The sequence below is a fragment of the Carassius carassius genome, chromosome 3, assembly GCF_963082965.1.
Source record: "Carassius carassius chromosome 3, fCarCar2.1, whole genome shotgun sequence".
NCBI lineage: Eukaryota > Metazoa > Chordata > Actinopteri > Cypriniformes > Cyprinidae > Carassius > Carassius carassius.
Window position 1 is genome coordinate 35,086,732 of NC_081757.1, and position 515,668 is coordinate 35,602,399.

Genomic DNA, 515,668 nt, shown 5'->3' on the forward strand with positions numbered 1-515,668 from the left:
GACAATAAACGCTGTCAACAGGGTTGCAGATGAGCTACGGCAGATGAGAGAAGTGATGCAAGAAATTGCACAATCATTAAAAGATGCAGTTAAAACATGAACCTTGAGTTTTGTCTTTCTTTACAAACGCCGCATGACATCCTCACGGATTCTTGCACCTCGTTGATATCCCTCTTGTCGGCCAGGGGGCTGTGGCTCGGGGTCGTAATGCTGGGGTAGAGGGAGATCAGGAGGGAGAGGAATACCGTTTCTCAGTGCTATATTGTGCAAAACACCACACGCCCTGACAATCTTGCACACTTTTGCTGGATGGTATAAAAGTCTGCCACCCGAGGCATCCAGAGCACGCCATCTGCATTTCAGGATGCCGATGGCACGCTCCACAACTGCGCGGGCACGAGAGTGGACCTCGTTATAATGAGTTTCCTCTGCGCTCTGCGGGTTTAAAAATGGGGTGAGGAGCCAGCGTCTCAGGGGGTAGCCACTGTCGCCTGCAGGTTATAATTATATTAAAAACAAAATTGTTACAGTTTCTACTTTTTAATATTGTTAAACTCACCAAGAAGCCAGCCATCACGTACTGCGCCTGCATTTAGTCTGTTCCCTACACTGCTATGTGTCAAGATAAAGGAATCATGTGTTGAACCAGGCCAGCGTGCCACAATGTTTGTGAGGGTCATGTTGGAGTCACATATGATTTGCACATTAATAGAATGCACATGCTTTCTATTAACATAAGCAAATTCATTTTCAGATGGTGCCCTTATAGCAACATGAGTGCAGTCAATTGCGCCGATTACATTTGGGAAACCAGACATTGCTGCAAATTGCGTTTTAATTTCGGCCTGTTCTCGCACAGTGTAGGGGAACCTGATGTATCGACTAACCATATTAAGTATACCATTTAAAACGACAGATATTATGGCACTCAGGGACGGCTGTGATATACCAGACCTATAGGGTGAGATGATAGATTCCAATAGAATCATTTCATATACAAAAAGGTCTTAGAGACAAATTTGAGGATTACTTATAGTTTTTTTATATTATTAATTTACCTGTCTGCCAATTCCCGCTGGAAACAGCCGGTTGCCAAGAACCCCAGAGTGGTGAGGACTTGTATTTGGACTGGGATGGCATGGTTCCGGTGTGTTGCCCTCTCTAATACTGGACCCAATTCAGCACATAGATCCAAGAGCACAGCTCTAGGGAATCTAAATCGGCTTATTAGCCAGTCATCATCATGGGCCAGGAAATCATCATGGTCCCTGAAAACTCGTTCTCTCCTTATTCTGCCATTAGCGTAATCCTCCAACAGTGCCAGGAGTGCCATCATGAAGCATTACATACCCGGGTCACCGGAGAATTTATATGTTTCTAGCAAATAGACTGATCGTTAACACCTTGACAAAATCACTTAATTAATTTGTGGGCGAAAATTTAAGACGAAAATGTTATAGTGAACACATGCTTCTTGACGGTTTTGTAATGAACACCGTAATAGTTAGGACCGATGATGAGTAGCGATTGTGCTTCATGACTGTATTTGCAGACTTTGACATTTTATGATATAGGCTATGTACATTAAGGAAAATATTTCCTTTTTACACTGTGTTCTGCAGTTCTCTAATAAAAGGGTATTTCATGCTATTCTCTAGGCTATCACATGTATCGCGCCATGTCCTCCTGTGCTCCCGTTGTGGACAATGTGACTGTAAGGCAGCGCTGATTATTATTTTATTTTACTTTTAATACATTTTGAATTACGTTTGGATTTTACTAGATGTATATAGCCTAAAACAATCGGCACAAATAACACTGTTGGATTTAATCTTCATGATAATGTGGATATAACGTATGAAATGGAGTGAAAATTAAATGTCATTCATTCTTATAATCGTTCTTCTCACATTTATTTTCTACAATCTAACTTCAGTTCACGACCTCACCATCGGTGTCGCCAATTCCCTTTGTCTCCAGAATGTGCGTACGCACGGCTCAAAGTTTGCTTAAAGGTGCGCACATTCTCCCGTCAAGTTTGTTTTTTATAGATCACAACCTTTGCGTGGGAACTGGCGTACATACGTTTCCAGCCCCGTTTTGTGCGTACGCACGCTTTATAAATGAGGCCCCAGGTCCGCAAACCACGGCTGTGTGTGCCACAGCGGAGCCACCAGCAGCAGCTGTTCCACTCTGTCCAGCCGTATTCTGGATAATACCGCTGGGATCAAACGAATTGGGGGAAAAGCATACAAACTGGTCCTGGGCCAACTGTGAGCTAACGCATCCAAGCCCAAGGGCAATGGGGGGCATAGGGAGAACCATAGCGGGCAATGCGTAGTCATGTTCGACGCGAATAAATCCACTCTCGCTTCTCCGAAAATCTGCCATAAGAGATTCACCGTTTGGGGGTGTAATCTCCATTCCGCTTGCTCCAGAGTCTGTCTGGATAGCAAATCCGCTCCGAAGTTCAAACGTCCGGGGACATGAACAGCTCGAATCGACAGAAATTTGTTCTGAGACGAAAGAAGAACATGTCTCGCCAGCCTGCACAGGGGGCGAGAGCATAATCCTCCCTGATGATTCAGGTATGACACAACCGCTGTGTTGTCTGATCTGAGCAGCACATGACGGCTGATCAGCAGATTTGAGAAATACTGGAGTGCCAGAAAAACCGCCAGTAATTCCAACCTGTTTATGTTTATGTTTATATAGCGGCAGCTGTGTGAGCCGTATAAACTGGCCGTCTTTGTCAGCCTCTTGTGCCGTCCCTCAAACTCTGAAGGCTGGATTGTGCAGAGTGTCTGAGGGGGCGCTCAAATGATAGCTCAATCTAATGATGCTCGAGGTGCCTTTGCTGCGAGACAGTCAATGTTAGAGCGTGGGGACTGCAGTGAGAGGGTTGGATGTGCATTAGCAGTCCAACAGCACTCTCTAGTGGAGGGCACAGTCCCTGGCAAACAGGAAGGGAAGCGCATGCGTCAAACTCGCTGTGTTTCGTTGTGTATAATCCTGAAGCGTATCCACGGCAGGATTTAATCCAACAAGATAAATATCGGGCCACGCCGCTAGCGAGAACGCGACAGCTGTGTGAGCCGTCATAAACTGGCCATCTTTGCCAGCCTCTTGTGCCGTCCCTCAAACTCTGAAGGCTGGATTGTGAAGAGTGTCTGAGGGGGCGCTCAAATGATAGCTCAGTTCAATGACGATCGAGGTTACCTTTGCTGCGAGACAGTCAATGTTTGAGCGTGGGGGTTGAGGACGAGAGGCTTTCTCGTTAAGAACCGCCATAAAGAGAAGTAAATTTGCCGAAATTAGACACGTCTCGATACGCCTTCGACGATACTTTAGGCCGCGGCCGATTTTGGCGTGATCCGTATGGTAGTTTATCCACCACGCAGGTAGCCACATAAATAGCTCACTGAGGAAGGGGAGGCGCGTTTCTCCTGTCCGCTCGGAGGGAGAGAACCGCATGTGCCGGCCAGAGCCTACTCTGAGTTCGAAGCCGCGGTTGGACAAACATAGTTTGAAAAAGCAAATCTGCTGATTAACACGCTCGAGTGGGGGAGAGCGAACAAGTGGAAAAACTCTAGTGCATCACTGTATTCATAGTCAAGCCGCACATATCGCCCCTAACCAACACCTCGTGCGGGGCCTCGGCGACCGCAGAAGCGAAACGGTGGGGGTTAGATGCGAGGCGACGTATAGAAATACACTCCAGAGCGCGGTTTCTTTTTTTTTTTTTTTACTGTAGCTGTAGGCTATCACGGAGAGAACATGTAGAGAGGCTGCTAACGAACCTCTCATGAGTGCCTCCTCGTGATAAACCCATTATACATCTCTTACCTTTCGTTGACTCATCGCGTCCGCGAAGAGGAGTTAACACTGCTTGTAGAAACCGCTGGAGAACGCGAGATGAATCCTAGGGCACAGATGATTCGCTTCCCTGAAGGAATGAAATCTGAGTAAAATGGCGTGCGGCACCCAGGTAAACGATGCGTACGCATGCGTAGGGTGTTGCCAAGTGCTATTTGGCCAATAGGATTGGCGGGATGGTATAGGGCTTCAGACATTCGTCACACCGAGGGGTGTTCCCATAGCAGGTGACGTCACCGCAGCATCGAAGTGACCTATGAAAGGGAACCGGATCTTCTTTCGCCAAGATGCTCAATCTTTTTTCTCAGCCTTCTTTGACATGTTGGAGTTTTCTTTATGTTGTGATTGTGCAATTTGACAGACAACAATAAATAAGATTGACACAGACACAGAGCTTCGCTGAATTACAGAAAAGCTGACACCGGTTCCTACTCACGTGCTTGTATAGCTACCTGGTTGCTCCGCCTATGACGTCTTGCCCTTTCATTGGACTGATTACACATGTGATAGAGCCGGTCATGCTGATGGCGTTCCCATAGCGTTTTTCGATGCAACTCGAGTTCCTGAAGAGGAACCTGGGAATACAGAAACACAGGAAACACTGAGGACACAAAATGACATTTGACAGCGGACGGGAAACAAGGGACAGAACACACTTTAAATACACAGAAACTAATGGCACACAGCTGGGATCAATATAACTAAATGGGATTGGGAACAGGAAAAAACAAATATGGAAATAAACATTTAACTGGAGCAAATGGTCAGAGGAAAACACAACAAAAGACATGGAACAAAGTCTGTCAACCTGACAATCAACACCCACAAGGCTTTTCCGTTATCACCTCCTGGTTTATGGTGATGGCTCCAGCTATTTTTAGCACACAATGGATCATATATTACAAGGCATACAATGTGGTTTGCTTTATGTATGACATCTTGGTGTCAACGTCACCTACTGAGGATGCATATCTAGCAGTATTGGATCAGGTGTTTGCCAGGCTAGAGAAGCAAGGGCTGACGATGAAAATTGCAAAGTGTTCTTTTCTCGGAGTGGAATACATGGGGTACAGGAAAGATAAGCATGGTCTACATCCTACGGAAGACAAAGTTGAAGCAATCATAAATACAGCAGCTCCACGGAATGTCTCAGAATTTTTGTGGCCAACCTTTTACCATTTCTGCATCCTTTCCAATAGCGAGGAGAAGAATGAAGGTGTGTTTCTGATCTCTCATGTGGAGGTACTGCCTGTCTTAAGCTGTCTTGTACTTCTCAGACTGTATGATTATGATGATCATATCACATTGTGGGATATCAGTTGTCATTAAAGTCAGACTGTACGACAGTCAAGACGCATTAAAACGAAAAAATAAAACTAAATTATCCACCCATACATGTTCAATGACTGCGAGCTGCACTGCACCCAGGGCTGTAATGTTGACTACCATTAAAAGTATATGAATGGTGACAATACCAGCGAATTTAAGAAGAATAGTGCAAGCAGCACTACACACCCACATGAAAACAGCAGCGCAACTGGTGTTTATCATAGCAAAGACAACGAGCAGAGGACAAGAGCGCCGGAGTTTATGTGGTTAGAGAAATCTCTAGCATTAATTCTTATCATGACTTGTCTTGAAAACGAAGACAGTTTGATGTTCATTGTAGGAGAATTTTAAATTTGAAAACAAACTCTAATCAATAAAATGAATAAAACAAATGAAATAAATCTCATATAAACAAACTAAGGCTTTGTATGTGCTATTTTTCTATTTAAAATTACAACACAACACAGTATTTTAAATACAACACAACCCAAACAAAGAGGCTGCATACAGCATGAGCTGGAAATTTCAGCATGAGCACGAAATTTCAAGCAAAAAAAAATGGTCTGCCTTTAGTGAAACTCTCCTAAAACATCAGTAAGAAACAAAAGAGCAGAATGCAGTTTCACTCTCGAACAACTGTCAAACAGCAATTAAACATTGTTTCAATGGTTACCGCTGTAAACAAAGCATCACAATGCATCATAAGCTGAACAAATAAGCTTTCCATTGATGTAGGTTTGTTAGGATAGGGCAATATTTGGCGAAGATACAGCTATTTGAAAATCTGGAATCCGAGGGTGCAAAAAAAAAATCTATATATTGAAAAAATCTCCTTTAAAGTTGTCCAAATGAAGTTCTTAGCAATGCATATTACTAATCAAAAATTAGGTTTTGATATATTTACAGTAGATAATGTACAAAATATCTTCATGGAACATGATCTTAACTTAATATTCTAATGATTTTGGTATCAATAAAGACCCATACTTTGTATTTTCAGCCTGATCTCACAATCAAAACGTACTTATTTAGACGTAAATTAAAACTGTCCAATACGTATGTGCCTTTACGTATTTACAGTGTCGTTTACGTATTATCTGGACGTAATTACAGGTTCGATACATATCTAAATTTACGTAAAAACAACCTAAAATACGTACAGATAGAACGTGTTCTCTGATCAGTCAGTTATCCATAGAAATTTGCTCATGCATAGAAATTTGCTCATGAAGCTGCTTTTCAATGCGTATCTGATTAATTTATTTTTATTTTTTTGATAAATGTAAGATCCCTAAACCCCACCCGAACCTAAACATACCCATTTTATACAGAATGTTAAAAGAATAAAATATAATGGACAGAAATTTGTAGGAAAATGACAATTTTAGTAAAAATATAAAATTAAAAAGTTATTTTGAGCCACTAATGTTAATCCTACACCTACCCCTAAACCTACCCATAACCATTTTTTAAAACTACATAACGTTATAAATAAACGAATAACAGACAAACAAACGTAACGTTAATCATTTATTTTTTGCGAAAATATCCAAAGTGGTACCAAAAGTAGTTCAAATGATGATGAGTTCCAGTCGCAGTCCTCTCTGGAGGTAATAGTTTTTATAGGGTACAGAGTAGAATTTAATTTATTAATCCGTTAAATTATGAATCTGTCTTCTCTCCGTGAAGACGCACTGACGCAGTACTGATTTCAAATGTCTATCAACTGAAACACGGCATGTCGCAATCTGTGACGAATTAGGTGAGAACCAATGAGCGTTCAATATCAGTGCCGTAAATCTTGTCGTAACGTTTCTCGAGGGTGACGCACTGGCGCTATTTTCAAATTCGAATCATAACGAGCGCGGGCTTTGACTGTGATGGTCGTTGTTGCTCAGAATGAAGATGAACATCGATTGAAGGGCTGAATTTGGATATGTTCCTTGCAAACTGGATTCTAAAGATATGGAGTACAGCAAACAAATAAAATGGATGTGATTTGTAATTTTATGCTGTGCTTTTGTATATCTATGGTTGTATTGTCATTCATTGGATAGGAGAAAATTGTACAGCAAAATATTACAAAATGGTTAAACAATTACATAAATTGTATTCATTTTAAGGTTTCAAAGTGTAGTCTCGTTTAACATTATGTAATCCCCTGAAACGAGTTTGCAGCATGCACAGAAATGTTATTTCCTATTAAGTAGATGAGTAAACTGCTTTCAATAAATTCAATAAAAACATGTATTGATATGACAATTAAATACAACAGATTTAAATCATTCAAGCCATGATTTTAATATTAATACATGGGAATTAATATACATTCACACTTTACGTTAGATTATTTACGTTTTTTTAGCTGCTAACACATAAGTAGGCTATTTGTACGTTTTACTGCTATAAATACGTCAAAGTTATACGTTTTTATGTGCATGAAAACATAACTAAATGTACATGTGGTAGAACCACATTTAACGTAAAAATACACACGTATTCTCATGAGATCACGTTGGTATTTTTGGTTATTGCTAAAAATATACCCAAGCGACTTAAGACTGGTTTTGTGGTCCAGGGTCACATTTAAGTACAAATTGTGGGTACATCTCATGTCCATTAAGTATATTTTTTATATATTTTCATCAATATAATGCCCCAATGCTTTATAATAATTTTCTAGTACAAAATTATATATTTCCTAATCACACTACAATAAGTTGAGAAAGCCATATCTTTGCTCATTATACTCTGCATTTAAGCATGAAAATTACCTCAAATATAAATAAATTTCATAGTTTTGCCTTCAGTTAGATTAGGTAATCAAGACATTTGGGTGTGCTCTTCAAAAATATTAAGTGTTTATTGCGATATAACTTGTATTATTTTATTCCAAAAAACCTTTGTCAATTAAGTTACCCACTAGAAAAAAACCCTCACAAAAAGGAATGGTTTGTCCCATTCTTGCATAACTTGCACAGTATGATGTAATTTCATTGAGAACCAAATGGATGAAACACACTCTAAAGTATGTTCTCTCTCTTTCCCCTTTCTCTTTCCCACAAACCTGTGTCAAGAGTTGATTGATTGTCAACTGTGTTACACAAGTATCATTGCTCCAAATTTTAACAAGACCATTTAACTAAAATGTATGTTTTGTTTATGAAAATAAAATATATTTCTAAACATACCATATGCTCAGTAGTTCCAGGCTGAATGTAGGCCCAAAACAACTAAAAATGTCAACTTACCTGTCAACTGTGTTACCCAGTAAAGGTAACATAGTGGACAGTAGCAAACATAGATGGTATTTTATGTACAGATAAATCGATTCAAAATAAAAGTTTACTATATATGTTTGTATACTATATATATGTGTACTGTGTATATTATGTATAAATACACACACATATAGGCCTATGTATATATTTGTAAATATGTATTTTAGGTATTTTTATGTAAACATGTATGTAATTTATATTTATAAATATAAATATTTTATATATAAATGTAACATAGTTCTCCTTATTATATACATGTATGTATGTATTTATTAATACATATAAATATAGAAAGTACACACACATATAGTAAGTAAACATAAACTTTTATTTTGTATCAATTAATAAAAATTAATCGTTTTGCAGCCCTAATTACTACAGATCACCTTTATTTATATAGCACTTTATACAATATAGATTGTTTCAAAGAAGCTTTACAGTGATAAACAAGAACATAATGATTTAGTGAAGCAACAGAGATCAATAATAAAAAATAAAAAACAAGCAAGTGTCATTGTTCAGTTAAAGTCTGTTTAGTTAATCTGTAGCTAGCAAATAATTCTAATTGAAGTATAGTAAAATTTTGAGAATAATACAACAGCAATAGGATACAGAAAACAAAACAAAAAGTAGCATATTACAACATTCCCAGTCTTTCCTATTTCATACTATCATTTCTTTATGTCACTGATAATGTATTTATGTCATTGGGTTTGAAATTAATTTGTTGCACATAAGACTGTTATGTTACAAAGAGTGTTTATTTAAGCTGTTTGTTCATATTAGTTATCAGGAAATGTCTACAGCCTGACCACTAACTGCCTCTGAATTTACTCAATGAGATTGCTACAGCATATTGCGTTGATTTTTTTTAGTCCTACTATCTGAAATGTAAAGTAATTCTTAATAATCCACTTAGTCTTTTATTAAGTAATTCTTTATGCAGTGGTCATGCAAAGTATTTGGACTGTTTAATGTCCAAAGTCTCATGAATTTTTGAAGTCATTTTTTTTCAGATACCAATAAATACCAATAATCTTTAGTGGCCATAATATTATGCTTCAAGGGCTCATCAAGTGTCCATTCATTATAGTAGCACTTTTCTGCAGTTTAAATAAAATAGACTCAGAAAGTAGCCAGGATTACCCAATCTCCAATCACAGGACTAGAATGAAAATCAGACAAATAACAATGGTGGCCTATCAATCAGGGTATCCCCATTTTAAATCCTAATTTGTCAGAGCCTAAGGAAGCTTTTTTTTTTCTTTTTTTTTTTGGTACATTCTTTTTTATAACCCTTTAGAGTAGGACTTCACTTCAAGAAAACTGGGGAAAACTGCAAAATAAATATTTAACTGAACATTTACATTTACATTATTTTACAGAAAATGCTATAAACGGTACAGTTTATTTAAGTGTCAAGTGTATTACTATGATGGAATTTTGTGTTTGCATAAATGACTCTGTGTACCATCTTTATACTAGTATATACTTCAGCTTGTGGAAAAGCTGCTAATGATAACCTTCTTCATTATTCTTTATTTGGCTTTCTCTTTTACCACCTGCACCTGTCAGAATATGTTAAAGTAGTAAACAGATTTTAGTAGTAGTGTGTGTTGCTAAATTTACTGGTTTAAAATAAAAGTTTTATACTGTACATTTTAAAGGTTATTCGGTACATGTGTTTGTATTTTGTAGTATGTATTTTTGATAATTATTCTGGCAAACATTTATTTATTTAGGGGTGGGGGGTAAAAGTCTGTCCTTTGAGGATACCAGCAATTGCTAGTATCCAATTGTTTTACTTGATCTTAGTGCTGCGTTGGACACTATAGATCATAACATACTCATAGATCAATTACAAATCTATACAGGAGTTAACGGGCAGGCTTTAAGATGGTTAAGATCATACCTGTCCGATCACTACCACTTTGTTTATTTAAATTGGGAATCATCTCAGTTATCACAAGGAAAATATGGAGTGCCACAAAGATCTGTCCTAGGTCCTTTGCTATTTTCAATATACATGTTGCCCCATTGTAATATTATTAGAAAATATGGGATTAGTTTCCACTGTTATGCTGATGATACTCAACCATATATAAAACTTATAAATTATCTAGAGTCAAGAGAGTCAAGAGGCATTTATTTGTCATTTGCATAGTTAACACTGGGGAAAACTGGGCATTGAAATGCTTGTGACGAGGCTCAGACATACAGTGACAATAACAAGACATAAGACACAGACGTACATGGAGAGCACTGAGATTTTTGAGTGACTACGGTGCCCTTAGACAGAAAGACATGGACAGAGCATTATATACAAATAAGTGGAAGTAACAGGTACAATAAAGGTAATCAGTGTTTAGAGTTATGGTGTACATAAGAAGTCCTGAGGTAATATTGTGATTACTGGGGTAGAACGGTGTCTAAAATGTCATTGTAGAGTGACATAGAGCTACATGGAGGAAAATTAAAGTGGCAGTGCAGATGCAATAAATAAACTTAAGAGCAGCACACATTCAGATGTATTCCTGAGAAGAGAAATGTCCAAAAGTCATTGTAGAGTGTCACAGAGTAACATGAAGGACTATTAAAAAAAGTGTCAGTGCAAGTACAATGAAGTAAACATAAGAGCAGCATGTATTCCGTTTTTAGATGGAGGACAGCTGATTGTTAAGTAGTCTTATGGCTTGAAGATAGAAGCTGTTCTTAAGTCTGGTTGTCCGTGAACGGATGGATCGGAAACGTCTGCCAGATGGCAGTGTGGCAAACAGGTGATTAGCAGGGTGAGTGGGGTCCTTGATGATGCTGCGAGCCTTTCTCAAGCAGCGAGTTTGATAGATGTCCTGTAAGGCTGGGAGTTTATGTCCAATGATGAGCTCTGCTGTTCTCACCACTCGCTGAAGAGCTTTGCGGTCCAAGGAAGAGCAGTTGCCGTACCATACAGTGATGCAGCTGGTCAGAATGGTCTCTATAGTGCAGCGGTAGAAGTTTGACATGATGTTAGAGGAGATGCCAAACCTCTTCAGTCTCCGCAGGAAGTAGAGACGCTGACGGGCTGTTCTCAATATGGTCTCTGAGTGTAGGCTCCAGGAAAGATCCTCAGAGATGTGAATGCCAAGGAACTTGTAGCTCTTAACTGTCTCTACTATCTCTCCGTTGATATGAAGGGGAACGTGACCCTCTCTCTGTGACTTCCTGTAGTCCACAATCATCTCCTTAGTCTTGCTGACGTTTAGAGAGAGATTGTTATCAGCACACCATGTAGTGAGTGCATTAACCTCATCTCTGTAGGATGTCTCATCGCCATTAGTGATGAGTCCTAGGATAGTAGTATCATCAGCAAATTTGATGATGGTGTTGGAGCTATGCTTAGCAGAGCAGTCATATGTGAACAGGGAGTACAAGAGAGGACTGAGTACACATCCCTGTGGGGCGCCAGTGCTGAGTATAAGTGAGGAGGATGTGTGATTGTCAATTCTGACCACCTGGGGTCTTCCGGTCAGGAAGTCCAGGACCCAGTTACATAAGTGACTGTTAAGACCCAGATTTTTCAGTTTGGCTATGAGTTTGGTAGGGATGATGGTGCTAAATGCAGAGCTGTAATCAACAAACAGCATCCGCACATAGGTGTCTCTTCCCTCCAAGTGTTGTAGTGCAGAGTTTATGGCCATTGCAATGGCGTCATCCGTGGATCTGTTAGAACGGTAAGCAAATTGTAATAGGTCCAAGGTGTCAGGCAGAGAGGAGCAGATGTGGGATTTGACTAGCCGTTCGAAGCACTTAATGATGACTGATGTCAGTGCTACAGGACGGTAGTCATTCAGGCAGGAGACAGTAGTTTTCTTGGGAACAGGGATGATGGTGGTTTGCTTGAAGCATGTGGGGATCACTGTAAGTCTCAAGGAGAGGTTGAAGATGTTGGTGAAGACATCTGCTAACTGGACAGCACAGGCCCTCACGACACGTCCGTGTATGCCATCTGGACCTGGAGCTTTGCAGCCGTTGACTCTCTTGAAGGCCTTACTCACTTCGTGTGTGGTAAGAACCAAGGGGCAGGTGTCAGTGTCAGCAGGTATTTTCACAGCAGGAAATGTATTATCTGCCTCAAAACGAGCATAGAATGTATTGAGCTCATCTGGTAAAGAGGCAGATAAAGACACACCACTGCTTTTCCTTCCTTTGTAGTCTGTGATGTAGCGTAGACTGCTCCACATGCTTTGGGGGTCAGAGCCATGATATTCTGACTCCACTCTGTCCCTAAAGTCTCTTTTGGCTGATTTTATTGATCTTTGAAGGTCATACCTGGATTTCTTATAAGCAGTTAAATCACCAGAGTTGAAGGCAGCAGTCCGTGCTCTTAATTTGGCCCGCACCTCACCGTTGACCCATGGTTTCTGGTTTGGAAATGATTTAACGTTAGTTGATGAAACAACATCCTCTGTGCATTTGTTAATGTAGCCTATCACAGAGTCTGTGTATTCCTGTATGTTGTCTCCTGCTGCATCTTGAAACATCTGCCAGTCTGTGGAATCAAAGCAGTCCTGCAGTGTGGAGATGGCCTCTTCACTCCATTTGTAGACTGTTTTAGAAACCGTTTTTTCCTGTTTGAGGCATTGTCTGTATGCTGGTAACAGCAGTATGCTAATGTGGTCACCTTTGCCAAATGCTGGTCGGGGGAGGGGTTTGTAACTGTCCTTTAGTGTTGAATAGCAGTGATCTAATGTCTGATCACCTCGAGTGGGGAAATTTATGTGTTGGTAGAATTTGGGAAGAACTTTCCTCATATTCACCCTGTTAAAATCCCCAACAACGATAAAAGCAGAGTCAGGATGAGCAATTTCTAATCCATTTATGGTGCTGTACAGTTCGTCCAATGCTTTAGTTTTGTCCACATGAGGCGGGATGTAAACAACTGTGAGAATTATTGAATTAAACTCCCGCGGGAGGTAGAAGGGGCGCACTTTAACGGAGAGCAGTTCGATCTCAGGGGAGCAGTGTGAAGATAAAACTGTAACATCAGTGCCCCAGCGAGTGTTAATCATAAAGCACACACCTCCACCTTTGCTCTTACCGGAGTTTAGCGATCTGTCATGACGAAAAACGGAGAATCCAGGTGGTGTAATGGCCGTATCGGGTACTTCTGAATTTAACCACGTCTCACAGAAAGCCAGAACGCAGCAGTTGCGAATGTCCCGTTGGTACGTGATTCTCGCATTAAGTTCGTCAAGTTTGTTATCCAGAGACTGTATGTTGGCTAACAAGATGGTAGGGAGAGGAGGATTACAACTTATTTTCCTCGATCTGCATAGAATTCCAGCACGCTTGCCTTTCCTCCTTTTCCGACGGTGTCTTAGGACGCAAGCCGGCAACAGAGGGAGCGCGTAGACGCTGAAGCTGGAGTTCAGAGGCGGCGTTGTTTCCGAACCGAAGTTTAAATTTGATCGGATGTCCAGTAGTGTTTGTCGATCGTACTGTATTAGAGTCTGTACTGTCTGAGCAAAATTAAGTATACTAAGTAACACGAATAACACAAAAAAACACGAAAAACAGCAAAGTTTGCACAGAGCGCTCGTCAGCGACGCCATCGTAGCGTCACGCCGGAAGTAAGTATCTAAGCTAATAAAGTGTGTTCTGTATTCTCTGCCACAGGCTCCGATTGTCTCTGCTGTCGCTGAATTGATGGGCTATCCTCCTGGAGTACTGTCTCTTAGCCTCTCTGATGCCACGGGGCAGGTTGGCCCTGGCTGTTCTCCCCACCTCATCTCTAGCTGTGAAGGCAGCGTTTCACGTCTTCAGGAGTCTGTAGACCTCCCCTGTCATTCACGGCTTCTGGTTGGCCCGGACAGTGATGGTGTGTGACTGTTACATACATACGACAGTCTCGGAGTACTCTTGGAGGTCTGTGGTGTTATTGTATGTGGCAGCCTGCTTAAACATATTCCAGTCAGTTGTGTCAAAGCAGTCCTGAAGAGCCTCTGACAACCTTTCCGGCCACACTTGAATCTGTTTTTGAACTGGTTTGGCGACTTTAATGAGCGGTCTGTATGCAGGCATTAGCATAACAGTGATGTGGTCTGAGGCACCGAGGTGGGGGAGGGGAAAGCTTTGTAGGCTCCTCTGTGTGTGGTGTAAACAAAGTCTAAAATGTTATTACCTCGTGTTGGACAGTTAATGTGTTGTTGTATTTTTGGAAACACACTCTTTAAGTCTGCGTGATTGAACTCCCCAGCTATGATGAGAAAAGCATCAAGGTGGGCTGTCTGCTGCTCACTGATTTCCTGGTACAGTTCATTTAGTGCATCGTTCCTGTTGTTGTTGTTGGAGTTCGGAGGAATGTAAACAGCAATGAGCATTATGGCTGTATATTCCCTCGGCAGATAGAATGGCCGGCACTTAATAATCATAAACTCCAGCAGAGGTGAGCAGTGTTTGCAGATCACAACAACATCATGGCACCACGCATCAGTGATGTAAACACAAAGCTCGCCGCCGCAGGTTTTTCCTCCCGCGACGAGAGCTCTGTCCAATCGATAGCACGTCAGCTGATCAAGCTGAATAGCACCATCTGGAACGCTGTTGCTAAGCCATGTTTCCTTGAACACAAAAACACAACAGTCTCTTACAGTCCTCTGAGTTGAACGTAGTAGTCGGATGTAGGCCAGGTTTTTGTCCAAAGAGCGTATGTTAGCCAGTATGATGGTGGGGATAGATGGCTTGTGTGGGTTAGCCGTTAGCCTAGCCCGGAAACCGCCGTGCTTACCCCTCTTCTGCTTCCTCTCACGCCGTTTGTGGCACCTTTTTTGTGGGTGAGATGCAGCAGTGGGGATCAGTGACGGTGTAGGCCTTCGGAGCAGACTGAGATCCCGCAGCTGTTCCGCATCCGCAGAGTTTAATGCAGTTCTGCCAACATTCAGCAGAAACTCAAGACTGTATGAACGCTTAAAGACAGGTAGACGTGATGAAGACGTACAAAAACACTGCAACTCTCAAGACAAAAAAAACACGAAAACACCGTTCTGACGGGACATAGAGAAGCCACTGCGTGTGGACACGCCACCATCTTGGGATTTCAATAAAAGATAGGATGACCAATAATTTTCGCCTATTAAGTTCAGATAAGACAGAGATATTAATTTTGGACCAAAAAGGAGTACACAGAAAATCTTGGATTACAATTTGCAACTAGACAGATGTACTGTGACCTCCTCTACAGTCAAAAATCTGGGTGTTATATTAAACAGCAGCTGGTCTTTTGAAAATCATATTTCTTATTTTACAAAAACAGCATTATTCCATATTTGAAACAAGCTATGAAACATGTAACCTGTTTCTGATGCAGAAAAGCTAGTTCATGCATTCATGAAAAACTCGAAACTCTGGACTTTTGGTAGTATCTAGGAAAGCAAAGTCTACTAAAGGAGGTAGAGCTTTTTCACATTTGGTTCCCAAACTCTGGAATAGCCTTCCTGATAACGTTCAGGGTTCAGACACACTCTCTCTGTTTAAACCTAGATAAAAGACACATCTCTTTGGCCAAGCATTCAAATAATCAATTTCATAATCTTGTACTGCAGTTATATCTGATCAAATGCACGTTATTATTATTTAGCTTGGGTTAAACAAATAAATTTTGCTTGGTTGGAACAGCAGCTATGCCAATTAGGTCTCTATTTGTTTCTCTGTTTTTGCCACGTGATTGACATCCCATAGTAACTAAGATTTACATAAGCTTCAGTTTGGATCCAGAACACCTGAGAAGAGATAATGCCAACCCCTCAGATGATGCCAACCCTCAAACTACATACAGACCTTCCTAATTTTGCTATAAGTTTTATTGCATCGTATAATAATTGCTGTTAACATTGTTCATCGTCTGTTTAAAAACATCTTTAATTGATTTTTTCATACATTTCTGCCATATGTACATTAACTGAAAGTCACCACTGATAAGCTACTACTAATTATTGTAGAAATTTGATTTTCTGTAAAGTTGCTTTGCAACAATTTTATCGTGAAAAGCACTATCCAAATAAACTTCAATTGAATTAAAAAATGAAACAAGCAACATTGCCAAATAAGATAAGGGAGAAATGGAAGGGAAAATTTATAGATACAACAAGAGTGCTAAAAGGATTTCCCTTGACTAACTTTCAATGCTAAACCAATGGCTCTCATTCTGTTGCTGGTGCATGGAGGCTCCAGATAGGATCCTTGTTTAAACTAAACTTTTACGGGCTTTGAAACGAAATGGGGGTAAGTGATTGATGACAAAATTTTATTTTTGGGGTGGAGAAACCCTTTATATAACTTCATTTTATGATAACCACATCGGATTATAGCCAATGAAATAAAATATGACATTGTGGAAGAAATTTGTTATCTTTCTGTGATATGAACACAGACATGCTAGATCTGTGACTGACACACACATAGACAAAATGTATTAAAGCAATTATGCAGCTGTTGACAGTGTGAGCTATTTGCAGTGTGTGAGTTAAGTACAGTTTGGGTGAGTTTGCTGGTCTGCAAATAAAAGAGTTCTTGTCAATGCTGCTGAAGTGTAAATGGATGTTTGGATTGTGTTTTGTGTTCCTGCAGTCATATTGGGAAACTAAAAAAAAAATGTTTGTCTGAAAACATTTCTTAAGTTTTGGATTATTAAATCAAAATGTATTAAAAACATTCCTGGACCAATATATTTCATATTTTCTTTATTGATAATTTGTTTTTGTTTTTTTGATATGTTATGTTGCAGTTAACCACATAAGACTGCTGTTACAAAGTGTTCATGGTTCTCAGAAAATGTCTAAATCCTGACCGCTAACTGCCTATGAATTTGCTCAATCAGATTGCCACATCATTGCAATGGCGTGCACAGACCTCCGGAGGGGCAGGCGCGATTAAAGTTTGTACAAAAAAAATACCACTGGAAACCTGTGTGTGTGTGTGTGTGCATGTTCACTGTGTTGCGTCAAGCCTGCTGCGGGGCGCGTCTAAAGGCTAGGTCAAGGAACTATAAATATGTAGGTTAGTGGGGAAAGTAAAACGCAGGTTACCCGAAATGGCTACCTTTCTTGTCATTGTTACGACAATTCTTCTTACATTTTGGATAGTGTGGATATGCGGCCGTAAAAGGTAAGATGAACTCGAGGTCATTAACAGAAGTCTCTTTTGAATAACGTAGTAGGCTATTCACGCTTAACGTTCGTAAGTTAGTGCACGTACAGTATAGTGAAAAACGATGCGAACATTACTTTATATCCTGCAGAAAATGTGACAAGTTTTTTATTATTCTAAAAAAATAAAAAAATCAGATGTCCATATGATTTTTTTTCAATTGCTAACAATGATCTTTTTTCATTGTGTGTTTGTTTCACAGGCGAAAAGGGGAGCCTCCATTGATTACTGGTTGGCTGCCATTCATTGGTGTCACGTTGGATTATGTTTCAAACCCTTTAGGCTTCTTAAGAGAGACTCAGAAAAAATATGGGAATGTTTTCACTTGTAAGATTGCTAGGAAATACTTCACTTTTGTAACAGACCCTTTTTCTTTCTCCATTGTGATGCGGCAAAGCAAAAATCTTGACTTTCAGAAGTTTGCTGTTGGTTTTTCACACCGGGTAAGTGACTGAATACAAGGGGGTGGGGCATTATGAAACAAGTATGGATCAAGAGAGTGTTGTGTTCTGATCTCCAGAGGCTTTTCCTTGAATGTAAAAAAAATGAGCAATAGCCTTTCAGTTCTCCAAAGAACCGGCTTCATTACAATAGGTAGCCCAAAAGCCTCCACCATCCAATGGGAATGCATTGAGATGAGATGGGCCTACTGTACCTTTACACTGAGTAACCCATTAAATGAATAATCTTCCAAAAAGATGTCCTGTTCAGATAAAAGAACAACCTTTATAAAACTATAATTATACTAAAAAACTACTTATTACAAAAATTATATACTTAAAAAGAATATGTGAAAAATAATTGTATGTTTAAATTTATGAATTCAGTTGAATTCAATCGTTGAATATTTTTTGGCCATTAAAAAAGTACTTATTTATATGTAATTTCATAATTTCAAAATTACTTCATGATTACATAATTATTTATATTGTCTTTGAGATATGATTAAAGTGTACTGCCGAATGTACTGGGATGCATATGGTCCACTAAAATAATTTAACACAATTTTATTGAAATTTGAATGTCATGTATTTAAATATATTTGTAATGTAGCAAAAAAAGTTATGTTGCAAAAGTTCCAATTATGTACATTAAAAATATATTAAGTTTAAATTAAGTTTAAATTTAGTATCTGGTAACACTACAGTTAAAACTATAATCAAGTTCTTTGCCTATGCTTTAGTATGTTAGTTAGCACATAATGTTTTTAAAAAAGTGCACTTCTTGAAAATACAATAAAAGATTGTTTTATAATATACTTATACTTAAAACTTTTAATTTGACATTATTACAAAGGTCACAGTCCCACTTTATGTTAAGTGTCCATAATACCTGTGTACTTACATAGTAACTAAATGTGTAAGTAGTATGTAACCACAGTGTAAGTACACATTGGTACATCTACAAGTGTAATATACACATGTAACAACCCTCAAGATGGTTTGTGTAAGTACAGATGTTTAACAGGACATTGGTAACAACACTTTTTTCACTTCACAAAGTACTTGTGTAACAGAAATTATTTAACTACATTTTGTAACAACTTGTATAAAAATAATTGGAACCATTTGATCCAGAGGGTGGAGATGGGTAGGTTTATGGGTGGAAATGTGATCCAGGGGTTGGTAGATTTAGGGATACGTAAAGTGGGAGGGGTTGGATCTCAAGTTGGAGTTGGTGCAGCACTTTAATACCAGTGTACTTACGTAGTAACTCCTCAGGAACTGTCCACATAATATAAAGTGTAACATTCTGGACACCAACCACAATTTATATGTAAAAACTAACTTACTGTCAGCTGTTGTGTAACATCAGAGTAATTACTTGATAAATCTAATATAAAGTGTAATGCTTTCTTTACCAAAAAAAGTGCTGTTTGTCCTGTTACAGATTTGTACTTACCCATACGATTCAGTGGGTTCTTACATATGTGTAGTTACACAAACATTAGTGCTATAGATACTATGTACCAATGTGTACTTGCACTGTAGTTACATACTATGTACACATCTAGTTACTATGTAAGTACACATGTATTAGGGACACAATATAAAGTGGGACCTCTTCTTTTTAAATTTACTTTTAAGTTATTTTTAGTACACTGCAAGTGTTAAGCATGGACACAGATAGCAATTGCCTATCCAACTTAAATGCATGCAATTTCAAGTCAGTGCAGGTATCAGACAAATCACTGACCTCAAAAACAAAACTTACCCACACTAGCCTGTACTGAAACGAGGAGTAAGAATGTTTTCAATGAAAGAGCTTTTATAATTTAAGAATACTCTCTAGGACAGTGCTTCCCAAACCTGTACTGGAGGCCCCTCCACCACCAGGTTTTGGATATCTTCCTTATCATGCAGCGTTTGGTGGGGAAGGGCAGATGTGTGGCACACTATTCCACTAAAAATCACATAAGTAGCATGTTAATGGACTCTGGATAGTGTTTAAAACTTTCTTGGAAAGACCAGGTGCATTCCAATGTGGTGATATTCACCCCATGCAATATCTTGGCAAAAACACTATCCACATCTGAAAACCACAGGTTTCACTGCAACCTGAAGACTGTAGCCCTAAGTTACATTTGAGAAAATCCAAGGCCCTCAGAACACTCTCTCCAAGCGTTCTGATAAAAAGGGAAGGTGTTTCTGCTGAACTGGTAAACCTGGTTGTCAGAAGCAGGAGACCCAACCTCTGTAATTATCTCCCAACAATGACAGACCCCTTTGGAGTTTGGATGTGAGGATGATGAGTGTATATATTTGAAAGAGAACTTACAAACTTTTGGATCTTATGACAAGTTTTGTGATTTGCCTAATTTCAATCAGTTTGAATATAATGGAATAAATGTAAATTTAATGTAAAACATAACGCTAATAACTGGGTTTGACCCTGATTCTCTGCCTCTGTTTCTTATCTGTTTCTATTTCTCTTTCACACACACACAGGTCTTTGGTCATGCTGACTTTAGCGCTTCACTGTTCAGTGAGAGCTATAGAGAAGTTCACAGCATTTTTCGACAGACACTTCAAGGCCTGTCCCTGCAGCAGCTAACGGAGACTATGCTAGACAATCTGCAGATGGTTTTGGAACGTGGTCTACCATATGAGCATGACTGGCTTGAAGAGGGTCTTCAGAGCTTCACAAACCGCATCATGTTTGAGGCAGGGTTTCTCACACTGTTTGGAAAGGATGAAGGGTTTCTACAGGCCAATGGCATGTCAGGCACCAAAATATGCATGCAGAAAGCGGTGCGAGACTTTTTGGCATTTGATCGTGCTTTCCCTGTACTGGCTGCAGGGGTTCCCATTGGTCTGTGTGCTGAAGCATTGAAAGCAAGGGAAGCCTTTGCAGAGGAACTGCTACATGATAAGCTTCATCACCGGAAATGCATTTCAGATTTGATTCAGCGCAGAATGGATGCATTTGACCGCATGCATTTGGATGAAACTGGAAAAGCAAGGACACATGTGTGCATGCTATGGGCATCACAGGCTAATACTCTGCCAGCAGCTTTCTGGAGTCTGTACTACACATTGAAGTAAGTTGGCACATTACATAGAGTGTAGACACTGATAAAATCAATGTTAAATTGTAAATGTCAAGAATGCAACAACACTAATTACCATGACTATAAGGAAAAGGAAAAAAAGAAAAATACATTAATTCCATATAGTGTTGGTAGTGTTAAATACGTAAAAGGGGACATATTGTTTGTCAGACTAAAACTTTAAAGCATTTTGTGATGTTGTAATTCTGCAGTGTTCAACTGTTTGAAATCCATGTTTTTATTTAAACTTGGAAATAAACAAAAAAATGAATCATATGAAATGTTATGATATAAAATGGGGAATATTTTTTAGAATTCCACAATATTTATATGTAACTAATCGAATATGAAAATTAGTGATACTGACTTTGTACAAACTTTTGTACTTGTTGAAAACTTTAAGATATACCATATAACATGGATCATCAGGTTTTGCATGTGTGGAGCTCATGTAAGTTTGAATGCTCCTTTCATTAAAGCAGGCCATTTCAAATACTAACACATTCAAAAATTCTGCTGTTCATTCAAATTATTTATATGTTACCCTGAGAGCCATAGATAAAAAGTTTAGTAAATTCATTGATCATTACATTATTTGGAGAATAAGAAATGCATGGCATATATGCAATTTATTTCTCTATTCACTTATTATGTCTCCCTAAAATGCTTAATAAGCATGAAGTATGTCCTGGTGTCCACTACGGAGGGACATATATGAAATTGATGCAGAACAGAAAGTCATATTCTGCTTTGAAACCCCAGAACAACCAAAGTTGTTCTGACATATTTATTTGTGATAAACAATTAGAAAACTAGTACGATTTAAATGATTAATTACAAAATATTATCATATTTCCGTAAGAGTGCTGAATGTAGTTAGTCATATCTATCACATTTAAAGACCAAGCAGGAGGAGCTCTCATGATCAAACTTCCAAACATTTGGTATCTCTGAAAAGTCATAAATATGCTCTGTACAGGACATCCAGATTTAGAATTTTGGCAAATATATGGTCACAGAGAAATTAACTAAAATATAATGTCCTCTACAGAGTACAAAATATATGCCTGGGTCACAGGATTATGTAATGTGCAATGAACACATGTATTATTAGAGTACTAGATTTTCATTGTGATCTTTCTATAGGCCTGTTTGATAAAATATCCACAGTAAAAATGAATGAAGTAAGGACCTACTTAAATTAAAACATGTGTATGTGTGTACAGTACATGTTTGTTTGTGTGTTCTGATCCTCAGGTCTGTTGATGCTTTCACCGCTGCTTGCACAGAGGTCAATAAGGTTTTATCAGGTCAATTAATAAACAACCAGGACCAAACAATCTGCCTTTCTAGAGAGCAGCTGGACTCTATGACTGTATTAGGTAGGTGTTTTCTTATGGTGGTACAGGTCAGTGTAGGACAGTATTGTACGATTCTGCCTCTTTTGTTGAATGTCAGCTTCACCAATAATATCCATTATAAATGTATAAGTACAAAGTGTAAGAAGTTTATATAAAGACAAAAGCAAACAATTCAGTCAAATGAATGCTACAAAGTCAGCGCTATATATGTAACATAACTTTGTGCTCACCCAAAAAGGTATGACCTGGAACAAATAATGATTGCCTGTTATATAACCAAAACAAATTGAATCTCATGTTCAACCACTACAGAGACATCAGAGCCAGCGGCAAATGCCAGAAGGACTAGCCGAGTTAAGGCTGCTCTCACACAGATACAGGAGCACTGAGCACCCGGGGATCACCTGGAGCTCACATCTCCGAAATCGAAGAAGCAAATTTTCAAATAGGCACTATCTTTATAAATAAACCTCAATATTTAGTTTTAAACAACTACATTCTCACCTGAAAAACTCTTAAAATTACATTTCATGGCACAATAACATTAATATTTAGAAATTTATGCAGGTTTTGACGATTCACAAGAACACTGTCACGGAGTCACAGCCTACACCCTCTCCACATGCCACGCCTACTCATTCACAATCACCAGAATTCTGAACACCTGTCCATCATCACCAGGCTCTCATATAAGGACCATCACTTCCCCTCACTCCTCGTCTGATCTAGCATTGACCCACATGTACTTACCTGAACCCTTGCTATCATTGTTGCTCCCCTGGATACCCGTTGTTCCTTCATCGTCAGTTCCTCTGTGCCGCCTTCCGATTCTGTCATCTACTTCCAACCAGAGCTAAGTTCCAACCTTCTTCGTGTCAAGACTATTACTGTTACTTCACCTGTGTCTGAAACCTCTGTCACAATAAATACTGCTACACGTTCACCTACCTCTGTGTTCCCGTCTTGTGTCTGACAGAAGATCAGACCATATGCAGAGCTCTCCGGACACAGGCGGGGACCGCACCGCGGATCCATTTGCTGCACTGGTTCACGCTGTACGGTCCTCACTACCACAACCCACGACGAACCTAACCCATGTTTCTCCCGTGATCATCACGGCCGTACAGCAAGCACTCCTGCAGCCACCTGCAACAACGACTACTTCGTCAACAGCGGGTTTTTGCGTCAGTGCTCGCTCTACATCGAGGCCAACACTCACCTGTTCCAGAATGAACTTGGTCGCGTTGCATTCGTCATCTCGCTTCTCTCTGGACGAGCACTACAATGGGTTCAACCCCTCTGGGAAACAAATGCTCCGGTAACGACTTCACTCTCCACCTTCTTTGCTCACATGAAAGATGTTTTTGGTCATCATACCGCTGAACTGTCCATCCAGGATCAGTTATATCATATTCATCAAGGAGAGGAGTCCGTCAGCATGTATGCTCTCCGATTTCACACTCTGGCTTCAACGAGTGGTTGGAACGAAACTGCTTTGATAACTGATTTTCGTCAGGGTCTGCGAAGGGAGGTTCAGCAGCCTTCGACGGATAAATAATCGCCTGTGTCTTTATTGTGGGGGAGACGGACATGTGATTTCCAACTGCCCGGTCTGACCTCCACACCCAGCGGTGAGTACCCTCCAATTTCCACCTCAAACCTCTCAACTCATTAAGACTCTGGTCCATGTCGGTAATTCTCATTCCTGTGTTTCAGTGCAAGCCCTCATCGACTCTGGGAACTTCATTAGCACCTAAATCCTCCAAGAATTAAATGTTCGTCAGACGAAATGCCCAGTCGACCTGAGAATACTCACCATCCAAGGAAAGCCGCTGGGTAGAGGTCGTGTCCGCCATTACTCCCCCACACTATTCCTCCGCGTTGGCAGCCTGCATATGGAGGAAATCACGTTCATGGTGCTGGAGGAATCAACCGCGGACATCATCCTGGGACGCCCCTGGTTAAACGCCCACCAGCCACATATCCAATGGGCAACCGGTGAGATTCTCAAATGGAGTGATGAATGTTTTGAGAAGTGTATTAATCGCCCAGGAAAGCCCGAACCGAAATCTCCCGCAACTCCTGATCATCTTCCTGTCCTGTCCATCTCTGTGGAGAGCCAGGCGACTAATGTGATAGTGGAAATCCCACCAGCGTACCGGGCGTTCCAGGATGTATTCAGCAAGCAGTTGGCTACACGTTTACCACCTCATCGGCCATGGGACTGTGCCATCGACCTCCTGCCTGGAGCGACCCTCCCAAAGGGTCGGATCTACCCTCTGTCCATCCCGGAACAGAAGGCAATGTAGGAGTACGTTCAGGAGGCCCTGCGCCAGGGATTCATTCGTCCATCTATGTCCCCTGCCGCTTCGAGTTTCTTCTTCGTGGCCAAAAAAGGATGGAGGCTTGAGGCCGTGCATAGACTACCATCACCTGAACTCCCAAACAGTGAAATTCAGTTACCCCCTTCCTCTGGTCCCAGCAGCTCTGGAACAGCTACGAGGTGCCCGTATCTTCTCTAAGCTCGATCTCCGAAGCGCCTACAATCTCACCCGCATTAGAAGAGGCGATGAATGGAAGACTGCCTTCATAACCCTGTCAGGACACTACGAATATCGGGTTATGCCGTATGGCCTGTCCAACTCTCCATCCGTCTTCCAGAACTATATGAATGAGATCTTCCGTGAGTACCTGAATCGCTTTGTCATCATCTATATAGACGATATACTGATATACTCCAGTAACATGAAAGAACATGAGAAGCATGTACTCCAAATCCTTCAAAAGCTACGAGAACATCAACTGTTTCTAAAATTAGAGAAGTGTGAGTTCAATACCTCCACCGTCCAATTCTTAGGCTACATCATCAACCAACATGGTATCAAGATGGACCAGAGGAAGGTGGAAATCATCCAGCAGTGGCCATTACCCAACACTGTGAAAGAACTTCAACGCTTCTTGGGATTTGCCAATTTCAACCGACGCTTCATTAACCAGTACAGTTACTAAGCTACTGCTTAGTGCTCCTCTCACTTCTATGCTAAAGAACTGGCCCAAGTCACTCTCATGGACAACACCTGCCCGAGAAGCCTTCTCCCTACTGCAACAGGCCTTCCTATCCGCTCCGGTCCTGGTTCACCCCAATCCAGATCTACCCTTCATAGTGGAGGTTGACGCCTCAGCAACCGGGATCGGAGCGGTCCTCTCTCAGCGGCAGGGTGACCCCCCACGGCTCCATCCATGTGCCTTCTATTCAAAAAAGTTATCCTCGGAGGGGCAGAATTACGACATGGGAAACCGGGAGCTCCTAGCCATAAAATCAGCTCTCGAGGAATGGAGACACTGGCTGGAGGGAGTCAAGCAACCTTTCCAAGTCATTACAGATCATTGCAATCTTGAGTATCTCAGAGAAGCCAACCGCTTGAATCATCGCCAGGCCCGATGGGCTCTCTTTTTCACCCGATTTGATTTCCAGGTCGCCTATAAATCAGGTGACAAGAACGGTAGAGCGGATGCCCTTTCTCGCCTTTACCAAGCCGATCCTGAACCATCCATTCCTGAACCCATTCTCCCTCCAGCCGTGCTTGTTAACCCGATTCAGTGGACCATCAACCAACAGATTACTAATGAGAATCTACAAAACCCAGCTCCGCCGGGAGGTCCAGAGGGGCGTCTCTACGTTCCCCCAACCCATCGCCAGCCCCTCTTGGACTTAACTCATACATCCCCGGGCTCTGGACACCCAGGCAGGAGAAGGACCCTCTCGCTCCTGAAACAACGCTACTGGTGGCCCTCCATGGCTCGGGACGTCTCTCGATATGTGCAAGGGTGCTCAGTCTGTGCAGTTGCTGACACCCCTAGGAAGCTACAAGAAGGCAAACTCATGCCTCTGCCCATCCCTGAGCGACCCTGGACGCACATTGGAGTAGACTTTATGACCGATCTTCCTCCATCCCAAGGTTACACTAGCGTCCTGGTCGTGGTTGATCGATTCTCTAAATCTTGCAAACTCAGACGGCAGAATCAATCTTCCATCAAGTTTTCCGCCACTTCGGACTCCCAGAGGACATTGTCTCGGATAGAGGTCCCCAATTCATCTCACGCGTTTGGAACGCCTTCTTCCGTCTCCTAGGGGTGTCCATCAGTCTCTCCTCCGGATACCATCCTCAAACCAACGGCCAGACTGAGCGTAAGATCCAGGAAGTCGGGAGATTCCTGAGACTGTATTGCCACCAGAACCAGGACAGCTAGAGCCAATACCTACCCTAGGCTGAATACGCACAAAATTCACTCTGTCAAACTACCACTGGGCTCACCCCGTTTCAATGTGTCCTGGGCTATCAGCCACATCTCTTCCCCTGGTCAGGTGAGCCCTCTGAGGTTCCAGCTGTCAACCACTGGTTCCAGCAAAGCGAGAGGGTCTGGGACTCGGCTCACGTGCATCTCCAACAGGCAGTCCGGAGACACAAGGAACAAGCCGACGCCCAAAGGGGTCCCACTCCGGAATACCAACCTGGCCAGAAGGTTTGGCTATCCACTCGGGACATCCGTCTCCGGCTGCCTTGCCGTAAGTTGAGTCCCCGGTATATTGGTCCATTTACCATCGAGAGGCAGCTGAACGAAGTAACCTACAGACTCAACCTCCATGTCTCGTTACTGAAACCTCACACTGACCCTTTGTCTCCTCCCTCAACAGAGTCTGTTGATGATGTGGTACCTCTTCCTCCTGCCATCGATGAGACTAAAAACATCTACCGGGTACGGGCCATCCTAGACTCCAGACGACGGGGTCCACAGCTGGAATACCTCGTGGACTGGGAAGACTACGGCCCCGAGGAACGATGCTGGGTGAACCGCAACGACATCCTGGACCCTACCCTACTTACCCAATTCCATCAGGAACACCCAGATCGTCCAGCTCCTCAGGGTCGTGGCAGACCCCGTCGTCAACATCCCGTCCGGCCGCCGGGAGCCGCCCGTGAAGGAGGGGGTACTGTCACGGAGTCACAGCCTACATCCTCTCCACATGCCACTCCTACTCGTTCACAATCGCCAGAATTCTGAACACTTGTCCATCATCACCAGGCTCTCATATAAGGACCATTCCTCGTCTGATCTAGCATTGACCCACATGTACTTACCTGAACCCTCGCTATCATTGTTGTTCCCCTGGATACCTGTTGTTCCTTTATCGTCAGTTCCTCTGTGCCGCCTTCCGATTCTGTCATCTACTTCCATCATAACCAGAGCTAAGTTCCAACCTTCTTCGTGTCAAGACTATTCCTGTTACTTCACCTGTGTCTGAAACCTGTCACAATAATTACTGCACTCTGATCTAAATAAGCCCAACATGCATGAACAGCATGGCGATTGTATGATACTGCTTAGGTGATATTTTAATAATTGGTAATGTTAACAATATATTTTTTATGTTAAAGTTGTATCTGATTTAAATACTTTTGTTTGTTTGTTTTCAGAAAGTATTATTGAAGAAACGCTTCGCCTGTCTAGTGCCTCCATTATGATACGTGTTGCCAGTAATGACTTTACGCTGACACTGGATTCAGGTCAGACAGCTGATGTGAGAAAAGGAGATTATATTGCTCTTTACCCCCAACTTATACACTTGGATCCTGAAATCTACCCAGATCCTACAGTATGTGTTCAAACTTATTATGTATTTTTTTTTTATTAACCAATGAGCTCTCCCAAACCACAAGCTTATACAAATTAGACAGAATTAAGATAATTTCCATCTGCAGGATATTTACAATATTTCTAATTTAATTATGTTAATTATGGTTACTGTATGGATGTATGTAACTTAGCACATGCACCAAGATTACATGTATCCAAGATTACAAAGATTGCAGATGTTCCTAATGCAGTGTTCCTATTGCACAGTTCCAATAGAACATGTAATTGTTATAAAATGTCACTCAATGCATTTAATGTATTTATAAAGGCACATTATACAGTATTAACTTTGATACTGCAATGTTTAAGGCATCACATTGACTTTTTAAACAAAGACAGCCATGTACAGTAAATAAAATGTTCCTCTGTTTCCCAGGAGTTCAAATATAACCGCTTCCTGGATGAAAAAGGTCAACGAAAGAGTGATTTCTTCAAAAATGAGCGGCGACTAAAGCATTTCTTGATGCCATTTGGCTCTGGTGCTAGCGAGTGCCCTGGCCGTTTTTTTGCAGTACATGAGATTAAACAGTTCCTCGCACTGACACTGTGGCGTTATGACCTACAGCTCAGTGACCCTGATGCCACTCTGGTTCCAGATGGTACCCGTGCAGGCCTGGGTATACTGCCACCATCACGAGATGTCCTTCTCAGATACAGAAGGAAAACCAACACCACCACAGAACAGTTAAGATAGGAAATATAAGTATATGGAAAGTATAAGATGCAAGAAGGAAAATAAAGATCTTCGTCTGTAGGATGAGTTAAATGACAGTCTTTCTAGTTTCTGTATGTTAAATGATGATTTGATTTGTTCTTGTTGGACTTTGTATGATGGACTGAAATCAATAAAATTTAGCATTTTGCTCAAATGGCCTTTATAAATCAGCAACACAATAGTAAACTGCTTAACAGCAACAATACAGCTTCTGTATGATGAATATTTGCATATTTGACTCTAATTAGCTTATATTAAAAATAATTATTTGATAGATAAGATGTAGAGGTCTCCAATAGCATTGTGGGCAACGTGCCGACCTTACCTGATCCCATTTGTTTGGGCTCTTCAACATTGCACATTTATATTCAAATTTCTAATCTATTTGTGTCAGAAGTATGATGAACGAAAGCATTTGTCAAAATAATGACAGGTTAGAAGCACAGTATGATGCCATTTGTTTACAAGAAGTTTCTGCGTGCAGTTAAATCCAAGAGAAATCCTACTGTTCAAAGTGTAACTCAGAATTAGGGGAAGTTGTGGCCTAATGGTTAGAGAGTCGGACTCCCAATCAAAAGCTTGTGAGTTCAAGTCTTGGGATGGCAGGAATTGTGGGTGGGGGGAGTGCATGTACAGTGCTCTCTCCACCTTCAATACCATGACTTAGGTGCCCTTGAGCAAGGCATCGAACCCCCAACTGCTCCCCGGGTGCCGCAGCATAAAATGGCTGCCCACTGCTCTGGGTGTGTGTTCATAGTGTGTGTGTGTTCACTGCTCTGTGTGTGTGCATTTTGGATGGGTTAAATGCAGAGCACGAATTCTGAGTATGGGTCACCATACTTGGCTGAATGTCATCATGTCACTCACTTAATATACTTTAACTTCACATTAAAATACAATTAATTTTTAACAGTGTGCCACCATCAAATGATGGTACTATTTAGACCTACACATAAATAAAATCTTTACACGTAAATAGAAATGTAATTGACTATATAAATGACCACAAACATCCAATGCCCCTTTTTCGGAAGGGTAAAGAGGGTTATTGGAGTACCACTTTTAGGTATGTGTTTGTGTGTGTGTGTGTGTGTGTGTGTGTATCAGGTTGCTATAATGAATTATGCATTTCTTTTACATAGTTGCCATGTCACAAAGGCAAATTCTTCTACAGAAAGTTTAAGATGGTTATTGGAGTAACCTGTGACACTTTTAGATGTGTGTGTGTTTGTGTGTGTATCAGGTTGCTATGTATTACGCATTTCTTTTACATAGCAGCCTATGTCACAAAGGTAAATTCTTCTTTTAAAAAACAGTACTTTGGAAGACTCATGAAATATGCTCATAAGATCTATGTATATTGTTTATTTGATAATTTTGTCTGTTTTGATGCACTGCAGTACTTTCTCTATTATCAAAAATGTTATTATTTAAACGGTTACAGTCCAGCAAAAAAGCACAGTCCAATGCTTTTTCCCCCTCGCGCTTTCATGTACTGCAAGTAAGCTATTTTAGTCGAACGAGGGCGCTCACTCAATGGAGATGTGCTGACTTGCGCTCGAGTGTAGGCTGTATTTCCCTCATCCAGCACACCCGAGGCCATTACATTCATTACCTCTAAGATCCAGTGAACTAAATCAGCTGTCATACATTTACTATCGCATAAACCGGACCGACGAGCACTGAAGCCGTATAATACTTTTATTGGTGCGCATAGACTTCTGCAGCGTCAAGGTGAGTGCGCATCATCCTGGCCGCATTCTTCTTCAAAGCGCCAGAAAACGAGCTAATGTTGACTTGTCACAGTCATAGCTATCATGTATATATATTAATTATTGCGATCTCATATCTTAAATCGTGCTGTCTTTTATTATATATTCCAATAACGCGGAACCTGTACATTCAAGAAACAAATCTTCCTTCCGCGAACGACCAGAAGCCTAAAAGCCGATATTTGTTGTCATAGCGGTCATCTTGTCATCTATCTTTATAAAGCGAAAATTACACATGGAAATGTGGAAATAAGGAAATGTTTAAAGAAAAGAAATCAAAATAAATATTATAATAATAATTTGTCTACGTTTCTATTCGTTTTATGTTTTTAGACTAAATTATATTTCTGTTGTTACAATAGCTAAAATATTAACATTTCTTCAGGAAATTCAAGTGGCTCGAAAGAGAATAATAACCATGTCACTGTATCCATCTCTAGAAGACATGAAGGTGGATAAGTTCATGAAGGTTGGAAATTGATTTATTTATGTTTATGTATTTTTGTGTGCATGTGTGTATTTAAAACAATATATCTACCTATCCAAAATGACCACCCCCCTACAACCCCCCATTTTATGTAGGCACAGAACACCCCTACTGCGAGCCCATTAAAGGCTTTACCTCTTCCAGAAAATGAGACTTACTTTGATCCAAAATCAGAAGAGCTAGGTAAGAATCAGATATTGTGTTGTACATATGCATGATAACATATATGACAGAAAAGAGACTGAAAAATATAAGTCAATTTGAGATATCAGATTTTTCCCACTTAGCTTAGACCATTTGTAATGTTGTCTGTCTCTCTTTAGCTACTTCTAGCAGGTTGTACCCTGGGCTGAATGAGTTTATGGGTCTAAATCTCAGTGCTGAAGCTCAACAAAGTCTTTCCTCTTCAGTTCCTGATGAGTCCAGTGGGGTGAGTGTTTTTGTGCCTGAAAACTGGTCATCGGCTTATACCCTTTTTCAAAATAACACAGAAAAACAAGACTTTCTCTTGTGAAAAAGAAGTACACTTTGCATGTATTAAAAAAAAAAGAGTACTTACTACAGAAATTATTTACTTTTTGCTTTTTTATTTACAAGTGAAAACAATCTATGACTAAAGGATAAACAAAAAGAAGGCATGAATCCACAAAACATAAAAAAATAAAAAAAACATCACTTGCTAATAAAACAGGCAGTGTTAAGAAAAATAACTCGCAAAATTCTGAGGGTGTATATTCACAAAATAAAATAAGGAACAAAACTATATTCAGGTGAATATTATTCTTTAACCAATTAACCAGGATAAAAGCAACAGGAAATGTAAATATACCACAATGGAGAAAAAACTAAAATAAAACTTAAGAATCCAAGAAAACTTAAATCTAAGAGTCCTAGAAAACAGAGGATACATCACACTTCGGACTCAAGTACAACTTTATATGTAATTTCATAATTAATTCCATGGTCTTTGAAATAAGGTTAGTACAGACAGCATTTATGGTAAAACTAATATACTGTCATGGCCCGTTCACACCAAGCATGATAGCTATAAAGATAACGATAAAGATATAGTTTTAAAAATCATTCTCAATATTAAAGAATAGTAGAGCCCACACTACAACTATGACGATAAAGGCACAGAGAAACGATATCATTGGGATCATTTTCAGAATGATTTTTTCCAACTGATAAATGATATAAACATTGACAACCAATCAGAATCCATCCTGCTATAACAAGCTCAAGAATTTAAAGCGACAGACACATGTGCGGCTAGAATAAACATACGATATCATTCACTGGTGTGTACGCTAATATCGTTATCTTTATAGTTATCTTTATAGTTATCGTTTTGGTGTGAACGGGACTTAACAAACCTGTAATGATGCTCCACTGAACGGAAATTTGTAGTTTTATTATACAGAGGGAAATCCAAAACTCCAAACAAAACACAAAGACTTGATTAGGCTTGACTTGACTTAACTTAACTTGACTACAGACATGAAACAACTCACCAAACAGAGGTTAATACATTCAGTACTTGACAAGAGAGAATAGGTGCGTTCAACTTGAAGCACGGCTACAGATGGTGGTCAACGAGAGCAGCCACTTGTAGTCAGGAGTGGAGTTGAAATCAGACTATATCAATGTCAAGCCAGACACTTTCTGCTCCCGTTGGTGACATTCACGCTGTGTCTGCATACTCTATCAAAGATTAAGTGAATTAAATGCAATATTTGTCAAAAACATAGCCATTTTTTAAACGTTTTCATGAGCAACAGAAACACTTTTTATATACTGCAATATAGCGCCATCTTTTCAAGAATAAAGTTCAACATAATCATATACTATTTAAATAATAATAAAGTGGGGGTATATATGCTTTTATCAGTGTTTTATGATAAACGTGACTCAATATAACAGTGCAACTAAAGTAAAAAGCTTTTACTGTTCTAAAAACACAGATTTGTGGCTGTTATTGGAATTGAAAAGGTTAGATTAAACCCGAAACACTTATGATTGTTGTCATGTGGTGACTTTGGCCAATCGTGAAGCAGCTGTGTTGTCATCAGCACTCCTGCAGTCACTCTGGAGAAACTGTGCCCGCTGAGTCAGCCGCTGCTCTTGAAATGCTCTCGCAACACTTTGATGCCACACATGTGGAGTCGGACAACATTTCTAACTGGCATGAACTGCTTCAAGTTAGAATTTGATCGATCTGCGCAATGCTGTGTTAAGTCAAACGAACCTAATGGCAAAATGAGGGCTAAAAATACCAAACAATAAGGGTCCATGACACAAACCAACCAATGGGAAACAAGGCACAAGACTAAAGCAACCAATCACAACATGAGACACAGACAAGAGTAGCACATGACATGATCACATTAGAGGAAAGAAACACATGACAGGCAAAATATCAAAATAAAAGAACAGAAAACATAAACATGAGACGAAACCCAAACCCCATGTTACATATCCTCCTCTAAGCGCAGCTCCAGATGACTTACGTAACACCCAACCTAAAAGTCCAGGAGTGTGGTAGAGTGGAGGTGGAACTGAGGGAGGAACCCATGCAGGGGAACAGGACCTGGATCATGGCATGGCAGAGGAACAGGACTGTGGAGCAATGGTGGACCTGGACCATTTGGCAATGGCAGATTTGGGCAGTGGATCCATGGTTGACCTTGGCCGTGAAGCAGAGGCAGGTCTAGACTGTGGAGCAGTGGTGGGCCAGGACTGTGGTGTAATGGCAGGTCTAGGCTGTGAAGCAGTGGCAGACTGTGGAACAATGGAGGACCAGGGCTGTGGAGTAGTGGCAGACTGTGGATTAAAATGAAGGACCAGGGCTGTGGAGTAGTGGCAGACTGTGGATAAAAATGAAGGACCAGGGCTGTGGAGTAGTGGCAGACTGTGGAACAATGGAGGACCTGGGCCATGGAACAGTGGTAGACTGTGGAACAGTGGAGAGCCAGGGCCATGGAGCAATGACAGACTGTTAAACAGTAAAGTGTCAAGGCCAGCCAAAGTGTGAAAACACAGTTTGAATTTGGCAGTTATGTGACATCACTGAACGCTCTAAATCCCATATGTGTGACTGTACTCTCAGGGGCAAGGACATACTGCTCAACAGGTTAACTGCCTAAGTTATTTTAGTTTTATTGTGTTGTTTTAAGTTCCCTGTGAATATTGTAAATACACCTTTAATTTTCACTTTTAAATTGTTGTCTGTCTCAACTTTTTAAACACTCAAAGCTCTGTAGCCGCACTGGGTTGTACATTATAATTAACTCAAATGATATATAGGGAATTTTAATAATTAATCAGGAATATGATTAATATATATATCTCATATGACAGTTACATTAAAATTATTGAAGATGAAAAATAGGTCAATTGTATATATCAATAACTCATTACAGGACACTGTAATTTACTCATTAATATGTCAATATTCCATTCTTCATATCAAATATAGTGATATCTCTTACTGTAAATTACCGCAAATCAAACAGTAGTTTGTCCAGCAAACGGCCGTAAGATTAACTTATCAACTTTCAATAAAGTTATCACTTCATATAATTCAAGGAAAAATATTCCCTGGCCATGAAAACATCCTATCATTATGAAATTTCGGTTACTAAAAAGTAAAGAGCTTGTAGCTAAAGATCAGACATTTCATTAACTCGTGAGGTGAACGTTTCAGACAGAGGCAATCATGAATATATATTGGTTTTTAATAATTGAACTAATAATACATCAAACTACAAATCACACAGAGTAAATACGCGTACGACAATACAGACAGGTACTTTGTACAAGACATAACGGAATCCAAATGAGGGAGAGAGAGAGAGAGAATGAGTGAGAGAGGATGAATGAGAGAATAGCGTGATCACAGAATTACACGCTCAGTTATGCAAACTCACAGACAGTAACCCTTGAAAGACTACAACGAATCAAATCACCTTGAAAAGGTAATAGACAAACTTTAAGCAGCATTTAAATCTCCATAGAGGAGGATACTTGCATGTGGTCTCTTTGTGATTGGGCGTGTTCTCTCGTGTCTTCCGGGGCTGCTGCGGACTCGCGCAATATTTGAAAGTTCCAACGAATGTAATGATTCAGAATTAGTCTTCCTAGTGTAGAGAGGAACTTAGTAAGTAAAATAAATCAAAACAACAGAGATGAAAGCTCCCGAGTGAGCCATGAGAACAGGCTGTTCTCTCAGCCGCCGTGCTGAGATCAACGGCGATAGAAGAGCGGACCAAGAGCGCAAAGAAGAGCAAGAAGAACAAACAGAAGACCGGGAGGAACTTCCTGGGTCAGTTCTTATGGCTTGACTGGTTCACGCCTCTGTTTGAGTGAACAACCAATGAATGTCTGCGATCTGAAGCAGGAAAAACGTTCCTTTGTCTCTGGGGAACCACCCCCTCGCGTGAGTTATAGCTGACAGAATTTAAGATTTTTCTTAAGAAAGATTGTATTTCTGAAACGATGCATCTTTTTGTAATTTGTCGTCGAGATTCGACACAGTCGGATTTTTATGATTATAAAGATACCATAAATGACCTATATAACTGATAGAAACACGACGTTACATTCATATGCAGAATTACACACATTTAAAGTTTGATTAACACACGATAAAACTGCAATTACTCCAATTTATATGGGGAAACATCTACTGCAAAAAAACAATACTCAATACATTTAGAATACATTGAGAAAAGGTACCAGTTTAGAATACATTGAGAAAAGGTACCAGTGATCTGGCTTTGCTGTTCTGTCAGTTAGGTCATAAAGTTTTACGACCTGGTCAGGGGGGTTGGTTTACAACTCATGATTCTATTTGAGAACATTAAAATTAGGAGAAACATTTCCAATTTACAAGTCAGCAATTTATAATCCTCGCCTAACAGGATTAACCACTTTATGCAACACACAAACCTATCAAAAAAAAAAACATCTTATCAAGGACTTACATAAAGAGCGTAAAGAAAAGTTTGTGTGTGTGTTTAGGAATGTGGGTGTTTCGTTTCTCCTTTGAGGCTGCTCACGTGACTGTGGAATTTCTCGTCCAGAGTGTCGTAAATAATTTAAATCCAGCCAGGCTGGTGCCAGGCATTTAGTTTAGAGAGAGTTGGGTTTATATGCCTGAATTCAAAATCTACAAGCTTTGGGTTTGCATTGTTTTAGATTCAACGAACCGTGATTCATTAGTTCAGAACCAATGAATCGATGAACTGCATATCCGTTACAGCTCTCACGCAATATAATCCGACTACATTTGAACAGTTGTAAATTCGACCAATAGGGCAAAATGTTAAAACTTTGACTGTGACAGAAAAGGCAGAGAATTTGTAAGCAGCCTCAATAGCCACGAGATAGCAGGGCAGACTCATGGACAGGAGAGGTCTCAGAAGTGCAGTGTGTAACTCAAACACTCGTCATCATGGGTAGAGGTCTTCACGGGTCAAAAAATTTGTGCCCAAACCCGAAAGAGACCCGTAATGTACTACACCAAACCGACCCGGACCCATCTAATATTTCAAATTTGGACCCAGACCCATGTAGATCCAAGAAATGCCTACCTGGACCCGACCCGCACCCTTCTATGAAGTGAAGTGAAGTGAAGTGACATTCAGCCAAGTATGGTGACCCATACTCAGAATTTGTGCTCTGCATTTAACCCATCCGAAATGCACACACACAGAGCAGTGAACACACACACACACACTGTGAGCACACACCCGGAGCAGTGGGCAGCCATTTATGCTGCGGCGCCCGGGGAGCAGTTGGGGGTTCGATGCCTTGCTCAAGGGCACCTAAGTCGTGGTATTGAGGGTGGAGAGAGAACTGTACATGCACTCCCCCCACCCACAATTCCTGCCTGCCCGGGACTCGAACTCACAACCTTTCGATTGGGAGTCCGACTCTCTAACCATTAGGCCACGACTTCCCCTAAACATGGATGTAATGCATATTATTTGATATTATTTCTTTATTTGCATATTATTTCTATTATTTGAAAGCTGGACCCGAACCCGCCGGGAAGTTACAGACCCGACTGTACCTGATTTTTACATATTCCACCTTAAATTGCTATTACCAAGTCAATAAACCTGTTGCAAAAAACGTTTTGTCTTACCTAATTTGAGGAGCCGTAGTCTCTCTTCCTTGTACCTGACTGCCTGTGATGCATTACATCCATGTTTTTCCTCTCGTTATTCCAAGTCTAAGCTTAATCCACTTTATTTCAGCTTCAAAAGTCCACTTGATGTTGCGGTGATGGGTGACAAATGCTACTGTACATTCTGACTCGAGTTAACTCGCATAATAACTTAGACTGTTTGCCCTTTTGAACTATAATAATGATTGCTTGTTCAGTGCCATGGCTGCTGACGCTGCCGGCAGCCATATCACCATGGAGCCCAAGACCGGTTTCCCACTGAAGCTAAGCAGGGCTGAGCCTGGTCATTACCTGGATGGGAGACCTCCTGAGAAAACTAGGTTGCTGCTGGAAGAGGTGCTAGTGAGGTCAGCAGGGGGTGCTCACCCTGTGGTCTGTGTGGGTCCTTGTGCCCCAGTGTAGTGATGGGGACACTATACTGTCAACAAGCACCGTCCTTCGGATGAGACGTTAAACCGAGGTCCTGACTCTCTGTGGTCATTAAAAATCCCAGGATGTCTTTCGAAAAGATTAGAGGTGTGACCTCGGCATCCTGGCTAAATTCGCCCATTGGCCTCTGACCATCATGGCCTCCTAACAATCCCCATGTCTACTGATCGGCTTCATCACTCTGTCTCCTCTCCACCAGTAAGCTGGTGTGTGGTGGGCGTTCTGGCGCACTATGGCTGCCGTCGCATCATCCAGGTGGATGCTGCACACTGGTGGTGGATGAGGAGATACCCCCAGACTATGTAAAACTCTTTGAGTGCCTAGAAAAGCGCTATTTAAATGTAATGAATTATTTTTATTTTTTTAAATTTTTTTTGCTATCATCTCTGTGCTCTCTGCTCTGCGTCGAGTCTGAATCTGACCACTAAAACTTTAAGATTAAATGGTTCATTTATATTATTATAAAAATGGGAGAAAATGTAAAGCACGGTTTGGCGGTCGAAGTCATTGTGTCCCTCACTGATTGCCATAGAAACTTGACACATGCATGAGACTGCACAAGCGTGCTAGTTGGATCAACCTAAAATATGCTTTTTAATGCAATTTGAGCATCATAGAAAACATTCATGTGACAGTTCACCCCAGATTTTGTTGCTGATTTGAAATATATTAAATATGAGTGCGTCAAGTCTGTAAGCATTATTACCGTGTGTGCACTTGCATTAACTCTGAGTCTGCGCGCTCTGCTTCTAACGGCAGAGTGAGAGAGATGTTTTTTTTTTTTTGGCTCACACTTTTCTTTTCCTAATTTTACAAGTTACAAAAAACACAAGCAATGACTGATCACAGCCGGGTTTTCTTTGAGTCCGATTACTCTGATCGCACAGGTATTACACACAATGTTAAACAGACCCGGGACCCGAAATAATAGATTTGGACCCAAACCGCACCTGGTTGATCATTTAATATATAGACCCGAACCCGTACGGGTCCCAGGTTGACGGGTCTCGGGTGCACTGTGAAGACCTCTAGTCACGGGCTGCGCAGTAGACAGGGCATGCTCGCCAGGCATGAGTGTGTTGAAGTTGTGAGGCTTGAAAGTGTAGAGACCAGTAGGATTCCAACCGCTCGCACTGACATCAGAGGTGGATCCATCACACTGGCATTCAGTCTCCTCAGTCCTGGCATCCCCAGGAGCTTGGGTACTATAGCCCCCACTCACCCTCTCAAAAATTATTAGGGGAAACTTGGATGGCATCCATTGCATGACAAGGCTCTCTCTTAACATGGGTCAAGATTCAGGAGAAGCAAGCAGCAGCCATGACATGACAAAGTTCTTACGTGACTGCCGTGGCATGGTGAGGCTTAGGCATGGTGGCCATCTTGGCCGGGGACTCAAGCATGGCAGCCATCTTGTGAAGAGACTCTGGGCTGGCAGCCATGTTGCAAAGAGATGCTGCGCTGGTGGCCATCTTGCAAAAAGGCTCTTGAGTGGCGGCCATCTTGTGATGAGGCTCTTGAGTGGTAGCCATGTTGTGAAGAGTCTCTTGAGTGGCCGGCATGATGTGAGCAGGCTCTGGCTTGGCAGACATGACATGAAGAGGTCTTGGCATAGCAGACGTGACATTAGCAGGCACTGGAGTAGCTGGCTCTGCAGGCATGATGTGAACAGGTGCTGGCTTTGCAGGCATAATGTGAGCAGACGATGGCTTGGCAGACATGACGTGAAGAGACCTTGGCATAGCAGATGTGACGTGAGCAGATTCTGGCAGGCATGACCAGAACAGGCCCTGGAGTGGCAGACATGATGTGAGCAGGCTTTGTCTTGGCAGGCATGACGTGAGCAGGCCCTGGAGTAGCAGACATGACGTGAGCAGGCTTTGGCTTGGCAGGCATGACGTGAGCAGGCCCTGGAGTAGCAGACATGAAACAACTCACCAAACAGTGGTTAATATATTCAATCCTTAAGAAGAGACAATGGCAACATGAGGGCTATGAATACCAAACAATAAGAGTCACACGACACAAACCAACCAATGGAAAACAAGGCACATGACTAAAGCAACCAATCACGAAAGGTGCATTCGACTTAATGCAGCGCTGCACAAATCGATAAAATTCTCACTTGAAGCAGTGCATGCCGGTTAGAAATTTTGTCTGACTTAAGATGGCACTGATGCCACGTAACTGTCATATGTGGCATCAAAGTAACACACGAGTATTTTGAGAGCACCCGGCTGACTCAGCTGATGCAGTGTCTCCAGAGCGAATGCAGGAACAATGATGACGAAACAGCTTTTTCACGATTGGCCAGATTAACCGCATGACAACGATCACATCCGTTTTTGGTTTATTCTAACCTTTTCAATTCCAATGGCCACAAATATGTGTTTTCAGAATGGTAAAAGCTTTTTTACTGTATTGGCACTGTTATATTGAGTCATGTTTATCATACAAAACTGATAAAAGCATATATCCCCCCACTTTATAAGTATTTAAATATTTGAAATACTGTATAATCATAAATATGATTATGTTGAACTTTATTCTCGAAAAGATGTTACTGTATTAAGCAGTATATAAAAAGTGTTTGTGTTGTCCATGAAAACATTACTGAAACGTCTGTGTATTTGATAAAAATGGCATTTAATTCACTTTCATCACTTTTCATCTGTGCAAGACTTTCACACATTCACACAGAATTCACTTTCTACTGAATTTACAAAATATTGTCTGTTATTGTGCCCTTTCCTTATCATGCTAATAGCACCTATAACCCCCACATTCCAAAACATTATCACCTGTCCCTCATGCAGCAAGCAGATATTTAGGCAAACAAAAACAAAGAATCAGTTAATTACATTTTATAAATGATAAGATACAGATAGTTTAAAATAGTGTTACACAAATAATTTCAAATTATTTAAGAAATAATTTATTCTTCAACTTGAACTTATCAATTAATAATTATAAAATCTTGATTGAATCTCAAAAAAGCAGCTTTATTTTAGTCAAGCTAAAACTGATGTTGTAATATCACAACATTTGCTCTAACAGGGTTATAAAGCTGTTTTTCCATACTCATCTTTGAAAATTACTTTCATTGTTATAACTTAATATCATCTTGATTACAGTCACTTAAAACAATATATTCAACTGACAACTGTGATGTAACCACATGAAGTATATTATGAGTAATTTGACAAAATATTTATTTTCCAGTATTATATGTTCCCCAATGCATCTTAGGTTCTTAGTGTCTGCACACATGGAATGAGCTGGGTGGCAGCCCCCATAACAGGAAGTGACCTGGGGGTGAAGCGGGCAGAGATTCGACAGGGTGTACGGGAGGTGGTGCTGTGCAAAGACATGGATGGGAAGATTGGACTCCGCCTCAAAGTCATAGATAATGTATTTCTTTAATATTATAAATACTTTAACCTTTACACTGGAATTAATATAATTTATTAATCTAACAATCCAATAAGAGACAATCTATTGCAACATGTCAATAGTCAAAAAGTGAAATAGTGAAAAATATATCAAACATTTAGATATTTGAATCATTTCTAAATATTTGATGTTTTAATAATGAAATCCACATTCACTTCATAGCAGTACACTCCAAAAGTATATTTGTAATCTCTGATTAACATTTCCAAATGTGTGTTTCAGGGCATGTTTGTGCAGTTAGTGCAGGCTAACACTCCTGCAGCACTGGCAGGGCTGCATTTTGGTGATCAGATTCTGCAGATCAATGGCATATCATGTGCCGGCTGGAGTAGTGATAATGCACATAAGGAGCTTAAGAATGCCAACCCAGAGAGGATCACTTTGGCTGTGCGAGACAGGTACACACACACATGCACACATTCATCATACATAGAGCATTTGTGCAGGTTTCAAATACTCTGCACAATGATGTTTAATTTATGAGGATCAGGTTGTCATTAATTATTCATGAACAGATCAGATGCAGGAGGGTGTGTGAATGTAGTTTAAGCCTTACAACTGTACAGCAACTATTGTTGTAAACCATTATTAATACAAAAATTTAAGTAGGTATTAGAGACACTCATGAAAAGAGTTTTAATTTGTCAAATTGTATAAGCCAATTAACTTTTTGGGCAAGGCCTGAATTTTAGCAACAGTAATAACTGGAGCCGGGAATGGGAAAAGACCTTGAGTCAGAATTCAAGCTTGGGTATACACCAAGCACTGTTACACGATCATACCTGTCATCATTTGGGTACCAAAATACAAGGGGAGAGGGGTATTATTTTATTATATTATTAGTATATGAATGTATTAATTTAAGCAATTATTATCAAACAATTATATTAATTTAGTAACATATAAATATATCTTAGTATAGGCTATATCTTTAGAGTTTTATAATTCATTATCTTCTTATCAATCCAAATCCAAATACACGTATTTGGTGTAACATAATATGTTGACATGCTTTAATGTTCAAAACATTAAACAGAGTCGTGTTACATACACAGTGATGAAGCTATGTGTTTGCAGTACACAAGCCATGGACAGTTAAGACAGCTGACTCCACAGTGTGACCCTGTCTCTCTCTCTCTCTCTCTCTCTCTCTCTCTCTCTCATACAGACAAACGCTCGCGCGCACACACACACACACACACACAACACACAAACCTCTGCATTTGAACAGTTAATAGCAAATACTTAAACTAATAACAAACATACTTAAAGTAGCTGATTCAGAAGCGGCAGATTGTTGTAGTAAAGTGAGAATTACCACCTCTCCTAGGTTCACGAAACCTAGTCTATAAAACGCGTTGCTGTTTTTTTGAGAGTAATCTTCAAGATTCCTAAAAGCATCTACTTTCGGAAGGCCAAATAAAGTGGTTTTGTTTTTTGCCTAGATACACACAGCATCTCCCTGACATGGCTGCTTCAACATTAACTGCGGTTACTGAATTGCCTTATTTTTTGCATGAACATTTGGGTGTCATTATGCAAATATTTCCACATAGTGATGTAGACATGTGGGGGCGTGTTTGAATGAGCCGTTTTAGGGGGGCGTGGCAGAGTCTTGAATTTTATAAAGAATATCTCTTTGGATTTGAGACTTTGAGTCTTTGCAACTTTACAGATATTCTTCATGAACCAAGAACTTGTAACACCCCAAAGAGAAAGAAAAAATTTAAATCACATCATATGATTTTATATGTTGTTTGAATTTAAATGTGTGTTGGCAGTGTGTGTACACAACCACCCTATAATGATACAAATCCACCCAGTGTTTTTTTTTTAATCCAGATAAATAATATCCCCTTTTTTAAATCAAGCCATTCTCTATGGAAGCGTATGGGTAGCAATATTCAATTTTGGATGTAATATGCAAAATGACAATGCAATATGTAAAATGACAATGCATTTCTGTATTTACATTTACATTTTCCAATACATTTGTGCAACGTTTGGTGCAAAATGAAAATGAAAATGAAATTACATAATTTTCATTTGCCATTTCATACACCAGTTTTAATATGTAAAATGAAAACTAATTTTAAGGCTTTATAAGTTGCAAAATGAAAATGAAAATGTATTACAGAAATGATTAGATATGTATAACATGTTCAAGCAAAAACTGTGGCAAAATTATCATTTAAATGCTATTTTTCTTAAATGCATTAACACTCACAGTCAAGACACTTACGATTGCATTTTCATTCAGTGTCCCGCAATGAATGTAGCAAAATTCAATGTGCACATTGAAAATGCATTCCGAGTCGATCACGTGTCCGCCCCCTCCCGCCATGTCAATCACTGCGTGAACAAGGCGGGGCTTGCAGAAGGTAAGAGACTCAAATCTCAAGAAGAGGATTCAAGTGAGAGAACATGGACAAGACCGTTGGTCCGTGTACGTTTTGATCATTTCGGTTTATGGCTTCAATATTTCATTCACACTTGTGGGCGGAGCTGAAACGCTGCTTTCATCTGATTGGTCGAATCGCTCCACATTCAACTCGGTCTTTTCATTCTTTCAGGCAGAATAAGAGTCAGTGCGAGTGAAGCACTGTAATGTCTGAAACCACCGCTCACTGTTAATTAGCATAATATTTGAATCAGATGTAGCTGGGCACATAATTCGTGCTGCTGATACCTGCAAATTATTTCTGGGTTTTAGTATTGTATGAATATTGTCCCAGTGATAAATACAGTGCAAATAGTTCTGTCTCTTTGGAAAAAATAAAAAATTAAAATCAATAATAGACTGAACAGTTCCATGTCTGTAACATTTACCACTCTCATCGTTTAAGTCATAAGGCACTAAATATGTGTGTGACATTAATAAATAATTGTAAAAATTAATATTGTTACATTTCTGAAATAAAAATAGTAAAAATAGCTCTATGCTGCTCAGTGCTCCTGTAGCCTACCCCAGAGCGCCCTCTCGCGGCTGTAGACGGTAATGCTTTCTCTTGGTTCTGAATAAATGCGACTTATATATGTTTTTTTCCTCGTCATGACGTATTTATGGACTGATGCAACTTATACCGAAAAATACGGGTAACATTATTATTATTATTTACTATGAGAGTAATTGACACAGACTAGAACTTAAATGTTTCACCAAATTCAGCTCAAATCTTCAGAGTCTGACTCGTGTTGCTGTATAACTGGCCAGACTTACCTTCCCAAAAAATCCTATTTAATTTTATTTAATAAATTTAACTATATTTATTTCCACTTCACTGTTATCCAAGGAGACAGAACTATTTGCACTGTTTTTATCAGTGAGACAATATTTATACAATACTATAACCTAGAAATAATTTAACGGGGTCTCTTGCAAGTCGCAGCAGCAAGAATTATGTGGCCAGCTACATCTGATTTAAATATTATGCTAATTAACAGTGAGAGGTGGTTTCAGACATTACAGTGCCGCACTCGCACTGACTCTTATTCTGCCTGAAAGAATGAAAAGACCGAGCTGAAGGTGGAGCGATTCGACCAATCAGATGAAAGGAGCGCTTCAGCTCCGTCCACAAGTGCGAATGAAATATTGAAGCCATAAACCGAAATGATCAAAACGTACACGGACCAACGGTCTTGTCCATGTTCTCTCACTTGAATCCTCTTCTTGAGATTTGAGTCTCTGACCTTCTGCAAGCCCCGCCTTGTTCACGCAGTGATTGACATGGCGGGAGGGGGCGGACACGTGATCGGCTCGGAATGCATTTTCAATGTGCACACTGAATTTTGCTACATTCATTGCGGGACATTGAATGAAAATGCAATCGAAGTGTCTTGACTGTGAGTGTTAATGCATTTAAGAAAAATAGCATTTAAATGATAATTTTGCCACAGTTTTTGCTTGAACATGTTATACATATCTAATCATTTCTGTAATACATTTTCATTTTAATTTTGCAACTTATAAAGCGTTAAAATTAGTATTCATTTTATATATTAAAACTGGTGAATGAAATGGCAAATGAAAATTATGTAATTTAATTTTAATTTTCCTTTTGCACCAAACGTTGCACAAATGTATTGGAAAATGTAAATACAGAAATGCATTGTCATTTTACATATTGCATTGTCATTTTGCATATTACATTCCAAATTGAATATCGCTACCCATATGCTTCCATAGTTCTCAGATTCTTGGCTGTGTGACATAACACAGATCCAGACCCCTCCCACGATTGTTGATTGATACTAGTGTTTTACCTTAGACCCGCCCTGAGTGAGCTGTCATCATTCTGCCATTGTTTAGATGCTGGAGCAGTTGTAGACAAGAATATCTCCTAAGCGATTCAGGTGTTTTGTTGTTGGATGTAATAATGAATATAGCATTCATCATTTACTCCCAACATCTGAGCCACTGAAGATGTTTTGTTTTTTCTTTTGTTTTTTCAATCTGCCTAAGTGCATTTATGTTTGCGCAAATTATTCATGATTCAGCTTCACCTCCAGAAGAAGTGAGTTTAAGTTTTTAATGAATTTTACAAATCGCCTTTCCTAATACTATGATAGTTAGCAAGTTTCATGATGAATGTGGCTAAAGTGTACAGTTTCTCAGAGAACTGCACATCACCGCACAGAGGGAAAGGGCCAGGGATACTTTTTTTTTACCAAAGTATGTTATAGACTTTTTTATTAAGACCCTAATGTGTCACAGTCAGGTGCAGGGAAAACACTGTGTACACAGGGGTCTGGGTCCAAATGCAGGTATACTAAAAACAAAACAAAAAAACTAAACTAGACAAGGCCAAACAGAAACAGAAACAGATCAAACAAGATCTGAAAACCACTCATACAAGAACAGGATAATAACTAGAATACGGTCAGGTTTGTGTGCTGGAGGGGGACCTTAGGACTGAGGCAGAGCCGGCGGGATGGGGACCCAGGGCAGAACCAGTGGTTACTACAGCGGTGTGTGTGGAGCTGCTATCATGGAACATCAATGGCGGGGGAATTGTGGGGAGCTTTCTGAGCAGACAGAGCAACTTTGATATTCTAGGTATTATCAAATTGCCAGAGTTTTGACAACGCAGCGGACGTCGATGACTATAATGTAAGAAGAGCTCGTTCAAATACTGAGGTGCTAAACCATTCAGGGCTTTATAAGTAATTAGCAAGATTTGAAAATTTACACAATGTTTAATACTGTAGGTAGCCAGTGCAGTGTTGACAGAACCGGGCTAATGATGTGAAGTGACATGACATACAGCCGAGTCTGGTGACCCATACTCAGAATTCATGCTCTGCATTTAACCCATCCAAAGTGCACAAACAGACCGTAAACACACACCCAGAGCAGTGGGCAGTTATTTATGCTGCGGCACCCAGGGAGCAGTTGGGGGTTTGCCTTGCTCAAGGGCACCTCAGTTGTGGTATTGACAGCCCAAGACTCGAACCCACAATCTTAGGGTTAGAAGTCAAACTCTCTAACCATTAGGCCACGACTTCCCCAAATATGTTTGTACTTCTTGCTTCTAGTAAGAACTAGGGGTGTAACGATTCACTCGTTTTCTCGATGCATCAAGAAAACGAGTGAATCGTTACACCCCTAGTTCTTACTAGAACCAATAAGAAACATGATTTAAGTCATCGATTTTAAATGCCCTCCTGTGGGCTCACCACCTGCAGGAGGGAGCGTAAGGGGCCGGTGCATAGTGGATCGGGCGACAGTCGTAGACGAGACCCCCGACGACCCGATCTCTGGACACAGAATCTGGCTTTAGGGACGTGGAATGTCACCTCGTTGGCGGGGAAGGAGCCTGAGCTTGTGCGGGAGGTCGAGAGGTACTGACTAGAGATAGTCGGGCTCACCTCCACGCACAGCTTGGGTTCTGGAACCACACTTCTTGAGAGAGCCTGGACTCTCTACCACTCTGGAGTTGCCCATGGTGAGAGGCGGAGGGCTGGAGTGGGTTTGCTAATAGCCCCCCAGCTCAGCCGCCATGTGTTGGAGTTCACCCCGGTGAACGAGAGGGTAGCTTCCCTGCGCCTTCGAGTCGGGGATAGGTCTCTCACTGTCGTTTGTGCCTACAGGACTACCCGGCCCTCTTGGAGTCTCTGGGAGGGGTGCTGGAAAGTGCTCCGACTGGAGACTCCGTCGTTCTACTGGGGGACTTCAACGCTCACGTGGGCAGTGACAGTGACACCTGGAGTGGCGTGATTGGGAGGAACGGCCCCCCTGACCTGAACCCGAGCGGTGTTCTGTTATTGGATTTCTGTGCTAACCACGGTCTGTCCATAACGAACACCATGTTCAAGCATAAGGGTGTCCATCAGTGCACGTGGCACCAGGACACCCTAGGCCGGAGGTCGATGATCGACTTTGTGGTCGTGTCATCAGACCTTCGGCTATATGTCTTGGACACTCGGGTGAAGAGAGGGGCGGAGCTGTCAACTGATCACCACCTGGTGGTGAGTTGGATCCGATGGCGGGGGAGGAAGCTGGACAGACTCGGCAGACCCAAACGTACTATGAGGGTCTGTTGGGAACGTTTGGCCGAGCCCCCTGTCAGAGAGATCTTCAACTCCCACCTCCGGCAGAGCTTCGACCGGATCCCGAGAGAGTCTGGAGATATTGAGTCAGAGTGGACCATGTTCTCCACCTCCATTGTCGCTGCGGCTGCGGGACTCCGGAGGCAGCTGACAGGTACCGGCAGGCCAAGCGGACTGCAGCCCGGGTAGTCGTGGAGGCAAAAAATCGGGCCTGGGAGGAGTTCGGTGAGGCCATGGAGAAAGACTATCGGTTGGCCTCGAAGAGATTCTTGCTAACTGTTCGATGCCTCAGGAGGGGGAAGCAGTGCCCTACCAACACTGTTTACAGTAGAGATGGGCACCTGTTGACCTGGCGGTGGAAGGAATACTTGAGGATCTCCTCAATCCCACCGACTTGTGTTCCGTTGAGGAAGCAATGGCTGGGGACTCGGAGGAGCACTCGTCCATCACCCGGGCTGAAGTCATCGAGGTAGTTAAAAAGCTCCTCAGTGGCAAGGCACCGGGGGTGGATGAGATCCGCCCCGAGTACCTCAAGTCTCTGGATGTTGTGGGGCTGTCTTGGCTGACACGCCTCTGCAACATCGCATGGCGGTTGGGGACAGTACCTCTGGACTGGCAGACCGGGGTGGTGGTCCCTCTTTTCAAGAAGGGGGACCGGAGAGTGTGTTCCAACTATAGGGGGATCACACTTCTCAGCCTCCCCGGGAAAGTCTATGCCAGGGTACAGGAGAGGAGAATTCGGCCGATAGTGGAACCTCGGATTCAGGAGGAACAGTGTGGTTTTCGTCCCGGTCGTGGAACACTGGACCAGCTCTATACCCTTTCCAGGGTGCTGGAGGGTTCATGGGAGTTTGCCCAACCAGTCCACATGTGTTTTGTGGATTTGGAGAAGGCATTCGACCGTGTTCCTCGCGACATGCTGTGGAGGGTGCTCTGGGAGTATGGGGTCGGCGGCCCCCTACTTAGGGCTGTTCGGTCCCTGTATGACCGGAGCAAGAGCTTGGTTCGCATTGCCGGCAGTAAGTCAGACCTGTTCCCGGTGCATGTTGGACTCTGGCAGGGCTGCCCTTTGTCACCGGTTCTGTTCATAATTTTTCTGGACAGAATTTCTAGGCGCAGCCAAGGGCCGGAGAGTGTCCGGTTTGGGGACCATACGATTTTGTTGCTGCTTTTTGCGTATGATGTTGTTGTGTTGGCCTCCTCAGACCAGGACCTTCAGCGTGCACTGGGACGGTTTGCAGCCGAGTGTGAATCGGCTGGGATGAGAATCAGCACCTCCAAGTCCGAGGCCATGGTTCTCAGTCGGAAAAGGGTGGATTGCCCATTTCAGGTTGGTGGAGAGTTCCTGCCTCAAGTGGAGGAGTTCAGGTATCTTGGGGTCTTGTTCACGAGTGAGGGAAGGATGGAACGTGAGATTGACAGACGGATCGGTGCAGCTTCTGCAGTAATGCATTCGCTGTACCGGTCTGTCGTGGTGAAGAAGGAGCTGAGCTGTAAGGCAAAGCTCTCGGTTTTACCGATCAATCTACGTTCCTACTCTCACCTATGGTCATGAGCTGTGGGTCATGACCGAAAGGACAAGATCCCGGATACAGGCAGCCGAAATGAGCTTTCTCCGTCGGGTGGCTGGGCGCTCCCTTAGAGATAGGGTGAGAAGCTCGGTCACTCGGGAGGAGCTCAGAGTAGAGCCGTTGCTCCTCCACATCGAGAGGAGCCAGCTGAGGTGGCTCGGGCATCTATTTCGGATGCCTCCTGGACGCCTTCCCAGGGAGGTGTTCCAGGCATGTCTCACCGGGAGGAGGCCCCGGGGAAGACCTCGGACACGCTGGAGGGACTATGTCTCCCGGCTGGCCTGGGAACGCCTCGGGGTCCCCCCGGAAGAGCTGGAAGAAGTGGCTAGGGAGAGGGAAGTCTGGGCGTCTCTGCTTAGACTGTTGCCCCCGCGGCCCGGCCCCAGATAAGCGGAAGATGGATGGATGGATGGATTTAAAATGCTAGGAATCGAATTAATCGTGATTTCTATAGCGATTTAGTGCTTTCAAAATATATTGTAATGAATTAAACATTAATATTCATCCGGAAGAAGGAGGCGGGAACCGGCGGACAATCAAACAACATTTTAATAAAGCAAAATAAACACAAAACAGCGCACCAGCCCCTCACGGACGACTGGTGCGCGCAAATAAAAACCAAAACACAACTAAAAGCCCAGGCCTGGTCCTCTCTCGTCCTTCACTGTCGTTGCTCCAGTTTTATATCCTTCCATCTCCTCCGTGGGCCTCGAGACCGGCGGGTCGAACAGGTGTATCTCATCTCCAATCACTCCACCGGCCTCGCTCCCATGTCCCTCGGCCCCACCCCACTCGTCACATATATACACAATAAATTACTACATGCGCAAATTAATGGAGACCTTGAACAATGTTCGTGCCTCGTATCTCTCCTTCACACGCTCCACTATTAAATTTATTGCATGGACGGAGCATATATGTAAGTGTTATTAAAGTGTCAGTAAATCATACGCACAGTTCCATTCAATGATAAATGTGTACAGAAGCAATAAAGTATATTTTCTACCTTATTCTGAGCAGAAAATTAAAACAATAGCTAACTAAATGTAGTAGCCTATATAAAACAATCATAAAATTGGCATTAGGAAACAATTATCGATTACAAATAATTGATTATAGTCGAGCAGTGTATTTATTTGATTTCTTAGAGCAAGTTAAAAGTAATAAAAAAAGAAGAGAATTCCTTGCAAAAATAATAATGAATAGGCTACATGTCAAGGTTTGGCAAGGGAGGACCCAGATGCAGAATTAACAGGGGGAACAGTTTATTAACTAGCGTGAAACACAGACGATGCAGTAAGACAGTCCACAATAGGGCAGGGCACATGACAGGAGAACAGGCTGGTCATAAGGAGGTGGCTCCAGACTCTGTGGCAAAAGGAGACCTGGTAGCAACTCAAGTAGGATGGGCCTGACCCCGTTGAAGGAAACCCTTGTAGCACCACAATGTCTGTCAGGTCAGAAGAACCAGCGACCAGGGAGGACTGAGGAAGCAGGGCAGGAACCAACCCAGACACAAAGACAAAAAACAACAGGAGAGACAAGAATTTGACAATAGTAAACTTGCAAACCAATGCCTGGGGAGAAAAGAAAACTAAATGGAAAAAACAAGGTAATACTAGAAATAACTCGAATTAATAATAATGGGAAAAGCTAGGAATAAATAAGTAGAACTACAAACCAAAATAAATAAAGAAAACAGCAACCTTGCTGAAAACAAGAAAGAAAATAAAAGGTGGGAAAAACCCCAAAAGGTTCAAGAACAAGAACACTAAACTACAAAGACTAGAACTAGACCTCACATGGGAACAAATGAAAACTAGAAAATAAGGAGGAAACAAATAAGATGCAAAATAATGATTAAAGAGTTCTAACAAGACTAAATATCCAAGCTAGAGACTGTACACAAGGCACACACAAAACGAACCAGCAAAGACTAGAGGGAAATGAGCACAATATAAAGGGAGCAGAGCACACAAGGATCAGGTGAACAATTAGACAAACAAAGGACTAAACAAGGGGGCGTGGTGATTAGAAACGAGGAGGCAGGACAAGGGGAGCACACCTTCACCTTTATTTATTTATATAGCGCTTTAAACAAAATACATTGCGTCAAAGCAACTGAACAACATTCATTAGGAAAACAGTGTGTCAATAATGCAAAATGATAGTTAAAGGCAGTTCATCATTGAATTCAGTAATGTCATATCTGTTCAGTTAAATAGTGTCTGTGCATTTATTTGCAATCAAGTCAACGATATCGCTGTAGATGAAGTGACCCCAACTAAGCAAGCCAGAGGTGATAGCGGCAAGGAACCGAAACTCCATCGGTGACAGAATGGAGAAAAAACCTTGGGAGAAACCAGGCTCAGTTGGGGGGCCAGTTCTCCTCTGACCAGACGAAACCAGTAGTTAAATTCCAGGCTGCAGCAAAGTAAGATTGTGCAGAAGAATCATTTGTTTCCTGTGGTCTTGTCCTGGTGGTCCTCTGAGACAAGGTCTTTACAGGGGATCTGTATCTGGGGCTCTAGTTGTCCTGGTCTCCGCTGTCTTTCAGGGATGTAAAGGTCCTTTTTAGGTACTGATCCACCATCTGGTCTGGATACGTACTGGATCCGGGTGACTGAAGTGACCCTCTGATCTGGATACAGACTGGATCTGGGGGCTACGGTGACCTTGGAATAAGAGAGAAACAGACAAATATTAGCGTAGATGCCATTCTTCTAATGATGTAGCAAGTACATAGGGTGTTGTGGGAAGTGTTCCCGGTTCACCTAAATAATGCAGCCTAAAAATCCTTTAACGGATTTGGATATTAAAAGCATATTAGTGTGTTATGTGTAAGCAAGGTTAAAGAGATGGGTCTTTAATCTAGATTTAAACTGCAAGAGTGTGTCTACCTCCCGAACAATGTTAGGTAGGTTATTCCAGAGTTTAGGCGCCAAATAGGAAAATGATCTGCCGCCCGCAGTTGATTTTGATGTTCTAGGTATTATCAAATTGCCTGAGTTTTGAGAACGTAGCGGACGTAGAGGATTATAATGTAAAAGGAGCTCATTCAAATACTGAGGTGCTAAACCATTCAGGGCTTTATAAGTAATAAGCAATATTTTAAAATCTATACAATGTTTGATAGGGAGCCAGTGCAGTGCTGACAGGACCGGGCTAATATGGTCATACTTCCTGGTTCTAGTAAGAACTCTTGGTGCTGCATTTTGGACTAGCTGTACTTTGTTTACTAAGCGTGCAGAACAACCACCCAATAAAGCATTACAATAATCTAACCTTGAGGTCATAAATGCATGGATTAACATTTCTGCATTTGACATTGAGAGCATAGGCCGTAATTTAGATATATTTTTGAGATGGAAAAATGCAGTTTTACAAATACTAGAAACAAAGAAAGATTGCGATCAAATAGCACACCTAGGTTCCTAACTGATGACGAAGAATTGACAGAGCAACCATCAAGTCTTAGACAGTGTTCTAGGTTATTACAAGCAGAGTTTTTAGGTCCTATATTTAACACCTCTGTTTTTTCAGAATTTAGCGGTAATAAATTACTCATCATCCAGATTTTTATATCGCCTATGCATTCCATTATTAATTGTGAATGGACGCCACCGGGGGAACTGTGAGCATACACCACTGCCTCGGGAGAACTGTAAGCGGACACCACCTCTTCTGGAACTTTATGAGCGAACACCACTGCCTCGGGGGAACTGTGAGAGGACACCGCCTCTTCTGGAGCTTTGTGAGCGAACACCACTGGCCCGGGGCAACTGTGAGTGTAGACCACTGCCTCGGGGCAACTGTGAGAGGACACCGCCTCTTCTGGAGCTTTATGAGCGAACACTACTGCCTCGGGGCAACTGTGAGTGTAGACCACTGCCTCGGGGGAACTGTGAGCGGATACTGCTGCTTCTGGAGCTCTGTGAGTGGACACCACCGCCTTGGGGAAACATGAGCGTACACCACCATTTCTGGAGCTTTATGAGTGGACACTGCTGCCTCAGGGGAATTGTGAATGGACACCGTCACCTCGGGGGAACCTTGAGCGGACACCACCACGTCTGGAGCTTTGTAAGCAGACTGCTGCCTTAGGACAACTGTGAACGGAAACTGCTGCTTCTGGAGCTCTGTGAGCGGATACCACCGCCTTAGGGAACCATGAGCGTACACCACCATATCTGGAGCTTTATGAGCAGACTGCCGCCTCAGGGGAACTGTGAGCAGACACCTCTGCTTCTGGAGCTTTGTGAGCAGACACTTCTGCCCCGGGGGAATTGTGAGTGGACACCATCACCATAAGGGAGCTGTGTGAGTACACCAGCACTTCTGGAGCATTATGAGTGGACACGGCCACCTCAGGGAAACTTCTGCTTCTGGAGCTTTGTGAGCGGACACCACCACCTCGGGGGAACTGTGAGCAGACACCGCCACTCCTGGAGCTTTGGGTAAATAAATGACTAGTTGACTAGGAAAAAAAAAATCTTTAGTTGGGAGCAGGATTGACACAAGGAACCGATCCATTTTTTTTAAAATAAAATGCTGTGATATTATGAATGACTGCAAATCATGTCACATATTGCATTGCACGAGTTATCAATGTAAGTCAAATTTTTTTATTTTATTTAATCTTTTTTAGGTATGGGGGTGCTAATCCCAAGTGCTGTCCAGTAAAGACTATTATAGTGACATACAGGAGTCATAGACTAGGTGCGCATGTGTCCATTATTACTGATGTGCAAACAAACCTGCATGGATCTGTGTATGCAGTTCTTTGGCGTCTCCCTGTGGTGTTGTTTGGTTTGGCAGGTTGACGTGCTTATTTGTCAAAGTTATTTTATAATTAGGGTTTACAATACTTTTAAGTAGCTACTTTTAAGTTGTTAACAATTTGCAGTGGTATTTTTGCAAAGTTTGTATTGATTTGGAGAGGAGGGGGGCCTTGGAATAAAAAAGGTTGAGAACCACTGGCCTAGACAAATGTTTCACATTCTGAGAATTCTGTTTGACTTTTTGGAGATCAACTACTCCTCCCTGTACATTACTTCTGACCTATCTGAATTTCTCCATATTGAATTTAATAATATTGAATTTGATGTTCCAAATTTCCTCTTCATCTTTAAAACTTGAAGCTGTATTTTTAAAAATGTCTAATTCAGAACCATGTTAAATGCCACATAATATTCAGTTTTGTTAAATGGCACTTGTCAATAATTCAAATTTAAACAATACAAATTCAATTAGTTTTGTCATATTGTAAGCTCCATGGTCTCAGTGCTTGCCAGCAGTCACCAACCTGCCAGCCCTGCAGTCACTGTCAGGATGGGGTGCGGGGATGAACTCAAGCGCAGACAGGATGCACAACACACAGGGTTTATTTATAAAGAAAAGGGGAAAACAAAGCCCACGAGGGGGAAAACAGCAACTAGGGTAAAGACAAAACTGAATTAACAAGACTAGGAACTAACAATTAACAAAAGACTCTTCACACTAGAACACAAACTACAGAGAAACTCTCACAGGATTCACAACGTATCTTCTGAGGGTAACAATGAGTGACAAAGTTGCATCAACAGTAGCAATGAACCGCACAAGACAGTGAACACAAGGGAATATAAATAGGGAGACTAATAATGACACAACAGGTGGCACAGGTAAATCAATAATGACAAAACTAGGGCAAGGAAACGAGACAACACAAGCACGTGGCCATGTGCCTGTACACAAAACACGGGCCTGTCATGATCCTGCCTCAAGACAAGAGGAAAATCAGGACATGAAGGCAGAATCATGACAGTCACCACCCTTGGCATGCTCATCACACCCTCCAGAGCCTTTCGAGGAGCCTAAGCAGATGAATTTCTTCTGTCTCACTAAGGCCGAATGACAATGGAAAACTGTAAATATACTGCCTTTATTATATAACCACAATGCTCTGATCAATCTGAACATTGAATGCTTTCACTTTGAATCCATCACCTTCCTGATTCAGGAGGGCTCAACATCAGATATCATCCTAGGAAGTTTCTGGCTCCCATGGAGGAGTGTGTTAAGGAACTCTTAACAGGGTTACATTCACTCTTCAACTTTGCCTGCCTCTTCCATTTTCTTCTGTTTGGCTTGAGGCCATACATTGACCGCTGTACCCTCAATGGCATCCCCATCAAATTCTGATATCCTCTTCACCTGGTCCTGGCAACCCTGAAACAGCTGCAAGGAGTACTGGTGTTCACCAAGCTGGACCTATGCTGCACTTATAACCTCGTTCAGATCCAGAAGGGACAAGTGAAAGATGACATTTGACACAACCCACTGACCACTATGAACAACGAATAATGACGTATGGCTTGGTCAACTCTGCCTCCATGTTCCAAGGCTTCATGAATGAGGTGTTCCAGGAATATCTTCATTACTTCATCATCATCATCTGTATTGATGATATCCTTGGCTACCCTAATCAGGCTCCGAAAAGTGCTACTATGTAACACTTGTACTAGACAAACTCTGCAAACATTGTCTGGGTTGAGGAGGTGTAAGTTCCATCATTTTTCCGGTGTAACCTCAGCATCGCTTGAGTGAAGATGGGCCGGGGAAAGGTCTCTACCAAACAGCCAGTTACATCCTTCATCAAGGAACTACAACACTTGTGTTTGTATAATCTCGTCTGCCAATAAACCCTGTTGAGTTCACTCTGTCTGTGTCTTTTTATATATATATATATATATATATATATATATAAAATAAAAAAAGTAAAAAAAATGTTGCCTGATATACTATCAAATGCATGTTCATTATGCAATTATAAACCAGCACTGAAAATACTTTTACTGTTTGCAGGCCATTGGAGCGAACTGTCACTCTTCACAAGGACATGAATGGCCAGCTCGGCTTTCTTTTTAAAAAGGGTCGAATCACCTCAATAGTAAAAGACAGCTCAGCCGCACGTAACGGCCTCCTTACTGATCATCAGATATGTGAGATCAATGGTCAGAATATAATCGGACTGAAGGTAAGTGACTTCAGTATTTTGCATTTGTTGGTTTTCCTTCTTTCTCTTTTGCTGTCTCTTAAATCACAACATGGCCCTGTAAAGCACTTGATTTCAATTTAAGATACTTTCTTCTCTTTTCATCTCTTTGATTAGGACTCACAAATCACAGACATCCTTAATTCCAGCGGAGGAGTTGTCACAGTAACTGTGATGCCAGTGGTCATCTTTGAACACATGATGAAAAGGTATGGAAAAGAAACCACGGGTGGACAAAACTCAATGCCAATCAGCAGTCTATTCATGCAACTTTACTGAAAGTATCTTTTTTCCCTTCTTTTATTGCATCTCACAAATGTATTCTTAACATTCTTTTTCTCGCTGCAGGATGTCCAACAGTATTGTAAAGTCACTAATGGACCATTCTATTCCTGAGGTGTGAGATCGTTTGGATCAAACTGTACAGCTGAGGTTGATTTGGCCACAGTGGAGAGTTCACATTTTGTTTGGAGCACAAGTTCAGTAGTGTTTCCACAATCATTTGATTTTATGTATGTTTATTTAAGTTTAAGAAGTTATTGACGGGCAAAAAAAGACAAAGCAAAGAGAACCTGAGAGATATTTGTTTCAGTTTTTCCTTTAAATTAATAGTACAACCAAAAAATGACAAGTTCTGTAGTCATTTACTTACCTTTATGTTGTTCCAAACCAATATGCCTTTCTGACATATCACACAAAAGAAAATGTTAGGCCATATGCAAAATGTTCACACTGCTCTTTTCCTTTCACTGAAAGTGGGGTTCGATGCTTTTGAACCTAAAAAGTACAGCAAACCATGAACCAACTGTGCTATATTCTAACTCATATGAAGGTAAAAAAAAAGTTTGGAACACATTGGAATATAAGTCATTATGCACTGATTAAATTCACTAATCCTCTCCTCTGCCATAGCTGTCAAATGCCATTCACACTTTTGCATATTAAAACTGGTTCATCACGATCAATCATAACACAAGCAACAACCAATGCAGTTTTGCATCATTAATATCAAAGTTGGTGTGACTTGTCTTCACACTTCATAATCATATAAACATGAATGCAAATAGGGAGCTGCAGTGGAGAAGATTTTCAGCAAGTAACAACTTAAACTTCTGTATGTTTTCTTATTTAAAGCTATTTTATAGCTTCAGAAGACTTACAGCACATTCTAACTCATATGGTTTAGTTTTATGACATATTATTCATAGTGCTTTTTTAAATTGAAGTACTCTGTCCCCATTCATGTCCTCATTTTAGTGTGAATATTTTGCTTAGCATCCACTTGGGTGTAGAATAACGTTTGGAACAAGATAAAAATGAGTAAATGTTGACAAATTTTTCATTGTTGGGTGATGATTTTAATTCATCTCCTTCATCCCTCAATTATCGTCAACATGCATTACAGAATGCTGATGCTGTAAATCATTCATAATAAATAATGCTGTTAATAAAAACTATGCACTGCTGAAGATAGTTTTCTATATATATATACAACCCGAATTCCGGAAAAGTTGGGACGTTTTTTAAATTTTAATAAAATGAAAACTAAAGGAATTTCAAATCACATGAGCCAATATTTTATTCACAATAGAACATAGATAACGTAGCAAATGTTTAAACTGAGAAATTTTACACTTTTATCCACTTAATTAGCTCATTTAAAATTTAATGCCTGCTACAGGTCTCAAAAAAGTTGGCACGGGGGCAACAAATGGCTAAAAAAGCAAGCAGTTTTGAAAAGATTCAGCTGGGAGAACATCTAGTGATTAATTAAGTTAATTGATATCAGGTCTGTAACATGATTAGCTATAAAAGCTTTGTCTTAGAGAAGCAGAGTCTCTCAGAAGTAAAGATGGGCAGAGGCTCTCCAATCTGTGAAAGACTGCGTAAAAAAATTGTGGAAAACTTTAAAAACAATGTTCCTCAACGTCAAATTGCAAAGGCTTTGCAAATCTCATCATCTACAGTGCATAACATCATCCAAAGATTCAGAGAAACTGGAGAAATCTCTGTGCGTAAGGGACAAGGCCGGAGACCTTTATTGGATGCCCGTGGTCTTCAGGCTCTCAGACGACACTGCATCACTCATCGGCATGATTGTGTCAATGACATTACTAAATGGGCCCAGGAATACTTTCAGAAACCACTGTCGGTAAACACAATCCGCCGTGCCATCAGCAGATGCCAACTAAAGCTCTATCATGCAAAAAGGAAGCCATATGTGAACATGGTCCAGAAGCGCCGTCGTGTCCTGTGGGCCAAGGCTCATTTAAAATGAACTATTTCAAAGTGGAATAGTGTTTTATGGTCAGACGAGTCCAAATTTGACATTCTTGTTGGAAATCACGGACACCGTGTCCTCCGGGCTAAAGAGGAGGGAGACCTTCCAGCATGTTATCAGCGTTCAGTTCAAAAGCCAGCATCTCTGATGGTATGGGGGTGCATAAGTGCATACGGTATGGGCAGCTTGCATGTTTTGGAAGGCTCTGTGAATGCTGAAAGGTATATAATGGTTTTAGAGCAACATATGCTTCCCTCCAAACAACGTCTATTTCAGGGAAGGCATTGTTTATTTCAGCAGGACAATGCAAAACCACATACTGCAGCTATAACAACAGCATGGCTTCGTCGTAGAAGAGTCCGGGTGCTAACCTGGCCTGCCTGCAGTCCAGATCTTTCACCTATAGAGAACGTTTGGCGCATCATTAAACGAAAAATACGTCAAAGACGACCACGAACTCTTCAGCAGCTGGAAATCTATATAAGGCAAGAATGGGACCAAATTCCAACAGCAAAACTCCAGCAACTCATAGCCTCAATGCCCAGACGTCTTCAAACTGTTTTGAAAAGAAAAGGAGATGCTACACCATGGTAAACATGCCCCGTCCCAACTATTTTGAGACCTGTAGCAGAAATCAAAATTGAAATGAGCTCATTTTGTGCATAAAATTGTAAACTTTCTCAATTTAAACATTTGCTATGTTATCTATGTTCTATTGTGAATAAAATATTGGCTCATGTGATTTGAAAGTCTTTTAGTTTTCATTTTATTAAAATTTAAAAAAACGTCCCAACTTTTCCGGAATTCGGGTTGTATATATATATATATATATATATACATGTTTATCTAAAGCCTCTTTTGACAGTATCAGGCTGTGAATTACAGCTGAAAAATCTATTTAGCAACATATTTTTCTGTCCATAAGTGTAAAAATAAATAAATAAATAAATAAATAAAAATGTAATAATAATAATATAATTATATTGTTATATTTATAAAAATATTAGATTTCTATTCTAGATTTCAATTTCTATAGTAATTAGTAATAGCAATCGTAAATTCTACTGTTTCAATATAACTCCAAAGACAGCTATAAGTTCAGAATTGTATAGCTAAACAGTGGCATCGAGTCAAAAGCAATACTAATTTGTTGATGCTTATAAAATCTGTCTTAACTGTCTTCATGAAACGTCTTGCAATTCTGACAAAATATAAAAATAGCCAGCTAGATAATGTTGCCTTGGTCATATATTTTAATTAGTGTTTAATACATATAATCAAACCACATTTTTAAGGTTGCAAGCCAAGGCATAATATCACATATAGCTACATGACAAATGAACATAAGACACTGAAAATACAGCACTGAATCCTATTGGGCGAGTGGAATTTCCACAGCTGACCCTATGTGTTTCATCAGGCATTCATTATCTTCAACCTTGCTCCTGGAGAGCAACCTTATTGCAAATGCAAACCTCAGACAAAAAAAATAAATAAATGGTTTTAGACAATAAAGCATTGTTTTCTTTTTATTGTTGTTGTTGTAAGTTAATCATAATGCTAAACTGTCCATAACTGTAAACCACTGAGAAATCACAGACGGTTGTCTGTACTGTTTGGTTGTATTTCCAGTTAATATAAAGATTTTTAATCTTCAAATTATCATTTTGATTGTATTTCTGTTTCATATCCATCCACACTTACTAGGCTGGCTCATACAAGCGTTAATGCTGATTAGGACTCTTGTCTTTATGCGTCCTCATAAGATGCAGCCTTCCGTTTGAGAAGCGCCTGAAGTATTTTCATGATGATAAGAGCGCCAATGTACAGTAGGTGGCGGTATGTGCTTACTACACCAATCTGCTATTAGACCCGAAGAAGAGGAAGAACTCTTACTGCACTGCACAAGAAAAGCAGAACTTTTAAACTGTGAGATTAACCAGTCATTAACAAGCCTCTTCAGACATTTCCCCGTTGTTATCATGAAGCAGAAGAAAGCGGTACGCAAACAGGCCAGGAAAGGTAACGTTAAATAAGATTTCGTTTCATGCAAGTAACGTTAAATTGTTCTTTATGTGGGCCCCAATACATAGATTCAGATTCTTTCTTTTTTTTCTTTTCACGCAATATTTAAATGTCACATTTCAGGTGTTACATTTGATCAAAGAATTTCAGTCTTTTATCCGCGTAGTAGTCAGAGAATGTTTTTCGTACAGAATGGGGTGGATTTTTAATGAAAAAAAGGTTGCAGAGATGAAAGCAATATTGTATACACTCCCTTTCTGACACTATGTGTAACTTGTCGGAATCTTAACAGAATCTATAACAGCAGTATAGTAAAGCTATGGCATTTGATTGGTACTTAATATATTTAACTTACTTTTAAATAACGAGTTTAAAATGTTCTGCAGTGATTTTTACTGATTTGAAGATCAGCTCCAAGCAGACAGAGCAAGTAGCAGGATTCAAAGCTCCTAATGGGTTGGTCATCCTTAACATTTAAACATTTAATAAAAGAATGCAATTGTACTGTTAATGAGCCCTAAACTGCAGGCATTTAAACAACATGCAGTTTCAGCCATCTAGCAGTGTTGAAATAAAACATAATGTGTAAAACAACTTCTGGTTTTCAGCTTCAGTCTTGGTCCCCCAACGCTCAGTTTGTATATATGTCTTATCTAAAACATCTAATTCAGATCAACACCATCAGTAGGAGAGAGCTGTACATACTGAGTGTGTCGGGCACAGTTGACCTAAATGTTTAGGAAAATTTAATGACACTAGACAAAAACACAGTAATGACAATACAGTTGTTAGATATTAAATATGTAAAGTACAATAAAATGATCCCAGACATTAAAGGGATAGTTCACCCAAAAATCAAAATTATGTCATTAATAACCCTCATGTCGTTCCAAACCTGTGAGACCTCCGTTTATCTTCGGAACACAGTCCCTCCATTGAAACTGTGTGTATGGTATACTTTCCATGTCCAGAAAAGTAAGAAAAACATCATCAAAGTAGTCCATGTGACATCAGAGGGTCAGTTAGAATTTGTTGAAGCCTCAAAAATACATTATGGTCCAAAAATAGCGATATTCGTTCGCAAACCGGATATCACAAACTGCTTTTTTTTTTAACTCTCTCACAACAGACACGGAAGAGACGACAATGCTGAATAAAGTCGTAGTTTTTGCTATTTTTGGACCAAAATGTATTTTCGATGCTTCAAAAAATTCTAATTGACCCTCTGATGTCACATGGACTACTTTGATGATGTTTTTCTTACCTTTCTGGACATGTACAGTATACCGTACACACAGTTTCAATGGAGGGACTAAGAGCTCTCGGACTAAATCTAAAATATCTTAAACTGTGTTCCGAAGATAAATGGAGGTCTTACGGCATGAGGGTAAGTTATTAATGACATAATTTAGATTTTTTTGGTGAACTATCCCTTTAAGTTTTAAATGGCTGTTTTAAATAGTCACTGTTTTCTTCCATTGCCATGTTTTTCTCTAACCACACCGCTATAGTGAATTGCTTGGAGGTTTTTGCCCTCTAACAAGTCTCTCCCACTCCGAGGCAAATGACAACAGTCCCATTGGACAAAATCAAGTCCCACTCTCCATTTTTTCCTCATCCAAGAATTAATTTCACATACATGCACAGGGGTTGGACAAAATAACGTGAATACCTGTTAAACAGGCAATGTGCCATTTTTAAGGTGTTTGAGCATCATTTGCATTTAATACAGCTTCTAGCCTTCTTTGAGTAGATTCATTTAACTTTTGAGTAGTTTCCAGATGAATATTGGCTATAAAAACATCTGCCAGTGGCTTCAGGGAGAAACGAAACATAGTATCTCCGATAGCATCATAATACAAGAAATAAGGACACATCTAACAATAGCAAACAAAAATGAAAACATACTGCTTAGTGCAGTACTGTGGCATTGACAAATATATGCAGCATTATCTCATAGATAGATTAAACTAGAGTAATGAGTCTGCAAATTAAAGACTCATTAAAGGAAGCTTCCCTCAGTTGTTTAATAATATTTAACCAGGTGACCTAGCCAGGGCAGATGTTCATCTTGGTTTAATTTATGAACATCTTTTTCACATTTTGGCATTAGTGTTTGTGATTAAAGTTTTACCAGTTGCAGCTCTTTTATAGATTTTGGCTTTGCGTGGTTCTCCGTGGTAAGTTTTTGCCTGTGTCTCAATCAGCTCCCTTGTTCAGTAGTAAGGGTACTGATCAGGGAGTCTGCCATTTTAAGGGCTTTCTCAATCACAAAATCCTTCAAAAACGTTCGCTCCCTGAAAAATCCCACAATGCACTGCAAAAACTAGGGAGGATCGGCACTCACTATGCTCCCTTACTGACACATTTATGAAGCGCGAAACATGAACCACATGAGCCAACTATAATTACACACGAATGATGCGATAGAAGATTTGAAAACTGTTTTTTTTATGTATATTTTTTTGGCATAACGTACATCAACCAGATGGTAGAGATGGCTCAATCAGCTTGAATCAAGTTAGGTACTCCTCATAATAAAATATAGTGTCTCAAAATGTGCTCAACCATTTGGTCGAGCAGGCAGTTAAAGGGTTAACATAAACACATATTGCTAGACAGATATTGAACACATCTATTAACATTTATAATTGATATTCAGCTGACATGTGGTAAGAACATGTAACAGAACTATATGTAAAAATAATAAAAGAAATTATATTGTCCTGTCTGTTGTTTATTAATTCATGCAGTGACATTCTACTATGTTGTCCGTTGAAGTTGTACGTAATCATGTCACTAGAATTCAAGTGATCACTGTCCCACCATGCAGTGAGTCAGGGAACTTACCAGTGACTGAATTCGTGCACATGATCTACTGGTTCCCGAGCTAGGGAGCTGATTGAGACGCACCCAGAATCTCCGTTTGCATTGAACTTTCATCGTCGTAACTTTGCAGATATTGTTTATGCTCAAACAGCAACATTACACACTAACTGGAGTTAAAAAAATTTAATCACTATCAACCACCCCTTTAATGTTTTAAACTTTATTAACAATTAAGCGAACCTTGAGTAACATATTAAAATGTTAAAAAAATGTATGTCATGATCCCTTTTAAAAGTCAGGTTTAAAGGTTAGTTCACCCAAAAATGAAAATTAGGTCATAAATTACAAACCTTGAAGTCATCTTTGATGTATATGACTTTCTTCTTTTAGACGAATCCAGTCGGATTTAGAAGAAAAAAAAAAAAGTTATTTGATCTTTCAAGCTGTTTGATGCCACTTGGCGGGTGTTGCACTGCATCAGTCCAAAAGAATTTTAATAAAAAGTGCATCCATTTAAAATAAGTGTTTCACACGACTCCAGGGGGCTTTCTGTTGCGAATCAATGCATTTTGTAAGAATAATATCCATATTCAAAATATAATAATCACTTTAATCTAGCTTGCGCTCACTGTTGAAAAACGGAAGCAGTTCCGGGAGCATGACGTATGGGGTCAGCATTTCTCATAGCTATATAAATATAGCTATATCAGTTACATCGTTATTTGGTTTTGTTAGGTCTGTGTTTTCACTGTTCGAATTTGTAAAAAAAAAAATATCCAGTTTAGGTGTTAGTTGTTTAAACATTAAAAAAATAAAATAAAATAAAAATCTTATAAAAGTTGCAGCTAAGTCTACCCTTTTTTTTCTTAAACGAAACGGTAAAGTAGGGAGGTGGGCTCAGTGGAGAGTCAATTGTGTTAGTATGTGTGTGTTGGCTATAACTGTTGTTTCCATATGAGGTCCAGAAGAGCGTGTGTGTACAGCAGCTCTAAAAATACCCAGGAGGAGCTGTGCATATATAGTGTTGCAGCTAAACCAATGAGCTGTACTTCATGTGAGCAGAAAAAGCTTTGATTTTCTTTTGCAGTTTAGTTTGCAAAAACTAGAAACCTCCAAGCATGGATGAAACCAGTGTAGATGGAGCCAAAATGACAGGTATTTTGACATGTTTAGACATGGGCTGTTTTTGCTGGTGCATTTAACTGGTGTGGTTTGAGCAAAATATCTGTTGGATATAGTGTAACATTTCACATGAGGTTGTTGACCTCAGTGCTGGTTTGAGCATGAAGTTTAAAGTTAATCTTTTTGTGTGTTTGCGTATTGCATTTTTCATGAAGTGTGAGCTTGTTAAATTGTTTATGTCATGCCATTTATAGTTCATTCATAACATGCCACTGTATTTTTGGTTGTAACAACTTTTTGTACTTATTTTTACATTTGAATTGTTTTTATTTAAAAAAAAATGTATGTTTGATAGTTTAATAATTAGTTGTTTTTTGGACTGGCTAAATATTGTGATACTAAATACACTGGCCCTGTTCAATCTTGTGAGGTCACACCATAATATATGTAGCTACACGCTATTCATAGTTTGGGCTGAAAATTAGACACGTTGTGCATGTAACATACAGACGACCTTGCCAGTCAAGTGTAATACAATCTGTTGTATAATCGTGTTATTTTTTAACCCTTTGTTATTTGCCTCTGACATAATCATTCCCTGTGGCTTTTTACATTCAACATTTGACCTCATTTCAGGACGTCACAGGTATTTTCATAAAATGATACATACATGCACAATAATACCAGAAGAGCTAGTATTACTGAACTGAAAACTCCATAGTCCCAGTAGGGGTGACAAATGAAACAAGATGATATTAAATTGCTAGTTTTGTTAGTCCACTCAAAACTTAACAATGCCATGTACTCAACCTCATGTTGTACCAAACCTATAAAACTAAAGGTAGACCGATATAGGTTTTTTTAATGGCTGATGCTGAAATGTTACAGCGATGGGTGATGGATATGTGTATATACTTATCCACCCAGCTCTGTAACATATTAGCATTGCCCATTTTATTTAAAAATAATAAAATGAACAAAAACATGAATAAAAAGCAAGTAAACATTATAACCAACAGTGCACTTAATCAAATGGCCTTTGCATATTGAGAATAATATTTTCTCCAATAAAGACCAGGCAACGCTAATTTTACACGTGAATATGACATAGCGTCCAGATGGATATAGCACAGCATACCTGTGATTTGAGCTTTGAAGCTTGTGCTTAGCTGAACTTCCCTGTCTTCATCCAACAAGCATTAACCAGAGTAGTGCAATATTTAAATGTTGGCAGGAATGAAAATGAGCCTGTGAGGTTTAAAATTACTGCATGTTGTTCAGCAGTTTGTACTGGTGTGATCACTTTGATATGATCAGATGCTTTCTTAACTGCTGTTTTCTTCCCACTCGTTTTTCTTTGTGTTTAATTTGTTATTGAAAAGATAGTGTTCAGCACATATTCACATATTTATCAAACCATAGTACCATTTTTTTTAATTGGTTGGGGGAAATCATACATTTTCTGAATATGAATAAAAGTCCTATTGAATTGGAATGACATGAGGCTAAGAAAATTATAATAGATTTAAAATATTTGGGTAAACTAATACTTTACGAAGGTGTTTTTTTTTTTAAGTATTTTTATTGTATTTGCTTTACTAGCACTTTTGAAAACCTAATCTGTTTCTAAATCTGAATTCAGTTTTTCAGTGTACATTTAGTTTGCATTTTACTGATTTTAATGATAGCTTCTGACAAAGACAGCAGTTTTGAGTATCTCATATCTGATTCTGTATGTGTGTCTTCTCAGACTCTCCAGGTGGAAATACAGCCATTAAGAGTGAAAAAAAGACAGGGGGAAACTCTTTCTTTAGCTGGCTGTTGGTGCTGGCTTTGCTGGGGGCTTGGCTGTCTGTGGGTGTCATGTGGTTTGACCTAGTTGACTACAACAGTGTGGTTGGTAAGTAAATGTCTTGCAGGAATGTTGACTGCTCACATTTGGTGGCAAAATTATTTGTTTTTATTTGAATAAACAAATTGTCACCTAAATGATTCTTGCAGATCTCTGTAGTGTTTGTTAACATTTTTTATAGTATTGAAAAGTGTGTGTTTATGAGAGATCCCCTGCATTTAAATCCTGTATTTTTTCATCATTTTTTCCCTTGTATTATTTTTCTCCCTTAAAGCTACAGTCCATAACTTTTTTTTGTTTTCAAAATTTACAAAATTTCTATAATAAGCGTACACCATAAATACATTTTCCAAACAGTGTTTTTGGCTTGTCCTGAATCACTACGGTAACCTATAATAAGTGTTTGTATTCAGACTATTTAGACTGGTTCGGGTAGGTACCATAGCCCAGTTCCTGCGTGATTTGCGCATAAACTGAGAGAAGTAGCTCCGTCTTCTGCAATGTTCTTCTGCAGTTCTGTTTATTAACCGCTGGAGCGCCAAAAGTTATGGACTGCAGCTTTAATGATTACTAATACAATTCATAGAAAGATTACAACATTTAAATATATAAAACAAAAAAATTAATTACATTGCTTAAATAAAGAGTTGCTGAAACACCCTTGATTGAAAACAATAACTGTGTAATGTTTTAGTACTTGGCATGTACTTCATAACTTTAAGTATACTGTTCTTCCTTTCTTGGCATTGAGTGTACAAGTTCATAACAAATTGTCACATCTTTCCTGTTTAACTCCAAGAGGACAACCTCCTTAATTGCCCTCCTTTAAAAGGCAGTGTTGCTCAACTTGTCTATACAAAATCCCCCAAAGGTGCTTAAAGGTGCATTAAGTTATTTTTGCCAAACAATGTTGATATTTAAAAAGAGCTAAAACAAATATACCCATACCTCAACAGGACCTTGCTCCTATTACGAAATCTCCGCCCCACACATACGTACAAAACCATAGCATAAAGTCGATCGTGGAGTTGCGTGAAACAATGCAAAAACAACATTACTCACCTATCACAAAGAAGCAATACAACCATGGCGTCTGATTTCAGGCCTCTCCGCTCCTTGAGTTCTCTCCACCGATGAAAAGCTGCTCCAATATTTATGTGGGTCCTACCTCTTGCCTGATTGTTACTATTCTATTAAAAATGTTTCATAAATGAATCTAGTTATTCTAGCCAACTGTCATAATTATTGATAATAATAACGAGATAAATGTAAAGGTTTTTGCAAATCAGTCTTAGAATAGAAAGAATAGAAAGTTCACCCCCTTCAGGAATCAATTTTTTATTGCCCAAACCAGAGATGTATACTGTTAAGTCAAGTTCAGTGTGTATGATCCCTAACAACCTCATGCTTCATTGTGGATGTTAAAGAATGAACAACAAAAGCAGAAACAGGGTCTGGGCCAAGAAATTATGTTTGGAAATGCATGTTATTGTGTTGTACCCTTTTTACTCTGCATCTTTACTTGCTCGTTTCACAAATATTTTTTTTATCCTTGTTTTATCCTTTATAAAGGTGCTCTTGGAGGAGTGTATGATGCTGATGGCGATGGAGACTTTGATGTAGAAGATGCCAAAGTTTTGTTGGGTGAGTGAGATTTACTTGTGGCTTTTTTCTGGCATGACTGACTGAGGTGACAACCTATTCAAAAGTGTCAACTCTTACTATCTCGATGTTTTTTATCTCTCTTATTTATTTTCAGACTTAAGCGGTCTGAACAAGTTTTTCCTGTGTCACTAAATTTAAATGTGAGGATGCCATGAACATGGTAGCATACTGCTGAACTCTGTCTCAAATGCAGTAGTGTTTCTGCATTTGAGGTTTCCTGTCATATGACGGGGGTTGGCAAATACTTAGCATTACACTATTTGGTTTCGTGTTAGTGAGGCTGGCATTTCATAGCTCATAGTCTTTTTCTGTTATAAACTTTTTTTTCAAATATAAATATAGTTCAGAATTATCACTGGCATTTGGTGTGGCAGATTTGTTACCAAAATCTGTAACCATGTTTTTAAATTCTTATATTAAAAAAAATTATAATTATGAATGTGGAGACAGAGTGGTCTATTTATTGACAGGAAATAATTTCCACTGAAGCTTCACATGAACAATATATGCTTTCTACAGTAAACTCACATCGCAGGGTTAAGTGACTCCACAAATTATCCTACTTTGCAAGCTTCACACTGATTTGCTCCCAGAATTCGTTGTTACAATCTGTGGATAAAATTATTTTATTATTTCTTCTTTTGGGAATGTCACGTAAGTGTAAAGTGTTTGGCTTAAATACAGTGGTTATTAATAAGTGCTGTAGTGCTGTCTGCTGATAGTCAGCGTTTATTTATCTTTATATGCATGTGCATATATGCCTTTATATTTATTGGTATCATTCGTATAATTTTCTTTCCTTCAGAAAATGCTACTCTGGCTGCTAAGGAAAAAACCTTAAGAAAAAATATCACAACAGAGGGAGACCATATCCAAGCTGTCCATTCCAAGCTTACGTGTAAAGAAATTTTTTTGCCTATCATGGCCACGTGTTTGTGTTTGTCGATTGGGTTTGCTTGCACTGAGAAAGCTCCAAAAAGATGTACCGTATTTTCCGCACTAAAAGGCGCACTTAAAAGCCTTTAATTTTTTATCAAAAAACGAAATGTTCAATGCTCTGTCAAAATGTTTCAGTATGAAAAAAACAATAAAACCAATTTAATAATAATAAAATGTTTCAGTACGACTGGTAAACTACAAAGCCGCACCACTTGCAGCATTACGGCTACCGTAGTCAGTAAACACCGGTGCTGTGCTGTACTGTACTGTGAAGAATTCAAGGGATTTGTGGATCATTGAAGGTGCGCCTTATAATCCGGTGCGCCTTGTAGTGCGGAAAATACGGTAGCTTTTCTCTTGCACTGGCATGTTGGAATGTATCCACTGGTGTGTTGTTTGAGGTCTTTGAAGAAGCAAGATGCATTTTATTTTGACTTGGCTCTTGGCACCCAAACTTGACTGAAGTGGATTCATGCGAGTGTATGGTTAAAAACAAACTTTTCAAATTGACAAATTAATGGTTATTTGAAACAATAAAAACAAATAAATTCAATTTTAAAATAAATTACTTAATGTTTAATTCATATTATTTAAATGTATTTTTTTAATAAATATAATTGTTTTGCAGAAAAATTTAAAACATTTTTATAAATAGATTAAAAAAAGCAAATAAAATTAATTATCAGTGTATATTATTTTTATTAATGTTACATTTAGCTACATTTTTAAACAAGTACATGAATTTGTTTTAAATCTATTTGTCAATTTGAAAAAATGTTTCAACTTAATTTTGAATTTAATGTTTATAAAATTAATAATAAATTAACAATAATTTCTGTTATTGATAATTGACACTTTCATTTCATTTATTTTGAAGTGGCACCGCTTGTAATGGTTGTCTGATGCATCACTTTGTATATCCCTGTGTTGCAGCATTAGTATAGAGAAGGCCAGGTGTGTGTAATGCAATGTGCTTCAACAATAGCCATTATAACAGTAATGAAAACATTTTAATTTGCACACAGTTTTACAAGTTACTTTGCAGCCTACATACAACATTAAGTGTTTCCTTATAAAGACACATACGTTTTTCTCCAAACTGATTTTTAACAATAATGTTTAAACTGCTATGACATACCTACAATGAGTTACATTTTTGACCCTTATCTCATTCTAGAGGCCACAAGCCAGTGTAGTTCAACTTATTTTTTTCTTAAAAGTATTGAGTGTCATTTTCTTAAAACAAAATTCTTACAATAAAAATGGAAATAGAACCATTAACAATTAAAAAGTTATACAATTTGTAGGATGGATTTCTGTAAGTATGTCAGATGCTAATGATACTTAAAAATAATAGATTTAAACAAGTAAATGTTTCGTTAAATTGCATGTGCAGGTTTTTGCACTGAATTGAATTTATCAGCAGATAGTGGATTTTACCAATAACTGATAATAACCGATTAATCAACCAGCAGTTTTTAAAAAGGATACTGAATGCAAAATAGTGCTAAAGGTTATAACCAAAAAAAGTAAAAAGTATTTGACCATGAAAATGAACTGTATTTTTTTAAAATAAAATATTAACAGAGGTGGGACCAAGTCAAAAGTAAGTCAAGTCCCAAGTCTAGTCCTGAGTCAAGACGGGCAAGTTCAAGTCCTCAACTTCAAGTTTCAAGTCCTAAAGTCGTTACTGCTATTTGCCCAAATGAGTGTCTCTGTATTAATTACTACAGTAAATGTAAAGTCATTAATAGTCTATAGTAAGTATAACTAAAAAGATATAACAGTCAGTAGTTTGAGGCATTGATTAATTGTTTGTGAACAAATATAGGTCTAAGTAGTGTTGTACCGGTACCAAAATTTCAATATTCGGTACAAATACCAGAGAAAATCCACGGTTCTCGGTACCAATTTCGGTACCAAAGCAAAACACAAAAATATGCTAATTAAAAAAAAATAACTTTTTAGCACTAAAAATAAAACCAATGCCATTCTTTATACTTATTTACAATTGTGTTTAAAGTTTTTCTACAAGTTATATAATTATGAAAAACAGTAAACAAGTTTCACCCAAATTTAATTTGTCTTTTAATTTATTAAATTTAAACACATTTTATTTTTGGGAAATAAAAGGGGATTTGCTATTAAAATTAAAACATGGAAGAAATATTGTGATTTATTTCTTTAAAAAATAAAGTTTTATAAATTTTTTCAACAGTAGTAGCAGTATCACATACCTTTTACTAAATAATAGTAATATTTCTAGCACAATGCCTTTATGTAAAAATTAACTTTTAGGCCTAATGAATGCATATTTGTCATTTTAACTGAACTTAAGACTGGTGGTGATGCTTAAGATATTTTTGGTCATTGAGGGTTTCTGTAAAAAAAAATAGTAATAGATCATATTAATTATTATTAAAAGATAATACTACTACTAATTCTGCTATCATACTAATGTATATACAATGCACTATGAATTGATGAGCTGCCGGGTTCATGAATATTAATCACGTTGTCTGCGTTCGGTCAAACTGACTTGCTGAAATCAAAACAGGGACGGTACGAGATCAGCGCCAGCCAATGAAATTGCCATTTGCGCATTAGCTCCGCCCACTACCGGAGAAACCGGTATGTCTTCTGCTTGTTCGAAAATTAATATGAATAATTCTAAATGAACTCCATTATTTTGACAGGAGAAGACAACAAAGAATAGTTTACATATAGCGTGTCGATTCAGCGTGGTAAGACTCTCTCTCTCTCTCTCTGCATGTGTGAGAAACAGTGCTATCAGTAAAGCGACGGTGAGTCGTGCGCCTTCACAAAGAGTTTACAGAGCATCAAATACAGGTGCGCTGTACGTGCGTCCATTGAGATGAACTGAAAAGTTCAGATCGCTTGATGGAGAGAGAACTCTGAAGCTTCATGCGTCATGCGCTTCAGTCTATGTAGTAAACAAACCCTCACGTCTCTGCCATTCATTAATTCACACGCGCAGAACACGGATTCATATTTCAAACAACTTTTGTGGCTTAACATTTACAGATACTGGTCCATATGGAGATTTGATTTGATTAATTTATGCTAACTTTGACAAATTCTTCCATATTAAAATGTAAGTTTCATTTTCATGACTGGATTTTGAGATTCCGTCCTCGTTTTCTGCTTCGCGGAAATCATAGCGCTGAACCGGGTTTGAACGGGACCTCGGTACTACCGGTACTTAAAGAAACCTGGTACTGTCACATTTACATTTTTTTTGTACCGACTTGGTACCGAAGTACCGGGTCTTTTGACAACACTAGGTCTAAGTGAACAAATAATTTTTTTAAGTCTACTGTTTCATTCGTTAACAAATCAGTGATTTTAATGAATCAATTGAGTCAAAATGTTTACTTGCTGATAGGCTAAATAATACAGACACTCATTTACGAAACAAGAGAGCAGTGGATTTATTGATTTATTTTTACCTTCCCAGACATAACCGACTGTTTTTGGACTCGTGTGGTTTTAACATAAACTTGTGTGTGAATAAGAACTTAGAGAGACTCAGCATCTCGATAATGATATGAAACATGTACAGTAGTTTATTGTGTAAATATTTAACATTTCGTTGACTATATTAATTCGGCATCTGAAGCTTTACATTTCAAAACAAACAGCTGGAGGCATCAGTAATTCCATCTCTAGAGTCCGATCTTCTCAGCCACTCCAGCACCGGATGAAACCCATGCCGATAACTGATTGTTTCAGAAACTATTTATCGGTACTGATTAATCTGCAGAAATTACATAAACATTATTCAGTGTGTATACAGAAGCAAACAAACCTCATTAGTTCTTGTCAAGCATGCTTTTGAGTTTACGTCTATGTGCTCCATGTATGTTCATTGCTCCGTGTATGTCTTAGTCAGTTATTTCACTTTTAATTCTTAATCCATGATTGTGACAGGCATCCAATTGAAGACAGCTACATTTCAGCTAAAAGAGTAGATCAGAATTGAGATATTTCAAATTAGTGGGATGCACTGCATACCTGTCTTATATGATTATGGTGCACATTAGTTGTGGCAGTGTTTCGACAACCATAAGCAATGTTGCAACACTTAGTTCTGTCCAGAGCTGGGTACATTTTTTTATTAAAATTTTTAAATTTTTTTAGTAAGTGTTTTCTTTTGATGTTATGATGATTAATTTTAATGTAACATTTTTATGATTGGATTAATTATTTGCTTTTCATTAAACTTGCAAACCCCCCTGCAGTTCCTTTACAAGCGCCAGTTTATGAAACCTTGACATTATGTAATGTTTAATGCACTTCATGTTGCCAGTAACAACAAATGGAATATCTTGGTTGGGATGGGATCCTGGAAAAATATTGTAAAATAACAGGCACATTAAATAACAGTAATTTTCTGTAATATTTTTTTTTGCTGTAATTTTACATTAGATTTTATTATTTTCTTCAGCTTTTAATGTTCGAGAAGATGTTTTACTTAAATATTGTGGAACGTTAAAAAACATTAAATTATCATAAAGTTTGAACACTGCTTTAATTCAAATAATCAGCCGTAAGTGTGAAACTTTATTGACCTATCTGCAAGAATATACCAATACAGTTTGTTCAGAAATGCAATTTACTAATATTCTTTGTTCAAGAATGATAGTATATATCAATACAGTTTATTCAGGACAGCAATATACTAATATTCTTTGTTCAAAACTGCAATAATATACCAGTATAAAGATAATGGCACAATTTGTTCATAACTGATATCGTGCAAAAAATATTTTTTACAAATGATCATAACGGTACGGAGCCCCTAAAGGGTCATTGTGGTGGAAAAAAACCTAAGTGAATTTTTTTTTTTTTATATTTGTTGCATTCTCTTGCAAAACTTTTGCATTCCCTTGAGAAACTTTGCGTTTCCTCTCAAAACTTTTTGCGTTCCCACGCAAGATTATTTGTTCCCTCGCAAAACTTTTGCATTCTCTCGCAAAGATATTTGCGTTCTCTCGCAAAACCAGCTGAGCTCAGACATACACTTCCTGTTTACTTTACAGCTCGTAGTGGTTCATACAGCTGCATAAGTTCACAATGGAGTGGTTCATAGAGTTTTATTTTGAACTTGGAAGAAATAGCATGCTTATAAAGGTACAGTTTTAAGACAGTGGTATAAAAAGGCAGAATTCGGTATACACTTTATTAATAAATTATAGGCTACATGTAAGCAGATAAGCCAAGAAGAACAGCAGTGTTTTCCTCCCATAAAGAAAACGCGGCTTAATGAAGATGGTGATACATAAAAAAAGGCCAAATATGCTATAGAATTTATAAAAAAAATATATTCTGTGCATGCAAGCAGAATTGCATAAGAGTTTTCTTCCCGATAGAAAATGCGCTTACAAGGCATAATATAAGAAAAAAATTATATTGTATTAAAAATATAGACTACTACAGGCAGTCAAAACTGTAAACAAGTGGTTTTTTAAAACCTTTTTCAATGGTGTACCCCCCCTAAGGCATTTAGCCTAACATTCTTAGCCCCCACTTAGACCGCAGTCAGACTTTCCATTAAGCAACAGTATTTGCCCCCTTAAATTGATTTACGAAGCATTTTTATTGTTATAGAGGCAAAGTTTTCTAGCCTTATTAATTGTATGTTATGTTTTATGACGAAACACATCTATTGCTTTTAGACGCACGTTCTGTTCGGTATTTCGTTGTAAAATACAATATGGATAATTTTGTTTAAAATTTTGGCTTCTTTTAAAATTTAAAATGTACACTTAATATTGCCTTTTTTGTTGAACTGTTAGGCCTATATAAAATCAATGTCACGCATGCTATATTTTGGATATTCAGGTAAAATTACATTCTCGTATAGGTTCCAGAGTGAAATGAGAATGTAAAAGTGTTTGCTTTATAACATTTCTAATAATCTTTTATATTATTGAATCTTCAAACTAAATTCAAAATCGAATTATGCCCTACTGTAGCCTAAGTGGAGTATATTGTATCAGCGATTTGATCGCGCTAGCGCCTCATGCACACATATTCATTGCAAGTGCGGCCTGTTTATTACTAAAATAAAGAATCCACAATACAGACATATCGTTACACAATCAATTTAAATAATCTGTATTATGTCTATGCCATATCGTGAGACCTGGCCCACTCCAGTGCGGCACATTTTTGTTCATTATGATTTTTTCCCCGTCGATATTGGAACGTACAGAGCCTATTCTAGCTATTCTGTGCTTGTCTGCTTTCCTGTGCATGATAGGCTATATTTTATTAATAAACTGTTTACCATATTTTAGCCTATACTGTCTTTGTTCTTTATCTTCCCTTTCTATAGCCTAACGGTTTTAAATGGGGGAGAAACGTTGTATTATAGCTATTTGCTTTACTGATAGCTATTAATAAGGTTATTAATATTACAATTGTTATTTGCATTAATCGTATTTATTAGGCCTTACCGAAATTGGACCTTAAATGTCACTGTTATAGTAGCTACATCCACATTAAGCATTTTAGAGTGTCCCAAAACCATGTCTTAAACTATAAGCAAAGCTGACTGTATTTGAACTTGAGTCCAAGTTTAAAATAAAACTCTTTATTTTCCCAGAGGAACAAATGCATTTTCTTCCCATAAAGAAAATGTGTCTGTTCCTCTGGGCTTACTTTTTTCATAAATAATTTATTAGTAAACTGCATCCCGAATTCGTCATTTTTATACCACTGTCTTAGTCCTTTAAGTGTTTTCTTTCCTTGAGGGATAGCCTACGCTTAAAGTGCAGTTTACCGGGTTACGTTCATATTCCGGGCTATTCTGCTTGTCTGTCTGCTTTTATAATATGGTGTGTAATCTGTGTACTGAATTTAGTCATCCAGTGTGTAACAAATGTTCGTAGTCACGGGAAGGAGGAGGTGGGAACCGACGAACATTGAAACAAAACTTTAATAATAAAATATACCTAAAAGAGCGCGACAGCCCCTACTCGTGGATGACTGTCGCACACAAGCAGAACCAAAACACAAAATAAAGTCAGAGCCTGGTCCTCTCTCATCCAACACTGTCATCAGTCCCTCCTTCAGTTCTCCTTCCGAAGCTCCTACGCGGGACTTGATACTGGTGAATGGCGCTGGTACTCCACTGGCCTCGCTCCATTCCCACAGCTCTCGTCACACAGTGTTTTACATTAAAGGCCATGTTGCAGGTTAACCACCACTGTCGATTAATGGGTACATAAATCACTATAGATACAGATACAGATATGTATATCATTTTTAAAATGTCTCAAAAATGGTCTTAAAGACCAGTTCTCTTACGAGAGCTCTCTCGTACTGCGTCTTAGCTAAGACGCTACGGGAAAAGTCTCTTTTCACGAAATACTGAAGCAAAAAATTATCCTTAATTTTGTATTTTTGTAAAGCGCATTTGCAGCAGTACACAGCCATAGGCGAGACGGCTCGCTCGCTCACTGGCTTGTTCTGCGGCAACTGCACAGCCTATCGAGCGCAGGCTGATGTAACATCAGACCAATAAGGGCGCTTCGCGCCCTTCTTGCCACTTCCCGCCGAAACGGGTGTGGCCCAACCTATAAAAGGAGCTCAAAGGCTGACTCACCTGATTTTTCATCTCTTCAGCGAAGCTCACGCATCGCTGGATCACGAGGAAGCAAGCGCCGTCTGGAAGAGCATATCAGCAGGACGAGCCATCCTGAAGCCGCTGGCACCGCCGCCTTCCACTGCCGTTCCTGCTGCGCTATCCGGCGCCCATATCCTTTATAATCCTTGTTCTGTTATACTCTGTGTGTGTGTTCGCCCTGCGACGCACATTCACAAAAGAGCTGCGTCTTTTTAAAGATGCCTTCGTGCGGCTCGTGCAGAACCCCGCTCAGCGAAGGAGATCGTCATGTCATCTGCGTCTCCTGTCTGGGTGAAGACCATGCAGCGCTCGCGCTCGCTGATGGCGGATGTCCTCATTGCGAGCTGATGCCTATGGTGACTCTGAGGACTCGCCTGGCATCCTTCCCGAAGCCTGCATCATCCGCTGCGCCGCAGCGCCGTAAGAAGCGCCGCTCGCAGCGCCTACCAGAACCGCCTCCAGCTCGGCCGAGCTCGCCGGTTCCCTCCGCTTCGCCGGTCTCCCCTGCATCGCTTCCCGATGCTCAGTGTCCGCTGCTTGCCGACGCGTCATCGGAGGAAGTGGATCTCAGGCCCGCGTCGGAGGAAGAAGACACGTGCTCTCTGCTTGCTTCGGGCAGTGAGGGTTGGACGAGCTCCGTGGATCTCGCGCCAGCTGCTCAGAGGCCCAGCAGACGGGGGGATATCGATAAGGAGCTGATGCGTGTACTCTCGTTGGCCGCGGCGAGCCTCGGCCTCGAGTGGTCTGCACCAGCGCCCCCTTCGCGTTCCCGGCTGGATGGTAGCTATCTTCCGGATGAGCGCTCTTCCTCAAGCTCAAAACACGCCCCTCTTCTTCCTGAGCTTCACGAAGAAGTGGCGAAGGCTTGGGACGCTCCATTCTCGGCGAGAATCCGCTCATCTGTTTCGCCAGCATTCTCCACACTGCACGGTGCTAAGAACAGAGGCTACCTGTCACTTCCGCCGGTGGAACAGGCTATAGCAGCGCACCTTTGCCCGCCCTCTGCTGGACGGCGGACTAAGGCGGCGTTGCCATCCAAAGCCTGCCGCATGACGTCATCGCTGCTCACACGGATATTCTCTGCTGCTGGGCAGGCTGCGTCTGCGTTACACACCATGGCGACGCTACAGATTTTCCAGGGCGATCTTCTCCGCAAGCTGGATGAGATGGGACCTGAAGCGATCTGTCTCGCGGATCTGAGGAGTGCTTCGGATCTCTCCCTCCGCGCTGCTAAGTCCGCTGCACAGGCCATGGGACGGGTTATGGCTTCCGCTACGGTGGCTGAGAGGCATTTGTGGCTGACGCTTTCTGACATCAAGGAGTCTGAGCGCGCTGCGTTTCTTGACGCTCCGCTAACTCCTGCCGGCCTCTTTGGATCTTCCGTCAACGAGTTTGTGGAGAGATTCGCCGAGGACCAGAAAGCTTCACAGGCGTTCAAGCACTTCTTGCCGAAGCGCTCCAGTTCTGCAGCTAGCCGCTCTAGACCGGCCCCACAGGGCCCTCAGTCACGCCCACCGCCTCCTGCTGCGCCATCACGACAGCGTCAGCAACGCAGCTCGGGACCCCGTTCTCGCTCTTCGAGCCGTCGCCCCGCGCCGCGGGAGCCGCGGCAGAGGATTGCGGTGAAGCCAGAAGCCCCGAAAGCATCCTAGCACGGCTGGGAAAGCGCCGGTGTTCGAGTTCCGCTGCGGCCGAGCTCTCACCCAAGCGCGCCGCTGTTGCAGTTCCAAGAGTTGCGACTGCCTCAGTGTCTTCTGCAATGCGCAAGCCTGCACGAGTGCCCGCTTGCCTGCACACAAAAGCCGTTATCACGGCTACCCAGATGTTTCACAAAAACAGCGTTTTTTCTGGTGTCCCGGCCACGGCCGATGGTGCTATAAATGTTGTGACGATGCCCACTCCTCAGTGCCCATCTCCACATGTAAGCACAGCCCTACACACAGGGCCTGCGCTCATAATGTCGACTCAAGTCGGTCGCGCACACTACATAGTAAACGTGCCCACCCCTCAGTGCCCACAATTACTATGTCACACGCGTCATGCGGTTTCTGTAAAAACGAAACCCGTGCACGCTCGTCCGGCCACGGCCGATGGTGCTTTAAATGCAGTGTCGATGCCCACTACCCAGTGCCCATCCCCGCATGTAAGCACAGCCCTGCACACAGGGCTGGCGCACATAAGATCGACACAGATCGGTCGAGCGCGTCGCATAGTAAACGTGCCCACTTCCCAGTGCCCACATACACTATGTCACTTACGGCGCGGGGCTTCTGTAAAAACGAGGCCCGTGCACGTACATTCTGCACAGGCAGACGGCGAGTTGGAAGTGGTAAAAGTGCACACATGCAGCCCACGGTTACTCGCAGATATATTGAGTCCCACGGGACCCGCTCAGCCTCCCTCCAGTCGGTTAAGCGCCGGAACGGGGTCGAGGATGAGCGATCTGCCCACTGTGATCAGCGCGCTCCCCGCCTCAGATGCGCAGCACACTCGAGCGCCGCCGTTGCCCAGTCAACAGAGCGCGTGTCACATCCAGCCCTTAGCCATTCATGCAGATGCATGGTCAGCGCTTCCAGGGGTTTCGGATTGGGTGCTAGGCATTATAAAGAGAGGCTACTCGCTACAGTTTTCTCGACGCCCACCGCGCTTCTCAGCGCGCGTCGAAACTACGGTCAAAACAGAAGTAGCACACATACTTCGGGCCGAAATATCGAAACTGTTGAGCAAAGGGGCTGTAGAGCCTGTGTCTCAAGCTCAAAGCGAGGGGGGGCTGTACAGCAGATACTTTCTGGTGCCCAAGAGAGACGGGGGTCTCAGGCCCATACTGGATCTAAGGCAGCTGAACAAGGCATTGATGAAACGCAGTTTCAAAATGCTCACGACCAGGAAGCTCCTCGCGCAGATTCGCGGAGGGGACTGGTTCATGTCAATAGATCTGAAGGACGCGTATTTTCAAATACAGATAGCGTCAAACCACAGGCGGTTTTTGAGATTCGCCTTCGAGGGCCAAGCATACCAGTTTGCAGTCCTGCCATTCGGCTTGTCCGTAGCTCCTCGTACGTTTACGAGGTGCATGGATGCAGCGCTCGCTCCTCTCAGACTCAGAGGCATACGAGTGCTGAATTATTTGGACGACTGGCTGGTTCTGGCCCAATCACGAGCGGAGCTCGTGGACCACAGGGCTGTTTTACTCGATCACCTCGAGAAGCTCGGCCTCAGTGTCAATTGGGCGAAGAGTTCGCTGAACCCCAGTCAGACGATCCTGTTTCTGGGTATAGTTCTGAACTCGTGTTCCATGACGGCGCGACTGTCACCACAGCGCACGATGGGCATTCAGCGCGCAGCGAGTTCTTTCCGCTGCGGCGCGACTGTGTCGCTCAAACACTGTCAAAGGATGCTGGGTCTCATGGCCTCAGCATCTCCGGTTCTGCGCCTGGGCCTGCTCTGCATGCGCCCCCTGCAGTTCTGGCTGAAGGCTCGGGTGCCGCGCAGAGCGTGGGCGTCTGGCCGGCTGCATTTCAAGGTCGATCAGAGCTGTGTTGCGGCTCTAGCACCTTGGACAGCGAACGGCTGGTACCGATCAGGTGTAAGCCTGGGGACTTCCCCGAGTGTGAAAATGGTGTCGACAGACGCCTCCACTTCGGGATGGGGAGCGCTGCTCGAAGGCAGACCGTCCTTTGGCCTATGGTCAGAACGGGAAAAGCTCCATCATATCAACTGCCTGGAAATGCTGGCAGTGGAGAATGCGCTGACGCGCTTTTGTCCCCATATCAAGGATCACCACGTCGTAGTCCGTTCGGACAACATGTCCGTGGTGTCCTACATAAATCGCCAGGGCGGTCTCGGGTCCCGAAACCTGTACAGGCTGACGGAACGCCTCCTGATTTGGGCTCAACGCAACGTGCGCTCGCTGAGAGCGGTGCATGTGCCTGGACTGCAGAATCTGGGTCCAGACAGGCTGTCCAGAGGCAATGTCCCTACGGGCGAATGGTCTCTACACCCGCAAACAGTTCGGCTGTTGTGGGAGAGATTTGGCATGGCGGAGGTGGACCTCTTTGCGTCCCACGAAAACGCTCACTGCCCCGCATTCTTTTCCAAGAACGAAAGCGCGCTGTCACGGAAATGGCCGTGCTGCCCGCTTTATGCGTTCCCTCCCGTCTCCCTCCTTCCGCAGGTGATAGAACGGGTGAGAGAAACGAGATGTTCAATACTGCTTGTGGCACCTCTTTGGAAGAACCAACCATGGTTCCCAGATTTGATGCAATTAGCAGATGTCGCCCCATGGCCGATACCGTTGAGGAGAGATCTCCTCTCGCAGGCCAGGGGCTCGATTTGGCACCCTCAACCGGAGTTGTGGTCCCTCCATGTATGGGCACTCAACGGTTACCCGCTGATCTCGCAGTGGGAGTGCTAAATACCATCACTCAGGCTAGAGCTCCGTCGACACGACGTCTGTATGCCTCGAAGTGGTCGGTGTTCTCCAGCTGGTGCACAGCTCGAGGTTATTCACCCCTTAGTTGTGAGGTGACGGAGGTCCTCTCCTTCCTACAGGAGCTGTTGGATAAGGGCAGAGCCCCATCCACGCTCAAAGTTTATGTGGCGGCCATCGCGGCGTTTTCTGAAACGGCGTCCGGTCAGTCAATAGGAAGGAACGATTTAGTCATCCGGTTCCTCAGAGGAGCTAGGAGGCTGAATCCTCCCAGACCTCCGTCAGTCCCTATGTGGGACCTCGCGGCGGTTTTGGAGGCCTTGAAGGGTCCCCCTTTTGAGCCTATCCAATCGGTTAGCCTTCAGCATCTGTCGTTCAAGACAGTATTCTTGTTGGCTCTCGCTTCTGTGAAGCGTGTGGGTGATTTGCACGCGCTCTCGGTGAGCCAGTCGTGCTTGGAGTTTGGGCCCAATGACTCAAGGGTCATACTCAAACCTAGGCACGGTTATGTGCCGAAATCCCTCAGCACACCGTTTCGGGCTCAGGTTATTGCCCTGTCTGCCCTGCCGGTGTCAGGGGAGGATGGAGACTCGAGTCTTCTTTGCCCTGTCAGGGTTTTAAGAGCTTATGTGTCTCGCTCTGCTGCCTTTCGGCAGACGGAGCAGCTATTTGTCTCATTCGGTGGACGTTCCAAAGGAATGGCTGTTTCGAGACAGACTCTATCCAGATGGATAGTTGACGCCATAGCGTTAGCTTACGCTTCCAGGGGCCTTCAGTGCCCGTTGGGCGTCAGAGCACACTCCACAAGAGGCGTCGCCTCATCGTGGGCGTGGTCTACTGGGATCTCCTTGCAGGATATATGTATGGCGGCGGGTTGGGCCTCGCCGTCTACATTTATCAGGTTCTATAACCTGGAGGTTCCCGCCTTGCAAGCAAGGCTGCTGTCGGTATAGAAGAATCAGGGCCCTGAGGGGAATTCTGAATTCATGAGCGCTAGGCGCTGCCGACTGTTATATGGGCAGTATTGCGTAAGACCCGCATTGCCACATTAGTCAGGCCTTGCCTCGGCTGTGTGATGTCATATTGCCGCATCTACGGATGCTGCTAGATATGGGACGGAGGGTTTTTCCCCCTTTTTTCTGTCCCGGACTCTCTGTGAGTCCCTCAGGTGACTGTGCACTGTAAATCCTGGGCGTTGCTTCAGGTTTATCGGTGTGTGATCCCTGCGCGCACGGCGTTTTACATCGGGTTCCCGTAGCGTCTTAGCTAAGACGCAGTACGAGAGAGCTCTCGTAAGAGAACGTACTCGGTTACTAAACGTAACCTCGGTTCTCTCTAGAAGAGCGAACGAGTACTGCGTTCTCTGCCGTGCGTACGATTCACTCTGGTTCGCTTCGGCGATGAAATAAATCAGGTGAGTCAGCCTTTTCGAGCTCCTTTTATAGGTTGGGCCACACCCGTTTCGGCGGGAAGTGGCAAGAAGGGCGCGAAGCGCCCTTATTGGTCTGATGTTACATCAGCCTGCGCTCGATAGGCTGTGCAGTTGCCGCAGAACAAGCCAGTGAGCGAGCGAGCCGTCTCGCCTATGGCTGTGTACTGCTGCAAATGCGCTTTACAAAAATACAAAATTAAGGATAATTTTTTGCTTCAGTATTTCGTGAAAAGAGACTTTTCCCGTAGCGTCTTAGCTAAGACGCAGTACTCGTTCGCTCTTCTAGAGAGAACCGAGGTTACGTTTAGTAACCGAGTACGTTTTATATGTTTTTGGTATTAACAGGTTTTTTAACACAATTCGGTGATGACGTCACGTTGAGGAGAAGTGGAGGAAAGGTAGCCTCAGCCTAGTATGATGCCGCATTCCAGGCAACCCGTAACCCGTGTTTTTCCAACCTTAAACCCGTGAAAGTGCACTGGAACGGCAGTCAAACCCGTGACTTCCCACCCGTGAACTCATACTAGATCGATGTACTCCAAGTTCCGCCGTCACCCAGGACGCGAAACAACAATGACAGCCCCTAAGGATAATACTGCCTGATATATATATATATATATATATATATATATATATATATATATATATATATATATATATATATATATATATATATATATATATATATATATATACATACAGTCGTGGCTAAAAGTTTTGAGAATTACATAAATATTAGTTTTCAAAAAGTTTGCTGCTAAACTGCTTTTAGATCTTTGTTTCAGTTGTTTCTGTGATGTACTGAAATATAATTACAAGCACTTCATACGTTTCAAAGGCTTTTATCGACAATTACATGACATTTATGCAAAGAGTCACTATTTGCAGTGTTGGCCCTTCTTTTTCAGGACCTCTGCAATTCGACCGGGCATGTTCTCAATCAACTTCTGGGCCAAATCCTGACTGATAGCAACCCATTCTTTCATAATCACTTCTTGGAGTTTGTCAGAATTAGTGGGTTTTTGTTTGTCCACCCGCCTCTTGAGGATTGACCACAAGTTCTCAATGGGATTAAGATCTGGGGAGTTTCCATGCCATGGACCCAAAATTTCAACATTCTGGTCCCCGAGCCACTTAGTTATCACTTTTGCCTTATGGCACGGTGCTCCATCGTGCTGGAAAATGCATTGTTCTTCTTGTTGGAAGAAGTTGCTGTTGGAGGGTGTTTTGGTACCATTCTTTATTCATGGCTGTGTTTTTGGGCAGAATTGTGAGTGAGCCCACTCCCTTGGATGAGAAGCAACCCCACACATGAATGGTGTCAGGATGCTTTACTGTTGGCATGACACAGGACTGATGTTAGCGCTCACCTTTTCTTCTCCAGACAAGCCTTTTTCCAGATGCCCCAAATAATCGAAAAGGGGCTTCATCGGAGAATATGACTTTGCCCCAGTCCTCAGCAGTCCATTCACTATACTTTCTGCAGAAGATCAATCTGTCCCTGATGTTTTTTTTTGGAGAGAAGTGGCTTCTTTGCTGCCCTTCTTGACACCAGGCCATCTTCCAAAAGTCTTCGCCTCACTGTGCGTGCAGATGCGCTCACACGTGCCTGCTGCCGTTCCTGAGCAAGCTCTGCACTGGTGGCACTCCGATCCCGCAGCTGAATCCTCTTTAGGAGACGATCCTGGCGCTTGCTGGACTTTCTTGGACGCCCTGAAGCCTTCTTTACAAGAATTGAACCTCTTTCCTTGAAGTTCTTGATGATCCTATAAATTGTTGATTTAGGTGCAATCTTAGTAGCCACAATATCCTTGCCTGTGAAGCCATTTCTATGCAACGCAATGATGGCTGCACGCGTTTCTTTGCAGGTCACCATGGTTAACAATGGAAGAACAAAAATTTCAAGCATCACCCTCCTTTTAACATGTCAAGTCTGCCATTCTTACCCAATCAGCCTGACATAATGATCTCCAGCCTTGTGCTCGTCAACATTCTCACCTGAGTTAACAAGACGATTACTGAAATGATCTCAGCAGGTCCTTTAATGACAGCAATGAAATGCAGTGGAAAGGTTTTTTTGGGATTAAGTTAATTTTCATGGCAAAGAAGGACTATGCAATTCATCTGATCACTCTTCATAACATTCTGGAGTATATGCAAATTGCTATTATAAAAACTGAAGCAGCAACTTTTCCAATTTCCAATATTTATGTAACTCTCAAAACTTTTGGCCACGACTGTGTGTGTGTGTATATATAATATATATATATATATATATATATTACTGTCATTTAGTGTTGCACGGTGCACCGATACTTCAAAAGTATCGCAATTCTCGGAAATTAAAAACATCACGATCCCTAAATTTGTTAGTATCGATACTTCAAAGAATGACTGCATTCCAGATTTGTAAGAGACGTATTTCATGTTGGTGTGTGCAACGCACGCTTCCGGTGCCTCCCTATGGACGTCTGTGTTTTTCTCTTCACGCAAGCAGCAAAAAAACACTACAGCGAGATGGCTGCATTAGTGGCTTTACTAAACTGATTTAGCTTTACTAAAATGTGTGCATAATCGCATTAAATAGTTTAAATAAGTTGTTCAGATGAACAAAGCACGAGGTTTTCTTGCATAGTTAACATTTTAATTGTTTGGTCAGACAGTTCATATATAATATTCACATTAATCAGGGATTAAATGTGGACTTATGTTCTGTATGCTAATTATGAAAACGAGCGTATCTGCACAGCTCCTATAACTGCGCTTTGTATCTGCTGATTGCTGATCGAGATTTACATGCTTGGCTCACTGACCCTGTATACTCATTCATTTCGTTCATAAACGAGATGTATCAGTTCATTCAACTCATTCACGAATGAGAAGATCTCTCGATCTCGTTCAGTGAAGGGCAGATTCATTCACTATATTCAACAAATCACATGCTCCGTCACATCTTGAGTAACACTTTGACAGGATGAAACAGTTCACAGAGCTGTTCACAAGTTGCGCATGCGCTGCTAATAGCGCCGAGCTCGCGCGCTGCTGTGGAGGGAGGAACTTCAGCGAACGAGAAATGAGAAAATAAATTTTACTTTATTTGCGGGATGGGGCGAGCCAAATAATTTCATAAAAGCGGGAGTCGGGAGTCGGGGGTTGGAAAAAAACCCGACCCGGGCATCACTAGGCTGCATGTGCAAGCACAAGTGATACTGTGGCCGCCGGTCCACGACTGGTAGAAAAAGATGACGCTCAATAAAGATGACGCTTAATAAAGCTCACTGGCTGAGTTTTCTCCTCTGAAAGAAAAGGTTGCACAGCTAACAGAATAAGTTACAATATCTGAGACATTGCTGCTAAATTTTATTAGCTTTTTTTTTTTTACTTGAATGCCATTGCTTAAATTGATATTATTCATCTTTTGACATTTAATCTTCTGAGTTCAGAAACATTGTTTAATATAATCGCTGAAACAATAATTTTGGTATCGTGACAACACTACTGTCATTGGATAGAAAAATCTATGTTTTCTTTATATATAGTGGCAGTGATCGTGACGTTAGTTCAGATAAGTACCGGTAACCTTTGTCATAGTGTCATAGTACTGGTAAACTTTGTCTTTGTCATCTAGAAATAAAAGGCATCATGCTAGCTATATGGGCGTTTCTAAGCGTTTATCTCTTCCTCTGGTGAAAATGTAGTTGCAAACATAGCCGCGTGTCTGTCGCTGTGTTTGGCAGGTGATTGTGTGGGCGTTGCCGTCCCATGTAAACTGCGTTGGAAAGCTTGTGCTGTAGGGAAGTGAGTGAGTTTTTGGTCCCTGTTGGTCGATATCTATCTATCTATCTATCTATCTATCTATCTATCTATCTATCTATCTATCTATCTATCTATCTATCTATCTATCTATCTATCTATCTATATATTTAGTCTATCTATCTATATATATCTATGCATTTATCTATAATCTGCACTATTTGAATACTCTCGTCTACTACTCGTCTCTCTAGTCACTCTGAATGCTCTCAAGGCGGGCTTTGGTAAATTCTCTCCCCAACGTGACGTAATGCAATGCATTGTGGGGGAAAGGAGAATCGTTGCAAACCACTGTAAGATAGTACCTACTTTTTCATGTTCTATTCTATTTTGTGATACCCAACAACATAAAATACAATTGATAACGGTTTAAATGTTTATTACCAACTAGCAAATTGCACAAATTCGTTGAAAAATTAACCCTGCAACACGGCCTTTAAACATTTTATTATGTCCCAAAACCGTGCCTTAATAAGCATGCACTGACTATTTCTCCAAGTTCAAAACAAAACTATGAACTGTTCCACTGTGAACTTATGGAGCTGTATGAACCACTACAAGCTGTAAAGTAAACAGGAAGTGTTTGTCAGAACTGGTTTTGTAAGAGAACGCAAAGCTTTGCGAGAGAACGCAAAAAAAAAAATATATATAATTTTTTTTCACTCACTGTAGGGGCTCTGTATAACTGCAACAACAAACCAATTCAGTTTTTTTTTATAACTGCAACAGTATAAAAAAATTATCATAACTGCAACATCACACAATAAAAGGAATTGCTCAAAACTGCATCAATATAGCAGTTTGGTAAACACATAAGAATTTATAATGAAATTGTTTTTAATACTGAACCACCTGTGAACAGATTAATGAATCCTGACAACAGATAAAGCATGAAAAAAAACAAGTAATTGAACCATAAAAGCAAATTATCAGCAAGTATTTTAAGTCTGTGACACTGCCAATAATTTTTGCTGGGCAATGTAGGAAGACGTGACAGCCATCTATTTAATCAGTGAAAAAATATTTGGATTGAATGCCAATTGCTTTCTCGATGTGGTATTCTCCACTTCCGAACCCTTCTCGGGGGTTCATCTTAAAAAGGCATCTGTTGAATGGAAAAAAAAAATCCTTAGTAATAAACATGGACTGTAACATATGCTGTGAATATATTGAAAATAAAAGCAGAATAATAAGAACTTGCAAAGGGCATGCTCGTGGTGGACGTTTGCTATGAAGACGTATGTGAGAAGTTGTTGTTTGTGAGGCAGACTGAGAAGGTTGTGACCATGTAAGAGATATGTGAGGATGTGAGTGTGAGGATGCATGTAGGGCTACACGATTAATCTTGTGTCAAGTGACTATTTGGCCAACCAGCTTATTCCTGCTTGAAAAGCAAAATGCTATTGATCGTGTAAAAAAACATAAACTTTGAAGCACAATGCTGGTTGATGGACTATTATTACTCAACATTAATTACTACCTTCCAGCAACACTACATTCAATGAAGGTAAAATAGTAAAAAACATAATCATAGTTCATTTCAATGGAACTGGAATTGGAACCCGGAAACTTTCTAACAATACCCAACCCTATGAAGATCCGTATACTGTAATATATGTTGAATTTTGACATTTCCAAACTTTAAGTTGACAGTAAGTAATAAATAGTATTGAGCATTGAATAGTTGAGTATTGTGCATTTTTCCTTGCAACTATTTTTAATAGTTGTTTAATGATTTTCATGGGACCGGAACTGGAAAATTACTAATGATTCCCAACCCTACTGTGTAGTAAATGCTTCTCCATTTGAAACAGGTAATGGATATTTTACTACTAATCACAGGACCAGCTTTACTGAATAGACGTGATGAGTATGTGAGAATGTGCAAGTGTGTATGTGAGGATAATGCACAAACTCTAGCGTTCCTCCTTGGTCTCTTGGGTATGGAATGTTCCTGTTCAAAGGGGAACTTGCTGTTGTTATGCATAAGAAAAAGACGAGATCAGTAACACTGTGATAAACTTACTGCAAATATTAAATAGTTTTCCTTTAAAAATATACAAACATAAAACACACAAATGTATTATATCTATAGTTCTGAACCCTATCTGTGTCCCCTGTGAATCCCTATCAGTGAGTCCCTATCAATAATCAGTTTCAGTAACAGTGCTTTATACAGGTGCTTCTCAATAAATTAGATTGTCGAGGAAACGTTCAATTATTTCTGTAATTCAACTCAAATTGTGAAACTCATGTATTAAATAAATTCAATGGACACAGACTTAAGTAGTCTAAGTCTTTGGTTTTTTTAATTGTGATGATTTGGCTCACATTTAGGAGTGCACCGATATACACTCACCTAAAGGATTATTAGGAACACCTGTTCAATTTCTCATTAACAACCAATCACATGGCAATTGCTTCAATGCATTTAGGGGTGTGGTCCTGGTCAAGACAATCTCCTGAACTCCAAACTGAATGTCAGAATGGGAAAAAACAGTCATTTAAGCAATTTTAAGTGTAGCATGGTTGTTGGTGCCAGACGGGCCGGTCTGAGTATTTCACAATCTGCTCAGTTACTGGGATTTTCATGCACAACCATTTCTAGGGTTTACAAAAAATGGTGTGTAAAGGGAAAAACATCCAGTATGCGGCAGTCCTGTGGGGGCGAAAATGTCTTGTTGATGCTAGAGGTCAGAGGAGAATGGGCCGACTGATTCTAGCTAATAGAAGAGCAACTTTGACTGAAATAACCACTCGTTACAACCGAGGTATGCAGCAAAGCATTTGTGAAGCCACAACACGCATAACCTTGAGGCGGATGGGCTACAACAGCAGAAGACCCCACCGGGTACCACTCATCTCCACTACAAATAGGAAAAAGAGGCTACAATTTGCACGAGCACACCAATGATTATTAATGCGCATCTAGTCAATAAAGCCGGTTATCTAATAAGCGGTAAATTCCATCAGGTGCATGATTTCACATATAGCAGCTATTACTCCACGGAGCCGTTGTTAATTGACACGCTGTGCAAATCAATGGTGATAATGAAGGTTGATTTGCGCATCTTCTCAGTTATCAATGGCTCCGTGTAGTAGGGCTTACATAGACTTGTCGAGTAGTCAAGTGATTGACTACTTCAACCACTAGTCAGCGCTGTCGGAAACAATCGACTACTTGAGCATGCATTAACCATAATGCGTACAAAGAGTTTGCAAGTACGATGTAAATTTTAGGATTACAGTATTGCGTGTAGCTGTTACTTTCTATGACCTTATCTATGTTGCATATAAAATTAAAATATGTAAATAGGGGTGGGCCTGAAGCCGAATGCCTTATTCTGAATGGCACGGATAATGGCTTCAAAAACAAATAACAGACGAGGAATAATTCTGCCTGAATACTTGGCTGAAGCTGGCACAGTCCGGTGTTTGCTAGATAACAGGTGAGCCAGGGGATCAGCGCATACAGAGACCTCTAAAGTCACTAATGTGAAGTGAATGAATGTAAACTTTAAGTGAAAAGAGCGCAAATCAAAAACAGCATTGTTGTTGTCTCTCTGTGGATCTCTTAGAAATCAGAGCTTGGCAAGAGTAATATCACCTGTAATTATACATCATACACATTATATTATTTGTATATATTTAAAAGGCAATGATTTAAAACTTAAGGTACGATATGATACGAATGAATGGTATTAGCGCAGCGCGCTCACCAAACAAACAGCCACGTTGCGCGTCAGTCTCTCAAAAACCAGTTCTCTCTCAAGAGTAGGCTAATAATCAGCTTAGATACGGATACATTTTCTATTTGGCCTACATGTTTACATCTTTACCTCTTGCTACTTTGCGCGGCACACGCACATTTGTTTAGTGAAGTTCACTAAACATTAAAACTTGCTTCGAGTTCTGCATAATGAAAATGTGCGCATTGAACGGATTCAGTCGTGTTCAAATGATCACTAAACGTTTTTCATGACATCTCTCTGCTTGCATGATAAATATTATTTTAGAATTTAATAATTATTTTAGCTTAAAACAGCATACTTGTTCAGTGATAACTATGAAAAAAGATAACGTCATAAAAAAACAAAAAACGGTCTTATCGAGTATTTAGTATCAGCTAATCAACTCAAAATTCAATTCAATTCAATTCAAGTTTATTTGTATAGCGCTTTTTACAATACAAATCGTTACAAAGCAACTTTACAGAAAATTATGTTTCTACAATATTTAGTAGTAGCTAGTAGTTTGTGCACGTTTGATAGGATTTTAGAAAAATAAAAATAATAATTATAATAATACAAGACGTAGTCAGCTAGATGATGAACTATCAATATTATTAATTAATAGTAATTATAGGATGCAGTCACACATGTAGCAATAATTGTTAGTTCTGTTTGTTGATTCAAGGTTAGCATCATCTGGGGTCCTCTGAGGGTCAGCATCATCTCTTCTCAGGTGTTCTGGATCCAGACTGGAGCTTGTGTAAACCCGTGGCAAAACATAGAAACAAAATAGAGACATCATTAGCATAGCTGTTGATCCAACAAAGTAAAATTAGTTTAACCCAAGCTAAAGAATAAAAATGCAGATGCAACTACACTCACAATTTAAGAGATACATTATTCGAATGCTTGGCGAAAGAGATGCGTTTTTAATCTAGATTTAAACAGAGAGAATGTGTCTGAACCCCGAACATTATCAGGAAGGCTATTCCAGAGTTTGGGAGCCAAATGTGAAAAAGCTCTACCTCCTTTAGTGGACTTTGCTATCCTAGGAACTACCAAAAGTCCAGCGTTTTGTGACCTTAGGGTGCGTGATGGGTTGTAGCGTGGTAGAAGGCTAGTTAGGTACGCAGGAGCTAAACCATTTAGGGCCTTATAGGTAAGTAATGATAATTTGTAACTGATACGGAACTTAATAGGTAGCCAGTGCAGAGACTGTAAAATAGGGGTAATATGATCATATTTTCTTGACCTGGTAAGGACTCTAGCTGCTGCATTTTGGACGACCTGTAGCTTGTTTATTGACGAAGCAGGACAACCACCTAGAAGTCCATTACAATAGTCCAGTCTAGAGGTCATGAAAGCATGAACTAGCTTTTCTGCATCAGAAACAGATAACATGTTTCGTAGCTTGGCAATGTTTCTAAGATGGAAGAATGCGGTTTTTGTAACATTGGAAATATGATTTTCAAAAGACAAATTGCTGTCCAATATAACACCCAGATTTCTGACTGTAGAGGAAGTAACAGTACATCCGTCTAGTTGCAGATTGTAATCTACAAGATTCTGTGTGGTGTTTTTTGGTCCAATAATTAATATCTCTGTCTTATCCGAATTTAATTGGAGAAAATTATTTGTCATCCAATCTTTTACATTTTTAACACACTCTGTTAGCTTAGATAATTGGGAAGTTTCATCTGGTCTCGTTGAAATATATAGCTGAGTATCATCAGCATAACAGTGGAAGCTAATTCCGTATTTTCTAATAATATTACCAAGGGGCAACATGTATATTGAAAATAGAAGGGGACCTAGGACGGATCCTTGTGGCACTCCATATTTTACTGATGATAAATGAGATGACACCCCATTTAAGTAAACAAAATGGTAGCGATCGGACAGGTAGGATCTAAACCATCTTAGAGCCTGCCCTTGAATACCTGTATAGTTTTGTAATCGATCTATGAGTATGTCATGATCTATGGTGTCGAACGCAGCACTAAGATCAAGTAAGACTAGAAATGAGATGCAGCCTTGATCTGACGCAAGAAGCAGGTCATTTGTAATTTTAACAAGTGCAGTTTCTGTGCTATGGTGGGGCCTAAAACCTGACTGAAATTCTTCATACAGATCATTTTTATGCAGGAAGGTGCTCAATTGAGCAGACACAACTTTTTCTAAAATTTTAGACATAAATGGAAGATTTGAAATAGGCCTATAATTTGCCAGTACACTAGGATCTAGTTTTGGTTTCTTAATAAGAGGCTTGATAACCGCCAGCTTGAATGGTTTTGGGACGTGACCTAAAGATAACGACGAGTTAATGATATTGAGAAGCAGTTCTTCGGCTACAGGTAACAGCTCTTTTAGTAATTTAGTGGGTACAGGATCTAATAAACATGTTGTTGGTTTAGATACAGTGATAAGTTTATTTAGCTCTTCCTGTCCTATATTTGTAAAGCACTGCAGTTTATCTTTGGGTGCGATGGATGAAACTGAAGTGTTAGACGCTGTAGAATCTACATTCGCTATTGTATTTCTAATGTTATCTATTTTATCAGTGAAGAAATTCATAAAGTCATTACTATTTAACGTTGGTGGAATATTTGAATCAGGTGGCGTCTGGTAATTTGTTAATTTAGCCACTGTGCTAAATAAAAACCTTGGATTGTTTTGGTTATTTTCAATGAGTTTGTGGATATGCTCTGCCCTAGCAGTTTTTAGAGCCTGTCTATACCTGGACATACTGTTTTTCCATGCAATTTTAAAAACTTCCAAGTTAGTTTTTCTCCATTTGCGTTCAAGACTACGAGTTACTTTCTTGAGAGAGTGAGTATTACTGTTATACCATGGCACAGTACGTTTTTCTCTAACCTTTTTCAATTTGATGGGGGCAACAGCTTCTAATGTATTAGAGAAAATAGTGCCCATGTTGTCAGTAATTTCGTCTAATTCATGTGTATTTTTGGGTACAAATAGCAGTTGAGATAGATCAGGCAGGTTATTTGCGAATCTGTCTTTGGTGGCTGGAACAATAGTTCTGCCCAGACGGTAACGCTGAGACATATAGTTAATATCAGTTATACGCAGCATGCACGATACAAGGAAATGGTCTGTAATATCATCACATTGGGGTACAATATCTATAGCAGTAAGATCGATTCCATGCGATATAATTAGATCTAGTGTATGATTAAAACGATGAGTGGGCCCGGTGACATTTTGCTTGACTCCAAAGGAGTTTATTAGGTCAGTAAACGCAAGTCCTAATGTATCATTTGCATTATCAACGTGAATATTAAAATCTCCCATGATTAGTGCCTTATCAACTGTAACTAGAAGGTCTGAGAGGAAATCTGCAAATTCTTTTAGGAATTCTGTATACGGCCCTGGTGGTCTATACACAGTAGCCAGAGCAAGAGATACATTAGACTTCTTTTGCATGTCTGACAGTGTAACATTTAGCAGAAGTATTTCAAAAGAGTTAAACCTGTATCCTGTTTTCTGGGTAACATTGAGAATATCACTATATATTGTTGCAACACCTCCTCCACGACCAGTCTGACGGGGCTCATGCTTATAACAGTAGTTTGGTGGAGTAGACTCATTTAGACCAAAATAATCATTTGGTTTTAGCCAGGTTTCAGTCAAGCAGAGTACATCAAAACTATTTTCTGTGATCATTTCATTTACAATAACTGCTTTGGGTGTGAGTGATCTAATATTTATGAGCCCAAACTTTAAAAATTGTTTTTGTTCATTTACTTTACATTTTTCTGGTTTAATTACGATAAGATTTTTTCTAGATCCTACATTATATTTTGACCTCACTATTCGGGGAACAGACACAGTCTTAATAGTTTTTACAGCACAAGTACTTTTATCATTTAAGCGGGTGGAACAAAACTCATCATAATAGTTATTAGAGAATTTTCTTACTAGTCACATGGAGCGAAGTGTCCTGGAGATGTTGTCAGAGAGCAGCTCCGCTCCGATTCTGCTGGGGTGTAATCCATCAGCGCGAAACAGCCTAGGACGCTCCCAGAAAAGATTCCAGTTATTAACAAATAGCAGTTTCTGTTCTTTACACCATGACAACAGCCATTCATTTAAAGCAAAAAGTCTACTGAACCTTTCGTGTCCTCGTCGATACGTGGGCAGTGGTCCTGACACGACGATCGTCGCCACGGGCGTCGTGCTGCGAACCGTCTCGATCCGTCTCGAAACACCTGCAAAGGTTTCCTGAACCTTCAAAATGGTCTCTGACAATCATTGACACCGTTCACAAGGATTGTAAGTCACAAAAAATTTTTATTGCCAGTAAGCTGGCTGTTCAGAGTGCTGTATCCAAGCATGTTAACAGAAAGTTGAGTGGAACGAAAAAGTTTGGAAGAAAAACATGCACAACCAACCGAGAGAACCGCAGACTTATGAGCATTGTCAAGCAAACTGGATTCAAGAATTTTGGAGAACTTCACAAGGAATGCACTGAGGCTGGGGTCAAGGCATTCAGAGCCACCACACACAGACGTGTCAAGGAATTTGGCTACAGTTTTCATATTTCGCTTGTTAAGCCACTCATGTACCACAGACAACGTCAGAGGCATCTTTCCTGGGCTAAGGCGAAGAAGAACTGGACTGTTGCCATTGGTCCAGAGTCCTTTTTTCAGATGAGAGCAAGTTTTGTATTTCATTTGGAAACCAATGTCCTAGAGTCTGGAGGAAGGGTGGAGAAGCTCATAGTTGCTTGAAGTCTGTGATGATTCGGGGTGCAATGTCATCTGCTGGTGTTGGTCCATTGTGTTTTTTAACTGCACTGCACCCGTTTACCAAGAAATCTTGGAGCACTTCATGCTTCCTTCTGCTGACCAGCTTTTTGAAGATACTGATTTAATTTTCCAGCAGAATTTGGCACCTGCCCACACTGCCAAAAGCACCAAAAGTTGGTTAAATGACCATGGTGTTGGTGTGCTTGACTTGCCACCAAACTCATCAGACCTGTACCCCGTATAGAATATATTGGTTATTTTCAAGAGGAAGATGAGAAGAAAGAGACCAAAAAATGCAGATGAGCTGAAGGCCACTGTCAAAGAAAAATGGGCTTCCATACCACCTCAGTAGTGCCACAAACTGATCGCCTCCATTCCACACTGAATTGAGGCAGTAATGAAAGCAAAAGCTTGCAAAGTATTGAGTACATGTACAGTAAATGAATATACTTTCCAGAAAGCCAACATTTCACTAAATGTGTTTTTTTTTAAGTATTCTAATTTGTTGAGATGGTGAATTGATGGGTCTTTGTTAAATGTGAGACAAAATCATCACAATTAAATGGACCAAAGACTCAAACTACTTTAGTCTGTGTGCACTGAATTTATTTAATACGAGTTTCACAATTTTAGTTGAATTACTGAAATAAATGAACTTTTCCTCAAAATTATAATTGATTGAGAAACACCTGTAGATTTAAAATGAAACAGAAGTTGTGAAACTTTTTTTTTACCTACAGTAGGCATAGATTACTTAAGGCATAGGCTTGCTAATTCTCAGGTAACACTGTCATGATCACAAGTGAGAGTGCCCGCCATGGCCACCAGAGGGCACTCCAAACTGGACTTCACATATCCATTTAACTCCATTACCCATTCACCCTGCACCCGCCACTCTTCCTACAACCACACACACACACACACACAGTGACTATTGCACTACATTTCCCACAAGCCCCATCCTTGCACTCTGATTACTCTCCAGCTGCAGCTCATTGGATTTTATTATTTAAGCTGCCAGCTTTCTTGTTCATCGCAAGGTCTTGTCTTATTACTGTTTGCATTTCTGAGCGTTTACTGTTTCTGTTGTCTGCCTGTTGCTGATTTGGTCTGTCTCCCATTTACGATTACTGCTGCCGGCCTACTGGATTGTGATTACTACTGTGATTCTCTGCTTGATACCCTGACATTCCGCCTGTTCACCGACTATGATTCTGCCTGTCCTTCTCTGCTGTGTTCGCCATCACTTACCCCTGCCTGTAGGACCATGATGTTTCTTATTAAAAGCTTACAAATGGATTCCATGTCCTGTGATGACTCCTCCGTTACAAACACTGCACACTGTTTTTTCATGCACCATTTAAAGGTCTAACTGGTGAATGGGATAAGTCAACAGCTTTTTAAAATAATTTTAATACATTAAATATTTGCTTAAACCATAGACCGATATAAAGGGTAACCAACAGAAATAATTTATTCAAAAGTGATTATATATGGAGATCCAGGGTTTAATGAGGGATACTAAGCACACTAAGCTATACATACGATATTTCAGACCATCAGTTAGTGTATATCTGAAAGTAAAACATAGTCCACTAAATTTTAAGTGAATTTAATTATACAGGTGTAATAACCAGTGTTTCAAAAGGGAAAAGTGCAGACGAACATAACGTTACCTACATTTCAAATCGCACTCGGAGGAGTTTGGTCACTTTAAGCCCTGGTCCTAATGAATATGTTTTTGAATTCAGAATTTTCATCCAACGTCACCTCGGAATAAATTTTTTTTTTTGAGCTTTTAGACCACACCTATGATTATGTATATAAAAACGAATAAAACACTGCACTATGCATCAAAGTTGGCAACATATTCCAAAGATTCAAACTTACCTAAGCTAAACTCCTGCATTCTTAAACCACAAATGACACATATTTCTAATAACAGTATCGTAGACTGTTACGAAAAAAAGTTTTGAGTTAATTAGCTGATTGGAGTGTGGCACCAGGTGTCTTCAATATTGAACCTTTTATTCTAATTCTAATTTTCTGAGACACTGAATTTGGGATTTTCCTTAATTGTCAGTTATAATCATCAAAATTAAAAAAAATAAACATTTGAAATATATCAGTCTGTGTGTAATGAATGAATATAATATACAAGTTTCACTTTTTGAATGGAATTAGTGAAATCAACTTTTTGATGATATTCTAATTATACGACCAGCACCTCTGTGTGTGTGTGTGTGTGTGTGTGTGTGTGTGTATACTGTATATATAACTATTGATGGCATTTGATATGACTACTTGCTATATCTTACCCAATGCATTCACATTTATTCATTTATTTTTATTTATTTTTATTATGTTTTAGTATTCAGGTAAAGGTGATTTGTGCTGGATGTTGGATTTTAGTAGAGCATGTGTTCTGTAACTTGGCAGCTGCAACAATTACACATCTTTCCAGGTCATTCTTTCTTCTGTTTATTCTGTTCTGTTTGCCCCTCTTCCAATGCAGATGAGAGACCTAAAGAAGTGGGGCTTAAAAAAGACAGAGGTACTTAGCATGAGTTATGGAGTTAGTAGCATAATAAATTAGCTTCAGCAATGCTCAAAATTATTCTGTCATGATATACTTACCCTCATGTTGTTCCAAAGCCTGCATGATGTTTTTTTCTGCATAACACATGATACATGTGTTTCTGTCTATATACATACAAATTGTGTGTGTGTGTGTTTGTGTGCAAGGGACATCAGTTTCACAACAATGCGATTTCATCAGATGCATGAATGAAAACTATTAGCTTCTTTGTATTTCATACTATCACTTAATAAATCACTAAAGCAGTACAGACTTGAACTAAAATAACTGATAGCTTGCAAGTATATTCTTAAAATTGAAAAGCATACTGAACATTATCAAAAATAAATCCTAATTCTAAATGAAAGAACTGAATGTGAATTTTCCTTTCTTATGAATTATAGACCGTAAGACAGTTATTCACACACTCAATCAAATAATATGTGTGTTTGCATGGTACATGGGAATGATGAGCCTTCTGAAATGGAAATTTTTGTCCGACTCATTCTCAGAACATCCTACCAGGGATATTGGGCGAAAGCTGAAAGCAGCTCTGAAGGAGCAGCTACGAATTATTCATGAGAAGATTGAAGCCAAAAAGATTGCCAAACTAGCCCTTGCTGAGGTCCGTAGTGTTTTGGCTCAAGAGGAAGAGGAGAGACAAGCTGCTCTTGCTGGCAAAAAAGTAAAAGAAGAGGCAGAAGCTAAGCTTCAAGAGGAACGAATACAAAGAGAACAAGAGGAGAAACTAGCCAAGGAGAAAGCAGAGAGAGAAAGAGTGGAACAAGAAAAACTAGCCAAAGAAAAAGCAGAAAAAGAAAAGATGGAGAAAGAGAAAGCAGAAAAGGAAAGACTGGCTAAAGAAAAGGCAGAAAAGGAAAGACTGGCCAAAGAAAAAGCAGAAAAAGAAAGACTTGCTAAAGAAAAAGTGGAGAAAGAAAGGGCAGAAAAAGAAAAACTTGGAAAAGAAAAGGCAGAAAAGGAAAAAATGGCTAAAGAAAAAGCAGAAAAAGAAAGACTTGCTAAAGAAAAAGTGGAGAAAGAAAGGGCAGAAAAAGAAAAACTTGCAAAAGAAAAGGCAGAAAAGGAAAAAATGGCTAAAGAAAAAGCAGAAAAGGAAAGACATGAGAAAGAAAAGGCAGAAAAAGAAAGATTGGAGAAAGAGAAATCAGAGAAAGAAAAACTGGCTAAAGAAAAAGCTGAAAAAGAGAGACTGGAGAAAGAAAAGGCAGAAAAAGAAAGACTTGAGAAAGAAAAGGCAGAAAAAGAAAGACTGGCCAAAGAAAAAGCAGAAAAAGAAAGACTTGAGAAAGAAAAGGCAGAAAAAGAAAGACTGGAAAAAGAGAAAGCAGAGAAAGAAAGACTGGCCAGAGAAAAGGCAGAAAAAGAGAAACTCGCTAAAGAAAAGGCCGAAAAAGAAAGATTGGCTAAAGAAAAAGCAGAAAAAGAAAGATTGGCTAAAGAAAAAGCAGAAAAAGAAAGACTGGCCAAAGAAAAAGCAGAAAAAGAAAGATTGGCCAAAGAAAAAGCAGAGAAAGAAAGATTGGCCAAAGAAAAAGCGGAGAAAGAAAGATTGGCTAAAGAAAAAGCGGAAAAAGAAAGACTGGAGAAAGAGAAAGCAGAGAAAGAAAGACTGGCCAAAGAAAAGGCAGAAAAAGAAAGACTTGAGAAAGAAAAGGCAGAAAAAGAAAGACTGGCCAAAGAAAAAGCTGAAAAAGAAAGACTTGAGAAAGAAAAGGCAGAAAAAGAAAGACTGGCCAAAGAAAAGGCAGAAAAAGAAAGACTTGAGAAAGAAAAGGCAGAAAAAGAAAGACTGGCCAAAGAAAAAGCTGAAAAAGAAAGACTTGAGAAAGAAAAGGCAGAAAAAGAAAGACTGGCCAAAGAAAAAGCAGAAAAAGAAAGACTTGAGAAAGAAAAGGCAGAAAAAGAAAGACTGGCCAAAGAAAAAGCAGAAAAAGAAAGACTTGAGAAAGAAAAGGCAGAAAAAGAAAGACTGGCCAAAGAAAAGGCTGAAAAAGAAAGACTGGCTAAAGAAAAAGCAGAAAAAGAAAGATTGGCTAAAGAAAAAGCAGAAAAAGAAAGACTGGAAAAAGAGAAAGCAGAGAAAGAAAGACTGGCCAGAGAAAAGGCAGAAAAAGAGAAACTCGCTAAAGAAAAGGCAGAAAAAGAAAGATTGGCTAAAGAAAAAGCAGAAAAAGAAAAAATGGCTAAAGAAAAAGAAAGACTGGTCAAAGAAAAAGCAGAAAAAGAAAAAATGGCTAAAGAAAAAGAAAGACTGGTCAAAGAAAAGGCAGAAAAAGAGAGACTCACTAAAGGCAAGGCAGAAAAAGAAAGATTGGAGAAAGAGAAAGCAGAAAAAGAAAGACTGGCCAGAGAAAAGGCAGAAAAAGAGAGACTTGCCAAAGAAAAGGCAGAAAAAGAAAGATTGGCTAAAGAAAAAGCGGAAAAAGAAAAAATGGCTAAAGAAAAAGAAAGACTGGTCAAAGAAAAGGCAGAAAAAGAGAGACTCACTAAAGGCAAGGCAGAAAAAGAAAGATTGGAGAAAGAGAAAGCAGAAAAAGAAAAAATGGCTAAAGAAAAAGCAGAAAAAGAAAGACTTGAGAAAGAAAAGGCAGAAAAAGAGAGACTTGCTAAAGAAAAAGCTGAAAAAGAAAGACTGGAGAAAGAAAAGACAGAAAAAGAAAAAGCAGAGAAAGAGAAAGCAGAGAAAGAAAGGTTGGCTAAAGAAAAGGCAGAAAAAGAGAGAAATGATAAAGAAAAAGCAGAAAAACAAAGACTGGAGAAATCAGAGAAAGAAAGTCTTAGCAAAATAAAAGATAATGCACCAAAGGGGCAAACAGAGAAAGACGTAGAGGAAGTAAAAGAAAATGTGAACAATTACAAACAAGAAAAAGAGGCAAAATTAAATAAAAAAGCTCATGGACAAAAAGTTGATCAATCAGAAAATGATGAGAAAATATCTACTCGTGGTTTACTTAAATCTTCGAAAAAAAATATCAAGAAATAATAGTAAACTGCCATAACTGTGAGATTTGATCGGGAATAAAAACTCCTAAGGCATTTTCTAGGAACAGCGCTGCAAGTAAATAACTACAAATAATGTTACTACTAACTTTTTTTTGAGTGACAGCTGTTCAGAATGGTAACAAGCTACTTTTTAACTAGTTGTGTAGTAATACAAAACACTACATTGCTGTTGGTCCCATGGTACAGCTGAATGAAGGAGGTAATAACCCAACTGTCAACTCGCTGTGTTGGGAGGTTTGACTCCGTGAATCAGTTTGCTTGGATGTTTCATGTAACATGATTACTTGGATCCAACAAGCCAGTGGTTTTCAATCCTGTCCATGTGGCCCTCTCCAACTGTTCACATTTAGCATTTCTCCTTAATCAGTCCCGATTCACGTCATCACCTTGTTAGTAGAGATGATAAGATCTGAAATGGAACACATTCAGAATGTGCAGTGTTGGGGGACTCCAGGAACTGAGTCGAACACCTCTGCAATAAGTGATTTAGCTTGCACAGAAGTCCAGGCTGAATTAAAAAATAAATATATAAAAATAATAGTGAGTTATATAAATTAGTGTGTTTTAATAATTTTACCCTGTGAATATTTTGTAATAATTTATTATACTCTTTGTTTCAATGCCTGATTAAAAACTGCTAGTTGTGGAATTAAATATCAGTTGAAACTTATATTTATCACTTTTATACTCTTAGCTTCAGTTTAGTTAGCAGCTTTTTGTTTTTGTTTTTCTAACTACTTTAAGGATATCTTGACTTTACACTAATTAGGGCTCCTTTACACATGGCATTAATATTTTTTTTGAGGATCAAAATCACTATTGAAATCCAGATGAAGTAAACACACCCAAGATCTCTCAAACCACAAATGTTTGGTGGTGGTCTGGTTTGGGGTAGACTTTTGACTCCCTTTAATGAACATGTAAATACATATCAATTTTACTTTTCTGTTTCCTTGACCAGTATAGAGAGCAGAGAGTGCAAAATGTCCATTCATGTTCACAGAACTTAACTATAACTTAAATAACTGTAATATAATAACTAGACAAGAGCTGTTAATATGGTAAACTAATTTAGACCTGGTTCTAAAACTCTGTCCACATGAAAACGCAAACGCATGCCATGTTGGCCAGTCAGAAGCCTGAAAACGTTTCCAGTAGGTAGAGATTTTGGAACTGTCACAATATGTACAACAACCAAGGTAATAAAATGTTGCCAATTTCATTTGTTTCAGATGTAATCAAACACACTTCATCACACAATCAAACACGCTCAATGAGATTAATAACATCCTTTATTGTAGAAAAATTCGATAGAAAGGAAACAGAAACCAGATTGTCTAGAGTTTTTTGTTGTTTTGGGCGTTTTTTTTGCTGTCAAAGCATGTTGAATCATCCATCCATCCGTAATGTAAGGGTGCTGCTAACTCAAATCCATTTAGTGACTTAGAATACAGTAATAATTAGAAGTTTTGAAATTGTACTTGAATCTGAAAGATCATTATATTTAGCTTTAGTTTTTCATTTGCAACATGACGTATATGACACAACACAAATGTGTTCAGTTTTGCCTGAATTTGTCCATATAGTGAACTACTACATTGTTTTTTTTTATTATTATATTGTAAAAAAAATTTTTTGAATAAGCATATGACTAACTGGTTTTGAACATTGTGTGTTCATGAGTGTGTAAAACACTTTCTTTTCAATTGCGTTATGTTCAGCACTACTGTGAAATTTTTTTTTTTATCATCTCTATTCACACTGACAGCTGCTCTCACTTCTTGTTGAAGAAAGTCTCTTGCAGGCAATTAAATCATTACTATGACATTCAGTTTAGATACACTGAACAAATCGATCCAATTTCATCTGATTAATTGCAAAATGACAGTGCAGACAGTCTGACCTAAAAGGTCATATTTGACAAAAAAAAATTATACTTGAATGCAGTGTGAACAAAGTTTAAAATGCTAAAAAATATCAGATTATGATCAAGCATCAGTTCTGCTTTTTTCTGAGCCAGAAAGAGCTGAGGAAAGAATACACTAATTATGTTCACGAAGTGAAGCTATGCAGCTACAATGAGGATCAAGTTTTTAACATTTGCTTATATTTTTTCGGCAGTTGTCTGCAGTTGGTAGTTGGATGTATAACCTACTATTTCTTTTTCTTTTTTTTAATTTTCAGATCAGACTATGTTTGCTTAATAGTTGTTGTTTTTTTAACTGAGTTGTTTTATTTAAGTGTTTACATTTGGGTTTATTTTGTTCAGTATTGTAAGACCTTGATCTTATAATTTCTTTGATTATTGTGTGAAACATTTTATTGTTGTGTGAAACATTTTAAGGTTTAATTATGTTAATTATGTAACTATATTTATATAGTAGAATTTTGTTAGTGTGTTGAAGTTGAAGTGTGTTATTTCTTTACCACATGTGCTACGAAACAGACAAAAGTAATGTTTCTAGATAGATTTCTGAAAATAAATAAAAAGCCTGCTAAGCAATTTTCCCATCTGCCGTTACTCAAACTACTCAAGTTACATGTTTGTTTCAACATTCAGCAATGCTTTGATATTGTTACAGAAGAAATGTCTTCAGGGAAACGACATGGAAAAGACGTATATTTAACTAGGATAAGACACTGAAAGTGAAGTAATTTTTATTTGCTAATATATTAATTGACATGGTTTGTCGAGTATGTTCACTGATACTAAAGTGTTTGGTTAAATGTTCTAAAAAAGTATCAGGGTTACTGCCTCAAATATATATATATATATATATATATATATATATATATATTTCTCCCTTATTTAAATATATGGTGTTATTAATACATGGTCAGGTTTACTCATGTGTATGCGTTGACGAGATGAGTTTATTTGTATTCTTAACATCCCAAGATGAATAGATTTGTATGATAGCAATACATAATTTTTTTTTTTTATGGAACTTTTTATAGAATTCCATTGCAGAAAGAACAATTGTTGGGAATGTGTCTGATTTTACTCAACATTCATACAGGTCTGACTGAGAAGCCTGTTATGGTGGCATCACACAAGAACCCCTTAGGAGAAAAAGGTAAGTAAATGATCTAAGCAATTCTTCATGCCATGATATCATGAAATTTATGACATGACATGGCATCTAGTGTCAGATAGATGGTGTCTGTGCACCTCAATAGAAGTGCATATTTGGAACCATCCAAGTTTGGGGTCTGCAAGAAAAAAATTCTGTGCAAAAACAGGGTTCTGGCACACTAATGGCAGAAATGTCAACTGAGCATGATTTTGGTGTTGAAATTGATGCAACGTTGTTAGGGGAAGATTACTATCGCGGATATTAAGTTTCAGTGTATGTGTCAGTATTTTAATGTCAGTATGCCAAAGCACCTTCCAGAGATACAGCCTCAGATAATTTTTGACATCTTGCAATGAAAATAACATTTTGCTTCTCAAGGTACACCAATGTCATGGTCTATGAAACTCATGGCAATTTTGTAGTCAATCAATAGTTGGCTGTAGTTACAGTACATTTTTATATTTTAATTCATTATAGCACCACCAAGTGGCCCAGTCATGCTATATTTCAAGTGCAAATAGCAATAGATACTATTTATGCAATGTGAAAATAGTATTTTGGCAGCCACTCTTTGCATTAAGTGTGAAAAAAAGGTATGAAAGCTGTCTTTTGTACTATTGAATAGCCCAATAACATGTTGGTGGGTGGAGTTAGTGTAAATAGCCTCTGTCAAACATTTTGGACATTTTCCTGTAACATAAAATTACATTTTTACATTTAGCCTACAATGCAAAAGAAGCTAAAGATGGAGAAATAACTCTAAAAGGCAGACAGGCTGTGTTGGCGCCAAAAGCATCATGAGCAGCATCCCGTTGTACTTTGGGTGTCCTGAGTTCGAGTCCTGGAAACATTTTTAGTCATGTCTAGCAACTAAAAAAATACATTTTTGTTTCATTAGGAAAGAGGTTCTCACGTTTGGCCCTCAAGGTCCCCGGTCCTACAGAGTTTATCTCCAACCTTAACCAAATAAACCTGAAAAAGATAATTAAATCATTGGGGATTACTAGAAAGTCAGAGGCAGATTATTTAAATCAAGAATGTATCAAAAATCTGCAAGAAAGTGGACCCTGAAGACCAGAGTTGAGAACCCTTAGGATCTATAAAAATTAAAGTACTATTTAAGAACCTAAAAGCCTTTATGATCAAATATCTTCTTTGCAAATACATTCAATTAAAAATATTAAACTAATTAATGATGTTTATGTATTTTAAAGTAGGGATGCACCGAATCCAGATTTTATGGGTTCGGCCGAATACCGAATCTACTGTTTAAGATTCGGCCGAAACCGAATACCGAATCCTACTCGCATCCTTATTCCTAGCAGATGCGTCTTGATCGGATTCAGATAAACGGGATACAGCCTCCTGCACAAGCAACTTTGATCGACACTGTTCTGTCTCACTCCCCCAAAATTTCACCTTGTATCTGGGATCCAGACTTGTTGCCACAACTAAATGGCTATTCTGCTCGCTTCCCTCAAATCTATCCTGCAGAGATTTCAGCAAGCGGGTTTTCATCTGCTTGATTCCATGATCGTCTGTTTCACTGTGGACATAACGCTTCAACATCATCACAGCTGGCAGGACAGTGGATATGCATGCATTTTCTCCACTTATTTCTCTAGTCAACTCCTCGAAGGGTCTGAGCACCTTGAGAACATCCTCCATCAGAGTCCACCTCTGTGCATGAATATGATGCATACCCTCCGTTTCGGACACGTAGATGTTTATGGCACGTTTTTGTTCTGTTAAACGATCGAACATCAGAGATGTCGAATTCCATCGTGTTGACACGTCCTGGATTAAATGGTGATTTGGCAGCCCCATCTCCTGCTGTAGAGCAGAAAGTCTTGATTGAGCACTTGAAGAGTGCTTAAAGTGACCAACAGTTTTCCTGAACAGTGCGATCAGGTCAGAGACACTTTGTTCTGATAAAAGACTGTCATGGATGCACAACTGGAGCATGTGCGCAAAACAGCCAACACTTGGAACCCCTGCCTCGGACATGGCTTTCCGCATGTTTGCAGCATTGTCCCTCAAGACCAGGTGACACTTGTTAACAGGTATGTCCCATGCTTTGAAAATTTCTTGCAGTGCATCAGCAATGTTTAATGCGGTGTGCCTTCCATCGAATGCTTCACATTGAAGAATAGCACATGTGCGCTTAAAATCAGCATCAATCCAATGTGAGGTAACACTGATGTAGGACTGTGTAGTGTACTCACAAGTCCATATGTCGCATGTAAATGCTAAAGCATGTGCTTCGGCAACGTGTTCTTTTATGCGGGAAGTGATGGACTTGTGCATTTCGGGGATGATTTTGTCAGCAAAAAAGCGCCTGGAGGGGATTTTGTAACGTGGCTCAAGCAGATGGAGTAGCTCGTTGAATCCAGTGTCTTCCACTATGCTATATGGCAAGTCAATGGCTATCATTTTCCCAATTGCTGCATGAATTGCGTTAGCTCGTGTGTGATCTGAGGGCCACTGTTTGTTTGGTGTAGGGATAGCAAAGCTAGTAATGATCAGCTGGTTAGCGCACGTTTTTAGCTGTGACTGACCTTTCTCTGCCGTACCTGAAGTTGCTGCATTTTGGCTGCTATCTGTAGATTCCTTCACGCACAACTCGTATTCTTTTTGATGTTTTAGATGCAAATGTTTTATCAGCGGCGAAGTTGTGTACTGTTTAGGGTCCTTGCCACCACGAGATAAATCGGCATTGCAAATTGAACATGTAGCTCGACTTAAATCGCCTTCTTTTGCTTGAAAGTACTGCCAAACAAAACTTTTTTTGCTTACGAGTTCCATTTTTAGATTCTCACAGCCTAATACATTCGAACTGTCCACATGTAAACAACTTCACATAATCAATGGCCGCGTGACGTCGACCAGCGTAGCGCAAGCCTAGGGTTCGATTTGGTGGGAAAAAAATCTAAGGTTCGGCCGAAACCGAACCCCGTCAAAAAGCCCAGTATTCAGCCGAATCCGAATCCTGGATTCGGTGCATCCCTATTTTAAAGTCAATCTATTGAACCATTTGCACCGATTTTAATCTGAGAATTTACAGGAATTTTCTGACAATGTTAGTATTATGGCCTTCATCTCTGGGGCCTCATTTATAAAGTGTGCGTGCACTTAAATACACAGTGCTCATATTTGTAAAAACTAACTTTGACGTGGAAATGTGTGTATTGTCACGTCAGGGTCTGAGCAAATGTACACACTTTTTCTTGCCGGAGTACTGCAAGTTTTTGGAAATGTAAGCTGTTCTAAATAAAAGGATTTGGAAGATGACTGGTGATCTTTGTTGCAGACATTAATTAAGAGTCTTTTACAAAGCAGAGAGCTGACCTAAGACTGGCAAGAGCGGAATCCAAATCATCAGTACTTATCCTGCTTGATCTGTCTGCTGCTTTTGACACGGTTAACCACCAGATCCTCCTATCACCCTACTGGCAAAAGGCATCTCAGGAACCACCCTTCAGTGGTTTGAGTCTTACCTATCAGATAGGACCTTCAAAGTATCTTGGAGAGGTGAGGTGTCCAAGTCACAACATCTAACTACTGGGGTGCCTCAGGGCTCAGTTCTTGGACCACTTCTCTTCTCTGTCTACATGGCATCATTAGGTTCTATGTTTCAGAAACATGGCTTTTCATACCACTGCTATGCTGATGACACTCAACTCTACCTCTCATTCCATCCTGATGATCCGACGGTAGCTATTCCCATCTCAGCTTGTCTAAGGGGCCGTTTACACCTGGCCACTTCATGCGTTTTCTCAGATCGGATAGCTATCCGATCATGAAAAGACCAGGTGTAAATGCCCTCCGAAACGCATTTGAGACGGATTTGAATCCGATCGCTCAAACCACTTCAGGAGGTGGTCTGGGCCGCATTCCAGACAAAACTAGACAAGTGTAAATGCATCTGGTTGTTAAAACCACATATGTAAATTGTACTCCTCCCCAAAATGCTAAAAAAAAAAAACGTGTGAGGGCGTGTTATAGGCTATATGTAATGTTATAGCCAGATATGACGACACTACTGGAACACGCACCACCAGATGAGAAGCTGAGCATATATTCATTAAAACCAACGTGCAAACTATCGCAAATCAAAGTGAAAGTAAGTCGCGAACGCTTAACACACAATCATCATCATTAATAGTAGAGAAATGAAATGATCTTACCAGTGCTGTTGCCGCTCTCTCTTATTGCGGTCTTTGATTTTGAAATTTTAGCTGATGATCAATAAAATGCAGCTCATATCTATTGCTTTCAGTGACGTGCACTCCATTAAATCTGCATATAGCGCGGGAATTGAAGATCGGATTTAAATCCGTTTCACAAAAACACATTCATGTGACCAGGTGTAAATGGAACCGTTTTGATAAATCAGATAGCTATCCGATCTGAGAAAACGCATGAAGTGGCCAGGTGTAAACAGCCCCTAACAGACATTTCTTGCTGGATGATGGACCATAAACTTCAACTCAACCTTGCCAAGACAGAACTTCTTGTGATTCCAGCAAACCCATCGTTTCATCACAATTTCACCATCAAGTTAGGCACATCAACCATAACTCCTTCAAAAACAGCTAGAAGCCTTGGAGTCATGATTGATGATCAGCTGACTTTCTCAGACCACATTGCTAAAACTGTCCGATCCTGCAGATTTGCTTTATTCAACATCAAGAAAATCAAGACCTTTCTTTCGGAACATGCTACACAACTCTTTGTTCAAGCTCTTGTTCTGTCCAGGCTAGACTATTGCAATTCCCTCTTGGCAGGTCTTCCAGCCAGTTCTATCAAAACTTTATATTAATTAATTAATTAATCCAGAATGCGGCAGCAATATTAATTTTTAATGAGCCAAAAAGAATACACGTCACACCTCTGTTTATCAATTTGCACTGGCTTCCAATAGCTGCTCGCATAAAATTCAAGGCATTGATGTTTGCCTACAATTACCACTGGCTCTGCACCCATTTACCTAAATTTGTTACTTCAGACTTATGTGCCCTCTAGATCGCTTGATTTTGCCATCCCAAAGAAGCACAAAGTCACTTTTACGGACTTTTAAATTAAATGACCTCCCCAACTCAATCTGAGCAGCTGAGTCCTTAGCATATATATATATATATATATATTATATATATATATATATATATTATATATATATATACATATATATATAATATGTATATGTGTGTGTAAAGACCTCTAACACTAGCTTGCTCTATTTTTATTTATTCTGTTTTCTTTTTATTTATAATATTATTTAAAAGCCCATGCTACATGTACTGTGTTAACCTAACTTAGACTTTTTATAGCACTTATATATCATTGCTCTTTTTGTTGTTTTTGATTACTTCCACTGTCCTCATTTGTAAGTCGCTTTGGATAAAAGCGTCTGCTAAATGAATAAATGTAAATGTATATATATACTTTACGAATGATGACAGTATAAAAATATAACAAAAAATTCTGAAGTGAAATTAGAAAATGCAATCTGCAAGCACATTAAAAATGATGGAATTTGTTAGGAATTTGTTTTATGTGTCACCAAAGTGCATCCTGCTCAAATACAACAGATAAGAGATATTATGATTTTCCAAAAACAAATACTTTATTCACACAAACCTATTTCAGTCAACACACTCTATTTACTACAAAGTTAGTGCAAAATACTGCATCCCAGCACATGACATGATGATATCTCTCAGTATCTGCTTGACATGAACTAAAATAACTCCTTGTCGCAAATTTTTTTTTAAAAGTCGCAGCTACAATGAGAAAGTAGCTAAATTTGTGACAAAATCCACAAATTGACAACACTGCTCTTCTCCCATAATTTTTACGTCTGAAAGGGAAACTACAAATGCATATTCGGTACGTTCAGGCGCAAAGGTGTGCACGTCTTTATTAAAACCTGACAGTACTATTTTGTATGCCAAAAGACGGTTTGCACTGGCACAGGCTGATAGTAAAACTGCTCTTTAGTTGCATGCAAGTTCAAGATCATTTGCAATTCACAGGTTTCGCATCTAAAAGAGAGGTGTATTTTCATTTTCTGTGCATATGTTCATTCTGTGAATCACACTTACTCATATTTGAGAGATTATCAAAGATCCAATTTAGGATGGTTTTTGCGCAACATTTTTTTAAACGAGCCCCTGCTATTTCCTTTGTTAGAAATGTTATTTATTATTATCATTTATTTATTTAATTTATATACAGTATATATTGCTGTTATCCCACTGGACGGCCATCTTCACAAATAATAATTGTGACTGATTCTTACCAAATTTAAGAGACATCTTAGGCCCAATCCCAATTCTATTTTATACCCCTTCCCCTACCCCTACCCCTCCGCCTACCCCATCCCCTTGTCCCTTAAAACAGAGTGCCAAGGGGTAGGGGAGAAGATATTCACCCTAAGGATTGGGACCTCACTACTATGCAGTCACACGTCATCAGCGTTCGTCATCTAGCTCTTACAATAGACACATATACTGGTGTGCTGGTGTGCATTAGAGCATTTAATTATCGTTCTGTATTAATGAGCTGCTTACTGACACACACACATATCGGAAATCGCGCAGCTCACACATCCAGGAGAAAATAAACTTGTCAACGCTGCCCCACGACTTTTATTAAATACAGTTTAAATACTGAATCGCTACATTATATTTTCCAGCGATGAGAGGATACAATCGCTGTTTTTAAGTAAACTCACTCTAAAAGGAGAAACGCACAGACGCGAATACACACAATTTCCCTTTCTCTCTCTCTCTCTTTCTCTCTCGAATTTGAGAAAACGGTTTAGTGATTTCTAATTATTGAGGGGATTAGTCTACGGCAGTAATCGCCCTGATCAGACATATGCTGTGGCACTATCATGCAGTCTGTAATGATATGATGTTATCAAATATTAGCGATTTTTTGCAAACATTTCTTTGAGTAACATGACCGTTAATTGAATGTAACATAAAACAAATTATTACTTTTTCGTTAAAATCTTTATTTATGCCAAAAAAGCTTACATTTATGTGTCTTTTTGTTCGCTGAAGCAGCCATGTTGCCGAGATAATTCATACCCCTTCGTTTGAAGTGTGGTCCCGAAAAATCTTCGTTTGAAGGGCTATCTGGCCCTTCCCCTTAACCCCTACCCCTCCAACCAAAAGAGAATCGAGACACCCCAAAGGGGAAGGGCTAAGGGGTAGAATTGGGATTGGGCCTTAATCTAGACTCCTTCTGCATTTTATATCAGTCAGCAATTTAGATTTGAAGTTTTAAGCTACTGAATTTTGTTTAGCTCCTGTTGGACATGTTTTTGCACCCTCGGTTGTAGGAGTCATTTTTATGCGTCTATGTTTTGAGTTTTGTAAAATTTGGATGGTGCGAGGTGAAGATAAAGGTCAGTTCATGAAAAATAAAACATCTAGACTATTTAATTCCTATATATCTTTGACAAATCAAATATGATGGAAAAGACTTAAATGAAACTTGAAATGAAGACAAAAATTAGTTTTTATTTTGTTTCTAGCCCTTAGGGTTCCTGAGTATATCAATGTGCATGAATATGCAGTATTTTGCTAAACATTCTTTCTTTCTTTTTTTTTTTTGGCACTATTCAGAGTTACATGTAGAATCTCTACCTAGTGAAAACAAAGGTAAGATAAATATTTTAATAAAATATTTATGCATGGTTTGTAATGTTTAGTTTTTGTATTATAATTATGTTAAAGTACACTATATGTGTCCTGTAAAGAATACACATCACACTCTCCACATGGGTCTACATCCGATGCTGAACCTCCATTAGAGGTCAAAACAGAAGAATCAATACCTGCAAACCAAATTTCACCAGAGTTGCCATCTGCAACTCAGCCTGTGCCTACATCAATCTCCACACCTGAATCAATTACTGAGACAACAGAATTTACAGAAGAACCCTCAGTAGAGTCCAAAGAGGAAAAAGAAGGTATGTTGAGCTTTCTTTTAATGTTGTTCTGTTTAAACAAACAGAACAATGTTCTAATAGCACCACACAACCACAGTCAGTAGCACACTTCTCTGGGGAAATCAACCTATTTTTGCCTCTGCTTAAGTTTTTTATCATTTTTATTGTAAATTGGTCTGTTTTGAAATTCTTTAAAAGTACTTGTGAAAAACACTATACTTATAGACATTATGCACTTCTTTGATTTAAGTTCTCTAAGTCTAATGCTGTGGTGAATTCTTTTTTTTTTTTTTTCAGCTAAAAAGAAGAAACCAAAAATTCTTAATAAATTTGACAAAACAATCAAATCGGAGATCAATGCTTCAGAGAAATTACGCAAGAAGGTAAGATTCTATACTGTAAATAAAAATAGTTTTTTAGTATGTTACTGGAAGAACACAATGTTTTGGTCAAATCTGGCAGATAGCATTTTTCCAAAAAATAAATAAATAAAAGTCATTTTTTTCAGGGGAAACTTGAGGAATCTCTCCATGCTTTTGAAGCTCTTGTCCAGAAATTCCCACAAAGTCCGAGATGCCGATACGGTAAAGCCCAGGTAACATATAATCCTTAAAGTTAACATTGCTGTTTACATCACCTAATGGTCACTCTCATTACTTAGCTTCAGTAAAAAAATATTTTTTTTTCTGAGAAGTGTGATATGTGTCCAGGCAGAAGATGATTTGGCAGAGAAAATGCGCAGTAATGAGATGCTGCTGAAGGCAGTGAACTCGTACAGAGAAGTAGCTGAGCTCCCAGACGTACCACCTGACCTCGTCAAAGCCACATTAAAGAGATGTGCAGACAGACAACAGTTCTTAGGTATACCAGTAATGCAGCTACATTATAGAATTGTGGTGACTTCTCATTGACCGTTGTAAAATAACTATTGTTTGTTGTCCATAACAATATGTGGAAAATGATACAGCATGTTCCTTTGACATTTTCCTGTTTAGGTCGTACAAGGGGATCTTTGGCTACTTTGGAGAAGCTAGTTCAGATTTTCCCAGAAGACATCAGCTTAAAGAATGACTTGGGAGTGGCACATCTGCTTCTGGGTGACAACAAGGGTGCAAAACGAATATATGAGGAGGTAAGATATCACTATTATGTTGTTATTATGTTTACTAATTTAATGTGGATAACTAATTTCCCCTTTTTTGAAATTCCTCTTCAGGTTTTAGCTCAAGCCCCACATGATGGATTTGCTAAAGTGCATTATGGGTTCATACTTAAATCCGAAAACAAGATTGCAGAGAGCATTCCGTACCTCAGGGTAGGTCTGATTTTATAAACAAAAATGCACAGCATATACTTCCACTCACACACATATAAGTAATTAAATATTTTCTCAATGTTTGTGTGTGCTCAGGAGGGTTTGGAAACTGGAGAGCCAGGAACTGATGACGGAAGATTTTACTTTCATCTCGGGGATGCTTTACAGAGAACAGGAGACAAGAGTGTAAGATGAAAGTAAGAGTAAAGATTATTAAAAGGAAGTTTACAGAGAAAAAAAAAAATGAATTTGGTGTTTTTTGCATGTGTTTAGGCCTATGACTGGTATGAGGCTGGACATCGGCGAGGTCACTTTGCCTCTGTATGGCAGAGATCTCTGTATAATGTCCCAGGGCTTCGTGCTCAACCTTGGTGGACTGCTGAAGAGACTGGATATACAGCTTTAGTCAAGGTAAAGACTATAATTACTTGCAATGAAAGTCACAGGGGTCTAAATCAAGTTTGAGGGTGGGGAATTTTTGACTTGCCACTTGAAGCACTTGAACTTCAACTGCATCTTTCAAAAAAAAAAAAAAAACATTGTTAACCATCAAATAGCTAATGTGTTAAACTGTTTTGTCTCTGTTAATCGGCACTTCCTGCAGACTGAACCACAATAGCTGTCTACACCGTCTAAACCAGAAGTGCAGTGTCTCAGGACACAATTTCAAACATCTTTTAGCTAAAAGCATTACAAGTCCCCACCCCAGTTCTGTTGCAGTCTTATACTGTCTGTAACTACACACTTATAACAGACATACACTACCAGTCAAATATTTTGAACTGTAAGTTGTTTGAAGGTTTTTTTATTATTATTATTCTCTTCTGCTCACCAAGCCTGCACTGATTTGATCCAAAATACAGCAAAAGCATAATATTGGTAAATATTTTTACTATTTACAATAACTGCTTTCTATTGAATATAATTTAATAATTTGAATATAAATGAATACCTTTATTTATCAAGGATGCTTTAAATTGTAGTATTTATAATGCTAAAAAAAACATAAAAAATCTTTTGACTGGTAATGTATAATCGCTATTTCACATTAAATTAAGCCAAAAACAGTCATATTGATAAACACTGACTAACATTCACATAAACCGTATCTTCTCCTGAAATCCCCAGTGGAGATCCATTACACATTGTTTGGCATGCTTCTTGAGCATGATCGAGAGTTCTGTCCCCACCTACATTTCCTGCCAGTATTTAAAATCAAACCTGCAACCTTCGGGTTATTAGTCTGACTCCTAACCATTAGGCCACAACTCCCCCTATAATAATTCATCAGTTTAACTGTGAAGGAAGTACACTTTGTGTGCTTGTCTCTCTGCTTTGCTTTCATTGTGTTCACATGTCTTTACAGATGTTGGAACGTAACTGGTTAACCATCAGAGATGAAGCACTGTCAGTGTTAGACAGCAACCGTGGGCAGTTCTTGCCCGAAGATGAAAATCTAAGAGAGACAGGAGACTGGGGCCAGTTTACACTGTGGCAGCAGGGTAAAATATATAATTAGTGTATAATATCCACCTGCATGTACTTTAGATTTACCATCAAATTGCTTATATAATTGCACTGGATATACATCCATCCACCTGTTTCCCAAGTTTTGCAAGTTTTACTCTTTCTCAGGTCGAAAGGTTGCTTCTTCATGTCGCCATGTCCCTAAAACCTGTGGTTTGCTGGAACGTTACCCAGAGACCACTAGCTGCAAAAGAGGCCAGGTCAGTCACCAGAAATCAATTACAGTTGTCAGTGCCGATCCTAGACTTCTGGAGCCCTATGACAAACTGTGTCGGCAGGGAGGAAGTGGGGGTTGGGGTATGAGTGGTTATCAAGGAATGAATGAAACACCATGTTTTTGTCCATGTTTCTCTCCATCTCAAATAAATTAATTTAGCTTCACCAGATCACCTTTTTTACAATGCTTATTTCTGTTTATGAACTGTTGCTTATTAACTGCTGCCTACTCATTTAAATCTTTTAGATAAAGTTTTCAGTAATGCAAGCTGGTACTCATGTATGGCCTCACACTGGTCCCACCAACTGTCGTCTACGAATGCATCTAGGCCTTATCATCCCTTCTAAAGGATGCCGGATTCGTTGTACGAACCAAACCAGGTCAGTTAAATGATAGAAACACAAGTTTATACACATTGATTAAACTGTATTAACAGCAAAGCTTTTAAAATGTTTCACTATTGCCAGCTCCATTTCCACTCCAAGTTACAGGATTTTAAATGAACACATGACAAGCATCAAATGTAAATAAAAAATTGGCGAGTAGAAGAACTTTGATAGTTGGTTTATTTTTATTTTTTTATTGGAATTAATGTGTGGCATGGCTTTTACGATTTCATAATGTATTCACTGAATGTTGATTGTCTTTCAGGGAGTGGGAAGAAGGAAAAGTGTTAATATTTGATGACTCATTCGAGCATGAAGTCTGGCAGGAAGCAGAAAGCTACAGACTCATCTTTATTGTGGATGTCTGGCATCCAGAACTCACCCAATTACAGAGGCAGACTCTGTCACCAATATAGACGATTTGTTCAAAAACCGCCAATCGGAGTGACAGATTTACTGTCCTTAACCAAATCACAGATTTCATTAATCACAAATATCTGATGTGCTGTCCTGTTTATGATTACAAGGCAATGTGAATGTATAAGTCTTATGAAAAACAACCATGCTGATAGTTGTAAATAATATAATTGTGATTTTTGAAAAACATAACGGATGGATTTAGTTCAAGGGTTTTAAAAAGACATTTCACCTAATATTCATATCTTATTTCTGATAAAGCAAATACGATTTGTAATCATGTTTCAGAAGCAAGTTTTTAGGGCACAACAGTAAACAGTCAAATGAAAGCTACAATAAGCATTAAAACATACAATTTGAGATTTATATCTTAGGTTAGATTCAATGGTTACCTATAGTAAATTAACAGTATGAGTAATAAAATGCATGTTATGGGACCAATGAAGAGATCAGAATATGAGAGAATGAGTTGCATTTGCTCTTTATTTCTGAAAAAAGGAGACCTTAGTCACTTTTTATAGAAATATGATTGAACATCGAACTGTATGTTGTGGGTTACTTTATATAATGTGTGTCCAGGTGTATACATAAATGAGCAGATGTGTTAGCTTTAAGAGATGAGTGCACAGCCATAAAAAAATAACTTTGTGCCTTTTCCAACCTTGGAAACTATTCCAATAAGGTCAAGTGTAAAAAAAAAATTTTGTTTTTGTGAAATTTAGATTCACTGCAAGCACGCATTTTATTAACACTACAAATTCTACACGATTTTTGTATACACGTTTACATAATTTCATCATGTGAAAATGTATTGTATTTGTATTGTCTGAAAAGTATTCAATTTTGATATGTCTGAAAAGAACAATAATAATTTATCTCAATTATAATTCAGTTTGATTCATTTTCATGTCATGTGTGTACGTGAAATTCTAAACTGAAAATTAAATACTAATAAAAAAAAACAGTAATAAAGTCATCAGTACATTAAAATAATTCTTCTAATCAAAAAAATAGATCTGTTCAAATGCACTTTGAGGTCCAGTGTATTCAGGTTTGTAGTTATAGATCAAAGCTTTTTCCTCTTCCTCTGTACTAGGAAAGCTGTGAAAACTTTTCCTCGCTGTAAAAGCAACAAAATGAGGAGAAAGGTTACTCTGTGAAGGTTTAACAACTTAATGTGTTAATTCATTGCATTAAAGGAATCACATTTAATTAGGAGCTAATAAAAACACATTGTATGTTGCTCATTATTATTATTATTATTATTAACCATACTCTACCTTCATTCACAAAAAAGTAAGCCATGTAGAATGTGGTTTTAATGGCTGAAGGTGTGTGGGGAATATAGGGGTGAGTCCACTCAAAAGCATTTTTCTCTGGATGCCATTGAGTAGCATAGATAGGGAAATCATATGCTGAGGGTATGCATAAAAACAGTACAATGACAATGTTGCTCAACATAAAGAGGCAAAAAGCACAGTCTATATGTGTCCTCTATCAATCTGATTATCATCACTCACCTTCCATTGTGGAAACAAACTCATTATGTCCATCTGTGTTGGTACTCAAAACCCTGTAGAACTTTTTCAGGGTCTCACTCTTGGTAAAGTTCTGGATTTAAAGGTTTGAAAAGGTTTAATTTTATTTCCTCAACCAAAATAAAATTTAAAATATACATTAAATCCATTACATGTGATATGTTCATTTTTCTATTTATTTATTTGTACATTACCCTTTAAAATTAACATTGCCATGAATTATATACGAATTGTATGAATTATATTATGAATTATAAACATATTAATATTGCAGTATTTAATATATTTCTCTGTGAGAACTAAAACATTTCACTGTCACCTCTGTTTGACCATATTTCTATCACAGACATGTATATACTACTGTATACTAAATAATGTCTGGTGATACTGTCAAGTGATAAACTATTACTACATTCAGTGAAACTGTGTTCTAAGATGTGAAGGTGTATTATTTTTCTGTTGTTTACAACTGGTTACCAGTAAAGCATACAATATTAAATTCTAAGTTTAATAAAATGTAACACTAACTTGTTAATCATTTTTAGTTTAATAATGTTAATCACTAGTTTTTAAAATTTTATTATAAACAGAAATCAAGAGATTAAATTTTTTATGCCAGCATCTATGGCTCAATGTATTTTAAAACAAGCATCTAGTAGTACCACAGTAGTAATGAAAACAACAACTGATTTCAAGAAATAGTGGTTGAATTGGCCAGTCTGCTGTACCTCTGTAGAAAGACTCCACTGATGAGAGTTCTCTGTGAGGGCTTCTGTTTCCAGTGATTTCATAAGGTCTTCAGGAACATCTTTGAACAGCCTACTGTCTCTCACATCTAAACAGCATTGGATAAATTAATAATATTTACACATCTATGATATTTATACACTTATTCTTAAAATGTTTTCACTTGTTTGAGAAATGTATACTAGTTGCACTGCAGTGGCACCATGATAATTACAGGTTACATTACAGAGTACCAAGCTAACAGTCAATTTCTGTGAAATTCACAACTGGTAGTAAGCTGACAATGTTACTTGAATTAACCATTATTTAAGTATATTTAATTTTACAGTTAATTGTTATAAAACAAGTCTTTACCATCTGTGAAGTTCAGTGGCAAGGCAATACCACTGGTGTTGGTGTGGGACAACAGCAACTTTCCACTTGTTAGCAATGTGAGAAGTTCAAATCCTAAACAGGTTCCCCATACAGGGAAATAATCACCATTTGAATTGGCCTGTTAACACACAAACATATCAATAATTTGGCTGGAAAATTAAATTACACCAACGTATTGTATTGTATTGTATTGTATTGTATTCCACTTACACCAATGCCAAACAACAAAATGCAGTGTCATCATTATGACTCTTCATGAATTTTTCATTGCTCAGCAGTTAATGTTTTGCCAGCCCTCTTTAATAGCTCATAAACACAAATCACAGAGTTGACTATAAACCCATAAAGTCAAAGTCTGACCTCTGCAGCTCCATTTAAAATTGTACTTTATTTCACAATTTCTACTAATTTAATTTATTTCTGTTTTACCTTACTGTCAAGGCTGCTCAGGTGTTTCTTAATGTTTAAAAATGTACTTTGGATACATTGTCATGCTGAATATTTGCACCAAATGGGTGGTTTGTACACAAACCTCAAAGGCAAGTCTGTAGAAAATGCTAGCTGCTTTTGAATAGCCAGATGATTCTAAACTGACTCCACCTCCAGGAAAAAGGACTCTAGAGAGAGAGACAGAAAAAGTGTCACAAATCCCTTATTGATTATTAAAAAATATATATATTTTTTATTATTAGAAAATGCTTTACTTACCCATTTATGGATTTGAAGAGCCTTCTGTACTCATCATCAGACTTATTTATCCTAAAGACGTTTAAAAAAAAAAAATAAGTTGCAATTTTGTGTAAATTGCAGTCTTGCAGATTCACAGAAAAAAGGTTTATTTCTGCGTTGAAAAATAAGGTGGACAGAGAGCAGAGGGCTCTGCATGCTGCTTAATTCATTACTTATTTAATCAAATCAGAGATATGTACGTTAACCTTAACTTTAAGACATGGCTAAGTTGTAGTCCCATTTTCTTATATGAATATTTCCCAACCAAAATAAACAGTATAACAATGTAATACCATTGCGATAAATATTACGTAATAAAAAAAACATATATAATAAAACAATAACTATATATGAATGACAGTTACTTTCACAACATTTTATGCAGTAGCTAGTAAGCCCCTGCAACGGTGTTAATGCTGCAAGTGGACAAGCAGGGGGAAAAAATCATTTTAAATCCATAAACCCTGAATGTTTACAGTGAAGGCAGATTCTCTGTAGTGTTTTATCTTACATCAGAGGCACAACACGAGCGCCAGCAGATTCCAGAAACTTAACGTAGGACGCCGCGATATATGAGTTTCTATGAGGCGGTGGGTCATACACTTCCTGGGCAAGAACACCTAGACAAGATTTAGACATGGTTTACTTCATGAAATATGTACAGTTTAAAGTAGCATGCACTCTATGTAATGCAGCGTTGCAACTCACCTATTATTGGTCTTTCGTTTGTTTTTATTGGTGTTCCGATATGGTTAGCAAACAGGGCATTTAAAAATGTAAAAAGGCAGGCAAGGTAGATGTGAATCATGTTTTCTTTAGACTGGAAATGTTGTGGTTCCTCATCTGATCTATGCATGTGACAGACAGTTCCAGGTCGCTTCCGCGTTTATGACGTCATGTGTTTAGGTATTTTTTTAAAGGTATAACGAATGATACATAAAAACAGGCTAATCATTATATTTAACATATTAAATAACAATATTTGGGAGGGGGTATATATAGCATTATTGGATGTAAAGTAGGGTCGTTATTTTCTCAGTAATTATATTTGTCATTTGTTTGAGTGACAGCCCGTTCATAGTAGCTCCTCACTGCAGAAGACAAAATAAGGGATGTGGTTGGATCCACATCTAGGGGGTGGAGATTGGTAAATTTTGGGTGGAGATGGGTGGGATTAGGGATCAGGGGGTGGAGACGGGTAGGTTTAGGTTTGCTGTAAGGTGGGAGGAGTTGGATCTGGATCAAAACATGCCCCCTGGATCTTGTTTTCTGCAGTGAGGGCCACTTTTCCGTTCATGGAGTTAATGCACACAAAACTGTAAAACATTAGGAATAGACCCTTGTTACTGTGATGTAACATTTATAGTAACTTTGTGTCATTTTACCTTAGCGTTCAAAAAAAAATTTTTTTTAATAGCTGTGATGGGGTTTCTTATACTACATCATTTGTGTATGTGTGTGTATGTTTGTGTGTTTTCCCTTAATAGGCTGATTGAGTGACTATACATAATTTTCTGCTGTTGGTACTGTAACCCATTTTTTCTCTATTTTGTCCTGTTTTGAAAAGTTGTGGAAATGCAAAAGTGGATATGTTTACACTCGAACAAAGAGAAATGCAAAAATATGTCTGCTATGGTCTCCCATATATCTTGTTAATATGTTTACCCTGCTATACTTAGCCGTTCTTTGTGCAATCTGCATCTGCCACACCGTACAAACAGAGTATGATGTCTGTATATTTTACCATAACCCCTTCAAATTTATGACACGCTTAGAACCTTAAGCAAAGTAAGAAATGGGGCCTTCCACTGAAATGCAGCTGAGCCTGTTAAGGCAAGTCTTTTATGTTGGGAGCAAATCGTGCTTTATATCCTAATATTTGCTCTGTTACTTATTGTTTCATGTTGAACTGTACTTGTTCTTGTTGGGCTATAGGACAGTCTTTCCTAAGCCACTCTTGCATTCTCTTGTAATTAGTGTCATCATCCTGTTGAAAAAGTGAACCTTTCCTGAGGTCCTGAGTGCTCTGGGTCACTCTCAAGGCCAATTCACACTGCACAGACAAATGCCAAAAAACACGTTTGTTTTCACTCGACTGAACTCGTTTGTTGCCGTCTGTCTGTGTGGTGTGAATGAGGTTCAGTATGCCAGAGTCTTTTGCAAATTCCAAATGGGACTCATGGGTCTTCCACTGAGAAAAGGCTTCCAACTGGTGATAGCTGTCCATAAGCAAGTTTCTTCCTTGTCCATGCTTGATTTCTGAAGCTCTGAGAATGACCATCAGGTTCCAGCTCACCTCTCTCAGGTCTTTCTCCCTGATTACTTAGTTCTAGGAAAAGTCTTGATTGTTTTAGACTTATTCCATTTAAGAATTATAGAGACCAATGTGCTTTTGGGTTATTTCATTGCAGTCTCACAATCCTATATCTGAGCTTCATAGGCAGATGACTAACTGCATGGTTTTGCTTTTGCTATGCTATGATATGCATTCTTCTTCATATGACGTTTTACTGTGCTTTTTAAACCAACAAAGAAGATGCCTATTGGACTGGAGTGTGCTCGTAATGATGGGTTTAGATGAAATATTTCTCTTACATATGCAGCATAGTTTAGAATAATATGTTTTACTGTTTCTGGATGACCACATTTATCACAGTAAGGAGTTTAATGTCCCTATAATGTGCAGACTGATTTAATGTCAAAAGTCCAGTGCACTGTCTGGAAATGATAGCATCATGTATTTTATTATATTTTTCTGTATTCTCTCTGCACCAACATGAGTAAATAAAAAAAAGTTAATTTGCTTGTTTTGTGGAAACATTACAAGCACCAATCTTGCACTGCATTGCGTTGTGTTTTAGAGTTAACAGAAATGTCTATAAAATTATTGGATAATGTCCTGGCAGAAAATGACCTGTACATTGTCTGTTTATTTAATGAAACTGGACAAGAGTAACATGCAAACCAATACCTCCATAATTAAAGTATAGCACTGATATAAATCAATATTTCCAGACAGTACAGTATCTCCCTCTCCTAAAACCATTTGGTGGCAGAATTTCTTTACTTTATGCTAATCTTTTGGTATCATTCTTTCCATTATCTTTCTTATGTGTGATATCAGTGTTATTTTGCCCTACACATTGAATTAGTTCAATAAATCTAATGGGTCTGTCACAAACACTTCGAATGAACACATATGAAGATGAAGGGTAATTGTCTTTAATAAAACCAATTAATGTAATACAACAGCCTGTAAATACACATATACTGTACGTCGATGAGAATGAACAAACTAAAACTGAGCAGACAGGAACTTAAATACACAGGCAAATAAGGATAATTAATGAGACACAGGTAAACTAACTAACATATTCAAAGGGGTTACAGAAACAAGGTCAAAGAACAAAACAAGTGGGCAAACAAACCCTGCGTTCCATTCAGAAGGGCTCATCCCTATGTCCTAATCCCTTGAGAGGGTTTACCCTCCGGACCTAGAGCTTTGAAGGGTTGAAGGATGTAGGGGACCAAACAACTTGAAGTGCCATTTTGCGTCATCATCCCGTGCCCCACACAGAGGCACCATCATCATGGAAAGAATCTGTGCAAAGGATAATGGGGGCTCGAAGTGTCCATCATTTGTACCCTTCAAAATCCTTCATCCTGAAGTTCCCTTTGAAGTGTCCAGTTTTGAGCACTTCAATTTGGAACGACCCTTCAATAAGGGGCGTAATTATTGTTTTCACTCTGATCCTGAATCCTGTTTGGAATGCATTAAATGTCCAAACAGGTTAATGGTGTGACAGGGTCCTTTCCTGGTTTCCTAGTTTACTGCCTCTTTCTGTCTAATTAGTAACTTTCCCTCTTTTTACCCTTTATTATAAAAACTTAGAGCTTCATAGATACTAGAACATGTATCAGATTTCATTTTTTTCACATGAGATGTTGCCCTCTTCATTTCTTCCAAAGGTAATGGGACTTTCAATGTGATGTTCATCTCATCCATTCTCTCTAAGGTAAACTGATCTTGTTAATCCCCTTTCCTTTTTCCCTTATTCACTCTTGTTATCAGGAGCATGAATTTAAGTACGTGCCTTCACTATCATTTCTGCTTTCTCTTTGTCAGACTGCTGCATTCTACTGTATCACCAGATGGGATATTTCCATTTTCTCCTGATTCCTCTCACGCTCCTAATCATGCCCCAGACATCTCCCACAGATTTTGATCTACAGTACCAATTTAATACAAAGTGTTTGCCAGCTTTGCCTTTTCACTGTCAGCCTTACCTTTACTTTTGCTTGAACTTGTTAATATTGTCACAAGTAATCTGTTCCCATGCTTTAAAATGACTGACATAGTTTGTTTATTTTGAAGTCATTCTGGAAGCTTAGTTTGTATTCTGTTATATTGTGTCTGCATTTACATTTCCTATTCATTATGGTTTAAATGTCAGTTCATTGTCATCACCCATGTTCTATTAGTTATTAACTGGGTATTTAAAGGACAATGTGTCTGATTTTCAACCGGATTTGTGTTGTTATAACACTAGTAGTATATGCAAATGACCAGTACATACTCTTTCTCCATGTTACCTGCTCCCATGTATCCTTGTTTATTTGATGGCAAAGTCAGTTGGATGATGTGTTTTGCATCCTATACATACATTTACATACACAAAACTATGTCTCCTACAACTCTCTACTTCAGCAACTGTATCATATATTTAATTACATTTTGAAAATGTAGTTCTTTTTCATATATTTTTTTTCTAAGTCATCGCCAATGCCATTTCCAGTCAAAACACATTGCATACTCCAATTCTCTGGGTTGCAAACAGCTTATAAAGCTGTATTAGCTTGCTAAATATTCCTTTGGCATCGACGCTTATCTCTTTGGTAATTCACACTATGTGATCATTCATGTGAAAGAGCACCGATTAGCCTCAGATTTCGAGCTTTGGTCTGCAGTCTGCAAAAAATAAATGTAAAAATTTAATGTTGGCAAGGAGATATCAGGCCTAAAATCGTGTACCTGACATTAAGGCTTATCACAGAAGAACTATCCGCACAGCCATCTGGCACAGGTTTTATGCCAGAGGGCCTTTCTGATGTAACCAGTGCGTGCAACCCTGCTGGGACACACACACATTTGTTTTATCCAAGTCTTAGAAATATATTTCAAACAATATTTTGCATCTGGAGTGATGGTTATGTTTAGGGGTGAACCCACAGGCTTGCTTTTTTCCCCTAAAAATCATTAATAATAAGCAGTTTGGTTTGTTTGTTCTAGTTCTTATTGCAATGTATTAAAACTGTATGCATTAAAATCCCACGTATTAGCATCCTATTTCCTACCATGTCAACCAATATTTTTTATTAACCTACTCATATCTAATTCCATGCCTTTCTTCCAGGATCATCAGACTTCTGTGATTGTTTGCTACAAAGTTTTAACCATATATTGCACCAACTAACAACAATGGTTGCTCAACAATCAAACTCCATATGGGAGCTGCTTTCAAAGTTTTGTGCTCAAAAAGTGACCAGCACACCTGGGACACAGAACACTAGTCCGGGTGGCACCTATCGTGACTCCACCTTATGATTTCTACTGTTATATGCTAATAATATGCTAAAAACAGTATGGCAAAAGATATATATCCAAAGAATAGTATTCTCCCATGAGGCCACAGGAGAGAATGTAAATGGCAGTGCAGCAATGCAATTAACACAGGTGCATGACGGATCTCCATTCCTGCTCCTTGAGAGCTACCGTCCTGCAGACTTCAATTCCAACCCTTGCTCCGACACACTTCTCTGTATTTATCAAGTAGCCCTGAACACCTTGATTATCTGGTTTAGCTGTGTTTGATTGGTGTCGGAGCTGAAATCTGCTGGACTGTATAGCTCTCTAGGAGCAGGGTTGGAGGCCCCTGATACTTACATCCTTTTTTTTTTTTTTTTTTTTTACTTTTTAACAGTTGTGAAGTAGGTTCAGTTTCATATTTGGCCTAGTTTTTCTGCAGTGGAAGGAAATAGAGATGCATCATCAGTGATGATAAAAAATAGCCTAAATGTATTTTCTATATAGGCTGGTTCAGAATGAAAAAGATCAGAAGAAGCCATGGTTCACAGGAATTTTAGAACCACTAAGTGGTGTGGTTTATTTAATAATTTTTTTTTTTTTACTAGGTTACTAGGCTATATAACTGGATATCTTTCTGTCTTTTCATTTATTTTACCTTAAATTTATTTATTTATTTATTTTTTTTCCTATTTTCTGGCTATGTTATTTCCTGGCAAGATTTCATTAATAAAACACAGCAGGTCACGTGGACCAGCCAATCATAATCAAGGACCGAAATTAGTTTTTTATAAGTAGATTTTAGAATTTGGTCCCGTCAACAGAATGTTATGAAAGGATAAACACACAAATTCCAAAAACGTATATAGTTATTTATTTCTCCACAGCAGCATGAGCGCAAGCAGCATGAGAAGCGATCAGCCGGTTCTTCCGTTTCAGAGGACTTCCGTGTTTACATGTCTGCAGCAGGCACCGATCCCTCATGGCTTTCATTACGAAGAAGGATCGCAGCAAAGAACGGTATTGTGCTTTCATATTTTCATATTTCATATTTTAACTGACATACCGGCATCCCATACGGATCAGGAGGGTATTCTCTCTCATGTCCGTCCCGTAGGAGTCTGACTTCAGGCCTTTTGTGTCAATTTAGCTCGCGGGGTCCTCCTCTAAATAGGCCAGTAAAAACATCAAACACATGTATACGTGTTGTTACGTGTAGCGTTTATGTTGGAGTAAACTCAATTTTTTGCTTTTCTTGTTAATACTTTTATTTCGACTTTAATTAACATTTTCATAGCATCGGATGAATTGAGAGATAAAGAGTGAGCGGTGGGAACAACACCGGTCCTTTGTTTGTTTCAAGAGCGTGAATAATCATCTTATTGCAGTAAAGACTCACATTTTCATTGTGATCGCAACACGTTTTTCTTTTGACCTAATTTGGAAATAACTATTTTTTTTTTTGCAGTTTACAAAAATGCTGATTGCACTCACATGATGAGGACTGTTGATGTCACATGACCAGAGGTGTCATACAGACTTTATTTATTAATTTGTTTCGTTCCTTCAGGCAGAGACCAGGGCACTTTACGTAAAGTCACTGTGAAATTAAAATTGACTAGTTTTATTTATTTATATAATTTTGCAGTGTTTATTATAATTTATTTATCTCTTGCATCATTTAAAAAAGTAATCATTTTAATATTTAGTTAAAAACATTAACTTCATTGCTCCTTTGGAGCAACATCTGATTATCGTCCTTGGTTTGAACAGACCTTTACTGAGTGTACATTGAAACTAACTATGAATTTTTCATTATAATTGGAAACCAGAGAGATACTTTACTCAACATTAAAAATGCTCTCATCATTTAGAGCATTAGTTTGCCAGAAGTGATGGTTTATAGTTTAAAATATTATTTTTCTCGCACACCTATTGTTTCATTTTATCCTCTGGCTATGTATGTGTTACCATTAGGATCATTTTGTTTATGAAGCATTTATAAACTTTTGAACAGCTGTTAATTTTGCATTATATGGACTGACAGAGATGGAAAGGTATTTATTTTATTTTATTTTTTCTAGTAATGTGTTTATGTTCATCTAAAGAATGTACCCCATACATCTAGGGCGGGATGAGGTTGAAGAAATGATGGTCAGACCATTCTTTTAATTAAGGCACCTAATGAGAAAGTTTTTTTAAAGGATACCAAAATAACATGAAAAAAAAAAATAGATCTTGTAACACAGTTGCCAATAATACAGGATAGATTTCCAATGGCATCATAAGATACCTGCAAAACATTGAAAGATTAAACCTTTAACATTTCTAAAATTCATTTTCCGTTAGAAATGTATCACTTTGAACAAAGGAGAAAAATATTTGCCATTTGTTTATGTGAATGTGCAGATTTTCGCTGCTGCTGCTGGATCTGGAGGAACATTATTTTGAACAGCACACTGCATATAATCTGACCGCCAGAGGTCAGGAGGCAAACAGGTGAGCTAACTAACTGAATAACTGATCTTGAATAATTTATTTGGGGAATACAATATGTTTTCAGAATATGACACCGAATTGCTTGGCTGTACGATTGTCTAGTGATGGGGAGTTGATTTCAAAAAGGTTGATTCCTTGACTTTGAATAGCCCTTGTACCAGAGTCAATTGTAAAACAGGAATCGATTCTTGAGTCTGTTGATGTGTCTGAAATTGTTTACTTGTTGACTCATTTACTGACCCCTGTTCAGTTCACGATACCAGGTTTTTGGACACATCGCACATCGGAGATCCTGAGTTGTTGCAGAGCTAACTTTTTCACATGTGTTTTCCTACACCATAGTAATAGCAGAGTGTTTTTATTGATGATTCCTTGAACCCTTATATGAAGGCATATATATATATATATATATATATATACACCTAATTTACTAATCCATCCTTCCCTCAGTTCACACCTTAGTAAGTTCATAAGAATAGTTAAAACAAAAAATTAACTTTTGTCATCATTTACTCACCCTATGATTTTTCTCTCCATGGAAAACAAAAGTGGATTGTCTGTGTTTTTTTTTTTTCTTCATGGAAGACTTGAATTGTTCTGAAAATGAAAGAAAGCATCATACAGTAGTATGAAGTATGATATAACTTTTATGGCACATTATAGATCTTCTGAACCTTTACAATAGTTTTGTGTTCATTGTTTGCTGAAATTCTTCCCCTCCTCTGTTGGAGTCAGAATTTGTCACTCAACAAATATAGTCCTTGATGACTTTTTAATAACTCTTTTTAGTATCTCTTTTTATACACAGACGAACCAGTGGCTCACTAAAAATCTGTTCCAAATCAATCATTTTTGAACCCGATGATGCTGTTAAGCCTATCTTAAAGGTATTATCTTCATATTATCACATATTATACAGCTTGCTGTATTTCTTGCTCTGCAATAAGAAAATGTATTTCTTGCAGATTCTTCTGAAAGACTGCAAAGGAATAGGAGCAGTGGAAGAAACAGGCCACAACCCATTTATAGAGTAATACGGATGATTAATGTTCTCAAAAATCATTTTTTGTTTGATGTTTTTTGGTTTAGTGCAATTTTGCATTGATATCATTTTAATTATTTTCTTTTTCAATTCCTTTTTATGTGTGTTTGCAGAAGTAAACCTGCCTGTATTCTTATAGAAACCAAGCAGGTAAGTGTGCTTTACAGTTCCTCTTAAATCTTTAATATTTGTAGTCTTGCAAGTTTCAGGTTTTATTATTATTTTTTTCTCAGATTTATCTAATTAAAGAAGAAAACGTGGTTGCTCCATATAAATATGAAAGGGTGAGTTCATGGAGTCTGTCCAAGATATCTGTTGTTTATTAGAGTTTTGGCAAATTTCAAGACATAATATTTATTCTTTTTTATGTATTGATTGATTTATGCATGTTAGGGAGAAAAAAGGGTCACATTCCAATTGGAGGTGCCGGGAAAAACAGAGGATGTTGTTCAGATCTTATTACAGGTTTCCCCCCCTTTTCCTTTATGTTGATATTTCAAGTTTTCATTGGGTCTCTCATCTTGATTGTTTTAAGTAATTTGGCATTTTTTGCAGTTACACAGAGCATCCTGTCTGGATAAGCAGGGTGACCAGACAGCAATGGTCAGTTAAATGAAACAATTTTTCATTATATTATAATTTGCTTACTTTTTTGAATATTTATGAGTGATCGGTGTTTGATCTGTTTTTCTGCTGAAGGTTGCAGCTATTCTGCAGTCCAGGTTAGCAAGAACACGTTTCGATAAAAACAGGTAAGAACCAACAAGTATCATATCTGTTCGTTCGTTCATTCATTCATTCATTCATTCGTTCATTCAGTTGCTGATGATCTTAGATTTTCACACTGCATACAGAAGTAGTACATAAGCAGTACATGCACTACCATTCAAAAGTTTAGGATCAGTAATTTTGCAAATAGTTTTTCAGGTAGTTTTGCAGGTAGGTTTCTTGAAGCATTTTGGAGACGTCACCACCATTCTTCTGGATTTAGTCTATCTCAGTTTGTTCTGTTTCTTCGTGTCATTCCAGACAGACTGATGATGGTGAAATCTCTGTGCGGAGCACTGGCTGCTGTGCAAACAAAAATCTCACTGGATTATTACAATCAATGGCAAAATTAATGTTTGGAAATGTAAACTGATATTTCATACTGACACACTACAGCAAAAGACAGAAATAACTTACTTAAACCCATTTTTAGCTGGTGAAAATTCTAGTGTTCTAATAATTTTGGCCATTTCTATAGAAAATAGTTCTTTTAAATTGTAGTAATATTATTTTTTTTACCGAAATAAATGCAGCCTTGTTAAATATAAACCCTTATGTACACTGCACTCATCTGTGGTGTGGTATGGCTCTGATTTGGCGACAAAACCAAAATACTATTTTGAATGGTAGTATATGTCCTTCTGATATTATTAGGTTGCAGTATTCAGAGTTAACAGACCCCCAAACCTCTATTATTTCAGAATTGTGTTCTCGTAGAAAAATTGATTAATTATAACGTTTGTGTCTGCAGTTTTCAGAATGTAACAGAAAACCCACACATGGAGTGTGTGGCAGAAATGGTTTCTCCTTTGGTGACAAACGCTGGTCACGTTTGCATCACTGATTGCAATCTTTACTTCCAGCCTATGAACGGCTATCCTGTGAGTTTTTCTGCAAGCCATTCTTTCTTTGGCACATATCTTTTTATCAACTGTGCAGTTCCTTGACTGCAGTTCTTATGTGTGTTTCTGTATTTCTAAAAGGATTTAGTGGTGCAGATTGGGCTACATAGTGTAAGACGCATTTACAAACGGAGACATGGGTTGAGGCCTTTGGTGAGTGTTTGTTCTTCATTTATTTATTTGTTCTCTAGTTTTGTGTCTGTTATGGTATTTACACACAAAGACTAAGATAAAATTTGTAGAAATGCATTCATAAGTGAATTTGTGTATTTACTGTGTGTGTGTGTGTGTGTGTGTGTGTGTGTATGTGTGTGTTAAGGGCCTTGAGGTGTTCTGCACAGAGAATGATCTTTGCTCTGATATCTACCTGAAGTTCTACAGTACTAAAGAAAGAGATGAGCTTTACTACTACATTGCAACTTTCCTCGGTAGGCTTTTATTTTTTTATTTATAGTTTTAATCAAGGGTTTACTGGGAGGTTTTTTTTTTTTTTCCTTTCCTTTTTTTTTTCATCAATAGTACACAAAATGTCAACAAACTAAAGAGTGGAGTCAGCGTTCATTGACTTTAATTGACACACCCCCAAAAAAATCCCCCTCTTAATTATGATATTGTCGTGGAATTCCTGTTATTTAACTGTAGGTATGACTTGAACAGAGCATGAAGTTGGTCTCCAGGAGCCGCAGTGGGACCTGTTCTATCTGGCTGACCTTAAATGCATGTAAAACCAGCTAATAACAACCATGTTCCAAAAACCAGATCTTGGTTTTCCAGCAGGGTCTAGAATAAAATGAATTTGTAAGTATGGACGTTCCAGTTTAAACGCATTGTATTTACTGAAGATCTGTGTGTATTTGATGTAGAAAACCATATAGCGGAGTGCACAGCGGAGAGCTACATGCTGCAGTGGCAGAGAGGTCACATCTCCAACTATCAGTACCTACTTCATCTAAACAATTTAGCAGACCGCAGTGTGAATGACCTATCCCAGTATCCAGTGTTCCCCTGGGTCATCAGTGACTACAGCAGCACACAGCTGGGTCAGTCCCCTCTAGCACAGAAAAAAAAAAAGAACGTTTTTTTTTTTTTTTTTTTAGCTTGAGTGTGTGTGATGTATGATCTATACATCACACACACTCAAGCTAAAAAAAAAAACGTTCTTTTGTTTTTTTCTCAGATTTGCTGAACCCTGCTTCATTTCGAGATCTCGGTAAACCAATTGGAGCTTTGAACACGGAGAGACTGGAGAGATTACTGGTGAGAAATCCAGTAATCACAGACATTGTTTTTAGTATTCAAATGTTCCTTATCTTCATATAAAAATCTCTTGTGTGTGTGTGCTACAGGAACGCTACAGAGACATGCCTGAGCCTCATTTTATGTATGGTAGTCATTATTCATCACCTGGATATGTGCTTTTCTACCTTGTCAGAGTCGGTAAGGATTTGTTTTAGCTTTATGCCTCTGTAGCAGTATTCTGGCAAAAGTAGTTTGAGTTTCATTTATTTAATGGATAACCTCTGTATACCGATTTAGATGGAAATGATACAAGAGATGAGAGCATCTATTGGTTATATTTGAGCAAGCAAATTCAAGCTAATTTGTCAATCCATTACTGTTAATATTACCATGAATATAGCCATTGTTGCTGATATGGCATTAAAAACATAAATATATAAACAATCCATCTAGATGGGTATGAGTGGAGTCCTGGAGCATAAACGGGTGTGCCCTAGCCAGTGAATTGACGGTTTTACTGACATGTGACTTGCATAAACATTGGTAGCTTTGAAATGTTGCCTTGTGAAAGCAAAACAAAGGAGAAAACACGATTTATGTCCATGTTAAAAAACAAAGCATGCAATCTATAGATCTGAATATGCACTTAGTGATAGCTTTTGTATGCTGTAGTTTTTAATGAGATGTCTTTTGCCTTTCCTGCAGCTCCAGAGCACATGCTTTGCCTACAGAATGGACGATTTGATCAGGCAGACAGGATGTTCAACAGGTATTTGCACACACCAGCAAACAAACACACACACACACATACTGAAAAAAACATTTGCTTACGTTAATGTGCATTTGTGTATGCAGTGTTGGTGAGACGTGGAAGAATTGTTTAGAGGGAGGCACAGATTTCAAAGAAGTGAGTTTTCTGAATTTAATTTCCTGCCTTTCTATCATATTGCAAACCTGATTTAAAGAAAATTGATAAAAATTTAGTGTGGTAAAATGAACTATTTTGTGAAGTGGTCCAATTGTAGGTCATGCAATAAAGTACTTGGTGTGTTTTTATCTGTGTATTTACAGCTGATCCCTGAGTTCTATGGAAGTGACAGCAGCTTTCTGAAGAATCTGCTAGGTTTGAATCTGGGCAGGAGGCAGGGAGGAGGCAGAGTTGAAAATGCTGAACTTCCTCCTTGGGCTTCAGGTGCTCATTCTTTCTTGTCCTTCTCACTTTTTTCTTTTCTTTTTCTTTCTTTTTTTTAATTATAGAACTTCTTATTTGGAAAAGTATTGATTTTGAGAGATCTACATAATATCATCATAGCTGAAAAGTAATAATATATAATTAAGATAATCACCAATTGCTAAATGTGCTGAAGTAGCACATTTTTATTGTTCAGGTCAGTGTGTGTATCTGCTTTCTTTTAATGTAAATTAGGCTCATTATAAAATGCATTTAATTAAACCCAGAAATAGCTGCTTGCTGCCGTTAACTACCGTGTCACTGTTATCCTCTAACTTGGTGGTTTCCAATCCTGGTCCTGGAGAACCCCCAACACTGCACATTTTAATCCTCCTTATTAAATGCCCTGATTCAACTCAGCTAATTTGTAAAGACTCCATTTATATAGCTCAAACTATTTGACAGTTTTAGGATGAATGAAATTCAGGTGCCATGTGCAAATAAATGCCACCCATCCTGCTTCGGAGCTCTATATATGAAATCGCATCTGATATTTTGTTCACATTTCTCTGTGTTGTGTACATATGCAGATCCAGACGACTTCTTGGAGAAAATGCGTTTAGCACTGGAGTGTCAGTATGTGTCTGAACACCTGCATGAGTGGATTGATCTGATTTTTGGCTACAAACAGAGGGGAAGTGAAGCTGTGGCTGCCTATAATGGTAAAATAGACAAACACAGATTGGCATCAGTCAAATATTCAGTTATAAAACAGTGTTTAAAGTAGGGCTGCCCCCTAATAGTTGACTAATCATTAGTGACCAGAAAAGGCGACCAAACTTTTATGGAATTCACAGATAGATCATTAACTGCTATTCCATGGTAATACAATACATCGGGCAGGACATCCTAACGCCTGCCTATCATTCACCCACCACAAATATGGCTTATCATCTGAAAGATGTAAGTATTAGCAACTTTACATGGCTGTTCAAAGCAATGTTAACCTAGAGAATGTGTGTTGTTCAAGTGTCTGTGCAGAGTGTGTAAGCTGAACAATGCTCACAGCAGGACAGATGGAGGCGCCGGTGTGCTCACTTTCTCCTTAAATATTTTGTCATTTTTGGTCATACAGATTAAAGTAATACAGGTGCATCTCAATAAATTTGAATGTCGTGGAAAAGTTCATTTATTTCAGTAATTCAACTCAAATTGTGAAACTCGTGTAGTTTAAGTCTTTTGCTCTTTTAATTGTGATGATTTTGGCTCACATTTAACAGAAACCCACCAATTCACTATTTCAACAAATTAGAATATGGTGACATGGTTATCAACCGAAAAACCTTGCAAAGGTTTCTTGAGCCTTCAAAATGGTCTCTTAGTTTGGTTCACTAGAGTACTAGGGCTGGGACAATGCGTCGAGGTCATCGATGACGTCGACGCAAAAAATACGTCGACGCAAAATATGCGCATCGATTCGTCGACCTGTTTTTATTTCTCTAAAAAACGTTTGCAAAACGTTTACCTTATGTGCACTGAATATACGCGATGGCCGGATCAACATTCTGTCCAACGTTATATAACCAATCCAGGGGTTTTTCTGCATTGATATTTTTTTTTGGCGGCTGTCAAAGCCTTATTTGATCGGTGAGTGATGTAGAATAGAATGACTGTGCTGCGCCTGACAGGGCGCGTACGAGAGAGTCCCCGCTGCGCGCGCGCAGTCTTCAAACAACACGAGCGCTTCTTGCTCTCTCTCTCCCTCGTGCATATTAATCAAAATCATTAAACACGATAGAAAAAGGGCGAAACACCCAAGTTTCACGCGCGCTCGCGCACTCACAGTCTTCAAACTACACGAAAGCTTTCTTGCTCTCTCTCGCTCTCTCACTCTCTCTCTCTCTCCCTCGTGCATATTAACCAAAATCATTAGACACTAAAGAAAAAGGGCGGAACGCCAAAGTTTCACGTGGAGCATTCGGAGATTTTTTTTTTCTACATGACAGGCTGCTGGCTCCCACTGTTAATTTTTATTTTTTATTTTTTGTTAAAGCACTTTCTGTATTAGCTTAAAGCCCTAAAGTTTACATTGGTTACTGTATTCTTTCAATTGCTCTAAACAAGTATTTTGGGTGAACTTTTTATTGAATGCTAGACATCAAGTTGTTGTTATTTTCATCTGAAAGAAGAACTTTTTTTCAGTAAGCTAGGCCCTATGTGTTCAGTTAGCTTGTTTCAGTAAGCTATGTGTTTTCAATGCTTCAAGGTTTTATTGAATGCTATCTCTATACAAGTGCAAAGTAATGCATTCGTAGTCAGTCTTTTATTTTGTAATTTTAAGAGCAATAAACATATATTGCAATGTTAAGGAATTCATGTTTTTTTCATTCAGATATGTATAAATTGTTAGTAGTCAATTAATGGGGAGATAATCGAAATCGAATCGAATCGAGTCTGAAAAAATGAATCGTTAGATTAATCGATGCATCGAAAAAATAATCGCTAGATTAATCGTTTAAAAAATAATCGTTTATCCCAGCCCTATAGGGTACGCAATCACGGGTAAGAATGCTGATCTGAGTTGTCCAGAAGACAATCATTGACACCCTTCACAAGGAGGGTAAGCCACAAACATTCATTGCCAAAGAAGTTGGCTGTTCACAGAGTGCTGTATCCAAGCATGTTAACAGAAAGTTGAGTGGAAGGAAAAAGTGTGGAAGAAAAAGATGCACAGCCAACCGAGAGAACTGCAGTTTTATGAGGATTGTAATGCAAAATTGATTCAAGAATTTGAGTGAACTTCACAAGGAATGGACAGAGGCTTGGGTCAAGGCATATGGACGTGTCAAGGAATTTGTCTACAGTTGTCATATTCCTCTTGTTAAGCCACTCCTGAACCACAGACAACGTCAGTCTGTGATGATTGTGTTGGTCCATTGTGGTTTTTGAAAACCAAAGTCACTGCACCCAATTACCAATAACTTATTGGAGCACTTCATGCTTCCTTCTGCTGACCAGCAGGATTTGACACATGCCCACACTGCCAAAAGCACCAAAAGTTGGTTAAATGACCATGGTGTTGGTGTGCTGGACTGGCCAGCAAACTCATCAGACCTGAACCCAATAGAGAATCTATTGTCCAGAGAAAAATGAGAAACAAGACCAAAAAAGGCCACTGTCAAAGAAACCTGGGCTTTCAGACCACCTCAGCAGTGCCACAAACTGATCACCTCCATGCCACGCTGAACTGAGGCAGCAATTAAAGCAAAAGAAGCCTCTACCAAGTATTGAGTACATGTACAGTAAATTAACATTTTTCAGAAGGCCAACAATTCACTACATATTTTTTTTAATTGGTCTTATGAAGTATTCTAATTTGTTGAGATGAAGTGAATTAGAGATGAGTGAATTGGTGAGTTTTTGTTAAGTGTGAGCCAAAATCATCACAATTAAAAGAACCAAAGACTTAAACTACTTCGTCCTGTGTGCATTACATTTATTTAATACACAAGTTTCACAATTTGAGTCGAATTACTGAAATAAAAGAACTTTTCCACAACATTATGATTTGAGATGCACCTGTAGATCTTTAAAATCTGTATACTCTTATTTGTGTGCACTAACACACACAAACAAAAAAACCACAACACTTTTGTAAGATAATGAAAGCAAACATGATGCGCTTTCTGCCATCTCTGTCTCTCTGAACTTGAGCACAAAACTCCCATGTATATTTTTGCCTTAAAGATATTAAAAATATATTTGTAGAGTGAAATGTCTACTTCCAAATGAAACAATTAAAATGGAAAACAAATATTGTCATTGTTATCTGTATGAAACATGCAAACAGCCATGTCCATGATAGAGAGTCGGTGTTGTCAAGTTCATCTTTTAAATCGAAAACAAAGAAAGCATGAGTTTACCAAATTATTAAAATGTTAATGCAGCCTTCTTACTGTTTTTCCCTGATACATTCATAATCATTACTTCTAACCGTGCGCTGTGACAAGCTTTATGTGTATGCTATGCTTGAGCGCTTATTAGGCTATGTAGGCAATTAATGGCTCATTATAAAGATTTAAATTGTATATTTTTAAACGTGATTTCGTCAACTAATGCTTAAAATGAATGACTGCTAGTCAACCAGAAAAATTCTTAATCGAGGGCAGCCCTAATTTAAAGTATGATGGATTCGTGTTATTGATATTTTATATTGATAAAACAATGATGTTTGCTATATTACAGTTTTCCATCCATTAACATATGAGGGAGGAGTTGACTGCGATAGGTAAATTCATTAAATTGAAATATATCCCTTATTAAATAGCTCATAGTGTACTTGGCTGCCTGAATGTCTTTTTGATGCAATTTTAATTTTTTTTATATATGTCAGTGTACATTTGGCAGTGTTTATGTCTGTGTTTCTGCAGTATTGAGGACCCAGATCAGAAAATAGCCATGCTAACTCAGATATTGGAGTTTGGACAGACGCCTCGACAACTCTTTGTCACTCCTCATCCTCAGAGGATCACTCCACGCTTCCACAACCTGTCAGCAACCACCAGTCTCAGCAGCAGTGAGCTATCACCATGTACGAGATAATCACACATGCACTGCACTAATGGTGTTTGTTTTGTTGATACTGTCAGTGCGTTGTTTTTTTTTTTACAGATTTTTGTGCATGTCTTCGGAGCCCGGCACATGACATGCAGGAAAAAAAGTAGGCTAAATTGTGTGCACGATTTACTAATTCATTCCATCAATGTACTAAAAAGTGCACCTGATTACTATTGCATTCCCTCGATTTACTATTTGGTTCACTCGATTCATAAATTGTGCGCATGACTTAGCAAATCGAGGGAACACAATAGTAAATCGAGGGAACAGAATAGTAATCGTGTGCATGTTTTAGTACATTGAGGGAATGAATTGGTAAATCGTGCGCACAATTTATTTATTTTTTTCTTGCATGTCATGTGCGGGGCTCCGTACATGTCTGATTAGAATCCGATCATATTTAGTAAGTGTAAACTGCAAAAAAAATCACATGAAAAAACAGTTTTGTACAAATCCATTCATATGTTGTTTGAAATCCTATTTAAATTGCATTCCTTTAAATCATTTTCAGTCTGACCAATTTCTTTGCCCAAACAAGGTTGTGTTGTTGCAAATTCAAGTCGAGCAGAAAATAACAACTTACTGCTGGTCTACACCAAGTTTTCAGACTTAAATCAGATTCCAATCGGAAACACAAATAATCAGATTTCAACTGACAGTGTGAATAAGACCTAAACTATTCTTAAACTACTCACCACAAACAAATTTCCAGCTGTTCGTCAGGGAAATGGCTTGGTGCTTGTTTTCAAACAACATTCTTTCCAGCCTAATGTACCACTAAAAACGGACCTTATCCAACCGCAGCTTCCAACCCTTGCTATGCAGAGCTGAAATTGTCCTAAAAACAAGGTTCCTGAAATGATAATTTGGAGTGTTTATTTAGTTTCATATATATATATATATATATATATATATATATATATATATATATATATATATGACCAACCGAGAGCAGAGACTACATTACACATACACCCTTGAGTTTTACAAATGAAAAGCGCATGCGTCGCTTTTGCCGCTGTCAGTGTCAACAACTCAACGTGGCCAGAGAGGGTGTGTGAAACGCGCACACTCGGCTCGGTAAAAATACAATTACAGTGAACAACACTTAATATGCTCTCCTGGCTTCAGACTCTGAGTACTAAAAGAACACGGTCAGATGCAAGCGAATGAAGTAATGCAGTAGCTCTTTCTAAATGTATTTTTTCAAAATCCTTTTGCACATTTTATTTATGTTCAGTAGCTCTTTCTAGCTCAAGCAAATCCACAAACTAATAAAAGGATTTATAATTTTTTATAAGGTCGTCTGTTGACTGCTGTATATAAAACAACTTCAATATAGTTGTTGTTACCTCAGGGGATGAGAAAAAAAAAAAAATATATATATATATATATATATATAAAAAATATATATATATTATAGGCTATAATAGAGTACCGGCACCTCTTTTGGGCCACTTAAAGCACTGTGTGTGTGTGTGTGTGTGTGTGTGTGTGTATATATATATATATATATATAGACATAGATATATAGACATATATAGATATATCGACATATATAGATATATCTAGATATATAGACATATATAGATATATATAGATATAGATATATATATAGATCTCCATCCATCCATCATCTTCTGCTTATCCGGGGCCGGGTCGCGGGGGCAACAGTCTAAGCAGAGACGCCCAGACTTCCCTCTCCCTAGCCACTTCCTCCAGCTCTTCCGGGGGAACCCCGAGGTGTTCCCAGGCCAGCCGGGAGACATAATCCCTCCACCATGTCCTAGGTCTTCCCCGGGGCTTCCTCCCGGTGTGACGTGCCTGGAACACCTCCCTGGGAAGGCGTCCAGGAGGCATCCAAAATAGATGCCCGAGCCACCTCAGCTGGCTCCTCTCGATGTGGAGGAGCAACGGCTCTACTCTGATACCTGAACTCCTCCACTTGAGGCAGGATATATATATATATAATGGAAAAAAGCAGGAAAATGACAAGCAGAGAGCTGTCTGAGAGCTGGCAAAATATATGAAAAGGGTGACCATTTCATCTCGCACATTGAAACACAATCTGCAGCAGCATGGTTGGACATTCTATGTACTGATTTGTTGAACTTAATCAAGGATGTGATAATTTTTTCAAACCCTTTAATTTAAGCAAAATTACAATTTTAAAGATAAAAAATTGCAGTGGTCACCGTTAGGAAATATAAATATATATTTTATATCGATTGGTTAATTTCAACAGTTGTGATTGTAAAAACAATAAATGTTCAAAGGGAGTTGCACATGTACTGTAATACTCATTTCATAAGCAAAGATGTTATCCAATCATAGCAGTGGGAATTTTTGCTTTTTTCATTATAAAATTTTTTTTTTTCATTCCTTAGAATGGCTTGAATGTAACTCTTCACCCTGACCTCTTTTAGTATATGCTGAGCCATGAATGTGCAAATTAATATTTGAAAGTGTCATTTTATTTGTAAATTGTGTACATTTTTTATGATCGAATCCTACTAACATGAGTGTTTTGTGTAGCATCTCCAAGTATGGAATCATTTGAGGACCTGACTGAGGAAAGTAAGAAAATGGCCTGGAGCAACATGAACAAACTTGCATTGCAGTCTTGCCACAAAATACATAAAGAGTGAGTATCTAAGTAGTGTGTCCTTGTAATTGCGTGTTTGAAAAAAAAGATTAATATCAGATTTTTAAATGTACCTTTGACCCTTTTATTTTGGTTCTTTAGAGCAGTAACAGGCATTGCTGTGACCCTCAGTGGGGATTCCATCTTCTCAACTTCTCAAGGTTAGGAATTCATCAGTTATTTAGTCTCATTATTGAGTGACAGATTCCTATAAATTAGAGTTTAATTCCTCAGAGTTTAAATTATTAAATGATCACCTCTCATAGGAAATCTAAGTAAACATGTCCTTTATCATCACATAGACTCCACATTGAAGATGTTCTCGAAAGAAAATGGACTTCAAAGAAGTGTGTCCTTCTCGAACATGGTAGGTTTCTAGAGATTGTCGTAAACACAGTGGCCCTAAACAGTATTTGAACTTAAGCCACACTTAAAAAATCTGTCTATTTAATTGCATTAGACACAAATTATACAATTTTATTTTTGTTCAATCCTGTTTATGAGGAATCTTTGCTCTGCACATGTTGTACTGTATGTCTGTCTAACACACCTGATTCAGATCAACTTTTTAAGAGAGAGTTCTATGAACTAAAGTGTCTAAGGCTCTGTCCACGTTAATATGGATAAATGTCCTTTTTTTCACTTTCATCTACTCTGAAATGGTGTTTTTGTCCAGCAAAAACCAAGCTTTCTTCAGACGCTGTTTTTGTGTTAGTCTGAAAAAAACGTATTCGAAAATGATGATGCACATTTAGTCAAAAAATTGTCAAAAAAGTTGTGTATACAACTGCCAGGTTAGAATGAAATCGTCTAGGGTTACTTTTGTAACCCAAGTTCTCGGAGTATGGAACGAGATGCTGCCGTATCTGGCCCGATGAAGAACCAGATAGTATCCCTGGCTGGTTCAAGCGAACAAGACCCGGGAACCAGGAGCTGTGTCAAGATCCAAATTATAGAACGAGACAGATAGAGACGATGCCACAGACCTGGTGGAATGCACCTGAACGCTGAGAGGTGAAGATCAGACACCCTAACCCAGTGCAAAAATCTGTGCTTTGACGCGGTACGCAGCCAGCTTTAAAGCATACTAACAGATTTCCTCATCTGGCTAGAACAATCCACATATAACTTCAAAGCTCTGACAGGGCAGAGCATGTTAAGTCTCTCATCCTCCCCTGAAGCAAAAGGAGGAGGATGAAAATAGTGAAGGGTGACCACCTGAGAGTGAAAAGATGCAGACAAAACCTTGAGAACATATTAAAGAGAGCTTTTAAATCCCCAACTCGCTTCAATGAAGTTAGGGCCAACAAAAGGCAACCTTGAGAGTCAGAATTGTACTCTGGGGCTGACTCGCAATAGTCTCCTGAACATCGGCAGGAAGACAATAAATCAAAGCTGCTGGCCTTTGATGGGACATACCCACAGCTTCCAGATCTCAGGTTGAGGGTGAGATAGCAAATCTCTTTTGATCAGAATCTCCCACAGAGTGAGATCCAGAAGAGAAATCAGCTAAGAGAACCATGTCTGGGATGGCCAGCACGGGGCAACTAGCAGGACACGAAGCCCAATCGCCCTCACTCTGCGCAGTACTGCCAGAATTATCTTAACAGGCAGAAACCCATACAGTGTCAGGTTCGGCCATGGGTGAGTGAACGCATCTTATACGTAGAGGTGCTGGGGAACTCAGGAAGAACCAAAGTGGACATTGGGATGACTCCTGTGACGCAAAGAGGTCCACCTTCACCCTGCCGAACAAGTCCCAAATCTGGGCTACTGTTTGGCTGTTCAGCACCCATTTCCCTGATCTGAGCTTCTGTCTAGACAAGAAAATCGACTGCGAGGTTCAAGACTCCCAGGACGTGAACCGCTCTCAGGGAGAGGAATCTGCTTTGAGACCAATGGAGAAGACAGCACACATGCCTGTCCAGGATGCATGACCTTGAACCCCCTTGGCAGTTTATATGAGATACTGCCACCATGTTGTTAATCCTGACAATCACATGACACCCCTTGAAAGAGGGTAGAAAATGTATCAGTGCCAGAAAGATGACTCTCAGCTCCAGGCTGTTTATTTGGCAGGAGAGGAACTCTGTGGTATACGGTGAACAGCACCCATACTGACCCCTCTCTGAAGAGAGAGTGACCCGCCACATTGAAAGAGTGCAAAAGCAACAGTGTGAGACCAACCTTACTAGGCGAGAGGCTGATTCCGTCAGGCGGACCCCTAAGAGTTTCATCCACCAAAGGAACGGCCTCATATGAAGCAGCCCCAGGAGCAGCACAGCACATGGCTGCAGCCATGAGGCCCAAAAACCTGTGACAAGTGCTTACAGAAACCTGATGGCCTAGCTTGAAGCGGGCCATGCATGCTTTTTGCCGGAAATCCGGACAGGAGCCAACAGTCTGTAGAGATGGGATGAGAATACTCTTCACGGTGTTCATTCTGAGGCCAAAAGGACCTCATGTGTTGAAGGAGGTCATCCCTGTGGTGACTCACTAATTCCCTGGAGTGGGCCAAATTTAGCCGGGCCTCCAACCTGTTTTAGACTTCTCCTTATTTTTTATATTTTAGACATCCATCAATTAGTGATGAAAAAAAAAAATTGCTGCGCTGGTGGAAACAACATGAGACCGTGCTACTGTGACTGTCAAGATCGACTGGATGGTGTTTATTGTCCTGCAACAGTAGCACAGCTTAACAGTTCTGCGTTCAAATACACGCAATAGGCTTCAGCTTGCCGCAAAGCACTGGCAAAAGTAATTATAATAAATGTGACGGGGGAATAGTAATGAGATATTTGAATTATTTAATAATGAACTAGTGTTTTCTGAGTCTGTGTCGCAAGGATGAAGTTGCCGATCCTGACTCGTCATCTCCTCATTAGACATACCTTTAGAGAGAAATGCATCTTCACAGATTATAATGAAAGTGATTTTGTTTTCGATTTGTTCTATTTCGTTAAGTAGTCATTTAAAGCTTTCTATTGATATATTTATCATGTCTGTGAGGCATGTTTTCACTGAGTGTTGGTTAATTTTTGTACTTCTGTTTCTGTTTTGTCCTTCTTTGGAACGAGAAAATAGTGTAGCGACTGAAAAAGCCACGTTCCACTTCCGCTGGAGGAACCTCTTCTATTAAAGGAGAAGGGAAGATAGTTCCTGCAGTAGCACAGAAGTCTCTGAGGCACTGTCCACTACTCGGGTACTAGTCTGGACATTCTAGACTGCCTGAGGTCCACTGACTGGGATTTGGCTGCTCAAGATTTATCAAACACAAAGTTGACTGCCTCACCAAATAGCCCAGACTGAGGCATGGAGATGCAAGGAGAAAAACTTTTCTCCTTCTCATGGATCTCTGTGACCAGCCACTGAGCCCGCCACAGAGCGCCCTATAGAGTGTGGCTCTGCAGAGCTCCTTGACTGCCTCTGGGGTCAGACCGCCCCTTGTCCATCTCTTTGGTAGGCTTAGATAATGGCCATAGTATGAAGGACCATGCCTGTCTGACCAGCTGCCATGTAGGTCTCTCCGATATGGGTGGAAGTGGTCCCACATGGTTTAGTCGGAAGGAGGGGGTCGGACATCCAGGAAGGAGCCGAAGATGGTGAGAGGTGCATAGCTAGCGTATCCTCGATTGCCGGGATGATGGTATAGCCCTGCTCCACAGAACCCACAAGGTTGGTATAGTCAGCGGCTGCCGAATAAGTAAGGTGGACGGAGAATGGCAGCTTCCAGGGTCTGGAGCAGATCTCCTGCAGATTCCTGAAAAAGGGCTGCTTTCTCCACGCAGGTCTTGAATTTGGGTGCTCAGGAACTGCTCGTCGAGTTTAGATGACTGGGATTCACTGGGCCCGTCGGGCCAGCATGTCTACAAGCTCAGAGTAGGTTGCGAAGGGTCGCTAAGCACGAAAGCATCAGGCATCAGAGTAAATGTTCTCTAAAGGAAATTTAGTTTTATCAGCTTTATCACACAGCACAATGCCACAGATGTCGCAAGTTTTGAGGGAGTGTGCACATGCTCGGCCGAGAGAGGGAGAGAAAGAGCGAGGCCCGTCTGCTTGCTCTCCATCGCTTCGAGTTCCACATCCGAACCCCAGGTCGCAGATTAACAGAGGGCCACTGCGGCCTCTGGAGTGCAATGGCGAAAAGCATATGATCTTGTTACCTCTAACTAAAACAATTTTTTTTTCTCAAATTACCCTTAAGGCACTGTCCTCCTGTCTGATGCTTCCTGATGATAAGATTGTTGTGTGCTCCTCCTGGGACAACAATGTGTAAGCATTTATATAGTAACCACAATCATATCATATCCATACAAACATGTAATTTAATACATTTCTGAATTTCTCTCATTTTTATCACTCTTCAGCCCCTTTTTTCTGTTCATATTTTCATGTTTCCTGTAGATATTTTTACTCCGTAGCATATGGAAGAAAACAAGACACTTTGATGGGTCACGATGATGCAGTTAGTCATATTTGCTGGAGGGATGACAAACTTTACACAGCATCTTGGGATTCTACTGTGAAGGTATTCTGAATTAATTTAGCCAAGTTTGCTTTCTTGAGAAAACCGAGTCTTGGTTTTACCTCTGAGCACAGCTGAATGTACTGTGCAGTTACTAAGGACACCTTGTTTACTTGGTTTCAAATAAACCTTATTAACATTTTTATTTCTGGTGAACTTGAAAAAATCAATTAAAAATTGCTGATTTCAGTAGGATCTGAAAAATTATAGTGGAATATTTTAACTAATTTATCTGTCCTTTTATAAGGGACAAATGATTAAACATTTCAAAACACACCATTTTTTTTTAAATCATGGTTTCAATTGACTTTTCAATTGACTACTTTCTCTGTTTTACTTCAACAGATTTGGAAATGTGTAGCAGATGACATCTCCAGTAATAAAAGGACTCAGTTTGACCTGCTTTCTGAATTTGAACATGAGGCCGGGGTCAGTGTCTGAGGAATCTTTAAAAAACTGCAATATAGGCAACTGTCAAACAACTGATTATTCCTTTTTGTCACGTTTCAGAACTGAGGTGTAAAAGCGTAGTCTCTTTAGTTTATCAAATTAAATGTTAAGTCTCATAAACCTACTATAGATGGATATTTTATTTTTTTATGCCAGGCTGTACGACAAATTGTAGCAGAGACATCTAAGCTGTGCTATTGACTAGAGCCAGTCACATACCTAACAATGAGTTATTTTTAAAAAGTGAACAAAGTGCCATAGTTGAGTTTGAACAATGTAAAAAAATAAATAAATAAATTTTTTAAAAAATTTTTAAAGATTCAAGACGCAATTTATTATTATATCTCTATATAGCTACGGAAAGGTAAGCTTTTAATGAAAAATGTGCAAACTAATAATCTTTAAGCCTATGGTGAAGTCATGTACATTAAATTGTATTATACTTGCCCCAAATAATTGCTTATTGCATTGCAGGATTGCATATTTTGCTTAAAGCTATGATTTTATTATTAGTATAATAGCTAGTATTGTACTAGCTAGGTTGGACTAAATGTTGGTTAGTTATTGCTATACAATTGCCATAAATTAACTAAAATGTAATTGTTTGATTTACATTTACATTTAGTCATTAAACAGACGCTTTTATCCAAAGTTACTTACAGTTGAGGACGAAGGAAGGAATCAAAATCAACTTAAGAGCAATGAGTATGTTTACATGGACAACAATATTCTGATTTTAACAAAGTCACAATACTCGGATTAAGAATTTACAATGTAAAAAGATTTTTGATTACCTTAAATTGGCTAAAATCATACACGAAGTAAACACAAATCGAAGTAATCACATTATTGAAGTGCAGTACACATGTACGCACCTTAATCATATTACCATCTTGCAGGACTTTTCGCCACATTATGCGACAGGATACACACACGGCAGTGTTCAACTCTTTGACAGCAAACAAAAGAGGATGGTTTCAACAACTCCATTGTCTGTTTACTCATATAGCATGACAAAGGTATATTGAAAGTATTCAGTGACAGAGGCACTATGAAAGGAATATTCTAAAAGCTACTCATGTAAACACCTTAATCATGATATTGTGTCATTCAGAAAGAATAAGGTAAATAATTAGAGTACTGTTGTCCATTTTAACGTAGTTAATGATATGCAAGTGCAATAACAAGTCTCAGTTCGCTTAATGCAGTACACATAGCAATGTTTTTTTTATTATTATATAATAAAAAGAAAACAGATAGAATAGAAAAAAGGTAGAGTAAGCTAGTGTTAGAGGCCTTTTTTTTGCTTTTGATAATTTTATAATAAATTAAAATAAAACCGATAGAATACAAAAAGATTGGAGAAGCTAGTGATAGTGTTTTTTTTATATATATATATAAAAAACAGGCAGTTAGTAAATGAATACAGTGCAAGTCCAAAATTATAATATATATATTTTTTAAGAACAGAATTCAAAAATGCTAGATGGAAAATAGATGGCAAAAAAAAAAAAAGATGGAAGAGATGTGTTTTTAGTGATCCTTGAAGATGAACTCAGCTGCTCTGATTGTGTATTATATTTCTTTACATTATAAGATCTTGGGTAACAGAGTTAATTGGTTGAGCCTGACATATTTAGTATGTAAAAAGTTACTATTTGCTGTTCTTTCCACCATGTTATACAAAGTGTCTAAATGATTTCCATGCCACAATTTTGGGAGAGTTTCATTTTTTTAATAATGCAATTCATGTAGGGTTGTGCACAAAATAAAAATAAGTGATGAATTAATATTATTTTTATTAATGTAATTAGTAAAAAAAAACATTATAATAACTTATAAAATAATAATTGTAATAAGTTGTAAATATAAAATGTGGCATATATAATAGTTCTCTCACTAAAGCAATGGTTGTTAAATTGTACATTTACAGTATGAGTGCACTGATATATTTGTGCCCTAATGAAGAAAAGTGCATTTATATTATTTTGTCAAAAATGTAACATTTATGTAGTTTATATATTGTAAATAAATATTTACAGGTTAATACTTTAGATCTCGGCCCAGGTGGCACACTTTTGGCAACGGGTACTAAAGAAGGAACACTTACTCTTTGGGACATTGACAACCCTCTCCCACTAAATCAACTGACCTGCCATTCTGGAAAGATTCATCAGGTGGCCTTCAGTCCTGGTGAGTGTGTGTCTTTCATATTAATGTAAGAATAATCAAGATTTCTTTGAATTTTTTTTTAAAAAATTTTTTTAGGGGTAATTTTGGATAATTTTGTTTCTGTGTTCAGACAGCAGACATATACTGAGTGTTGGGGAGGATTCGTGTTTGATGGTTACAGATGTGCAGACAGGCATGCTCATCGCTACTGTACATTCAGAGCAAGAGCAGAGGTGAACCGAACACACTAATAAATATATATATATATATATATATATATATATATATATATATGTATGTGTGTGTGTATATATATATATATATATATATATATGTATATATATATATATATGTGTATATATGTATATATTGCACTGTGTTTCATGTTAAGGAGATATTATATCAACATGTGCCGCTTCCTTTATTTTCTAAGACAAAGATCACTTTCCTCCTTTTAGGTGTTTCTGTTGGGATGGTAACACTGTGTTATCTGGAGGGATGTCAGGAGATCTCAGTGTATGGGACCTCCTTAGCGGTAAAGTCGTCCACAAAATACCTGCTCACTCAGGTAAACACAAACCAGTGAGTCTTACCAGGGGTGCGTTTCCCAAAAGCATCTCTAGTCGACTATGGTAGCAATTTCTATTGAACTCTGTTGGTAATGATGGAACTTCTTACCATAGTTGCCTTTGGGGAACCCCCCCCCCCCCCCCCCCCTCCCATTTGTCTGGGCAACTGTCATTGTCACTCATGTTGTTGTGAACAAGGAAGGCATCCTAACTGAAATGGAGAAAAGGATAGTTCACCCGAAAATTAAAATTCTGTCATTAATTAATCCCCCTCATGTCCTTCCAAACCCGTAAAATCTTTGTTCATCTTCGGAACACAAATTGAGATATTTTTGAGGAAGCCGAGAGCTCTCTGACCTTCCAGTCAGCAATGATCTTACGGGTTTGGAACAACATGAGGGTGAGTAATTAATGACAGAATTTTCATTTTTGGGTGAACGATCCCTTTAAATGCTCTGTATTGCCAGAAACTCACCCACCCACACTCCATGTGAGATGTACAAGATTTTTGACTTAAAACAAATTCCAATTGTTGGACATTAGTTTATTGCTAAGCAAACAATGCAATACTCTAAATAAATAAAATACATAAATATTTTACTTACTAAATATTGTATGTTCATTTTGATTACACTTGGGTATTTTTCGCTTTTTTTTTATATTGAAATCTCTCAACATTCTCTTAATTGTCTGCATTTTGGATAGCTTGGGGATAGCTTTTTGTATTAAGGATAGTGGCTTAAGGTGGTCACACACGAGACGAGAAGCGTAGTGCCCCGCAGCGCCGCGTCTAGGACATCGTGAGGTATCACATACCGCACGAGCACATCTATATGCGCGAGCTCAACTCTGAGCTTATTTAATATAAAACAATGCAGACGGCAGGAATTTGAACGGCGTCCTGAGTCGTAGCTGGGTACCACAGACAGATGCTGAATGGTGCCACCGGTGTGCATACACTCATAGAAAACAATGTTTGAATTTTAAAGATGTGGCACGACTCGATGTGGTGCTGTGCTTCTCGTCCGGTGTGCGACCCCCCTTTAGAATTTAGTCAAAATGCTAAATTTTTGTTTAGTAAAAAATGTTGTATGTAGCACTCTTTGTAGGTAACATTCCAGATTTTGGTACTGCTCTTTGTATTAACCTGATTGTGTATCTTTAATGCAGGTGCAGTAACGTGTATGTGGATGAATGGACAATGCAGTACTATCATCACAGGTGGTGTGGACAAACAGATCATTCTTTGGAAACCAGAGTATTAACAGTAACACTTCTATGTTCGATAAAACAATTCATTTTTCAGACCATTCGGACCAAGGTCAATTTTCATCATGTGATTTCATGGGACAATTTGAACCGTACCGAAATCCTCTAAAATAGAAATCTTGACAATGTGTTTGATACAGTGGGGAAAATATTTATTTTATCCCCTGTTGATATTGTATATTGTCTTTTTATGGTTGGTTTATTTTAACATATAGAGACAGAATACCAACCAAAAAATCCAGAAAAAAAACTATATAATTACATTAAATAGTTATATATAATACAATATTATATATTAGTTATATAAAGGTTAGACATTTTTTTTTTGCATTTCAGTGAGTGCAATAAGCATTTGATCCCCAAGCAAAACATGACTTAGTACTTGGTTCTGAAACCCTTGTTTGCAAGCACAGATTTAAGACCTTTTTTTTAGTTGGTCACCAGGTTTGCACACATCTCAGGAGGGATTCTGATCCACTCCTCTTTAGAGATTCTCTCTAATTCCTTAAGCTTTCTTGGCTGTTGTTTGGGAATTCAAATTTTCAGCTCCTTCCACAGATTTTCTATAGGATTGCGGTCTGGAGACTGGCTAGGCCACTCCATGACCTTAATGTGCTTCTACTTGAGCCACTTGTTCATTTCCTTGGCGGTATGTTTTGGGTCATTGTAATCCTTCAAGACTTATCCATGACCCATCTTCAGTGTTCTGGCTGAGGGAAGGAGTTTCTCATCCAAGATCTTACAGTACACAGCCACGTCCATTTGCCCCCCAATACAGTAAAGTCGTTCTGTACCCTTAGCAGAAAAACCACCCCAAAGCATAATGTTTCCACCTCTGTGCTTGACTAAAGGGATGGTGTTATTTGGGTCATAGTTGGCATTTCACTCTCTCCAAACAGGGCGAGCCGAGTTAATGCCAGAGAGCTCAATTTTGGTCTCATCTGACCACAGCACTTTCTCCCAAGCCTTCTCTGAATAATTTAGATGTTCATTGGCAAACTTTAAACTGGCCTGTACTTGTGCCACCTTGAGCAGAGGGACTTTGCGGATGGTGGAGGATTTCAGTCCATTGCATTGTAGTGTTACCAATGGTTTTCTTGGTGACTGTGGTCCCAACTGCCTTAAGATCATTAACAACCTCCTTGCGTGTTGTTCAGGGCTGATCCCTCACCTTTCTCATGATCATCCTTACCCCGTGAGGCAAGATCTTGCACGGAGCTCCAGACCAAGGCCGATTGGTTTGCATTTCTTCAATTTCCATATAATTGCACCAACAGTTGTCTCCTTCTCACCAAGCTTCTTGCTGATGGTCTTGAAGCCCATTCAAGCCTTGTGCAGATCTACAATCTTGTATCTGACATCCTTTGACAGCTCTTTGGTCTTGCCCATGGTGGTGGTAGAAGCAAGATACAGATTGTGTGGAAATGGTTTTATACACCTAACGAGCTGACATTAGGAGTAACTTCTTAAAGTGACCGGACTAATCTGTGTTCCACATGGGCACATAACCAATCTGTTGGAGTCAGAATTCCTGCTGGTTGGTATGTGATCAAATACTTATTTCACTTACTGAAATGCAAATCAATCTCTAACGCACATAACCAATCTGTCGGAGTCAGAATTCCTGCTGGTTGGTATGTGATCAAATACTTATTTCACTTACTGAAATGCAAATCAATCTCTAACCTTTATATAATGTGTTTTTTTCTGGATTTTTTTTGTTTGTTTCTGTCTCTACTAAAAAAAACTTTTTAAAAATTACAGACCCTTCATTGCTTTTTTCAAGTGGGCAAACTTGCAAAATCAGCAGGGCATCAAATAAATATTTTCCCCACTGTACATTTGGTCAAAGCGTTAGAATGAGGTTGGTTATACAGATTGCAGTGTTTTAAAAACTGTAAGCACCGCAACAGTTTTACATTTTATTTAGGTTTCGTTTTTTTTCTGAAAGCTGTTTAGTAACTGGAAGGTTACCAAAATATATGTATGTCCTATTTGGTTCAGTGATTTTTTTTTTCTCTTTTTCTTTTAATATTATACACGTATAACATTTGGCATGTCAAATCTATTTCAAAATGTGCATAAAAACAGCCAACAATTCTTATGGTTCATAAAAGACAATCAGTTATTATGATTGTCCTTACTATTATTGCTTTTGAATGTAACCGCCAAATCATACTTATTAAAAAATCATAATACGTCATGCTCGCAAATTGTAAAAAATTATGAGATCAGCTCTTGATACCTTTATTATGGGTGACTGAGGAATGTTCAGAAGTATTTAGTAGTTATATATAGTATATGTTTGATGTACTGAAGGTTTGCTGCAGTCTTTTTGAGCGATAAATAAATATTCGATGGGGATCTTTTTTTCTTTTATGTGCCTTAGTTTTTAATAGTTTGAACATGAGCATTTCTTTTAATGCCCACTCTTTAAATATGCTTGCATCTCTAGCTAAAATATATACCCAAAAGTTATTACATACAAGTTATGCATGACAATATATTTGAGTGAAAGTCAGAGTAAAACATTCTGCAATATAATAAACTGTAGTGTTATGTCTTAAGTTTATGGATGCATTTGTGTATATACAAATTTTATATTTCATACACTTATTTATGTTTCAACAATGCCTTGAAAAATTGCTCTTCAGTGAAGAACACTTTGTGTTATGTATTAAAAAAAAGAAATTAAATCAATATCACAAGATTATGCAATATTATGTAAACCCTCAATGGGCTCACAGGTTATTAAAGGGATTGTTCTTTCAAAAATGAAAACTGTCATCTATGTTTTTTCCAAGCATGTATAACTTTCTTTATGCTTTGGAACATAAATTAAGATATTTTGGTAAAATCATTAAAATATACAGTACAGACCAAAAGTTTGGACACACCTTCTCATTCAAAGAGTTTTCTTTATTTTCATGACTATGAAAATTGTAGATTCACACTGAAGGCATCAAAACTATGAATTAACACATGTGGAATTATATATGGAATTATATACATAACAAAAAAGTGTGAAACAACTGAAAATATGTCATATTCTAGGTTCTTCAAAGTAGCCACCTTTTGCTTTGATTACTGCTTTGCACACTCTTGGCATTCTCTTGATGAGCTTCAAGAGGTAGTCACCTGAAATGGTCTTCCAACAGTCTTGAAGGAGTTCCCCGAGAGATGCTTAGCACTTGTTGGCCCTTTTGCCTTCAGTCTGCGGTCCAGCTCACCCCTAAACCATCTCGATTGGGTTCAGGTCCGGTGACTGTGGAGGCCAGGTCATCTGGCGCAGCACCCCATCACTCTCCTTCTTGGTCAAATAGCCCTTGATGCCTTCAGTGTGACTCTACAATTTTCATAGTCATGAAAATAAAGAAAACTCTTTTAATGAGAAGGTGTGTCCAAACTTTTGGTCTGTACTGTATATATAATAATAAATATATATATAATAATTTCTACATATTGTACAATGAAATTCAATGGTCAAATGTTTGGCTCCAGTGTTATAGAAAATATATTTTATGTTCAGTGAAGAAAGAAATGCGTACAGCTGTGGAACCACAAGATTGTGAGTAAATTATAACAGCATTTTCATTTTTGGATGAGTAATTCTACACAAAGTGGCATTTTATGTGTGGACTACATGTTTTAGTATATAGGTTTATGTAGTGGACTCTTTTCCTGTTCTGTATGTTTTAGGTTTTTATTATTATTTTTATTTTTTTATAATATGTATTTTATTGCCTCTTGGAAGAAAACTGCTGGAATTTCAAATTGTCTTTACAAATGCACAAATGTTTGTTTTTCCGTTTATGTTATACTGGACAGTTATTTAGTTGAAAACCTTTTCTCTTTGTTTTTGTTTTAAATAGTAACATGACTAAATATGCAAAGATACAAATTAAAACTATCCTTAGTCTGATTATATGTTTGCGTTGTTCAAAACTCTCCTTTGGTGTGCCCATTTATTTAGCGTTATGAAGCTCTTAAAATTAATTTGGCACTCTTCTTCATGAAACAGCTTTTTACACTTGGGTGGGGGGGTGAGGTTGGGGTGTCTTACACTTGGGGGTTTAGCATGAACTGCCCATTTTAGGTCCAGAATCTCAGTTGGGTTCAAGACTTTGACCATGCCACTCCTAAACCCTAATGGTTTGAGCCATTCAGAGGTTGACTCGCTCCTATGCTTTGTCTTGCCACTTAGTCTAGTCGCATTTGAGATTCAACATACAACAACACAATTCATATTATTTTTAAATATTACAAATTGACAAGGATTTGAAACAGCAAAGCATCCCCACACCAGCACACTCCTTCCACTTTGCTTGACTGTAGTGACTGTTTATGCCATTGTAATCTGTTCTGTTTTCAACTAATCAGTCCACAAAACAGTCTCCCAAAAATGTTTGAGGATCATCAAGGTGTGGTTTGGCAAAATTCAGAACAACCTTAATCTGCTTTTTGGTTAGCATTTTTTTCTCGTAACTCGTCATGAATGCCATTTTTGGCCAATGTCTTTCAGATAGTGGAGTCATGAATGGTGACATGTATTGATGCCACAGAGGACTGTAGTTCTTTCAATGTTTTCCTTGGGTCTTTTGTGACATCCTGGGTGATTTGTCACTGTGTTCTTGGAAGTATTTTGGAAGGTTTCTTATGGTTTTCCATTTGGAGATAATGGTTCTTTGGAGTCCAAGAGACTTTAAAATAGTTACTGGAGTTTTTTTTTTTTTTTTTTACATCAGTAAGGATCAAATATACGCAAGAAACTTATTGTTAGTATGTACATAAGCCATAGACACTGCATTTCAAAAAGGTTATTTTCAGTGTTACAGTATTTCAATCACTCTTTAAACTGAGATCAATGTGAAGGCATATAATGTACTCTATTTTTCAAAATTAAGACAAAAATAATTTAGACAGCAGTGTTAATGGTGAATTACCACTTTGGTATTCTTGTGTGAACTTAATCTTAATTCTTTTGAATGGCGATACAAATGTTTGATTGACTAGTCAACCAGCCTTAGTCACTTTATTCCAATAATATAACAGCTGAACAATTGTCAGGAAAAAGGAAAGGAAGGGTCAAGTGCAGGGGTCAACGATCTTAAGTGTGGAGGGCCGGTGTCTAGACATTTACCCTGCATACCAATGTGCATACTAGTTGTATTAGCTGGTTCAGGTGTGTTGATTTAGGGTTGAAGCTAAGCTCTGCAGGACACCGGCCCTCCAGGACCCAGTCTGGCGTCCCCTGGTCAAGTGGTTAACACATTTAAGAAATGTGACAGTCCTTCTCCACACCTGCTATATGAGGTTTATATTTGTCCAGAGGTCAAACAGGACAGTAAGTTACACAACTGACAAGTAGTAACTTTTTCCATTGTGCTTGCCAGGACATTAGATGAATGTCATTATTTGCTATTAATTCAGTTAATTCCTACAATGCAGGTTAAAATGATAGATTATGGATTTAATAATCTGGTGCCCTGACTGAACCTGTTTTTCCCCAAGATTATTATAATTATTTATTATTATTTAATGCAATCTGAAGTTCTAAAGGTGACTTGCATGCTATAATGACCTCACAGGACAAAACGTGGCATCTCTCAGCATCCTGAAAATGACTGCAATACTGTAGTGTGACAAAGAGCTGGAACAAGAAAATAATTATATTACACTTATTCAAACTACATTACATTGTAAATAAATCCATGCTAACGGCGAGTGTGATTTCACCAAGTACAACATGTTCCTGGATCAACATCCTTGTTGATACCGGAACAACATTCCAATCAACCAATCAGAACCGAGAAATAACTTTTCAGGAAATATCTTATTTAGGCTTACAATAAGGGTTAGTTGCACCCTTGTTAATCAGCTATCATTTCACAATGATTTTAGGAATAAATTATGGATAGGTTTAGTGGTAGGGATTGGGTTAAGTCTATATTTTTGGACAATAATGTTGATCTAGGATTATCAAAAGATGTTTATCCAGGAACATGTCTTACATTGCAAAGTCACGATGCCCACAGTGTCACACCTGGGCTGTGTTTTCCATAATGTCGTAATTTCCACAGATGTTTATCACAACTATGGACATGTGCAAATTACATTTCACATATTCTTCAAACCTTCTAAGTATAAAGTAGTTAAAGTAGAAAGTATAACTACACCAATGTGGTACGTGTTTGTGTTTACACGTTTCCAAAGACCTATAATTGAAAGCCCTCTTAAATTATTATATTTTTGTGGAAGTCTGTCATGTCACTAAAACCTAAAATGTCAATCTAAGATTATTATTATTATAGTAAAGTATTTTAATTGTACTAGCTGTAAACAAACGAACACTAACTACAAAGGCATACACTCGTGGTGAGCATGGTCAGTTTGACGCTGGTTGGGAATGTTAAGGTGTTTTGTGGCCAAGACTTTAAGCTTTCTTTCTGTACTGATATCGATAGATAAAAATAAACCTATGAAATATTCACTACAAGTTGACACTTGCATAAGTTTCCATAGCTTTGTGATATTTTGCTATTTAAGAATGACATTGAAATGTCTGCAACTACTGTCCACCCAGTGTGAGTTATCTCCTAGTGTGTGTGCGCGTGTGTGTGTGTGTGCGTGCGCACGCTGTGATTTGGTGACTAAACTGTTGCACTGAGGGTGTGGAAGGGCGCACTCAATAACAAACCAAAGCACCGGCGACGGAAGATTACGTGTCGCAATTAGCGCCCACTGTCCCTGTAACACTGTTACTGTAGGTCATTCAGATGACCGTATCAGCTGAACAGATGGAGGGGATATTTGTGGCATTTTGAGACTGCTCTGAAAGTGCTCAGAAGAAATTACTGCAGTGGTGTGTCCTGTTCTTGAAGGTGCACCGAGAGGAACATGGCTTCTCCAGCATCATCGTACGGAGTAGACCTCCGGTCTCCAACAGCACACGATCAGCCTCCAAAGGTAGAGGACATGCAAGTTTGTATTAACTTTACCAATGCTGTACAAATTCAAATGCAATACGTTCTGTAATGGTTGTTACAGAATGTGGATTTTGTGCATTTTGAATGCTAATATATGTTGTCGCTGAAGTTATTTCGATTCAGCATTCAGTTTGTTGACCCAACAAATAACAATTTAATTATTTAAATAATGACACCCATTTGTCCTGGGACGTTTATGGCACACCGAAGTCATACTGTACATAAAGGGAATAATGACATGACACTATTAGAGGCGTGTAATGTTCCCATTATAAACAACGGCAAACATTATTTTTTATATAGGTAAATCCAACAGCAATACAGCTTTTCATGATGGACAACTGCCATTGGTCGTTGGTCAAATTGGGATAGCAGGACAATGTGCATTTTCTAAAAAGATGTGTTTATGAAAATGCCTATGTCAAAATGTATTGAATTAATATTAAAGAATTATAATTATTCAAGTAAAATATCCAGTTTAGTTGAAGTACTAATAGGAATGGAGGATGAGTTGCACAAAATACAAAAAACAATCCAGACAGTTCATTCTTCATACTTTATTTGATTCATTCTAAATTCTTGTTTTTTCTGCAGAATAATGTGGTAGTAGTAGTTGGTGGAAACAATATGCTGAACGTACTAAGAGATTAGGAACCTGTAATCTACTACTAATAAACTACTTATATATATATATATATATATATATATATATATATAAATAAGTAGTTTATTAGTAGTAGATTACAGGTTCCTAATCTCTTAGTACTTTCAGAATTTAATAAATATTTAGTGCTGCACATGCCTCTTCAATTTAGAGATGGTGTCTTAGGTGTCAAGTTGGATGTTGTTTGTGTCTTTTATTTAAAGGGTTAAATCTTTGCTGATCTGTGAGTCATTTGGATTTCAGCAGGTGATGGCACAGTCATTCTAGTCTCCTAAGGAGGAGCCTGTGCTTCGCTCCATGGTAGCAGATTGTTTGGCAGGGCTGTCTGTTAAAGGCACTGGTACACACACAAACAAACAGACAAAGTGATGGCACATGAATATCCATAGATACATAAGATGTTTAAAAGATCTACGCCAAAAATGTTCTATTTATATATTATTTTTTCTATTTAAATTGGTTTAAGTCATTTTGAGTGTGTCTACACCTTTTTTCAATCTTTTTCTGTCATCATTTTATCATCCACATGTGTTTCCCTTTCTTTCTTTTTTTTTCTTCTTTTAGGCAGAATGTTTAAGCTGCACTTTTACCATACAGTGAAAGTGAATTGGGACAGGGTCTTGTCTAGCCAACATCATGTGTAGTCAATTTCTACTCTATGGTTAATGTGGCTTTATAAGGCAGTGATTTTACAACTTCAAATTCATTTTATACACCTTATTGATTATGCATATTATATACAGGCAAGCAGAGAGCCCAGTATATGAACGTACATCTTTAATGCATTAAGCAATATTAACGTTTTCTTTATAGTGGTTTTCTAATGGAAAAAGCTTAATATGCAATTAAGCAATAAAGTGTATATTGAATTTAGTCTTATAACTCTCTTAGTACATTATTATTTAGTACAAATCTGGCGGGCAGTGGAGGAAAGCATTGTTTTGCCCTCCAGATGGACGTTACTGTCAATACTTAGAATTGACCTTATGACAACAGTTACTTTACACCAGCTGCTTTTCAAGGAATGGTGCTCTATGTCAGTCCAACAAAATAGGTTTATAAGTTTGTCATACTTACACCTAATCAGAAACCAGTAGCTATTGTATCAAGTTTTTTTGACAAATGTAATGGAGAAGATGAGAAAATAACATTTCAAGGGTACCAAGTGTAAAGAAGATGGATGGTTAATGTGTCAAAAACACTGACATAACAAAACAAAATAAAACAAAAAATATTTAACAGATGCTTTGCAGATACAAACAGAAAAATGTGTTTTGTGTTTTTCTTAAAGATTTATTTATTTATTTTTACATTAGGAGATTCACACCGGAAACAAAGAATTATATCTCATATATATAAATATGCATCAAACATTTCTTGACAAAACATTCTGCCTTATATAGTTTCAAAAAATCACTTAATATGGATCTTGTTAATGAAAACACAAGCTTTATTCACACTGTATTTTTGTTAATTGAAGAAAACTGTGAAAATGACAAAAGTTTAAAATAAATCAAGGGATTTTTTGAGATTACTGGCTGCGTTTGAGAACGGCACAAACTAAACTCCATTAACTAGCCAATCACAGTTTAGTAAGCTTTAAAACTTGATGAACAAAATGGCCTTAACAGCAACAAAGCCTCTCAGTGTAGCATTTTGTTTGTCAAATCACAAGGTCATCTGTCACAATCTGTCACAAGGTCAATTCACGGTAGAAAAGAGCAGAATAAATGTTCTGCTAGATTTCTCATTCCTCCGTGAGCGTTAACCTGCTATGAAAATAATTTAGTAATTTTTCAGTGCAAGATTTTGATCCTTTTGTAGTTCACCTGCAGGTCATCTGAATAGCTGCTTTAATTTCTAAACTAAAAAATATTTATCATGAAGGGGAAACAGATTAGTTTGGGATTTAGGCAATTATTTAATCCACCCTCTTGGGATTTTGTTAATCGGGAATATCTCAAATTTTTCACATGATTGTTTACAGCCCACTTATAAAGTTCACAGGCGAGGTGCATTTGTCTCGTTAGAAGCAAGCATTCATGAGCAGTGCTGTACAGTACATATGCATGTGTGTTTGTGAATGGCTCCTTGTTGGTTCCTTTCCGGAACAAAGATGCAGCCTTGTCTAGCTGTAAAACCATTTCGTAGGTCAAGCCCTCTTGGCTCTTCGGTTTCTGCTGTTTTGTGAAAATTCTTTCCCACTGACTAACTTGACAACAGATTCAGTTTGTCACCAGTGCCAGTGAGACAACGGAACAAACGACTTTAGTCATTTGTCCCAGGATGCATAATTAACCCATTCACTTTTTTTTCTGATTATGAAATTAAGTTTCTAGAATTATACAGTGTATTTTGACATTATAAATGCCATCCATGTGTGGTAACTGATCAGAACAGTTATTTTCAAATCAAAGTCATGTAAACAATCTGAAAAGTTAACACAACAAATGCATTTGTGTACACTTTTGAAACTTTTCCAACAGGACTTGGCACCTGCACACAGTGCCAAAGGTACCAGTACCTGGTTTAAGGACCATGGTATCCCTGTTCTTAATTGGCCAGCAAACTCGCCTGACCTTTTTGTGATTTTTTGTGTATTGTGAAGAGGAAGATGCGATATGCCAGACCCCAGATTACAGAAGAGCTGAAGGCCACTATCAGAGCAACCTGGGCTCTCATAACACCTAAACAGCAGTGCCACAGACTGATCCACTCCATGCCACCCATACCGCATTGCTGCAGTAATTCAGGCAAAATGAGCCCCAACAAAGTATTGCGTACTGTACATGCTCATACTTTTCATGTTCATACTTTTCAGTTGCAAGATTTCTAAAAATCCTTTCTTTGTATTGGTCTTAAGTAATATTCTAATTTTCTGAGATACTGATTTTGTGATTTTCCTAAGTTGTCAGTTATAATCATCAAAATTAAAAGAAATAAACATTTGAGATATATCAGTCTATGTGTAATGAATGAATATAATATACAAGTTTCACTTTTTGAATGGAATTAGTGAAATAAATCAACTTTTTGATGATATTCTAATTATATGACCAGCACCTGTATAGTCTAACATAGGCCTACATGTTTTTGGTTTATATGATTAAACAAGTTAATACTATTATTCCTCTTCTATAACAAAGAAAGAATTAAATTGTTTCTCATGGGATCTATAATGCACTATAATTCTGCAGCAGACAGCTGCATTGTTATAATTTTCTCTCTGATAATACTCTGATACTAGCCACACAACATTTTTACTAGCCACATATTTTTTGTTGTGAAATTACCTGATAAAAGGTGACTATGGCATGCTAATATTTACTTGAACTAGATTTACAACACTTTTAAATGTAAAACCACAGTACACACCCAAATCAAGAATACATAAATGTATAACAATACAGGTCATTATCCTTAGCTCTAATAAGGTTGTGTGTAAAGCTCCTTTTTTAAATAAAACCATGTATTAAGACCATAGACTGCATAAGATTAAGGTAAAGACATAGAAAAGTAGCTTGTTATTGCATAATAAAATTGGTGCATGGATGTAGAAGATTAATAAAAAATATAAAAAACTAAACTGAAAAAAAATCCTTTAGCATGCATTGTCTGTTTAAATATCAGAATCAGACTCAGAATTGCTTTATTGAACCACATTGGGAAATTCGTTGTTACAAGTTTCAATTGAAAGTAGGTCAGTCGAAAAATCCATGCCATGGTTCGGACAAAGTTGCTTTTATCTTCATTAAAATTTGAGGGGAACGTTCCTCTCATCATAAAGAACACATTTCAGTTTGTGTCATTTTTGTGCTCAGGCCCTAATAATGACTACTGGTTAGGTTGCAACCCTCTACGGACACCTTGGCAATTGAATCGCCATTGGCTAGTAAATATTTTAGTTTTTATTAACCAGAATGTGGGGGAAATAGCTAACTTTAGGGGTTTTCCGGTGCTCGGTGCTTGGCCTTCTTTATCTCTTCCTCTCTCTCTCCGTGCGCAGTGCTGTGTGGGTCCGTGTAGTCCGTGCATAGTGAGGGATGGAGGTCACACACTGCTTGGGGAAAATAACAGAGATACGTTAGCCAAGTCTTTGGAGACATCTCTCACCTCTGTGTTCGTTGGTGCAGCTTATAAAACCAGAGCTTGATGGAGCGCAGGTGTGACCGCTCAGCCCGTAATGAGCAGGTGCAGATGTGCCTACTCCATTCCCCCCCCCCCCCCCCAATTATCATCCTGTCCCTGTGGAGAAGTGGGGAGATTGGGGGAGGGCGGGGAGTGGAGCTTGACAGACCTGCAAAAGCTGACCATATCCTTGAGAGACCATCGGTGTTTGCATTTGGCCATTCCCGCCCAGTTTTGTACGGTGAAGTGGAAGTCCTGGAGCGCGAGGAACCACCGAGTCACCCTGGCATTTGTGTCCTTCTCTCGGGCCATCAACTGTAGAGGGGTGTGGTCAGTGATCAGGGTGAACTGGTGGCCGAGGAGGTAATAGCGGAGCTCCAGGACTGCCCACTTGATGGCCAATGCCTCCTTCTCGACGATCACGTACCGTCGCTCCACTCAGGTCAGCTTTCGGCTGATATAAATTACCGGGTGTTCCTCGCCATCGAGGACCTGGGAAAGGACGGCTCCCAACCCGGTATCAGATGCATCCGTTTTTAAAAGGAAGGGGCGGTTGAAGTCAGGGGCTCTGAGCACAGGTTCCGACGTGAGGGCTACTTTTACCCGCTTGAACGCACTCTCCGTCTCCGGGTTCCAGAGAAACCTTCTCTGGTTGCCCCTTCCTGGTCAATTCTGTCAGGGGAGAGACTAAGGGGGAGAAGTAAGGGATAAAGCAGCGGTAATATCCCGCCAATAGCAGCCACCTTCTTCTCCTCGCCATGGCCCACTTGGTAGCCCAGGTACTTGGCTTCGGCGAGGGCCAGGTGACACTTACGGGGGTTGGCAGTCAGCCCAGCCCGGCGGAGTTCCAGCAGCACCTTCCGCAGCCATGCTAGATGGTCCTCCCAAGTCTCTGAGTGGATGACGACGTCGTCTAGGTAGGCGGCCGCGTAGGCTTGGTGGGGCCACAGGAGGATGTCCATCAAACGTTGGAAAGTGGCGGTGCGCTGTGCAGGCCGAAGGGAAGGACCCGGTACTGCCAGTGGCCACTAGGGGTCGAGAACGCCGTCTTCGGCTTAGCCTGCTCGGTTAAGGGGACCTGCAAGTATCCCTTGGTGAGGTCGAGGGTCAAGATGAACCGGGCCCTTTCCAGGCAATCCAACAGCTCGTCAACCCACAGTTTCGGGTAGCTGTCGAACTCAGAGACTGAAGCGTGGGAGTCATTGCAGAAGCAGAAGGTGCTGTCGGGCTTCGGAACCATGATGATGGGGCTGGACCAGGGGCTGCGTGATGGCTCAACGGTCCCTAACCTCAGCATCTCTTGAACCCCTTCCTTGATGGCGTGTTGTCGAGCCTCCAGAACACGATAGGGCTGCTACCTGACGATCACTCCGGGTGCTGTGTGGATATCGTTTCGGTGATGGTGTAGGGACCTTGCCAGCTGGCCAAGAATTTGCAGGCGGTGGTGGGGACTAGGACCATGACGTGATCTGTGCCCACTCGTCCCTGGGCCACGCCTCCCGTGCATTGATCGTCTCGAACATTTCTATGAAAGTCTCAACGTCATGCGCTGTCATCTTGGGGATGAGCTGTGCAGCCTGGGCTCAGGGGTCAGGTAGTGGAGCTCGCTGGGCAGCAGCCATTGCGGATGTATATATATACATACATATATATACATACATATATATACATACATATATATACATATATATATATACATATATATATATACATATATATATATACATATATATATATATATATATATATATATATATATACATATATATATATATATATATATATATATATATATATATATATATATATATATATATATATATATACATACATATATATATATATATATATATATATGTATATATATATATATATATACGTATATATATATATACATATGTATGTATATATATATATACATATATATATACATATATGCTAAAAGGTGAGCGCCAGCCAATGAGACTGCCGTTTGCACATTAACTCCACCCACCACCGGAAAACCCGGCTGTTCTTAAAAGCTGAAGACTTCCATAGGAACGCCGTTACAGAAAATATGGAAACAGTAGAACATGTATTATTAAAATGTGAGGCTTATGCAAGAGAAAGATTTAAATGATTTCAGGCATTAAGAGAAATGGAAATTGACTTTTTTTTCTAGCCAAGCGTTATTAGGTAATGGCCCAAAGCAATTTAAAATATATGAAGAATTATTTAATTTCTTAGAAGACACTCATTTAATTAACAGAATTTAAGGTCACTACTACCATAACGTTATCCACACTCCAATCCAGTAGGTGGCAGGAATGCACCATTTAAGTTTGGTTTGCCAACTGCCATTAAACTTGAGAAGAAGAAGAAGAAGGAACGCCATTAATATTTGATTATTTGCTTCACTCAGTTAACACTTCACACTCCTGTCCAGTTGGTGGCTGTAAATGCACCTTTTAGCTGGTTTGCCAACCGCCATAAAACTCCGAAAGAAGAAGAAGAAGGAGAAACGCCATTATTTTGACAGGAAAATACAACAAAGAATATTGTTTAAATGTAGCGAGTCAATTCACTCACTCACTCACTTTTCTCGGTTTCTGTGTGTGTGAGAGAGAAAGCAACGGCGATTTGTGCACCTGGCTGCATATCCATTGAGATGAACTGAGAAATATCACAGATCGCATGACGGAGAGTGAAACTGTATAGCGCTCAGTCAGAGTCAGTGTTTGCGAGTGAAAATATATCTGTGCTAAACTTATACTTACCCTCAAACTCACACACTGCCAATTATTCAACCTGCCAAAGTGGCTAGTTGCAGTCACTGTGTTACCCGCCACAAGCAAAATCCACCCGCATTTGGCAGGTTGGCGGGTGTTAATGTCAAGCCCTGCTTTTAAGTAAAGTAATTAAAAGTCATTACTGCAGTGCTTTTTGGAAATGTCTGCACCTATTGATGATTTGTTTTTGATAGTTTTACCACTGTATTAAGTAAATACATAGATTTGTATTTTTATTCGAAAAGAGCTGAAAATAAGCAGATCTAGCAGTTTTTAAGGCCTTGTTGCTGGCAGAAACACTATCCTTCCATGCTATTTAAAATACCTATTATTTTCTTACAGCTGCAGTTCCTTTTTCCAAACTGCTCTCTTCATGATGCAAGTGTGCTTGTTATACCACTGTGTTGGACTGTTCCCTTTAATCTCTTTTAAGCATAAATCAGCAACCATTTTCACAGTGCTGGAACAGAGAGTACATAGTTAATTTTGCAACATCAGTTTTTTTCTGATCTATTGGATATTCTAAAGAGTTGAGTTGGCGGCTCCCGCACCAACCAAACTCGCATCAATCTCCAATGCAAATTATTTTTCACAGTCTAGAGCAATGAGGAGAGGTGCATTGCACAGCAATGCCTTCACGTTGTCAAAAGCATTTTGGCAGGCATCATTCCATTTAGACAGGCACGAAGGACTAAGAAAAGATGTTAGCAGATTAACGACAGTAGAGAAAGTACGATATTAATAAGTCTCTGGAAAGTAGCAGGAGCATTTCGCGTTCCGAAAGCCATTACGCAATATTGCGTAAAGCTATCTAGTGTCACGAACGCAGAAATATCAGAAGCATGAGCAGTTAAAGGCACTTGCCAATAACCTTTCAGCAAGTCGAATTTACTGACAGATTCCGCAGGACCAAGGGTATCTACGCAGTCTTCCATGCGAGGCAATGGAAAACAGTCAGGTGTAGTCACAGCATTTACCTTGCGATAATCTGTGAAAAATCTAGCGGATCCATCACTTTCGGTAACCAACAAGCACGGTGAACTCCATGGACTGCAGCTCGGCTTCGCCAATCCATTTTCTAGCAAATACATAACTTCATCCTTGCTAGTCTCCATACAGTATTTACGAAGCATCGATTTCAGCCTCTGATGAAATCGTTCTAACGCCCCTTTCTGGACTTTCTGGATGGTACACACTTGCGAGACTATGCGAAATTTTCAAAGTCTTTAACACTTGTGCAGAGTTTTGAGAGACATTTTTTACCCTGATCTGTTTGTACAATTTTTGGTAACCCAAACGTTGAAAAGAAATTAATGAGAGCACAAGTAATTTCAGGAGCAGTTATTTTCCGCAACGGGACCGCCTCCGGAAAACAAACAAACACTGGTTATCAGCTCTGGTCTTAGGCAAAGGACCAATGCAATCGACAATAACGTGCTCGAAAGGTTCCCCCACCACAGGTATAGGAACAAGTGGTGCACGTGAAATGACTTGGTTAGGCTTAGCTTAAAATTGGCAAGTACTACAAGTCCTGCAATATTTTGCTACATCAGACTTTAATCTGGGCCAAACGAAGTGCTTCAAAATTCAATTATAAAAGTAGGTTTTCAACATGAATCAAAATGGAAGACAGGAAGTTCAGTTAATTATGGCAAAATTGGTATTGATGTTGTCGGCATGATCCATGGAACCTATCAACATCAGTTACATTACAATAGGTTAATGTTAGCAAAAGCATTTTTTAGATATTTCATCATAACCTTTGATCACAAGGTGGTGCTGCGCCCAAACTTTTTGCGTACCATCAGGGCAATTATATTTTTTATTATTTTTGTAACGATACGCTAAGGCATTCTAAAAATACAGCATTTTAGAACTAAATTCAGAATGGCCGATGCCTAAAATAGCCGACATGGGAAAATTGGATATAATTCGATTTGACATGACTCGCCGAATCTAAAGAGACCAGTTTTGGCCAAACCATTCTGAAGTTATAAGAAAAAAAAAATGCATTTTTCATATCTCCTGACCACTAGGTGGCAATGCGTCGAAACACTGCAGGTAGTCTCAGGTCATGCTTGTTATAACACACACCAAGTTTTGTCTCTATAAGTCAAACCGTTGCAGAGTTATAGCCTCACATGCATTTTTGCGTGCATTTTGTATAATGTTTTTGCGTGGTATTCAAGAATGTTTGGGCAAATCAACTATACTGTATTATGTGAACTACTGAACCAAATAACCAGCAGTCTCAACAGCAACTAAATAAATTGTAACCTCCTGGATGTGTTATTTTAAGACTGGTTGTCACAAACAATAAAAGAACAAAACTGTCCAGTACACATTACTCTTTGGCTACATTTTTGACATCAGATTTTCTTTTCTTTGGTGCCCGGCACAGATAGAGTGTCTCTGTTTGATTGCCATAAAACCCACATTTGTCAAACTGTTAAAAGTCTACACCTTCAGCTTTCAGCTGTTAACACTGTGTTGGCTTGAACTTACCTGAATATATTTCTTCAGGAATAAAACAAAGTCAACTCTTCACAACCAAAACAGAATCAACAATTTAAGTTTTTTTTTTTTTGCTTGAATATGGGAAGGGTTGCTTATTAAAATTCTGTGTGTGTGTGTGTGTGTGTGTGTGTACAGTACATACATGCTTCTTGCATGTCTGTTCAGGGCAGCCATTAACTACTACTTAGGCTTGTTTACTTGAGGAAAGTGCTTCTTTCCAAAATGATCCTAGCCCTGTTCCTGCGGCCACAAGAGAGGTAACCAGTTAACCCTCTGGAGTCTAAGGTTATTTTTGGGGCCTGGAGAAGTTGTGTCATGCCCTGACATTTGTGCTTTTTCAGTTTCTTATACACACCTAAATGGCTAAGTCTAATCTCACTGTAATCAGCACAAACTTGGCTATAATAATATGTGAGCAGTATGTATGTACATGATTGTGTTTTTGAGAAAAAAATGTTATGCGTGGTTAGTGAAAAGCTAAAAATCTTAAATCACTTGAATAAGGCAATAAAACACATACAGAACATTGGTTCCCAGGACTTTTGAGAACTGGAGCTTGTAGCCTAGAATTTTTCTTTCTAAATTATGTGAAAATCATCTTGTTTGCTCAATCACAGAAAACGAGATATTGATTTAAATTTTCTAAGACACTTTTTGTTGGTAAAAGTCATATGCGAGTAGGCGTCAACTATCATGAATATCATTGTGATTTACACCTGAGAAGACAAAGGCCTGCATAATGAGCTGCATAATGAGCCTTTCAGTCATCTGTGTCACTTAGAGGGAGGAATTACAAGAAAGAATGTGAGGACAAAATTAATCTATATAATTTTATGTTTGTAGTTTTTTTTATATATTTAATTATCCCACAACATAATTTAATATCCACTTGGGAGTGCAGTTAAACAGTTTATTAGGAACAATCAAAGCTGATTTTCAAACTGAATTTTTTGCATCATTACTCCAGTCACACAATCCTTCAGAAATCCTTTTAACAATCTGATTTTCTACAAAAAAAACATTTATTATTATTATTATTATTATTATTATTATTATTATTACCATTTTATTATTATTATTATTAATGTTGAAAAGAGCTGAGAATATTTTTTTCAGGGTTTTTTAGGGGGGATAAATTGAAAGAACAGCATTGTGTTACATCTGTTACAGTTACATTTATTTGTTACATTTATATTACTTGCATCAAGCTTTTGAATTGTATAGTATTGTATATTGTTACTGAAACTTCATAATATGTCACTTGATTATACATTTAGTCAGAAATTATAGTTTGGAAAAAGTCTTTGGAAAATGTCTATCTAGTAAAATGTTTACACGTTGTGTGAAAACTAGTACAAGTATATAAAATCTCAAATCCTCAACCACATCACAACTTTTTGGGGTGAATTATGTCTTATTCCTCTCATCGCGAAGCAAACAGTAAATAAAAAAAAAAAAAAAAGAACATGAAGAACAGTCTGGCTACGTTGTCTTTTGTTGTATGGGCGTATTCAAGCCGCGCGTTTCAGTGAAGCATTAGAATCTGAATAGAGCGTTCAGCGCGGGGTCGTGGTCGCATTAGAAGATAATGAAGGGAGACGTGAAAAACTGACATCGCGTTGTTTTCATATGGATTACTTTATCACAAGAATATCTGTTTTCGCCAGAACTTTAGTTTAAAAAGAAGACATGGCAGGCTTTCTAAAGATATATCTCTCATGTCTTCGTTTAGTATTCACGGAGTTACAGTTCATTTTAATGACTTGTTTGTAAATGAAGATCAGTGCAGACAGAGGCTGCAGACAGAACACCTTGTTTGTTATCTTTATTTTATAAGTGCACAAAGTTCTGTTGTTATTATATCTGTACACATTAACAGTAAACCCTTTACAGATTCGATTGATGTATTGCTCTTATCTGTACGATCAAAACTGAAAGTGTCATTTAAGTTCTTTTCAGGGTTATCAGGAGAAAATGACTCATAACGCGTATACGCTTTAATCGACTCCAGAGGGTTAACCTGAAGACCCTCTCTGTAAATGCCTGAGAGAATGGCATCACCAGGAGGTCCAAGGCCAGAGGTTTCAGTGTTGCAAATGCAGTGGAACAACACAGTTGTTAACCAATACTCAATGCCAGATTCTGCAACCTCAGCACTAGTAGCAGCAGTCTGGTGGGACTCAGACAGGCCCTCTTTATATTTTAAAATGGACGATTAGCACTGTAGAACTTAAATCTACGCAGTTTTGCGGGGATTGACTATGGAGCCTCTGTACCCTCATTTGCGACTTTGCTCATCATCACAACTGCTCTTCTCATAGTTGCACTCTTTGTGGCTCAAGATGAGCAATTTAGTCCTCTTACTTTCTACCAAGATTCTGTACTTCGTTGTCATAATTTTCCAGAAGAGTTTTGGCTACACAAGGGTCCACAAAGCATGCTGCTGCAGGAAGTGTTGAGAAATTGTCAGCTGTTATGTCAAGAAACACACTAAAGCGCCTATCCATGCTGGACAGCATCTTCTGTGCCAGAGTATGAACATCTTTGTAGCTTGCCCATGTGCAAGCGAAAATTTCGACAGGTGTTTTTTGACATCCAGGAGTGTTGGCACAACAAAGGAAAGTGATTAAGTGTCACTTTCAAGGGACTTTCAGCATTCCGATCTTCTGCCACTCACTGGGCTGCAGGCTGTTCAAGCCCATGGACTCAGTCACAGCTGTGAGGTGCTCCTTGACTTTAAGAAAGTGCTAAATCATAGCAAAGCAACTTGACCACCTGGTGGGACAGTCTTTTACCAGAACCAGAGCACACTTCTGCAGCAGCTGCTCTGTGGCGACAGACGACTTCCTAAAATTGTTCACCGAGTGCCTCACTTTCTCTGACAGCTTTCGGATTGGGGGTTCCTTCTGGACCATATTCACTACAAGCTGTACGGTGTGAACCATGCATGGGGTCCTCTCTATGGCTCCATAGTCATCTCTACATGGAAATAATAAAAAGAAAAACAAATGTACATATTTAACCATTAAGATGAATTAAGCTTTTATGGGTTTGGAACAACATGGGGGTAAGTGATTAATGACAAAATTTTCTTTTTGGGGTGGAGTAACCCTTTAAGGCATTATTGTTTGCCCACAAAACCACCACTGGCTCTGCACCCCTTTACCTAAATTCATTACTTCAGAGTTATGTGCCCTCCACTTTCACAAACTTTTTCATTAACTGTTCCGTCCTGGTGGAATGACTTGACCAACTCAATCTGAATCCTTAGTCATCTTCAGGAAATGACTAAAAACATCTGTTACATCTTTATTTGACTCTTTAACTCTCGCATTTTCTGTACTCTCTCAATTCTACTTGATCTACTTGTCTTCTTTATTTAAAAAAAAAAAAAAACACTAGCTTTCAATTTTTATTTTTATTCTGTATACTTCTTTTGTGTGTGTGTGTATATATATATATATATATATATATATATATATGTACACATCTAAATCTACAAATACCTTGTTAAGTGTACTGCGTTAGGCTAACCGAGACTTGTCATTTGCACTTACATATTGTTGCTCTTTTGTTAGTTTTGATTGCTTCTGTGGCCCTCATTTGTAGATTGCTTGGATAAAAGTGTCTGCTAAATGGCTAAATGTAAATGTAAAGTCTATAACATGCTGTTCACAGCAGGCTGTGTCGTTGCACGTCCCTTCAAATGCTAATGAGCTCTGCTCACCCTGCCCTTCTCTTCCGTGAAATGACAAGTTGTGCTCATGAGACTGTTAACTTTAGTTGCATTTAACTGCGGAACTTGCTAACTAGCACATTATTAGGAAAGGTGATTTGCAAAGATTCATAAAAAAAATACTAATTGAAAAATACTCAAAAATACTGGTCCGTGTACTGTTGCGTCCATTCCTTTTCCGTTGTTTAACCAAGAAAAAAAAAAAAAAAGAATGGTTATTGTATTTTTAAATGCTATGCTGAAAACCAAAATTGATATTAGAACTGTACACACAAATGCTGCCCGAAAACGTAAAATATTGATTTCTTTTCAGATTTTTGTTAATTTTAATTGTTAATTTTTTGCACTTTTAATGAACATTTGAAAAATGCACAAATTAATATAGAAAAATGTCAATTTTAACAAGTTTTCTTTGGCCAAATTTACTGATGCTTCTCCCGCACTTTCAGCTGAGAACTAGAGGCATATTCTGAGAAAACCAAAGGGGTTGTTTGACCTTGCATATATGTAAACCTATTGTAGAAGACTCCCAAAAAAATACTAGGATTCTTAGAAATTGCATATTAGGGGCACTTTAAGATCATTTATATTTGTGCATTTAGCTGACACTTTTATCCAAAGTGACTTACAGTGCATACAGGCTAAACATTTTTTATTTAATTTTTTTAACCAGTATGTTTAAGATCATAAAAATATGAAGCAGTTATGGTAGCTACGTCAGTTGAGTGAGAGGGGGCTAGCGTCTGTATAGAGATGCTAAAAATGGTAGAAATTAAATGTAGCTTTTATATACATTAAAAAAAACAAGCTTTATATAATTTTTACTACTTTTAATGAAATACAAATTTTAAATAATGAAAATAAGTTTGTGTCTGCTTATTCTGTTCATCAGTGTTTCAACCATTCAAGAAGAAACCGTATTTTCCATATTTCCTTTCTGGGTAAAAAAATAAATAAATAAATAAAACGAATAGACGCAAAAGTACACGGACCTAGGGCTGGGCGATATGGAGTAAAAAAAATATATCTCAATATATTTTGCTATATCTCCATATACGATATATATCTCGATATCTTTACAGGAAAAATAACCCCCCAAAAACTACTGCAAAAACAAATATGCCAAATATTACATGTTTATGTCACGCCCGGTGATACAAGGATACATGGAGAGAGATCCAAATGCGAGTATGTCTTTATTTAAGGGCAATCCAAAGAGTAAACAGTCCAGGCATGGGTCAAAACCAGAATAACAATCCAACATGAAAACAAAACACGAACACAAGGCAAGGGCACGACTGAATGACGGACATGAATTCATAAGGACTCCGTAACACATACTAATGCCCCGTTTCCACTGCAGGAACTTTACCCAGGAACTAGGGACTTTGGCCTGGTACTCGGTGTGTTTCCACCGCAGGAACCAGGAACTAAATAAAGTTCCAGGTAAAAAAATGTCCCTCAGAAAGTCCCCGCTGGCGAGGTGGTACTTTTTCAAAGTTCCTGAACTTTCGGGGGCGGGACTTGGCCGCTAAACATCCTGATTGGTTGAGTTCACGCAGCATTGGTTGAGTTCAACCACCATTTATTCGGATCAACATTTTCTAAATATTACTGTTATTGTGTCATGAAATGTAATTTTAAAAGTATTTCAGGCGAGAATGTAGTTGTTTAAAACTCAAATCTGTGGTTTATTTGTAAAGACAGCGTCTATTTAAAAATGTGTTTCGCCGATCTCGGAGACGGTGAGCTCCACGCGACCAGCGAGAGCTCAGTCCTCATGTATCCGCCGAGGGCAGCCTCTCCTTGGCTAGACCTTCTGATATGTGCTGCTGGCTCTGATGTCTCTTTAGTGGTTAAACATAAAATATAATTCAGCTGCGGGGTAAATCTAACAGGTTTTCTTTGGTCTGTATTCAATTTATCTATATGTTAAAATGAAAATAAAAAAGGCACATCTATATAATATTTCGTTTCATTGTAATGGCTGTATAAGTACATTTATGCAGCTGTTATTATGTTTAAATGAAAACGAAAGGAGGCAGTGGTATTTGATATCCTATTTCGTTTTATTGTAAATATACTGAGAGGAAAATTACAGAAGCCAAGTTCACGCAGCATTGATTGAGTTCAACCATCATTTATTCGGATCATGTTCAAAATATTACTGTTTTATTGTGTCATGAAATGTAATTTTAAAAGTATTTCAGGAGAGAATGTAGTTGTTTAAAACTCAAATCTGTGGTTTATTTATAAAGACAGCGCTTATTTAAAAATGTGTTTCGCCGATCTCAGAGACGGTGAACTCCACGCGATCAGCGGGAGATCAGTCCTCATGTATCCGCCGAGAAGCAGCCTCTCCTCGGCTAGACCTTCTGATGTGTGCCGCTGGCTCTGATGTCGCTTTAGTGGGTAAACATAAAATATAATTCGTTTTGGGTAAATCTAACAGGTTATCTTTGGTCTGTATTGAATTTATCTATATGTTAAAATGAAAATAAAAAAGGCAAATCTATATAATATTTCGTTTCATTGTAATGGCTGTATATATACACATATCCCTGAACTAAGTACATTTCTGCAGCTGTTATTATGTTTAAATGAAAACGAAAGGAGGCAGTGGTATTTGATATCCTATTTCGTTTTATTGTAAATATACAGAGAGGAAAATAGCAGTAGCCATGGTCAGCTGACTGAAGTTATCAAGTACGCTGCTGTTTGCAGATTTAATGGACTTGCGTCGTCGCGGACATCACACTCCCGAGACGAATGCATAAAGTCCGCACTACCGAGAATGCACGTCCAAAATCAGCGCACTTTGTATTGAGAAACGCGCGCAGACCTACGTCACAAGTCTATTTGCCTAATCTTCCCGGTAATTTACACCGCGGTGGAAACGCAGAAAGCAACAGGTATGGGGGGGGGAAAGTTCCTGGGAAAAAAAGTTCCTGGTACAAATGTTCCGGGTAATTTCGGTGGAAACGCGGCATAAGACAGACCGGGTATCAATACACAGGTAGTCAACGCTAATAGGGAATTGACAGAGTGCAATGATTGGTAACCAGTGACAGCTGGGTGCAATGATTAAGCAGAGAACATGAGGAAATGTGGTTAATGAAGTGACAGACACCGTGGGAAAGGAGGACATCTAGTGGATACCCAGGGAACACAACCCAGACACTGTGACAATACCCCCCCTCTACGGAGCGGTTCCCAGACGCTCCACGACAAAACAGAGACCAGGAGGGAGGCGGACAGGTGGAGGCTCAGGGGGAAGGACAGAGGGCCAGGCTAACAGAGGGGAACAGACAGAAAACACAACAGAAAACAAAAAACACAAAACATAATTCCATGAAGGACATCACCTGGCGCCCACCCAGGCGGAACAGAAGGCCACCACAACCCTGTGGTCAAGGCGGAAGCCCCCCCAGGGCGGAGCAGAAGACCACCACAACCGTGTGGTCAGGGCGGAAGCCAACCAGGGTGGAGCAGAAGACCACCACAACCATGTGGTCAGGACCAGAGCCCCCCAGGGCGGAGCAGAAGACCACCACAACCGTGTGGTCAGGGCGGAAGCCCCCCAGGGGCGGAGCAGAAGACCACCACCTACGTGTGGTCGGGACGAATGCCCCCCAGGGCGGAGCAGAAGACCACCACGTCCCTATGGTCGAGGCCGGAGTCCCCCAGGGCGGAGCAGAAGACCACCACTATCGTGTGGTCAGGACGAGAGCCCCCCAGGGCAGAGCAGAAGACCACCACAACCGTGTGGTCAGGGTGGAAGCCCCCCAGGGCGGAACGGAAGACCACTACATCCTTGTGGTCGAGGCCAGAGTCCCCCAGGGCGGAGCAGAAGACCACCACGTCCTTGTGGTAGAGACCAGAGTCCCCCAGGGCGGAGCAGAAGACCACCACAACCGTGTGGGCAGGACGAGAGCCCCCCAGGGCGGAGCAGACGACCACCACCTCCTTGTGGTCACGGCAGAAAGTCCCCAGGGCAGATCAGACATCCGTGCGGCCGGACCAATGGGAGGACGAAACTCTGGTAATCCCATGGTGCTTCTACTGGATTCCAGAAGATCGGTGCTGACCTGACTCTGCTTATGAAGATTATTGGTGACTTGCATTTGTTCATGAAGATAATTGGTGACTTGACTCAGTCCTTGAAGATCACCGGCGACTTGACTCAGTCCTTGAAAATCACCAGTGACTTGACTCTGTCCTTGAAGATCACCGGTGACTTGACTTGACTCTGAAAGGTCAACGGTGACTAGCCTTGTCTCTGGAAAGTCCATGGTACCTAGCCCTGACTCTGGAAGGTCAGTGGTGACTAGCCCTGACTTTGGATGGTAATTGGTGACTATACCTGACTCTGGAAGGTCAGCAGTGACTAACCCTGACTCTGGAAGGTCAACGGTGACTAACCCTGACTCTGGAAGGTCGATGGTGACTAACCCTGACTCTGGAATGTCGACGGTGACTAACCCTGACTCTGGAGGGTCCATGAGCATCTGACTCGACTCTGGAGGGTCCACGAGCACCTGACTCGACTCTGGAGGGTCAACCGGAACCTGACTCAACTCTGGAGGGTCAATGGGCACCTGACTCGACTCTGGAAGGTCAACAGGAATCTGACTTGATTCTGGGGAATCAACTGGAACCTGACTCGACTCTGGAGGGTCAACCGGAACCTGACTCAACTCTGGAGGGTCAATGGGCACCTGACTCGACTCTGGAAGGTCAACAGGAATCTGACTTGATTCAGGAGGATCAACTGGAACGTGACTCAACTCTGGAAGGTCAACCGGAACTAGCCCTGACTCTGGAAGGTCAACGGTAACTAACCCTGACTCTTGAAGGTCGTCGGTGACTAGCCCTGACTCTGGAAGGTCATCAGTGACTACCCCTGACTCTGGAGGGTCCTCGGTGACTGGCCCTTACTCTGGAAGGTCGTCGGTGACTAGCCCTGACTCTGGAAGGTCAATGGTGACTAACCCTGATTCTGAAGGGTCCACGAGCACCTGACTCGACTCTGAAAAGTCAACGGGCACCTGTCTCGACTCTGGAAGGTCAACCGGAATCTGGCTGGACTCCGGAGGGTCAACTGGAACCTGACTCGACTCTGGATAGTCAACAGGAACTCGACTTGACTCTGGATGAACAACCGGACACTGAAGAGGCGTTGGGCAAGCAGCCATCTTGTGCCATGACTCTGGACAGGTGGCCATCTTGTGCTGTGGTGCTGGGCTGGCGACCATCTGGTGCTGTGGCGCTGGACCGGTGGCAAACTTGGGCATTGGCACTGGGTTAGCGGCCATCTTGGACCATGACTCTGGGCTGGCGGCCATCTTGAGCCGTGGCGCTGGACCGGTGGCCATTTTGGGCAGTGGCGCTGGACCGGCGGCCATCCTGGGCAGTGGCTCTGGGCTGGCGGCCATCTTGTGCTGTGGCTCTGAGCTGGTGGCCATCTTGTCTCATGACGCTGGGCTGGCGGCCATCTTATGCAACGGCGCTGGGCTGGCGGTCATCCTGTGCAATGGTGCGGGGTTGACGACCATCCCACTGGAAGAGACAGGAGTGGCTGGGGCATCCCACGGAAGCCTATGCTGCAAGTAGTACACAAATTCCCAGAACTCAAATGTGTCTAAATGCACCATTTCCTCTTGAGGAACCGGGTCATCCAGCCCGCTGTTAAAATAGTCCTTTAGGGCCGCGTCATTGTATCCCATGCCCTCGGCCAGGGACCAGAACACCCTTGCCATGACACCTCATTTCCCTCTTGGCGGAGGGTGGTCAACTTCAAATATTTCGCTCTCCACTCCGCCATCCTGGCTGAGAAACGGGAAACATCAGAAGACATACCGCTGGATCTTGCTGTGACGGAGTCCTTCTGTCACGCCCGGTGATACAAGGATACACGGAGAGAGATCCAAATGCGAGTATGTCTTTATTTAAGGGCAATCCAAAGAGTAAACAGTCCAGGCATGGGTCAAAACCAGAATAACAATCCAACATGAAAACAAAACACGAACACAAGGCAAGGGCACGACTGAATGACGGACATGAATTCACAAGGACTCCGTAACACATACTAATACAGACCGGGTATAAATACACAGGGATAGACAACGCTAATGGGGAATTGACAGAGTGCAATGATTGGTAACCAGTGACAGCTGGGTGCAATGATTAAGCAGAGAACGTGAGGAAATTTGGTTAATGAAGTGACAGACACCGTGGGAAAGGAGGACATCTAGTGGATACCCAGGGAACACAACCCAGACACTGTGACAGTTTAGTGCCCTATGAAATGTTTTTTTTTATTTTTTCATATGTTTTATTGTTACCTAATTCAGTTATTTAGCATGTGTAATTATTTAAAACCATAAAAACTTAATTTGTTAATTTTTTTTGGTTAAAATAGCCTTATGAAATGTTTTTTTCCCCTTTGAAATTCTGTGTATTTAAATTTTTCTGGTAATAAAACGAAGGCATAAAACATTCATTTAATTTATCTTTTAATTATTGAAATTAAGCAAACTTTATTTTTTGGTAAACAAAGGGGATTTATTATTTAAAATAAAACATGGAAGAGATGTGTGTGATTATTCCTTAAAAAAATTCTGTTCGTTTCATTTTAATAGTAGTAGTAGTGGGCTATGTACATTCTGCTGAACAACAGTAATAGATTTCTGGCAAATACTTGTCATTAAATTAAACCAGACTTTTATTTTGACGGGTTACCGTACCTTTATATTTCTGTGTATGTTATACTACAGTCTATGATGTGATATGTGACGCTAGTTTTACTCAAATCAAACGGTCAAATGCTCATGAAGTGACTCTCAGTGCAGTTCTGGAGATGTTCTTCATGTGTTTACATCCTAACTACTAGTGAGACGACAGATGCTGAAATCACCGCTAGCGTCAAGCGTGCTTCCATGTGTGTAATAGACGAAGACGCGCTTCTGCGCCATTCATTAACACAGACACGCAGAACATGCAGGATTCATTTTTAAATAGACTTTTTCGGCTTAATATTTACAGATATTAGTTCATATCGCGATTTGATGTGATTGCAATGGCCGACTTTTGATTAATTTATTCAAAATTTGACAAATTCCGTGACATTCAACTTTAAACTGTAGATTCCGTTTTCATGACTGAATTCCACGATTTCGTGCACGTTTTCTGCATCGCGGAAATCAAAGGGCCCTACAGTAGACATTTGCCTGCTGTTCATCCGACGCCTTAAAACCAAAGTATATCCATATAATGGAGCCAGTTGTCCTTTTTTTCTGTATCCTCTGGGCTGGTTGCGGACGACGCCATGTTTATGAGACAACACGCGAGGGGAGGGGGAACAAAATCAAGGAGGCGGGGCCGAGCACATCACAGAGAAGACAAACAAGCAAAGTGGCAGAATCTGATTAAAATATATCGATATATTTTAAATATCGAGTTATCGCCCAACTCTACACGGACCCTACACCTGCTACAGTGTCGAAATGGCAAACTGTTGACAGCTCACTCAGGGTGGGTCTGTGATTAAAATGCCATTTTCATTTTAACAGTTGTGGTATGGCCTGGGTACGTGTGACGTCACACAGCCAAGAATCTGAGATCAACTTGATCTGAGAAAGAGGTTATCATTTATTGGGATTTAAAAAGGGAAGTCGTGGCCTAATGGTTAGTGAGTCGGACTCGCAATTGAAGGGTTGTGAGTTCGAGTCTCGGGCCGGCAGGAATTGTAGGTGGGGGGAGTGCATGTACAGTGTGTATGTCATTTTCACTTTCAAAAATCCACTGGGAGGATTTTTTACATTTTAGAGTGGTTGTGTACACACACTGCCATGACATATTTCAATTCAAACTGCATTTGAAAAGTGAATTTTGCATCCAGTGACCCCTTTAAACTGTATAGTGGATTAGGAACATGCTAGTCTTAAATTGGACCTGTTATGCCCCTTTGTTCATTGGTGCATCCCAAAACACAACACTTGTAATGCCTCTTTGGTGCTGACATTGTATATTTCCAGTAAGGTCGAAGTGTTGCATCTCTCTCAGTCCTGTGTCTATGCTTATAGGGCAGAGAGTGTCACAAATTGGTGGGACTTTTTCCCTGTGGTGATGTGTTCCTAGGGAGAAATCTGGACTGAGAGACTGTTTATGATTTATTATGATTATAAAAAAAAAAAAAAAAAATAGATTTTTACCATTAAAGGCTAGTTGTTGTTTTTTTTACACACCGCAGCCACACAACTGTTCAAAATAGGGCTGTCGCGATATTAGATTTTTCATATCATGGTTATTGTGGCCATAAGAATTCACAATATCGATATATCATGATATCTGTAGAAACCTTAATGTCTTAATGTGTTAACTAACATGAATGAACAATGAACAATACATTTATGACACAATTTATTAATCATTGTTAATGTTAATAAAAAGAGTCGTTCGTTGTTCATGTTAGTTCACAGTGCAATAATGTTTACAAACACAACTTGTGGTTTTAATAATGCATTAGTAAATGCTGAAATTAACACGAACTAAGATTAATAAATGTTGTGGTAATATTGTTCATTAATATTTGCTATTTATATATGTTAACTAATGTAATTAACTAATGTTAACTACTGAACCATATTGAAGAATGACCGCAGATGAGGCATTAATTGAATGGCACTGCAACCAACTTAACATTTTCCAGAGTTTAATGTAGCTACGTGGTCCCCATAGGCGGAGGGTGAACCGATTCCAGGGTAAGGCTAAAAGCAGCCAAATGTATTGACAGGTTGTCCACCACTAACGAAAGTGTGGCCACTCCTTTGGCCACCCCACTCAAAACTGCAGTTTTTGTCCATTTTTTTCTTGACAAGAAGTGCATTTATCTAGATGGGGAACCGCCGTAACTCTTTAGGCTATGACCACATCAAACGGGAGAATTTTCAGACATGCACTTGAGCTTCACCTCAGCATCAGGCGCGAGTCAAACGAGCGCAGAAAAGCTACAGCAGCCAAATGAGCTTCAGTAGACCAACTGTGAACAGCGGTCTGATGAGATATTGTTAGACTATTTTCCAGTAAAACACACTTCTCTGTCCCATCAGCCATTTTACTGTGCTCACAATGCACACTCTTCAACAGTACGCAGATATGTGGCACACGCTCTATATCACTTCATCATAAATAACCCACACAAGAAACTTTGAGCATAGGCTACATACCTCGTTCTGTCATCAGCTAAGTCATGAAATCACCAAAAAGGCAATTAAAACTGCATGCACAGCACACAAGAACGTCTCTCAAATGCATATACTAAAATATATTCTGCAATTCGAGATTACCATATAAGGCACAAGATGACATGTATTTTTTATTTGTAAATTAATGCACAAATAAATGTGAGCACAGTGCACTTATACTAGAAAATATGCGAAAATGAAAACATTTAAATGGATAAAATAACTAATTTTATATTCTGGCATTTATGACTGTTGACTTTTTAGTGAGCCCATTTATTTAAATACCTGGAGGTGAGGAATAATACAAAAATTGTCATATTCACCTAGTATTACTTGATCTAATTTAACAATATCTCAATTACAGTTAAGTAAAAATGAATTGTACTCAGTTGTGTTTTAGGCACTAAAACAGTCCAGTACATTATAATCAAACATATTTTTATATTGAAACAATGAAGATTTCTGTGCCATCCCAGACTGGTTGCTGGCCCCTCCCTGGCCACCCCTATGAAAAACATCCTGGCTCCCCCACTGTGTATTAAACATCATAAACATGTCTTTTTGGCAAGAACCAGACATGGGTGTCATGTAGGGTAAATCCTTTTTTTTTAATGGGACATAATTAGTTTTTTAACGAGATTACAATTTAATAATAACATCAGAAATTTATAATTATATAATGTTTCCTTTCCACGATTATTCAAACAGTGAATAAATTATATATAGAGAGTGACATTATCACTAACATTGATCTATTGCGAGTTTAAGCACTCTCAAGATTCAAAATTAAAGTTATTCCTATAGTTATTGTTTTGGCCGATTTTCTCAAAAAACAAAAAACTGTTTTTAGAATCACTAAAGCTGTATAAACGGTTAAATGAATCTCTTTGTACCAAAATATGCGCTTTGTTGTTTATGATGAGGGAATTCGAAAGAGTCCGGAATTCAGTCAGCGAACGTGCACGCGCTCAAAAAAACTGATGAGTTTCAGCGAGGACTCATCTGAACTCTTCTGTTATGCCATTGCATTCCTAAACTCAACAGAATTGTGCAACACTGTAAAAACGCCTAAAATAAAATAAAAGAGTAAAGAAAATGTGGTACTTATTAAAATAATCACCCTTTATTTAAATTTATGAACACAGAAAAGCATTGTTAACAGGTTAATATAACGTTTCCCATTTTATGACGGCGAGTGCTGCGTCGTCTTCTTGAGTGACAGGTGTCAGCGTTAAGCACAATACTGCCACCTGGGAGCTCAACCAGGTACTGGCCCTCAAGTATTTACATGTGGTGTTATCATAAGAGAACTGTTCATTTTAAATATTGGGGTATATAGTCACACACTAAATTAACACAATATCGATAATTGTTGCTTTGAATGTCACGGTTATCATCCATACAGGTATATCGCGACACTCTCAGTTCAAAACCTTTATAAAAGTCATTTTTGCATAATAGGTCCCCTTTAAGCTGTAGTTGTATTAGCAATATGCATTTATATGAAAATAGGCTCATTTTCCAACTCCCCTAGAATTAAACAGTTTTTGAATCAGTTCAGCTGATCTCCAGGTCTGGTGGTAGCACTTTTAGCTTAGCTTAGCATTGATCATTGAATCTGATTAGAGTGTTAGCCCTCAAAAATGACTAAAGAGTTTCAATATTCTTCCTATTTAAAATTCGACTCTTCTGTAGTTACATTGTGTACTGACATCGGCTGAATTGATTCAAAAACCGTAAAACTCAACTGTTAAACTCCAGGGGAGTTGGAAAATGAGCCTGTTTTCAAAAACAGTGTAGTGTTCCTTTAAGGCATTGAGATTTTCACTGTCATTTTGTGTTGGGGGATATTGGCATATGGTTTTGTTTTGGGGGGCTCTCCTTACTCTCATCCATGCTAGACGCCAATCCAAACTGCATGCTAATTGTCAATCATCTTTGACAATAGTGGACCTGACAAAATATAAGCATAGTGCACCAGTCAACAACTGCCTTTTTGTACACTAGAAAGCAGTTTTATGTGTTATGAAAGAAATAAAAGTACACACAAAAGCTGTGTACTCTTGAGTTTGTAATGTTTTTTTGTTTGTTTGTTTTTTGCGTTTCCTTTGTTGTGGTTTAAATAGCAGTTTACAGAAGAACACACATATTATACAAATAAAGAATAAAAAATAAATGGCTTTAAGATAAATAATTATTGAATTGATAACTTCTGCAAATTATAACTTGAAACTTGAAATGCATTTCATCTAAATTTGTTTAACATTAATAATCCATCACATAGCTTACTTTTTTTGGACTTCTCTTACAGTCTAATAGTAGGCGGGAGTTTCTTTGATAGTTCATCGCTCCTTTTGATACATGTGTGCTGATGTAAGCTGTTTCATCAAACCCTAAATATCAGTGAAAATTCAATATGGACATTGCATTTTTGAAAGGATACATTTTAACTGGCTCGTCCTCATGGGCCATTGGTGCTTGAACCCCACTGATTGCTACTTTAGGCTATATTTCTTTATTTTTGTAAGTGTGTGGTGGTCTTACTGGAGTGAGCCAAAACTTTGTCCATTAAATTCCTTTGTTAGTAACAAAACATGGAACACATGATTTGTTTAGAACTCAGCTAATGACCTGTGGCAAAGATTAAAGCGAAACACAGATGTATTTATTTTGATTTGAGACAACCATCTTTGAAAGTCACCCTCCTTAGTCTCGATTCTAGCTCTGCACATTTAAACAGCTTCATGAGATGTATGTAAGAATGTTGTTTGCAGTAGTCATGCTTATCAGTTTTTAAAATGTTATTATTTACATTTATTTTTGTATGGAAATATCTATGAAATATCAATTTTGTATCTCATAAGTAAATAAATTATCGAATCATGTGAAGGATTTTCTTTGCACATTGCAACATAAGTGTTACTAAAAAAGTTTTTTGTAAACATAGGTCATAATCAGTAATGTGCAGTTGAGAGACAGCTGACAATTGGTGTAAAATATGGATACTATTTTTATTGAAAATACAGATGAACATGTGGTACCCCACAACCCCTGCATTCAGTCCGACCATTCCCACCCACTTGTGATTGTCAGACCTATCACTTTCTCTGAAAACACGTGATCTTACCCAAGGGTGATAAGATTAGCTTTCTGCTATGTTAGTGAGTATAAGTAACAGGAAGAAATTAGAAATAGGATATGCAGAACAGAAATTCTATTTATGGGAAATAGACAGGATAATTTTGTGATCACATTTTTACACATACAGCACAGTACATATTCTATTAGCAGAATGCCAAATGCAGGCACCCTTTTTTTTTCTTTTTTTTAATCACTGTGCTCCTTGTGTTATTTTTCCTGTGCCATAAGTAAAACATTTTTTTTTTTTTTTTGTCAAAAACCTAGAAATTGCTGTCAGATTTTTGAGACTCATTCCCATGCTGGAGTTACTCAATCTACAACTCTTCAAACATTTTACCTGTAGAAGTGCTAGGTTAAACTGCACTGAATCAACCCAAATTATATTGATTAAGGGGACCATCAGAGTTGTCTTAAAAAGTGATGTATGTGTTACCAAGGCATTAAACTAGACCAGCAAACCTAATAAAACCATAACCCTATTGTAAGTAAATATAAGTACATTCATATCACCAGTACTAAATTGTATAATTATGCTGCGTGTGACCAAAATTAACATGAATTTAAAAGGATAATAATGTGAATTTCAGGAATTTTAATTACACAAAGGATTATATGGGTACTGAAATGAAAGAGGGGAACAGAAGCCTCTTTAAAGGAACAGTTCACTCAAAATGACTGTCATTGAATTACCAGATGACATCTTATATTGATGCCGGCTGATATTCAACCTCACAAAGTACTCTCATGTCTTCTATTCTACCTCTGCTTGATTTGAAGAGGGTCAAAGAACTTTGTCAAGAACTTTATCAAAGGGAATAACCAAATTCACCATAATGTTTTTTTTTTTACTGTATTATTATTATTATTATTATTATTATTATTAGTAGTAGTAGTAGTAGTAGTAGTTATTTCAGGGATATCTGTGGAGTGGACTTTTAAAAAAGTAATTATTCGATTCAAAGTATTTATTTATTTACTTATGCTCTTATTTTGCAAAGAAATGTCCACTAATACATTTATTTGAGAGACCATTAGTGCTACAGATCCACTGTCTTATTGTAAATGTATGCATAAAACCAAAAACTAAATGCTTATTTTTGTGAGCAAGGTCATAGAAGTAACATATTGAAATAATGATTTAAGCAGAAAGCAAAGGTAGTGCTGCCCTCTTGTGGATTTTAAGTACACTTACATACAACACATTAATGCGGACACACACCCACTGACTCTGTTTGTGAAATATTGATTTAATTAGATTTGGAGGAAATCATGTGCTTACTGTTTGGACAGAAAGGCTTTGATTCATTAATGTTATGTGTGGGAGTTCAACAATATTTTTTGGTTGTAAAAGCAAGAATATTTTTTCTTAACAGTGGTTGATATTTATAGATAAAATGGGACATTCTCAAATAATTTTGAAAAGTACTAAACAAATATATGAGTATGTGACAAATAGGTTGTAATTACAATTATTACTATTATTATTATATTTTGTAAAATACTTTTTTTTAAAAAAGAAATGCATATATTTATGTAGTATGAAGTCTGATCTTTGAGGTCACTGACTGACTGTCAATTCTTTCACGGGTTTAAAAAAAAAAAATTTTATTTACTTAACTGTACCATTAATTTGTACTATGGTGTGGCAGCAAAAATTAAGGGTAAAATAACCCTTAATAATACATATATATCATGAGAGACATTTATCTTTATTGTTAGACACTTATTTTCATATAGTGCTATTTATTTAATAGAAATTTTAATTAACATAATTTTTTACCCATGACTTGTTGGACAATTTCAAGACAAATGTTGACAATCAGACAAATTTTGCTGTCATCTATTCCAAACCGCTGAAAATTATACCATTTTAAGTTGAGTGATATTGTATGTTCCCTATTGCAATGCTCAAGAGTTTTTTTGTTTGTTCATAGCATAGGACATTACGTCACTTCTAACAGAACAGAAATGGTAGTTATTAAGTGATTTCTATTTAATTTTGATTATGTCAAAGGAGAAATAAAGTTTAATTATGATACAAACAATATCAACATATACAAAACAAAAAATAATTTTCACTTTATTGGGGGGTCTGAAAACCAGTCAGTATCTGGTGTGACCACCATTTGGTCTACACCTCTTCAATGGCTGTGTGAAGTTGCTGGATATTGGTAGTAACTGTAACACGCTGTCTTATACGACGATCCAGAGCATCCCAAACATGCTCAATTGGTGACATGTCTGGTGAGTGAAAACCGGGTTTCATCCATGAGGAGAACACCTCTCCAAATGTCAATGTCACCTTTATTTATATAGCGCTTTAAACAAAATACATTGCGTCAAAGCAACTGAACAACATTCATTAGGAAAACAGTGTCAATAATGCAAAAATGATAGTTAAAGGCAGTTCATCATTGGATTCAGTTATGCCATCTCTGTTCAGTTAAATAGTGTCTGTGCATTTATTTGCAATCAAGTCAACGATATCGCTGTAGATGAAGTGTCCCCAACTAAGCAAGCCAGAGGCGACAGCGGCAAGGAACCGAAACTCCATCGGTGACAGAATGGAGAAAAAAACCTTGGGAGAAACCAGGCTCAGTTGGGGAGCCAATTCTCCTCTGACCAGACGAAACCAGTAGTTCAATTCCAGGCTGCAGCAAAGTCAGATTGTGCAGAAGAATCATCTGTTTCCTGTGGTCTTGTCCTGGTGCTCCTCTGAGACAAGGTCTTTACAGGGGATCTGTATCTGGGGCTCTAGTTGTCCTGGTCTGTCTTTCAGGGATGTAGAGGTCCTTTCTAGGTGCTGATCCACCATCTGGTCTGGATACGTACTGGATCCGGGTGACTGCAGTGACCCTCTGATCTGGACACAGACTGGATCTGGTGGCCACAGTGACCTCGGAACAAGAGAGAAACAGACAAATATTAGCGTAGATGCCATTCTTCTAATGATGTAGCAAGTACATAGGTTGTTATGGGAAGTGTTTCCGGTTCCGGTTTACCTAATTAATGCAGCCTAAAAATCATATTAGTATGTTATGTGTATGCCAGGTTAAAGAGATGGGTCTTTAATCTAGATTTAAACTGCAAGAGTGTGTCTGCCTCCCGAACAATGTTAGGTAGGTTATTCCAGAGTTTGGGCGCCAAATAGGAAAAGGATCTGCCGCCTGCAGTTGATTTTGATATTCTAGGTATTATCAAATTGCCTGAGTTTTGAGAACGTAGCGGACGTAGAGGATTATAATGTAAAAGGAGCTCATTCAAATACTGAGGTGCTAAACCATTCAGGGCTTTATAAGTAATAAGCAATATTTTAAAATCTATGCGATGCTTGATAGGGAGCCAGTGCAGTGTTGACAGGACCGGGCTAATATGGTCATACTTCCTGGTTCTAGTAAGAACTCTTGCTGCTGCATTTTGGACTAGCTGCTGTTTACTAAGCGTGCAGAACAACCACCCAATAAAGCATTACAATAATCTAACCTTGAGGTCATAAATGCATGGATTAACATTTCTGCATTTGACATTGAGAGCATAGGCCGTAATTTAGATATATTTTTGAGATGGAAAAATGCTTTTTTTTCCAAATTTTACAAATGCTAGAAACGTGGCTTTCTAAGGAAAGATTGCGATCAAGTAGCACACCTAGGTTCCTAACTGATGACGAAGAATTGACAGAGCAACCATCAAGTCTTAGACAGTGTTCTAGGTTATTACAAGCGGAGTTTTTAGGTCCTATAATTAACACCTCTGTTTTTTCAGAATTTAGCAGTAAGAAATTACTCGTCATCCAGTTTTTTATATCGACTATGCAATCCATTAGTTTTTCAAATTGGTGTGTTTCACCGGGCTGCGAAGAAATATAGAGCTGAGTATCATCAGCATAACAGTGAAAGCTAACACCATGTTTCCTGATGATATCTCCCAAGGGTAACATATAAAGCGTGAAGAGTAGCGGCCCTAGTACTGAGCCTTGAGGTACTCCATACTGCACTTGTGATCGATAGGATACATCTTCATTCACTGCTACGAACTGATGGCGGTCATATAAGTACGATTTAAACCATGCTAATGCACTTCCACTGATGCCAACAAAGTATTCAAGTCTATGCAAAAGAATGTTGTGGTCAATTGTGTCAAACGCAGCACTAAGATCCAATAAAACTAATAGAGAGATACACCCACGATCAGATGATAAGAGCAGATCATTTGTAACTCTAAGAAGATCAGTCTCAGTACTATGATACAGTCTAAATCCTGACTGGAAATCCTCACATATACCATTTTTCTCTAAGAAGGAATATAATTGTGTGGATACCACCTTTTCTAGTATCTTGGACAGAAAAGGGAGATTCGAGATTGGTCTATAATTAACTAGTTCTTTGGGGTCAAGTTGTGGTTTTTTGATGAGAGGCTTAATAACAGGCAGTTTGAAGGTTTTGGGGACATGTCCTAATGACAATGAGGAATTAATAATAGTCAGAAGAGGATCTATGACTTCTGGAAGCACCTCTTTCAGGAGCTTAGATGGTATAGGGTCTAACATACATGTTGTTGGTTTAGATGATTTAACAAGTTTAAACAATTCTTCCTCTCCTATGGTAGAGAATGAGTGGAACTGTTCCTCAGGGGGTCTATAGTGCACTGTCTGATGTGATACTGTAGCTGACGGCTGAATGGTTGCAATTTCATCTCTAATAGTATCGATTTTAGAAGTAAAGTAGTTCATAAAGTCATTACTGCTGTGGTGTTGGGAAATGTCAACACTTGTTGAGGCTTTATTTTTCGTTAATTTAGCCACTGTATTGAATAAATACCTGGGGTTATGTTTGTTTTCTTCTAAAAGAGAAGAAAAGTAATCGGATCTAGCAGTTTTTAATGCTTTTCTGTAGGATATGTTACTTTCCCGCCAAGCAATACGAAAAACCTCTAGTTTTGTTTTCCTCCAGCTGCGCTCCATTTTTCGGGCTGCTCTCTTTAGTGTGCGAGTATGCTCATTATACCATGGTGTCAAACTGTTTTCCTTAACCTTCCTTAAGCGTAAAGGAGCAACTTTATTTAAAGTGCTAGAAAAGAGAGAGTCCATAGTTTCTGTTACATCATCAAGTTGTTCTGAGGTTTTGGATATGCTAAGGAATTTGGATACATCAGGAAGATAACTTAAAAAGCAGTCTTTTGTGTTAGAAGTGATGGTTCTTCCATACTTGTAACAAGAAGTAGAATTTACAATTTTGGCTATATGAATTTTGCAAAGAACTAAATAATGATCTGAGATATCATCACTTGGCTGAATAATTTCAACACCATCAACATCAATTCCATGTGACAGTATTAAATCTAGAGTATGATTTCGACAATGAGTAGGTCCTGAAACGTGTTGTCTAACACCAATAGAGTTCAGAATGTCTATAAATGCTGATCCCAATGCATCGTTTTCATTATCAACATGGATATTAAAATCACCAACTATTAAAACTTTATCTGCAGCCAGAACTAACTCGGATGTAAAATCACCAAACTCTTTAATAAAGTCTGTATGGTGCCCTGATGGCCTGTATACAGTAGCCAGTACAAACATAACAGGGGATTTATCATTAACATTTGTTTCTCTGGATAATGTTATATGAAGCACCATTACTTCAAACGAGTTATACTTGTAGCCTGCCCTCTGAGAAATCCTGAAAACGTTGTTATAAATTGAAGCAACACCTCCACCTTTGCCTTTTAGACGTGGCTCATGTTTATAACAGTAATCTTGGGGGGTGGACTCATTTAAAATAATGTAATCATCAGGTTTTAGCCAGGTTTCTGTCACACAGAGTACATCTATATTATGATCAGTGATCATATTATTTACAAAAAGTGTTTTCGTAGAAAGGGATCTGATATTTAATAAGCCAAGCTTTATCATTTGTTTATCCATATTGCTTCTGTTTTTTATTTGTTGAACCTCAATTAAATTGTTAATCTTAACTTGTTTTGGACGTTTTTTGTATTTTCTAGTTCGGGGAACAGACACAGTCTCTTTAGTGTGATATCTAGGTGAAAGAGTCTCTATGTGCTGAGAATTAACTGACCTCTGTGACGGGAGGCAGCTAGCAGACGGTCGGTTTAGCCAGTCTGTCTGCTTCCTGACCTGGGCCCCAGTTAGTCAAGTATAAACACTAAGACTATTTGCCATATTTCTAGAGAGAAGAGTGGCGCCACCCCAGGAGGGATGAAGACCATCTCTTTTAAACAGGTCAGGTCTGCCCCAAAAGCTCGTCCAATTGTCTATGAAACCTATGTTATTCTGTGGGCACCACTTAGACATCCAGCCATTGAGTGATGACAATCTGCTATGCATCTCATCACCACGGTAAGCAGGGAGGGGACCAGAGCATATTACAGTGTCTGACATCGTGCTTGCAAGTTCACACACCTCTTTAATGTTACAACCCGAATTCCAGAAAAGTTGGGACGTTTTTTAAATTTGAATAAAATGAAAACTAAAAGACTTTCAAATCACATGAGCCAATATTTTATTCACAATAGAACATAGATAACATAGCAAATGTTTAAACTGAGAAAGTTTACAATTTTATGCACAAAATGAGCTCATTTCAATTTTGATTTCTGCTACAGGTCTCAAAATAGTTGGGACGGGGCATGTTTACCATGGTGTAGCATCTCCTTTTCTTTTCAAAACAGTTTGAAGACGTCTGGGCATTGAGGCTATGAGTTGCTGGAGTTTTGCTGTTGGAATTTGGTCCCATTCTTGCCTTATATAGATTTCCAGCTGCTGAAGAGTTCGTGGTCGTCTTTGACGTATTTTTCGTTTAATGATGCGCCAAATGTTCTCTATAGGTGAAAGATCTGGACTGCAGGCAGGCCAGGTTAGCACCCGGACTCTTCTACGACGAAGCCATGCTGTTGTTATAGCTGCAGTATGTGGTTTTGCATTGTCCTGCTGAAATAAACAAGGCCTTCCCTGAAATAGACGTTGTTTGGAGGGAAGGATATGTTGCTCTAAAACCTTTATATACCTTTCAGCATTCACAGAGCCTTCCAAAACATGCAAGCTGCCCATACCGTATGCACTTATGCACCCCCATACCATCAGAGATGCTGGCTTTTGAACTGAACGCTGATAACATGCTGGAAGGTCTCCCTCCTCTTTAGCCCGGAGGACACGGCGTCCGTGATTTCCAACAAGAATGTCAAATTTGGACTCGTCTGACCATAAAACACTATTCCACTTTGAAATAGTTCATTTTAAATGAGCCTTGGCCCACAGGACACGACAGCGCTTCTGGACCATGTTCACATATGGCTTCCTTTTTGCATGATAGAGCTTTAGTTGGCATCTGCTGATGGCACGGCGGATTGTGTTTACAGACAGTGGTTTCTGAAAGTATTCCTGGGCCCATTTAGTAATGTCATTGACACAATCATGCCGATGAGTGTCGTCTGAGAGCCCGAAGACCACGGGCATCCAATAAAGGTCTCCGGCCTTGTCCCTTACGCACAGAGATTTCTCCAGTTTCTCTGAATCTTTTGATGATGTTATGCAGTGTAGATGATGAGATTTGCAAAGCCTTTGCAATTTGACGTTGAGGAACATTGTTTTTAAAGTTTTCCACAATTTTTTTACGCAGTCTTTCACAGATTGGAGAGCCTCTGCCCATCTTTACTTCTGAGAGACTCTGCTTCTCTAAGACAAAGCTTTTATAGCTAATCATGTTACAGACCTGATATCAATTAACTTAATTAATCACAAGATGTTCTCCCAGCTGAATCTTTCCAAAACTGCTTGCTTTTTTTAGCCATTTGTTGCCCCCGTGCCAACTTTTTTGAGACCTGTAGCAGGAATTAAATTTTAAATGAGCTAATTAAGTGGATAAAAGTGTAAAATTTCTCAGTTTAAACATTTGCTACGTTATCTATCTTCTATTGTGAATAAAATATTGGCTCATGTGATTTGAAATTCCTTTAGTTTTCATTTTATTAAAATTTAAAAAACGTCCCAACTTTTCCGGAATTCGGGTTGTATTTTTAGTGATCTCCGACTGGCGAAGTCGAACATCATTAGCGCCGGCATGAATAACAATCTTACTGTATTTACGTTTAGCATTAGCCAGCACTTTTAAATTTGCCAAGATGTCAGGCGCTCTGGCTCCCGGTAAACATTTGACTATGGTGGCTGGTGTCTCTATATTCACGTTCCGTACAATAGAATCACCAATAACTAGAGCACTTTCATCAGGTTTCTCAGTGGGTGCATCACTGAGTGGGGAGAACCTGTTTAATGTTTTGATCGGAACAGAAGAGCGGTGTTTTGACCCACGACTACGCTGCCTCACCGTCACCCAGTTGCCCTGCTGCTGGGGCTCTGTTTCCGGAACCGAACAATGTACAGGAATCCCTGAGCTAGACGCATCCAAAGCCGTATCTAGAGCCCTAACATTCTTACTGTCTTCAATTAAAGTTTGGATGCGTGTCTCTAATTCTGAAATCTTCTCTGTCAGCCTAACTATTTCCCTACATTTATCACATGTGAATCCCTCATCAGCGACAGAGATAGATAAACTGTACATGTGGCAAGAGGTGCAAGAAACAATGATAGGAGAAGCCATTACTCACCGTGCTTGATGAAAATTCTTACTGCGGTTGTTTGATGAACTTGTGAAAAACTGGAGCGAGGTGCCAGACGCCATCGAATGTGGGCATTTGCCCACTCAAGTCGGTTATGATGATGAACTGCAGTCAGGTCGAGACCCAGATGAGACTGACGAGCATGCAGATGAGCTTCCCTGACACTGTTTCTGACAGAAATTCTTTGGTTATGCAAACTGATTGTTGCAGCAGCTGTCCGGGTGGCTGGTCTCAGATGGTCTTGGAGGTGAAGATGCTGGATATGTAGGTCCTGGGCTGGGGTGGTTACACGTGGTCTGCGGTTTTGAGGCCAATTGTTTGTACTTCCAAATTCTTTGAAATGCCTTTGGAGACAGCTTATGGTAGAGGGTATTATATAAGCACCATTATGTCAAAACTTAATTAAGAAATATTTGGGCAAGCAGGCAGCGTTTCAGGCTGTGTGTTTGTGTGTTGTCTGCTTGGGAGTGAAGCACACAGAGTCAGCTCTCAAGGGAGCTGGCTGCCCTCAAAAAAGCTGTAAGCATTTTTGTTACTGCCACTGCTTCGCTCTCAGAGGGCTCTCTTTGAGGAGGGATCATTCCCTAGGGTTAAGACAGGCAAATCCCTATCTTGTTCCCCAACATCCAAATCCAGTGCCTGCTCTCGGGATTTCAGAAGCCTGTGCTACAGTCCTTCCCAACGTAGAAGAGGGTGAGACGCTCCGTCTGTCTTTCTCCGAGGAGATTGATATGGAGGGCATCAATGAGCTCACAGTTGCACAGTTATACAAGCATTTTATGCCTAATATTATAATGAGTGGCATTAATAAGGAGTGGAGCTTGCACAGTTGGCTTTTATAAAATAAGGGGCTGATTGTGCTTTTGCTGCTGTTAAGAGGTTAAAAGGTGCCTGTGATTGTAATGATAAAAACTTCCTAATCTTCAGGAAGAAAGAGGCGGGAACCGGCGGACAATCAAATGAAAGACTTTAATAACAAAATTAACACAAAACAGCGCACCAGCCCCTCACGGACGACTGATGCACACAAAATAAAACCAAAACCTAAAATAAAGCCCAGGCCTGGTCCTCTCTCGTCCTTCACTGCCGTCGCTCCAGTTTTATATCCTTCCATCTCCTCCGTGGGCCTCGAGACTGGCGGGTCGAACAGGTGTAGCTCATCTCCAATCACTCCACCGGCCTCGCTCCCACGTCCCTCGGCCCCGCCCCACTCGTCACAGTGATCTTCTGATTCTGGTCCCTCTGCTGCTGAGTCACGACGGCTAGATTGCGGAGATCGCATATGATCTGGCGGACAGGTTGAAGACAGCACTTCCTATCTCCACTTGCATTCCCTAGATCTAGAACTTGTTCTCGAGGTTCGGAAGCCTGCGCTGTGGTCTCTCCCCCCTCTGAGTGATAGCTCGTAAATAAACACACTGGATCAAAACCTTGAAAACATGTAAAAATTTGAACACCGTCATTCAAAACATAAATAATACAGATACGTCTTTAATGAAGATTCTGACATGCGAATAGATGGTGAACATTCCACAGGTTTTAGATTATAGAAATAAGCTGCATCGTGGTAACTCTTGGATTGCTGTACTTGAGACACCTACAGTGGTGGCTCAAGACCAAGGGGTTCTCCCTGAGGGCAAACCCCCTTTGCATGCTCAAGGTCACACGGAGGTGCCTACGTGCCTTAGATATGAGGAGGAAAACTTGGTTTCTGTCTCAGTGCCCAGTGATAGGTGCTCCTTGTCACCACGTAACGCTAGTGAGAAGTGTGTCCCTCACCAGACGGGGTGCATTCATAAGTGGCCACCTTGCCCGCGGTCTTTTGAGTAGTTGCCATCTGACATGACATATAAACTGCCTGGAGATGCTGGCCATGCTTAGAGCACTAAAACACAACCGAGGCTTCGTCTGTACACCTTTCCCCCAATTGCTCTGCTCTCGTGAATACTCGGGAGAGAGCGCCAGGACTTGGTCAATCTGATTCCCAGAGATTCCCATAGGAGGGATCTCCTCTCACAGGTGGAGGGCAGGATATTCCACCCCGCACAGATTTGTGGAAGTTGTAGCTTTTGGTTTCTCAACCAAGGTTGTTAAGATCATCCTCCAATCCAGAGCTCCCTCAATGAGAAAACTGTACGCACTGAAGTGGAAACTTTTCACTTCTTGGTGCGGAGACTGCCAGCTTAACCCAATGTACTGCCTGGTTGGTACAGTTCAGGAGTTCCTGCAGGCCTATTTATCCGCAAGTTTGACCTACTCCTGCCTAGAGGTCTTTGTGGCGGCCACTGCGGCCTACCATGCCCTTCTTGGTGGCCATTCAGTGGGAAGACACCCTCTTCTTAAATGTTTCCTCCGAGTTCACTGAGGCCAAGGCCTCTGGCCAAAGAAGGTTATGATAAGTGGTGGATTGGGACACTATTACATAGCCTTGAGTCTTCTGATCTCCCCTCTCCTTGGGGGTCAAGGATCACTCGACCCGATCATTCTGATTCTGTGGCCTGGATATGCGAGCCACTCCTGGCTCTTCTGTTCTCTTATCCTAGCTGTGATCTTCCGCACTAGACAGGGATTTTCAAGTCTGGCGGCGTGGGCATTCTCGTTCACATAGCGTTTCGATGCAGCTCGAGTTCCTGAAGGGGAACATCTCCAGAATACGTATGTAACCCTAGTTCCCGGATGGAATGAGACACTGTGAGCACTTGCTTCATTCCTAGAAGTTGACGCCGGTTCCACATCATGTGCTTTTATAGCTTCCTGGTCACTACGACACCTGCTTATGACGTCTCGCCCTTCCATTGGACTGATTACACATATGATTCAGAGCGTGGTCATGTTCGGGCAGTTTCGATAGCATTTCGACGCATCATCTCATTCCCACAGGGAACTAGGTTTACATACGTAACCTGGAGACGTTTTTAATTTAAAAATATATATAATTTATGGGTGTCACACCAAAGGACAAAAAAGTAACACTCTTGTAGTGATTCCAAAAAAGTTAAATATCTGAAAAATTCTGAGATCAAATTTACCATGTGCAGATGTCATGGGCTTCACAGGGGGCTTCAGTAACATGATCATGAATGGAGTCCTTCAATTAATTGTATAAATAAAGTTTTCTTTGGAATAGCCGATTTAGAGTCAGGATATGGTGTCACACCAGAGGACATGGTTTTCAGAGACACAAGTACAATTATGCCAGAGGTATTTATTTAAATTTTGTTTGCTCTTCTATTTCATTTATATGAAAAAAAATATTGAACAATGCTTGGGACAGTCACCCAATAGGACAATTTTGGGATTTAACAAAAAAATGTTTAACCATTTAGGCTACTAAATCTTCTCTTAAAACATATACTGCTTTGCTCCCCCATCATATTTCCCTAATATTGCTCATATTACGATATTGACTCTGGATTTCAGCTGCAGTTGCTATGGATATTCACTTAGATGTGTCTCTATGGCAACACATTTTCCCCGGGCCTGAAAGTTTTCCAGCAGGGATCAAGGTGCCCAGACACATGCTCATACATATACACATACACAGTCTGTCTCATACAATCTTTCATTTATCCAAGCACAAATTTTGAAAATGTCAAAGATTTTCCCACAAAATCAGCACAGAAAATGCAATTAACAGATTCCATTTTGGTCTGGTTATAGGTCAGTTACAAACATCAGTGCAATATTAACAAAGAATGCTATTGTAGATTGGTCCTTCACTCCAGTCCAATGCATTCAAATGGCACTTTTCCTCACTGGAAATTAAAACTGAAATCACCTTACTGTGGTAATCTAGCTGTGTTTGAAACAAGCTCCTCATTAGCTATTTAGTGTAGTTAACTAGCTGGACTACTGAATTTGTAGACCATCTTGATCAAAGTTCTTGCTGGAGATACCAGTTCTTAACAGCAAAATTATGTTCGCTTTTTTGAACATGGTAGCCAGTTAGTTGTTGGGTCAACCTCATAAGCTCCTAATGGCTGGTAGTCCAGTTTGGTCAGCCCCCTAAACCCATTTGGTTTAGCTGATTTGATAGTGGGGGAGAAAGGGGGAAGGGAAACATGGGGTGTGTTCTGTCGAGTCAGCTGGGGGAGGTGAAGCTGCATCTTTATTTGTTTGCGTTGTGCTGTACATGAACTTTTCACATTGTTCACTCTGTTGTTACCCTTTCTTTAAGCAGACCTCTAGAAAACAGTCTGACCTGAAGTAGAGGGTTTCTGATGTGCGGTGTTGTTAATAGCTGTTCAAGAACCAACTAAATTATCAAAATTAAGTGAGTTTATGCTTAAAATATGTTTATGTTTCAAGCGTAAAGTCACTTAGTTTTAATAAAAAATACTTTGTCCTATGTAATTTAATCATTATTTATGAATGTTAAGATGTTTTACTGAAAAAATGCTGATGTGAGTATATATATATATATATATATATATATATATATATATATATATATATATATATATATATACATACTTATCAGACTGGATTGGGGGATGATTGCAGGGTTAAAGGTCCTTTGATTTACATACTCCAAATACACTCAGAGTTTATACTCACCACTGAACAAATCTTCATGTCATCTCTATGTGTTAGCTTTTATACTGCAAAAACAGCAATTTTTGATGAACCCAATTCACTATAAACCAGTGAGAATGACTGTCATTATCCTTTTGTCTGTTTCTGATGTACATTTTTTACATCCACTTTTTTTAACATGCAGAGCAGTGGTCACATCAATTTACACTGATTCTGTTGAAACACATTAAGTATGCAGTTACTCATTTAGACACTGTTTGAATGCAGTGGGGACTGCACTTTATCTTTTATTGCTTTTCAGTATTGAGCCCATAGAAATCGATGAATAGGCTCACTGATGCACACGTAATAGTACTAAACCTTGGGGAGCATGTGTGTCTGAGTGCATGACAGCTGCACTATATTAATTGAAGAGAAGTTACACAATTATTGAGGCCTCATTTAGCCTGCTTTAGTAACTGTTATTAGTACATTCTAGTGCTTTCAAATGATTAATCGCTATTAATCACATCCAAAATAAAAGTTTTTTGTTTACATAATATATGTCTGTATACCAGTTATATTGATTATGTATATATAAATACAAACACATGTATATATATTTAAGAAAAATATAATATGTTTATATATTTTATATATTTATATATAACATATAAGAATATAAATATCTAAATGTATATACGTCTAAATATTTTCTAAATATATACTGTATGTGTATGTATTTATATATACATAATAAATATACACAATGCACACACATATAATAAGTAAACGAAAACTTTTATATTGGATGTGATCAATCATTTGAAAGCACTAATTCATTCCTAATATACCAACATTTTCTGTTCTTTTCATGCATGCATTATATATTTTGTGGTGTGGTGTTTCAGCTTAAAAATCTGCTCTGTCATATACAATACAAATTTCAAATACAGTTTCAAATGTTGTATTACATTTGAGCCTGCCACAACATTACTTTGTTTTAGGTAGAAAGGCAAGATGTTTGGTCATCTTAAAATTGTCATCACTGAAAATTTGTCTTTGATGTGGTTATGATGTGGATGTACACACACTCTCTTCCACCTTCCCATCTGTCTGTAATCCCAAGCATGATACTTACAACCTTTGGGTGCCAGAAAATTCACTTTGTTGGAAACTTTTAGAAGCGTGGTAATTAAATTCCTGTATATCGAATCTTGTGCAGTCTACTGTATGTCTGTGCTGCACCATATCAATCTCCTTTCAGCATTCATTCAGTGTTTAAATAAAAGGCAAATATAAATGTTTTAGCCCTCATTGCTTACATAAATTTTCATATTATAAAAATGACTTTATTCTATTTATCCATAACACTGAATGTGTCTAGTTGACTGATTGTTCTAAGTTTACCATAGACTGTATAAAAACATGGACGTAGTGTCCGTGACGTCACCTGTAGACTCTGAAGTGCGTTTTTGAAGCCTAAAGTGTGCAGAGCTAGCCATTGCCATCTTGGCAGCGCGTTACCGCGTGACTCTCCAGGACAATCAAAAATGGGCAAAAAGGCGGGAGCTACTTGCTGAAGCCACGCCCACTTAGAGCGATGACAGTGTCAGCAATGGCAATCCACCTGTCACTCAAGTGGGCACACCCTTAATTATGCAGAACTTTAAGTCTTAATATAATTTAAATGGATGAGTTATAAAAAAAAACACCCCCCTTACAGTTGTCATGAAGGGCAAAATTTGCTATTTAGACCAAAATCATTTTTAGCACCACGCTGTAAACATGTTTTTTTCTGCTGTAAAGTTGGGCATTTTAACATGGGGAGTCAATGGGACTGACTCCCTTTTGCAGCCAGCCTCAAGCGGCCAGTAGATGAAGTGCAGTTTTAGTCACTTCCTTACTGCCTCACGAGAGAGCGGGAAGTTAGCGCTCGAAGTTTACAGACAATTTGATATGGCTTTTTTTTTTTTTTTTTTTTTTTATCAGTTCCCAATTCCCAGTATGGTAGATCTTAATTCAAATTGAAAACAAAGTCAAAATAAGTATAACGGTGGCCAGCTAAGAGCTGTGCATGCAGACCTAAGGCCTGGCCTCAAGAGCCACTCTAGTACTGATGCTAGAGACTGCTGTCCTTAGCTTCCTTGTTAGAGCACCAGCCTTCCCCTGGCTGCCAATGGCGTCGAACCCTGATCGGGAGGGCTGAGGGCGATATGATTTTTTTTTTTTTTTTTTGATAAAAACTAAATTGGCAAAAAGTGTTATGTTTTTGTTAACTAATAAGACTGCTTAATTTTATGTCTATTTTAATTTGACTTTAGAATTATAGTATAATTACCTCCTCAGCACTACTGTTGTTAAAGCAGCAGCTGTGATTTGTAATGATGTTCTGTCAGCTGTGTTGCAATGGGACATGACCAGGGGCAATCATTAACATGAACAGCATCTCTTCTGTGTAAAGATCACACAGAGCTCATTTCACAGTTTACCAAGGTTATTTTGACAAAATCTTGCCTTCATGGTTTTACTGTTTGTTATTGTGGGTATGTTTTTGTTTAATGGATCTGCAAATTTGTACTTTTTATAGTTCTTCTTATTCTAAATAGTAATTTTTATTGAATAACTATAATATTCACCTAACTGTAATGAAAAACTTATTCACTTTTAGTTAAAGTAAATATAATGTTTCATTTTAACACAGCACAACAAAGACTGGTATACTATTATACATATAGTTTAACATTCAAAATTGACTTTCACCCTTTACCTTTTTCAAGCCTGTTATTCCATTTGTAGCCATGAAGATATTAAAAAATAGACACACACACACACACACACACACACACACACACACACACACACACACACACACACACACACACACACACACATGGGTGGCAACGGGGACTGGCTGTGCTTCCCAATAAACACTGGTGGGAGATGTTACCATGGTGATACCATTGTGCTTCCCTCCTCCCTCCAAACCCATCACCCTCCTTATTTTAGCGGTCAGCTTCTGTCGCTCTCTCTCTCTCTCTCTCTCTCTCTCTCTCTTTTGGCCACTCCCCCTTTCCAGTCCCTTGCTCTTTATTTGTTACTACCATCACTGTGAACTAGGAGACTACAGAGAGTGGAGTGGATCTTCTTTGGATGGTTGAACCAAGGACTTATTGAGTACTTAACTTTTCAGAAAAGCCAATAAGAGTGATACGCTGACTCCTTTCAGAGCGTAATGAATGAAGACACTCAGTCCCATCTCAGGATGGAGGCTACAGACAAACTCAATGGGCTTGGAGGAAGGAGGAGGCGGCCAAAGAAGGTAAACATAGGCTTCACTTGACGTAGTATCAGAGGATCTAAATGTTTGTGAAAGTTCTTGATTCTGTTTATGCTAAAATTCCAGTATTTATTAAATACAGTTTATTTGATATGTGTATATCATAAGAACAGTTTGGAATTGAGTGAGTTGTAGTTGTTGGTGATCTACCTGAGCAAGTATTGTTGATTTGAAAAACAAAGTAAAGGTGTTGGTTTTCTTTGTAACTGCAGCTTAAATGGCAATGTGCAACCCTGATATCATTCTCAAGAGGTTGGCTGATAGACAGGTGGCAAGTCTTGTGCATGTTTATGTTTTGTATTTGTTTTTTGCCTTGGGTTGGATCCTTGATTTTTCAAGGCATGCTTATGGTTTTGTTTTTATGAGTAATCTGTGTTGAGATGAAGATGGGCGTGTTTGTTCAGGAGAAGTGCTTAGCAGGTTTCTTCTCATTTTTATTGTTATTTGTTATTTCATAAAATCTCCTCCCGCTTCACACCATGAGAAGTCTATTCAAGAATTTTATATTTCTATTCATCTTCTGATTACAGTGTTTTTGACTGACAGGTGCCCACCCTTTACATTTTTTTTCTTTTGTTTCCTCCATTGCTATTTTCCATTGAAGCAGGTTCTAATTAAATCTCTTATCACACGTTAATAAATAAATAAATAAATAAATAAATACAATTCTAAATGATACAGTATAGATGTTGTATGAATATATGCCCCCCCAACCCCCCAAAAAAAGATCTATACAAAAAAATGGTCGAAAATGCAATATACAGCACATATTTAGGGTGTTTAATAGTGTAAAATTAAGACTATTGTGAGTGTAATAATATCTAAAGCATTAAGCATCTCTTGATGTGAAACACCTTTGTTCCATGTGTCTGACGTTGAGTGTGGGGCGGGTCCGCTGCCCTTTGTGTGTACGCTTGAGTAGGCTCTACACATATCTGTGCAATATAAGAAACAACATCATGGTTTACCACAAGATTTTTATGGAACCCTATGTGGATGTGTGTGCATGCGTGTCCGTTATTGTCTTCACAAGGGTAGTACTGTACAGCCTACCTTGTGGGCGCTAATTGATGGTCCTTAATAAAAATACTATATAATGGCTATTAAAAATAATTTAAAAAATGCAAAGGATGTTTGTGAGATTTAGGAAACCAAAACATAATTTTAATTTTAATAAAAACAACAATTTCTAAACATATTATAAATGTTAGAAATGTATTGCTGAAACACATTAAAAAGACTCTGAAGTAATTAGTACTGAATTGTGGAGTTAAACTGTTAAAACAGTTTTTCACCAATTCTATGTTCAGGATTTTTTTGGGTGGGGCTAAAACAGTGGCTCGATTACCCAATGAAAAAAAGTGAGTGACGCGACATACGTACAGCCGAGTATAATGACCCATACTCAGAATTCTGCATTTAACCCATCTGAAGTGCACACACACAGCTGTGAACACACATCCAGAGCAGTGGGCAGTCATTTATGCTGCGTCGCCTGGGGAGCAGTTGGGGGTTCGGTGCCTTGCTCTAGGGCACTTCAGTGGTGGTTTGCCAGCCCAAGACTCAAACCTACAACCTTAGTTTTAGGAGTCAAACTCTCGAACCACTAGGCCATGACTTCCCCGCCCCAACACTATAATAACTACTTTGTAATACGTCAGTGGTTCTCCTGTTCATTCTCGAGTTACTGTCACCATTCGTTACTACAGTCTACATTTTGCTAGCTAGCTGTGCCTTCCATTTACGCAAATGCATATTACCTGGTTGCAACAATATACAAAACAGCTCAGTCTCATTATTTAAATTTCCTAAAAACAATGATATGAAGAATCCATTCAGGTTGTAGTGATCTTTGACAGTTGAGAAAGAAGGCAGGTTTCCCGCGAGTGGGCGTGGTTTCAATGCAGACAGTGGACACGCCCACAGTGTTTGAGAGCAGAGAGTCCTGCTTATTTTTCCAAGAGTTTGATAAGTTATTTTATTTACCTGGCATTTTTATTTTTTTATTTTTTATTATTCAAGTTTGACTGGGTGGTTAATAACACCTTTTTCTGTTGTGTGACAAAAATCTCGGAACACATATTTTAATATAGCTTTACACAGACTTTGACCTCCACCAGCAGTTCTAATAAAAACAAGAAAAGCAACTAGAGATTTGTAAAAGAAGAATTTTTCATTATTTGCTGCTTCCCACATAACTTCATAATATTGGTACACCTCATATGATAAGAGAAAGCTTATAAGATATAGGGACATATAATTAATTAAGGCAATGGTTCACAAATAGTTTTTCTTCAGAACCCATATTTTAAATTAGTCATCAAATATTTATCCAAAACAGGGGCAACATTACCCACAAAAATAAAATAACACTACAATTAAACATTAAAATATAATATCACCATAAAATACATATGAACAAATATGGGTGTGGTTGATTATAGTGTTAACAATTTTGATTTAAAAGCATCCATAATTTGGTTTTGAATGCTCAGCTGCCAATTATTTATTGCACAAACCTTTTAGTGCTGCTTGAAGTTTAACATCAACAACAAAATCTAAGTGTAAAAATGTAAAATTCAATCTTTAGAAAAAATTTTAATCTTTTGTATCTCATCTAATAATATATACTTTCTAAAAAGAAATATAAATAATGGGTGACAATATTAGGGTACTTCTTATACAGCTTAAGTATCTTCACAGGAATTTATCACCACTTTTTTAAATTTGTTTTGTAATATGCTACTGGAACACTGACTTTGAGCTGAATTAGCAGCAATTCAGCAATGTGGTTTAGCTTTCTTGGTCGAACTCAGGAAGGCAATGAGGGACCATGCAAGATCAATTATGTTTGCATTATTGATATGTCTCCCCTTCTATCCCAGCCCCACTTGGGCGGTGGTGGATGGGGTGGTGAAGGAGGACGCAGGGTGATTGAAGTTTAATCCAAGCAGGGATTTGTTGAGCAGGCATCTGTTTTTCTGCTGACTGTACTAATGAGTATTTGACTGATTTTCTGTAGTGCAATGAACCCACCCCCACCACTGGAAAATAAAATGAAAACAAAAAACAAAAAAGATAGAAATTTACATGCAAGGGGTTTGTGAATTCTGTGTGGGCCAGCGAAATAGTTATAGACCTGTCTATTTGTATTCGAATCAAACCAGATGAGGGTGGGACTTAAACAGTAAGGGATTTTTTATTTAATGTTTTATTCAGCATTTACATACAGCAGATATGCCCTGTATAATTCAATAAACTGCTATTACAAAACATCTTTAAATATATTCTAATTAAAATAACACAAAACTATAAATAAAGGGAAAAACAGTTCATAGTACAAGCATAATTTGTGTATAGAATGGGTGGTACATGTCCCCACCACAAGTCAACTTTGTTCTCGCCACTTTTAGAAAACCATTGCAAAATAGCTTATGGAACCCATGTAAAACACACAGATAAAACATCTCTTAAAATAACTAATTCTGCACTCATTTTCAGTTGTATAGTTTACAGATAGTTTATCACTTTACACACTCACAATACAGGGCTCAAAACTGCGACTAAAACGGTTGCATTTGCGCCCAAAAATATTAAATTGTGAGTGAAGTTTTTGCTGAAGTCGCCATTGGCAACTAGGCCTATGTGTTAACATATTATAACTTAAAAATTTGCATGTAATGCATTTTTTCGTGTATTAAACTGAGACGATGCACGTAAAAGTTTTAGTGGAAAAAAGAGTTTCAGACAGTCCTCAACTCTGCTGTGCAGCAGTGCTAACATACCTGATAAACGCAGCTCTGTTGTGCAGCGCGAGAGAGAACGACAAGAAAGAGACATAAGAAGTGAACATGAGGAAAAGCAGCATCTATTTCATGCAACAAACTACAACAGGTAAAGCTGGCAACTGTGTGGATATTGGCATTATTGTTAACAATTCTCATTTATAATCATTAATTATATGGCTTTTTCTTAACAAGATCTTAGGTAGGGCTGCACGATGTGTCGTTTAAGCATCGATATCGCGATGTACGAATCCACGATAGTCACATCGCAGTATGTGCGCGAGAGAGAGACACAGGGAGAGAGAGAGAGAGAGAGAGAGAGAGCGAGCAAGCCCCGGCCGCACGCTCACCGTCTTCAAACAACACGAGCACTGTCTTGCTCTCTCTCCCTCGCGCATATTAATCAATTGACACGATGGTGTCGATGTTTAAATCATTTAAAATGAGATTGTAAGTGTGCTCACCCCCATTTTTGTTTGTAAGAAAAAATTAGATTAGATTTCATATCGCAATATATATCGCAGAAAAATAAAATATCGCAATCTTATTTTTTCCCAATATCGTGCAGCCCTAATCTTAGGTCTATGCTGTGTTCTGTTAATGTGTGAACTTCATTATTTGATGCGCACTTGCCATCCAGTAATCGCAAAAACATTTGTTCTTTGTTCCTTTTTAATAAACAAAGTATCAGCTTTAAGATTATTCAAAATTCATAACGAAATACAAACAATACATACAGTTTTGGCGCTCTGTAATGCTGCAGGTGCGGTTGCTTTAGTGCCTCAGTTCAAGTAGCAAGTGAACCCATTTAATCTTTCTCTTTACTACTATAGTACAAAATGTCCATGAATTAACATCAAAATGTAGGTTATTTTATAAGAGAGCCTACAGTACAACTTACTTTAAGTGTCTCATGTAAAAGCTCATTCAGTATTTACAACAGCGGAAAACGCGTAAAGCTTGTAAAAACGTTGTATGTGAACGCTTGTGAACGTAATATGCATTGACTTCAAAATAACCATTCAGTGTCCATAAGCTCATCAGTCAGCTAGAAAATAACCATAAAGAGGAGCATTTTGCTATATTCATGTGCTGTTGCATTTTAATATTTTTACTTAACGTGTTGTCTACATGATTCAACTCCTCCAATAAAATTGCATTTTACTACTTAAGAAAATCAGACTTAAAGTGTGAAATACATACACTGTTTAAAACAAAGGTGCTTAAAAGGTTCTTCACAGAACCATTTCTGATTCCACAAAGAACCATTCAGTCAAAGTTTCTTTAAAGAACCATTTATTTCTCAACTTTTTATAATTTTAACAACCTTCTTTCGCAACAATGAACCTTTGGTTTGAAACGTAAAGGTTCTTCAGATTTTAATGGTTCTTTATGAAACCATATAGAATCAGAATCAGAAAGAGCTTTATTGCCAAGTATGCTTGCGCATACAAGGAATTTGTTTTAGTGACAAAAGCTTCCAGTGCACAGAGACAAGAACACATAGACAAAAAACAAAACAAAACACAAGATTGCAAATAAATTATTTGTATAAACAGTTGTGCTATAGATGATAATGGAATAGAATTGAGTAAGATGCAGGGATGTACTAGGATGGAGGGATAACAAATAAATATAAGGATATTGCTCATTTTTATTGCTTAAGTGGGGAACATTTAACTGTTCATGAGGTAGATTGCCTGGGGGAAGAAACTGTTCTTGTGCCTGACTGTCCTGGTATTTGCGGCTCTGAAGCGCCGGCCAGATGGCAAAAGTTCAAAGATGGGATAACTTGGATGAGAGGGCTCCAGAGTGATTTTCTGAGCCATTTTCCTCACTCTGGATGTATACAGTTCTTGAAGGGTGGGCAGGGTAGCACCAATAATCCTTTCAGCAGTCCGAACCATTCTCTGTAGTCTTCTGATGTCCGATTTTGTAGCTGAACCAAACCAGACAGTTACTGAAGTACACAGGACAGACTCAATGATGGCTGAATAGAGCTGTTTCAGCAGCTCCTGTGGCAGGTTAAACTTCCTCAGCTGGTGAAGGTAGTACAACATTTGTAGCATAATTTAATGTTTTCTTCAACATTTGTATACAGCAGATATGCAATGTATAATTCAATATACTGTTATTACAAAAACCCATGAGTGTGTGAACTAATTCTTCATCACCAAGAGAGAAGCCTACTGCATCATTTGCATTTCTCCCCCTCAGTGTCCCGCTGGAGATTGCTGGAGGGTGGATTTTTCAAACTGCCTTTGTAAGGACTTCAGTTTAGCTTCGGTTTAGCTAAGGTCGAGCATTTTCTCACCACCAGGACTTTTCACAGGATGTTGGGGCATATGATTTTGACTTTAGCTGATCTTCCTCTTGAAATGCTGCTGTGGACTATAGAGTAAATTTTAGCCGTGTCTGAGTTTGCCTCTTTGTGTCCTAACAGACCAAAGGCTCCCCTTTACTGCCCTGGAACGGACCTCAATCTTTGATCTGTGGAATTCTGATGGGGCAGGGGTTTCTTCACAAACTCAAAAGTGATGCTTCCACCTTAGGTCGGTACTGTGTGCAATAGGCACCTGAACAGTCAGTGGAACAGTCTCGAGATTGAGGCAGTGTATTTGGCACACAGATTTTCACTTCAAGATGTTCAAGACCAACATGTTCTGATTTAAAGGGGCCATTTCCACAAATTGATATGATTCTTTAGGGTCTTAATGAAAAGTCTATAATATACTTTGGTTAAAATTTCTCAATGGTAGTGGAAAACAGCACCCTTTTTATCCCTGCAGAAATCAACCTGTTGCGTTGCATGTACCTTTAAATGCTAAGGAGCTCTGCTCACCCCGCCCCTCTCTTCCGTGGGGTGACGAGCCATGCTCTGAGAAACTATTTAGTTAAGCCACATTTAGCTGAGAAACTTGCTAACGAGCACATTATTATTACTATTATGACATTATTATATATTATTTTGCGATTGCAAAAATTCTCACTTCTACTCATTTCTTTAAGTGAAGCTGGATCATGAATGATTTGCGTGAACATAAATGAATTTAGGAAGACTGGTAGGTGCACTTCTTTCAAAACAAAAGTAATTCACTGCATCTTCAGCAGCTCAGATGTCGGGAATAAATGACAACTGCTATGTTCATTATTACATCCAGTGTTGGTCATCTTACTTTAAAAAAGTAATTAGTTACAGTTACAAATTCTCCCAAAATGTAATTGAGTTAGTAACTCAGTTACCACATTGTAAAAGTAATTAGTTACTCAGCAAAGTAACTGTGACGTTATTTTTTATGTTCTATAACGCTATTACGTCCTATAACATCTTTAATACTGTATATAAGATGTTTATGTTAAATGATTGAAGAATAAAAAAACTATAAGTATTTTAGAAAATGTATTTATTTGAACTCAATAGATTGCAGCCTGCCATATGATATGCATAGAAATAAAAACATATAAAAATAAATATTGAAAATATTATTCATTATTATCATAAAATCAATTGCAAAATTAAGACAAACAAATTTAAACTTGGGTAAAGAGAAACAAAGGTAAACCTGGCCATTAGTGCAAATCTGCAAAACTGTATATTAGGGCTAAGTTACTGCACAATAAACAGAACACTATCCAACTTTTAAATATTCAGTACAGTAAAATGTTAGTATGTGTTGATGCAAGGTGGTTCATAAGATTTGGGTTGCTTGAGGCAGACGTGGATAAATTCTTTTTTCCTGGGCATAGCGTTCATGTTACAGAAACATTCTTGCCTTTAATTTCAATTAACGAGAAGTAGTGCCGGTACTTCCAGTTCGAGAACGCCATTATCGCTGACACTGTCTTGTGTTTAGTGGTTGTCAGAGCGTGCAGTAGTGATATCCAATTTGCAAACGAATCGTTCGATTTAACCGGTTCTTTATAGGTAACCGGTTGAACCAGTTCACCAAATCGAACTGAATCGTTTGAAAGGGTTTGCGTCTCCAATAAGCATTAATCCACAAATGACTTAAGCTGTTAACTTTTTTAATGTGGCTGACACTCCCTCTGAGTTAAAACAAACCAATATCCTGGAGTAATTCATTTACTCAAACAGTACACTGACTGAACTGCTATGAAGAGAGAACTGAAGATGAACACAGAGCAGAGCCAGATGACAAACGAACATGCCCACTGCTGGAGCGGTTCTCGTTCTCGAGTCAAGAACCGGTTGCATCGGATCACCAGTACACTGAACCGAGAACCGTTTCTGTCGGACGCGTCCGATTTGAGCACCGATGAGCTGATTCTCGTTCTCGAGTCAAGAACCGGTTGCATCGTTTTTTTCAACCGGTTTATTTAATCGAACTGTTCGAAAGAACTGGTTCACGGAAAAAAAAAACGAACTTCCCATCACTAGCGTGCAGTGAGACAGGGCAGGGCACTGCCCACCCAGCCAGTCATCATCAGATTTGCAACGGCGTCATCATCCCCACTTCAGCTCTCTCAAGGAAGCTGACGTGTAGCCAAAGCATGACACATCGCGCTTTATTCAACCAAATTGTAGTGACGCGACACTTTACATTCTCAGTAAAGATAACGGCGTTGCAAAGATGGGAAAAGTAATTAATTAGATTACTCCGTTACTGAAAATTAAACTCCGTTAGTAACGCTGTTATACTTAAACGCCGTTACTCCCAACACTGATTTCATCCAACAACAAAACACCTCAATCGCTATGGAGGCATTCTTTTGTATGCCCCTGCTCCAGCATTGAAAAAATGGCGGTCGACCCATAGACAAAAAAAAAAAAAAAACCATGGACTACTCTGAAGTTGGGCATTTTAATATGGGGGTCTATGGGACTGACTCCCTTTTGGTGCCAGTCTCTAGTGGCCAGTCAATGAATTGCAGTTCAAGTCACTTCTGTGTTAGTCTCGCGTAGCTTCAGACTGAAGGTCTGGAATTCATGGCAGCTTTCATTGGCCAAGGCCCACTCATGAGGCCGTTTGACCGACATGTCAAACACAGTTTGTTTTGTTCATTGTCACGTTTCAAAGCATTGAAAAGCTGCCACAATAACAGACAGGTGTGTAAATCTCTCTGACATATTTTAAAGATTCTATGCCGCAAACTTTAAATATTTCACATACCTTTGAGCGTTTAGTTGATCCTGATAAGTGTTCATCATCACAGTCGTAAATACAATGGCTTTCTTCTTTCGTGAGGGGGTTTGGCGCTACGGTATCTGTGCTTCCAGGTGGAATGTTAACGAGAGTGACATACACGTCTCGCGGAAATCCTATAGAATTCAACCAATCCGATGATGACCTCGACACTCCTGAAGTGTTTCCACTTTTGTATCTATATGCCTCAGATGTTTAGCCAACGGTCTGTGGGCATGATGTCTGAGGCTGAGACTACTTCCGTGTTGGTTTCAAGAGAAAGTTGGTTTCAAAGGAAGGTTGCTGCTTGGGTTGGACTCACTCAGGGCGGGTCTAAAGTAAAACAGCTGTGTCAATCAAATATTGTGGGAGTGGCCTTTGAAGTGTGCTGTCACATAGACAAGAAGCTTAGAATGGCATGATTTGAAAAAGATGATATTATTTTTAGGGATTAAATAAAAAACACTGGGTGGATTTTTATCATTATAGGGTAGATGTGTACACACACTGCCAAAACACATGTATGTTCAAACAACATGTAAAAGTGAATTTAGCATCAGTTAACCCCTTTAAGCCCAAAGTATACTGTACTCAAGGAAAAGTAAAAGTACTTATAGAAATATTTACTCAAGTAAAAGTAAGATTAAAAAAAAAAGTAATAAAATAAAAAATAAAAGTAATTCAAGTAGTTATTTACTTTGGGTCATATACTGAATGTCTATAGTCTATTTTTATTTAAATATATAGATCACATTTATTATGAGTATATATATATATTTCATCAGCCTTTACTCCAGTCTTCAGTATCACATAATCCTTCAGAAATCATAACAATATGTTATTTTGATGTTCTTGCTAGCTTTCCATTCATGGCTTTTCAGGAGTCTACAGGTGACGTCACGGACACTACATCCATGTTTTTATACAGTCTATGGTTTGATCAAGCGTTTGAACAGAATTGACTCAAAATAATTAATCATTTGCGAATGGGCATCGCTTATTGCCCAGAGAAAAGTAGACGGTGCGTTTGGAATAAACTGAAGTATTTATAACTTTTATTGCATTAAGATAAAGTAATGAGAGGAGCGTCGCCCACAGTAACGAAGTAATAGTACAGATTTTACCCCAAAAATTTACTTAAGTGAGAGTGAAATTACCCATCTTTAAATATACTCCAAAAGTATTAGTTACCCAAAAAAATTACTCAAGTAAATGTAACGAAGTAAATGTAACTCGTTACTACCCAGCTCTGGTTTTTGTACACGTATCCTAGCGTATGTGTGAAATCAAATGAGTAGTCTTTCAAAGTATACTCTTATGAAGGTGATCAACACATTGTCTCAGTTACCTGGACAATTACTGTCTTTATCTTTATGTAGCACTTTCTCTGTATGCAGTCTTTTGTCTGAGGTTATTTGTCATCATTGGTAATATCCACAGGGAGTTATTGAAACTTTAATATAGAGCACTCAACGGAGTCACATATTTTCAAAGATGATGAGGATGCTGCTGAGGAAGGTGTTCTCATATTCTGATGAACGTGCACAAAGCCCATATAGATCAGGTTTGACACATGAGAAGTCCAACTCTGCAAACAAAGACCATTCCCCTATGAGCATTACCTCATTCTTCCATAAGCATCCTGAAAAAAAAAAAAACTACACTGAAATATAATTAGTGGTGCTTTGTAGTGAGTATCGCTAATAATGTTGACCATTGTTGGAATTAGAGGGGTTTGAAAACACTTGAGCCTACATAATAAATACAACACATCACTCATGTCGTATGTGTGTGTTACAGTATGAACATGAGTGATACAATTATCAGTTATCATAGGGCTGCACAATTAATTAAATTTCTAATCATGATTACAATTATGGATTACACAATTAAGTAATTGTTCAAAGCGCCAATTAATTGTTCAAGGTCTACTTATTCGTGTGCTTAAGATGCATTTTTTCTTTCTAAAAGTTATCTTAAGGATTTTTCCCAAATTTAGTTTTAGTATAACATTTTAATATATATATATAAATAATTTTTATAATTTAAAAAAGAAACCAATCCTATGTATAGTTGACATTTGAGGCTTAATACTATAGAAAAGCACTAAAAGTTTTTCACTTCAAGTGTTTTCAGCTTATTTTCATATAAAAAATACGGCATGCAGTTGCACCAAACAATGGTATAAACATCATTCAATGTAATTTGTGATAATCATAATTAATAATCACAATTTCAAGGGAATAAATGACAATTATGACATATTATCATAATCAAGCAGCCCTAAGTTATCAAATTGTGCAGATTGTTAAGGAGAGTCTGGCTATTGCTTTCCAAAGCATCTGAATTTATGATTTTCCCAGTGAAAGAAATGCCATAAACTTAAAAATCGAGCCTCTGTGCAAACTCAAAAAAACAAATTAACCACATAAATCTACCTAAGACACTTAAGCATCCTGGCAGCAAGTTTTGCATAGGCAAGCACCACTAATATTTTCTCAAAGGCACATTGAAATGCACATCAAATAACCCTAACCCCATCAAATGCAGAAATGTTTTGTTTCTTTCCTATAATGTAATACCTGCATTTTAACTGGACATGTCTTTTAAAAACAAATGACGCAAAATCAGCAAATCAGTAATTTTGTATCATTAAAAAATCCCTCTTGAATTACAAGCTGCCTCACATTATACTTACTTGTCCAGTTTTTATTACTTGATGCAATTAAAAGAAGTTCAACTAAATATATTTTAATGTAATCATTAGCTAATCGTTGAGCATCACTGAGGCCTGCAGATCATATAGGCAGCTAACTTTGTACAATCAAACATTTTAATTGTTATCATGTAGAAGATTTCTATGTTTAGGGTGTCTGTGGATGGAGTGCCAATGTCCTGCTGAGTTTAGATTTAACCCTAACCGAACACAACCCAGCAAGCTACAGTACATAAGGTGTTTAGAATTGCAATCAGATTACAGACAAATGGGTAACCTTGGTATTGGTGCTAAAATCTGAAGGAAACTGGCTTTCCAGGACTACTCCAGAGATCATATAAAAGTCATATAAAAGATGATGCAAGATGGTGTGTTTACCAGTGAAAATCCATAGATCAACACATACTGTCTCTGCTTGAATGCCTGGGGTGTCTCCTGGATGCCGAACGGCATCACAGATGGGAAACGCTTCCTGAAATGACATTCAGCTGTTACCACAGCAACAAGGAGTTGAAAAAGGGTCCTCGAGCATGAGATGTAACCTTTTTATTAAAAGGTCCAGTGTTGACATAATGTTGTTTTTGTGAAATGCAAAATAACTTTATTATTGTATGAGAATATTGAATTTGTGTACTGTATATGTAGGAATAAGCAGCTCCCTTTGCTATTCATTTTTTTTTGGGGGGGGGGGGGGGGGGTGCATAGAATGATTAGTCTAATAATAATCTAAAAAAAGGAACTGTTGTATTCATAACACTTATCTTATGCATTATTAATTGCAGATTTCCACTTTTATATTATGGCATCATCTTTTGAAATATGCACTTCAATTAATTTAGAGGTATAAAAGCTTGAGAATTATATGTAATACATATATAATCTTAACAAAATAACATGCTATTGTATATATCAAGTTATGTTGTTTGTGAATGTACAGTGAATTTAGGGATAAATTATATTGAGTGAGACGAGGAATAAGCCTCTTCCTGATTTTTCAGTGTACATGATGCCACCTCTGAATTAGACTGGGTGGGGCCCGTTACCAAGACAACAGTCACTCTATGGGGATGGTTCCATAATCTAGTAGGTTGAAGAGAGGTGGGGGTGGAAGACAGGATTAGACAATAAAACACGAAGGGGTAAGAAATGAGAGAAAGACTGAGAAATCAAGGTGCTTATTGTAAGTGTAGAGATATTAATGAATGGTTCTTTTTAAACCAGATACAAGACTAGATATAAGAGCAGAAACGGAAAGAGAAAGAGGCATAATAAAACCCCACCCTTTAATCCCCTGCCTGAAAAGAACAGCTCTTTTGTATAAAAAGACATAAAAAAATGTGGATGTAGACGAGATACCTTGATGAGTAGAGATAGCAAAACCTTTGATGTGTGTTTAAAATGAAGGAAAAAGAAAGATTTATTTACAAATGCCTCAGTGGGCATGATTTTAGTCAGTGTAGGCAATGGTATTTTTTGTAGAGACAGATTTTATTGACAGTGATAAAAAGTAGGAAGGCCTCATTGCATTGTTCAGTGGTAAACATAACTGTAGTAACTGATATCAGCAATATTAAGAATAAATCGTTAGTACAGAACAACATTCCATGCTTAGTTCATTTTATATGAAAAACAACAGTTTTACAAAACAGTTACATTTATTGTTAACAATAATAATCAGAAAAAAACTATTAATTTGTAAAGTAAATCATAATTTGGAATGAAATGCCAAATCTCTTAAAAATCAAACATGCCTGTCAGTGAATAAATAGATAACAACATCCTGAAAAAAAAAATCTTTGAATGACGTGAAGCAGCATTCATTATTAATAATGATTTTGAATTATTAATACAGTTTTAGGCTAAGGGGCACAGTGGGGGTGATTAGACGAGTTAATGAGTTTTTATTGTGTTAAATCCTACATAACTGAATTTAATTGATTTCTATTTGTATTCCTTTTTTTTTGCCAGATTTTATGTATTTATTTATTTATGTAGGAGAGAGTAAATGGGGACAGGAAATAGAAGGTGAGGGGCAAAAAATACTATTTGTGCACAAATAAAAAAGTAATAAACAAAGATAATAACGTTATTCAGCAATTCTTATCTTTTATGTCTGGGCCTGGAAACATTTTAGTTTCATGGCTGTCTGTTCAGGGTCAGAAAGCTCTCGGATTTTATAAGAAAAAAATATTTTTGTGTTCCGAAGATAAACAAAGGTCTTATGGGTTTGGAATGACATGAGGGTAATTCATTTTAAGAAAGAATTTTAATTTTTGGGTGAACTATCCCTTTAAAGTGAAAGTGAAGTGACATTCAGCCAAGTATGGTGACCCATACTCAGAATTTGTGCTCTGCATTTAACCCATCCGAAATGCACACACACAGAGCAGTGAACACACACACACACCCTGTGAGCACACACCCAGAGCAGTGGGCAGCCATTTATGCTGCGGCACCCAGGGAGCAGTTGGGGGTTCGATGCCTTGCTCAAGGGCACCTAAGTCGTGGTATTGAAGGTGGAGAGAGAACTGTACATGCACTCCCCCCACCTACAATTCCTGCCGGCCCGGGACTCGAACTCACAACCTTTCGATTGGGAGTCTGACTCTCTAACCATTAGGCCACGACTCCCTGGTTCTTTTTAAGTTATCAAACATATGTCAATTTGGACTAAAAGTATTTTGTGGAGAAATAATTTCAAAAATGTAAAAATTGACAACCCAGGCTGTTGTGTCACGTCTAACAGCTTTTTTATCTCATAGCATGAGTTCCATGTTTTAGCCACCATGTTGAAATGTGTCACATTTCATTCCATTGTGCCCTGTCCAACTGTTTGCAAAATGCTAAATATGTACCCAATTAAAAACTGATTATATAATCCATTATTAATCTATCTAATTGCAAATTGCTGTTTTTCCATTTAATCTTTTTCATAATTTTTTTTACATATACCTAAAAAACAGACTCACTTTTGATTTATTGTTCATCTTTATTATTTTTGTAATAAGTATTTTCAAACAGTAAACAACGATCTCATCCTCACTCTGTCTCTCACTCTTGCTTTATCATCAAAATTCATTTTCTCTCTATCTTGTTCCCATGGTACCTGTGGTTTTGAGGCACTCCTTATGTTTCAGACCAACCCGTGCTGAAGGGAATTTGAAAAGAGGGCTATGTTTAGCACTCACTGCTTCTGAACCTTGGCAATTGTAGTATTTTCTTGTAAATTGCTGTTTTCTTGGTGAGAATGTTAGTGGCATGAATTGAAGGAGCGATTTGAATAGACTCTTAACTGTGCAACTTGTATTGCTATGGACATTATATGAATGATATCTCAAATCTTGGCTTGTTGAACTATTTTTACTTTTCTAATCAGAACCCAATCTGTTGAATCAAAGAAAATTCCAAATATATATTAGGCAATAAGACAAATCTATTATGTCTTCAACATTGAGTTGGGCTTTTTTTTACTTGAACCAGACAGTAAAAACTTATATCCCTAGAAACCTATGATAAATCTGCATAGCAACACCTTGCCGATCACACACAAAACCTTTGCATCATGACAGTGAATTTTGCACAGACATGCACCACTCATATTTTGTTGAAAAAATGTATGTCTATTTTTATGTTGGTTGTATTTTATTTTCCGCTCATTAAGCAGAATAACTAAAATCTTTAACTATTCAGAATAATAAACATATATTCATGCATGCAGTCTTTGCAAGTTATAATAAAACTGTCAGTAGAATTACTGTGGTTTGTACTTAATCGTTTGTAAAAGTTTGTTGTTTGTTCTGGCTGAATACACTTCTTCTCACTTAGATTGCTTTTTTGGTCAGTGGTGGGTGTTACATGAAACGAAATGCAATGACAGATGGGGGCTGGAAATGGCCAGAGAAACTGCGCATCAGTAGGTTTGAGGGTTGTAATTTTGTGTTTGTGCTAATATACAGTAAGTGTCTATATATGTGTAAGGCATTAATCAAGTGTGCTGCTGCATCATATCTTCACATAAAGGAAAGGACATGGCGTGTGATCAAATATGGTGTTCCATACTCGAAATTTGTGCTCTGCATTTCACCCATCCAAGTGTACACACACAGCAGTGAGTAGTGAACAAACAAACACAGACTGTGAACACACACCCGGAGCTGTGAGCAGCAGCACCCTGGGAGCAGTTGGGATTTCTCTTTCACTTTTCACTTATTTTTATACAATGACCAGTTTTTTAAATTAATTTTATGCCATCTATTTTAATATATCTTTCATTTATGATTAACCAATGATTTGCCATGCTATACATTTTGTTGCAAATTTCAAATATTAGCTTTTTAAAGGGTTAGTTCACCTAAAAATGAAAATTATGTCATTAATTACTCGCCCCAAACCCTTAAGACCTTCGTTCATCTTCAGAACACAAATTAAGTTGTTTTTGATTAAATCGTCCAATACGTTCTTGGGCACTCTCCAAAATTGCAGAAGACGTAACTTGGGGGAGAAGAATGGTTGAGTAAATTATATTATTTTGTTTTCTTTGCGCTAAAAAAAATATTCTCATAGCATCGCTAAACTGAAATTGAGCCACTGATGTTACATGGATTGTTTTACTGATGTATTTACTACGTTTATGGACCTGGGAACATTTCAGGTGCATTGCTGCCTATGGATGGTCAGACAGCTCTCCTATTTAATCAAAAATATCTTAAAAAAGACGAATGAAGGTCTTACGGGTTTGGAACGACATGAGGTTGAGTAATTAATTACATAATTTTAATTTGGGGGAGAAGTAACCCTTTAACTGCCTAGCCAAAATGTTGCTCTGTAACTACTCACCCATGCTGTTTATCATTTATTGAAACTGATATGCCATATAATCCTTTCACAAAATAAGAATGTTCATACAAAGAAAGAATGATTTAATATTATAAGGATTTGTTTACATCAGACATAAACAATAACTATGCAAGAAAAGCATGACAGTGCATTTGATGGAATGCATGGCGACACTGCCAATTACATGCATTTCCTCTTTATTTACATTGGTCTTTTTTTCTGTGGCATCCTCTCCCTGTCTGTACTTGTCTCAGTAATTTCAGTGAAACTAAGAATCAATATAAATTAATTGATTTTAAATTTACAATCAATATTCCTCCTTTTCCAGCTGTTCTCTTACTACGTACGCCTGTGGCCTGGAAAGCCCATTGCTTTGACTACAGAATCTTGTAGACAGAGGGAAATCCAGTTACCCATCAAACCCTGCTGCTCCCCTCACTGTTTCAGCCAAATCTTTTGTCCTCCTAATCCGATTGTTACAGTTTAAGTTCTGCTTTATCCCAGAGTCATTCCCTCGTCGCCACCCAGATAACACAAAGACAAAGCACATTGTGAACATTGTGCAACAGTCACAGTAGAATTAAGCAATAATAATCCATTTTTATTTATTATGTTCCTTAAATGTGATACTTTAACTTAAATGAATAGTAAATGAACAGTTCTATGACACATGCTGTTATTCCATTAAACATATGAGGATCATTTTTTTAATATAATCTTGAATATGACTCAAGTTGTATAAACCACTTTTATGGTAGCGATTGGAGCGACACCAGTAAATAAATAATAAAAAATATATATATATAAAACAAAATATAATAGATTTGTAAAGATAATCACAATGTCAGTGTTGTGTTCAAAAATGATGATGAAAATGATGAACTAAAATTTAGAGGAGGATGTAGATTTGGGGGATGGGTGGAAGAGAGAGAGAGTCTCTATTTACTGTTAAAGAAAGGATCGATTATGAGCTTTCGGTTCTCTAAGAAAGAGCTATTGAAGCTGAAACAGTGAAGATAGTGACAGACTGGAATCTTTGACTAAGATTCTGGAAACATTCTCCTAATGTTTGGGAATATCATTTCTCCACTCATGTCTTTTCCATTCCCTTTATATAGTCTTTTTATTCAACAGTGCCACACAATGTCTCCGCATTAGTTAATACATTTTTGTTCAGGAATATTTTTTTCCCCTTATAGAGCATTGCTTTTTACTGCATATTACAAAGCCTTTCAGTTGATTATTCATCCCTGCTTCATGTGATTATATAAAGATTGACAGACTTATTTCGCTCTTGATTTTTAAAGCGTGAGAATCAAGTCTATGTCAAAATTCAAACCTAGTTGGACATCAAAGTGAATTTAATAATCATTTAGTAAATTTGACATTGCTATTTGCTATTTAATTTTTTGTGATTTTTACTTAATATCTGATTAGAAATCCTGCAATATGACCTGTTTATGTATGTAGTCTTTTGATTATAATATAAGAATACATACGTTTATAAATTCAAATTCATTCATAAGTTCCCCTAGCAACCGCATAGCAACAACAAGCTAAGAAGCAGTCGCGGGTGCATTTCCTAACAGCATCGTTAACCAACTATATGGTTATACTACACGCTACACTACACTACATGCTATACATATTCTCTATATACTGTAGCATGTCTTCAGTCAGCACCTTTTTTTATGCATGTACATAAATGCATATGGGTAATCTCGGGTTATGATGTAAGAAGGAATCCGTGATTAATCAAACAAAAAATTTAGAAAAACAACATATATAAATAGTGAAGTAGTGGCAATTCCCTGGTTACTACCAGAAAACCATAGCAGTGGGTGTTGCAAGTCTAGTTAATATTTTAGGCTACTTTAAAACAAGAATATATTGAGAATACATTATTAACATTGCATTATACTATCTAACCCACTGTATCTTTTAAACTAGAATTGTATGTTCAGCAACAAGCAATTTGATTTGATATTATCAAGCATTGCAAATAGTTACTAATGTACAGTATGGGGTAGAGTTTTGACATGGCCTTAAACATTAGGTTTTACAAGTTTTTAAATGTACATACAATACAAATGTAACTTTAAAAATGTTAACTTAGAACACATTTTATTGTATATTTATATTATCTCAATTTATAGTTTTTCTGTCAAAAATCTCTAAAGCAGACATAAATCTTTTGTTCATGCTGTTGTTATTCCTTATTGCCACCCTAAAGAGGGTATAAAAAGTCAAACCACTGTCTCAGTCCAAAATTGAAAATATGGAAATCATATCCTCATTTAATGAACCATGCTTTGGTGAGCTTCAGGCTGAATAATGGACCAATACATCCCCTTAGGGCTTTATCAATTATTCATCTGAGAAAGGGGATTATGTTGCATTACTATTCGTATCTGATGGTTAGGAACAGAACTGACCTGTGTGGTGGAGCAGATGACATTTTGCTGATTGTTTTTCTTCAAATGTGTATGAATACTTTTCAGATGGTGATTAGCTTTTAGTTTAGTTGGTGATTAGTTTTGGTGATCCCCCTGCCTGATGTTTAAAACAAACATGTCTGTTTTATTTTTATATATTTTTAAGCAAGGAATATAGTTACCATCTTTAAACTGTTCTGTTCCATGCACAACAGCTCAGAGCATTTCGGAACATTATACACATTCATAATGCTAATACTGTAAATCTTGAATTGTTCATTATCACAAAATATATTTTATAGCATATATTGTTTAATGTATCCATCCTGTAGCTAGTTTGAATGGTGTTGGAAACAAGCTGTAAAGGGTTGCATAAGGCTCTGCTCTGTTCGACAGCACACTTTGTCCCCTGGGCTGTTATTGATTTCGTTCCAAGTTTGCAAAACGGCACTGGCTAATAGAATCTGTAGGAGGATCTCTGTATAGCATTTCTATTGGTTTTCCCCACAGCACTTTAAAATTGACTCTCTTTAGAGACCTTAATAAACTCGGAAACTGTGATGTCACATCCCTTTTAGTATATAACTTTTTAAAAAAATAATAAATAAATCATTGAAATGAGTTGTTGTTTTTTCATTGTGAATAATGACAGTGGTATTATTGAGCCCCATCAAAGACACAGTATGCTTGTTTCTTAGGGAAAGATGCTGTAACATGGCATTGTTAAGGAGTTCTCTTTGTGTTTGGGTTATGAGAAATGACAAAGAAAAATCTTTTGCCATGGAATCAAATCTCAAGTTGACAGTTTACGGAGATACGGAGATACTGTACACTACAAGAAATGTTCTAATATTGAGCTCAACACATTTAAAGGGATAGTTCACCCCAAAATGTAAATTATATCAATAATTACTCTCCTTCATATCATTCCAAAACCTCAAGTCTTGTTCATCTTTGAAACATAAATTAAGGTATGTTTGATCAAATCCGAGAGCTTTCTGACCCTGCATATACAGCAAGGGTGCTGCCACTCAAGGCACAGAAATGTAGTACGGACATCATTATAATAGTCCATGTTACATCACATCAGTGGTTGAACTGTAATTTTATGAAGCTTTGAGTATTCCTTTTTGTGTGCAAAACCAAAATAACAACTTTATTTAGCAATTCTTCTCGAAGCCCTTGCAGTGATGGGTGGCCTTTGTGTGTGGAGTTTGCATGTTCTCTCTGTGTCAGTGTGGGTTTATTAATAAATTTCCATTATCACAATACATAATAAAAATTCCAGACGAACTGGGTGAGATAAGGTGACAAATGTGTTTGGTCACTGGGTCATGTCTAGCTGTAGCGTTTAGCTTTTCATTCTTATTATCAAGTTTAATATGCTGTATGAAGCTCCACTTTGATAGATCCTGTTGTCTTTGGGTGCAAAAAAAAAAAAACCCCTGTGTGAATGACTCCATACTCCTTACTGTTGTTATTTTTAAAACGGCATTATTTATTTATTTATTATTTTGTGCTGTAATGTGTAAAATTGACAGGCCCACCTAATATATTGTTGTTGTTGTTTTACAAGATTCTGATCTTTGTTATCGCCTTAACACTGGTGCAGATGGACGTTCATATGTGCATTAAAACCAAAACGAACATCATCATGTTCATAAAAGAGAGATTTCACACATGCAAATAAAATAAATAAAAATGTGCTTTGCCTTCTTTTTTTTTCTCTCTTCTCTCGGTGAAACCAACTATTGTTTCATAATAGGACATAATATCACTGAAAGAGATTGTGGCTCAGGGTTGGTAAGATTTAATGCCCATAAACCACACAAATCCACTGCAGTGGATTTGTCTTTTTTGATTAACAGGTTTGTCCAAGTTTAATCTGAACCAGTTTTAGACAAGAAGCAAATACTGTCGACCCTGTCTTGTGGAGAGAATAGGAGAAAATTGTGTGGATATGCTCCTCTGCACTGAAAGTTTGGACGCTGGACATCGTCTTTGCAGACAGTGTGTGTATTAGCATGTGTTTCCCTGAGGGCTTTTCTGTCGCATACCTGTACTAAGATCTGATTCTGGGTCAGTTGAAGACTCCACTATTTCTAGCCACTTAATCCTTTAAGCATTTTTTTCCTGCAACCATCTCAGTGCTTGTGTGTGTGTTTGAGTGTGTGTAATCACAGTGCACTAATACCTCTAGCCTGGTGCTCAGTAATCCATCTATCCACAGTTGCCGTTCTTCAGTAGACTTACTCACAATTCCTTGTTCCCTATTTGTATTTCATTATCCTGGGATTTTCTTTATTAATTATTCCTGTTTTTGGATATACCTCATTGAAACCTCCCAAAAACACCCATGAGTGTTGGAATGGTGACCAGAGCAACAATTCAGGTAAGGATTTATTATCAACTGCAGCCTTTAACCTGCTGGCCCATGATAATAGTTATTTCATTATTGTATGTGTCCAAATAACTGCATCTAAATGTTAAGCAATCAGCACATTCATTGTTTTTTTAACAACCATAAAGGGATAGTTCACCCAGTAATGAACATTCTGTCATCATTTACTCACCCTCATATGCACTCTCAGAAAAAAGGTACTAATATTACCCTGTAGGTACTTTTGAAAAGGTACTATGCCAGTGACAGTTGTGTTTAAAGTTGTATGGGTTTGGAAGAATAACTGTGAACAAATGATGACAGGATCATGTTAATTAGCAGTTTGCAATGTCTATGAAATATCAGCTGCACAAAAAGTAAACCTGAACTTGTATTTGTCTGTCTATATGAAACATGTAATCCTTGCATTACCAGTTAAAGAAACAAGTATTGTACCAGCCAATTCAGTTTACAGTCATCACACAACTTATTTCTTGTTGGCATAATTATAACTAATAAAAGCTTTGTTTTACCATTCCAATGATCAAACACAATCTGTGAGTGCTTTTTTCTGTTAAAACATTAGCTGGTGGTGGTTGTTGCTAATATTATCCATAACCATTTGAACAAACTGCTAACATTAAGTGTTAAACTTCTAACTCTTAACTCACTAGCATTTTTGTTATACATGTAAATTTGTTATGGGGAGGTGCACTATTACTTTTCTAAGTGAGCAGATTTTTGTCTGCCAGATATAATAGAGGTGAAAAAAAAATACTTTGAAGGGACCTGAGCCATAGATACACCACTGAAAAAAATACAGCATACAGCAGCATGAATTCCAGATAGGTCCAGGCTGGTTTATGTTGGTAGTGCTAGACCAGAGAAGCAATGCTTTTCTCAGGAAAAAATAGAGATGGTCTGATTCACTAGCACAGACTTTCAAGTGACCAAGATGGTTGACCAAGACAGTCCTGCTGGTTTGGGAATAAGCCAGTTATCTGTATGCAAGCAGCGTTGTGTAGACAACTATTTATTTTGCTTGTGTATTTCTACATTTAATAATGATTTACAGTGATAAAAACATACATTGCAATAAAATATAAAATGTCATCTTAAGTTAAAATGTAATATTTAATATTTAATTTAATAACGATGTTATATTTAATAATAACATTTAATAAATAAATAAAACGTGGCAAAACTGTTAAAACATACATTAGTATATCCAAAAGACAAAATAAACATCAGCAGTTACTACAGTTTTGTGTTACACTGTGTTCCAGAAAGTTTTCTTAATATTCGTAGAACATAACTGACAACTGTACAATATAGTGCTAACATGCACAGAGTGCATAATGTTTTGCACATAGAAATGCCAAAATGTTTCAAAGGATATGTACATTATCAATTTAAAAGAGCATGACAAAACAAAAAGAAAACCATTTTGAGACATGCAGAAAAAGGCAAATAAAACTACTCTCATGCATGGAGTTTGTATAACCGGTTAAAAGTAGAGGTCTTTCAATATTATGATTTATAACAACAACATAATACATGTTTCATGCACATTTGAGAATTTTCATGTTATAAATTTTTGTTGGCAGCCACTATCTCTAAAAAGTGCTCATAGTAAAGGTGTCATTGCAGACAGAAGTATAAAATATTTTAAACAATAATGAAATTGTACATTATCAGCAATTCCTAAAATAGCATTTATTTATTAAAAGACAAGGGCCAAAGGGCCTATCATGATCGCTTCCAGAAGGAACACTGAGCTGTGGAATATACAAAATAGTCTTTTATTAGATCCAAGACACAGGGGTGAATCAAACTCAGGAACTAGGAATGAGGAGTGACACTCTAACCCAACATAGTAGACCCAACAGAGACAGACTGCACAGACTTGGACTTAAATACACAGGAAAACTGGGAAAACACAGGTGTATGGGATGACTAGTGGGAAGTCGTGGCCTAATGGTTAGAGAGTCGGACTCCCAATCTAAAGGATGTGTGTTCGAGTCCCGGGCCGGCAGGAATTGTGGGTGGGAGGAGTGCATGTACAGTTCTCTCTCCACCTTCAATACCACGACTTAGGTGCCCTTGAGCAAGGCATTGAACCCCCAACTGCTCCCCGGGCGCCGCAGCATAAATGGCTGCCCACTGCTCCGGGTGTGTGTGTGTGTGTTCACTGCTCTGTGTGCGTGCATTTCGGATGGGTTAAATGCAGAGGACAAATTCTGAGTATGGGTCACCATACTTGGCTGAATGTCACTTCACTTTCACTTTCACTTTCTAATAATCAAACTATAGAGGAACATGACCAAATAAGAACAAACAGGAACATAAACAGGCAAAACACAACACAGACAGACATTACTCCCCCTACCGGAAGGCGCATCCTCGTGCCATAGAAACTACATGGGGAGGGCGGGTGGTTACGGGTGGGAACTTGGAAGGCGGCTCAGTAGGAGGACGGACACATGGGAGGGAGCAGGGTGTGACCCAGGCCACAACCATGATGGTGGCCCATGATGGAGGAATGGCCATCGACTCCAGGGGGCCGATCAATGGCAGCAGAGCAGGTAGCAGAGTTTGAGAGCTGATGAGTCAGGGTGATGGGGAGAATCTGGGGGGCCATGGCAGAGCAGATGGTGTCGGCAAGGACATGGAGACATGGAGGCAGGGATCCAAAAAGTTGCGCAGGAGCAACAGAGGAATAAGGAGGAGCCGAAGGGATGGAGCCTGTCGGAGCCGAATAGACGACCCGTAGCAGGAGGAGTGGAGTCCCGTGGCACAGTATGGTCCATGCCAGACCAAAGCGGAGCTGGTTAAGCCCACTCAGGGCTTAAATCTGGAATGGGAGCCCTCTTAGCGCTTAACTCTAGAACAGGAACCTTCTCTTCTCCAGTGTGGCACTTTCCCCGTGCTCTCACCCTCAGCCATGGTTGCCGGGGGCGGAGCTCCTCTCCGCACTCTCACAGTCCACAGCACTCTACCTCGTGGCGGGCGTGGTTGCCGGCTCTTGCACCTGGTCTGATGAGTTCAGTGGCTCCAGCTTCACAGCAATTCTCAAAAATTTCAAACTGTCACTCTGTGCGGCGATGGCTCATCAGTAGTGGCAGGCTTAGGCTCTCTGTCAACGGTGGGCTCTGGCATGTGCTCCGTGCAACGTGGAGATTGCGGGCTGGGTACTGGGTCCAGGGTGACACTCCACTCCACAAATGCAGCGAAATTCACTCAAGGGCCTTCCTCGGACGGCGGCGCTCTGTACACAGAGTTTAAACTGGCATCATAGAATCTGGGTAGCTGGAGAGGTTGGCAAGCACCAGGGACAGACTGGTATGGCTCTCTAACGATCTCTTCCCCTGCTCCAGGAATCCATGGACACAACAGAAACAAAGGACACTAAGGAAAAACGGAAACTAAAATGGAGGGAATACACAGGTGTAACTGTTGCAGTCTGGTCTTGTGTCACGATTGCTGCCAGCAGGAACACAGAGCTGTGGAATACACAAAATTGTATTTTATTAAATCCAAGACACAGGGGTAAAGGAATGACACACGAACACATAGTAGACCCGACAGACTGCACAGACTAGGACTTAAATACACAGGATAAACAGGAAAACAAAGCTGTATGGGATGAATAATAATCAAACTAAACGAGGACATGAACATGACCAAATAAGTACAAAAAGGAACAGAAACAGGGGCAAAACATGACACAGACAGTACAGAATCCTGTCAGTGCCCAACTGAAGTGCCCAGATGACTTTAGATTGAAATAACTTCAGAGGTAGTATTTTGTATTGTAAATGTTAAATATGAGTTTTGAACAGATGTGATAACATCATCTTGAACAGATGTGATAACACCAGACCAGCTAGCATTTGCCAATAAAATTAAACAGCTTACAAATTCTATGTATCCCACCTATTCCAAACTGTTTTATATTATGCATTGTAAAGTAGCAGGGAATGTTGCAGAGAAAAACACACTGGACAAATGGCCAGTTCATCACAGCACTTTGTAGTTTTATGGTTGTTTATTTTTTTTTTACATGTCATATTGAATTTCTACAATTGGTCCATAATCACATTTAGAGATCTTCATGGCACACAGTAAAAAAAACATGCACAGTGCAATAGAAATTTGTTACACCATATTGCATCACATGCAATAACTGCAGGTACTTGCAAATTATTAAGTGTGTAATAGTAGATGAATACTTAAAGGGTAACTAAACCCCTGGTCAGAGCCTGACTCCACCCACTGAGAATATTTGAAAAATGCTGAAAAGTGGGCAGAGCACAGCGAACCGAGGGTGGGGCTGAGCGCGTGGGGCATGAACCTGAGACCCGCAGTGACGGATTGATTGACAGCTGCTGTCAGAGTCGCTAAAATGAAGAGTGACTGTAGTGACGCAAGTAGCTTTGCAACAGAGCGTTCATTTGAAGTAGAGGACTTTTCTCCCCCACCTTCACCTGAAGTGGAGGATGTCGAGGTGTCTGTTCATATCAATTCGAGCCGCTGACTCAAACTTCGGTCTTAACTCCCGCACCGCGTCGCTTTTCAGCGTGAGCTGTGTGGAGAAGCGCATTTCCACCTCCATTGCGTTGAAGAAGCAATCTCGCATAAAATGCAGTTTGCACACTCCAGCTCTAGGCGGGAACTCGCGGTCTTCCAAGTCAAGTGCATGCAACCACTGGCGCCTAATTTTAAAGTCTGCTGGAAAACTATGCAGTCCAGCAGTGCTGTCGCAACCAGTACCATCCTGACAACTGTACTAAATACAGATAAATCTATGCCAACTTGAAGCTATCCTAACTGATGCAATACTATGCTACTAACTATGCTTCTAACAATACTAACGTTACACTAACAACTTTGCTAATTAAAGCTGAAGTAGGTAACTTTTGTAAAAATGTATTTGTGAAACCTGTCATTATGTCCTGACAGTAGAATATGAGACAGATAATCTGTGAAAAAATCAAGCTCCTCTGGCTCCTCCCAATGGTCCTATTGCCATTTGCAGAAATTCATCCGCTCCCGGTAAGAAACAACCAATCAGAGCTGCGGTCCGTAACTTTTTTTGTGTTCAAGATTTACAAATTGTATATAATAAGCGAGTACACCATGAATCCATTTTCCAAACCGTGTTTTTAGCCTGTCCTGAATCACTAGGGTACATCTATAATAATTGTTTATATTCGGACTATTTTAGATTGCTTCGGGGGTACCGTGGCGGAGTAACCCGGTACCTTTGTGATTCTTCATAGACATAAACAGAGAGAAGTAGCTCCGGCTACAATGTTCTTCCGCAAGACGCAAGCAGTTCTGTTTATTAACCGCTAGAGCGTCAAAAGTTACGGACTGCAGCTTTAACTACATAGGCTACACAAAATAATCTAAATAACTATATAAATGCTATGTGTGACGAGTGGGGCGGGGCCGAGGGACATGGGAGCGAGGCCGGTGGAGTGATTGGAGATGAGCTACACCTGTTCGACCCGCCGGTCTCGAGGCCCATGGAGGAGATGGAAGGATATAAAACTGGAGCGACGACAGTGAAGGACGAGAGAGGACGAGAGAGGACCAGGCCTGGGCGTTATTTTAGGTTTTGGTTTCATTTTGTGCGCACCAGTCGTCCGTGAGGGGCTGGTGCGCTGTTTTGTTTATTTTGTGATTATTAAAGTTTCATTTGATTGTCCGCCGGTTCCCTCCTCCTTCTTCCAGACGATTACGAAGCTTATATCATTACAGTGGTGCCGAAACCCGGGAGAAGGAGGGACGCGCTGCTGAAGATCCCTCGCCGCTGTGGTGAATCCGCGGTGCCAACGAGCAGGCGAGGAGTGTGCCGCCATGGACGCTCGAGGCGGTGGGCTGGAGCGATTTGCGGGGGCATGGGCGAGCTCGCTACCGGCCGCCCACGATAGGGAGGGGCGGCTGCCGTCCGTGAGGGAGCGGAGGAATCTGCGCCGTTCGCCAGGTGGCCGGAGCCTGCTGCCATCCGCTGGAACGGGGAGGAGCAGGGAACGGGGGACTCCTGCCGGCTGCCCAAAACCGGAGGAGCCGTCGCCGTCCACCGGGCGGCGGAGGAGTGTCGTGCCGTCCGCCGAGGGCCGTCCAGTGCCACCGCCAGGCACCGCGGAGGAGATCGCCCAGCTGGTGGAGGGCCGAGCAGCGGTGCGTCTGGGAACCGGATTTTTTTTTTTCCTCTCTCCCCTCTCTCGTCTCTGTCGCTCCTCCTTCCATCTCCTTTTCTCTCGCCTCGTCTGTCCTACCCCCAGGTTCCCGCAGGTCCCCGTGAGCGCCCCCCCCCCGGGGGGAGGGGGGGGGGAGTAGAGCGCAGTCTCGGGAGTACCCCCCGGCCTGCGAGGTATGTGACGAGTGGAGTGATTGGAGATGAGCTACACCTGTTCGACCCGCCGGTCTCGAGGCCCATGGAGGAGATGGAAAGATATAAAACTGGAGCGACGACAGTGAAGGACGAGAGAGGACCAGGCCTGGGCGTTATTTTAGGTTTTGGTTTCATTTTGTGCGCACCAGTCGTCCGTGAGGGGCTGGTGCGCTGTTTTGTTTATTTTGTGATTATTAAAGTTTCATTTGATTGTCCGCCGGTTCCCTCCTCCTTCTTCCCGACGATTAGGAAGTTTAATTCATTACACTATGCTAAATAGATGCTATAATAGTCTATCCTGGTCCTTTTCAATACTCGCAATTCCAACTCCTGACTCACTACAGTGATTTTGACGGAACAAGATGGTTTTATACTGCCAAGGGCGTGGTAGCTCGTACCAAAGGGGCGTGGTGAGCTGGAAACTGCTTACGTCACCTGCCACCGCTTACGTCACTTGCCACCGCAACATCCAATAGGAAAAATCAACTGCAGTAGCCACCGTTCAACCTGACGAGGGCAGCACTCAGACGCTTTTACACCATATATTGTAGAATTAAAATACTTTATACTCAAATGTGCTTAAAAGATAGTGTGAAATTTTGTCTGAATTAGATAAATGTGACTGTACCCGACATTTTATTACATTGGTTCATTCATGCTTCAGGGCAATTCAAAAACTTTTGTCAGAAGAAACATACCTAAGCTCTCACTTGGATCCAGCTTACAAAAATATGTTCTAAGAATGTGTTGCTAATGTTCCCATTGAGTAAAAAAAAAAAAAAAATTTAATCTGAATGCAGCACATTCAAAATGTCCCGATTATTAAAAGGTTTAAAAAAAATTATTGGTTATGTGAAAGCTAAAGAAAAGATTAAAGAAATGTTCAATTATATAATTTTGCACAAATTACAGGAACGTTACTTTATGTAAGGAAGTAGTAAATAGCCATGCTTAAAAAATAAAAATAAATAAAACCTTATTATTTTTGAAAACCATTCTATGAGCAGTATATAAATAACAATTTGTATAATGTTTTGATAATGTTATTAAACCAGATTATTTTTATCGAACATTAATTTACGTTGCTGCATGGACAATTTTTGTTCATAACTTTAAGAGAACCTTGCCCGTAATAGCCAATAAGCTAAGTTCTGAGAATGTTCCCTGGTAGCTGGAAACCTGGATATGTGATGCAAACATAAAAATGTTTTAGTTTAAAAATGATGCACTATGATAAATATGTTTTGAAAACATAACATAGTATTATGCAAGGAATCACACAAAAGGTATTCAAGTATTCATTAATTAATAATCTGGTGTTGTAATTACAATTTATGTGATAAGGAATAAAAGTTATTTTAACTGCCTCTAGTTTTCATTACCGTTGGAAACTGCAGCAAGTTCTATGTATAGGTAACATTTTGGTAGATGTACAGTTTTTGGTTTAACCTTATTTTGATGTTCCCTTTAACACATTCTGTTGACTATACTGTTGCATCAACATATTTACTACAGTACATATTTACTAACTCTCATTTACTTACTAACTCTCATTAGAGTGCTAGTAGTGTATAAGTAGACTGGGATGGTTAGATTTAGAATAAGTTGACATTTACTTGAAAAGTTACTTATAGTCAGTAGAATGTCTGTTGGGAGATTATCAGTTATCACAATAAAGAGTCAGCAGATTAATACTCTAATGAGAATAAGTTGATGTAGGTGCAGTTACTTTTTGTCAACAAAATGTTCGAAATGGACCATCAATTTTTTTCAATTAGCTTTTTTTTTGTTGTTGTCAAAAACGGATGATGCATACAGTAAAACCATCTATTGCCAAATGTGGCCATGACTAAAGCAAGGTTTGTGTGAGGTTGCTGTTAGGCCTGCCAAGGATTTCTGCATGTGTGTGAGCGTTTGTACGAAAAACCAAACAGATGGCATCACTAGTGTAATCTGTGCATCACCCCTGTCGGCCTACTGACTCATTTGAAAACACTCAAATACATACAAATACACTCTCACTCTACACAGACACAGAGACTTACAGATCTGTCATCTCTCCTCTCTATATCCTGATATCACATAAAAGGATGTTATTATTTACCATAATAATGTTCGCTGAAACTAATCATTAGGGATCCACTAATAACTTTTTTACAGATCAAGTTATAATGACAATGCTTCCTCTTTTGGTACTGACATTTGTATTTTTAATAACTCCATTCTTAGAAGCAATTTTCATGTAGCAGTGTTACATGAAAATTTACAAACTCATGCAAGGAATCTGGACTTTTCCAGCTCAGGACCAATGCCTAATTTATTGTTTTTTTTTTGTTTTTTTTGTTTTTTGTAGTCGTTTTTTTTTTTTCAACTACTTACACACAAAATCTTTACTTGTCACCCAGTTCCTGAAACCTGACACTCAAACACAGAACCACACACCAAATCTGCAAAACAACAACAACAACAAAACATTTTAAATACTTCATCTTGTTTAAGGACTTGCTTAATGTCATGCTTATTTTTCTCCCAGTCTAATTTTGTACTTGGAAATTTGTCAAAGAGCCTTGCTTAAATTTGCTTCAGAAAATATACCTTGCTATGTGTTTGTGTGGCTCACACCCAGACACAATGGAAAGCACTGTCATTGTTGCTGTCTCTACCAATGCAGGTGTTTTCACTTATTAATACCTTCTAGTATCATCTTTTAAATAAATGTGCCCACAATACATGGAAAACCTGTCATGAAAAAAATAAAATCTTCAGTAGTCATTGAAATTTAGTTTTTCTCTGCTCTGAAATTTAACTGGCCACATATTGCTGTGAGTGCCTGTGTTAAGTACAAACTTTAAAAGAAGAAAAAAAATCACAATCCTGCTTTGATAATATTAGTCTTGTTGGATGGTTGTACTGGGAACATCTTTTAAATTCCAAATGAAATCCTTAAGCAGTAAGTACATAGTGACTGGAAAGGTAACAGAAGACTCTTGGGAACTGTTGAAACACTTTAGTTCAACTTCTGTTAATAATTGAGATTGTAGATGATGGCTCAAGACTACAGAACAGATAACCAGCAGATGGCGCCACTTTTAATTATGTACAGTGAAACAACTAAATAGCCAATGCTCTGAACTGCACTGCTACTCTGAGCTACTGTATATTCCTGTGCTTAGCATGAAACACTTCCACATGAACATAGTAATAGGGCATAGTGGTCTGTTTATTACTGTTGGATTTGCTTAGGTTTTACACTATTTGTTGTGCACCAAGATTTACTGACGATTGTCATATTTTTGGAGAATGATTAGTAATAGCTGAGCCAGTGGTGTTGTGTTACCAGGCTAGTTGGTACAAAAGTTTTCAGAAATCTAAGTTTCTGTTTCTGTAGTTGTATATAAGGGATAACACTTAATGTGAGGCTAGTTAAAACATGCATGCTTTAAAAGTTTACATGCTAGCATGCCTAAACCACAGTGGTTGCCATATCATCACTAGACAGAGAAAAAAAAAATCATGCAGTAGCATGCTATTATGTGTACTGTTTCAGTACCTTTTCAGTGTACTTTAAATGTAACAGTAGCCCATACTTTAAGTGCAGTTTAGATCTAATTCTTTCTTTGGTCTTTCAGTCAAATTACAAGTACGCTGCTAGTTTAACAGTTTTCTTTAAGTGAAGTTTACACTATACTCATAGTTTTCTATTTATATACTGTTTTCTTGAAGTATAAAACATGCTCCACCGTTAGCACTATGCTGTTCCATGTAATTCAATTTAAGTTTATTTGTATAGTGCTTTTCACGATACATATCATTGCAAAGCAGCTTTACAGTAAATAAGTTTCTACAATATATTTAGTAGTAGCTTGTCAGTGGTGACCATGTCAAATTGATGTAGATATGGCAGCAATGTAAAGTAAAATTCAGTTAATGACGTAATCAAACAAACAATGAAAACTATATGTTGCAATCAACTTGCAAAATTTGGTAGTTTGTTGTTTCAGGGTTGGCATAATCCAAGGTCCTCTGAGGGTTTTGTATTACATGTATTTCACATAGCTAACTTTTAATAATTCTGTTTACTACACCTTGGGACCTTACTACACCTTGAGACCTGATGTTAATAATTGTCTTTTATTATCAAAATATTGTATTTCTTTTCAATAAATTGTTTTACTGCAATAAATTAATGTACAAAATTCAAATTGGCCATGTTTTTTTGTGTACAGTCCACCTAATAGAAAGATTATATCATAGACTATAATAATAATAATAATACTATATATTGTTATTATTGTTTATTTTTTTTAGTCAAATGCTCAGAAACCAATGGGACATAACAGATATGTATCTCCTATTATGTTTATAAAAACAACAGAATGCAATTGTATTTATTCCTTATATTTGAAGGTTTCTCTGGTATATTGTCTTTTGCCAAAATTATGCCATTGTTTCATTGTACAGTAATCAGTAATACGAGTATATGGATTTGAAAAAAGCTCAGTGAAAGAAAGCAGCATATGTGAGTGTATAAATCAGCTAGTATTACCACACAGAGGCGGACTGCACCAATTCCTCTTTTGACGATTGGGAGGGAGATGGGAACGCCGAGGGGATGGGAATTGCAGAAGAATGAGAGGTGTCTTTAATCTTTTATCTCCCCCTCCTGTTTTTCTCTCATGGCTGCACCCATTTTCTCATCTTCAGCAACAGTGAGATACAGTATAATAGCCACACCCTTCCATCCCTACCACCCTGCCCAGAGACCCCTGAAAAGATGTGATTGGTCAGGAAGGCGTTGTCTAATGACTGATTGTGCCACAATCCAAAGCTAAGCGGCTAACGGCAGCTTGAAGAGACATGGGGGGGATGGGTCTGCCCTATTTCCATCTTCCTGTTTACCTCTGATTATTTTATCTAAGCTCATATAGTTCCCCCACCCCTTTTATAGTGCTCTCTCTCTCTCTCTCTCCCTCACACATAAACTCACACCTTAAATGTAGTTTCCCGAAGAGCGGGAGAAGGAGGATGCTGCTTGCTACTGCTTGTCTATTTAGACCTGACGTGGGAGGAGTTGAGCGTCACTGCTTCTCTCTGTTCTCCCTTTTCTCTCTCTCTACCTCCCTGCATACTTCCAGAGCTGTGACAGTGGGTGTTACTCGTCTGCCCTTGGGCTTCAAAATCACCTAAGACCTGTTTCTTGATTGCTAACATCATTCCTCCTTCGATTTCTGCTTATTGCTACTAATATTGAGGGACTGTTGCTATGGCGCATGCTGCAGCGAGCATCAAAAAGGCCCGAGTGGAGATGGAACAGGCTCCCGATTTGAAAGCGTTGGAGAAAGCCCGTGAGAAAAGAAGGCGCTCGCGTGAAAGAGCCGAGCGCAGGTGTAAGGTAATGCAGGCGTTGGCATTTTCCATCTCACCTTACTTCCACCAGAGCACCGGGGACACTGGCCCTCAAAAAACCTCCTCCACCCTTTCATCCAACCATCCATTTACCATCCATCAGCATTCAAGTCTGGCTCAAGATGCACCTACCTGAGAAAGAACACTAGCATTACAGCAGGATATGAGGATGCACTCTTATTTATTTGTTGTTTATTGTCATTACTTTTAATAAATGTTTTTTTTTATTTTTTTTTATTTTAAATCCGCTGATGCATGATGTCCACTAAAGTTGTCATCTTTCAGATCTTTAAAAGCCTTTTTATTTTTACCTTTTCAGGTTGATGTTACACCCAAACCATGTGTGATTATCTTTTATATTTACTAATACTGTAGTTCATGTATCAGACATATGTATGTCCTTATGTTTCATACTTTTCTGGCATTCTAATGCACGGCGTCCAGTAATAATCATGACCTATTTATTGATGTGACACATGTCTATGAGACATATCTTCATGTTTTTGCATCTTAACAGTATCCATACAGTGCTGTGTTGTTGTGTGAGAAACCAAAAGGCTTTATCTGCATAGGGCAAAGAGAAATTATGGACGTCTCAGTCCTGTAGTCAGAGCTGCAGTCTAATAGCGCAGACTTGGCACTCAGAAGCAATGTGTGTTTGGGTGTATCTATCATGCATTCTGAATATGGTATCACAGAGGAGTGTCTGTTTCTGCATCTTTGTGTGCGTGTTTGTGTGTATTTCACAGTGTCTTTGAAATACTGGCCCTTGAGAATCTATCTTTTTTACAATGAGGTTTTTATGCTGTAAAACATGGCCACTTTAAAAAATAACAACCTAGCAGATACAACAAAACATTTATAAGCAGTGGGCAAGCTTTATGTCCAGAACTGCTGTTTGTGTTAGGACCAGCAATCAATTTTCTATTACATGGTTGTAATCCTTGATCCTTGAAATGTTTGGCAAGCAATGCTTTACTGTACAGGAGATCAGTCTTAATGAAATATAGCAATAGTAATTGGTCTATGAACAAACTGCGTCATAAACAAGTCAGACAAGTCGTAAAAAGGATTAGTGTTTTTTTTAGCTGTTGTAATCAGCATAATCGATTATACAATACTTCACATTTCTGAGGAAAGTGAAATGGTGTGAAACACTCTGTAGTTTTTGTCTAATGTTGCTCAAAATAAACTGCAGGGTTTGAAGTTAACATCCGTCTACACAATGATGAAAACAAATACTCCCAATCCTGGTCCTGGAGGCACCCCAACACTGCACATTTTGCATGTCTCCTTTCTCTAACACACCAATTCCAATTGTTTGATTCAGGAGACATGCAAAAAATGCAAAACTGCCATAACCTACACCCTAACCTTAACCTTTAACCTTAGAACTGGTACACTCTCATAAAAAGGTGCAAAAGCTATTACTGGGACAGGAACCTTTCAAAATGTACTAATGCACAATCTAGGTACAAAAATGTACTTGAAAGGTACAATGCACCCTGTATGAATAAATATGGTGTACCTTTTGAAAAGATACTGCCCCACTGACAGCTTTTGTTCCCTTTTTTGTGAGTTTATGTTAGCACATCCAGACTTGGCGCACAGTGTTCAATTCCTCTCCTGACCACAAGTAGGAAATCTCTCCAATCCATTACATCTAGCTGCAGCCAAAGTTGAATGCACCTAAAGTCTCAGCTTTTCTTGACAGTTGACTGCGTGATGGAGTTCACCCATAAAGTCTCCTGACTGGTTTCGGAGAGGAGAGGAGACAAGGCCACTTTTTTTTTTTTTATCTCAACAAGAATTTATATCAATTTCAATAGCCTATAACCTAGTAAGTGAGAGGATATGGACATTTTATTATCATTAAATTATATGCTGGTCTATAATTTTGTCATCATGATATCTGGGACATGATTTTGATGTCTTGGAAGTTAGTTTAGTGTTTTTTTTTTCCAGATAATAGTTTAGATTTTAAATCAAGTTTGTGGTGGTGGTGTAGGAGGAAAACGATGAAAACAAATATTTTGAAATACAAATAAAAAAGCTGGACATACCAACACTAAATATTTACCTCAGTATACTTAAAAAAAAAAGGACAGTGTTGTATTATTACCCAACCCACCAATAAATAAATAAATTCCTGGGAATCACACCCATTACCTTACTGTTACTGGACAATCTTCAGGAAACAGTGAAATATAGGAACATGGCAGAAGAACATTACTAATTAATTTATTTATTGCTGTTAATTTAATTCAACTGTTTAGCATACTGCATACTATCATTTTTGAGAATGTGTATATGCTATTTGTATTTTGTGGGTTGATGGTGGTGGCATAATACATCACAGTGCAGATCATTTATAATCCAATTTTTTTTTATTTTAGTATAATTGCAAAATGACCTGGGTCCACTAAGTGTGATTAACTAACTGTGTGGTGGTTGTTTTTTTAATGTGATGTTCACTGAGCTGTAGGATATTTGATCAAGCGTATGCAGTTTATAAATTAAATGAACTCTCAGGTGACAGCTGTCTCACTCAGAGACCAATACAGACAAATCACCAACATCCAGACAAAACAAGAAATGAGACAAAATTTTCTTTTTTTCAGTGTGCTCTCACAGTACTCTATAATATTATGTCCAGTCATTTTAGTTAGAATAAAAATAATAGTTCATCCAAAAATTTAATTCTGCTGTAATTTACTCACCATTAGAACAATATAGCACTTTTTTGAAGACCGCTTTCACACTAGAGATTTTAACCAGAGTACTCTCTAACCTGGGTGTAGAAAAGCATCCAAATTAAGATACTCTAAATGTTCTAACAAAGTATGACTGAATAATTTAGTCAAAATCAATAAAAAAATAAAATACTGTATTTCATGTTTTCTGTTCATTTAATTAACTCTAAACACTCTCTCATGGTTAAAAATGTGACATTATTCATCTTAAATAGTGCTTGAAACTATGCAAAATGATTGACCTACATAACATTGCAGAAGAGATTAGAATATGCATTTATCTTTGTCCAGAGGTAATAATGTGCATCATCAGTTCAGGCTTTCTGCTTTATAGCAACATCAAGGGCATTCATTGGTTTAGTGTTTTATGTGTTGCAGTGGAGATGTCTGAGTTGCTATGGAAACATAGCCCCAGACACTTTATTTGTTGATTTGTGTGTGTGTGTGTGTTATAGGGGGAATCACTGACATCAAATTTCTATTGAAAGTTCACTGCCATTAATTTCTATCAGGGCTGTGTTTGTGACATTTTAAACAATTTTGTCACTAAATGATGCCATTGCTATTAGGGTTATTAAATACATATCTTTCTGTTCATATTAGACCAGAGTTTACACAGGTTTTGTTTGGGTAAGGCCTGTCAAACAGCAATCCAATGATGCATTGTAGTGCTACAGCATCACGTTAAAAAGCATGATATTAAAATTAAATATCATTGATTGAACAGAAAAACTGTGATTATTCAGTCCCCCACCCCCCTTCTTGTCCAGGCTGGGAATCCTTGTTAAACATTCTATGATTCTATGACTTTATGACTTCTTTGCACCAGCAGCCATATCACCCTGGAGCCCAAGACTGGTTTCCCTCTGAAGCTAAGCAATGCTGAGCCTGGTCAGTACCTGGATGGGAGACCTCCTGGGAAAACTAGGTTGCTGCTGGAAGAGGTGTTAGTGAGGCCAGCAGGGGGTGGTCACCGTGTGGTGTAGGTTCTAGCACCCCAGTGTAGTGATGGGGACACTATACTGTCAAGCACCATCCTTAGGAGGAGACGTTAAACTGAGGTCCTGACTCTCTGTGGTCATTAAAAATCCCAGAATGTCTTTCGAAAAGAGTAGAGGTGTGACCTCGGCATCCTGGCTAAATTCACCCATTGGCCTCCGACCATCACGACCTATCGATACCCATATCTGCTGATTGGTTTTATCACTCTGTCTCCTCTCCACCAATAAGCTGGTGTGTGGTGGGCGTTATGGCGCAATATGGCTGCCGTCGCATCATCCAGGTGGATGCTGCACACTAGTGGTGGATGAGGAGATACCCCCTGACAATGTAAAGCACTTTCAGTGCCTAGAAAAGCACTATATAAATGTAAGGAATTATTATTTAGAAAAATACCTTTTCATAATAATATGTGTGTGTGTGTGTGGGGGGGGGGGGGGTTGGGAGTCTTACACGTAGACCAACACTGAAATAGAACATGTACTGTATATCTAGGACCAGGATATCATAGAGATTTAAAGGGAGACAACCACCTAGAACTACCCAAGCAACCACATAAAGGCATGTTAAATAGGAACCTTAGCAACCTGGCAGCAAAACTTTACAGCCACCTACAATACCTCGGTATTGTGGCGATGAGTAATGTATGGGCAAAACACAACACAACTAGGTTATTTTTGGAAGAAACTGTGAGTTGAGTTTAATGCATTATGGTAAATTTATGTAAGTGGTTCTTAAGAATTCTGCCTGTTGTGCATAAAGTGGTTATGTTCCCCACAGCAGGACTGAGTAGCTCTTTTGGTCCACCGCACTCCCCCCGGCAATATGGTTTACGAGAGATTAAAGGAGTTTGTTGTCTGTCCACACCAAAAGATTATGTCCTCTAGTTTGGATGCAGCAAGGGGAAAATTGAAATAAAATCCTCTATCAGTGCAGGAACGTGATGTTTGCTTAGTGGAGAGACATGGTGCATGATGGGGGGGGGGGGGGTCTTGGTGGTTTGCATTAGAAACTTCGTCTGGGATTTCTGAAGCTTAGAGCAAATCTTTACTAAAATATCAAGATTTAAGTCTTCTAAATAGATAATTTAACTGCCAAAGAATGAGGAAGTAAAGATGGTCACAGACGGGTAAAGGTTCTTGTAAATATTTTTAAGAAGAATGTCTTTTGAAGCCATATGGTCACTTGATGTAGGGACCAGAATGAAAATTTTATATAGTGTATTTTGATAACAACGACAGTCTGATAATGTATCTTTACACCACACTGAAAATGTGGTTTGTGGTTAACTAAAGTGGATGGACCTTCGAATGGGCTCTTTGTTGAATGAGCTCCATGCTAAAATATTTCATTGAATGGGAAATATTTTTAACCAAACAGTTTGTTTATTGTGTAGAGAAGGTCTGTTGTTGAGCTCATTAAATGTCGGCTCAAAGGAGAACAAGGACATTTGCTTCTTTGTTAAACATGTCATACATTCACAAATGCACACAAGTTCCAACCATTTCTTTTAAACACACACCAAGAAATGGCAACTCAAAGGACAATGAATGACAAATGAATTGTGTCATTGATCACAAAGGTTAAATCAATACATTAATCAATACACACATACTGGTTTTGCACTTTTGATAAAAATTGTAAACATGACACTAGCAAGTACATATGTAAGTGCAATGTTATTTATTTTACCAAAGTTGTATAAAAAAGTAATACTGAATAGTTTACAGTAATTTGAGCAAATAACCTTGAATGTTCTTTACCCCCCACCCACACCTCTGACATCATGAATACTGAAACCGACATGTTTGTTTAATGCTCATTGGATAGAGGCACTTCTGTTAACATGATCCTTGGTGGCCATTGGAGCACTGGGCACTGAGAAGGAGCCCCTGCAATCTCCCACCTTACCTCCCTGTTTCTGCCATGTCATTCTCCCTGCTCCCAAATCCCAAACATGTCACCATTGAAATGCATAGCTTGGCTTGTGGGTGTAAAAATAGCCAGGGCTCAAATTAGCAATGAAGGAGAAGCATTAGCACCCAGTAGTTAACTGCGGAAAAACTCCACTGGTTATGGAAGGGACTAGTTGTCTGTCTAAGTGATAGATTAACTGGTAGGACAGTGTGGTGCTTCTCTGTTGGGCTCTGAAATGGGAACCCAAAGGAATAGTCTTATTTGATGGTTTCAGGATTTCTTTTTACATCGTTTATGTCCACCATGGGCAATGCAGCAATGCGTAAGGCACATAGAGTAGAAATCCCTGCACAAGATGATATGCTTACAAACATTGTATCAGGTCAAAGTGAAAGCATGGACTCCCTGGTAAGATTTAACATTTTTTTAGACATATTTGCTTAGGTACCTGTCTCATACACAGTTTAAGTGAGAGAGATTTTTTCAAAATGTTTCTATTCTATTATTGAGCAGACATGAAGTTGTTTGATAAATCTGGATCTTTAAAAGTACAGAATTAGCACCTTGATGTTCATAATAGATTTTGCTACAAAGCAGAATGTGACATTTCCCTGAATGTTTAGTCATAAGTAATAAATGATCGACAAATCATTGAAGACTATGGCAACCTTATTCGCTGTGATATTGTCGTGCCTTTGATATAGTCCCTCATGAGATTCTTCTTGACCAGCAGCAAAAATTCAGCAGCTTATAAATATGTGTTCCTGTAGCTCAAGTGGTAGAGTATTGCGTTAGCAAGTGCAAGGTCGGGGGTTCAAATCCCAGGGAACACATGTTAGGAGAAAATTGTTAGCCTGAATGCAATGTAAGTCACTTTGGATAAAAGCGTCTGCTAAATGCATACATTTAAATTTAATTTAATGTGTATGGTGTCCCCTATTGGTTTACTTTGCTTATTTTGCTGTATGTGTTTTCAATATGCAGTTATGTTTGCCATATTCAGACTCTTTAGGCCTTACTTTTGAAACGTGAGCAGAAAGAATTTCCTAATACATTGAGGCTCATTCATAAAACACTAGCAGAATGAATTTCTGTGTAAATTGTTTGTAAAGCCACTCTGATTTTTTGATTCATTCAAGTGTTTATAATTTCAAGATGTTAGTAAACTACAGCTGCTCCCAACCATGCCTAAATGGTGTTTAAAATATGTGAAAATGTATCTGAGAGTTCTTTTAGGCAATGTGATTACATTGTATTTTATTAACACTATGTATTATACTAATATTTCACGAGTGTGTAGTCATTAAGCTATTGACATTCAACTTATTTGGCTTGCTTTGTGGATTGGGTCAAGGAAGCAGCATTGATATAAACCTCTGGGGCTTTGAAGATAAGTATGGATGGCAAGATTTTAAATTTTGTTGTTGGAGAGATACAGAATTTCATATAATAATAATAATAATAATAATAATAACAATAATTAGTTAAGCAATTAGTCAAATGTTAAAATAAATCTCATTGACAAAATTATTGACTACTTTGTTTTGGCTATGATGTCAGTTTTCGAATAAAGTCATCAACATTGTTTTCACCTGCAGTAGCATAGTCTGCTTAGCAGACTACATGGGTTTTTGTTCTTTGTGTTGTAAGGTTTTAAAAAGGCTGTTTCCATGGCAGCTATAATCCTGGCATGGCCTTTTATATGAATGTGAGTGGGATCAAAACTGTGATGTCAAGTTAAAGTAGATAAGTATGCTAGGTATTTTGTGGAGTCAAATACAGCTATTGGTTAGCTGAGGCCACAGATGTTGGCTAAATCTCTGTTGCACGTAGACTGCGTTTTGTGCAATATTTCAAAAGCAATTAGTGATAGTTACAGAGATTGAATTGATAAACAGCTATAGTTGGATCTGCTGTATCTCCTTAGTTTATGAAGAAATGAGGGGGGTGGGGTGGGGGTGGGGGGTTGAGATTGAGCCAGACACAGATATAAAGCAGTAGGTGAATTAAATGCTTGTTTTAATCTTGTGGGTGAGTAGTCTGCACAGACTGTACACCCACATAATTCCAGCAGAAAGCTTCACATAATGCACTTTTATTCATCCCAATGCAAAACATTTAGTTTTTTTTTCTTTTTTGTGTAGCCACATCTTAGGTCCATACTTCTTCAATTTTTCTACACAGGAATTGTAGCAGTAATATGTAAATATGGCAGCTGCGCAGCATTTTGTTCCCTACTCTGTTAACTAGGATTATACACTTAACCAATGTTCTTTGTTTGTAGCAGCAACAACCCTGTTGCCCCTTGTTGTGGCCACCAAAACAAGCAAACAGCTGATATGATTAACACTACTGGCTTATACGGTCAGTGTAAATTCATAACTCAGAGGACAAATTTCCAGCCAGGGATGTACAGTGGCCCAAACTTGGGAAAGTATATATACTCAATTTTGGATCTCCCAAGAAAGCTCCTCCAAGAGAGACAAAGTCAAAGTCACCTTTATTTATATAGCGCTTTAAACAAAATACAAGCAACTGAACAACATTCATTAGGAAAACAGTGTCAATAATGCAAAAATGATTGTTAAAGGCAGTTCATCATTGGATTCAGTTATGTCATCTCTATTCAGTTAAATAGTGTCTGTGTATTTATTTGCAATCAAGTCAACGATATCACTGTAGATGAAGTGTCCCCAACTAAGCAAGCCAGAGGCGACAGCGGCAAGGAACCGAAACTCCATCGGTGACAGAATGGAGAAAAAAACCTTGGGAGAAACCAGGCTCAGTTGGGGGGCCAGTTCTCCTCTGACCGGACGAAACCAGTAGTTCAATTCCAGGCTGCAGCAAAGTCAGATTGTGCAGAAGAATCATCTGTTTCCTGTGGTCTTGTCCTGGTGCTCCTCTGAGACAAGGTCTTTACAGGGGATCTGTATCTGGGGCTCTAGTTGTCCTGGTCTCCGCTGTCTTTCAGGGATGTAGAGGTCCTTTCTAGGTGCTGATCCAGCATCTGGTCTGGATACGTACTGGATCCGGGTGACTGCAGTGACCCTCTGATCTGGACACAGACTGGATCTGGTGGCCACGGTGACCTCGGAACAAGAGAGAAACAGACAAATATTAGCGTAGATGCCATTCTTCTAATGATGTAGCAAGTACATAGGGTGTTATGGGAAGTGTTTCCGGTTCCGGTTTACCTAATTAATGCAGCCTAAAAATCCTTTAACGGATTTGGATAATAAAAGCATATTAGTATGTTATGTGTATGCCAGTTTAAAGAGATGGGTCTTTAATCTAGATTTAAACTGCAAGAGTGTGTCTGCCTCCCGAACAATGTTAGGTAGGTTATTCCAGAGTTTAGGCGCCAAATAGGAAAAGGATCTGCCGCCCGCAGTTGATTTTGATATTCTAGGTATTATCAAGTTTTGAGAACGTAGCCGACGTAGAGGATTATAATGTAAAAGGAGCTCATTCAAATACTGAGGTGCTAAACCATTCAGGGCTTTATAAGTAATACGCAATATTTTAAAATCTATACGATGCTTGATAGGGAGCCAGTGCAGTGTTGACAGGACCGGGCTAATATGGTCATACTTCCTGGTTCTAGTAAGAACTCTTGCTGCTGCATTTTGGACTAGCTGTAGTTTGTTTACTAAGCGTGCAGAACAACCACCCAATAAAGCATTACAATAATCTAACCTTGAGGTCATAAATGCATGGATTAACATTTCTGCATTTGACATTGAGAGCATAGGCCGTAATTTAGATATATTTTTGAGATGGAAAAATGCAGTTTTACAAATGCTAGAAACGTGGCTTTCTAAGGCAAGATTACGATCAAATAGCACACCTAGGTTCCTAACTGATGACGAAGAATTGACAGAGCAACCATCAAGTCTTAGACAGTGTTCTAGGTTATTACAAGCGGAGTTTTTAGGTCCTATAATTAACACCTCTGTTTCTTCAGAATTTAGCAGTAAGAAATTACTCGTCATCCAGTTTTTTATATCGACTATGCAATCCATTAGTTTTTCAAATTGGTGTGTTTCACCCGGCTGCGAAGAAATATAGAGCTGAGTATCATCAGCATAACAGAGACAGTGCTACACTCTAAAAAAATTGGGTTGTTTCAACCCAACTTGGACTTACCCGATCTTTGGTTATTTAAAAATGTTACCCAACAGTTGGTTTAGTCCACATTAAAGTGCTCAATGTGGACTATAAAAATTTTATTTCTGTAATGCTGTGTTGGAACAGTGTGTAATATGAAAAGCACTGTATCATAACAAAAAATGGTGTGCACACCCTGTATGAATATCATGAAACAATGCATGATAAGCACTCAGTACAAGGAGAGAGAAACATGTTTTTTGTTGTCTTTCTATATCTTTATGAGTGTTCATTTGGGTCATCTGGCCTTGAATGACAGCTGTTTTTGTTTTATTTTTGTAAATCGGTGTGTGTGCTATTGTGCATTTATAGTATTGAATTTGTTGCCTCTTGACCTGCGAACTGTGACATTAGTTTCCTGCGTAAAGCTGAGCATGACTAATAAAGTACTTTGGCTGCAGTATTCAAAACTGCTGTTGTACACAACTCTATCCTCTTGACTTCCTGTGTCCTTGAGCACTGCAGAAAAACTATCAAATCAGTTCTGCAAGTCTGTCTAAGCCAGGTTGTTTTTTTCTTCTCTAACCCTTAAGCCGGTGGGTGAAAAAAAGTAAAATAGCACATTTGCAATTATCCATACTATATGTTATATTTTCTGTGTGCAATCATCAGACATTTATATATTAACACTGAATATTACAGCTGTTGTCAGGTCAAGTATTTATTTATACCTTTATAAAATTGACATTGTTGTCAAAGAAGCCTTACAGAACATATTTCAGCCATAATCTCTTAAATTCCATAAGGTGTCATTTAGCATTTCAATTAAAAGAACTTCTTCAACAAAACAAAAAGCCACTGTTGCCTGTTAAGTAGTTTGCTAAGTGCAGTAGGCCTATAAGTTGGGTAAACCTGACAGGAGAAAAACCCACAGTCAGGAACGTATACGCTAGGGATAATTAACAAACACAGGTGCACTGAATGACTAATTAAACTAAACGAGGACAGGAGCACGACCAAATAAGGCAACACAGGAACAGAAACGGGCAAAACTCAACAAGTTTTGGGGGAGGTTACAGATGTGAACTTGGGAGGAAGCTTGGAAGGGGGCCAGCAGACAGAATCCAGGGAGGTGACGATGGAGAGAGGAGCCAGGGAGGAAACAGGAGGAGCCAGTGCAGATCAGATGGAGGGAGGAGCCAGGGAGGAAACAGGAAGGACTTGGACCAGGAGGAGTCCAGCTGGACCCAGGACACAGCCATGATGGTGTCCCACTGTGGTGCTAATGGAGGGAGGAGCCATGGCAATGGAGCAGGTGGTGGAGGAGCCCCAGGGTGGAGATGGAGAGCCGATGAGCCAGGGTGTAGGGGAGGATCTGGGGGACCAAGGCGGAGCAGATGGTGCCGGCGACTGATGGGGACGATTGGATTTGAAAGGCCATGCTGGAGCTGGAGCTACAGAGGACTGAAGAGAAGCCGAAGGGATGAAGGAGCTGGAGGGATTTAGGGATGAGGCGCAGGATGGTCGACGTTAGATCAAGGTGGAGCCAGAGGGACGAGGGAACCTGGTGGAGCTAGTGGACTGCCGGGCCATGGCGGAGAGGAGGGAGCTAGGAGCCTTGGTCGAGCATACGTGTCCACTGGCCAAGGTGGAATCCTGGTCTTAGAGGCTGGAGGCAGAGTCAAGGGAAACTCCAGCCCTATCGACGCTGGAGAATGGCAGTCCCGTGGAGCTCACACCGTGCTGATGGTGGGCTGAGGGCCTGCTAGACAAAAGTGGTAGAGGAGGCAGGAGAGGGTGGGTGCACATTTGTGGGCCTCCACCCTTTACTTGAGACCAGGAGCCCTCTCAGGGCTGGACGTGGGAACAGGAACTTTCCCTGGGCTAGACTCTGTTGACAGGGTTGGATAGGAGAGGAGAGGGGTAAGTTGGCTTCCAGCTCTGTTTCCTAGTCTATAAGGTCCCCCCCTCACCCTCAACCATGGTGCAGTGGGCGGAGCTCCACTCCGTGCTCTGTCTGTCCATGACATTCTCCCTCGTGGCATGCTCCGTTGGGCGGAGCTCCACTCTGTGCTCTGTCTGTCCATGACATTCTCCCACTTGGCGTGCTCCGTTGCAGGCTCTCGCATCTTGACTGACATCACTCCGCCTCCACGGTGATCCTCAGCTCTGTTGATCTGTGTGGCTATGGCTCGTCGGTTGCAGCTGGCTCAGGGAGATGATGGGCTGGGCACTGGGTCGGCAGTGGAACTGGCGACATTCTTCTGGGAACAGGCGGGGAATGGAGATCCATTTCTCGTCAGTGTCCACTTCACAAAGGTGATAAAATTTGCTTAAGGACAATCTTTGGATGACAGCGCTCTGCACAAGATGTTTAAACTGGCTTTGTAGAATGCACAGCTGGTTAGAGCAGCGAGGACCAGGAACAGTCTGGCATGGCCCTTGAGCGATCTCTCCAGCAGGATGAAGGAGGTATTCCAGACAGGAGAGAGGATCCATGTAAACACAATGGAAACAAAAATACACTGGGTAAAATGAGAAACAGAAACGGAGGGAGCATACGGAGATAACTTTTTTGGTTGAGTCTACTATCACACTTACATTGTCAGAGAAACGATGGAGACAAGGAATACAATCAACAGTCTTTTAATTTTTGAAACACAAGGGTAATGCAAACATAGGAGCAAGGAATGACACATGTATGGATGAAGTAGACCCAACAGGGGAGAAATGCACAGACAGGAACTTAAATGCTAGCGATAATTAACAAACACAGGTCTATTGAATGACTAATTAAACTAAATGAGGACAGGAACATGAACAAATAAAGCCGAGTTCAGACTGCACGATTTTCAAAGTAGTCGGGTCACTGTTCTTTTCACACTGCATGACTATATTGGCCAGCATTCAGTCACTGCTGTGTTCACACTGCACGATGGATCGGTGACAGAAGGTTTCACACTGCATGACTTTACAATAGGAAGAATCGCCGACAACTCTGTCTGGCATGCAAACTACTTTTCACAACCCAACACATGCAAGATGTGACAAGAAAACAACGCGATATCAGGAGTTCTCACGTGAAACTGTGATTATTATTAAAAATGGTAGCCCGCAAGAAGCTTGCAGTAAGAATGGCCTGTGCACTGATTTGCAGCAAAAAACAAGAAAAAGAAAAGAAGATTATGGAGGAGGAAATGGTTGGGGAGACGCAAGGATTGTGTGTTCTTATATCATGCTTGCTGATATTTTGGTCTATAACTCCTCCCCGAACTCCCCGCTGCTCTGTATCTTGCTCTCTCATTGGCTGTCGGACATCGCCTATGTAGTTTTCAGTCAGAACACTTTTCACGCAGCATGATTTTGAATCGCCGACAGGTCCAGATATTTAGCATGCCAAATATCTCACGGGCATGGGCGACTTGTCGGCGATTCTCTTAGATCGCATCTTTGCTCATTCACACTGTGTGATTGTCACGCGCTTGGATGAGCACCGATTTGCCTGTGATTTCGGGCATTTGACGGCGATTTCTCAAAACCTCTCGGCGAGCCAAAAACTGGGATAACATCGTGCAGTCTGAATGCGGCTTAAGGGAACCCAGGAACAGAAACAGTTCTCTTATACTAAGTACAGATATGTTTTTGTAAACTCTGGGTTGGATATTTTCAGTTGACATTAAAGCAGATGCTCATTTGTTTCTTTTTATGTTTTTATGTTTTAGGCTTGCAGTGCATCTAAAACAATTTATTTTCTTCAATCCTGTACATAAATATAACATTTAATTATGTATGTTGGTACATTGTTTTTTTTGTCCAATGTCTCCATTCTTATGTCAGGACACACTTCACTAGAAAATATCTTTCTGAGGCAGTGACTCAACAGGGTTATTTCTGGATCAAATATATATACTTCACCAGGTTTTATACTGTATGTAGATTTGTACTAATGATAACAATTAGAAACATGCTAATAGGCAGATACCTGCAAGTTAATTAGGCTTGTTTGTTTTGATGGTTTTAGAGATGTTTTTCATTAGAGATCGTCAAAACAGGTGGCCCAACCTAGCTCTTTAATTAACTCAACCAGCAATAGTTTCTTAGGGTGCTTTCACACCTGCCTCATTTAGTTCGGTTAAATCTTACCAGAGTTCGTTTCCCCCTTTGGTGCGGTTCGTTTGGGCAGGTGAGAAAGCAGAAATCGCACTCGGGTGCGCACCAAAAGCGGACCAAACAAGCGTACCGAGACCTGCTTGAAGAGGTGGTCTCGGTACGCTTTCAAACGAACTCTGGAGCGGTTCGTTTGTGGTGAGAATGTGATCCGACCTCGAACTGACCCAAAAAGTACTGATCATTTTTGGACTAAACCAGCTGCCGTAGTCAGCTGCGCTGTGCATTATGGGATGAGGAAGTGTTTGTTGACAGTTTGCACTTTAGCATGGCAGCTCGAGGACAAACTTGGAGTAGTGAGGAGGTGCGGAGCCTCATAGAAATTTGGTCAGATGACCATGAGCATGTCAGAGTTAAGAAGAATTAATGCACGCCTCCGCTTGAAGTTACGAGCGATTCCCGCTCGCCGTTTGCAGTGCATTAGAACGTTGTTTTCAAGCCGCATCCGCGCTTCATTATAGAAATGTATTGTTTGCATATTGTGGTGTATACAAACAATGTAATAGATTATGGCCAGGGACAAAACCAGCCCACGCAGACGTCTCTCCATAGTTGTGTTGTCTCCGTGTTGTTTGCTGGCTTTTCCTCTTATGTTGGAATTTTCCCGCACGTAAATTCTGACCAATTGAAAAGCAGTTTAGCAAATACGTCATGGCCAATGAGTGATGTAGATGTTGTCACGTGACTGCATTTTTTTACTGCATTTCAACTGGTACGGACCAAAGCAATCAGTGTGGTGTGAAAAGGAACCAAAAAAGCTGAAAAATGCTACAATGTATAATTGTTTGCCCTTGGTTCGGACCAAATGAACCGAACTAGAGATGTGAAAGCACCCTTAATTCACTAGTGTCACTATATAAGGCTGGTTACCTAGTTTCACTAGTTAAGATTTGCTTGAGACCAGTATGGCCATATTGGTACACTAGCTGGATCATGCTAATCTAATCTGGCCTTCTTTGTGTGTGTGTGTGTGTGTGTGTGTGTGTGTGCAGGAAATGCATCTTAAAATGTGGGAAATTATTTTAAATTAATTATCCGTCTTGACAGACGAGCTTGTGTTGTGTGGTTTCAGAGAAGGGCATAACTGCCAGTCTCCTTGGTTACTGGGCTGGGATGACAATGTTTCTAGTTTTACTTGTCATGGGATAATGAATTATTCATAAATCCTTCACACAGTGTATGGATTAAAGCAGAGAAGCACTCGCTGAATGAATGTTTTATGCTCAAATATCCAACTAGTGATCCACTGACTTAAAAATGTTGTATTATTTTGACAAGTTTTTAACATTTTATTGTTTAGCACTTATAATTGATGATTAAAATGATTCAATATATACAAACCTTTTTTAAATGATAAGCATTAGTTTAAATGTCTAATACTATTTCACATTGTACCATTATATGACATGTACCAAATTAATTACACAATATGCAGTATTTACTTGATTGTCTAATGTATGAATTCTACTAGGTCATTTTGTCATTAAATTAAACATTTTGATTTATATTTTGAATTACATTTTACATAAAGCACAATCTCCCTGAGCACAGACCTAACTCTCCAGAGTGTTATCCTAAGATGCCTCCTATATATAGAGATCACAAACAGGGACAAACACAGTGTACTGTAGGAACCAGACAGACTGACGCCTGCTGTAGCCACTGGAGAAGTGACACTTTACAAACACAAACAGGTTGCATCACACTCAGAACAGGAAACTGCAGAGGAAAGAGGATTAAAATGAGCACATTCAGAAAACAAAAAACAGTTTCTTCACTTATGTTTTTATTATTTAATTATTTATTTTGGGTTATAGGAAAGTGGATACTTTTGAGTATATAGAAAGTAGGGGTGTGCATCAAGTCGATTTTGGTCGAATTTCAGGTTTTCTCAATTTGTTCATTAAGCCCTCGTCTACCAATCCCAGTGTCCTAAATAGCAAATAAATTGTTTTTAATCAAATGCACAATGCATGTACTTCTGCAACTGTTTTTGCTCATAAACACTCACTCACCTAATTAATTTTCTTGTAGTGTGTTAATGTTCAGAAAGTTACTAGACTAGTAATTCAGAGATAAAATATTTTAAAATGCTGACAATATTTGACAAACAGTTGAAAACTCATCTCTTTTGTGAGCACTTAACTGTATACTGCTGGATATATATATTTTTTTTAATAAATTGTTTTTCACTTTCTTATATCCCTTATCCCTCCCTGTTCTAGATTGTACTATCCTGTAAAATATTTGAAACCTTTAAGGACATATTTCTAAGCACTTGTTGTGTTATTGTCTTCTTAAGATGAATCACTTGTATTCTGAATTTGTATGTTGTTTTAGAGTAAAGCAACTGGTAAATTAATAAATGTAAATAAAGATGTTAACCTGTACTAATAATGTGATTTTCCTATTTTTCTTTTCTTTTTTCTAGTCGGACAGCAATACCAGTTTCCTTCGAGCAGCAAGAGCAGGAAATATTGACAAGGTTCTGGAATATTTGAAGGGTGGAGTAGACATCAGCACTTGTAATCAGGTAGGAGTCTCTTTGTTATAGATACCCAGTAAAATCTTTGTATATGTGTATAGGTTTCATACTGGAATTTCTAACAAAATGGAACATGTTCAGCTCCTGAATGGTTTTGTTGGAGGTTTTGAGGGGTGCTTTAGAAGTCTGGTAAAACTGGCAACTTGTAAGTGCACTTCAGAATGAAGGATTTTGAAGTAAAAGTGATGGACACTTGCCTCCCATGATTCTTTATGCAAGATGTGTGTTCTAAGGAACAGTTTTTTGGTCCCCTACACCCTTCATCGCTTCAAAGCTCAAGCACTTCAAAGCGATTAGGGCATATACATGGGTTAGCTCTTCACAGTGGAACAAAGCATAAGTCAATCATTCAACATATTCATATAAAGAGCTAATTAATTCAAGACAAAAGCAACTGGATGTCTTAATGAATGGATCACTGAATCATTGGCTCACTCAATTTGTTCTAAATCGTGGATTCATTCAGTAACAATACAGTTTTTGCTGTGTTGCTTGGAAAAGTACACATGTTCTATTTTATTGACAAAATTGAGCAAAAGCATAATACTGACAAGACTGTGTCTAAAACACAATAATGTCAATTATAGCAGAGTTCCGGTGCGCTGCTCAGCGGCTGCACTGCGTTTCAGTATACTATGTTTTCGGTTTGTTTGTTTGTTTGTCTAATGTCAAGTAAGTCCGGGTAGGGACTTGTAGGGGAAAGATGAAGGCTAAGAAAAACGTACTCTTGATTTGGATTTTTTGGATGATCGGTTGCTATGGACTATGTTTGACAATGCAATATTCGACTGCACGTGAAACTGGAGCTAAACTTTAAGACAACTCAAGAATCGATAACAGGCCAATTTAAGAATCTGTTTGAAAATGTTCCACGTGAGCTGGTGAGAACAAAACGAAAGAAAAGAGGAAGAAGAGGAAGAATTCGGAGCCGATTGTGAAGGAGAGTTAAAAAACCACCGCTGCCATCAATCGTCTTCAGTAATCTGCGTTCTCTGAATAACAAAATGGACATGATAAGATCACACACAAGGTACTGTAACGAATTTCGTGAAGCATCTTTGCTTTGCTTTACTGAAAGCTGGTTGAAGTCTACAATGCCTGACTCACTTTTTGAAATTCCTGAATTCACACTAGTTCGAGCGGATAGAGATAAAATGTCAGGTAAAAATAAAGGGGCAGGCATCTGTGTGTATATTAATGAGATATGTGTCGATCTTATTCAGTAAAATATAAAATATGTGACTCAAATGTGGAAATTCTCGGCATGACTTTAAGACCTTTTTATCTGCCTAGAGAATTTGGTTGTATTTTGCTGTTCCTGGTATATGTACCGCCCAACGGTAAACCATCTCAGGCAGCTAGCCTGATAGCGGACTATGTTCACGAACTACAACTCAGCTACTCCGACGCACCTGCGTACTGGGCGATTTAAACCAGTGCAAATTGGAGACTTTGTTGCCGGGATTTGAACAGTATGTAAAGACTCAAACAAGAAACAACAACATTCTTGATAAGTGCTTTGTAAATGTCAGGGATGCCTATGTGTCCAAATGTTTGCCACCAATTTTAAATTATGACCACAATGTTGTGAAAATGATTCCCGTGTACAGGACTAAACTTAAAAAAAGTAAACCAGAAATGAAAATGATCAGAACAACTGAAAGCCTGTTTTGATTGGACAAACTGGGACATTTTTGATGAAGGCTCACTGGACGAAAGAACTACAGTGTTAAATGACTATATCAGTTTCTGTGTGGAGCTGAACATACCCACTAAAGAGATTAAAGTTTATCCAAATAATAAACCATATGTGACTATAGATATTAAAGACATGATAAATGTAAGGAAAGTAGCTTTTAAGGATAAAGATATTAAGTTATTTAAACAAACGGAAAGAGAGTTAAAAATTAATCTAAAGGAAACAAAAGAAGCTCATAAGAAGTGTCTGGAAAAAGCCTTCAAAACTAATAATACTAAAAAGATTTGGGACATTATGAAAACTATGTCTGGATTGTCATCCTCAAAAAAATCCATTGTAACTGATGACGAACTTAGTTTTGTGAATGAATTAAACACCTTTTTTACCCGGTTTGAACTAATAGGCAAACAAGACAAATTCAAAGAAACAATAGATATAGTTCTAGTATCATCGGAGAGAATTGTCATTGAGGTTGAAGATGTTAGGAAAATGTTTCAATCTATTAATACAAAAAAGGCTGTGGGTCCTGATGGTTGTAGTGCAGGCCTTTTAAAAAAATTTGCTCATGAATTAGCACCTGTGTGGCAACCAATATTTCAATCTTTAGTTGACATACATGCTGTTCCTGTGATTTGGAAGACCGCATACATAAAACCACTACCAAAAATAGCATGTCCAAAAAAATGTAAAGACTATAGACCAATAGCTCTTACCTCTGTAATTGTGAAATGTCTAGAGAGACTGTTACTCCAGCATTTGGTTATGGTAGTTAAATATAAATTAGATCCCTGGCAGTTAGCCTATGAGAAAGGCTGTAGTACTGAAGATGCAGTTGCTTCTTTAGTGCACATTATCTCAAAATATTTAGACAAATCCAAAACAATTGTAAGAACTTTGTTTTTGGATTTCTCTTCCGCCTTCAACACAATACAGATCGACAGACTGGTGTTAAAACTTGCACAGCTGGGGGTAAATCCTTATCTGATTTGGTGGTATACATCATTTCTCACTTATAGAGTTCAGAGAGTCATGGTGAATAAAACCGTGTCGTCTGAAATCATTACAAATGTCGGAGTACCGCCAGGTTGCGTTAGTTCTGCCATACTTTTTACCTTATATACTGACAACTGTAGAACGGACATGTTTAATCAGTATATTCTGAAGTACTCTGATGACACTGTCTTAATATCTGTGTTGAATGACACGGACAGTTCTGAGGTTCATCAACAAGGTGTAACTAAATTGATAGAGTGGTGTGAGAATAATGCTCTTATCATTAATACAAGTTAAACTGAGGAGATTGTATTCGGGTCTACGGCGGATATAACTCCTGTTTTTATAACGAGAAAATTAGATTTGTTAAGACCTATAAATATTTGGGAGTAATTATAGACGACATGTTGTCCTGGTAAGGTCACATTGATACTCTATGTAAAAAAACAAAGCAGAGAATCCATTTTCTTCGCCGTCTTAGGTCATTTGAAGTAAGAAGGTAGATTATTTTGTTGTTCTATAGGTCTGTGATAATGAGCTTACTGCAATACTGCAACTCTATTTGGAATAAAAGTTTATCTGTTGCGCTAAAAAAACAACGTTTTTAATCAAATAAAAATCTGTTCAAAGATAGTAGGTCAGCCGCTTGAGAAGCTTTATGATTCATCCTATTATAAGAACATGCTTAGGCTGGCTAACAATATAGCCTCTAATCCTATGCATATACTGCATAAAGACTTTGAACTATTACCATCACAAAGGAGGTATAGAGTTCCCAAATTTAAGAAAGTGAAGCTGAAAAATTATTTTGTGCACCAGGCAATCCTAGCACTGAACAAAAACACCTAATCAGAGATTAAGAGTATTGGGACGGTGTTGCAGATGTATAAATGTTGTATGAAATGTATAATTGTACTGCTGGAGTGAATGTCAATGTAGAATGTATGTTAAATGTTGTTGTAAACATAAATACTGTTATGCAAGAAAAATTTCAGACACAGTCTGACAATAAAGTATAAAGTAAGTAAGTTTAGTGAACTATTTTCTAAAATCAATATAAAATTTGCAGTCGTGCAGGTATTCTGTGGAAAAACAATATTCTTGCTTGTGTGATATCACTAAACTATATCTTGTGATATACTGTAAAATACGGGAGTTAGTCATCATTATGGCTAGAATTCGTTAAATGCATTAATAGCAACATCAAATACAATTTTTAGCAACAACATATGACCTCTTTAAATAGTTGTATTATTAGAAGTTTTTCTTTCAGGCTTTAAGAGGAAAATCATTGGGGTTGGATTGGTGCTCATATTCAGCCTATTTAACACATACATGTTTTCCTGGGATTAGGGCAAATTGAATAAATAAATCATTTATTAATAAATAACAAATGGAAACAAATAATAATAGATCATTTTGATTATACCCCTAATGTATGCATATTTTATGGGATTTAAATGCTGCCATGATTCAAAACTGAAAATACAGGTCTGAAAGGTTGAAACTAAGTTTTCGAAAACTCAAAATCTTACAAAAAAAAGTTTTGCAAGATCGAAAAATAAGATTTGCAAGCTAGCAAAATGTAAAAAAAATAAAAATATCTCTGCAAACATTATGTTGTTTTTGAGATGTCCTTCTTCAGAACTGCAACATTGTTTTACGATGTTGCGCAAATAATTTTTCAGAGTTTCAAATTTGTCAGTGTTCTCCCACTGTATTAGATTGTTTTCCAGGTTTGAAACCTTGTAAATGGTGATCTGAAAACTGGTGTGCGAATGTGTGAATTTTTTTTTGAAACTCTGAAAACAGAGCTTTGCAGGCTTGCAAAGTGGTAAAAAAAATCACATCTCTTCAAACGTAATTTTGTTTTTGAGTTTTCCCTCTTCAGAAGTGCAACACTTTTTTATGGTGTTGTGCAATCATTTTTTCAGAGTTTCGAATTTGTCACTGTTCTCCCAGTGTATAGTTTGTTTTCAAGATTTGAAACCTTGTAAATAGTGATCTGAAAACTGGTGAGCGAATAGGTGAAAAAAAGTTTTGAAACTCTGAAAACTGAGGTTCGAAAGGGCGAAACTTATTACATTACATTACATTTGCACTCCTATTGCAGACTATTTTTTTAGAGCTGAGTTTACAACAGCCACTTTGCGGAGATACGCCCACACAGTTGCGAGTTTGCGACTCACGTGATTTGTGGCAGCGTTGTCACGCAGCTCTGCTCTGAAACTCTGAAACTCAGACTGAGCGAAAATGAAGCTTCGCAACCTCGCAAATAAAAAAAAGCCTGGAGGGAGGGCCTTCTGCTCTTGGCCAATGCTTTGCTGTCTGCTGACGTACAGTCCAATCACAAGTCGTATTTACTGGAAAGGTGGGATTGACCGACTGCTTCGCCAATGACAAAAGCGCACAGGATACGCAAACAGAGGATGCACAGATTTCTGTCCACAAGGCGGTCCGTCAGCTCTATCCTCTCTCAATCACAAACAAGTCACAAACAGCGTATGAGGACAACGGAAGCAATAAAAAACAACAAATATACAAGTGCTATAACAAGTCTCAGTTAGCTTACACGTAACAAAGGCTTTTAAATAAAATAATAAAGAAATACTGATAACAGATAGAATAGAAAAAGAATAGAGCAAGGTAGAGTTAGAGGTCTTTTTGCCTTTGTTAATTGTATAATAAAAGAAAACCGATAGAATACAAAATAATAGAAAGCTTAATATTCTTCTTTTTTTTAAGAATAGTGAGTATTAAAGTTAGAAGGTCAAATACATTTGGAAGAGATGTGTTTTAAGCCAGTTCTTGAAGATAAGGATTGGGTACAGACAATCCAGTAAAGATTTACCCAAACGAAGGTCTGAGACTACAGAATATCCTCAATGCAGAAAGCACTCTCTTTCACTCACACACAGTATCAATTTTAGCTTATAGTTTATCATATGTTTTAAGCAGTATATATTTATTAGCCTACTTATTTATGGAGGAACGTGAGTCGCCAGCTGAGGAAAGTGAGGTGAGAGTGTACATACTGATGCACCGCCGGTCTATCAGTGGTAAACTCAGTGGCTACTGGCAATTGTATGGTGAATTTCAGCAACAAGTGGGTAAACCTTTATTTTAGAACTGGACCGCGACGGGACCGCCTTGTGGACAGAAATCTGTGCATCCTCTGTTTGCGTATCCTGTGCGCTTTTGTCATTGGCGGAGCAGTCGGTCAATCCCACCTTTCCAGTAAATACGACTTGTGATTGGACTGTACGTCAGCAGACAGCAAAGCATTGGCCAAGAGCAGAAGGCCCTCCCTCCAGGCTTTTTTTTATTTGCGAGGTTGCGAAGCTTCATTTTCGCTCAGTCTGAGTTTCAGAGTTTCAGAGCAGAGCTGCGTGACAACGCTGCCACAAATCACGTGAGTCGCAAACTCGCAACTGTGTGTGCGTATCTCCGCAAAGTGGGTGTTGTAAACTCAGCTCTGAAAAAATAGTCTGCAATAGGAGTGCTAATGTAATGTAATAAGTTTCGCCCTTTCGAACCTCAGTTTTCAGAGTTTCAAAACTTTTTTTCACCTATTCGCTCACCAGTTTTCAGATCACTATTTACAAGGTTTCAAATCTTGAAAACAAACTATACACTGGGAGAACAGTGACAAATTCGAAACTCTGAAAAAATGATTGCACAACACCATTAAAAAGAGTGTTGCACTTCTGAAGAGGGAAAACTCAAAAACAAAATTACGTTTGAAGAGATGTGATTTTTTTTACCACTTTGCAAGCCTGCAAAGCTCTGTTTTCAGAGTTTCAAAAAAAAATTTCACACATTCGCACACCAGTTTTCAGATCACCATTTACAAGGTTTCAAACCTGGAAAACAATCTAATACAGTGGGAGAACACTGACAAATTTGAAACTCTGAAAAATTATTTGCGCAACATCGTAAAAAAATGTTGCAGTTCTGAAGAAGGAAATCTCAAAAACAACATAATGTTTGCAGAGATATTTTTATTTTTTTTTACATTTTGCAAGCTTGCAAATCTTATTTTTCGATCTTGCAAAACTTTTTTTTGTAAGATTTTGAGTTTTCGAACACTTAGTTTCAACCTTTCAGACCTGTATTTTCAGTTATGAATCATGGCAGCATTTAAATCCCATAATATTTTGGCATGCACTTTGTAATCGAATCTGAATTCTTAACATAATAAAGTTACACAATATAATCAAAATATCAGCAGGATTGCAAGTGTGATATTACTTTTATACAGCACAGCAGTTCAATAAGCAATAACCTAATTATACTAATTGTCAATTTTATAGACACAACATTATTCAGTACGTTTTGACTCTTTTTACTCTATTTTCCAGACAGAAAAGTTGCTTCTTCCTGCAACATGCTGCATTCCATTCTCAAGTGCTCATCCCCTAATTTCCTCAGGGGTTTATGCTTCAGAGTGAGAGTTGCTAAGGCTGTAGGGGACCAAAAATCTGTTTCTTGGAATGAACTTTAGAGCCATCTTTAAGAGACAATTAAAAAAGTTCCAGTAAGTGTGTTTAAATTGAAGCGGCGCTGCATATACCAACCAATGATTTTATGACATCTAAGTACCCTGAGAGCTATTTGAAAGCAAACAGAACCTCTGCTCCCTAATCGCTCTTGCTGTACTTTTATGTCATACACTGACCAGTCTGTTCAAGGCCTCTTCAAGACAAACATACCTAGGGCCAGATTTACTAAACTATGCAAATTATCATGAGAGTGCAGTTCGAAAAAAGTGCCAATGGGAGGGAAAAGTTTTGTGGGGTGATCTATGTGCAAAAAAATAAAATAAAAAATACCACAGAAACAGCCATATCTTTTTCATAATGACCAATTCAATCTACAAAGAGCATCACAAATTAGCATAAGAGGGCAAAAAAGCATAATACAATTGGAAACATTTCTCTGTTCTCTGTGGTGCCTTTTGGTAGTAATAATCTCAACCACGTGAAGCACATAATGGGTTAAGATGGCTTTTTTTGGTGGGGGGGGGCACAAATGCGGGTAAATTACCACAAACCTTAGTAAATCATGTTGCATGATTCATTGAAGTTAAGAGTCCATCAGTTGTACCCATCAAAGGGCCCTTTGAAGTTGTCAGTTTTAATCACTTAAGTTTGGAAAGACACTTCAATATGGGAATCATGATTATCCTCACACCAAAGTGTATTTAAGAGGCAGATTTATCCCATGTGGAACAAGGTAAGAGTGGTGTTTCATTCATGAATGAATCAGCTGGTTTGTTTCAATGATTCACTGTTTAAGACATTGCCATCTACTGGTGGGTTGTTTTGTATATAATAGATTTCAAATAATAATAATTTCATATATTATGCAACATTTCATATATTTATATTCTAATCTGTTTCTTTTATTTATTTGCTTGAGTTTATGAGTTTGATTATGAGTTTATTATTTTAGGAGACCAAATTTTGACTATTTCATGCCACTGATTTATTGGTGCTTCATCATGCACTGAGAGCATTTTGTTGCTATTTTAGGAGCTCTATTATCAAGTGCCTACCTCGTGCAAAGCATGTTAGCTTATTAACAGCTCTGCTATGGCAACAGTGTGTGCCTAGTGTGGTAAACAGCAGGCACATGACCATTCCGTCTGCAGTATCGAATGTTCTTTGGCTTTTTCCCATTTGACAAGCATGCTGTTTATTTGGGGTAACATAGTAGATGTGCATGGTGTTGTTGCTGATCTGAGATTGTCTAGAGAAGGGTCTGTCAGGTTGACCTTGACCCCACCAAAGTAGTTAACCTGATCAACTATTGTATGTGGACCAGCTTGAACAAGAAATAAACAATGACAAACCATGTTAAAAAAAAATAAAAAAATAAAATAAAATAAAATTGTGTGACATATTCCATTGAACATTTAAAGAGTATATTTTATAGTTTATAGTTTTTTTGTTTTGTTTTTTTACTATCCCATTCATTTTAATGGGTCTATGTGTAAGAATTTGTATATAATAAATGATTATCACTTTTTTGTTTCCAATGTGTGAACATCTTGTAACAAATATAAAAAATTCGGACCTTTCCCGACTAGGTTGTCTTTAAAAGCCTGTAGACTAATTTATGTGAAGGACTTTCACATAAAAAAGGCGTTTTTGTTTGTGAAATCAAAGAGGTGTGACAGAAAGGATGTTGTTCATCAGCAATACAAATATGATGTAAGAAGGATAAGAGGTAATGTTTAACAGCAAGTAAGACACAATTAAGACCATATTTGAAGATAATAATAAATATTTAATTGCAACAGCTGATGTAGTGCTGAATGCTGCACACTCACCATTGTCAGAGTAATATTGAGCATGAGCAAATTAGTTGCTGGCTGCAACTCACTGAACAGCTACCGGTGTCACTCAAAACAAGGGGTTCTGAATTCTACATGAAGTCCCTTTAAATAAAATGAAAACAGACGGTTCTGTTTAATCTAGCATGTTCCCATTTAAATGTACAATAACAGCCCATATTGGCGCTTGTAACAAGCAGTAATTTCACAGGGTTGCATAAGACAAGTTGTAATTGAGCCACCCCCTGAGTCTAGAGAACAGTTTACAGCATTTGTTACGTGATATATTCAAGAAGTACTCATCATTTGGCTTGATGTGATTGAGAGGAGCATATGGGAAAAGTGTTGATTTTTTTTTTTGTCTTTCTAAAAACTGTTTATTCATTTTGTTTCACTTCATATTCATCACTTACAGTATTCCATTGCATTTACACAAATTACGTTTGTGTCATTTTGTAGTTTTGATTTATTTTCTATTAATATAGAATATGTAAAATTATAATAAAAAAACAAGACATGTCCAAACCTTTGACAGGTAGTGTTTCTATTAATAATGACATTATAAAAGCATATTGTGCTTTCCAAATTAGGTTGTTGAAAGCGAGGTGTAGGCAGTTAGATTTCTCAGCCTGGTCTCATTGTTTATACGCAGATATTAAGACGTAACTGTCACACTACACGAGGAGTCAAAGAGCCAGGAACATTCTATGCACCTGTGGGAAAACACAGGTGCATATAATAACTAACTAACAGGGACATGGAACATATTTGGAGGGAAAACACAATATACTGAGCTAAGGGGACCCTCCTCCCAGAGGGTGCAACCTCGCACTGTAAGAAAAACATGGGGAGGGGAGTGGGTGGGAACTAGGTAGGAGGTTCAGATGTAGGACGGATATCCGGGAGGGGACTGGCATACAAAGTCCAGTGAGGAGACGATGGAAGGAGGAGCCTGGCAGGTAACAGGAGGAGCTTGGAGCAGGAGGAGTCCAGCTGGACCCAGGCCACAGCCATGATGTCAATCCATGGAGGAGCCGATGGAGGGAGGAACAGTGAAAGAGGAATGGCCGCTGACCAATGGACCTGGTGGAGTAGGAGCCTGAGGCGGAGATGGAGAGCCAACGAGCCAGGGGTACGCCGAGGATCCAGGGGGACAGGGTGGAACCAAGGGTGATTGAGGATCAATGTGGAGCTGGTGTGAGGAAGGAGCCCAATGAAGATGGTAGGATGGAGCGACGAGGCGCAGCAAGAGGAGAGTCTAGAGGCAATGGCCGGTCGACACCCAACCAAGGCAGAGGGACTAGGGAGCCCGGTGGAGCTGGTGGCTCAATGGTTTGCGGTGGAGGCAAGGAAGCTAGGAGCCGAGGTAGAGCCGCTGGGTCTATGGGCCGAGGTGGAGTACGGGCCTCGGAGGCTGGAGGCGGAGGTTAGAGACTCTGACCACGGTGACGCTGGAGGATGGCAGTCCCGCAGGGCTTACACCGCAGTGATGGTGGTCTGAGGACAAGCAGAGCTCTTCTCTGCACTAAAACCATCCACGGCTTTCTCCCTCATGGTGAACTCTGTAGCCGGCTCTCGAACCTGGACTGACGGCTTGGGCACTCCATCCGGGGCGATCTTCCACTCAGTTTCTCGGTATTGCGCTGGGCTTGGGCTTAATCTCTGCACAGCGGCTCTGGGTCAGGAGTGCCACGGAGATCCATTTTTCGCCCGTGTCCAATCCACAGAGGTGGCGAAATTTGGTCAGGGACCATCCTTGGATGACTTTGCTCTGTATGCAATGTTTAAACTGGCGTCGTAGAACGCACGTCGTCCGGGTAGTTGAAGAGGCTTGCCAGTACCCAGAACAGTCTGGTGTGTGCCCCTGAGCAATTTTTCCCCCTGCTCCAGCAGGAGGAGGAGGTATAGTTTGTGCAGCATATTTATTTTGAATTGTAAAAGTTCATATTGCTCATGTTCTATTCTGTATTGGTAATATAAATCATACACTCTCCGAGTAGAAACATTGCATTTTATGCATGCAACAGCCTATTAGTGGCAGTCCCTTATGACAATGTTTTCCTAAAGTGACCATTGTTTAACTATAGTATTTGTAGTACAGTAGACGTATTTTAACCATGTGCAAACAAAAACACCTAATAAGTTGCAATTAATGCATATTGAATGTTAAAATATATTTCAAATATAAAGTTAAGTAGGTATTATTACCCATTGTACTCTTAGTAATTTAATCATTTAACAAATTAACTTTCATAATTTAAAAGTTCAGTTTAGAAGTATTGTATCGATATTGAAGACACTGGCCATTAAAAGTATTGGTATTATATCGAAAACAATAAATGTCTTTGTCCATATAAGTGATTTCCTGGAACACCACAAGCATCACTTGTGGAGTCTCTGCGTGATGGCGCCCTCCAGCGACGAGTATGAATGAAAAGGAAATTACAACTGAGTACTAATTTTTGCTCACAAAACCCTAATTTGGGTAAAAATTATAAAGTATATTTTTTATCATATTTATTATTAAACACACAGTTTTGTATATTATAGCAAAATAGTGTTATTACAAAAGTAATATTCCTTATTTTGTGTAATGTTTTTCTTTAGAGATAATTAACAAAATCATTATTAGTTGTATTGCTTAAAACATCATTTTGGCCAAATTGTGCAGCCTTACAATACAGCAAACCTGTTTTGTTTTGTTTTTTGGTCTTTTTTCTAAATAAATGTTTGTCTGAAAAGCATAAGGTTTGGATTTTGTGTACCCTGTACAGAACATTAATGTAAAAACATTCTATATACCACTGGTATTTGCAAAAAAGTTAACGTACAGCCCTGATATGATTTTTTTTTTACTGGAAGAAAAAGAGGAAAAAAATAGATAATAATCCATCCTGCCACCAGAGGTCACTCGTACAATGACCAACAAATGCATTAGGCTACTATGTTTACGAAATTACTGTTTACAAAGCTGACAAAAATACTTTTCTATGTGCTTATGTACAAATTATTTTTTGTACATTTAAGTACATCCGTCTCTAAGTTTTCGTTTCATGTCTAATCTCTCTCCTATATGTTGCTGGCTCATTAATATTCAACATATGATTACCATACTGGGCAAAAATGCAAATTTAAAAAGTACTAGTATCTAGTGAAGTCAAGTCACCTTTATTTATATAGCGCTTTTAACAATGCAGATTGTGACAAAGCAACTGAACAGCATTAAATAGGAAAATAGTGTGTCAATAATGCAAAAAAGCAGTTCATCTTTAAATTCAGTGATGTCATCATCCAGCTCAGTTCAGTTTTAATAGTATCTTTTCAATCAAATCGACGATATCGCTGGAAATTAAGTATCCCTAACTAAGCAAGCCGGTGGCGACAGTGGCAAGGAGCCAAAACTTCATCGGTGACAGAATGGAGAAAAAGCCTTGGGAGAAACCAGGCTCAGCTGGGGGGCCAGTTCTCCTCTGACCAGACGAAACCAGCAGTTCAATTCCAGACTGCAGCAAAGTCAGATTGTGCAAAAGAATTATTTTTCCTTTGGTCTTCTCCCGTTGGCCTTCTTAGACACAAGGTCTTGGCTGTGGATCTGTCTCTGGGGCTCATCTAGTTGTCCTGGTCTCCATTGACATTCAGGGCTGTAGAGGTGCTGATCCAACATCTGGGCTGGATATGTACTGGATCCAGGTGACTGCAGTGACCATCTGATCTGGATACAGACTGGATTTGGTGGCTACGGTGACCTCGGAATAACAGAGAAACAGACTAATATTAGCAAAGATGCTAATGTTCACAAATCTGACAGAAATCTATCTGACTGTTCACAAAGTGTTGTGTCCAAGCATGTTTAAGTGGAAGGAAAAAGTGTGGAAGAAAAACATGCACAACCAACCGAGAGACCGGCAGCCTTATGAGGAGTGTCAAGCAAAATCAATTCAGGAATTTGAGTGAACTGCACAAGGAATGGACTGAGGCTGGGTTGAAGGCATACAGACGTGTCAAGGAATTTGGTTACAGTTGTCATATTCCTCTTGTTAAGCCACTCCTGAACCACAGACGATGTCAGAGGCGTCTTACCTGGGCTAAGGAGAAGAACTGGACTGTTGCCTAGTGGTCCAAAGTCCTCTTTTCAGATGAGAGTAAGTTTTGTATTTCATTTGGAAACCAAGGTCCTAGAGACTGGAGGAAGGGTGCAGAAGATAATAGCCCAAGTTGCTTGAAGTCCAGTGTTAAGTTCCCACAGTCTGTGATTCTTTGGGGTGCAATGTCATCTGCTGGTGTTGGTCTATTGTGTTTTTTAAAAACCAAAGTCAATTTACCCATTTACCAAGAAATTTTGGAGCACTTAATGCTTCCTTCGCTGAACAACTTTTTGAAGATGCTGATTTCATTTTCCAGCAGGATTTGGCACCTGCCCACACTGCCAAAAGCACCAAAAGTTGGTTACATGACTTGACTGGCCAGCAAACTCCATAGAGAATATATGGGGTATTGTCAAGAGGAAAATGAGAAACAAGAGACCAAAAAATGCAGATGAGCTGAAGGCCACTGTCAAAGAAACCTTCCATACCACCTCAGCAGTGCCACAAACTGACCACCTCCATGCCACGCCGAATTGAGGCAGTAATTAAAGCAAAAGAAGACCCTACCAAGTATTGAGTACATGTACAGTAAATTAGCATACTTTCCAGTAGGCCAACAATTCACTATTTTTTTATTTTTTATTATTGGTCTTACGAAGTATTCTTATTTGTTGAGATAGTGATTTGGAGGGTTTTTGTTAAATGGGAGCCAAAATCATCACAATTAAAAGAACCAAAGACTTAAACTACTTCAGTCTGTGTGCATTGAATTTATTTAATTTATTGAGATGCACCTGTAATATATAATATATCTACAGTATTAAGTTCTGGATATATTTTTTTCTAAAAGGTAACTAGTAACTGTAATGGTAAGGACGATGAGGAAGCACATATCAGTGTGATTTTAAGATTGTCTTTTCTAAAGTCTTTTGCGACACTCATTTTGTTATTACCTCTTTATAAAATGTTTTTGAGACTGTACGTTGCTTTTTTGAGACTGAAATTGTTGCACATTGCATTTAATAGGATAAACCTGACATTACACAACTCCTGGTACATTTAACTCTCTTTAATACTTGCATATTTTAAGTTTGTAATCTCAAAGACAGAAAACACCTTGGGAATGGATGAGAAAAGTATACTTGAGTCTTCTTTACCCTGTACATTGTTTTTAGGATGCTTTCCTTTTATGTTTGCTTTTAGTAGAGAATGAATTTCTGACTACTGTCTCTGACCTCAACAGAATGGACTCAATGCTTTGCACTTGGCAGCAAAGGAAGGACATGTGGACCTGGTCCAGGAGCTGCTGGACAGGGGGTCTTCAGTTGATTCTGCAACCAAGGTAGAGTTTCTCAATAAAAATACAAATGGTACATGTGTTAAGGTTTACAGAGACTACAACTCAAGTTTACAAAAAAAAATGGTGTAACATTATGCTGTGCTTTAAAAAGTATGCTAGCGAGGGCCCCCTGGCCGTTAGGGCCAGAGCCTATCCCTCCGAGTCTTTTTTAGGCTCAGATGAGGTCGAGAGAATGACCTTAACATTGGATGTCATTTTGTTTTTGTTTTGTGATTCGGGGAAAAACTGTTCTAGAGCCGGTTCTGTTAGGCTCATGGTTGTTTGTTTATATGGTAGCATAGGGGGTGGATTGGGGATAGTAATGAGAACAATTAGACCTAAAATATGGTTATACAAAGAAACGTAATTAAAATAGTTTCCTATAATGTGAATGGTGTTCTCAACCCAATTAAAAGAAGTAAAGTTCTACGTAAAATGAAGAAAGACAGGGCGGGGATAGTTCTCCTGCAGGAAACCCATCTGACAGTAAAAGAACAAGGAAAATTAAAGAGAAATGGTTATAACCAGGTATATAAATCTGGTCACAGGAGAGGGGTAGCGATTTTAATATCGAATCAAATCCCATTTCAAAAACAGTCAGTGATAAGTGATAAAGAGGGAAGATATGTCTGGGTTAAAGGACGAGTAGAGGGTGTATTAATCAGTCTTCTGAATATATATGCACCCCTGGATCAGAGTGGTCTTTTTATAGACAAATGTTTGATTTGATGGCATCGGAATGGGATGGGGTGTTAATCGCTGGATGGGATTTGAACCAAAGGCTTGACCCTCTATTGGATACCACAGGGAGGGAAGTAAAAAGAAATCTGATTCCAAATAAAATTAAAGATATGATGGGGGGAATTAGGTAATATGGACGTATGGAGGGAACTGAATCCTACAACCAAGGACTACACTTTTTACTCATCTCCACACAAAATATACTCAAGAATTGATTAAATCCTAATGTATAATAAAGATAGACATATGGTGGGGAATTGTGAGATAGGGATGGCTGACTTATCTGATCATAGTCCGGTTTATGTAACTTTGGCGTTGACATCTAACATTCTGGAGACTGAATACCAGTATATTAAAACAAGATATTAAAGAAGAATTAAAATTGGAAATTCAAAGATATTTAGAGGAGAACGATAATGGGGAAGTGTCCCCACCAGTACTATGGGACGCGTGTAAGGCAGTGTTAAGAGGGAAAATAACTACCAAATTTGCTTATTTAAAAAAATTGAGACAAAAAAATCTTGTTGCATTACAGTTGGACCTACAGAAATTAGAACAGGAACATAAAGAAAGGCTGAATGATAAAACTTATCAGGAAATTAGGAAGAAAAAAGCAGAGATAAATGATATTTATTCAGCAGATATACAAAAAAAGTTAATGTTCACAAAACAACGGTATTATGAAGCAGGTAGTAAATCAACAAAATTACTGGCATATAAATTAAGAAAGCAGGAGGCCAGAAGTAATATATACAAGATTAGGGACTTTCACAATAAAACAATAAGGCATAAGACCGAAGACATACAAAATTGTTTTGAATTATATTATAAACAACTTTACGACCAACCATTAATCGATAATAAAGCAGACATAGAAGCCTTTTTAGACACACTTTCTTTACCAAAGGTTACAGACAAACAAAATTCATGCCTGATATCAGAGATTACAGCTCAGGAAATAAGATCTGCTATTTCTAAACTCAAAGTGAATAAATCTCCGGGAGCAGATGGATACTCCTCAGAGTGGTACAAGTTGTTCAGGGAATCATTAATCCCAATATTAGGAAGAACGTTTAACTGGGTGTTAAAGAAGGGGAAAATACTATATTCATGGCGGGAAGCTATAATTTCAGTAATCCATAAAGAGGGCAAGGATGAATTGGACTGTTCCAGTTATAGACCTATTAGTGTCCTGAATCAGGACTATAGACTTTTCACCGCAATATTGGCTAGGCGTATTGAAAAAATCTTACCGAGTATTATTCAGCTGGACCAGACGGGATTTATTAAAGAAAGACAAACGCAAGATAACATAAGAAGGACCTTACATGTGCTGCAGCATATTAAAGAAAACCATACTGAAGCAGTGATTATGGGAATGGACGCGGATAAAGCATTTGATTCTATCAGGTGGGATTTCCTTTACAGTGTGTTAGAAAAATTTTGCTTCAATGATATAATAATAAGGACAATACAAGCCTTATATACCATCCCAATGGCTAGGATTAAGATTAATGGTAGTTTATCCAATTCTATTTCATTAAGGCGTGGATGTAGGCAGGGTTGTTCGGCTAGTCCCCTTCTTTTCGCAATTTTTTTGGAACCACTTAGCCAATCCATAAAACAAAAAGCACAAATACAAGGCATAGAGATAAAGGGTACACGTCAGAAGATTGCACTTTTCGCAGATGATGTTCTAATATTCTTATCTAGTCCTGATACATCCGTGCCAGCACTCCTGTCAGAATTTGCAAAGTTTGGTCAAATGTCCGGATACAAAATAAATGTACAGAAAACACAAGTCCTTACTTTTAATTATAGCCCCTCCGAAGCTGTTAAAGGAAATTATAAAATTAAGTGGGATTCAAAATCATTGAAATATCTAGGAGTTAAAGATATATAAAAGATATTGGCCAATTGAAATCAGCAAATTACAGCCCACTAATATCCAAAACAAAAGAAGATATTGCAAGGTGGAATTTCATCCCTTTTATGACTCTTACAACTAGAGTAGAAGTGATTAAAACCAATGTTCTTCCCAGGGTGCTATATCTATTTCAGAATCTACCAGTGGAGATACTGGACAAGGAAGTTATAGAATGGGATAAAATTATTTCAAGATATATCTGGCAAGGAAAACAACCTAGAATAAGATATAAAACATTACAACTGTCTAAGGCGAAGGGGGGACTAGCTCTCCCGTGTTTAAAAAGTTATTATCAAGCAGCGCAAATAAAGCCTTTGTTGAACTTATGTAATCCCTCCTACTCTGCTAGGTGGAAAGAAATTGAATTGAAAATGACAACGGAAGCTCCAATACAGGCATTTATCGGGGATAACAAACTCAGGCATCAATCGGAAAATATACCCAATCCATGGATTGACATTTCATTTAAAGTGTGGTTTGAAATTGTTACAAAGAACAAATTTACACACAACAATAAGCTGCTAAGGTGGATAGGATATGATACAGAATTTCCCCCTAATAGAAGAGATAATTGATTTAAAAATTGGGAACAAGGCCCTCACATGTTTTGGGAACTATTAGAAAATAAGAAGTGTAAAAGTTTTGAAGAAATCAAAGAACAATTTGGTCTGGTAAATCAAGATTTTTATAGATTTTTGCAAATGAGGCATTATTTAGAGCATGATATAAAAATATTTTGTTGTTGAGGTAAACATTATTAAACTCTTTATTTCCGCATACCAATCTAAACTAAATAAGAAACTAATTTCGAAGATATATTCAGGGATAGAAACTTTAAAAGCAGATGTCTGATTTTGTAGCTGAACCAAACCAGACAGTTATTGAAGTGCACAGAACAGACTCAATGATGGCTGAGTAGAACTGTTTCAGCAGCTCCTGTGGCAGGCTAAACTTCCTCAGCTGGTGAAGGAAGTACAATCTTTGTTGGACCTTTTTAACAATGGAGTCAATGTAATTGTCCCACTTCAGGTCCTGAGAGATGGTGGTTCCCAGGAATCTGAATAACTCCACTGCAGCCACAGTGTTGTCTATGTTGCTGAGTGGGGGGAGTGCAGGGGGTTTCTCCTGAAGTCCACGATCATCTCCACTGTTTTGATAGTGTTCAGCTCCAGGTTGTTAAGACTGGACCAGAGAGTCAGCTGCTCAACCTCTTGTGTGTAAGCAGACTTGTCACTGTCCTGGATGAGACCGATGACTGTAGTGTCGTCTGCAAACTTAAGGAGCTTGACAGAGGGGTATTTTGAGGGGCAGTCGTTGGTGTAGAGGAAGAAGAGTAGTGGGGAGAGAACACATCCCTGAGGGGCACCAGTGTTGGTGGAGCAGCTGTTGGACATTAATTTCCCCAGTCTCACTAGCTGTTGCCTATCTGTCAGAAAGCTGGTGATCCACTGACAGATAGAGCTAGGAACAGAGAGCTTGGTCAGTTTGGTCTGGAGGGCTGTTGGGATGATGGTGTTGAAAGCTGACCTAAAGTCCACAAACAGGATCCACCCATAAGTCCCTGTTTTGTCCAGATGTTCCAAGATGAAGTGCAATCCCATGTTGATTGCATCATCCACGGTGGAGGAGGTGTTAATGGTTGTGTAGGGAGATGGTCAGAATGGGTGTGGGTGGTTTCAAATCTACAATAAAACTCATTCAGGTCGTTTAGCAAGTCATTGATTTGCCTCAGTGCAGGGGGATGGTGTCTTGTAGTTTGTCATGGCTCTCAGCCCTCTCCACACTGAAGTTGAGTCATTGGAAGTACTCCATATTGCACTTGTGATCGATATGATACCTCTTCATTCACATGCTACAAATTGATGATGGTCATATTAGTATGATTTAAATCATGCTAATGCACTTCCATTAATGCCAGCAAAGATTTCTAGTCTATGCAAAATAATGTTGTGGTCAATAGTGTTGGTCCAATAGCACTAATAGAGAGATAGTGAGTACACCCTAAGTTAACATGTCAAAACTGTGTCCAAAGTGTCAATATTTTGTGTGAGCACCATTGTTATCTAGCACTGCTTTAATCCTCCTGGGCATGGAATTCACCAGAACTATACAGGTTGTTGCTGGGATCCATAGTGACATCACAGAGCTACTGGATGTTAGACACATGTTGCTTCTCCACCTTCTGCTCAATAGGATTCAGGTGTGGAATCATACTTGGCCACGCCATCACCTTAACCTTCAGCTTCCTCAGCAAGGCAGTTATCATCTTTGCAGTGTTTGAGGTTGTTATCATTTTGGAAAACCTCTGTATGTCCCTGTCCACTGTATTTGTAACTCATTTTCAGGGTGTAACCGAACTTCCTATAGCCTAGGCCATCTTTGTGGAGAGCAACATTTCTAATTATTACATCCTCAGAGATTTCTTTGCCATGAGGTGCCATGTTAAGCATCCAGTGGTCAGTATAAGAGAAATGTACTCAAAGCACCAAATCTTAACTACTCTAATACAAGATACACAAATATGTATGGTCCTATCAAGCAGATAAAAAAAACAAAAAAAAAAAACAATACAAAATAAACACCTTAACATAATGAATAGGACATGTAGCTTTGTTGTCACTTAGGTTGTACTCACTTTTGTTGCCAGCTATATTGGCAATAACTGCTCTATGTTATTTTTAGAGGATAGTAAGTCTATACTGCTATACTAGCAGGACTACTCTAAAATATATCCAAGTTTTATTATTATAGTATTGTACCCTGAGAAGATATACTAAAATGTTAACTGAAATGTGAGGGGTGGACTCACTTTTCTGAGATATTGTATTAAAACAAAAACGTTGTCATTTGAAATATAGAAATTTTGAGGCTGTGCTTTCCTTCTCTGACAGACTGCCATAGTACTTCATTCAGTATGACAAGAACTGAAAGGCAGGACCACTAAGGCTCCTCCAGGCTACTAGACATGTACTCATGAAAAGCTCTGTTGACTGTTTTGGGATACATCATTTATGGAATTTTGTGTAGAAGCTTCCTAAAGAATGCTTCAAAAATAGCTTAAAGGTTCAACTGCTTTTTGAGTTTTCTTTCAAATAAATGTCACTGCATATGGTGGCCAGATACTTTTTCAACCCACCAAATATACTTCACTATTTAAGGTAAATAATGGTCAAAGGAGCATTCATCTATTTATGTACGTACTATGTATGTATGTATTTCTGTTTCAAAAGTATTTCCCTTGAATTCAAATATGGATGGGTAGTTAATAGAAAATACAGTGGGCATATTTGGACACTACATAAAGGGTTAAGGTTAGCTTTTTAGTACAGTCTATTTATCTGTTTTCCAAAGTAACTGTGGTAATTAAAAAAGATTTTGCTCCTATTGGTCTAAACTAAACAAAAAACAATAGAGCCCCTCATGATCAGTGATACTGTCTACACTGAAAGGCCCATTCTATTTGTCACATACCTCACATGCTCATGCTACCTCTGACACAAAGGACAAATGGATGTGGAACATTGGTATTGATACGTAGTTACGGCACACACAGCACCAACTGGCCAATTCTACTCCATCACAGCAGACCTGATTCAGGACTAGATCTTTTGAAATGATTCAGTCTTTCATTTGTAATATTTACAGCATTTAAGAGTGGATGCATCCATTTTAAACATGAAAGTGAAAGTGAAGTGAAAGTGAATATGCAAGACATCTGCTGTCAGCCGCTTGCAATAATTTTAGCTGTGCAAAAACAGTTCATTATTGCTGCTTGATGTAATTGTAATCATAAGCACACTACTTTGTAACTGAGACAGTTTACTGCAATTTGTTAAGCCGGTTGTATGCCTGACAAGCGCCACACGGCGACTAAGCTAATTAAATGGATAGAGAAACATTCTATCATATGTCTCTCTTGGAAGGTTTTAAACATTCAATAAGACCTATCAAATAATAGAAAATATGTACTGTATAGTTTGTTGATGTTTTTCTTGATTTCTGATAGATGCACAATATAAATAAATGGCAAAACGGCTGATCATGCTGCACTAATTTTGTTTTACTTACATTGCACACTCAATATTGCATTGCAAATTCAGAAGCTTATCTAAAACATGACCGAGCTTTGTTGTCCAGTAGGAACAAGTAAGGACTGTATTAAGCAAATAGTTTTTGTTCCATTATTTATTAGAATTTTTAACATGTTTTGAAGTTATTATCCATGCCTTTCTGAATAAGGTATAAGGTTTTGGGGCAGATCCCTAATATCATTTGTGGCATGCGAAATGTCTGAGTAAATTATGATTATGTTTTTTTGTCTCACAGAAAGGAAATACAGCTCTCCACATCGCTTCACTAGCAGGACAAGGAGAGGTTGTAAAGATCCTTGTCAAGAGGGGAGCAGACATTAATTCACAATCTCAGGTAGGTACAAGTTTGACATTTATGTGAGCAAACGTTCAAGCAAAGGAAAAAATAAATAAATAAATACTATAAATAATATTAATATCTCTTATAGAATGGATTCACTCCCCTGTACATGGCTTCTCAAGAAAACCATTTAGACGTGGTGCGCTACCTTTTGGAGAATGGTGGTAACCAGAGCACTGCAACAGAGGTAAAAAGTTCAAGTGCTTCTAAAATTGTATAGAATGATGATAAAATAAAATATAAAAACGATCCTAAAGATTTCTTTGCTTATGCCAAAATGCCCATCGTCCACATGCTGTAATAAATACTAACCCCTAAACCTAAATTACACCATAACCTTATCTTTAAAATATATCCAGATAACATCCAAATGCTTTTGTGTCAGGATTATTGGCATAATGCAAGGTTAAGTGCATTAGTTTTTCTCTTTTTTCAGGATGGCTTCACACCTCTAGCTATTGCACTGCAACAAGGCCATAATCAGGTGGTGTCCATCCTTTTAGAGAATGACACAAAGGGCAAAGTACGTCTGCCTGCCTTGCACATTGCAGCCCGCAAGGACGACACAAAATCTGCTGCCCTGCTGCTCCAAAATGACCACAATGCTGATGTGCAGTCTAAGGTAAATATGGGCGGAACATAGAGCTGAGGGTAGTATGTTCAAGGATGGAAGGAAATATAAGGAAATATATATTGAAATCCAAACTAAAAATAAGGTTTATTTGTATGATGAATAATGTCATAATGGATGATAACAGTGAGGGTGGCCTTGATGGGATTTACCAATCTCTGCATTAGTGTTGGGACACAATATTTGTTCTGGTAACGGTTCTTAATACATTTTCATTATTTTTCACCTTTTAGCAGACTTGTGCTAGCAGTCTAAATTACATTATTTTAAATACAGACTGTGTACTGTCAAATAATACAAATACAACTACATCTATCTACACATCTATCATGCTAGCACTACAAATCTACCATCTATACTTTAAAAGTTTAGCTGTTTAAAGGTATTACATCCGTTGACTTCCATTTGAATGGAGCTATCAGGATTCTGCTGCATACACATTTTTCACAAACTTTGCAGCTTCTCAGGGGACGGGAGCTCTGCAAAAAAAATAAAAATAAATAAATAAAATGTCTGTGACAAGACATTTGACCAATCCATCAGCTGAATTGAAAAAAACAAACAAAAAAAAAAACACTAAATTTAAAGCAGCATGTTTCAATGCGAGTTGTGGGGTCCGTAATTTTGCATGCTTTGCATGTGAATACAGTTGAAATTTAAATTAGAATAATCACCAGTGTTGGGTAAGTTACTCTAAAAAAGTAATTAATAACTAGTTACTGATTACATCTTCAACAGTGTAATTAGATTACTGTACAAAAAATAATATTGTATTACTTATTACTAATTACTTTTTAAATCATATATCAACCTTGACAAGTTAATGATACAAGGATAGACATTAAATGGTTCTTTTAATTCTTTCAAATAAATAATAGATAACTACATCAATTATTGTGGTCACACTTTAAATTAAGGTCAATTTCTCAGTATAAACTATGACTTTTGTCTCAATATACTCCTGGCATCTGCTTGTTGGTGCTTAGTAAAGTAGTTGTAAAGTTTAATTATTGTACAAGAACTGGGTAGGATTAACAATTTTGAATAAGGTTTTGCAGGTAAGACATTAATATGTGCTTTTTAAGTGAAAATAAACAGCCGATATATTAGTAATATAATGTTAATAACCAACTAGTTCATAATGAGAAATGTTTCCAATATGCTTATTAACTCACCAACGTATTTAAAGTGAGAAGGGTACATAAAAAGCATGCTTTTTGGTTAGACATTAAATTTTGATGTTAAATTCACTATTGTATTGTATATAGATGTTCTACAGTCTATACACAGTATTAAGTACATAAGAAGTAACGTATCAGTTATGTATGGTAACCCTTGTTCCCTGAAGGAGGGACCGGAGACATCACATCAGATGATAGACAAGTTGGGATCTCACCCAGAGAGACCAATCCACTTCAAGTGTAAACTAAACGAGCCAATGCACATTGGCATGCAATTATTGCATCAAACTGCCACTGATCACAGTGTGAGTATAAGTAGGCAGCAGATGCAGTGCAAATTCAGATTTTCGCTGAAGTGCTGAGCCGGTGACTCAGCTGTTCAGCAGTGGTACTGGGGCTGTGGCAACGGGATGTGACATCTCCGTTCCCTCCTTCAGGGAACGAGTGTTACCATACGTAACCAAGACTTTCCCTTTCAATCGGTCACTCTCAACATCACGACGACTGATTAATTGGGATGCCTAACAAAGGGCCACAGTTACATCATTCGCCAGCAGGACTGCGATCTCTGCACACAAGACGGGCATCTGGTGTATCAGTAATATCAGTGGCAGGTGGCCACCCTCGGCGATGAGCAGGCTGAGGTGCTGCTGCTGGCGGCCACGTGGAGGCAGTAGCTGCACACCGGGGCAGGATGTACCTGATGGACTTAGTCTGCTTTTGGGCAGCGGAGAACTGCTGGGCAAAGTTCTCCACCGTGTCGCCGAAAAGGCATCTGGGACACGGGGGTGTTCAAAAATCATGTCTCATGCATGTCGGCCAGATACAGCCACGGATGGCACTTCTAGACCACCATAGTGGACATCGCCTGACCCAGAGACCGTAACGTAAACTTTGTTGCTTGTAGCGCAAGGTCCGTTGTGGTGCAGAGTTCTTTGAGAACTTCCGAGGGGCGTGCCAACCCTCGTGCAAGTCCCTTAGTGCCTTGGCCTGGTGCACCTGCATCAAAGCCATAGCATGTAAGTACAACCCAAATTCCGGAAAAGTTGGAACGTTTTTTAAATTTTAATAAAATGAAAACTAAAGGAATTTCAAATCACATGAGCCAATATTTTATTCACAATAGAACATAGATAACGTAGCAAATGTTTAAACTGAGAAATTTTACACTTTTATCCACTTAATTAGCTCATTTAAAATTTAATGCCTGCTACAGGTCTCAAAAAAGTTGGCACAGGGGCAACAAATGGCTAAAAAAGCAAGCAGTTTTGAAAAGATTCAGCTGGAAGAACATCTAGTGATTAATTAAGTTAATTGATATCAGGTCTGTAACATGATTAGCTATAAAAGCTTTGTCTTAGAGAAGCAGAGTCTCTCAGAAGTAAAGATGGGCAGAGGCTCTCCAATCTGTGAAAGACTGCGAAAAAAATTGTGGAAAACTTTAAAAACAATGTTCCTCAACGTCAAATAGCAAAGGCTTTGCAAATCTCATCATCTACAGTGCATAACATCATCAAAAGATTCAGAGAAACTGGAGAAATCTCTGTGCCTAAGGGACAAGGCCGGAGACCTTTATTGGATGCCCGTGGTCTTCGGGCTCTCAGACAACACTGCATCACTCATCGGCATGATTGTGTCAATGACATTACTTAATGGGCCCAGGAATACTTTCAGAAACCACTGTCGGTAAACACAATCCGCCGTGCCATCAGCAGATGCCAACTAAAGCTCTATCATGCAAAAAGGAAGCCATATGTGAACATGGTCCAGAAGCGCCGTCGTGTCCTGTGGGCCAAGGCTCATTTAAAATGGACTATTTCAAAGTGGAATAGTGTTTTATGGTCAGACGAGTCCAAATTTGACATTCTTGTTGGAAATCACGGACGCCGTGTCCTCCTGCTAAAGAGGAGGGAGACCTTTCAGCATGTTATCAGCGTTCAGTTCAAAAGCCAGCATCTCTGATGGTATGGGGGTGCATAAGTGCATACGGTATGGGCAGCTTGCATGTTTTGGAAGGCTCTGTGAATGCTGAAAGGTATATAAAGGTTTTAGAGCAACATATGCTTCCCTCCAAACAATGTCTATTTCAGGGAAGGCCTTGTTTATTTCAGCAGGACAATGCAAAACCACATACTGCAGCTATAACAACAGCATGGCTTCGTCGTAGAAGAGTCCGGGTGCTAACCTGGCCTGCCCGCAGTCCAGATCTTTCACCTATAGAGAACATTTGGCGCATCATTAAACGAAAAATACGTCAAAGACGACCACGAACTCTTCAGCAGCTGGAAATCTATATAAGGCAAGAATGGGACCAAATTCCAACAGCAAAACTCCAGCAACTCATAGCCTCAATGCCCAGACGTCTTCAAACTGTTTTGAAAAGAAAAGGAGATGCTACACCATGGTAAACATGCCCCGTCCCAACTATTTTGAGACCTGTAGCAGAAATCAAAATTGAAATGAGCTCATTTTGTGCATAAAATTGTAAACTTTCTCAGTTTAAACATTTGCTATGTTATCTATGTTCTATTGTGAATAAAATATTGGCTCATATGATTTGAAAGTCTTTTAGTCTTCATTTTATTATAATTTAAAAAACGTCCCAACTTTTCCGGAATTCGGGTTGTACCATAGCACTGCTGATCAGAGCTGACGAGTGCCTACAGGCCAGGGAGGGGAGCAATGGCTTGCCCCTCCAAGTTGGACACAATTGCATTGCAACTGACTGCTCCCCCTGGGGGACTTCTGTGTACCCCTGCGCTGCGCCACCATTGAGGGTGGTGAGGGAGGATGAGAAGAATGGCACTGGGGTGGGGCCCTGAGAACCAGTGCGAGCCACCCTGAGAAACCAATCGACCAACTTTGAGGGTTCAGGAAGCGGTGGAATTCCACTCAAGCCCAACACTCTCAGTGGCCGGGGAAAGCATAGCCATCATTTCCGGATCTGAATTTTCCTTCCCAGAAAATTCTGGCTCACCCTCCGATGTAGCGATTGACATCCGATCGTTGGTTGTAGCCTTGGGAAATACAGGTGGTACCCCTTTGGAGGGTCCAGCCTGCTCTCTCGACAACTCCACTGGCTTCTAAGTGCCAGTGGAAGGAGGAGCCCTCGGAGGTTGGTTTCCTCAGAGGGTATTTCCTCACTCTCACCGTGAGACCAGTCCAGCCAGTGACTGAAGTAGGGTGCCCCCAGCTACCTCCAGAGGGAACCCTAGATCTAAGCAGTGGCAAATGCACTTTGGCCCTTTGCAGGAAACAGAGTCTGCTCCGCAACTCCTAGACGGTCAATCTCCCGTAATGGGAGCATGCCTCATCCACGAAAGCCACGTCAGTGTGCTTAACCCTCTGGAGTCGATTAACGCGTATACGCGATTTGAGTCAGACACGAGAGGCAGCAATCGTGACCATCATCTGGCGCAAGGTAACGACCGCATCCAGAAATGCACGGATGGAAAGACACATGTCTTTAGAAATATGTTCCACCCTTGGATGCTCTTTTAATGTGCTGAAGCGCACAGGGGAGATGGCTGCCTGCAACACCCACAGTGGGTAGTGCAGCCTAATGTAGAGCGTGCTTGAACTCAAACTGTAGCTTCTCTCTCGATAAGCAGAAGGTCAGGAACAGAATTGCTTGACTCCAAAGCGACAAGCTGAATATGCACTGCATCGGCTGCCTACTTATACTCACGCTGTGATCAGTGACAGCTGGATTACGTATGGTAACCCTCGTTCCCTGAAGGAGGGAACGGAGATGTCACATCCCATTGCCACAGCCCCAGTAACACTGCTGAACGGCCGAGTCACCAGCTCAGCACCTCAGCGAAAACCTGAATTTGCGCTGCATCTGCTGCCTACTTATACTCACACTGTGATCAGTGGCAGTTGGATGCAATAATCGCATGCCAATGTGCATTGGCTCATTTAGTTTACACTCAAAGCGGATTGGTCTCTCTAGGCGAGATCACAATTCGTTGGTCATCCGACCTGACTGAAATGAACTGTAATTAAACAACAGAAATAAAATAAGAGTAATCCCTTACTTTACTTTTTCAATGAAAAACTAATTAAATATCATTAACTAATTTCTTAGTAACTATTTACACCCAACACTGCTAATGACTTGCTCAGTGATTGAATTGGAAGAAACACATTTAGATTGATTTTGTCATAATAAATGTTGGTTTTAATTAAAAACTAAAAAGTAGTAGTTTTTGTATTTTAGGTATATTGTAATTACCAATTGAAACAAATCATCGGATTAATTTCATATCTTAAGATTCCTATACCTACTCTGCATGTTGCTACTAACAGACCATTACAGATTCAGCATCTTGTAAAACTGTCTTGTTTATGGTTATGTTTGTATGTGACTTGCAGTGATTCGAGGATGTTTTTAGTGTCTTCCATTATTGTGCCAGATGAAATCTTTTGTCTGTGTTTGTCTCTCTGCATTTCTCTGTTTCTCTCTCCAGTATAAATGTGCCTGCATCCTGTGTTTCCATCCCAACGCTATCCGGGTTTCACTGTTTTATCTTCTTACACATTACTTTATTTGATCAGTCGTAGAAACATTCACTTCTTACCATAACTGACTGTAAATATGCAGAAACAGCATGCACTTGCAAAATACATGTACAGAGGCATGTAGCCTTCATTTGTGTGAAAGTGTGCATGCATGTCTGTTGTGTGTGGTTTGTGTTTGAGACTGAATGGTTTCATTCTTTTTTTTTTTTTTTTTTGGAAATGCTAATAGAGGTATTTATTTTTCTTAAAAAAATAAAAAAATAAATAGCCAATGGTTTATACTGTAAGTGTGGTTTTAATTTTAGTTCAAAGAAAGCATGCAACATTCAGAATGTTTCTGATAATTAAAAATGTGCCAGTTTAATTTTAGTTTTAGTTTCAAACCAAAAAAAGTGATTCATTTCAAAATAATTTTAGACATTTGTCGGCATAAATGCTATATGAAATGTAAATTTTTATGTATTACTATTAGCAACTTTTGAGAAACATAATCTAATTTTAGTCTAGTCTAATTTATAATATTTCATACAAATTCCTGTAAATATAGAACATTGAATTAAATAATGTTCAATTATAAGTGTGATGTGTCAAAGTGTGATTTTGTCTGTTTTGCCTGTAGTCCTGTCTTTTGATAACTATTGATATGCTGCACCACACAAAAGCAAATTCATGAGCCAAGATCACCACAAAACCACAGTATTCACAAGAGTATGTATTACAAGGGCTAATTTATTTTGCAACTGAAAGCGATAAAAGGAGTTATTACTGAAATAATGTGATTGAGTGGTCACATGACCTCATACCATTCGTCATCTCATGTTAGTATACCTTTAAGCATGGGTTTCTAGTGGCAGGCTGGGTAATATATACGGTCACTAAAAGAAAAATGAAGACCTCTTGCTTCTCTGGCACAATTTGCATGCTGCCGCTATCAACCCCAAATGTGTTTGAATGAAATATAACAAGCCTATTTCCTTCCCTGTTTTTGCTGCAACAGATGATGGTCAATAGGACAACTGAGGTAGAGATATTTATCTAGTTCCTTTTTTTTGGCAAATAAAAACTATTGATTTATTGTATTAATTTTTGGTCCTCTTTTTTGTCATGTAGAATTGAGCTTTTCTGTTTGTTAACTCGGCATTTTTAGTTCTTTTAAACCTTTGCATGGCTGGTTAGTCTCATTCACAGCATCATCCAAACCCCTTTGCATATGTCACATCAGAAATTTCAGTTTTATTTGTAAACTTATTGATTGAGAATGTTATGGTATGTCTAGTGCCATGATTGCTGCTGATGTTTAATTTTAGCTATTGTAATCAGATATAGGCTGAAAGGTCAATGCAGACAGTGTCTATCCTCCTAACATCTATTACCCTCTATAACTTACAGTCAGTTTTAAGCTGGAAGGGCACTTTAACATCACTGTTAATGCAAAAGTGATGCATTCTCAGTTGAGTTGAAACTATATATATAGTATATATATATGCTGCCTTTACTGAAATATACACAAGCCTAGGGAAGCCAGTCACATGGCTTTAATCAAATGGAATTTTATTTCATTACTCTCACCTAAAGGTCAAATAGACCCCAGTGGCATGAATGTGCCTTTCAACAACAATTACTTGACTTCCAGCACACATTAGTGTGATTGCATTAATCTCTTTAATAATACATATATATATATGCGCTGTGCTAAGTGTGATTAATCATTCTCTTTCAACATCCATACATCCGCCAGAATGTTTGAATGTTTGTAGGTGGCATATACATTCTTAAACTGTTGTTGTGTTAGCATTGTCAGTTATGATGTTTTTATATGATTCTGAATATTATTTAAATTATTATTATTATTGATGGAATGATTATTATGTGATACACAGCTGGATGTATGAATGCTAACAGCTCCATGCAATATAATAACTTACAAAAGTATGTTCAGAATGAATGTTTTGTAGTTAGTGGTCTATATAATTATGTACTTCGAAATTATCGGATTTCTTTAACCTTTGCAGGAAATTTGCTGTTTGCAAAGTTTTTATTAGGTTTTAATGTAATTATCCACTGCACAGCATGCTGCATCGCATATTTGATTTTGCACCAGCTTTGAACGTGTTTCACGCAGTCAATATATTCTTCACACTTTTGTAAATGATGTTTTCACATTAAATCGGACCGTGACTTTCAGAATGGGAAGGTAAGGCAAGAATTTCACATATTTAAACTCCTCTACAATCTTTACCTTCTTATAGTCCAGACATGATTTTATTACTGATATTATCTGCATACTGCACTTTTGTTTTTTAATAATTTTATGTTTTCTTTAGTCTTGTTCGATTATGTCTCCCTTGTTTTTATTACAGTATGTCAACTGAAATGTTGTGTCTTTTATGTTCTGTCAACAGCTTCTTGTTATTTTAAGTTAATTTATTTGTCATTTTAGTATATTTATTTGTTTGCATGCCTATGTCTAGGAGTTTGACCTCTCTTAAAGTTTATATGTGTATGTTTATGTATGTTTTAGTTGTCAAAATTCATGTTTAAGGTTTCTTTTCAGACTTCTTCACATGGGACCAAAGGTGCCTTTGAGGCAACAATGAGCTCAATCCATATTCATAATTGTCCATTTTGTACTTTATGTGATTGCTGCATGCTAATATAGTCTATTAAAACAAGATAAAGTCAGGGATGCAGTTTTTGTTTGGAGTTGAAGATGCCACTAATTGCAGATCTGAAACCAGCTTTTTAATTGTGAGTTAACATGGTTGTATAGGCGAGGTTAGCTGTTTTCAGATCTGTGTTTATTGACAGCTTGGATTTAAAGCATTGTAGGAATTGTAGGAATAAAAATGTCTAAAATCTCATGTTTTTTATTTTATTTTTTTCTTGTGCCCCATCCCCTTTTTTGATTCTTTTTGTAGAGTGGATTTACACCCCTGCATATCGCTGCTCACTATGGAAATGTAAATGTTGCAACACTCCTCCTCAATCGAGGGGCTGCTGTGGACTTCACTGCAAGGGTGAGTGTTTACAGCTTTTACATGCATATACATAAGCTTGACTGCCTTAAGCACTTGTACATTTACTATTAAAGCTACTTCATAATACCGCAATAAGATACAATACAAAAATTAAGAATAAATAATTTAAAAAGGTCTAAATGGTCATTAATTTTGTTTTCTGCATTTATGAAACTGAAAGTTCATATCTGAACCAAAGTTAACAACTATCTGAAATTATGTAGTTACGGAAATCATTACAAATGTATAATCTATTTATTTATTTATTTATTTAATTATTTATTTTATGTGTGAGTGTGTATGGTTTGGGGGTGTTGGGCATGACGTGCAGTCCAAGTTTTAGACAAAGCTTGTGATTCTACAGTAGTATTTATGTAATTCATAAAATATAAAAAGATGATTCTCAGCTCCATTAATTTCTAAAGACAACATATATTATATTTGTTTCTTTTGTCTGTACAGAATGGGATCACGCCACTACACGTTGCATCTAAGAGGGGAAACACTAATATGGTTCATCTGCTGTTGGACAGAGGGTCTCAGATTGATGCCAAAACAAGGGTTAGTAACAAATTGTTAGCACTTTTGTTTTGTACATACTGTATACACATAGCTGAGATTGCTAGCATTTTTATGAGTCTGATATAAGCCAGAGGTCAGTTAGCAATAGAAAAAAAGGAATGCTATGCTTAGATCTAATTATTTATTTTTTTAAGTTGCTCTTAAAAGTTTAATCAGCTTCATATCAAACTACTTAATAAACAGTAAAAATTACCTATTGAAATTAAGAAACTCTCTCTCTACTTTGACTGCTCCTGTCTGAACCACAGCAGTATTACCAGCACATTATTTTGGCACAATTTACACAGGATGACCTTTCTTATTGAAAATAACTAATATAACATAAATAGTTCAAATACACCTTGTATTTGCTAAGAGTATGGGCAAAATGCAGGGAATGAATGGCCAGTTCATAACAGGGCTAACAAAGACAAACACATTCACACTCTGAATCTATAAGAAAATTATTGTTGCCAGTTCCCCTGACCTACATGTCTTTGACTTGTGCAGAAAACAAGAGCACCTGAAGGAAACCCATGCAAACACAGGGAAAACATACAAAATCATCACAGAAGGGCCTACTGGAATCTTCATTAATTGAAAGTCTCAATCCGAAAGCAGTCAGATGATCTAATAAGCAGTCAGAAGTCTTTAAAGCCTTTGTTCCCTTTCAGTCGGTCACTCTCGACGCCACGTCGGTGACCGACGAATATGGGATATCGCTTTGATAGACCAATCTACTTCGAGTGTAAACTAAACGAGCCAATGCACTTTGGCATGCAATTATTGCATCCAGCTACCGCTGATCACTGCGTGAGTATAAGAAGGCAGCAGGTGCAATGCATTCCAGCTTTTCGCTTCGGAGCCGAGCGTTAGTATCGCTCTGCTCAACTCTGTCTACTGTGAACTACGAGTTCAGCACGCTCTCGGAAGCTTCGTGTGTTGGCGAGACGGCGCTTCAGCGGCGGTCGTTCCTGTGTCGAGTGGATTGCACACTTCAGGCTGCACTACCCCTGTCGTGTTGCAAACGGCCAATTCCCCTGTGCGCCTCAGCACTAAAAGAGCATTCCCTAAAGAGCAAATTTCTCTAAAAGAGCTTCACGGGTGCGTCCTTGTAAAGACGACGGATCGTCCTTATAAGGATGCCGTTTCACCCGTGCGTTTCTGGGTGCGGTCGTTACCTGGCAACGGGTGATGGTCACGATCGCTGCCTCACGTGTCTGGGCGTCGAGCATGCTGAGGTGGCTTTCGTGGATGATGTTCTCACTGTTGGAATATGACCATCTCGGAGCTGCGAACCAGGCTCCGCTACCTTCAGGGGGGTGGAGTCCTGTTGCCGCGACCCAGAAGTTCTAAAGGAACTCCGAACCGCCACTGACCTCGCGCTCCGAGCGACGAAGGTCACCGCGAGTTCGCTGGGTCGTGCGATGTCCACATTAGTGGTCCAGGAGCGCCATCTCTGGCTGGGTCTGGCAGACATGAGGGACACCGACAAGGTCCAGTTTCTCAATGCCCCTGTGTCCCAGACCGGCCTCTTCGGCGACGCAGTCGAGAACTTGGCCCAGCAAGTCTCGGCTGCCCAGAAGCAGACTGAGGCGATCCGACACATCCTGCCCTGGCGGGCAGCTGCTGCCTCCACCCGCCCGCCGGCCGCAGTGCCCCAGCCTGCTTGTCGCCGAGGGCAGCCCCCTGCATCCGCCCCCGCTCACGTGCTGCATCTGCAGCAGCCTCCAAGTGGTGCCATGGAGCTGGGCGCAGGCAGGTTGCCCCTCCCGTCCCGGCCCCCATCAAACTTGGCGGTGAGCAGAAGAGCAAGAGGCCCCGGGACGGTGACCCAGAGAGAGGTAGCTGCTTTCTGGGGGATGGTTAAGGCACCTCTCCCTCCCCTGGAAGAGGGCCAGGCGGAGAATCTGAGAAAATCTCGACAGGAGAGCAGTTTTCTCCCTCTCTGCAAGAGCGTCAACAAAGGCCCTACTCACGCACCCTCTGCCAAACCGTGGAACCAGGTGAGCCCTGCACCCCACACTCGCACCACACTCCGGCCTGCTCACAAGCTGCCCGAGTTGGGTCCCTGTGTTCCACCTCGCTGCCCCACTGCGGGTACAGCTGTGGTTCCGCTGGTCCCGCTTGTACGGTTTTTAAGTGCCTGGTCAGCGCTACCCAGCCCGTCTCGCTGGCTTCTGCGAACCATCAGCCATCAGCAGCGTACAACGGGCATGCAGTCTCAGGGGTTTGGACGGGCCCGCAGCTGCAGTGGCACATCAACTGCCTAGAGTTGCTAGCAGTACACCTTGCCTTGAACCGTCTCAAAGGTCTCTTATGAGGCAAGCATGTGCTGGTCCGAACAGACAACACTGCGAACATTGCGTACATCAACCGACAAGGTGGTCTGCGGTCCCGTCGCATGTCGCAACTCGCTCGCCACCTCCTCCTTTGGAATTAGAAGGTTCTGAGGTCACTTCGTGCCGTTCACATTCCAGGCCTGCTCAATCGTACAGCCGACGAGCTGTCTCAAGCAATGCTCCCGGGAGAATGGCGACTCCATCCCCTGACGGTCCAGCTGATTTGGAGACGGTTTGGAGCCGCTCAGGTAGACCTGTTTGCTTCTCTAGAGACCTCTCACTGCCAGTTGTTCTACTCCCTGACTGAGGGAACTCTCGGCACGGACGCACTGGCACACAGCTGGCCGCGGGACCTACGCAAGTATGCGTTTCCCCCAGTGAGCCTTCTCGCACAGACACTGTGCAAAGTCCGGGAGGACAAGGAGCAAATCTTGCTAGTAGCGCCGTATTGGCCCACGTGGACCTGGTTCCCCGAACTAGTGCTCCTTGCGACAGCCCCTCCTTGGCCAATTCCTCTGACGAAGGATCTACTGACTCAGAGATTGGGCACCATTTGGCTCCCGCGTACAGACCTTTGGAAACTCCATGTCTGGTCCCTGGATGGGACGCGGAGGTTCTAGGTGACCTACCCCAAGAGGTAGTGAACACCATCACTTCGGCGAGAGCACCGTCTACGAGACACGCTTATGCCTTGAAGTGGAACCTGTTCGTTGAGTGGTGTTCTTCTCGCCGAGAAGACCTCCGAAGCAAGGGTTGGAGCGAAGGCTGTCTCCCTCCACCCTCAAAGTCCAGGTTGCCGCTATTGCTGCGTACCATGACCCCGTGAATGGGAAGTCTCTGAGTAAGCATGACCTCATCGTCAGATTCCTTAGAGGGGCCAGGAGGTTAAATCCTTCCCGGCCCCCCTGAATGCCCTCTTGGGACCTGTCTCTAGTGCTTAAATCACTACAGCAGGGCCCATTCGAGCCTTTGCATTCAGTTGAGCTAAAGTTTCTTTCATTGAAAACTCTGCTCCTGCTTGCACTGGCCTCCATCAAGAGGGTAGGGGACCTGCATGCATTTTCGGTCGACAATTCGTGCCTACAGTTCGGGCCGGCTGACTCCCAGGTAATCCTGAGGCCCCGGCCTGGCTACGTGCCCAAGGTTCCCACTACACCCTTCAAAGACCAAGTGTTGAACCTGCAAGCACTGCCCCTGGAGGAGGCAGACCCAGCCCTGGCTTTGCTTTGTCCCGTCCGAACATTAAGGTGCTACGTAGACTGGACAAAAAGCTTCAGGACCTCAGACCAGCTCTTTGTCTGTTATGGAGGCCGGCAGAAGGGGAGTGCCGTCTCTAAGCAGAGGATGGCTCACTGGATTGTGGATGCCATAACCCTGGCTTATCAGGCTCAGGATGTGCCCTGCCCGTTCAGGTTGCGAGCTCACTCAACTAGAAGTGTCGCATCCTCCTGGGCGCTGGCTCGTGGTGCCTCGCTGACAGATATTTGTAGAGCTGCGGGCTGGGCGACCCCTAACACGTTCGCTAGGTTCTATAGCCTTCGTGTAGAGCCGGTATCCTCCTGTGTTCTCACCTCAAACGGGTAGTGGCACTGAGAGGCCCCGGTTAGTGTCGGCTTGCTTAAACCGCTCCAGAGTGTCCGTACTGTAGACCCTGTTGAGATCCTCCATCACCCTAAGCTGCTGGACGCGGCGGAACATCCGGCGCCAGACCTTCCTGATGAATTCGTGAGAACCATGGAAGGGCGGGTTCCATATTGAGACCTAAGCGGTACTCATATGTGTATAGTCCACGGTATAGCCTTAGAGCCCGTGTTTCCCCGGCAGACTTCTGCCTTCCCAAGAGGGTTTTAATCACTTTGTTGACGCTCAAATTTCTCCGTATAATCCTAAACGGATGCTATATGTGTATTTGCCTCCGAGACCTCCTTCGGGAAGGATGGGGCTTCCGCAGCGTCCCGGCTCCAAGCGGACCAGGTACGTTTTCCCAGTGTTATCCAATCTCACCCAGTGAGGTAGTGCTTTGACAACGGTGAGTGGAGCTACTTGTTCTGAGCCCCGGCCTACACCTAATAGGGGCGCAGGTGGCTCGCACAGGACACTGGAAGGGGCAGCACCCATGGCGCTTTGATAGGGATCCCATATTTGTCGGTCACCGACGTGGCGTCGAGAGTGACCGACTGAAAGGGAACGTCTCGGTTATGTATGGTAACACTCGTTCCCTGAAGGAGGGAACGGAGACGCCACGTCCCGTCGCCATGGTTGCTGTACCGCCGCTGAGCTGCCGGGTCCCCGGCTCGGCTCCTCAGCAAAAAACTGGAATGCATTGCACCTGCTGCCTTCTTATACTCACGCAGTGGCCAGCGGCAGTTGGATGCAATAATTGCATGCCAATGTGCATTGGCTCGTTTAGTTTACAGTCGAAGTAGATTGGTCTATCGAAGCAATATCCCATATTCGTCGGTCACTGACGTGGCGTCTCCATTCCCTCCTTCAGGGAACGAGGGTTACCATACGTAACCGAAACGTTACATGCATTGTTATAATCCCATTATAATTACATAATTCAGTAAAACTTCATAGGCTTTAATTTGTCAAAATATTAAAATGCTGCAAATATAATGTGTATTTATATATTCAAATGCACAAAGATTTATTTTTGCCTGAATTGTAATATTAGGGGAAACCACAATTCCTTTCTGCAGTCACCAGTGATGATGAGTCACTGTAGCTGTGTGTGTGTGTGTGGTCTGATTAAAGCCATGACCGGCTGTGTTCTTCTTCAGATTTTGACTGCAGTGTGGAGTCCAACTGGTTGTGTTCTGTCCCTTTCTTCTGCAGTCTCCCTCCTGCAGTGTCTGATGTATCATCCTTCACACACAGACACACACACCCCTTTCATGCTCTGTTGTTACTGATTTCAGCAGTGCTTTTTATGTCCTATAAGCAATGACGAATACACTGAGTATAAAAGACACAGGAGAGAGACTATGGTTGAAAGTGTAAGGGTTAAGGAGAATGTACAGTACATGTAGATAACGTCACATTTGTGAGGTTTTTCGTGTTCCAAAGTGTTTTGTAATGAAATTACTGATGAGACCTTAAGGTGAGAATGTCTATGTTGCAGGATGGCCTCACACCTTTACACTGCGCAGCAAGAAGTGGCCATGACACAGCAGTGGAGCTCTTATTGGAGAGAGGAGCCCCTATGCTGGCCAGAACCAAGGTAGTTATTGAAATGATGAATTTAATCATTTAATCATATGCTATTGTTTTTGTGTAATAATAAATATAAATTCTGGACGTTAACTGTAATTTGTTGTTGAAGGTAAAGGGTAAAGCTTTATGTTACTTTAATGTCTGTTATAGCTTTGAAAGTCTTTCCCTTCCCATAACATGCTGTTTTGCATACACTGCAACATGTCCAAAGATACACTACCAAACAATATTTTGTAATATGTAATTTAGGAATAATAATAATCTGTATTTTAGAAGTAGGTAAGTACTGTTAGAGATTGAGTCAACCAGCTAATATAAGAAAAAGTTAATCAAGGAGTAGCAAGATCATTTGCTTAAAACAAATGATTTGTGAAACAATTATCACAAAGGGAAATTTAAAGAAATAGCAGTTTCAAAAAAATTCAACACAGTAACATAAATGAAATAAATAAAAAAAAATTGTTAGGCATATAAAAAAGATTATTAATATTATCTAATGATATGGTGTTGTGTTTCTGATAACATGGATTGGTAAATCATAGTAAACATGAAATACATTGTTAAATTATTTACATTTAATCATATTTTTATTAATTTCAGAAACTTTTTCAATTAAATTCTAAATGCTGAAAAAACTTGTTAGTTACTGTGAGTAAAAGTTACTCATTAACTTAATACATTACGTTACACTACAACTCATCCCATCACATACCACTTTTCTCGAATTTTACAAATGTTTAACCACCAAACACATACAGACTAATATGTGATGTGTCAATGATAGAGTTTTCTCTTACTTTCTTTTTCAATTTACTTTTGTGTCTAGAACGGTTTATCTCCACTCCACATGGCAGCGCAGGGTGACCATGTGGAGTGTGTCAAACACCTGCTGCAGCACAAGGCACCTGTTGATGATGTCACACTGGACTACCTGACAGCCCTCCATGTTGCCGCCCACTGTGGTCACTACAGAGTTACCAAACTTCTATTAGACAAGAGAGCCAACCCGAATGCCCGAGCATTGGTACATGCATTCTTATTATTGTGGGTCCTGTTTCCTCTATAAAGCTTTTAAGAATCTTACACTTTCTTGCTTTGTTTGCTTCTTTTTAGAATGGTTTCACTCCTCTGCACATTGCCTGTAAGAAAAACAGAGTCAAAGTGATGGAGCTCTTGATCAAGTATGGAGCATTCATTCAAGCTATCACTGAGGTATGGGCACAGAGACTACCACTCCCACACGAACAACATGGAGGAATTTTGTCTCATTTGATATAATTATATGTATTTACAAAGTTTCACTTATTTATTCAGTTTAGTGATTTGCCATAATCTTCATTAAGCCTGCATAGAATCTGTGCAGAATTTCTCAGAAAGCTCTGCAGTTCCCTTTTATAGGTTCACTCAGAAGGCACTAGCGTCGGTGGCATTTCTGAATTTGTGCACTGTGACAACTTTTGAGTTAAAGTGCTTCGCTCTCTACTTACTTTATTTTTAAGGATGGATAGAAGATCAGAATCAATTTGTTTCTGAGATGGCTTTTTTTTTTACCTTTCAAGAACCTGGTTTCATGTGCTTTTGGACAGGCTTAAGCTGAACTGGCTATATACTGACCAGCAGGAAGAGCAGTCTGAGTTGGATGAGTGCTTTCTGCTCGGTTGTAATTTGCATCCACATTCTAGATTTCCATGATGAGTCATCAAGATCTTCAAAGCAGCTGCTTTGAGATCGTATCACTAATCCAGCTACTTCTAACTTTACCACCATCATGAGTTTAGTTGAGCAAGGGTATATGGATATTTCAAAGGTTATTTCCTTTCGTAGGAAATTTAATACAGTCATTGGTCCTATCGTTGAAAACAAAACCTACCATTCCATCTAATCCTTGTAGGACCAGTACGTCTTTCCTGATTAGCAATTGCTACATGGCTGCTGGCCATGGCGGTACTACAGTTGTGCTAAGAGGACGTCTTTAAGGATATGTTCAAAGGAGCTTGTCTGAACTCTAAACTCTGATCACTGGTGGGCCACTGATCTGGTGCTTCAAGTCACAAATCACATGGTTTTCACAGTCAGTCTCTCCATTGCAGGTTTTTTTTTTTTTTGCAACAAAAAGGCATTTGTGGCTTAATCTCACAGAGCTTAGAAAAAAAAGAGAAGACCTTTTTTGCTCAATGCCTCTGTCCAGTATCTCTGTCTGTGCTTTTCTGTAACATGGTCAGCGCTGTCATCAAGAAATTCCAAGGCAAAGCAGCACTCAACTATGTTCAAGCTGTTCATTCCTTTACACACTTGAGAGCTTGTAATGTCTGCAAGTTGTTCTTGCAATTTTCTCCATTGTCATAAGGAGGAGCAGAAGAGTTTTGATATTGTCTTCCCTCTACCTCCGAAAGTCTGGGGTGTGTGTCCAACAACATGCATTGGGCATTGACCTGGCTGATAAGTCTTCCTGGTCTTTGATTCAAGAAAATCATCCCTGACCTGTTGGTAAGGAAAAGGAGTGCAGTCCACCGACCCCTTAGGAGTTATGCCCATCTCTCCATATGCCTGCGGCATTGTTTTTCCATCAAGCAATGCCTGATCGTTCATGCTGGGCTCAATATCCAGTCCAAAATTTTTTATACCCCTTATGACACAGTTAGAGACATTGCAGGCTCTATCCCTCCAACACATTCTCAGGTGATCGTATCAGCTCATTCAGGCTCAGACAGACACTTGGCCATTCAGATCCCTGTGTCACAGGCTTCAGTGAAAGAGCACCTGACACCTCTCTCTGTCCATCTGCCAACATGGAGACTTCATATGTATGTCAAATGTATCCTGATGGGTTTTTTTTAAACGTATGCCATCCTGTTTCTGCATGTTCAAATAGGAAATTGATTTATGACTTACTGGAAATTTGGACAAAATCACCATTTTATGACTGACCAATTGTTTACGTAGTGTTAGCTACTGATGCAACTTCTTATCTCTACTCAGGGAACAAGGGTTCACATAACTGAAAGTTAATAATAAATGTTTTGTTTTAGCTTTGTGCAACATATTTTACCAAATTCTGATCAATTCCATTAATTCTTTCTGCACAGTCAGCATAGTAAAACATAGATTCAGAACACAATAGATCTGTTTTGGGTCTATTCATTTTATTGATCAATACTGTATATCAATATAATCACAATACATTTACATTGAGTCATTTAATAGATGCTTTTATCCAAATTGACTTACAAATGAGGACAATGGCAGCAATCAAAATCAACAACAGAACAATATGCAAGTGCTATGACAAGTCTCAGTTAGCCTAATGCAGTACACATAGCAATATATAATAAATAAAAAGAAAACAGATATAATAGAAAAAGAATAGAACAAGCTAGTGTTAGTTACCTTTGTTAATGCTTTTTGTTAATTGTATGACAATACCAGTATATACTTAATATCCATATGTGGATGTTGTGCTTATTTGATAGAAACAGTTAGTAGATTATGTGTGTTGATTAATTATTTGATATAGATAATTAGGCTGATGTCATTGTCATCTCTTCATCTCTCTCTCTCTCTCTCTGTCTAGTCTGGTCTCACACCAATCCATGTGGCAGCCTTCATGGGTCACCTCAACATTGCCCTTTTACTACTGCAGAATGGAGCCTCCCCTGATGTCAGCAATATAGTGAGTGTCTTCCATCATGGAACCTTAAAAGTGGTCAAACTTGACTTACACATAGCGCTTAATACAACTATGCATAAATATTTATAGTTTATAAATATTCATCAGTATACTAAATTAAATTTAACTTTGGTGCAAAGCATTTCTAGAAATGCATTTTCATGGCTTAAAGGTAGAATAATGAAGATGCCTATACCTACCTTTTAAAACTGGCTTTGTGTCTTAATTATTTAAACCGGGCGGTTAATCTAAGAAAAAAGGTTAGAAATCTCTGGTCTAGAGCATGAAATAGTGTACTCTATCTGTATTCTAAGCGTGGAGAGACTGCTTTGCACATGGCTGCCCGTGCTGGACAGATGGAAGTTGTTCGCTGTCTTCTGAGAAATGGAGCCATGGTGGATGCAAGAGCAAGGGTAAGACAAAGGCATACTTCAACACTGCATGTGTTCACTTAATATTAATATTTATCCAATACTTCTGTCTTATTTGAGAGTGAATATGTATTCCAACTGTATTGCAATGCCAAAAGTAGTGGGTTACTACTATATGCTTTTAGGGGTCTGTTAGAGCAAGGTGGTCTGAGGCTGGTAAAATGCAGATACTTAGCCCATGTGTAATACAATGTAATGACAACAGATTAAGAAATTGCTGAAATTAAACTTAAAACTTTAACACATTGTTCTCAAAATGTGCCTATATGAACCTATGTACCAATATCACACTTCTCACCCATCAGGAAGATCAGACACCACTTCACATTGCATCTCGTCTGGGTAAGACAGAGATTGTCCAGCTCCTGCTACAACACATGGCTCATCCAGATGCAGCAACCCTTAATGGTTACACCCCCCTTCATATCGCTGCACGCGAGGGGCATCTGGACGTTACTTCGGTGCTGTTGGAGGCTGGCGCTTCTCACTCTTTAGCTACCAAGGTGAGTGATAGCCAGATTTTACCTCCCTGATGAAAAAAAAAACTATTTATACCAGCAGTAGTCGAATTGACATTCCGAGGTATTTTATCCCTCGATAACAACTTGTAAAAGCTAATAACACATGCTCATCCGGGTAACAGCAGTCGGCGCTGTACTCTTGCTTGAACTATTTTTATCTTGGTGGAAGCTTTGCTTTTGTTTTGCTAATAAAATATTAAAACTTTATTCAAAATGGTGTACAATTGTTTAATTATGTCATCCCGGTAATGCGGACTGTCTCTAGTTTAATAAAAACGCAGCTTCTGCCATTGCTACGATTGTTTTGGATTATAAGATAACTAACAAACTGGTAAGGTTTTAAAACATTTTTGTCTTAATTATTTTATTGCCTTAATTATTTTGTGGTGAAATGTTGTGTAATACGTGATTTGACTTCACCTTAAATCTCTGTTCACAGTAGTTTGAATTGCTGTCTTCAAGGAAGCTTTGTGTTCAAATATTTCAACTCAAATATTTTGTGTCTGATTATTTACTTATGTAGCAAGTAGCCATGTAATAAGTGGGATAATGTAAATCCAGCTGGTTGTTCTAACAGAATAAACCCCTTCAGGCTGATACAAGACCTGATCACCCTGTCGGGGTTTATTCTGCGAGAACAACCAGCTGGATGTACATTATCCCTTACATAATAATTGCTAAATGTGTATATCTTTTAAAAATGATTTTATTTAGTGAAATATTTGCCTTAGTAAACGAAATATTATCTATAAACCTTTCAAATGGAGGAATTTTTGTCAATATTGATAATTAAACAATATTTTGCTAAATGAGCTTTTGTGCTGAAACTTTGCCTGCTATTGGGCTGGTTTAAGCCTGTCAAGGAAAAATAATGATGCCAATAAAACCACCAGTAGGTGGCAGCAAGCCCTTGTTTTGATAAATGATTGAATCATTTAAATCAAATTACTCGTTCAAAACGGTTAATTCGATTAGAAACCTAACAAGCCTGTGTCCTATGTGCATAATATCCATTCCAAAATTCTGTGTGATATAATAATAATAATAATTCATTACATTTATATAGCGCTTTTCTAGGCACTCAAAGCGCTTTACATAGTCTGGGGGTATCTCCTCATCCACCACCAGTGTGCAGCATCCACCTGGATGATGCGACGGCAGCCATAGTGCGCCAGAACGCCCACCACACACCAGCTTATTGGTGGAGAGGAGACAGAGTGATGAAGCCAATCAGCAGATATGGGGATTGTTAGGAGGCCATGATGGTCAGAGGCCAATGGGCGAATTTAGCCAGGATGCCAAGGTTACACCTCTACTCTTTTCGAAAGACATCCTGGGATTTTTAATGACCACAGAGAGTCAGGACCTCGGTTTAACGTCTCATCCGAAGGACGGTGCTTGTTGACAGTATAGTGTCCCCATCACTACACTGGGGCACAAGGACCCACACAGACCACAGGGTGAGCACCCCCTGCTGGCCTCACTAGCACTTCTTCCAGCAGCAACCTAGTTTTCTCAGGAGGTCTCCCATCCAGGTACTGACAAGGCTCAGCCCTGCTTAGCTTCAGTGGGAAACCGGTCTTGGGCTCCATGGTGATATGGCTGCCGGCTAATTACTTATATCTACTGCTTCAGTTCACTGGGCCCAGGGCAAAATTGTGGGCTCTATACACTTATCTATCTCAAAACATATTTAGTTTGCCCATCTTCTCACAGGGCCCAGAGCAGTTGGCCACCTGACAGTATGGTAGCTTATAGAAAATATATATTGTAATAATTTTACAATAATTTGTGACTTACTTTGAATTTTTATATTATTAGCTTTTAATGATTTTGTTTAGAATATATTTAGGCTTGATTTACAGAATATTAGTATTGTGTATAATGTAATGTACATATAGTTAGGTTAATATGTTTGATAAGGATCAGTTGACTTATCTGTATTTTGCATTTAAATATTTGCAGAAAGGGTTCACTCCTTTACATGTGGCATCAAAATACGGTAGCCTGGATGTGGCAAAACTACTTCTACAGCGGCGGGCACCCCCTGACTTTGCTGGGAAGGTAGGCCCAAGCAAACTAATTTTGAAATTTTTTGATCTGTTTTTAAAACACTGTTGCAAATTTTAAGATTAAGACAAAATGATTAAGTGTGCAGTATATATATATATATATATATATATATATATATATATATATATATTAATGTTTTTTTTTTATAAATATTTACACGACTGGTTGGTTTTAGCCTAATTCATAGAATTTTTGGAATGTTGTTTAAAAGAAATACATTGAGGCTATGTTGACTGCAAGAGTACTGGTAAGCATTGTTTCATTACTGATAACATTTTTTTAAGAAAAAGAAACAATTTGTTTTCTTCCTTTTTTCTTTAATAAGGAACCAGGTTTTGATTGCTCTCAAGCTTGCACTCTAATCTAGACGATAACTTTACCTTCAAACTTACCACGCTGTAACAATCCCTGTTAACACTGCTTTTTCATCAAATATTCCATGTGTCATCAGGTTTGATTTAATGCTTTTTGCAATGCTAACAGTTCTCCCTTAATCATGTTGCACTGGCCATCATCCCAGCAGAATGGTCTTACTCCTCTACATGTCGCTGCTCACTATGATAACCAGAAGGTGGCGCTCCTGCTTTTGGACAAAGGAGCATCTCCCCATGCCACAGCCAAGGTGAGATGATGTCATCTTAAAATATATATGACATGCTTTTTTTCTTTTAAATTTAATTTAACATTTCTTTTTTCTGTTACAAACTCTCTGTAGCTTCACCAGCCTAACTGTCCTCTGTGTCTTTTCTCTGTTCATGTAGAATGGATACACTCCCCTTCATATAGCAGCAAAAAAGAATCAAATGGAAATAGCTACAACACTCCTACAGTATGGAGCTGAGACCAACATCCAGACCAAACAGGGTGTGATGCCGCTCCATCTTGCTTCCCAAGAGGGACACAGTGAGATGGTAGCTCTGCTTCTGCAAAGAGGAGCTAATGTCAGTGCACCCACTAAGGTGAATGATTATGAAAATACTTCAAATCACTTCAAATATCAAATAAATTTAAACACAGTAAAAAATACATTTGAGGCAGAGTTTGCAAAATTGCATTAGGCAGTTTAAAACATTGAATGATAATTAAATATGCTCTCCATCAATTTGAAATATGATAAAATTAGCTATGTGGTCTTTTGTGTTTCCATACTTTGAAACATTATCACAATAAAGCAAATGACATTTGAAATAAGACAAAGATACAAAATCAAATGAATCCAGTGGAATAATTTACATTACAGAAGAGCAAAAAAAATATATATATATATATAATAAAAAAAAAACAAATATAACAAATAACAATGAGACAAAGCAATGCAACAATTGTGTGGTTTTTAATAGTTTTATATATACTCTGTGGTCATGTATGTAAAATGGAAGAACAGGTAAGAAATTTTGTACCTATTAAGAGGCGATCTTCCATTTAATATGACCTCTTGATGGATGTGTATTGTGCATGACTCTTTGTTCACTTATAAGCCCTGTATTTGTTTAAGAATAGCCAAGGCCAAGACTATTATTACGCTCTTCATTTCAGATTTTTTTGTGATGATGAACTCCAGCTCTGTTTTTGTTAAGGTCTCTGGTTTGATTTGATCATTTATTGATTTGTTTGTTTATTAATTTATTATTTGTAATGTTTTCTCAGAGTGGACTTACATCCCTTCATCTTGCTGCCCAAGAAGATAAAGTAGGTGCTGGTGAGATTTTAGTTAAGCACGGTGCCAACATTGACCAACAAACCAAAGTAAGAAGATTATTATTATATCCCAAAGTAAAACATTTTTTTTTCCCAATAACTATTACTGATGCTGACAATATGATTTTTATTTCAGTTGGGATACACACCTCTTATTGTTGCCTGTCACTATGGAAATGCAAAGATGGTTAATTTTCTGTTGAAGAGTGGGGCAAGTGTCAATGCTAAAACAAAGGTATTTCTTAATCTATGATTTTTTTGAATATTAATATAAAGACCATTTTATATTTAAATAAAAAAATAGCTATATAACCACAGTAAACATTGACCTCCACATAAAAAGTGTGTAATGTACCTATATATTATTTAGACAAAAGATAGCAATGTGTTATAGGCATATTGTGAAATATAACATTTGTATTCTTGTCAGAATGGTTACACACCTCTACACCAGGCTGCACAACAAGGCAACACACACATCATTAATGTCTTACTCCAGCATGGAGCCAAGCCCAATGCCATCACTGTGGTGAGTAAATATAAACACTGTCACACACAAAAATGCAAACGTGTACTCCATTTAAACATTATTCAACAAAATCAGCATAAAATGGACCCTTTAGACATTTGTAATACATATTCCCCTGGAATGGAGAAAAAATCCTCAAAGAAAAAGAAAGCAAATGTCTAATCTCCTTGTTGATGTTATGTCCTCTACTGTGTAGAATGGAAACACCGCTCTTGCCATCGCACGTCGCCTTGGTTACATCTCTGTGGTTGACACTCTGAGGGTAGTCACAGAGGAAATTATAACTACAACAACAGTAAGTTAACCCAAGATTGTGCATTTATATGAAGGTCATAAAAATATATGTATTGCGGATTTTAACCAACAACAACAAAAAACACATTTGTTTCTATGTAGACAGTGACAGAAAAACACAAGCTTAATGTGCCAGAGACCATGACAGAAGTCCTTGATGTGTCTGACGAAGAGGGTGAGTGTGACAAACTTCTATTTTATCGCTTTATTATTTTATTTTATTTAATAAATTACTTTATTTTAAAATAACTTTATTTAATCAGTCAGTCAATCAGTCACTCAATCCCGGAATATTTCTTCAAGTATGTTGGCAAGTCTCTTGTAATATGTATGATTTTCAGATGTGTGTAATCTAGTGTGATTGGGTTTCTAATGTGTATTTACATGGAATTTCCTGTAGTTCCAAGACATGTAGATGATGGGGCTATGTCTGATGACTCTATTGATTTTGAAGGTATAGAGTGACAGAGCATGGATTGGTGTGGTGTAAAAGCTCAACTTTTCTTAATGATCTTGTGGGTTTTAGTGATATTAACAATAGTTGTACTGTATATGCAAGAACCACGTGTGGCATGATGGAAATGGCTACTTTAAATCCATATTACTTAATGACTGTCTAAATTTTGTAGTGGTTTATTATTTTTCATGAAACATAATTCTATGCATTATATGTATTGTTTTATTGTTGTTGTAATTTATTGGAATTGTAGTGCAGCCAGTAAGTTAATAAGCAGTCTAGTAAACATTTGTGTATTTTTAAGTTGACAATAGCAGCTTCTTCTTTAAAAAGTCAACTAATTCCCAGTTGGAAGTTGTATAATATGTAGAAATTGTCAAATGTGTACATACCGACACAATAAAGGCATGGTTGGTATTTTTTTGGCATTAGATTTATAAATATCACCTTTAAGATTGTCATATCTTGGCAAAACCAACCCAACTAAACACATCAATATCCAGTAATATGACTATTGCTAGGCAGAAGCAGGTGTTACTTAGCAGTTAATTTAGTATCATACTAGTGGAGTTTTTGTTCATGTTTTTAACTTTATAAAAGTAATTTAGTAATTTTTGTTATTGTTATTATTTTATTGTTGTCACTACTACTACTACTAATAATATATATATATATATATAGTTTCTATTACTTTTTAATGTTTTATATATTTTTTTCACATTTTATTTAAATTAATTTAATTTTATTTAACTGTGCTTTGAGATATTCCAGTTTCATCCTTTTTTCCCATGATGACTGTACATTTTAATATTGTATATATGTACTAAAAAGTGTTTTGTCAACCTTTTGGTGTACACTGCCATATGCAGCAAATGATTTTGAAGCTAAGAGACATTACCTAGAAAACCACAAAACACAAAAATGTTTTGATTTTTAATGGTGAAAATAAAAGTGTGGATGTTTGAACACCTATAGGATCTGAGATCTAAAACAAGACAGTTTTTTTTTGTTGTTGTTAAATTGCTAATTATTTATTAATTATATTGCACACGATTTGTGTTGTTTTTCCCATTGTTCCACACTCTAGGGAGCCAATATGCAACTGAAAGCCAAACACCAATGTCGGTCTACAGTATGTCAGCTCATTGGCTTACAGCACAGGCTAGAGACACTGCCCCTGCTGGCCATACTGTGGCAGAGCTGCTTCATTTAGCCTACCCTTGAGTTATTGCCCTAGGACTGCTTCACTGTAGATTGCTGTCATACCAAATTATAGAGGCTTTGCTACTATATGCAATCATTAACAGATATAAATGGAAAGAATAAAGAATGTGTAAAGTAAAGTTTTTGTGCATTTATGTGTGTATATAATGCGACCAGGTTTTTTTTCTCTCTCTCAAGGTCTCTTACGTTTTAAAAAAGTGATTCTTTTATTATATGTATATATATATATATATATATATATATATATATATATATATATAATGCTTTAAATGTGATTGTAAATTGTAGATATATGGGAATACAGTAATAACCATCTATCTGTCAACAGGTGATGACACAATGACAGGTGATGGAGGAGAATATTTGAGAGCAGAGGATTTGAGAGAGTTAGGAGACGACTCTCTACCTGGGCAGTACCTGGATGGCATGAACTACTTGCGCTTCAGTTTAGAAGGAGGCCGATCAGACAGGTACATTAGTTTTGATACTTAATGAAATACAAGTTGATAAACAGAGTTCAATCATGACAACTCTCTGAACATTTTAGCGTGGTGATGGATATGACAATGTTAATGTATTTGGACTTGGCAGAACAGATCTGCTACGCTGCTGCTAAATTGCTGCTGCTATTGGTTATTGCTGTAGTTGTAGATTATTGCTGCTGCTACAAACAAGTAGAGGAACTTGCTACTGCCAATGCATATGGCTATATGGTGCCATGAGTATTTAAGACATACTGCTGCTGCACAAATAGCATATAAAATAACCCGTAGCAGATCTATACAGGTGGAGCTGGGGAAGGTGGAGGGTTTCGGAGAACTCTAAAAGCACGCTGCAATAATCTCGAGTGAATACTAGCCAGGCATTTAAATACAAAGCAGTAAGCTCATTGGCTGCATATGCAGCATGAACCATTCATGACTGAACTATATATTTATACTTGTTTTCGAAAACCTGCTATTTTTCTTGTAGTGAAATTTGTCAAACATAAAATTGGCATAATGTCATTTTTCATATCCAGTTCTTTCTTTCTTTCAGAATACTCACAGTTCCTTAATATAACTCAAACATAACAATGTATAATTTTAAATGCTTTTATATTTGAATGTATAAATTTAATTATAACTCATGTATTCTTCTTTCTGCTAATGCTGACATAGTCGCTTACAAAGGTATGTGAGGAACTCTGCACTCTCTACATATCAGTGATTATATTAAAGATGATCCCACAATTTTTGTTCTAATACAGTGTATTTTTAGAACCAGTTGCTCCTTGAATGGAGAGATTTTCATCAGTAATGATACTAACATGACTTTGAGACAATCTGTATTGTATAAAGTGGTATATAAATAAAGGTAAAAGACGAAAAGCTATTAAATCTTTTTCTTTAGTTTGGACAGGTCCTACACACCCACTCACCAAAGTTACTACCCTGCAAGACACTATGGGATGACGGAGGATATGATATACAGCAACCAGGTAAAGTCGAGGATTTTTTTGGTGCATGCATTTTTCCTTTTCTATAAAATAATGTTTTATATGAAGTTTTTCATTTGTGATACCCTGTGGTGGCCTTCAAGATTTGAAATGAATAATGAAATGATTAGTCAACTTTTTTATATAAATATTCAGTTTTTAAAGATTCTGGCTTCTTGAATTCTGCATTTCATGTCTGTATTAGTGGATAAAGCCCAAATTTTAACAAAGATGTCTGATGTTTTTATCCACTCCAGGTGTCTTCACTTGCAAGAGAAAATGAAAAGGACTCATATAGCTGGGAAACAGAAAACTTGGACAACATAGCACTTTCCTCAAGTCCTGCTCATTCTGGGTATGGAAAACAACTTCATGCTCCCCATCAAACACATTCTTAATCACACACACAAGTACTGTTACTCTATGGAATTATATTTGCTTAAAAAAAAAAAATGAACGTAACTTTATAAAACTGAACTTTTTCAGAAACTATCAAAAATATGCCATTACAAAAGAAGAAAAATACAACGAAAATGAAAAAAAAAATGAACTCAGTCACACAAATTTAACAGGCTTTTCAAATATGCTTCATTCTTTGTTAATGTTTTTCAAAGATTCGTTTTCGCTAATCCTGGATTCTGAATGCATTGCCACAGATTTTGCTTACGCTTCGCAGTTTTTCGTTTGGTGTTTTGACACAAACCTCTCGTGGGGGCGGGCTTAACAGTGATCTACTCTGATTAGATAGTGAGTGTGACGAGTGGGGCGGGGCCGAGGGACATGGGAGCGAGGCCGGGGGAGTGATTGGAGATGAACTACACCTGTTCGTCCCACCGGTCTCGAGGCCCATGGAGGAGATGGAAGGATATAAAACTGGAGCGACGACAGTGAAGGACGAGAGAGGACCAGGCCTGGGCTTTTAGTTGTGTTTTGGTTTTTATTTTATGCGCACCAGTCGTCCGTGAGGGGCTGGTGCGCTGTTTTGTGTTTATTTTGTTATTAAAATGTTTTTGATTGTCCGCCGGTTCCCGCCTCCTTCTTCCGGATGAATATGAAGGTTGATATCGTTACAGTGGTGCCGAAGCCCGGGAGAAGGAGGGACGCGCTGCTGAAGATCCCTCGCCGCTGTGGTGAATCCGCGGTGCCATCGAGCTGGCGAGGAGTGTGCCGCCATGGACGCTCGAGGCGGTGGACTGGAGCGAGTTGCCGGGGACGGGCGAGCTCGCTACCGGCCGCCCACGATGTGGAGAGACGGCTGCCGTCCGTGAGGGAGCGGAGGAGTCGGCGCCGTTCGCCAGGTGGCCGGAGCCTGCTGCCTCCGCCGGAACGGGGAGGAGCAGGGAACGGGGGACTCCTGCCGGCTGCCCAAAACCGGAGGAGCCGTCGCCGTCCACCGGGCGGCGGAGGAGTGTCGTGCCGTCCGCCGAGGGCCATCCAGTGCCACCGCCAGGCACCGCGGAGGAGATCACCCAGCTGGTGGAGGGCCGAGCAGCGGTGCGTCTGGGAACCGGAATTTTTTTTTTTTTTTTTTTTTTTTTCCTCTCTCCCCTCTCTCGTCTCTGTCGCTCCTCCTTCCATCTCCTTTTCTCTCGCCTCGCCTGTCCTACCCCCAGGTTCCCGCAGGTCCCCGGGAGCGGCCCCCCCGGAGGGAGGGGGGGGGGGGGGAGTAGAGCGCAGTCTCGGGAGTACCCCCCGGCCTGCGAGGGGCGATGGGGGTATGTGACGAGTGGGGCGGGGCCGAGGGACATGGGAGCGAGGCCGGGGGAGTGATTGGAGATGAACTACACCTGTTCGTCCCACCGGTCTCGAGACCCATGGAGGAGATGGAAGGATATAAAACTGGAGCGACGACAGTGAAGGACGAGAGAGGACCAGGCCTGGGCTTTTAGTTGTGTTTTGGTTTTTATTTTATGCGCACCAGTCGTCCGTGAGGGGCTGGTGCGCTGTTTTGTGTTTATTTTGTTATTAAAATGTTTTTGATTGTCCGCCGGTTCCCGCCTCCTTCTTCCGGATGAATATGAAGGTTGATATCGTTACAGTGAGCTTTTGATGGACAGGTGCTCTCTGACCTGGAAGTACAGACGTCACTCAGTGGCGGAGCAAGATGATGCCGCTCCGTGTCTCTCCTGAGAGGTCATCTTTACAGACTGAAATGATAGAAGGTCAAATAGTAGGTTTGTTTGAGATGAGCAAAATCTGTGCAGAACCGATCATCATGAGATGCATCCCGGTTAGAAAGGTGTCCGAGTTATGTCCACATTGCTCTGATGTCATGCTGATGTGTGCCAATAAACTCTCACAATGGTGAGGCGGCTGTGTCGGATTGAGCAGTCGAGCACAGTTGCTCTCCACCGACTGCGCTATTCAAAAGCATGATGGGAAATGACTGACTGAAGACACAGCTTCATGTTCATGACATGGGTTTATTTTATTAAATTTTTCTCTTAATTAGAATTCTTCCTTGTTATAATTTTCACTTTATTCTATTGTATGTTTGTGTGAATTAATAAATCAATCCATTAAAAATATAAATGCAAACATACATATCTAAATGGACTGTTTAGCCATTATACCTCATCTTTGTGTGGTTTCATCTGAGAAGTGTCAGGGTCTGGCTTAAAACAAAGGAAGAAATTGCAACAAAACAGATTTGACTTATATAGTATGGAAAAATACTATGGACGTGAAATGGTGGCAGAAACCTGCTTGTTTGCAAACATTCTTCTAAATTTCCTCCTTTGTGTTCTGCAGAACACAGGAGTTGATGCAAATGATGACAAAACAGTGGTATTTCGATTACATCCACTACGTCTGCGTCTCCTCCATTGCTGATGTTTGCAGGCGACAAAACAGCGAGATTCATGAAGTGTCCGACTTAAAAGGTCTTTTTTGGCCCCTCCCCTTACTGCAGCCACCTACTCTCGCCTACATTTCAGGCGAGGCAAGGCACATTTCAAACAAGCCTATTATTTACATTTTTAGTAATACAAAGCGATTTGCATACAAATCACTGTTAGAGCTTTCCAATATGCGCGCCACTGAGTGACGTTTGTACTTCCAGGTCAGGGAGCACGTGTCCATCAAAAGCTCACAATCTAATTAGAGTAGATCACTGTTAAGCCTGCCCCCACGAGAGGTTTGTGTCAAAACACCAAATGAAAAACAGCGAAGCATAAGCGAAATCTGTGGCAATGCATTCAGAATCCACGATTAGCGAAAACAAATATTTGAAAAATATTAACAAAGAATGAAGCATATTTGAAGAGCCTGTTAAATTTGTGCAACTGAGTAAGTTTTTTTCATTTTCATTGTGTTTTTCTTCTTTTGTAATTGCATATTTTTGATAGTTTCTGAAAAAGTTACGTTCAGTTTTATAAAGTTACGTTCATTTTTTTTGAAGCAAATATAATTCCATATAACTCTTTGTATTAATGGTCAATGCAGAAACAAAATTGAATCTGTTTACTTTTTTATATGTTACTGGTCTTCTTGGCATTGCCTTGGTATGAAAAGTTTTTTAAATAATATGCATACATAATCTGTACACATTTTTAACAACCAGAAACTTGTAGGATTGTGGTCTTGAAAATGCAAAGTTACTATGTCACTTCTCACTTACTGTAAGTTTTCAAACTTCATTCTCTTTTTCTGACATTTTCTCTCTGATGGATGGTATTTTGGTCTTCAGCCATTGTTCTCCATGTCATGACCATGACAATAGCAGGTGACTCCAACGTGTCATTTGACCTCAGTCCTCCTCTGCTCCTTTCAGTGTGCATTCTGCACAGGAATCACCAAGTCTGCTATCTTCTTGCTATGCCTTTTGGATTATTACAATTTGTAATAGGCATGTGTGTGTGTGCAGGGTTTCCCATGCATTGGTTTATTTGTGGCGGCCTGCCGCAATATCAACACTGACTGCCACAAATATAATTATAAAAATTATTTATATAAATGTATCTTTGAAGGGAACTGATTGTCTTCAGAAAAGTTTTGATGTCATTGTTTTTTTCTTTACAGAGCCACGCACATGACATGCAGGGAAAAATATCAGGCTAAATCGTGTGCACGATTTACTAATTCGTTCCCTCAGTGTACTAAAAAGTGCACACTATTGCGTTCCCTCGAATTACTATTTCGTTCACTTGATTAATAAATTGTGCAGACGATTTACTAATTTGTTCCCTCGATTTGCTAACACAATAGTAAATTGAGGGAACTCAATAGTAATCGTGTGCACGTTTTAGTACATTGAGGGAATGAATTAGTAAATCGTGTGCACAATTTATTTACTTTTTCTAGCATGCCATGTGCGGGGCTCCATACTTCTTTCCTATAATGCCTGAAATTAGCTTTCATGTGAGTGCAGTATTGTTTTGATTACAGCCTTTACCAGGGAAACTGCTATTTCTGCCACTTCAAAAGTGCTTCCTGTTGGCAAAGAATGAATTTGCACTTTTAGTAAGCCCATCTGCTGTTTTACATTTATATTATATACATATATATTTCCCCCCAGGGAAGTGCTGCCACACATAGAGTGTAAGTCTGTGGGAAATACTGGTCACACACACACACACACACAGACACACACACACATATTTACTGCCTAAATATGCTAAAAGGCACTGCAAGTTTGAAGTCATTGAATGTTATTTGTCATTTCACAAACATTTTTTGGAGACTAACACAGTATTTGTCTGTTTCTCATTTGTTTTTAATCTGTTTAATCATGAATTTTGTGACAGTCAAAACGTACCAAGTATAATGTAATATTACACCATTACTGTAGCATATTATTATTATTATTATTATTATTATATTATGTTTATATATATATATACACAAAAAAAATTAATGCTTAATTTTAATTTAAATATATCAAAAATTCATACCTATAAAAATTGAGCCATAAATAAAATTAAGAAGAAGAAAAAAATGTTTTCTTTGAAAGAACAATAGTAGATTGTGCATTTTGTTTCAGGAACAGAAAATAGTCTCTGATAATTTGTTTAATCATGACCTGCATTCTTTGAGGATTGATTTTTAAAGAATAAGAATGCTTGTGTTGGTGTACAAAGATTCAGATTAACCAAGTTAACTACTGAAAGTGAATTAAGTACATTACCATAACTAGCACAAAATTGATTGCATAAGAATTTTAATTCTCGCAATATATAGAATTTTCATATACATAAACATGTTTGCTATGCATGTTGTGTCTCTAGGATTGCATATACACATTTCCTGACAATTTGTGCAGGTGTTGTGTGTGTGTTTGCATGAAAATCAAACACTGATATATGTTGTTGTGACAATGTTTATGTATTTTAATATCCACCGGTATCTCATGGGAATTTGTATGTATTTTACATAGTGTTGTTTTGTAGTTCTGTAGTAAATGTAGTTCCCTATCTCTCGGTCACTACAAGTTATATTGTGTCGACATATGGGGATTCACTTTGGAGCCCCAATCATCTCTGACTTTAAGAGAAAACGCCAATGAAATTTGGCTAGTGTATTTTACATACCTGAGCAACTCCCCGTGCATACGGATATAAATAGGCAACAGGTGCATCCACTCTTCAGATTTTTGCTTCAGAGCCGAGTCGATGAACGTGTTTGATCTCCACAAAACCATTTAATCATTATGTCTAGAAGCTGTTCTGGTTGTTGTGATGGTGCAAACAGCAGTGCCTCTGTCTGCAGCGATTCCCCTGGGCACTTCAATTAAAAGAGCAGATTTCCTAAAAAAGCAAATCATGGATGACTCACATCTTTTTAAAGATGCCGTTCCATCCATGTTTTCTTGGTTGTGGTCATTTCCTATCCTTCGTCGACAGTCACAATCAATGTCTAGGCATCCAGCATGCTAAAGCTGTGTTTTTGGATGGTTCATGTGTTCAATGTAAAAGTACGACCATGGCAGCACTGCAATTGTGCCTCTCTCTCTTCACAGGGATGGTATGGGCTCTCTCTGTCACTACCCTCCCTGGCTTCTCTGCCACAAAAGAGAACCATCGGCTAGTGCTCCGGGCCATCACCCCCCGTCTGCCAGCCGGCCCCCTAAATCGTGGAAAAACCTCAGCGAGATGCACATGTATCATGCGAGGAGATTTCTGTCCTCCTGGCAAAGGGTGTGGTACCTCCAGCCGAGATGAGGCAGGGGTTTTACACCGCCTACTTCATCATACCAAAGAAGGTCGGTGGCCTTCAGCCAATCCTGGATCTGTGAGTCTTGAATTGGATCCTTCACAAGCTCCCGTTTCAAGGTGCTGACACAGAAGTGCATTATTAGATACAACCAACACCAAGATTAGTTTGCAGTGGTTAACCTGAAGGACTCTTACTTTCATGTTTCGATTCTTCCTAGACACAGTCTGTTCCCACAGTTTGCGTTCGAGGGACAGGCATGACAGTACAGGGTCCTCCTTCTTAGGGCTTTCTCTGTCCCCTGTGTCTTTACAAAAGTTTTGGAAGGCGCCCTTGTCCCGTTATGGGAATTGGGCATCAGTATCCTCAGCAATCTCGAGCATGGCCTGTACACGTGAGAACAATTGTGCGATCACAGGCACCTGGTGCTCTGGCACCTCAGCCAGTTGGGTATTTGGGTTTGGCTCCTGGGAAGAGATTCTCTTTTCTCAGTGTGGAGTTAGAAACTGTGAGAATGACGGCATGTCTCGCCAACAAGCATGCCCATTCCATGCTGAACTGCTTGAGTTCCTTCAGAGGCAGGACACTGAAACACTTTCAGAGGCTCCTGGGGCATATGGCATCCGCAGCCGCAGTCATGGCATTTAGACTGCTTCATATGAGACCACTTCAGCACTGGTTACACTCCCTAGTCATGAGGTGGGCATGGTGGTGCGGTACTGTTCGTGTGACCTTCGCGCCATCGTGTTGCCACTCATTCATCCCCTGGATGGACTTTGTCTTTATACGGGCCAGGGTGCCCTTAGAACAAGTGTCTTGGCATATTATTGTCACAATGCATGCCTCCAGTGCGGCCTGTTGCGCTACATGCAAGGGGAAGGCAGCATCGAGGTTCTGGACAGGGCCTCGACTGCTTTTGGCACATCAACTGCCTTGAGTTGCTGGCAGTGTGGTGATTTTGGCCATTGCCAATTGGCAAGCACGTGTTGGTCCGTATGGACAACACTGCGACCATCAACTGGCAGGGTTGTCTATGATTACACCACATTTCACAAACTTGCCTGCCATGGAGTCTGTTTGCAATCTGTGGTTCTTCTTGCCGAGAAGACCACCGGAGATGAATGACTGGAGTAGTTCCTTCTTTCCTGCAAGAAAGTTTGGAGCATAGACTGTCATCCTCCACCTTGAAAATGTATGTGGCTGCTATCACAGCACATAATGATGCAGTGGATAGCCAGTCCCTGGCAAAGCACAATCTCGTCGTCAGGTTCTTACTTACTTACTCTTAAGTTGTCCTGAGACCCTGGCCTGGATACATGCCCAAGGTTCCCACCACACCTTTTTGTGGGGGGTGAACTTGCAAGCACTGCTCTCGGTGGAGGCAGATCCAGCCTTGGGCATTGCTGTGTCCCTTAAGAGCATGGCGCATATTCGTGGACCGCACCTGGAGCTTTAGAAGCTCTGAGCAGCTCTCTGTCTGCTACGGTGATCAGTGGATGCCAATCCCAAGGCAAGCCATGCCCCTGGGGGTGAGGGCTCACTCAACACAGAGTGTTGCCTCCTCATATGCATTGGCGCATTGCACCTCTTTGGCAGACATCTGCAGAGCTACCTTAGTCCGAACACCTTAGTGAGATTTCTACAGCCTCTGTGTTGAGCCAGTTTCTTCCTGTATGTTGGGTAACAAGTAAGTGGTAGGAAAAGCCGGCCGTTGTCATGCTTGCTACGCCATTCCCCCTCACCTGGGGATGTGAGTGCCTTTTTTCCTCCTCCAGTTAAGTTCCCCACATGGCGAACCCTGGTTCAGTATCCTCCAGCACCCCTGGCAGTCCGACTGGGCAGAGCAGTATTAGTGTTAGCTTGCCCGGGTCTTCGGTCAGCCCCTTTACTGGTTAGGTGTCCATATTGCTTGATTCTCTTTGGGCAATCATATATGTGTATTCTGCACAGTAAGGTTTCCCTCTCTGTGAACCTGTGTCTTCCTTTGACAGATCATTCTGTCAGTCTCTTACATACGTAACCTTCTTTCCCTGATGGAGGGAACGGAGACATTATGTCACCATGCCACAACCTTGAACCATTGCTGGTGGCCAGGGACAAGTTCTCGGCTCCTCAGCATAAAACCTTAAGAGTGAATGCGTCTATTTATACCCGTCTGCACAGGGATTGGCTCAGGTATGCAAAATCCACTAGACAAATTTCAATGGCGTTTTCTCTTAAAGTCAGACATGATTGAGGCTCTAAGTGAATCCCCATATCTTGTCACGACATAACTTCTACGTTCCCTCCATCAAGGAACGAGGGTTACTTACGAAACCGAGACGTTCTACCACACATACATTTACTTGCGTTTGCATAGACAATAAAATGTACAATATTACCATATTGATTGCATCTGAAAATGTTGCTAATTTACACATGAAAACTGTATAGGCATACATATTTACAAACCATTATTTATGAATATCAAATTTATGGAATTAATGCTTGATATTGTACTTATGATCATGGAGGTTATGATTTCAGTTGAATTTGTTTATGCCAGTTGCTCATTTAATTTATTAATTTAACTTGATTCAAAATGTATCTTAATAAATCCGTCATTTTAAAGCTTAAAAATGAATAAGATTTTTGGAATTGTTTAACTTTGACTTACATGTGTTTGCCATATGATACAAATATTACATTTATATTTATAATTTAAAGGCAGGGTAGGTAAAAAATGTCTAAAAAACTTTTTTTCCAAATTTGTTTAAACTTTTTTTTTATATTAATACATAATTAAAATGTAAGTACTCTGAAAAAGAAAGTATAAAAATCGAGTGTCTATAGACCTCTCACGACAGTTTTAAAGACAGCTCATTATTTCCATTCACTCCACCCCCTCCCTTCTGGGCTCCTTCCAAAGCCTCTACTACGGCTCGCTAAGTAATGTTATGTTAGCTATATTACGCAGCTACGTGTGCTAATGACACATGTTTCATGAAAAAATAAACAAAAAAATATGTATGATCAAAATACAAAAAGAAAGATTTACCTGTCCAGCAGAAATAAAGCCATCAAGGAGTCACTTTTCAGCCCCTTGAGTTCCCTCAGTTCTCGCCATCGCTGGAAAGCCACGCCAATATTAACTCACGTTTTATTTCTTTGTTTATCCAAAGACTTTTTGTTCATTGCCTTTTTCTTGTGCTGTTACTGTCTTCCTTTTTTGCCTTGTTTGCCTTCACTAACTGCATAGGCCGGTACTGTGAATTTTGCTTGCTGTTTCTCTGCCATTGTTTTGGTATTCCTAGGATCCGTGCCTCTTGAATTCCTCAAATCAAACGTGCGCACGCAAGTGGGCAGGTCATGTGTGGCAAAAGGGTGGTTGCCATGGTTGCGAGAGAGTGACAGTCGCCTAAACCAATCCAATGTTTCGTCCCGAATGGAAATAATGAGCTGTGTTTAATACAGATTAAACGGTCTAGAGTCACTCGATTTTTATACTCTTTTTATCAGAGTACTTACATTTTAATTATGCATTGATATATATAGAAAGTTTAAACAAATTTGGAAGAAAGTTGTTTATACATTTTTTACCTACCCTGCCTTTAAATGTATATAGTTGTTATGTTTAGTTTTAGGTTTAATATTACAGTTTTTATAGGTAAATACACAAATAATGTTTACATTTTAGATGCTGTCAGTCCATCCCTATTGTACATTTCAGTATCTATTCAAACATACAAAAATATTGTTGTACCTGTAAATGTTACATACTAATACCTACTAAATAATACCAGGCTGGAATATCATGATCACCTTTTGAAGTGACTTGTGATTTCATGACATGAATATGGTTTTCATTAAAGTGGTTCTTTATTAAACATCACTAAACTCTTACTTCATCTGAAGATATGGTGCCTTTTTAAAATGCATTTTAACATTGTACATCCTCAATGCAGTTTTTTAGTCAGCTTCATGGTGGATGCCCGTGGAGGTGCCATGCGTGGATGCCGCCACAATGGTCTACGGCTGATCATTCCACCACGGAAATGCAGTGCCCCTACTCGAGTCACCTGTAGACTTGTGAAAAGGCACCGACTGGCCACCATGCCCCCCATGGTTGAGGGTGACGGTCTAGCTAGTAGGCTAATTGAGGTTGGACCCTCTGGAGCTCAATTCCTTGGGTAAGCAGCTATTGGTTTTAGTTTGTTTGGCAGATCGAACTGTTAGTTCAATTCAGACACAAAATAATGTGTACGATTTAAAATCTGAACATGTTATCTTTTTATATTAACTATTAAATTATCATAAAATAACATGCTAACTTTTAATCAATTCTGAAAGTAGTCTGGTGCACTGGTCTACACTGGAAACACCAGTATCTTGTACAGTACCTTGTACATTTTCTTTCACAAATATAAACCTGTCATTTCTGAATAAAATTATTACTTTAGATCTCAAAGGGACGTCTATTCTACATGTTAAATGACCCATCACACTTTTCTTGTTTTAAGTGACATTTAGGGGTGAGTAATAGACTAAAGTAAAAATTAAAATGTTTTTTCAAATCTTTGCTTATGATTATACTCCTCGAACAAAATTGATTGATTTTAAACCATACACATTTAATTTAAAGCTATATTTCAGCTTTCATGTATACATTTCCACTTTTACTTAATACTGAAACATACTTAGAATTGCAATGGATACATGTTACTGTTTCAGTGTAAAATAGGGGGAACTCCTGAAGCAGATCTAGAAAGGTGGTGCTGGGGTGGAGGAGGGCTAAAGGCACACAGTACTGAGTTGGACCAAGTTGGGGTGGAAATAAATAAAGCCTAGAAAGGAAATAGATGTTGATTTACTGTGTTGCCAACTTAAAGATGCAGTCAGTTACCCAGGAGAGATTTATGACTGAACTATACATTAGTTTTAATTCCAAATTAGATAAAATGTTGTTGGCAGTGTAAAATAAGAAAAAATGTAATAGTTATTATTAGTAGTATATCTAATAATAATAATATTCAAAAGGAGAAGTTTTTTCCAACTTTAACTTTTTTTTGCTGCTTTATTACTCATCTCCTATCAAAATGACTGATGTGTTGCTCCTGCATTTCTGTATTTACAAAGGTTGCAACACCTTAAGCTTTGTTAATTTTTTATTATTTATTTATTTTGCTAAATGGCTTGCAGTGAAATGTAATGTACCAGCAAAAATGTATCTTTCTTAAATTGCTCCATGATTTTATATGTTTTTCCCTTGCTGACTAACAATTGATGAATGAAAATCTAGTGCAATTACAGGGCTGTGTCTGATATTGCTCCACATCCTTATATAGAGCCTTATTTGGGGGGACAGCCATTTGTAGTGTGAAACCATAGTGGACATTACAAAGTGCACTTATTTAGTTCAATAATACACCTCAGCAAGTGCACAACCAACTTACAATCAACAGCTAGTCGCTAAAGAATACCCATTCACTGTCGTTGCATCAACTGAAATTCCTCAGTGTCGCAAAAAGATGGCATCTGCATCTTCATATTCTAGTGCTCATTCATGTGATATATTCTACACGTATGAACCTTCCTTTGGGCAGGATGTGGTCTCAGTAGCTTTCCTTCCTTCTCCCATTTGGGAGGAAGAGCATTTCCTTAATGCTCTGGTCTGCAGACAGTCTGAAAAAAAGAACAGAAAATATCAAAATTGACTACACAGGTTACATGGGGTGTTGGGAAGGTTACGATGTAGCCATGTTCACTTGTTACCTAGCACACAGTTGCTTGCCATCAAGGACAATAAAGAAGAAGCCTTTTACTATGCATCAGTGGTCCAAAACTGTTTTTCAATTTAGCCATTCTGAAAATGAGAGAAAGTACAGCTTGACTTTATAACAGGGGACCCTTCATGTACCATAGGGGCACATGGTTTAAAGGGGAAATTGTTTTAATTAAATGTTTTCTCACAAGCGCCCCCTTTGTGCACAATATATTAAGTGTACCATTTGGGACAGGGTTATAGATTAAAATTAAATTTTATGAACTTAATGAACAAAATAATAATTATTTATATGCAAAAACAAATTGTAATAAACCTAATTAAGAAATATATCTATACAGTACATATATGTGACCCTGGACCACAAAACCAGTCATATGTAGCACAGGGAAATATGTGTAGCATTAGCAGTAGCCAACAATACACTGTATGGGTCAAAATTAGAGATTTTTCTTTTATGCCAAAATTCATTAGGATATTAAGTAAAGGTCATTTTCCACAAATATATTTTTTAAATTTCCTACCGTAAATATATCAAAACCTAATATGCATTGCTAAGGACTTTATTTTTGTTTTTTTTTAGGACCCTCAGACTCTAGATATTCAAATAGCTTTATCTCTTCCAAATATTGTCCTATCCTAACCTAATATGAGCTTTCCATTGATGTATAGTTTAATACATCAATGGAAACGTCTCGGTTACGTATGGTAACCCTCGTTCCCTGAAGGAGGGAACGGAGACGCTTCGATAGACCAATCTACTTCGAGTGTAAACTAAACGAGCCAATGCACATTGGCATGCAATTATTGCATCCAGCTGCCGCTGATCACTGCGTGAGTATAAGAGGGCAGCAGGTGCAATGCATACCAGTTTTTCGCTGAGGAGCCGAGCCGGGGACCCGGCAGCTCAGCGGCGGTACAGCAACCATGGCGACGGGACGTGGCGTCTCCGTTCCCTCCTTCAGGGAACGAGGGTTACCATACGTAACCGAGACGTTCCCTTTCAGTCGGTCACTCTCGACGCCACGTCGGTGACCGACAAATATGGGATCCCTATCAAAGCGCCATGGGTGCTGCCCCTTCCAGTGCCCTGTGCGAGCCGCCTGCGCCCCTATTAGGTGTAGGCCGGGGCTCAGAACAAGTAGCTCCACTCACCATTGTCAAAGCACTACCTCACTGGGTGAGATTGGCTAACACTGGGAAAACGTACCCGGTCCGCTTGGAGCCGGGACGCTGCGGAAGCCCCATCCTTCCTGAAGGAGGTCTCGGAGGCAAATACACATATAGCATCCGTTTAGGAGTATACGGAGAAATTTGAGGTGATTAGAACCCTCTTGGGAAGGCAGAAGTCTGCCGGGGAAACACGGGCTCTAAAGCTATACCGTGGACTATACACATATGAGTACCGCTTAGGTCTCAATATGGAACCCACCCTTCCATGGTTCTCACAGATTCATCATGAAGGTCTGGCGCCGGACGTTCCGCTGCGTGCAGCTGCTTAGGGTGATGGAGGATCTCAACAGGGTCTACAATACGGACACTCTGGAGCGGTTTAAGCAAGCCGACACTAACCGGGGCCTCTCAGTGCCACTAGCCGTTTGAGGTGAGAACACAGGAGGATACCGGCTCTACACGAAGGCTATAGAACCTAGCGAACGTGTTAGGGGTCGCCCAGCCCGCAGCTCTACAAATATCTGTCAGCGAGGCGCCACGAGCCAGCGCCCAGGAGGATGCAACACTTCTAGTTGAGTGAGCTGGTCTGAGGTCCTGAAGCTTTGTGTCCGGTCTACGTAGCACCTTAATGCTCGGACGGGACAAAGCAAAGCCAGGGCTGGGTCTGCCTCCTCCAGGGGCAGCGCTTGCAGGTTCACCACTTGGTCTTTGAAGGGTGTTGTGGGAACCTTGGGCACGTAGCCAGGCCGGGGCCTCAGGATTACCTGGGAGTCAGCCGGCCCAAACTGTAGGCATGAATCGTCGACCGAAAATGCATGCAGGTCCCCTACCCTCTTGATGGAGGCCAGTGCAAGCAGGAGCAGAGTTTTCAATGAAAGAAACTTTAGCTCAACTGAATGCAAAGGCTTGAAAGGGCCCTGCTGTAGTGATTTAAGCACTAGAGACAGGTCCCAAGAGGGTATACAGGGGGGGCGGGAAGGATTTAACCTCCTGGCCCCTCTAAGGAACCTGACGATGAGGTCATGCTTACCCAGAGACTTCCCATTCACGGGGTCATGGTACGCAGCAATAGCGGCAACCTGGACTTTGAGGGTGGAGGGAGACAGCCTTCGCTCCAACCCTTGCTGCAGAAAGGATAGCACGACCGCAATCGGGCATCTTCGGGGGTCTTCTCGACGAGAAGAACACCACTCAACGAACAGGTTCCACTTCAAGGCATAAGCGTGTCTCGTAGACGGTGCTCTTGCCGAAGTGATGGTGTTCACTACCTCTTGGGGTAGGTCACCTAGAACCTCCGCGTCCCGTCCAGGGACCAGACATGGAGTTTCCAGAGGTCTGGACGCGGGTGCCAGATGGTGCCCCGTCTCTGAGTCAGTAGATCCTTCGTCAGAGGAATTGGCCAAGGAGGGGCTGTCGCAAGGAGCACTAGTTCGGGGAACCAGGTCCACATGGGCCAATACGGCGCTACTAGCAAGACTTGCTCCTTGTCCTCCCGGACTCTGCACAGTGTCTGTGCAAGAAGGCTCACTGGGGGAAACGCCTACTTGCGTAGGTCCCGAGGCCAGCTGTGTGCCAGAGCGTCCGTGCCGGGAGTTCCCTCGGTCAGGGAGTAGAACAACTGGCAGTGAGAGGTCTCTGGAGAAGCAAACAGGTCTACCTGAGCAGCTCCGAACCATCTCCAAATCAGCTGGACCGTCAGGGGATGGAGTCGCCATTCTCCCGGGAGCATTGCTCGAGACAGCTCGTCGGCTGTACGACTGAGCAGGCCTGGAATGTGAACGGCACAAAGTGACCTCAGAACCTTCTGACTCCAAAGGACGAGGTGGCGAGCGAGTTGCGACATGCGACGGAAGCGCAGACCACCTTGTCGGTTGATGTACGCAACGGTCGCAGTGTTGTCCGTTCGGACCAGCACATGCTTGCCTCACAAGAGACCTTTGAGACGATTCAAGGCAAGGTGTACTGCTAGCAACTCTAGGCAATTGATGTGCCACTGCAGCTGCGGGCCCGTCCAAACCCCTGAGACTGCATGCCCGTTGTACGTGGCCACCCAGTCGGTGGTGGAGGCATCCGTGTAAACCACAGCATGCCTGGAGATCTGCTCTAGGGGCACCCCTGCCCGGAGAAATGCAAGATCTGACCATGGAGTGAGGGTTTGGCGACAGGCCGGTGTAACTTGGACCCGGTGAGTGCCGCGCTTCCACGCCCACCTCAGGACTCGGCCATAAAGCCAGTGCTGGAGCGGTCTCATATGTAATAGGCTGAGCGGTGTAAGTGCCGCCACGGCCGCCATATGCCCCAGGAGCCTCTGAAAGAGTTTCAGTGGGACCGCTGTCCTGCTCTTGAACGTATTCAAGCAGGCTAGCACCGACCGCGCACGTTCCTCTGTGAGGCGTGCTGTCTGTTCGACCGAATCCAACTCCATATCGAGAAAAGAGATCCTCCACGGGAGTTTGCTCTTTTCCGAGCTGACCTGAAGGCCCAACAGGCTCAGGTGCCGGAGCACCACATCCCTGTGCTCGCACAACTGATCTCGATACTGTGCTAGTATCAGCCAATCGTCTAAGGGAAGTCGTGGCCTAATGGTTAGAGAGTCGGACTCCCAATCGAAAGGTTGTGAGTTCGAGTCCCGGGCTGGCAGGAATTGTGGGTGGGGGGAGTGCATGTACAGTTCTCTCTCCACCTTCAATACCACGACTTAGGTGCCCTTGAGCAAGGCATCGAACCCCCAACTGCTCCCCGGGCGCCGCAGCATAAATGGCTGCCCACTGCTCCGGGTGTGTGCTCACAGTGTGTGTTCACTGCTCTGTGTGTGTGCACTTCGGATGGGTTAAATGCAGAGCACAAATTCTGAGTATGGTCACCGTACTTGGCTGAATGTCACTTCACTTTCACTTTCACTTTCACTAAGTAGTCGAGAATGCGAACACCCTGCTCTCTGAGAGGAACGAGAACTGCCTCCGTGACTTTCGTAAAGACACGGGGAGACCTTGTACTGATATGCCAGTCCTTCGAACGCAAACCGCAGAAAAGGTCTGTGGCGCGGAAGGACGGACAAATGAAAGTACACGTCCTTCAGGTCGATCGCTGCAAACCAATCTTGGAGACGGACGCACCCGAAAATGCGTTTCTGTGTCAACATTTTGAATGGTAGCCGATCGAGGGCCCGATTCAAAACTCGCAGATCCAAGATCGGTCGTAACCCACCGCCTTTCTTGGGTACAATGAAGAACGGGCTGTAAAACCCCATCCTCATATCGGCTGGAGGGACCGGCTCTATCGCGTCCTTCGCCAGTAGGACTGCGATCCCTTCCCGCAGGACAGGGGCATCGGACGCTTTCACTGTAGTGGAGCGGACACCGCAGAGCTTGGGGGGGAGCCGGGCGATCTGAATCGCATAGCCGAGGCTGATGGTTCGCAGAAGCCAGCGAGACGGGCTGGGTAGCGCTGACCAGGCGCCTAAAAACCGTCCAAGCGGGACCAGCGGAACCACAGCCGTACCCGCAGTGGGGCAGCGAGGTGGAACACAGGGACCCAACTCGGGCGGCTTGTGAGCAGGCCGGAGTGTGGTGCGAGTGTGGGGTGCAGGGCTCACCTGGTTCCACGGGTTGGCAGAGGGTGCGTGAGTAGGGCCTTTGTTGACGCTCTCGAACCGCCCGCTGCTGCCATCTGGCGAAGGAGGAGGATGAGTGAGGTCCGGAGCTTGGCCGTCCGCAACTCTCCGTGCCCTCCTGGGACCCAGAGAGGAAGAAAACTGCTCTCCTGTCGAGATTTCCAGATTCTCCGCCTGGCCCTCCTCCAGGGGAGGGAGAGGTGCCTTCACCATCCCCCAGAAAGCAGCTACCTCTCTCCGGGTCACCCGTCCCGGGGCCTCTTGCTCTTCTGCTCACCGCCAAGTTTGACGGGGGCCGGGACGGGAGGGGCAGCCTGCCTGCGCCCAGCTCCACGGCACCACTTGGAGGCTGCTGCAGATGCGGCGCGTGAGCGGGGGCGGATGCAGGGGGCTGCCCTTGGCGACGAGCAGGCTGGGGCACTGCGGCCGGCGGGCGGGTAGAGGCAGCAGCTGCCCGCCAGGGCAGGATGTGTCGGATCCCCTCAGTCTGCTTCTGGGCAGCAGAGACCAAGTTCTCTGGGCCAAGTTCTCGACTGCGTCGCCAAAGAGGCCGAGAAGTGCAAGAGGAGTGGTGGGCCCCAGAGGGTTGGTTCCCTGCGGGGGTTGCCACCACTGTGACCCTCAAACCATCCGCGCTACTGCCGGAAGTGGTTCTCGTCTGTTGGCCGCCAGAACGAGCCCCAGATCGCGGCCGCGGCAGCGGGACTCCGCCCCCCTGAAGGTAGCGGAGCCTGGTTCGCAGCTCCGAGATGGTCATATTCCCGCAGTGAGAACATGACTCATCCACGAAAGCCACCTCAGCGTGCTCGACGCCCAGACCCGTTGCCAGGTAACGACCGCACCCAGAAACGCACGGGTGAAACGGCATCCTTACAAGGACGATCCGTCGTCTTTACAAAGACGCACCCGTGAAGCTCTTTTAGAGAAATTTGCTCTTTAGGAAATGCTCTTTTAGTGCTGAGGCGCACAGGGGAATTGGCCGTTTGCAACACGTCAGGGGTAATGCAGCCTGAAGTGTGCAATCCACTCGACACAGGAACGACCGCCGCTGAAGCGCCGTCTCGCCAACACACGAAGCTTCCGAGAGCGTGCTGAACTCGTAGTTCACAGCAGACACAGTTGAGCAGAGCGATACTAACACTCGGCTCCGAAGCGAAAAGCTGGAATGCATTGCACCTGCTGCCCTCTTATACTCACGCAGTGATCAGCGGCAGCTGGATGCAATAATTGCATGCCAATGTGCATTGGCTCGTTTAGTTTACACTCGAAGTAGATTGGTCTATCGAAGCGATATCCCATATTCGTCGGTCACCGACGTGGCGTCGAGAGTGACCGACTGAAAGGGAAGCTTATTTATTCAGTATGTATAAATTCAGTCCAGGGTCATATATATTTGAATGCAAACAAAATCCCAACTGGAAACTAGCATTAACATGTTTGAATGATGATGTAAGCAAATAGTTAAATAATGTAGTAATTGATATTTGGAACATTTCAGATTTTCTAGGAAAATGAACTTTTGAGAATATTTGTATTAATGATGTTTCTGTTTTAATGCTCCCATGAGTCATTGGAGTTCCAATGAGTTTGCATGGAACAGGCTTTTAGCATGGTCTTTAAGAAACTAAACTAGGATATAACTATAATATTAGTTGCTTATTACATTTATATCACCAACAAAATAATATATTGTAAAGAGTTGATATACAGTATATTTCCATGTCCTAAAAGTTACTGGTGATTTATTTGATGATTTATTTTATAAAAAAAATTCTAGCATTTGACAATAAATCATGCAGAAAGTGTCAAAATAATCATATGTATTACAAAAACTAGAGATTTTACAGTTCTTTTCTAATAACCAGAAGGAAAAAGCTCTTCTGACTTCTCTATTCTAAATGGAAATGGGTCTACACAGGAAACTCGACAATATGCCATCTATGCTCTCTTTTCTCACTGCTGCTATTGGATGACAGTAAGCTCCACCTCCCTACTGCCCCACCCCCTCTGAATGAGGGTGAGAGTTTGGTTAGCCGCATTCTGCAACTGGGCCCACCAGGGACAAAATTTCTGGGGTAGGAGTAACACATAAAACAACCGATGGATGCCAGTCCCACACCCCACTTTATCTTTTCACACTATCTTCTTTTAAATTGTGTTGTATTTGGTTGTATTCTGCTTGTAAAGTGTCTCTTTATAGTAGTGTATGGTACCATATGTGCACCTTAGTGTCATTTTTTTTTTCATTTTAGTCTTGATTACTCATGAGTGTTTCCAAACTTGTTGAAACTGATTAACAAATTGTGGATATACTTACATACATCGCTATCAAAATTTCACAGGTTTGGGAATTCATCAAAACATTCCAAAATCACACTATTTGTAGTGATTGTCATACTATTTGTAGTGAAATGTGTTTTTCTAAATCATGTGTTTCCTTTAGCTCCTTTAGATGAATGTTTGTACCCAGCTTTATGTGCTCATCCTTTTTTTATGCCATTTGCTGAGCTACTTTTGTTGCAGCATGAATTTCAGTGGTTGTGTGCATTTTTAGGTATCAAAATGATATGAATATTGCTATATGTGGCAGGTACTTTTTGTATATTTGTGATTATTTTTATTTTTTTACTCATTAGGCCTTAGTCTAGTAGGTATGTCCAGGAGAGTTTTAATCAAGTATTAAGACTTGCATCAAGAGATATCTGGGCATATCAAGGTGTTTCAGCAATTAAGTTAAAACGAATTGAAAGCCAAGTCCAGTTGCTTTTCATAATATAGAATACAATAAACATTATTAATGCATAGCCTGCATGATATAAACTTTACTTGCTACAGTTTTAATTTGCAGTTACTATTACTGAATTAGTGAAAAGTAAATGCAATCGATAATATCTATTTCCCATTTCTGAATGTTATTATACCAATTGCATTACATTAAAACAGCAAGCCTCACAAGATCATTTGTTACAGTGATTTCAGAGCTAAAATTATTAGCTTAACTGTAGATAATATGGTAGATATATAGACTTTGTACATAGAATTCAAAACACATGAACGCACACACTTACACATGTTTTTACACCTGCTGGGTGTTAGGCCGGTGATTGTGGAGATCCCTCACTTTGCGGCTCTAAGAGGAAAAGAGAGGGAGCTGGTGATCTTACGCAGTGAAACAGGAGAGAGTTGGAAAGAGCATCATTGTGAGTACACAGAAGAAGAGCTCAACCAGATCCTCAACGGCATGGATGAGGGTAAGAAAAAAACACATCATCTACATATAAGCATAACATGAATATGACCAATGCAAATGATTACCTTCTTTCTTTCTAACATAGGCATTCAGGTCTACACAATTAAATGTTGCATGTCTTATTGGCTGCTCTATACATTATGTACAATATATATATATATATGTATATGTTTTTTTTTTTTTTTAGGGCTAGACCCACCAGAAGAGTTGGAGAAAAAGCGAATCTGTCGCATTATCACTCGAGACTTTCCACAGTATTTTGCTGTGGTGTCACGAATTAAGCAAGACAGTAATCTCATTGGTCCAGAAGGTGGTATTCTGAGTAGCACAGTGGTCCCTCAAGTACAGGCTGTCTTCCCAGAGGGAGCTCTCACTAAACGCATCCGTGTTGGCCTGCAGGTAGCATGGAGATTAAATAAAAAATATTTAAGTGTAGAATCATAGTGCACACAGCTGTATTTTAGTTTAATTTTATTTTCCTTTATTTGTCAGTTATTGCTGTTCATTTAGCTATAACATAATAATGGTAATGTTTAGGGCTGGTAAGCAATTACAATTTTTAATCTAATTAATTACATGATGTGGGGATTAATTAATCTAATTAATCACACATCAAATTTGGAGAAATTACTCTGAAAAGATCATTTAAAGTCATGAAACAGAGTACATTACAAAAAGTAGGTTCAGCAAGAAATATTTTGTTTGATAAAATTTATTACATATGCTGTTTTGGACAATGTGAGAAAATGATGACAGAATTGTAATTTTTGGTTGGGTTTATTATGATAGTTTGTATCATTATTGCCTTTGCTTTTTGGCCAGGCTCAACCAATGAGTATTGATGTAGTGAGGAAGAATCTGGGCAATAAAGCCACATTCAGCCCTATAGTCACTCTGGAACCACGGAGGAGGAAATTCCATAAACCCATAACCATGACCATCCCTGTCCCGAAGAGCTCCGCTGACCCAATCCATGGCGGCTTTGGAGGTGGAGATGTTCCTACATTACGTTTGCTATGCAGCATCACAGGTAAGAAAGTACACAGGAATATACAGAAACCAAACAAAATGCTCTTCATTCTGTAGGTAGCACAATATGCATTGAAAGTGTATTAAAGGGTAAGCGTAACACTGTAACACAGTGTACAACTAGTTGCATATGTTAAGTCAAGTAGAGCCTATAATAATCTACTTGAGCTTTATGGTGTACTTCTGATTTGAAATAAAAATAATTGCCATTTTCTGGTTATATATGTTTATAATATGCCATTGTTCTTATTGTTGTACAAACATTGTTGCTAAATTTATAAACATATTTGAATTTTGTAACCAAAGACCTTTTTTTGCATGTTTAGGTGGGACCACTCCTGCTCAGTGGGAGGATATCACTGGGACTACACCATTAACATTCACCAGTGACTGTGTGTCTTTCACCACAAATGTGTCTGCCAGGTATTTTCTCTACAAGCATTGCCTGGTAGAGCATTACTCAGTTTATGTTAAATGCATACTATTATGTCTTTTTGATAAAAAAAAGTATTAAAAAAGTATTCCTTGTTTTTGAATTACACATTTTCCTGTTAAAACCTAATCCTCAGTGAAGCCCACAATCAAACAAACAGTAAATAAACAAATGAAAAAAATTGATTAAATTGCACCAATATCTCCCATATTTTCTTCATTAGATTCTGGCTTATAGACTGCAGGCAGGTTCAGGAGTCGGTGAACTTCGCCACTCAGGTGTATCGTGAGATCATCTGTGTACCTTACATGGCCAAATTCGTCATCTTTGCCAAAACACATGACCCTATTGAGGCTCGACTGCGCTGTTTCTGTATGACTGACGATAAAATGGACAAAACTTTGGAGCAGCAAGAGAACTTCACAGAAGTGGCACGTAGCCGAGATGTGGAGGTCAGTCATGGGTATTGCTACACTGGATTCTTTTTAATCTTTTTTAATATACTTCAGTGATTTTTTTACCACATATAAAGAGGTGTTCCTTAAAAAATGGTATACCATGAATGCTTACATTAATTAATAAAACTAATTGGAATTGTTGTTCAGAACTGGAATTCAACAGTTTTTCACAGCTGCAGTGTTAACTGAAAAAAAAACTGTAAAATGTTTAGTAACTTGATGCAACTTAACAGAATAGACTGTCCATTTTTTTTTTTATGAATACTAGTTTACAGCAGCTTCAAGCCCATCTCATATTTATAAGGGAGCATTTAAATTACAGAGAATTTGAGATAATAACAAATTTATTGTCTTACAGCTGATCAAATGAATCATCTTGCAATCAGTTGAACTGGTCATAATTATCAACTCTGAAAGTATATTACTTTTGTTCACTAGTGAAATAATAGTACAGTAAAATCACTATTTATTAGTAAGATAAAAAGATAAGACATTAACTTGTAAGCACAGAGCACAATACTCTTCTCTTTAAATGTACCCTTTTAAGACAGTAATTTATAAAAAAATATATATTATTAATTTTAGTACATGTAAATTTTAACACACATCTAACAAGCTGAAAGATAGAAGGAAAGACAGATAAAAAATGGTTTTGTAGAGACTTGAAAAATGTCTATTTCACAGACCTGACCTTAACAAACCATTTTGTAAATGAGTGGGAAACTTAAGCTTTGGGGCAAAGTTTAAATTAGACTAAACAACTACAGTAGATGACTTGTTCTGGTTCTGACCAGTTATTTAGACACTCTCTTTAGTTTAGGATGTAGCTATCCTAACTTTGTTCTCCTCCCCTCAAATTAATCAACATGTTATTTTCTTAGTCACATGGTTTGTGATCATCCCGCTCTTGCAGTATATAATTTAGTAATGATTTCTATAAAAATAATATGATACATTCTCTCCAAAATTGATTACCATCAGCATTTAGGAAATTATTTAACAATCACATATACACACGTTTGAATGTGTTTTTAACAAAGAGAATGTTATCGCTATGTTTCATTCTAGGTATTAGAAGGTAAACCAATCTATGTAGACTGTTTTGGAAACCTGGTTCCTCTAACAAAAAGTGGCCAGCATCATGTCTTCAGCTTCTATGCCTTTAAAGAAAATCGACTGGCTCTTTTTATCAAAGTAAGTCAACTATGATACATCTGAAGAATAAGAATTTGATTCATACACTGGTTTAACTGCACACTTGGTAAATCACTTATCGTAGATACGAGACAACACTCAAGAGCCTTGTGGACGTTTGTCCTTCACAAAAGAACCAAGATCTTACAGGACTTTGACTCATAGTGCAATATGCAATTTAAACATCACCCTGCCAGTTTACTCAAAGGTAAGTTAATGACCTTTGCTATTACTGACATTACAGAGCTGCAAAGTGCATTGTCCACTGAAATTTCCATTTATTTTGTGATTGTTTGTTTTGTCAGCTTTTATGGCAGGTTTGCATGCATTACATTCATTTTGTTGCTGTTATATGATTGTTTCAGGCCACAATATCTACATAGCTTTATATAAACTTTAACATGTGAGTAACATTATTATACATAGATGAAGCACCACAGCATTTAATTACATTATTACACAACTCATTGCTGTGGTTATTTGGAAAGCCTCATCATTAGGGCAATATTTTCCTTCTATTTCTTAATTTTATTTCCTTGTTTAATATTGCAGTGTACTGGGGTTAAAATTGATAAATGCTTTCATGCATTTCTGTTGTACTTAACCCTTGTCACACCTCACTGGCTGGCTTCAGATATGTTCTGTTGCTTTGGTAACTGCTTTGCCTGCTCTCTCTGTCTCTCTTGTACTTCTGTCCTTTCTATCTTCCCGGCACTCTCTGCCTCTTTTGCTGCTTTTTGCTCCTCAAAGGAATCAGATTCAGAACAAGAACCTGATGAGGAGGTAACTGCAATTTTGCACTTTAATTGACAAAATGTCTTTTGCTTTCCTCCATTATCTCAGTTTAAAACTCCAGTCTGCAGTCTCACTGGCTTTAACTATTATGAGTAGTACTAACAGTATTTTGTTAGTGCACAGACAAAAGCTGTTGTGTGAACAGTAATACTGAGAAAATATTGTGAAACCCTTAGGATCTCATGAATGGCCCCTTAAATTATTATTATTATTTTGATTGTTTGCTTGTTTTTAGTAGCAATGGCTTAATGCATAAAGTACAGATCATTATAACGGGTTTACACACATTTTCTCATAACTATATATTGTTTGCTGCACCAGCTGTGATACAGTAGATGTAATGTCAGCATCCAGACAACTTATGTGGGGTCAAATAGCACGAAATAAGAAAGTAAATTAGCAGTTCTAAGCTAAAAATATGTATGTCTGTTAATGCATAGCATGTATACAACTGAATTTTCTTCACCTTTTTTTTTTTTTTTTTTTTTTTTAACAGACAAGCCGGACACTTGAGAAATGTAAGAAGTCTAGTTTAATTAAACTATTTTTTCTTGCACCGGACACCTTTCCACTTATCTTACTAACTGAGAATGTCACCACTGTAAAATAACTTACAAAGCATGGTATTAACATTCCAAAAACAATTATTTGTGTCTGAGTGAGTTAACTATTTGCCTGTTGTAAAATACTTTTCTCAGTTAAATTAAAGTTAATGTTAGCTTCAGGGAAATGATTCTCACGTCTTTCACATTCCTTTGTACATCACAACAAAAATTAATATTACATTATAAGGGTCTATATAAAATATATAAAATGGGTTCCTTTTGCTATTGAAAAAGCACATTTTAAAAGTAAATTTCTAGTCTCTCTAAGACTTTAAAGGTACACTATGTAACATTTTTGTTCACAATTATTTTGTTTACTTTATATGACTTTATATGAGCAGGTAGATTAAGAATACATCTACCCAAACATGTTTTTGTCTTTTTCTGACTCACTAAGGTACACCTATAATGTTTATATTGGTACTATTTTAGACCGAGCAGGATGCTAAGGAGTAGCACAGTATGCAAAGTAGCTCTGGCTACAGTGTTTTTCACAAGATGCAATTATTATTTTTTATTAACCTCAAGAGCACAAAAGTTATGTAGTGTCCTTTTAGACATTCTATCTAACATCTATCTTTAAGTGGTAATTAATTGCATTGTGCTATGTTAATTAATATACCCATTTGAGACACAAAAGCACCCATTTTATAATGACTACTCAACTTTTTTCTTTCTCTAGTCCAGTGGTTTTTAAATGAATAGTTCACCCAAAAATTTAACATGTCAGAAAAAATGTTCTCACCCTCATGCTATGTCATCCCAAATGTAAATGAGTTTGTTTCTTCATCTGAAAAGATTTAGATAAACTTAACATTGCATCACTTGCATCAAGTCTAGTCCATCATTTAAGGTCTTGTGAAGTAAAAAGCTGCATGCATGTAAGAATCAAATCTACCCTTTGTTAAGGCATTTTAACTTCAAAACCATTGCTTCTGGTCAAAATACGAGTCCATAAACAATAATAACACTTCCTCCATTGAAAAAGCCCATCCATTGTTGTCTTCTCACATCAAAATCCAGGGACATATTTGTTTAGAATTGCTTTGGACTGATTTTGCTTCTAAACTGTGCTTGATCTTTGGGTATTTCTCTCCTGATTTAGACGAAATGTCTTTTTCACTAGAGAAAGCAAAATTATGTATAGAGGTGGTTAAAAAAGTAAAAACGTCAAAAATGTGTTAATTAGGGACTTATTACAAACATGCAGATATTCACTTCACTAGACATTTATTGATGGGCTGGAGTTGTATGGATTACTTGTGGATTATTTTTTAATTTTTGGTGAACTATTCTTTTGGGTCTGGGGAACCATTGCTCTACATGTTTTGTATGTTTCTCTTATCTCACACAGTATAGTTCGGCTCTCTTCTAACAAGCTCATGACCTTAATCTAGTATGAATAAGGGGGAAAAATGTGCAGCTGTGGTTCCCCATTTTCTTATTTTAGGTGATATAAGTGAGTTTAGCTTTTTTTTTCATATAAGAATCATTCTGATCGGTTTATGGATCATGATAGAAGGAGAGGTTTTTGAATAGTCACTTTTTATGTACAATGTGAATTTCATTCATACTGTGGTGATGTTTATGTTTTCAACTGTTTTAGAGCCCTATTCCCTTCATTGCACAATAACAATCTGCAAAGCAAATTATGATTTTCATCTAAATCTGTATGAGTCACCCTCATTAGTACCTTTTTAGTGCCTTTAAAAAATAAGCCAGCCTAGCAATACTCTTTCCTCTATTGATATGCTGTAAGAATGTACAAAACACTGAAGTGAGCATATGATATAAACCTGTAGCTAAACTAGTCATTGCACAGTTTATATGCATTTATTTATTAGATGTGTTGCTTTATCAGTTGGATATTAACATTGTATAGTTTTCTTACTATTGCTTTAGAAAATATCAAATCCCCACACTATGTAATGTGACCTATAAGTATAGTATACATTAGGTTAATGTTTAGGTATAAGTAAAACTTAGAATCCAGATTTATTTCTACATTTACCTTAGTATACAATAACATGTTAGTTTACTAAGGATATAACAGCTTAAACAGAATATTTTGAATGCTGTCTTGTGTGTGTGAATGATTTTTCATAACTGCTCTTTGTTTAACACTATTCATCATTGCCACTACTAATATATAAAAAAAACCTTTCAATTATGATAAAAAAAAATATAGCGTATGTTGTTTTTCAAATGCATTTAATTCCACATTCTAAAAACACATTTATTTATTTTTTTTTTTGTCATTGCATTTAAGTTGCATATCACTGGCTTTCTTGAGAAAAAAAAAAAAAACTAAGTTAGTAAGTTACATGAATTCTCTCTCTCTCTTTTTCTTTCTTCTGTAGTCATGAGTTCTATATGAGCAATGTCTACTTTGTGTCACTGTTCTTCAGTACATGTCCAAGTGTTTGGGTTGGCTTATTTTTGTCTCCCTTTTTGAAATATTGCGTTAGTTTGTTTTTTGTTTGTGTGTGAGTGTGCTGTGTAACCAAATGTGAATAAGCAACTTGCTTATACTTCTGTTGTCTTTAAGATTTGGTTAGTAATTGCTTTGCAGTTGTTATTTTCCCATGAGTCCAGTAGACTCTCCACCACTCATTATCCCACAATCCACTTAGTTTTTTATCATCTTGAAGCCTTCTGGTTCTTGAAACTTGAATTTATCCCTTATCTCCTTTTCCAATCTCTGTCCCTTTAATTTAAATTTTGGTTAATTTGCTCCTTAAATGTCATCCAAATGGAAGATGATGAAGACACTGAAACATCATTCCTGAAAACACAAATAATCCGAGACTCCCCTGCCCTAGCAAGTCCAGATTTACTCTCTGAAGTGTCAGAGATGAAACAAGACCTTATCAAAATGACTGTTATTCTGACTACTGATTCCTCAGAGAAAGCAGGTCCCATGCAAGGGGATTATTTAGATAAGGGGGTGGAGGAGGTGTCAGCAGAGCCTTTTGAGATAATGGAAAAAGTCAAAGAGGATTTGGAAAAAGTTAGTGAAATTCTGAGAAGTGGAACATGTGACAAGGAAGAGTCTGCAAAAACAGACAGCCATCCACATAGGAAGGATGAGGGCTGGGTTCTACTAACAGAAAGTGAAATCGAAGAGGCAAAAATGATGGCTGCCTTTGAATCTCAAGAATCACTTCTAAAGGAAGTTCGAGTCAACAGAGGATCACAGAGACCAAAGGCTGCTTGGGACAGGCCTGGCATAGAGACTGGTCCCATTGGTGAAGTTAAGGAATACTTATTGGATGTGTCTGATACATCTAGGCCTGAATCCCAAGAGTCTCCATCACAGCAAAGGTTCACTGAGGTTGTTCTGCGCAGAGGTGGTCGGAAAATAGTCCCAACAGTGGCAAAAGACACTAAGGCCCATACAACAGATGTAAAAAAGCCAATCAGAAGAAAAGGACCTCAAGGATACACAGATGAAACCGACTCATCTAGCACAAAAGAAAGTATTGTTAGTAAAAGCACTGGGAAGTCTTCCGAAGGGGATGCCTTTCTACCCGTCCCTGGAGACCAGAAAAAGTCTCCTGTTTCACCAGTGGTTGAGGAGACACCAATCGGTTCCATCAAAGAGAAAGTTAAGGCTCTTCAAAAGAAAGTAGAGGAAGAACAAAAAGGTCACAAAAAACAAACAGGCCAAAAACCTCCATATAAAGCAACAGAAGCCAAAGCATCTTCTGTTGTGAAAGATCAGAAAACATCAGGCATGAAAAAACAGACTTCTTCACCCCAGAAACAGTCTCCTGCTAGGTCAACAGGCTCTGAACCTGTGAGACTAGAAGAAACCATGTCTGTAAGAGAACTAATGAGAGCATTTCAAACTGGCCAAGACCCCTCAAAAAGAAAGGCTGGGCTCTTTGAGCACAGAGGCCCTTCCAAAACTGAAGGCACTACAGTGAGTAAACCAGAGGCTATCCTCACAAAGTCACAATGTTTTGCCCAAGCACCCTCACATGAAGAAGTGTCTCTTGATGTTTTAAAGCCTGAAGATCACCATGAAGAAAAAGAAGTCAAAAGTAGTCCACACATAAAAAAATCTCAAGACATTGAAAAAGATACAGAAGCAAGTCAAAGGGGTCATCAATGTCCACAGGAAAAGAGTGGTAAGGCTGTGGTTTCTGGAATAGTGTCAGCAGGTCCTTTTACTCACTCAAGCATGGCAACAACAATTCCTCAAAATTTGTCAGATCAGCGCAGAGGTCTTTTACCTGACAACGGTACAGAGAACAGTGCATTTGATGACAGCTCTGACAGCATTAGACATGCAGCATTGGTCGACTCGCCCAATGCAAGCCTTGCTGAAGTGGAAGCCCCATTGAGTTCTGAGGAAAGTTACAAACATGAGGGCATGGCTGAGACTCCAGAAACAAGCCCTGAGAGCCTCTCGTTATCACCGAAAAAGCCAGCTCAGTCTATACTTGCAAAGACCTCAAAATCAGTAGCAGTCACTCCTAAAGTCAAGACAAGTAAAATATATGTTTCCTTTTCTACTGAGATGAAGACAACCAATGAACAGGCATCTGAAACTACAGTTCATCCAGCATTGAGCAAAGCAGTGGATGAAGCAACAAAAAGTGAGTCTATGTCTATTCCTCTTGGAAATAGGGGGCTGAAGTTTGAGGGTGAACAAACTTCTGTGGATAAGGACATTGTTTCTGTGTCATCCAAACCATCTAAATCTCGAAAACTGACGAAAAGAACATCTGAAACACTAGAGTGTTTTCTGAGCGATGAGGAATCCTTTGATGGTCAATTAATACCTACCTCTGCTGACTCTCTGGCCTCAAGGGCAACTACACAGGATCATGGTGGTTTAGTGCTACCGCTTAGACACCAAGATTCAGAGAACCTTAGTCCAGTAGCTGATGATTCTTTTACTATTAGCCACAAGGACTCTTTAGAGGGTAGTCCACTGATGGAAGACGACTCTTCCCATAAAACCCCCGACTCTATTGAGCCTAGTCCAACAAAAGAATCCCCATGCCGTGACTCTTTAGAAAACAGCCCCATAGAGATGAAAACCAACCTGGCTTTTCCCCCTACAGTAGAACAACCCAGTGTGACCACAGGGCCCCTGACATCCTCCAAAGCCCCTGAAATCCCCCCAGACAGTTTGCATAGTAGAATGCTCAAAGAACAGGAGGGTAATGCTGAAGATGACGGTTGTGAGCAGACATCCCTGATGACAAGTTCGGGTAAGAGTCCTCTCTCACCTGACACATCAAGTTCTGAAGAGGTAAGTTATGAGGTCAATCCCAAAACCCCAGACCCCATGGTCCTGATTGTTCCCTTTAAGCCATCAGTAATCCCTGAGGAGACAGTAGAAGATGCTGAGTTGAAGTTTGGCCTGACACAGAGGAAAATTACTCCAGATGAAGAGATGTTTAAAATGGCTGCCAAAATAAAAACATTTGATGAAATGGAGCAAGATGCAAAAGACAAAAAGGACAATAGAAAAGATAGTGAATCCTTTCAGACCTTGGTAGCGTCTGATGCAAGAGATGAAAGCTTCAAATTGTTTGAGCATGAACCCAGACATGAAAGATCCTCTGTGGATGATATTGGGTTTAGTGAACTCAAACAAGCCTCAGAGATAGCCCGGTCTGTTGAACCGATCATTAAAGTACAACCTCCCTCTCCTTTTCCAGCAGGTATTCATAAGAGCCCACAAACATCTGACGACATTCAACAAACCATGGCCCACAGTCCAGCTTCTTCAGCTGAATCAGCAATGAGGAGACCTCTGTCTATCTCAGAAAAGCATACCATAATGCCACACCTTCAAGAATCTCATAGTGAGAAATTTAAGGACAAAAATTATATTGATTCAGAGTTAGTACAGCTAAACAAAACTGCATCTAATAGCAAAAATATAACTGATGAACAAAAAGAGCAAAGCTTAAAAAGATCAATAGGAAATCAAGAAATGTACAGTCATGAACAGCAGGAGGAGGCAGATAATTATCAAAATGTTGACTACAAATCACATAGTCAGGAAGAGTCTAATGTAACAGATGAGATTAAAGGGGATTACATGAGGAATACAGGGACATTTTATGTTGATATTTGTAGTGACAGCTTAGACACTGATACTATTCCAATTATTATTGGGCAAAAAAAAGAAACATTTAAACCAGAAATATGTATTTATGATGACACAGAGGAAGATGATGCTGAGGAGGAACCTCCTAAGACTGAATCTAGAGGAGTTACAGCAAAAGCAGAGACAGACGCCTGGAATTCAATGCGAGAAGATGATGATGCATTTGCAGCGAGACTCAAAGAGGAAGAGCAAAAAATCTTGGGTCTGGCTGTAGATCGGCATTCACAAGGGGCGACTCCAGACACAACACCAGCAAGGACACCCACTGAGGATGGTACACCAACAAGTGAACAAAATCCTTTCCTTTTCCAGGAAGGAAAACTTTTTGAGATGACAAGAAGTGGTGCAATAGACATGACAAAAAGGAGTTACGAGGAGGAAGGGTTTGCATTTTACCAAATAGAGCAACCCATTGTAGAGGGCATAGCTGAAGATGAAGGTAAAGAACCTGTTAGAGCATCAAATGATGCTGAGAATGAGATTGGTTGCAACCTGTCTTTGCAAATAAAAGCAGAGGAGGATGAAGACCTCCATAAAGAGGCTAAAGATTTATTTGTACATTCTCATGCTGGGGATAAGCTGGCTGCAGCTACAAAGTCAGATTTTTCAATGGCTAAAACCCCCATTAAATTGGATGACTCTGCCTCAACCAAAATCTTAGAGAAGGACCCAACAATGTTAGAGGTTAAATCAGACAAATTTATGAGTGAGGGACATTTAGTATCTGATCCTGGTTCCTCTGACACTGTAATAGTCAATGTCCAAAAAGCAGTGTCAACAGTGTCTAGATCAGCTCATTCCCAACAAGACCAGGAGTACTCAGATTCCTCACCAAAAGATCCTCACTCAGTTATAGACCAAACCAAAACTCCTGAAAAGACACAATCCCAAAGTAAAGCTGTCTCTAAAAGTTACACTGCACCATCTCAATCATCTAAGGCTAGAAAATATATGTCCACCTCCAAAGAGGACGAGGAACCAAAGTCCCGAATCCCTGTTAAGGCAAGCTCCGTCAGGTCTGAATGTATCGAACCTGCCAAGGGCAAGAAGTCAAAGTTGCCCATAAAACCTCAATCAAGGCGAAAATCTGAGACGGACACAAGCCCATTCTTAACCTCCAGTTTAACAAAGTCTTCCAAAGCCAAGAGCTTCTGTGAAAGTGATTCCACCAAGAAACCAGCCAAAAAGGACCAGAATCGTCCAACAAGCACTCACCTATCCAGCACAACTAAGACTCTTCCTTCAAGATTACCAGTCAGGGGAAAGCCTGGCCAGCCAGTTCACACTTCCACACCAGCAAAACAAAAAAAGTGTCAGCCAAGGGACACAAACAAACAGTCCATTGTGTTTTTTGAAGAGATTAGTCAAGAAGCAGCTAAGGTAGTGGAGAGTTTGGCTCAGGCAGAGAAAGACAAACATGAGGCTGCTGCCTTGTCTGATGATGAAAGAAGCACCATTAATGCCTCAGTAATAGAGAGTGAACCTTTCATTGACATGCAAATGCCTTTCCCTGAGGATTCCTTGGTCATTGAGCCCAGATGGGACAACCCTGTTGAGACGCAGATGGAACGAATCCCTGCTGATAAAGTCCGAAGTCAAGGTATCCCCCATCTCTTGGGGCCCATTATCTCTTTCTCATCTGCCTCAGAACCTCAGTGATAAAAGTGATGCTTCTCTGTGTTGTAGCTAATGCTTCAACTATTTGTGGCGTTTCTATGATGTATGGATTATGTTTGTGACTGTCTATTTTCCTTTTATCTGACTTAAATTTCAACATTTATATAAAACCAAATTCAGTGGGGTGTATTTATAGTGTTTTTTTTGTTTGTTTGTTTGTTTGTTTTTAGCCAGTATATTAACTATTAATATTACATTATGACAGAACTGGTTAAATTTAAAACGTGAGTTGTGAGATGCTGTGAGATGCTTAGTATTTACAATGTTAGCAAATCCTAGGAGAGTTATTCATAATATTTATTCATGATTGATAGTTTAGCTAGTGTTTGCTCATTGCTTGAAAGTTGAAATTAGTCAGAAATGTTGGTTTAAACTATAGTTAAAAATATAATTTGATATTTTTTTTTTACATGAGAAAGCCAGTGACCTTATTTATCTTAACATTAAATAAGTAAAAAAAAAAATAGTGTTATATGTATGTGCTTATGTGGCTTTTGCTGCTTTGCTGGAATTTGCAGTAGATCCACAGGATGAGGCTGACAGGAAAGAGGGGCGTCTGGCTGTAATAGCAGATCACCTTGGTTTCAGCTGGTCAGGTAAGCAGCTTTTTTTTTATATCAATTAACAAGCTTTCCGAGATGCTGATTTACGCTAATTTTGTTATAGTGACTTGCGAGCAGAGAGCTTAGATGTTGACAGAGCAATACAGTAAATATACAAAAGTTAGACAGAAAGTATTTATATAAACTTTAAACAAGTGCATATGGTTTCAAAACATTTGGGCACCACTGCTCCATACTGACATTTTTTTAAAGGTCAGTATGTAGTACAATACCTAATCATACGGTTCAAGAGTCATCCAGCAATAATAGAAAAGACATTGTAGTTAAAACAGTAGAATTGTTTAAGAGGTTGGATTAATTTTTCATTGTAGTTGCATCTGTTTGCAATAATTGTCATGCCTACATTTTATTATTGTAAACCTTATTTCAACACAAAATGCCTTGCAGTTAAGACACTTTTGTTACATAATACTTTGTTGGTCTGAATTGAATACATGATTTATTACTAATGTGTTTTTGTTCAATCAGAATTGGCTCGAGAGCTTGAATTCAGTGAGGTAGAGATCAATCAGATAAGAAATGAGAACCCAAATTCTCTACAAGACCAAAGCCATGCCCTCATAAAGCTATGGAAAGAAAGGGAGGGTAAAAATGCTACAGGTAAGATAACTGATCATGTGTTTTCCTTTAGTTTATATCTATATTTGCATTGCTCTATTCACGAGATAGTAAACATTATTAAATTGTAGATCAGTTAATTTAAATAATTAAGCTTTCCACTCAGCCAGCACCAATGTGCAGCATCCTTTCTGAATCCACTTTTCTGTAATTAATTCAGCAGCAACTGCTTAAAAGACAGTATTACAAACCCGATTCCAAAAAAGTTGGGACACTGTATAAATTGTGAGTAAAAAAGATATGGAATAATTTACAAATCTCATAAACTTATATTTTATTTACAATAGAATATAGATAACATATCAAATTGAATTGTGAGACATTTTGAAATGTCATGCCAAATATTGGCTCATTTTGGATTTCATGAGAGCTACACATTCCAAAAAAGTTGGGACAGGTAGCAATAAGAGGCCGGAAAAGTTAAATATACATATAAGAAGCTGGATGACCAATTTGCAACTTATTAGGTCAATTGGCAACATGATTGGGTATAAAAAGAGCCTCTCAGAGTGGCAGTGTCTCTCAGAAGTCAAGATGGGCAGAGGATCACCAATTCCCCCAATACTGCAGCGAAAAATAGTGGCGCTATATCAGAAAGGAAAAATTGCAAAGAGTTTGAAGTTATCATCATCTACAGTGCATAATATCATCCAAAGATTCAGAGAATCTGGAACAATCTCTGTGAGTAAGGGTCAAGGCCGGAAAACCACTGGATGCCCATGATCTTCGGGCCCTTAGATGGCACTGCATCACATACGGGAATGCTACTGTAATGGAAATCACAACATGGGCTCAGGAATACTTCCAGAAAACATTGTCGGGTGAACACAATCCACCGTGCCATTCGCCGTTGCCGGCTAAAACTCTATAGGTCAAAAAAGAAGCCATATCTAAACATGATCCAGAAGCGCAGGTGTTTTCTCTGGGCCAAGGCTCATTTAACCCTTTGACGCTTACGATCACACCGGTGTGGTCAGTCTTGGCTGGTCCCTGAAGCGTACGATCACACCGGTGTGATTAGAACTTTCAGTGCGTCACGTCATTAACTGCTAAATTTAAATCCACTTTCGCGCTTCGGCTGGCACAGAGCCAGATCCGACGTGCTGAGCGCTTGTCATATTATCAGACAAATTGAGTATTTTCAACCATTTAATGCATATTTAAAGTTTCAGACATTTAAATACACATGAGTACTAGCAAAAACATACATTTACAGTTTGTAAAATATACACTGATGTCTGTGGAAAAGGCAATAATGATCCATACAAATATAATCTGACGACATGTTTTTATTGATATCATATACAGATTGTGTAGGTAACTGAAGTTTACTCTGCTCTTCTCTCAGTTTACCGCGGACTTACTTTTATGTGTTTTCGGGAGGAGAGGATGAATTTGCGTGTTGTAAATCCCATAGCTCGGATTCAGCGCGAACTAACATAGCGGCGCCCATCACCTGGTATAGATCAACTAACACGGTTGATATAAAAGTGTTTAAACTATCAAATATATTTACTTGCACATATTTCAGAATCGGAATATCAGATATTTCATAATATAGTGAGCATGTTTTGGGAACATTTGTAATAAAACAGGAAAAACGAAACAAAAGCGATCCATGTGTCATACAGATCTATTGCGGTTGTGTTGTGTCACATGACACGCATGACGCATCGCCATGGAAACAATAAGGCGATACATTCTAAAATAACGGTCGTCTAAAAAAAACTCATGCCGAGGGCTCAGCTAGAATATTTTAAACTCACGTGCGAAAGGGTTAAAGTGGACTGTGGAAAGGTGAAAAACTGTTTTATGGCCAGATGAATCAAAAATTTGAAGCCTGCATCTCTGATGGTATGGGGTTGCATGAGTGCATGTGGCATGGGCAGCTTACACATCTGGAAAGGCACCATCAATGCTGAAAGGTATATCCAAGTTCTAGAACAACATATGCTCCCATCCAGATGTCGTCTCTTTTAGGGAAGACCTTGCATTTTCCAACATGACAATGCCAGACCACATACTGCATCAATTATAACATCATGGCTGCCTAGAAGAAGGATCCGGGTACTGAAATGGCCAGCCTGCAGTCTAGATCTTTCACTCATAGAAAACATTTGGCACATCACAAAGAGGAAGATGTGACAAAGAAGACCTAAGACAGTTGAGCAACTAGAAGACTGTATTAGACAAGAATGGGACAACATTCCTATTCCTAAACTTGAGCAACTTGTCTCCTCAGTCCCCAGACATTTGCAGCCTGTTATAAAAAGGAGAGGGGATGCCACACAGTGGTAAACATGGCCTAGTCCCAACTTTTTTGAGATGTGTTGATGCCATGAAATTTAAAATCAATTTATTTTTTTTCCTTAAATGAGACATTTTCTCAGTTTAACGTTTGATGTCATCTATTTTGTATTCTGAATAAAATATTGAAATGTGAAACTTCCACATCATTGCATTCTGTATTTATTCACAATTTGTAGTGTCCCAACTTTTTTGGAATCGGGTTTGTAATTTTAATTCAATAAACTTTCTACAAGGAAAGGAAATTTTTGGTTAAAAACAAAATTACATTTTTAAGCAAGTACATTAAAAAAAAAAAAAAAAAAAAAAAAACAGCACCCAAAACAGCACTGAATTTGAAATAATCATCTATTTGGTAATGAACATGGAACTTTCTAAACAGAAACACCTTTTGACCTTTGTGGAATCATTAAAAAATCTAACTACAGAGAGTCTGTAATCAAAAAGGAAAAGCAACAGAGCCTGTGTCAAAACAAGATCCAAACCAAAGTGGCAGATTTGATACCTGCTCTGATGACTTTTTTTTCTGATATAGTCTTTGTCGGAATATCGTATGACTATTTTGGTGCAGCATGACAAATCTGCTCTGATACAGAGAGCACCAGCAACAATGGGGTAACTATCATCTTCATCCACGCTGTACAGAAGTGCCAAAAAACAATTCATGTTAAATAAATATTTTGCAAGTTACATACAACTGTATGTTTTAATATCATGGAAATAGAGAGGACAATATTCTGTACCATAGATTTATTTTATTTTATTTTTCTTTTGTATTCTGACACTTAACTCACCATTGTTTTAAACTGATTTACTAAATGAGGAAATATGTGCTATGACTTATTTTTAAAGGTGCCACAGAATGCAAAAATCTATTTTATAAGGTGTTTGAACAGGTGTGTGTCCGCAGTGTGTGAAAACAACCAGTCTATAATGGTAAAAATCCACCCAATCATTGTTTTATAATCCCAATAATTCATAAACAGTCTCTCCACATGAGCAGTTCCAGATTTCTCAATACTATGACGACATAGCTGGGTAAAGTCCAACCCATTTGTGCATTTGTGTTGACATCCAACCCCGCCCACATCCAAGTGTGTTGTCAGAAGTCATGCCCATCCCCGACACAACCCCGCCCACGTGCAAGTGTGACATAAACGAAAGCTACGCCCATATAAAATACGTCACCTCATGTGATTTCCCCATAATTTTTCTAAAAATGTATTCCATTTATCATAAAGTGTTAACATTTGAATGATAGAATCAACAGTTCCCCATATGCAGTAGGCTACACATACTTAGGCTGAATAAAGATTGCATTGATAGATTATATAAGTAAAATGACATTGACCTTTAGGCCTTGTAAATCACAACTTGATATGAAACGTGTCCAGGTCCTCCACATACTTAAAGATGAATGAAAAAGGCATCCATTTTTTCGTTGGGTATTTTTATATTTACTATTTAAAAAAAATAATTAAATGTACAATTTTACAAATAAATAATCCAAACAACCAGTCAAAAGTTTTTGAACATTAAGATTTTTATTATTTTTTGAAGTCTCTTCTGCTCACCAAGCCAGCATTTATTTGATCCAAAATACAGCAAAAGCAGAGTAATGTGAAATATTTGTACAATTTAAAAGAACTGCTTTCTGTTTTAATGTATTTTAAAATGCAGTTTATTCCTGTGATCAAAGCTGAATTTTATGCATCATTACTCCAGTCATCAGTGTATAACATAATAATAATGATGATGATAATAATAATAATAATAATTCATTTTAATAGAAATATTGAAATTTTTTATTTCAAATAGCAAAAATATTATACAAATATTTTAAAATTGAATTGTTTTTGCTGTATTTCGGATTAAATAAATGCAGGCTTGATGAGCAGAAGAGATTTCTAAACATAACAAATCTTAATGTTCAAAAACTTTTGACTGGTTGTGTTTAACAAAGTCTGAGCAGCTGAATGGACAGCTGAATGATCAGATAAACCATTCTTGACATGCAGTACACATACAGTACATACATAGACTACACAGAGAGATTCCTTGCTTTAATATATCCTCCCTCCAGGTAGTCTTTGATGGCATTCTGTTGATTTTTTACTGTCCATCTAGAAAAAGGCAGGCCCTGTCACCTCCCCACAGAATAACCCAGAATGACTCTTATGTCCTCTTGGCGCTCCTGTTAAAAATAGACAATACATACGTGTGGGGGTTTATGTGTCCACAAAAAATTATTTACCTCATCATTCTACATAAACATATTTATGATTTTATACCACAAAAATCAATCAATATCTAAAGAAATGCTCTCACCATACCTCCATGCACCACTGCATGGCCTATGTGGTCCTTCAAGTGAATTGTAACAAGTAATTTTCTTCACTGGTGAAACTACAGCAGGGACCCCTTAACCCGGGAGAACTGCCCTGCATCAGGCTTGGACTGAAAATGTGTAGAATGCTGTAAAACATAACAAACAAACATTATGTGATCTTTCCGTTAATATAGAAGAATACAAAGGTAATTTGTGACATACACAAAGTTATCCAGAAAGACATAGAGAAATGATGCCGTTGCCCAACCAAGTTACTGTGCATGGGTACTGTGATCAGGGTATATCATTAAAGATGTCATATGTATGTGAGTGTTTTGTGTGTGTGTGTGTGTGTGTGTGTGTGGTGGGTGGGGCAGGTAAGTATATATGTGTGAGAGGGATGAAGTGTGTGTGTCTGAGTGGATGAGATGAGTGTTATGTGTGGGGGGCAGGGTATAAAAAATATTGCACATTGATTCATAATTTATTTCCTGTTGTAAGACTTGTGCCTTCTATCTTTCTATACATGTATGTATGTATATATGTATGTATTTGTGTGTGTGTGTGTGTGTGTACGCATGCATGCCACGAATACATACATACATACATATATACATACATACATGTGTGGATAGATAGACCCCCCCCCCCAACATAAAAACACTCATCTCACCCACACCCCCCCAACACACACACATATATACATATATTGCCAGTGTGAAGTTGAAATTATAAATACTTACTGTTGCTTATGCACATGCACACAAACGACGCACACATTCTTAAAGTTGTCAACGTTTTAAGTGTTAGTAAAGACCAATGATTGTTTTTTTTACTTACTGACACGACAAACAACAGCTTCTTTTTTAGCGGTTGGCAAACAATAAAAATTATCTTCTTATCGATGCTTCTTCCAGTTTCAAAATAAATGAGAATGTGACGTATATGACATTGGCGTGGTCTGTGACATCACACTTGGATGTGGGCCGGGTTGGATGTCCACCGCAGGCTGCAGCGAGACGCTCCTCCATTTGTGACGCTCTCTGCCCTATTAGCATATACACAGCCCTGAGTGAGAAGCTGTGGTCCGCCATGACTGTTTTCTTGCTGTAGCTGCTGGATGTACAATTTCAGCTCCAAAGAGCCATTAAAAGTGTCATGTTTTTGGATGAACCAACGAACATAGGAGTCTCCATAGACCCCTGAGAACACGGTGGTTAACTTTCATTTTTGAAGCAACTGTGCTAACATTTTACACTGGACTGCCTCACAAAAAAGCATCAGTTCAGGGCTGTAGTTGTCCAATGATTGCTTCTGAAAGAGGGATTGATACCAATGCTTTGTCCGCAAACATCCAGACTACAGACAAAGTAAGCATCACGCATCATATTTTGTTTTCCAAAAAAGCTTCTTCTCTCTAAGGCTAATGTTGCTAAAGCTACCGTTGTCTCTGCCTGTTTTCACAAATGCTGCCTTCACATGCTAATAGAATGATCATAAATAGGTATTTAAAATTTGCATTTGGAAGCAATGAGCCTCATTTACAAAATGATCTTACAATGGGCGTAAGGTCGTTTCAGTGCAAAACTTGAAATTTATCAGTATGGATGTGAGCGGTGGCTACGATCAAATCTCATGTCTGGTCTCAGCTCATGTACGCAAATTTCTGAATTACCTGAACTTGTGCACTGCATTGTTAATACGGTTAAGAATTGTAGAATGACAGAATTTTGTGCATTTTTTTTCCTGACTATCTGTGAAAGGAAAAAATCTGAAATTAAGTCTATAAAAGGAATAAAATAAAATAAATAGGAATCAAATAGGATCTCAAAAAATATATAATGGGCTATAATATAAATAACAGATTAACAAAAGGAGAAAAAAACACTGCAGGTATACTCTGCAAGTATAGGCTACACTAGTTTTTGTGACACTCTTAATGATTTTTATTTATTTTCTTTATATTTTAATTAATTTAATCCATTTGATCACACTAACATGCCTAACATTTCAGCCATTCATCATCAAGCTAAAATGCAGTTAACCAAACATAAAAGTTACTGTTTATTTTAAAAGGTCTGTGTGCTGCACGCAAACAAACATTTTTGCGTATGTGCAGGATTTTATACGGATATTAGAACATGAGTGAAGTATAAAACCATGTTTAGGCTACATAATGAATAATAGTTATGTAAACAAATGTTACAAATAACGCAAAAATGGAAACATTTAAATTCTTGTGGTGTGAGACAGGCTCATGAGCCCAATGCCATTTCAGTTTTGCTTGACATTTTTGTCTTGTGAGTCTTATTTACTGTTGTCTGTCCAGTTAGAGCTCCTAGACATGCCGAAGAGCAAGGCAAAATCAAAACATAGTGAAGGCGATTCCAAATCACGTTATAGGTTGTGTGTTCCTCCCTGCCCGCGATATATAACGGGTGGGGATACACACAGCTTATGCGTGGTTTGCCTGGGAGCGATGCACGCTGAGTCGGCTCTCGATGGGGCCGACTGTCCGCACTGTGAGCGTATGTCGGTGCGGCTGCTTCGTTCCCAGAGGGCCCTTTTCGAGGAGGGGGCCTTCGCCAGCGTTCCCCGCGGTGCTGGTCCAGCTTCTGCCGAGGCAGAGCGGCGGGTGCATTCGTGGGGTTCGCAAGTGGATTTGGTGGAGGGAATGGAGACGGGCCAGTCCCTATCTCCTTCCACTTCTGCCAGATCCGGCGCCCAATCTCTGGAGTCGGAAGCACGCTCTGCGGTTCCTTCCACCCAGGGAGAGGGATCGACGCTCCGCCTCTCTTCCTCCGAGTAGGTCGATGTGGAGTCTGTCACCCCATTCGCCGCAATATGAGGAGCTCTTGGAGGTGGTTACTCGCGCGGTGGCCAAACTAAGCATTGAGTGGCCCGCCGAAAAAACGACCGAACCTCAGTGAAGCAAGCTCGAGTAACGCCCCCTGCGTGCGAGTCAGCCACCTCCCAGCCGGGGCCTTCCATTCTTTTCCGACCTGCATGATGAGATCGCCAGGTCGTGGAAATGGCCATTTTCGGCCCGCCTCTACATCCCCTCATCTGACTACTACGACAACGTGGTGGGGATGGGAGAGCATGGCTATAGAGCGATGCCCCGGGTGGAACAGACGCTCGCGAGTCCCCCGGTGCGGCATTGTCTCTGAAGGCCCCGGCATTGCCCTCAAAGCCACTCAGAACAACATCGGCATTGGTGGGCAAAGGGTATGCGGCTGCAGGTCAGGCTGGTGCGTGTCTGCACACCATGGCGGTGTTACAGGCGTACCAAGCCGACCTGCTTAAAGAGCTAGTTGAGGGAGAGGAGATCAAGTCCCATCATATTTCAGAGCTAAGAAGGACCGCTGATCTCTCCCTCCGCGCCACCAAGGAGACCGCCCAAGCGATTGGGCGGTCCATGGAAGCTATGGTAGCCTCGGAGAGGCACTTATGGTTGACCCTGTCCGATATGAAAGAGCGGGACGGGGTCTGCCTCATAGTCGCCCCGATTCAGCCGACTGGTCTGTTCGGCGACGCAGTCAATTCTGCCGTCGACAGGTTTCAGGAGGCCCGAAAACAAGCGGCGTTCCATAAGTTCCTCCCTCGTCGCTCTCTCGGGGCATCTGGGCGGCGGCCGAGGTCTTCTAAGCTTAAGCAAGATCTTAGGGCAGTCATAGGAGCTAAGAAGTCCTCGGCCAAGAAACCCTGACGCCAAAAGCCCAGGGTTTCAGAGGGCAGCCTCTGCTGGGGTAGAGCGGTACACACCGCAGTACATGGTGCCCGTCTCGCCTCAGCGCCCTCTTGGGGCCGATCTGCCAACCCTGCCAGTGTTCCAGGGCGCAGCGGTCCCCAGCGAGCATCGGTCTCAGTATCTTCCGCCCGTGCGCGTAGCGGGGCTGAGACGCTCACCACCCCTGCAGGGGCCTCTTACACCAGAGGTCAGTCTCGAGAGACTGATTCCCTTAGTAGATTATTTAGCAGCGTGGAAACTACTGCCAAATGTATCTCAATGGGTCCTGCACACAGTAGAAAAAGGCTACCGTATTCAGTTCGGCTCTGCGCCGCCAATATTCAACGGGGTCATCCCGACGATAGTCGGCCCCAGGGTCTGGTTATGGAACAGGAAGTGAAAACCCTATTAGAGAAGGAGGCCATCGAGGTGGTCCCTCCTCAAGACAGGGAGTCCGGATTTTACAGCCGGTATTTCATAGTTCCAAAGAAGGATGGGGGGTTGCATCCGATTATAGACTTGAGGGTCTTAAATCGTTCAGTTATGAGATTGAAGTTCAAAATGCTCACAATCAAGCATGTTGTAGCTCAGATCAGGTCCGAGGACTGGTTTGTCACAATAGATCTCAAAGATGCATACTTCCACATATCCATCCTTCCACAACACAGGAAGTTTCTGAGGTTCGCTTTCGGGGGCGAAGCTTACCAATATCGAGTACTTCCCTTCGGCCTTGCACTCTCACCCCGCACGTTCACAAAATGTGTAGACGCGGCTCTGGTCCCCCTGCGCATGCAGGGCATCCGCATTCTCAACTATATCGACGATTGGTTGATTTTAGCTCAGTCAGAGCAGGTTGCGGCTCGGCATCGAGATGTCGTTCTCGCACATATGGGGAGCTGGGTTTGAGACTGAACACCAAGAAGAGTGTACTTTCTTCGGTTCAGAGAACCACCTATCTAGGCGTAGTATGGGATTCGACCGCGATGCAGGCACGATTGTCCCCTGGTCGTATCGAGTCGATCCTCATCTCAGTCGAGAGAGTCAGAGAAGGCCAGTCACTTACTGTCAAACAATTTCAGAGATTGTTGGGTCTGATGGCAGCTGCGTCCAACGTGATACCTCTTGGCCTGCTGTACATGAGACCCCTACAGTGGTGGCTCAAGACCGAGGGATTTTCCCCGAGGGGCAATCTACTTTGCACTATCAAGGTCACACGGCGCTGCCTCCGTGCCTTAGTCATGTGGAAGAAACCTTGGTTCTTGAATCAGGGCCCGGTGCTGGGAGCTCCTTGTTGCTGTGTAATACTAGCGACGGACGCATCTCTCACCGGCTGGGGTGCAGTCATGAGTGGCCACCCTGCCCGTGGTCTGTGGAGCGGTCACCATCTAACATGGCATATCAATTGTCTAGAAATGCTAGCAGATTATCGTGCACTGAAGCACTTCCTCCCAGACCTAATGGGTCACCATGTGTTGGTGCGCACCGACAACACATCGGTGGTCTCTTACATCAACCACCAGGGAGGTCTGCGTTCGCGCCCTTTGTACAAGCTGGCGCACCAGATCCTGGTGTGGTCCCAGAGTAAACTCCTCTCATTAAGAGCAGCATATATTCCTGGGAAACTAAATGTGGGAGCAGACATACTGTTGAGGCAGGGGCCGAGGCCTGGGGAATGGAGGCTTCACCCAGAGGTGGTGAAGCAGATATGGAGAGTATTTGGCAGGGCTCAAGTAGACCTTTTTGCGACTCAAGAGACATCTCAATGTCCTCTTTGGTTCTCTCTAGTTCATACAGCTCCTCTGGGACTGGACACTATGGTACAGACCTGGCGGAGGCTTTCTTCTGTACGCCTTTACCCCTATTGCTCTGCTCCCGGGAGTTCTGGCGAGAGTACTCCGGGACGGGGTCCGTCTGTTATTAGTAGCCCCGTTCTGGCCGGGCCGAGTATGGTACGCAGACCTGGTCTCGCTCCTCGACGGCTCTCCATGGGAGATACCGATCAGGACAGACCTACTCTCACAGGCGCAGGGCACGATAATTCACCCTCGCCCGGAGTTGTGGAAGCTGTGGGTGTGGCCCCTGAGGGGGCACAACTATTAGCAGCTGGTCTCTCAACCAGAGCTCCCTCAACGAGGAAACTGTACGCCCTGAGGTGGAAACTCTTCACCTCATGGTGCAGAGATCGCCAGCTAGACCCAGCAAACTGCCCAGTTGGTACAGTTCTGGAGTTTCTACAGGCCAGGCTCTCTGCAGGGTTGACCCTCTCCACGCTGAAGGTTTATGTGGCGGCCATTGCGGCCTACCACGCCCTTCTCGATGGCCAGTCTTTGGGAAGACAACACCTAGTTACACGTTTCCTCCGCGGTGCGCTGAGGCTGAGACCTCCAGTACGGTCCCGTATTCCCCCATGGGACTTGGTTGTGGTGTTAGAGGCAATGTGCAAACCCCCGTTTTAACCCATTCAAGATATTTCAGACAGACATATTATGCTTAAAACCTCCTTTCTGTTGGCTATCACCTCTCTGCAGAGAGTAGGAGATCTTCAGGCCCTCTCTGTGGCCCCCACTAATCTCGAGTTTGCACCTGGCCAAAGCGTTCATATAACCTCGAGCGGGATATGTTCCTAAGGTTCCCTCTGTTACACCACGACCTGTAGTGCGGCAGGCCTCCTCCCTTTCAGGAGCCCAACCAAGCGAAGCTAAATTGTATGTGTCCAGTTCGAGCGCTGTGTGTCCCAGTTCGAGCGCTATGTGTCCACGCCCTCTACGTTTGTTAAATTCTATGGCCTAGACATGCCAGTCACACCAGGCGCTTCTGTCCTCTCGTCCTAAGCTGTGCTCTTCGGATACACACTAGGCAGGGGTTTGGTAGTCTGACGCCTGTGACGTCAAACTCTTCCATTGGACTGATTACACACAATATTCAGAGTCGCTCACGCTAAGCGCGTTCCCCAAAGCATTGTTCGCCACAGCGTCTCGTTCCCTCGAGGAACTAGGATTACATACGTAACCTAGAGACGTTTTATTTTATAGTTTAATATATTATTTTATAATTACCTGTTTTCATTCTTGTTTTGTTCTGAATACCATTGAATTTAAAATACTTATTGTAGTGTGAGGGGAACTAAATAGGCTGTATATATTTAACAGTATTTTAAATATAGGCCTACATATAAATTACATAAATCAATGTAGCCTAATAGCAATTACAAGGTTAACAGGAGTATTTGGAGTAAGATGAATTTCTCTTTCATGAGATTATTTCTTCTTTTTGGCATTTCGTTTCATTTCTCTGTGTTGTTAACACTAGGGATGAGGCTTCTAAACCAGGGTGTTTTAGGGGCGTGATATTTAAATAATGATTATTTTCTGCCGCCACATTTATCAACATGCGGTCATTTGTATGATGAGATTGGTGGGAGCACCAGCTGATTTTTATTTAAAGGGGAACAAACACACTAACACAAAAAAAAAACAGTGTTTTGGCTCATACCCTAAGTAGGGTTGGGAATCATTTGAAATTTTCCGGTTCTGGTTCTGCCCAATGGTTCCAGTTCTGATTCCGGTTCCATTAAAATCATTAAACAATGTTGAATAACGCTAGTCCATCAATTTTTTTTAAACTATCAATAACATTTTGCTTTTCAAGCAGGAATAAGATGGTTGGCCAAATAGTCCCTTGAGGTCTGAGACACATTGTTCATTTCCCTAAATTAATGAAATATAAACTGTTATACTTATAACCATGTACACACACACTCCATAAAGCTCCTATTTTACAATTAATAATGCAATCAGGAGATGGTGTGATGCAATGAGTGGTTTCCCCATTTTAAAACATTTAAAATGCATGAACATAAATATTTTATATCACTTTGTTTATCACTCTTGAAATGACCTGTACACTAAATAATCTATCCCTCATACTTACATGGTAATAGTAGTCTATTTATTTAGTGGTCCAAGTTGAAGTCAGTATGTATATTAATTACAATATGGGACAAATTGACAAGAAAAAGCAGTTATTTTTAATAGTAAAAATATTTCACAATATTACTGCTTTAGCAAATGCAACTATGTATTTTGGATCAAATAAATGCAGGCTCGGTGAGCAGGGGTTCAATTATTTACAAAAACAAGAAAAATCTTACTGTTCAAAAGCTTTTGACTGGTATCGTGTCATGTTGAAATATATAAATGTAAATATATAAAATATCACATACCTATCTTTTCCAAAGTGTATATTGTTTATATACGTATATGTATATTGTGCTCTAAAGGACATAAAATAATAATAATAATATAAATAAAAAATACTCCTGGCATCATTAAACATTTGGATTATGTGAATGAAACTTCATAATGTTTCACTTGATTATAGATTTAGTCAGGAGTTATAGTTTGGAAAAAGTGTAAATAGTAAAATGTGTACAAGTTATGTGAAAACTAATACAAGTAGATTAATAATAAAATAAAAAAAGACTTACTCAATGTTTATGATCTCAATGCTGGATCAGGCTGCGTAATTCTTTTTTCTTAAGGTAATCCAAATCTTATTCCTCTCAGCATGTTTTCTTGTTTTCTTCAACCTCTCAGCGCGAAGCGGACTGTAACAATGAGCCAGAGACGATCCATACGCAAAACTTTGTTATAAGGATGGTCAGACAGGCAGTCCTAAGCATGGGATTCTGGGGAATGGAATTGGTCCTGAGTGGAGTGCCCTCTATAGAAGTTCATGGGCAATCCAGCTGATGATCGTGACACAGACAGTAAAAAAAACAAAAAAAAAAACTTGAACAGTCTCACTGCTTTGATTGCTGTCATGTGAGTGTTTACACATTACAAGCTTCGTGTTGTCTATTATAATATCAATAGAATGCTCAGCGCATGGGTGTGGTCGCATAAGATATAATGAAGGGAGACGTAAAAGACTGGATATCGCATTGTTTTCATATGGATTACTTTATCACAGAATATTTGTTTTTGATAATACTTTAATATAATAATATATAGTAATATTAATTTTAATTACGTGTTTCTAAATGAAGATCACCCAGAACCAATTGCATTACAGAGAGGAAGTGGCACAGCTGACTGAATGGTGTGGCACTAACAATCTGTCCCTGAGAAGGTAGCACAAAGTGAGTAGAACAAAGGAGGTTGCGATGGACTTCAGGAGAAACTCTGTTGACCACCCCCCACTGACTATCGACAGCTTGCACAATTCCGGGGGATGCACATCACAGAAGATTTCACCTGGACCACCAACACCATGTCACTCTCCAAGAAGGCACAACAGCGCCTACACTTTCTCCGCTGGCTGAAAAGAGCAAGTCTGCCTCCACCCATCCTCACCACATTTTACAGGGTCACCATAGAGAGCATGCTGACCAGCTGCAAAGATCATCGGTGCCCCTCTCCCGTCCATCCTGGATATTCTCCATACACAATGCTCCAGCAAAGCCAACAGTATGGTGAAGGCCCCCACCCATCCCTCCCATAGTCTCTTCCAGCTCCTACCATCAGGAAGACGGTACCGGAACATCAGAGCCCACTCTGCCAGATTGCTCAACAGCTTTTTCCCCCAGGCTGTGAGAGCCCTGAACTCAAATCACCCTGCCCTCCTCTGAAACTCCACACAACCCCTCCATCTGCTGAACCCCCACAACACCCCCATAACCTTACCTACAACCTAACCTTACCACAGAACGCCTATACTAACGTTCTCTTTAAATAACAAAGAAAAAACATTGCGGCAGACTTTAGACCAGGTTTGAGTCTATGGCGCAGTCTGTTTTCAGTTCCTCAAAATAGCAATGCGCCAACAATGCAGCTGAGCACACCTCGTTTTCAGACCAGCACACCCCTGAGCACACAAATGGGCACAAATGCATTTGCTATTTAAACAATGCGGCACAGGATGGGAAAGTTAGAACTGTGTCGTGATGAAAATAGCAAAAACACTTGCACCGCACCATGCTGCACATTGTGCCGGGTGTATGATAGGGCCCTAAAAGTGGCAATTTCAACAAGCTATAAAAAAATTATCCATGGGGTATTATAAGATGAAACTTCACTTACACACTCTGGGGACATCAGATAACAATTTAAAATATTGTATGCATTCTGTGGCACCTTTAAGTTATCAGACTTATAATATTTGGTTGAAAACTGGGTGAAAAATTAAACATCAGACATGTGTAATATGAAATATATTTCACCACCATATTTCACCACCAGTACATCATAGAGACATGGGGCTCATTTGACTTGGGGCAATTTAGTAATGCCCAGTGTTATGTGATTATTAAAAGCAAACAAATTACAATATTATGTCATTGTGGCAGCAGGGTCTGCCAAATATGGAGGATCAACAACATTGTCTGGTTGACTGTTGCATTCTAGTGGACAAAAAATATACATTTATCTCCTTATTAGCAGAGACCACTTTGATGAAGACACTTACAAAAATAAATCGTATGGACATTGTTCATCTGATCGAAACAAAAATCATCCAGTCCAGTGAAGACCAATCATCACACACCTATGCAGAAATTGAGCAAACCATATCATTGGATCATAGTGAAGGTATGGATGTTAATGACTTGACACTTATTAGGTTGGTGTTTTTTTTTTTTTTTAGAAAGGCACATTATATTATTTATCACTTTTCCAGCAGATGATAAATCTCTTCACTTTTACAGTGATTTTAAAACATTTCAACTGAAACTATGTTGGCCTTGCAGGTTTTTCAGCCCTGCAGGAGGACATGGACAGCCCCTGGCCAGGTCGGCAAACAGAAGTCACGCAAAAAAGATCAGAACTTGGGCCTCTGGTGGCATCTGTTGAGGATCTCTCCTGCAATGTACCATCCCTTGATGATACCAAGAAAGAGAGGTTGCTGGCAGACAAAGAGATGGGTTCAGAGTACGTTAATTTTATTCTTGACCTACACCATTAAAAATGTATTAAATATATACTGTAATAAATTATTTAAATGTGATTCTCTATTTGTCAGGGTGGTCGGAACCTCAGCACATAGTTCTGTTGATATGGTTGGACTGAGGCAACAATTCCCAGGCACTATCAAAAAAGTAAGTCCCTTCTTTACCCTGTACAAAGCTGTTCCCTGGAAACTGCAGTCTCATGTTTGCAAAGGTGGTACTATTTCCAACGAATCATCAGACAATACACATGAAACTTTGAACGATCGTCTCCAAGAGTTAGGAGCTACTGGGGGACAGTTGATCCCAGTATCCACCAAACAGGATGATGGACAGAATGCACCACCTATTAATTCAATTGAAGAGTCCACGCTGAGACAGAGACAGACAACCTTGTCAGATTTTGGACACACCCTGTTGGAATCTGAGAATGCAGAGCCAGATTTTAATGAGTTGTCTGTGGAACTCAAGCAAGATTCTGAAGATTATATTACCTCACCAGTTTCCAGTGCAATACATTTCTTTACATCCCCATCAAATGAAAAGACAGAAGTTTCATCTACCTCATCAAATAAATATGAGGTTTCACTACCAAAGAAACAAAGTGAGAGTGAGGAGTATATTCTGCGCCACGTTGAGGAAGTTTCTGACAGATTCTATAGAACCCTTTTTGGTGAAAGTTATGTCTTACCTGAGCTATGTGAAAATAGTGTAATTGTAGAGACGTATAGGTTCCCTGAAAATGAGATTTCTTCTGTGGATGAAGGGAATTGTAACACAACACCTGTCTGTGTACAAGAATCTTCAGTTGTTTCCAAAGATAGTGATGTTAATCAGTTTGGAATAACAGAATTGTCTACTGAAAGAGTACAAAGCATAACTCAAATAATTTCTGGTCCTCTTCAACAACATAGCATGTCTTTTGCACTTGTAAGTGGAACAGACATGACAGAGAAGATTACCCCTTCTACACTCAATCAAATGTCACTTGATTCAGTTACTAAGCAGCCACATATGTTATCACTTCCAATAACTGATTCAGGTTCTTCAGAAGATAGGGTTGAAATAGCCAATCCAATCACTCTAACCAAACCAATAGATGCTGAATGCACAAAAATGGAATATACCACCTCAATATTAGCTGAAGCTGTGGAGTGTAGACCTCTTACACCTGTATCTTTAACATTCCCAGTTGAGCTAAGATCATTGTCACCAGATTTAGAGTTTGAATATTTTGATAACCTTGGAATGATTTCATCTGAATATAGATCATCACCAGAATCAGTGGATTCTTTGCCTTTAGACTCACCAGTACCATTTGAATATAGACCGTCTTCACCAGACTCATTCATATTAATGGCTGAATTAAGAATATCTTCACCTGAATCTGTAACTTCAGTGAATGACTGCACTCCTCTCTCTGTTGACTCTCCATTGCCTGATTTTAGGCCAGCTACGCCTTTGCCACCTTTTGAATATTACACACCTGAATTCACAATGCATGCTGAAGAATACACAACATTGCATGCAACTGGCGAAAAAACGGTTCCTCTTACAGGATATACAGAAGATTCACTAGGAGCATATTATTTGGAGATGACTGATGACACAGAAAGACCTATTTCACCTGGTTCTGTGACTTTCTGCCAAACATCATCTGAATCAAATAGATCTTGGTCTCCTATGTCCATCGGTTCTGACATTTTAGATAGTGAACACTTCACTGAAAAAAGTTTTGAAAGCTATACTCCATCTCCTTATGCATTTTTGACTGAAATAAGGCCATCGTCTCCAGAATCAACAGTATCTGTAAATGAATATAGATTACTTCCCCCTGATTCCCCAGTTCCATGTTTTGCAACAGAAGTGCAAAATTGCTATTTAGCACTCATGACAGGATACAGATCACCATCACTAAAATCTGAGCTTTCAGATACAGACTGTGATCTGATATCATTAGAGTGTCTAGCTGGAAGTTGCCCATCATCCCCTGAATCAGTTGCATCTCTCAATAACCAGAGATGCCTTTCCCCTGATTCTCCTCTTCCCAGCTTTACTCAAACAGTGTGGGAAAGTTTCATACCCACTAAACTGTATAGATCTGATTCATTTGAGTCAGGCCTCTCAGATAATGAAAACAAACCAATATTAGGAGTATTGCCTGAGACCAGAAAATCATCTCCTGAATCATTTACATCGATAAATGAACATAGACCCCTTTCACCTGATTCACCTGTGCCTGTATATAGAACCACATTAAACTTTAATGTCATCCAATTTGGGAGCCAAAGAGATTTGTCTCCTGAATTAGACACATCTGATTTTATATTTTCGCATTGTGAACCCTTGATCTGTGAGCCAAGATCTCAATCCCCAGAATCATTCATTTTAGAGCCTGAATATGGTCCATTGTCCATGGTTGTAGTGGACAGTGTTACTTTTGAAGGCGAGCCAATAGAAAAAACATACACTCAAATATTAGCTACTGAGCCCTCTGAATCAGTATACACTGAAGAACAAAGTGTAAGAGAATTGCCAAAAACAAAAGATACTTTTATGTCGAAAGCTATGCTCAGCAATCGTTTTGCCAAAATATTTGATCCACACTACAAAGGTGGCTCCAAGCTTGTTGTTTTGGACAACACTGGAGATGCTTCAACAACTTTACATGGTCAGCAAATAATATACCAACCCTCCACAGAATCCAAAATTCACGTTTCTTTTGAACAATACCTACCTGTCAAGTGTACAGTGAATAATCAGGATTTACCTCAGATTGAACTGAATTTTGAAAGTCAATGCAAACCACTTTTGTCACATCATCAATTTAGACCAATATCCCCAGAATCTCTTGTGCTCGTTGGCTCTCTTGAAGAAACTGAGTGTAGACGCTTGTCTCCTGAATCAGTATCATCAGTTAATGAGTTCAGGCCCCTATCACCTGACTCACCTGTAACTGAATTCAGTGGATTTTTATCTCAAAGTACCTTTCCAGTAACCAGTCATAGATCCTGTTCACCTCATTCACTGTGCTCAGAAAATACAGAATATGAACCTTACTTGGAAAACATGTTCAATGTAGAAAATTGTCTCAGGACGTTCACACCAGCATCTGACATTTCACTGAATGAGTTTAGATTGCTCTCACCAGACTCACCATTGCCACAGTTTTCAACATCCTTTGAAACAACTCCTTTTAAGGATTTTAGGTCCTCAACCCCTGAATCTGCATTGTCAGACCAGGAACATGATGTAGATTTTTTTACTCCAGTGGCTTCTCTAGAATCATATGATGAACACAGACCTCATTCTCCTGATTTACCAATATCTGCACCAGATTCTCCAGTACCTCAATATTATGCTCACTTTGAACTTATACATTTTTACAGATCCTCACCCCCTGAATCAATAGTATCAGACACAGATGTACAGATCGATTTATTTGATGAGATGATTGATGTTAGAAGGTCCTCATTGGACTCAATCACATCACTTAATAGAAACAGACCTCTGTCCCCTGATTCACCTATTAGAGGGTCTTCTCCTCAGTCAAATGGGTCCATGAATGAATGTAGACCTCTTTCTCCAGACTCGCCTATAACACAGTATTTTCCAGCAGTCTTTGAATCAATTTCTGTTAAAACCAATAGGTCCTCATCCCCTGAATCTGCATTATCAGAAGAGGAATGGGAATTAAATGTTTTCGCCCTAGATTCTTCTCTAGAATCAACAGAATCTATAAATGATGAAAAGTTTGAATTTAGATCTTTGTCCCCTGATTCTCCAATAAATCAGTATAATGCCTTTCTTTTTGAACCAACAATGACATCAAGTTACGTATCACTATCCCCCGAATCAATGCTATCAGACACAGATGTACAGAATGATTTATTTGATAAAATAGTGACTGATCTTGGAAGGTCATCATCAGAGTCAATCACATCACTTAATGAAAACATACATCTGTCCCCTGATTCACCTATTCCTGAGTTCACAATAGCCACACACACATTTATCATGCAATTTACAGGCACTCGACCATCTACTCCAGAATCAGTCTCTTTGGATGTTGAAAATGAATTGTGTCAGTCCGCCCTTTATCTAGAGCAAAGATCTGACTCTCCTCAGTCTATAATATCAGAGACTGAGATTAGACCACTGTCCCCTGACTCACCTGTGCCTCAATTCATGACATTATTCCCTCAGAGTACTTTACCAGTAACAGGACCGAGGTCATGTTCACCTCAGTCACTGTGCTCAGAGAATACAGAATATGAACCTTACCTTGAAGAATTGCTAACCATAGAATATCGACCAGATTCCCCTGATTCAGTTTTATCAGATACTGACAAAAGACCACTTTCTCCAGACTCCTTGCCTGAATGGAGAACGATCTCACCTGACTCTGCCATGCTTTTGAAAGACATAAGAGGGTCTTCTCCACAGTCAAATGGGTCCATGAATGAATGTAGACCCCTTTCTCCAGACTCACCTATAACACAGTATTTTCCAGCAGTCTTTGAATCAATTTCTGTTAAAACATATAGGTCCTCATCTCCCGAATCTGCATTATCAGGAGACGAATGGGAATTAAATGTTTTCACCATAGATTCTTCTCTAGAATCAACAGAATCTATAAACGATGAAAGGTTTGAATTTAGATCTTTGTCCCCTGATGCTCCAATAAATCAGTATAATGCCTTTATTTTTGAACCAACAATGGCATCGAGTTATATATCACTATCCCCCGAATCAATGCTATCAAACACAGATGTACAGAACGATTTATTTGATGACATAGTAACTGATCTTAGAAGGTCATCATCAGAGTCAATCACATCACTTAATGAAAACAGACCTCTATTACCTGATTCACCTATTCCTGATTTCACAATAGCCACACACACATTTAGCATGCCATTTACAGGCTCTCGACCATCCACTCCAGAATCAGACACTATGGATGTTGAAACCGAATTGTGTCAGTCCGCCCTTTATCTAGAGCAAAGATCTGACTCTCCTCAGTCTATAATATCAGAGACTGAGATTAGACCACTGTCCCCTGACTCACCTGTGCCTCAATTCATGACATTATTCCCTCAGAGTACTTTACCAGTAACAGGACCGAGGTCATGTTCACCTCAGTCACTGTGCTCAGAGAATACAGAATATGAACCTTACCTTGAAGAATTGCTAACCATAGAATATCGCCCAGATTCCCCTGATTCAGTTTTATCAGATACTGACAAAAGACCACTTTCTCCAGACTCCTTGCCTGAATGGAAACCGATGTCACCTGACTTTGCCATGCCTTTGAAAGACATTAGAGGGTCTTCTCCACAGTCAAATGGGTCCATGAATGAATGTAGACCCCTTTCTCCAGACTCGCCTATAACACAGTATTTTCCAGCAGTCTTTGAATCAATTTCTGTTAAAACCAATAGGTCCTCATCCCCTGAATCTGCATTATCAGAAGAGGAATGGGAATTAAATTTATTCGCCCTAGATTCTTCTCTAGAATCAACAGAATCTATAAATAATGAAAGGTTTGAATTTAGATCTTTGTCCCCTGATTCTCCAATAAATCAGTATAATGCCTTTCTTTTTGAACCAACAATGGCATCAAGTTACGTATCACTATCCCCCGAATCAATGCTATCAGACACAGATGTACAGAATGATTTATTTGATAAAATACTGACTGATCTTGGAAGGTCATCATCAGAGTCAATCACATCACTTAATGAAAACAGACCTCTATCCCCTGATTCACCTATTCCTGAGTTCACAATAGCCACACACACATTTAGCATGCCATTTACAGGCTCTCGACCATCCACTCCAGAATCAGTCACTATGGATGTTGAAACCGAATTGTGTCAGTCCGACCTTTATTCAGAGCAAAGATCTGACTCTCCTCAGTCTATAATATCAGAGACTGAGATTAGACCACTGTCCCCTGACTCACCTGTGCCTCAATTCATAACATTATTCTCTCAGAGTACTTTACCAGTAACAGGACCGAGGTCATGTTCACCTCAGTCACTGTGCTCAGAGAATACAGAATATGAACCTTACCTTGAAGAATTGCTAACCATAGAATATCGCCCAGATTCCCCTGATTCAGTTTTATCAGATACTGACAAAAGACCACTTTCTCCAGACTCCTTGCCTGAATGGAAACCGATGTCACCTGACTCTGCCATGCCTTTGAAAGACATTAGAGGGTCTTCTCCACAGTCAAATGGGTCCATGAATGAATGTAGACCCCTTTCTCCAGACTCGCCTATAACACAGTATTTTCCAGCAGTCTTTGAATCAATTTCTGTTAAAACCAATAGGTCCTCATCCCCTGAACCTGCATTATCAGAAGAGGGATGGGAATTAAATGTTTTCGCCCTAGATTCTTCTCTAGAATCAACAGAATCTATAAATGATGAAAGGTTTGAATTTAGATCTTTGTCCCCTGATTCTCCAATAAATCAGTATAATGCCTTTCTTTTTGAACCAACAATGGCATCAAGTTATGTATCACTATCGCCTGAATCAATGCTATCAGACACAGATGTACAGAATGATTTATTTGATAAAATACTGACTGATCTTGGAAGGTCATCATCAGAGTCAATCACATCACTTAATGAAAACAGACCTATATTACCTGATTCACCTATTCCTGATTTCACAATAACCACACACACATTTAGCATGCCATTTACAGGCTCTCGACCATCCACTCCAGAATCAGTCACTATGGATGTTGAAACCGAATTGTGTCAGTCCGACCTTTATTCAGAGCAAAGATCTGACTCTCCACAGTCTATAATATCAGAGACTGAGATTAGAGCACTGTGCCCTGACTCACCTGTGCCTCAATTCATGATATTATTCCCACGGAGTACTTTCCCAGTAACAAGACCTAGATCATGTTCACCTCAGTCACTGTGCTCAGAGAATACAGAATGCAAACCTTGCATTGAAGATTTGGTAGCTATAGAATATCGACCAGATTCCCCTGATTCAATTTTATCAGACACTGACAAAAGACCACTTTCTCCAGACTCCTTGCCTGAATGGAGACCCATGTCACCTGACTCTGCCATGCTTTTAAAAGACATTAGAGGGTCTTCTCCACAGTCAGCTAGGTCTATGAATGAATGTAGACCACTATCTCCAGAATCTCCTACACCACAGTATTTTCCAGCAGTCTTTGAATCAATTTCTGTAACAGATTATAGATCCTCATCCCCTGAATCTGCATTATCAGAAGAGGAATGGGAATTAAATGTTTTCACCATAGATTCTTCTCCAGAATCAACAGAATCTATAAATGATGAAAGACCTGACTTTAGATCTTTATCCCCTGATTCTCCAATAATTCAATATTGTAACTTTCATTTTGAACCAACAATGGTAACAGGTTACACATCAATATCCCCTGAATCAATGTTATTAGGTAATTATATGCAAACCGATGTATTTGATGACTTGGTGATTGATCTTAGAAGATCTTCTTTGGAGTCAATTGCATCAACTGATGAAAACAGAGCAGTCTCCCCTGATTCACCTTTTCCTGACTTCACAGTATCCACACAATCATTTATCATTCTAGAGACAGGCTCCTGTCCAACTTCCCCAGAATTGGACTGTGTGGATGATGAAAATACATTTTATCAAACTGACTTTATTTCAGAAAAAAGACCTGACTCTCCCCAGTCTATAATAGCAGAAACTGGGGGTATACCACTGTCCTCTGACTCACCTATACCTCAGTTCAGTGTGTTATTCTCTGAGATTACTTTGCCAGTATTAGGACGTGGATCCTGTTCACCTCAATCACTGTGCTCAGGGACTACAGAATTTGAAACTTCTTTTGAGGACCTGTTTATCAGAGGCTCTTCTCCACAGTCAGTTGTGTCCCTGAATGAATGTAGATGTCCTGACTCACCTATACCACATTACTCAGAATTATTCATTGAACAAAGGCCAATAACAGGACATGGGTCATCCTCGCCTCAGTCTATGACATCAGATGTTGGTTATGACTTAGAGATTAGTGGATCGAAATGTGAGTATATGCTCCCTTCAGTGGATTTAGTGTCAGAGAATGAACCCACTTCAGTTGAGATGAAATCTCATTTGGCTTATTTTAGGGCATCCTCAACAGACTCTGACACCTTAGTTAATGACTTTAAATTGCTCTCACCTGACTCACCTGTGCCACAGTATTTCCCAGCACTCTTTGAATCAGTTCCAGATTATAGGTCTTTATCAGGTTATATGTCCTCATGCCCTAAATCTGGATTGTCAGAGGATGAACTTAACGTTTTAACCTCAGAATGTTCACCAGAATTTATAAATGAAGGCAGATCTCTCTCCTCTGATTCACCTATACCAATGCCAGATTCTCCAATACTTCAGTATTATGCTTCAGACTTTGAACCAACAATGGTAACAGGATATAGGTCAACATCTAATCAGACAATATTATCAGAAATAGAAATGCAGACAGATGTATTTGATGACTCGCTAATGGATCTTAGAACATCCTCACCAGAATCAATGACATTGGTAACAGAAAACAGATCACTGTCCCCTGATTCGCCTATTCCTGGGTTCACACCATCAACATTCACATTTTTCATACCAGAATCAGATTCTATAACAAATTCCTCAGTCTCTTTGAGTGATGAAAATGAATTATATCCATCAGATTTTTTTAGAACAGGGCAAAGACCTAACTCTCCTGAATCAATAATATCAGAAATTGAACCTAGACCAGTTTCCGCTAACTCAATAAGTGATTACAGACACCAATCAGAGTCACCTGAGTCACTTACATCAGAGACAGACATTGAACTTTGGGTAATTGCATCTCAAGTTACCGAACAGAGACTCTCCTCCCCTGAATCAATCATATCCTTGAATGAAAAAAGACCATTATCACCAGACTCACCTATTTATGACTTTAAGTCATCAGTGTATGTAAATTTTGCCACAAAAACCACATACAGATCAACCTCCCTAGAATCAATTGTTTCTGATGTAGAATCTGACATGGCAAGCTTTGTATTAGAGGATGTTACGTGGACTAAAAATAGACCCTTATCTCCTGCATCAGACGAAACATCTCCTGTGGATCAATTTCATTTAGAAATAAAAAATAATCACACTGATGATCAAAGCCAAAAATTACTTGGCCAAGGGCTATCCAACATTGGGACATATCTGCCATTAAACAAAACTTTTAGAATGGTGTCTCAATATAAACTTGTGTACAAAGCTGTTCCCTTAGCATTAATATCCCATTTGTATGATCCTCAATATAGAGGTGAAACATTCTGTCCTAAGCCAGGTGTGTTTGAGTATGCTGGATGTAAAAAGAAGGCAAATAATGAATGTGCCGAGCAACACAATTATGACATTTCCAACAATGCTATATCTTATAGTGAAAAATCCTCAACTTTTGATGCCAGTTCTCTGCAAACACATCCTCAAACAGAATCATTTGATTTATTTGTAAAAAGTCAAGCATTTTCCACTGATTCTTTGTTTTATTGTACAAGTTTAAATGCATGTCTAATGAACTCTTCAGATAGGAGAGCCACTTCACCAGAATCATATACATCTATAAATGAGTGCAGGCAACTCTCTCCTGAATCTCCAATTCCTGAACACAGAACTTCATTACTATGGGCAGAGTTTTTGTTAGAAAGTCGACCCTCATCCCCTGAAACGATTTTCTCGGCAAATGAATTTCAAAGTCTTTCACCTGATTCACCTATACCTGAATACTCAACACCATCACCAGTTCCAAATGAACATACAACTAAATCTAACGAGGTTCTCATGCAGCACAAATCCATTCTGAGTCCACTGTCCCCTTTAGTGAGTAATGATCAAAGTTCTTATATGGACTCAGTGTATTCTGAATCATACTCATCATGGTATCCACTGCCACAACGGATCATGTTTGAAAACAGACCTTTATCATCTATCTTAGATTTTTCGTACACTGATTCTAGATCTTTATCACCTCAAATGTTCTGTCTTGAAACAGATGTACGAAACCCATCACCCGAAGCAGCAACATTAGACACAAAACTAACAGAAACTATTACTCCCGAACCTTTAGTTTGTGAGACATTTTATCAACCTGAATCCCCTGAATCAGTGATAATTGAACCTGAAGATGAGATTTATGAGAATTTGAATGATTTGGCATTTTCTGACATTGATGAGATCAAGGAAGATTTACCTGTCCTCAAAAATGATCCTGCTTTGTTGAATCTAGTGACATTTGAACAATGCATGGAACAAATCGAGTCTCCAAGTGAAATAGAGGAGCTTCCGTCTGTTTCTGAAATTAAGATTGAGCATTCATTTGATGATGGACTACAACCAAATGCATCTCATGATATGGCATCTGAGCAAACACAAAAGGACACACAAAGTGTAACAAAGACAGTTACTTACTGTGAAGAACAGGACATATTAACAGCAACAAGTGCCTCTGCAAATGAAGTAACTAGCAAAATCCATAAAATAGATGAAAAAGGACACATGGAAAGTCCACAGCAACAAAAAGATCTAGGACATGATTTACGAAAACTAGCCCCTAAGGATGACAAAAAAATGGTAAGAAGATAAGCATGCAGATGTGAATCTTGTGCGTTCATAACAATGTGTGAATCTTGTGCGTTCATAACAATGTATGAACCAAGAGGAATGTAGTGTCAGATATGCCCTAAAACAGATTTTCACAGTTCTTGATCTACTAACAAATCAAGACTAAATGGACAACTCTTGAGGAATGTGTGGCTTACAAGAGAATAGCCAGTTTTGAGAATGTTTATTAATTCACCATAATTATTTTTATGTCATTTTAAGACTGCATTGTTTGTAATGAGACTTATTTTCAACTGCATGTTTGAATCTTAGTATTAAGCGATGTCCGTATTGATGTTAAGGCATGTCAATTTTTTCAGTGATTCCAAGCAATGGAATGCAAAATCTGTTGAACTTGCTTTATGTATTTATACAAATAGGGAAAAACATTGTTTTGTTTCCTATCATTTTGCACAGGACAGTGTCTCAGTGGAAATTAATTTAGTGCCTCAAGTGAAAGATTCAAGTCTAAGAAAAGGAGATTCACCATCAGTTTCAAAAAGTTTAAATTTAACAGCATCCTTGATGACCAGTGAATCATCAAATGAGCCATATTTAGCCACATGTGTCTCCAACATACCTGAGCACAACAGATCTCAGCCTGTCTTTGATTTGGAGGCCCACAAATCCATTCATGATTCATCACCTGAAGAAACTAAAGTATTAAGTGGATTGCAAGACGTAAATTCTTTTCAGTTTCATCTTAAAGACTCTCACAGAAGAGTTGAACTAAATCGAATTGATTCCTCTGCATTAAGTTTGGGTCTTGAATCAAGTGATTATAAAAATTTGCCCTCAAGATCTCTGAAAACACCATCAACAGGCGCTCCCATTTTACCTGAATTTAACTCATTCTCTTCTGATCAAGGGAATTCTCCAGAGTCCCACGAATTTCTAGGCAAGAGAATATCTTGTTCTACAGGCACTGTCCAGCTTTCGTCAGATTTTAAATGTGTAGTTTCTAAATTTGAACAGGCATCACCATCTTTAGGTGGTGATAATCCTGAATTAAGTTTGGTTTTTCCTGGAACTTTTACACTTGTAGCTGCTACGTCACCTTGTACTCTGGAAGTGACTCAGGAGGTGACAGGTGACCAGATGCAGTTAGATGCCACTGCAGTTTTAGACTCTCCACTTTACAGTCTTAATCTTAAAGCCAGGCCAAGACCTGTTCATGCAGATAGCATTGAGTCAGAGGCTGAGTTTTTTGATTGCAGACAAACGTTTTCTGATACATCTGAGCCAGAGGTCGAATCATCAGAAATTTTAGATGTTCCTCAAACAATTTACCATGTTGAGGAACTTCCATCTTTATCTGTGAGCCCAGAATATCTTACAGGCATTTCTAAACTTAGAGAGCAAACACAATTGAAAAGGGATGAGCGGCCCTTATCCTGGGCCAGTGAGGACCTACCCATAGTTCTTGAGCCAGAGGATGAATACACTAGTGAGGTTGGTGAGGAGAAGGATTTCCCCTATGATTATACAGGTGATCATTCATTTGCCGAAGAGCTACCTACAATAGAGGGAGCAGAATATGATGACGATGATGACTCTCTAGGGAGGGTAAGCAATTTAGCATGATGTTTGCGCTCAGTTTCTGAAGGTTGTCTCTCCCTGGCCTATTCTAACAAACTTACTCAAGCCCTAATGGAAAATTTTAAAGCATTTTAATACCAGCAAACTAATGTTTGATGTTTTGATTTAAAATGATAGACATAGTTTATATGTATGCACCCCATTGCATACACTAAAGTAACTTAAAGTGTTGGATATAATGTGATATAGGACAAGCAGCAATATTTTTCTTGACTGCATGTAAAAATAACTTCCAGAGTACAGGCTTTGCATGGTGTGACATGAAAGTATACGAGATATACAACAGTACTTAAGACATGCAACCACAATGCATCTCTGCTACTCTTAGGAAATAGCTGAAGAACTAGGTTTGCTGTCTGATAGTTCAGAGGAGGAGGTGTTGACCACCAGGGTGGTGCGGCGCAGAGTTGTAATTCAGGTACCTGTTTTGGGTGTGCGCGCTTGTTTCTTTGGACCCCAATTTCCATATTTTGTTTTTATATTGAACAAAAGTGTTTTCATTTGTTGGTACAATTATATATATAAGTAAACATATGCATTAAACAGTAACATATTATTTAGTTTCCATAAAAAGTATTTGTCTCAGGACTTTCCACTGACATTTTCAATCTCATAGTTTTAAACAACAACAACAGCTAAAAATAAATAAATAAATAAATAAATATTATTATTATTATATGAATTATAAGTGAATATATACTAAGTAAAAAACAAAACAATTTCACTGTATATCAATTTAAATATGTGTGGAATCGAATTTGCGTTATCTTACAGAAAAACTCATTAATGAATCAGTGAATCAGAACACATTTCTTTGTCAATAATATGTTCAATCAAAACATCTTTTACAAACACATTAGTTAATTTTGTGACATGTATGTATTTTTATTATATTTTTTAGGGTGACGAGATGCCTGAAATCCCTCCTCAGACTGTGACAGAAGAGAAATACACTGACGAGTATGGGAACATGGTGGTCAAAAAGGTAAACGCTTTAACTTTCATATTTTCTGTGTCCTTACATGAATACAGGGATTTTGCCCAACAACTGCTACATTTGGGAATGTAAAAACCTGCAACATAATCCTTTTGATTAATTGTACATTGACTTTAAAATAATGTATGCTATTTTAAAGAAATATGAATTGCCTTATCATTTACAATGAAAAATGTGATTATATTTATATTTGATTATATAACACTGTAGTGTTTTAGTTAATATTTTAGGTAATTAACTTAATGTTTATTGGATTATTTTAGTGTCATGCTTTTTTTCCCCTCTGTGATTGACCACACCACAGCTATAATGATAAAGGCACAGAGAAATTATACCATTGGAATAACTTTTTAAAGAACTTTTTTTTCCAGCTTATAAAAACTTCCCAATCAGAATCATCCCTGCTATAACAAGCTTCATTTAAGCAGCAGATGAGATGATATTGTCTGCTAGTGTGGATGCTTATACGGTAATCGTTCTTAAACGGGCCTTTAGTCTTAGCCTTAAGCTTCACAAAAACAGAATGACCGCAGTCCTTTTGAAGAGAATATGATTCATATGGCAAACACACAAAAACCTTTTTCGTTATTTTTTTTCTTAAAATGCTTGAAGATGGTAACACAGACAGTATAACTTATGTTTAAAGTGTATATGATAACCTTGATCATTTCCATCCTTGCGTCATTTTCTTCACACAGATAACAAGGAAAGTCATCCGTAAGTATGTGTCAGCAGATGGAGTAGAGAGAGAGGAAGTGATGCTGGAAGGTCCGCAGCAGGAAGCTGTCACTGTGTATGAGGCCGACGGTTTCTCTAAAGTTGTGAAGAGGACAGTGGTGCAGAGTGGGGGAGAGACGACAGAGGTGTGAAACCTCATTTGGATTTGTAAAAACAATACTATAATATGAATCAATCAACCATTTTAAACATGTATATCAGTCATATTTGTTTAGTGAATTGACATTTTGTTTAGTAATTTCCATGCTTAATTTTTTCTAGTTCAAATATGATGTGATTCTGTTACTTTCACTGTTATTTCCATTGTTCTGTCATATTCAGTCTTTAATTTTCTTTCATTTAATGGCTCATTTAATGACTCATCAGTTCTCATTTAGAGCTGCTCCAGTGCAGCGGTTCAGTAGTCAGATGATATTTTTCTGGCATATTGTAGGAAACCACTCATTATACAGGTACATACATTATTTGCAATTTAAATTTCTGTACGAACAATTTAACTACAAACTTGCCAGTAATTTGAGTGAGTAAAGGGATGTGTGCTCAACATGTGCATCTCTGTGTTGCAGCAACTATACAGATTTGAATATTGGATTCAATTGAAGTCCAATTACATTATAGACCTTTTTAAAGGGATAGTCCACATAAAAATTCATATTGTCAGCATTTACTCAACCTTGTGTCGTTCCAAACCTGTATGACTTTCTGTATTTTTTTTTGTAACACACAAAAAAAGTTATTTTGAAGAGTGTTGGTCACTAAACAGTTATAGGTCTTATTCACTTTTACTGTATGTACAAAAATATAATGGAAGTCAATGTGAACTAAAATTGTTTGGTTATGAAAATTCTTTAAGTTAATTCCTATAATTGTGTTCAGCAGAAGAAAGAAAACCCTAGTTAAAAACTGCTAATTCATTACCACGCATATAGTATAGGTCTCCTCTGTTAAGGTATTGCTAATTATTTAACATCTCTTCTATGCATTTCAGGTAACGTTCTCTGAACCTTTATCTTACATTGGGGCGACATCTTCTGAGTTCGAGGAAGAGCCTGTCCAAGGTCGGAAGGTCAGCAAAGTCATCAAAACTATGGTAGTGCAAGGTGAACGAATGGAAAAACAAATTGGAGACCCTTCACTCTCATCGGATCTCCCATCAGCCAAAGACGACTTTGAAAAGGTCTATATATTTGCTTCTTGTCTAATGCAGTGACATTTAAACATTTTATGGATGGTATCCAAATGCTTTATTGATCATAGTGAATATTATGTATGCCATATATCTTTATTTTCAACACTAGCTCACTGTTAAAGAGGTACTAAATGTCTTGTTTGCATTCTCTTCTTGGATCAGTAATTTCTTTCTCATATATCTAGGCTTTAAGCTATGTAGGAAGCTTTGGAAAAGTGCATCTGCCTCATTTAGTTGAGAGAGAGATGGTCAAAGAGGATGGATCAGTGGTCAGAAGGTCTGGACATTGGCATGTCCATTTAACATGTAGCTGTTTAGGAGAATGGTGTGATAATAAAAGAGCAAACTAATACCTAATCCACCAAGTGTTACAACAAAATTAATTTTTTAAAGATGTCCAACATTGCTCCTCTGCTCGGCTCGGCTCAGTTTGCATTTCTACTTCAGTGTAGTATCACATTAGAGAAGATTATTCACATTGTTATAGTTGCGCCGCCTCTACTGCCACGACTCCTGAAAAACGTTTTCATTCTGCGTCGCCCTATCAAGCTCTTGCTGGATCCTTTCCTCTGCTATCAACGAGAGGAACATCTGTACTTCCTCAAAAGGCAATGAAACAGCCACTTTTTGGTTGTCGGGCCAAGTCGATCCTTTGGTGGCTGTGCTGATTTTAATCTAGCGGTTCTGTTTGTGTCACAAGTTCAGTGATGCAGGTAGTGACGATTCTCTCCGGCCAATCCATGATCAGCAGAGTTTATGTCATGTTTTGGTAACAGTACGGTTCCAGTGGAACCCCCCAAAAACACTACCCAGTGGAAAACCCCCCAAAAGTGAGGGGTTACATTACTGTAACCGATACCTGTAACATTACCGATTACTGTAACATTACAGAGCCATACCATGCAGTGGAACAGCGCCATTATTGATAGTGAATAACTTCCTTTGGAGTAGACTTTGTGCAATGCAAAACTTTTTCATGCACAAACAGCAACATTACACACTAAAAAGGAAGTTGTTATGTAAAAAAGCATAACAGGACCCCTTTAAAGGAAAACGCCACCGTTTTTCCAAACTCCACTATGTTTTTCCTTCAACTTAGACGAGTTGATTCATAACCTCTCCCGTCTTATGCACTCAGTCACTGTAGCAGGGGGCGCCACTGTGCTAGCATTTAGCTTAGCACCATTCATTCCTTAGGATCCAAACAGGGATAAATTTAGAAGCCACCAAACACTTCCACGTTTAAATAAAATGAATAAAATGTAGCGATTTTCTAAGCGGATAAAAAAATGAAAACTATAATGTATTGTATGGCGGAAGAGCACTTTGCTGCACTTTAACCTTTAAGCGACTGAGTGCACACACTGAGATGGGAGAGGTACCTATCAACTAGTCTAAATTGAGGGAAGAACATAGTTGAATATGGAAAAACGGTGGCGTTTTCCTTTAACATGACAGACTGCTTTCACAGTTTATTGATGATTTAAAAAAGGGTATGATGCTAAATCAGAAAGTTTGGTGTTTAAAATATGAGGTTATGCAGATAAAAATGTCATTGCAGGGGCATGTTTGTGATAAAATCCAACCGTGTTCATATTCTCATACTCACTTGAGCCACTGCCAAGCTCCACCTCCATTACTTTTTGCATGCTGATAAGTTTTCTAGAACATCAGATTTGAACAGTTTTTATCTATGCATTCAATGTGTGTTTTCTTTTTTTTTTTACTGCACCAGTTTACACCGGTACATATTTGTTGGTTAGTTCAGGCTAGTATACCAGTATTACAATGCTATTCGGCAGCAGGTTTTTTCTTTTCTTTTCTTTTTTCGCAACATGCAAAAAATGCAGTCTATATCCTCTATTTTGACCTGAATTCATGTACAAATTAATTAAAGATAAATCAAAGGTAAACAGCTGCTAAAGTAAGACTGGTTAATACGGCTAAGTGATGAGTCATTTGCAGTTATATATTTTTAATGTCCGAAGAGTGTATCTAAACTGTTATTCAAAAGAATGGCTAACAAGGTTATAATATAATAAATTGATAATTACATTTCAAAGATGTTCACATCTTTTTACACCAATTGTGACTCTGCCATGTTGATTTCTCAGGACCCGGATGCATAAGACGCGCACTCAGAAAAGCACAATAGTGAAGGATGGCCAAGCCAAACAAACCCACCTTGAACGACTGGAGGACACCCCCGATTCCCTGCGACCTGATGACCTACAGCAGCACCTTCACCAGCTGCTTCAACGCTACTGTACCCCAGAGGTGTCCGAAGAGCCTGATGTAGGACAAGATTCAGACATAGAGCAGGACAAACAATAATTCCTGCCCTATGTGTGTTTGGTTGTGGCAGGCATTTAATACACATTTCTGCACATTTATGTCTGTAGCCCTTTCTAATAACACAAAATAATTCTTCACTTGCTTACCAGATCCCCTTATATTATTTATTGCTTGATCTTTTCATTCATGGCAAATAATGGAAACATTTTAACTGCATTATAGCTGAATGAACATTTTAACTGCATTATAGCTGAATTTTTTCTGATTTTTCTTTTCTTTTTGTGACCAAAGATAGTGTTACCTGAATTGCTGAGTGATTTGTATGAAACATAGATGTTTTGTGTGTGCGTGTCATTTTGGTTGCTGTGGTACTGTAGAAGCAGAACTAAACATAATAATAAAAAAAATTAATATGGGTCAGTTTGGATGCTGAGCTCATTGTCTGGCCACTAAAGGTGTGAAGACATTTGTAAATAATGGACTTTGAAAATGTTTTAAAACACTGTCATATATACTCTTGTGTCTCCTGTAACTGCTGTACAACTGCGTCAATGGACTGCTGCAATTAAAAACATGTCAGATTACTTGCTTAAATTCTCACAACAGACCTGATCAAATATCATCAAAATATCTTTGGGGCATGTGAGCTTGTAACCACAGTTAATCATGTGCAAGCAATCAGCTATCTGATATAACTTGCTATGTATTTATACTGGCTATGATTGAAATAATCGAAAGCAACAAATAAATATCACGCTGTAGACTTTCTTAATCCCAAAATGCTTCTGAAAGGTTTTTACACAGATTACATGAGAATTTATCAGTTTTAAGTTAAATAATGCTGTCATTATCTACACATCCAGTTTTTTCTTTTTTGTGTCATTGGCCTATTTGTTTTCACTGTCTAACCTATGTACAGAATATGAGCGTATTCTCAGATCCCCTCTGTGACGATGCAATTATGTTTGTTTATTGAATTTTTTAATTTGTTATTTTTGAATGTATGTTACAATGATCCCATTTTCTGTTCTGTGCAGTCTATTTTTTTTTTTTTTTAATATGACTGAATTCAATGATAATTTGAGTTCCCCTTCAAAACTGTGCTTGTGTGCTTGACTTGTATCTTCCCTATTTGTGATGCTCCTCTAGGTGCTTACAGTAGAACAGGGAGGGAAAGTGATAAATAATTTGCCTGTTTTGTTGATTTTTTTTTCCCTCTGCTGTTACAATGATGTAAAATAACAATAATAATAATAAAAAAATGAAACTTTATTATCATTGTTACCTTATCTTCTATTAGGAAAAATATGACGAATTCAAGTAATTTTATATTTTTTATGTTTAGGTGAATAAAGACATTTCATAGGAGACAGGAAAATATTGCCTTAATTGAGCTTTGATTCAATTTCTTTTAACAATTGAACTTACATTTTCTTTTTTTATGTTTTGAGAACACACTACGATTTAAAAGTTTGGTTATACTGTACTTTACAAAGGTATGTTTCTCATAAGTTTGAATCAAAGAAACACTAAAATGAATTAACGCCTGAATTTTGTAGACATAAATTGTAGATATAACGGTCTTTACAGTCAAATATTTAAATAATGTGTTTTTGTATATATGAATTGGAGCAAATCCTATAGGAAAAGCAGCCAAGTGTTCTCCTTTAATACTGTTGAAAAGCATTAGGTTTTTTAGATAATGGCATGACCAAGAATGTCCATATTCATAAGGTATGTATAGTGTTCTTTGTAATGAACAATAGCATGCACACTTTCAAGAGTTAAATTGAGGATTCAGAAATGGTTTGGACAAACTCTGGATTATTTAATCCCATCCACGCTGGTATGTTACTTTGTACTGTAAAGTGAGATTTAAGTAAAAATAAAAAATTAAAAAAGGAGAAAAAGAAAAAAGAAAAGGAGATTTATTTAAAAATATATATTATAAATAAATATAAATTTAAGCAGCTTGTGTCAGTTACAAAATTGTACAGTACAATAACAAATCTCTACACAATTAGATCTGCAAATTTGCCCAAATCATCATTCGAGGCTGGTTATGTATCTATGGTAATCAACTGTATACCACAGATGTTTGTGGAATCATATTGCTTTAGTTTCAATAAAATATTACTTTAATAATAAAGCCTACTATATACTTACTTAAAATTCTTACACAAAGCTCATTTTGTTGTTTGATAGTTCCGATGGAATTGATTTTTGAAAACCATAAAATCAAATGGATGTCAACACAAGTATTTTGCAGAAATCACACATTTTATTAGATGTTTTGAATATTAAGAAATCTATTATATCAATTCCTCTAGTAATATCCCTATTCTATAATGTTGTACTGTAAATTAATATATTATCATAATGAATGACTTAAACTGGAATAAAAATTGTATCTGACAAACAATCTACCTGTTTTTATGGCTACAATGTGGCATCATCATGTTACATTCTTTGTACTGTGTAAGTAATAGTGTGTAGTGAATTATGTGTACACAACATTGACTTTGATTAATTTATTCCGCACGAGATCTTCAGTCAAGGTATGTCAAGACAGAGACTCCCAAAAGAAATGGGGAGGAAGGTTTTGGATCTTTATGAGAGATGACTAAGAGTGAAATGTCATGCATTATTCATATAAGATAAAAATGAGAAACCAACCAGTTAGATTTTCCTCAAAGAGTACCACAAATTCCACTGAGAAGCAGACACATTTGAAAATGCACACAAGTTACCACAACAAAACTAAATTTCACACAAATGATTGAAAATAAAGGGAAAACTTAATTGGCTTTGCAAGCCATTTGTATTTTTTTATAGAATAAGCATCTGAGTTTATCTGGTGTAGTGAAGTTTTAGTTACTACAATCTTAATAAAATAAATAAAATAAAACTAAAACTTTTCCCTTCTCAGAATTTTGGGTTATCCAAGAAAATAGCACAATGCTTCCTACAGTATTGTGCTAAAATTAAACTGGTAATACTCCAAAGTGTAAAGCAGAAATAGCACTTCACATAACTTCACAAAATGTACATCACTGAAAAACATAAGCAAGCTCATATTTGTCATTTTAAGAAATAAGTACATTTTGGATCTTAACAAATCAAAAAAAAAAAAAAAAACCTTTAATTAATTATATTCTGATATACAGTACCCCTGTACCCATACACCACAGATTACTAACAAATGGCTCCGAATATTTTGTCATACAAAAATGTAACCCTTTAAAAAAGATTAAAGTACTAAGAAAGAACATGCTTTTCACATAAATGAGTATAGTGTGTAAACAGCATACTCAATACATGTACATGTACTCGCATACAAACATACCACATCCTGATCTGAAATAATTTTCCAACCTTCTATATTCTATTAGTCCAACAGTAAATGTAAACGAGACTCTGGTACAGTAGACCAAACTATGAAGATCATGATTGAGTTGGGCCAGACACTTGTTGAAGCTCAGTTGACAGGAAAGGCTGTGCTCTGGAGACTTTATTAACTGAAAAAAAAAGAAGAAATGACCTCATCATAAGTTATCATCATCATTATTATTATCACCTCATCATCATCATTATTATTATTAATATTATTTTTATACACTGACAAAGTTCTGCAGTGTGACTTTTTAAGGAATAGGTCTCCATCAAAACAAAAAAATCCACTAATTGTCACTTTAACTCTTAAAAATAGGTTTGAATTCTTTAACTCTTAAAAAGGTTTTGATCAATTACACAAAAGGTTCTAAATATTGGAAAAAGGGTACTCTAGTTTATTACAGGGTTAGTTCACATAAAATTTTTAATTAACTCATAATTTATTAACTCGTGATTAACTTGCCCTGTTGTTGTTGTTTTTTTTAAGGGGTCATGACCTGCGAAATCAAAATTGGCTTCTGACATATCACTGTACTATAAAAACACCAAGTTTTAGAACTCAAAACTTTCTCATTATTCTTAAAAATAGCTTATATTTAAAGCCAATCTGTCAAAACGACCGGTTGTGGAATGTGCCAGTTTATGATGGAATAGTGTGGCTAAACACCACCTCTGCAGAAGAATATCAACATCTACTTCTACATCACTGACAGTTTAGCCCCACCCCCAGATTCATTCATATAGTTTAAATATTGAGAGGCAAACACAGGTCTACAAAGAAATCAAACAATAAAGATGAATGAAGACAACAAGACACTGTGCAGTGCTAAATTGTGTAAAAAAAAGTCTTCCAACATGAACTCTGCTCCCAAATGAAGTTCCAGACCGTGTCAGCAAGAGAACTCGACACAGTCTGTCTGGTTAGGGCCTCTGGCTTGCTTAGTTGGGGTCACTTCATCTACAGCGATATCGTTGACTTGATTGCAAACGATATCGATATTGCATTATTGACACACTGTTTTCCTAATGAATGTTGTTCAGTTGCTTTGACGCAATGTATTTTGTTTAAAGCACTATATAAATAAAGGTGACTTGACTTGACTTGACTTGACTTGACTTAGGGTACTCTCTGGAGAACTGGGCATCCAGGATGCGGCAAGCTGACTCTGAACTGGGCCTCTCAGTGCCACTACCAGTTTGAGGTGAGAACACAGGAGAAAACCAGTTCGACAGGCTATAGAACCTAGCAAACTGTTAGGAGTCGCTCAGCCTGCATCTCTACAAATGTCTGGTAGCGAGGCACCATGAGCCAGCACCCAGGATCTGATGCGCTCCTCCCGAATAATTTCACGAGTTCACGCTTACATATAATTAGCTGAGGTATGGTATGCGTATTTGGCATGCTGTCCGGGGAAGGGCTCCGAGCTCGGGAATCACCCAAACCTAGATACCCCCCAAAAAGCAAATGAATAAGAGGACAGCCGCCAGATTGAGAACGCCCCCCAAAATAGCATTGAGTACTGGCAGGGGCTGGTTTTATTTTTCTGAGAAGTCATCTCGTTGGCAGGCCGGAAGAGCCTACATACTCCAGTGGGAGTGACTTAAGCATTGGAAGGGTAGGCCCTACTGGCTGCGGGTACTGGACTATGTGGTTAGAGGCAAATGGTCGGTAGGGCTCAAGCCGATGCTCAACGGGAGCTTACAGCATTGGAACGGTGAGCCCTACCGGCCGATGAGGAGGAGCAGCGTGGTTATATAGCCCGACCGGGAGGGCCCGAGTTGCCGCGACTGGAATAGGTCACGGTGGCAGCGTACGGGCCCTACTGGCTGATAAGCCCCTGCTATTCAGAAGGTGAAGGGCATATGGCTGACAGAGAGGGCCCATGACTCAGGACGATGGACGTCTGTGTCCTCACGGTTTGGCAGATAAAAAGGTTTTTTGGGCTGACCGACAAGGAGACTTGCGACATCCGACGGGAGGTTGATACTCACTGCAATTGGATGGATGAAACTCATTTGCGGGCAGCAAGTATGGAACCCGACCGGGAGAACTCTCGCCGACATCTGACAGGAGCACACACAATTGAATGGGTAAGTCTCGCCGACCACAGATTGGAAAAGTAGGGTTGTCTGGCCAGGAGGCTCTCACCAACATCCGACGGGAGCACACACGATCGAACGGGTAAGCCTCTCTGACCATAGAAAATGAAAAGGTGAGTTTGTTTAGCCGGGAGACTCTCGCCGAAGTCCGACGGGAGCTTGTACTCATGGCATCGAACGAGTAAGCCTCTCCAGATTTAAGATGGAAAGGTAAAGTAGTGTGGCCAGAAGACTCTCAGCAGCATCCAACAGGAACGTCGTGCTCACTGTATCGGCTGGGTCAGCGTCGCAGGCAGTAGGATAGAAAAAGTTAATTTTGGGTGGCCGTGAGGCTCTTGCCAACGTCCGATGGGAGCTTGTACTCATGGCATCGGACTGGAAAGCCTCGAAGACCGTTGAATGGAAAAGGAGTTTCTCGCCGGCCTCCCACGGGAGCTGGATAGTGCATAATGGAAAGGTCAGCTTGGCAGCTGTAAAAAAGGAAAGGAAAGGTTGTCTGGCCAGGAGGATCTCGCCGGCATCCAATGGGAGCACACGCATCAAATGGGTAAGCCTCGCTGGCCGAAGGATGGAAAAGGTAAGTTTGTAAAGTAAAGTAAGTTTCTAGCCGAGAGGTTATAGCTTGGCGGCTGTAAAAAAGGAAAGGAAATGTTGTCTGGACAGGAGGATCTCGCCGGCATCCAATGGGAGCACACGCATCAAATGGGTAAGCCTCGCTGGCCGAAGGATGGAAAAGGTAAGTTTGTAAAGTAAATTAAGATTCTAGCAGAGAGGCTCTCGCCCACATACAATGGGAGCTTCCTACTCACGGCATCGAATGGGTAAACCTCTCCGGGCGTAGAAGGAAAGGTAAAGTTGTGAGATACAGAACTATCCAATATTAAAGATGGTGTACATTTGAATTAAATGCTTAGCAAAATGAGGACTAGGTTGTACAGTGACATGTAGAAACTATTGTCGGGACGTTTGTGCCCTTGAAGGCTTTTGATATAATGAGCATGTACATTAGATTGCTAGTGATGCATTACGTTAAGTTTGTTCCATGGAACAGTCTAATTAATTGTTATTTGAGAGTAGTGTCGAGCAAGACTTTTTTTATTATTAAAAGGCTCCTGTGGGAACGAGAACTGCTACGGTAGTGAGCTGAATATGAGGTTAGGCTGAGGGAACGCTGGCGCGTTTTGGCTGCCGCTCCTCTCTCTCCCGTTTTGTTTGTCTGTTTCTAAATATTAGACAACGGTTTTTGGAGCTTTTGAGCACTTGAAGTTTGAAGAAGTTTGAAGATTGTATGAAGATTGTATAACCTTTCGAACTGCTGAACCACGATGTGCGTTTTAGTTTCACCTGTTGGCCTATTGTTCCTAATTTTAAACGTCTGTTGCTGGAACAAACTTTCCTGGTGCCCTCCTCTGGATCTACACTTCTGCGAGGTTGCTATTGGTGTGGATTCCTCCCGCATGGTGCTAAGGTACACTGTTTGCCAACTGTTGAAATTGAAAAGGAACTTTTATTTAGCACACGATACCTATGCTAACTGTGATGATGTTGGAATACTTCGGCGTAAGCGCTACTTACATCGCTCTTCAAGGCGCAGTGTTATATGTTCCTCATCTGATGCTGTTTCCTATCCTACATTTCTTCGTAAACATCAAAGGTCGGTGTATAAACCTGTTGGGATTAACAATAACAACTTGACTGTGCTAACATACAAAAAGCATCCACGGGAGGTTTAGGAGTCCCCGTGCTTGTTGAAATCTGCTATTTTTAATGCTCGCTCTGTCAACAATAAAGCGGTGGCTTTATCTGACATCATTCTGGAAGAAAATCTTGACTTTTTAAGTATAGTCGAAACATGGCACAAACATTCGGACGGTCTTCTTTTTAATGAACTCACTCCTGCTGGTTATGGGTTATTAGATCTCCCGCGATCTACTGGCAGAGGTGGTGGCATTATTGTTCTGTACAATCAGAAATTCAATTTAAGACCCGTTGCTGTTCCACTGTTCTCTTCATTTGAATGTCTTGTTTTAACTGTTTCTGAGTGTTATTCAACTGCCATAACTACAGTCTACCGGCCTCCTAAAGCAAACAAAGACTTTCTATCTGAGTTTGCGGATCTGTTGTCACATCTGTGCCTTAAATTTGAGAGAACTCTTTTTTTGGGGGATTTTAATATCCAGATGGACAAAAAAGACTCTGCATTAACAAAGGACTTCTTGTCCTTGCTGGAGTGCTTTGGTTTAAATCAATTTGTTGACTGTATTACACATAACAAAGGTCATATTTTAGATCTAGTGATATCAAATGGGTCTTTTGTGTCTGGGATGTCTGCTACTGATTTAGGATTGTCTGATCATCTGGCAATCTTTTTTGATATGCATATACCTGTTGCTAACACTGCCTCCTCTCGTATTTTGACTTATCGGAAGTGGAGATCAGTTGATCCTTCTGATTTCTCTGTTTTTATTGACTCTTCATTAAGTTGTTTTACTCCATCTGACCCTCTGGAGAAAAGGGTTTCTATGTTAAATTCAGCTCTCCTATCTGGCCTGGATTTATTTGCTCCTCAGAAGTCACGCTCTGTTTCATTCGTACGCCCCGCTCCTTGGTATAATGAGGATTTACGTATGATGAAAACATCTTGTCGCAGAGTGGAGCGTAGGTGGCGTATCTCAGGTCTGACCGTCCATTATCAAATGTGGAAAGATTTCTTACAAGCATATAAGGCTGGAATTGTGTCTGCCAGATCTGACTATTTTTCTAAAATGATTGATGACAATCAGGGTAATTCTAAACAACTTTTTAATTCAATTAACAAATTGTTGAATCATAAAACTGTCTCTCATGTTACTGCTTCTGATCATCTCTGTAATAAGTTTCTGGATTTTTTTGTCACCAAAGTTGAAAATGTTCGTAGAGATTTCTGTACCTCTACTTTACTGTCTTCTGCTGTTCATATTCCTTCTTATTCTGGTACTAAGTTGTCTAAATTCTGTACAATAGACTCATATTGTCTTTTAGCAGAGGTTTCAAAAATGAAAGCAGCCACTTCTTTACTAGATCCCATACCATTTGGTCTGTTTAAATCATGTTTTGCTTCTTTGTGTCCCTTTGTTCTGAGCATTATAAATGACTCTCTGTGTACTGGGGTTGTACCAACAGCGTTTAAAACCGCTGCAATTACCCCAGTGCCTAAAAAGTCAAATATTGACTATGAGAACTTCACTAAATTCCGTCCCATATCTAATCTCCCTTTTTTTGCTAAAATTTTGGAACGAGTGGTTGCTTCTCAGTTGATTTCTCATTTAACTCAGAACAATCTCTTTGAACCTCTGCAATCAGGCTTTCGTAAATTACATAGTACAGAAACAGCTCTGGTTAGGGTCACCAATGACCTGTTAATCGCCTCAGATTCTGGCTGTCTTTCAGTTTTAATCCTACTTGATCTCAGTGCCGCTTTTGACACTGTTGATCACTCAATTTTAATTACTCGTCTTGAAACAGTTTTTGGGGTTTCAAATAGTGCTCTTAATTGGTTTAAGTCCTACCTTTTTGATCAGAAGCAGTTCGTTGCCATGGGTGGATTTAGATCTGAGGTTAATGTTGTGCAGTCTGGTGTCCCACAGGGGTCAATTTTGGGCCCTCTTCTTTTTAATATTTATGTCTATCCTCTTGGCCAGCTTTTGAGATCTCTTGGTCTAAAATTCCACTTCTCTGCAGATGATACCCAGATCTATATTCATTTTAGACCTAATGAAATTGTGCCTGTTAATTTTCTTTCTGAGTGTATTTCTAGGATGAAGGAATGGATGACGGATAATTTTCTTTGTCTTAACAGTGAAAAGACTGAGATTATGCTTGTTGGTTCACCCTACCATTTACGCAAATCAGAGCCGGTTGTTCTAACTCTTGATGGCTCAAATGTGGAGTTTCAAACAAAATTGAGGAATCTAGGAGTAATTTTTGATGCCAATCTAACGTTTGAGCCACATGTTCTGAATACTGTTAAAATTTCATTCTTCCATCTTAGAAATATTGCCAGATTGCGTCCAATGCTATCGTTTACTGTTGCTGAGAGATTGATAAACACTTTTGTGTTTTCCCGTATTGATTACTGTAATGCCTTGTTAGCTGGCGTGTCAAAAGCTACCTTAAACAGAATGCAGGTTTTACAAAATTCAGCTGCCAGAATCCTTACTAGAACTAATATACATAATCATATTACTCCCGTTTTGGAGTCTTTGCACTGGCTTCCCATTAGGTTTAGGGTGGACTTCAAAATTTTGATGCTCACTTACAAGGCACTGCATGGTTTAGCACCTCAATACTTGACCGAGCTTTTAACTCCATATACTCCAAAACGTGATCTTCGTTCTTCGGAATCTGGTCTTTTAACTGTTCCTTCAACTCGTTTAAAATCAATGGGAGACAGGGCTTTTTCTTCATTAGCTCCAAAACTTTGGAATTCTCTACCGATTGAGATTAGGCAAGCTAAATCTTTTGGCATTTTCAAATCACAGCTTAAAACTCATTTTTTTAGGTTTGCTTTTAATTGATCTATTGTCTTTTATGTTTATTTTACAGTGTATTATGTCTATTTGTGTGCCGTATTTTCTTTCTTCTTTGTTGTTTTAATTGTTTCTGTACAGCGCTTTGAGATGTACATTTAAAGGCGCTATAGAAAATAAAGGTTATTATTATTATTATTATAGTAGGGAAGGATGGAAAGGGCTCCTGTGGGAGCAGCTACTGCTGCGGCAGTAGGGAAAACACAGAAAAGAGATACATACACTGCTGCGGTAGTGGAGAAATATACATAGAGGCTCCTGCCGGAGCAGACTCTGCTGCGGCAGTGGAGAAATATAGATAGAGGCTCCTGCGGGAGCAGACACTGCTGTGGCAGTGGATAAATATAGATAGAGGCTTCTGCGGGAGCAGATGCTGCTGCGGCAGTGGGGAGATACAGAAAAGGCTCCTGCGGGAGCAGACACTGCTGCGGCAGTGGGGAAATGCAGAAAAAGCTCCTGCTGGACCAGACACTGCTGCGGCAGTGGGGGGATACAGAAAGGCTGAAAAGTCAGAAAAGGCAGAAAAGAAATACAGAAAAACAGAGACTGCTGCTGCAGTGGGGAGATACAGAAAAGGCCTCTGCGGGAGGTCAAAACATGAGAAATTCACTGGAGAAATATAGATAGAGACTCCTGCGGGAGCAGACGCTGTTGCGGCAGTGGGGAGATACAGAAAAGGCTCCTGCGGGACCAGAGACTGCTGCGGCAGTGGGGAGATACAGAAAAGGCTCCTGCGGGAGCAGACACTGCTGCGGCAGTGGGGAAAAACAGATAGAGGCTCCTGCAGGGGCGGGCACTGCTGGGATGGCTGGAGTGAGGATTGGCTGTTATAGATGGATATAGGGATGTTAATGAGGGTTGGCTAAGGTAGATCAATTGTTTTGAGTGAACAGGGATGGGCTGGCATTAGAGGGGCTGGCTTAAGAGGGTGCAGTGAGCTTCTTTAATAAGGAATTGGTCTGACCGCTAATAGGTCTTAAGGATGGTTAGGGTGTGGCGGAACATAGAAGTAAAAGGGAATATGAGAGGAGGAGGAGAGATAGCGGTTTGAGCCACCCACGGAGCTTGCTTCGGCAGCTGTAGTTGTTGGCTGTGGGAAAAGTAGAAGGGTTAGTAACAATTGATGGGGCAAGCTAAAAATAAAAAATGCCTGGGTAGCCTACTGTGTTGCCAGCTTAGCAATTGGTTGCCTGGTTTGACAAAGCCTCCTCAAGCCTTGTCCGCATTATTACGTTCCTGCTGGAAAAGCATGTTTTCCACTCGTTTTGGCCTTTTTAAATGGTCTCCAGAGTGGATAAATTTGGAATGCTGTTTTTGCATTGTAGTATGGACTGTGGAAACAGAGGCTTTTGAAAACGATGAAGCATGTTTAGTCTTGTAAAACATTGTACCAATAGACATGATTAGAACAGTAATAATAATTGCAGTTATGTGCTATTCACTTTCAAGCAGTTTCTAAAGATATTTACTTTGCATGCTTTTGGTATTACAGTCCTGAAAAGCCAGCAGAAATTTGACTCACACTTGCTGTCCTGCAGCAAAACACGATGGTAGTTGTGTTTTAGATAAATTCTGAGTTATCACGCAAGTAAATGGTGAAATATGTCCCTAAATAAATTGGTCCTGCCAGAATAATTGCATGCAACTTTTGTCTGTATCATCTCAATGAGGTTTAAACATGCACAGTAAGGCAAATGTAATGTCTTTAGACATTTCAGTGTGGATGACTTGCCTTGAAAAAATGCCTTGGCTTCCTGGTTAAAAATAGCATTATCAGCCGACAGAATTACATCATAATGTTGTTTAACAAACTTTAGCCGCGAAACCTGCATTAGCATCTTCACCTGAAAAATGTATTGATTTATGACACACGGTCTGCGCCGCTAGAGGAGGCAGCCTCAAATTGTGCTTTGGCCAGAAAAGCCGCGGTGAAAAGGCTGAGCCTTGGCGGGAAGCGAGAGAGACTTGCTGCGGTGAGAACTGGGGTGCGGCCCAGGCTGGTTGAAAGCCTGATGCTGCTGCGATTCCGGTACTCGAGGAGAGCCCGGTCTTGAGCGAGCTCGGGGCTTTGCACGGTCTATTGGCCACAACGTGTGGCTTGGCAAGAAGAGCAGCTGTCGCGATAACGCTTAATGGTGCTCAGCGGCCGTGTTTGGTGAGGTAGGAGTGATCATGGGTCCGGCAAAAAGTGGCAGATCTAAAAAAATCCCCGGTACAGATCTCTTCGTTGTAAGGAAAATTCGGTCTGTGATAAGAGGACAGAGAGAGCCAACCGAATGCTGATAAACCATTAATGGATAGAGGTAAGTATAGGATAGAGGACATTCGTTTGAAAAAAAACGAATGTCTGATGAATGTCAAACGTCATACTAACTTTGCTGCTGTCGAAAACCGCGACGCGAGCACGGCATCAACTGCACAAAACGCCCCTAAAATGAGAAACAGCCTCTTCACGGGTCGCGGCAAGAGGCAGAACCGAGGTAACGCCAGCTCCACAGTCCCGCAGTGGACGTTACTACAAAAGCCTAAATGACGACACACTTCAGCTTTGTACACCGAAACTTGTCCCGAAATTGGGACAAATCTTTCACCCTCCATTACTAGCAGCGAACTACATTAATGCTAACATTAGTAGTGTACTCTAATGCATTTCCTGCCATTCAGGATTTGTTCAGAAATGAAGACTCCAATCTAGCGGTCATGAAATAAACTAAATGTGACGAGTGGGGCGGGACCGGTGGAGTGATTGAGAAATGGGTGACACCTGCTCGACCCACCAGTCTCGAGTCCCACGGAGGCGATGGAAGGATATAAAACAGGAGTGACGACAGTGAAGGACGAGAGAGGACCAGGACCAGAGGCCTGGACTTTAGTTTGTGTTTATTTGATTATTAAAGTTTGTTCCCGCCTCCTTCTCCCCGATGATTATGAAGTTTTAATATTGTTACATTGGTTCCGAAGCCCGGGAGAAGGAGGAACGCGCTGCCTAAGACCCCTTGCCGCTGTGGTGAATCCACGGTGCCATCGAGCAGGTGAGGAAGTGTGCCGCCATGGACGCTCAAGGCGGTGGGCTGGAGTGAGTTCCCGGCTGCCGTCCGTGAGGGAGTCGGCGCCGTTCGCCAGGGGGCCGGAGCCTGCTGCCTCCGTGAAGGAATCTGGAGGAGAAGGGAACGGGGGACTCCTGCCGGCTGCCCAAAACCAGAGAAGCCATTGGCTTCCACCAAAGGAGGAGTGTCATGCCATCCGCCGAGGGCCGTCCAGTGCCACCGGCAGGCACCGTGGAGGAGATCACCCAGCTGGTGGAGGGCCAAGCGGCAGTGCATCTGGGAACCGTAATTTTTTTTTCTCCTCTCTCCCCTCTCTCGTCTCTGTTGCTCCTCATCCTTCCATCTCCTTTTCTCTCACCTCATCTCTCCTACCCCCAGGTCACCGTGAGCGTCCCCCCCGGAGGAAGGGGGGGGGGGGGTGTAGAGCGCAGTCTCGGGAGTACCTCCCGGCCTGCGAGGGGCGATGGGGGTATGTGACGAGTGGGGCGGGGCCGAGAGCCATGGGAACGGGGCGAGGCCAGTGGAGTGATTGAGAAATGAGCGACACCTGCTCGACCCACCGGTCTCGAGTCCCACGGAGGAGACGGAAGGATATAAAAGAGGAGTGACGACAGTGAATGGACAAGAGAGGAACAGGCCTGGGATTTATTTTGGGTTTTAATTTTGTTTGTACGCGGCAGTCGTCCGTGAGGGGCTGCCGCGCTGTTTTGTCTTTATTTTATTATTAAAGTCTATTTTGATTAAATGCCGGTTCCCGCCTCCTTCTTCCTGATGATTATGAAGTTTTTATTGTTACACTAAAAACGAAACAACTGACATGAATCTTGTATGATTTTTTTTTTAATATTGATATTACGTTTTTGAGAATTGATACAGTATCGCCAAACAAAATATCGCGATATGTGTATCGATATTTTCTTACATCCCTAGTGATAAGACATCTTTAAAAAGATGCAATCACCTGTGTTGCTCTTTTAGAGAAATGCTTTTTTGTGACATTTTTATAAAACTTGATGCTGGTCACTATCCACTGCCTTTATATGGACGAGCGCGAGCAGATTCTCCTTTTGTGGTCCGAAAAACAAAGGAGGGCACTAGAACAACACCAACTTGAGCAATTTTCTCTTTTGGATGAACAATCCCTTTAAAATCTTCACTTTCACTGAGGGTTCTTTGGGGAACCCAAAATGGTTTACAATAGCATCCTCCTGTTGTGAAAATCTCCTTTTGGAATCATTGTTTTTACAGTGTAGTTCCCTTCTGCTGTAATACAGAATACAACACATACTTGTTTTTCTTTAAAAGCTAGTCCAGAACCAGACCGACATGAATCATCATTAACTAGCCTGGACAAACAGGTCTCTCTAACAGAGATGTTTGGGACCATGCACGCACACAAACACAGACCTCACTTGGTGGGCACAGTTGGTGAGCCAGACCGGTGGAAGTGGATGTTCTGCCATTTGCCATCACGACGGTGCCAGACACGTGTTTCTTCAGACTGCATGGTGCGAGGCATATTGTTGACATCCATGTATTGGGTGAGCCTTATATAAGCGATGCATGCAGCATCCTCTCCGATCAGGTGTACATGAGGGTTCAGCAAGATGGTGTGGATGGGTTTGTGGCCTTTGGAGAGAGCTAGAGCAGAGGACAATACTACTTATGTTTGTGTCATTCAAGGCACTTTCACCCATAATAAAACAATATGTATGGATGTGGATGCATTTAATTAAACTAAAGGACATATCCACTTTAGTCACAATACTTGTAAAATGCACTAGATTTTATAAACTCATCTTCATATCACTCCAAACACATTTCACTATTTTCTTCTGTGGAACACAAAACGAAATATATATATATACACACACAGAGCTGGGTAGATTACTTATGAATGGTAATCAGTTACTGATTACAGATTACATGACACAATTTGTAGTCAGTAATATAATATCTTAGATTACACATTTTTGGTAACATAATCTGATTACTTTATGATTACATTTGTGCTAACCCTTATTTGATAGCACATATATTTAATTAGCCTAATCTTGTACTATTTTGACATATACAAAGAAAAAATATATTCCACAAAATAGATTTAATTCACCAACAAGAGCCACAATTGCTTCTTTTTCAAGTGCAATGTGTGTACAGTTAATACTTACAAAATACTAACACTAATGTGCCTTGCTGTAAGTGTTTGCTAGTAACATTGAATAAAACATAATTAAGTAAATTTAGAAAACAGCTACACTACAAAAACCAATATTGAAAAACATGAAATTCACAGCAATATCACTGCCAGGTTAAATATTTAATCTAATAAAACACTAGAAGTGCATATGAATTCATCAATGAAAAAAAAGCAAAAAAAAAAAAGCTACATTGCAAACATGAATTTTGAAAAAGACTAAAAAAGGAAGAAAAAAAGGAAATTTAGCAGAATCAATAAATTGTGAACAACTTATTACCATTGTGTAAATAAAATGTAATCATGTAATCCATAAAAAAGTAACTGTAGTCTGATTACGAGTACTTTAAAAAGTAGTTTACTCTAATTACAAGTACTTGAGTTTTGTAATCTGATTACGTAATCCAGATTACATGGAATCCGTTACTACCCAGCTCTGTATATATATATATATATATATATATATATATATATACATATATATATACATATATATACACATATATATACATATACATACATATATATATATATATATACATACATACATATATATATATATATATATATATATATATATATATATATATGGACAGCCAAGCACCAAAAGGGCACATGCAAAAATGATAAACAAATTAGTATATGATAGCTTTTTATGAGGAACAGTCCAAAAATAGCTATTCACTGTTAACATTCTCCAGTGTAGCTCTCACATTAAACATGTCATATGAAGATACAATATGCGAGTTCTGTCATCAATAAAACCAAACACTGTTTCTTCTCACATGTTGTGGTTGATGCTGTAGCTTTTGTACAATCTGAACATTGCATTTTCACCCAAAAATAAGTAAATTAAGTAAATTTACAGTATGTTTTACAAAATGAATTTCCATTTCTAAATTTTACATTTACTATAAGTCAAATACTATAATACTGTGATTACTGTAATTCACTTTCTTTTTATTTGTGAAATTTACTAGCAAAAAATGTTTTTAAGTGAATCTTACAACAATATTTTTTTCACTGTTCTTGTGAACTTTAGTTTGCACTAATCCTAACATTAAGCCAGTGGTTCCCAACCTTTTACAACTCGCGGCCCACACAACCAAACACATATGTTTGCGCGGCCCACTGCAAAAAAATTAACTGACCCCACTATTATTAAGTTAATAATTTAGCACTCAGAAGCTAGATTGTTAGATTCACAGGATGAATTTGAAACATATTTCCAAAAGAAAACCAATTAGAGCTTTATCAAAAAGTTGTAACGTCTCTAGAACAGACGTAAGTCAAAATAATCACTATAGTAAAGGTGTAACAAAATTTATAGACTTATGGCAAAAAAATATAAATAAATAAATCCCGTGTACAGGGACTTTTTGTTTCTTTTTTGCCACGCATTGTTCATAGAGCTCATTAATTGTAGCGGTGCCTCAGGTGTTGAAATAGATTTGTTCACACATACTCCATTTGCAGTGTGTATACAGTATGTGTGAGCGGTGCAGAAGCAGCAACAAGATATTGTAACACGAAAGCATATTAAAATAGTGCATGAACGCGAATCTCTCTGTTTGCACGCAGATTTCCTTTGCTCTGTCATAAAACCAGACGTGCTTGCTCAGATACACGCTGCTCTCATGCGGAGAAAGTGCAAGCACTTAAAACGTGTTTCCTCTCACTCAAACTGCGTCCTGTGCACTCACAACTCTCTCTATGCTCATGTGCTAGATATTAATTATTTTTGCATGTTTTTATTTCTAGCCTTTTACCGCGTGCAGTGTGAATGCTCTGATCCGTTAACATGGGCTCGGAAAAGGTGCATCACAGACAGTGTGTGAACCTGGAGTTAGGTATATGCCCAGTCTGTTCTGTTCTCACGCTAGGCGCGTTGCATTCTGATTGGAACAGATAGCATACTGCAGGAGGTCAGGGCCGTGGAAAATGGTGCTATAAAGTGATTTAGAAATCGCGCACAAATCGTTATTTTATGGTGATTTCGATTAATCACACAGCCCTAGAATGGACTGGAAATGAACAGAAAATAACTCAGGATGGTACCGCTCAACAAAACGGGAAAAGATTCAGGATGAGCTCGGCAGCGGGTAGACAGTCAGCGGAGCAAGCAGTCAGGAGGGACATGCTGAAAGCCATTTACGCATGTTTGAATTTGTTATTCTGTACCATATGCAGCAAAAATATCTAAGATAAATTGGTGTTTTATTCTTAAACCAATCAGCGTGCTCAAATAGTGGAAGCATAGTAACAGTTTAGTATTTATTTTTTGTTATTTAATTATATATATATATGAAATTATGTTATGTTATGACTTAGACATTTTTACATATATTAATAATATTATTATTTAATTTAAAAGTAATTGGCGGCCCACAGGTTGAAAACCACTGCATTAAGCTATAGCATGGCTTCAGAAAGTACTGTAACATTGTGTCATGTCTTACAGTTTTCAAAGTAGAACCTGTGGAACTCTGTCCCCTCCACTAGGTTTCCCAAAGCTTCAGGTTCAAAAGATGTCAATCCAGGGTCACAAATTTTCCTGTAAAATACAACATAATATGAAAATTAAAAGACACAAAGAGGCATTGTTTATCAGAGTGAAGTCAAAAAATTTTATAATAATTATTCTTTTTTTTTAATACCTGCATGAAATAAATATTAATAATAATAAAACACTCACGTGTATGCTTCAAAATCTCCATTATTAATGGCTTCGATCAGCAGCTCTGTGACTTTAATTATCTCCTGTTTCCGTGCTGAACCACATATAAAAATAAAAATAAAATAAAAACAGTGCAGAAGACTGTAAACATTATCCTTTTTGATGTTAGATTAGACTCCAGTGAGTCTTATGAGTCTGTACTTTAAAATTAATCAAAAAGATTCACAAATATGTCTGAAAGGTACTGGCCAGCTATCAATGCAAATCAAATATTTAATGTATGTTCCACTATATCAATGTAAAACGAATGTTAATCACTTAAACACGTAAGTTTAATTATGTGGAGGACTGTACTGTTTTATGTATACCTTTAGAAAGCAGTTTATTTATTCAACCTTTTCCAAGCCAAAGATATCTTGATGAACAGAAAAATGGACCCCAGGTACCTCGTATTGTATAAAACAGGGTGTTGCATTTTTTGGTTGCCAGTAGGAATGTGTATAGTACCATGTTAATTAATTAACTTTTTTATTGATTCTTGTATTGTAAATCCAATAAAATAATCATTGTTAATAATTACAATTTACAACACAAGTGCTTTTTACAATGCAAGAAATAGTGTGTCAAAATAGTGTGCCTTTCTCGTGTGGACAGACAAAACCAGCAGTTTAATTCAACTACAACTGCAACTACAGCCTAACATAGAATATAAACTAGCAATGGCTGAAGTTATTAGCAATTTCTTCATTGTTTTGAGACAGTTCGTCTCAATAAATGCATCATACAGTTAGCAAAAATATTTAAATTGGTCTGAATCACTTTACTCAGTAATAAAAACCAAAAAATTTATAAAAAAATCATAAATTCTGGTTTGACTTGATTTTTCTGGACTCTGTACTTATATGATTTAATACAAATATACTATCAAAAATGGTGGTAATGAAAATGCATACAAATTTAACAATTTACTTGATGTTTTAAAATCTTTTTTCTTTTATGTTTTCGCAAAGGGCTACACAACAGAGATTTACTAAATTAAAATGAGGGGAAAATTTATATTCCCTAATGTTTATGTAAATTATTATTATTATTATTTTAGAAGTAGGCTACATCATAGTACAATCGTAATTTCTGTCAATTTCTTCGAGTTAAAAAGCAGACTTTTATTTGGACGGGTTGTATTGGATAGCTTTGAGTGTCAATGTATTTGTTTTTGACAGTGGTTTTCTCAAATAAAATAATGAAATGATTATTAATTGTTCTCTCAGTGAGGCTCTCCGTTTTTGCCGTTCACATGTCGTGCCTAAAAACGCGTGGAAAACGCAAGGCGCGTCGCTTTCTCCTTCTCCAATGCGCTCAGGCAGTTGCACTCCTGAGGCGTCTGCCGTTGCTAAGCAACCATGACCCACTCTCTCCATGAAGACGCGGAAATTTCATACCGCGCACCTACTAATTTCTGATTAAATTATATCTTGAGCTGCAGAAGTGCAGTGCAATTCAAAAACACCAGATTCAACTGGGTGAATGAACTGGACACATCTCTTGAAGCACCTGATGAAACTACTATTGTGAAACCGTGGATGATGTCACTCAGAAAAGTGAAATATTAACAGCACTGCAACTAAAACATGGATCTGGCAACTAAAAAGAAAGTTGACACCGGAGCTAAATGCAACATTACTGTATCTGATCAACAAGTAAACCTCATTCTATGATGAAAAGGTAAACCGGGGTACAGGAATTTAGTGACCTGTGTGACCAAATTGCAGGCAAACAGCCTGTTGTCTATTACAAGATCAGTGGCGCCCCCTGAATGTGTGCCCTCATTTCAATAAGAGAATAAATTATAGCTGAGCTTGACAGAATGACTGTGGCTCTGTAAGGATATGTATAGACTCAAAAAGAAACTTCTTGGGAAAAATCATCCCCTGAAAACTGGTCAATGTTGACATGCAGGGTGCGAAGGTCTTCAGTATTATTTGACGCAAAATGCTGATTTTGGCAAATCCCTTTAGAACAGGGGTCTCAAACTGCCAGCCAGCAGGCCATTTACTAAGTTGTGGAAAACTCAGCTTTCTGCAAAAAACCTTAGTCATTTCCCAACATGCAGATCTCTTGTGGAGGAGGGCACAGCATTCAGTTGTGATGAATATGCCTCTGCTATTGAAAACCTACTGCAGGAATTTGATCAGCGTTTTGCTGACTTCAAGGCACATCGTGACACTTTCCAGTTGTTTGCAGACCCCTTCTCAGCTGATGTGGAGCGTGTCCCAAGTTTGTTGCTAATGGAACCTATTGACTTGCAGTGCAACAGTGAGCTAAAAACTAAAATTCAGAGAGGACAAGCAGACAAGACAGGGCCGTTTTTGAAAGAATTACCTCCATGCTTCCCAGAGCTGTCAAAAGTGTTCAGTCGGGTAATGTGCCTTTTTGGAAGCACATATCTGTGTGAGAATCTTTTCTCAACTATGAACTTCAATAAATGCAAGTTCAGAATTATGCAATAATTTTTTTTCTTTTAATTTTGTACATACACAGGATTTCGAGCACATTTGGAGTAGCCCTCAGTACTACTCTCTAATGGCCTTGCAGAGTGTGCAGGGCAATCTGCTAAACATCGGCTGGAGAAGTACTGTAGGGAATGAAGTGACATAAAAGCTGCTTTACTTCATCTGCATAATCTTTCATGGAATGACTTGCCATCCCCTGCCTAACTCCTCTTCTCTAGGCACACAATCTCAGCTGAGCTCAAGGCAGGCTGACTTTTTGTATGCCTTAACATCAAGGCAATACTGGTCAGGAAGAGACAGAAAAGCTAATAATATTATGACTGTAATGACCACAGTATCCTGCCTTTACAACTGGGTTAGACTGTAAAGGATGCAGACAGCTGGTTGCACAGTGCATCACTCCTCAACCCAACGTCTTAGTGATAACCTCTCAAAGGCACACAGTACATATACATAATTGACATCTCATACTCCATGTACAAGTATTGCTCTTCATTTGCAGAAGTACCATCCCAAGTCCAAGTACCTGCCACTGCTGCTGCAACTGCTCAGCCTAATGTCACTATAACACTCTGATATGGAATACAGCCAGTATAACACAAAGTTTTTTTCTTATTTTCTTCCCTCTAGCAGACTCCCAACAGTCTTTGGGCTAGTTTGTTGTTGTCCAACTCTTTGCATCTAAGGTTAAAATAAGCCTTCTTAAACCAAACCAGGGGCTTAGTGTGTACATAAAGGATTGCAACTCAACATGCTTAACTACTATTTTTAGAAAACAAGACAAATCAATACAAACTTCAGAAGTACAAGGTAACACAGATGCAACATTTCAGGACCAAATCAAAAATGATCTTCATAATTATCAGAAAAATAAAAATCCAGTTAGGCCATGCTGTCTAGGAGCACAAACTAAATCTTTCTCCAAAAACAGGAAAACTGTCAACAAAATCATCTTTTTTTCTGTCTAAATACAGTTTGTATAATATGAAATTAATAGATATCAAGCTGCATTCAACAACAAAGTGCACATTTAAAAATTCACAAACAAGACTGTCCTCAAACCATATTTTTATCAGCATATGTAAACTATTGAAGTGCAACAATGCATGAACAATATGCAATATATGTGAACATCAGCACATGAATGAATGAACCCACACAAAAGCAAACTCATTCACATACACCCCCACATCTCAAGATGTCCCAATCAGACACTGTTTTCAGTGACACGGTTCTTTCCTCACAAAAAGACAAAATGCTGAGTGAAGTGACAAAATCCCAGCCATAGCAGAACATATGTAGTGTTTATTACTGCCATGCAGAGTGTGATTTTGAACCGATGTTATTATATCATAGACTGGAATAGTTAGGGGGTGCATTGTGCTGCATTATTTGGCTGCAAAACATTCTTTCTCCACTGACAATCAGAAAACAATCACAATTCAAAATACACAATTCAAAATAATCACAATTTCATTATATTATAGTATTTTTGTAGGGCTCTTAAAAGCACAAAGAATAACTATGTTGCCCTATCTGTTTTAGTCCTTAGCTCAAGACAGGTGCTATTAAATGGTTTGGGATTATGTGTTCTTGTGGAGTCATCAGCATTGACGTCATTTTCATGCAGCTCTAGAGTGATTAGTCAGAATGATTGGCTTAAAAAACCTGGCAGCACAAAAAAGCACCCATGAGCAAAGATGGCAGTTTCCTATGGAGTCTTGTGCCAGCCTAACAACTGCCATTGAATGGAAATGCTCAAGAATAGTTTATCCAGTTATTTTAGATCTTCTAAGCTGAACAGAAAAAAAACCCCTGTAAAATTCCAGTCAGACAGCGGGATTGTGCTTTCTGACATGAAGCGTCTTTGAGATTACCTTTTTTCTTTTTTGACTGTGCATTTATTTTAATTGGCACTAGAGGGCACTAATGCATCACAATAGCCTTAAACGTCTTATTACACCAGCACCTCAAGGGACACTTTACAATCAAAATGAAGAACAACCCCAGATGTTTGCAGTGATGCTTCAGTGCTTCTGTGACAGTGACAAAATAACAGCACCAAATTCACACTGCATCTTTTCGAACTCTAAATATGACAAGAAAGAAAATGAAATTTATTAAGAGTATGTATACAAATCATACAAATTTATATCTTTCTCATGGTAAGGTTTGCTTAGTGGTTTCAAGAGCCACTGAAAATCAGTTGATTTCAATGAGAGGTGGTGATTTGACTAATGCAAATGAGAAGAAAGAGCAACACAATGCTAAGACAACCAATGACAGTGCAGACACATAATGTAATTGATTGTAAGCAAGATAAATAAGATTCATGTGACTAATTTATTTTTGTTTAGTCACAAAATGTTACATTATGTATTACCTTTTTTTTTTTTTTGAAAAACCTGATACATAGTCAAAATTAAATGCTGTCTTGTTTAGTGGTAATGCCTTTGTGGTCAGTGGTTTAATAGTCATGGTTTCTGCAGCTCAGAAATAAAGAAAAAAACCAAAAGAGCAGAATGCTTATTACTGACCAACAATACAGCATCTTTGTAAACTGTGTAGGTCACTGTCAATGGCAGTTTTTAATCTGTGATCTTTAATGTTAAAGTGATAGTCTATTCAAATATTAAAATACTGTCATAATTTACTCAACCTCTCGTTATTCTAAACATTTGCATTTCTTTATTATGTGGAATGTTAATAAAACATATGTTGAAGAATGTTGGTTAACAAACCAGTTTCAACAAAGAATAAAGAACATTCATACACTTTTAGAACAACCTTAGGTTGAGTAAATGATACCATTTTCATTTTTGAGTTGACTACCCCTTTAAGGTTTTGTAATAACCAGCAACCACCACAATTTTTGAGTCATTTTATTGTTTGCTTGGTTCTGTTGTATAATGTTGGACAGACTCAGTGCTTAATTTGTAAATGAATAATTGCCGGATCAAAAACAGCAATGAAAAGGCGCTATGACTGATATCACAACACAACTTCAGTTTTCCCAGAATGATGTCACTAAAATTGTATTGCTACAGCCATAAGAGCATCGTTCACAAGTTTCTGCATAGACCTAACTAGCCTAGGGATCAGGTTTTCAAATCCTGGGTCAAAAATGGATTGCACATATTTTCAGCAATTGAAATTTGACATCGCAGTCTGTTCATTATCAAAATAAAATACAGTCAACCAAACAAATAAAATGTTACACTGGTCAATTTAAATAGTCCATATATAATCTGTGCCATTCAGCATGAGCACCGGTCCACTGTGTTGTTAAGTATATTATCATGTACATGCATACACTCTCTTTAAATGTTCCGCTGCTCACAAAATAAGCAGTAAGCACCAATCACTGAGAGTGATTTTGAACTTATGAAATCTGATTGGTCAAAAATATGTTGAGGACACAACCTCCAAATACATCTACATACTTGCTCTGTCTCGTATGTCACAATCGAATGCCCTTGTTAATGCCGGCTCTTTAAAAACAAATACGAACACAAAAATCCCAAATCTGACATTTTCTAAAACAGGATCTCGTTCAAATTAAGCACAGGGCAGGCTAACTCTCATTTCATAAACGTAGAGTGTCATGATCAATGTTTTCAACAGACTTGTTTTTGGAAGTCAAGAAAAAAAAATTGATGAAGACAAAATATCCCTAAAGACACAATAAATGTTGCACAATTTTTGGAGCTGCATGTTTAGCTAATCCTTGATTTTTGAATTACTTTTACAGAACATATTCTTCTGGATATATATGACCTGACAAAAATGTAAATAAATTACAGACTGAATCACACAACATTAAATACTGTTACAGAGTTCAATAGAAAGCCAGATCCTGCATCTAAAAATAAGCTATTGCTTGGCTTCACTAACAACAGCTGAGGTCTTGTGTGTGCAAATTCCAGAAAAAAATAAAAAAATTAAAATTAAAAAAAACACATCAAGTCATTTTTACTCATTTGCAATCATGTCTAATGGTTCAGCTATCAGTGTACACAATTTTAAAACTGTGCATTGACTTCCTGTCTCCCTCCCCTGTCACTTACACTGAATGGTGATGTGGCTCTGGATTAGCTGAGACCGTTTGGGAGCAGCCTTGGGATTAATGCACTGGCCACAATCGGATGTTGAGTTGACGTAGACGAAGGCCAAAAAGGCAAATAGAAAAACAAGCAGGTAGAGTGCCAGGAGGGCTTTGAGAATGCGGTCACAGCAGACTTCTTCAGGCCACATGTTTGGAAGGTACCAGCAGGATGAGACAGAGGAGGAAGTGGAAGAACAAGACTGCTGGGAATTAAATTGTTCGCGCTTGTACATTCTAGGAGAAGCGGTAGGCAGGTGGTATACTGGTCCTAGTAAATGTGCCATTTGGAGGGTATATTAATATGGGAAGAACATCAAGGACAAGATGGGAGGATGGATAGAAAGACAGATGAATGATTGTGTGGACAGATTGGTCCACAAAGACACATTGATAGTGGTAGGGTAAAAAAGCAAGGGTAAGGTTGTAAAAAGAGGAGAAAAAGGATAAAATGAGTAGAAATGACATAAGGTGAATAACAGATTGAAATATTGTTTACAGGGCATCCCCTGAAAACAAAGACATTAATGAAACAGCAAAGGAAAGACAGATGGTACAGGAATATCTCCATTTTAAATGCATTCATCTTTCACACTTTGCGGACTTATGTGAGTTCTATGTTTGCGATTTGTTGAAATGTTTTTAACAAAAAAACTACCAAAAAAAAAAAAACATTCTTCACAGTCATTTAAATTTTATATACAGGTGTAATGAGATTCAACCTTATACAACTTGAAAATATATAACAAATTAAAATACCATTAAATGCTATTAAAAATCATGACACAAAAACACACACACAAACTGTCACTGCACCACCCGCATTTACATCACACAACCTAATCTACACATAATTACACAAGATCACACACCTGCAATAAAGAGACATAATCATTGTTCTACCTTCAAAGCTCATAACAGCAAAAAAAGAGGAACAGAAAGTTAGCAGGCATGTGAAAAGAAAGCTTAAAATAAGAAGCTTCATCTCAATAGATATTCACCAACCATGACCACCGAGTTGGGTACAGCGGGCAAAACTAATAATAAAGTGCACATGCAGGAAACAGGTGGTCAGCGATGTTCATTCTGCATGTTTCCACTTTAATAGCATTACACAGTACATGAGAGAAGTAGTTAAAGAATTCTCTACTGAAAACCCATAATTATAGACCACTAATCTAAAAACTGGTGGGGTCTATGGGGGTGGAGTGGGCATCCCCCTATTGTGGTACTTTAGGCCTGAAGCAGAACAGTTCAACAGTAGTGTTTTCAAATAAAAGATTTCTTAAGAATCCTGGAAATATTAAGCACAAAACGTTTCCTGTCTGAGAACAACTCTTTGTTTTTTTTTTGTTTTTTTACTAAACTGAGTTTGAATATAAATATAAATGAATATGTAGAGCAAAAACGTACTGGACCACAGGGTACCAACTTATTGTACAAATTAAGGTTCAACTCTACCTTTAATGTCTTCATCTTCCATAGTGGTGTTGGCACTCTCTGATGATTCCTGAAAGGCAACAAAAATACACACATAAACAAACAAGCAAACATAATATTTAATAATTTAAATAGTAATTTACTAATAATTTGAATTTTAAATAGGCTCAAGTTTAATGATTATTAAAGCAGTCAGAAATTGTTGTAAAAAGAAGCTGAAACCAGTCTGTGGTATGAAGTGGTTAATTGACCTCGCTGTATTGATAGAGGTGCTTTGGGTTAGTTAGATAAACACTGGTTTGGCCAGCAAACCGCCTTTTCCAGAAGCTTAGAAACTTATTTCACATTGCAGAATAACTAACTTGATGCATTTAATTAAACTTGTTCTTGATAAAATAGAAATTATGCAATTTTGATGTGATGATTGACCAGGGAAAGTTTGAGTATACAATTTCAACATCATGGGTTTTATTTCCTAACCAAACAAGAACAGCACTTATTTCCACCGTGCAAAGTGAACCAAACTATTGAGATACTAAAGAAACATCTGAAGAAAACATCTGCTGAAACATGCAGGGATAAACACAATATAATGATAACAATTTGTCACTGACAAGTACTGTACTGTATACAGTATGATGCCCTAGCAAACATACAGTGCCAAGAATAAGTTGGTGAACTCTGACAGTATCTAGTTTTATACTCTGGCAATCAACAGCATGCTTCAAATGTTGTTCATACACTGACAAAAGTGTACCCTTTAAATTTTTTAACTGTATATTTAAGAAAAAACGTGCTTGCAACTAGGCACAAAGTCACAATTATAGAGAGTCACTCTCTGATAACTAATAACACAAGAGTTGTTCTTAAAATTGCACTGAATATTAATCAATGAATTAAATAATAATCTAAAAAGTACAACTGTTTGTGTTAGAGTGTGCACAGAGTGCACTTGTCTGACACTGTTAAATTAAGTAATATTATCCTTTTTTTTTTTAAATGTATTCCTTTTCTTCTTCTAGCAATATTTGGACCTCACTAACTTTCATTATATGGACAAAATAGTTTAAATATTTTTTCTAAATATCATGTATTCTGCAAAAGAATGAAATGAGGGTAAACAAGCTTAACATTTCAGACTTTAAACCTTCCAGCCCTCTTGCTTGCCAGGCTGTATCTTTACAAACTGAATTATTATCTCTGAGATAACAGACAGCATGCATCAGATGCACTACAGACATTAAGTTCAAAATAACTCATGATATCCCTTGTATCTTAAAATTTTAAAAACACTTGATCCTCACTGAACACTTAATACCTTATTTCCATCAGTGGGATTGTGGATAACAGTAGATTGAGGCTCCTGACATAGAGGTGTGCAGGGAGAGAAAGGAAGATAAAACAAAATAACAAGAGATAAAGTGTGTCAGAATAAGTCATAGTGAGTTACAGAGTTAAAGGACACCAAGCATTACACGCTGAGTCAGTGATAGCCTAGATGTTACTGTTCTGCATGTGCTCAGGTAAATTTATAATGGTAGATAGCAGTTTATCTTTAATAATTCCCATGTAAATTATGTGCAAGATAATGCATCTAATGTTTAACCATATTCATGGAAAGTATTTACTGAAAAATATTTGGATTTTAATTAGCAAAAATTACATAAATCACAAGCTCAGCTGACAGAAATGAATGACGATGTTGAAATTAAGTCAGGATTCAAATATCTTAAAGTAACTTTTTCTAACAAAGCTTGGTGAACTTTAGAAAAGAAGAAGAGCATACTGGTTTAGACAATTGGTCATGTCATTGTGAGATGGAAATATGGGTAATAATTACTACAGTACATTTTCACTAGAGCAAAAGTACAGCATACCCAGCCAAAGCATGCAGTAACACAAGAAAGTATCAGGAAGAACACAAGCAAACCTTTCAAAACCTTCATTCAGTCTCTGGGGTTTGCTTCAAATGTTTTGTTATTGCATATGTTTCATACATGGGATCAATTTAAAACATATGTTGAATCCATTCATATTAAAACATGCACTACACGCATTATATCATTTTACATATGGATTTGTTTTTTTTTTTGTGTGTGTTTTTTTTTTTTTTTTTTTTTTAAGGCATCAATTCGCTACAGGAGGCCTTTATTTACCCCAGAGCCATGTGATGCATCTTTTATGATGGATGCACACACTTTATTTAACTACTTTTGGACTGTTGAACAAAAACACCTGCCTACGCCCATTCTAATGCTTGGAAGAGCCAGGACAAGTTGTAATATAACTCCGATTGGAATCGTCTGAAAGAAGAAAGTCATATACATCTAGGATGCCTTGAGGGTGAGTAAAACATGGTGTAATTTTCATTTTTGGCTGAACTAACCCTTTAACACACAATGATGCACCCTTTAAAAACATGGTTAGCTTATGTATGCACAAGGAAACAATAGTCAGTTAGCAAACACACAAGCACCGGCCAAAGGTTACATGGAGAGGCCTTGAACACTGCATGAAGTGAACTTCCCAAAAATACATTCTATAGGGTCAATTTTAAGAACATGAAAACTTTTCTTATTTTGGGGTAATCAGTAACCAGCACATAACCCTTACTAAGCTATATACAAAACTATCAGCATGACAAATTTGCAAACAGGAAAACATCTTGTCTGTAAATATATTATACCCTGTACATAACAGCTGTACAATGGAGCAGTCTATTTATTTAGTACCCCACTCAGGTGTTCTTTGAACACACAGTGTTAATAATTACTGATTACTGACTAATGAATACATGGAACTCACATATGTATAGACTAATTAAACCAATGGACATATCTGACTAAGCATTTTAGGATAAAAAATAAATAAAAATCATCCATTAAAGTATAGCCTTCATAAAAACATTGAATTATTAAATATAACTGTTCTATATATAATAAAATATTAATATATCTGCTTATTTATACATTTACTTGAATGTTGTAATACAAACAAAATAAAACAATACTTCATTTAGCACTCTAGTCCACAATACACATTTTTGTCACAGTAAATGTTACCATTATTTTAAATACTTACTTTGGAATTATTCTCTCTCTGCATTGATATATCAATGCAGAATACATACCCACACTTTCAGAATATTGCTAATTATTAGGATTTCACATAGAAGAAGGTGCTGAATTGATTTTAAAAAGAAAGGGCATGCCAACAAAGAAAGAAAAAGAGAAATGTGAAGCCAGTGGTAAGAAACAGCAACTGACAAACAGTCATACAAACAAAATACCAGAGCTGGAGAGGGAGCAGGATCTTTAGGGCTGGTGATTACGTTGGTTTTGTTGTTGATCTATAGGTGGGAGGGGACAAGGCAGACAAGCAAAGCTTTAGAACAGCAAGGGAAACGTCAAATTCTGTTAATCTAAAATCTAGAAATTAAACCAATATTACACAGCTTGCGTTCCACGGATATTTAAGGAATAATTAATTTGCATATTTGATCATAATCACTATTAACTATTCCTCAACTTAAGAAAAATTGGGCCTTCAAATAATTAGATTTTTCATTGGAAACGGTCATTTATACAAAATGGCATTTACAATTCTGTCTGAATTATGCTGTGGAAATGACAAGTTATATAAAAGCCATTAAAGTCTAACAGGCATAAAAGTTCTAAGACTTCTAAAGTTTGCAACAGAATAATCTTGTAGAGGAGTTAATGTAATTCACAGATTCCCAGGGAAACAACTAGATCATTAAACAGCATGAAGCGGAAAAGACTTTTCATTGGCATCAAATTATCCTACCAAACCTCTCAAAATCCTCTTCTCTTGAGGCAGTCATTAGTTTTTTGATGGACTATACATATGTCATGTAAGAAGACAAAGAAAAATAAAAAACACATTCCTATTAAATACATACAGCGTTCCCTACAGACTACAGAGACTATAATCTAACTGAATTTAAAGTAACCCTGAATATAATGTTCCAGTAACAATCATGTCAATATGATTTTCATTCTTCTTAAGCCAATTAAATCTAACCCTATTTTACTTTTGGGATCAGTGAAAACAACCATAAAACATATGAAGCAGACATGTAATACATTTTTACAGGAATCATGCCTTTGGGTCCTTATGATATTAAAATCTTGGATGTTCAACACTAGTAAATAATCCAGAAGAGTATACAACTGAAAAGGTTTTTAGTCTAAATCTAAAATAGCTATAAAGAAGAGAACTATAGTAATGGCAAATAGAGAATTATACATATAATGAGATTAGTATAACTAGAATGTCTCACCATTGCAACTTCTGTAGAGTTAGGCTTCCTTTTCTGCAGTTAGATGTAGTAAATCATAAAAATAAATTCTTATCTCCATGCTATCAGATGATGCATTTCTCATTGTACTAATTCTAGAGAAAAAAACTGGGGTAACATTAATCTTATCCTCTCATGAAAATGAAAGGCTTTTATCAAAGCATACTGTATAAAACAGAAAAAAACATTTAAACTTTGTCTATTTTTTTCAGCTATGTCATGTTTCATTTGGACAAAGAGACTGTACAAATGATCTGCTCTTTTCATCTGATCGTGGGTGTATCTCTCTATTAGTTTTATTGGATCTTAGTGCTGCGTTTGATACAATTCACCATAACATTCTTTTGCATAGACTTGAACACTTTGTTGGCATCAGTGGAAGTGCATTAGCATGGTTTAAATTGTACTTATATGACCGCCATCAGTTCGTAGCAGTGAATGAAGATGTATCCTATCGATCACAAGTGCAGTATGGAGTACCTCAAGGCTCAGTACTAGGGCCGCTACTCTTCACGCTTTATATGTTACCCTTGGGAGATATCATCAGGAAACATGGTGTTAGCTTTCACTGTTATGCTGATGATACTCAGCTCTATATTTCTTCGCGACCCGGTGAAACACACCAATTTGAAAAACTAATGGAATGCATAGTCGATATAAAAAACTGGATGACGAGTAATTTCTTACTGCTAAATTCAGAAAAAACAGAGGTGTTAATTATAGGACCTAAAAACTCCGCTTGTAATAACCTAGAACACTGTCTAAGACTTGATGGTTGCTCTTTCAATTCTTCGTCATCAGTTAGGAACCTAGGTGTGCTATTTGATCGCAATCTTTCCTTAGAAAGCCACGTTTCTAGCATTTGTAAAACTGCATTTTTCCATCTCAAAAATATATCTAAATTACGGCCTATGCTCTCAATGTCAAATGCAGAAATGTTAATCCATGCATTTATGACCTCAAGGTTAGATTATTGTAATGCTTTATTGGGTGGTTGTTCTGCACGCTTGGTAAACAAACTACAGCTAGTCCAAAATGCAGCAGCAAGAGCTCTTACTAGAACCAGGAAGTATGATCTTATTAGCCCGGTCCTGTCAACACTGCACTGGCTCCCTATCAAACATCCTATAGATTTAAAAATATTGCTTATTACTTATAAAGCCCTGAATGGTTTAGCACCTCAGTATTTGAATGAGCTCCTTTTACATTATAATCTTCTACGTCCGCTACGTTCTCAAAACTCAGGCAATTTGATAATACCTAGAATATCAAAATCAACTGCGGGCGGCAGATCCTTTTCCTATTTGGCGCCTAAACTCTGGAATAACCTACCTAACATTGTTCGGGAGGCAGAAACACTCTTGCAGTTTAAATCTAGATTAAAGACCCATCTCTTTAACCTGGCATACACATAACACATAACATACTAATATGCTTTTAATATCCAAATCCGTTAAAGGATTTTTAGGCTGCATTAATTAGGTAAACCGGAACCGGAAAAACTTCCCATAACACCCTATGTACTTGCTACATTATTAGAAGAATGGCATCTACGCTAATATTTGTCTGTTTCTCTCTTGTTCCGAGGTCACCGTGGCCACCAGATCCAGTCTGTGTCCAGATCAGAGGGTCACTGCAGTCACCCGGATCCAGTACGTATCCAGACCAGATGGTGGATCAGCACCTAGAAAGGACCTCTACATCCCTGAAAGACAGCGGAGACCAAGACAACTAGAGCCCCAGATACAGATCCCCTGTAAAGACCTTGTCTCAGAGGAGCACCAGAACAAGACCACAGGAAACAGATGATTCTTCTGCACAATCTGACTTTGCTGCAGCCTGGAATTGAACTACTGGTTTTGTCCGGTCAGAGGAGAACTGGCCCCCCAACTGAGCCTGGTTTCTTCCAAGGTTTTTTTCTCCATTCTGTCACCGATGGAGTTTCGGTTCCTTGCCGCTGTCGCCTCTGGCTTGCTTAGTTAGGGTCACTTCATCTACAGCGATATCGTTGACTTGATTGCAAATAAATGGACAGACACTATTTAACTGAACAGAGATGACATAACTGAATTCAATGATGAACTGCCTTTAACTATCATTTTGCATTATTGACACTGTTTTTCTAATGAATGTTGTTCAGTTGCTTTGACGCAATGGATTTTGTTTAAAGTGCTATATAAATAAAGGTGACTTTGACTTTGACTGTATCCCACTTTGTACAGTATACTTTTGCGCTATATTTGTGGACCTTCTCTTATAATTAAAAGTTTTAGCTATTTCATAGAAAAACTAATATTAATGCTACCCTATGCAATGACATTGTAGAGATTTTTTTTCTGTTATAAATTGGAAATACCCATGTGAATGCAGCTAGCTTTGTAAAAAAAAAAAAAAGTAATAAATTAAAAAAAACGGTAGTATAAAGACTCTATTGGGAAAGTACTTGACTAGTCTGTTCAAAGCCCAGACCTAAGTATTACAGTTTATACACATTACAAATAATGTGCGACGAAAGTGACGGACAAGAGAAGACCAGGCCTGGACTTTATTTTGTGTTTTGATTTTTATTTGTGCACGTCAGTCGTCCGTGAGGGGCTGATGCGCTATTTTGTCTTTATTTTGATCATTAAAGTTTCAGTTGATTGTCCGCTGGTTCCCACCTCCTTCTTGCCGATGATTATGAAGGTTTTATTGTTACAGTGGTGCTGAAACCCGGGAGAAGGAGGGACGCGCTGCTGAAGATCCCTCGCCGCTGTCATGAATCCGCGGTGCCATCGAGCAGGCGAGGAAGTGTGCCGCCATGGACGCTCGAGGCGGTGGGCTGGAGTGAGTTGCCGGGGACGGGCGAGCTCGTTGCAGGCTGCTCGTGATGTGGAGGGGCGGCTGCCGTCCGTGAGGGAGCGGAGGAGTTGGCGCCGTTCGCCAGGGGGCCGGAGCCTGCTGCCTCCGTGAAGGTATCCGGAGGGGCAGGGAACGGGGGACTCCTGCCGGCTGCCCAAAATCGGAGGAGCCGTTGCCGTCCACCGGGCGGCGGAGGATTGTCGTGCCGGCCGTCCAGTGCCACTGGCAGGCACCGCGGAGGAGATAACCCAGCTGGGGGAGGGCCGAGCAGCAGTGCGTCTGGGAACCAAATTTTTTTTTTCTCTCTCCCCTCTCTCATCTCTGTCGCTCCTCCTTCCATCTCCTTTTTTCTCGCCTCATCTGTCCTACCCCCAGGTTCCCGCAGGTCCCCGTGAGCAGTCCCCCCGGAGGGAGGGGGGGGGGAAGTAGAGCGCAGTCTCGTGGGTACCCCCCAGCCTGCGAGGGGCGATGGGGGTATGTGACGAGTGGGGCGGGGCTGAGGGACGTGGGAACAGGAGCGAGGCCGGTGGAGTGATTGGAGATGAGCGACACCTGCGACACTCGCCGGTCTCGAGTCCTACGGAGGAGATGGAGGGATATAAAACCGGAGTGACGACAGTGACGGACGAGAGAGGACGAGGCCTGGACTTTATTTTGTGTTTGCTTTTTATTTGTGCGCAACAGTCGTCCGCGAGGGGCTGTTGCGCTGTATTGTCTTTATTTTGATCATTAAAGTATCATTTGATTGTCCGCCGGTTCCCGCCTCCTTCTTCCCGAAGATTACGAAGGTTTTATCATTACAGTGTGTTACATAATCAGATTAAGTAAAACAATTATTTTGAAACTACAATAAAATATCAAGTTACTTTTTCAAATAAATAACTTCACAGTTAACGCTGTGTGGAGTACAAGTGTTAAGACTATGTTTTAAGATGCACGGTCAATATACTGTTGCCTGAAATGTGAAACATGACAGCACTGACAAAACAGAATCCGGAGGACAGTGAGGGGAAAGGCAAATAAACTTCTGCTGTTTGACATAATCCTCAGTCTGTTTTTGGGCCATCTGACCAAGATCAGCCCTCTGGGAACTATGGTTGAGGAGCTGTAGCTTTTGACCTCAGGTCTATACGCCTGAGTGGGTACAAATGTGCCCCTGCGTGAGTCCGCAAACCCCAGTCTTTCTGAGGGGGCTGTCTCTCTTTGAACATCTCTTCAACTGTGGGGATTTTAGTATACCCTTGCTCCAACAAACTGAAAATGATAAAGTCTGAAGCAGCATGATCTGTAATGTGTGTTGAGTGAAAGACTTTAAAGACCTCCAGGAGATCATTAAAAAAAATGCCAGTGACCTTTTTGCCAGCCAAGGAGAGTTCTCTAATTTAGACTGTTCCTCTGGCTGGGCAGGCTTGTGCATTTTCTGACTACTTGGAGGAAGAACACCTGCCTGGCAGTCAAGAGTCTGAAGCAGCAGTGGAGAGGAAATCAAGCCTGAAGGAGATTGCATCACAAACATTCAGGCTTAGGCACATGCAAATTCCACTGGAGAAATATGCTGCATTCTGGTGAGAATGACAAAAAAAGGGAAAAATCTGTTGGGTCTTCCTCCATAGCCTCAAACACAACATTAGATCCCTACAATTCTACGTTGCTTTTGCAGTGCCCCAGCGACAGCAGAACAACTGGACCCCCAACACTGCACATTTTGCATACCTCCCTAATCAAGCACATCTAATTCAGATCATCAGCTCATTTTTAAAAACGCCTACATGAGAAATGGGTTTGTCCGACAAAGCATATATTCAACATGTGCTGATGGGGGATGACTGATTGTTCTCCTTTTCTCGATAAGAAGGCCAGCCTTGAGCCACTTTAATCTTGATATTATCATAGTGTATGCAGTTTGAACAGTTGTTAAGCACTGCTTTAACATGTTTAAAGTCAAATCACTCAACGCACTTAATACATGTGTTTTTGCTCATAGGAGCATACAGTAGCACACACTTATGGAAAGCTATCAAGTTCCTCAGTGAAAAAAGATAAACTTGATATGGGTTGATAAAACATGAAATCTAAATAACCATCCAAAAGCTTGTCAAAAACCATGGCTTGAAAAAAATGTCTTCCAGAAAATTAGAAACTTGAGGAGTGATAGTGTTAATGCAAGCTTTTGTGGCTCTAGTGACAAAGTGTGTCAGAGGGCAGTGTGTGCATTATTAGACAACAGTCCCACGTGAAGGGTGTCAACTGCAGTGTCAATTGATTAAGCATGTACAGTGTTAGATGAGCTCTAGAAACATGGTTGGGACCCACTGCTGTAAACTATGACATTATTTTGTATATAAGCTGACCATTTCTTTTGTGGGCAGAGATTACCATTGTTCATGTCCTCCCTATTCAATTGCTATTTGCATTGATGACACCGTATCTGATTAAACACAAGTAAAATATGGAGTGAAACAGGGCTCAGTATTAGATCCATTACTTTTCTACTTTACTTTCTATTGATTCAAGTTCAAGGTCAAGTTCTTTTTTATTCAGCCATGAAGTTATTACAGACACAACAAAAAATAACATCCACAACAAAATAACATTTAATGCTGAATAGGAGCATGAAGAAGACATATTCTTATAATTTCATGCCCCTTTTTTCAATAATCTGATCTGGCACTGAACAGATGGCTCTGTTTTTTGAACAGATTTTTATATTTTATTTCAATATTACTTCACATCTAAATAACTGACAATTTCAAATTTGTCAAACACTGGGTCTTATGTTTCACTGTCTTCATATTTTCCAAGTACATTTTTTTCATACGTTTTTTTTTTTAATTGACAATCGTGTTACATGATTTTTTAACAATGTTCAAAGAATTCCCTAAACTGATCCCAATTACAAGAAACCCTTTTTTTTGTGAGGTGCGTGAATATGGTAGACAAAAATTGCCTTTTCTTCTGTTGTTACTGTCTATGATTAACTTAAATTTGTTTAGAATATGTATTGGCACCAAATAATTTTTCACTCTCCACATAAATTGTAATATTTTAAATTTAACCAAATCATTAAATTTCAAGGTCTGTAATTTTAAAAACAGTTTATTTGTGTGGTCTCGTAAACCTTTGTGAGTCACAATTCTTATTGCTTTCTTCTGAAGTAAGAACAGCCTTTCTGTATAACTGGTGCATGCATTACCCCACACTTCGGTACAGTATGTTAAATATGGAACAATTAAGGTTGAGTATAGTAGCTGTAATGAATGAGTACTTAATTTCCATGAAGCAGTATGATTTCCACGAAGCAGAAAACGAGGACGGAATCTCAAAATCCAGTCATGAAAATGAAATTTACATTTTAATATGGAGAGTCACGGAATTTGTCAAAGCATAAATTAATCAAATCAAATCTCCATTTGGACCAGTATCTGTAAATGTTAAGGTGCAAAAGTTGGTTGAAATATGAATCCTGCATGTTCTGCACGTCTCTGTGTGAATGAATGAATGGCAGAGACATGCGGATTTTTTTGTTTACTACATAGACTGAAGCGCATGACGCTTGCAGTAATTTCAGCATCTGCTGTCTCAATGAGGACATAAATACATAAACAACATCACCAGAACTGTTCTGAGTCACTTCACAAGCGTATCGTTTCATTTGAGTAAAACCAGTGTCAATTTAAAGGAATTCACAGTAACCCGTCAAAATAAAAGTTCATTTTTCATAATTGCATTGTGCTAGAAATATTACTAGAATATTAAGTATAATTTGATACTGCTTCTACTGTTGAAAAAATAAAGAAATAAATCACACAATATATCTTCCATGTTTTAATTTTAATTGCAAATTCCCTTTATTTTTCCTTTATTTTTTTTTATTAGCATATTTTTGTGTTTTGCTTTGGTACCGAAATTGGTATTGAGAACCATGGATTTTCACTGGTATCGGTACCGAATAGTGAAACACTAAAAGGGATCATATGACGCTGCTAAAAATAACATTATTTTGTGTGTTTGGTGTAATGTTATGTGTTTATGCGATTTAACGTTCAAAAAACACATTTTCCATATAATGTACATTATTGTTGCTCCTCTATGCCCGTGCTTTTTGAAACGCATTGATTTTTACAAAGCTCATTGTTCTGAAAAGCTATCCAGTGCATTGTGATTGGCTGAATTCCTCAAGTGTGTGATGGAAATGTTACGCCCTTTACCATACTCTGATGCCATGTCCTGGTGTGACGAGACCAAACCAATAATACTTATTATAAACAAGGCATTTGTTGCATTCAGTTGGCACATAATTACCAATTATAATGACTTATACAGAGAAACGACTTATACAGAGAAACGACAAACAACAAGCGCTACAAGCGCTCAAAACTCGCTTTTGAATAGTCAGTGGCAAATTCTTTAAATATGAAAGTGCACTTACAAACTGTGAACTAGAAGCACCAGACTGTCCTTGCAAAGTAGGAATTGCCCCGCTTTATAGAAACAGACACCGGCATTGTAGGCTACTCTCTCAGGAATCCTCATCCTCCATAAAATGCGCTGCACACATCTAAATATTTGGGTTGAACTGTTCCGGAACAGTGTTGTAAATACAACTTAAACACTGATTTCTAGTTGTGTCCTCTTTTAGAAGGCCAAACAAAAAAGCTTTGCTTTTATTATGAAACACACAGCACCTCCACAACATGGCAGCAGTGGCAACAGCGAGAATACAAGTAATGACTTCTTTCTTTGCATGAACATTTGGGTAGCATTATGCAAATCTTCCCACATTGTGATGTAGACATGTAGGAGCATGTTAGAACGAGCCATTTTAGGAGACTGTGGTTGACTTAACTTTTATAAAGAATATCTTTTTGGATTTGAGGCTTTAGTCTTTGCAACTTTACAGACCTTCTTTATGCACCAAGAGCTTGTAACACTCTAAGAGGGTTAATAGAAGATAAAATAAAAATTTACATCGCATCATATGACAACTTTAAGCATAGAAATCAGAGTGTTCTATACAATTTTACCTAAAACTATTAAAATCAGGAGTTATTGCCCAAACTTCAAATGCCTTTTTAAATAATTGAAACTAGAGGCATTTATTAACTTTAAGATTAGTTTTTATCATGTAAACTATATGTACAGCATGTTGTGCGTGATATGTGCGTGACAGAGGGGAACACGGCCGCATCACAACATGCTGTACATATCAAAGCAAACAACAGAGAGTTGTCAGAGAACACCTCAAAAGCCGAATGCACACAAGCCGTGGTTCAGCTGCACGTGACAAATGCTGCCAGTGTGAAAGCACTGCTTACTGATGTAATCAAAACTGTTATAAATGTAACAAAACATTTCATACCATTTAACAAAAAGATTTCATATCTCTCATATCATACAGATTTCCACATTACTGCATAATGAATTTATAACTGTAACTTGCAACTACTATAAACATACCCAGCTTTAGCTGGCAGTTTTTGATAATCACCTAAAAATCAAGGCACATTTGACACAAGTTCTTCCAAAACTGGCCTACTTTGATACTTTCAGACACTCTATAGCTAATCTTGAATAAAGTTTGGATACAGCCTATAAGTTAAAACACTATTCCAAAACTCATTCAGCACAGTTTAACACTGCTTTCACATATTTATTTAATTATTATTATTATTTTAATTGTTCCCCGGGCGCCGCAGCATAAATGGCTGCCCACTGCTCCGGGTGTGTGTTCACAGTGTGTGTGTGTTCACTGCTCTGTGTGTGTGCACTTTGGATGGGTTAAATGCAGAGCACAAATTCTGAGTATGGGTCACCATACTTGGCTGAATGTCACTTCACTTCACTTCACTTAATAATGTGAATACTGAAAGCAAACAAGTATGTAGACAATGAGATGGTTTATAAAAAGGCAATGAGCATTGTTTATAAAAAAAAAGGTGCTACAGGATTATAGGACAGATTTACAATATATACATAGTCCTACAGTACATACTCAAACTAAAAAAATATGTCTCTATGTCCCCACTGGAGCTGAGCCATCCTCAAGAAATGCTTTCTAAAGCCATGACCCAAAAGAGTACTAATGTATGCACATGCACATGCTCACTCATTAAACACGCTAAACAAACATGCATGTGCAGTTTCTGACCAGGAATCAAACAAAACAGCTCTGTGTTATATATTTAGTGCAGGTCCAGGGTGCAGCACCAATTCATACACATAGTGGGAATGTCCATTTATGGTTCAGGTCCATTTACCTGCCACAAATCAGTAACTAAATACAACTGGGTAAAAGGCATGTCACCTTATTAATATTCTTGATATTTTTTGTCACCTTTTTTGTCATTTGCTAGACAAAAATAACAGTTCATGTCCATGGCACATATAGTATGTTTCAAAGTTTAATACTTAGCTTACATACAGTTACCTACCTTAACACCATCAGGTTTCTTGTATGGATTCTTGCCTGTTGAGTGAAATGAAAAGAATAATTTTGACCATAAAGTGGGATAAAAAAGAAAAGGGTTAGGGGCAGACAGGATTGGTGTTTTAATGTCTAAAATAGTATGTAATATGATAGTTTCAATCACTGTGTTTCATGCAATCATGACCCATCGGCCTCAAAATCAAACCCCCTGAATGAATCATAATCAAATATCTGCATAATGTAATGAAATGTGATTAAGAAGCTATTTAAATATTTTGTGTCAATAAGACCCTGAGTTTGTAATAAGAAATATAGAAAATATTTATTATATAATGAAATGCTACGTTTGAAACACTTTGTCAAAGGGCTGTACAATTTAATAATACAAATAAGATGAAATAAATTGATTATTTTGATATGCATTGTGATCTCTATTTTAACCATGTTAACCATGTGATAATTGTGGAATTTTGCAGGTGCTTTGGACAACACACTAATAGCACGAAAATACAAACATGACACTGAAATAGCCCATTTACTATGGGCTATTAACATTTTATTTGCACACTAACATTTTATTAAATTAAATCCTAACTTTTTACAGTTTAGTAATTGGACAATGTCTTTCTGCAATGAAAATGTTAAAATCTTCGACATTATCTAAGATGCTTAACATCTTCTCAAATATAAAAAGAGCATTACTTCAACCTTTTGACATGATTCAAAGAACAACTATTAAAAAGCAAATGCAAAGTAAACTGAAGAGAGTTTCTTACTTGAGAAGTTCCGTGTAGCAAGCATTGTAGTAAGGATAGCACCCTAAAACAGTCCAGAAAGAAAGATCAACTTAATTATGAGTCTTGGTGGCTGTGTAAAATATTAGTCAGTGCTAGTGGATAACGATTAATCTAGGTAAGCCTTTTAAATTACGTAATTCAGGTTAAAAATCCACATAGACTAAAGTCAATATGAAAACAAAAATTTACATGACTTTTTTACTCAATGTCCCTGCTCTTTTTGCATATAGTGCACACAATTCTAAATATAACAATTATCTTTATAATCTTTAATAAAAATTCAACCATTAGCCTCCATCCAACTCTTATAGAGATTCAAATCAATTTATAATAGGTAACAGCCCCATGAAGTGCTAAAAAGTGCTGTTTGTGGTTACGAGTCTGCATTAAATATGTTTTCAATTAGAATGCTGTGTGTTTGTGCATTTACATGACTCTGTGTTTCTGTTCCTTACTTTAAGCTTCCTCCTGGCATTGAATTTCTTCAGGCATTCCACTGTCTCCTGTCTGTGCATCATGGATGCCACTGTGGAACGTTGCTATGATACAGACAGGTAAACAATAAATCAAAAACGGTTTCAGATCTATTCTTAAAATCTATCTTTGCAGGAGAGAAAAAGCATACAAACCCTGCACATTATTTAGAATCAATTAAAGAAAAGGACAAAAATCGGGAACCTTCGGGAACAAACATTTGGTGCACATTCATTTAACAGTTGTACCACTTTTAATTTATCTTAGCAGAATCTAAACACAGAACTACAGTAATTGTGCATAGAGAGTGCTAAAATAATTTGAATTATTACTTAATTATTAATTAATATAAATAATAATAATGATAACTGGCTTAAACAATTAAAATGGAATAAATAACTTTTATTAGGAGTAATCAAATATAATGTAATGCATTATTTTTTTAAAGTGATGTTCCCCAACACTGGTGACAGTATGTAAATACAGTGTAGATAGAAATGTGTGTGTGTGTGTTAATGAATGTCTGTAACTCCCTAACCATATTTTGAGGGAAGATGTAAAAAAAAAAAAACTTAGAAATCCATGCAGTCCACATCCACTTTTAGATAGAACCGCAAATGCGTGTGTGTATGAGAAAGTGAGTACACATACACAGATCCAGGGGTGTTTGAGGGCCTCAGCTGCTGTGATGCGTTTGGCAGGGTTTATAGTCAGCATCTTGTTGATCAGATCTTTGGCTTCTGGTGTCACTGTGTCCCACTCAGGAGAGGGAAACTAGGGAAGGAACACACACACATGCACACAAACGCTCACAGATTCAACAGACCTTGGGCTGTGCTTTAATAGCACACTAAACAGTGGTTTTCATTCCTGGATCTGGGGAGCCACAGTATGTTTCACACGTGATTCAGATCATCAGCTATGAGAGTGTGTGAGATAAGAGAGACAAAATGTCCAGTGCAGAAACATTACTGAAAACCAAACATTTATCCAAAGTGATGCTGTTGCATTATATTATACTGTTTTGTATGAATAAAAATTCTGACTGTCCTATCACTAACAGATAGAGCCTTTCCGAAGATCAGGTCCAAAGAAGCCAAATGAGGCAATGCATCGAAGGTGTTTAGACTCATGATCAATAGCTGATCATCTAAGCCAAAATGGACAGAAGCCAATGGACTGCTCACTCGCTGTTACTTTCTCCTTCACTCTCTGATGGAAAAGTATGATTTGCCCAACACAAAATATATTACACAAAATTTTGATATGCATTGAGTTACTACATCTGTATTTCTTTCTCTTTATTAACTGTCAGAGGGTATCAAATAAATAGTTGAATGAGGAAAATTGTGAATGTAAATATGTCAGGACGATATCTAGTATTGTAAGAAGAATAAATGAAGCAAATTCAGCATTTTTTTAAGAATCAAGTATGTTATTGTTAAGTAACTTATACAGGATATACAGTAAATCTGTGTAAGAAAACTTACATCATATGCACCAGCTTTGATCTGCTGGTAAAGTCGATGTTGGTCTTCATCCCAGAAAGGAGGGTAACCCACAAGAAGGATGTACAGAATGACACCTATTCAAGAAAGAAAAAAATGTCTTACGAATGTACTGCAAATGCTCTAGAGAACACTGACGGTGAACAGAATTGAGATATACAGCTCTCTGCTTGTTGCGTGTCAGTCACGCTTGTCAGGAAAGTGAAAGAAACACACACACAAACACACATTTTCATCAAATAATACGTCATTAATAGCGGTTCACTTCCGTGATTTGGTATGATTGGATTCACATCATCATCGAACCGTACCAGAGTTCACATAAACCCTACCCCAGATCACCGTTTTTAAGCAGACTCGGGTATGGTTCCTGAGTTCAGAAGACAGCATTCACATCATCCAAACGAACCAAACTCTGATGTCAATCGAACCCAGGTGTGCACCAAAAGTGCTAGTGCGAAAGCACCCTCAATCCAGACTTTGAGTTGGCTACTCCAGAGCCTTAATTTTGTTTTTGTTGAGCCATTCAGAGGTGGACTTGCTGGTGTGTTTGGGATCACTGTCCTGCAGCATAACCCAAGTGCGCTTGAGGTCACAAAAAACCTGATCACAAACTGATGGCCAGACATTCTCCTTTAGGAAGTCGTCCAGGTCCTCAAGCTGCAAAGTAGCCCCAGACCATCACACTACCACCACGTTTGACTGTTGGTATGATGTTCTTTTTATTAAATGCTGTGTTGGTTTTACACCAGATGTAATGAGACACATACCTACCAAAAAGTTAAACTTTTGTCTCATCAGTCCACAGAATACTTGCTCATAAGTGTCTTGGGGATAATCAAGATATTGATTGGTAAATGTGAGACAAGCCTTTGTGTTCTTTTTGGTCAGCAGTAGGGCTGCAACTAACGATTATTTTGATAATCGATTAATCTGTCGATTATTTTTACGATTAATCGATTAATCGGTTTATGTACTTATATTTTAGTTTTTCCCATTTTTTTCCCCAAGTAAATTATTAATAAATGGTCTTTATCCTTCAGCATAGATTTTTAAGAGATTTTAACCATTTTGCACTGTCATATCCTCATCAAAAATATACCTGGAGTTGTTTTATTGTGTTAGTAATCCTTTGTCGAACTCTTCTGCAATCAGAACACTGACCCATACTCTAGTAAATTTCACAAGGAGATTTCAAATAATGTTTTCACCATGCAGTCCTTAGAGCTCCTAAAGTAGTTTAACATCCTGAACAAAGCTTATTAAGGAATCTTTCAGAACATATTTTCACGAAGAATAAGGATAAAACAGAATAAAATTGCAGTGCATTGTATTTTATTATTTACTGGGAAACAGCTTTATAGCTTTTGCTGTGAAATTGTAAACAATCCTTCGAAAAAAGTGCCAATAGCATGAAACCTGAATGGTACTCACAATTTAGGTTGTCCAGAAAAAAAAATTGGACACACACAAAAAACCTGCTGTGTGAAAAAGAGCAGTGAATACTTAGAAAAAAAAGTTCATTTCAAATATCTTTAAACATTTACCTCTCTCATTCAGTCATAATTAGGCTGCACGACTGAATTTTGAACTGGTAAATGACAAACTGATCACAGAACATGTTTGTAAAGCTTTAAATGTTAACTGTTAAAAAGCAATGTTATCAGCTTTTACGACTAAACAGTTGCAAACAACATTGTAATGGAGAATCTGCACAAATGAAAGTCTTAGGGGCCGTTCACAAATCGCGCCTAAAAACGCGTGGAAAACGCTAGGCGCACCGCTTTCTCCTTCTTTCCAAAGTGCTCGGGCAGAAGCGCCCCTGAGGCATCTGCCTTTGCTAAGCAACCATGACGTGCTCTCTCCTTGAAGACGCGGAAATTTCAGCAAAGGATAAATGGATTTGCAGCTCAAAAAATCGCTTGCAGTAGCTCTGCTACTAAATTTATTTCAAAATGGAAATCCATATACAACTATGATCAGCTGTTCCTTTCATCTTGACTGAGCTTTTAACGTTGTTACGGGAAAGGATGAAGCTGATTGGTTAGTTCTTGTCACATGACCCGCGGTGCGCTTGCGGCATTCTGAAAAGTTGAAATGTTTTAAAGGCGCAATATGTAATTTTTCTGCTTTAAAAATAGCAGATATCACTATATCTATGTTATATATATTTTTTAGTTGTGTACTTACATTATCCCGAAAGTTTCCACGAACTTTCAAATCCATAGAAAATTATAGTTTAATTAGAAGACACGGCACGTTTCTTTATTTCCGTTTTGTCGCCCGTCTATGGCGTCATATAAACTTTGACCCCTCTAGTTTATCTAACTTCCTGCAGAACCGCCAAATACAAAGGTGAACAGAAGCAAAGACGAGACGAAGAAGAAAAAGTAGTAGCTAGTCTTGATCGAGACTATTATATTTTATATTTATATTGTTTATATTCGTATTTATACTTCAATCAATAACTTAGTTATGGACCATGATTATGCTTTGCCTGCACGTTCTGTGAAGCGCAAACGTACGGGTGAAATAAATGACCTGAGAAGGTTTTGGGACGAAGAAGAAACGAGACACGGGTAAATATTGGAGTTGCATTTCCAAGATAGAGAGAGCTTCGTGACAAGCTGAAACTACAGAGAAATGTTTGCATTCTAATAAACAGGTATGCATCCATTCAGCTAACTGTATCTATCCGTATATTTTGTGAAACGATGATGTCTTGTGTAAAACGCAGACGGACAAGCTCTCATATAGAGTATAATGTACATCTACATGTGTTCTATATCTAGCTGGATAAAGTATCTTTTTTTAACATATATTGTGTTTTATACATATATTACTACTAGCTAGATGGAATATTGATTTGATAGGGGTCTGATAATTCATATATCTCTCTGTTCGAAAAGACGTGATTGTCAAAATACTAGGCTGCTGCTGCTGTAGGTGAAGGGAGACCGCTGACAGACCAGGCTCTTGTCTTCATGACAACAATATCTATACTTCATGTTGAACATAAATATAAAGCCTACTGATAAAGGACACCGTCAACAATATTGACGGCAAAATAGACGATGTTTGACAGGTGCAATATTTGAAAATCGATAATTATTTATTTATTTTTAAAATTACTTTTATATCTGAATTTATGTCAACCTATAGACTTCAAACATCAAAATGTCATGAATTAATATGTATTTGTGTACAAAATTACATATAAACATATTTTCCTATTATATTTTGCCTGGAAACGGTTCCAACACGCGTGCGTGTCGCGTGAAAAATAGGCGTCGGTTCTATTTTTGTAGCAAGCACGCGTTTTCCGCGCGCCTTGAGCCGCGCCTGAGACGCGCGGCTCACACAGGCAGTCTGCAAGCTCTAACCTATTAACATGGGAGCCGAATTAAAAACTGACACGCCACGCAGCTGAGACGCTTGCGCCACGCATCCAGTGTGTCGCCGGACTCAGTTAAAATGAGTGAGGAATGTGGGGAGCGACAGAGCGCGTGTTCCAACGAACAACAACTCCCATGAGCCTACGCTCTTTCCCGACGTCATCAAAGTACGTCTTATGTTATTATTTTGATTGATGACCCCTGGTGGCCAAAAATTGCATACTGTGCGTTTAACCCGATGCGGTGCGGTGTTGGAAATAACGAATTTGAGTGCGCAAAAGACGCGATGTGTGAACGTCCCCTTAAACAGTTCAGTAGTGCAGAGTTTACAGGTTACTCTTCTTTTTTGAAGGCTCAAAGTAAACTACTCCCACATCACGCTGAATGCTGCAGAGACGCTGTTCGGGAAGCACGTGACATAAAACGAGGCCAGCTATTGGCTATTCGCTACTTCTCCTGCTGTACTGGCTGAGTAAAACCTCCGGTGGCTCATTACTGCCACACTTTGGTCACCGCAGATTTGAAATATGCACAAAATGAGCCGCTTACGGAAAATAAAAGTTATTTAGCAACGAATCGATGACTAAATTAGTTGACAACTATTTTAATAATCGATTTTAATCGATTAAATCGATTCGTTGTTTCAGCTCTAGTCAACAGTGGCTTTTGCCTTTGAAATCTCAAAACCTTAAAAATTTTTTATAACCCTTTCCAAACGGATATTTGTCAAATATTTGGTTTCTAATCTGTTCTTGAATTCCTTTAGATCATAGCATGATATGTTACTCTTTAACCCTCTGGAGTCACTTTACGCGCATACACGTTATGAGGCATTTTCTCCTGATAACCCCAAAAAGAACTTAAATTACACTTTCAGTTTTGATCGTACAGATAAGAGCAATACATCAATCGAATCTGTAAAGGGTCTACCTTTTTTGTATACAGACAAAATAACAACAAAACTTTGTGCATTTTTAAAATAAAGATAACAAACAAGGTGTGCTGTCTGTAGCCTTTGTCTGCGGTGATCTTCATTTAGAAACGCATAATTAAAATGAACTGTAACAAAGAGACATGAGAGATATATCTATAGAAAGCTTGGCATGTCTACTTTTAAACTAAACAAGTGCTATCGAAAACAAATATTCTGTGATAAAGTAATCCATATAAAAACAACATGTCCAGTCTTTCACGTCTCCCTTCATTACATCTAATGCGACCACGCCCCCGCGCTGAACGTGCTATTGAGATTATAATGTTTCACTGAAGCGCGCGGCTTGAGTACGCCCATACAACAGAAGACAAAGCAGCGAGACTGTTCTTCAAGTTTTTTTTTTTTTTTTACTGTTTGCTTCGCGATGAGAGGAATAAGACATAATTCACCCAAGAAGATGTGATTAGGATTACCTGAGGATTTGAGATTTGTATTTTCTCAGAAAAAAGAATGAAGCACTTTATTCAGCAGAGATCATAAACGTGAGTAAGTCTCTTTTTATTTATATACTTGTATCAGGTTTCACATAATGTGTAAACATCTTACTAGTTAGACTTTTTCCAAACTATAATTCCTGACTAAATGTATAATCAAGTGAAAATATGATGAAGTTTTAATAACAATAATAATTAATACCATACAAAAGCTTGATGTAAATAATATAAATGTAACAAATAAATGTAACTGTAACAAATGTTACAAACAATGCTGTTCTTTCAATTTATCCAAAAAAAAAAAGAAAAAGTATTCTCAGGTCTTTTCCACATTAATAATAATAATAATAATAATATATATATTTTGTAGAAAATCATTGTGTGACTGGGGCAATGATGCAAAAAATTCAGCTTTGAAAGTCAGCTTTGATTGTTCCTAATAAACTGTTTAACTGCATTTGCAAGTGAATATTAAATTATTTTGTGGGATAATTCAATATATTCTAAATAAACTACAGACATAAAAATCTATACATTTATTTTGCCCTCAGATTCTTGTAACTCTTCCCTCTCAGTCACACACCTGACTAAACGGCTCATTATGCAGCTTATTATGTGGGTCTTTGTCTTCTCAGGTGTAAATCACAACATAATGCTGATAGTTCACGCCTCTCGCATAGACCCTTTCTACACAAAAAGTGTCTTAGAAAATTTAAATCAATATATTGTTTTCTGTGAGTGAGTAAACAAGATGATTTTCACATAATTTAGAAAGAAAAATTCTAGGCTACAAGCTCCAGTTCTCAAAAGTCCCGGGAACCAATGTTCTGTATGTGTTTTATGGCCTTATTCAAGTGATTTAACATTTTTAGTTTTTCACTAACCACGCATAACATTTTTTTTTTTCATAAAAACACATGTACATACATGCTGCTCACAGATTATTATAGCCCAGTTTGTGCTGATTACAGTGATATTAGACTTTTGCCATTTAGATGTTTATAAGCAACGGAAAAAAGCACAAATGTCAGGGCATGACAAAACTTCTCCAGACCGCAAAAATACCCTCAGACCTCAGAGGGTTAAGCATGCTTCACTTTGTATTCAAGTTATTTTTTTGTAATCAGACCTGGGTGTGGCTAGTGAAAATTAATTCAGCTTTCTAAAATAATGTGGTTAATCACAGTTCTTTCATGATTTAACAGGAGGGGGGGGGGGGGCAATACATTTTTCACATAGGGCCAAGTAGGTTTGGAAAACCTTTTTCCCCTTAATACATGAAATCATCATTCAAAAACTACATTTTGTTTTTACTTGCATTATATTTGTGTAATATTAAAATGAGCTTGGTGATCTGAATATTTTAAGTGTCACAAATTTAAAAAAAAAAAAATTAAAAACAGGAAGGGGGTAAAAACCTTTTCAAAGCACAGTAGGTATAAGGTATAATGAAGTATATTCTATTAATATAATGTATTATAATATATAAAAGATTCCAGTTCCAGACTCAGACAAAAAAACCATGGGCCACCCACAAACTGCTTACTAACCACCCAAAACGAAATTACTACTTTTATAATTTTAGTAAATTCTATTTTATATATATATATATATATATATATATATATATATATATATATATATATATATATAAAATCGTGATCAGAAATACTCTGTATGTTAAATTTAATGAAAGTATTTTTTCAAGCATGATTCTACTGGGATATTCAAATAAAGCTCTTTTTTCCATAAACGAACAAATTTAAGTTCAGACACAGGTTGAAACTGTGCTCCTTTTAATGCATTTGTTTGCTCATTAAATTACAGAATTATAATGAGTTTGCCATTACAGCAAGTATAGAAAACATAATTTGCTAACTGGTTAATCATGATTTCATCCACTCTCATATTATTCTGGATTCATTTCACACTTTATCAAATATTCACTGCAAGAGACTTATGGCAAGCTTTAAATCTGCAAATCAGATGAAAAAAGTATTTTATTTAGACAGCTGGCCCATTATGATCACCATAATGCCAACAAAATTAAACTGAATAAAACATGTCAACTGAAAAAAAATAAAAACCTGTAACTCTTCATTTATAATTATAAATTAAAGTATGCTGTACTCTATTGTACTTAATGTACATAAATGTATATTCATTGATTTTCTTTCGGCAATTAAGATATAATTATTTAGTGTAAACAACAAAACAAAAGTACAACTCGGACTATTAAGCAAAGGATCTGTTATGTTATGAACATTATGTACAGAAAAACAATCTAATTGGCAGCAGAAAATATCCACATAATGCTTGTAATTAGCAACCTACCACATGCCCACATGTCCACTGGTTTGCCATAAGGCTCCTTCCTCAGCACCTCAGGAGACAGATAACCTGGAGTTCCAGCAAACCCTACAAAATATAGCACAGACCTCAATTAAACCGTTTTTTTTTTTTTTTTTTTTTAACAGTCTACAAAATGAGCTCCCCCCTAAATTCTCTCTTAAGAATTTACTTAAGGCATTTTTGTCTTTGGATTGCAGCCTAATTCTAAAATAACTTTAGTCCCTGACGTCCCATCAAGCCCTCAGAGGCAAAAAGCCCATAATGAGAGAGCAGCCAAAGAGGAAAACTGGAGCTGAGTCTAAAGCCCTTGAGATCATTGTAATTAAATGCTAACACCATCAGGGTTCGTCCAAAAGTAAGACTAATCACACAACCCCCACATACAACTAACGCTAACAATAATAATAATAATCATCATCATCATCCTTTCTGTAATTAAAATAATTTTTAGCGAAGAGGCAAAAGCTATTTAGATTATTAAGAAAAGACCAATGACTAGTCATTGAAGTCATCAAATTTCTATTTAAAAAAAAAATCATCATACATAATTTGACAATAATAATAATAATAATAATAATAATAAAAACACTTTCTCCACAGACTATCCCATAACATCCACTAACATCACAAAATATATAAAAATTACACCGAAAATGTATGAACATCAAAGTATAAAGACAAAAAAAAAAAAAAAAACTATTACTAACTAACTATTACTAACATTTTTGCATAATATAATTAGATTAAATTCAATACTACCAGTAGAGAAAAGCAGGAAAAAATTTGCATGTCTTCCTTTATTTGGAATATGCTGATTACAGGGATACATGAATATTAAATAGAAGTGGACTAGGTTCACATCCATTTTTTCAGAACAAAGATATAAGCATATAACCATATTCCTATAACCATAGGAATCTTAATTGGAAAAATGTTAAGCATTTTAACATTCTCTGATTATGTCACAGCACATTTTGTCTTTTCATCAGAGTACTAGTATATTAAATTTTTTAACCAGTGACATTTGGTGAATACTAACCAAACCACGCTTGTTGGTCTCCTTGCACCTCGATAGCCAGCCCAAAATCAGCCAGTTTCACTGCTGCGCCCTTCAGTTTGCTGGCCAAGAGAAGATTCTCTGGCTTTGGGTAACAGACAAAACAATAGCTTCAAAATATATTGAGAAAATGTATACAAATTTTATGTGTAATAGAGAACAAATGACATCACTCATCATCAATAAACTGATGTCTCGTAGAAGAATTGGGTCAAAATGTACAGTTTTTAGAAAATGTACAAGAATACCATGTTCTAGGAAAAGAAAGATAATTACTTTTCCCTAGATTTCTAAAAATGGATTTAAAATTATGATTTAAATAGACAACCTCTGATTAAACATATTTTGAACCAAGTCTTTTGAAAAACATCAGTGCAGCCTCCTGGGTTATGCAGCATTCATGAAGAGCTATGTGACCAGATTTGAACAATGTTTTGACTGAGCAAAAACAGTTAATTTAAAACTCATTTAAAAATGAATAATCACACAACTAAAATGTTGTAACTGTGATGTAATTGTTAGAAACAAATGATGTTGCATTAGAAATGTCTGGGGAAAAAATGGCATTCTGTGTTTAAGTGATTTATATTTTTAATTTTTTTCAATATTTCTCATAAATGTAATAATATGCATGTGAATGATATTTACATTTCTTTGCAAAAAGCATAATTTGACCATAAAATGTTATAGGTCACTAGCAGTCTCTGCATAACCCATTAAGACTGGATGAAATAAATATATAATATTCAAATCTCCACATTACAAATTATGTTTGTTACTTTTGTTATAAAAGAAAGAAAGAAAGACAATTTATGAATTAATTATAAACCATAGACAGTACTGAACAAACTGAAAAACTTCAGACAACCCCTGAAAATTACTGACATAAATGTATTATTTATAGTAATTATATTTGTATTGTTTTTTTTCTTTTCATTTAATATAATTCATAACGTTTGGACCTGAATATCCAATAATCTATACATTTATTAGTACTCTTATGTCCGGGGAGTCTAGAAAGAGAAGTTAATACTTTACTAAAAACTCAATTTCTTGAGATTGTTTTACAACCTGGACATTAGCTAAGGACACAAGACTATTTGTCAGGTGCAGTTAGTTGTTTCAGCATTCACTTTATGCCTTGGGATGATCAAGGTGCTAACATGCTAGTGCAACTGAAACTGTCATGCAGTCATTGCTTTTCCATACCTTACAAACAACCCTAACCCCAATCATACCCAAAACCGACCCACTTCTCAACAACATAAAATATAGGTATATTTTGCTAAAATATTTTTTTACAGGTATTTATTAAAACGCTAATATGTAATTTCATCATAACAATATTCCCATGTCCATCACTTTTGTGTATGACAACAAAGAATTCTTATTCGAAGCAAGGGAGCACCCTGCACATCTGATGCTGAAGGGTTAAAAAGTGATAGAGAGGGATCCTGACCAAATATCAGTATGTGACAAGTTGGGAGTGAGAATGAGTTGCCCTGACATTATGCTAGGCTAGGGTATGGTGGCCTTGTAAATGATTGACAAGGAGCTCCATGGCTTGCTGTTTCATTATGTTTCACAGCAAGTGATTGTTTGCTACTGATTTAACCAGGAAAATATCCCACTGAGATACAACTACTTGCTCCACAGTTATTCATGAACTCAAAATCAAAGCTTACAGAGGAAGTTGAGGACCAGTGTCATGGCACAAACAAAGACTGAATAGATTGATTTGGTTTTGCCAACTTGAAACCAATCCTACATCCGTAAATATGTTCAGCTAACACACAAGCGCCTGGAGGGCAACCTCCCTGCAGACATCAGTTCCAACCCTGCTCCAACACACCTCACTGTTTTGTTGTTGTTGTTGTTTTTTTCTTTAAGTAATCCTAAAAACATTGATTAGCTGGTTCAACTGTGTTTGAATAGGGTTGGAACTACACTGTGCAGGATGATAGGCCTTCAGAAGCACCCTGCTGATTCCGAGAGCCACTGCAGCTCCATTACTACAATATAATTGTAATTGCATGTCACTTCCACAAACATCTTTAAAATAAATATGTGGCGATAGCAGGACAGGCAACACTTAGTTTTCAATTTGCACAAAGCATTGCTGATGAGGTGTGCCATTGTCACCAATTGTGCAGCCTACAACAGCAAAATTATTCACGGGACTAATTATGGGTGGCCAGAACGAATTTTAAATCTCAGTGTCTGGTATTTCCAATACTAGCAAACTAGAATCAGTTCTTGACTTCGCAAAAACCACAACTAAGAAGTGCTGTTCTTTACAGAGACAGAAGCTACATGTATTGTACTCAAGTTTCAGCATCGAATGCCAGAGGCAAGGGAGGAAACTTAAGGACTGCGGAAGCTAATAACAGAGGTGTCAAGATAAAATAAAGAATAGCTGGATGTTGTCCTTTGTTAGAGAAGTAAGCGCAAGAGAGAGATAATAACAAATTGAGTAGATTTAAAGCAGATCTATGGTTCCCCAAAGAATAATTTGAACAACAGAATTTGGTAGAGCATTATTGCAAGTGTTCTTTTGTTGCCCTACATATTAGCATAGTAAAACCTTCCCCATTTCATAAGGTCTGCCCTACATGACTAACAATTTATCCTCATAATTATACAATATTGCTTTTTGTAAATGGCTGTTACACAATCTTTTTAGGGGCTATATATATAAACCGTATATAACTTCAATAAAATTAAATTACATGACTTTCTGAGTGCAAACTTCAAACAGCTCATTCTTTAAATTTTTGGACAAGTCATAACAAGGTAAGATAGACCCCCTTTTTGCTAAGTGACATTCCTAAACAGGGAAGGAGAAACACATACACAACTGTATGCTGTTTGAATCAAATTTGTCCTTTGACATGCCTGGTAAGGATCAAGAAAATTTTAATTAACATGGAAGAGAATGTATCGCTTGTAGCTTTGTATCACTCATGTTGTTCCAAATAACTTGGCACTTTGTGCATGTCCATATTCAAATATCTGTCTTGTACACATCTCACATCACGTCTCTATTCGCCAATTTATAGAGCATTTTAGACCTTGACAGGCTGTGGTCATTACACAGACTGTACATTCAAATGGTTTAGAATGACATGAGGGTGAGTAAATTACATTTAATTTTTTGGGTGGACTCTTTCTTTAATAAGAACATATTATTTGAGGGTTGCTAATAGGAGCGAAATTGAGGTATGATGCCAGACTCTTGGCCTTCAATATTTCAAATTATATTACACAACACATATTTTTAAATATACAGTATATATTACTTTCTGTTTTGTATCTTCTGTTTTTGTTTTGTTCTGTGTTCTTTTTTATGGTTCAAAGTCACTGTTCAACATGGTAACTATGGCAGCAGCCAATCACTGAGCAGAATTCAGGCTTATGCAAATTCACGTGAAGATAATAAGAAGGAAAACAATCTCCTGGTTGCACCTGGCTCATTTGATTGGCAAATTAGCACTGACAAGAGCTTTTGGTGGATTTGGTTTAAAGATGGACAGAAAACACCATTCCCACCTAAACCTGTGTAGGTTTCTTTTTCTTTTTTATACCACTGATCACTTGATTCTCAACTCCAAGACAAACATAGACATCATATGTTACTAAGCACTTGTATAATCTTAATATCATAAGCCATGTGTAGTCCTTAGTAAAGGCCACACAAGATACTGGATCTGTATAAGAGGACAAGAAGTAGGAGTTGGCGTTTAAGACTCTCTGCGTCACTACTCACCTTAAGGTCACGATGGACCACTCCCATCTGGTGGCAGTGGAGAACAGCCTCAAGGATCTGCTGAATGCAATGACTGCATGCAAACACCAGGGGATGTGGGTTAGTGACAAGCACAAACTCACTATCTGTGCACAGCATTGAGAGTAAGGGAGCATTGGCTTAGAGGTGATGAACTTGACCCAAATGATCTTCTCATTAATTAAAGTCTCAGTGTTGCATGATTATGAGTGACACTTTGCAGTAGGGCTGGGTGATATTTTCAAAAGTACATTAACTACTGAAAAAAAATACATTGTACTGTAAAATCCTAGTAAAATAATGAAGATAATTTCTATGCATGGAATATTTATACAGTATTTCCCAACTTTGAGGCACACCAACAGACATTTTGGATCTCTCTCTTTTTTTACTTATCCATTTCAGGTCTTGGAGTCTCTTTTAATAAGTTGGGTTTGATTTGGGTATAGTGTTATGGTGAGCTTCCAGGAACAGGGTTGGAAAGCACTGCATTAACAACATATTTTATTAAACATTGAAATTGTTTAATTCGTTGAAAAGGACAGTTCAACAGAACTGATTCACTGACTCAAAACTACAATTGACCCTTTGCAAAGCACTTGATTGACAGGAGATCTGACCAATCATAACACCAAATCTGCTATTTTCTCAGAAACACAGATCAGACATGAGAGTCCAGTGCATCCGAAAAGTATTCACAGGGCTTCACATTTGTTATATTACAGCCTTATTCCAATGTGAAAGCTTGTTTGAAATCTTTTCAAATTTATATAAACCACACACATACATAAGTATTCACAGCCTTTGCTGAGTACTTTGTTGAAGCACCTTTGGCACCAATTACAGCCTCAAGTCTTTTTGAGTTTGATGCTACAAACTTGTCAAACCTATTTTTGTGTAGTTTATCTCATTCTTCTTTGTAGGACCTCTCCATCAGGTTGGATGGGGGGGGGGGGCATCAGTGCACAGGCATTTTCAGATCTCTCTTGAGATGTTCAATCAGGTTAAAGTCTGGGCCACTTAAGGACATTCACAGTGAACCTTCGCCCCAGTCTGAGGTCCAAAGCGCTCTGGAGCAGGTTCTCATCAAGGATATCTCTGTACAATGCTGCATTCATCTTTCCCTTGATCCTGACAAGTCTGCCAATTCCTGCAGCTGAAAAACCACCACCATGCTTCACTGTAGAGATGCTATTGGCCAGGTGATTAGCCGATGAGATGTTTGCTGGTTTCCTCTAGACTTGATGCTTGAAATTGAGGTTCATCAGACCAGAGAATTGTGTTTCTCTCACAGTCTTAATAGTTCTTTGTTAAAAATTCAAAGTGGGTTTGAAAAAATTAAAATTCCTAGTCATTCCAAACTTCTTCCATTATGGATAATGGAAGCTACATTCTTTATATGAACCTTCTATGCAGCAGATTTGTTTTCTGAACTCTTCCCCAGATCTGTTCCTTGCCACTGCCTGTCTCTGATCTCTACAGGCAGTTCTTTTGACCTAACGACTTGGCTTTTCTTCTGATCTGCACTATTAACTATGGGACCTTATTTTGACAAGTGTGTGCCTTACACAATCTTACCATGAACTTACCTGACAATTTTGAGTATCATGGCAAAGGCTTTGAATACTTAATTAGGAAAATAATGAATTTAATCAATTTTGGAATAAAGCTGTAACATAACAAAATATGGAAGAGTGAAGTGCTATGAATACTTTCCGGATGCACTGTACATTAACTTCAGTGCACTTAAACTTGGAAAATAGTTTATATTGAGTATGTCTTTCCAAGGTTGAAATAAAATGTTTATTTTCTGCTTTAAGTTAATATGAAAAGATGATCGATTCATATGTCGCTTGAGCTGAGGCAATATACAGTAGTGATCTGTCACGACACATTAAAGAGCCACAAAATGGTACTTATTGTTTGAATTCTTAAAAATAATAAAAGCAACAATTTGAAAGCCGAGACCTTGTTTCATGCCAGAAATGTATATTTTGCTTTGCTTTGTCTGTCAGAGTATCAGTATTTATTGTCACATTTAAATGCCCAGATAAAAGCCCAGAAAGATCCAGTTATGCATCCCTTCTTTGTTTAGACTTAAATATATATTCTTCTCTGTTCCTTCTTATGTTCACTTTGTGATTGGTTCCCCTTAATCATCTCCTCAGGTGTATGTATATATATATATATATAAATATATTGCAAATTTTTAAATTCATGCATTTGGCAGATGTATTTATCCAAATTCTCAGATCATTTGAAATATACATTTTGAAAAGATCAATATGACTGTCAGAGTCATGTTATGTTTTCGTTTACATAAGGCTTTTTCGAAATGAACTATACTAGGTTGCTACAGCTGATGAGATCTGCTGGCTGCAGGCGGGGGAGGAGTAAAAAGATGGTCATCAGGCAACGTTGGGCCTGGAGTGCTGATGTCCTGCAGAGTTTAGCTCCAACCCTGAAAAAACCTTACTTGTCTGTGAGCTAAACTATTGTCAGTAATTTCCCAAATATAATCAATAGGCTATCCAAAACATTTTTTCCCCAAACTTTTACTCTTATGCCATGTGTATTTACTGGATAACCTAAGTATAATTTTTGTTAATGTTTTTTTTTTCTGTTTTGTTTGAATATCAGATATCTACAGTATACTGTCCTGCATATATTTTTATCTTGTGTTTGTATTTGTATTCTTTAATAATTGCACTGTCCATGGAGCGGACCTGACTTACATTTCACTGCTGGTCATATGCTCTCCATATAACCATGTATGTGACAAATAAAAATCTTGAATCTTGAATCAGATATTAGAAAAAAAAATTCATCTTATTCACCTGTCCCTTATTAATCAACTCATCTCATCTCTCTGAGTTCTGGTATAAGCACTCCCTGTTTTCTTCAGTTCATTATCTTGCCTAATCAGTGTATATGTCTGGTTTGCATTCTCCAGTTTTTGTTGTTGTACATTTTGTGGATTATCTAGTAAAGACTGGGGTCCCGTCCACACGGAGATGCATTTCGCTGTATACGCATGAAGTTTGTATTGTATAGCCATTTTGTCCACCCGGATCCGGCGTTTTGGGAGAGTGAAACTGATATTTTTTAAAACCGGATCCCAGAGTAGATAAATTTGAAAACGCTACCCTTGCGTTTTCATGTGGACAGCGAATCTGTATATTTTCTGAAACAATGTGATCAGCCCACGTCTCGCCCCTAGTCAAACACCGCTACGTCACCTAACAGCAACAAAAACATGAACAAACACTGAACAATTGTCTTTTTATTAACAAACATTAACACAGATTAATAAATGTATTGTTTCATGTTCGTTTGTAAACTGTGCGCAAGATTTATGCGCATAGTCTAAGCCTTCTCTGTTTTTAGTGTATCTCTGTGGCAGAATTACTGCGCTACATTCTGGTCTGGCATGTATATTACATCATTTTGTGGCTTCATGTGGACACAGATATTTCTTGAGACGAGAAAAAAAAAAGATCGGAAAGGGAAAGCTCTGGCTTCGTGTGGACGTAGCCTCAGTAAGAACTTTATTTGCATTCATTGTGTTTATCTCTGCACATCCAAACTGTGACAATGAATAGATGCATTACTGCCCACCCCTACTGTGAAGTAACAAACTTTTGTTTTGAAATATTTTAATGCCATCAAATGTAGTTATACATTAGTAAATATATATATATATATATATATATATATATATATATATATATATATATATACAGTACAGACCAAAAGTTTGGACACACCTTCTCATTCAAAGAGTTTTCTTTATTTTCATGACTATGAAAATTGTAGAGTCACACTGAAGGCATCAAGGGATATTTGACCAAGAAGGAGAGTGATGGGGTGCTGCGCCAGATGACCTGGCCTCCACAGTCACCGGACCTGAACCCAATCGAGATGGTTTAGGGGTGAGCTGGACCACAGACAGAAGGCAAAAGGGCAAACAAGTGCTAAGCATCTCTCTGGGAACTCCTTCAAGACTTTTGGAAGACCATTTCAGGTGACTACCTCTTGAAGCTCATCAAGAGAATGCCAAGAGTGTGCAAAGCAGTAATCAAAGGTGGCTACTTTGGTGAACCTAGAATATGACATATTTTCACACTTTTTTGTTATGTATATAATTCCATATATAATTCCACATGTGTTAATTCATAGTTTTGATGCCTTCAGTGTGAATCTACAATTTTCATAGTCATGAAAATAAAGAAAACTCTTTGAATGAGAAGGTGTGTCCAAACTTTTGGTCTGTACTGTATATATATATATATATATATATATATATTACCTCTCTTGCCTTGCTCTCCAAATCTCAATCCAGAAGTGGTGTTTGCTTGGGTGACTGTGTGCTTATGGGTTATGGGTTTTGATACCCGTTTTACATTTCAATCAAAAAGGGCACAGTCACCATCAACCCACATAAAGACAGTCCTATAGAGTCAAACACAAAGCCCTGACTATGCACATTTCTGAGGTGCTACATGCATAAACTTTTCTCTGAGGTCATAATTTGTGTTGTTACCCCTCAGCCCATTGCCACATAAATATCTTGGTGTGTAGCTGTGTTTTATGGGACCAGGTTGGGGTGAGCAGAGGAGGCTTCCACAATGCGAACCCACGGTTTATAGTTGGTTTAAAGAACATTGCCAGCAGGTTGGAGGCTTAAGCCTGTTATACTAACCTTCAAGTCTCGATGTACAATGCCATTTAGGTGACAATGATTAACACTCTCTAGAATCTGCTGTATGCAATGACTGTGAGAAAGAGAGACACAGCGAGGAAGCCAAAGAAGAGTGTTTGAACAGTTCAGCAAGCACAGTCAGAAAATAAATGCAGCTGGCAAACAAACAATGCAACCAGAAAGCAAATTTAGCTTGGGCAGGAGCAAATACTGTACTCCAGTGAGTACTAGGCTGTTGAAAATGGTGTTATTTTTGTTATAATTCTAAACAAAGACTGAAGATCAAGACATCAGTATTTCACCCAGAAATGAAAATTCTGTCAGTTTAGCTTAACCTCTTAGCGTAGCAACCAGGGATGGGCATTATTTATGATACATGTATTTAAATTATAAAATAGAATTTTCTCATTTGTATTTGATAGGGTTAATGAAAATGGCTTTATATTTTGTATCATACTTTAGTGTTTTGTATTTATGTAGTTTTAAAATACTGTAATATACTTTGTAAGAAGTCCACATGATGATATCATAAAAAGGCAGCATCTGACTTTTTTTTACTACACTATTAATGTGTATGTCTCTTGACAGATTCAGTGGTTGGAGTTTGGTTAATACTCATTGACAAGTTCTGCTGCTACTTTCTGATTATGTTTCTGGATTTAAAATCAAAACATATTAATAATTTAATAATTGCTGAAATGCTAAAATGTTTGTTTTCAACTTCCAAATAGGTGTCCAATGATTGATAAATAAATAATTGATTGCTAAATATTGTACCCTAACTGAAGTTGCTATTCAGAAGGAACATGATTTTGCATACCATTGCTTGCCTGACATATAATATATTAACTGTTAAACTGTTAAACATTAAACTGCTGGCTATTTGAAAACTAACCTTCACTTGGAGATCACAGGGATATGTGAATATTTGATCTTGTTGCATATGTCAGATTTAATGCAGGACTCGAGCAGAGAAAAGCTGTTACTATCAAGCATGTTTACTTTATCAACTAGTCAAATATGCGAACTGATGGAAGTTTTGCAAAGAAATTTCATGCACCCTTCATGCAAGGTTTTTTATTTTATTTTATACAAAAATACAGAAGTTTATTTTGATAAATGGTGTGGTATGCTGTATTTTGTAGTTTATTTTGAAACACATAAAATTAAGGTATTTGGTATTTTGTTTTAAAATACATTTTGATGTATCTTTGCCCAACCCTGCTTGGAATCCCTGTTGACTTTCTTTCTTATTCCTTTCTTCTGTGAAACGAAATCACCAACAAATGCCCGAAATTGGAGGCAAATCGGTGCTTGTTCACACAAGTGTCAATGATTAATGAATTATCAAAAGATGCGATCTGAGGGAATCGCCGACACATCGCAGACGCCCACAAATTATTTGACATGGTAAATATCTGGAGCTGTCGCTGATTCAAATTCGTGCTGTGTGCAATGATTTCTGATTGAAAACGGTGATGACCTACAGCCAATGAGAGACCAAGATACAGGACAGAGGGAAGTTCGGGGAGGAGTTATAGACCAGAATATCAGTATTTTAACAGATATATGAACAATTATATCATACAGAAACAAGCACAAACATTTGCTTGACCAGCCACAACTCTCTTTACAGAACACCCAATCCCTGTTCCCTGCATCTCCCTCCTGCATAATCTGTTTTTCTTTTTCTCCTTGTAGCTGGTGATCAGCTCACAGACAATTTGCAGGCTATATATATTTTTATTAAATTCCGGTCTCGCTTGTGAACTCCAGTCTGATGCACATGGGTTCTCCTGTTATTTTCTTATCACTTCTTACGTGTGTTTTCTTGTGAAACGTAGTTTGCGGACCAGACAGAGCTGTCAGTGATTCTTCCTATTGTGAAGTCATGCAGTGTGAAACCCCTATCGCCGATCCATCGTGCAGAGTGAACACAGCAGCAACTGAATGCTACCCCAGACAGTCACGCAGTGTGAAAACAACGGCGATCAAACAGGTTTGAAAATTATGCAGTGTGAACCCTGCATTAAGCTTTCACAGGATTTTGAAAAAGGGATTACAGAGATGCACAAAAGAAGGAAAATGCTACAAAAAGCATTGCTATAGGTGAGTATTGAATACACGGTAAGATACTGTGTCTACAAACATGGTACATGTAAGACTATTGTTACTCTCCCTGCAAAGATCACTTTAAGTAGGAACATCATGATTTAGTGCTGCTTTACTGCCTCAAGGCCTGTACTGTACACGATTCCTATGTATTACTCCATATAATGTGAAAGGTACTACTTTTTGTGTTATCAGTTTTATTAGATTCTGTTTGTCTATAATTCTGAGTTAAATTAAACAGCCCAAAAATCCAGATATTTTCAAAGTATTTAAAACTTATTCATGCTACTGTATGATCTCACATGAATGGCTAAGAAGAATGGAGGAGTAAATAACCACCTTGGTGGTTGTATTATTTAGAATAAAGTAGGATATTGAGTCATCTGGACTACATTTATGATACTTCTATGATGCATTTATGTCCTTTGTGCAGATTGAATGCTTTAGTCTTTGTTCATTGTAATTTCAAAGAAAAGTACACAGAAAAAAGTCTTAGTTTCTCATTCTGCATTACATAGAAGAGTCAAATGGGGTTGGAATGATCTATGGGTGTGAAAGGATGACAATTTTCATTTCTGGGTGAACTATTCTTTTAAAAATAATAATAAAAATATCACAGAAGCACACAAAAAGACAACTTAAACAACCCAAATTAAGATAACACCCTCAGCAATTAAGGAGCATAGAAAGAAAAGAATGTGAATTAAGCAAAACAACAACAACAACCTACAGACAGACATTGCAAGTATAAATACATTGGAAAAAAAAAGTATGATACATGAGCAATAGAAGAAAAAATGTTGCTCATTCACTGGTTCTATGGTAAGGTTACAGATATGATTGCCCCCATAACTGACTGAAAAAAACCCAACCATATTAAGCTCTTACCACAGAAAATAGTTTGTCTTTATGGTCAGTTTGTAAAATTAAGCTAAAAACGTGTTTACAATAAGGCACTTACAATGAAAGTCTATAGGGCAAGGTTTTCTGGAGTGTTTAAAAGCATGCATATAATTATATGAATAATAATATAATTTAATAATATAAATTAATAATATAATACATATATGAATTTCTTTGCTCTGTGTGTTTGAGCAGTAGGTCTCTAAACTTTTTTTTTCTTCTGCATTTTACTTTGCTAGACAGAATAATTTTTCAACATGTTACTGATCTAATGTCATTTTCACAGCAACTCAATGCTGTATTAAGAAAGATGCATTTGCAGAGTATTTAACAGGGTTAGAAATGGGTCAGTAAACAGAGAGCAGCCAAAACTGTGAACTGTAATGCAGCCCATACTCAACATAGGCTCAACATAACACTACATACAAGTAAAAAAAGGAACATTCAGAATTGTCAACATAAACAATAAACAAGACTTTGCAAAGAAGCAGTGCAAGGCTGGGCTATAAAAGAAGTCTAATAAAGTGAGGGGATGAGATTCAGGTGTGAAGTAAACCCATAAATTAGTATTCTGGTGATGGCTACCTCATTTGGTGGTAGGAGGGAATGGCAAGTGTAGAAGCAGTTATACTGTAATGATGAAGTGCCTTGCCCCATAAACTTCCACTGTAAGTCCATTATTGTTACCACAAAATAATTTTCTCTGATAACTGACAGACTTGTCTAAAGAGCTTCATACATTATAGGCCTATATGATATGCTTTATATTATAGTTTAGTGTGTTGTCTATTTAAGCTAATTGAGATGTTTAATTCATGCATTCTAATAATTGGGTTTTAAAGGGGTTTACATTTGGATACAAGCACTAACCTGGCATCGGCCTCACTGTAGTACTCTCTGGCAACAATATCTTCAAACAGCTCCCCTCCAGTGACTCTAAAAAAAAAAGTTCACATTCAGAGTTAACACATCAAACAGTCTAATTGCAGAACCTTTAATAAACAGGAAGGTCTGATTTACATGTTCTTGTTATGACATTATGAATGATGAGAATGCAAGAGTGTATTAAGTATACATATCTTGTCTTTACACACACACACACATATATATATATATATATATATATAGAGAGAGAGAGAGAGAGAGAGAGAGAGAGAGAAAGAGAGAGAGAAAGAGAGAGAGAAAGAGAGAGAGATAATAGAAGTTTAAAAATCAATCAATAAATAAATAACATAAATAAAACTCTAACCTACAAGGGTGTCTCTACACTGGACACAAATAACTTGTGGCAAATTCTATTCGAAACTGAGCATCACCCTGCCGTTTTCACTCTGAAGGGCAAAGCACTTAAAGTGAGTACCCTAAAGGGTACTTTATACTTACATGAACACATATGTCACTGCCACTTTCTTTTGAATTAGAATGTTACCTTGACAACACAGCAGCAAAATTTATTATAGCAGTTCAGAATGTTATAGCAAACATTGTTTTCAGATTTATTAACTAATTATTTAAAAATCCGCTAGTATCTTAAATAATTTAGCTCTGACCAATTTGCATGGAGAAAGCTGCTTTCGTCTAAGCACCAAATAATTGTTGTTCAAGACAAATAATTGTCGTCCATTCAATGATGAGTGTTTGTCATCAGGGTTCATCTTTACCAAACAAATTAAATCACACATTTTAATCACAAATCTGGCCAGTGTTATTGACCCAGTTAAAGATGCACGGCCTAGTCGCACCACAAAAAGTAAATCTGCAGCCACTTTACATAACTATTTGAGAAATTTCAACATGATAGACATCTGGCTTTGTTTAAACCAATCAGCTCGAGAATATTTGTTTTACTCATCAGTACACAAGTCCTATTCCAGATTTTTACTTTTTATTATACATTCTAGTTTGTTAAAAATTAGATTCTGTGATTACATAAAAGAAAAGAAAATATTGAGTACTTTTTGTTTGAAAATGATATGGCAATGTGACAGATTACCGGTATCAAGGTATAAACCTTGGGAGAAACCAGGCTCAGTTGGGGGGCCAGTTCTCCTCTGACAAAACGAAACCAGCAGTTCAATTCCAGGCAGCAGCAAAGTCAGATTGTGGAGAAAAATCATCTGTTTCTTGTGGTCTTGTCCCGGTGGTCATCTGAGACAAGGTCTTTACAGGGGATTTGTAGGCAAAGATGTCACAGAGGAAGAAGGACACTATTGGAGGGAGAGCCCCCATGTGAGTACCAATACCCAGTCGCCACCAAATCACATAGGACAGAGGCAAAAGCAGAGACAAAGAAACCAACAAAAAGAGGAAAGCTCAAATGGCCAAAATCAAGCGAGATCAGAGGCATCACAAACATTGGATTCCGACCTTCACTGGAGGGATCTTTGCGAGGGGGAGCAAAATCCAAGCTCAACCAGATTGGGGACATCCTATACCAGGCCTGCAAGAACAGGTTTTGGTGAAGTTACCTCCAACCAGAGGAACGCCCAAAGGGAAAGAGTGAAAAGGAGATTGACCAGTTAGTGCGAAGGCACCAACAACTATGAAAGAACTGCAGGAAGGCAACAGTGGAAGAGAAAGAGGGTCTGAAAGCTTTGTGGTAGGAGGTCAGGTAAAGACTGTCCAGGCTTCAAAGGGCTGAACGTATCTGCAAGTGCAGCAAATGGAATCAGAAAGAACGAGTAAGCTTCTTCAAAGATCCCTTTAAACATGCCAGACAGCTGCTGGAGGAGAAAAAGAGTGGGAAGCTCAAAATCACCAGGGAGTAACTGAAACAGCTTCTTTTCTGTGCTTGGTGCTACCACCTACCTGCTTGAAAATGGCTACATCGACACCAACTGCCAGAAGGCGGGAGTCCCAGGCTTCTCAGGGTGCGTAGATCATGCTACAATGATCTGGGACCAGATCCAGAAGGCCAAGTGGGAAAAGACAAACCTGCACGTCCCACACCAGTTTATAAACTAGGCCATGGAGTTCTTCCATATGCCCTCCTGCATAAAGAACATGGTGGCATCCTACTTCAATGACCTGCAGATGTTGCCTAACTGCTGCCACCCGGTGGTGAAATCTTGGAGGGCAAAGCTTAGAAGTAGGAATTGCAATGGGTTGTGCTATCTCTCCCATCCTGTTCGTGGTAGCCTTTGAGGTAATCCTCATCGGAGCAAGACAGATGGTTGGAGGGATTAAGTTACCATCTGGGCAGAGATTACCCCCATTGAGGACGTAGATGGACAACATCAACAGCCTCCTTCAGACAGCAACATGCACATCAAGACTGCTGAAAATGATGGACAAGTTGATGTCGTGGGCACGAATAAAGATAAAGCCATCTTAATCATGGAGCCTGTCTCTCAGAAGAGGAGTCAGAAATGACAGCACCTCTTTCATTGTGGGGGGAGAGAAAAAACACTCTCCTTTGCGAGCAACCCTTTAAAAGCCTGTGGAGACAGTACACAGTAGAGCTTACAGACAAAAACATGGGGAGAACCGTGATGAAACAGCTCTCAGAAGGCCTGGCAAAGATCGATCAAAGCCAACTCCCAGGGAAGTGTAAGGTGTGGTGCTTCCAATTTACGCTCTACAGGAGGGTGATTTGGCCACTGAAAATGAGTGAGATCCCCTCATCCACTGCAAGTAAGATGGATGGAAAAGAAAATGCATTCATCCGAAATTGCTACAAGCAGGAAAAGACTAGGCTTGTTCTCAAGTTGAGAGAGTTCGTTGACCAGGCTGTAAGAAATGCAAACCCCAAGGTTCTGACAGGCCAGAAGTGGAATGCCCAAACTGAGGTTGACCAAGCTGTCAGTCGTTTACAACATTATGAAATTGTCGGCAGAGTCCAGAAAGTTAGAGCAGGGCTAGGGTGGGGAGAATCGCCACCGTTCAGGTCCAAGGCCAATCACAAAGAGAGGAAGGTGATGGTGGTGGTGGAGGTGACAAAAATGGAGGAGGAGCGCTACAGGATCAAGGCCGTGTCGCAGGGCCGACAGGGAAGCTGGACAACCTGGGAGGGAGTTGTCAACTGAAACTGTTTATAGGTGCTGTAGTATCAGTAAGATCTGACGGTATCGGTTCTGCTTTCGGTACTGGAGGGGAAAAAATTAATGTACTATGTATTTTTGCTTAATAATGTTATCGTGCACATTTTATCTCACCAAACATTTCTAATGTGCGATCATATTAAGACGTTTGTCTGTGAGATCTGCGAGATCTCTCATGTGCGCCGCTGAGGCTGTCTGTCAGTCACACACACACACACACACACACACACACACACACACGGGGGGGAAGTCGTGGCCTAATGGTTAGAGAGTCGGACTCCCAATCGAAAGGTTGTAAGTTCGAGTCCCGGGCCGGGAGGAATTGTGGGTGGGTGGGTGGAGTGCATGTACAGTTCTCTCTTCACCTTCAATACCACGACTTAGGTGCCCTTGAGCAAGGCATCGAACCCCCAACTGCTCCCCGGGCGCCGCAGCCATCCACTGCTCCGGGTGTGTGCTCACAGTGTGTGTGTGTGTGTGTGTGTTCACTGCTCTGTGTGTGTGCATTTCGGATGGGTTAAATGCAGAGCACAAATTCTGAGTATGGGTCACCATACTTGGCTGAATGTCACTTCACTCACTCACTCACACACACACACACACACACACACACACACACACACCACAACGAGCGCGGCGCACGCACAGACATAACAGTATGAAAACTCCCGCTTAATAATAAAGAGTGACGATGGCGAAGAGATTTGCTTAATAATGTTATCGTGCACATTTTATCTTACCAAACATTTCTAATTTGCGATATTATTAAGACGTTTGTCTGTGAAATCTGCGCACACACGCATAAGGGGCCGTTCACATATCGCGTCTTTTGCGCGTTCAAGTTCGTTATTTCAAATGTAGGCGCGCATGCGGTGCGACAAGCTCGTTTTTTCCAGGCGCGTCTTCACCGCATCGAGTTAAAAACATCTCAACTTTTCAGAATGCCGCAAGCGCGCCGCAGGTCATGTAACTTCCTCACCTTTTCCGTAGCAACGTTGAAAGCTCAGCCAAGATGAAGGAACAGCTGATCATAGCTGCATGTAGATTTCTTAATTAATTTAGTAGCAGTGCTACTGCAAGCAGTTTTTAGTGCTGCAAATCAATTTATCCGTTGCTGAAATTTCCGCATCTTCATGGAGAGAGCAGGTCATGGTTGCTTAGCAACGGCAGACTCCTCAGGAGCGCAAGTGCCGAAGGATTTGGGGAAAAAAAATCAGAAAGCGGCGCGCCTAGCGTTTTCCATGCGTTTTTAGACGCGATATGTGAACGGCCCCTTACAGTACGAAAACTCCCGCTTAATACAAAGAGTGACGATGGCGGAAACAGCAAAACGTTCCAAAGTGTGGTTAAACTTCACTAGAGTTGATGCAGACAACGCTCATTGTCATAAGTGCAAATTTTTGCATGTAAGGGCGGAAACACAAGCAATCTGTCAAAGCATCTTTCAAAAGTGCATTATGTGCAGACAGAGAAATGCAAAGTTTTGACTGCCTAACACAACACAAAGTACCGATAAGAATACCGTTAAAGTACCGGACAGTTAAGCAGTATCGGTAAGAGTAGTAATACCCTTAAAACCTTAATGATACCCATCCCTAGTCAGATCCCACAGGCAAGGCTCAGCTTCCTCATCCGCCTATGACACACTTCCTTGATCAAAAGAAACTTCACCAGGTTCGGGAGTGAGGAAGGCTGCACACTCTGCAATACCCCTAATGCAAGCCGACAGCACATCTCGTCAGGCTGTAAGATCGCACTCTCCCAGGGATGCTACAGATGGCGCAACGACCTGGTCCTGAGAAAGCCAGCAGAGGTGCTAGAGGGGCAGCGACAGGGCAGCAAAGGAGTACAACCAGCAAAGAACCACAACCACATCAGCTTTGTTTATGAAGATGGGGGGAGAAGAAACATCAGACCAAGAGAAGCACCTAGGCCGGTTTCCCCTGACCAGTAGTGGAATATGAAAGTCGACCTTGACAGGCAGCTCCGTTTCACTGCTTCATCTATCCGCACTGATATAGTGGTGTGGTCCTCCAAGGTAAAATACATGTTGCTCATTGAGCTCACAATACCCCCAGGAGACATTCCAGGATTAAAAAAGTGAAACGTTGGTGAATTGTGGTTCCTGGCTGATGACCCTGCAGCTAACTGTGGGCACCGAAGGAGGTGCAACCGGCAGTAAAGCCTAGCAGGTGTTCCATCTACCTGTACATTTCATTGATGCTTTATCTACAGATTTTTTCTGGTATTTATAAATTAGAGATTTTACTATGAAACATTGCACTGGTTTTGAAGCATGGCTATACATCAAACTCTGTAAATTATATGTAATCACATTTTTTTATTTTATGTTTTACTACAGGATAATGTAAATGTAAACACTGATCATATTAGGTAAGAATGGGAAAATGAACTCTGTATAAAATTGTCTGATGAGTCATGGGAAGAGTGTCTTAATAAATTCATGAATGCTCTATAACCACAAGGCATAGTGTGATTCAATTCAAAGTTCATTATTCGAAGACCAAACTACATAAGATTCCCCCAAATGTATCCTCAATATGTAACAAATATAAAATTTCAGAAGGCAATGTCTCATTTATTTTGGATGTAATAAAATTTGACCATTCTGGCAAATTATTCAGATTTATTTCAGAAGCATATAAAATTGATTTGGCACCTGAGCTAAAATTGGGTATCTTGGAGAAACCTCGGATTTAGGAAGTAAATGTGTGTCATAAGTTGTTTCTTTATGCATGATCTTAGAAAAAAAAAGAAATCCAATTTTATAGAAATGGAAGTCTGAATCTGTGCCTGTATTCGAAGTTTGGATAAGAGACCAAAGTTATTTGTTACCCCTAGAAGAGCTAGGATATAAGATATCAGAACATATTTTCAAAAATATGGAACCCAATAAAATTCTTAATTAACAATTTTGAGATAACTTCTTATTGGCATGTGTCGAGATTAGGGGTGCACTCTGAGTTTTTTAAATAATTTCATAATTTTATATATTGCTTGTTAATCATTCAACAAAGAACTATAAGATATCCGACAAATAGGTTATTGTATTAACACCTTTGCTTAGGTCTTGATTATGTTAATTATTTCACTGTCAAGTATCTTAAAGGAACACTCAACTATTTTTAAAAATAGGCAAATTTTTCAACTCCTCTAGAGTTAAACAGTTGAGTTTTAATCAAAGAACGTTGGTGCCTTAACAAGGGTGCAGAAGGCGCAATGAAATTACGCAGCACCTATAAATAGGCTACCGTTGGAAGTCAGCAGGGGACTTTTTTCAGGTGCTGCATAATATCATTGCGCCTGCTGCACCCATGGTACGGCAGCAAAGTTCCTTGATTATTACACCGGAATGAGAGTACAGTTTATAGCTATTTTGGACTAGAAAATTGCAATTTTTCTTTTTTCTGTCGGTCTTAGTACACAAATGTAACTACAGAAGAGTTGAGTTTTAAATAGGAAAAATATTGAAACTCTTTGGTCATTTTTGAGTGAGATGCTGATGGTGTAATTCGATTCAATAATGTATGCTAAGCTACATCTACAGACCCGGAGATCGATTGAATGGATTTGAAAATGGTAAAACTCAACTGTTTAACTCTAGGGGAGTGGAGAAATGAATCTATTTTCAAAAATAGTCAACCCTATACATTGTGAGTAAATCACTCGCATATGCGACTAAATTTTACTCTGGGTGACTAAATTATGTCTATCGTTACTATTTTACTCGCCAGTGTGTGTTCGAGGCTATTATAAGATTAGCACATTTTCACTCGCTGAACACTGACTGAGTGCTTCAGAGTTTCGCTCTCCATCAAGCGATCTGTACTTTTTACATTTTCAATCTCAATGGACGCACAGTACACCTGTATTTGTCGCTATGTAAACTCTGTGTCAAGGAGCACAACTCGCTGTCGCTTTGCTGATAGCGCTGTTTCTCACACATGCAAAGAGAGAGAGAGAGAGAGAGAGTCTTACCACGCTGAATCGATGCGCAACATGTAAACTATATTCTTTGTTGTATTTTCCTGTCAAAATAACAGAGTTCATTTTAAATTATTCAGCTTTTTAGAACAAGCAGAAGATAAAGCGGTTTCTTCAGTAGTGGGTGGAGTTAATGCGCAAATGGCAATTTCATTGGCTGGGGCTTATCTATTACGTCCCTTTTTTGATTTCAGCAAATTAGTTTGACCGAACGCAGACAACCTGATTAATATTCATGACCCCAGCAGCTCATCAATCCGTAGTGTATATTGTTAGTGTGGTAGCAGAATTAGTAGTAGTATTATCTTTTAATAATTAATATGATCTATTACTTTTTTTTTTTTTACAGAAACCCTGAATGACCAACAATATCTTAAGCATCACCACTAGTCTTAAATTCAGTTAAAAAGACAAATTTGCATTAATACATGTGTACCAAGTTTTAGTTCTAATCACTAAAGTTATATCATTAAATAGTGCTTAATACCATAATATAATGCTTGACTGACTGATAAAGAAGCTAAGATTTAAGAAGCTGTGCCATTTTACAAAGATAAGCTGATTGGAATCATATATATATATATATATATATATATATATATATATATATATATATATATATATATATATATATATATATATATATATATATATATATATATATATATATATATATATATGTGTGTGTGTCAGTTTAGCGAGTAAACTAAAAAATTTACTAGACGATGGCGATTATATTGCCAAGGTGTGCATAGAGGGTTGATAGTGGAGTGTTCCTTTAATAGAGACATATGTGGGATGTATACTGTATATATATATATATATATACATACACATACACACACACACAGTGGGTACGGAAAGTATTCAGACCCCCTTAAATTTTTCACTCATTATATTGAAGCCATTTGCTAGAATCATTTATGTTCATTTTTTCCTCAATGTACACACAGCACCCCATATTGACAGAAAAACACAGAATTGTTAACATTTTTGCACATTTATATATACAAATTTTTACAAAAACCCTGAAATATCACAACTGATTTTTTTTTTTTTTGTAACCTTGGCCAGATCTGTGCCTTGCCACAATCCTGTCTCTGAGCTCTTCAGGCAGTTCCTTTGACCTCATGATTCTCATTAGCTCTGACATGCACTGTGAGCTGTAAGGTCTTATATAGACAGGTGTGTAGCTCTCCTAATCAAGTCCAAACAGTATAATCAAACACAGCTGGACTCAAATGAAGGTGTAGACCCATTTCAAATATGATCATAAGAAATGGACAGCACCTGAGTTGAATATATAGAGTGTCACAGCAAAGGGTCTGAATACTTAGGACCATGTGATATTTCAGTTTTTCTTTTTTAATAAATGTGCAAAAATGTCAACAAACGTCTCTGTGTTCCTATCAATATTGGGTGCTGTGTGTACCCACTGTATGTATATATATATATATATATATATATATATATATATATATATATATCTCGTATTTTTCGGACTATAAGTCGCACCTGAGTATGAGTCGCATCAGTCCAAAAATACGTCACGATGAGGGAAAAACATATATAAGTCGCACCGGACTATAAGTCGCATTTATTTAGAACCAAGAGAAAACATTACCATCTACAGCTGCTAGTGGGCGCTCTATGTTTTCAGGGAGAGGTTACAGGATAGAGCACCCTCTGGCGGCTGGAGACGGTAATGTTCTCTCGGTTCATTTCTCTTAGTTCATTTCTCTTGGTTCATGTCAAATTAATTTTGATAAATAAGTCGCACCTGACTATAAGTTGCAGGACCAGCCAAACTTTGAAAAAAAGTGCGACTTATAGTCCGGAAAATACGGTATATTTACAATTTGTGAGTATACACAGTTTGAGTGGACATGTACAATGTGTATGTATAAGAGGTTTTTATGTATTTTTATAAGATATATGTATGTATATATGTGTGTGTGTGTGTGTGTGTGTGTGTGTGTGTGTGTGTGTGTGTGTGTGTGTGTGTATATATATATTAGGGGTGGAATGGTTCGCGGAAAAAAATCTAATTGTATGGTTCGCCACACACAGTTTGGCATGCGCTGGGACTATGGTTCAATTTAAATCTGACAACACCTATGTAATATGGTTTGCTATAAATAACATGTAAAACAAAACAGGGTTCGGCTAATATACGTTTGTTGATGAATGTGCATTCTGGCTTCCCAATACATTACAACAACAGTGATGAAAAAAATCAAATAACATTGTGGACAAACCATTCACTCTCGTTCAATGTGAATGCTGTATGCTTGAATATGAGCATTTATTCCGTCATCACCCGGGTGCTGAGGTGTGCGGGCACAGATGAGACCTGAACAGCACACACTGATATCTGTGTTTTTAAACTAAACTCATGTAAGCTTTGCCAGTTTTAAAATTTAAGAGTCAGAGGACACAAACTTGTGTGCGCCATGAGAAGATTTGTTTGTGCGCTCATCCAAAGTGCACAAACTCGCGCCTCAAAAACATGCGCAAATAATAAGCTCTCTCTGAAGTATTGTGTTTAAATGGACAAATTCTCACACAAATTAACGTATCCTATAGCAGACATAGCCCACTGAATGTACTGGATCAGTGGCACTGATTCAGTGCATTCTTTTAAAGTGACAACACTTTCTTAATATTAATCAAACAGCAACAATAGTCGTTCTTCAGTGACAAGCTGCGCAAAACCACAATCAAATTTTGCGCATGTTTTGCATAGCTTGTCAGTGAACAATGGCTATGTGTAGTAAATGCTGCTCCATGTGAAAACATGAACTTAATGGAGCTTTACAGTTGATTACAGAACCGGCCTTACTGAAAAAATGTGCATTAAATATCACATGTGATTTATCATGCAGCCCTAATATGTAGTCAGTTAGTTAGCTGATCACTTTGTATACAACTTTCTCAAATGATGGCTGTGTAAACCCTGTTGTCTACACTTACAACTGCAGTATATAATGTACAGGCTATTAATGTTCCATGTTTGTTTAAAGAATTTAATAATAATAATGCCTTTGTTACTCCCATTTTAATGGACAGTTATCAAACATATATTACTTAAATATTTAAAAAATCAAAGTCAAAACTCACTTAGTGATTTTTAGTCGAGTCTATCATGTGAATAACACTATGTGCATGACCATGAGAGCATTGAGCAATATTAATGCGTCAGTTGCCTTTATGGAAGTTTAAATTCAGTCACATGAGTATATTTCAGTTGTGATCCTGCCATGGAAAAAGTAATATGTGTCTGATGATTCATCTTTGGACAAAGTCAACGGATGCCTTCACCCACACTGCCTGTTGCCTACTCTTCATAAATGGTATGGCCATCTTCCTCATGGGAGTCATTAACTCCAACAATTCTTCTGCATGGTTGCATAACAAGCAAGTAAAAAGACAAATTTTCAATATTATTATTAACCCTAAGACCGATAATATATTACTATTGTAATAATTTAGTCTGTACATTTGCAATGTTACTTTTAGTTTGTAGTTCTGTCTTGCTTCTGTTTCTTAAATCTGAATTTTCAGCATAATTACTCCAGTATATAGAGTCACATGATTCTTCAGAAATCATTCTAATATACTGAATTGCTGCTCAATAATTATTTGTGCTCAGTTATTAAAACTGATTCTTATTACCATAAATTAAAAAAATGTTTTTACTGCTTGATATTTTTTAATTATTTATTTTTTAGTAGAGTAGAAAAAAAAGGTTAAAAAAGAACAACATTTGTTTGAAATAAAATCTTTTGTAACATTTGACTTTTGATCAGTTGAATGCTTATTTGCTGAATAGATGTATGAATTTTTATTAACACACACACACGTATCCCAAGCATTTGAATGTTAGTTTATGTACAATGTTAGTATATAACTGTTTTTCCATTAATAAAAATCTGAAATGTTTCTTGAGCAGCAAGTATATCATGTATGTATACTTCACTGTTTAAGTCATTTAAATTATGAGCTTGTAGCTTCACAATCATGGCAATCTACAGTGTCTAAGTAGCTCACTTATTGTGGCTCTTTTCTGATCTGGGTTCAGTCTCATTTGTTTGGTGAGTGGAGGAGCTCTCATTAACAGTCACACTCGTTTAATAGGAGAACCGGAGACATGACCTCATACAGATAGAGACACACACACAAAAAAAAAAGAAAAATCACTCACAAATCAAAGACGAGGTAGTGAACACCCTCCTCTGAAATGCTGTCATGGAGCCTCACTGTGGAGAAAACATAGAGAGAGACACTGATTAGATTGCATGGAGCAGCTCACTTTCATACTCATTAGAAAGAGGGAGTGAGATTTTCACAGACTCATTACTCCACAAATTAGAATTATTTCTACTTCTGTTTCCTTTCATTGTCAATGATGAATAAAGAGCAGATCCATTAAAGCTGAAGCTTTCTGTTAAAATACTTTCTTCTATCCCTCCTTGATATGCAGACACATTCTATAAGGCACTGTCAAGTGATTCTCTTGAACAGTGAAAATATTCTGGTGGTGGGATGCCAACCAGTTTAACACAGCAAAACACTGACTACAAAGATGTCACCCGCTCATACGTTAACGGTGGATACATAAAGGGCTACCTTAAAATGGATAAAAATAGGTATTTAATTGGTAGACATCTTTTGTTGCTTACTGGAACACCCTTCACATAAACAACACGCCTACGATGCCTAAAAATGCTGTCTAGGTATGCAGAATTCAGACCTTTGCACATCATTATTAACAATAACTCAGTCTTGCTACACATCAAAATGAAAAGTGAAAATCTTGTAATGAAACCGAAGACGTCATGACAGCTACTTGATTAAAGTGAGAAGAGGGAATTCCTCATGTAATTTATCAAATTAATAGAAAGCCTTGACCTTTTGATTTAGAAATATGGATGGATTGCATGGGGGGGGGGGGGGGGGAAGAGATGGGGAGGAATCCCCTCTGTATAAATATCTCATGCATCTTCTCTCATCTATGATACAGATGGTAGCTCAAGCCTGTTGCCATAGTAACAGAAAGAGAATGGCTTTCCAGCTGATAGTTGCTTTGGAGAGGAGAAATCCCTCTGTTAGTTTAGGAAAGCCACTGGGTTTTATGTTAGATGTCATAAGAATGAAAGTCTGACTGTTGACCGCAAATGCCCTAACATGTTTTTACTTTAAATTTGGAATCACAAACATTGACGTATTAATTGTGCATTGCTGTCATTTTTGTTTCAAAAAGAGTATATTTTTTGATATTTTCATTGTAATTCTGTTTTTTGCACAACAGACTTTCTGTCTGATGTTAACTCTGGAACAAAAACAGATTGAATAGTTTCAATGGCTTAGTGTTCTCATGTAATGGATGAACATACGGGGGCGGGAATGTGATGCTAAATTTTTCAGCTTATCTGTAGTTTTGTGTTATAGCCGTAATTACTGCTAGAATTCACCCACGCTTGTAATCTTGCAGCTGGCTAGGTGGTGGTTGAGTGTGGGCAGAAAAGCACAGCCATTTTTAGCTGTTACCACCTTAACAGCTAGAGGTCAGATTTGCGTGACCTAATTAGGATGAATCACTCAGCACTAAAAAAATCCATGAATGTGAGGACTATGAAATAAATTGAATTGTCTTAATGTAACTTAAAACAGAGTACCATGCTCAAACCAGAGTGAAAATCCATACTCGATACTCTTGCAATGCAATGTAGCGAAGCTATATAAATAATGTTTTCTCCAAACTAGCTACAACAAATGATAAGAGTGTTTTGTTGGTTGCTTCATTGAAACATCGGGTAGCCTCGCAAGCCAAGGAAGTGCACAGGGAATTGAAGCTAAATGGTCTGAGCCACTGCCTCTTTGTCCTCGTGGGCTTCTGCAGGCTTTCAATCCATGCTAAAAGTATTCTTTAATCACTTTTCTGCCCTGGATCCACACCGGGATTTCTCACTCGCACCAAAGTCACTCTCACCAGACAGCTAGGTAATTTTTGCTTTCACTGAGGACAGAAAAATTACTGTGAAGCTTGAACATTGTCATGTCACATCTGGTTTGAATACTTATTATATTTTAAATGCTGTACATAAAACAGCTCATAAAAAAGTGGCAGTTTTAGGCCATACCAAGTGAACCTTCACTGGAGAATGTTGAGTGTGTATCGGCACTTACCAATGTTGGGATGCTTGAGTAGACGACAAATTCGGGCCTCTCGTTCCAGTTTTTGGTGATCTACAAAAAAATAAAAAACATGTTTGTTTGTTAAAAATAAAAACACTGACTCTTATGGAAGCACTTGACTGTTTAACTTGTCTTTGGATAAAAGTTTTTGCTGAATGACGTAAAATGTAAATGTTTGTTAAGCAATAGAAATGCAGTAAATATAACAGGACATAAATGTTTTGAATCTGAACTCTTCCCTGCTGGTTTGAATGAGGAAAACCAAAAAAGGTAATAAATGCTGTCGCTGCTCATTCCTCTGACGTCAAGTGATTAGACAAAATATACAAATGATATAAAAAACAAACAAACAAACAGACATTACAATTTAATGATGAAATGTAATATTTAATTTTTATGAAATGTGAATACTTCAGAAAAAGTCTTAAAAGCTTTTTTGTGGGTGAATTTTATGCAAATATTGTAGATAAAACAAAACCAAAAAGTGAAAGCATATTTTATTATTTGATTTTTATTTTATTTTATGTATTATCAATCATATATCATATTAAGACATCTATTTTGTGTCAAATTAAAATGTGGAATTATATTGTATTTTTACTCACACTGACAGAGGACAAGAAATTATACAGTAAAAGAGTGAATAGTATTGTAGAAAGGAAGTAGAATGTCTTTTGAAAGTGCAGAAGTTCTGGTCAATGTGAAGTTTCACATCAATACTGACATTTTTAAAACCACTGTGTTCTGTTGTGCAAATCAAGGAAAGGTGGAAGATGAAAATAAAGATAGAACATGCTGGTGTATATATGTGTCTAACTATATAAATGTGCAAGATACCACTATGGATGGATTTTGGTCCTGGCTAATGGGACCAGCAGCCAAGGCCTGTGATTGCCGGGGGCTTTGAGATGAAAACCCTGCAGCTTAACTGATAAACCGGAATCAATACACTGCAAATGTAACTGATATAGACAAAGAGCACTGTTTGTGAATGTGGTCGAGTAATATAACAATACTGAATAGCACCAATCTTTTAAGAACTTTTCATACACTATGAATTACCAACATAAATATTGGCAAACAGTTAACCTCACTTCCAAAACCCACTCAAACCACCAAAATACTTCATACATGACTAAAAATAAGTTTGTTCATTTAACCATTAGACTGGCATCAATTTACACTCAGAAGGCACACACTGTCACTCATAACACACTAACCTAAAAACACTAACAACATGGAGCATTGCATAATTGATGACCTTTTATCTTTGCAAATTTCAAATAAATCAGTTTTTATGGAATATGAATAAAACCATTCCAATTGATTGTCTTTACTGAAGAATATGTAACAAGAAATGCAGCTATGTTATTGTTATTATTATTATTATTTTAATTCTTGCATGTAGTAGTTTACTTGGAAAAAATTAAAGTTGAGAAAAAAATCCTCATATTTTAAATTTACTGCCCTGTTTTATTTATGTTTCCAAACAAAATTATTTAGAAGTCGTACCCTTTTACAAATGATGGTACACAGGTTTTCAGCTGACATTACAAAAAGCTGTGTTTGGAATTATTATTAGTGTTTTTATTGTAAATGTTATACTAGGTGTCCTGTACAGTATATTTCAATAGAATTAGTGGAGTTGTATGATTGACATTATTCTATTTTGAAGGATATTTGAGAAGTTTTAAAAGCAGTGTGTTATAGTTTTTTTTTTTTTTCAAATGGTACAAATATAAAGTGTTTTACGAGTGACAGAGTATGACTTAAAGAATAGTTCCTAGATTTTGGAAGATGGCATCATTTCATGTGAAAGTAACGAAAAACATTTTAACAAAAATGAACTTGCATTGTATTCACACAGTCAGTGAAACAGAAGTCAATACAAATTCAGTTTTGCCCAATGCATTTTAGCTATTGAGAAAAAAAATAATAATAAAAAAAAAATAAACTGTAAATGCATCCCATCTTCTGAAAGAATATGCCCTGTATTTATAATTTGACTGCATTTTAATTTAAAATGTTATATTCTTGATCCATACTGTACACCACTATTAACACAAAATACTTTATTTTGATATTTTTGGCCTCAGGTAAATTGAGCACTTTGTTCACAGGGAGATGGCAGCAATAGGATGGGTGTTGGAAATGGAATTCACCAATCTCTTCAGATGCTGTTTAGCCAATAAGATTGTTTGTCTCTGAAGTCTTAATCCCAGAGCTCCAATAAGATGTGCTTTTGCCGCCATAATCTCAACCGCTTGAGCCATTAATGAGGCACAGCATGCAGTCTAGAGTCTGTCTAATCAGGTACATGTCTAAAAGGAAGTTGGGAAACCTATGACAAAATAGGTTTAAACATTGCTTGCAATAGCGATGAGAGTTAAAATGTCCATCTCTGTTTGTGGCTTCATGTTCATGTAACATAATTGCCTGTAACTCATTCTGGACAAGTGTTATCCATGTTGTCCTATCCTCATTACTAGAAAAGTTTGGCCAAATTCCATGTTCTTCATTAAATGTCCCAGATGGAGAGTTTTTCATTCAAATCTAGTTTTTGCATATTTTAAGTGTTGCATTGACCCAGTTCAGTCAGTTCCCATCTGACAGAAATTGAGCGAATGCCAGAAATGGGGCAGCTATTTTCAAAGTTGTCATATCAAGTCAACTGTCCGCTGACATGCATAGTGCAAGAAGAACAAATAAATAAAAATAGGTGAATAAGTCATAACCATGTCCAAATGGATATTTTTTTAAAAATAGATTTTTTGTAATTGAAAAATTGTGAAATGGAAAATAGTAGATGGAGCTCAGAGTACTGCAGAAAATGAAATATAATGAAATATATTATTGTTTTCAAGCTGGTTTTCCAAACATTCCCATATCTTCTGACACAACGTAAACCTAAAAAAAAGAGTAAAACAGGCGATCCACTCAGTGTAAAAAACATACTGTGCTACTTAACCATATTTTTGAGACAAATTTGTACCCGGAGTTGAGCTAAATTTGACAAAAACTCCCAAAACACTATTTGTAAAAACAGTATAAAAAGCAAGTAAATAAAGTACATTAAAAACAGATAAAAAGTGTTTTTATTATTTTGATGTGGTGTTACTGTATAAGGCAGATATCCACAGCCATAGTTCTCTCCAGCTAATGCAAGTTTCATCTATTCAAATATCACATTAACAGAAGTAAACAGAGGTCAACAGAGAAAGCAGCTTGGCAGGTACAAAGTTTGCATAAGAAGCAAATTAGTGCAAAAGAGGTGAAAGAGAAACTTGAAATAGAGTGGTGGAACAAAATGAGAAAGAAATACCCTTTCAAAAGGTACACTTTTGTATGTAAATATGTACACTTTAAGTACTAATATGCACTTTTAATATACTATTTAGGGATAAATAAGTACCTTTTAGCTTTGTACCTTAGGTAACTGCCCCAGAGACAGCTTTGTGTTTGTGAAGCATGCAGAATGGAATGATAAATATTTCAAACTATATTGTTATATTGACCTCATTTTGTAAATTTGAAATAAAACATGCAGCAGTGAAGTCATGTGACAATCATTAATGAACAACTGTATTTATTTCAGAAACATATGCCTATATTTTCTTTTATTTTTTATTAATGTTTAATTTTCCTAGTTTTAGATATAAATGAGTCAAGCAATTTGGTCTCATAAAAATACGTACCTCTGGGAACTTTTTATTACACTGATATAGGAACGTATTTCTGTGTTTTTGCTATAGGTAAAGTACGTATTGCAGCGGTTCAGAATTCAAATATCCGGGGACTGGCGCTAAAAGTTAATGCTCTGTCATTTTGGATGCATCCGTACCATTTGAACTTCCTTATATGCAGACTGAACTATTTTGTTGAACCATAGTTACACAGGATTCAAACCGGAGCTCCTCTCCTCTCAAGTATGTCTCGTTACTCCGTGAGCTACCGAGCAAATCTACTGTCTATGAAAACCCTTAGATATGAAGCTGGATATGTGTGATGCTAACATTCAAAAGCATCAGTTTTCAAATTTCTCAGCATATTAAAATTGTTTAAAAGTCATAACATAATATTTTTTTAAGAAATTGTGTGAAAATTACACTTTATTAAAACTCTGTAAATTTGTGTCGAAATGAATAAAAGGTGTCAGAGTCTCACTGACTCTAGTGTTCATTTCTTTTTTAAACTGCAGTGATATGTGCTTATTGGTGCGTGTTTCATGTCTCGCATGCCTCAATAAAGTCAAATTTTGTGTGTGTGTGTGTGTGTGTGTGTGTGTGTGTGTGTGTGTGTGTGTGTGTGTGTGTGTGTGTGTGTGTGTGTGTGTGTTTGTTTTGCATGAACACAACTGCATCATGTAAGTAGGAAAATCCTCACAAGTCATAAAAAAACCCCGTAAAAGAAGCAGACCATATTCATTACTGCATGAAAAAGAGCAACCAGTAATAGCAAGAAAACCATATGGGTTTAGAGTGACATGTGGGTGTATTAAAATGATTAAATTTAAGAATTTTTATGTTTATGTGAATCATCAGTTAATCAATTAACTCAAATGTGTTCTATTTAAAAAAAAAAAAAAAAAAAGATCAGTAAAAGAATGTGGACATCCCTCACAAAATGATGGTAGTGTAGATGTGTTAAAATATACTTACATTACACATTAAAGGGACTAGACTTGTACCGGTATTCGGTAATGCGATATATCACGGTAATTAATATGCACAATATTGTTATTGTGGGCTCTTCTAAATACCATGAATAATTATATATTACAAATTATTCAGAATTTTGAATGCATTTTAAGAATAATATTCCCATCAACTGGTCAAAATGCACTACACCGCTGTATGCTGATTGAAAGACTCTGTGCTCTGATGTAAACAAGCACGCATAAGAAGCACATGGAGGAACAGGTGAGAGAAGCACTGAAAGAAAGCACATTCACTCTCTGACAGCAGATGGCGCTAAACTGCAGAACATGCAGTCCTTACCCTTGAAACACCACAAATAAACCAGCTGCCCTACTTTCTAAAGCATATTTAATAATTTTAAATAGCCAATCAGATTTGTGTATTTGCTATGATGTTCATCACAGTGCCAAATGCTTAAGTATTAAGTCTTAATAGGCTATTTTAATCTGGACTACAACATGACATAGAAATTGTTTGAAAGTGTTTAGATTTTTTTTATTGTTAATTTACATTTTACATTAGGGCTTCATTTTTAACCTTAGTTAATTCCTTAGTTAACATAAACTGCCAATGAAAAATTATTCTGAGCATTCATTCATCTTAGGTATTCCAATATTTAATAACACGTTGATAAAATCTAAAGTTGCATATGTATTATTTAATGAGCTAACATGAACTAAAACTTTTATTATTTAACAAAGATTAATAACTTCTGCAGCAAATGTAGCTATTGCTCATTGTGAATGTTAATGGTGAACTAAAGAGATCTTATTGTAAAGTGATATCTATGGGTCTTTTTAGTTCTTTTGCACTTTAATCGGTGCAAAACTCAACCTTACATATTTTTCTGTATTGCTTTATTGTACTTAAATGTTCAGTTATTTTTGTTATAAGAAAGAGTTTTTTAACCTGTTATACTGTATTATGAGCACTATTTTTAACGAAATTTCAATACCGTGATAATACCGTTTACTGTGATAAAAACATGAGCAATTAATCGTAACAGGTAAATTTGATACCGGCATATCTCTAAAAGGGACAAAAGAAAACACTTAATAAGGAAAAACTGACATTACTAAATTTCAGCCATCCCTCCACATTGCTTAACATGTGGCTTGCTCTCAGTGTGCAAAAAAAATGACTTGATGCTGGAAATTGTCTTGTTACGCCTCATAAGGACAAAGTGTTAGATTGCGTTATACAGACACAACTTGTGTAGGCAGGGCAGTAACCTAATTTTATGGGGTCTAAGACAAAAGGGGGATGTGGAAATTTCCGTTTGCTAAAAGTATAAAAGAAAACCACTGGCTGTTAACACATTTAAAGTGGTTGGACAAAAAGACTTAGTACTTTATAGACTGCTCTGAAGAAATCTACACACAGCAAGGACTTGTAGATGCTGGAACCAATATCTACTACTCCAGTGTCCTTTTCTTGAAAACTTTAGATTACCAAGAATTGAATCATATGCCATAATTTTTTTTCATATTACTTTACAACTATGGTGAATGCTCATTAGTTTTGATTCTCTAGCAAGCTGTCCATCTTTCATTTACTGTCTCTCTGGATGTTCTTTAGGCAATGTCAATCTATTTGTCAAACTACCGCTATCTGTTTATGAATCTATGGTTCTTTTTTTAATCCTCTTTTTTTGGCAACCTCCCCCGTGTCTGTATATGCAAATGTGCATCTGATAACTCCAGCCCTATTCAAATGAGCTAAGGGCTCAGACCCTACATTGTTTTTCACCGCAAATGCTCATTTGAATAGTTAGAATACAAACCCGATTCCAAAAAAAGTTGGGACACATTATGAGTAATGTGCAAATTATGAGTAAAAGATTAATGGAATAATTTACAAATCACATAAACTTATATTTTATTCACAATAGAATATAGATAACATATCAAATGTTGAAAGTGAGAGATTTTGTAGCAAATATTGGCTCATTTTGGATTTTATGAGAGCTACACTTCAAAAAAGTTGGGACAGTTAGCAATAAGAGGCCGGAAAAGTTAAATGTACATATAAGGAACAGCTGGAGGATCAATTGGCAACATGATTGGGTATAAAAAGAGCCTCTCAGAGTGGCAGTGTCTCTCAGAAGTCAAGTTGGGCAGAGGGTCACCAATTCCCCCAGTGCTGCGGCAAAAAATAGTGGAGTAATATCAGAAAGGAGTATCTCTGAGAAATATTGCAAATCTCTGTGCGTAAGGGTCAAGGCTGGAAAACCATACTGGATGCCCATGATCTTCGGGCCCTTAGACGGCACTGCATCACATACAGGAATGCTACTGTAATGGAAATCACAACATGGGCTCAGGAATACTTCCAGAAAACACTGTCGGTGAACAAAAACCACCGTGCCATTCGCCGTTGCCGGCTAAAGCTCTATAGGTCAAAAAAGAAGCCATATCTACACATGATCCAGAAGCGCAGCCGTTTTCTCTGGACCAAGGCTCATTTAAAATGGACTGTGGCAAAGTGGAAAACTGTTCTGTGGTCAGACTAATCAAAATTTGAAGTTCTTTTTGGAAAACTGGGATGCCATATCATCCGGACTATAGAGGACATAGTTTTCCAACATGACAATGCCAGACACCACCTCCCTGCTGAATGAGCTGAACACCTTCTTCGCTCACTTTGAGCTACAAAACAGCAACACTGCACAGAAGACTCCGTCTGTCGCTGACCACAGACAGCGTGAGGAGATCCTTCAGCAGGATCAATGCACCCAATGCTCCGGGTCCTGACAACATCCATGGGCATGTACTGAGAGACTGTGCAACAGAACTCACTGATGTCTTCACAGACATTTTCAACATCTCACTTAGTCAGGCTGTTGTTCCCACATGTTTCAAAACTACCATCATCATTCCAGTCCCGAAGAAGCCATCTCCATCCTGCTTCAATGACTACCGTCCTGTTGCACTTACTCCCATCCTCATGAATTGCTTTGAATGGCTAGTCATGCCCCACATCAAGTCTGCCCTTCCCCGATCCCTGGACCCCTTCCAGTTTGCATATCGGTCCAACCGGTCGACCGATGATGCCATCGCCACTGCCGTCCACAAAGCACTCACACATCTGGACAAAAAGGACTCATACATCAGAATGCTGTTCATAGACTTCAGTTTAGCATTCAACACAATCAATCCTCAACAGCTCATTTACAAACTCTACAACGCACTCTACAACACATAGTGAGAGCAGCTGAGAAGATCATTGGTGTCTCTCTCCCCTCCCTCCAGGACATTTACGGAACCCGTCTCACTGGCAAAGCCCTCTGCATTGCAGGTGATCCCACCCAGGTGGTCACATAGCTGCTTCAGTCTGCTGCCATCAGGGAGGAGACTGCAGAGTCTCCAGGCCAGGACCAGCAGACTGAAGGACAGCTTCATCCATCAGGCTGTCAGGAAACTGAATTCGCTCCCGAACTTCCCCCCCCATCCCTCTTCTGCCCCAGGCACCACTGAACTATAACCCCCCCCACCCCCCCCCCCCCAGATCCCACATCCACAGGTCCTTCCACTCCCCCCTCCACCACTAACATACAATGGCATGCACCAGTCACTTTGTGCAGCATTGGTCTGCTCACTACCTCATTCAGCATGGAACTGACGTCATTCTACTACCTCTTCTGTCAGTTAAATAAAATAACAGCTTGAGCCCTTTGTCACTTTAATCAGAGTGAATGTGCCTTGTGCTGCTTTATTTAATTTTATTTTAAATTTTATTTTATTATATGTCTTTTTTACATTCCCTTATTGTATAGCTGTATCTTAAATTTTATATTTGATCTAGATTTTTAGCTTCTACTGTTAATGTTATCTGTATGCACCGGGTGTCTGAGAGTAAGTAATTTCGATTCTCTGTATGTATGTACTGTACATGTGGATGAATTGACAATATATACAGGGTGCGATTTGTGAAAAAAACAGAGGGGGGGGGGGGGGTATTTTTAAACATTTTAATTCATAAAAATAAATCATGAGGACATGAACTAGATTACGTCATGCTCTAATTAGCATATTTATGACGTAAGTGCATCGTATTGTATTTCCTCCCTTTGCTCACATACTGCATTTTAATTCAGCCATTTAATTTAATTCTCAATAAAACTGTTTTTATTACTAAATTTTAATGTTTCTGTTGTCAGACAACGGAATGAATATTATAATGACTGAAACGCGGTCCATTAAGACTACATAACCAGCTCACAAACATTAATCAGCACTAATGAAATCAAATACACATGATAAAGTCAGTGGTTGTGCTGTGACTGATGTCACTTGCTTGTAAAATAGAGTTAGAAGCAACAGAATATCTTTTTTTACTGAAAGTGCTGCTCCTCTCTGCGCTCGCTGAACACAGCAGATGCAGAGAGAGAGGCTCGCGCTGGGAAAGAGAGACCTCGCGCTCGTGCGGCAGCACCAGAGTCTCAGAGACTAAATAATGATTGTCCAAAAAGTCACTAGATTTGCTTTTTTGGAAAAAAGTCACTAAATCTAGCGACAAAGTCGCCAAGTTAGCAACTCCACTGCCCAGCGAACCGGCTTCAACCGTCTCGCAAGTGTTGATAGGCTATTACTCGTGAGGTATAACCAATCAGACGTGGGTGGGACATTGAGGGACACTCACATTGAGTGGTGAATACAGATAGGCTGTGCGGCAGCTCTTTCAGAGCCAGCCAAAGTAGTGCATTTTTAAAAATAAAATTGACTTTAATCAAACCACGGATCCGTGATAAGTTTTGTGATCCGTCTCGCCACTAGTGTAGCAGCACTGATCACTTTGAGGGGGGGATAAATTTTAAAAATAATCCCATGCATACCCCCCGACAAATCGGACCCTGTATATATATATATATATATATATGGTATCTAAGTGGAAGAGTTGTTTACTTACTTCATAATTAAGTTAAAATGTAAAAGTGGCATGACACGTGGCCAAGTATGGTGACCCATACTCGGAATTAGTGCTCTGCATTTATTCTATCCAAAGTGCACACACACACAGCAGTGAACACACACACAATGAATACACACCCGGAGCAATGGGCAGCCATTTTTCACTGCAGCACCCAGGGAGCAGTTGGGGGTTTGGTGCCTTGCTCAAAGGCACCTCAGTCATAGAATTGAAAGTGGGAGGGAGCACTGTACATTCACTACCCCCACCTACGATCCCTGCCGGTACGGGACACAAACCCAAAACCTTCGGGTTAGGAGTCCGACTCTCTAACCGTTAGGCCATGACTTCCCCAATTAGTCAATAACGCCATCATTTTCTTCATTCAGGTTGAGAGCTTGCACAAAAACAAGAGGCGGGATTTATCGAACAAACCAATCACATTCAATCATATGATATAAAAGCTAGTGACTTTTATACTTTCAATGCCATATGAAAGTTAAAGTTGTGACATTTGCCAAGTATGGTAACCCATACTCAGAATTGGTGCTCTGCATTTAACCCATCCAAGTACACACACACAGCATTGAGAAGTGAGCACACACCCAGAGCAGTGGGCAGCTATATATCCAGCACCCAGGGAGCAACTGGGGGTTCAGTGCCTTACTCAAGGGCACTTCAGCCATGGGTTTTGAGGGTGGAAGAGAGCGCTGTTCATTCACTCCCCCCCTACAACTCCTGCCAGCACTGGAATCAAACCGGCGACCTTCAGGTAACTAGTCCAAGTCTCTAACCAATAGGCCACAGCTGCCCCTAGTAATTATTTAGTAATATTTGTAGTACTGTTGTCACGGTACCAAAATTTCAGTATTCGGTACCGATTCCAGTGAAAATACACGGTTCTCTGTACCAATTTCGGTACCAAAGCAAAACACAAAAATATGCTAATTAATTTTTTTTTATTAAAATTAAAAAACTTTTTATCACTAAAAATAAAACCAATGCCATTCTTTATACTTATTTACAATTGTGTTTAAAGTTTTTCTACAAGTTATATAATTATGAAATACAGTAAACAAGTTTCACCCAAATTTAATTTGTCTTTTAATTCATGAAATTTAAACACATTTTATTTTTGGTAAATAAAAGGGATTTGCTATTAAAATTAAAATATGGAACAAATATTTTGTGATTTATTTCTTTAAAAAATAAAGTTTTATTAAATTAAATAAAGTTTTCAACAGTAGTAGCAGTATCATATACATTTTACTAAATAATAGTAATATTTAGTAGCACAATGCCTTTATGTAAAAATTAACTTTTAATGCATATTTGTTATTTTAACTGAACTTAAGACTGGTGGTGATGCTTAAGATATTTTTGGTCATTGAGGGTTTCTGTAAAAAAAAAAAAAAAAATAGTAATAGATCATATGAATTATTATTAAAAGATAATACTGCTACTAATTCTACTACCATACTAACAATATACAATGCACTATGGATTGATGAGCTGCTGGGTTCATGAATATTAATCACGTTGTATGCGTTCGGTCAAACTGATTTGCTGAAATCTTAACAGGTACGGTAATAGATGAACGCCAGCCAATAAAATTGGCTCACAAAAATTGGACAATAGAAGATTGAAAAAATTTTGCTTGGTCAGATGAGTCTTGATTTGTGCTGCGACATTCAGATGGTAGGGTCAGAATTTGGTATAAAGAACATGAAAGCATGGATCCATCCTGCCTTGTCTCAACAGTTCAGGATGCTGGTGGTTGTGTAATGGTGTGGGGGATATTTTTTGGTACACTTTGGACCCCTTAGTACCAACTGAGCATTGTTTAACTGCCACAGCCTACCTTAGTGTTGCTGCTGACCATGTCCACCTCTTTATGACTACAGTATACCCATCTTCTGATGGCTACTTCTAGCAGGATAATGCACCAAGTCACAAAGCTCAAATCATCTCAGACTGGTTTCTTGAACATGACAATGAGTTCACTTTACTAAAATGGCCTCCACAGTCACCAGATCTCAATCCAACAGAGCACCTTTGGGATGTGGTGGAATGGGAGATTAGCATCATGGATGTGCAGCCGACAAATATGCAGCAACTGCGTGATGCTATCATGTCAATATGGACCACAATCTCTGAGGAATGTTTCAAACAACTTGTTCTGAAGGCAAAAGGGGGTCCAACCTGGTACTAGCAAGGTGTACCTAATAAAGTGGCCAGTGAGTGTATATATATAGAGAGAGAGAAAGAGTTTCTGCTTTTAGTCTCCTCTTCATCTGAAAATTTATGGATTTAAATCTGGAGATTTACTTCGGGCAATCTAAGACTTTCCATTTCTTTGCCCTGATAAACTCCTGGACTGAACTGGCAGGGTGTTTTGGGTCACTGTCCTGATAAAATATGAAGTGCTTTCTGATGAATCTAGTGGCATTTTCTTGAATATTGGTTGCAAAGACGGTTTGATTTGATGGTCCAAATTCATTCATATATTGTTATCATATATTAATTAATCAATAAAGTTGACTTCTACATGTATATGTATCATCAATTTAAGGTGATTTTTATATTTTCTAACCATTATTTAAACATTATATATTTAACCTTTTTTTTTCTTCTTTAGCATGCCAGTTTTTATTGAACAGGATTGAATTTGATGAAACAGAGTAATACAGCAAAACAAAGAATTTGCAATAATTATTTTGAAAATATACTGTTGTGTGATATTATGATAAAAGGTAACTGATGATTTCCTTCTTTAAAATATCTGTCAGTTTAATATTTAATATTGCTACACATATTGTATATTGATGACATGTGCTACATGGTAGGAATGACTTTTGTATTTATAATGCGACATATTTTCCAACTTTTGCTTCAAATAAATAGATTTCCTTTCCAATACATATTGTAAGACATGACCAAAGTCTGAGACAACTTGAAGCAACGCTTCTAGTACAAGATGATGTGTGCGACATTTGTGCCATCAAATCCATTGTTCCAGGCAAAGGCTTTCTGAATGAGAGCTCTGTTTTACAATGAAAGCCAAAGAGTGAGTGTGTGTGCGTGTTTTGGGGTGTAGAATCTAGGATTACGTCATCCAAACCCCCAAAGGAATCCAGTGCAGTCTCCATAGCAACCATGAGGAAATTTGTTGAGTTGGATTAGCATGAATGTGACTGGGCCTCGTCCCCCTTTGATATATACTTCATACACATTTTTTGTCTATCTTTACATGTTCTGACTTGTTAATGAATGACAAACAAAAATTCCTCTCATTCTTCACTAGATGCTAGAGGGCATGTTGATTCCATTAAAAAAATGGGTGTTTTTTGTTGTGTGTTTCTTAAAGGTGAAAGCTTAAGATAACTGAATTACGTATTGAGTTGAAATATAACTGCAACTATTATCAGTTTTAGTGAAGCTATGGGCAAACAAAAAGCGTGTGTTTTCATGTCCCATGTTTAGCTCAACATTTTAATTCTACTTGTTTTAGTGTACAATACTATCAAGTCTGTATGCTATTCTGGCCATAGCTATGACTTGCATTCCTTTTTCAATGTAATAATTTTTCACCCGTTTTATCATCCAGCATGCAAAAATAATTAAGATTCACTTGCCTCAGGAAATCATTAAGAAATGACAATGAAACATGAAATAGATATGATTCAAATGTTGACAGCACACCAACAGAACTTTCAAGGTTGCTTAAGTAAAGTAACAGAATTATCCATTCATGAGTTTTTTAAAGTTGCTTTTGCTTAGTAGGTAATCATAAATTGTACATGCACAGTAGCCAATTACAGACATATTCAAAGTTCAGATCTCCATTCACGTGTAAAAAAAAAAACCGCTCATGGACATCTCCTGTTACATTTGCATAATAACTGCACATAGAACAGGGTCTTTATTTTTAAGATGATAAGAGATTGGCTTCCAAAAACAATGGGCAGATAACATATCTCTCACAAGTATGATTCAGAACTTTTTTCTACTATATAAATATAGAACAAATGTAAATATTGTATATATGGATGAAAGGGAAAATAAAGCATCTCACAATGTTTTAATTATATTCAAATGGAAAAAAAGAACTTCTGAGAATCTCTTCCAGTCAAGTTTACTTATACATTATTCATTATAAATTTTGTTTGTTTGTTTGTTTGCTTGCTTGCCCACTTCTCAATACCTAGGTTACTTAACATTATATAAAATTTAAGACAGCATTTTATGGAAGCATATGGGTTGTAATATTCAATTTGGAATGTAATATGCAAAATGACAATGCAATATGTAAAATGACAATGCATTTCTGTATTTACATTTACATTTTCCAATACATTTGTGCAACGTTTGGTGCAATATGAAAATGAAATTACATAATTTTCATTTGCCGTTTCATACACTTGTTTTAATATGTAAAATGAATACTAATTGTAATGCTTTATAAGTAGCAAAATTTAAATTTAAATGTATTACAGAAATGATTAGATATGTGTAACATGTTCAAGCAAAAACTGTGGCAAAATTATCATTTAAATGCTAATTTTCTTAATTGCATTAACACTCACAGTCAAGACACTTACGATTGCATTTTCATTCAATGTCCCGCAATTAATGTAGCAAAATTCAATGTGCACATTGAAAATGCATTCCGAGCCGATCACGTCTCCGCCCCCTTGCGCCACGTCAATCACTGCGTGAACAAGGCGGGGCTTGCAGAAGATCAAGAGACTCAAAACTCAAGAAGAGGATTCAAGTGAGAGAAAATGGACAAGACAGTTGGTCCGTGTACGTTTTGATCATTTCGGTTTATGGCTTCAATATTTCATTCGCACTTGTGGGCGGAGCTGAAAGGCTGCTTTCATCTGATTGGTCGAATCGTTCCACATTCAGCTCGGTCTTTTCATTCTTTCAGACAGAATAAGAGTCAGTGCGAGTGAAGCACTCTAATGTCTGAAACCACCACTCACTGTTAATTAGCATAATATTTGAATCAGATGTAGCTGGGCACATAACTTGTAAGTGTAGCTGGGCACATAAGAGACCCCGTTAAATTATTTCTAGGTTATAGTATTGTATAAATATTGTCCCACTGATAAAAACAGTGCAAATAGTTCTGTCTCCTTGGATAACAGTGAAGTGGAAATAAATATAGTTACATTTATGAAATAAAATTAAATAGGATTTTTTCGGAAGGTAAATCTGGCCAGTTTTACAGCAACGCATGTCAGACGAGTCTGAAGATCTGAGCTGAATTTGGTGAAACATTAAAGTTCTAGTCTGTGTCAATTACTCTCATAATAAATAATAATAATGTTACCCGTATTTTTCGGACTATAAGTCGCACCTAAGTATAAGTTGCATCAGTCCAAAAATACGTCATGACGAGGAAAAAAACATATAAGTCGCACTGGAATATAAATCGCATTTATTCAGAACCAAGAGAAAACATTACCGTCTACAGCCGCGAGAGGGCGCTCTATGTTTTCAGGGGTAGACTACAGGAGCACTGAGCAGCATAGAACGCCCTCTGGCGGCTGTAGACGGTAATGTTTTCTCTTGGTTCATTTCTCTTGGTTCATGTCAAATTAATTTTGATAAGTCGCACCTGACTGTAAGTCGCAGGACCAGCCAAACCATTGGTAGGCAAGTTCGGTCCTAGAGAGCCGCAGACCTGCAGAGTTCAGCTTCAACCCTAATCAAACACACCTGAACATGCTCATCAATGTCTTCAGGATTACTAAGGCTACAGGCAGGTGAGGGTTTTTTCAGGGTTGGAGCTGAACTGTGCAGGACTGCAGCTCTCTAGGACTGAACTTGCCTACCCCTGAACTATGAAAAGAAGTGTGACTTATAGTCCGGAAAATACGGTAAATATATGTTGTCTTTCTCAAGCCCAACAAAGAAGACTAAAAAGAGAAACATCTTTCAATTTAGTATGTAATAAAACTATTACTAATTTAAGAAATGTAACTATATTAATTTTCACAATTATTTATTAATGTCACACACACATACCAAGTGCCTTATGACTTAAAAGATGAGAGTGGTAAACGTTACAGACATGGAACTGTTCAGTCTATTATTGATTTTTATTTCCACTTCACTTTTATCCAAAGACATAACTATTTGCACTGTATTTATCAGTGGGACAATATTCATACAATACTACAACCTAGAAATAATTTGCAGGTCGCAGCAGCACGAATTATGTGCCCAGCTACATCTGATTCAAATATTATGCTAATTAACAGTGAGTGGTGGTTTCAGACATTACAGTGCTGCACTCATACTGACTCATATTCTGCCTGAAAGAATGAAAAGACCGAGCTGAAGGTGGAGCGATTCGACCAATCAGACGAAAGCAGCGTTTCAGCTCCGCCCACAAGTGCGAATGAAATATTGAAGCCATAAACCGAAATGATCAAAACGTACATGGACCAACTGTCTTGTCCATGTTCTCTCTCTTGAATCCTCTTCTTGAGTTTTGAGTCTCTTGATCTTCTGCAAACCACGTCTTGTTTACCCAGTGATTGAAGTGGCGCGAGGGAGCGGAGACGTGATCAGTTCGGAATGCATTTTCAATGTGCACATTGAATTTTGCTACATTCATTGCGGGACAAATGAAATGAATGAAAATGCAATCATAAGTGTCTTGACTGTGAGTGTTAATGCAATTAAGAAAAATAGCATTTGAATGATAATTTTGCCACAGTTTTTGCTTGATCATGTTACACATATCTAATCATTTCTGTAATACATTTTAATTTTAATTTTGCAACTTATAAAGCATTAAACTTAGTATTCATTTTACATATTAAAACTAGTGTATGAAATGGCAAATGAAAATTATGTAATTTCATTTTCATTTTCATTTTGCACCAAACGTTGCACAAATGTATTGGAAAATATAAATGTAAATACAGAAATGCATTGCCATTTTACATATTGCATTGTCATTTTGCATATTACATTTCAAATTGAATATTGCTACCCATATGCTTCCATAGCATTTTGCCACATTTCTACATATTGAAATGCATTCCAAAGCTACAAAATGAAATACTGTCTAACTGGTGTTAGTGTTTTTAGGTCATTGTCATTAAGTAAATAAGTGTGTTAGGACACAACCTTTACTAGTGTAATGGAGGAACGAGCTGATTTGAGACATAAAATAATTTTGTAATTTTAGTTCATTTTGGATGTTAAATTCACTGATGTGCCAAGCTGAAAGTTGGTAGCCTGAGTATTAATGAAAGTAGAGAAAAAAAATTAATAATGTAATGTAATGGTTTTAACGTAGCTGTAAAAACTGTAACCGTAGCACCATTTTGGATAAAATGAACTGAACACTTCTGTGTCAGCCACGCCACAAGGAAACAAGGGCAGCGTACACTGTATGTGTTCAGCTCATATTCTCCAAAATGGTGCTGCAGTGATGTGGAGAGACACAGAGGTAAATTGTTGAATACAGTTGTTATTTTTGTTTTCTTTGTGTACAAAACGTATTCTCATTGCTTCATAATATTACGGTTGAACCACTGATGGCAAATGGACTATTCTGACAATGTCTTTCAGGCCATCCTTGAAAATATTCTTGTTTGCCGTAACCCGACCAACCTTGTCAATTTAGGACGACTAAATTTTTATTTATTTTTTGCTTTTAGTCCGACCGACTTGCCGATTGTAAATTTGCGTTAAGACCGACCAATTTTTTTTTACTCTTCAAACAACTAATACAAAAGCAATAAAATAATATTAATTATATTTAAGTAAGTATTGTAAATATATAAATTTCCTAGGCCTACATACAAATGAATGCTATCTTCCTTATTAAAAAAAAACTTGTGACTTCATCTATGTTTACACTATTGGTTAATGGATGTCACACTATGGCCTGTGCGTTCGCTTCATCTCGTTCACTGTCAGAGTCAACGGTTCGCGCTTGGTAATGATGGCTGCAGCTGCAGTAAACTAAATGTTCGCGGTCACTGTTCAAAGTCATACGGGTTCGGGCACCATAATACATCTAAAAAATGCATTAAAACAGCTCGACACCACTTTAACTTGGCACGAAGTTCTGGAAAAACTGTGCCCAGATCTTTTCCCATCCCTTCTCCCGTCTAGTCTAAAACCGTGTTAGTGTCATGACTGTCACTTTATGTTCGAAAATCTATTGCACGAATCGATTGGACCAACCAACACAAGTTTCGAAAACGCAGGTCCAGGTCTTTTTTTTTTTTTTTAACACGGTCACACAGCAACTGCAGCTTCGGACACACGCGCATACAGCAAATAATACTTCTGCACAATGTTTCTCTTTTTACAACAGAAATGTGAATTCTGCCGGTATTAAGACAGTCTCATGCATACAGATACAGATTTGGGCTAGAATCGCCTAGGGCTGTCAAAATAGCTGAAAAACTAAATTTGAATTTTTTACTTAAATATGATCAAAATTCGAATTGTATTCGAATTTAAAATGCATAATTTCAGTTAGGGTGAAGAAAAGCTTTTTGCTTCTCTTTTGAGATAGCGCATGGAGCAAAATATTACTGCACGTTTATTCAAAGCATTAGAATACATGACTGTGAAAAAACAACATAATAATAATTGGTTCATAAAATTTATTTTAAATATTAAGTTGCTTAAAGAACTATAAACAAAACAGCTTCATGTATGCATGCATTGTTAAATAAATAAAAAGGGCGGAAACCGAGTCACACAGAATCATTTTTTTATTTAAAAACATGAGATGCAGTGGGATGGGGAACAAAAACCCAACATAAAGTCTCGAGATATTTTTAGAAAATTAAATTAAATACATTAATTTTACATGTCTTTGTAGACATGCGGATCTCTTGTGCGAGACGCGAGCCCAACGGTGTCCATCTAGAAAATGCACGAAATATGCATTCTGTGTGAACGGCTTGGGTTCAGTTTTGATGTAAACAAGATCTTCTCCACATTGATGTTCTCGCTTTTTTTTTAGTGGCTTCAACTGGATAGGCTAACATAACCTTATAATGCAATGCCACATACTTCGTCATCGCATCTCGTGCGCCACTGATAAAGATCAAGTATACTTCGGCCGTCCGCACACTGTCTGCATTATGTCCTTTTCATCATCCGCGTGCGGGCATTTTTTGAGACCGCGCGAACGGTGCACGTACACGAAGTGTAAGATGAGACAGCAGCTACTGCGTGTCATATCCTGCATCAAAATTAGATTTGCAATGATGCGCCCGAAGGCACGGGTTGAAGAACCAGTCAGTGACGTCACGATATGCTAATTTGTTTAAATTCATACCTACGTCATCACCATCACCAAAATTTTCCTTTTTTTTTTTACATTGAAACTTGAAAAAAAAAATATAGACCGACCTACCGACCTGTTTTTTTTTTTAAATTACTGTTACTGCAAAGCAAAATATTTTTAAGGATGGCCTCATACTTTTCTGGACCTTGACAGTGTAATTTACTTGGCAGTCAATGGGACAGTCACAAGCCTTCCAGTTTTCATCCAAAATACTGTATCTTAAATTGTGTTCCTGAAGACGAACGAAGCTTTTACGAGTTTGAATGGGGCTAAGTGATCAATGACAAAATTTTCATTTTGGGGTAGGGTATCCCTTTAAGTGTTATAACAAATCAAAGGTGTCAAAAATAAAGGCAATAGATTTCAGCTGCATTACATTTCTATTAATTTATAGTCACTTATAAGACAATGAATTTTTGAATGTGCTGCGAAATTAGCGCCAATCTGAGAATGCAATGGGCACCAGTTACACTGTTTTCACATTAGCATAATTTCAATTAGCACGAAAGGCACAAAAACATGATAAAGCACCAAAAAAAATTTAATTTTATATTTCAAGTGTTCTGTAGCTGTTCCATAGTTCAAAGTGATGTACAGATGAATATTTAAGTCATTAAACTCAAGTTCACAAAAACTCTTCTTTCCACTGCGGCTGTCTGTCATCTGTCATTCAGCAATCAAACTACGTGTTGCGTTTGGTTACTACAGATGATCAAAATGATGAAACTCTCTTCAAGAGTGCACAGTAACTGAGGTTTAAAACTGTTAAAAGAAAAGGCTCAATAAACGAACGCACAAATTTAATACATTATCAATGCCTCTTCCCTTTTTAGTAACTTTTCGATGTAGACTTGGAGTGCTGTGCAGGCTGCGCCTTGTGGCTCCGTTTAGTTTCAAGCACATCATTCTGCACACGGGATGCGCATAAGCTCTCTGTGCCACTCTGTATGGGAGCCTTTAGTATTATAATGCTTTTCTGTGCAATCAAAGATTATTAATAGTTCCCTTTCAGTCGTTCACTCTCAACGTCACATCGGATGACCGACAAATTGGGATATCGCTTAGATAGACCAATCTACTTTCGAGTGTAAACTAAACAAACCAATCCACATTGGCATGAGATTATTACATCCAGCTGCCACTGATCACAGAGTGGGTATAAGTAGGCAGCAGGTGCACCGCATATTCAGATTTTGCTTCGGAGCCCAGCGTTTCTATCGTTCTGCTCCTGATCTCCTGCTTTGAGTCTCCAAGTTGAGTCTCCAAGATGAGTCAAGCAAGCTCTTCAGTGACTCTCGTGTTGGTGGTCCGGCGCTTCAGCGGCGGAGGTTTTCCTGTGTCGAGTATGTTGCACACAGCAGGCTGCACTATCCTCTGTGTGCATCATCACACTAAAATAGAAATTTCTCTAAAAGAGCATTCATGGGTGGAATGTCTTTTTAAAGATTCCTTTCAATCTGTGCGTTTCTGGATGCGGTCGTTACCTGGCACTGGGTCATGGTCACTATCACTGCCTCAAGTGTCTGGGCATTAAGATCGGCAGTGCTTATTTGTGCTTCTATCTGATCGGCAGTGCTTATGACCTGTGGAGAAGCTGCCTCTGCCTTACACACTATGGTGTTGTTGCAAGTGCACCACGCTGAGGCACTGAGGGACTTGCATGAGGATGGTCACAACCCGGAAGTTCTCAAAGAATTCTGTACCGCAACAGACCTCACGCTACAAGTGACGAAGGTTACGCCGTGGTCTCTGGGTCGTGTGATGTACACTATGGTGGTCCAGGAGTGCCATCTCTGGCTGTGTCTGGCCAACATGCGGGAAACGGCAAGACACAATTCTTGAATGTGTCCCAGACCGACCTTTTTGACGACATGGTGGATAACTTTGCCCAGCAGTTCTCTGCTGCCCAAAAGCAGACAGACGCCATCAGGCACATCCTGTGCACAGCAAATGCAGCAGCATCCAGCAAAGCAGAGGCATGTGAACGACCAGTGTCAAACCATAAACATACCAAACTATCCTGAGACAACGGTAAACATTATTTTATAATTTAATTTTTATAAATTTTAAATCGTTCATTTTAACAAGTCACTTGAATCTGTGCAGTGATTTCACAGTGATTTTACAATGATTTACTTGATAGTTTCTTGCTGAAAAACATCCAAGTCACTTTTACTGTTGGTTATTTATATTGACATTTTAATCATGCTTATGCTAATTTGAATTAATGGAATTTAGACAAGCATTAAATTATGTATTACTTTATTTATCCAGAATAATCCCAAAATGCTGATGCTTTAAGCTTTTTTCCCTCCATTTTTATTATGTTTTGAGTAGTGAAAGCATCAGATGGGTTTTTAAGTTCTACTTTTTAAATTAAGGCTAAATAAACTTAAATAAAAAGTAGAACTTAAAAACCCATCTGATGCTAACACTGCCCAAAAATCTTTCATTAGTATGAACTGTCATTACTGCTAATAGGCCTCTAGACCAATTAAAATGCCTTGCATTGCCTCTGAAAACTGATATTACAACCAAAGTTGTCTACACCATCCTGAACCCTGTTATATGTTATTCTGCAAGTATGACAGTAAAAGAACAGCCTGTAAATCTGCCTCATTATTGTGGTCTCTAAACAGTGCACTTCATTATGTTGTCTTCTTGAGCTCTCCTATCTCTTTTAACGTGGGAAGACATTCAGACAGGTGTAATTACTAGAGGAACCATCTCTGTAAGTCTGCAGGGATCCACATTACATCAAATATTAGCTATCCACCTAACTGTACATGACAGACATGATAGATGCAGTGAAGAGCCTGTTTGGACAGTATTCTGTGATGGGTAAAATGTCCATGGATTACCTAGATAGAAGTTTGTATGTAGCACAGATGAGACAGTGGTGTGGTAAAGTAGCTTTTGTTTTAGCGATGCAAATATAGACATTTTTAGCTGATAATGGTGGTTAGTCTATAGTTACAGCACACTACTCAGTTTCTCTGAGAATGATTAGTGGCAGTTGGAGGAAACCCAATCTGAATTCAAAACTCCTTTTCATTGTGATACATGACACTGACATGTCTCAAATATTTGCTTATAAACTGACAACCGTGAACCATTCTAATATCACAACATAAAACCTGTCAATGTCTTTGTTCTAGTATAAGGCCAGTCTCACCTACTTTTTCTTTTCTTATCTAAGGTTTCTGGTTTCAGGTGACAAAAACTTCAGCCAACGGCATAACAAAAAAATGTGCATCTGAGGGCACACACACACAACCATTGCTTATGAATAGGTTCTCATTTAGCACTATAGCATAGTTTGCCTTATACCTTATAACGTTGTTTAGCAATCGATCTTATTTAAATATCAACATTATCACTATCTAACTAGTATCTATTTCAGTGGTTCTCAACCTTTTTTTTTCCAGCGGGCTGCACTATGGTCCGAGTGAAGTCTCGCGGGCCGAACGCATATAATTTACATATCACATCACCAGAGGTGGGTAGTAACGAGTTACATTTACTTCGTTAAATTTACATTTTTGGGGTAACTAATACTTTTCGGAGTATATTTAAAGATGGGTACTTTATACTCTTACTTGAGTAAATTTTTGTGGAAAAATCTGTACTTTTACTTCGTTACTGTGGGCGACACTCCTCTAGTTACTTTATCTTAATGCAATAAATGTTATAAATGCTTCAGTTTATTCCAAACGCACCGTCTACTTTTCTCTGGACAATGAGCGATGCCCATTTGCGAATGAGTCAATTCTGTTCAAAGGCTTGATCAAACCAATTGGCAAACGAGTGAATTGGTTCATGAATCAGTTTGAATGAGTCGTTCAGTTCCCTGCCGCACGCGCTGAGCGTCTGAAGTGGTTCACTCAGAGTTGTAACGTTTAACATCAGCAGCGTTGAAAACGTGGCTGGAACTGCACTGAATTGAAAGCAAATCTGCAAAGGCTATTATTTGCTTGCGATGGAGATCCTTATTAGATGAACACCGCGTGTGCTGTCTACTGTTTAACAGGTAATAACTTGGGCTACATTCGATTAGATACAGTACACGATACCACTGTGACATTAGTTTGTTGTACGTGTGTGGCTTATAACAGAGGGGAGTCAAGTTGAATGCAGCTTCCAAAAGACAAAAAATAGCCGATTAACATTTTATTAATTTTAATACAATCACACCGGTGCGAGTACGTTGAGCAAGTCTTATCATCAGCTGCTAAATTCAGATCTGTGATTGCTTGCTGGCGCTGAGCCAGAGATAGATGTGTTTTACAGCATTATAACGAATCACACATGATTCTTTTGAGCTTATTAAAGCATTGGCCAATCAGAGGTGTTCCGATGAGTCATCGCTAAAATGCCGGTGCTTCCTTCACTCGATCACTGACTGAATACCTCTTTCTGGCGAATTCTCTCGTCAGAAACAACAAAGTGCAGATGTGTGTACGAATCTTTAATTAAGATATTGATTTCACAGTGTTAACAGTTTCAGTGATTTTAATGGGAGTTTCTGAGAGTGATTGAAATCTAGACTGTCAGTGAAAATGATCTTTAATAATGTAAATGTTATTTGCTCTCTTTCTGAACAATGAAAGATTAGTAGCAATATTTATATCACATTAACTTTCAATGTTAAATTCACATTTAATATAAAGTCAGTCGTATTAAAAATATGTTATGGCATGACACCTATATCTGTTACTTAAGTAAACAGACAGGGTTTTATAATAAATTACATAAATTGGAGTAAAGGCTGATGAAATATATACATTTATACACACACACATACATTACATACATTTTATCTATATATCTAAATAAAAATAGGCTCAGTATATATGACCCAAAGTAACTAGTAACTAACTACTTGAGTAGATTTTTTATCCGATACTCTTTTTCTCTTACTCAAGTAACTATTCAAGACTAGTACTTTTACTTTTACTTGAGTAAATATTTCTAGAAGTACTTTTACTTTTACTTGAGTACAGTTTTTGGGTACTCTACCCATCTCTGCACGTCACCAATACAAACCAACCTGATTTATAATATTATAGCCTAAATATTATAATATCTAATCTATTACATTCATTGAAATGAATAAATAATTCTACTCCCCATAAATAAAACACCAGATGCTGTCGGGAGCTAAACAATATGTGAGATTCAGCTCGAAAGGAGTAACAGCACAAAGAATTTGTGATTGTAAAGCCTGTGTTATACTTTCCGGATGAGCAATCCGGACGCTTACACGGCCAGTGCAGACTTCAATTTATACTTCTGAATGCGCACGCTGATGGTTCGCTCTGCAACAAACATGTTAACAAACAATTGCCCAGAATTATTGCACATCTGACTGTCTTTATATTCTTTTATTGACGGATTACACAGGTTCGAGTAGCAATGAGCTTCTTCCTGCGCATGTGCAATTGTGCTTTTGAAGACTACTGACCATACGCACCTGTCCACGCGGTCGTCTGCTCAGAGCCTCGGCACACACTTTCCGATTGACGATTTTTACATCATGCCTACCTAGCGGTCCATAACGGACTCGCGGACGCGGAAAGTTTAACAGAGGCTTTAAGATGCAGTCTGTAAGATGCGCACGGGAGCATGACCTGACGCGCAACATTGCAGAAAATGTGCGTTCACAAATGTAGCCTATGTTGGAAAACACTTTCGAATTTAATAATACGAGGTTCTCTCTCTAGAGATGTTTTGCCACATTTCTTCAATTAAGGATTGCTACGTAGTATATGGTGTTATTTGCCTGAACTTCTTCAAGTGAGTTGCGGGGCAAACCGAAAATCCAGAACTTCTCCTTCACTACTGATACTGCGACTATTCTTGTTTGTACAGAATGTGTTCATTCGCTGGCATTTTTCAGATTTCTTTTTTTCTCCCTTAAAAACAAATTTGTCCATTCTGATGCTCAATTTTACCTTAACTAATGGCTGTTGATGACTATTTGAATTGAATTCTGCCAAAGTGCGCACTTGTGTGTTCGTTAAATGCGTAACATTACGTGAGTAGGTCTGCTCATGTCTGAAAATAATATATGAAAAACAAAATAATTTCACATTATTTTTATTTTCAAATATTAGGATATAGCTTATATTTCATTAGTAGCCTAAATGTTTTAATTAATGTAAAAAATAAAATTAATTGTAAAACTGAAAGTTTTTTTATTTATTTATTTTTTATTATTTTTATTCAGCACATGGCGGGCCGCATTTGAATTCGTGACGGGCCACATGCGGGCCGCGGGCCGTGGGTTGAGAACCACTGATCTATTTAATACAATTTCTATCCAAGTTATGTGAGTAGCAAAAAAGTATCACTCAAATCCATTCAGGCTGGTGACGAAATCATAGCAATGGTGTACAAATAAATAATGTATTTATCCAGAATATTCCGGATATATCCAGAAATAATAATAAGGGATAATGTACAGTCATGACTTACTTCCAATATTGCTTATTAATAAAATAATAATAAGGGATAATGTACAGTCATGACTTCCTTCCAATATTGCTTATTAATAAAACTAATGGAACTGGAAGGTTGTATTTTGCCAGGATATATCCCAGCACTGCAAAGAACCAACATGAAAAGAAGACTATATCTGTAGCATCAAAAAACAAGTTACTTGTAATAAATTAATATAGACTTAAGCATTTTCTGAGCTGTAGGTCACAATATGCTCAGCCATGAGCAGTTTTACAATGAACGCAATTTGCATGTGAGCATTTGAAAGAACCCGTCTGTCAATAAAATTATGCCTTTGTAAAGCATTTGGAAGAGAAAAAAACAAAACCTCACATTATTAAGGCTACCCTTATGATGCATAAGGATCCTTATGATCCTTGGGATGCACCGAAATGCAAATTCTTGGCCGAAACCGAAAACCGAAAAAGAGAAAACCAAGGCCTAAAACCGAAACCGAAACACCGAAAGAAATTATGCCAATTATTAGTACCATTGCATTTATTGCTATGATGCAGTCTGTAAGATGCGCACGGGAGCATGACCTGACGCGCAACATTGCAGAAAATGTGCGTTCACAAATGTAGCCTATGTTGGAAAACACTTTCGAATTTAATAATACGAGGTTCTCTCTCTAGAGATGTTTTGCCACATTTCTTCAATTAAGGATTGCTACGTAGTATATGGTGTTATTTGCCTGAACTTCTTCAAGTGAGTTGCGGGGCAAACCGAAAATCCAGAACTTCTCCTTCACTACTGATACTGCGACTATTCTTGTTTGTACAGAATGTGTTCATTCGCTGGCATTTTTCAGATTTCTTTTTTTCTCCCTTAAAAACAAATTTGTCCATTCTGATGCTCAATTTTACCTTAACTAATGGCTGTTGATGACTATTTGAATTGAATTCTGCCAAAGTGCGCACTTGTGTGTTCGTTAAATGCGTAACATTACGTGAGTAGGTCTGCTCATGTCTGAAAATAATATATGAAAAACAAAATAATTTCACATTATTTTTATTTTCAAATATTAGGATATAGCTTATATTTCATTAGTAGCCTAAATGTTTTAATTAATGTAAAAAATAAAATTAATTGTAAAACTGAAAGTTTTTTTATTTATTTATTTTTTATTATTTTTATTCAGCACATGGCGGGCCGCATTTGAATTCGTGACGGGCCACATGCGGGCCGCGGGCCGTGGGTTGAGAACCACTGATCTATTTAATACAATTTCTATCCAAGTTATGTGAGTAGCAAAAAAGTATCACTCAAATCCATTCAGGCTGGTGACGAAATCATAGCAATGGTGTACAAATAAATAATGTATTTATCCAGAATATTCCGGATATATCCAGAAATAATAATAAGGGATAATGTACAGTCATGACTTACTTCCAATATTGCTTATTAATAAAATAATAATAAGGGATAATGTACAGTCATGACTTCCTTCCAATATTGCTTATTAATAAAACTAATGGAACTGGAAGGTTGTATTTTGCCAGGATATATCCCAGCACTGCAAAGAACCAACATGAAAAGAAGACTATATCTGTAGCATCAAAAAACAAGTTACTTGTAATAAATTAATATAGACTTAAGCATTTTCTGAGCTGTAGGTCACAATATGCTCAGCCATGAGCAGTTTTACAATGAACGCAATTTGCATGTGAGCATTTGAAAGAACCCGTCTGTCAATAAAATTATGCCTTTGTAAAGCATTTGGAAGAGAAAAAAACAAAACCTCACATTATTAAGGCTACCCTTATGATGCATAAGGATCCTTATGATCCTTGGGATGCACCGAAATGCAAATTCTTGGCCGAAACCGAAAACCGAAAAAGAGAAAACCAAGGCCTAAAACCGAAACCGAAACACCGAAAGAAATTATGCCAATTATTAGTACCATTGCATTTATTGCTATGATGCAGTCTGTAAGATGCGCACGGGAGCATGACCTGACGCGCAACATTGCAGAAAATGTGCGTTCACAAATGTAGCCTATGTTGGAAAACACTTTCGAATTTAATAATACGAGGTTCTCTCTCTAGAGATGTTTTGCCACATTTCTTCAATTAAGGATTGCTACGTAGTATATGGTGTTATTTGCCTGAACTTCTTCAAGTGAGTTGCGGGGCAAACCGAAAATCCAGAACTTCTCCTTCACTACTGATACTGCGACTATTCTTGTTTGTACAGAATGTGTTCATTCGCTGGCATTTTTCAGATTTCTTTTTTTCTCCCTTAAAAACAAATTTGTCCATTCTGATGCTCAATTTTACCTTAACTAATGGCTGTTGATGACTATTTGAATTGAATTCTGCCAAAGTGCGCACTTGTGTGTTCGTTAAATGCGTAACATTACGTGAGTAGGTCTGCTCATGTCTGAAAATAATATATGAAAAACAAAATAATTTCACATTATTTTTATTTTCAAATATTAGGATATAGCTTATATTTCATTAGTAGCCTAAATGTTTTAATTAATGTAAAAAATAAAATTAATTGTAAAACTGAAAGTTTTTTTATTTATTTATTTTTTATTATTTTTATTCAGCACATGGCGGGCCGCATTTGAATTCGTGACGGGCCACATGCGGGCCGCGGGCCGTGGGTTGAGAACCACTGATCTATTTAATACAATTTCTATCCAAGTTATGTGAGTAGCAAAAAAGTATCACTCAAATCCATTCAGGCTGGTGACGAAATCATAGCAATGGTGTACAAATAAATAATGTATTTATCCAGAATATTCCGGATATATCCAGAAATAATAATAAGGGATAATGTACAGTCATGACTTACTTCCAATATTGCTTATTAATAAAATAATAATAAGGGATAATGTACAGTCATGACTTCCTTCCAATATTGCTTATTAATAAAACTAATGGAACTGGAAGGTTGTATTTTGCCAGGATATATCCCAGCACTGCAAAGAACCAACATGAAAAGAAGACTATATCTGTAGCATCAAAAAACAAGTTACTTGTAATAAATTAATATAGACTTAAGCATTTTCTGAGCTGTAGGTCACAATATGCTCAGCCATGAGCAGTTTTACAATGAACGCAATTTGCATGTGAGCATTTGAAAGAACCCGTCTGTCAATAAAATTATGCCTTTGTAAAGCATTTGGAAGAGAAAAAAACAAAACCTCACATTATTAAGGCTACCCTTATGATGCATAAGGATCCTTATGATCCTTGGGATGCACCGAAATGCAAATTCTTGGCCGAAACCGAAAACCGAAAAAGAGAAAACCAAGGCCTAAAACCGAAACCGAAACACCGAAAGAAATTATGCCAATTATTAGTACCATTGCATTTATTGCTATGACCGTGTACTAACTTTACTAAAATGAAGACATTGCAATTGCATAAATTAATATTAAAGTTTCAAAGATAATTACAATTACATAAATTATAAAAAACATAAAAAACAATTACAAATTATGCAAATATTTATTAAGCACATTGCAACAATGCACAGTATAAAATAAAATTCAAAGTAAAAATTTATTCCACTCATGTGTATATTAAATAATAATGTACAGGCCTACTGGCCTGCAGAAAGGTTTTAAAATGAACTGGTCTCTCATAAAAACAAAGTGCATTTAGGTGAAGTGCATTTGAAATTGTTCTCTGTAGGACTAGAAAGTGCATTACTTCTCCAGTATAGGCAAGAGGGTTATCACTTCTGGGGATGGGGACTTCAGACAGATAACCATCTAGCTGTTGAGCAGTTGAGCTTGTCATCTGCCTGACATTTGAGAAATATTTGAGAGAGTGTATTTAAATAGGGCCAGGGCATAAATAAATATTTTTATCAAATTAAAGCAGAAATCTAGCAGAAATATGGCTACAATCTGATATTATGTATATATATGTATATGTGTGTGTGTATATAAAATGTCACATATATAGTAGCCTAAGAACAAAATAACCAACGTATTATTATTATTTGAGGCACTTTCTTGCAGAATTTCACTGAACATATCAGACAATGAGGGTGCATGCGCCTCATCTGGTGCAGAGACGAGTCTTTTTTTCTGCGCTCTGATCTGTCTCCTGCACTTGGCGCTTCTCCGTCTCCACGCGGGTTCTCCGCATCCAGCGCGGCCTGGATAATTTCTCGTGCCCGCTGCCTTATTTCCGCATCCAAGTAATGGTCTTTATAAGGTGGATCAAGCAAATTCTCGATGAAGTGCAGAGGATCCGAAAAGATCTCAGTGAGACGTGTGCTAACAGACTCTATAAGACTGTGCTTTTCTTTGTTTTCACTTCGTGGTCCGTCTCAATATCTTTGTTAGGAGACGCTTTAGTGCTGTGAATAAAGGAATAAGAAGAGAGAGAATGTTCTCACTGGTGTGAAGTGAATGTCGCGGGGAGCTCATGGTCTGCGCTATAGGTGCACGTGCAGGTCGCGTTTTCTGTTTGTGTCATCACAACATTTCGGCCGTGTTGTTTCGGTGATAAAAGTCTTTTGGCCGAAAACCGAAAATGCACTTTTGGGCCATTTTCGGCCGAAAATTTTTGGTGGCCGAATATTCGGTGCATCCCTAGTTAAGGGGGTCATAGATTACAATTTCAAAGAGCATACTTCCTTGGTTAGTGACATCACAAACCCTGAATTTTAAAAACTCTGCCACCCAGGACCACGCAACAAAGGGGGTGGGGCCATTTTATGTTGTGGCACATAAACAAAGGGCAACATGGTTTAGCTCCGTTTACCATTTCTATGGCTTGTCAACAATTGCAGTGTCACAGGGTTGTGACAGTGTTCAAGTTGTGAAGTTTTTCATAGACCCCAATAGGTCGTCACAACATAATTCGTAGTGGCTGACAGATAGGGAATGTCTCGGGTAAGTAACCCTCATTCACTGATGGAGGGAATGGAGATGTTATGTCCCTTTGCCACAACCTTGAACTATTCGCTGTTGCTGGAACACGTTCACATCTCCTCAGCCCAAAACCTAATGAGTTGATGCACGCTGTCGCCTTATATACCTATGGGCACAGGAAGTGGTTCAGTATGCAAAATCCACTAGCCAATTCTCATTGTTTTTTTCTCTTAAACTCAGAGATGATTGTGTTCCCAAGTGAGACCCCAATATGTTGTCACAACATAACATCTCCGTTCCCTGATGGGTTATGTACGTAACCAAGATCAATATATAAAATAATATTGAAAAAATGTTCCATTACACCCATCAACAATCTCTATTCTAATACAAATTACAGTAGGCATTGCTGTTCAGATAAGCAATGGCTTAACATCTCTTTTTACAGTTAAAGGTACAGGTTGTAGGACCTGCCACAAGAGGGCGCACTATCAAAACAATAACAATCGCGTGGTTTGATGACCCTAAGAAGGACTGTGGAATGATGGGATTTGTTGTCTTCTACCCAACCACTGACGGCTATCAAATCAGATGGAAACATAAATCATGCATTTAACGCAAGTTCAATGATTTTCGCGAGTAGATTACATACAAATGCACCTGATAAGCCATGGTTGCAATCTGCCATAAAACTAAGAAGAAGACGAACTAACGTCATTGACAGGCGACTGCAATGCCTGTGTCGCTGTTTAGAATGGGAATTTTCTCATGATTTAAAAGTAGTTGAAAACATTACAGATATTGTTAGTAATCAGCTGGACAAAATAAATAACACTAGCCTAGTAATTTTGGGATATTTTACTGTAATTATCTTACAAATTGTACCTTTAACATGCAATTCACACACCAGCACCAAAATAACAGAAAACCCTGTGATGTTAATCATCTGAAAAGACGTTTCACTATTTGTCTTTTTTTTTTTTTTTTTGACAGCGTTAAGGGACAGATCACACAGAATGTTCTGATGCTGAAAGCTCATGAACAAGATGCTGAAAAAGCAGGGAAACATGGCACAACAGTCAAAGACATTTGTCTGGGATGTTTACATAAAAAAACGATTAAAATGCAGCGCATTAAACAACAATGTGTTCTGTGTTAACAGATCTTTAGTGTAAACAACACAGAATATTCACATCATCTTTATGATTGGCCCAGACCTCTTACTTCAGCACATCCAAACCTCATACATGATCTGGAAGTACCAGTAATGCCAAAAAAATTGCCAAATGATTTACCAGTATTTTTAAAAAGGACCTGTTCACACGTTCAAATGGTAATTCTCTGGAAAAGCATAACAATGATTTTAAGAAACCTAAGAGAGATTTCTAGCCAAATCAGATATTAACTGAGGGACAGCATCCACAACAAATCGTATGATAGATTTGTGAATGGAGAGTCTTTGGTTGCATAACAATGACATTTGCTCTGATATATTGGCAAGGCTCCTGAGAAAGTCAACCTCTCGGATATAAACAGACATGTTCAAGGCACGAAAAGAAGCTAACCTATGGCTAACACTGAAAGACGAAAGTGGGAAATGTGTGGGAAGTAATGGCAGAATAATTTTGTTTTTTTTAAGAAAACAGCAGAAATGCATCACAATTTTATTTCAAACCGGGTAAATCTAGGATTGTCTCTCATGGTTTGCCTTAAAATTAGCTAATTCCTAAAGGGGTGGTGTTGGCGCAGTGGTTAAGTCACATGACTTTGGTGTAAGAGACCCGGGTTCGAATCCACTGTGAGACACCAATGTGTCCCTGAGCAAGACACTTAACCCCTAGTTGCTCCAGAGGCGTGCAACCTCTGACATATATAGCAATTGTAAGTCGCTTTGGATAAAAGCGTCAGGTAAATGTAAATGTAATTTTAGACACACTGTGCTGCTGGAAAGCCTCTGGTTAAATTTGACCAACACAAACATTTGTGAAATGCTTGATGAAATGTTTGATGTATCTGCAGCATGACAGTGGTGAATTCATTGGAAGAATGGACGGTTGCCCAAACACAAAAAATTGTGGGGCTTTTCCGTTTTTGTCTTTATGTGTGCTAGAAGCACGTGTAAGCTGTAGTTTTCTCTCTGGGTAGCTAATCAATGTTACGTAAGACTTGGCCTGTGTGTGTATGACACTAAGTTTGTATGACCATTTTTGAAATCTGTTTAAATAAAATTAAGTAAAAGTGGATAAATGTTTTTGTCTGAACAGAGGTGAAGCCCTAGAACTTACACAATTGGAAACTGGACGTATTTTGTTCTTATTTCAGCTGAACTTGCACTTGCACTTGCACTTGCACTTCAAGACTTGCACAAACTGCATTGCAAACATTTTCCAAAATGTAATTTGTGTGGAAACAAGTCTTTAAATGGCCGCTAGCAGAGGCCAGAGGCACTGGAGATGGATGCAAAGTTGGGAAAATACTGTAGCAAGCAGAGCAACTCCACTGTTCATGACATACAAAATATTGGAAGAGAGTCCTAAATACTGATGTGGGGTTTTCTATAAATGTATTGCTGAGGGGATCTGACTGTCTTTAGAAAGGTTAAGATTGTATTTTCTTTTCATCTTACCTCTCTATAATGCATATTAATGTAATGTTTCTAAGCGCAGGGCTGCTTTGTTTACAGCGGTAACCAAGGAAAAGCTACATCACTACTCTTCCATAATCGCCACCTGTTAATTGAATTTTCATTCAGCCAATCTACTGTTTCTGTTTTGTGCACGCATTTTTGCTGCTGGATCGCCATATGTTTGAAAAGTAATCTAAACCTCAGTCAAAAGATTAAACATACTCTCATACTCATAATCATTATCACATTTATTTTCAAATATGATCCATTAGCCTACAGGTGTAATCATGACATAAGACATTTTGGTGTAAACTACCTTTGAAAGACATTCTGTTCAGACACCGCAAGTAAATGAGAAATATTTGAGCACACATTCATTTTCCACATTATTTGGTTCCATGTCTGCCTTTAAACTCCCCTAAACATCACAAGAAAATGAACCATGATTTAAAATGCTAGTCAAACAGCCTCTCCCAGTCTAAGTGGGTGGTTCATGGCCTAAATTAGCAAATAAGTGGACCATGTTTAAATGTTGATCATCAAATGTCTGGCTACTATCAAACTACCAGCTCCTCGACTTACAGAACCCTCTTGGCCATACCTCTCTATTGTCTGGTTCAATATTAGGCACAATTACACAAAAGGTTTCAAATATCAGCATCCATATTCCTAGCATTTACATTGTCCTTTTAATGTGATGCATAATAAGTATTTTTTAAGCCTTACATTATCTGTTGTTTGCCTCAAATGTATCAAATCTGGCTGCTGACATCAGTATCATGACATATATGACATATATATGACATATATGACAGCGGTGACCTTCAGCGAATGATGGAAATTAAATGGGCTTCGCTTGCTCTCTATCTAGCTCTCTCTCTCTCTCTCTCTCTCTCTCTCTCTGACACACATTTAAACAGTGAACAGACAAACATTCTCACATATCTTACCCGATATATACAACATACTAATTAGAATAAAAAAATTTTTTCAAATCACGAATAACATAACATATTAGCACTTACAGCTCATGAAAGTCAAAAATCCAGTATCTCAAAATATTAGAATGTTTACATTTGAGTTTCATTAATTATCCCTACAGTATAAATTCTGGGTATCTCTTTTCCTTTGAAACCACAGTAATGGAAAAGACATCTGATTGCTGCCCAAAAGACAATCATAGACACTCTCCACAAAGAGGGTAAGTCACAAAAGGTCATTACTGAAAAGGGTGACTGTTCACAGAGTGCTGTATCAAAGCATATTAAATGCAAAGTTGAGAGTAGGAAAAGGTGCACAAGCAACAGGGATGACCTGTATTTGACGCACTGTAAACTCTGTGAAGGTGCACAACCCGCCATCGCTTTGCTGATAGCGCTGTTTCTCACACATGCATAGAGAGAGATCGAGAGTCTTACCATGCTGAATTCATGTGCTACATGTAAACTATATTATTTGTATTTTCCTGTCAAAATAATGGAGTTCATTTAGAATTATTCAGCTTTTTAGAACAAGGAGAAGATATGCAGGTTTTACCAGTAGTGGGCAGAACTAATGCGCAAATGGCAATCTCATTAGCTGATGCTCATTTATTACCTTCCCTATTTTGATTTCAGCAAATCAGTTAAACCGAACGCAGACAACGTGATTAATATTCATGAACCCAGCAGCTCATTAATCTATAGTGCATTGTATATTTTTAGTATGTTAGTAGAATAAGCAGTAGTAGTATGTTTAAATAATAATTAATATTATCTATTACTATTATTTTTCCAATAGCACCTGAGAATAACTTCTTAATGAACTGTTGTATAAGATGAGTATCACATTTGCACTATCGTAATATTGTTGTTGTCCTGCCTCATATTAGGCATCAATCGACTGTATGAAATGTCAGATGATCCACATAGGTCTGGGGCGGGGCAAGTGCGTCAAATGTGTTAATAATTTTAACGCGTTAAATTACCAGCCAAAATATATATATACATATATATATATATATATACAGTGGTGGGCATTTTGAGGGGGGTCCCCCATTAAAAATCATGTTCCAGGTTTACGTGGTGTGTTGATAATACTGTGGCATGGTGTGTTGATGTCCAGCATTTCTACATTTTTTCTGCTGTGGGCATTTTAGAGTGACATGAATGTTCATAGTGACCTGTGTATTGGTGGATTACTTTTACTGATCCATGTAGGGAAATTTACTCTGTATTTAACCCACCCTAATCTAACCTACTGTTAAAATGTTGATCAGAATGTTGGTCATTGTTGTTAAGAGCCTGTAATGTGCAAATTATATACATATAGCTGCGTTAGCTGTTACAGAGGTGTGTAAGATATATATATATAGGATCCCCAGAGAAAACTCTATTCCTATTCCTATATTCTAAGTTTTTCACCTGGGTTCCTATGATGTAATGTTGCTCCAATATAAGAAAACCATAAAATTGCTTCTAAGAAACAAAAACAATAAATAAGTTCTTGAGTTTTTGCATTGTACCTAAAAGAGGAGTCTTAACTTTCAGGTCCAATTCTCTATGAATTTATGTTTTGTACATAAAAAAAATAATAATAAAAAAAAAAACTACTTTTTCATGGTATAAAAATTTAACATTTTTATGTTTTTTGAGGAAAATTTCACATCCAACTGCCCCACTCCAACATTTCTCCTGCATGTCAACTTTCAGCTTTTACTGTTAGATTCTCTGTACACTTCTTTGTACCCTTCACAGTAACAGGGGTCTCATGCACACAGGACTGATTTTTTTTTTTCCATTCGCCTGATAGTCTGATAAAGACTTAGTCAGTATGAGTCAATACTGGGACACTAGAGCCATCCCAGGCTTGCACTCAGCAAACAGCTGCCTCTGAAAGCTCATTCAGACATGAAACCCAAGGCTTCCACAACACCCCTGGCCTATTATGCTATTGACAGGTTGACCCATGAAGGACCAAAGAAGCAAGAAATGGGCCTGCTCTACAGTGGGTGGCAAATGATGTCACAAGTTTCTAAAGGTAGGCTACCTTTCAAGTCTACTACAAGTAATTAAAAACAAAATTAGACCAACTTGCTCATGATTAAAGCAACGCTACAGTCTAAAGAATACTGTAAACCATAATAAAATAATAACAAAAAAACAGCACTGTACAATTTTAATAAAATTAAAAAAAAGGGAATTAACTAAACTTAACTATTTTACAAGCTGCACAGGCATGCAAAAATACAATCCTCGCTGATTAACCTAACAGAGCAGTAACTTTAAAGAGGTGCTTGGCTTTTTTTCTTTAAGGCATGATTGATTCTCAACCAATGTGGTCGAAACCAAAGTTTACAGAGCTGCATTCTCTGGAATCATCTCAAGCAGTGGACTGCTACATTCCTACTGGTTGCCACCGAACCACGTCATAGCTCATTACCATAAAAATGACCTGATTTCAACTCTCCTCGAAGCTCTCACCATCCATGACGTGCCGCTGCTGGGTTCAGCTGCTCATCGTCAGCTCACATTGAAAATGAATGACTTCCAGCCACTTTGATGTTCTTTCGCCGCCGGCAGTGTGAACACACGTAAAAAATTACCAAAACAACTTTAATGGTAAATTCAAAAATGTACTGTTCACAAGGCAATGGCATTCTGTCTTTTTTTCCTGGTAAAGCACCATTCACACAGTTACTGGTAAATTCTAGGGCTGTAGCTATCAAATATTTTAGTAATCGAGTATTCTACCAAAAATTCTATGGATTTTTCGAGTAATAGGATAAAATTTGTTTTTGCTTAATTAAAGTGCAATATTAATTATGCAAGAGAAAATAAGACTCCTGTCTCTTAAGTTTCCTTTTTAGAAAAAAATATTTTTATTTTTTAAATGCATAGAATGCAATGCATACATCAAAAATAAACATTTAATTATTACCCATTGTTTCTCTGTCTGTACTTGTACTGTTTACAATGACAATAAAGTTGACATATGAATTAAGTGCATTTAAGTGCCATTCAGTTGGGGCTTTAAATAAAGCATTTTCTGAGATGCACATTAAACATTTACATTCTCCTGAACAATAGTCTTTAACCGGACTCTTATTTTGACGGGTTGACGTACCTTTACAGTTCTGTGTATGTGATGTGACGCTAGTTTTACTCAAATCAAACGGTCAAATTCTCATGAAGTGACTGTCAGAGCAGTTCTGGAGATGTTGTTCATGTGTTCACGTCCTTATTTAGTGAGACAGCAGACGCTGAAATCACCGGAGCGTCACGCGCATTTCAGTGTGTGTGATAAAGGAAGACGCGCTTCTGCTCCATTCATTAACAGAGACACACAGAACATGCAGGATCCATATTTAAATAGACTGTTCCGGCTTAATATTTACATATATTAGTCCATATCGTGATTTGATGTAAGTGCAATGACCTATTTTTGATTCCGTGCCATTCCGCATTAAACTGTAAATTCCGTTTTTATGACTGTTTTCTGCATCACGGAAATCATAGGGCCCTAGTTGTGGTATGCCAGCTCTATCTTGCAATGGACATACGCCACGATGTTCTCTTTATGTTTGCCCACGCCCTTAAATCAAAACACTGCTGACTCCTTGCAGTATGCGATTTCGGACGCAGCGTTTGTGTCTCCTTCCGCTTTGTGGGTGGCGTGAATGCGTTGTGTCACATTAAAAAAATCAATGCGAAAGAACCTGACGTGAGATTTAAAATAAATTAAAAGAGGCTTCGATCATTTTTTGTAATCGAGTTGCTCGAGTTGCTCGAGTTACTCGAGGAATCGTTTCAGCCCTAGTAAATTCTATGAGATAATTTAACGGAAATGACCTCGAAATGGCTGCACCTCCTGGTGTTTTGTTTGTAAACATGGATATGCAGTCAGTGTTTTTACTTGGGTTTTCATTTTTGTGTCACATGTTCATATTCATGCAGCATCTTTTGGCACAGAGACATCATATTAGAAGATTTCAAACTGAACTACACAGCACAGAGTAAATGCATCATCTGAGTCAGAATGTTATGGTTGAATTTTTTATTTTAATGGCTCTGGATTGTTCTAGAGTAGACGTCTTATGTTAGCACATTCTGAACTTATACGTGCTCATACCGGTAATTTTCATTCTACATTCACACACCAGAATTCCAGCAATTAACTGGTAATGTAATGTAATTTACCGGTATTTTTTAAAAAGGACCTGTTTACACATGACCTCTTCACAGCTCATCATCATCAGTCGAGCTGGGCTAGAGGTCGACGAGAGGTTTCTCTCCTTTCAGTTTCTTTTGCCTAGGCGCGGCAAAAAGACAGTTCCATTGTTTCCGGTTCTTTGCCAACTCGCTGATTTCCTTTTCGCTGAGAGTGATCTTGCTTTTGTCAGTGATGTGGCGTGATATTTGTTCGCGGTATGATGTTCGTGGTGCCCCGCGTCTGTTTGTTGGTTTGATCTGTGACTCATATAAGATGAAACGTTTGACCGGTTCGTCTTCTGCCATGCGAAGGCAGTGGCCTGTGAACTTAAGATGACGATCGCATATAGTTGTGCTTATTGGCACCTGTTGAACCGTCTCGTATAAATGTTAATTTGTGATATGATCGTTCTTCTGGTCTATACCAAGCATGATGCGGTAACAATTTGTTGCATATGCGTCGAGTCACAGCTAATTTCCAATAAAGTCTGTATGTGTGAAAGGGGCTATATGATCAAATTTTACTGAGCAGTTTAAATCAGTAGTGGTAATCTGGAGTGCGTTTCCCAAAAGTAATGTTAGCTAACTATGGTCGCAAGTTCAGCTGAACTTCATAAATAATGGAATTTGTGACCATAGTTGCTATGGGAAATGCAACCCTGGTAGACATGCTATATACTCCAAAAGATTTACAATTTCAAAATGACAGAAATTTAGAACAGAACATTTTTGGAACAGAATAGGTGAGATTCAAAAATGACAGTATTTAAGGAATGTATAAACTGTCTAAATTGTATAAAACTTTGACCAAGAGCTTTAGATTCAGTCTCTTAATACATGTCCTACGGCTCGAAGGCTGCACCAGGATTTTATACCTTCTGGTACTTGCCCATGCAAAGCTCACAGCCACAATGGAACAGTATTATGGGTGTTGTTATGCAGTTATGTTTGGACTGGTTTTTGTTTGCTATGCAGTTGCTAGAATTTTCTGGGCAGTTGCTAGGTGGTTATTTACTGGCTTACTTCAGAGTTTCTATGATATTTTTGTCACTGTTTTTGTCAACCCATTTTTATTATTATTTCAAATCGCTAATCTGATTAATTAGAAAAAAAATAATAAAAACGGCTAAAAACAACTTTTATTGAAGCCATGCTGCTGAAATGACTTTCTACATCCAGGATTTTATTACATAATAAAGATGGTTAAATCAGCACGAGACTGCCTACACAGAGACAGATCAACACCTGCTTCGTCATCATGGTCTCTTTATGCCAGCCACTGATGCATTAGTGAAGTGACAGGCAGGAGAAGCACAAAAGGATCACTGTACTAAAATAACATTAGGATCCTGTGGAAGGTAATGTTAGGCTGTAAAGTGGCGTGACTGTTTATTCTCAACTATGTGAATGTCTCAGTAGAGCAATATTTGTTTGATCGGGTACATTTCACTATGAATTCTTTGATTAACCAATCCCAATTCAACTGAGGCTTTGCAGACAGACTTGTACAGAAAGACCTTTACAGTGAAAAAGTGCTGCAGAGATTAGTTTTTTGTAGGTTAAAAAATGGAAACACGTAAGTGTTACAAATAGGTGTAGTGCTAAACGAAAGACAAAGTGCTAGAGGAGGATCGGGATGAAATGAGGAGTTTACTGACGATAGAATATAACAAATAACAGCACTGACATTCACATTCACATACAAGTCACATTTAAACACGGACGAGGAGGAACTGAACAGAACGGGTATTTGAACAGAAGGTAATGAGGGAACTGGAGACAGGTGGGGAATAATCAATTAACCAAAACAAGGAGGAAGGTGACCAAATAAGGGAACAGAAAGTTCATAAATGTAACAGTTCGCCCCCTCCCGGAAAGGTGCGTCCTCGCACCGCAAGAGGAATACCAGCGGAGGGAGGGTGGGGGTTCTGGAGGCGGGCGAGGAGCAGGCAAGGAGCAGGTGAAGAGGGAGCATGGAGGTAGGGACCAGGGCGGAGTGGATGGAGGGAGGAGCCAGGGAGGAGCCCGGAGCAGGAAGAGCCAGATGGTCCTCCAGAGACCAGCCAGGACGGAGGTCCATGGTGGAGTCGACGGCGGGAGGAGCCATGGTGGAGAATGGGCCGACGACACCAGGAGGCCGACAGGCGGAGACTGCACCAGAGGGTCAGGAGCCCAAGATGGAGCAGCGCAGCCGCAGAGCCAGGGTGACGTCGAGGATCCGGAGGGCCTAGGTGGAGCAGAAGGCGCAGGCGACCAAGGCGGAGGTGGGGTCCTGGAAGACCGCTGTGGAGCCGGAGCGACCGAGGATGGAGGTGGAACCAGAGGGAAGGAGGAGCCTGACAGAGCCGAAGGGATGGAGTGACGAGGTGAAGCCAGAGGAGTGGAGTCCCGAGGCGGAGGATGGTCGACGACTGACCAAGGTGGAGCCGGACGGATGAGGGAGCCCGGTGGAGCAGGTGGGATGCCAGGCCACGGTGGAGACGAGGGAACTAAGAGCCAAGGCAGAGCCGCCGGGCCGAAGGACCGAGGAGGGTCCAGGGCTCGGAGGCTAGAGGCGGAGACAGGGCCTTAACACGCCAAGGCGGAGCTGGAAACTGGCAGTCCCGCGGCGAACCATCGTGCCCAGATGGCGCAGACTGAGGCTGAGCTGCGGGACTGACTGGCACCAGCAGAGATTACGTCGAGGAACTGGCTGGTCTAGGAGGAGGAGAGAGAGGAAGGATGGGAGGAAACACAGGAGGATCAGGGCTGGACGGAACCAGCGGACGTGGAGCAGAGGGACTGGCAGGTCTAGGAGGAGGTGGGAGAGGGAGGCTGGGAGGGAACACAGGAGACACAGGAAATTCAGAGCTGGGTGAAACCAGCGGAGAAACAGGAAATTCAGAGATGGGCGGAACCAGCGAAGACACAGGAAATTCAGAGCTGTGCGGAACCAGCGGATACACAGGAAGTTCAGAGCTTGGCGGAACCAGCGGAGAAACAAAAAATTCAAGGCTGGGCGAAACCAGCGGAGAAACAGAAAATTCAAGGCTGAACGGAACCGGCGGAGAAACAGAAAATTCAGGGCAGGACGGAACCAGCGGAAAAACATGAAAATTCAGGGCTGGGCAGAACCAGCGGAGATGGAGGAGAGGAACTGACTGGAGGAGGTAGGAGTGGGAGACTGAGAGGGTATACAAGGGGATCAGGGCTGGACGGAACCAGCAGAGAAACAGAAAATTCAGGGATTACCTCCATAGACCAGTCCATTAGATCCATAAGTTGCTCCATATTTCCCGTGACCAAATACAGCTCAGTTCCTCCACGCCCTCGATCTTCACTAAGACTCCCACGATGCACGGTGTTGCCGGCTCACACACCTGGTCAGTCGAGCTCTCGAGGTCCTGCATTGGCTCGGGCTCTGCGGCTGTGGTGGGCTCTGGCTCCGTGCGCCTTGATGGTGGCTGGCTGGTCTCTGGGTCGGGAGTGGGGCTGGAGATATCCTCTTCGGCGGTGCTGATGGTAAATGAAGATCCATTTTTCTCCAGCACCCACAAAAGCGGCGAAATCCTCTCGGGGACCGTTCGCTGGTAGGCGTGCCTTACACCGCTCGTTTAGGCCGGAGTAGAAGAAGTTTGAGAGCGAGCGGTCGGGGAAGTGGGTAAGGCACGCCAGATCTAAAAAGTCCCTGGTATGGTCCTCCAGCGAACGGTCCAGTTGCTCCAGGCATAGGAGACAGACTGCTGGGATGGCCATTCCGGGAGGAGGAAAACAAAAATAAAAAACCAAAAAGAAAGAAAAACACTGCTAAATAAACTATACTGTTAGGTCCGTGATTCTGTTACAAATAGGTGTAGTGCTAAACGAAAGACAAAGTGCTAGAGGAGGATCGGGATGAAATGATGAGTTTACTGACGAGAGAATATAAAAAATAACAGCATTCACATACAAGTCACATTTAATCACGGACGAGGAGGAACTGAACAGAACGGGTATTTGAACACACAGAAGGTAATGAGGGAACTGGAGACAGGTGGGGAATAATCAATTAACCAAAACAAGGAGGAAGGTGACCAAATAAGGGAACAGAAAGTTCATAAATGTAACAGTAAGCATTTTAGCACTTCTGGATCCATCGTCCTGAAGTCAATGGGTTGTTAATGTCTGAAATAAGGTCTGTGGTTAACAAAAGCTCAAGATATATTGATATCTATTCTATGACATTAAATTTACATTTAGTCATTTTGCAGACGCTTTTATCCAAATGAGGACAATGAAAGCAAACAAAAACAATAAAAGAGCAATGATATACAAGTCCTATAACAAGTCTTAGTTAGCTTAAACACAGTACATGTAGCAAGGGCTTTTAAATAATATAATAAAAAGAAAACAGATAGAATAGAAAAAGAATAGAGCAAGCTAGTGTTAGAGGTCTTTTTTATTATTATTGTATAATAAATGAAAATAAAACACACACACACACACACATATATATACATATATATATATATATATATATATATATATATATATATATATATATAATCACTGTGGCATTTCATGTATGAAACATACAGAGAGTGATCAATAAACACTCCCTTTATAAGCAGTGGATCTGTCAATCACATAGCACAAGTTTATTACAGACATAGAGCTATGCACTCTGGCCAAAACTCTCAGTAAAATCAATGAATCTGTCTCCTTAGCATATTGAATACTTTATTTACACTGTGCCTGCACTGTTATGATGAAAACATTCATGAGATTGCAGAAATCGTGAGGTTACTGCATTCATATGCTCGAAAGATAAGGCTTTGATAGACCACAATGCTTAGTACTGCAATGGGAGTAGGTCTAAATTTAATGCTTTAATCAGCTCATTTAAGGATTAGTTCATCTCAGCAGCTTTGATAGTAAAAACAGAGTAAATGAGTTCCAAGTGTGACAATTATTTCATATGCAGAGATATTACCCAATCAGTGGACATTTGCAATGAGGTCTTAAAGGAGACCTGCACATTTAAACAGATTGTTTAAATCAGGGTAGAAATCGCCTTTTATTTTCTAAATTTGGCCTATTACTTAATTATTTTATCATATACAAATTATTATTTCTAAGTTGTTAACAATGTACAATTTTGATTTAAAAATCCTTCTTACATAATAAGAACACCTCAGGAGACATTATGCATTTTAAAATGCAGTTCATGACCCCTTTAATACTTAGGGTTAGGGGTTCGTTCTACTTAACCCTAAATATAAACAGTAGCAATAGTAATGTTTGCTCTAGCAACTACTTTATTAACGCTACATGGCCAAGAACAGCTGTGGCTTTGTACATGTATTCAAAAGCAATGACCTAACTGTGGTTACAGTATAACCACAATAACACACTTAATGAAAGTTGAAGTTGAACACCATACTCAGCTGAACCAGTTGTTCTTATGTTCACCATATGATATTCTCAACAGAGTGAACTCACCTCTGGCAGACAGCTTTTTGGTGTTGATGATTTTGGCAGCATATTCCTGACCAGTAGAGATTTTCATACATCTTCTAACCACAGAAAAGGCTCCTCTGGAAATCAGAAAGAACATACACATATAATTAACTTTGTTTCATTTATTTCATTTATTTAGACTATATTACGTTTATTTTCATTTATTTGTTTTCTTTTGTGTGTATATTTCTGATAATGCAGAACTGTCCTGTTCATAACTGGGAAAATTCTACTCCGATCCCCTCTGCCTTTTCTTAAAGAAAAAAAAAGTTAAGCTTGTCTCTTGTAGCTAGTGAATTACAGAAAACTGCAACTAGAAATCCACTGCCCAATATTCAACGTTACCAACACAATTAAAATAAATAAATAAATAGTAAAAAAAGAAGAAGAAGAAAAATACATTCTTTTCTACAACCTTGTCTTGAATATCCCCACTGAATATTCACAGAATGTGCGATGTTTAAGAACATGCTTCTCAACATCAACGAAACTCCGTTCTTTAAGTAAATAAGCATGGCGTTGTAAATAGGGGAATTCCGCTGTTTGCTATTCCCGCCGAAAACAGGGAAAGAATAATACAAACAGAACAGTATTATCGTCAAAACAGCACATGAAAGAAGCCGAAAAGAGACTTGCGACCGCAGGTGACGTTACAGAATCAGGTAAGGGTATCTGTCAGTGCCTTTAAACAGCCTGCACTTTTCTAAAAAAGAAATGTTTCAGATTGTTATTAGAAGCGTGTGCATAACTAATACTTACTTTCCCAGTTCTTCATACAGCTGATATTCGTCGGTAAACCTGGTGCAGGTTGTTGAAGCCATGCTGAGAGCGACGGGAAGAACAATCTGAGCGCAAAAGTGAAATCTGCGGTTACCTCTTCCTGTATATCCTCAGTGCAGAGCGAAAGTAAAGGTTTCAACTCTGGAAAGAAATGAAAATGTCCAAGTCTGTCACTACAAATGCTCTTGCAGGTGTGAGATTGTGACTGGCACTGTTTTGACACCTATTTGAAGTTGAAGCGCCGCACCTCTTGCGATCAAGAGATGTCCGATTCGCGAAAGTGTTCTTTTAAACCGGTTCTTTTTAACGATTCAATAGAACCGATTACAGGGTGTATGTGAATCATTCGAGTTTTGGGGTACTTTCATTAGGTTACTCGTCAATGTTTCTAGTCACAAACGCGTTTTTGTCCGCAATATACATAGAAAGAATACCAAAATTACGTAGGTTGTACGATATATGACAACATATATATATATATATATATATATATATATATTTGCACATTTAAAACTAGAAAACGAGTTAAACAATATTTAATGATGTTATTTGACCAAAGTAAAAGAATAATTATTTTATAATAGCCTATCATTCTAAAGGTTGCATTATAATTTATACAGCCAACATAAAATGTGTCATTTACTACTAAAAAAAAGAGCTGCAAATATGTAATTGTTTGATGTTTCACATAGAAAGAAGAATCATTTCGTTTGACCGAGTGAATCGAGTTTCCCAACAGTACTTAATCGCTCACATCTCGCTTCCTGCTGTAACAGCGGCTGCTGAATCTAGTGTAAGAGCTCCCTCTGGCGGCACAAACACGCGTGTACGAGTGTCTGGAAAGACCACGGTGTATAGATTATTTTAATCGCAGGAAAATAGCAAATGTGTGACGTTAGACTTGTTGATAGACTGATAACGCTAGTCTAAAATGAAGCATCATACAGTACTGTTCATCCTTAAGCACTGTCACCTTGAGTTAACGGGATGACCAATTATCCTCCTTAAATTACTAATCCTGTAAATCCTGTGGAGCGTTTCTCCCTCATCTACTACTGTCTTAAAAATCAATGTGATGATAAAAAGCTCCCTTCAATCTCTTGGCATTTCAGATAAGGTATATTTGTCTCTCTTAACTCACCTGAATATTTATTGTAGGGTTGAATGAAAGTGAATTTACTTTGAAATACACACACACACACACACACAAATCTATTACTTTTGTCAGTTGTCTCTTGTAGCTAGTGAATTACAGAAAACTGCAACTAGAAATCCACTGCCCAATATTCAACGTTACCAACACAATTAAAATAAATAAATAAATAGTAAAAAAAAGAAGAAGAAGAAAAATACATTCTAAAAGAAGTTTAAAATGCACAATATTAAGTGGATGTAATAATCAATAGTATGTCAACATAAATGTTTAATAAAGAACTTGATAAACAACAACAACAACAAACATCTGTAGAAAAACAGATAATGTCCTGGCGGAAAATGACCAGTACATTTTTTCTGTAAAACAAATATTCCCTTAAAACACTATACAATGCAATGCATTTAAAATATGTGTAAAATACTATCTGTAACAATCAGTACAGAAAATTCCTTCAAATTAAAACAGCAAACTGGCCTGTATTTCATTTTTACGGATATTTGTTTAGAGTGTAATGTAAACTAAGAGTTAAAGTGTAAGGGGGTGGGGATGTGGGGTAGGAGGGAGTGACAGAGACTTTAACAGCCCGACAGGAAAAAGCTGTTAGAGTGTCTGGTAGTGGCGTTATAGATACTCTTAAACCCTTTTCCAGATGGCAGTGGGTTACATTCATGGGATGGGTGTGAGGGGTCAGCAATAATTCTAGATGCACTGCAGATGCAGTGTTTGCTGATGAATTCTCTGAGAGGAGTCTCTCTGGGGGGTCAGAGACACTGCAGTTCCCAAACCAGACAATGATGCAGAGGATGATCTCAAGTAGTCTAACTGGCTGTTTGGATTCCAGTTCCAACACTAACCAATAGCCCATAGCCTATAGATGACCTCATCATAAGGAAATATATTTCAGAGGTGGAAATGGTTTACTTTCTCTTACATATGAATATAAAATTATTTTTCATACTGATGCTTCACGGGTGTTTTACCCATGCAATTCATTAATCTCAAGACGTAAATTTAATGGATGATGTCCTGTCAAAAAAATACTTAAAAAAAAAATCATATAACATTCCAGGAAATATCTTATAAAAACCATTCACTTATAGCTGAACCTTCTGTACCTGGGGGCAGTCGTGGCTTAACGGTTAGAGTTGGACTTTGAGTCTTGGATCTGGCAGGGATTGTAGGTAGGGGAGTGAATGACCAGTGATCTCTTCACCTTCAATACCACGACTGAGGTGAGACCCTTGAGCAAGGCACCGAACCCCCAACTGCTCTCTGCAACATTGACTGCCCACTGCTCCAGGTGTGTGTTCACAGTGTGTCTGTATGTGTGTTCACTACTCACTGTTGTGTGTGTGCACTTGGATGGGTTAAATGGAGAGCACAAATTATGAGTATTATAAAAAAATCTAATGAAAACAATAAACGATTATGATAATAATTTAGCCAAGTTCTTCATGCCATCTTGTGTATATTCATAAGAATAAAGTAAGAGTAAGAATATTCATAAGTAATGTAATTTGTAATGCAGTACTAATCAACATAGCCTTTATCACTTTAGCGTATCACTTTTTGACATTCTCAATTTGTATAAATCCACATGGGATTCCACATTAATTTTACACTTGTCTAATATATGGTTTGTTTTATAATTACAGTGTATACTTTTTTCCTTTATTTGCCCTAAAAAAATGTGATAAGTGTGACAACATTTCCCATAGGTGAGGAACATAGTAAATGATGGGCATGTTGTAACATGACCATATCACAGCTTAAAATGTTATCTGATATATACAGTATGTGTGTGTGTGTGTGTGTGTGTGTGTGTGTATATATATATATATATATTTTTTTTTTTTACTAGATATATATTTTATATTTCATTAGATTTATTCAATTTATTTAAATATGTATTTGATTTTTTTAAATATAGTTTTACATGTAGTAATTTATATATATATATATATATATATATATATATATATATATATATATATATATATATATATATATATATATATATATATATATATATATATATATATATGTATATATATATATATATATATTACAATATGTCCCGTTTAGTTACTTAGGGAAGTCCTGATCAAAAAACAAATGTACAGCATAGTTTAAAACAACATGAGCAAATAGATGAAGAAACACATTCCGACATTTAGAAAAAAAAGAATAGATGAACACGACACTCCCCTCCCTTCACACACAGCTCACAAGGAGACACATAAATGAGCTAACATGCTTCACATTTCTTGAAATAATTTCTGAACATTGAATATTGACTATTAGTCTGTATTTACCTGTTTTGTTATGGTTTCTCATTTAAATGTATAATAGTAATTAATGTAAATTACATTGCCAATGTACTAATAATAGCAGGCCACATTTTAACACAGTGTTACAATGTTTCTCAATTGCACATCTGTAATTTCAAACTGGTTAGTGTTGTCCGCTAGTTAGCAAAGAATTAAAGAAAATAAACTTCTAGATACCAGATTGGAGATAAAATAATAGCAGAATTGTCTCCTTTTAAATAAACAAACACTTAGATGAAAAATTTACTTTAGCCAGAAATTAAATTTTGCTACGGCTCTTCTTCAAAAGAAGAGAATTCAAAAGAAATTCTTCAAAAGAATTTTTTTTGCAAAAAAAAATCTTTATATAGTCTTGATAACATGTTACGCTAGCATGTGTGGAAATATTTAAACCATATGTGTTACAACTGACCCCAATTTAGTTCATGTCCCACTTACCCCTACTATAAAATAATAACCATGTTATTTCAAACACTTTACTGATGTAATATAGTGAGTTTGAGCAACAACAAAAAAAATCTCCAAGATGCTCAGGGGCGTCGCACCCGTGGGGGATACACCCACACTTTTCCCGGTGAGAGGGTTCAACACCCGCACGTTTTCTGAAGTTTTTCATCAGTTTTGCACAAACGCCTTACTACAGTCGCTCCTCGGTTTTTCAGACCGCTCTGTGTCTGCGCTCGCCGCTGCTGCCTCCTCTCCCCCTCCCTCTCAAACATGACACCGGCTTTGAGTGTGACCGGCTGATGATTGGCTGTTCTGCCTTAAGTCCCGCCTCTCTTGGGGTGTTATCGGTCAGCTCGAGCTGAGGAGGCGGGAACTTATGGTTATGGTTATTTACATCTCCCTTTTCCAGGTACTTTGAATGAGTGTTACTGTTTATGCTTTCGAGGTTTTTAAATAAGCTTGATTTGTGGTTGGGAAGATGTTCTGTTATCGTTTTGTTGACATGTCGAGTGTTTTCGGTATTATATTTCGTTTTTTAGACTAATGCTAATTGCTATTATTGGGATATTGTTCAGCAGCTAGCTAAATTCGGTTATGTAACGTTATGTGGCATGCAATGTATAACATAACTGTGATGAAGAAGGCAGGGAATTGACGATGAGGGGGACAAGCTGCCATTGTGCCAACTGCCAGTGCAACTGATTTTGATATTTTGAGCATTGTTTGTTGATTAGCTGAATACTTTTGTGGATACTTACCTGTTGTGTTTGATTGTAACGTTACCTGTTGAGGAGAAAAAAGTGAGAAATGATGACATCGTTTGCATACCTGTTGAAGAACTATGAAAGAAAAGTGTATATTATTTCAATGTTTAAAAACAGTAAATTGTTACATTATTTATACCATCAGAGAAAAGGCTTTGTGTGGGCTTTTTTTCTCTCCCCTTTTCTGATTTTTTAAAAAAATATTTAGGATTATTTTATTTCCCAGCCAAACGCTGCAAGCCGGAAATCCAGCACAGTGCCGGAGAACTTTAAGCCCTCCATTTTGTACCCCTCTGTCACTGTAATCATTGTTTTTATTGTTTATAAACAAACCACCTCCATCCCCCACACTTTTGAAAAGCTTGCTACGCCCCTGAAGATGCTTCTGGAAACCTAGCTGCAAAGCAAACTGAAAAACTATGGGCAAGTGCACCTAGGGCAGAAGCTGCTTTAAACACAAAGGGTGGTCACACCAAATGTTGATTTCATTTGAGTAATAGAAGATAAATTACAAAGAAAATCTATGTGTGAGATTATTTTTGACAGCATCCTCAGTTTACAGCATTTTTTCACAAGTGCCTAAAACTTTTAACAGCTTTGCAGGTAGGTTTCTTGGAGCATCATTGCCCCAGTTCTTCTGGATTGAGTCTGTCTCAGTTTGTTCTGTTTCTTCATGTTATTCCAGACAGACTGATGATGGTGAGATCAGATTTCTGTGTGGAGCACTGGATGTTGTCAAACTCCTTGTGAAAAAAAAATACAAAGAACAAAATAAAACTGTTTCCCTGATTGCAAATGACAAATCTCACTGATCACTCTTTTATGTTGGTGAGTAGATGCTCCAGTCATTCTCTAGACAAATTTATGACAAGAGACTGAGTGAACTGTTCTGTTGGCTCCAGCATTTTACTATGGTGTCATAAATAAACATAATTCTCTGAGTCAAGAAGAAAGTTGTCTGATGTCATGTGAAAAAGGGCTTATTGATTTTGAGAGATAAATCCAAGTAAGATCACTGGAATGATTCTTTTATTTTCTTTTTTTAAGTAAGGCTTTGATGCAAAGACAAAAAGACAAAGGCAGTGAGACAAAGAGACCAAAGCAGTGAGATATTTGATCAATGAAAAGTACTGAAATTGAAAGATTTAGATGTATCATTCTCACATTCTCAGATTTCAAAGGACAGTAAAAGCCTGACTTTAGCAGCATATGGTTTAGACTCTCCAACAAGGCCAATTTTATTTATTTAATGTCAGTAAAATATTTTGTGACAATCATTTTTCTAAAAACTTTACAACACATTTAAGCCATTATAATAACTAGTTCTGTTTATGATTGTAATTAATTTAGAATCTGTGCCAACAAGTTCCCAAGTGTCTTCTTTTAAATGAGACTACTATTAGTCTAAAGGCTTCATGAATTATATAGCCTATTTTGCTGTATGCAATTTCTTGTGTTTGGGTTCAGAGTCGGGGGTGGGGTGCAAGTTATATATGGCCATCAAACATATACTAATATTTACACATGCATGTTTTTACAAAAATTTTGATGGGAAAACAAAAGATTGAGAGGTAGTAATAGATTTTGAGTGAAACAGACAAAAATAAAAAGAGCAACTTAGAGAGAAAAGACAGGGATAAAGAAGATACAGAGTAAAAATATGAACCTGCTGAACCTTTGTTGGTTGCCAAAAAGAGTTCCAGTCATGCTTGGCTAAAACTGGCCATTACAGGAAACAGGAATTTATACAAATATGCAAGTCAACAAACTTTATCAAAGTTATGTTTGCAATATATAAAGGTGAAGGACTTTTACACAGAGAGAAATACACATAATACATGTTTATGTATATCAATATCAATACATAGCACAGACCAACATATATCAGCCAAGCATTTTGCAATTAACGTTATCTTCCAGTAACTATGGCCCATTTGCATTTTGTTTGTGCAACATTTTCCAAATCAACTGAGAGCTTTGCCAGTTAATAATTAATTATTCTATTTCCATGAGTAAATATTGTGGCAAGTATTATTAAAACAGTGCATGTCTTAGAGCTATGCCTATGATTTTTACTATGTGGGCACATTATGCAATACAGAAAGGGCCTCCTCTAACAAGGTATAGCAGGCCAGGGACAGCATGGACAAATGTGAACCAACCGACAGCATATATACAAAAAAAAAAAAAAATGGAATAGCTCAGCCTTAAGGAATGCAAAGCACTGCCGTGAAATCCAGCCCTGCAGGCAAGCTTAATACCTCCTGTTGACATATGAAGCTGGTAGAGTGTCATTCTGCTAGTTATTTGGAACATTAAATGTGGGGAATTGTAATCTGTTCCAGCTTTGTTTCACATGAGTTTTATGAAGACAGCTGTGGAGTATTGGCCAGGGACATCGGATTGTTCTCAAGGAAATGGTCCAGATTACATAATCCAGCTGCGTCATTTTGTTACGCTCTAGGGTAGCACCAAACAATAAAACTCATGTTGATTTTTTTTTCTATTTGTTTCAATGTTCCGAGCTTCATATGCATCTGGCTTATTGACTGACATAACCACACAGCTGAAAGCCACTGTAACAATCTCAGTAAAACATGGACTGCAGGAAAGTATTATACCATGTCCTAAAATATTTTGGTAACACTTTGTTATAACTTTCACTAATAAATCATTAACAAACATTATATAATGCTTAATGGATCATTAGTTAATGTATATGTTCAAAGAGTTAGGAACTTGAGATAATGTGCTTGTTAATGTTTACTAATAAACTTATTAAACATTACATAATGTTTAACAAATCATTATTTCATGTAATTTAAAATGCTTGCAAATGTCAATGAAACTTTCAATCCCATATGATCAAGATCTAATTGAAAGTCTACTAATGATTTTAACAAATGTTATAAAATGTTTAAAAGCTTGTGTTAAGGCACAACACTTGCTGCTAATGAGGTGTGATACGGGTGAGGTTAGGGACAGGTTTGGTGGTATGGGTAGGTTTAAGGGTTGGTTAAGGAGTCAACAGTGTAGAGGGGTCAATTTGATTACTACAAACCCGATTCCAAAAAAGTTGGGACACTGTACAAATGGTGAGTAGAAAAGGAATGGAATAATTTACAAATCTCATAAACGTATATTTTATTCACAATAGAATATAGATAACATATCAAATGTTGAAAGTGAGACATTTTGAAATGTCATGCCAAATATTGGCTCATTTTGCATTTCATGAGAGCTACACATTCCAAAAAAGTTGGGACAGGTAGCAATAAGAGGACGGAAAAGTTAAATATACATATAAGAAACAGCTGGATGACCAATTTGCAACTTATTAGGTCAATTGGCAACATGATTTGGTATAGAAATAGCCTTTCAGAGTGGCAGTGTCTCTCAGAAGTCAAGGTGGGCAGAGGATCACCAATTCCCCCAATGCTGCGGCGAAAAATAGTGTAGCTATATCAGAAAGGAGTTTCTCTGAGAAAAATTGCAAAGAGTTTGAAGTTATCATCATCTACAATGCATAATATCATCCAAAGATTCAGAGAATCTGGAACAATCTCTGTGCGTAAGGGTCAAGTGATCTTTGGGCCCTTAGACAGCACTACATCACATACAGGAATGCTACTGTAATGGAAATCACAACATGGCCAGCTTGCAGTCTAGATCTTTCACTCATAGAAAACATCTGGTGCATCATAAAGAGGAAGATGGGACAAAGAAGACCTAGGACAGTTGAGCAACTAGAAGCTTGTATTAGACAAGAATGGGACAACATTCATATTCCTAAACTTGAGCAACTTGTCTCCTCAGTCCCCAGACGTTTGCAGACTGTTATAAAAAATAAGAGGGGATGCCACACAGTGGTAAACATGGCCTTGTGAAATTTGAAAAGCAACTTATTTTTCCCTTAAAAAGATACATTTTCTCAGTTTAAACATTTGATATGTCATCTACTGTATGTTGTATTCTGAATAAAATATTGAAATTTGAAACTTCCACATCATTGCATTCTGTTTTTATTCACAATTTGTACAGTGTCCCAGCTTTTTTGGAATCAGGTTTGTATAAGGGAACACAGTTCAGTCTTTATATATTATGTTATTTTGATGAATTAACAAATATTTTGTTTAAATTATATAAAGTATAAATTTTTTTTTCCCCCGTTTATGTATGATTCATGTAATATTCTGTTTAATGATATACACAAGTGTAGTTTACTATTACGAGTGATGAGATAAAAAATTGCACCAAAATTATAATCTGTTGTAGTCTTTAACAAGCATTTAGCTAAATTTAACCAGCCACCCTTTACACAAACCTTGTTACAGTAGCTAAAGGTCCAATGCCCATAAATATACTAAATGATTAGTAATTGTTTATAAACATTTACAAATTATGAATAGTTTCAACTTTAGAACTTTAAAAACCTGACCAAATGATTAATAAATGATTAGTAAAGATGTGTGAATAGGATAAATTCAGGTCTTTCGGGACACTTTTTTTTGCCATTGAGATAACTGCTCATTAAGGTACAAAGGATTAATAAATGATTAGTAAAGATGTGTGAATAGAGGTCTACACAACAAACAAAGACCATCAAACAAAGATCATATAAGCTGAAAGTTTACTAACATCTGTAAGCATTTAAATTTACATTAAATAAACATATGTTAATCATTATAGGAAATGTTTCGTAAGTTCATTAGTAAACATTAACAAGAACATTATCTTACATTTCCAGCTATGTGAATATATATTGACTATTGATCTTTTAAGCATTATGTAATGTTTGTTAGTGATTTATAAATAAATGTTATTTATAAAGTGTTACCAATATTTTGAGACCATATTCATCTCATTATTGTATTTTTTTATGTTCAGACTAGTTCTAAAATCCTTGCTGAGGACAATCCATTTTGCAAAAAAAAAAAGTTTAGTATTCACTTGTTATTCAAATGAGCGAAATTCTTCATTTTTTCACATTATTGCAAGAGGAAAATAATGACTGCTTGCATGTATTTTAATATGTGTACCTATGGGGGAATACAGTATCTACTGTAAAACAGTAAATGCTAAAGTATTAGTGCTATGTTAAGCATAATGATACTTGAAATGTGACACACAGCAAATTAAAAGAAAACAGGAGATTAAGAAAAACATGTATTGATCTTACATTAAAGTTTCATTGGTGCCAGGCCAGGTAAAAAATAAAATAAAAAATATATACTGTAATAGAATAGACATTTTGCCAATAACAAATTTTATTGAACTTTCATATGCAACTCCATTTTTTTTTAATTCAAGCTGTAAGATGTACAGTAGTAATTCAAGTGGTTTCCTTCCTCATCATGCAATTTTTTTTTCATTGAAGGCATTTAATTTTGTTGTTTTAGTAGCACCAGAGTTGCAAAAACAATAATTTTCTTCCACTTTTTCTGCACTTAGTTGTCCTTACCCAAACTTTCAGCATTTCAGCATTGTTTGAGACAAAAGTTGAATGAATCAACTATAGTTCTCTGCACATTGAACTGGAATAGAAAATATTTAAATTACACACTACTGACTTTTAAATTGAAATTGGAGGTAAATCTATACATCAGTGAAAATGACTGTGCTGGAAGTTAAAGATTACAGTCATCCCTGAGTGCATGCCACAAAATGTAACACAAAAGTCAAAATGGGAGCTAACATAAACTTCTATAGACTTCAGGTCTTTCTTTTGAATTTTCCTCTTCGTTTCTTTTTCCTCCAACTCTTCATCTGTTCCAAATCATATGAGAGAAGGTTATCATCCTCATCTTCTTCATCATTTGTGTACCAGGGACCCCAGACCCCCCCATTATACTGAGGATTGGATCGATAGTCTTTGGGAGGGTAGCGGCATGGCACAGCTGTCTTGTTGTACCGTAGAAGCCTGATTAGCATCTTCTTCACCACATGTGGGTATCGTAGAGAAAGGTCCACTCGTTCATATGGATCCGCTGTAATGTTGAAGAGCCATATAGATTTGCCTCGATCCCAGTTCACACGTTCATTGTGCCAACGATTGGCCAACAGCAGTTTGGAGAAAGTCTGTGGTGGAATCCAGTCACTATATCCTGGCACACCAGTCAGGAGCTTCCAGTCACCTACACGGAGTGCTGCCTGGATGGCCGTGTTCCAGATTCCATAGCCTGCTTTCCAAGAGCCATTCTTGGCTTTGGTATAAACAGGGTCTATGTTGTGGAGAATATCCAGTCGAGGTGAGCGACGTCCCTCACTGATCGCTTCCCAGACATCATAGCCATCGAGGTTCTGGTTTTCATCTAAAGTACCTTCACCAAGCATCACCAGTGTTGGGTACCAATCAGTAATATGAATCAGAGCCCTGCTTCTAGTTCCCTTTTTGACCAGTAAAGGGCTGTGTACAAACCCTACCGCTCGTATTCCTCCTTCCCAGTAAGATCCTTTACTGCCTCTTAGTGGCCAGTTGCTGCCTCCTGCCATTGGTTGACCTCCATTGTCTGAGGAGTACACCATAACCATGTTGTCATAATAGCCATACTGCTTGAGAGCGAGAGTTAGATTGCGTACTGCCTCATCCAAGCAGCTGACCATTGCAGCATACTTACGGCGATGCAAGTTTGGGATTGACTTATAGCGTTCAAGGTAGCGGGCAGGAACCTGCAAGGGTGAGTGTACAGCCTGGTAGGCCAAGTAAAGGAAGATGGGTCGTTCAGGATTGTGAGATGCCAGGATGTTTATTGCCTTTTGAGTATACATGATGGTAGAATAGATGCCATTGTCCTGCTCCCAGGCAGCTTCTTCCCCCTCATGAAGATCGTACCCACACATTCCTGGGCTGTCACATTTGTAATGACTGTAGTAGTCGCCACTACCCAACAAAGAGCCAAAGAAGGTATCAAAGCCACGCTGTGTAGGCATACAGCCACGTTTATAGAAGCCAAGGTGCCACTTCCCCACCATATGAGTAGAGTACCCAGCGTTCTTCAGTTTCTGAGGAAGGGTGACGTTCTCCAAAGGGAGGCAATTTGGCTGAGTGGGTCGGATGATGGAATGCTGGAGGCCAGTGTGGATTTGATATCTAAGACATTAAAAATACAACAACAGTTAGTAACAATTAATAATAAGCATTGAATAAAACATATACAGTATTTGGTCCTCAGTTTAGATGTCCTATTACTTTAACTGTTCATCCAGAAAAAAAAAAAAAAAATATATATATATATATATATATATATATATATATATATATATATATATATATATATATATATATATATATATATATATATATATATATTTATATATATATATATATGTAATTTTTTTTTTTTTTCCCTGACCGTCATACGTGGAAGCCATTCTGGCAGATGACGTAAGACGTCAGCCTTATGTGATTAATGACGAACACGGAGACAAAACAAAACAAAATGCCGTTCATGAATTAGAAGCACAAAACAAGGATTTGTAAAGAAAAATGTCAGAGGATTTCGATATAAGCCAAGATAAGTCTGGTTTTCCTTTGCTAAAGTAAGGAAACTTTGTCAGCAGAAGTGAGAAAAAAGTGTTTATTCACCCCCCGGAGCCATATGAGGAATGTTTTATTACAGATGCCCGCACTTTATTTCATGTCTTCTGAACTGTTGACAACCAACACTCACTCCCATTAAAAAGCTTGGAGTGGCCAGGACAATTTTTAATATAATTCTGATTGGACTCATCTCAAAGAAGAAACTCACATACACCTAGGATGCTTTGAGAGTGAGTAAAACACAAATTTTCATTTTTGGGTGAACTAACCCTTTAATATTTCGGTCAAGTACCTCAACATCTATAACTTTTATACTTCCACTTGCATATACATGTATCAAGTAATATTCAAATCATGTCAAATAATCACACTTATACAGTGTTTTGCTGTCCCAGATGTACAAGTAAACATTTATCCACAATGAATTTAAACATTAAGCGATGCATAAATCAAATCAATCACAAACACATAAAAACAGCACACCTGGATTTACACAAACTTACTTGGCATCTACGCTAATATTAGTCTGTTTCTCTCTTATTCCGAGGTCACCGTAGCCACCAGATCCAGTCTGTATCCAGATCAGAGGGTCATTGCAGTCACCCGGATCCAGTACGTATCCAGACCAGATGGTGGATCAGCACCTAGAAAGGACCTCTACAGTAATGATGCGTGGGTCAGCTTTTTTTCCAACCCGCGGGTCCCACTTTTCTGAAATTATTCGGCCCGCCCCAACCCGCCCCGCAAATAAAGTAAAATTTCTTTACCCGTCCCCAACCCGCGCATCGGGGACATCACAGAAGTTACGTTGCTACTTAGACATTCGTATTGTAACCTTATCAAAGAACCGAATAAATTATGAAAATATTCCAAATATTAAAATATTGGCTATAGGGAATTACACTAGTGATTGTTCGTTCGTGAACGAATATTTTAGGTGAACGAATCATTCTCTTTCATGTAATCCACTGACTCATATTTCTCATTCCCTGAAGTTCCTCCCTCCACAGCAGCGCGCAAGCTCTGCGTTATTAGCAGCGTATGCGCAACTCGTGAACAGCTCTGTGAACTGTTTCATCCTGTCTAAAGAGTTACTTAAGATGTGACGGAGCAAGTGATTTGTTGAATGTACTGAACAAATACGATAATCCCGTTTGTGAACGAGTTGAATGAACTGATACATAGCTTGTTCATGAATAAAATGAATGAGAGTATACCGGGTCAGTGAGCCAAGCATGTAAATCTCGATCAGCAATCAGCAGATACAAAGCGCAGTTATAGGTGCACATATGCTTGTTTTCATATTTAGCATACAGAACATAACTCCATGTTTAATCCACGATTTATTGATGTGAATATATTATATATATGAACAGTCTGACCAAACAATTAAAATGTTTAATTATGCAAGAAAACCTTGCGCATTGTTCATCTGAACAACTTATTTAGACTATTTATTTAATGCAAACATGCACACACTTTAATAACGCCAAATCAGTTTTTGTCACAAGTAAATATACATTCGTTGACTTATGCCATAACACATAAGACACTCTTTTTCGCCACCTGCTGTGGCGTATTTGTGTATAATATGAAGAAATGGGCACTGAACAAATCACGAATCTGAACGAATCTGAAAGAATCATTTTGGTCAACGAACTGAAAATCAACGAATCTCTTAAAATAATCAAAATTTCCACCACTAAATTCCAAGCACCATATTTAGTGACCCGCCCCAACCCGCCCCGCAATAAAGTGCCAATTTCTTAACCCGCCCCAACCCGGCCCTCGGGTTATGAGACGACCCGCACATCACTACTCTACAGCCCTGAAAGACAGTGGAGACCAGGACAACTAGAGCCCCAGATACAGATCCCCTGTAAAGACCTTGTCTCAGAGGACCACCAGGACAAGACCACAGGAAACAGATGATTCTTCTGCACAATCTGACTTTGCTGCAACCTGGAATTGAAATACTGGTTTCGTCTGGTCAGAGGAGAACTGGCCCCCCAACTGAGCCTGGTTTCTCCTAAGGTTTTTATCTCCATTCTGTCACCGATGGAGTTTCGGTTCCTTGCCGCTGTCGCCTCTGGCTTGCTTAGTTGGGCTCACTTCATCTACAGCGATATCGTTGACTTGATTGCAAATAAATGCACAAACACTATTAAAACTGAACAGAGATGACATCACTGAATTCAATGATGAACTGCCTTTAACTATCATTTTGCATTATTGACACACTGTTTTCGCTTTGACGCAATGTATTTTGTTTAAAGCGCTATATAAATAAAGGTGACTTGACTTGACTTGTTTCTTCATTTTACAAACACAGTACCAAACAGTACACACACTGTTTAAAGGACATAGAAAAGGACAAGAAAAGAGTTTGCAACCTCTTCTAGAGCTTAAATCTTACGGTAAAAGTTACCTGTCATATCAAATAATGCTATATCAGGCTATATGATATTTTGATTTTAATATAATTTCACGAAAATCAAGTCAAATCAAATGTCTTGTTCTAAACAGCAGAGAGGTAAATTTAGGGCAAATATGACTTAAATGTCTAGTTCTTTAAAGAAACCTTAACACAGGCTGATGGGTTCTTAAAGAAAGTGATTATAATCACAGCATTAAATGACTTGGCACAAGCTGATTGGTTCATGTTACATATGCAACCAATGAGCTTATTGCTAAATTGCTGGTTGGCATGCACTTGAGCATTTTGCAGTGCACTTTTAGAGTTTCTCTTAAACTTCTTCTTTTGAGATCTGCTACAGGCTATTTTATATGCTATTTCTGCAGCAGCAGTATGTCTTAAATACCCACAGCACCTGTATCACCGTATGCATTGGCAGTAGCAAGTTCCTGTACTTGCTTGCAGCAGCAGCAATAACCTACAACAACAGCAATTACCAACAGTAGCAGCAATTCAGCAGAAGCAGCATAGCAGCTCTATTCTGCCAAAAACAAATCCCATATCCATTACCATGTTAAAATCATCAGAGAGTTGTCAGAATAGAACTTACTTGTTTTCTTGAGGAAAACATCCCACTTTAATCTCTCATCTGCTCACCTCCTCTAGAGTTTTATAATCTAAAACTGGAAATCTAAAAACTGTGATTTGGCAATTCAGATTTGCCAAAGTACTAAAGATTATTCTGCAGTCACACATTATCAACATAAATGTTTCATTGAATTGGTTAAAGGCTAAATTATCTGACTATTGTTTAGCTTCATATAATATCCTTACTCTTACTGTGTCAACAAGGAATCTAATTCCTTTTTCTAAGGAATTTTAAGAGATTGAATGTTTAAATCACATACAAATTTGAGAAGTGTTTTAGAGTGTTCAGTGTTTTTATTTTATGACAGGTCTTTGACATTTTGTATACATTCTTGCATATAATGGCAGTTTTTCCATTTTACTTCCTTTGAGTGTTTGTTCTACTCCATGTCTAGCCTTACATTTGGACAAAGGTTATGTAAGTACGAAAAACAAAGCATTTGTTCTTATGCTTGCCATGCTCTTTAATTTAAAAACATGAATGAAAAAGATTGTTCCCAGATAGCATGTAGTAATTGGCCCATGTCCTCGGTGCCTTTAGCTGAGACTTGGTATCGCCGCGTGTTATCTGGGCTGAGTGTGGCCCACAGCTCATTCTCGTGCATGTGTTTGTGATGTCGCCGTAAAACACTGGCCCAATTCCTGTTCACAGTAACAGGACCTGGCTGTAGAGTCCTGGCCACTTCTGGCAATGACTCAGATCGGTACTTTCATAGATGTTTACAATAATATAGCAGTAATTATCATATAACTGTTTTCAACTGACTTAATACCCTAACAGTATCCTAAAATGTTAACTACATGTTTAATATTGTGAATTTGCCAAAAATATAAAATAAATAAATAAATCTGCTGTAAAACTTAAATAATAAATCAATATTAAAAGTGCTTTATAGTACAGAACATTCTCTAATATTCATAACTAGCAAATCTATATTTATTTAACGCAGCAGGTCATTCTTTTATACACTTGCTTGTATGTATTTTAAATGCATTTAATTGGGCTTTCGTTCCTGTGCTCGTGAGTTCTGTCCACCATGTTTGTGCGGTTTGGATGCAAACAAAACAATGGATTATCATTATTTATCAAGAAATGTGAATGTGTGTGGTCATTTGGATAAAGCAATACTGGAAAGCATCGGTTTTATTATTATATAATATTTTTATTATCATTGTAATTATTTTACTAGCGCAGATGCTCATAAGGAAAAGGAACTTGCAAAAAGTTAACCTCACATGCAAGACTGCAGCAAACGTGGATTTCTTGTTTTGCCCGAAAATGTAAAAGGGGCAAACATTTACACTCTTGCAAAATTGATAGCCCAACATCCTTGGGCTATTGTGTTTTATCGTCGGGCTATCAAATTGTATCACCACTATGCCCGACGAGCTATCTTAAATGACAATCTCACGTGGGTCCTTAAAAGCTCCTAAAGTGAGTAGTATCAAACTTTTTAAATACAAAAGTTTTAAATAGGTATTAATGGTTTAATTAAAGGTTTAAATGGTATAAGAAATGTCTTAATTATAATTTCAAGAGGTCTTACAGTTAGGGACGCAAAGACAAGAGTCACAATATGGCTGGATTAAACTTCAAAAGGCAATGATGTCATTGAATAAATATGAGCGCTGCACCTTTCAAGCCAAAACATGGCACTGATGTTATTTTTTTATGTATCTGAAGGAAACTGACTGTCCTCAGAAACATGTCTTTGCTATTTTTATTTAATTTTACATATAATTCCTGATAAAGCAGCGTTTATGAGCACAGAGCTGCTTTGTGTACAGCTGTACCAGGGAAACGTCTCAGGTTACGCATGTAACCATGGTTCCTCGAGGGAACGAGACGCTGCATCTGAAGACGTTTTGGGAACGCCCTTCAGCATGACCGGCTCTGAACCACGTGTGTAATCAGTCAAATGGATGGGTGAGACTACATAGGCGGGTGACGTTAGAGACCAGGAAGCTTAAAAGCATGTGCGGCAAAGCCGGCATTTAGCCTCTAGGAATGAAGCAAGGATGTCGGAAGTATGGCCCCGAGACGCAGCATCTCGTTCCCTTGAGGAACCATGGTTATATGCGTAACCTGAGACATTCCTCTTCAGGAACTCGAGCTGCGTCAGAGGATGCTTTGGGAAAGTCTATGCCCACGCTGCCAGACTTTCAAATCTCTGCCTAGTGTGGAAGAGCACAGCTAAAGCGAGAGAAGGAGTCTGGAGCCTGACAAATAATCAGGAATTAGCCAAACTTCAGAAGGAGTGAGTCTTGACCCCCAAGAGAGGGGAGATCAGAGGACTCAAGGTTTTAGAATAACATCCTGATCCACCGCTTAGCATAAGCTTCTTCTGGCCAGAGGACTCAGCCTCAGCGCACCACAGAAGGAACAGAGGCTACGTCTGTACTATGGCATCCAGGGGAGCTGGATGAGTCAGAGAAAAACAGAGGTGACAGTGCGATGTCAGTCGAGTTGAAAAACAGATCCACCTGAGCCTGGCCAAAAATTCTCCAACTCTGCTTCACCATCTCGGTGTGAAGCCTCCATTCCCCGGGACTGAGCTCCTGCCTCAACAGGATGTCTGCTCCCATATTCAGATGCCCAGAAATGTGAACTGCTCTCAACAAGAGGAGTTTGCCCCGGGACCACACAAGGATCTGGTATGCTAGTTTGTACAAACGGCGTAAGTGCATACCCCCTTGGTGGTTGATATAAGAGACCACCGCTGTGTTGTCTGTGCACACCAACACATGGTGACCTCTTACGTCTGGGAGAAAGTGTTTTAGTGCTCGAAGCATGGCCAGCATCTCCAGGCAGTTTATATGCCATGTCAGATGGCGACCACTCCACAGACCATGGGCAGTAGGACCCATACTCTGCAACGTGAAGAGGGACCACCTCGTGGCCTCCGTCCTCCGAGAGTTTCTACTTCTGTTCCATTACCAGAGACTGCTCGGGGCCAACCAGGGTGGGAAAGGCCCCATTGAATTGAGGTGGAGGAGAACCAAACTGGATTCTGTGGCCTCTAACTACAGTGTGCAGGACCCATTGAGACACATTTGGTAGTAGTTTTCACACTACCAAATAGTCTACTAAGGGAATCAGCCTCTCGAGACTGACCTCTGTTGTCATCAGAGCAGTTAGCTCGGTGCCCTGACTGCAGTGTACACAGCTCTTCCCCAGAGGGGCCTGTCCTCTGAGGTCCTGAGCCAAAGCATCAGGACTCTCAAAGCTGAAGACTCCTATCAAAATGATGGTCCTCAGACCCACGTTCTCTTCCAGGAGGACTAGACCAGAGTCTGCTCAGGGCAAGACCCAGTGAAGCACACTTGGAAGGGTCTCCCACATCACCTTGTGACCTCCTAGGGAAACCAGTCTCGCGAGAGGCAGGGGATGATCCATCTCATGAGGGCACTGAGGAGAGATGGGCACCATGTAATGCGGTGTACACTGCTCTTTCCCAGAGGGTACTGGCCCTAAAAAATTCCAAGACCTTAAGCGTCAGGACATTTATGACGACGGCTATCCAGTGAGAATGATGGTAAGCAGAACCACCTTTCACTAGAAGCCTTCGGCCTCGGAGTGCCACTCTGACTCTAGACTCTGCGGAGTACGAGAAGTGACACCCCCAGCAGGAGGGGCTGGAACATGGTAGGGTTGGGACTGCTCCCGCCCAGCAGCCGTTGCTGACCGCCTTAACCTCCTCAGAGGAAGAGAGGTAAACGAGTGCTCTCACTTGAGAAATGTCACCAACAACTACTAGAAAGCTGGGGTGAAGGCAAGATTATTCACAAATGTGAGCCAGTAGAGTTTTGGAACTGAGATCATGGTCCAATGAGACAAAGATTAACCTTTATCTAAGTGATTGGTAAGCAAAAGTGTGGAGAAAAAAGGGAACTGCAAATGATCCTAGGCATACAACCTCATCTGTAAAGATTGGTGGAGGTGGTGTCATTGCATGGGCATGCATGGTTGTCTCTAGAACAGGACTTCTTAATTTTAATGATGACTTAATGTATAATGACAGTGGCAGAATGAATTCGGAAGGGTACAAAATCATCTTGGCTACCAATATTCAAGAAAATGCCACCAAACTCATTAGAAAGCGCTTCATATTGGAACAGGACAATGCCTCAAAACACCCTGCCAGTTCAGTCAAGGACTTTATCAGGGCAAAGAAATGTAAAGTCTTAGATTGCCCAAATCAATCTCTAGATTTAAATCCAATTGAACATTCATTTCACCAGCTGAAGAGGAGACTATAGATAGAAACTCCCCAATACAAGCAACAGTTGTAATTGGCTGCATTAAAGGCTGGGGAGAAGCATTTCAAAACATAAGACCAAGAGTCTGGTGATGTCTATGGTTTGCAGACTCACTGCTCTGATTGCATGCAAGGGATCTGCAACTAAATATTAGCTTTTAATCTTTTACATCTGCCTCAAATTCAACTGTTCCAATACTTATGCTCACATCAAATAGTGGGATGAACTCTAAAAGTGCTGTCCTTTTTATTTTGTAAAACATATGTGCTGAAAGACTTTACAATAAAATGTGTTTTATTATAAGTTATTATAATCTGTAGTTTTGTAGCATATTCATATTTTAATCATATTTGCAAATGTCTTGACTCCACAGTAGAGAAAGCAATTTTGTCTTCACTGTTCCAATACTTGTGGAGGGCACTGTATACACACACACACACACAAATCTAGGTATTTTAACTGAACCTGAAAGTTTTACTTTACCTCCACTGAAGGTCAAATCACATAAAACTTTATAAAGTTATTGTAAAATAAATCCATATCATCCAAATTTAATGTGCTGTGTGTGTGTGTGTGTGTGTGTGTGTGTGTGTGTGTGTGTGTGTGTGCGCGTGTGTGTGTGTGTGTGTGTGTGTTTGTGTGTGTGTATGTGTGTGTGTGTGTGTGTGTGTGTGTGTGTTTATCATTGATTAGATGTAAATGAAAGTGTGTGTTTATCATTGATTAGATGTAAATGAAAGCCTAAATTAGATAAGCTCATCGTTTAAAGCAGTCATATCTATTCACAGGGTTTCAAGTAAACTGCTCGTTCATTAATTCATTCATTCATTCATATGGATTTGTTTTACAACATCTTTATGACTTTTTTTGAATTGATGACAGAATTTACTTTTTGGGGTACACTATCCTTTAATTATGCCCTTGATGTTCAAGGAGAGACAGATAATTTTGATTATCATAATATTATTTAATTGTCAATTGTGGAACTTGACAGCCTGATGCCACAGAAATAGAAGTTAAGCTATGTGAGTGTTAATGTTTATTGACTGTTACTTTATTGCATCATGTTTGGTTAGGACACAGTATATGAGTCTGTAGGAATCTAAATGGCCAAATAGCATATTCCTAATGTTTTTAATATTGTGAATATACAATATATTGACCAGCATATTTATTAATGTGCTTGTGATGCTTTAATATGACAAGTCAAGTGAAGACAAAGAGGAGGGAATAGGATAATGCCTAAACCTCCATACCCATGAAACAACAGCACTTATGAACTACCCACTTCACCACAGGTCCAATCTCATTCTGGTTTGTATACGCAGCCAGTGTAACTTTTCAAATTTAGATAATTTAGCATATAACTAATATTAAACTAAAACCACTACTAAACACAACCCAAATGTCCCACAAAACATGTATTGGTCACCAAATCAGAAATCAGAAAAAAAAAAAAAAAAATCTTCAACCAGGCAGTGCTGGAAGCCTTTACGACCCATGTTCTGCTTTCTCCAACATCCCTCCCACATCTGCTTCCAATAAGTAGGAAATACTCCTCTCTACAGCAAATCAAATTCAGACCACAGAGCATTAAAACATGTTCCCTCATTCCCACTACACCAGCCATTAATTACACCCTCTTTCTCTTTTCAGTAACCCAGTAACTAACCATCTCAAGGCCTTTTTGTCTGATATCAGTAGAGCCATCCTATGATTTTTGATTCTCAAATAATTCATTGTAAGGGGTTAGTTCCCCCAAAAGTGACAATTCCCTCATCATTTACTGAACCACATAATTTTACAAACATGTTGTTGATCTTTTTTCTTCCTTTCTTCTAGTCAGTGAGTTGAACTAGAGAAGAAAAGTCCAGTCTTGCGAATTAACCACAAGATGTACAATATCTGACTCAGAAGTATAATTTGTTCTTCTCTCATAAGATCTCATTAACACTCAAAGTAGAACTAGAGCACATTTTACATGCACAATGTTATATTACTTACACAAAGAGGGTTTAGAAGACTTGAATGGATATAGTGCACATGGCAGACCCCATTTTTGTGCCTTTGTTTTTTTTTTGACAATTGTTAACAGCCAAGTCACCACAGGAGTTTTATTATTTTTATGATTTAAGAGTATACAGTTTACAAGGCAACTAACTATTTAGGCTTGTCCATTAGGGAATTGTTTCCAAATGTTGGAGCTTCACAAAACTACACATTTTCAATGAGTCCCTTATCTAAACAATCTGATTTTCTCATTAATCATCAGCTTGTTAGTAGAGTGCTCATGAACTGAATTGGGTGTGTCAAATAAGGCCCAAACATATGGCACAGTCCTATTCATTCTGATGTAGTGCTGATATGGCAGCTTGTTGAAGACCAAAATTTAATTAGGTTTTATCTGATTTGATTTGCTTTACTCGGCAGGGTTTTTTTAGCTACAGCTGGACTGTCCCATACAGGTGGGGTCATCTGCGCACACTTTGTATAAGCAGTTTTAAACAATATTTTTTAAAATATTACCTACTGTAAACTATCACATAAAATATTACATATAAAGACAAAACATGTAACAGTCTTGGAAGTTTATGATAATTTAATTTCTTTTATCAGTGTAGTGAACACCTTAAAAGGGTAAACGCTAGCAAGAGGAACCAAGCTTGCTATTTATATGGGCAAATGTGGTGTTTTTGGACTTAAAATCAAAAGGCATCAAATCTAGGCACCCATCAGTGAAACATAAAGCTTTTCAACAAAAACATGACCAATGCTTTTCCCTCTCAATTACTGTTAGACCTTTAAAAGATGGCTCAGCAGATGCCAACATAAACAACTTTTTCTGTAATGTAATCTTATTTGGTTAAAGACCTTATTTTGTTGAAGAGCATTTCAAGATTAAGCAAATATAGAGGGTATAAAAAGAATAACAGTTTAAAAGGTTAATCGTTTAACTACTAAAACCAGCTGAAGATTTCCATTTTCAGTGTTTATTCAAGATAGTATTGTCAAGAAAGGGTAGTTGCTTTTTAAACAGTTTATTTTCCTGGTTTTGGTGCAGTTTTACTTATAAGTGGATAGTGGTGGACCAAATCAGGTCAGGGTTTATCTTTGTCAGTGTTTTTGCATTTTTCCCGAAGAATTGGGCTACTTTTACACTGTTGCCCCGGGATGTTTTTCATGTCCACGGGTTGAAGCAACCCCAATAATCTGATATTTAGCCCCTGGAATGCAACTTTTAACAGGGGAACCCTACTAGAAAATTTTTATTTAACCACCTTGAACGTGGGGGTTTATTCCCGAAAAGTTATTGGGCTAATTTTGGGTTATTTTTGAGTAGGAATTGGGTGGGTTTTGCTGTGAAAACCTGGCAACCCTGATGTTTGTGCTTCTACCTAAAATTAAATCATCCTAAAGAGTTCAAACTGTGGTTTTCAAAAGCAGTGTACTTAGTTTTAAAATAAAATTAGAAAACTTCAAGTTCTGGGACCTCGAAATATGGTAAACATCTGGTACAGCGTAGCAGCTATGGGTGGATTTATCTGCTGGTGTTATAGCTGCAGGACCTACACAAAGAGCTTTTGATTTTTGTGATGTTAATCTCATATATATTCTATGTGTTCAGAATCTTCTAGGGCAACCACACAACAGTCATAAGCATTGCAGTGATTTATATTACCCCAAATCCCCGTTACAGAGAGCCACAAAGCCATTCTGTTCAGCACATTCATTGTAAATGAATGTGGGGAGGGGCTGATTCATTCATTACTTGCAAAGCAAATTGCCAAAAGAGATTCATAGCAACCTTCCTGTTTCCTGAGGCGTGGACCAGATGTTTCACTATAGGGAACTCTGGTGTCGGGCTTTTAACACTATGGGTGGAAAAAATGCACACAAAAACACAATCTTGTCCCATCTGAGTATCCCATAAAATGTACATACTGCTCACAGATGCTATTCTGCGGCAGTACAATTGTCCAAAAATTAATAGATTGTTTAGTTATGACCTCGTTACAGCATTACATATCTGTCTATGAAGTAAAGACTAGACTTAAGCCACACTTGCTAAATGTCTACATGTATTACATTACATAACAATGAAAATATCAAACATCAAGTGACATTTATTTAAAATGTACAAAGAACAAACTTTCCCCAAAAGAAGGTTATTTTATATAGATTTCTGTTCAAAATAACGACAAAAAGTATTGTAACACTTTCATGTTATCAAACTTTAATGTGATTAACTAAGACACCCGCATTGATACTTTGTTATCTAAAAGAATTTATTTGATTTTAAAGTGTTGCTTAAGTGTACAAAACCTTTTGGGGGCAATTATATCCGTTAGAGATGTAAACATATTCATATGAATGCTATAGGTTATATCCCACCTGCCGGTCATCAGCTGGCTCCTTGAGGGGCTACACAGAGGCTGCACATAGTAATTCTCCAGTTTGACTCCTGCTGCAGCGAGTCTGTCCAGTGTTGGGGTCTTTATTTCGGACCCATGATACCCCACGTCTCGAAATCCTTGGTCATCGACCATAATAAAGATGATGTGAGGCTGAGATGACGGCTTTTCCAAGTTGTTCACACGATTCGAATGAAAGCCGCTCTTCCATGTTCCGTATGTTGAATTGACAATGCCGCTAAAAGTAGTCAAAAGCGTCAAAAGAAACGTACTTCTTCCCATTCGTCCGCACATTGCACCTAAAACCATTCGCTCTAATTAAATGTAAAGTTAAAACGAAAATCAAAACAGAGGATAACTCTGTCTTACTCTTTTCACAGCGCAAAATAAAACCGCTGCATGTCATGTTCCAGGAGGGATATCCCTCGGACTGGGGAAACAGACGCGCTTGGAAATTAGGTTCGCAATTTGTCCAACCCTGTTTTTAAGAACATAGCCATATTTTTGCAAACGTTGTATGGTGTTGAATTTTGTCTTGCCGAGAACATCTATTTTAATTAAAACAACTGTCCAAATATAACATGTTAGTAATAAAAAATATATAAAAAATATAAAAACCTAAATCTATGTATATGCAAACTCGGATCGCAGTAAGTTCTGAGCATCACTCCGTCATTATTATACGTTATCAGCGGTCGATCCGTCTGTTTTCTATGACAGACCTTATCTTTCGCTGGAGTTACTCTTCAATGCCATTTACTCGCGTCCGATTCGCGAATGAATCATTCTTTGGAGCCGAGATTTGTAATGATTTAATTGAACCGATTCACCTATACAAATCACCAGATTGTTGCTAGGGACCAAGCTAGGGATACCTTTACAACTGAAATCACGTTGATTTATGTACAATAATTCAAACGTGGAGATAAATAGCAGTATATCATTATTATTAATCAAAATTAACACAAAATAGCACGTGTAAACGTTTGGGAACTCTTTTAACGTCTGAGGAATTGCAAACGAATCAGTGAATCATCTTTAAACGGGTTCATTTAAACGAACCGATTCACCAAAATGAATGGGACTTCCCAAAACGCTTTATGGACTGCCTCTCAGAGGAAAGGCAGGCAAGGCAAGTTTATTTATATAGCACATTTCGTACACAATGGTAATTCAAAGTGCTTTACATAAAAGAAAGTAAAATAATCATGAACATTTTTTAAATGATTAAAACATTTAAAAACAGTTAGAAAATGATTTTATATAAAAAAATAATATAAAATAAAAAAACAGTGAAAATATAGTGCAATCAGTTCGGACATTGCACAGTGCTCATTCAATAAATGCACAGCTAAACAGATGGGTTTTGAGTCTAGATTTAAATGTGACTAGTGTTTTAGCACATCTGATCTCTTCTGGAAGCTGATTCCAACTGCGGGCGGCATAGTAACTAAAGGCGGACTCCCCTTGTTTTGTGTGAACCCTTGGTATTTCTAACTGACTTGATCCTAGTGATCTGAGTGCTCTGTTAGGTTTATATTCAGTGAACATATCTGCAATATATTTCGGTCCTAGGTCATTTAGTGACTTATATACGAGTAAAAGTACTTTAAAATTAATCCTAAATGTAACTGGAAGCCAGTGTAAGGACCTGAGGACTGGTGTGATATGCTCAGATTTTCTGGTTCTAGTCAGAATCCTGGCAGCAGCGTTCTGGATGAGCTGCAGCTGTCTAATGGTCTTTTTGGGAAGGCCGGTGAGGTAGACAATAGTCCACCCTGCTGATGATAAAGGCATGAACAAGTTTCTCCAAGTCTTGACTGGAAACAAAACATCTAATTCTTGCAATGTTTTTTAAATTATAGTATGCTGTTTTAGTTACTTCTTTGACATGACTACTGAAACTAAGGTCTGTCTCCAGAATCACACCAAGATTCCTGACTTGATTTTTAGTTGTTTGACCCCTAGAGTCAAGGTATGCATTCACCTTAAAAACTTCATCTTTGTTTCCAAATGCAATGACTTCAGTTTTTTCCTTATTTAACTGAAGATAGTTCTGGCACATCCAACTATTAATTTCATCAATGCATTGGCAGAGGGAGTCTATGGGGCTGTAGTCATTTGGAGATAAGGCTAGGTAAATCTGGGTATCATCAGCATAGCTGTGATAGGCAATTTGGTTCTTTCTATTATTTGACTTAGTGGAAGCATATACAGGCTAAACAAGAGCGGTGCAAGAATTGAGCCTTGTGGGACTCCGCATGTCATGGAAACACAAGAGATGATGTAGCCTGTAGTAGGACAACACCTAATGCCTACACACATACTATTTTAATATGTAGAATATACACAAGTACTGATTATAAACCCTACTGTCTGACTGACCATACAAACTATGTCATTATGACTTTACAGATTGTTAGTTTGCCTTTACTTCTTTCCAAAAGTCTAAAGTAATAATCAGGTTTCTTTCAGGTCATTTTTTTGATAGTGGCACTGATAGCTCGGGTGTCCTTTAAAGACAACTTTATGGTACCTTTGGTAACTTTATGTGCTAATAGTCTACTTAAGATTTTAAATGTTTAGTTGATTTCATATTCCCCTTGATACTCAAGTTTTATGCAGGGTATTTCCTGCATTTCACTATTCCAGCCAGTCTGTGCTGTGCTCATATATTACATTACTTGTGCAGTTCTATTGTATTACTTAAAAAATAAATCTTTTTCTTTTGTCAAGTGCATTCAGATGTTATAATGTGTATTTTTTTCCACATACTTTTTATTTTCATAAAAGAACAATGAAAAGAATTCTCTCATTGCATTACTCATGAAAGCTAATGTATCCTCGGGAAGGAATCTATTTCATCGTTGGCTTGCATTGAAAGAAAATGAGGAATCTTGATGGGCTTATTGTGCTAAACTACATGTCCATGCAGTAAACTAAGTTGCTTTATGTAGTACAGTTTCATTTTCTAGATTCAGGGGTGATTTAAACATTAAATATTTGGAGCACTTATATAATGTTATTTTAGGGCAAAATATACAGTAGGTCCTGTAACTAAGTCCCTTTCTATGTAAAACGGGCTTACTTTTGATTGCAATTTATTCAAAGTGTATTCACTCGCTAGACACAAGTAATGTTGCTAAAACAGAAAGAAGTGTATTTAAAAGAGACATTTTCTGTTATTCATACCAGCAATAATTCATCACTTGCTGGAGAAGAGTATAACCATATCCAGATGAGCACACTTTTGCCATTTTAAAGAGCTGTTTCAGGTTTCTGGATTTTGTGATGCAAGTCTGAGAAAAGTCCCTAGCACTCAGAACCAAACCTGCAAGATGGGGAACTGCACCATGGAAATTATGTGCAGCGCAAAATTTTGGCCACGTTTGTGAAGTTAACTGATTTGCATAAATCAAAATCATTGCACACAGCATATGCGATTAAAAGAGCTTGTCAGTGGCTGCAATTCATTCTTAGTATATTCCCCTCTTAGTTGTTCACCTTGTGAAGCTCCAACACCTTCATGAAGACCACTAATATTTTTTTAGCATATCACAGAGTGTAAACTGGATCAAGATGATTGTTTCCCCCCTATATCTCCAGAGAAGACATAAGCAACTGCTTAAAGATCTAGTGGAGAGGATTGATTTTTGGAAATATTCTTCATAATTATCCAAATAATGAAATGAGCCTAACCTTTCTAGGATAATAACACTACTTGCAGCCCCACCACAAAAAGAATGTTAAAATGTTCACTCTTACACTGTGTATAAAGTCCTTCTCGACTTTATACACGGTGTAAGAGTAAACATTTTAATCATGAGCTCATAAAGAGTGCAAAGGATTTTACAAGACTGGCTGATGGCAAATAACAGTATGTGTTTTAACATTAAATCTTTTATACCTAAAAACAAACTTTACTTGCATCAAATACTATTTTACAGTATCTAGTTATCTGGCATTTAGAATTTGTACTTTTGTTATTATAATTGTATTTAGAGTTATTTTTTATTTTTTTTAATTTTTTTTTGTCAAAAGATCCCAAGTCTTTGCTCTCTATATCTTAGGCCCCTTAAAGACAGGGGATTGCTTAACTCATTAAGTTGAGAAATACTAATGTTTGCAGATTAAACACTTGATTCTTTGTCGTCCCTTATCTGCATTAGACATGTGCTGTGTGTTCAACATGTCTGGACATGACAGATCCTAAAAAAATACTTTTTGTTATCATATTTTAACGAAGTCAGACATGCATTTCATTGATGAAATCTTTATGTTAGTGCTTCGATGAATTCGTGGTTGTAGATGTGTGCCATTACACCAGCCAGACATAACACCATGTCAACACCGGCGCCATCACTGTCATATCATACCGCAGCAGCTTGAGGCGGTCTAAAGCCAAAATTCCATATTTATTTGTGCTGTAGCAAAGAAAAAAGTATGTTTCATATAAAATTTTAAAAGCAGTTCTTTGCATTACCATGGCATACTAAGAATACAGGGGGAAAGGCACACCTAAAGGACAGTTAAATGCTTTTATATTGTTCATAACACATATTATTCCAAAGAAGTGTTACCTAGAAACAGCCTAATATTTTAAGTGAGCAAGCAAAAAGAATAATAATAATAATAATAATAAAAATTGCATTAAGGAATAATTGTTTAGAGGAAGAATATTAAGTATGATTGGTGGGGGGGGGGGGGCAGGACTCAGCAGATGGAACCCATCGTCTGGCTCCTACCTACATATGTAAACAAATGTCCATATGCCAAATACAGTTTTATTACAGAATATTTATAATAACAATCAGTTGTTATTACATCAATGAACAATCTATTTTATTAAGTGCATAATCTATTTTTAGAAACTACTGGATGAAACTAGATGGTAGTGATTGTTCACTGCTACCACTAATGTTATCAAGGCTCTGCAACTAAAAAGTGTTGAGATATGCAATTTTCAGATATGCAAAATACATTAGTATATACATTTTGTTACATTAAAATTCCATACATGGGCTGTTTTGACAATATCATAAAATGTTCTAGCATACTGAAATATCATGCTTCCCAAAACCCAGGAACATTGACTTTGAAAGTTATCTCATGAAGTATTACTCTAATATGAACCCAGAATTTGAAGTAGATTTTAATTTTGCAACTACTCTCCTTTTTTAATGTACGCGCATTAAATTTTTCATATGTTATTTTAGTATTATTGAATATCAAAGGAAAACAGAGACTTCATATTTTATTATATCTAAGAGGTAGAGGCAGAGTGTAGAGTAATGCAAAACATAATTATTCACAGAATTTTAGTTCTTTAGTCTAAAAGGATGTCACACAATGTGAATCCTTTTGACATGTTGACACTGCCATGTTTTTACCTGCATAAAGTTCCTTTAAGTGCATATGTGTGCTTGTGTGTTTCTTAGTCACTGAACCATAAAAGACTGACAAGCTTGTGATTCCTGAGATTCCAGGAAGTTCAAAAGTATGTGATGTGTGTATGGTCTAGCGGCTTATGTTTGTCCCTTCACCCACACAGGCTCTGGCATCTGTGATATTCTGGTCCCTATATAAGGCTTCAGTCCCTTAGATTTAGGATTGTTTTGTTTATCATCTAGTGAACACCAACCTTCATGTCCCCCCAAAAGAAAAAAAAATTATTGCCCAGATGTTGCTTTTCTTAAGCTCTGAAGTTTTAGAAGTGATTCTCAGATAGCTCTTGTTTTAGTGTGATCAGATTTTTCTCCTAAAATTTCAGTTCTTAGGATAAATTAAAGAAATAAATGAGACATGAGAAGATTCTGAGAGAAATATAGTAAGAACTGAGAACCATGGTACAGTAGATCTCTTTATTGTCTTGCTGTAATCTCTTTCAAGACTTCATTATGAACATTTTACACTCAAAGGTTGCTCTTTCTAAGCTCAACTTGCAGTAGCTGTTACCGTGATGTATCTCTTATTTTATTATCATCCCTATCTCAAATGTTTCTCTTAAAATTATTTAGGGAGAAATAAAAGAAAACACAAATGAGATATGACAAAGTTCTAAGTCAAAATGAGTCAAAATGTAAAATGTGGTGTAAACATGGGTTTTCTGGCTCATGTTCTATTAAATGAAGTCTTTGTAGCACAGGAGTTGCGTCACACGACTACAATGGTGTGGTTACAACAGATTGTGCCCCTATGGTGCAAGTTAGGCCCTCATATAAGTTCAGACTCTAAATACTTCCATTCCACCATATTCCAGAAGACAACAGTCCAACTGGGGTTATTGAATGACTGTGTCTTGCTCAAGCTCCACACAACATCAACTCACAGGAGATATTCCTAGATTTCACACGACTACAACATGGTAGTGTTACAACAGGCTGTACCCCCCCAACCCCCATAGTGCATGTAGGGCCCCGAATGTTGAGTCAGACTGTACATTCTTCCATTTAGGGATAAGTTTCCACACTTTCATGCTTTGACTATTGGAGAGAAGACTGCTGTGGAGCTTCCCTCAGTGTGGCCTCAGCAGGAGTGTGCATCTTAGCTGTATAGCAGCCTCAAATCAGAACTGGTCTTGAATATATAACACACACACACACACACTACAGGCCTCATTAGAAGACTCGAGTAGACTTTGTGAAAGGAATTGCATTCCCTGTTAAAGAAAGGAGTCTTAAAGGAAGTGTCTCCTTCTCTTCTGCAGCCGGCGTTTTCTGATGCCAAAGAAAGAGGGTGGTTTACGCCAGATCATGGTATTTGCTGTGGGTGCGGACCGCAGTTAACGTGTTCTTGGCTGCAATTGCTACTGAACATGCAGCTGATGGTGTTTCTTTTTTGTATTGTTTCTTATTTCATGCAAGGGAGAAGATGGCTGAGACCCATCTGTTCAACTTATGTTCGTTTTAGTGACTTGTCTTTAGAAGGTTAAATGGGGCCTCTCATTATAGTTTTGTTGTTGGCCTTGACAGCTCCCTGGACAAAAGAGGAGGGTTTGTCACTCTGCACAGGATTTGTGCTGTGATGGATTTACAGATTTACAACATTCATAAGTGAGCTGTGCCATAAATCTGATCAACTGTTTACTTGTTTTAGTGGCTGCAACCAGGGTGCTGGTATAGTGTTCCCATAGTTCAGCTCCTGGTGCTGCTTTGAGTAAACCTGTGAAAACGGCAGTTACATAACCCTGGTTCCCTTAGTAGTGAATAAGACACTGCTCAGCTCTGCATTGGTTTCTGCTATGATTTCCTTTCAAGAATAATCTGATGGCACAGGCGTATCCTTTTGAGACACCGATGATGCTCTCATCAAGGACTGCTTTAGATCCATCAGCCAATTGGTGTGATTCTATGGGCTTAAGACAATAGTTATGAATCTTAAACAGAGATTAATGTGAGAGCTCTACAGTCTCTAACTTTGGAAAGAAAATCTGAGCACAATGTGCAATGTTTACTTAGGTCTCTTCTGACACGTTGAAGGAAACAAATCTGAGAGCAATCTAAAACTCTAGCAAAGGAGACAAGAGTGAGTGAGAGAGTGTTATCATTGAGATCTCTTCTAAAAATTCTTCTGAAACACTTCTAAAAAATAAGACCAGTTTGAGGTTGTTAAATTGTTTTTAG

The 515,668-nt window shown here is 38.7% G+C and overlaps 9 protein-coding genes and 1 non-coding gene across 57 annotated transcripts; 6 read left to right on the forward strand and 4 right to left on the reverse strand.

Annotated features, from left to right (window-relative positions):
- The first annotated feature begins 17,433 nt into the window (after nucleotides 1-17,433).
- LOC132125162 (cytochrome P450 7A1) lies at nucleotides 17,434-29,146 on the forward strand. Its single transcript, XM_059536421.1, has 6 exons — nucleotides 17,434-17,627; nucleotides 17,872-18,112; nucleotides 20,618-21,210; nucleotides 22,477-22,601; nucleotides 28,058-28,236; nucleotides 28,654-29,146. The coding sequence occupies exons 1-6, from the start codon at nucleotides 17,554-17,556 to the stop codon at nucleotides 28,969-28,971; spliced, it is 1,530 nt and encodes a 509-aa protein (XP_059392404.1). The 5' UTR covers nucleotides 17,434-17,553; the 3' UTR covers nucleotides 28,972-29,146.
- A 1,354-nt stretch (nucleotides 29,147-30,500) lies between these two features.
- Nucleotides 30,501-57,160, forward strand: sdcbp (syndecan binding protein (syntenin)). Its single transcript, XM_059536749.1, has 9 exons — nucleotides 30,501-30,726; nucleotides 31,150-31,233; nucleotides 31,347-31,434; nucleotides 31,575-31,681; nucleotides 41,123-41,284; nucleotides 41,549-41,724; nucleotides 56,293-56,464; nucleotides 56,600-56,691; nucleotides 56,831-57,160. The coding sequence occupies exons 2-9, from the start codon at nucleotides 31,183-31,185 to the stop codon at nucleotides 56,883-56,885; spliced, it is 903 nt and encodes a 300-aa protein (XP_059392732.1). The 5' UTR covers nucleotides 30,501-30,726; nucleotides 31,150-31,182; the 3' UTR covers nucleotides 56,886-57,160.
- Nucleotides 57,161-60,607: 3,447 nt separating this feature from the next.
- Nucleotides 60,608-101,084, forward strand: unm_hu7910 (un-named hu7910). Of its 5 annotated transcripts, none has more exons than XM_059536712.1 (8): nucleotides 60,608-60,785; nucleotides 64,705-64,772; nucleotides 66,490-66,639; nucleotides 68,164-68,235; nucleotides 69,062-69,154; nucleotides 97,539-97,577; nucleotides 98,114-98,379; nucleotides 98,425-101,084. In XM_059536712.1, exons 2-8 carry the CDS (start codon nucleotides 64,736-64,738, stop codon nucleotides 100,606-100,608), a joined length of 2,841 nt encoding a protein of 946 aa, XP_059392695.1. In that variant the 5' UTR covers nucleotides 60,608-60,785; nucleotides 64,705-64,735; the 3' UTR covers nucleotides 100,609-101,084. The 5 variants fall into 5 exon arrangements, with proteins under 5 accessions (XP_059392695.1, XP_059392670.1, XP_059392666.1 ...); XM_059536687.1 differs by lacking the exon at nucleotides 64,705-64,772 and having other exon boundaries at nucleotides 98,425-98,439; nucleotides 98,470-101,084; XM_059536683.1 differs by lacking the exon at nucleotides 64,705-64,772.
- Nucleotides 101,085-116,511: 15,427 nt separating this feature from the next.
- ggh (gamma-glutamyl hydrolase (conjugase, folylpolygammaglutamyl hydrolase)) lies at nucleotides 116,512-119,808 on the reverse strand. The gene is made up of 9 exons (XM_059536739.1): nucleotides 119,628-119,808; nucleotides 119,431-119,539; nucleotides 118,899-118,949; nucleotides 118,723-118,807; nucleotides 118,170-118,308; nucleotides 117,797-117,903; nucleotides 117,051-117,141; nucleotides 116,811-116,945; nucleotides 116,512-116,650 (listed from the first exon to the last, which is right to left on the reverse strand). The coding sequence occupies exons 1-9, from the start codon at nucleotides 119,773-119,775 to the stop codon at nucleotides 116,529-116,531; spliced, it is 987 nt and encodes a 328-aa protein (XP_059392722.1). The 5' UTR covers nucleotides 119,776-119,808; the 3' UTR covers nucleotides 116,512-116,528.
- A 5,572-nt stretch (nucleotides 119,809-125,380) lies between these two features.
- nsmaf (neutral sphingomyelinase (N-SMase) activation associated factor) lies at nucleotides 125,381-148,778 on the forward strand. Its single transcript, XM_059536723.1, has 31 exons — nucleotides 125,381-125,523; nucleotides 126,913-127,002; nucleotides 127,811-127,889; nucleotides 127,968-128,032; nucleotides 128,158-128,194; nucleotides 128,278-128,328; nucleotides 128,438-128,509; nucleotides 128,600-128,647; nucleotides 128,744-128,796; nucleotides 129,564-129,693; nucleotides 129,796-129,867; nucleotides 130,034-130,142; nucleotides 130,578-130,754; nucleotides 130,892-130,971; nucleotides 131,061-131,151; nucleotides 131,659-131,722; nucleotides 131,809-131,860; nucleotides 132,025-132,145; nucleotides 132,715-132,846; nucleotides 136,370-136,412; nucleotides 136,555-136,715; nucleotides 139,277-139,385; nucleotides 139,488-139,546; nucleotides 139,688-139,752; nucleotides 143,590-143,657; nucleotides 143,790-143,913; nucleotides 144,256-144,339; nucleotides 146,403-146,553; nucleotides 146,663-146,765; nucleotides 146,991-147,100; nucleotides 148,272-148,778. Exons 1-31 carry the CDS (start codon nucleotides 125,486-125,488, stop codon nucleotides 148,364-148,366), a joined length of 2,733 nt encoding a protein of 910 aa, XP_059392706.1. The 5' UTR covers nucleotides 125,381-125,485; the 3' UTR covers nucleotides 148,367-148,778.
- A 49,036-nt stretch (nucleotides 148,779-197,814) lies between these two features.
- On the forward strand, nucleotides 197,815-363,773 carry ank2b (ankyrin 2b, neuronal). 31 transcript variants are annotated; one of them, XM_059536565.1, is made up of 52 exons: nucleotides 237,008-237,226; nucleotides 247,524-247,625; nucleotides 261,995-262,093; nucleotides 269,085-269,183; nucleotides 269,278-269,376; nucleotides 269,626-269,811; nucleotides 276,523-276,546; nucleotides 278,444-278,542; nucleotides 279,005-279,103; nucleotides 284,570-284,668; nucleotides 285,488-285,685; nucleotides 285,775-285,873; nucleotides 288,233-288,331; nucleotides 288,643-288,741; nucleotides 289,065-289,262; nucleotides 291,246-291,344; nucleotides 291,874-291,975; nucleotides 292,115-292,312; nucleotides 293,001-293,099; nucleotides 293,188-293,286; nucleotides 293,482-293,580; nucleotides 293,777-293,875; nucleotides 293,977-294,049; nucleotides 294,275-294,328; nucleotides 295,884-296,025; nucleotides 296,716-296,727; nucleotides 296,948-297,035; nucleotides 297,290-297,387; nucleotides 300,721-300,756; nucleotides 307,127-307,351; nucleotides 315,706-315,804; nucleotides 316,826-316,980; nucleotides 317,167-317,378; nucleotides 317,802-318,009; nucleotides 318,335-318,431; nucleotides 318,665-318,893; nucleotides 319,968-320,093; nucleotides 320,179-320,301; nucleotides 320,844-320,876; nucleotides 321,385-321,406; nucleotides 324,253-327,318; nucleotides 327,685-329,226; nucleotides 329,822-329,899; nucleotides 330,395-330,526; nucleotides 345,348-345,497; nucleotides 345,656-345,836; nucleotides 345,928-346,003; nucleotides 359,022-359,105; nucleotides 359,816-359,980; nucleotides 360,844-361,032; nucleotides 361,230-361,321; nucleotides 363,159-363,773. In XM_059536565.1, the coding sequence occupies exons 1-52, from the start codon at nucleotides 237,083-237,085 to the stop codon at nucleotides 363,376-363,378; spliced, it is 10,545 nt and encodes a 3,514-aa protein (XP_059392548.1). In that variant the 5' UTR covers nucleotides 237,008-237,082; the 3' UTR covers nucleotides 363,379-363,773. The 31 variants fall into 31 exon arrangements, with proteins under 31 accessions (XP_059392492.1, XP_059392427.1, XP_059392540.1 ...); XM_059536570.1 differs by having other exon boundaries at nucleotides 324,253-326,718; nucleotides 327,172-329,226; XM_059536578.1 differs by having other exon boundaries at nucleotides 324,253-326,718; nucleotides 327,175-329,226.
- On the forward strand, nucleotides 355,901-358,537 carry LOC132125351 (uncharacterized). Its single transcript, XM_059536730.1, has 2 exons — nucleotides 355,901-356,491; nucleotides 356,939-358,537. The coding sequence occupies exons 1-2, from the start codon at nucleotides 356,165-356,167 to the stop codon at nucleotides 358,103-358,105; spliced, it is 1,494 nt and encodes a 497-aa protein (XP_059392713.1). The 5' UTR covers nucleotides 355,901-356,164; the 3' UTR covers nucleotides 358,106-358,537.
- Nucleotides 363,774-366,414: 2,641 nt separating the features above from the next.
- camk2d1 (calcium/calmodulin-dependent protein kinase (CaM kinase) II delta 1) lies at nucleotides 366,415-484,344 on the reverse strand. 14 transcript variants are annotated; one of them, XM_059536853.1, is made up of 21 exons: nucleotides 484,053-484,344; nucleotides 483,276-483,370; nucleotides 439,709-439,768; nucleotides 437,724-437,778; nucleotides 426,345-426,410; nucleotides 417,740-417,812; nucleotides 413,956-414,058; nucleotides 412,899-412,982; nucleotides 405,724-405,818; nucleotides 404,885-405,007; nucleotides 404,215-404,298; nucleotides 403,739-403,781; nucleotides 402,967-403,001; nucleotides 392,663-392,722; nucleotides 390,692-390,736; nucleotides 389,395-389,443; nucleotides 387,899-388,204; nucleotides 381,340-381,415; nucleotides 381,104-381,198; nucleotides 377,860-378,088; nucleotides 366,415-366,857 (listed from the first exon to the last, which is right to left on the reverse strand). In XM_059536853.1, exons 1-21 carry the CDS (start codon nucleotides 484,112-484,114, stop codon nucleotides 366,854-366,856), a joined length of 1,842 nt encoding a protein of 613 aa, XP_059392836.1. In that variant the 5' UTR covers nucleotides 484,115-484,344; the 3' UTR covers nucleotides 366,415-366,853. The 14 variants fall into 14 exon arrangements, with proteins under 14 accessions (XP_059392836.1, XP_059392816.1, XP_059392825.1 ...); XM_059536833.1 differs by having other exon boundaries at nucleotides 377,855-378,088; XM_059536842.1 differs by lacking the exon at nucleotides 417,740-417,812 and adding an exon at nucleotides 422,460-422,532 and having other exon boundaries at nucleotides 377,855-378,088.
- LOC132128893 (small nucleolar RNA SNORD19) lies at nucleotides 472,563-472,629 on the reverse strand. Its single transcript, XR_009428407.1, has one exon. It is a non-coding gene; the product is annotated as a small nucleolar RNA SNORD19 (small nucleolar RNA).
- Nucleotides 484,345-494,175: 9,831 nt separating the features above from the next.
- On the reverse strand, nucleotides 494,176-508,778 carry arsj (arylsulfatase family, member J). The gene is made up of 2 exons (XM_059536779.1): nucleotides 508,027-508,778; nucleotides 494,176-495,860 (listed from the first exon to the last, which is right to left on the reverse strand). The coding sequence occupies exons 1-2, from the start codon at nucleotides 508,353-508,355 to the stop codon at nucleotides 494,483-494,485; spliced, it is 1,707 nt and encodes a 568-aa protein (XP_059392762.1). The 5' UTR covers nucleotides 508,356-508,778; the 3' UTR covers nucleotides 494,176-494,482.
- Between the last annotated feature and the right edge of the window lie 6,890 nt (nucleotides 508,779-515,668).

Bases quoted from the DNA above. Each gene is read 5' to 3' on its own strand.
- camk2d1 (XM_059536853.1), bottom strand. From the start codon at position 484,114: ATGGCTTCAACAACCTGCACCAGGTTTACCGACGAATATCAGCTGTAT. The intron at 483,371-484,052 runs GTAAGTATTAGT...TCTGATTTCCAG, and splicing joins CTGTATGAAGAACTGGGAAA to AGGAGCCTTTTCTGTGGTTA. The intron at 378,089-381,103 runs GTAAGACATGAC...CCTCTGCTCTAG, and splicing joins CAGGTTCTACTTTGAAAACT to CTCTCTCCAAAGGCCACAAA.
- LOC132125162 (XM_059536421.1), top strand. From the start codon at position 17,554: ATGGCTACCTTTCTTGTCATTGTTACGACAATTCTTCTTACATTTTGG. The intron at 17,628-17,871 runs GTAAGATGAACT...TTTGTTTCACAG, and splicing joins TGGATATGCGGCCGTAAAAG to GCGAAAAGGGGAGCCTCCAT. The intron at 21,211-22,476 runs GTAAGTTGGCAC...TCTGATCCTCAG, and splicing joins AGTCTGTACTACACATTGAA to GTCTGTTGATGCTTTCACCG.
- LOC132125351 (XM_059536730.1), top strand. From the start codon at position 356,165: ATGGAACAAATCGAGTCTCCAAGTGAAATAGAGGAGCTTCCGTCTGTT. The intron at 356,492-356,938 runs GTAAGAAGATAA...CATTTTGCACAG, and splicing joins CTAAGGATGACAAAAAAATG to GACAGTGTCTCAGTGGAAAT.
- nsmaf (XM_059536723.1), top strand. From the start codon at position 125,486: ATGGCTTTCATTACGAAGAAGGATCGCAGCAAAGAACG. The intron at 130,972-131,060 runs GTGAGAAATCCA...TGTGTGCTACAG, and splicing joins AGAGACTGGAGAGATTACTG to GAACGCTACAGAGACATGCC. The intron at 136,716-139,276 runs GTACGAGATAAT...TGTTTTGTGTAG, and splicing joins CAGCAGTGAGCTATCACCAT to CATCTCCAAGTATGGAATCA.
- sdcbp (XM_059536749.1), top strand. From the start codon at position 31,183: ATGTCACTGTATCCATCTCTAGAAGACATGAAGGTGGATAAGTTCATG. The intron at 31,682-41,122 runs GTGAGTGTTTTT...AATGCATCTTAG, and splicing joins TTCCTGATGAGTCCAGTGGG to GTTCTTAGTGTCTGCACACA. The intron at 56,465-56,599 runs GTAAGTGACTTC...CTCTTTGATTAG, and splicing joins AGAATATAATCGGACTGAAG to GACTCACAAATCACAGACAT.
- ggh (XM_059536739.1), bottom strand. From the start codon at position 119,775: ATGCATAGATCAGATGAGGAACCACAACATTTCCAGTCTAAAGAAAAC. The intron at 118,309-118,722 runs GTTTGTGTACAA...GTGTGTTAACAG, and splicing joins TCTACAGACTTGCCTTTGAG to GCCAATTCAAATGGTGATTA. The intron at 117,142-117,796 runs GTACAGCAGACT...CTTTAAATCCAG, and splicing joins AGTGGAGTCTTTCTACAGAG to AACTTTACCAAGAGTGAGAC.
- unm_hu7910 (XM_059536683.1), top strand. From the start codon at position 60,746: ATGAAGCAGAAGAAAGCGGTACGCAAACAGGCCAGGAAAG. The intron at 66,640-68,163 runs GTAAGTAAATGT...TCCTTTATAAAG, and splicing joins TGACTACAACAGTGTGGTTG to GTGCTCTTGGAGGAGTGTAT. The intron at 68,236-69,061 runs GTGAGTGAGATT...TCTTTCCTTCAG, and splicing joins AGATGCCAAAGTTTTGTTGG to AAAATGCTACTCTGGCTGCT.
- ank2b (XM_059536435.1), top strand. From the start codon at position 237,083: ATGGTTTCAGGATTTCTTTTTACATCGTTTATGTCCACCATGGGCAAT. The intron at 315,805-316,825 runs GTAGGAGTAACA...GCTGGGTGTTAG, and splicing joins CCAGGGACAAAATTTCTGGG to GCCGGTGATTGTGGAGATCC. The intron at 345,837-345,927 runs GTACGTTAATTT...TCTATTTGTCAG, and splicing joins GACAAAGAGATGGGTTCAGA to GGTGGTCGGAACCTCAGCAC.
- arsj (XM_059536779.1), bottom strand. From the start codon at position 508,355: ATGGTTTTAGGTGCAATGTGCGGACGAATGGGAAGAAGTACGTTTCTT. The intron at 495,861-508,026 runs GTGGGATATAAC...TTAATGTCTTAG, and splicing joins AGCCAGCTGATGACCGGCAG to ATATCAAATCCACACTGGCC.